Source organism: Gorilla gorilla, chromosome 14 (assembly GCF_029281585.2).
Source record: "Gorilla gorilla gorilla isolate KB3781 chromosome 14, NHGRI_mGorGor1-v2.1_pri, whole genome shotgun sequence".
NCBI lineage: Eukaryota > Metazoa > Chordata > Mammalia > Primates > Hominidae > Gorilla > Gorilla gorilla.
Genome location: NC_073238.2, coordinates 63,651,805 through 64,141,080, shown reverse-complemented (window position 1 = coordinate 64,141,080; position 489,276 = coordinate 63,651,805). Strand labels below are relative to the sequence as shown.

The 489,276-nt window shown below is 40.0% G+C and overlaps 6 protein-coding genes, 1 long non-coding RNA gene and 1 other non-coding gene across 55 annotated transcripts; 4 read left to right on the top strand and 4 right to left on the bottom strand.

The window, feature by feature from the left end:
- Nucleotides 1-5,867: 5,867 nt before the first annotated feature.
- On the top strand, nucleotides 5,868-10,409 carry LOC129526238 (uncharacterized). The gene is made up of 3 exons (XR_008670850.1): nucleotides 5,868-5,926; nucleotides 8,718-8,846; nucleotides 9,157-10,409. It is a non-coding gene; the product is annotated as an uncharacterized lncRNA (long non-coding RNA).
- A 1,470-nt stretch (nucleotides 10,410-11,879) lies between these two features.
- Nucleotides 11,880-17,390, bottom strand: ARL11 (ARF like GTPase 11). Its single transcript, XM_019039544.4, has 2 exons — nucleotides 17,241-17,390; nucleotides 11,880-15,433 (listed from the first exon to the last, which is right to left on the bottom strand). The coding sequence occupies exon 2, from the start codon at nucleotides 15,413-15,415 to the stop codon at nucleotides 14,825-14,827; it is 591 nt and encodes a 196-aa protein (XP_018895089.1). The 5' UTR covers nucleotides 15,416-15,433; nucleotides 17,241-17,390; the 3' UTR covers nucleotides 11,880-14,824.
- A 38,462-nt stretch (nucleotides 17,391-55,852) lies between these two features.
- On the top strand, nucleotides 55,853-113,722 carry RCBTB1 (RCC1 and BTB domain containing protein 1). 5 transcript variants are annotated; one of them, XM_031001339.3, is made up of 13 exons: nucleotides 55,853-56,129; nucleotides 65,212-65,291; nucleotides 78,480-78,646; nucleotides 79,032-79,182; nucleotides 85,545-85,711; nucleotides 89,965-90,123; nucleotides 93,357-93,464; nucleotides 94,168-94,310; nucleotides 96,004-96,194; nucleotides 100,786-100,912; nucleotides 103,824-103,975; nucleotides 104,648-104,778; nucleotides 111,399-113,722. In XM_031001339.3, exons 3-13 carry the CDS (start codon nucleotides 78,521-78,523, stop codon nucleotides 111,537-111,539), a joined length of 1,596 nt encoding a protein of 531 aa, XP_030857199.2. In that variant the 5' UTR covers nucleotides 55,853-56,129; nucleotides 65,212-65,291; nucleotides 78,480-78,520; the 3' UTR covers nucleotides 111,540-113,722. The 5 variants fall into 5 exon arrangements, with proteins under 5 accessions (XP_030857199.2, XP_055215828.2, XP_030857201.2 ...); XM_055359853.2 differs by having other exon boundaries at nucleotides 55,869-56,129; nucleotides 78,477-78,646; XM_031001337.3 differs by lacking the exon at nucleotides 55,853-56,129 and adding an exon at nucleotides 56,277-56,489.
- Nucleotides 113,723-116,691: 2,969 nt separating this feature from the next.
- Nucleotides 116,692-148,732, bottom strand: PHF11 (PHD finger protein 11). Of its 5 annotated transcripts, none has more exons than XM_019039789.4 (11): nucleotides 147,616-147,835; nucleotides 146,876-147,037; nucleotides 138,040-138,161; nucleotides 131,383-131,490; nucleotides 126,432-126,565; nucleotides 123,947-123,993; nucleotides 122,782-122,846; nucleotides 121,641-121,707; nucleotides 120,667-120,798; nucleotides 119,199-119,270; nucleotides 116,692-117,160 (listed from the first exon to the last, which is right to left on the bottom strand). In XM_019039789.4, exons 3-11 carry the CDS (start codon nucleotides 138,136-138,138, stop codon nucleotides 117,006-117,008), a joined length of 879 nt encoding a protein of 292 aa, XP_018895334.1. In that variant the 5' UTR covers nucleotides 138,139-138,161; nucleotides 146,876-147,037; nucleotides 147,616-147,835; the 3' UTR covers nucleotides 116,692-117,005. The 5 variants fall into 5 exon arrangements, 4 of the variants coding, with proteins under 4 accessions (XP_018895334.1, XP_030857102.1, XP_055215848.1 ...); XR_008670848.2 differs by lacking the exons at nucleotides 146,876-147,037; nucleotides 147,616-147,835 and adding exons at nucleotides 119,719-119,883; nucleotides 147,999-148,629 and having other exon boundaries at nucleotides 117,138-117,160; XM_031001242.3 differs by lacking the exons at nucleotides 146,876-147,037; nucleotides 147,616-147,835 and adding an exon at nucleotides 147,999-148,732.
- A 338-nt stretch (nucleotides 148,733-149,070) lies between these two features.
- SETDB2 (SET domain bifurcated histone lysine methyltransferase 2) lies at nucleotides 149,071-202,419 on the bottom strand. 15 transcript variants are annotated; one of them, XM_055359844.2, is made up of 16 exons: nucleotides 201,579-202,104; nucleotides 197,351-197,406; nucleotides 194,565-194,921; nucleotides 186,237-186,362; nucleotides 185,306-185,371; nucleotides 182,403-182,438; nucleotides 176,085-176,181; nucleotides 167,000-167,563; nucleotides 163,708-163,824; nucleotides 162,926-163,095; nucleotides 161,081-161,306; nucleotides 160,482-160,581; nucleotides 158,334-158,427; nucleotides 155,433-155,773; nucleotides 153,165-153,253; nucleotides 151,898-152,336 (listed from the first exon to the last, which is right to left on the bottom strand). In XM_055359844.2, exons 3-16 carry the CDS (start codon nucleotides 194,578-194,580, stop codon nucleotides 152,219-152,221), a joined length of 2,160 nt encoding a protein of 719 aa, XP_055215819.2. In that variant the 5' UTR covers nucleotides 194,581-194,921; nucleotides 197,351-197,406; nucleotides 201,579-202,104; the 3' UTR covers nucleotides 151,898-152,218. The 15 variants fall into 15 exon arrangements, with proteins under 15 accessions (XP_055215822.2, XP_063553446.1, XP_055215825.2 ...); XM_055359847.2 differs by lacking the exons at nucleotides 151,898-152,336; nucleotides 197,351-197,406 and adding an exon at nucleotides 149,071-150,998 and having other exon boundaries at nucleotides 201,579-202,162; XM_055359845.2 differs by lacking the exons at nucleotides 197,351-197,406; nucleotides 201,579-202,104 and adding an exon at nucleotides 202,302-202,359.
- On the top strand, nucleotides 202,309-419,067 carry CAB39L (calcium binding protein 39 like). 23 transcript variants are annotated; one of them, XM_063697381.1, is made up of 17 exons: nucleotides 202,309-202,450; nucleotides 229,020-229,111; nucleotides 274,568-274,626; nucleotides 275,813-275,855; nucleotides 282,816-282,902; nucleotides 293,460-293,597; nucleotides 294,289-294,364; nucleotides 326,186-326,381; nucleotides 326,506-326,643; nucleotides 347,102-347,243; nucleotides 350,454-350,618; nucleotides 367,839-367,957; nucleotides 376,791-376,959; nucleotides 383,538-383,597; nucleotides 388,043-388,108; nucleotides 395,704-395,847; nucleotides 416,729-419,067. In XM_063697381.1, exons 10-17 carry the CDS (start codon nucleotides 347,133-347,135, stop codon nucleotides 416,906-416,908), a joined length of 1,014 nt encoding a protein of 337 aa, XP_063553451.1. In that variant the 5' UTR covers nucleotides 202,309-202,450; nucleotides 229,020-229,111; nucleotides 274,568-274,626; nucleotides 275,813-275,855; nucleotides 282,816-282,902; nucleotides 293,460-293,597; nucleotides 294,289-294,364; nucleotides 326,186-326,381; nucleotides 326,506-326,643; nucleotides 347,102-347,132; the 3' UTR covers nucleotides 416,909-419,067. The 23 variants fall into 23 exon arrangements, with proteins under 23 accessions (XP_063553451.1, XP_055215830.1, XP_055215844.1 ...); XM_055359869.2 differs by lacking the exons at nucleotides 274,568-274,626; nucleotides 275,813-275,855 and having other exon boundaries at nucleotides 202,371-202,450; XM_063697386.1 differs by lacking the exons at nucleotides 274,568-274,626; nucleotides 275,813-275,855 and having other exon boundaries at nucleotides 202,390-202,450; nucleotides 294,292-294,364.
- Nucleotides 205,531-205,640, top strand: LOC115930528 (U6 spliceosomal RNA). The gene has a single exon (XR_004067157.1). It is a non-coding gene; the product is annotated as a U6 spliceosomal RNA (small nuclear RNA).
- Nucleotides 419,068-434,455: 15,388 nt separating the features above from the next.
- Nucleotides 434,456-479,949, bottom strand: CDADC1 (cytidine and dCMP deaminase domain containing 1). 4 transcript variants are annotated; one of them, XM_004054512.5, is made up of 10 exons: nucleotides 479,693-479,949; nucleotides 478,847-478,941; nucleotides 471,898-471,972; nucleotides 468,283-468,460; nucleotides 459,767-460,336; nucleotides 453,557-453,606; nucleotides 449,424-449,593; nucleotides 447,242-447,431; nucleotides 441,678-441,738; nucleotides 434,456-436,259 (listed from the first exon to the last, which is right to left on the bottom strand). In XM_004054512.5, the coding sequence occupies exons 1-10, from the start codon at nucleotides 479,772-479,774 to the stop codon at nucleotides 436,186-436,188; spliced, it is 1,545 nt and encodes a 514-aa protein (XP_004054560.3). In that variant the 5' UTR covers nucleotides 479,775-479,949; the 3' UTR covers nucleotides 434,456-436,185. The 4 variants fall into 4 exon arrangements, with proteins under 4 accessions (XP_004054560.3, XP_004054561.3, XP_055215814.1 ...); XM_004054513.5 differs by having other exon boundaries at nucleotides 434,456-435,165; nucleotides 479,693-479,837; XM_055359839.2 differs by lacking the exon at nucleotides 479,693-479,949 and adding an exon at nucleotides 479,343-479,562.
- Between the last annotated feature and the right edge of the window lie 9,327 nt (nucleotides 479,950-489,276).

Below are 489,276 nucleotides of genomic sequence, written 5' to 3'. Positions count from 1 at the left end.
TCCTCTGAGTCAGCTTTTTCCTGTTTGTTTCTGTCTCTCTCTTTCATGTTGAAAGCTTTTTCCTGTTTGTTTCTGTCTCCCTCTTTCATGTTGAAAGCTTTTTCTCCGTTTCCTGTCATCCTTTATTGTCCATATCTGAGTACGGCATTGCGCAGGATATTCACACTGTGCCCGGGTGTGTTACCCAAAGGTCACTGGCGAAGGGAAACGTGTGCCTTTACAGTGGAAAGATCCAGCAGTCACTGCCTCCACCAAGTGATCAAACTTCGCTTCACTGCTAGTGACCTATGCAGACGCTGTCTCCAGATACAATGCGACATGAAGGATAGAACTTCAGCTCTGTGTCAGCCGGGCGCAGTGGCTCATGCCTGTAATCCCAGCACTTTGGGAGGCTGAGGCAGACAGATCACAAGGTCAGGAGATCGAGACCATCCTGGCTAACACGGTGAAACCCCGCCTCTACTAAAAATACAAAAAATTAACCAGGCGTGGTGGCACACGCCTGTAGTCCCAGCTACTTGGGAGGCTGAGGCAGAAGAATTGCTTGAACCTGGGAGGCGGAGCTTGCAGTGAGCTGAGATAGCACCACTGCACTCCAGCCTAGGTGACAGAGGGAGACTCCATCCCAAAAAAAAAAAAAACTTGAGCTCTGTGTCTTGTCAAAGGTGTCTGATCTGAATCTAGTCAAGCCTTTAGATCTCACTTCCAGTTTATGGGATTTACAAGAGATAGAGGTACAAGTTAAATGATGGTACAAGGAAACAATCGGACAAATCAGATATGAGATGCTCCTTCCACTAAATGGCCTGGCCTACTCAAAAAGTCAGCATTGTGGGGAAAACAAGAGGTGGGGAATATTCTAGTAAGGAGAATAAAGAGACATAAGAGCCAAATGCAATGTGTGCACATGGAAAAGACATTCTAGGGCCAATGCAGGAGGCTAGAATATGGATTCAACATGAGACAACATTAGAAAATTGTGTTAAATTTTCTTAGGTGTGTCATGGATTTAGTTATGTGTGATAATGTCCTTATTCTGTGAAGATAGATACTGAAATATGTACGGGAAAATATTATTATGGCTGCAGCTCATTTTCAAATGGTTCAGAAAAACAATATACACAGCTGCTCGTGGTGGCTCATGCCTATAATCCCAGCACTTTGAGAGACCAAGGCAGGTGGATCACGTGAGGTTGGGAGTTCGAGACTAGCCTGGCCAACATGGCAAAACCCCATCTCTACCAAAAATGCAAAAATCAGCCGGGCCTGGTAGTGCATGCCTGTAATCCCAGCTACTCAGAAGTCTGAGGCAGGAGAATCACTTGAACCCAGGAGGTGCAGGTTGTGGTGACTCGAGATTGTGCCACTGCTCTCCAGCCTGGGCAACAGAGTGAGACTATGTCTCAAAAAAAAAAAAAAAGGAAAAGAAAAAAAAAGAAAACAAAAGAAAAACAACATACACAACACACACATATCTAAAGATAAATATGGTAAGGTGCTAACAACTGCAGAACAGAGGGAGTGGGCACATTGTACTCTTTGTGTTGTTTTTCTGTATGTTTACATTTTTCCATAATAAAAATGTAGGAAAAAAGGGGAAGGTAACAAAAAGCTGATAGAAAGTTGTGTGAGCCCCGTGTATGTGGCCAGGACTCGTCAGTTGGTGAACCAGCAATTCCAGCAGGGACCTTCGGATGCCAGTGCTGTCAGTCTTCTCCCCAGCCGATCAGCACTCCTGGAGAGGAGCTCCCAGCCCCTGCCTGGGGTGTGTGGGCCTCACTGCCAACACATGGGAGCTGAATTCAGATTTTCACTGAATTCTCTTGTTTTCTTTCTTTTTTTTTTTTTTAGACAGTATCTGGCTCTGTCACCTAGGCTGGAGTGCAGTGGCGTGATCTCGGCTCACTGCAGCCTCAACCTCCCAGGCTCAAATGATCCTCCCTACCTAAGCCCCAGCCCCAAGTAGCTAGGACCACAGGTGCCCGCCACCACACTCAGCTAATTTTATTTTTTTTGTAGAGACGGGGTCTCACTATGTTGCCAGACTGGTCACAAACTCCTGGGCTCAAATGATTCTCCCGCCTCAGCCTCCCAAAGTGCTGGGATTACAGGCATGAGCCACCATGTCTGGCCTAAATTCTCTTGTTTTAATAGGTGTCTCACCCCATCCTCAACTGGGAGAAGCCTCCTAAAGAAACCCACAGCCTTCTGCCCGAGAGCAGAGGGCAGCTGCCTGCCTAAGTAAAATGGGGAAGGATTCCGAGGGTCTCTTTTCCTCCAGACTTTCCCCCAGTCCTGTTTCCAGGCCCACTTCGGTGCTCCTGATCTGCCAGCCTGAGGTCTCCTGGGGTTTGGTGCCTAAGGGCTTGCTCGTGACTGTGAGGCTGTGTCAAGCGTGGTCTCTAGAGAGCCGAACCTCGGAGAGGTTCAGATTCTGCTGTGTAACCTGGGGCAAATTAAACCTTTCTGTGCCTAGTCTCCAATATTAGGGTACAAATCCTGCTAGCATTTTTGGGGGATCGTGAAAGTGAATATACCTTCAACCCTTAGACCAGTGGCTGGCACGGAGTAAATCCTTGAGGCTACACACACACACACACCCCAACCCCCAGCAGATGTAGGTTTCTGATTTCTCTGGTCTGTGCGGTCACTTCCCATTTTCTGTAATTATATTGCTATCTCCAGTCTGGTACTCTTTCTTCTGCTTTGCCTTTGTAGGTTTTGGCTTTTTTTTTTTTTTAATCCCTTTCTCTCTCTGGTGAGACATACATATACATACAGTTATATATACAGTTAAACATACATATACATTCACAACATTAAGCCACAAGTCTCAATGACTCTCTTTTTCTTCCTTTCTTTTTTCTTTCTTCTTTTTCCTCTTTCTCTCTTCTTTCTTTCTTTCTTTTTTTTTTTTTTTTGAGATGAAGTCTCGCCCTGTCACCCAGGATGGAGTGCAGTAGCGCGATCTTGGCTCACCACAACCTCCACCTCCCGGGTTCAGGCCATTCTCCGGCCTCAGCTTCCCAAGTAGGTGGAATTATAGGCATCTGCCACCACACCCAGCTAATTTTATTTTTTCAGTAGACACAGGGTTTCGCCATGTAGACCAGGCTGGTCTCGAATTCCTGACTGCAGGTGATCCACCTGCCTCGGCCTCCCAAAGTGCTGGGATTGCAGACATGAGCCACCATGTCCGGCCAGCTCCCTCCCTCCCTCCCTTCCTCCCTTCCTTCCTTCCTCCCTTCCTTCCATTCTCTCTTTCTTTCTCTTTTTCTTTCCTTTTCTTTCTTTCTCTATTTCTTTCTTTCTTCTTTCTCTCTCCTTCCTTCCTTCCTCACTCTCTCCTTCCCTCTTTCTCTTTCCCTCCCTCCCTTCCTTCCTGCCTTTCCTCCTTCCCTCCTCTCCTCTCTTCTCCTTCTCCTTCCTAAAGATCTCCTTTAGGTAGTGTATTCCTGAACTCACAGGGCACTGATGACCAAGCCTGGGGAGTGAATGTCCATACTTCTGAGTCCTGTCTGGAACCAGCTCCTAATGTTATCTAGAAAATGCATCAGAAGTGCCATAAGCTGAGCCTGCTGCTTGAGTGTTCCCTGAGCTCCTTCCCAAAACCTCTTGAGTCATCACTGACTGAGGGGAAGGAAGGGTGTGGGGTGGGGCCACCCCAAAGCTTGTGTAAGAACCTTGTGACCTACAGCTGTGGGGGAACAAAACAACCCTCAGGCTTCTGCCCCAACTGCACAGGGTTCTTGGTTCCTAGGGCTCATCCAGTTGTCCTAGGGAACATAATCCTATCTTTAAAATGGTAGAAGTGGTACCTTTGCAGATGACTTGCTTGAAGAGTTTTAAACCCTGGCTTAAAAGAATGGATTCCCTCCCCCACTAGGGTTAGGCCCATGGAATTTTGCAATCATACTTTCTCGGCCTGGGTCATGATGCTGTCCTTCTGCATTTGGAGAAGACTCACTCGAAGTGAGGATACAACTGAGGAAAATGTGGCTTTTCCAGTGAAAGGCTGAAGCAACCCTCTGGCTGGTTGTGCCTTGGACCTCAGCATTCTCTGAATGACAATAAAGAGTTTGTGCTGCCTTTTTTCCATTTGCCATTCCCCACCCCATCCCAGATCCATTCTCCAAACTTGTCCACCCTGTTTTACACTCTAGGAGGCCAATCTCTAATGGAGACTTGGCCGAAATCTCAGGGTCAGAGGAAGGAGAAGCCGGATTATTATTCCTTCCCTAGCCTAAAGGGGTGCTCCTGGGCCAGCTATAATATTTAGTTCTGTGGCTCCACAGCTGGAGGCCACCCTTCCAAGTGCCTGGAAAAGGTGGCAGCCCCCTACCCAGGAGGTCCTGCCTGTGTGGATGATAATACCTATTTGGTCCAAATTCATAATGGCCTTAGGCAAAGCTGTGAAGGTCCCGCCCTTTCTCTTTTTGGCAGCGTCAGTCCATCATTCTTTCAGGCTCTTCTCAACATTTAGCTTTGCTGCCTCACAAACGCCGTCCTGAAAAGGGCTGGATAATTCACTCTCATTAAAAGGTAAATGACTATCCCTGCTGTCCTTCTTCTAGGGATGTTTTCTTTGAAAAGTTGAAGTTCAAGGAATGAAGCACTCATTGTAGAGTTTCAAAGAGGAGCTGTGTGTGGGATTCAATTTCCAGTCTTCTGAAATCCTTCCTGTCTTTTCAACTTACCAGCCTTCGCTGGAGGAGGGTGTATTCGAAGTGCGTGGAGAGGCTCATGCTGGGCTTTCCAGTACTCAGACTGCAAGAGCTTTGGTCTAAGGAGGGGGAGAGGAGAAGTCCTGGGATAGAAGTGTTCATTGTGGTAGAGAGGAGGCTGGGAGCTAAATGTCCAGCAGCCTCCAGAATGCTTAAGAACAACAGTCTTAGGCCCTGCACTTCCTTCAGCCCCCACCCCCACACTTTCCATCAGCCAAGGGACCCTCCTTCCCCCAAAACAAGTCTCGTTCTGGAGAGTTCCAAGGATGGTGGAAGGGAACATCAAGAAGAGCCTAGGCCCTAAGAACTCTATGCTTCATTTACATTTTAACATCCATCAGTGGGACTTAATATTAATAGCTCTCCCTTATTGAAAGCTCGGCTGTAAGTTAAGGGCAGGGACTGGGTTTATATCTCCTTCATCTGTGTATCTCTTAAACATAGCTCAGTGATTTGCTCAAGAAACACGAGTCAAGGCCTGGCACAGTGGCTCATGCCTGTAATCCTAGCACTTTGGGAGGCCGATGCAGGAGGATCACTTGAGCCCAGGAGGTGGAGACCAACCTGGGCAAGATGGTGAGACCCCCATTTCTATTTTTTAAAAATCTGAATTAGCCAGGCATGGTGGCCCATACCTGTTGTCCCAGCTACTCAGGAGGCTGAGGCCAGAGGATCCCTTGGGCCCAAGAGTTTGAGAATACAGTGAACTGTGATCACACCACTGCACTCCAACCAGGACAACAGAGCAAGACCCCCATCTCTAAAAATATATAATACAATTAAAATAAAGAAATACAAGTTGACTAGATGAACACAGGATCTCACTTAATTCTCACAAGAACCTTGTCAGGTACTTCCTAGCATCATTTCCATTCTGCAGATGAGGTAGTTATGGCTTAGAAGGGTTAAATAATTGGCCCAAGGGTACCCTATTGGTGAGGGGTAGGGCTGGTGTTCTAGTCAGTTCTGACTGACTTCAAGCCCAGACTCTAAGGCAAGACACTCAACTGCATTTAGACAATGCCAGTTTGGACAAAGGGTGGTCTTGCATCTCCCTTTTTGTAGCAATTCTCTCACAGAAGTATTTTTATAACTCTGAGAAATCTTTATATACATTTCTTTATATCCTTTATATTTTCTCTCCAGGTTAAGCCAGCACTTAACACCACATGAAATTGAAGTTCACGGAATTCAAAGACGAGGTAAAATAAAAATTGCAAGAGATGTGGTGTGTGATGTTTCTAATCCAGAGATTATTTATAATTAGGCTGCCTCCTTTTATTTGAAGGATTGGAAGTGCTTTTATGAGAACCAGTTTGTTTAGGTTTGCAATTTCATGCTTGAAGGAACCTGCAAAAATATCAGTGTGCCCCAGATCAGGGGCAAGCAGGAGGACTCATTGTCAGGTTCTAGCTCGAGATCTAAGGCAGAATAATGCCATTTCTCAAGGAGAATTTAAAAATACTTATCATCTATAGCTACATAGCCAAGTTTCTTGGGGGTGAATGTCTCAGAGGAGTGGAAATCAAGACAATTAAGTGAAAATAAAAGGCTTTTTTCTTTTCTAAAATTGTTTTGTGGCCAGGCATGGTGGCTCACCCCTGTAATCCCAGCACTTTGGGAGGCCAAGGCAGGAGGATCACTTGAGCCCAGGAGTTCAAAAGCAGCCTGGGCAAAAAGCAAGAACTTGTCTCTAATAAAAACTTTTTTTTTCTAAGATGGAGTTCTGTTCTTGTTGCCCAGGCTAGAGTGCAATGGCACTATCTCGGCTCACCACAACCTCCACCTCCCAGGTTCAAACAATTCTCCTACCTCAGCCTCCCGAGTAGCTAGGATTACAGGCATGCACCACCATGCCCAGCTAATATTTTTTTTTTCTTTAGTAGAGACGAGGTGTCTCCATGTTGGTCAGGCTGGTCTCAAACTCCCGACCTCAGGTGATCCTCCCACCTTGGCCTCCCAAAGTGCTGGGATTACATGCGTGAGCCACCAGGCCCGGTGATCTGCCTGCCTCAGCCTCCCAAAGTGCTGGGATTACATGCGGGAGCCACCACGCCTGGCCTTCTAATAAAAATTTTTAAAAAATAACCAGACATGGGGGGCGTGCCTGTAGTCCCAGCCAGTCAGAAGGCTGACATGGGAAGATCACTGGTGCCCACGAAGTTGAGGCTGCAGTGAGCCATGATTGTGCCACTGCACTCCAGCCTGGGTGACAGAGTGAGAACCCGTCTCTAAAAATAAACAAATAAATAAATACTTGTTTTGTTTTTCCTGAGCTGCTGCTCTTATGAGCCATGTGGGAAGGAAACTCCAGGTCACCCTTCACACACTGTAAAAGACTTTCCTTAGTGAGTTCAGGAACAGTCACAGGTGTTCATACTCTTGCCCATGGGGAGGGCCGCAAGTCATGTTGAACTGTGTTCATCATTTCCTAACTAAGCGCCCTCCAAAAACCGCCTTGAGTTTTCCCTTGCTCACTAGGATGCCTTTGAGTTGAGCAGTTGATCTGACTGATCCTGGGTGTGGCTGAAAGCTCACAGAGTCACGGGACGATGGGCCTGTGGAGAAAATATTATTAAAAGTAAACCTCTGCCAACCCAGGAAATCTCTCCACAAAGGGAGTGGAGAAAGAAAACTGTTTCATTAGTGAATAAGCATTCAACTAAAATGTAATGCACATCCCACACAGTCCCCTAAGAGACTACAAAGACAGAAAGAGACCTCACCCTTTTATAGAGTCATGCAGAGGTGACCTATTCCAGACAGGTTCTCCACATAGACAACAGCTAGTCAGTCCTCAAGTAAGAGGACTTGACAGCCCCATTTGTTGCACAGAGTTTACCACAGATTCACCTGGTAATTGATGTCACCATCTATGTTAGCTAATTGGCTTTATCCAAAGGAAAAACAAACCTCTCATAGCTCTAGGACAGGAGGTAGTTTTGCAACTTAGAGCGAGGCACCTGCCAGGTCAGGCTCCTACCCTCCCATTGAAACTCTTGATGATTACGTTTCAAAAGGTTGGCTCCTTGGTCCTTGAAAAAGATATTTCTAAGTCCTAAAGCTGCCAAGAGGCTTATTTAGCTTCTTAAATTTATTATTTATTATTATTTTAAAGCACAGGGCCCCTGTTGCTGCCCAGCTGGAGTGCAGTGACGCAATCATGGCTCACTGTAACTTTGAACTCCTGGCCTCAAACAGTCCTCCTACCTCAGCCTCCAAAAGCGCTGGGGATAACAAGCGTGAGCCCCCTCACCTGGCCCTTATTTAGCTTTTTAAAAGATTTACATACATACATCTCAAAGAGAGAGAGGAAAGAACTTAAAAGTTGAAGTTTCCTAAAGTAAAATCTCTAAGAAAAGGGAGGGAGGTGAAGTCTCTTCCCTTATTTTCCACAAGGAGAATTAAAACTCTTATTTTTTTGGTTGATACATAATAGATGTATATATTTTTGAAGTATATATAATAATTTGGTAACATTAATATAATCAAATCAGGGCAACTGGAATATCCATCACCTTAAACACTTATCCTTTCTTTATGCTAGGAACATTCAAATTATTCTCTTCTAGCTTTTTTGAAATGCATATTAGATTAATGTTAATTATAGTCACCCTACTGATCTATCAAACAGGCCTCTTCTTTCAATGTGTATTTGCAGACTAGGCGCAGTGGCTCATGCCTGTTATCCCCACACTTTGGGAGGCCAGGGCAGGAGGATTCGTTGAGGCCAAGAGTCTGAGACCAGCCTGGGCAACATGGCAAAACCATGTCTCTACAAAAAATTAAAAATGAGCCAAGTGGGGTGGCTGCTCCACGCAGTCTCAGTTACTCAGGAGGCTGAGGTGGGAGGATCATTTGAGCCCAGGAGGTGAATGCTGCAGTGAGCCGAGATTGCACCACTGCACTCCAGCCTGAGTGACAGAGAGAGACCCTGTCTCAAAAAAAATCTAAAAAAAAAAAATTTTTTTTTAATTGTATTTGCTCTTACAGGCCCAAGAGGCAGCAGCAGAGGTCAGCATCTCCACCACCCCATCAGGTCCTGCCCATGTTGACCCAGATGCTGGGACAGGAGGCACACACTGAACTTACTGCTCCCGTTGACTTCTCATCTGGTTCCAGGTCTCCACTTTCCACCCCTTTTCCTCCATAGACTAAAAGCTAAGTCATTCTGGGTGTGACGTGTGTCTAGAAAGGGTGTGTCTGGCTTCTTGTTTTTACCACAAAGTGTGCCTGAGATATAGGTCTGTGCCGCCATTTTGGCTCTCAAGCCAGGGAACCTCTTGGTGTTCCCATTTTGGGATTTTATTCTGGACAGTTCAGAGGACCCAGGGACTCCTTACTGTGATACCCAATTCTCTGGCTTTAATCAATTATTCATTATTCACTCAGGTACTTAATGAACAATTCTCAATATCTAATTTTGTTCCAGGCTTTGAAGAGGGTCAGAAGGATGGAAGACTTGGCCCCTCCTCTCTAGGAGTGTACACCATGCCTGAGGAGACCACATATCAACGTGGAACAGCCCCGGTTAGGGCACAAGGGCGCTGGGGCCTGGACAGTCATGCCATGGGAGCTCAGTGGGAGGCTGGACTTAGGTTGAGGTGTGTGGGGAGAGCTTCCTGGACAGCTGGGATCTAAGGATGCTTAAATCATGGACAGGAAAGCAGCTGCAGCCTAACGAAGAGCAGGGGTGTTAGGAGGCTTCCCTAAAGTTCTGTGACCCTGTAGAACTGTTGCCACTGCTATGGTCACTACTGCAACTACAAGCACTGCACCTGGCATGGGAGCTTGATGGGCCAGAGCACATGCAAAGAGGGCATCGGAAATCCCAGAAGGGTATGCAGGACCTTGTACCCTGTGGGATTCCCATGCTTACTTCAGGCAAACAGTAAGCCAGTAAGTGGATGGCTGGCAGAGCTTCCCCCAGACTCTGAGGCTCTCAAACCCATCTTTCGTGCAGAGAGAATTGTGTGGTTATCATCCCCAGAACTCACCTGCTGAGTAATTCGATGCAAGTGATTTGATGTTCAGTCCCTCCTAGCAGGAGGCAGACCAGCAGGGAGTTACAGTTAACACTAACTGAGCACGGCTATTGAGGCAGGAGAGTAGGGTCTGGAGGCAGGGAACCTAAGGCTGATTCGCGCCGACTTCCTAGAACTGAATCAAAAAGAAAAGCCCACCTCTCCACACCCAAATAACAAAAGGATCAGAGGCTACTCCCTTTGCAACCCTCCAACTTCCCCTGCATTGCAGATGAAAACTGAAAGTACCTCTGATTGGTCCCCTCCTGCAACCAGTCAGGCTGGTCACAGGCCAAGTCTTCATTTGCAGAGGAGTATAACTTTGTAAGTTCACTTCAGCCTCTGATTGGTCACTTTCTGCAATCAATCAGATATTTGCATAGGGTGTAACTTTGTATCTTCACTTCAGCCTCTGATTAGTTGCTTTCTGCAATCAATCAGACTGATCGTGGGCCACTATTTCATTTACATAGGGTGTAAACCAAGTAACCAATGGAAAACCTCTAGAGGGTATTTAAACCCCAGAAAATTCTGTAACCAAAGCTCTTGAGCTGCTTGCTCGAGCCCACTCCCACTCTGTGTAGCGTACTTTTGTTTCAATAAATCTGTGCTTTTCTTTTGTTGCTTTGTTTGTGCTTTTTGTCCAATTCTTTGTTTAAAATGCAAAGAACCTACACAGTTATGACTTTTTGTTTTCATTGTCCTTTTTCCAAAATTGTATCTGAGGGGAGACTTCCTGGGCTCTGTTAAGATCAAGCACATCTGCCTTCAGGGATGATGGGCTTGAGGCAAATACTCAAAGCCACCTGAGGGTCCTCTTGTCCACTGTGTCTATTCCATCAAGGAGCACACATTTGGAGCTGGGGAAGAGCATGGTCCATCTTGGTGTCAGAGAGGAGGCTACTGTCCTGGCTGAACCAGAGGGATTGCCAAGAGAACAGGAAAAATCGAGCCTATGGCATGAAAGGGCAGCTGTGGTGAACTGTTTGCGCAGACCAATGTGTCAGTAGTGTCTACCTGGGTCAAAAGACACCTCTGGTCTTTCTTTAACCTGTCTCCTTGCCTTCAGGATGCTACCTCTACCCAAATGCTGCTGCCCACGATATCTTCCTAAGAACAGATCTAATCATGTCACCATTCTGCCAGCACCCCGAGAAGGCTCAGAGTCACATATCAAAACAAGTTCAGGACGTCTAGCATTATGGCAGATGGCCTTCCCATGAAAAAAAATCATATAAATGTTGGGTAAACGATAACAAAAAAAGTTTTTTTTAATGCGTGCTGTCTTTAAACAAAATAAAAGGAAATCCTCACGTGGTAGAAATGGAAGAGAGAAACCACAGCCAAAGCAGTAAGTATAAGCTGGAAACCTAGAGCCCACGGAAATTGTAGAGGAGCCAAATTTAGGCGCTAGAGACTGGGATGAAATTAAAGCACCTGTGTGAGAATAGGACATGTGGCGTTAGGCTTGCTTGGAGGAGAGAAAATGGTTTTTTCATTTGTTTGTTTGTTTGTTTTAAGACGGAGTCTCGCACTGTTGCCCAGGCTGGAGTACAGTGGTGCAATCTCGGCTCACTGCAACCTCCACCTCCCAAGTTCAAGCAATTCTCCTGCTTCAGCCTCCCGAGTAGCTGAGATTACAGGCGCCCGCCACCAGTCCCGGCTAATTTTTCTGTATTTTTAGTAGAGACAGGGTTTCACTATGCTGGTCAGGCTGGTCTCGATCTCCTGACCTCGTGATCCGCCCGCCTCAGCCTCCCAAAGTGCTGGGATTACAGGCATGAGCCACTGCACCCAGGTAGAAAATGTTAATCTGAGCTCAGCAAAAAAGAAGAGCATCAGAGAGATGACCCCTCCTTAAAAGAGGGTTCAAAAAATGCTGCCCACCAGCTCAAGGAAGTCTGAGGAGGCAAGCTGTTTGTCTTACAACACAAAGGCAAGGAAAAAAAGTCACCTGTCACATATGGAATCCCTAGGGCCCGTGCATTGAATGGGTGCACAGTTCAGATGTATACTACCTCTGAGGTCCAGGAGCCCCAGGCAAAGAAACTGACATAATATTTGGTCTAAAATAATTGAAATCCCCAGGATCCTAGTAGATACCACTCTGTAGAAATGTTGTTACAGACCAGGGCACATGGGAGTCACACAGGAAAAACAACTCCTACTGAAGATGAGCTCACAATCAAAAGTGACAAATCATGCAAGGAAATGAGCCTCCATGAGTGAGAGCCAACATATATCTCCGGCAGGGTAGTTGGGAGTACAGATAATGGAACAATCTGAAAGCAGCTATAACCAAACATGTACCCACCCTTCAAAAGCTGAACCCAGCCGTTCCAGCCCCATCCCATCCTGGTTCTTCAGCGCTCACCTTCTCAAGTTCATGGCATTCCAGTCCTTCTGTCATGTGGACTCAAAATCTTGAGCCCTCTTCAAATTCTTCCTCTCTCAACTGTTTTTCTTAATAATAGCTCTCAGTTTTCTCATCTCTCTTCCACTCCCTCCTTTGCTGTGTGATGGTCATCTAGCTGGTATCCTGCCTTCCCAGCTCCAGGGTTCCCTTTTCTCTTTATTTCACCCCCACACTACCACAAAATTATCCTCCTAAATGGCAAGTCCCATGATTTTTCTTCCTTGACCCAAACCCCTGATTACTGAAATTCAAACAACCTTGCCCAAATTGGACCTAAACTCCCATTCCAGTTTTGTTTTCTATCGTGATGTCAACCTCACCCACCCCTCATCCCAAGCCTCTGTTGCAGGTACACTGACTTACTTATCTTTCTTACACCTCCCTTCATGCTTCCAAGCAGTCTCTTCCCTCTTATTAGAAGGCTCTCCCCATCATGTCTGCTGGCTGAAAGCCTACCTAGCTTAAACCTTCTAGAAGCATGATGTTGTAGAAAAATGCAGCATTAGCCCTAAACAGATCTGATATCAAATTCCAGATATGTTACTTTATAACTCTGTGCCTCAAGCAACAAGAGGTCACACCCTCTCTGAGCCTCAGTTTGTAGTTTTATAAAATGGGAATATATATATTTTGCAGAGTTGTGAGAATTAGAGACAGTCTATGTAAAACATAGACTTGGTCCAAGTAAGTGCTCAATAAACAGAATAAACAGTTGCTGAACTGAGTCTCTCTCCTCACATTTTTATGGGAGTAATGTCTTTACTGTCTCACCTTCCATGAGGCCTGAGGCCTTATCTCATTCATCTTTGCATCCCTAGTGTCTAACACAGCGTCTTGAAACATGTTGACTGACAAGTACTGGAAATAACCAAGCATGCCTAACCTGGTGTTAGAAGAGGGGCCTGGCAGATCTCAGATTTTAGAAGGGTACTGATGGCCAATTTATACTGCATTACTCCAGAGAGAGAGAGAACCAGTCCAGGATAAGAAAGAATATCTAACATTCAGAGCTGTTTAACATAAGAACAGGTGCTAAATATAGGCCACTTGCCATTAAAAAACTCAGATTACAGAAAGTGTTCTGGGGTTGGATGAGGGATACAACAACCACATCAGTGATTCTTAACTTTTGGGAGTCACAGATGTCTTTGAAAATCTGATAAAAAGTTCTGGATCTCCTTCCCCGGAAAAATGGTCCAAAGTGTAACATTTTGCAAATAATTTCAGGTGCTTCATGGATGCTAGGTAATGATCACCTGATGAACCTTCTAGGATGCTATGGTCAACCTTCCTTTTCCCTATCAATCATGAGACAGAAGGCATTCATCACTGTCATCTGTATCTTCAGAATTCACAACTCCCACCTAAAGCACATGATTCATATTCGAAAGCTCAGTGCTTTTGCCACAAACTAAATGCTCTGTTTTTTTTGTTAAATTAATGAATAAATAAAATATTTTATTGATCTGATCTTTAGGGAAAGATATGTGCTACAAGAAGGAGAAAAGAGAAGGAAAAAAAAGAAAATGAGTTTTTGAAAAAGATCAACACAAGATGTCATAAAATCGGGAGAGGCTAATTAGCATCAGAAAAAAAACAAGGATAAATTTTGGATGGTGTGAACTTCCAGCCTCTTGCCCAGGGGTGAGCGTCCCAGGGCAGGGAACGTCTAACCTGCAGATCCCTGCTGTTGTATGGGCCCTGCCTAGCTTGCCTTCTGAGCGACAGTGGCACATCCCCAGGGGCCACTGGGGAAAATCACTCATAGGGATCACTCATAAGTGATCCATTGTGACATGTCCAGATGATATTTGAATTTGACTTTTTTTTTTCTTTTTGGAGACACAGCCTGTCTTTTTCACCCAGGCTGGAGTGCAGCAGCACAATCTCGGCTCACTGCAACCTCCACTTCCTGGGTTCAAGCGATTCTTCTGCCTCAACCTCCTGAGTAGCTGGGACTGCAGGCATGCACCACCATGCCTAATTTTTGTATTTTCAGTAGAGATGGGGTTTCACCATGTTGGCCAGGCTGGTCTTGAACTCCTAGCCTCAAGTAATCTGCCCTCCTCCGCCACCCAAAGTGCTGGGATTACAGGCGTGAGCCACTGCACCTGGCCTCAAATTTGATTTTAAAACCTCTTTCCCTGTTTGAGAATTTAGGTCTCTATTATTATGCAACCAGTGGCTACTCTATTATGACATATTGCTTCATTCACACTTGGTAACGAGCTATTAAATGAAGTATGTTGAGATTTTTTTCTTAGAGTATCATCATTATTATTATTATTATTATTGAGACAGGGTCTTACTCTGTTGCCCAGACTGGAGTGCAGTGGCGTGATCTTGGCTCACTGCAACCTCTACCTCCTGGGCTCAAGTGATTCTCCTGCCTCAGCCTCCCAAGTAGCTGGGACTACAGGCACATGCCACCATGCCCGGCCAATTTTTTGATTATTAGTAGAAACGGGGTGTTGTGATGTTGCTATCCAACTCCTGGGCTCAAGGGATTCCCCCACCGTGGTCTCCCACAGTGCTGGGATTACAGGCATGAGCCACCGGGCCAAGCCAGCATTTCTTGTTTGATAGACTGAGTGTAAATTTCTCAAGGATGAGCTGGTTCTTCTAGTTTGTATGAGCAAAGATATGCTGCTCTGTCTGGATCAAGATCTCTTGCTGTCTCCGCGCTCAGCCCCACGGGCTCTCGCCTGCAGACACATGCAGCTGCGAGATTTCAGGAGGCTCCACAGGCTCTGCAGGGCCTCGGGCAGCCCCTCCCCAGTGAGGGCACTGCAGCCCCGGAGCTCCCAGCAGTGGTCCTGGAATCTCTCTAGACTCAGCCTGTTTCTGATCTTAAGCAGCGGAAGTGCATCAGGTGCCTCCTGCTTGTTGGCCAGCACCAAGAAGGGGACGCCAGCCATGTTGGGGTCGTTCAGGACTTCTGTGAGCTCAGCCGCAGACTCGGGTAAGCGGGCTTCATCTATGCTGTCCAGCACGTACACGAGGATGTCTGTGCCTTCCAGATAGTCCTTCCAGCTGGCTCTGAGCGGGGCCTGCCCCCCAACGTCCCAGAGAGTCAGTGACACGTGCCCAGGAGCTTTCAGAGGCTCCACGTTGAAACCAACAGTGGGCAGGGTCTCCACCAGCTGGTGGCCCTTCAGCTTGTAAAGGAGCGTGGTCTTGCCCGCCGAGTCCAGGCCCATCATCACCACCTGGGCTTCCGCCTTGTGACCTCTGGAATTCACAGAACCCATGGTGGCCACTGCTGAATCCTAGGGGAGAAAGGCCAGGGCACACATCAGCTACTGTCTTCTGAAGGAAGACAAATCCATCCTGGTGCAGTGGCTCACACCTGTAATCCCAGCACTGTGGGAGGCCAAGGCAGGAGGATCACTTGAGCCCAGGAGTTTCAGACCAGCCGAGGCAACAAAGCAAGGACCCGCCTTCTCTACAAAAATTGAAATTAAAAATGGAGCACAAATCTGTGCAGGCAAACAAAGGAAGAGCTTTTCCAAAACAGGAAAAGTCTTCACAGGGTCAGATTTTAAACAGATGCCTGGGCTTTGAAGGAAGTGAGGGTGTGTGAGTCACCATCAGCTAACCTGTCTCTGGGTCAGATAAGAGTGGTCCCTGAGCAGAGAAGATCAGGGGCCTCCTGGAAGACATTCCTGAGGAGTTAAAGCAAAGAGGCAAAATGAAGTTCCAGTCAGACAGACCTGGTTCAGTAGAAATTACAGAACGATGTCTTCAATTCTTGCTGGTCTGTGGCTTCTAACCTGTTCTCCTCCTATACGCCTAAATGCTGAAATGGAAGCTAAGCTGGATTCCATGCACAGAGTGAGAAGGATGGTTCAGCTCACGGTGACCTCTCTTTAGAGCTTCCCAAGGACCAGTACTATGTCTTGGAAACACAGTGAGGTGTCACTTAATGACGGGGACACATTCTGAGAAATGCTTCATTAGGCAATTTCATCATTTTACAAAATCATAGATTGTAATTACACAAACGTGGATGGTCTAGTCTAGTCCACACCTAGGCTATATGATATGGCCCATTGCTCCTGGGCTACACACCGGTACAGCATTCCTGTAATGGGTACTGTAGGCTATTGTAACACAGTGCTAAGTATTCGTGTATCTAAACATAGAAAAGGTAGTGGTTGCGCCACAACACTAAGCTGAAAAATAGGAATTTTTCAGCTCTGTTATAATCTTATGGGACCACCGTTGTATACGTGGTCTGTCGTTGACTGAAATGTCTTCACGCAGTGCCTGACTGGGGCTATTTATAAATACTGTTTACTGGGGGCAAATTTATGAGTCAGAGCAAAGCAGTTTCCTCCACTGTCTTACCAAGGTCAATGACTTCTACAACACTCCACATGTGCTTTTTTGTTTGTTTTTGGGTTTTTTTGTTTGTTTTTTTTTTTTTTGAGACAGGGTCTCACTCTGTCGCCCAGGCTGGACTGCAATGGCATGATCACAGCTCACTGCAGCCTCGGCTTCCCAGGCTCAAGCCATCCTCCCACCTTAGCCTCCCCAGTAGCTGGGACTATGGGCATGTGCCATCACACATTTTTGTTGTTGTTTTGAGACAGGGTCTCTCTCTGTCACCCAGACTGGAGTGCACTGGTGCAATCTTGGCTCATCACAACCTCTGCCTCCCCGCAACCTCCGCCTCCTAGGTTCAAGGGATTCTCCTGCCTCAGCTTCCCGAGTACCTGGGATTACAGCTACTACTACCACCCAGTTACTTTTTGTATTTATATTAGAGACGAGGTTTCACCATGTTGGCCTGGCTGGTATTGAACTCCTGACCTCAAATTATCCACCCGCCCGGCCTCCCAAAGTGCAGGGATTACAGCGTGAGCCACTGCGCCCGGCCACATATGTTTTTAAAGAATCCCAAATTTTAAGACATAAGACCTGTTCCCAACTTAGGCGATGCCTGCGTGGAACAGAGAAGAGACATCTCAACTTCCGGGAATGGGGGTGGGGGGATATGAGCTGCCTCTGGAAGGAGGTAAGCCTCTACTCATCCCTACTCCCAAGGGTAGAAAAGTAAAAAGTTAAAATTACCTCTGTGTTACCATTAGACTGCAGCTGTGAGATCCTCCGTGGCTCTCCTCCCCTATGGAGCTGCTTTCTGCTGGCCGGGCATGTCCCAAGAGCGAGATGGGAAGGAAGCAGAGCAGCCGTTGCTGCTTCTCCTTTTTCTGCTTCCTTTTCCCAGGTGGCTGGGGGGCGGGGCTGGTGTCACGGCCCCTCCCTCAGCCCTAGGGCGCCTCAGAGCAGTCATCCTGCTGGGCTCGCCACAGAGAGGTCCCCCGCTCTGCAGGTCCTAGCAGAGCAAGGCCCAGTGACAGCTCCATTTTTTAGCAACTCAGACTTGGGTGCCTGAAGGAGGGAGCACGAGCTTGGAGCTGTGTCCAAGCGCAGCCGCCTTCTCTCTTCCCTCAGAGTCCTCTGAGCTCCTCGCAGAGAATTCTGACCTCTTCCTTTCAGCACGCCTCAAGGTTTTTCTGGTGGCTAGAGATTCTCTGATTTGCTTGGAATCATACATGGTTTGTTGTTGTTGTTGTTGTTGTTGTTGTTGTTGTTTTGTTTTCTATTTGAGACCGAGTCTTGCTCTGTCGCCCAGGCTGGACAGCAGCCTCCGCCTCCAGGGCTCAAGCGATCCTCCCTCCTCAACCTCCTAAGCAAGTGGGATTACAGGCAGGTGCCACCATGCCCAGCTGATTTTTGTATTTTTCGTAAAGACAGGTTTCGCCATGATGGCCAGGCTGCACATGTGTTCTTTTAAAGGCTGCCTATGGCCAGGCGTGGTGGCTCAGGCCTGTAATCCCAACACTTTGGGGGACTGAGGTGGGTGGATCACGAGGTCAGGAGTTCGAGACCAGCCTGACCAACATGGTGAAACCCCGTCTCTACTAAAAATACAAAAATTAGCTGGGCGTGGTGGCACCTACCTGTAGTCCCAGCTATTTGGGAGGCTGAGGCAGGAGAATGGCGTGAACCCGGGAGGCGGAGGTTGCAGTGAGCCGAGATCACACCACTGCCTTGGTGACAGAGCGAGACTCTGCCTCAAAACAAAAACAAAAACAAAAAACAAAAAAAGCTGTCTACATGTGATGAAAACATTGTTTAAAAGGTATGTATGATGCAGATCAACCTTTAAAATTGTGTTAATGTAGTGGTTAAAGTTACCGTTCAATTTTTTCTTGAATGATGTCACTGTGTTTTTCCCAGTAAAAATGACACCTCTAGAAAATGTAATTTTTAAAAAATTGGCTAGTTGCCGGGCATGGTGGCTCCTGCCTGTAATCCCAGCACTTTGGGAGGCCAAGGCAGGAGGATCGCTCAAGCTCAGGAGTTCAAGACCAGCCTGGCCAATATGGTGAAACCGCGTCTCTACAAAAAATAATAAATTAACCAGGCATGGTGATGTGTGCCTGTAGTTCCAGGTACTTGGGAGGTTGAGGCCCAAGAACTGCATGAGCCCAGGAGGTGGAGGCTGCAGTGAGCTGAGATCACAGCACTGCATTCCAGCCTTGAAGACAGAGTGAGACTCTGTCTGTCTCTCTCCTATTTTTTTTTTTTTTAATTGAGATGGAGTCTCGCTCTGGTGCCCAGGCTGGAGTGCAATGGCACAATCTCGGCTCACTGCAACCTCCACCTCCTAGGTTCAAGCAATTCTCCCACCTCAGCCTCCCGAATACCTGGGATTACAGGCACGTGCTACCATGCCTGGCTAATTTTTTTATTTTCAGTAGAGACAGGGTTTTGCCATGTTGGCCAGGCTGGTCTCCAGCTCCTAATCTCGAGTGATCTGCCCGCCTCGGCCTCCCAAAGAGCTGGGATTACAGGTGTGAGCCACTGCACCCAGCCGAGACTGTCTCAAAAAAAAAAGAAAAAAAGAAAAAAAATTGACTAGTCAGAAACCACTGATTCAGTAGGTATTGAATTTGGATCTGGAATCACAGTGATTTAGCTCTTATAACCAGTAATCTTTGTGCTGTTTTCTGCTTTCCCATGCATTATTTCATTAAAATGTCAAGACTCAAGTTGGATGTTATGACTCTTCCATTTTACAAGCAAAGAAGCAGTCTTGGTTGGAAGGCCGAGGCGGGCAGATCACAAGGTCAAGAGATCGAGACCATCCTGGCCAACATGGTGAAACCCTGTCTCTACTAAAAATACAAAAATTAGCTGGGCATGGTGGCGCACACTTGTAGTCCCAGCTACTTGGGTGGCTGAGGCAGGAGAATTGCTTGAACCCGGAAGGCGGAGGTTGCAGTGAGCTGAGATCGCGCCACTGCACTCTAGCCTGGCGACAGAGCAAGACTCTGTCTCAAAAAAAAAAAAAAAAAAAAAGAAGCAGGCTGGGACAGGGTGAATCATTGACTCATGATCTTGCTGCGTTTTATAATTCATCTCTTTCTCTTTTACCATGTCATACTACTCACACAGAAAGTGCCTTGTAAATGGCAAACACCAGATTGTTGTTGTCATTGTTTTTGTTAAGCTACTGTATTTTAGCAGGAAGAAGTGATTAGGAAAAGTCAGAAACTCAAAGTGTGTTATGTGCACCACTGTGTGAGGGTATTGATGCTGCTCTTGGTTTGCTCTTTTCAGTGCCTGTGGTCCGTGATCATCCTTTTTCAAGGCCAGGGGGTGTGTGGGAGGAGACAGAAACAGATAGAGTGCTCCTGGGGGTGGAATTATCCCAGGGAAGTCTCAGAGCAATAAAGAATCGTCTGGTGGAGGGCTTGTCATTCTCGCCCACACTGCAGCGGGATTGGCTCACGCTGGGACTAAGTCCTGTCCAGGCCCAGCTGCTGAGTCAGCAGGAATCCTGCAAGGGCCCAATTTGCAGGAAGATTGGGGCTGGACGAGGATGACAGTAGGCCAAGGTTGAGGGGCTCCTGGGGGTGGGGGAGCTGGGGTGCTGCTCTGACCCAGTTCCCAGAGCAGCACCAGGGCTAGGTTTGGGCCCCATGGAGGCAGGGAGGGAGCAGAAGCTGTAGAAGCATTAGCACAGTGGCTTGGAGGCATCATGCCAGGCTGCCTGGGTGACCTATGCCCTGGGTGACACAGAGAGAGAAGGGACACTCCCCTTGGCCTCTAGCCTGGAGCTTGGGGCCACATGGCCAGGCTGCAGGCTGCCTCTGGAGGTAGCTGCGTGGCACTGACCACAGAATCTGAGACAGGCACCGCCATCAAGGGGCCGGCTGGCAGTCAGGGGTGGATCTGTGAGCACTGCTGGGGGGCACAGGCTCCCCCAGACATCAAGGGGCCTTGCCTGAGGGCCAAAGTCTTGTGTTCGCTGGGAAACCATGATTACTTTGTGACCCCAGTTCTGCCCAAAGGCCCTTGTGACCTGACTTTCTCTGTACACCCCCGACCCTGACCCCTTCAGCTCAACCAGCAGGGAAGCTTTTCATTAGACACCCCAAAGTGGGGAGGCTCACGAGGGCTACTGCCCCGGGAGGCAGCGCAGAGCAGAAGGTAACAGTGTGGCTTTGATTTGGGTCCACCTGGGGGCACACTTGGCCTCCACTGCTTATTTGCTGTGAACCTCAACCTGAATTTCTCTGCACCTCAGTTTCCTTCTCTATAAAATGAGGTTGATGACGATAATAATGGTACCTAACTTGAAGGGTTATTGGAAGGATTAAATAAGTGAAGACACATCAAGTACTTAGCCCAAAGCCCGGCGTCTAGTCCCAGACTAGTTCTGTTAGAGAAGGACAGGATAGCCCTCAAACGTAGTGGTGTGGCTGGAGAAGGTGACGCTGGTTAATGTGCAAGCCCCAGCACCTTTGTGTGTCTGTGACTGCAGCTTCCAGACCTGGAATAAGGAAAAGGGGCTACACGGGGCTCACTGATACCAGGAGAGACAAAGGTCTTAGGCCCCATCTCTACTGCCCTAAGAGTGTGAGTTTAGAAATGTCCTCCTGCCGACTCTCATACAGGTGGTCAGGCCTGGAGGAGCACGGCACGCCCATTGCACTCACCAAAAAACAACTTGTAAGCCAGGATACTTCTTCTGATGTTTCTTATGGGATCTGTTTGACCCAAGAGCTGGGGCGGTTTTCTGTGCAGCACAGCTAAGGGAAGGCAGGGGGCCAGGGGCACGCAGAGGACGCACACAGGGACTGAAGGAGTCAACTGTAGGGACGACATCCAAATGGGTTGCTGGAAGACCATGGAAAGTTGGTGGTTTTTAAGGGGTTGTTTATCATGCAACAGAGCCTCATGGTCACTTTTCTGCTCTCTACAGATAGGTCCAAAGGAGGAGAGTGCTAGAACAAGAGCTTTATTCTCCTGGAAAGTGCTAGAGAAACATGGACGGAGTCTCTTGTCCAGCCCTCCTTTCCCTGGGCTCCATAACGGCCCCCACCTTTTTATCTTGTTGTGACCTCCTCTTGCTCTGGTCTCTCACTTTCTCAACTTGCAATATGCAAATTAATAACTTTTTTCCATGGACTGCCTGTTTTAAAAATCAAAGTCTATTTCTTTCTATTTTCAAGCCATCCATACAAAATTCTGAAGGTACAAAAGAGTAGAGCATCAAGGACGTTCTCCTTTCACCGCAGTGCTCCAGCCATGCCAGACCCTCCCTGGGAAACAGCTCACACCATCGGTTTCTTAGACATTTTTCCAGAGATATTCTATGCACATATAAGCAAGTAGGGTGCATTGGGGTTTTTTCATGGTTTTCCTTTTTTTTTCCCCTCAATAATCACTTACTTTGAGGAACGCAATTTCTTGTATAAATCTCTCAATCAGAAGTTCTCAACCATGAGCTGTGTTGAGGATCAGTGGGAGACAAAGGGGAGGAGAGACAGCCAGGAACCCTAGGAACCATCCACCTTTCCTACCCACCACCAAGTCCCCAGTGAGTGATGTACAAGACGGGGCTGGGTGGGGTACAAGTTACCTTTGTGATTATTGTGGTGAGAACCAATGCTCCAATCATGCTGAAGGTTGAATGAAATTCTCCGAGAAATTTCCTCCCTCTATGACCATCATGTATTAGGCAACCCATGGGGCCCTAAGCTACATATCTGAATTTGGGGTGGTTGCTACAGGTGTAACATGTGTATCAGTGACTGTTTACAGGTACTTATGCCCATGATTCAGCTTTCCCCAGATGTGGAGAAAAGTGGACAGAGAGTACAAGGTCTACTCATATACAGGAAAGAGTAGTTCTCAATGACCACTCTTGGAGAGTTTGATTAGAGCATGTGCCTGACGTTCAGTGAATGGGGACTAGAGATGCTAGACATCCTATAACACCCAAGAATATTTTGTGCAAGAAAAAAATGTTTCTTAAATTTGAATTTCACTTTTGAATGTCCCAAACATTTATGTAGTAGTTTAAAGAAAAAAAACACCATTTAAAAACTATCTGGCCCGGGCGTGGTGGCTCAAGCCTATAATCCCAGCACTTTGGGAGGCCAAGGCGGGCGGATCACGTGGTCAGGAGTTCAAGACCAGCCTGGCCAATATAGTGAAACCCCGTCTCTACTAAAAATACAAAAATTAGCCGGGCATAGTGGAGCGTGCCTGTAGTCCCAGCTACTTGGGAGGCTGAGGCAGGAGATTCACTTGAACCTGGGAGGCAGAGGTTGTGGTGAGCCGAGATTGTGCCACTGCACTCCAGGCTGGGAAACAGAGGGAGATTTCGTCTCAAAAATAAAATAAAATAAAATAAAAACTATCTGATCCTAGAACCTAATTTTGTTTCATATGTAAACGCAGACTATTTTCATGTGGTTTTCATATACACTACACTTTCCAGAAACACAACTACTGTGTGCATTGAGGGAAGTTTGCACTTTGTTTTGTTTGGAGCTTTTCCAAGAGCTGCTCATTATTTTGGAAAATCACATCACTGACAGCAGCGCTTTGAATAACAGCGTGGCATTTAAGTTGCTGATAAGATGCACCAAAACAGCGATCCACTGCCGTGGTGCTCATGTGGATTCTATATTTAGATGCAAAAACGTGACAACTTCATTAATGTGATTGTCCTGAGCACTTATGTATGGGAACATATATTATTTTATTACAAATTACCTTCCGTTGGGCAGAGTGGCTCACATCTGTAATTTAAGCACTCTGGGAGGCTGAGGCAGGAGGATCACTTGCCCCGCCCAGCCCCATACCGGACATCACTCACTGGGGACTTGCTGGTGGGTAGGGAAGGTGGGTAGTTCCAAGGGCTCCTCGCTGTCTCTCCTCCCTTTCATCTCCCACTGATCCTCAACAAGGAGTTCAAGACCAGCCTGGGCAACATAGCAAGACCCAGTCTCTACAAAAAAGTTAAAAATTAGCTAGGCATAGTGGTGCACACCCATAGTCCCAGCTACTCAGAAGGCTGAGGCAGGAGGATCATTTGAGCCCAGGAGTTCGAGGCTGCACCACTTGCACCACTGCACTTCAGCCTGGGCTATAGAGCAAGACTCTGTCTCTAAAAATAAATAAATAAATAAATACCTTCATTTATTTCTTACATTATAGTTACAGCATTATACTGATTGTTTTTCAAGATTGTGTGGCTAGGTAGATGCTATTGTGTATTATTTTTATTTCTAGACTTTACAAATGAATATTGTAAAATATTTGTTACATTAAAAAAGAGGCAACTTGCTCTGTTTCAGGGCTTATCAGTAGAGGAGGACATAGCTGGGCAGAGGAAACTGAAGAGAAGGGACCAGAAGTGGTGGTGCCAGGTGGGATGACCAAGAGAGACCTTAAATCAGCAGTCATCCATGGTGACAGCCAGAGGGGCCAGCATCTTGCCTCTGAATCAGTGAGCTCCATTGCTTCATGGTACATGTGGTCTCATTCCTACATGGCACCTGCTTCCGCCTGTGAACTATGGTCTGCCCTGGAGCACAACACTGCCTTGCCAATGTGGGCAGTGGTTGCATAGGGGGCAAAGGAGCTTGCATGAAAAAGTGTGAGTCCACCACCAGAAAGAACTCCAAATTCATAATAGGGTTGGGATTTTTATGGGTGAAGATCTTAATTAGTTATAGGACACAGTAGATAATGATTGCAAAGACATTTTATTTATATCTATAACACACAGATATATTTATTAACTCTATTTTTTTTTTTTTTGAGACAGAGTCTCGCTCTGTGCCCAGGCTGGAGTGCAGTGGCGTGATCTCGGCTCACTGCAAGCTCCACCTCCTGGGTTCACACCATTCTCCTGCCTCAGCCTCCCCAGCAGCTGGGACTACAGGTGCCCACCACCGCGCCTGGCTAATTTTTGTATTTTTAGTAGAGACGGGGTTTCACCGTGTTAGCCAGGATGGTCTCGATCTCCTGACCTAGTGATCCACCCGCCTCGGCCTCCCAAAGTGGTGGGATTACAGGCGTGAGCCACCGCGCCGGGCCACCCCTACATAGTTTCTAATAAACATTACTGTGTTGGCTTCATAATTATATCAAGGGGATATATTATTATTTACTTCTAAAGGCTGCAAAAAAATCTGAATTAAAGATTTGGTGAGTAAAATTTCTCTCTTCATTTGGATTATTTCTATGGGCTAGATTGCCAGAGTTGGGACTTCTGGGACATAAGAAATGAACATTTGGCTGGGCGCGGTGGCTCATGCTTGTAATCCCAGCACTTTGGGAGGCTGAGGCGGGCGGATCACGAGGTCAGGAGTTCGAGACCAGCCTGGCCAACATGGTGAAACCCCGTCTCTACTAAAAATACAAAAAATTAGCTAGGTGCAGTGGTAGGCACCTGTAATCCCAGTTACTAAGGAGGCTGAGGCACGAGAATTGCTTGAACCCGGGAGGGGGAGGTTGCAGTGAGCTGAGATCACGCCACTGCATTCCAGCCTGGGCAACAGAGAGAGACTCCGTCCCCCCCCAAAAAATAAATAAAAAATAAAGAACACTTTGTGGCTTGCTAAGATTATTCAATATGTCATTATGATTTTACATGCTTGCTTTTCATTTTTATTATTTTCCTTTACAGACTGGACTCCCTACCTCCCCGGCCCAAAGCTCCCAGGCCCAAAGCTCCCATGCCTGAGCTCCTCAGCACTTGGAGAAGAGGTGGCAGCGGGGCAAACTGTCTCCAGACCACCACTGTAGGGAGAAGCAACCCGATGCCATGACACTGGCGGAGTGGAGAAAACATTCCCACCACTGAGGATTTTGCTATTAGGGTTATCATGATTATGATATGACTAGCTACCATTTACTGAGTTCCTTTATGTTAGGCATTGTATTATACCATTTCCTCCTACGACCTGCTGGGTAAGTAGTGTTATCGCCATTTTCTAAAGGAAAAAACTGAGGCTCAGAGAGGTAACTATGCTTTCAGCTGCAAGTTATAAAACACCCACTGCAAGTGGCTGAAACAATGAGATTGTCTTATTCTCTCTCATGACAATACATCTGGAAGGAGGTCATTCCAGGTCAGTTTCGCAGCTCAAGTGTCATCAAAGAGCCGGTCTCTTTCCGTGTTTCTGCTTTAGCACTGTCAACTTAGGTGTGATGACTCCCCAGCAATGTTGGGGAGCAACATCAAATATCTTATTCTCATAAAACTGAATTGAAAGGCAGGAAGAGGCCAGGTGCAATGGCTCAGGCCTGTAATCCCAACACTTTGGGAGGCCAAAGTGAGTGGATCACTTGAGGTCAGGAGTTCGAGACCAGCCTGGCCAACATGGCGAAACCACGTCTCTAGTGAAAATACAAAAAAATCACCTGGCCATGGTGGTATACACCGGTAATCCCAGCTACTTGGGAGGCTAAGGCAGGAGAATTATTTGAACCCGGGAGGCAGAGGTTGCAGTGAGCCAAGATTGCACCATTGCTCTCCAGCCTGGGCAACAAAAGCAAAACTCCATCTCAAAGAAAAAAAAAGGCAGGAAGAAAGGGAAAGGTATAAGTGTTTTTGGCTGCTTGTGTGCATGTGTGTGCATTTGTGTAATAAAAAATGAAATGTTTTCCTAAAGCCTACCAGCCAATTTCTCCATACATCTTCCTGACCAGGAGAATAAAATTACTTGGCTTGGCCAGGCTGGGTCTACCTTCTCTGAGCGCATCGCCCCCACCCCGTCTGCCCCCACTCCATGCTATCTGAATAAAATTATGCTACTTGTAGCAAGAAGAAAGTGGGAAAGGTGTTGGGTGAGCGAAAACGTCTGTCACACTTCCTTCCCAGACATTCCATAGCAGAAGATTCTCTTTTCAGAAGACAATGCTGTCTTCCAAGATCTTTGTCTCAGTATCTGTTAACAGTATGTGTGTGCATCTCTGTGTGTGCACATGCGTGTGGTTGTGTCTTGGGTGCTCATAGGTTTGTTACTGGTGTAGCATATTCAAGTCAGAAATTAGGAAATCAGAAGGAATGCTGCAGTAGTCATTCTCGGCTGCTGTCTTGCACATGGGACAGGGCAAGACAGTGTGAGGCTCCACATAAATTAGGAAGAATGCAGGCTGAAGATTTAGATCTGGATTCTAGCCCCCAGCTCTGCTACTTTCCATCTGTGTTGCCTGGGTTAAGTTATTTAATCTTTTCGTTATTATTAATTAGATATAGGGTCGGGCTCTGTTGCCCAGGCTGGAGTACAGTGGTGCAATCATAGCTCACTGCAGGCTCAAATTCCTGGGCTCAAACAGTCCTCCTGCCTCAGCCTCCCAAGTAGCTAGGGCTAGGGCTACAGGCACATGCCACCACACCTGGCTAATTTAAATTTTTGTTTTGTAGAGATTGGGGGGGGGGTCTGTCTGTTTTGCTCAGCCTGGTCTTGAACTCCTGGCTTCAAACAATCCTCCTGCCTTGGCCTCCCAGAGGGCTGGGATTACAGACATTTGCCACTGTGCTTGGCCATTACTTAGACTTTCTAAGCCTCAATTTTCTAATCTATAAAGCAAGAAGTTTGCACTAGCTAATGTCTAAAGCTCTAATATTCTATAATATATATATATTTTTTTGAGATGGAGTCTCACTCTGTCACCCAGACTGGAGTGCAGTGGCATGATCTCGGCTCACTGCAGCCCTCTGCCTCCCAAACTCAGTCTCCTGCCTCCCAAGCTCAGCCTCCTGCCTCAGCCTCCCGGGTAGCTGGAACTATAGGCATGCGCCACCACGCCCAGCTAATTTTTGCATTTTTAGTAGAGATAGTGTTTCACCATGTTGGCCAGGCCAGTCTCGAACTCCTGGCCTCAAGTGATCTGCCTGCCAGCCTCTCAAAGGGTTGGGATTACAGGCATGAGTGCCCAGCCAGTCTATCACATTATTAAACCCAGAAAACCCTGCTCAAATGCATCTGCATGCCATATGAATGAGGGAGGTCAACATTTTTTCTTGTATAAGAGGAATAAAACATACTATAACAATTAGATACAGAATGTAATGTAAGCAGATTATGGGATCTTTTGAAATGTCTTTATTTTCATTACAAACTGTACTTTGAATGATTATGCGTTAAGTGGCTTGTGTTTTACATTTACAGCACAGCTCATCTTTCAGAATTTTCCTGCTATTTCTGTTTTCTATTTTATTGGCAATGCGTTTCTTTATAACTGAGTGAAGAATGTGGCAACGCTGGGGAAAATGTTTCTGCCTGTCTCTTTTTGCTCTCTCTCCCCCTCTGAACAGAAATAGTATCGTGGCAATGCATCTCTTTGTCTCTTAGGAAAAAAAAAAAGCCAGGAAAAGGAAATAACAGTGGGTGATCTACTTTCCGAACAGCGTGAGAAAGATCCAGAGAATGTTAGTTTTGCACTGAAGCTGCTTCAACTTCTACTTTTCCAATATTACAGGAAGTTTCCTAGCATTGAGAGGAAAAAGAAACAGTGGCCAGATACTTTCTCCTAAAAATATACAGGAAGGACAATGTGGAGGCCAAGACTAATCTGGGTGATGAGCTCCAGGCCTGCCTCAAAACAGGAGCTGATGGGAGTGAGTTTCTGATCTTCTTCCAAGGTTGTTTCAATATCCAAAGTAGGTCCTCCATGGCAGCTGCTATTCAATCAGCCACATTTCCTGAACTGGATATTTTTAGTTGGCAGGAAAAAGAAAAATAAACCAAAAAAACCTAACTTGATTAGGAAGGAGGTTGGAAGGTCACTTCATAGTTAGAAACTAAGATTAGTGCTTGTGACTTGGCTGTATTTCCCAGATGACTTACCATTACCCTGTGCATCAATGAGCAAAGTATTTATTTTGCATGAAGGGGAAGGGAGAAACTTCATCAGCACAGGATCCAGGCCCTACAGCCACGACCAGCTAAGGATTCTCCCTTCAACCCACAAGACGTATTCTGATTTGCTCACTCATGAGACTGGAGCTGTGTCTTGAAGTAGATCGCGCACAGTAGTTCATTCCCACGGCCATATTCCTGCTGGACGATAGAGCTGGGCCTGCACTAAAGGTCTGTCAATATTGCCCCCAATATGCTGAGGCCTATCCTTCCTAAGATATGGCTTTGTCCACGGTCCTCCCCAGAAGCGGCTCTTGTAAGGCTCCCAGGGGAGTGAAATTCAGACTCTGACCCAGAGACTCTCTTCACCTCATCGTCTTCTCCTGGGAGTCTTCATCCAATAGTGGCAATGTCATTCTTCCCTTCTAGAAAGAGTTGTGCTGGCTAGGTGTAGTGGCTCACACCTGTAATCCCAGCACTTTAGGAGGCCAAGTGGGCGGATCACTTGAGGTCAGGTGTTCGAGACCAGCTTGGGCAACATAGTGAAACCCCAACTGTACTAAAAATACAAAAATTAGTTGGGCGTGGTGGCAGGCGCCTGTAATCCCAGCTACTCAGGAGGCTGAGGTAGGAGAATCACTTGAACCCGGGAGGCGGGGGTTGCAGTGACCTGAGATCGTGCCACTGTACTCCAGCCTAGGCAACAGAGCAAGACTACATCTCAAAATAAATAAATAAATAAATAAATAAATAAAAATAGAGTTGTGCTTGCTTCTTTCTTAGCTTTTGTATTGATCCCTTTTCACATATATAAAAGTAGTTGTTGACAAAATGATGTAATATTTAGAAGTGAAGAGAAAGAAACTAAGCTGGTTGGTGTGGTGACTTATGTCTATAGTCTCAGCACTTTGGGAGCCTGAGGCAGGAGGATCGCTTAAGGCCAGAAGTTTGAGACCAATCCTGGTGACTTAGCAAGACTCTGTGTCTATTTATTAAAAAAACAAAAACAACAAGACTAGTCTGAGGCAAGGCACTTAATCTTATGTAGCCTCAGTTTCCACATCTATAAATGGGGACAAAAAAATTACCTCTCAGAGGTGTTGGGAGGAGTAAATAAATTAATGTAGATATAATGTATAATGTGCTTAATCAGTAATAGCTTTTTTGCTCTGTCACCCAGGCTGGTGTACAGTGGCATGATCAAACTCACTGCAACCTCTGCCTCCTGGGTTCAAGCAATTCTCCTGCCTCAGCATCCTGAGTAGCTGGGACTACAGGTATGCTCCACCACACGGGGCTAATTTTTGTATTTTTAGTACAGTTGGGGTTTCACCATGTTGCCCAGGCTGGTCTCGAACTTTTGACCTCAGGTGATCCACCATCCTTGGCCTCCCAAAGTGCTGGGATTATAGATGTGAGCCATCACACCTGGCCTCCACTCCATTTTTAATGTTCTCTTTTTCTGGAACTCCTATTATTTGATTGTTGCATTCTGCTTAGTCTCTAATTTTAAAAATATTTTCTTTCCTTTCTTACACCTTTGCCTTTTCACTCTACTTTCTGGATTTCTTCAACATTATCTTCCAGTCCTTCCATCACAATATTTACTTCTGCTGTTATATTTTAAATGTCCAAGGGCTCATTTTTGTTCTCCTGGGTTCAAGTGATTTTCTGGCCTCAGCCTCCTGAGTAGCTGGGATTATAGGCACGTGCTACCACATCTGGCTAATTTTTGCATTTTTGGTAGAGACAGTGTTTCACTGTGTTGGCCAGGCTGGTCTCGAACTCTTAACCTCGTGATCTGCCCACCTCGGCCTCCCAAAGTGCTGGGATTACAAGCGCGAGCCACTGCACTTGGCATATTCAGCTTTAAAAAAGAAGAAAACCCAGGGCTGGGCATGGTGGCTTATGCTTGTAATCCCAGCACTTTGGGAGGTCGAGGCTGGTGGATCACCTGAGGTCAGGAGTTTGAGACCAGCCTAATATGGTGAAACCCCGTCTCTCCTAAAAGCACAAAAATTAGCCAGGCATGGTGGCACATGCCTATAATCCCAGCTACTTGGGAGGCTGAGACACTCCAGCTTGGGTGACAGAGCAAGACTCCATCTAAAAAAAAAAAAAAAGAAGGAAACCCTATCATTTGTGACAACGTGAATGGACTTGGAAAACATTATACTAAGTGAAGTAAGTCTGTCACGGAAGAACAAATACTACATCATTCCCCTTATGTGAGACATCGAAAATAGTTGAAGGTGTAGAAGTAGACAACAGAATAGTGGTTACCAGAGGATCGGGGGAGAGGGACATGGGAAGTACTTTAAAAGTATAAAGTTACATTTATTCAAGCTGAGTAAGTCCACATATCTGCTGTACACATATTGCCTATAGTTAACAATAAGATACTGCATACTTAGGATTGTGTTAAAAGGGTGGATCTCAAATTTAGTGTTCTTACCACAGAAAAACAAAAAACATAAAGGGACACAAGGAAACTTTTGGAGGTGATGAAGTGATGGATATATTTATTACCTGGATTGTGGTTATGGTAACATGAGTGGATATATATGTCCAAACTCACCAAATTGTATACATTAATCATGTGCAGTTTATACCTCAGTAAAGCTGGAGAAAAGCTGACAAGGAGGATATTATAGAAAACTTTATGCCGATATAACAAACAACTTAGATGAATTTAATAAGCATTATTTATTAAATGAGCTATCTTTTTTTCTGGCTTGAAGTATCGCTGTTATTGTACACTAAATTCATATATTTATATGTATGTGTGGGTTTGGATGTTTCTGCCTTCTATATTCCATTCCACAATTCTATTTGTGGATCTTTTGCTAATATCACATTAGTTTAATGAATATCTTTAATGTTATTGTATTTGATAGGAAAAGTCTCCTGCCCTCTACATTTTACCTACAAAATCTTGTGGTCATTTTAATGTACTTTTTTTTTTTTTTTTTTTTTTTTTGAGACAGAGTCTCACTCTGTTGCCCAGGCTGGAGTGCAGTGGCACAATCTCGGCTCACTGCAAGCTCCACCTCCCGGGTTCAAGTGATTCTCCTGCCTTAGCCTCCCTAGTAGCTGGGATTACAGGTGCACGCCATCACACTGAGCTAATTTTTGTATTTTTAGTAGAGATGGAGTTTTGCCATGTTGGCCAGGCTGGTCTCAAGCTCCTGACCTTAGGTGATCCTCCTCCGCCTTGGCCTCCCAAAGTGCTGGGATTACAGGCGTGAGCCACCACACCCAGTCTGTACTCTCTTTTTCATATGAACATTAAGATCATGTTTTCAAATTTCATTAAACACTTTGGTGGAAAAATAATGTTGGAATTCTAATTGGGGTAGCTTTTAATAGATTGATTTGTGGAGAATTGACATCATTACACAATTGAGACTTCTCATCTAGAAATATGTGTTGCCTTTCCATTTATGCAAGTCTTCCTTTGTATTCTTCATGGAACTTTCAGCTATTATACTTTTCAGCTTGAGAATTTCTACTTGATTCATTTTTAGAATTTTCATTTCTCTATTAATATTTCCTACATGTTCACTCAGTAATGCCATACTTTCCTTATGTTCTTTAAACACATGCCTTACTAACTCTTGAACATATTTACAATAGCTGATCTGAAGTCTTTGTCTGTTGAATCCAACATTTGGGCCCACTATGATTCAGTTGCTATGGACTGATTTTGTTTTTCCTGAGAGTAGTAACACTTTGCTGATTCTTTGCATGTCTAGTAATTTTTGGTTTAAAACTGGACATTGTAGGCTGGGTGCAGTGGCTCATGCCTGTAATCCCAGCACTTTGGGAAGGCCGAGGCGGGTGAATCATGAGGTCAGGAGATCAAGACCATCCTGGCTAACATGGTAAAACCCCGTCTCTACTAAAAAAATACAAAAAATTAGCCGGGCACCTGTAGTCCCAGCTACTTGGGAGACTGAGGCAGGAGAATGCCGTGAACCCAGGAGGCGGAGCTTGCAGTGAGCCGAGGTCACACCACTGCACACCAGCCTGGGCGACAGAGCGAGACTCCGTCTCAAAAAAAAAAACAACAAAAAAACAAAAAATAAAAAACACTGGACATTGTAGTAATGTTATACCCACTCAAGATTCTGTTTTGTTCTTCTGGGGGTTGTTGCCATATTGTTCTAGTAGGCAGTTAACCTGCCTGCATTTAAACTGAAAAATCTGTCCCCAGCAATTTATAGTAGTTGATGTATTGTTCTGCACAATTTTCTCAGGATCCAGTTGCTTCTTTTTTGGCCTAGTGCCTGGGAGTCTTTCCTGAGCCTGTGTAGTTTAGGGTCAGCCACAGATTTGGAAAGAATTTATATTCAGGTTTTGAAGCTTACCTACTGTACAGCTCCCTTGCTTTCTTCCTAAATATCCAGTTGCTCTGCCAGCCCCAAGTTCTGCCCAATGGCACCTCAAGCCAATAAGGTTTTTGCTTTCCGCAAGACCTGAGCTTTGTGCATGTTAAGTCAACAGTGCAGCAAACTCACAAACCTCACCAGGAGCAGTTCTGTCTCACAAGGGTAGATGCCTCTCTAGTCTCTGCTTGCTTTTTCACTGGGCTGCCTGGGGTCTCTTGTGTGTCTCAGCAGTTTAGCAGGCAGGCAGGGATTTGAGCGGAGCTTATACTCAGCTTTTCGATTCAGTCCTTCTGTGGCTCTGGCTCTCATTTTTACAGGATTTCCCCCTTGAATATCCAGTTGTCTGCTGCCTTAAACTTTATTCTCTGACACCTCAAGCTGGTATGGCTGTGGTTTTCTGCCACTAGAGCTGGAGGGTGTTGGGGAGTGACCCCCTGCTTAGGGGTCACAAACTCTTAGTTTTTACCTGATGCAGTATCCGTCATTCAAGAGTAAACCCTTCTCAAGAGTCATCTAACAAAAACACCAACAAATAGTTGTTTTTAAGAAATTTGTCCAGTTTTTATAATCATTATCTATGGAAGAAATTGCCCAATGTCTTCTATGATATTATTCCTAGAAATTCTGCCCTTTAGTGAACTTTAGACATTTTCTCCATATAGGCTTTATGTATTTCTAAACTTTATTACTAAGTATTTTAGGGTTTTTACTGTTATTGGTAATGGCGCTTTTGTCTAAATACATTTTCTAATTATTAATTTTTATATGTCTTTCTTAAATTAAACTTATACTGAACTCTTCTTTGTTCTAATTGTTTTTTTAGTGGATTCTCTTGACTTGTCTATGGAGACAATCATATTGTCTGCAAACGATGGTCGTGTTTAATTCCTTCCAACATTAGGCCTCCCATTTCATTTACTTATTGGTCCATAAGTTCTAGTTGAATATTAAATAACAGCAGTGACAGAGGGCATACTTTCCTAATCCTTGTCTGTTTTTGTTACTATTGCTGTGAAGCAAATTACCTCAAAACTTAGTGGCTTAAAACAATTATTTTGTTTTGCTTATGATTTTGAGGGTCAGGATTTCAAGAAGGGCTAGATCACATTGTTCTCACTTAGGGTATCTCAAGCAGCTGCAGTCAGATGTCAGCTGGGGATGAAGTCACCTGACGGTTCACCTAGGCTGGATGTCCAGAATGGCTCACTCACATGGCTGACAGTTGATGCTGCTGTCAGCTGGTGGCTCAGTGAGACTATCAACTGGAGTGCTTACAGATGGCCTCTACATGTTAGTTGGCCTCTTTCCAACATGGCATTCTCAGGGTAGTCAGACCACTTATGTGGAGGCTCAGGGATCTGAGACCAAGTGTTCCAGTGAACAAGTAGGAAGCTGTGTCACCTTTTCTGACCCAGCCTGAGAAGCCACACTTCTCAGTGTGTACCACTTATTCTGCATTTTATTGGTTGCAAGCAAATTGTTAAGTCTACCCGAATTCAAAGGGAGGGTACAAAGATGCCACCTCTCAATGGGTGGGGTGCCAAAGAATTTGTGACCATATTTTGTAAAAATCCATACATCACTTCAGTGGTGATGTTTCTAATGTTTTACCATTAAATGTAATATTTTCTGTAGGTTCTTGGCAGATATCCTTTATAAGTTTGAGGACCCCTTAAATTCAATTATGAGCACATACAAAGAAACAGCAGTTGCCATTTGTTTTTCCTCATAGACAAAGGAATATAATTCATGGAGAAGACTTGGGGAAAATTTATATTGTAAGATTTGTGAAATCTGGCTGCATAGGTAAAGGTTAGTATACAATAGCAAATAATATTTAAGGATGCTATGTTTTAGTCTGGAATATTTTAGAACATAAATGGGATATTATTTTTTATCAATTGTAATTCAGTTAATATTTAGCAATAACTTGGCCAGGCACAGTGACTCACACCTGTAATCCCAGCACTCTGGGAAGCCAAGACAGGAGAATTGCTTGAAGCCAGGAGTTTGAGACCAGCCTGGGCAACATAGTGAGACCCTGTCTCTACAAAAACAATTTTTTTTTAATTAGTCAGGCATGGTGGCACACACCTGTTGCCCCAGGTAGGCTGTAGTTTCAGCTAGGCTGAGGTGGGAGGATCACTTGAGCCCAGGAGGTAGAGGCCACCATGAGCTATGATCATGCAAGCAAGATCTTGCCTCTTAAAAAAAAAAAAAAGCAATATCCATCACATATTGCAAAGAGATGATTAGAGAAAAGAATGTAAGAAATTTCTTACAGAAACAATACATTTATTTTATATGGAAAGGAGCCATTTTTCCTTTAAATAGGGAATCTAGACAATATTCAACTAAATAGCACATTTAATTTCACTAAAACCTCAGATCCCACTATAGAATCCTGCTGAGCTAGTTTAGATTAGACCATATGGTGAGCTCTTTCCTAAGCCCACACATACTACTTCAATGATAAGGAAGGCTGATTTGTAACACATAGGCCAAAGAGAAGAATGAACAAGGACCAGAGATGTGTCCCAGTCTCTAGAGCTGGGCTGAGTCAGGCCATCTGCACCTGACCTTTCTAGAACAAGGAGTGATGAGGCTTCTAGGGAAACTATCACTGGGCCCATCATATCTGGTTACATGGTGATCAGAATGGAGATGATAAATGCTCTAAATGGAAGGCACAGCATGTCCTAAAAGATGAAAGGTTTACATAATATAGGCTTATTCATATACTTTTGGCCCCCGGGAACCACAGCCTTGGGACATATATACCCATGCTTGCAAAAATGTGGAAGCTGGGGAGGTGAGAAGGTAGTGAAAAAGGTGGAGTGTGAAGTTTGGGTTTCCATAGACACCCCCTCTTTTCAAACCTTTTTTCAATTTAACCACAGTCACTGGATTAAATGAATCAATTTAGTTAGGTGGAAATAACAAGTTTACATATCAGTGTAAAAAAGGAACATAAAGAAAAGGATGATGTGGGTTTTTTTTTTCACCCTCAAGTAAATACAATTTTTCCCTTTTAATTGCTTTCTACAGTGAAATCAGGTGAGTTATAGTTGACATTTTATGTGTAATATAATAGATATTTCAGAGTTTGCAGTGGTAGAAAAAGAAAGAAGTAGTAATAGGACCAAAGAAAAAAAGGAACATTTAATAACTGTATCAGAATGAGTACTGCTGCCTCCACCCACCAATCATTAGAAGCAAGTGTTAGAAGCAGCAGCTATACCAAGGCCAGGAACAGTGGCTTATGCCTGTAATCCCAGCTCTTTGGGAGGCTGAGGTGGGCAGATCTCTTGAGGCCAAGAGTTCGACACCAACCTGGCCAACATGGTAAAACCCCTCTATTACAAATACAAAATTAGTCGGGTGTGGTGGCACGCACCTGTAATCTCAGCTACTCGGGAGGGTGAGGCAGGAGAATTGCTTGAACCTGGGAGGTGGTCAGGAGGCTGAGGTGGGAGAATTGCTTGAACCCAGGAGGTGGAGGTTGCAGTGAGCTGAGATTGCGCCACTGCACTCCTGGCTGGGCAACAGAGTGAGACTCCGTCTTAAAAAATAAATGAATAAACACATAAAAATAGATGCAGCAGCAATACCAGACTTCCTCTTAGCCACCTGCTAGACCTATAGTCTTGCAAACAACTTCCGATGTCATTCCTGTCTTGACAAATGTAGAGAGAGTTCTGGGAAACGTCAGCCTGGCATGCTAGAACATAGTGAGCTTATACGGTGTTAAAACTCTAGGAAACTGTTAAGTTCTGACTCTCCTTCCATGAGGGTTTTTCATCCATTTTTGGCAGTCCTTCACACTACCTGTTTCCATTCCAAGGAATTCTGCCTCTTATTTTTTTATTTTTTATAGAGACAAGGTCTCACCCTGTTGCCCAGGCTGGTCTCAAATTCCTGGGCTCAAGCAATCCTCCCACCTCACCTTCCCAAAGCACTGTGATTACAGGCATGACCCACCACACCTGGCTGGAATTCTGCCTTCTAATCTGGCTCATTGACCAACTTTTGAGTGAACTGAGATAAATCCTACAAATTGCTGAGTTTGTTTCCATGTTTGTGATGCACTGAAGTAGTCCTCTTGTGAATGTGCCTGGATCATATTATAAATGTTGTGGTCACTCCTGTAGCCAGTTTGGAAATATTGCAATAATTTCAGAATTGAAGAAATGTATCTTGAAATTAAAAACTACTTAAACCTATAGAATACACCTGGGTATTAATTTCTTATTAGACAGCATTAAATCTAGATTGGTTAGTAAGTGAACCAGAGGCAACAAAGTAAATGAGAATGAACCTTTAACTGATGCTAGGTTTGGGCCCGCGCCACATGGTGGCAGGCTTGCTCTGTGAAGTACTTCCTCTTCAGGACCAACAAACAATAGTGTTCCTAAACGCCATAAAGCTTTCCTCCAAGCCGTGACTCAGGGACCAAGGCTCCTTTCATTCTGTGGCCCCGCCATCTTCAACAAGCGGTTTCCAGGGTCTTTGCAGAAGGAGAAAGAACAAGGAGGACCACCGTGGGAGATCTGTGTGTGATCCCAGGAAAACAAACTTCATCAAGAAACAAGTTTCTGCTTTTCTTTTCTTTTCTTGTTTTTTGACAGAGTCTCTGTAGCCCAGGGTGGAGTGCAGTGGTGCGATATCGGCTCACTACAACCTCCATCTCCCGGGCTCAAGCAATTCTCGTGCCTCAGCCTCCCGAGTAGCTGGAATTACAGGCATGCACCACCAAACCCAGCTAATTTTTGTATTTTAACTAGAGATGGGGTTTCGCCATGTTAGCCAGGCTGGTCTCGAACTCCTGACTTCAGGCGATCTGCCCTCCTCAGCCTCCCAAAATGCTGGGATTACAGGTGTGAGCCACTGCGCCCTTCAAGAAACAAGTTTTAATGCTAGTATTTAACTACATTAAATCACATTAAACTACATGGTTTAGGAAATTAATTTTTAGAAAGAATAACATAAGTTATTAAGTTGTGAAGATTGTATTTTCTTTTTTTTATTTTTATTTTTGAGACAGAGTCTTGCTCTGTCCCCCAGGCTGGAGTGCAGTGGTGTGATCTCGGCTCACTGAAGCCTCTACCTCCTGGTTTCAAGTGAGTTTCCTGTCTCAGCCTCCCAAGTAGCTGGGATTACAGGCGCCCACCACCATGCCTGGCTAATTTTTTTTTTTTGAGACGGAGTTTCACTCTTGTTGCCCAGGCTGGAGTGCAATGGCATGATCTTGGCTCAGTGCAACCTCCGCCTCCCAGGTTCAAGTGATTCTCCTGCCTCAGCCTCCCAAGTAGCCGGGATGACAGGCATGTGCCACCACACCTGGCTAATTTTTTTTTTTGTATTTTTAGTAGAGACGGGGTTTCTCCACATTGGCCAGGCTGGTCTCGAACTCCTGACCTCAGGTGATCCACCCGCCTTGACCTCCCAAAGTGCTGGGATTACAGGTGTGAGCCACCGTGCCTGGCCTAATTTTTGTATTTTTAGTAGAGACGGGGTTTCACCATATTGGCCAGGCTGGTCTTGAACTCCTGACCTCAAGTGATCCGCCCACCTCGGCCTCTCAAAGTGCTGGGATTACAGGCCCACTGCGCTCGGCCAAGATTGCATTCTCTTTAAAAAATGTTACTTTACATCGTATGGTACATAGGCAGCAATGATTTAACCTTCAGTAGAACATTCCGCCTCTAAATCTCAGTATCATCTTCTCCAAAATGATGGGTTTGTATTTACTTAAAGTTCCATAATTATCATACCCCTCTTACAACTAAAAAAGGCTTAAATATTCTTCTTCAGTAAAAGGAATATCAGTCATGTTACAGTAGCTTTTTAAAGAATATGGTTTCTGGAGTTGGACTGCCTAGGTTTGAGTTTGAGTTCTGCCATTTATTAGCTGTGAGGTATTAGGTATGGTACTCAGCCTATCAAAATTTCAGTTTCTTTCCAGGCATGGTGGCTAACACCTGTAATCTCAGCACTTTGGGAGACCCAGGTGGGCAGATGGTTTGAGCTTAGGAGTTAGAGACCAGCCTATGTAACATGGTGAAACTCCGTCTTTACAAAAAATAAAAAAATTAGCCAGGCACAGTGGCATGCACTTATAGTCCTAGCTACCAGGGAAGCTGAGATAGGAGGATTGCTGAAGCCTGGGAGGTCAAGGCTGCAGTGAGCCATGAGCAAGACCCTGTCTCAAAAAAAAGAAAAAACAAACAAAAAAAATGCAAAACAAAAAAAAGAGACTTGATTAGTCCACATTATATACATGTAACTAAATTTCACGTGTACCTCATAAATTTGTACACGTAAAAAAGATTTCAATTTCCTCATCCATAAAGTGGGATAAGTTACTGCACATATCTTATAGGGTTGTTAGGATTAAATGGGAAAAACGTATGTATGGCAGAGACTGGCCAACTGTTTACTAAACTGTTTCTTTTTCTTCCTGAGCAAACAGTTAAACCACATTTTCCATCTTCACTTAAGTTAGCTGTGGCCATGCAACTGAGTCCTGATCAGTGGAATGTGAAAGTGTTAGCAGCAGTGAATCTGTACAGGTCTGCAGCAGCCTCAATTCTTGCCACCTCAGAAGAAAGAACTTGACTGAGGGGCATAAGGCAGAGGGAGAGACTGAGGCAAGTTTTAGAGCAGGAGTGAAAGTCTTTAAAAAGTTTTAGAGCAGGAATTTTAAAAAAGTACACTTGGAAGAGGGCCAAGCAGGTAACGTGAAAGATTCAAGTGTACAGTTTGACCTTTGACTCGGGGCTTTATACACTGGCATGCTTCCAGCGGGTAACATCTCTTCTCCCAGTTCTTCCTTTGGGGTGGGCTGTCTGCATTCGCACTGGCCTGCCAGCACTTGGGAGGAGCCGCATGTGCAGTGTGTTTACTGAAGCTGTGCACATGCTCACTCGAGGCGTTTTTCCCTTACCAGTTGAGTGTTCTAGAGGAAGGTCATATACTGGTTAAACTCTGCCATTTTGCCTTAGTTTTCATGCTTGAGCCCACTCACCCGACTCCTGAGATCTTACCAGGAAGCTGCTGATCACCAGTTTCGGGTGTTTTCTATTTATTGAGAGCCTGCCTTTCTCTGGCGCTGGCTGCAACCAATTATTATTTTAGAGAGACAGTTAACAACCGCCTGACCATTACCTGATGGTTTCCTGACATTCCTGGTTGTGGTAGGGGGGTGCTTTCCTGCCCTGCTCATGTCTGCCTACTACCTACTGTAACAAAAGGAAGAGAAGCATGCTACTTCCAGGCTAAGCTCACACGCAGCTCTCCCACGGTGGTCCTCCTTGTTCTTTCCCCTTCTGCAAAGACCCTGGAAACCACTTGTTGAAGATGGCAGGGCCACAAAATGAAAGGAGCCTTGGTCCGAGAGTCATGGTTTGGAGGAAAGCTTTATGCCTTTAGGAATACTATTAATAGCGTTTCTCTCAGTATTACAAACCAGAAGCCTACAGCCCTGAACTTAAAACACAAGCAATATAATGGTGATCTTGTCTGCAGGATTTTTTTAAGCTAGAGAAAGTCTAGGAAATAAAGTTGTATGTAGAAGCAGTAAAACTGTAAGCTATTCATATATGTAACTCACAGAAAGTCAACATCTTGTATTTATATTTGCTACATTTTTTGAAAATTTTAATGGCGTATACAAGAAGGGAAATGAGATAAAATATTGAAGTTGGTGTCATATTGAAAACAGTATTTTCAATTATTTCATCCTTGTGTTTACTTCAGTCCATATCATGATTCATTAAATGATTTCTCTCAGTATTTCACATAATGATTACCCCCCCCTTTTTTTTTTAACTCTAATCCCATGACAGATTAGGATATGTCCTTTTTTTTTTTTTTTTTTTAAATTAAAAACTGGGTCTGCTACATTGCCCAGGCTGGAGTACAGCAGCTATTCACAGCCACCATGATAGTGCACTACAGCCCTAATTCCTGGACTCAAGTGAAGCCTCAGCCTCCTGAGTAGCTCGGGCTGAAACTGCCTTTGCAAAATTACAACAGTAAAAGAAATCTGACATGGCTGACTCCATGTTGCTTCCAGTCTCACAGGCTGGCTGTCTTCACTCATTCCTGGATGTGGGCCAAGGTAACTTTGGGGCAAATTTAGTTTATAGTTTAAACCATAATAGCCCTCCCCCAAAACTAAACTGCCCTTGTAAACCTAATGGAAGGTCAAGTTAGGAGGATGGGAGGGGCCTGGATTCTATTAAGATACAGGCTTAGCTAAAATATTACCAACCATTATTGTGGAGGCCACAAGATTAGCAACTTCCTCAATTATTCTTGCAGATAACATCACTATTGTAGAATCTAGGACTGGCCTTTTGAGATGTCTTTTCAGGTTTTTGCCTTTTTTTTTTTTTTGAGACGGAGTCTCGCTTTGTCGCCCAGGCTGGAGTGCAGTGGCATGATCTCAGCTCACTGCAAGCTCCGCCTCCCGGGTTCACGCCATTCTCCTGTCTCAGCCTCCTGAGTAGCTGGGTCTACAGGTGCACGTCGCCATGCCCGGCTATTTTTTTTTTTTTTATTTTCAGTAGAAACGGGGTTTCACCATGTTGGCCAGGATGGTCACGATCTCCTGACCTTGTGATCCACCCACATCGGCCTCCCAAAGTGCTGGGATTACAGGCGTGAGTGACCGCGCCCGGCCTGGGTTTTTGCATTTCTGATGAACAATGGGTCCACCTGGACTCATCAACCAGTCCTGTGGGCCCCACCCAGAAACCAATTCAGCTCAGGACAGCTTTGACTCCCTGTGATTTCATCTCTGATCCAACCAATCAGCACTCCCGACTCACTGGCCCTGTACCCACCAAACTGTCTTTGAAAAACCCTAGTCTCTAAATCTTTGAAGAGACTGATTTGAGTAATAATAAAACTCTGGTCTCCTGTCAGCCAGCTCTGTGTGAGTTAAACTCTGTATCATGACTCCCCTGTCTGGATAAATCAGCTCTATCTGGGCAGCAAGGAAAATGAAACCACTGGGCGGTTACAGGACTACAGAAATGTGCCACCACACCCAGCTACCCTTCTTTTTTGAAAATATCTTCTGTCTTGGCTCTAACACCTTTCGCTGTTTTAGTGCTTTATGCTTATGCCAGTCCCCAGTTTTCTCTAACGAAATTCTACCTCTCTTAAAGCTCAAATTTCATGTATTGAGTCAAAGCCTTCCAAGATATGTAAGGGTTATACCAATTGCAGCCTTTTACTATTTGCTGTCTTCTATCCCAGGTTTTATTTCCAGGTGAGTTTATACAGCTTGCGTCTGCCAAATCAGATTTTAAGCTCCTTCATGGGAGGGACTGTCCTGTTTTCTTTGTATTGCTCAGAGAAAAGAGTAAAGTTTTGTGCAAATAGCTGTTGATGACTGACTCATTCATTTAAAAGCCAAGTTTATGAGATTTCTGCAAACATTTTAATGTCTATCTTTCATGGAGTTTTATAAGAATAAAGTGCAATAGCTCTCATAAAGCTTCCTTCACAGATGAAAAATAACTTGTATTTGGGGGACAATTATGGCAGAGGAGGTATTTTATAGCCAGTGGTTTGGGTTAGAGGAGTTTTACAAAAAATAAATTAGTAGGCTGGGTGCGGTGGCTCACACCTGTAATCCCAGCACTTTGGGAGTCCGAGGCGGGCAGATCACGAGGTCAGGAGATCAAGACCATCCTGGCTAACATGGTGAACCCCCGTCTCTACTAAAAGTGCAAAAAATTAGCCGGGCATGGTGGCGGGCGCCTGTAGTCCCAGCTACTCGGGAGGCTGAGGCAGGAGAATGGTGTGAACCTGGGAGGCAGAGCTTGCAGTGAGCCGAGATTGTGCCACTGCACTCCAGCCTGGGCGACAGAGCAAGGCTCCGTCTTAAAAAAAAATTAGTGCCTTTTCTCATATTGGAATGAGGACTATTTTATATGTACTAACAACTAAACTTATTTTGCTTTTTTGGGGGAGGGGGTCTTTCATCCTAACTATTCACTTTTTTTCTCTCTTTTTGCATATTTGCTTAACATAGTTACTTTAAAAATATTAAAATTTATAGCTGGGACCCAGTAAGGTGGCTCACATCTGTAGTCCTAGCACTTTGGGAGGCCAAGGCAGAAGGATTGCTTGAGGCCAGCAGTTCAAGACCAGTCTGGTGAACACAGTGAGACCCCGTCATCTCCACACACAAAAAAACAAAAAATTCGTGAAGCATTCCATATTTTTTTCTGAGATAAAAAAAACTAAAAAGTTATAGCTGAAAAAGTTTAAATTGTATACCTTACATCATAAAGATCTTAGACTGTTTTAACTGTGAATCTTGCCTCTCACCTTTCACTTGATTGCTAGGTACTAGTCTAGTTCCACTCTGTGCTTATCCTCTAAAAATCAGTCATTTCTTTGCTCATCATTAAGCCTCACATACTGATCCTTTCTGCTGGGTTTATTTTTCCTCTTTCTAAACTACATCCTGGCCAGGCGCGGTAGCTCATGCCTATAATCCTAGCACTTTGGGAGGCCGAGGTGGGCAGATCACTTGAGGTCAGGAGTTCGAGACCAGCCTGGCCAACATGGTGAAACCCCGTCCGTACTAAAAATACGAAAAAATTAGCCAGGCACGGTGGAGCATACCTAGTCGCAGCTACTCTGGAGGCTGAGGCAGAAGAATTGCTTGAACCCAGGAGGCGGAGGTTGCAGTAAGCCAAGACTGCGCCACTGCACTCCAGCCTGGGTGACAGAGCAAGACTCTGTCTCAAAATAAATAAATAAACTACATCTTTCAGGACTTCTTTCAGCAAGGGTCTGTGAGTGGGAAATTGTCTTAGTCTTGGTTTGATAATGTCTTTATTTTATCCTCACTTTTGAATACCAGTTTAACTAGACAGGGAATTCTAAACCGACAGAAATTTTCCCCTTCATTTTGAAGATACTGCATTACCCTCTGTGCATTATCTACTGTTTGAAATAAGAAACCAGCTTTCGGTCTCTTGTTGTTTCTTTATAGATAACGTGACTTTCGGGGCTATCCTGAACATCTGTAGCACCCAGTGCAAAATTACAAATGGGGGATACCATATGTCTAAAAATTTTTAAGTCAGAAATCAAGCAAATAACTTGTTAAATAAAATATGTTCTACCCTCCTTTTTTTTTTTTTTTTTTAAGACACAGTCTCATTCTGTCATCCATCAGGTTGGAGTGCAGTGGCACAATCACAGTTCACTGCAGCCTCAACTTCCCAGGCTCAAGCAATCTTCTTGCCTCAGCCTCCTGAGTAGCTGGGACTACAGGCATGCACCACTACACCTGGCTAATTATTTTTTTTATTCTCTTAGAGATGGGGGTCTCGTTATGTAACTCAGGCTGGTCTTAAACTCCTGGGCTCAAATGATCCTCCAGCCTCAGCCTCCCAAAGCATCGGAATTACATGTGTGAGTTACCACACCCAGCCTATCCTCCTATCTTGACAGATACAGCTTTTTAGTGACTTGGATGGCCATACCTTGAATTTAGAAATCCTAGGGGTTCCATATTGGAACTTGGCAGTGTAGGGAGTGATTACTGAAGGTGTGGGTTGCCCCTCCACACCTGCGGGTGTTTCTCGTAAGGTGGAATGAGAGACTTGGAAAAGAAAAAGACACAAAGTATAGAGAAAGAAATAAGGGGACCAGCATTCAGCATATGGAGGATCCCGCCAGCCTCTGAGTTCCCTTAGTATTTATTGATCATTCGTGGGTGTTTCTCCGAGAGGGGGATGTGTCAGGGTCACAAGACAATTGTGGGGAGAGGGTCAGCAGACAAACACGTGAACAAAGGTCTTTGCATCATAGACAAGGTAAAGGATTAAGTGCTGTGCTTTTAGATATGCATACACATAAACATCTCAATGCTTTACAAAGCAGTATTGCTGCCCGCTTGTCCCACCTCCAGCCTTAAGGTGGTTTTTCCCTATCTCAGTAGATGGAACGTACATCGGGTTTTATACCGAGACATTCCATTGCCCAGGGACGGGCAGGAGACAGATGCCTTCCTCTTGTCTCAACTGCAAGAGGCATGCCTTCCTCTTATACTAATCCTCCTCAGCACAGACCCTTTACGGGTGTCGGGCTGGGGGACGGTCAGGTCTTTCCCTTCCCACGAGGCCATATTTCAGACTATCACATGGGGAGAAAAACCTTGGACAATACCTGGCTTTCCTAGGCAGAGGTCCCTGCGGCCTTCTGCAGTGTTTGTGTCCCTGGGTACTTGAGATTAGGGAGTGGTGATGACTCTTAACGAGCATGCTGCCTTCAAGCATCTGTTTAACAAAGCACATCTTGCACTGCCCTTAATCCATTTAACCCTGAGTGGACACAGCACATGTTTCAGAGAGCACGCGGTTGGGAGTAAGGTCATAGATTAACAGAATCTCAAGGCAGAAAAATTTGTCTTAGTACAGAACAAAATGGAGTCTCCTATGTCTAATTCTTTCTACACAGACACAGTAACAATCTGATCTCTCTTGCTTTTCCCCACAATTACCACCCTGGCCCCTTTCCCCTCACCTCATCCCCCTCCATTCCAATCTTGGCTTCATCTGGCACTGCAAGGGGCTTCACCCACATGCTTGTGGATACTTCTCTTCCAAACTCTGTCCACATTCCTCACAAACAGACAGGCCACCCCATGGCTCTAGGTGTGTGGAGTCTGCTGTTGAGGAGAAGGACCTAGGGAAGAGGCCCATGCAAATCTTGGAAGTGAGTTGGAGTTGTCTGGGCATAGAATTCCAAGGTCTTGGGCATTTGGACTATGGTTTAGTGTGAAGGGACAGACTTTGGGTAGGCATCTTTCCTTGATACTGCAATAACATTTTTATTTTATTTTAATTTCTATTTCTTTTTCGAGATGGAGTCCTGCTCTGTTGCCCAGGCTGGAGTGCAGTGGCACAATCTTGGCTCACTGCAACCTCCACCTCCTGGATTCTAGTGAGCCTCCTGCCTCAGCCTCCTGAATAGCTGGGACTATAGGCACGCACAACCACGCCTGGCTGATTTTTGTATTTTTAGTAGAGACAGGGTTTCACCATGTTGGCCAGGATGGTCTCGATCTCCTGACCTTGTGATCCACCCACCTAGGCCTCCCAAAGTGCTGGGATTACAGGTGTGAACCACCACACCCTACCCTGCAAATAACTTTCTTATTGGTTCCCCCCATCCAATCTGTTTTCCACACTGTATCCAGACAGAATTTTTTAAAAATGTAAATCATAGCATGTTACTCTCTTGTCTTAAAACCCTTTGAAGGCTTTCCATTGCATTTGAAATAAAATCCTTTAGGCTATGCATGGTGGCTCACATCTGTAATCCTAGCACTTTGGGAGGCCAGGGTGGATGGATTGCTTGAGCCCAGAAGTTTGAGACCAACCTGGACAATATGGTGAAACCGTCTCTACAAAAAAACTAGTGGGGCATGGTGGCATATGCCTGTAGTCCCAGTTACTTGGGAGGCTGAGGTGGGAGATCACCTGAATCTGGGGAGGTCAAAGCAGCAGTGAGATGTGATCGCACCACTGGAGTGCAGTTGCGTGATCTCGGCTCACTCCAACCTCCACCTCCCAGGTTCAGGCGATTCTCGTGCCTCAGACTTCTGAGTAGCTGGAATTACAGGCATGCGCCACCATGCCCGGCTAATTTTTATATTTTTAGTAGAGACAGGGTTTTGCCATGTTGGTCTCAAACTCCTGACCTCAGGTGATCTACTCGCCTTGGCCTCCCAAGGCGCTGGAATTACAGGTGTGAGCCACCGTGCCTGGCCACAGAAAAACTTTTAAAAAGATTACAAAGCTCTGGGTGGTACTTAAACATGCCTGACTCTTTGCGATTGGCTTTTATCAGAACTGTTTCTCTTTCTGGGACACACTCTCCTACCTGCTTTTCACAATGGCTGACATCTATCTGTTTATAGTTCTTGGCTTAAGTGTCACCTCTTCCAGGTACACCTCCCTGTTATCTGCTATCATTGCATCTTGTTCATTTCCTTCAGTGTACAAATCACAAATCTACTTTGCTTGTTTGCTGTCTTCTGCAAACTGTAATCTACACTGGAGAGACTGTCACAGATAAGATGTTCCCCGGAAGCCAACTGCGAGATGGAGATTAGCACATAGGAAGTTTATGAGGGGGCACTCTAATCAACACCCATTGAACAAAAGGAAATAGGATTGGGCATCACTCAGTCGCCGTACACTAGCTGTTCGGCACAGGCCTTACGCTGAGGCAGCTCTCTTCAGCTGAAGCCATCCCCAGAGGGATGACAGCTATAACCCAGGCAAGGCAGTCCACAGCACGTGATAGCATAGGGATATTTGTCCCCACCCAAATCTCAGGTTGAAATGTAATCCCCAATGTTGGAAGGTGGAGCCTGGTGAGAGGTGTTGGGATCACGGGGGAAGGTGCGGTGGGTCCTTCATGAATGGCTTGCGCCATCGTCTTGGTGATAAGTGAGCTCTCACTCTGAGTTCACGTGAGATCTGGCAGTTTTAAAAGTGTGTGGCATCTACCCCATTCCCTTCACTTGCTCCTGCTTTCACCATGTGACTTGCCTGTTTCCCCTTCACCTTCCACCATAACAGAAAAACAGCGCTATGCTTCCTGTAAAGCCTGCAGAACCATGAACCAACAAAACCTCTTTTCTTTATAAATTACCGAGTCTCAGATATTTCTTTATAGCAATGTGAGAACAGCCTAATACAGCAAGTGTCACTCAGATCTACTTTCTTTACAAGAATTCTGGGAGTGGCTCCTTTGGGACACTGGTGGGCCTCTCTTCCTGGGGATGACTTGTAAAAGGAGGGTTGGTAGGATGAACTACAGCCTCCCTGCCGCTGCAGCTGGTCTTGAGGCTATAGCTGATATTCATCCCCCCACCCCTCTGCTGTGAATTCTAGATTCTCCTCACCATCGACAAGTCCCTGTGAAGGTTTAGGTGACTTTTCTAGTGAGGTGACTCAGACTCTCAAAACTGAGGCATTCTGTCCCATTTGCCGTACCTTCTCAGGGTGTAGCTGCTGCACTTGTCCATTTGCCATCAAAATTGGCCAAGCTGGTACTAATAGATGTCCAAGTCAATGATCTGGGTATCAAACATATGCCTCCTGCCTCCATTGTGTAACAACAGCTGGACTGCCTCTTGATGATAAGAGTCAATCACCCCAACCGGGATCCTTTCCTTGCCTGCTGGCCCTTGGCATGAAAGGCCCAAAGTGCCTGCATGATGAGGTAGCTTAAAGTTCAATGAAGACTCTTGCTGTGTTCCCTGGTGGAAATGTTTCCCTGTGGGAAACCAAGACCTTCGACCCTGTGGGCTACATTTGTGAGGATGAAAACATAAATTCTTTAAGTGGGTCACTGGGACTGATAGCAAGTGGGGACACTGCTGCTCCCACACCATGGATTCATCTCCCAGGTATTCTCTTGGGGATACAGCACTATATAATGGTGACTGACTTCAGGCATTACTGCATCCTGGAGGGTAGTGCTTTTTAAAAAAATTTTTTTTTAATTTTAAGTTCTGGAATACATGTGCAGAATGTGCAGGTTTGTGACATAGGTAAACATGTGCCATGGTGGTTTGCTGCACCCATCAACCTGTCATCTAGGTTTTAAGCCCCACATGTATTAGGTATTTGTCCTAATGCTCTCCCTCCCCTTGCCCCCCACCCCCCGACAGGCCCTGGTGTGTGATGTTCCCCTCCCTGTGTCCATGTGTTCTCATTGTTCGACTCCCACTTATGAGTGAGAACTGTGATATTTGGTTTTCTGTTCCTGTGCTAGTTTGCTGAGAATGATGGCTTCCAGTTTCATCCATGACCCTGCAAAGGACATGATCCCATGCTTTTTTATGGCTGCATAGTATTCCATGGTGTGTATGTGCCACATTTTCTTTATCCAATCTATCACTGATGGACATTTGGGTTGGTTCCAAGTCCTTGCTATTGTAAATAGTGCTGCAGTAAACATACGTGTGCATGTGTCTTTACAGTAGAATGATTTATAATCTTTTGGGTATATATCCAGTAATGGGATTGCTGGGTCAAATGGTATTTCTGGTTCTAGATCTTTGAGGAATCACCACACTGTCTTCCACAGTGGTTGAACTAATTTACACTCCCACCAACAGTGTAAAAGCATTCCAAGCTTTATCCTCACAGGGTATCATTTCCAAGCTGGCACTTTAGCCAAGCTTTCAACAGGCTGTTCCATTGCTTATGAGGCCAGTGGCTTGGGTGGTGTGCCATATGATAGGTCCACTGGATTCCATGGTCATGTGACCACTGCTATATGTCCTTTGTTGTAAAGCTGGTCCCTTGGTCTGCTGCAATGATATGTGGAATGCCACCTTGGTGGATTAAATACAGCATAAGCCCTTGGATGGTCATGTTTGATGAGACTGCAGGCAGGAAAGGCAAACCCATACACAGAATACCTGCCTATTCCTGTGAAAATGAATGGCTGCTGCTTTCATTATGGAAAGAGTTCAATAGGGTCAACTTGCCATCAAGTGGCTGGTTGGTATCTTCAAGGGATATTGTTGTACTGAGTTTCAGCAACAGTTTCTGTCGGTGTCAGGGTGATTATTTGGCTGTGACAGTAGCTAGATTAACAACGGTAAGTGGGACATCATGCGGTTGGGCCCATGGATAGCCTCCTTTGCTTCCATGTCTCCTCTATGAATCCATTGTGCCAGGACTAGGGTGGCTGATGAAAAAGCTGGCTGACATCAACTGGCTGAGTCATTCCACTTGGTTATTTAATGCCTTTTCAATGGAAGATGCTCTTGGGACCTGTGGAGGAAAAGGATGGAAGCAAAACTGGCAGAAAGAGAAAGTGGGCTGCAGTGTAGTCACAACCAGCCCTCAGCCAACTCCGTGGGGAGTTCTAAAGCTGGATGATTCTTCAGAGATGTTCCCTGAGGAGGTGAAAGGGACAGGTATTTTTTTTCTTCTCTTTTTTTTTTTTTTGAGATGGAATCTTGCTCTGTGGCCCAGGCTGGAGTGCAGTGGTGCAGTCTTGGCTCACTGCAACCTCTGCCTCCTGGGTTCAAGCGATTCTCCTGCCTCAGCCTCCCGAGTAGCTGGGATTACAGGCACCAGCCACCACACCCAGCTAATTTTTCATATTTTTAGTAGAGATGGGGTTTCACCATGTTGGCCAGGCTGGTCTCGAACTCTTGGACTCAAGTGATCACCAGCTTTGGCCTCCCGAAGTGCTGGGATTACAGGCATGAACCACCGTGGATCAGGTCTTAACATTCCAACGTTGACTAGTCATTTGTTGCAGGCTGCCCCTAGAAGGTGACTGGACCTTGAATAAGGCAGCTTTCTTTAGCAAGACAGTCACTGAAGAAGGCTGTCAGCATACAAGCTTCCCAAAAGCTGGGGGAATAAATCCTTCAGTCTTAAAGGAGAGATTGGGTAATGCAGCATAACATTTATAAAAGAAAACATTACTGTTTTAATCACCAAGGTACACCCAGACCTTATTACAGTGCCTAGCACATGGCAGGCATTCAAAAGAGCTTTACGAATAAATAAATTACTGAAATATCCTGCTTTCTTAGTTTGAAATATAAAGGGCACATCTCATCCCATCTTACAATATTTTGCTATGAAAATTTCAAAGTTTAGCTGGACGTGGTGGCTCTCATCTATAATCCCAGCACTTTGGGAGGTCAAAGTGGGTGGATCACACATGGTGAAACCCCATCTCTACTAAAAATACAAAAATTAGCCAGACGTGATGGTGCACACCTGTAATCCTAGCTACTGGGGAGGCTGAGGCACAAGAGTCACTTGAACCTCGGAGGTGGAGGTTGCAGTAAGCTGAGATCACGCCACTGCAGTCCAACCTGGGCAAGAGAGCGAGACGCCATATCAAAAAAAAAAAAAAAAAATTCAAAGTTTAAATAAGAGTATAAAGAATAGCTCCTCGATTTAACAATTGCAAACATTTTGCCATATTTTCTCTTTCTTTATGGACATGGATATATACAGTATTAATTTTTTGTGTGAACCATTTGCAGACCTCATTACACTCTGTCCTTAATTATTCTGGTACACATCTCATAAAAATAGGGACATTCTTTCTTTGTTTTTTGTTTTGTTTTGTTTTGTTTTTTGAGACAAGGTCTTGCTCTGTTGCCCAGACTGGAGTGCAGTGGTGCAATCATAGCTCACTGCAGCCTTGACCTCCTGGACTCAAGCAATCCTCCCACCACAGCCTCCCGAGTAGCTGGGATCACAGCTGTGTGCCATCTTGCCTGGCTAATTTTTGGTAGAGATGGGGTTTTGTCATGTTGCCCAGGCTAGTCTCAGACTCCTGGGCTCAGGCAATCCTCCTGCCTTAGCCTCCCAAAGGGCTGGGATTACAGGCATAAGCCACCATGCCCAGCCAGGATATTCTTAATATTACTATTACCACATCTAAAAAACCCAGTAATCTCCTAATACTATCTAATATCCAGTCCATATTAAATTTCTGATTCTTTACAAAATATTATTTATAGCTTAAAAAAATTGGAACTAAGGGGCTGGGCGTGGTGACTCACACCTGTAATCCCAACATTTTAGGAGGCCAAGGCCAGAGGATCTTTTGAGCCCAGGAGTTTGAGGCTGCAGTGGGCTGTGATGGTGCCACTGCACTCCAGGCTGGGTGACAGAGTGAGACCCCCATCTCTTAAAAAATAAAATTGGAACCAGGATTCTACCTAAGGTTCATGCACTGCATTTGAATTTCATGTTTCTGTAGTCTCTTTCAATCTAGAACAGTCCCCCTCTTTTTTTTAACCCCTTAATTTTTCAATTTTAATTTTTTTTTGATATGGAGTTTTGCTCATGTTGCCCAGGGTTGAGTGCAATGGCGCGATCTCAGCTCACTGCAACCTTCGCCTCTGGGTTCAAGTGATTCTCCTGACTGAGCCTCCCAAGTAGCTGGGATTACAGGTGCCTGCCACCACGCTGGGCTAACGTTTTAAAATATTTTTAGTAGAGATGGAGTTTCACCATGTTGGCCAGCCTAGTTTCGAACTCCTGACCTCAAGTGATCTGCCTGCCTTGGCCTCCCAAAGTGTTATGATTACAGGTGTGAGCCACCGTGCCTGGCCTTCCCCCTAAATTTAACTTTTTGAGGAAACCAAGGCTAGAAAGGTTCTTGTCCGCCATTATGTATTTCTCTGATTGTTTCCTCATAAAGCCACTGAGTTTGTCCCAGGTAACTTCACCTTTAATATTCCAAATGAGTGAGTCAAGCCCCATCTGAGAATATTCTTACTACCTCCATCATCATCCCAGGGTCACTCTAAGAAGTCTTCAAGATGCATGTTAACATTCAGAGAACCAGTCCTGCTTCATAGTCAATTGCAGTCAGAACTTCTATGTCTCAGAAGACTAGAGACTGCGTATCTCCCACCAGAAGTTGGTGACCTCCTAATAAGCCATGGTGCTACCGCAGCTAAATGCAGGTGGAACAAGGACTACTGCTAATGAATAAAAAATAAACATTTCACCATCAGCTGACATGGACAGTGAAGAAATTCCATAATTAAGAAGCTCTCTTGGGCTGGGTACAGTGGCTCATACCTGTAATCCCAGCACTTTGGGATGCTGAGGTGGGAGGATCCCTTGGGTTCAGGAGTTCAAGACCAGCCTGGACAAAATAGTGAGATCCTGTGTCTACAAACAATAAACAGAAGTAGCCAGGTATGGTGGTATGCATCTGTAGTCCTAGCTACTCGGGAGGCTGAGGTGGGAAGGTCGCTTAAGTCCAGGAGGTGGAGACTGCAGTGAGCTGAGATCATGACACTGCACTCCAGCCTGGGTGACAGGGCGAGACCCTGTGTCAAAAAATAGAAATAAAAAAATAAAAAAGCTATTTTGCCTGCCAAAGGACAAAGAAGCAATTTTATTCATTTTTTATTTTTATTTTAATTTTATTTTTGAGACGGACTCTTACTCTGTTGCCCAGGCTGGAGTGCAGTGGCATGATCTTGACTCACTGCAACCTCTGCTTCCCGGGTTCAAGTGATTCTCCCACCTCAGCCTCCTGAGTAGCTGGGATTACAGGTGCCCACCACCACACCCAGCTAACTTTTGTATTTTTAGTAGAGACAGGGTTTCACCAGATTGGCCAGGCTGGTTTCAAACTCCTGACCTCAAGTAATCTACCTGCCTTGGCCTCCCAAAGTGCTGGGATTACAGGCGTGAGCCACCATGTCCGGACAAACCTTATGATATTTTGTTAGGTTCTTGACAGGTACTTTTCCCAACATAATCATGTGTTAGCATTAAGTGGAGTGGTTCTCCCTTTTCATATGCTGGAGGTTAAGCCCAGTTTCTGTCTTAAAGTACTACCAATAATTGAATTATTTTGCTCTATAGGAAAGGTTTGGAGTGCTCTAAAATGATCTTCTTTGGGGCCAGGCATGGTGGCTCACACCTGTAATCTTGGCACTTTGAGAGACTGAGGTAGGCAAACTGCTTGAGCTCAGGAGTTCGAGACCAGGCTGGCCAACATGGCAAACCCCGTCTCCACAGAAAATATAAATTAGCCCAGCCTGATGGCCCTCACCTGTGGTCCTAGCCACTCAGGAGGCTGAGGTGCTGAGGTGGGAAGATCACTTGAGCCCATGGAGGTTGAAGCTGCAGTGAGTTATGATCATGCCACTGCAGTACAGCTTGAGCAACAGAGCAAGACGCTGTCTCAAAAAATAAAAAAAATCATCTTCTTTGGAACAAGTAATTTTGGTATTTTTAGATAATAATCATAGAAAGCTTTTGAGGCTGGAAAAAAAGGTAAAAAATCACCTCGTGTTAGTCCAAGCCAGTTTTATTCTTATTTATTTATAGGGACAGCGTCTTGCTATGTTGTCCAGGCTGGTCTTGAACTCCTGGGCTCAAGCAATCCACCTACCTTGGCCTCCCAAAGCACTGGGATTATAGGCGTGAGCCACTGTGCCTGGCCTAGGCCAATTTTAGATGCAGAGCCTATGATGTGCCTGATAGAAAGTTATTCAATACAATAAATAACACCAATACCAGTAAATATGTCATTCTTTCAAGTACGTTAAAATTAACCTAATTTGGTTTCCTTTATCCTAGATGTGAATGAAGTCATCAAGGCATCAATATAGGGTTACTTGTTTTTGTTTTTTTGAGACAGAGTCTCACTCTGTCACCCAGGCTGGAATGCAGTGATGCGATCTTGGCTCACTACAACGTCTGCCTCCTGGGTTCAAGTGATTTTTGTGCCTCAGCCTCTCAAGTAGCTGGGATTACAGGCACGTGCCACCACAGCTGGCTAATTTTTGTATTTCTAGTAGAGACAGGGTTTTCCAAAGTTGGCCAGGCTGGTCTTGAACTCTTGACCTCAAGTGATTTGCCTGCCTTGGCCTGGGATTACAGGCGTGAGCCACTGCACCTACCTGTTTGTTTTTTCCTAAACAAATAGTACTGTTTCATGTGTCACTACTTTTGAACACATTGCTCTCTCCTGGAATGTCTTTTTCTTTCTTCTTATCTACTTCCTGTCCAATTGACTGTCTCATGAAGTTTCTCCCTGACTCCCTGATTTGTGGTCCCTGGTTTGTGTTCACTTAGCACCTTGTATCATAATACTTTTCACCCTGTACTGGAATAATGAACCAGACTACACATTCCTGATCAGCAACCATGTCTCATTCAGCTTTTAATCCTCCAAGATGCTCTAAGTATGGCATCTGACACATAAGCAGTGAGGGCTCAGGACATATTTGATTACTCACACCCCATGCCCTCGTTTTTCTCTCAGACACGTTTACACAAGTTCTTTTGATCGGGTTGCAACCAAAAGAAACTGATTTCAGTTTCTTTGAGCAAAATAGGCCTCTTCTAGTAAATTCACTCAACTGCCACTACTTTGGGCAAGCCACTTCATTCAGTGAGTATTAAGGGTCTATCACATGCCAGGCACTGTTCTAAACCCAGAAGAATCCTGTTTCAAAGAGTTTATAATCTAAGGGAGAAGACAGCAATAGACAATTCACCTTTTACAGGAAGTGCGCAGTCTATTTCTGGGCAGTGTGAGGTGTATCAGAATATATATAGTATTCTGGAAATCAGGGAAGAAGTTGCAGCTGACACTGGATGAACTTCAATTGCTAAAAAATCAGGGAAGAGGATGCTGGGAAGACAAGAGTAGGCGGTATTTGACCTGGATTTTGAAAGATGAGTAGGAAACTGATGTGTACTTTGGAGGCTGTTGAAAAAAACCAGAGCCAAACAGTAGTTGAAGTGGTAAAAACATTTTATTCAGGAACTAGTGCAACAGGAGCGAGACCTCAGAATAGATACAGAACTAAGCTCAATTCTCTTATTGCATTAGTTTCTTAATACCTTTTTTTTTTTTTTTTAATCATTGGCCCTGGTTTTCTTTAAGTGGGGGAGGTGGTGATTCAGGACATTTCAGATACAGACAAAAGAATGAACAAAGCAAAAAGGAGTAAAGAAACTTAGAGAAAAAGTAAATAATCCAAAGAAAGTTGAGTAGTCAAGGAAAACAAATTATTTGTAGCCAGAGCCTCGAGTAATGTTGGGGAAGTGGCAAGAGATGAGGGACGGTAGGACTTTTTTAATAATTCAAGTTACCAAAAGTGAAGTTATCTGATGATATTTAGAAAATGAAATGTTTTTCTGTTTATTCCTAGGAGCTCAAATGGGAAAGGTAAGTGAAAAAGTGGCTGGAATGCTATGCCAACAAGTTTGGATTTTATCCTGCAGCGCCAACTGGGAGTTCTCCGAGAGCTGTATGGTATTTCACAAAGGGACTGTAGTCTTTATAGGTGATAGGCTGGAGCAGCTCGTAGCAGTCCCTCTCCTGGCCTCAGTTTACTCGCTGGTAACACGAATCCGGTTGGACCAGATGCCCTCTTAGGTCCCGTCTAACCTCTATGGCATGCTTCCGAGGTACCTCTGCCTCTTTCCAATACCAGGACCTGTGCCTCATCTCGTCCTTCCTTCATACCTTTGTCCAGCTGCCACCTTCCCTAGTCCCTGGCCTGCCTCAGGTACTTTCAATCAGGAAGTGAGGGGCGGGGAGGGAGGGAGGGGCGGGGAGGGAGGGAGGCGCGTCTCCAGTAAAAACAAACTAGTCCCAGCTCCGCCGCCTTTCGTCCCAGGCAGCACCACCTGGGTGGTGCCCCGGGGCCAGATGCGCCCCAGAGTGGGCAGGGAGCCAAGTTTCTCGGTCGCTTTTCCGTCCTAGGTCTCTGGGGTGGTAGGCCGACCCTCCCCACAGCCAAGCCATCTCGGCGAGCAGAGCAGGAGCCCGTGCCTCGCGCGTTCCTCGTTCCTCAGAGACAAAAGCCTGTAAGTCCCGGCAGCAGCCACCGGATTTCATGGGGACACTCCAGTGGCAGGGCCTCGGGGCGGGCCTCAGACGGCCAATCGGCTTCTAAAGAATTCGGGTTCTAGGGCCCGAAGAGCAGGGTTTCGGCCGGGGCCGGGGCCGGGGCGGTGCGGGATGCTCGGCTGGGTAGCGTCCAGGGCGCGCGCTGCACCGGGTCACGTGAGGCGGCCGGGGCCACGTGACCCGGCGGGCCCGGCGCCCTGGCGCTCCTCCTCTTCGCTGCCGGTGGGCACCGCCGCTCGCTCGCACTTCTGCGCCCATCGGAGCTTCGGAGATCCCTGCGGTCCCGCGGGACGGCGCGGCAGCAGCTGACCTCGCAGGTAGCGTGTGGGCGCGGGGTCGAGCTCGCGGAGGCCTCTTCCCCCCCGGCCCTGCCACTGCTTCCCTTCCCGCAGGCCGGGCCGGGTGTGCCCCGTTACTCCTGCACCTCCCGCCTCCCTCGCTCGGGCTCCCGGGCAGTCCCTGCGGGCGCTGCGTCCGGGGCGAGGGATGGGGTCCCCGGCCCGGCCCCGCCAGCACCTCAGCTAATGTGCTCTCCTGCGAGGAGGAGGGAAGGATGGGGAGAGGCGAGGGAAAGTTTTCCCTGCCTCCCTCTCTTTTTTGAGGTGCACGGACTCGATTTTGCTCGTAGCTGAAGTCTGACTGCTGAGGGTGCCGTTTTACTGAGAGGAGACCTCCCCTCCGACTCTTCCTATTCTCTGTCCTTTCCAAGATCTTAGCATCTCTCCTTCGTCTCCTGAGAGTAGTGCTGTCACAAACCGTATTCTTTATCGTTTCCCTTTCCGACACAGAACCCACAAAGGCAGGGATTTTGTTAGTGAAGACCTTTATCCAGGCATGCGGTGAACTCTAAATAAGTGACGTTTCCCTTGTCTGCCTCTGATAAAGTACCTACCTGCTCGGTTTAAGGTGACTGTCGAGCACGCTGTGTTCTGCTCGCATAAGTGGCCTTTTGTTTTTATTTATTTGCATGTAAGACACTTTCAAGCCATCTGCGGAACTCTGCAGCTGGGGATTACAATTTTATAAAGCAGTCTTGTAATAATGCTTTTAGAAAACCAGATTCATGATCTTCCTTGCTTTTGCCCTATTCTTTTTTTGGGAGGACTAAAAGCCCTTAGAGGACAAAAACTGAGTTTCTGAAACTGGTGTGTATTGTGGGCTAATAACATTAAAACATCAAAGTATATAATGCCGGAAGGAATGGAAAAATGATTGAATCCTGAGGGCAGTTTATAGGTGCTTTAAACTTTAGAGTACTCATTTCAAGTGAGCACTGGGTGAATTTCACCCGTTTAAACTGCTTTCAGGGTCGAGGATGTAACTATATTTGGATTCTATTAATATAACAGTTCATCTGTGGGATGGACTTTAATCCATTTAATCCATTGTGTGAATATCAGTCTATTTATTAATACTCTAGACGGGTCCTTTTTCTTCTACCCGCTAGTCTGTTTCTCTTGAAGAGGAAGCATATTCATCTTTAAAGAGAATTTTTGCAAGTGATTTTTTTAAGTGTGTGATCCAAATGATAAAGTTCTGTGAACTTCAGAAAACAAGTAGCCATAAAAACCCAAAGCTGTCAAGCTTGTAGCTTTTAAAAAATTATTTGAAAATTTTAAAGCGTGCCCGTATGCTGCAGCAAGAACTTGGCTCCACCTAATATACGGGAGCTGGGAAGTCTGAAACAGTACCCTCCTTTTCCTGGGAGTCATTGTGGGGTAGATGAAACTGTGAAGGAAAGTGAAGACCTTTATTATGATGATGATATTCCTTCTGTGTGTACTACATTAAACAGTAAGTCATGCATAGGAAAGGAGGCTGGGGCCTCACAGAGTCTAGAATCTAGGCAGGGCATTTGGACACATTTCAAAATATTCTCTGGTTTTACAAAAAGTTAAAAATATTACATATTGGCCAGGCACAGTGGCTTACATCTGTAATCCCAGCATTTTGGGAGATTGAGGTGACAGATTACACGAGGCCAGGAGTTCAAGACCAGCTTGGCCAACATGGTGAAACCCCGTCTCTACTAAAAATACAAAAAATTAGCTGGGTGTGGTGGTGTGCGCCTGTAGTCCCAGCTACTCAGGAGGCTGAGGTACGAGAATTACCTGACCCGGGGAGGCAGAGGTTGCAGTGAGCCAAGATTGTGCCACTGCACTCCAGCCTGGGCGACACAGTGAGACTCCATCTCAAAAAAAAAAAGGACATGTTGTGTATGTGCTGAAGAATGCACAAGAGGGGTATGATGAGTGTTGTCTGAATTTAGCCAGAATAGACTTAGTAGAGGAGATCAGTTAATGAAATAATTATATAAGTCAACTATGTGTTAGATCACATTTAAAGCACACACACACACACACACACACACACACACACACAAAAGCACACTTCTTTCCTGGGGTAGAAAAGCTCACAGAGGAGACCAGATGGGTACCTCTAAAGACTTACGGTCTCCAGCTTTCTCTGGGCTTGGTCTTACCATCCTGCTAGGTTTCTCTGCTCAGTGCTCTTTCCTATCCTCCCTGGTGACTGCTTCAGACTTCACCATTTTACCCCCAGTTGCTCCACTCCACTTTTTTTTTTTTTTGAGACAGGGTCTCACTATGTCACCCAGTCTGGAGCACAGTGTGCCATGTGATCATAGCTCACTACAGCCTCAAACTCCCAGGCTCAAGTGATCCTCCCCACTCCCAAGTAGCTGGGACCACAGGTGCGCACCACCACATTCAACTAAATTTTTTATTTTTTGTAGAGACAGGGTCTCCCTATGTTGCCCAGGCTGGTCTTGAACACCTAGCCTCAAGCAGTCCTCCCGCCTTGGCCTCCCAAAATGTTGGGATTACAGGCGTGAGCAACCACACCCGGCCTCCACTCCACTGTTTATTGCTACCTCCCCTCTTACTCTTAGCAAAAAGCCTAACTCTTTCTTCATAGGGAAAAATAGGTGACCTCAGAAGAGAATGGTCTCCAAATGCCAATCAAAACCACAAGATACCACCTCCCATCCACTAGGATGGGTATAATACAAAAGACAGTAAATACTGGAGAAAGCAGCACTGTTGTACATTGCCGGTGGGCATGTAAAATGGAGACTCAGCGGGGAGAGAGAATGAGAATGAGAGAATGAGTATGTCTCCAGCATCTGGATTCCTAACCTTTAAACTGGCTTTCATTCACATTCACCCTTTCCTCCTCCTCTTGTGGAAGGAAGAAAAGGAAGACTTGCTCCTTTCTACAGTTTCTCTTGCATTTATTTATTTATTTATTTAGAGACAGAATTTTGCTTTTGTTGCCCGGGCTGGAGTGCAATGGTGTGATCTTGGCTCACTGCAACCTCCGTCTCCCGAGTTCAAGTGATTCTCCTGCCTCAGGGTCCTGAGTAGCTGCGATTACAGGCACCCACCACTATGCCCAGCTAATTTTTTTTTTTTTTTTTTTTTTTTTTAGCATTTCTTGTTACTTTTATTTTTTTATTTTTTTTTATTGATCATTCTTGGGTGTTTCTCGCAGAGGGGGATTTGGTAGGGTTACAGGACAATAGTGGAGGGAAGGTCAGCAGATAAGCAAGTGAACAAAGTTCTCTGGTTTCCCTAGGCAGAGGACCCTGCGGCCTTCCGCAGTGTTTGTGTCCCTGGGTACTTGAGATTAGGGAGTGGTGATGGCTCTTAACGAGCATGCTGCCTTCAAGCATCTGTTTAACAAAGCACATCTTGCACCGCCCTTAATCCATTCAACCCTGAGTGGATACAGCACATGTTTCAGAGAGCACAGGGTTGGGGGTAGGGTCACAGATCAACAGGATCCCAAGGCAGAAGAATTTTTTCTTAGTACAGAACAAAATGAAAAGTCTCCCTTGTCTACCTCTTTCTACACAGACACGGCAACCATCCGATTTCTCAATCTTTTCCCCACCTTTCCCCCCTTTCCATTCCACAAAACCGCCATTGTCATCATGACCCGTTCTCAATGAGCTGTTGGGTACACCTCCAAGCCGGGGTGGTGGCCGGGCAGAGGGGCTCCTCACTTCCCAGTAGGGGCGGCCGGGCAGAGGTGCCCCTCACCTCCCGGACGGGGCGGCTGGCCGGGCAGGGGGCTGACCCCCCCCCACCTCCCTCCCGGTCGGGGCGGCTGGCCGGGCAGAGGGGCTCCTCACTTCCCAGTAGGGGCGGCCGGGCAGAGGCGCCCCTCACCTCCCGGATGGGGCGGCTGGTCAGGCGGGGGGCCGAACCCCCACCTCCCTCCCGGACAGGGCGGCAGGCTGGGCAGTGGGCTGACCCCCCCACCTCCCTCCCGGACGGGGCGGCTGGCCAGGCGGGGGGCTGACCCCCCACCTCCCTCCCGGACAGGGTGGCAGGCTGGGCGGTGGGCTGACCCCCCCACCTCCCTCCCGGACGGGGCGGCTGGCCGGGCTGAGGGGCTCCTCACTTCCCAGTAGGGGCGGCCGGGCAGAGGTGCCCCTCACCTCCCAGACGGGGCGGCTGGCCAGGCGGGGGGTTGACCCCCCCACCTCCCTCCCGGACAGGGTGGCTGGCCGGGCGGGGGGCTGACCCCCCCACCTCCCTCCCGGACAGAGCGGCTGGCCGGGCAGAGGGGCTCCTCACTTCCCAGTAGGGGCGGCCGGGCAGAGGCGCCCCTCACCTCTCGGACCGGGTGGCCGGCCAGGCGGGGGGCCGAACCCCCACCTCCCTCCCGGACAGGGCGGCAGGCTGGGCGGTGGGCTAACCCCCCCACCTCCCTTCCGGACGGGGCGGCTCGCCGGGCGGGGGGCTGGCCCCCCCACCTCCCCCGCGGACGGGGCGGCTGGCCGGGCGGGGGACTGACCCCCCCCACCTCCCTCCTGGACGGGTTGGCTGGCCGGGTGGGGGGCTGACCCCCCCACCTCCCTCCCGGACAGGGTGGCAGGCTGGGCGGTGGGCTGACCCCCCCACCTCCCTCCCGGACGGGGCGGCTGGCCGGGCTGAGGGGCTCCTCACTTCCCAGTAGGGGCGGCCGGGCAGAGGCGCCCCTCACCTCCCGGACGGGGCGGCTTGCTTGGCGGGGGGCTGACCCCCCCACCTCCCTCCCGGACGGGGCGGCTGGCCGGGCGGGGGGGGCTCCTCACTTCCCAGTAGGGGCGGCCGGGCAGAGGTGCCCCTCACCTCCCGGACGGGGCGGCTGGCCAGGCGGGGGGTTGACCCCCCCACCTCCCTTCCGGACGGGGTGGCTGGCCGGGCGGGGGGCTGACCCCCCCACCTCCCTCCCGGACAGAGCGGCTGGCCGGGCAGAGGGGCTCCTCACTTCCCAGTAGGGGCGGCCGGGCAGAGGCGCCCCTCACCTCTCGGACCGGGTGGCCGGCCAGGCGGGGGGCCGAACCCCCACCTCCCTCCCGGACAGGGCGGCAGGCTGGGCGGTGGGCTAACCCCCCCACCTCCCTTCCGGACGGGGCGGCTCGCCGGGCGGGGGGCTGGCCCCCCCACCTCCCCCGCGGACGGGGCGGCTGGCCGGGCGGGGGACTGACCCCCCCCACCTCCCTCCTGGACGGGTTGGCTGGCTGGGCGGGGGGCTGACCCCCCCACCTCCCTCCCGGACAGGGTGGCAGGCTGGGCGGTGGGCTGACCCCCCCACCTCCCTCCCGGACGGGGCGGCTGGCCGGGCTGAGGGGCTCCTCACTTCCCAGTAGGGGCGGCCGGGCAGAGGCGCCCCTCACCTCCCGGACGGGGCGGCTTGCTTGGCGGGGGGCTGACCCCCCCACCTCCCTCCCGGACGGGGCGGCTGGCCGGGCGGGGGGGGGGCTCCTCACTTCCCAGTAGGGGCGGCCGGGCAGAGGTGCCCCTCACCTCCCGGACGGGGCGGCTGGCCAGGCGGGGGGTTGACCCCCCCACCTCCCTTCCGGACGGGGTGGCTGGCCGGGCGGGGGGCTGACCCCCCCACCTCCCTCCCGGACAGAGCGGCTGGCCGGGCAGAGGGGCTCCTCACTTCCCAGTAGGGGCGCCCGGGCAGAGGCGCCCCTCACCTCTCCGACCGGGTGGCCGGCCAGGCGGGGGGCCGAACCCCCACCTCCCTCCTGGACAGGGCGGCAGGCTGGGCGGTGGGCTAACCCCCCCACCTCCCTTCCGGACGGGGCGGCTCGCCGGGCGGGGGGCTGGCCCCCCCACCTCCCTCCCGGACGGGGCGGCTGGCCGGGCGGGGGACTGACCCCCCCCCACCTCCCTCCTGGACGGGTTGGCTGGCCGGGCGGGGGGCTGACCCCCCCCACCTCCCTCCCGGACGGAGCGGCTGGCCGGGCAGAGAGGCTCCTCACTTCCCATTAGGGGTGGCCGGGCAGAGGCGCCCCTCACCTCCCGGACAGGGTGGCTGGCCGGGCGGGGGGCTGATCCCTCCACCTCCCTCCCGGACGGGGTGGCTGGCCGGGTGGGGGGCTGACCCCCCCACCTCCCTCCCGGACGAGGTGGCTGCCGGGCGGAGACGCTCCTCACTTCCCAGACGGGGTGGCTGCTGGGCGGAGGGGCTCCTCACTTCTCAGACGGGGCGGTTGCCAGGCAGAGGGTCTCCTCACTTCTCAGACGGGGCGGCCGGGCAGAGACGCTCCTCACATCCCGGACTGGGCAGCAGGGCAGAGGTGCTCCCCACATCTCAGACGATGGGCGGCCGGGCAGAGAGGCTCCTCACTTCCCAGATGTGATGGCGGCCGGGAAGAGGCGCTCCTTGTTTCCTAGATGGGATGGCGGCCGGGCAGAGACGCTCCTCACTTTCCAGACTGGGCAGCCAGGCAGAGGGGCTCCTCACATCCCGGACGATGGGCGGCCAGGTGGAGACGCTCCTCACTTCCCAGACGGGGCGGCAGCCGGGCAGAGGCTGCAATCTCGGCACTTTGGGAGGCCAAGGCAGGCGGCTGGGAGGTGGTTGTAGCGGGCCGAGATCACGCCACTGCACTCCAGCCTGGGCACCATTGAGCACTGAGTTAACCAGACTCTGTCTGCAATCCCGGCACCTCGGGAGGCTGAGGCTGGCTGATCACTCGCGGTTAGGAGCTGGAGACCAGCCCAGCCAACACAGCGAAACCCCGTCTCCACCAAAAAAATACGAAAACCAGTCAGGCGGGGTGGTGCGCGCCTGCAATCGCAGGCACTCGGCAGGCTGAGGCAGGAGAATCAGGCAGGGAGGTTGCAGTGAGCTGAGATGGCAGCAGTATAGTCCAGCTTCGGCTCGGCATCAGAGGGAGACCGTGGAAAGAGGGGAGAGGGGAGAGGGGAGAGGGGAGAGGGGAGAGGGAGAGGGAGAGGGAGAGGGAGAGGGAGCTAATTTTTTTGTATTTTTAGTAGAGATGGGGTTTCACCATGTTGGCCAGGCCAGTCTCGAACTCCTGACATCAGATGATCCACCTGCCTCGGCCTCCCAAAGTGCTGGGATTACAGGCACGAGCCACTGCGCCAGGCGCTTCTGTTGCACTTCTGCTTCAGATCCCATTCCCTGCTACTTTCTTAAGGCCCATTGAGTTGTTATATCCTCTCCTCTTTGATGTTTCTACTGGCTCCTTCCCATTAACTCAAACATGTTCAAGCCTCTAACAATGTTTACATTAAAAAGATTAACAGAAAACGTCCTGCAACTCCATCACATTCTGTGATTACTATGCGATTTCTCATTTTTCCTTCAGAGTGAAATTTCTTGAACAAGTTGTTTATACTCATGGTTTCCTTTTCTTCACCTTTCACATACACCTCAACCTGCTGCAACCTGGCCTCTTCCACCCACAACCTCAGTGAAACTGTTCTTGTTAAGGTCACTGATAATTCTCCTTGTTAAATCCAATGGAAGTTTCTCCACCCTTCCCTCGTTTGGTGTCTCAGCAGCATTCGACACTAGCATGCCTCTTGCCTGTGATGCTCAAGTCCCCAGATCTCTGTGACACTCTGTCTCCTGGTTTTCCTCCTGGTCTACCTCTTCCTTCACAGTCCCTTCTAGGGGGTACTCCCTGTCCCTTTCCTGTTGGAGTTTCTTAGAGTTCTTCTTAAGGTACTCTGCTCTCCTTATTCCACTTGCTTTTTTCCTGGGTGATTTCATGCCAGATCTCCAAATCTCCAATCCAGACCTTTCTTGAGCTTCAGATTTCTAAATCCATCTGTTGGGACTTGTCCGCTTTAATATCCCACAGGTACCTGGCACAAATGTCCATAGTAGGACTCATCACCCCTGAGGCCTGATGTGCTTTCTGCTGTAGTGAGTGGCAGCACAGTTCTCTCTCACTCAAGCTCAGCGTCTGCCTGTGATCTTCGGCTCTGCCTTTCTGCTTATCCGGTGCTCCTTGTCCCATTCAGCCAGTTGCAGAATCTTCTTGATTTTCCTTCTTGTTCAGTTTTCTCCATTTCCCTGGCGTGGGCTTCAATCCCTTCTTTTCTGGCTTACCATAGCCATCTGGACTTCCTCTAAGCACTCCTTTGTCGTCTCATGTCTCTGTGGTCAGCCAAAGTAATCTTTCATAGACCTACATCTGTTTATGCCACTTCCCTGCTTAAGACCCTTCAGGGATTACCTGGTGCTCTTAGAATAAAGCCTGAGTTGTTTGGCTGCAGCCATGCTGACTTTCTTTCAGTTCCTCCACCAGAGCCTTACCTGGCATGAGTGCTCACTGTTGCAGGCGCCTGCTTCTCTTTAGGTAGCTGAAGCATACTTCCCAATTCTGTTGCCTCCACAGCATCTGACCAGCCACACTGTTGTGAGCATCTGTTTATGTGTCTAGATCCCCCCACCCCATGTAATTTCTGTTGGTGTTGGCTCTGTGTCCTGTTTACCTAAGAAAATTTATTGAATTAATAGTGTATGGTTCTGCCAGTCCATTGCTGGAATTTCAGTTTGGCTTTAGGTCATTGCAGGGTACAGTTGATACTTTTCATACAACTGGGGACTAATAGATGAAATCACTTTTGGGATATCCACATGAGAAAGATTCATGAAACCATATTTAGATTTGAATTTGACCCACCAATTCCAGCCTTGAATTCATTTGGAAAATAAAATGAAGTATTATATTTTATCCATTTCTTTTTTCTTTTTCAGACAGGATCTTGCTCTCTTGCCCAGACTGGAATACAGTGGTGTGAACACGGCTCACTGCAGCCTCAACCTCCTGGACTCAGGTGATCTTCCCACCTCAGCCTCTTGAGTAGCTGGGACTAACTACAGGCGCACACCATTATGACTGGCTAATCTTTTTATTTTTAAGGAAATGGAGTCTCGCCATGTTGCCCAGGCTGGTCGTGAATTCCTGGGTTCAAGTGATCCTCCTGCCTTCGCCTCCCAAAATGCTGGGATTACAGGTGTGAGCCACTTCACCCAGCCATCTATCCATTTCTTTAAACTTTGACCCATCATTGGTTTTTTTGTTCTGTTTTGTGACACCTGTTTGTTTGGTTTAACAAAGAACAAACTTACAGAAAAAACGTTATTTCTAATCATCGATATTTCTTTTCTGGTTTCCTTTTGAAAACAACAGTATCCTATAAAAGCAATACTTTTATAAGATCTCAGTCAGCTGCACAACCCTAGATATGTTATTTTTTTCACTGCTAATGCTATTGCCACTTGGTTCATTTGCTTTTCGAGCACATGGCTCAGGTTAGAAGTGAGATGAGATGAAATGAATGAGATGAAAGCAGCCCCTTGGATGATGGGACTAAAGAAATGCTTACAGAGGCCATTATTGCAAATTGTGCTTCAAGTCAAATAACTTATTAGTGGTTGGGAAATGACAGTTGTAGGAACTTACATTTTCCTCTAAAATTAGTGATGAATTTGAACAAAACTTATGAAACAAAGGGTAGGCACAATCAGTTAGAGAATTCTAAAACACTAGTCATACTGTTCTCTAAATGAAGGTGGGGGTATTATCTTCACTCACCTGTACAGGTGGCTTCAGCTTGAAGGATGACAAACTACTTTGGGAGAAGGCTACATTCTCAGACTCCTTAGTCAAGCATTCAGGGCATTCTTCCTTTCCCTTTCATTCTTTTTTTTTTCTGAGACAAGTCTCGCTCTGTCACCCAAGCTGGAGTGCAGTGGCACCATCTCGGTTCACCGCGAGCTGTGCCTCCCGGGCTCACGCCATTCTCCTGCCTCAGCCTGTGGAGTAGCTGGGACTACAGGCGCCCACCACCAGGCCCGGCTAATTTTTTTGTATTTTTAGTAGAGACGGGGTTTCGCTGTGTTAGCCAGGATGGTCTTGATCTCCTGACCTCGTGATCCGCCTGCCTCGGCCTCCCAAAGTGCTGGGATTACAGGTGTGAGCCACCACGCCCGACCTCCCTTTCATTCTTGTAGTACTGTGTGTTTGCAGAAGAGAGAAGTGGATGACAGCTGTTCTAGCAGCTGGGGCAATAACATATTAGTGTCTCAGCACATCTTCGAAACTTTGCCTGTGATTTGCAGCCCTTATACCATAGAGTGGGTGAAATGGTTTTAAGTTTTATTTTTATTTAAAAATGTTTGAGGCTGATTCTTAGAGGCTTATCTGGACCTGAGAAATACATTTGGTATCTCAATGAGACTGAGCATTTGCTGAGTCTCAAAAAGCCCATCAGAATTATATGTAAGAAATTGGTAAGAGTAACATTTGGCTGTTTGTACCTTGAGAGGGTTTTTGAATTGCTTTTGCTGTAGCATAGATGGAAGACATAAGTTGTAATGTTGTATACCAAAGTTTACCCCAAACCGTAGAGCTCTCTTATTTGAATGTTTTTCTGGAATTAAATGGATTCAGAAATAAAGATTGTCATACCCTTCAATCTTTTGTGCTCAAATGGGAACATTTATTGCTAAAAAAGGAAGAAGGCTATGAAGAACACTTGTTCTTCTAGGAAACTGGATGATCTTCACTGAGGAAAGGCTCACATTTTATCATCTGCTGGAATATGGAGAATTTGGTTTCTGGGATTTCGTGTAATTGTTTTCTGTTATATACAATTTTTATATAGTTGTCACTAGTTTGCACATAATTATTTCCCATTTGACATATTAACATGTGTCACATGGACCATATACTTGCATGGTACATTCATTTCCTTAATTATTCCAGTTGTATTTGCATTCTAGTTTTCCACTTACTTAGGATCTGACTTTCCATTAGACCTTCAGTTCCTCAGAGGCAGAGACCATGATTGTATTCTTTATGATGTCCCTGGCATTCTTGGTATCTGGGGTCATTGCAGAAGAAGAATTAATGTATGCTATTAAAGTCAGCTCTCTGTATCCATGGATTCCACATCTGTGGATTCAACCAACCTCAAATTGCAAATATTAAAAATTGCATTTGTACTGAACATGTAGAGTATTTTTTTCTTGTCATTATTCCCCAAGCAATAAGCATTAACAACTATTTACCAAGCATTTACATTGTATTAGGTATTATAAGTAATCTGGAGATCATTTAAAGTATATGGGAGGATGTGTGTATGTTATATGCAAATACTATGCCATTTTCTATGAGGGACTTGAGCATCTGTGGATTTTAGTATCTGCAGGAGGTCCTGGAACAGGTCCCCCACGGATACTGAGGGACAACTGGATTTTGTTCACATTAGCATACAATAGTACTTTTTTCCAAGGCCCTTTAGATTTCATCACTAGCTCATTAACTATAAATAAATTTTTTTCATAAGACAGCTTAGCAACTTAAACTGATAAGTAAAATCATCACCCATTCAGTTTACAAAAATAGAGAAACCTCTATTAGGAATTTTCAGTGTATGTGTAAATGCTTTAATTCAAAGTTTTTGCAATTAAAAATATCATTTTGCATATTAGAAGTTGCTGTTTTGAGTAGTTTAAAGCTTGCTGTAGCTTGTATGCTGAAGAATGTTTAGGCTACTTAAAATGATTGTTCCAACATTCAGAGCCCTTCCAGTTTCCTCTGGCTATCAGCTTCCATAATAAAGAATGACACAAACTCATTTCATGCTTCTAAAATGACACCAGAAGCATCAGAATCTTGGTGCTAGCCAATGCTGAAGGATTGCTTACTCTTTTCCCACTCTTTTCCTTAGCTCTAAGGTCAGTAGAAGCCAGATCTAAAGGTAGAATATCCTATTGGTGGCATTTAAAAGCCAGTACATACAGCAATTTAAACTAGCCCAAACAACTACATTCTGGTTAGTTGAGGTCTGTGTGGAAGCCATGTGCTTACAGATCAACCCTAAATTTCCACTGTTGTTTAATATTGAGAACATTATTTCATCAAAACCAGTTTTCCTGTACCATTTCTCTCCATTTCCTGTTGTTTTTAAAATCTCCATAAGCATGTTGAAATATATTTTTGCTAGATCAGTAAAATAAACTAAAATAAAATTAACCTTTCCTTAATATTTGTTCCTTGGGGAAAGTAAAATAAATGTGCTCTTAGAGGAATTAAAAGATTAGTTGCTACATTACTCCTTCAGCCTTCCAGTTCTAAATGTAGATTTCTAAAATTGGAAGGCCTGTGTTTGTCCTGACTGAATTTGCTTTCAGAGTATAAAGTAAAATAACCTTTTCTTCCTCATGCCACAAGTTCTCTGAGGGACAGTGCCAATAGCTAGGATAAGCCATGCCAGGGAATGGGATATTGATCTGTAGGACTAATGGACGTAGGATAAGTGCAGTGGGGATACAGGATGTATTTTCAAGTGCCAGAGAAAATACGAAGAGCCAAGTGGGTTGGCGTATTATCTTTAAGGACGTTACACTCTTTCTACCTCTGCTTGCATTTTTGCGTTCCTCTTTTCTTTCCTTGCACCCTTGTTTTATCTTTATACAGTAAAAAAAAAAAGTCATTGATTCACCTAGTAATAACTCATAAAGAGTGGTAATTCAGGCTGCAACACATTAATATTGTTTTTCAGAAAGTATTTCCTAAATAAAATATGGAAGGCTTGCAAAAAATTACTATCTTAGTGAGGTACTTCAGAAGTAACTATTTAAAGATGACTGACATTCTAATTACAGCTCATCATTTTTATAATTATCAAGATGACAAGCCCTGGAAGGACCTGTCATCTTAGCAATTTGTTTGGTCTGGTTTAAATTGCTGTATGCACTGGAAAATTCTAAGAAGGCTATATTTCTTTTATAAATGCTCCATTGAGAATTTCCCTAATCTGAACTTATATTCTCAAGACATGATTAAAACAGTATGATTTTACTTTTCCAAACACATTTTTTAGGACTGAAACCTTTCTATATTTAATTTTAGAAATATATCTTTGAGTTTATTAATGCAGTCTTGATAAAAGCCCACAGGATGATTATTTGATTTTTAAAAATCGGGGTAAAAGGTATATAGTGTAAAATTTACCATTTTAATGATTTTTAATTACACATTTTAGTCACATTATGTACATTCACATTGTTGTACAATCATCACCACCATCAATCTCTAGACTACTTAAAAAAAAATCATCTCAACTTTTTTTTTTTTTTTTTTGCGATGCCTGTCGCCCAGGCTGGAGTGCAGTGGTGCGATCTTGGCTCACTGCAAGCTCCGCCTCCCAGGTTCATGCCATTCTCCTTCCTCAGCCTCCGAGTAGCTGGGAGTACTGGTGCCCGCCACCACACCCGGCTAATTTTTTCGTATTTTTAGTAGAGACGAGGTTTCACCGTGTTAGCCAGGATGGTCTCGATCTCTGACCTTGTGATCTGCTCGTCTTGGCCTCCCAGAATGCTGGGATTACAGGCGTAAGCCACCACACCCGACCCAATTTCACCTTTTATTTTAGATTCAGGGAATACATATGCAGGTTTGTTACATGGGTATAGTGTGTGATGCTGAGCTTTGGAGTATGATTGATTCCATCACCCAGGTAGTGAGCATAGTATCCAATAGGTAGTTTTTTAGCCTGTGTACCCCTCCCTCCCTGCCCCTGTAGTAGTCTCCAGTGTCTATTGTTCCTGTCTTTATATCCACATGTACCCCATATTTAGTTCCCATTTCTAAGTGACAACATGTATTTGGTTTTCTGTTCCTGTGTTAATTCACATAGGATAATGGCCTCTAGCTGCATCCATGATTTTGTTCTTTTTTATGGCCGTGTAGTATTCCATGGTGTATATATACCACATTTTCTTTTTCCAGTCTACTGTCGACGGGCACCTAGGCTGATTCCATGTCTTTGCTATTGTGAATAGTGCTGTGATGAACATACAGGTGCATGTTTTTTTTTTTTTTTTTGGTAGAACAATTTATTTTCCTTTGGATGTATACCCCAGTCTTGGGATTCCTGGGTTGAATGGTAGTTCTGTTTTAAGTTCTTTAAGAAATCTCCAAACTGCTTTCCACAGTGGCTGAACTAATGTACATTCCCACTAACAGTGTATAGTGTTGCCTCTGCTGTATAGCCTCGCCAACATCTTTTGTTTTTGACTTTTTGATAATGGCCATTCTGACTGGCGTGAGATAGTATCTCATTGTGGTTTTGATTTGGATTTCTCTGATGATTAGTGATGTTGAATATTTTTTCATATATTTGTTGCCTAGAACTTTTTCATCACCCCAAAGTGAAACTCTGTACCCATTAAACAGTAACTCCCCATTCCTACCTCCCCCCAGCTCCTGGCACCCACAATTCTACTTTGTCTCCATGAATTTGACTGTTCTAGGTGCCTCATGTAAGTGGAATCATGGAATATTTGTCTAACTTATTAGCATAATGTCTTCAGGGTTCATCCCTGTTGTTGTATGTATCAGAATTTCCTCCTAAGGGTGAATAATATTCTATCGTATGTGTAGACCACATTTTGTTTATCCATTCATCTGTTCATGGATATTTGGATTATTTTCACATTTTGGCTATTGTGAATAATGCTGCTTTGACCGTTGGTATACAACTATCTGTTCAAGTCTCTCCTTTCAGTTCTTTGGGGTATATGCTAGAAATGGAGTTTATCTAGATAATATAATTCTAATGTTTTTTTTTTTTTTGAGGAATCACCATCTGGTTTTCTATAGCAGCTGTATCATCTTACATTTCTACCATCTACATTTAATTTTATATTAATAATTCATTTTTCCAGATTTTGCCTGAAACATTCTGCCACTCTACGTTATGAATCTAAAGCAAGAATACATCTTAAAACTTCTAACAGCCTAGGGGTAAAACATAATTCAAATAATTGAACTTTTATTTTCATTGGAAATATTTGTTCATTTTATTGGTCACAAAGTGTTTGTTATAGAAATTTGGGACTGGCCGAGCATGGTGGCTCACGCCTCTAATCCCAGCACTTTGGGAGGCTGAGGTGGGCAGATCACCTGAGGTCAGGAGTTTGAGACCAGCCTGGCTAACATGGTGAAACCCCATCTCTACTAAAAATACAAAAATTAGCCAGGCGTGGTGGTGCACACCTGTAATCCCAGCCACTCAGGAGGCTGAGGCACAAGAATTGCTTGAACTGGGGAGGTGGAGGTTGCAGTGAGCCAAGATGGTGCCAGTGTACTCCAGACTGGGCGACAGAGCGAGACTCTGTCCACCCCCCACCCCCCAAAAAAGAAATTTGGGACTATATTTTAAAAATACAAAGAAGGCCAGGTGTGGTGGCTCACGCCTGTAATCCCAGCACTTTGGGAGGCTGAGGTGGGTGGATCACTTGAGGTCAGGAGTTTGAGACTAGCCTGGCCAACATGGTGAAACCCCTTCTCTACTAAAAATACAAAGATTAGCTAGGCATGGTGGTGGACACCTGTAATTCCAGCTACTCGGGAGGCTGAGGCACAAGAATTGCTCAAACTGATGAGGGGGAGTTTGCAGTGAGCCAAGATGGTGCCAGTGTACTCCAGACTGGACAACAGAGCGAGGCTCTGTCTCAAAAAAAAAAAAAAAAAAAAAAAAAAAAGAAAGAAATTTGGGACTATATTTTAAAAATACAAAGAAGGCCAGGTGCGGTGGCTCACGTCTGTAATCCCAGCACTTTGGGAGGCCGAGGTAGGTGGATCACTTGAGGTTGGGAGTTTGAGACCAGCCTGGCCAACATGGTGAAACCCCGTCTCTACTAAAAAAATACAAAATTAGCCGGGCGTGATGGTGGGCGCCTGTAATCCCAGCTACTTGGGAGGCTGAGGCAGGAGAATTGCTTGAACCCAGGAGGCGGAGATTGCAGTGAGCCAAGATCGTGCCACTGCACTCCAGCTTGGGCAACAAGAGCGAAACTCCATCTCAAAAAAAAAAAAAAAAGATGAGGAATTGTATCTAATTTCTAAAGGGAAAGTGAGGTAAGAGACTGATAGGACTTGTTTTCTGGCCACAACCCTGCTGACGAAAACAAACAAACGAACAAACTAAAGAAGTGGGGATGGCAGGCCAAAAAATAGAATAAAAATACAAAGAAAGAAAATGATGCCACCTGTAATCTCTCCGTTGAGATATATTTTGGTGTATACATTTCTGTATATATTATACTTTAGAAAAATTGTAATCATACAGGACATTGTTTTATAACATAGCTAAGCTAACTAAGTCTTACAGGGTACATTTATTTTTGTGGTTTTGTTTTGAATTTGGGATGTGCACATAGTTTAGCTGTATGACGTGTTTGGGTGGCAGCTTCTGTTGGGATGCTTCCTTGGGGGGTGCTTATAATTTGGACAAAGCATAGCACCATGGGAAGGAAGAGAGTTGGGCTACCTTGCTCAGGGTACTTACCAAGGTACTTGACTGTCAGGGAAGGCCTGGGCTGAATAGGCCAGTTGAAGGTTCTTTCCATTAGCAGTGCCTCCTCCTTCATACAGGAATAGAACACAAATAGAATCACTTCATATCTTCCTGTTTGAAGCATCTAAATTATTGTGCAACCCTCTGGAGTGATTATTATTATTACTATTATTTTGAGACAGAGTCTCACTCTTATCACCCAGGACAGTTGCATAGTCTTGGCTCACTGAAACCTCTGCCTCCTGGGCTCAGATGATCCTCCCACCTCAGCCTCCTGAGTAGCTGAGATTACCAGCGTGCGCCACCACACCCGGGGTAATTTTTGTATTTTTAGTGGAGACAGGGTTTTGCCATGTTGGCCAGTCTGGTCTCAAACTCCTGACCTCAACTGATCTGCCTGCCTCAGCCTCCCAGAAGTGCTGGGATTACAGGTGTGAGCCACCGTGCCCAGCCTGGAATGATTATTTAAATGAAATTTAGTTGAACTACATTTATATTCCTTTGAAATGAAATCCATAGTTAGAATAAGTCTGTTAATACTTTTCTTTCATGTTTAGGCAAATTTAGTAGATGTCATGATATCAGAGCTGTCCTAAATAATGTTGCTGTTCCTTGCAATGGATCTTGCGTTTTTTTTTTTTTTTCTGAGACAGAGTCTCGCTCTGTTGCCTAGGCTGGAGTGCAGTGGCATGATCTCGGCTCACTGCAACCTCCACCTCCCAGGTTCAAACGATCCTTCCACCTCAGCCTCCCAAGTAGCTGGGACACCACGTGCATGCCACTACTCCTGGATAATTTCTGTATTTTTTGTAGAGGTAGGGTTTCACCGTGTCATCTAGGCTGGTCTGAAACTTCTGGACTCAAGTGATCTGCCTGCCTCTACCTCCCAAAGTGCTGGAATTACAAGTATGAGCCACTGCACCTGGTAGATCCTGTATTTTTGAGTCATTGTTAACCGCACAGTTCTGAAGTCTGACATAGATTTTATCACAGATGAAATACTCATTAATTTTTAGATTGCACCTGCTTTAGTTTATTGGATTGATAGTGTATACACATTAATTCTTCTTAAGGTTGATATAATTATGATCCTTAATGTGGTTTTCTTAATAGTAGTAAAAGGTGCCACTGCCTCCAGGAAAATGGAATAATTAAAGACCTCACCACAATAGTCAAATTATAATGAGGATGGTGGTAATTTTGAGTAAATTAGAAAGTTTTGGTGGTATTTACAGTTACGCTCTGCTGCCTTAGGAGGGAAATGCCACGTGCCCAAGTTAAGGACCCTGTTCTGTTGTTCTGCCTGGCACATAGCCCCACAAAACCTCTCAGGGAACCTTGTCTGAATTCCAAGGATGCCAGTTCATGTTCTCAGCTGCCCAGGTTGAGCATGGTCTAATGAAGACACACTTTGTGCCTTAGCAGTCTCCAGCCCAAGGATGCACCTTGTATGTTGTGAGCTCCGAGGACAGAGGTCACATGTGTTCTCTAGGCCTGCCTCTCAATGGTTGATGCAAAAGTGCAGGAATAAATGACATTCATGAGGTTTAACCAGGCAAATCTAGGCAGAAGCATTTTGCGGAATGCTTTTTATTGGGAAAGTGGATACTTCTTTTTTTTTTGAGATGGAGTTTCGCTCTTCTTGCCCAGGCTGGAGTGCAGTGGTGCAGTCTCGGTTCACTGCAACCTCCACCTCCCAGGTTCAAGCGATTCTCCTGCCTCAGCCTCTTGAGTAGCTGGGATTACAGGCATGTGCCACCATGCTTGGTTAATTTTGTATTTTTAGTAGAGACAGGGTTTCTCCATGTTGGTCAGGCTGGTCTCGAACTCCCCACCTCAGGTGGTCCGCCTGCCTTGGCCTCTCAAAGTGCTGGGATTACAGGTGTGAGCTACCCCGCCTGGCCTGGATACTTTTTATATTGGAAACAGTTTAAAGACAGATGCTGCTGTACATTTACAAGGCAAGATAAAGTCAGAAAGAAGTGATGTTGAGGAAGTTCAGCCCTTCAAGGGCCAGGACTGATATTCTCCATAAGAAAAATTAGAGGGGTCTGCTGTGTGACCTTGGCATCATTTCACCTTTGAGCCGCAGTCCTCATCTGTCAGAAATGGTTTACAGTCTCCTTCTCACAAGAGTATTACGAAGATTAAATGAAATAATGTATGGAAGCTACCTAATTAACAGTGTCTACGACAAGGCAGGTTCAGGATAGTTATTCGTTTCTTCTTTCCTGCTGTTAGCTTTGCTTGATTGTCTTGCTAGGGATAATTACTTGCTTGGCCAATATTACTGCCTCTGTTGTTCTTATCCGTTCAAGAAATCACCCAGCTTCTTCATTATATCTTGAACATAAAATGACAAATTTCTAGGTTTGGGGGAAACCCAGGCTCAAAACAGCAAACAGCTGTCATACTGATTGATTTTAAAAGCAAACCTGGGACACAGGCCTCAGCACTCTGTTGTTACCACTCTACCAAGCCTGTTAGGGATGCCTTTTTCTTTTATGATGGGTATGGACATGTAAGATACATGACCTGTTTCTTGAATTGACTCTTAAATGACAAGTCTTTGGAGAAATACCTTGTAAAATAAAGCTTCATGTGATTTAGTAGTGGGTGAAGTCAGTGCGTATAATAATGCCCCATCATTATGAAGGTTAGCTTGATCTTGCAGTAGATTACCAAACCCTTAGGGCAGAGTTGCCCATATTTGTTTAATGATTTTAGAATAATTGTGCTGCTGTCAGGAAGTTGTGTGGTTTTGAATGTCTTACCTTTTGTGTTGTAATTTTAAAGGTGGTGAGTCATATTTTTGGCTAATTCTGTGTCATGTAAAATTAAACATTTTGAAGACTAACTCGATATGGTTCATAATTCCAGGAAAACCTGCTTCTGGATTTTATTGAAATTTACTTACCTGCTTGTATGGCTTTATATGGCTTGACTTCTTATGACTCCTTTCTCCATCTGTTTTGTAAGAGGCACAAGAGGTCGTTTGAGGGGCATCTTGTTCCTTTTTGTTTATTTTATTAATCTTTTTGAGACAGGGTCTCCCTCTGTCACCCAGGCTAGAGTGCAGCATTGTGATCTCAGCTCAACTGCAGCCTTGACTTCCTGGGCTCAAGCAATCCTCTCACCTCAGCCTCCTGAGTAACTGAGACTGCAGGCATGCGCCACCATGCCTGGCTAATAATTTTTCTTTTTCTTTCTTTTTTTTTTTTTTTTTTTTTGAGACAGGGTCTCTTACTCTGCCACCCAGACAAGGAGTACAGTGATGCAGTCTCGGCTCACAGCAACCTCTGCCTCCTGGGCTCAAGTGATTCTCCTGCCTCAGCCTCCCGAGTAGCTGGGATTACAGGCATGCGCCACTACCGCCAGGCTAATTTTTTTTGTATTTTCAGTAAAGATGGGGTTTCACTATGTTTGCCAGGCTGGTCACGAACTCTTGACCTCAAGTGATCTACCCACCTTGGTCTCCCAAAGTGCTGGGATTACAGGAGTGAGCTACCGCGCCCGGCGTTTTTTTTTTTTTTTTAATTTTTTTTATTTTTTGTAGAAATGGGGTTTCGCCATGTTGCCCAGGCTGGTCTCAAACTGCTGAGCTCAAGCAGTCCTTCCGGCTTGGGCTCCCATAGCGCTAGGATTACAGGCGTGAGCTACTGCGCCCAGCCTTTATTTTTACACTTTTAAAAGCATTTAAGATCATCTTACCATACAAAGAATACTTATAAATCAAGAACAAGAAAAAGAACAATGATCCAGTAGAAGAAGATAGGCACTTTGCACAAAAGGCTGACAGTGGGCTCTTAAAATGTGAGTGAGAGGTGAAGAGTTCAGACTCAGGCTTCAGGTTGCCTGGGTGCAGATCCCGACTCTGCCACTTACAAGTTTGAGCAGATTCTTAAAATCTTTTTCTCCATTTCCTTATTGGTAAAGTGAGGATTAAATGAATGAATAAATATAAATTTTCTAAAAATAGTGCTTGGCACATAGTGCCCAGTAAGTTAGTTGTTATTGTTGCAATTATTCTGATCATTATTTTTTGTTTTCGAGACAGAGTCTCACTCTGTCACCAGGCTGGAGTTCAGTGGCACAATCTCAGTTCACTGCAACCTCCGCCTCCCGGGTTCAAGTGATTCTCCTGCCTCAGCCTCCTGAGTAGCTGGGACTGCAGGCACACACCACCATGCCCAGCTAATTTTTGTATTTTTAGTAGAGATAAGGTTTCACCATGTTGGTCAGGATGGTCTCGATCTCTTGACCTCGTGATCTGCCCACCTTGGCCTCCCAAAGTGCTGGGATTACAGGTGTGAGCCACCGCCCACCGGCCTGATTATTTTTTTAAGTGACATCCAACTCTACTCATCACAGGGAAATGCCAGTTTAAACAAAACTGAAATACCATGAGAGTACGCTGTGTGGGAAGGGTGCGTGTAAACAGGTGCCATCCTACATCCATGGTGATTTTATATATGGCCACTACTTCAATAGAAGACTGTTTGAAATATTAATAGCTAGTAACAGTAAAATAGCTATTAGACTTTGACCTAGCAATTTTCATTTTTAGGAATTTATTTTAGAAATTTCTGTATAAAACAAGACATGTCAATACAATAATGTGCAGGCAACAATTGCACTATTGTTCTAGCAAAAGACTGGAATTGACTTAAATGTCTCTCAGTAGAAAATAAGGTAAATTGCTAAATCGATGTAATGGAATGCTATAGTACCATTGGAAAGAAATGTAGCAGGTCTATGTGTGCTAATATAGAATGATTTCCCCGATGTACTGTTAAGTAGGGAAAAAAAACTTCCATTTGTGCTTTTGTTTTTAAAGATACACATACACCTATGCATACATGTAGTACTTCCATGAGCACTGTTTCCAGAAGGAATTACAGATCACTGGGAACAGTGGTGGCCTTTGAGGAGAGGGTCAGGGAGGGATGATAAGGAGACTTTCTTTCTTATCCCCTTTTGTCCATTTGAAACCAAAGTTTTTTTCCCATTTTCATGTATTACTCCCCTGACAAATCTTTTACTTGTCCTCACCCATACCTCCCCCTCCACCTGCACACAGATTTGTCAAGACATTCAAATGTTATTCCAGTAGTCTGGCTATGAAGGGACAATGAATAGCCTGATTTGACGGCGTTTAATCCTCATTGAATTTGTGGTATGATACCTGGGGCTGAAGCTGATCCTTGTCATCCGAGTTGGTGCTAGTGGGAAGAATATCTCTGGTGGGTGGGGACAAGGCTTTGGCTAAGCATGCTCCAGCTGCAGGCACCCTCTGTGTGCTGTTGGAGGTGCTGGAGCCAGAACTTGGTCTTGACCTGCTGCTTTGGCTGTTTTTAGAGGTCTAAGAAGAGGGTGAGTTGGAAGCACATGTGGAATAGATAAGCACTGACTAGGAAGTGGGCAAGACAAACAGCTAGTTCTTGCACGTTATTCTCTTGTAGGAAAGGCCGGGGTTTGAAGGTGGAGGAGGGATTGCACACATGGCTGGGGGAAAGTGAGTGATCCATGTAACCAAAGGTAGTTCATTTATTCTAGAATCAGCTTTTGTTAGTATTTATTAACAGGTCTTTTTTTTGAAAGTTAGCTCAGTGACTATTTAATTTTTTTCTGGAATCCTTTCTGTTCCAGCAGAGATGTCGGCTTATTTATAGGAATTGCTTGAAGCCAGAGTCATGGTGGATGTCGGAAAGTGGCCCATCTTCACTCTACTCTCCTCTCAAGAGATCGCGTCTATTCGGAAGGCGTGTGTCTTCGGCACCTCAGCCAGTGAAGCACTGTACGTTACTGACAATGATGAGGTAAGAGTCTCTTAAAACCTAGTTTCGTTTTAGGACTTATTTGGCAATTGGTCTTCAAAGTGTCCAGTTCAAAGATGGAGAAAAGGCGGGGTATAAATAAAGAGATCCTGAAGTTCAGGAAGACTATGGCTTTGATAGTTTCTCTTTTTTCAGTTTCTTGATTTAATACCCGTCTACTCCATAGCACTCTGAGTTTCATAATATAGACAAACATTCTGAAACGTAAGCAATGTCCACAGAGGTTGAATTTTTCTTAACAACCATATCAGTCTCTTTTCACCTCCTGAGCTCTGTAGTTGAAATGTCTTATTTTCAGAGGAGAGAAGGGAGCTTTTAATACAGCTTTCGGTCAAAAGACTCAGAAAAAAAACTATCTATTTTCTAGGTCTTTGTATTTGGACTGAACTATAGTAACTGTCTAGGAACTGGAGATAACCAGAGTACACTTGTACCCAAAAAGCTAGAAGGCTTATGTGGAAAGAAGATTAAAAGCCTCAGTTACGGGAGTGGACCACATGTTCTTCTCAGCACCGAAGGTAAGGAGGGAACCCATCTAACTTTTCAGTTTGTAAGAAATTGACCGGTTAATTCTAAGCTTAGGGGAGATAGGGCTATACCAGATAACTGATTTTGGATTGTTTGCTTCTTAATTTCTGAGAGGAAGTACATAAAGCAGGTGAAAGTTAAACACTTCGGGCTAACTCTGGAAAAGCTATAGGATGTCTTGCAAATTAGGCAAACTTCTGAGGTTTTCGACTGCTTCCATAAAGCTGTGGAAGATTAGATATAGCAAATGAATGGTCCTTCCAGCCTAATTTTTCAGTGGATTTGTGGTTGCAATGCAACTTTTTTATTTATTTATTTATTTATTTAATTATTATTTTTTTAAATTGATCATTCTTGGGTGTTTCTCGCATAGGGGGATTTGGCAGGGTCATAGGACAATAGTGGAGGGAAGGTCAGCAGATAAACAAGTGAACAAAGGTCTGTGGTTTTCCTAGGCAGAGGACCTTGCGGCCTACCGCAGTGTTTGTGTCCCTGGGTACTTGAGATTAGGGAGTGGTGATGATTCTTAACGAGCATGCTGCCTTCAAGCATCTGTTTAACAAAGCACATCTTGCACCTCCCTTAATCCATTTAACCCTGAGTGGACACAGCACGTTTCAGAGAGCACCGGGTTGGGGGTAAGGTCATAGATCAACAGGATCCCAAGGCAGAAGAATTTTTCTTAGTACAGAACAAAATGGAGTCTCCTATGTCTACTTCTTTCTACACAGACACAGCAACAATCTGATTTCTCTATCTTTTCCCCACATTTCCCCCTTTTCTATTCGACAAAACCGCCATCGTCATCATGGCCCGTTCTCGATGAGCTGTTGGGTACACCTCCCAGACAGGATGGCCGCCGGGAAGAGGCGCTCCTCACTTCCCAGACTGGGCAGCCGGGCAGAGGGGCTCCTCACATCCCAGACGATGGGCGGCCAGGCAGAGACGCTCCTCACTTCCCAGACAGGGTGGTGGCCGGGCAGAGGCTGCAATCTCGGCACTTTGGGAGGCCAAGGCAGGCGGCTGGGAGATGGAGGTTGTAGCTAGCCGAGATCACGCCACTGCACTCCAGCCTGGGCAACATTGAGCACTGAGTGAATGAGACTCCGTCTGCAATCCCGGCACCTCGGGAGGCCAAGGCTGGCAGATCACTCGCGGTTAGGAGCTGGAGACCAGCCCGGCCAACACAGCGAAACCCCGTCTCCACCAAAAAAAATACGGAAACCAGTCAGGCGTGGTGGCGCACGCCTGCAATCGCAGGCACTCTGCAGGCTGAGGCAGGAGAATCAGGCAGGGAGGTTGCAGTGAGCCGAGATGGCAGCAGTATAGTCCAGCTTCGGCTCGGCATCAGAGGGAGACCGTGGAAAGAGAGGGAGAGGGAGACCGTGGGGAGAGGGAGAGGGAGCGGGAGAGGGAGAGGGAGCGGGAGAGGGAGAGGGAGCGGGAGCGGGAGAGGGAGCGGGACAGCTCCAATCCTATTCCTTAATAGCTCACTGGTCTTTGTTCTGCAATGCAACTTTCAGGGTTCCTTTGGTACGTTTTTCTTTTCTTTCTTTCTTTTTTTTTTGAGACGGAGTCTCTCTCTGTCGCCCAAGCTGGAGTGCAGTGGTGCAATCTCGGCTCACTGCATGCTCCACCTCCTGGGTTCACGCCATTCTCCTGCCTCAGCCTCCCGAGTAGCTGGGACTACAGGCGCCCGCCACCATGCCTGGCTAATTTTTTGTATTTTTTGTACAGATGGGGTTTCACCGTGTTAGCCAGGATGGTCTCGATCTCCTGACCTCGTGATCCGCCCGCCTCAGCCTCCCAAAGTGCTGGGATTACAGGCGTGAGCCACCGCGCCCGGCATTTTTTTTTTTTTTTTTTTGAGAAGGAGTCTCGCTCTGTCTCCAGGCTGGAGTGCAGTGGCATGATCTCGGCCCACTCAACCTCCATCTCCTGGGCTCAAGCGATTCTTCTGCCTCAACCTCCCGCGTAGCTGAGACCACAGACGCGTGCCACCACGCCCCGGCTAATTTTTGTACTTTTAGTAGAGGCTGGGTTTCATCATATTGGCCAGGTTGGTCTCGAACTCCTGACCTCGTGATCCGCCCACCTTGGCTTCCCAAAGTGCTGGGATTACAGGCATGAGCCACTGTGCCCGGCCGGTACCTTTTTCTAAACACAGATGCTACCTGGCTTTCCTTTCTTTGTGCATTGCTTGCATCTTGAATTGGGAAATCTTTGTCTGTTCTCTGGCATTCATGTAGTTGCCATATCGAAAGAACCGGGGATGCAGGTTGATAGGTTCTTGTCCTTTTTTACTCTGCCTCTTCAAGATCACTAAGGGAGAGTGGACATTTTGTATGTGTGTGTAATCGATCTGTACTGTGGGCACCCAACACTCTCTGAAAATTCATTATCTATTTAAATGCTTCCTTTTATACTTTAGATACATTAACTCTTGCTCTCTTTCTCTGAAGTCCTCAGCTTTTTGTTGGATAATTGTCTAGGGTGGCATTTGGGAGATGATTTGCATCCCGGCCTTTCTTTGTCTAGACTGAGGAATCACAGCTTCCTAGAATGCTGTCACAGGTTTTAGTATCTAGCCTTCTAAGTGCCTGTAACTCCTAACTGAATCTACTTCAGGTTCTCTGCATCTTTCTCAAGGGAGCTGTGAAATCCAAATCTGAGCATCATCATGTGGTATGAATATAACTGGAGTTGAGCATAATAAGGTGATTATCTCACTTTTGCCTTGCGTAATCATGCCTTCTGGCATCACACTGGTTCTTTCTTTCCTTTTTTTTCTTTTGAGACAGAGTCTCGCTCTATCGCCTAGGCTGGAGTGCAGTGGCACGATCTCAGCTCACTGTAACATCAGCCTCCTGGGTTCAAGCAATTCTCATGCCTCAGCCTCCCAAGTACAATTAGAGGCATATGCTACCATGCCTGGCTAATTTTTGTGTTTTTAGTAGAGACAGGGTTTCTCCATGTTGACCAGGCTGATCTTGAACTCCCGACCTCAGGTGATCCACCCATCTCAGCCTCCCAAAGTGCTGGGATTATAAGTGTAAGCCACTGTGCCTGGCCTTTTTTTTTTTTTTTTTTTTTTTTTTTGAGGCAGGGTCTCTCTCTGTCACCCAGGCAGGAGTACAGTGGAGTGATTATGGCTCATTGCAACCTTGACCTCCTGGGCTCAAGCGATCTTCCCACCTCATTTTTAAATTTTTTTGTAGAGACGAGGTCTCACTATGTTGCCTAGGCTGGTCTCAAACTCCTGGGCTCAAGTGATCCTTGTGGCTCGGCCTCCCAAACTGTTGGGATTACAGGTGTGAGCCACTATGCCCAGCAACTTTTGCTATTTTGTATGTGACTGTTTTTTCCTCTTTGGAAGCTTCAAGGATCTTTTTTTTATTTTTATTTTTATTTTTTTAAGTATTGTGATATAATCATGATTCTGTACTCTGGTGTAATTTTTAATTTATTGTATTGGTCATTTCTGGAAATTTCTTCTTGTAATATTTCATGAATAGTTTCCCTTGTTGGCTGTGTGTGGTGGCTCATGCCTGTAATCCCAGCACTTTGGGAAGCCAAGGCAGGACGTTTGCTCCAGGCCGGGAGTTCAAGACCAGCCTGGTCAACATAGCGAGGCCATGTCTCTTAAAAAAAAAAAAAAAAAAAAAAGCTGGGGATGGTGGCACGCACCTGTAGTCTCAGCTACTCAGGAGGCTGAGGCAGGAGGATCAGTTGAGCCCAGGAGTTTGAGGTTGCAGTGAGCTATGATTGCGCTACTGCACTCCAGCCTTTGTGACAGAGTGAGGGTCAGAGTGAGACCCCATCTCAAAAAAAGAAAAATTTTCTTCTTTGTTTTCTCCTTTATGGAATTTGTCTTAGAAAGTTAGAGATTCTGGAGTGATCTTCCTATTTTTTTTTTTTTTTTTTTGAGACAGGGTCTCTCTGTCCAGGCTAGAGTGCGGTGGTGCAATCTTGGCTCACTGCAGCCTCACTGTGTGAGCAGGTGGTTCACACCTGTAACCTCCTGGGCTCAAGCAATCCTCCCACCTCAGCTTCCAAAAGTGCTGGGATTACAGGTGGGAGCCACCATGCCTGGCCTGATCTTCATGATTTTAAAAAAATGTTCTCTCCCGTATGTGTTCTGGGAAATTTCTTCAACTTTATCTTACAACGCTTATGTCAAATTTTTAACATTCCCATTGTTTTATTTCCAAGTGTTCTTTCTTGATCTTTAAATGTTTCTTTCCAGAACTTGTTGCTATTGTTTCATGGGTTCAGCATCTTCTATTTGAGATTATTTAGAATTACAGGTTATTTTAAAATTAACCTTTTTTTTTTTTCTTTGAGATAGAATCCTTTTTGCCCAGGCTGGAGTGCAAGGCACAATCTCAGCTCACTGCAACCTCCGCCTCCTGGGTTCAAGCAATTCTTGTGCCTCAGCCTCCTGAGTAGCTGGGATTACAGGTGCGCGCTACCATGCCTGGCTGATTTTTGTATTTTTTTTTTTTTTTTAGTAGATATGGGATTTCACTATGTTGGCCAGTCTGGTCTTGAACTCCTGACCTCAAGCAATCCACTTGCCTCGGCCTCCCAAAGTGCTGGGATTACAGGCAAGCCCAGCCTCATAGAAACTTGTTATAGGTTTTAGTAACTGGTAGAATTAGCTACCTTCTTGCTTTTTTTTTTTGTAGGGTTTTCCTATTTATTCTTGTTTGTTTATTCTTCCCATTAAACTTTCTAATCAATTTGTCTACCTCCAGAAAGTAACTTTAAGCTTTTATTGCTATTTAAACTTTATAAGTTTATGTAGGAAAAACTAGAATCTTTATGATACTGAATTTTTCCATCCAAGAACAAGGTATGCATTTCTCTATTTAAGTCTATTTTTCTGTTTTCAGGGGTTAAAACACTCATTAGTTTGGACTTTCTTTCACCTGCCGTAACTTTTAACACAATATCATGGATCATACTTTTTGTGTTTCATACTCTTTCTTTCAGTCTTAAGCCTCATCTTTCTCAGGAAGAAATTTCCCATTTATGGTTTCTGTCATAATTTCTGTAGGAGGGAACGGCTCTTGTGAGCCACATGTCACCTGGAAGAGGACTCTGAGTTTGTGTGGGCTGTCTTCGTTCTACAGTAGATAAGTAGAAGTCTGTTTCCCCTGGTTGCCTGGGGACTGCTGTGAGTGACCAGCAGCCTAACTGTAATACTTGGATTTCTGCTGTTGCCCTTGAGTGTTGTTGCCAGGCAGACTGTCCTTAATAGGTTGGGATGTTTTATTACCATGGGAAAGATAAGAGGAGAATGTGTAACTCTGGGAGACCTGCCCTTGGCACTCGGGGGTGCTGTGGAAAGAAATGCCTGAAACGATGGTACTTCAAGAGATAACACAAGAAAAGTTGTCTTCATCAGAATCTCAGAAAAGATAAAGTCATTATAAAAAAAATTCAGACAGATGAGCTTCCGGGTTGGTGACCACATCAAGGTGCTGGGAGGGGGTGGCATGCCAGGGAGGGCATGGGAGCTCCGTGCACCCCTCAGCCTCGCATACCTTACCCTGTGTGTCTCCCCCATTTGGCTGTTCCTGAGTTGAATCTGTTAGAATAAGCTGATTATGCTTTCCAGAGATAGTCACAGCAGTGTGAGTGACAATGCCTCCAGGTGTTGCTAGTCCTCGGCTCTCAAGTCATCCCCAGCCTTTTAATCTTCCTGAGATCACACACACAGTGAAGCAAAGACAAGCCATCTTCATTGTCCCCTGTCCAAATTCCTGACACAGAATAAATGAGCGCAAAAAAATGGTTGTTTTATGTAAAAAAAAAAAAATTCAGCCACATTTCATGCCACTAAAATAAAATAGTCTGCTTCAAAGAAGCCCTGGGACTTTTGTTTCCTTTGTAAACAGTCTATCTCTTTCCCCTGTACTTGGTGAGCGAGTAGCCACACGCCCGCTGTGGGTTCCCCGTGACTTGGTATTTGGTTAAGCAATGGTAAACATTAACATCGAGCTTTCTTATCATCTGCCTTTTTCTTGGCATCTGACACAGAAACTATTGAGATGAATCAAAGTTTTTAGAAAGCCTAATTCTTGCATACGTAAACTTTGCTTTTGATCACAAAACTGATCTTTCTATGTTATTACCAAGTTTTTTCTTTAAAGATTTTGCATCTGTCTATCCCATTCTGTCACCCATCTCTCTCTCCTTTACTCCATCCGTGGTTACTTAATAGAGAGGAGGGGGCAATGGGAGAGAAATGAAGGTTGGAGAAGGAGCTGTACGAAGTTCTGGGGAAGAAAGTACAGGGTTACTATTTCTTTTTGGAGCTGATTTTTTGTGTGCTTTGTGTGCACAGATGGAGTGGTTTATGCCTGGGGCCACAATGGATATAGCCAGCTTGGGAATGGGACAACCAACCAAGGCATTGCTCCCGTCCAGGTCTGTACCAATCTCTTGATCAAGCAAGTGGTGGAAGTGGCTTGTGGTTCACATCATTCAATGGCTCTGGCAGCTGATGGAGAGGTAAGTATGCTGCTTTTATTCTTTATTCTTTTTTTTTTTTTAATCACAGTAAATAACAAGTAACATAAAATTTACCAGCTTCACCAGTTTTAAGTGTATAGTTCAGTGGTGTTAAGTATGTTCACCTTGTCATACAACCGTCACCAGCATGCACCCACAGAACTGTTTCATCCTGCAAAACTGAAACGCTGTACCTGGTAAACATTCACTCCCATTCTGTCCTCCCCCAGCCCCTGACAACAACTTTCTTTTTTTTTTTTTTTTTGAGATGGAGTCTCACTCTGTCACCCAGGCTGGAGTACAGTGGCACGATCTCTGCTCACTGCAAGCTCCGCCTCCCGGGTTTACGCCATTTTCCTGCCTCAGCCTCCCAAGTAGCTGGGACTACAGGCGCCCACCACCACACCCGCCTAATTTTTTGTATTTTTAGTAGAGACAGGGTTTCACCGTGTTAGCCAGGATGGTCTCGATCTCCTGACCCCGTGATCTGCCCACCTTGGCCTCCAAAAGTGCTGGGATTACAGGCGTGAGCCACCGCGCCCAGCCAACAACTTTCTACTCTGTTTCTTTGAGTTTGATTACTCTAGGTACCTCACGTAAGTGGAATCATACAATGTTTGTCCTTTTGTAACTGGTTTATCTGACTTAGCATAATATCCTCAAGGTTCATCCACTTTGTACCATATGATAGGATTCTCTTCATTCCTTTTCAGGGCTGAATAATATTCCATTGGATACATATAGTAAGTGCCCACATAATGTCATTGATAGATTCTTGGAAACTACAACTTTAAGCAAAAAGTCATGTAATGAAACCAGTTTTACCATTGGCTAATTGATAAAAACAAGAGTTAAATTCCTATGGTATATTTCTGGTCACAAAGACATCACCAAACTTCTGAAGACCCAAACCACTTCTTAAACATTGAAATAAATGCAAACTAATACATATATTTAACAAAGATTAATAAAAGCAATAAGAGAATTATTTACCCAATTTATGGTGAATCACTGAGTTGGGGTGATCATAGTGGTGGTGGGTTAAGTCAAGGAATAAATGTTTGCAAAGCAAAAATTACAAGGGGCACCTCCTACCGCCACACAGTTCAAAAGCAAACAATCACAAATGTGACAGCTCACTGAGGGTATTTGACTGTGTTGTTTATTGTTATGCATTTGTACAGTTATTGTCTACTTTGTGAATTTTTTTTTTTTTTTTTTTTTGAGACGGAGTTTCACCCTTCTTGCCCAGGCTGGAGTGCAATGGTACAATCTCGGCTCACTGCAACCTCTGCCTCCTGGGTACAAGTGATTCTCCTGACTCAGCCTCCTGAGTAGCTGGGATTACAGGCGCCTGCCACCATGCCTGGCTAATTTTTTTGTATTTTTAGTAGAGACGGGGTTTCACCATGTTGGCCAGGCTGGTCTCGAACCCCTGACCTCAGGTGATCCTCCCGCCTCGGCCTCCCAAAGTGCTGGGAATACAGGCATAGCCACCACGACAAGCCTACTTTGTGAATTTTTATTTTCTAATAATTTGTATTCATTTATTCATTCATTCATTTTCCAACCCGTTTGTTCCAGTTCAGGGTTGCATGTGGCCACAGCCTCTTCTGGCAGCGCAGGACACCAGGTGGGAAGTAGCCCTGGACAGGACACAGGGTGCACTCATGTATACCCCCACACTCACTCTCACTAGAATCATTGAGACATGTATACAGCTTAGACACAAACTAGTCTGCACAGCTTTGGGGTGTGGGAGGAAATCAGAGTACCCAGAGAAAACCCACATAGACATGGGACATGCAGACTCCACAGACAGTGGCCCTGGCCGGGAATTGACATTTTTTCTCATTAGAGTTATAACAAAATGATGTTGAATGAAATGACGTTTTTCAAGGACCTGCTGTAAGCCACATTTTGTTTGTCTATTCATCTGTTCATGGATGTTTGGATTGTTTCCACTTTTGGCTATTGTGAAAATCCTCTGATTTTAATGACCATATTTGTACTTGATGTGGTGTGAATATTGTAGCCCTGTGCATGTAGCTAAAAACCTTGTGGGAGTGCACTCTCTCTGTAGCATAACGTGTATTGTATAATCAAGATTACACTTTTGATGGCAGTAGAATTCATTCTTTTTTAAAAAAAAATTTTTTTTTGTAGAGACAAGAATCTGACTATGTTGCCCAGGCTGGTCTTGAACTCCCTGGCTTAAGCGATCCTCCTGTCTCGGCCTCCCAAAATGCTGGGATTATAGGTGTGAGCTACCGCACCCAACCTAGAGTTCATTTTTTAAGGCAGCTGAGTCCCATGCTCTTTGCTAAGACTATAGCTCAGATGTGTGACAGTGTTCTGTACTTTTTTTTTTAGTGACCCCATCCTTAAGGTCTATTTTATTTTTCAGTATATGTAATGAGTTTGGAAAAAATAACTTTACTATCCTCCTAGTAGGTACTGTAACACTTGTTCAGCCCCCAAGTTGCGCTTATCTTAAAGGTCACTCATCCTATTGATTCTGTCTTCTAATCTTTTGTACCATCTCCATTTCCTCTCCATTTCCTTTGTCTTTTTGTTCCTCCATTTTGTTCCTCTCCATTTCCATTGCCTTTGGTCAAGTCTTGTCATTCCCTGCCTAGACTACTGCCATAGTCCCTTCTATTCCGTATCTTTTAAGTTGATCCGTCTGTCCAGTCTTGCTTTGCTGTCCTCTCTGGTTTCTAACACAGATTAGATCATACTGTTCCTCTCTTTGAAGTCCCTCAGTGATGTTAAAGAGATTTTATTAAGTAGGACAACTTATAAGTGAACAAACCCAAAAGCTCAGGGAGACCAAGATTTCATGACTGGGATGTGCTGGAGCCAGGCATAGCACACAGGCCTCATGCCCTAGATCCACTGTTTCCTAGTCCATTTCTTGGTTAGTGGAACTACAGCCCCAGTTTTTAAACAAGAGTCAGCAGCACTGCAAGGGAATGTGCTGTATTTGAGAAGTGCCAGAAGAATGATTGCTGAATTAGCTCAAACTTGCTAATTTGTGCAGGCTGGGTTCTTGATTTATTTTAATCTTAAGCATATGGTACTTTGAATAGTTATACTGAATATTAATATTTGCATAATTAAACTAGATATTTATGTGAATATACTTTGAGGAGGTGTTGCAGGTTATTTGTTTTGTACCTGTGAAATGAACCTGTAACACATATACCAGAGGGCTCTACTGTTGTTGCCTTGGCCAGCATCAGACAAGAATCATGGAAGCCACACTCAGTATATACGTGGACCACCTCCTGCAGCCACGTGAAGCAGGGTGGGGAGTGGGGGCTTAGACATTTTCCTAATGTTGGAGGAAATTATTTCCTCTACTGCCAACACCTCCCTCCCTAATTCATCTCTCTGTTTATAGTCTTGTTTAGAATGGTTTCCATGAGGCTGGGCACGGTGGCTCACGCCTGTAATCCCAGCACTTTGGGAGGCCGAGATGGGTGGACCACATGGTCAGGAGATCGAGACCATCCTGGCTAACACGGTGAAACCCCATCTCTACCAAAAATACAAAAAATTAGCCGGGCATGGTGGCGGGCGCCTGTCGTCCCAGCTACTTGGGAGGCTGAGGTAGGAGAATGGCATGAACCCAGGAGGCGGGGCTGGCAGTGAGCTGAGATCGCGCCACTGCACTCCAGCCTGGGGGACAGAGCGAAACTCTATCTCAAAAAAAAAAAAAAAAAACCAAAGCAAAACAAAAAGAATGGTTTCCATGGAAAACAATGAATATTTATGCCCAAAGAGTTGAGCAAATGTTTTACATCACTGATACTTATGTGGCATATACCGCATTTCTTATTGATGCCACATTCGTATGTGTGTATGTGTAGTTGTGTGTGTATACACACACACACAAATTATAGAGGGAATGTAGCATGGTGGTCAAGAGCATAGCTAGACTGCTTGGGGTTAAATTCTCTTAGCGCTCCTTACCAGCTTTGGTACCTCAAGCAAGTCACTTAACCTCTCATGTTTCAGTTTCCATGTATAAAATGGAGATGTATAAAGTGGGTACTACCTACTCTAGGGTCACTTTGCAGGATTACTAGGCAGGTTAAATAGGTTAATGTGTGTAAAGCATATAGAACCGTTTAGCACATCTTAAGTACTCATTAAGTAGGTTAATTTTAATTTTTATGATTATTTGTGTTGGTGTAGAATTTTTCACCCTGACTATTCTTTCCTTTTCCTTTTTCTTTCTCTTGTAGGTATTTGCTTGGGGTTATAACAACTGTGGCCAAGTGGGATCAGGTTCTACAGCAAATCAACCAACTCCTCGAAAAGTTACAAACTGTTTACATATTAAGAGGGTAGTTGGCATTGCCTGTGGTCAGACTTCATCCATGGCTGTTCTGGACAATGGCGAGGTGAGGTGTCTCCACTCCCATTTCCCTTTTTACCTCCTTTTTCAATTACATGTCAGTTTCTTCACAAGGTGAATGTATCAGATGGAAGAAGGAAGAGTGCTTTGTTTTGGTAGCTCCATTGAAAGTTAACTGATTACTGACTGAGGAGCTGGAGGTTTTTTGCTCCTCAGTATGACTTTTCTAAATTCCAGGATTTACCTGAAAGTAAAGATTCTATATGTCTAAGTTGTATTTTTTGCAAGATCCAAAGAGCCTAATGCCTATAGCTATTTGTTCGTGATATTTAATGTAATAGATTAAAGAATTTAATCCTACCTTTCTCTTCCAATGAAAAAATGTCAACTGTACATTTTTAAATTAACTGACGAAGTCCTTGTAGAACTACCTACCTATATCTTGAATGTTCACAGGAGGAAGCAACTTGCAAAAGCAGATTTTTTATGGGGTCCTGACGGTTGTTAGCTACTTTTAACAACTCTCCCTTTAGTTACCCCCTACTGTGGTCACTTTTGAGCTGATGGTTATTTCTATGAAATTAGTCTCTGGATGCAGCTTCCACTTAAATAGGCCATTTACTACCTATGCATATTTTAGTGCAGGAAAATTATACAAAGATATTACCCTGGACACAGATGTTTTGGCATCATGCATTGGTGTGCTAGGGCAGTGGTCCCCAACCTTCTTGGCACCAGGGACTGGTTTCATGGAAGACAGTTTTTCCACAGATGGCGGTGTTGGGGGCATGGTTTTGGGATGAAACTGTTCCACCTGAGATCAATCAAGCATGAGTTAGATTCTCATATGGAGTGCACAGCCTAGATGCCTTGTTGTGCAGTTCACAATGAGGTTTGTGCTCCTATGAGAATCTAATGCTGCCATTGATCTGACAGGAGGTGGAGCTCAGGCAGTAATACTCCCTTGCCCGCCGCTCACCTCCTGCTGTGCGGCCCGGTTCCTAACAGGGCATGGACTGGTACCGGCCTGCGGCTCATGACCTGGGGACTGGGGACCCCTGCGCTAGGGTGCTTTAGAGTTTATGCATAGACCTTATGTTAACTTATTTTTTAAAAAATCAATCTCAGTATCATGAAGATGACTTCAGAATTCCTTGGGATGGCCGTTGAATATCCTCCATTCCAGTATTCTCTTATTTTTAAAAATAAGTTTAATTTTTAGGTTATTATTATGTGGTTATTTTAACAAAGTAAAGGAAGACAAGTGAAACAGATAAAATAAAAAGTGAATACCTTTTCCCAATCTTGTTAATAGTTTCATGCATATCTTTTTGGACTTTTCCCTTAAACAATTATATATGGGTGAGTATAATTATGTTTTTTTAAAAAAATGGGATGATTATACCTACTGCAGCTTTTCTCTGCTATTCTTCAGCCTGCTTCCCGCTCCCCTGTATAGCATCCTGTGTTTATCTGTGTCTATGATCAGACCATTTATGCGGCTTTCCATCATTATGGCTGTTGACTTTGGCTTCTGCGAATGACCCACATACAGAGCTCTACTGATCAACATGTCAGTTTTCTAATTTTTGGCTGTTATAGACAGAGTTGTGGTGATTTTCTGTGTTACTCTGTGTATGTGTATCTTTGTACACTTATACAAGTATTTCTATAGAATAAATTCCCAAAGAATTTCTGGGTCAAGAAGTATGTCATTTGAAATATTGATAGCCATTGCCAAATTTCTCTCCAGAAAGTTCATGTCTGTTACACTTCTGGCACTGGGTGAAAGTGCCTTTAACCATCTCTCCCCAGGCCCTTAAAGTCCATTCCCCCTTTCCCCTCCATCATGTTACCCTGAAAAGCCCCAGTCTATGTCTGCCGCCCTACATTGCTGTGGGGCTCGATGCCACCACAAATCTTGGGTTTGTAATTTGAGCAAGGCCTTTATTTGTTCCTGGTCAGTACTTTTTCCTATGGCTATTTGGAACCTTTAACACTCCTGTCAAACCTATGCCTAGCTCTGTTACTTTCAGCAGACGGGCCTCCTCTCACTCTATATCCAAGGGACTGTCACGTTCTGGGAAGTCTTCTATTTTTAATCCTCTTTCCTCTGCTTTCCCTCTCATGATCCCGCTGTCACTCCTTAGTTTAGAGCCTCATCAGAGCTCACCTATTTGCTAACGAGAGAAGAAATGACCTCCTAAAGGTTCTTCCTGCCTCTAGCCTTATATGCTCCATCATCTTTCATACTGTGGCCAGCATTATCTTTCAAAAATGCAAATTAAATTAATATTTCAATGAGAAATTTATAGATGTATTGCACTTTCCCTGGTATGTTTTTTATCACTTTCCCTCTGAGCTCTTGCCTTTCCTTCTAGTCTTTTTGTTGTTGTTGTTGTTGTTGTTGCCAGGCTGGAGTGCAGTAGCACAATCTTGGCTCACTGCAACCTCTGCCTCCCGGGTTCAAGTGATTCTCCTGCCTCAGCCTCCTGAGTAGCTGGGGTTACAGGCACGCACCACCATGCCCAGCTAATTTTTGTGTTTTTAGTAGAGATGGGATTTCACTGTGTTGGCCAGGATGGTCTCGATCTCCCGACCTTGTGATCCGCCCACGTTGGCCTTCCAAAGTGCTGGGATTACAGGCGTGAGCTACCCCACCCAGCCTTCTTCTAGTCTTTCTACCACTACCGCAGATGTGTCCAGCCAAGCCCACCTACTTATCTTCTAAACTAGCTTCTAACACAGTCAATACCTTCTGCTTGGAATGTTTTTGCTCTCCTTCATCCTTCAGCTCTGCTCCAATCTCCACTTTTTGAAAAGTCTTCCTTAATCTTTCTTCCTAGAGGTAAAGCCTTCCTCCTTGCTGTTCTGCAGTGCCTTGATTATACCTATTGTAGCACTTGCTACCCATCAGCAAAAAATTTGCATGTATCTATTTCACCTGTTAAACTGTGACCAAAAACTAGTACCTTTCAGAGTGTTCTGACATACAGTAGGTACTTAATAATTGTTAGTGAGGCTCAACTTCCTCATGTATGAAACAGGAAAGAGTGACTTGCCCCAGACTATCTAACTAGTAAGTCATGGAGTAGAAACTGATGCCAATTCTGTCATCCCCTTCTCCAAAATAGCTTCTGTTTGGAGATCAGTTGCAGGAGCATAGAGTAGAATATAGGTGCTGGAAGTATCTGATTTGCTTAGATGGGCTGCTTTTTTGTCTCTTCCTTCTTACCAGCAGTTTAAAAATCTCACTCTCTCCCTTCTGTCCTCTCTAAGGTATATGGCTGGGGTTACAATGGCAACGGTCAGCTGGGCTTGGGAAACAATGGCAACCAGCTGACCCCTGTGAGAGTGGCAGCTTTGCACAGCGTGTGTGTGAACCAGGTACGTGTGGTGCACTCTCAGTTAGTGGCTTCCCATCTACCTTCCTTGCTCTAACTTGGAGAAATATTGGAGGTTTACTCTTCAGTCAGTCTTTTCTGGCAATACTCTATGCCTTCATCTTTCATATTTAATATTATATCTTCCCTAATTTCCCACGAGGAGAAGCAAGACTATGGTGTTGGCAAAACAGGCTCGACAAGTTAAAAAAAAAAACAATGGAAAAATTCAGTAGCCTAAGGTTTAGGCTTTTCTAATGCTTTTTTTTTTTTTTTGAGACGGAGTCTTGCTCTGTGTCCCAGGCTGGAGTGCAGTGGCGCCATCTTGGCTCACTGCAACCTGCGCCCGCCGGGTTCATGCCATTCTCCTGCCTCAGCCTCCCAAGTAGCTGGGACTACAGGTGGCTGCCACCACACCCAGCTAATTTTTTGTATTTTTAGTAGAGACAGGGTTTCACCGTGTTAGCCAGGATGGTCTCGATCTCCTGACCTTGTGATCTGCCTGCCTTGGCCTCCCAAAGCGCTGGGATTACAGGCATGAGCCACCACGCCCGGCCTTCTAATGCTTTTTTAATGTTCCAGCAAATGTCAGTCCACCCCTGATGATGATTTGGCATTCTGCAGAAGCTGGCTGTAGCCTTTAAGTAGATGTTCTCCCTGCCCTTCCTGTTTTCCTGCTAATGGTAACCATTTCAATTTACTTGCAGATTGTCTGCGGCTACGCACATACTCTAGCACTAACAGATGAGGGCTTGCTCTATGCCTGGGGAGCTAACACATATGGGCAGCTGGGAACTGGCAATAAAAATAACCTGCTAAGCCCAGCACACATCATGGTGGAGAAAGAAAGGTAACTTGGCTGTGCCACGTCTTGGGACTGTGTGTGCGATGTGGCCTTGGGGCTGTGTGTGGCAGAGCTGTGGTGTTTGGCTTTGTGATTCTTCTGTTTATTAACATTCTCATTTTGGACAAAAGAGATAACCTTCCCTTCTCCCTTCCCCCTTCCTCCTTCTCCCTCCCTGCTTCCCCCTTCCCCCTTCTCCCTCCCCCCTTCCCTTCCCTTCCCTTCCCTTTTTTGAGACAGAGTCTCTGTCACCCAGACTGGAGTGCAATGGCACGATCTCGGCTCACTGCAACCTCCACCTCCTGGGTTCAAGTGATTCTTCTGCCTCAGCCTCCTGAGTAGCTGGGATTACAGGTGTGTACCACCATGCCCAGCTAATTTTTGTATTTTTTAGTAGAGACAGGGTTTCGCCATGTTGGCCAGGCTGGTCTTGAACTCCTGGCCTCAAGTGATCTACCCACCTCGGCCTCCCAAAGTGCTGGGATTATAGGCATGAGCCCCACCGTGCCTGGCCTATGCAAAAGTGTTTTGAGTAGTAGCCAGAATGAACATGAGGTTGATATGATTCTTATGTAGCTCTCTGAAATAACCACCTGTGATTGATAGGTGTGAATGCATCTTGGTATAATTACTGCAGTCTTGCTGTTGCCCTTTTAGTATGGAAGACAAGTAAGGTCTATGGCCATGTTGATGTTTATGGTGTAATATAAACTTTTACTTTGAGCCAAGTAAAACAACTTTTAAATAAATCTGCTCTTGAAAGGACATTATCTGTTTAAATATTGATTTGATATAATGTGTGTTACTGGAATAGATGCTTGCTATTGTTCAGCCTAATTGTAAGGTCTTACCTCCTGTGTCCTGGAGTGCTGACTTCTGATTATGAGACCTTACCCAGGAAGCATACTACTGAGAAGTATAGTAAGTTTGGCTTGTTTTCCTTTTGGATTGGAACGTTCAGAGCCCGTGACCCCCCAGCCAATGCTTATCAGCCCAATGAGTGTTCTGAGCTCTGGTAGGAGATGAGAGAAGAAGTTATATTTATAAAGAAATGGGCCAGGCACGATGGCTTACACCTGTAATCCCCAGCACTTTGGGAGGCGAAGGCAGAGGATCACTTGAGCCCAGGAGTTGGTGACCGGCCCTGGCAATATAGCGAGACTCTGTCTCTATAAAAAATACAAAACTTAGCCGGATATGGTGGTGCAGCTATGGTCTGGGAAGCTGAGGTGGAAGGATTGCTTGAGCCTGGGAGGTCGAGGCTGCAGTGAGCCATGGTCATGCCACTGCACTCTAGCCTGGGTGACGGAGTGAGATCCTGTCTCAAAAAAGAAAAAAAAAAGAAAAAAAAAAAGAAATGGTATTTAAGCCATCACATTTGTTAGGGCATTTTCTCAGTGTCCACTTTCCTCATTTGCTTGGATTTGCTGGTCTGTTTTCCAAGTTTTCCTCGGCGGTCTGTGTGATCTGTCCTAACTCACAGTGAGCTGAGGATGAGAAGTGGGCATTTGGGAAAGGAGAACAGTGCTCTTGCCCTGATCTATTGCTTTTGTTGCTGTGACTTGGCAGCTAGTGTCCCTGGAACTTGGACTGTTGTTTTCTGAAGTATTGCAAGCATGAACTTTTAAATTGCCTTGTGTGGTGTGCTGTGGGCTTCTGTGATCATGAAGTAACATGCATTTTTCTTAAAACTTTTCAGGGTGGTAGAGATTGCAGCCTGTCACTCTGCCCACACGTCTGCAGCCAAGACGCAGGGTGGGCACGTGTACATGTGGGGCCAGTGCCGGGGTCAGTCCGTGATCCTCCCGCACCTCACCCACTTCTCCTGCACCGACGACGTGTTTGCCTGCTTTGCCACTCCCGCCGTCTCGTGGCGCCTCCTGTCTGTGGGTAAGAAAGTGCAGGGCCACCTCCACCCAGGAAGAATGGTACTACCAACTGACCAGTTTTCCTGTGTCTTTGCTGGTTTTGGGATCTCTCAGAATGTTTTATTCTCTATTAGCTTTCATACCTTCCGTCAAAATAGATGTGCATAATCAAATGTATTCATATATTATAAAATATTACCATGAACTTTAAATTTTCTCTCATAAATGCTTTCATTTCAATTGATATCAAATTCGCATAACATGCAGTTAACCATTGTAAAGGGTACAGTTTAGTTGCGTTTAGAACATTCATAATGTTGTACATCCACCTTTTTTTTTTTTTTAATTGAGACAGAATCTCACTCTGTCGCCCAGGCTGGAGTGCAGTGGCGCAATCTCGGCTCACTGCAACCTCCACCTCCCGAGTTCAAGCGATTTTCCTGCCTCAGCCTCCCAAGTAGCTAAGACTACAGGCACCAGCCACCACACCCAGCTAATTTTTGTATTTTTAGTAGAGGTAGGGTTTCACCATGTTGGCCAGGCTGTTCTCGAACTCCTGACCTCAGATGATCCACCTGCCACTGTGCTTGGCCTACATCCACCCTTTATGTCAAATTCTAAAATGTTTTAATCACCCCAAAAGAAAGCCCTTATATGTTAATTAGTCACACTCCATTCTCCTCTCCCCCCAACCCGTAGCAACCACTAGTTTGCTTTTTGTTTCTATGGATTTGCCGACTCTGGAGAGTTCATATAAGTGGAAGCATACAATATGTGACCCATGTGTCTGGCTTCTTTTACTTAATGTTTTTGAGGCCCATTGACGTAATATGTCTCTGTATTTCATTCCCTTTTATGACTGAATAATATTCCATTATATATATACACCATATTTTGTTTGTCACTTAACTGTTGATGGACATGTGGGTTGTTCCCACCTTTGACTCTCGTGGGTAGTGCTGTCATGACTGTTCTTGTATAAGTTTTTGGGTAGCCTGTTCTTAAGCACTTCTGTTATACTAGATTTCTTACAGAACTTGATATAATACCAATCAAAAATGAACTTTCTTTTCTTTTTTTTTTTTTTTTTGAGACGGAGTCTCACTCTGTTGCCCAGGCTGGGGTGCAATGGCGCAATCTCGGCTCACTGCAACCTCCACCTCCCAGGTTCAAGTTCTCCTGCCTTAGCCTCCTGAGTAGCTGGGATTACAGGCGCGTGCCACCATGCCTGGCTAATTTTTGTATATTTTTAGTAGAGACAGAGTTTCACAATGTTGATCAGGCTGGTTGGGAACTCCTGACCTCGTGATCCGCCCGCCTCAGCCTCCCAAAGTGCTGGGATTACAGGCGTGAGCCACTGCGCCTGGTCCAAAAATGAACTTTCAAAAAAATGAAGAACCGGCTGGGTGTGGTGGCTCATACCTGTAATCTCAGCACTTTGGGAGGCCAAGGTGGGTGGATTGCTTGAGCTCAGGAGTTTTAGACCAGCCTGGGCAACATGGCGAAACCCCATCTCTACAAAAAATAACCAGGAGTGGTGGTGCCTGCCTGTAGTACCAGCTACTCAGGAGGCTGAGGTGGAGAATTGCTTGAGCCTGGGAGGTCAAGGCTGCAGTGAACTGTGATCGCACCACTGCACTCCAGCCTGGGTGACACAGCGAGACCCTGTCTCAATAAAAAAAGCAAACAACTTGTGGTTTTTAAGGTGACACATTAACCCCATCTTCTTTCTTTCTATCTTTGTCTTTCAACTGATTTCAAATTCTTTTGTTTCAGAAGGGCATCAAAACAGAGGTATTATAAAGGGTAGTGGAATTTGGGGTGATATTTGGTTACATAATCTGTACCTTTTCTGACTATTGTCTTCTTTAAGAGTCCATTATTGGCTGAAAAAGCTAGGATGTCTTAAAACTGAGTAGCCATTTACAAGGTGACTTTAATCTTTTTATTTTATTTCTTGTTTATGTTTGCCTTTTTGCTAGCATATTTCTTTTAAGTTGTTCTTTTATTTATAAGCAGAGGGAATAAGTGGGTCATGATGCTCTGTGCTTGAATATTAATGTAGTTCTTGGCAGTTAAGGTGTTTGGGTTGTTCAGCAATTGATATTGAAGGTTAGTTTTCTAAAACGTCATGCTTAGGTGTGTCAGACAGGTGGAGTTGTCCCAATTAGGTGACCAGTCATGGGCATGGAGGCAAAAGGATGCTTAGGAAGAGTTAAGCTTGCCTTAAAGTGAAACCAATTGAATACTCCCTTTCACTTTATTTTGCCACGTTCTTTAGGTATAATACAGTATTTTTTTTTTTTTGCAGTGAGTATTGTGATTGGAAAATAATTGGTTCACTGAATGGGACTATTTGGCCAGAATTGCACATGTATGGCATACCCAGCTGAAGCACTTCTGTACACATCTTCAGATTTGTATATACTACTTAACCTGGACTTGTTATAAAAGGCTTCCCCAGTTCTTATATCTTAAAATGGCACACGCATTCTTTTCAGAACAAATGTCCTAACAATTTAAATGTTAAGTTTGGAAAAAATATGGTCATTGACTATATCCTCCTAGATCAGGGGTCCCCAAACCCCAGGCCATATGCCTGTACTGGTCCGTGGCCTGTTATTAACTGGGTCGCACGGCAGGAGGTGAGTGGCAGTGAGCGAAGCTTCATCTGTATTTACAGCTGCTCCCCATCACTCACATTACCGCCTGAGCTCCACCTCCCATCAGATCAGCAGCGGTATTAGATTCTCATAGAAGCGTAAGCCCTATTGTGAACTGCACATGCGAGGGATACAGGTTGCGAGCTCCTTATGATAATCTAATGCCTAGATGATCTGTCACTGTCTCCCATCACCCCCAGATGGGGCCGTCCAGTTGTAGGAAAACAAGCTCAGGACTCCCACTGATTCTACATTATGGTGAGTTGTGTAATTATTTCATTACATATTACAGTGTAACAATAATAAAAATTAAGTGCACAATAAACATAATGTGCTTGAATCATCCCCAAACCATCCTCCTCCCCGCCTCGGTCTGTGGAAAAATTGTCTTCCACAAAACTGGTCCCTGGTACCAAAAAGGTTGGGGACTGCTGTCCTAGATAACTTCTTTCCCTTCCACCCACTGAAAGTCAAAAGTGTTTTTTCCCTCTCACTTTGTGATCTCATCTGAGTGTTAGAAGGAAAGTCACATGGTGAATTCACCCCTTTGAGGAGGATTTTTTCTCTGAAAGGATGTACTATACTTGTTGCCAGGAGCAAAGAGGAGAAAGAGTCATTTCAGCCTAAGACTGGATGCAGAAGTTGAAGCACTGATGAGAAGTGGGTTTTTTTTGGATGGGTGGGGGTAGCAATCTAGACTCCTGGACTTTTGGCCCATCTTAGTCATTTGTATTCTTTTACCCACCAGTGATCCAGGTTGCAAGGTCAGGGGAAGCCTGACTTTTGAGAGGTTTTCTACCTTTCCTCTGTAGCCAGGAGAGCTCTGCATTGCATGGGGTGGAGGGAGGGCTGTCAGTTAAGGTCACAGGGCTTAGGTGAAAGGTAATGCCTTGGGAGAGTCTGATGATAAAGCTTGCGGATAAGCTCATTTGTTGAGTTTCAGCCTAGGTTTTAGCTGTTGTCCCTCCTCTAGGAGTTGCTCTGGTAACAGCAGGCTACCAAGGGCAAATGGTTCATCCCAGGCTTGGAAGCTGAGGTCTTTGATTAAGACACTGATTATTAACTCAGCTGTGGGCAGTTGAAACCTGCTTCGTGTATCCATAGCAGCTTGATTCGATGCCTGGTGAGGATCTCTGGAATTTAAAAAAATTTCCCCATTAGCCTTTTTCTACTTCTTTTCTTCTTTCATACATATAAAACACAAGAAAGCATTCTGGGAATTTGTACAAGTGCCTTTACTTTTCCTTGTAGTAACACAGTTCTACTTAACATATAACCACAACAGCAATTCTTATCAGGTAAGGTGATCGTGTGTTCTTATAAAACTGTTCCCTTCATGTAGGTGTTGTTTCTAAGTGAATTTGCTCTGTGTTTAGACAGTGAGTAAGGATTATGCATATAGTGATTTTTAGGGTTAACAGAGATGTTTAGATTCCAGATACTTAGGAAAGAGTTTCTCTGCTTGAGAACATGACCGCTTAGCATTACCATTTAAGTGGTAAGTTTGTTTCTTGCACCTCCTTGAGTTGGGTATGCTGACCCCTTGAAAGTACCCCAAAGCAGAAAAAAGATATTCTTAGTGTTTCAGTCAAGGAAAACAAATTCTTAGTCTTAGAAGAGAACCACTCATTTTGAGAGGGGGTTATTATATTATCATGAAGTACCTATAATTTTTTTCTTTAAAAATATACATTTCTAATGTATAACTAGGCGTATAAGATGGTATTTAGCCTTTCTAAATACCATCTTTTGGTGGTTTTCTTTGGTAGTTTATAGATGCAGGATACTTACTTTAATACCCTAGAATTGATTTGTCAAACAAGGTATGAACTCTTGAAAAAAAAAACAAGTGGAATTTTCCATCACGGTCATGATGATCTTTTTGAAGTCTTTTGAATCTTCAATCTGTTCCTTGAACTTGCCATATTAATATATGTTTGTTGCCTTCAGAGCATGAAGACTTTTTAACAGTTGCAGAGTCACTGAAGAAAGAATTTGATAGTCCAGAAACTGCTGATCTGAAGTTTCGAATTGATGGAAAATATATTCATGTCCATAAAGCTGTTTTGAAAATCAGGTATTTTTGCATGAGCTCAGAGACATCAATAGCTTGACTTTATTTTTGCCATTTCTATTTCTTTGTTATTCCACAAAATGAGTACTGATAAAAAATAGCCTTGGTAGTAGAGAGAAATGTCACTACTTAATATTTTTGCAGATAGTATCAGTCCATTTCATGTCAAAGAGTTTTTTGTGTACACTCATGGAGCGTTTTAGAAAAAGTGTAATGTAGGAATTTAAGTTATTTGTCTATATTGGTTTTTTGTTTGTTTGAGACAGAGTTTCACTCTTGTTGCTCAGGCTGGAGTGCAGTGGCACGATCTCAGCTTACCGCAACCTCTGCCTCCCGGGTTTAAGTGATTCTCCTGCCTCAGCCTCCTGAGTAGCTGGGATTACAGGCATGCGCCACCATGCCTGGCTAATTTTGTATTTATAATAGAGATGGGGTTTCTCCATGTTGGTCAGATTGGTCTCGAACTCCCGATCTCAGGTGATCTGCCCGCCTCAGCCTCCCAAAGTGCTGGCATTACAGATGTGAGCTACCACGCCCAGCTTATATTGTTTTTTAAATTAAGGATCTTGTGAATACTCATTTCCATCAGAAAATTTATTTACGTGGGTAAAGAAAATACAAAAGGTTGTTATTGAAAAGTGTATATGCCCTGTTTTAATTATAGATTAAGCAGAAAACTCTCATAGTCAGGAATGATGTGCTTCTGTTTCTAAGGGACATGCAATTACCAATTAAAGAATGTTCTAGGCTGAGCATGGTGGCTCATGCCTGTAATCCTAGGACTTTGGGAGGCCAAGGCGGGAATATCACTTGATCCTAGGAGTCTGAGACCAGCCTAGGCAATATAGTGAGACACTGTCTCTACAAAAAAATAGAAAAAATTAGCCAGGTGTGGTGGTGCGTTCCTGTAGTTCCAGCTGCTCCGGAGGCTGAGGTGGAAGGATTGCTTGAGCCCAGTAGATCAAGGCTGTGGTGAGCTGTGATCATCCTGGGAGACAGAGTGAGATCTTATCTCAAAAATGAAAAAAAAAAGTTTTTTAGATATAGTTCCTTGTATAAATGTGAGGGAACTATGTGTTTATTAGTAACTGTTTGCCACAAAGGTTGCCATTGCAGAAAAAGGCACATAAGCTAAGACCATTAAAGTGGCCATTTACAAGTCTTTTTGGAAATTTAGGTGAAAACCTATTGGCAAAGAAATACATTTGAAAGGAACAGAAAAGCCCTATGTCATTCCTTACCTAAGGGAGTAAATATCTGAACCACAGTATTAATTGAAAAGATGAACTGGAACTGTTTCTGTCTGTGCACCTGTGGTCAACCAGTCTATTCCTTTCATGTACAGTTTTCTGACCATGAAATCCATGATTGTTTCTTAGACAACTATTTCTTTTTTATTTCTCAGGTAGAGTAATTTTTTATGTAAGTGAAACTATTTTTTTAGTATTCTGAATGGATTTTTTTTTTTTTTTTGAGAGAGTCTCATTCTGTCACCCAGGCTAGAGTGCAGTGGCGTAATACCAGCTCACTGCAACCTCCGCCTCCTGTGTTCAAGCGATCTTCCAGCTTCAGCCTCCCAAGTAGCTGGGATTACAATTGTGCACTACCACGCCCGGCTAATTTTTGTATTTTAAGTAGAGACAAAGTTTCGCCATGTTGCCCACGCCGGTCTCGAACTCCTGACCTCAGGTGATTGAGGCTGACCTGCCTCGGCCTCCCAAAGTGCTGGAATTACAGGCTTGAGCCACTGCACCTCAAAACACTTTTTCTCTTTGTGCCGTATCTCACTTTAAAATAATTTAAAAATATGATTTTTAGAAAGATATAACTATGTTATACATAAGAAAATCCAATATTCAGAAATCAGTTTCTTGTGCAGGTGGCTTTGTACATGTAAATACAGTGTAGGAGCTGCTCAGGTTTTCTTGAAATATCTGACTATCCTAGTGGATTTGAGTGTTTTATAAATAAGCTTGTAGCAGGCCTGGGAAGAGATGAAGGGGAACAGGCAATGCAAAAAAAAAAAAAAAGGAGTGATGGCTGTTTTGACGATAAGTCAGAAAAGAAGAAAAATTGTCGGATAATCAGACAATAATCAGCTTGATGTAATCCAGTTAACATATAAAACAGTTTTAAGAATATACTTATTATGTAAAACAAAAAACAAATGAATCATTTTAATGTTGATATATAGTCAAAAGTTTTGAACTCTTGTTTCTGAATTTCTTTCACTTTATTGTTTAAAATGCATTTCTGTACATCATTTTAAAAAAAACAAAGGAGCAAAAAAGTCTTGGGGACCATCAAATGGAAACAGTAGTGGAAGTGCAAGGTACTTCCAGGCTCTATGTATACCTATTAGTATTTAATAGGAGTTACAAAAAATGAAAGTGAGTGTATGTAAAAGGCATGTACAAAAACCACTTGCATGTGGAATGTTTTTTGGGTGCTAGCTAAAGGTCTGTGATCCTGGTGTGTGCAGGCCCAGATAGTAGTTAATATACTTCCTTTTTTTTTTTTTTTTTTTTGAGACAGAGTTTTGCTCTTGTTGCCAGGCTAGAGTGCAGAAGCGCGATCTCCGCTCGCCACAACCTCCACCTCCCGGGTTCAAGCGATTCTCCTGCCTCAGCCTCCTGAGTAGCTGGGATTATAGGCATGCACCACCATGCCCAGCTAATTTTGTATTTTTAGTAGAGACGGGGTTTATCCATGTTGGTCAGGCTGGTCTCGAACTCCTGACCTCAGGTGATCTACCCGCTTGGCCTCCCAAAGTGCTGGGATTACAGGCATGAGCCACCACGCCCGGCCCAAGGATACTTCTGTTTATCTGATTTTATCAACTTAATTAGGTAATTTTTTTTTCTTTTTTAAAAATTGCTGCTGAACGAATAAGACTTTTGCTTTTCTGTTTTAGGTGTGAGCATTTTCGATCCATGTTCCAGTCGTATTGGAATGAAGACATGAAGGAAGTGATAGAAATCGATCAGTTTTCCTACCCAGTGTATCGTGCCTTTCTCCAGTACCTCTACACAGACACAGTCGACCTGCCGCCAGAAGATGCTATAGGTACTGTGGTAGCATTGGGATGGACAAGCCACATGGTGGAGAATATATCCCCTCATATTCTTAGTCCTGAAATGTAAAAAGCTTCAGGTGTATTGGCTTTAATTTGGTGCTTAAAAAAGATTTGAAGTAAATATCTTTAAAAATAGTATTGTGTAGTTATTATGGTTAATAGTTTTGGACCTAGTTTATGACCATAGGCTTTTTTGTTCTAATGTTACTGAAGGACTTTTTTTTTTTTTTTAATTTATTTTTAAGTTCTGGGGTACATGTGCAGGATGTGTAGGCCTGTTACATAGGTAAACGTGTGCCATGGTGGTTTGCTGTGCATATCAACCCATCACCTAGGTATTAAGCTATGGGCTTATTTTAATTTTCTAGTAGTGAAGTATAAGTTGCTAATGCATTTAGCGTTTTAGAAACAAAATGAGGATTGAAATTGCATTTTTTGCTCTTTCTTTGTGCTATTGAAGAAATTGTATAAAGTAAATATAGGAGAGGTGTGGAAGTGGAGGAGGCAGACAGTAAAAAAGAGAATTTATTTACTCAAATTCAGAATCTTATCCACTAAGAAACTTCTAATTTACCTATACACCTCTGTTGACCAAAACAAAATCTCTGTGTATCGGAAATTATTATACATTTGATTAAACCTTTCACATATCTTACTTTTAGGTCTTCTGGATTTGGCGACATCTTACTGTGAAAACAGACTGAAAAAACTTTGTCAGCACATTATCAAGAGAGGAATTACTGTGGAGAATGCCTTTTCGCTGTTCTCTGCTGCAGTCAGATATGATGCAGAGGTAACTTAAACAACAAACAGAAACCAGACCACCCTTAACTCCCTTTGTGCTCGTCTCCCCGGCTTCTTGCGTGAGGCATGGAAAACGATGAGTCACTCCACTTCTGTTTAGGGAATCAGTGAACCCATTGAAAACTGAAATCTGCCCTTGCTTCTTAATTCCCTGTTCATTTTTCAAAAGTCGTTGTTCCTCTACTTTTCATTTCTAAGTAAGACAGGAAACGAACCAAGGTCCTAGCAGCTGTGCTGCAGGTTGGAACATAAGGTGCCACACCTAATTGGACTAACAAACAGCATATTTTAGTTTCAAGTCTTTCTTAATGTCAGCATATGTGTTTATTTCAAGACTCACCTTGCTGTCTTTCCACCTCTGCCCTGTCATAAGCTGGGGATGTGTATGATTTGTATCTGTGTACGCTCTGCAATTCTATTAGTGTCTAATTACAGCTCACAGTTATTTACCTGTTAAGAACTTGCTGTAGACTTCTTTTGTTTTTGCACTGGGTTGAGTTCTTAATCTGGGATTCACAGATCTCTTGAGCCTGTGAATTAATGGGCTTTTGGGAGTCTGAAAGTTTGTGTGCATTTTTTCTGAAGAACCAAAGCATCAGACTGTAAGCTCCTCGTGAGCAGGAACTGTCTCATTCATCTGTATACTCTATAATGCCTGGCACATATTAGGCACCTGATAAATGTTGAACTGGATGAAGATAGTACCTTAAGGGAAGCATTAAGGATGATCAGTGAGCTAAAGGCGGGTATGGTTGGTTTCACAGATTCAGAGAGAATAAAAGGTAGAGAGCAATAGCCTTGGAGTTTCAAAATATCTAGCTAAGTTGTGCATGTAGAATGTTACAATTAGCCTATCCTTGCAGATACTTTGTCATTTGACAAAGCAGAATATCTGGTATCAAGGAGTTTATCAAACACCTGCAAAGATCTGCAGCTGTGTCCTTTGAGGTATAAGAGGACACACTTCATCACACGTAGGGATCAAAGTTGACCACGATGTTTTCAAAATGTATCTTATTTTTGTTTGAGGCTGTATTCTGATTATAAATATTTGATAAGGTCAAATGTAGCTGACTTTGTCTGCAGCCCGACAACAGATGGAATGATGATCAAAGTAAATCATTTCTAATAGAAAGTGGGGTATGATTTTTTTCCTATCCTTCCTGTGACACCCTGAACCTCTTTATTAGAAAAGCTGTTTCTTTAGATTTTATTTCCACCCGGTGATATAATTTTAAATTGGGTTAGTGCCTTTTCTGTCCATTTGGTGACTGATGTTAGAATCCTCTCTGGGCCTCTCCACGCTCCTCCTCCTTGTTAACGAGTTCCATACTCAGGATCAGACCTTGCTGACTAACACCAGTGAGAACAACCTGGGCAGAGGCAGATGTCTCGGCTCAAGTTGCTGCAAACTTCTTCCTCACTTTTAACTAAGATCTGTCCTAGGAAGTTTACAGAAAAAGCCTCTGCTGCTGCTTCCTGTGCCAGCAGGTCATTTCCTTTACTAGTTTTCATTTTTCTCATATTAAGTATAAACATGATAAAAACTTCCTTTAGAAAGACTCCAAATACGTGTGATTCCCCAGAGTCTGTCTCAGTGTGGGCATGGAGCTGGCGCTCAAAAATGCATGTTGAATTAAATAAATGAGTGAAAACATTTGAAATACCTCACCATGAAGGTGTGCTTAAAAAAAAAAAAAAAAAAGGCCAGGATTGGAGCTCACGCCTGTAATCCCAGCACTTTGGGTGGCCAAGGTGGGCCACTTGAGATCAGGAGTTTGAGACCAGCCTGGCCAACATGGTGAAACCCTGTCTCTACTAAAAATACAAAAATTAGCTGGGTGTGGTGGTGCGTACCTGTAATCCCAGCTATTCGGGAGGCTGAGGCAGGAGAATTGCTTGAATCTGGGAGGGAGAAGTTGCACCACTGCACTCCAGCCTGGGCAACAGAGCAAGACTCTGTCTCAAAAAAAAAAAAAAAGTTAAAACTTAAAATCCTACAAATATTACACATTCAACGTAGAAAAATTAGAGAATAGAAAGAAGACAAAAAGAAAGACTCACCTCTTTATTTCTAGGGCGTATATATATGTGTGTGTGTGTGTGTGTATATATATTCATAATTTGTATGTATTTTTTTTTTCCTGGTGATACAGGGTCTTGTTCTGTTGCCCATGCTGAAGCACAGTGGTGTGATCACAGCTCACTGTAGCCTCAACTTCCTGGGCTCAAGCAGTCCTCCTTCCTTCCCAGTCCAGGAACTGGGACTACGGATGTGTGCCATCACACCCAGCTAATTTCTTATTTTTTATTTGTTGCAGAGACAGGGTTTCATTATGTTGCCCAGGCTGGTCTTGAACTTCTGGGCTCAAGTGTCCCTTCCACCTCAGCCTTCCAAAGTGCTGGGATTATAGGCATGAGCCACTGTGCCAGGCCTCTTTCTAGGGTATATTTCTTAGGTTACAATACAAGTTACGTAATTGACTAATGTGCTTTTACATTTTATTTCCTGAATACTACAAGATACAGTGAGTACATGAATGAATTTCTGGAGTACAAAATTAAAATCCATAGCTAGGCACAGTGGCTCATGCCTGTATTCTAGCTACTCAGGATGCTGAAGTGGGAGGATTGCTTGAGGCTAGGAGTTTGAGACCAGCCTGAACAACATAGTGAAACTGCCATCTCTTAAAAAGAAAGCCCTCTTACTGTGTTTATTAGTTGATTGGAAGCTACTGATGAGTCAGGTTAGAAATTGACTGCAAAAACTATTATTTTTAGAGCTCAACTTGGGGATACTAGATGACTTTGCCTTCGTGCTGTGGGCCAAAATGCTAGGAAGATGGAGACTGCCTGCTTCCAATGTGTCTTCTCTTTCTACGAAAGTACCTGAGGTTCCTCCATGCCCCGTTTTGACAAGATAGCTTTGAAGCAAATGTACACACATTAAAGCAACAAAATGTATGGACTCAGTAGTTACAGGGAGTTTCAAAAGTAAGTTGATGATTGTGGATCCCTTGCTATGAATGTGTTATGAAACTGTCCACAAGTTTTATTAAGAAGGACTTGACAAAGGAGCACCCAGATATTCCTTTGGTACAGACCTGAATAAATATTGACATCAGGGAGAAAATGTGGATAAAACATTGTTTCAAGATAGATCAGTTGCACACTGCAAACTGATTCTTTTCAGGAAATTTTTTATTTTTATGTGTATTTGAACGTTAAGAGAAACAGTTGGGAAGTATTATTTGTTTAACCAGAGTAGAGAACTTTCCAGAAATCCTGTGTGCTAAGCAACTTATATCTTACAATCTTGCTTTTGGAGGGAAGCGATAAACGTGAGCCCAGGAATCTAATTCTGAAGTTGGTCTGGGGTATGAGTATTGGACAGCTTGGTGTTAAGGCTTGGTGGCCAGCGTTTTTTTCTTCTTTTGGTGGGCCAAATGAAAAGTCTTTGATCAGCAGTAGGCTGACAAATGTTTTTTGCGTGATGAGATAAATTATGTTTTCTCCATATGGTAGAATATTTAAGTACATTTTGAGAACAAAACAAAACTTCTTTGATTTGGAATATTTTGTACTTGATGTGCTATAACATGAATTATAGACTGACAGTTTTGGGGTTTTGTCTTGCAGTTACTTTAACAACAGGTTGGACAGAGTTAGGTGTGGTTCGTGATCTTGTGTCATCTGGAATGTGTCTTGTGGGGAGCTGTGATGCCGAGGCACCTGCTCACCCTGGTTAGGTGGTCTTCAAATTATTAACATTCAACTAGTTTAGCTTTGGAGTTTTAGGACAGGGTAAGAACTCCCTTAGAGGCTGCATTAGCATTTTTAAAAATGAGGATATTAATACCATCAATGCTCTGTGTTTTGTTTTGTTACTAAAGAAAATTTGTGGAAAGGAAAAACAACTTAATTTTAGAGTATATATATTGATTGGAATAGTTTCAATGTTGAAAGATTTGGAATGATTTATAAATTACTTCAGAAGAGCAGTTTTTATTTTTGTCTTCTTTGCTAATGACAATAAATCTGGTATTTTATCTCATTTGCCTTAGAACACTTTATAATTGTTCTGCCACATAACGTCATAAACAGAGTTTAGTTTCTAATACCAAGAAGACTGTATTAGACCCTTCTGTTTTTATACTCTCTCCACTTCCCTATTCCATGGGCTGTAAGAGGACTTTCATTGTGTCAGGAACTTTGTTCATCTCCTGGTCACATGATCCTTCTGGTCCTCCTTGGAACTGTTTTACTTAAAGCCCAGTTAGAAGTAAGAAGTCAACTATAACCAGCCCTGTTATAGTTGACTTCTCACTTGGACAGGAGTTGCATTTTCTTGCCTGTTATTGAAGATTTGATCCTTTGCAGAATGAAAGGAACAGATTATGTAGATTCTTATAATACTAAAGAGAGGTCAAGTCGGAAGGGCGTTTGTTTAACTCGCTCATCAAAGGCAAACCGACCCTGGGCACTGGTTGCTAAGTGGTTCAGCTTGACTGTGCCACTCTCTGGTGAACTTGCAAATTCAAACGTCCCTCACCACATGCGTTTAGGTCTTCCTTTTACATAGATCTGCCTCAACCAAGGTTTAATTAGTTACTTACACAACTCAGATTTAGATTGTTTTCAGAATTCTCTAGTTTGGCTTTTAATGTTTGGAACTTTTGAATATTTATTGCATACCCAGATACCTCAGTAGTTCAAACTAATTGGAGGGGAAGGGAAGGCAGTTTGATAGAACCATTTTCATGAGTGTATACAGTGAATTGTGATTAGCGGCACCATTTTTATACCTAAATTGTGTATAAAACTTCTTTTTTTTTTTTTTTTTGAGTTGGAGTTTCACTGCTGTCTCCCAGGCTGGAGTGCAGTGGCGTGATCTCGGCTCACTGCAACCTCTGCCTCCTGGATTCAAGCGATTCTCCTGCCTCAGCCTCCTGAGTAGCTGGGATTACAGGTGCTTGCCACCACACCTGGCTAATTTTTGTATTTTTAGTAGAGACGGGGTTTCACCATGTTGGTCAAGCTGGTCTCAAACTCCTGACCTCGTGATCTGCCCGCCTCAGCCTCCCAAAGTGCTGAGATTACAGGCGTGAGCCACCGCGCCTGGCCTGTGGTTTATCTCTTAATGGTTATGTGACTGGATGGGTTTCTGGAGTTTACTCTAGGGCATCTTTTAGCCAGGGACAGGAGGACCCTTAGAACAAGGAAATCATTGTTTGCAGAGGTCTGTGCTGAGAGCAGAAAAGGGGTCTCTCCATGTTTGTGTGCGCCCTTTCCACTCTGTCTAACATTCCCACCTCGTGGTAGCTGGAAATGTGCGGTCAACACCTGCAGTTGAAATGTTGAGCTTCTGGTTCGATAGAACCTGGAGTGCTGACCTTCAATGTACCAGCTAACCAAGTTATAATAAAGTCAAGCTATTTGTGATAAGAGCTTTTAGTGTGATTTCCTTTTATATATTGAGTCTTTGTATGCATTCCAGGTGCCTGATCGATTTAATAAATATATATTCCAACATCCTAAGGGACAGACTATATTAAAGTTTGGCAGGGGATGAAAGGGTGGATTAGCATAGGCAGGGATTGATTTTGAAATGGTTCTGGTTTACCCCTTATGGATGTTACTCCCCTGAATGTTGGTAATTGGTGACTTCTGTTTGACTGAAAACTAATCTGTGTAAATATACTTCTGTGGGGGTGACGTTCTGAGATATTAGTGTGGTGGAAGTTGTAGTGTTATTATTCTTTATGGCTTTAAAAATAAAGTCATTATTAGGAGAGCATAAAAGTGAATTTAAGGTGAATTTTTTGGGATTTTCTTTCAGAGCCTCTGCTCTGTCACCTAGGCTAGAGTGCAGTGGCACGATCTCGGCTCACCGCAACCTCTGCCTCCCAGGCTCAAACGATTCTCTGTCTCAGTCTCCTGAGTAGCTGGGATTACAGGCACCCACCACCACGCCCGGCTAATTTTTGTAGTTTTACTAGAGACGGGGTTTCCCTATGTTGGCCAGGCTGGTCTCGAACTCCTGACCTCAAGTGATCCACCCGCCTCGGCCTCCCAAAGTGTTGAGATTACAGGCATGAGCCACCGTGCCCGGCTGGGATTTTCTTTTTAATGTGCCACTTTAGGTTGACCATATCTCTTCATTACCTTTCTGTTTCTTAAACTAACCCACATCTTAATTCTTTTCTCTGATGTCTTGAACGTGACAAAACACATTCTGCGGACTAAAGTGGCATTCTGCCTTTTACAACAATGTCTTTGAGCATAACTAGATTATGTGATAATGGTGCAGGAAATTCTTTCCTTTGTAGATCTTGCGTGTGTGTGTGTGCGTGCATGCGTGTGTGTGTGTGTTTTGAAGAGTCACACTTTGAGTTAGGGGACCATTGCTTTTACTGTGTTGAATAAATAGTATGTGTTTTTCTCACACCTACCTGTGGTCACCTTTTTACCTAGTTTTAGGTATCTGGCCTCTCAAATATCTTTTCTGGGGGAGGGTGAGAGATTTGGGGTGAAGGGCTCAGAGAGAAGTAATTCAATCAAAGTTGCCTAAAAAAGCCATTTTTGTTTTTATTTTTGTTGTGTGTCCAGGATTTAGAAGAATTCTGCTTTAAGTTTTGCATCAATCATTTGACGGAAGTTACACAGACTGCAGCATTTTGGCAAATGGATGGCCCTCTGCTAAAGGAATTCATTGCTAAAGCCAGTAAATGTGGAGCCTTTAAGAACTGAAGCGCGAGGCTGCTGGGTTCTGTGTGAGTGCTCTGGGGCACTGTTGAGGATGTGTCCAGTTTGCGCTCTACGGGTGATGTAATTCTGCAGGTAAAAGACCATCAGGTTGTTTTTTTCCACATCTGGGACACAGTTGTCTGTGTAGGAACAAATCAAGGATGTACGGCTTTTCTTGAGCCCATTTTAAACAACCCTTGTTTCCAGATAAGTGTATTTTAAATGTGACCTTTCTAAAATTTGGGCTGGAACATGTAAAAGGGTGAAAGTTTAGTCGTTTTTGGTCTTGTTTTCATTTTTGATTAGAGGAACTTCTGAACTTGGAAAGGGGAAGTTGGCAGCAACTCTCCTGGGCCACATATCAACAATCTTCTGACAACAGGAGCAGTGATAGTTGGGGAATTGTGAGATGAATGGAGAGGCCCCATCGTGAGTTAAAGATGCTGACCTGGGGATTGTCAAGTGCTGCCTTAGTTGCTAGTTTAGTAGCCTTACTGTGAAGGAATAATTAAGATTGTTTCAGACTTTTGTTTGTGTGCTTGCGTTGATGACTTTTTTAACTTCAAGATATATCAAAGTAATAAGTTTAACGTATGTTAAACCTGTTGAAATGATAATTATGTAAAGATAAATTTTCTAGGTTAGTCAAGATTTCTCTTAAGATTTAAGTGCATAAAGAATAGTAATTTAGAAGTATCCGTGAAAAGTTGATAATGAAAGAAATTTGATGAAGGTGAATATTTTATAAATTAGAATCTCCACTACTTATCCAATGGTGTTTTATTTCATTAAGGTAGAACTTGAGAACTCAAGTTTAAAGTGTCCCCCACCACCTTCTTCTATAAATGCAAACTTAAGAGGAAAATAATGACATATATAGTATACTCTTGCCTTCCTAAATTATGACTGCTGAATCATCATATCTACTATGTATGACTGGAAGAAGTGCTTCTTCAAGTCAATCCTCTTACAGGACTTAATGGAATTTGCTTTATCTACTTTAGGCCAAATCCATCACACATTGGCTTATTTGAAACTTTATCATCTTTCACTTTTGGTTTTCCTCTGTTTTTAAACATCTTAGGTATAACAGCACAATTTCACCTTGAAAAAGCACCAAAATTATGGTGTTCCTGAAAAGATCCTATTAAAAGACAGTAGTTTATTTGAACTGGTTATGGAAGGTGACTTTGGGATGTAAGAGTGTTCAACTGTGAGTTTCATCATGTGTGTCCGTTGAGCTTGCTTTAAGAGCAATGTTTTGCTTTGCTCTCTGGTCCATGAACTCATTTCCATTTGAGTGAGCTCCCTTAGTGAATTTTGTCTCCCGCTTGGAAAGTCTCTCTTCTGAACCTGGAGCCTGAATACATTTTCCGAGCCAAATTACAAGTGGGTGAAGACATGCTGCAACTACTATTTTTAGCAATGTTTTTAAATTTGTGTCTATTGGGGTGGGAAGGGGAGTGAGGCCCCAAAGACAGGAATTCATTGATAGCTGAAATAGATACAAGCCTAGGAGCCCCAGCCCCCTTTTCTTGACCATATCACAAGTGATTGAAGCCCAGTGAATTATTCGGTTAGAATTCGTTCTACAACATGATAGAACTTTTCTTACTAGCTTCAGAAATGCACATTGATTTGTGCTATGATGGGTGGTGTTTGTAACAATCACTGTTCTATAGGCTTATGATCTGAGCAAAATGTGAACTTCAGTATGTTTACTATTGCTCTTACTTGAAAACTTTTTTTCAAAAAAAGCACAAATTAAAGTAATAAATTCATATCCATAGATAGTTCATTCATTCAACAAATATTTACCAAGTTCCTAATATAAGTGAAGGACCACTTCTCATATTAGGTTACTAAGTCATTTGTATGAGTATGTGTGGCAGTGAAGAGAACAGGTCTTTCAAAAAGCATTTGATTATCTTTATTTTTTTTTAAATACACTCTTTTATTTTTCTACTTTTTTTTCTGTTAATCATAGCAGGATATGACAACTCTTATTTGAATTGATTTTTTCATCTAATATAATAATGGAAGCCAAAGTATTCATATTTCTTAAGATAGCCCTAAATGTACTCTTGAACTTCTTACTGGAACAATGTTTGATACTCTAGTATGTAAGCTGTATTTATGTAATATTTAGAACGACATGTTAATAAACAAAGTAACATTAAAACAGGCACGTAGAGTTGTTTTTTTCCTTCAAAATCAGTAGTCTGCAGCCTTAAAAAGGAAAGAAATTCTGACACATGGTGCACAGAGGTGAACTTGAGGATATTATGCTGGGTGAAATAAGCCACTCACAGACAAATACTATGTGATGCCATTTGTGTGATATACTTAGTCAAATTCATAGAGACATAGTAGAATGATCATTGCCAGGGTCTGAGGGGAGAGGAGAATGGGGAACTTGTTTAATGGATATAGAGTTTCAGTTTTCCAAGATGAAGAGTCCTTTAGGTCAGGGGTCCCCAACCCTCGGGCCACAGACCCATATTCATCCCTGGCGTGTTAGGAAGAGGTCGCACAGCGGGAGGTGAGTGCCGGAGGAGTGAGCATTACTGCCTGAGTTCTGCCTCCTGTCAGATCAGTGGCAACATTAGAACATTAGATTCTCATAGGAGTGCAAACCCTACAGTGAACTGAGTATGCAAGGGATCTAGGTTGTGTGCTCCATATGCGAATCTAATGACTGGTGATCTGAGGTGGACCAATTTCATCCCAAAACCATCCTCCCCACCCCCGACCAACCGCCCCATCCCCATGGTCCGTGGAAAAATTGTCTTCCACGAAACCAGTCCCTGGTGCCAAAAAGGTTGGGGACTGCTGCTTTAGGTGCATGGTGGTGATGGTTGCACAAAAATGAATGTTTAATGCCATTGAACCATACATTTAAAAATGATTGGGATGGCAAATTTTAGGTTATATATATATTTTACCATAATAAAAAAAATCAGTGGTGCGATTCTTAATGGGTATCAGGCTAAAAATAGGTACCAGCATGAACATGTCAACTGCTTGATTCTCAACTATACACAAACAAACATCATAGAAATCTTTGGATTTTATTCCTGCTGAAGGGTAGTACAGTTGAACTGGCACAGTAGAAAAATGTGTCTGTACCTTTGGGGGTACTTGAAGGGAAAGGCATATTCCCTATCCTCAAAGAACATATGAATTATTAGGAGAGAGGGAGATAGGTTTAGGAATTAACAACACAATGAGATACTTATAAAGAGCTTTTCATGACAGTCAGTGAGAGAAAACCAAATAGGATGATGTGGTTTGGCTCTGTGTCCCCACCCAACTCATCTTGAATTGTAATCCTCAGTTGTTGAGGGAGAGACCTGTTGGGAGGTGGTTGGATTATGGGGGCGGTTTCCCCATGCTGTTCTCATGCTATTGAGGGAGTTCTTACGAGATCTGATGGTTTTATAAATGGCAGCTCCCCCTGGGCTTTGCGTGCTCGCACTTACTTGCCACCACGTAAGACGGGCCTCTTCCCCTTCCGCCACAATTGTAAGTGTCTTGAGGCCTCCCCAGCCATGTGGAACTGAGTCCATTAAACCTGTTTCCTTTATAAATTACCCAGTCTCTGGTATTTCTTCATATCAGTGTGAGAACAGACTAATACAGTAATAGGGTTAACATGACAAGCAGTTAGTTGTTCTGAAGATAACGCTTGTGTTGGATAGGGGAAAATATAAAGTGGCCTTTTAGCTCATCTCCAAAACAAAAAGAGGCACAAGCAAAGGCTTAGAGATGGGGGCTAATGAGCCTTCCAGAACTTATCATAATTAAGTTTAGTTAGAATGGAGAAAATAAGACAGAAATGTTAGCAAGGGGAGTGCGTGCGTGCATGGGTGTGTTTTAACATATATTTCCCACAGTGCCAGACATTGTGCTCTCTGCTTCACATTTTACTTACTGTCCGTATTTTGTCCCATAAGGTAGGCAGCAGCATTCTCAGATTAAATAATCGGATTCAAGTTTTTCAGTAGTGACAAAGCTGAAGTTCATACTCGGGTCTGCCTTATGAACCCATACTTGGGTTTGCCCAGTAGCCAGCCTCATGGCCACCAAACACATGGTGCTCCATGGTGCACAGTTACATGCTGTGTGAGTCACAGGTTAAACGTGAAAGTAAAGTGGGGGACAAAGGTTTTTTTTTTTAAATAAAGATAATGACATCAGAATGATTAGTCAGATAAACTTTGCTAAGATGGCTGGGCGTGGTGGCTCACGCCTGTAATCCAGCACTCTGGGAGGCCGAGGCAGGCAGATCATGAGGTCAAGAGATCGAGACCATCCTGGCCAACATGGTGAAACCCCGTCTTTACTAAAAATACAAAAATTAGCCGGGTGTGGTGGTGCGCGCCTGTAGTCCCAGCTACTTGGGAGGCTGAGGCAGGAGAATCGCTTGAACCTAGGAGGCAGAGGTTGCAGTGAGCCGAGATCACACCACTGCACTCCAGCCTGGCAACAAAGTGAGACTCCGTCTTAAACAAAACAAAACAACAACCAAAAACTTTGCTAAGATTTAATATCAGGATAGGAAGCTGAAGCTACAGTAATCAATAATCATCTAGACTAGCGGAAATCTATTCAGAGGGTGTTGGATGGGGTCTTCACTTCTGTAGTTTTTAAAGTGCCCCACATGATTCTGATGTGCGGCCAGATTTGAAATCCACTGGTTTAGATTTTGTCCCTAAGATATAAGAACTTAGGCTAGGGCTGCCATTACAACTGGAATGGACTGTTCTTTTTCATCTCCTGCAAATATTTTTCCAGTACTTACTTATTACATGTCAGACACCATGCTGGAGACTCAGTTAAAACCCATTTTGAGACACAGCATTATTGAAAATCAGAGTACCGTGGTAAAAAATGAGAACTGTGAATGTTAAGTTTTCAGGGGTCAGACGTGATAAAAACCAGAATCATATATTATTAGACTGAGAAAAATGCAGCTGTCAATTTTTTTTTCATTCTTGCATACTCCCGATAATGTTCTTATTCAGAGTCCAATTTAAAATTTAGGTGTTTGTTTTGAAGATGATGAATCTCCACGTGATAACTGTGACTGAAAAGAGACTTTTCAAAAGCAGACTTTGTGACATGAAAACAGGCAAATTTGGTACAACTAAAGTAGTATAATCCAAATTTATTATATCTAAGAGGCATCATGGGCTGTAAGTAGAATCAAAGGTTAAGAACATTTTATGCACTTACTCCACAAACATTTACTGAGCATACTAGGTGCTGGGAATGTGACAGTGAGCAAAAAACACAAGTAAGAGTGTGCAAAGAGTGATCAAAATGTCAACCAGTAAGAACAGGGAAGAGCTGCTGAGGCCAAGAGGAGACGACTAGTTCTAAAGATGTGTGGATTTCACAGCCTGGTCTCTGGTTTTGAGCCTGATTGCAATTTGACATGACTCTTGGCGTAGGAAACGGTAATCCCTAATAAGACAGGGATGATATTGATGTAGAACTTGACATAAGATCTCTATTTTCTTGAAAAGAGCACAAGGTTTGTTTTAAGTCCTGAAGTAGCTCAATCTCTTCCTTCAACTGCTGCCACCTTTGTTGAGATGCATGAATTTTTTTCTCTATTGCTATGAAAAGAAGAAATAAAATTATTTCAGCTTATTCAGTAGCTTTATTAGAAATAATGTACCATTTCTAGCCCCTTTCACTTGCAGGTACAGATACACAATCCTCGTGCCTCTGGTGAAAAGGATCCAGAGCCTTATGGGCAGGAGCTGGTTTCTTTATGCCTTCACTTCCTCCTTCTAATTCAGGACAGAATTCTAACATTTATCATACACAAAGCTGTTCAGTAAACCCTTAAGATTTTGTGCACATTTATAGCAGAACAAGTCCCTTTGTATATCTTTGAGAACTTGAGAACAGTGACTGTATAACCTTCATGCTATACTATATCCATTTATTGAGAGATGATAATTGGAGAATGTGGCTAGAATACCAAGGTTAAGGACAAATCCTACCTAAAAATGTGTCCAATTTTTAATGTTACATAAAAGTTTTTGGTTTCATTTAGAAATAGGAAGGCTTTTAATTGTGGAAACTTAGAAAAGCTTAGGAGGAAGATACTTAGGCTTTATAAATAACAAATAGTAGTCAATGGCAATGTAATTTTTAAAAGCCTCAAAATCGAACAGTTAAAACACACACATATACAACCTTTATTCAGAATAACTGCATACCTATAGTTAACTTAAAATATGAGTAAGGCTAAATTAAGCAAGTTTTTATCAACCAGGGTAGTGAAACCCAACTTAAGCCTTTTAAGTTGAATCTCATGCAGTTCTAAGTAGTGGCACCCCCGCCATACTACATTATAATATATGTACTCCCACCTAATCCATCCAAGTAGTGATGTGTGACATGTTCCCTTACATGAAAGAAAAACACACATGGAAGTCCCCTACAAAATAACTCTTTTTAGAAAAAGATTTTTAAGGCTGCTTTAAAAAAATATGGATACTGCTATATATTAGCAGACATCCTCAAAAGACTCTTTTTGGTAGATTTTTCAAAGTATTTTTCCTGCTGGTTATAAATGTAGTAAAAAATTCAAATAGAAATGTATAATATAGAAGCCAAAATGAGAAAGGTTGTGTATGTTGAGACAGGGATATGAGCTAACGATTTCTTCACAGGGAAATCTTATTGTCTTCCTACCATATGCTGGAGAGACAGATACATCTGTGGAAATGCAGAGTGTGGAGGGCACTCACTCTGTTGTGCAACTTCAGGGGGAGCCATCCACCAATGCTGTATGACTCTGTGCACGGCCTGCCCAGCCGTGTGTGGCAGCCTTGATAGAGAAGTCAGACCAGACTCATAAACAAGTGGAGGTGTAGCCTGTCTTGAGGGCATCTTAATGCTGAAAGGAGGACTCACTCAATAAATGGTTGATATTTAATAGGAAGGTTAAATCTCCCTCCTCCAAACCAAACGAGATTTTCTACTGCAAACATTTCTTGGCTATTCTTACTTGCTCATTTTTTTTTTGTTTGTTTTTGTTTTTTTTTTCTGATGAACTTTAAATCAGTCGTAACCCTCCCTGATAAGAAATTAAATTAGATTTGAGGATTAATAGTGGGAGAATTAAAATTTTGACCTATCTCACCAAGCGAGAGGGAGGCAAGCGGAGGGATGGCTTACCATAGCCTCGCCACCCAAGAGCAGAGAAGCTGCAGGAAGCTTTACCAGCTCCTGCCTGGGCCACACACAGGCCAAAATATGCTCCAATTTTTGAATCAATTTTTTGTTGTCTCTACTTTTTTAATGAGTTTTTCTCATTATAAAAGTATTTGTGTGTATATAGAAAATCTGGAAAATATAGCACTAAAAGAACAGATAAAAATCACTATATTCCAACTACCTACAACCAACTACTGTCTCCACTAGGTGCAGCTTTTGTCTGTGCACATGTACCTAGATATTTTTTTCCTGTGTGTGTGTGGGGGTGGGCGGGGTCATACTGTTTTTGTAATTGGCTTTTCTCATTTAAGAAAACAATGAACATTCTTCTAAAATATTTTTATCACCTGTATAGTATATTGTTTCAATATCGTGATAAATATTTCTCAACTATGCTGCTCAGATGTTATATAACTCATATACCTGCTTGAAAATTTACAAATGTGTCTTCGAACAATCTACAGTCAAAAAGTGCACTCCCGATTTCTTCATAGTCTGGAGGGAGAGAAACATTTTCAATATTAAACAGTTTGTATAGGCAGAAACTCCTCCATTTATATATGTAATCCAAAACAGGGGAAAGGAAAGAGAGCAGTCATGTGCCATGGAACTTTAATGTTAGATGGCAGCAGCAGCAGCAGCACTACAGGGAAGCTGTCAGAAATGTAATTCTTGGCATTTCTCTTTTTTTCTTTTTTTCTTTTTTTTTTTGAGACAGAATCTCACCCTGTTGCCCAGACTGGAGTGCAGTGGTGCGATCTTGGCTCACTGCAACCTCTGCCTCCTTGGGTTCAAGCGATTCTCATGTCTCAGCCTCCCAAGTAGTTGGGATTGCAGGCGCGCACTGCCACGCCTGGCTAATTTTTGTATTTTTAGTAGAGACAGGGTTTTGCCATGTTGGCCAGGCTGGTCTCGAACTGCTGACCTCAGATGATCCACTCACCTCGGGCTCCCAAAGTGCTGGGATTACAGGCGTGAGCCACCGCGCCTGGCCCCCAATTCTTGGTATTTGTACTGAATCAGAATCTCTGTGGGATAAGCCCAGCTCTCTGTGTCCTCACCAGCCCTACAGGTGGTTCTCAGGCACACTGTTTGGGAAGTGCTTGGTCTAAAGGAAATAAATGAATAAAATAGTATAATAAATGAGCTTTTGGAAATGCTTACTATTTATTTCACTTTTTGGTTTTGCCCTATAGAAAATAATCCCATTCAAATAAACATTTTTTATATTGTTGCCTACAATATAAGCTGTCCAGCTTGTCCTTGTAAAATAACTATATTTATAATAAAGGTTTTAAACTCATGGAATATAAGTTATAAGAAAGCTAAGTAAGGCTGGGCACAGTGACTCACACCTGTAATCCCCGCACTTTGGGAGGCCAAGGTGGGCAGATCACATGAAATCAGGAGTTCAAGACCAGCGTGGCCAACACGGTGAAACCTTGTCTCTACTAAAAATACAGAAAATTAGCCGGGCGTAGTGGCGTGTGCCTGTAATCCCAGCTACTCAGGAGGCTGAGACAGGAGAATCGCTTGAACTCGGGAGGCAGAGGCTGCAGTGAGCCAAGATCGCACCACTGCACTCTAGCCTGGGCAACAAGGGCAAAACTCCATCTTAAAAAAAAAAAAGAGAATGAGGTAAAGGTAAAGAATGACAAGCTGGACAGCTTATTGTAGGCAACAATATAAAAAATGTTTATTTGAATGGGATTATTTTCTATAGGACAAAACCAAAAAGTGAAATAAATAGTAAGCATTTCCAAAAGCTCATAGAAGAAAAAAGCAGTATAGTAAGAAAATGGACCTTTTTTTTTTTTCTTGGGTTTGTTTTGTTTTAAATCTAGGTCTGGGAGAAGTCTCTATACTTAGAAATATTGCTCTTCATCAGTACCTGATTCTGAAGTAGTCTCATCCATGAGTTTTTCTGGAATTGAATGAACTTTGTCTAATATTTCTTCAAGTAAGTAATTAAGAAGTCCTGCTTCCTTGCATTTCTTAAGAAAAGGAACTTTCACAGTTGCATCTAAGAATAAGACAAACATTTGAGAAGGAAATAGTCTTAGGGCAGCTAATCATAAATTACTTTATGCTTATTTCTTCAGACCTTGCCTAGTGGTGGATGCACATACTTAGTAAAATAATACAGCACCTTCACCCTTTTTATTAATTATAATTTCATCATACCTCATTTTTTTTGGCCAGCTGAAACAATGAATAAAATGTTACAAAAAGTAAAAATGAAAATTTCTCTGCTTACAATAACTATATGAATTAAGAGGCTTTTTTAAACATATAAAACTGTAATTTTTAAAATTTCAATACCTTTTGGGGAACAGGTGGTTTCAGTTTACATGGATAAGTTCTTCAGTGGTGATTTCTGAGATGTTGTGCACCTGTCACCTGAGCAGTGTACACTGTACCAGATATGTAGTTGAATTAAGAGGATTTTTAAAAATTACCCTTAAGTCTTTGACATAACAGCCCCTGTCACTTCTTGTCACAGTTTGTATGTGTTGTTAGTGGAATGTCTATTTCTTTAAAGAACAGAGAACTACAGTTACAGGGGTCACAGTGTGAGGGGTGACACATTGCTGGATTCTGAGCTCAGGCAAGCCTGTCTGTGTCTTTATTAATAGAAGTCTATCTTTTCTTAATACTGAATGCAATGGACCATTCCAACCTAAATTATCTTGATATGCTGGGATTACAACAGAGTGGACAGTTACGATAAAGATTTATACTCATTAATTACCACAAGCCTAGAAGAATAAAGATTTAGGCAGGATACCAAGTTTGAAACAGGTGGGTTGACATTTTTATAAGTATTGTAGGCCATATTTGTTACAGACAACACTTAGCGCAAACCTGTGTGTCTGCCATGCTCTTCTTTCACTTGTCTTACAAATGTATTACATTTCATTGTTTCAGGTGGCTAGAAGGAGAGAAAATCAAGATTGCATTACATTGATTTTAATATTGCATAAAATGAAAACCAGTCTTTTGCTGTGCATAACTAAATGATATGCCTACAGTAAAAATCATGCCCTGGCTGGGCGCGGTGTCTCACGCCTGTAATCTCAGCACTTTGGGAGGGCAAGATGGGCAGATCACAAGGTCAGGAGTTCGAGACCAGCCTGGACAACAGGGTGAAACCTTGTTGCTACTAAAAATACAAAAATTAGCCAGGCGTGGTGGTGCACGCCTGTAATCCCAGCTACTCAGGAGGCTGGGGCAGGAGAATCACTTGAATCCAGGAGGCAGAGGTTGCAGTGAGCTTAGATCACACCATTGCACTCCATCCTGGGTGACAGACAGAGACTCTGTCTCAAAAAAAAAAAAAAAAAAAAAAAGCCCCATATTCATATTTAGATGTAAACATCAAATATATTTTTGTTTTGTATTATAAAACATTAAGAGGTGTTTGACAAGCACCCCTTGTATAAACAGGAGGAGGTGAAGGTTGCTGGCTCATATGAATTTAGCTTATATGTGCTGATGTGTAAAAACTCAAATCCCCAAAATATTTTCATACATTTTATACATAATAATCCAGAAGTTTATAAGAGCTACAGATTTGGTCAGGTGTGGGTCATGCAGCTGGGAAATACTTGGTTCCATAAGGATGTTTGACTGCACCCTCTGCCCGTTTTAACTGTAAGCACCTGTGGGGTCAGATGCTCTCACTAGTTTGGTGCCAGGGAATTTATAGGAGCTCGGAGAATGTCACCTCCTGAAGGTTATGTGCTTGGAACTTCCAGCTTCATTTTCATGCTCATCTCATCATGATTCTATCATCTAGGAATTATCTAAGAGCTTCCCGACTATGGGATTCTTCCTAAAAAGGCAACCTCAGGAGCAGCCTTAGCTGAGAACACAAATGAAGAATGTTCTACAAAGGCTCTCTGTTCGGACGATTTGGAAAGTACCTTTCACCTGACATTCAGACTGGTTTAAATAAGGACTCTGTATGAAGAAATGCAAAGCTATAAAAACTAAGTCAAATTACCTGTACATGATTGCCTGAGAGGGGTTTCTTCCTTCCTCTTTTTCTTTTCACTCCTGAAAATTTAGCTAAAAATATAAACCATTTAAAAATTGGAATCCATAAAGGAAAAGATTACTGTTTGACTACATGAAATATACAACTCATATGCCAAAAGTTTTTACAAAGTCAAAAGATATGGCAAACTTCGACTAAGTGTTTGCAGCACTTATGATAAAGGGTTAATTTTTAAAAAAGATATAAGTTTAATGCAAAACAGGCAAATAATTGAGTAGAAAAATGGGCACATGGGGAACTCTCTGGGGAGAGGGTTCATTGAATAGAAAAATGAACAAATTGGGTCATAGGAAAACAAATATAATTGGTGAAAAGATATGGGAATGCACTCAATTTCACTCATAAGAGAAGATATTCAAAGTAAAACAGACTAATAAAGATGAAGATATTTAATAGATGACATTTGCAAGGATTTGGTTAAGTGTGTATTGCTGGTGCTTTTCCCTGTCAATAAACACTGATTTAAAGAAGTATCTGTAATAGCATTTCCTGCTGAGTTAAAAGGGTAATGACTGAAAAATGATTGTAGAGGTGCTATTTGGAGAATGTTATCACCATAAAATGCAGTTGGCATGATGCAGAACGAAGTCTTCCAACGAGGTCCTGACTCCAGTTCACAGTGAACATTGCAGATGTAGTGCTGCTAAGACACTGCTGTTCCACTCATGAATGAAAGTATACCCCATGACTCCAGTTAGCCAGGATCCAGTCTGCCTTAATTAGAACTGAAATGCTAACCATGCATCCTTAGGGAAGTTTCACTCAGGGAAGGTGCAGCACTTTTAAAATTTTATCTACTGAAAATTCTTATGGAAGAGAAGCAGTCCCAAAAGTCAAGGCATTTTCCCATGTCTTAGTTTGGTTCTGTGAGCGTAGGGAGAATGAAAGATACCAGGGAATGGTTCAAAGAGAATAGGTCTTGTTCATAAAGAAGAAAAAATTAGTCAGTCGTATCACATAGTACACAAAGAAGTTGTCAATTTTCTAGATGTGTAAAATTTTAACTCAAACATTTGTATTTTAATTTAACGAGGCTAGAAAATTAGACTATTCCTTATGTTACATAAATGTTTACCTTTCTTTAAAACCCACAGTGCTAAATGAAACTTACCACTTTGAGCGATGATCGGGAATTGAGCATGTTGTTGGCAAAGCAGTCTGAAATATTTAATTTCAAAGAATTGTAAAATATTTTTATTTACAGGTTTCAAATATTATGTCTATTTTTGTGATTAAAAACGTACCAACCTACTTTTCATGACGGCGTCACACTAAAGTTTTTTTTTTTGAAGCCCTGTGTAAAATTAGTGACCCACACTGACTGCAGATGGAGGCTCAGTTAGATGTCTTTTATGCCCTCAGGGACTTAGGAAGATGATTATGTTCTTTCAAGGAATGAGTACTGATGAAGTATTATGAACAATACTAGTTCATATATAGTGGTCAGTGAGATTTTACTGTATAAAGATACCTAAAGATCCACAATCTAAGACATGCAGATTTCCATCTGACTGTACAAGATTCCGCTGGTTTTCAACAATAAATAGCACAAAATTGCAAGCATTAATTTAAGGAAAAAGTCATTTTCAATGAAAACAGGTATTTGCCCCAGATCTTAGATTTGACCTACAAAGGGCCTAGAACTGATTAGTATCTTCCAAGAGAAAGCAGCAGCATAGCAGGCTGTGATGAAGAAATGAAGTGAGGCTGGGCGCGGTGGCTCATGCCTGTAATCCCAGCACTTTCGGAAGCCGAGGCGGGCAGATCACGAGGTCAAGAGATGGAGACCCTCCTGGCCAACATGGTGAAACCCCGTCTCTACTAAAAATACAAAAATTAGCTGGGCATGGTGGCACGTGCCTGTAGTCCCAGCTACTCGGGAGGCTGAGGCAGGAGAATTGCTTGAACCCAGGAGGCTGGAGGTTGCAGTGAGCTGAGATCGCACCATTGCAGTCCAGCCTGGGCCACAGAGCAAGACTCCGTCTTAAAAAAAAAAAAAAAGAAATGAAGTGAATCGTTTTATAGAGCTGCTCAGGCCACTTTCTAACCTTTCCTCCTCCTCGGCACCCAGCTTCATCTCCCTTCCTCTTCAGATGGCGCTGACTCTCAGGAAGCAGTGGCCTCCTCGCCTAGGGGAATACCGTTTCTTCCCATCTTATACCAGTTCCCACCTCCTCCATGCAGTCTTCCCAGCAACACCCAAACAAAGTTAATCTCATCCCACTTTGATTCTGGTATCTCTGAGCACTTTCACTTCCCAAGTACTTAAATTTTTTCAAACATATAAAACAGTGTTGAAAATATCAGGATGAACCCCCATGTCCCCATCCATTCCGCAGTGTCAACAATTCTCAACTCAAGGCCAAGCTCCTTTCATGTAACCCCTCCTGCTCTCGTTATCCCATGTGCTTCTGTTTGCATTGACCCTTCTTCTGGCCTTCCCACCAGGTGATAACTTCTCTGAGGTTCAATCTATATTTTATTCTTCTTTGTATCTCATAGCACCTAGCAAGGTGCCTCGTATGATAGGCGTGAAGGTTTAAATTCAGTTTTAAAATGCGTAAAAATTCACCTGTTCCTTGATAAAACAATGCAAGAAGACTATTTTATTGAGTCCCTATTTGTTAGTTCTTCTAATGGGTGTGATCAGTATATTTTTTCAAACTTTAAGCTATAGCAGGGACATTCCTTTTCATTTGATCTTGTGTTCAAGGTCATTATAAAGGTCATACTAAAACGAGCTCTTTGGTAAGGTAAATAATAAAAATGAAACTCTGAGACTATAACAACCTGTGAGTTTCTTAGTGAATCAAATATAAAAAGAAGTGCAGTACGAAATTTACATATTTACACATTTCATGTCTGATTAGCAACAAAATACTTACGGAACTTGCTCGAAATCAGATTTAAAATTATTTAGCAAGCTTCTTTCAATGGTAGGCTTGCCCTCTTGTTTTAGAATATATAGTCCCCATACCTGAAGACAACAAGGTGGCAAAGAGCAAGGACTTGGAAGTCCTGCAGCCCAGCTCTGCCACTGACCAGCTGTGTAACCTGGGGACAAGTCACTGAGTGTCTCAAGGCCCCAGTTTCCTCCTCTGGAAAATGGAGATAATAGTATCTACCTCAGTTGACTATTATGAGGATTAAATGAGTTAACATTTGTAAAGCACTTAGAACTATGCCTGGCATAAAGCAAGTGGTTATTAAATAAATACATAAAATAGTGCCTGGAACACTATGGGAAAATTAGGAATATATGCCCACTGGCAGGAAAAACATCAGCCTCTGAATGGAATTTTTAAAAATCATCTTACGAATGTAACATAGCTCACAAAAATCATATTTAAAAAAACATGCTGTCCTAACATTGATCTCATTATTCAAGATATTGTGACTAAAATTATATATATATATATAGATAGATTTTTCACTGAAATTCAAAATTCACATAACCCCTGTGCATCCCCCAAATGGCTGTGTTCTCATTTGAAAACCATTTACATAAAATTAGTCTTCAAAGTCTCCTTGTCTTAATCCAACCATTCCTTATCCCAATCCCCCAAATGTGGTTTTAAAAATGTTTTATTAAATACTTATAAATTCCTCGAACTCCATCAGACTGTGGAACTGCGTCGTCCTTCTTGGCACAGAAAAAGTGGTAATTCTTGTTACAGTTTTTTAAATCACATCCCACGGTGGCTCCTCTTTTATGACAAAATTTGCATTTCTACAGAAGAATAGATTTTACTGAGTAAGTACCTGTTTGTTGTTATTTGTTAAAATTCAAAGATATCATTAAATGTTATTTAAGTTCCAGAAGCCCTGCATTTTATCCTGGGCATCATCAGCAAGATTCCATCCCGTTACAAACATTAGGGTACAGTACTTATATTTGGCTGCTCATTTGGGAATTTCAGCGAAACCTCAGCTAACCGGAATGCTGGGAGAGACAGTTTTGTAATGATCTGATTAAAAGCAGAAAATGCTTTTTGTTTCAAAAAAACAGTCTCTGTCTTTTAAAAAGAATTTTCTAAAAAGCAGAGTGGGCAAACTTGTCCAGCTCCAGGCAAGGGGCCCCACTAGAGGGCCCTTTGAGACAGGTGAGATTGGTCGCCAGCTGTGCCACTGAGAGTGGTGTGATTTCTCTTTCGGACTCAGACCCTGCTGTGGGTGATAATATCTGTCTTACAGAGTTGCCATTGAGGATAATGTGAGATAAAGTAAGGGAATCTAGGTAGTAGGGCCAAAAATTTTTAAAAATTCTACAACTCTATTAACAGTTTTTTCTTGGTTCAGTTTATTTGATCCCTGGCTTGTATTTATCTATCTGGTATTTTATATGTGAGAGTGGTGTCATGATGGCTAGGCAGTGTGTGGCCACAGCAGCCTAACTGGTTTAGGGGAATCCAGCCAGGACCAAGGCTGATCAGCATGATACTCTGGCTGAATGACGTGGGGGCACAGTGAAATCGCCTTGCAGAACAGGAGGTCACTCACACCATAGCCCAGGGTTGGCACAAGCAAGCATAGAAACAGTTAAAGGAAATTCAAATATAGGCAAGAAATAAGGTTATGATAACGGTGGAAATTCAAATCAGAGCATACAAGAACAATCATTTAATTTGGGAGGAGGGTAACTGGCTATGTATATAGGAAAAAAATAAAGTTAGATCCCTACCTCACAATATACTCCTGAATAAGTTGTACATGGATTAAAGCTCGAACCAGATAACAATGTTAAAGAAAAATCTCTTAAAGATTAGGAAATATAGGAGAAAGAAAAAAAAGCATAGTATGGAGGCAAGGAAGGCTGTCTAAGGCAGGAAGAAAACCCAGAAGCCACAAATGAAAACTCTGACAGGCTGGGCATGATGGCCCATGCCTGTAATCCTAGTACTTTGGGAGGCTGAGGCAGGAGGATTGCTTGAGCCCAGGAGTTCGAGACCAGCTTGAGCAACACAGTGAGACTCATCTCTACAAAAAACTTTAAAAATCAGCTGGGCATAGTGGCACACTCCTGTAGTCCCAGCTATTTGGGAGGCTGAAGCCAGAAGATGGCTTGGGGCCAGGAAATCAAGGCTGTGGTGAGCTGTGATTGCACTCCAGCCTGGGCGACAGAGGGAGAATCTGTTTCAAAAAAAAAACTGACAGAACCTACTATACAAAAATTTTAAACTTCCGTTTTATAGTGAGGGCATTCAAAATATTTAAAAGACAAGGAAAAGATTGAAAGAAGAATGTTTGTAGCATACTAGATAAAGTTTTAAGATTCTGATAACCTGCAGAAAAATGGTAACTGGCAAATTACAGAAGAAAAAATACAAATGGCTAATAAACATTTATTCATTTAAAAATACATATGTATATAGTATTTATTTAGCATGCAGTAGCTATGATGTGGCAGGCACGGTTTTAGGATAAGGGAAAACAGTAGTGGACAAAGCAGAAAAGATGCCTGTCCACGTGAAGCTTACATTCTATTGGAGACAAGGTACAATTATCAAATAAAGCAAAGTTTAAAACGTCTCACAAAGTTATATACACGTTATATTGAATTAAAATAGGGTGAAGTGACAGAGTGTCACTGGGTCCCTACTTCAGACTGGGCAGTTAGTAAAATGGGTCACCTCTAAGGAGGTGATATGGAAGCTGAGATCTGAATAATAGTAAGAGCTCCCAGATGCAAAAAGGAGGAGGAAAGACATTCTAAGCAGAGGGCCTTGGGTCTTGGCCGCAAGAATGAGCTTCCCCACTGGCAAGCTACAGCAAGGACAAGACAGATGGCCAGTGCTGTTGGAGCAGCGAAGTGGGCACGGGGAAGTCTCAGGATGATCAAAGGGGTAAGTAAGGGCTGGATCATGTGGGACTTACATGCCAGAGTAAGGAGTTGGGTTTTATCTTTGTGCACGGGGAACATAAACTGATTAACATTATTGAAAGATCACTCAGGCTGCTGGGCTGCTGCTGGGTGGAGAACTACGGGCTGGGGTAGGGATGGCAGGAGAGACAGTGGGGCGAGTGTCAGTACTCGCTTTGGAGAACAAGATGGGTGACTCCGCTATGGTGGATTACTGACGCTGAGAGAAGTGGGTGGATGAATGCAAGATGCATCTAGGAGTTCGTGCCCATGGGCTTGGTGTTGGGCTGGGAGGTTGACGAGGAAAAGAGAGTCCTTAGACTTCTGGCTTGGGCAAATGGATAATGATAGTGCTGTTTTTATGAGCAGATTTAGATGGAGAATGTGTGTGTGTGTGTGTGTGTATAGGAGATGGAACTGTACTTTTTTGGCCACTTTACTCTGAAATGCTATTGGATGTCCATGTGGCTCTGTCAGATTGGTAGTCTGAATCCTAGGGAGGAGCCTGCTTGCTGAGGGCCCCTGCTGCTCACCCTCAAGGTACTTGCCCAGCTTACTGAAAATACCACAGCACTGGCCTGTCCCCACCCTGGGTGTGTGCCATGTATCTGCCCACATAGTCCAAGGGTTCCATAAATGCTGTGAGAGGGTAACTATGACCTCAGGCGACTTTCCTCTCTTCTCTCCTTTATCCTCCACTTCCAACCCATCCCAAAGCCTTCCCAGTAGGGAAGTCTGTATCCCAAGGTCCGCAGAAACCCTCAGGTACCTGCTTTCCCCCAAATATTATGCCTCCAATCAACTGCCCTCATTTCTCAGCCTGGGTCTCTTCATAACTGGATGGCTACTAGAATTTCACAGAGATTTCTTTAACTCTGTGTCTCCCCACTCAAATCCAATTAGTGAAGAGCAAAAAAATATTCCAGTTGAGGTCTGTCTGCTACTTTCTAATCAGTTCACCCATCTCATCACACCCAAAATCCTAGGGATGTGGCATTGTCAGCACTAATGATGTCAGCAGCCAGTCTTGCCAAGTATTAATTAGTAATAGCATAGACATTGAGAGCAGGATCCACACACTCTTTTTTTTTTTTTAATTTGAGACAGAGTCTCACTCTGTTGCCCAGGCTGGAGTACAGTGGTGTGATCACAGCTCACTGCAGCCTCGACTTTCCAGGCTTACCCAATCCTCCTACCTCAGCCTCCCAAGTAGCTGGGACTACAGGTATATGCCACTGTGTCGGGCTAATTTTTTTTCCTTTTTGGTAAAGACAGGGTCCCACTATATTGCCCAGGTTGGTCTCAAATTCCTGGGCTCAAGCAGTCCTCGACTGCCTTGGCTTCCCAAAGTGCTGGGGTTAGACGCATGCAGCACCATGCCCGGGCCACACACAGTCCATTTTTATGGCTTGCTTCAGGACCTACTACAGTATTGTGTGCACTGCCTAAGACAGCATAATTTGCAGAATTCCATCTGGACTGTTGCCTTTCACCCTGAACTTTCCATTTCTTTGATTAAAATGGGCATCATTTTACCTATAGCTGGGAGTTTACCTAGAGCAATGTATGTAACACACCTACCACAGGATGCTGCTGATGCTGATGCCTTGCAAAGACTAACTATATGTTTGTCCCCGGTTATTAACCCTATGGTTGTAGTCAGAGTGTGAGGTGCTCACACTTGCTGTCCTGCTTGCTAAGATGTGAAGGGTCCTTGAGAGGAAGTCGCTGCAATAAGACCAGTGGAATGACTTCTCAGCATTTCTTCCTCCCTGAATAGCCCCCTTATGACCCATGGGGAGCTGACCCCTGATTAGTTATGGCCACCCCCAGCAGTTGGTGCAGAAAGAGGGGTGCAACCTAATGAAACTTTCAGAAGGGGGCTTATTCCATGTGTATGGATGACCTTTCTCTTTCACTGGGTATGAACAAGAAAGCCTGATGCTTCAGTTGCTGCCTGCGGCCACCCTATGACCACAAGGGGACCAGCTGATGTTGGGGACAGGAGGCCAGAGAGGAAGAACCTGGGCCCCTGATGACATTATCAAGCCACTCAGTCAACCAACTTGGAAAGCAGGTGTTTTCTCTGATCAAGTGAAAAAGTAAGTATCCTCTTTGTAAAAGTCTGTTTGACTTGAGCTTTCTTCTACTTACAGCAAAAGCATTCTAACTCAGATCACTTTACTGGTGAAGTATATGGTAGTTTATTTTAAAATATTAAATGTTGGCCGGGCGTGGTGGCTCACACCTGTAATCCCAGCACTTTGGGAAGCCAGGGCGGGCAGATCACCTGAGGTCAGGAGTTCGCGACCAGCCTGGCCAACATGGTGAAACCCTGTCTCTACTAAAAATACAAAAATTTGCCGAGCATGGTGGCCCATGCCTGTAATCCTAGCTACTCGGGAGGCTGAGGCAGGAGAATCGCTTGAACCCAGGAGGCGGAGGTTGCAGTGAGCTGAGGCCGCGTCACTGCACTCTAGCCTGGGCAACAAGAGCAAAACTCCGTCTCAAAAAAAAAAAAAAAATTAAGTGTTAAGTTGAATTGAGGTTTCCAATACAGTTCCTACTTCTTCCAGCTCTCCAAGATGCTTCTCTATCCCTCGTGTATCAGTCAAATAGACTCCTTTGGAATGCATTCCTTGAGGGTCTGTTCATCCAGTATAAGAAATAACATCATTTACACTTACCAACTTCCTTCCTCTCTGGATTTCTTTCTTTACTGATTCCACATCAAAACTTCTATCAGGATTAAGTGGATCATGATCCTCACATTCCACAAGTCCTGAAGAATACAGCTGCAGATTGGAAAAAAAAATCCAGAGTATGCACAAAGTAATATTGAAAGCTACATGTCAGAAAATCATACCAAAAGTGGAAAATCAAACCAGGAGTGGGAAATGGACTGGGGGTAAAACAGTGGCAACCTTTGGGGGTGGATGAGCAGACCATAAGCCATCCCATTTCTCTGGGAATGACCCTGGTTTCCAGGCATGTTTTATACTTTGTAATCCTGACCTCTAATAACTCATTGACCTGGGTGGAACCCTGATGCCAAGCTGGGTCAGTCTGATCCCCTATCCTAAAAGTGTGGAATGGGCTTTGAGCAATAGCTGAAGCCATGTGGTTAGAGCAAGTCAGTCTGCAAATAAAGAAAAACAAGGGCTAGAAAGAGGATATTCTAGGTTCCCAATAGCTTTCTAGCTGTTTCTTAACACCCACCTGCATGCCTGCCTTTAGGAAACATGAAATGCCCCCAAAACCTTATCATAAACCCTCTTTTATGTTTAGGCTGGCTCAAGTCTCTATGTGCTACTTGAAACCAGAAGAATCCAAATCTGAATTGAAGATCAATGTTTCACATATTACACTCAAATAACAAAAGGGCATGAGAAACATAAGAGTAAATTTTGGTGACATTGGCATAGGCGAAGATTTCTTATAAAAATCAGAAAGCATAAAGAAAAAGTAAGTTGGATTCCATCAAAATAAAAATTGTCTTTGAAAGACACTGCTAAGAAAACAAAGAGGCAAGCCAGAGACTGGGAGAAAATATTCACAATACATATCTCTGACAAAAGACTTGTATCCAGATTTTAGAAAACACTTACAACTCAATAATAAGACAATTCAATTAAAAGTGGGCACAAAATTTGAATAGACACTTCATGAAAGAAGGTTTATGAATGGCAAATGAGCACATGAGAAGATGCTCAATATCATTAACCCGTAGGCATATTAAAGCCATAGTGAGATGCAATATATATCTACTGACTGCCTAAAATAACAAGACCCAGTGTTGATGAGGATGTGGAGCAAATGAAATTCTTACATATTATTGGTAGAAATGTAAAATAATGCAATCACTTTTAAAGTTAAACACACACTAACTTTATGACTCAGTAATTCTACTTCTAGCTATTTACCCATGACAAACATAACCAAACAAGAAAAGGAGATTGAGTGCCCCAAATTAAAGATAAATAAATAAAATTGTCCTTATTTAAAGATGAGGATTGTCCACATACAATATATCCAGGTAAATCTAGAGACTTTTTAGAACTAATAAGACTTTGGTAAGGTTGCTGGATGAAATCAATAAATAAAAATCAATAGTGTTCATATATACTGATAATAGCTCATTTAAAAAGGTTTTAGAAAAAAGTAACAAAACAAAACAAAAAACAAGCCCAGAATATGCCTAACCCCAAGTTCTATACTTCTACAGATAAAAATTACTGAATAGCCGGGTGCGGTGGCTCATGCCTGTAATCCCAGCACTTTGGGAGACCAAGGCAGGTGGATCACCTGAGGTCAGGAGTTCGAGACCAGTCAGGCCAACATGGTGAAACCCCATCTCTACTAAAAATACAAAAAATTAGCTGGGCATGGTGGCAGGTGCCTGTAATCCCAGCTACTCGGGAGGCTGAGGCAGGAGAACTGCTTGAACCTGTGAGGCGGAGGGTGCAGTGAGCCGAGATCGCGCCATCACGCTCCAGCCTGGGCAACAAAAGCGAAACTCCGTCTCAAAAAAAAAAAAAAGCCATTGAACAATTTTGAAATTATGAAAGACCTAAATAAAGACACAAAGACTCATATACAGATGCTTATAGCTGATTTTTATCATAAGAGCTCCAAACTGGAAATAACACATGTCTACCAACAGATGAATGAATAAGCAAATTGTGATATATGCATACCAATTAAGTACTGTGAAGAATGATAAAGGAACAAGATACAGATACATGCAACATGGATGCATCTAAAACAGTATGCTGAGCAAAGGAAGTGACACAAAGGAGGACAACTATAGGATTCCTTTCGTATGAAATCTGAGAAAAGATAAGACAAATCTACAGGGACTTGGGGTAGGAAGGAATTGATTGCACAGAACATTGAGGAAACCCTTTGGGGTAATGGAAATGTTTATATCTTGATGGTGGTAGTGGTTACATGGGTCTCAACATGTCTCAAAACTTTCTGAATTGGACACTTAAAATGGGTACATTTGATTTTATGTAAACTATGCCAATAAAGTTAACTAAAAAATAATAGCAAATCAACATCAACAATATATTAGAATAAAAACATCATGATTGGGCTGGGAGCGGTAGCTCATGCCTCTAATCCCAACACTTTGGGAGGCTGAGACAGGAGAATCACTTGAGGCCAGGAGTTCGAGATGAGCCTGAGCAACATAGTGGGACCCCCAATTCTGCAAAAAGATAAATAAAAAATTAGCTGGGTATGGTGGTACGTGCCTGTAGTCCAAGCTGAGGTGGGAGAATTGCTTAAGCCCAGGAGTTCAAGGCTGCAGTGAGCTATGATTATGCCACTCCATTCCAGCCTGGGGAGACCTTGTCTCAAATAAATAAGTAAAAATAAAACATCACCATTAAATGGTGTTAATCTAAGAATGGTTTCACAGCAGAAAAAATATATAAGTACAACACACATTACTAACAGAATAAAATGAAAAAACTTAAGACATGATAACCAAATGCAACCCATGAGCTAAAACCTTTTGTTATAAAAAATCTTATTAGGCCAGGTATGGTGGCTCACACCTGTAATTCCAGCATTTGGGAGGCTGAGGTGGGAGGATTGCTTGAGCCTAGGGGTTGGATACCAACCTGGGCAACATGGCAAAACCCCATCTCTACAAAAAGTACAAAACATTAGCTGGGCACAGTGGCACGTGCCTATAGTCCCAGCTACTCTGGAGTCTGAGGTGGGAGAATCACTTGAGCCCAGGAGGTCAAAGTTGCAGTGAGGCATGATGGTGCCACTGCACTCCAGCCCTGGGCAACAGAGTGAGACCTTGTCTCAAAAAAAAAGCACACACACACACACACACACACACACACACACACGTTATTAGTCCAACAGGTGAAACCTCAGTGGTTTGAGGAATAGACGGTAGTAGTATAACAAAATTTCCTGATTTTGACGTTTATATTGTTATAGTGTGAGAGAATGTCCTTGTGTATTAGTCAGTTCTCACACTGCTAATAAAGACATACGCAAGACTGGGTAATTTATAAAGAAAAAGAGGTTTAATGGACTCACAATTCCACATGGCTGGAGAGGCCTCACAATCACAGAAGAAGGTAAGGGGGAGCAAAGTCATGTTTTACATGGCAGCAGGCAAGAGAGATTTTTGGGGAACTCCTCTTTATAAAACCATCAGATTTCGTGAGATTTATTCACTATCACTATCATGTGAATGGCCTGGGAAAAACCTGCTCCCATGATTCACTTATCTCCACCTGGCTCCACCCTTGACACGTGGCGATTATTACAATTCAAGGTGAGATTTGGGTGGGGACACAGCCAAAGCATATCACCTTATTTGTAGAAAATATATACTAAAGGCTGGGCACAGTGACTCATGCCTGTAATCCCAGCACTTTGGGAGGCTGAGGTGGGTGGATCACGAGGTCAAGAGATCAAGACCATCTTGGCTAACACGTGAAACCCCATCTCTACCACAAATACAAAAAATTAGCTGGGTGTGGTGGCATGTGCCTGTAATCCCAGCTACTCGGGAGGCTGAGGCAGGAGAATCGCTTGAACCTGGGAGGTGGAGGTTGCAGTGAGCCAAGATCACACCATTGCACTCCAGCCTGGGGTGACAGAGCAAGACTCTGTCTCAAAAAAAAAAAAAAATCATACTAAAGTATTCAGGATAGATTGCATATCATTTAATTTAAAATGGTTCTGACCAAAAAAAAGTTCTTTGTACTGTATATGCAACTTTTCCATAAATTTGTAATTTAAAATAAACATCAAATTGTGTATATAAAAAAGTGAAATAAAATAAAGCATTTAGCACTGTTTGTGGCCAGAGAGAGAAAAAGAACCCGGATCATTTCAATAGATGCAGAACAAGCATTTCGTAATATTCAATACGCTATAATTTTTAGCAAATTAGAGATAAAGGTAACTTCCTTATTTTAATTAAATGAAATCATTAAGAATGTAAAACGTACACAAATTTAATGATAAGATTTTTGGAGCATCCCATTAATATCAGAAGCAAGACAGGGCTTCCAAATTTAATTGCTTGTAATCACCGCTATAATTGAATATTCTGGAAAAACACAAGAAAAAGTGATTAAGAGTCCCCCGAATTAAAGGTAAGTAAATAAAATTGTTCTTATTTAAAGATGAGGATTGTCCACATACAATATATCCAGGTAAATCTAGAGAAGTTTTAGAACTAATAAGACTTTGGTAAGGTTGCTGGATGAGATCAATAAATAAAAATAAATAGTGTTTATATATACTGATAATAGTTCATTTAAAAAGCTTTTAGAAAAAAGTAACAAAACAAAACAAAACAAAAAACTTGCCCAGGAATATGCTCAACCCCAAGTTCTATATGACTACAGATAAAAATTATTTAACAGTTTTGAAATTTATAAAAGACCTAAATAATTGGAGAGACAGACTCTGTTAATGGATGGGAAAAAAAAGACACATTCATATATTATAATATATAATATAGTAATATATTATATATGAATATATGAATATATTAATATAGTAATATATTAATATAGTAATATAGTAATATTATATTAATGTATGAATATAGTAATATATGAATATAGTAATATATTATATAAAATACATAATATTATTTATATTTATATAATATATAATTAATATATTTATACATAACACATTAATAATATATTAATACATAACACATTAATAATATATTAATACATAATGCATTAATAATATATTAATACATATGTGAATGCATCTTTTTCCCATCCATTAACAGGTTCTGTCTCTCTAATTATTTATATTAATTATTTATAATATATTATAATATATGAATGTGTCTATTTTTTCCCCAAATTCATCTATAAATGCAATGCAATTCCAATCAAAATTCTAAAAGGTATTTTGGTCAAACATGAAAAGCTGATCCACAAATTCAAAGTGCCAAAATAAAAGCCAAGGCTAGTAATAAAGCCATAGTGCAGTCGTCCCTCAGTGTCTGCACGGGATTGGTTCCAGGAACCCCCGAGGCTACCGAAATCCGTGAATGCTCAGTTCCCTTATCTAAAAGGCATAGCATTTTCGTATAACCTACACACATCCTCCTGTATACAGATGGTCCCCAACTTACAATGGTTCAACTTAACAGTTTTTTCTGACTTTACAATAGTGCATGCATTCAGTAGAAATAGTACTTCAAGTACCCATAAACCATTCTGTTTTTCACTTTCAATACAGTATTCAATAAATTTTAGGAGATATTCAAGACTTTGTTATAAAACAGGCGTTGCATTAGATGATGTGCCCAACTGTGGGCTAACGTAAGTGTCCTGAACATGTTTAAGGTGAGCTAGACTAAGCTATGATGTTTGGTAAGTTAGGTGTATTAAATGGTACAATCTCTTTGAAGAACAATTTGGCGTATTTAGTGAAGTACAAAACACCCCATTCCTGTACCTAACAATTCTGCTCTTAGCTGTATAGCCTAGACTAGGGAAATTCTCACATGAGAAGGAGACCTAGACAAGAATGTTCATGACGACTTGTTAGTCATAGAAAACAATACTGGAAAAACTAAATGCCCATTCACAGAACAGTTAATGGTAATATAGTCATGAAATCGAACATCATATTTAAAATGAAGGACTTAGAGCTATGTTTACCAACATGGATAAATCTCAGAATTCTGTAGACTTTGATAGAAATTATACCTGGGTAGAAGGTCTTATCAGTGTCTATTTTAAATATTTCACTAAAATATCTATAAAGAAGCTTCTTCAGCACAATTCTTTCTCTTTGTGTATTTAACCACTTATAAATAAAATTACCAGTAATCATAGGTGATAAGTTCTGAAACAGTTCAAAGTCAGAAAAATATGCTCCCCAGGCCCGGGCGCGGTGGCTCACACCTGTAATCCCAGCACTTTGGGAGGCCGAGGTGGGCAGATCACGAGGTCAGGAGATCGAGATCATCCTGGCTAACACGGTGAAACCCCATCTCTACTAAAAATACAAAAAAAATTAGCCTGGCATGGTGGCGGGCACCTGTATTCCCAGCTACTCGGGAGGCTGAGGCAGGAGAATGGCGTGAACCTGGGAAGCGGAGCTTGCAGTGAGCCAAGATTGCGCCACCACACTCCAGCCTGGGTGACAGAGTGAAACTCCGTCTCAAAAAAAAAAAAAAAAAAAAGAAATGCTCCCCAGTCTTCACCTAAAAGCCCAAACCATGGCCAACTTGTTATTCTTTGTATCCAAAGTGTTGTTTATCTATTCTTGTGTGTCCTACACTAAAAGTACTCATGTACTTTGAAGTATGTTTTCAAGTAACTTACCAAACAATTCTCATGAGCAGCTATATTCTCTGATTGTGCAAAGTACAGGACATTATACTCGACATCTTTGGGGCAGAGTGCACATGTCCTTTTTTCCATCTTTTCTGCAACCTGAAAGACACCTATAAGTAATATCCCTGGTGAGAAATGGAAAAGTGGAATTTCTTGGTCTCACTAACTCCTCTTCCAGTCTTCAAGTGGAAGGCAGGGCACTTGTTTTTATGAGAGAGTCTTAATTCCCAGAGAGACAAAATATTGGGGACCCAAGTGAAAAAGCTATTTATTTTTTATTTTTTACTATGCTAATAGAAGAAAAGAATTAATGAGTTCATTTCTAAATGCCTAATAATGAGGATAACTTCTTCTTTTTAAAATGTAGAGACAAGAGGCTTGTTCAGTTGGCCATGCTGGAGTGCAGTGGCTCACTGCAGCCTTGAACTCCCGACCTCAAGTGGTCCTCTCAAGTCACTGGGACTATAGGTGCATGCCACCACAGCCAGCTAATTTTTTTTTTTTTTAAGAGACCGGGGTCTTGCTACCTTGCCAAGGCTGTTCTCAAGCTCCTGGCCTCAAGTGATCCTTCTGCCTTGGCATTTCCAAAGTGCTGGGATTACAGGCACGAGCTACTGTGCCTGGCCAAAATGAGGAAGACCTTTATTCAAGAAACACAACCAGGAATTTAAATACAGGCAAACCTCTCAAAACACTGCTTTGCCCATAGCAAGCTCTCAATAATAATAATCATTATTGTCATTACAAATGAAGAACAATGGCATATTAAGAAATAGTGCTCTGGTTAATTATCTATTTAAAAAGTTAGAATCCTAATGCCATACTGTATTCAAAAATAAATTCTATGAGAATTAAAGACATAAATGAGCAATGTACTTTAAGTGTGCTTTAATTCAATATCATGATTAGTTAGGAAAGATACATGAAGGTAGGAAGTAGATTTTTTTTTTTTTTAAGGCAAAGAATGGAAAAAAGGAAAGAAATCTAAGGGAAGAAGAGGTAGGAAGAAAAGGCAAGAGGCAGAGAGAGGAAGAAAGCCAGCTGTTGAGCTCTCCACCCATGTGTCAGTAAGAGGCAAGGTTTTTGAACTGGTTATTTGCTATTTGGCCACAAGAATTCGTTTAAGATTTTTTTGCCCATTGCAATGTTCATCCTGTTACTTCTTTTGATTTTCTGTAGTAGAAAACAGCTTTTATTTATAATTTTCAAATTTTAGTTTTGAAAGAAAGATTTATTTTACCATTTAATGGGAAAAGTTTTCAATTTAGATGAGGTTAACTGCTTAAGTGATCCCTAAGTCTCTTCTGTTATCCAAATCTCTTCTCTGTCTCTTTAAGTTAGGTCTTTCATTTCACCAAGTCAGAAGGCTGCATTTGGAGCTAGCGTTTATTTCACATTCTGATCAGTTTCTTCTTTAATTTCTGTTTCTTGGATTTGGGTCCTACCTACCGGGGACACAAATTAATAGTCCCCAGCTTCCCACCAAGCAAGAAAAAAGGGTAAGATAGAGTAAAAACTGCTCAGACGGAATGAGCTAGCTGTTTTTTCCATTCATGTCTAACAACCAAAAATTTGGGAGTATCTTTTTTTTTTTAGACAGAGTCTTGCTCTGTCACTCAGGTTGGAGTGCAGTGGTGCAATGATGGCTCACTGCAACCTCTGCCTCCAGGGCTCAAGTGATCCTCCCACCTCAGTCTCCCACCTCAGTAGCTGGGACCACAGATATAGGCCACCATGTCTGGCTAATTTTTGCATTTTTTTTTTAGAGACGGGGGTCCCATTATGTTGCCCAGGCTGGTCTCAAACTCCTAGGCTCAAGATCAGCCTGCTTGGCCTCCCAAAGTGCTGAGATTACAAGTGTGAGCCACTGCACCCAGCCTGAGAGCATTTCTTGTGTTTGAGTCACTATGTTGTGCACTCTAGACTGATGCTGTCCAACAAGAAACATAAAACAAGACACAAATGTAAGCCACAGATATCACTGAAAACTTTCTAGGAGCCTCATTAAAAAAATCAAAAAGGAGGCTGGGCATAGTGGCTCACGCCTGTAATCCCAGAACTTCGGGAGGCTGAGGTGGGTGGATCACCTGAGGTCAGGAGTTCAAGACCAGCCTGGCCAACGTGTCACTACTAAAAATACAAAAAAATTAGCCCAGTATGATGGCACACACCTGTAATTCCAGCTACTCGGGAGGCTGAGGCACGAGAATTGCTTGCACCCAGGAGGCAGAGGATGCAGTGAGCTGAAATTGTGCCACTGCACTCCAGCCTCAGCGACAGAGTGAGGCTCTGTCTCAAAAAAGACACAAACAAACAAACAAAAAACCCAAAAAAGAAACAGGTGAAGCTAATTTTAATAATGTGCTTTATGCAACCAAATATGTCAAAGAACTTACATCCTTTCAACATTTAGTCAATATAAAAGTTATTAATTCATTCTTTTGTACAGAGTCTTTGAAGTCCAGTGTGTATTCTGTGCTTATAGCATGTCTCAATAGGATCAGTCACATTGTACGTGCTCAACAGCTATCTGTGGTGAGGGGCTCCTCTAGTGAATAGTAGAGCAGAGGACGTAAAGAAATGTTGTGAGATAGAACTGGTGTCTGCAAGAAGCTTACGAAATAAACAGGGAGACTAAATAGCAGTTAGGAAAATAAAATGGCAGAATTAAGTGTCACAAAGTGCAACTGCCAAGTGAGTGGGAATTCCAATACATGCTAAGGAGGTAGCTGAGGAAGTGCTCCTCATGTGAAGGAGTATTGTCAAGGGCAGGGGCCTGGAACTGGTACAACCTGGAGAGGAGGGAAAGGTGGGGTGGGTTGGGGTATGGGGTAGGAGGAACACTGTAGAGGGAAGCAGCCATATGGGAAAAGGCCCAGAGATCGGAGCTGAGACAGTAAGGCAGCCAGGCTGAGGAGGAGAGGCTGCACAGGAAGCTGGGAAAGGATTTGAGAAACGTGTTGAAAGGCTGCCAAGGAGGATGTCTGAGCAGGAGAAGCTCACATGATGACAAAGTTGTTTAAGAAGGTCAATCTTGGTCGGGCACGGTGCTCACGCCTGTAATCCCTGCACTTTGGGAGGCTGAGGTGGGTGGATCACAAGATCAGGAGATCGAGACCATCCTGGCTAACACGGTGAAACCCCATCTCTACTACATTAAAAAAAAAAAAATTAGCTAGGCATGGTGGTGCATGCCTGTTATCCCAGCTACTCGGGAGGCTGAGGCAGGAGAATCCCTTGGACCTGGGAGGCAGAGGTTGCAGTGAGCCAAGAATGCGCCACTGCACTGTGGCCTGGGCAACAAGAGTGAAACTCTGTCTCAAAACAAACAAACAAATAAACGTATTATCAAGGTACAGTTAGGACAGAAGGTTAGATGATGAAGTCAAAGGAAAGAACACGAAATGCAGAGAGAAGTGGATCATAATCTGGACTTATGAATGTAACATGGAGTAAGGTCACAATTCCATTTCTTCTCTAAGGCACTCATGTCCTTAGCCCATTTTTCTGTTGAGTTACTATTTTCTTATTGGTTTATAACAGTCAGGATATTAACCCTTTGTTAGTCATATATGTGGTCTTTTAACTTTGTTTATAATATTCTTTGATATACAGAATATTTAAATGTTTTACTTGATGAAATTACAACAATCATCATTTATTTTATGATTTCTGCTCTTGGGTGAGATGGACATAGAAAACACCTCTGTTTTCTTCTAGAATTTTAATTTATTTTAATTAATTAATTTATTTATTTTGAGACAGGGTCTTGCCCTGTCACCCAAGCTTGGAGTGCAGTGGCATGATCATGGCTCACTGCAGCCTCAACCTCCCCAGCTCAAGTGATCCTCTCACCTCAGCCTCCAAAGTAGCTCGGATTACAGGTGCATGCAACCACATCTAGCTAATTTTTAAATTTTTATGTAGAGGAGGGATCTTGCCATGTTGTCCAGGATGGTTTCGAACTCCTAGGCTCAAGTGATCCTCCCTCCTGAGCCTCCCAAAGTGCTGGGATTACAGGCATGAGGCACCATGTCCTGCCTTAATTTATTTTTAGAATTAAAATATTGGCCGGGCACGGTGGCTCACACCTGTAATCCCAGCACTTTGGGAGGCTGAGGCGGGTGGATCACCTGAGGTCAGGAGTTCGAGACTGGCCTGACCAACATGGTGAAACCCTGTATCTATTAAAATTACAAAAATTAGCCGGGCATGGTGGCGGACACCTATAATCCCAGCTACTCGGGAGGCTGAGGCAAGAGAATCGCTTGAACCCGGGAGGAGGAGGTTGCAGTGAGCTGAGATTGCACCACTGCATGCTAGCCTGGGCGACAAGGGCGAAACTCCTCAAAAAAACAAAACAAAATGAAACAAAAAAATAATTAAACTATTCATGAACATAGAATAAATTGTTTTGTAATGTATGAGATGGGAATCTAACTTATATTCATAATGGTTAGCCACTAATTTAAAATCTCCTTTTCATATAGTTGGATCTGTTCCTCCTGTGCTTCTGTTTTATTCCATTGAACAATGCTACACTTAAAATTTTCAATGTTTTAGAATATATGTTAATATTGGACAACACAAAGTCCCCCGCCCTAGGATGAAACTGGGGGAAAAACATCCCAATATTCTAATCACCTCAGACCCAAAATCTACTTTGATAGAATACTGTGTTCTTATTAAAGGACACTCAAAACAGACATTAAAACTTGTAAAGTACAGGCTTAAAAAAAGCCAGTGGGGCTGGGCGTAGTGGCTCACACCTATAATCCCAGCACTTTGGGAGGCCGAGGCAGGCGGATCACCTGAGGTCGGGAGTTTAAGACCAGCCTGGCCAACATGGAGAAACCCCGTCTCTACTAAAAATACAAAATTAGCCAGGCATGGTGGCGCATGCCTGTAATACCCACTACTGGGGAGGCTGAGGCAGGAGAATCGCTTGAATCTGGGAGGTGGAGGTTGTAGTGAGCCGAGATCGCACCATTGCACTCCAGCCTAGGCGACGAGAACAAAACTCCATTTCAGAAACAAAAAACAAAAAACAAAAGTTGGTGACTCCCAAATTAAAAGCGATACTGTCTGACAGGATATGCAGCTGCCTCTTGTTGTATAAGGGCCGAACATTTTTGTACAACATTGCTTGTTTCTGTGCATTGGGCAGAGCTGTCAAGTCACTGATACCTGAGCTGAGCTCCCAAGTACTTGGGTTCCAAGAGTCTTGGCATCTGGGAATACAGAGGTGGTTTGTATTCTCTGACAACGGGGAATACAGAGAAGAACAAGACAGATATGCTGACAACACTGCTGTGCTAGACCCAGAGTTTATCTTCAGTGCAGATGGATTAAAAACATGGGGTGGGACCCACAGGTTCTCCCTAGTGGATTTTTCCTGCTAAATCCCCCCGTATCACAGTGTCCTAATGGATTTCGGCTCTTCTAGCTCTTTTAATCTTCTAGACTGGAGGAAGTGTGTAGTTCTCTGCAGTTGGAGGAGTCACACTGAGGACTTTTACACAGACAGGCATCTCTCACTATGGGAGTCACACTGAGGACTTTTACACAGACAGGCATCTCTCACTATCTGAACTCTTGCTATGTGTTATCCGAAACTCATGGACCACATACATTTGGACAGTTCGGTATCCCTCACCATCTGAACTCAGGAACTGTACAGATTCAGAGAGGGAGGGATACCTAAAGGTGTGTCATGAAGGCTGAGGTATTTTAGGGAAGAGCCCATTGGTTTTCATCAGTAGCTGGGACCAAGAATAGTCAGCAGGGCTTTCCAGCCTCCTTTCTAGGGGGGTTTAGCAACCCTGAGGACTCACAGAGCCTGACCCGACAAGATTGCAGAATTTTAGAATTCTCACAAATGAAACTGAGAGCCAAGAAAGTTTATACAGAATGAAACCACAGAAAGATCACAAGCCTGGAATATAAGAACTATGACTAATTCAAACAACACAGTGATTCTTAATCTCTCCGGCAATCTGCAGGCCCACTTCAATGTGGAAATGGATTGCCGAGGCTCTAGCTTCTACTCTTAAAGCCCTCCAGCCAAGGGTAATCCACCCAGGGCACAGAATCTGGGGTAGCCAGGAAGCGTGGTCAAGGAACACATTCTGCCACTAAAGAAATGGGTGAAACAGTTGGAATGGGATTCTCTAATCCTATCATTTCATTTAGAATCCCCTTCCAGTATAGATTTGTTCTGGACTGGTAACTAATTTATGGTGCTGGTTTGGAGATTTCCTCCTTTCTTCTCCTTTTATCATTAGTGTTTATTGCAATTTACTATTTTAGTTCTTCCACTGTTTGCTGGGTGTGTAGAAGCCAATTTTATCACTGGTCCAGCGAATGCCTACCTGAACTGGATACAGACCAAAACAGTAGACATTACCTAGAGGCTTGGCAAGGAACTTGGTAATGGCCTTGGAGAATGAATGGTTCCATCACATTATCTCAGGATGAAGTGGCTAGATATGACTTTGGCAGAAGTTAAGTGTGACTGAATTTGGTTTTGGTATAGCTAGAATTCATTACTGGGAACAGAATGCATCACTGGGAACATCTTTAGAATGTATAAATAGGAATAAGGATGTGTGTGTTATAGAGGAGGGACCATGGGGAGCCTAAGGATAGGATATTCAATGGACTCCTTTAGGGTATCTGTTCAGCTCACAATGATGCGTACACAATGACCCCCAGCAGGCATGTTTGTACTTCATTCCTCTAGACATAGCTGATAGTCCCAGAGGACCTGCCCATCTCTAGATATACAGAATTCAGGATAGAAGATTTCAGTTCAGATTGGGCTGGTTTCTTAAAGAAGAAGATGTAAAAACTGAGAGGCTGCAAGGGCAGCCATCTTCTATACCATCACCAGGAAAACTGGACCAGAGAAAGAGAAGAACAAAGCAGATACACTGAGAGATGCAGAAATAAGAGATAAAGGAGAGTGTTGTCAAAGTTTATAATGGCTTCTCAGGTCCTAGTCCTCAGCCCTTTCTGTAAGATGCTAAAGCATCCATGCTCTGGGGGTCTGTGAGTCTGGTTTTCCTGCTTACTACTACTAAGCATCCCTCATGCTTAAATTACATCAAATTGTTTTTGTAGTACTTGCAGCCAGTACGTGCTTATTAACACTGGAAGGACCATGACTTGATCTGTGTGTGTGCACTCACATGTTTATATGTGTGTGCCCCCATGTGTGTTTAAGAGAAAGACAGTGCTGGCAGTGGTGTGGAAGGTGGACTGCCTTACCCTCAGGGTCTTTCACCTAGTCTATTCCAGTGATCTCTTGTCCTTGTCTCTATTTTCCCTGTCATGATCCCACTGCATTCTTTATATTACCGTCAGAATGATCTATCTGAAATGTATTACGTTACTGTCAGAATGATCTACCTGAAATGCACTATGCTACTGTCAGAATGATCTACCTGAAATGTACTAGGTTACTGTCAGAATGATCTACCTGAAATGTACTAGGTCACTGTCAGAATGATCTAACGGAAATGTACTAGGTTACAGTCAGAATGATCTATCTGAAATGTACTAGGTTACTGTCAGAATAATCTACCGGAAATGTACTAGGTTACTGTCAGAATGATCTACCGGAAATGTACTAGGTTACTGTCAGAATGATTTACCAGAAATCTACTAGGTTACTGTCAGAATGATCTACCGGAAATGTACTATGTTACTGTCAGAATGATCTACCTGAAATGGACATCTGCTCACATTTCCCCATCACCTACAGAAGTCAAGCTCCGTAGTGTTATATACAAGTACATTCATTCCTTCAACAAATATTTAATGAGGACTTACTATTATTTAATATTTAATGAGTACCTACTATGTCCTACTACTACTACTAGGCCAACCAGTCTAGGCACTAAGGATAGAAGAGAGTAAGACGAATTTACATGCCAGTGGCCAGTGGTAGAGACAGGCATTAAACAAGTTTTGTTTTGTTTTCCAGGTAGTGATAAGTACTATAGAGAAAGAATAGAGCAGGAGAAGGAGGTAGAGAGTGACAGGAGCAGGGGCAAGGGGTGCTCTTTTAGACAGGATGGGCAGGCAAGGTTGAGGGAAGATGTATATGAGCAGACACCTGAATATGACGGGGAACTGAAAAATGGGATAATGTGGCAATGAGTTTTCCTTGCAGAGAATAGCAAATGGAAAGATCCTGAGGCAGGGACAGCTTTGGTGGCTTAGAGGACCTACGAGGTAGCAGGGTAGCAGAGTCATTAAGATGGGCGGGAGTCAAATCACATAAGGACATGGGGTAAACTGCAGGCCAGGCTCATAGATTGTTCTGAGAGTCATGGGAGACTATTGGTGGGTTTTGAGTAGGAGAATCACATTTGCTTTTTGTTTTTCAAAAAGCATTTTGGCCGCTCTGCAGGCCTGCCTGTATTAAAGGCTAGAATAGAAGCCAGGAAAGCAATAGTCCAGACAGAAGATCATGATGGTGTAGGCTTGGGTGGCAGTAATGGAAGTGGTGAGAAGCAGTCAGGCTCCAGATACAGTCAGGCTGAACACAGAACTGGCTGGCCTGACTGATGCATTAGAAGGGGTGTCGGGAGGAAAGAGAGGCCCTGAGGAGCCACTAAGGTTTTAGCAAGGAGCACCTGGGCGAATGGAATGGGCTGGTGGTTGAGCAGGTTTGGAGTACCTGAATACAGTGGAGGAAACAAGAATTCTCTTTGGGACATACTCAGTTTGAGATCATTTCAGACATGGAAGAAGTTGGTTATACCAGTCTGGAGTTTGGGGAAGAGGTCAGGATGGAAGCGCATCTCCCGTTACTTACCTTACAGTCCATATGTATACCAATGAATGAAATATCCAACTGATTGGCTTGTGGTTGCCACGCATGATGTTTACGTATGACGTTTTGTCGTTTGGTGCCTTTGTGTCATCCTCTCTGCTGGGAACACCCCTTCAACTTTTCCACCTTTGGCTGAGTCTTGCCCTTTAAAGGTAAGCCCATGAAACATGGAGAAACCCTCTCTACTAAAAATACAAAATTAGCTGGGCGTAGTGGCACATGCCTGTAATCCCATCCACTCGGGAGGCTGAGGCAGGAGAATCGCTTGAACCCGGGAGGCAGAGGTTGCAGTGGGCCGAGATCACGCCTTTGCACTCCAGCCTGGGCAACAAGAGTGAAACTCCTCTCAAAAAAAGAAAAAAAAAAAAAAAAAATGGTAAGCCCAGCCATCCTCTCCTCAAAAAGCTTTCCCTGAACACTGGGAGTCAGGAGTCTCTCATCTGTACCTCTGTGGTTCTGACCTCCTCATTAAAGTTGCCTAGTAGAGTCTCTAGGGCAGGGTCTGCCTAACTCATCTTTGTATGCTCAGGACCTTGCCCTGAGCCTGGCACACCGTTTGGAGCTATACACACACGCAAGGGCAGGAACCCATCAGAAGACCCACCCACTCAAGTAGAGGGCCGGGGAGGACTGAAACGACTGGAGAAGGGGAGACGGGTTCCAGTGACGTCCTCCGTGAACGTGAGACCCAGCTCTTCCCTCAGGGCCGCCCCCTGCCTCACCGCATCAGGGCGCCCCTCCACTGTCCTGGTTTACCGGTGAGCGGAGGGGCGCTAGGAGAGTTGACATCGGTTGTGGTGGAAGCACTGGGCTGTCACCCGCGGGGGAGGTAAACCGAAGCGTGCCCACCACTCGCGCGAAACCATGGGCAGTCAGAGCCACCTGTGGAACTGGCCTGGGCCGCGTCCTGTCCTCTGGCCCCCTCCCCCACCAACAGGCACGCGAGTGGTGAGCCAAGTTCGTCCAGCGCCGCCCCGGCGTCTGGGGCCCCGGCCCGGAGTAGGGGCAGGTCGGGCCCCCATGCGGCCACGACCGGAAGGCAGGCCCCTTGACCGGGCCCGTCGCTGCCCAGCCCCGCCCGCCCGCCCGCCCCCGCGGTACACACCGGTGGGAAGGGGGAGCACCTCCTGCGCGGGCCGGGCCTCCGGGCTGCTGGCGCCGAGCACCCTCTCGGGCCGGGGTGGCGACGCCTGGGCCATGACTGTGCTGCAGCTGCGGGTGGCGGCCGGATAGCGAGATCCCGGAAGTGCCCCAGCTGCACTAGGTTTCGTTTTCTTAAATCTGGGCTGTCGCTTTGAGTCACTAGCCGGCCCGGGGAAAGTTGGGTGTGCAGAGAGGGGTTCTCACACACACTGCTCCAGATTCCAGTCTAGTCTTAATAGCTTAAAAAACCCAAACGCCGGGAGCAGTGGCTCACGCCTGTAATCCCAGCACTTTGGGAGGCCGAGGAGGGCGGATCACGAGGTCAGGAGTTCAAGACCAGCCTAACCAACATGGTGAAACCCCGTCTCTACTAAAAATACAAAAATTAGCTGGGCATGGTGGCGGGTGCCTGTAATCCCAGCTACTCCAGACACTGAGGCATGAGAATCGCCTGAACCGGGAGGCGGGGCTTGCAGTGAGCCGAGATCGCGCCACTGCACTCCAGCCTGGGCTACAGAGCGGGACTCCGTCTCAAAACAAACAAACAAACAAAAAAAACCCAAACGCCAGGCTTCCCTACTCCACTCCCCCCTCCCCCACAACACAGCGGGAGAAACAACCACTCTCCTGAGGTTTCCTCCTAAAAACTATCATACTGGCCGGGTGGGCGCGGTGGCTCACGCCTGTAGTTCCAGGACTTTGGGAGGCCGAGGTGGGCGAATCACGAGGTCAGGAGTTCGAGACCAGCCTGGTCAACATGGCGAAACCCCGTCTCTACTGAAAATACAAAAATTAGCCGGGCTTGGTGGCGGGCGCCTGTAATCCCAGCTACTCGGGAGGCTGAGGTAGGAGAATCGCTTGAACCCGGGAGGCGGGGGTTGCAGTGAGCCAAGATCGCGCCACTGCACTCCTGCCTAGGCGACAGAGCCAGACTCCCTCTCAAAAAAAAAAAAAAAAAAAAAAATTATCATACCGAGTTTGGCTTAAATAAGCATATCTTAAAAGGACGCAGAATTAGCCGATCCTAAATCCAGTTGCCAGTAGCAAGCCTTTATTTAGCACCCATAGGGTACAGAGCACCATACAAGATGAGGTTGTCAGTGAATCTAACATAAATGCATATAATTATAGTTAAAAAATAAGTTGTTCTGGAAAAAAGACATATAATAGTTGGTGGTTTGCTGAGGAATTAATCAAAGGAAAACTGGAGGTCTTCCACTTTCAGCAGGTTGTAAAGAGGAAGACTGCCAACTAGGGATAGCAGAAGAGAGAACATTAAAAAGGACAATTTGTATAGTCTTGACAACTATGAAATGAATTGCAGAAGAGTGTGGGGTCTGCAAATCAGGGAAGTGAGCAGACCCTAGCAGCCAATTTTTTTTTTTTTTGCCCTCCACCCAGGAGGATGAAAGAGTATTTCTTGCCAGGCCAAAATGAAAGGCCCTTTATAAAGAGACTGACATTAGGGTGTTCCCCAGCAAGATAGCTCAGGTAGGTCATGGTAAAACAAAGAGCCCTTTACCACACTCTCAGCTTACAGTTAAGCTTTTTGGTGTTCCACACTTACATATGAGTAGACTACCAAGACCATTAACTCTGAGGAAAGCCTATAATGTGAACGACCAAAACAAACATACAGGGAAAACAAAGAAACAAACCCTGGAGGACACAGATTATGCCGAAATACAGAGATGCATGCATGTATGTGTATGTATACGTGTGTGCATATACATACATAAACACACAAACATCTTCAAGGAGATAAAATACTGCAACCATGAGCCAAAATAGGATGCTATTAAAAAAAAGAATATTCGGAGAAGGGGAGCTCTTAGAAATTAAAAATATGAGACAATATGAGACTAGAAAAATAAAATGCAACAGATGAACTGGAAGATTAAATTGAGAAATGCTCCTAGGAAAAGGTCCTAGCAAGAAGACAGAGCTGAAAGTTAAGAGAAAAGATAGGAAAATTAGAGATCAAATTCTGGAGGTCTAACATCTGGAAAACAGGAATTCCAGAAACAGAGAAGAGATGGGAAATCATTAGTTTCAGACCGAATGATCCCACCAGGCACCTAGTACAAAGGATGAAAATGGACTCTTAACAGGGACAGGACATTGAGACAAAGATAAACCTATAAGCTTCAAGAGAGATAAAAATGGATTATATATGCAAAAGAGAAGGAACAGAATGGCATTCAATTTCCAGTAGTCACCCTAGAAGCCAGAAGACAGATTTTCAGACTCCACAGCAACAGCACTGAAAGCTAGCAGATGTCTTCAAAACTGGGCATGGAGACCACTAAAGAATCCTATACCTTGCCAACCAAAACAGCAATCAAGTATAAGGGTAAAATAAAGACATTGTCAAACACACAGAGATTCAAAACATTTACTTTACATTTTTCCTTTCCAAAAGCTATTGGAAGAGCTTTACCAATACGTGGAAGAGTAAACCAAGGAAAAGGAAAATAATGGGATCTAACTGGAAACAGATCCCACATAAGAGACAAAGTGAATCTCTGGGGTACTGATGGAAGATGATGGCTATGAACCAGTCCAGACTAAAGCAAATCAAGATTTTAGGAGAAATTTCTCCAAGAAGATAAAACTGACAGAATACCTCATATTTCTAAAGGTCAAATGGACTCCACAGGCAGAGCTCAAAGAAATACTGGCTGATCCATAATATTCCCTTTTGCACAAAAATAGTTCCCATACTGATCAAGCTTTTTTTCCCCCCACTTCATTTTAGTGCATTGCCTGAAATTCCTGCGTCTCTATGGTGAATAAATGGATTTCTCAACTTTCTTCATCTGTAGGTTGCTGGGCTATGTTTTGCTCCTTTTCCTAGCTGTCTGGTTTCCCAGTCTGCTTGGGCTTCCCAGTCCTCTTTTCCACTAGATAGATCATCAGGGCCAAGTAACCTATGGCAAAGTGCTTACTCTTTGCCTTTTTTCTGTAAAAAAAAAAAGATTTGCAAATCATGCCCAGGAGATACCAAGGGGCTGTTTCAGATTTCATAGTTCAGAATTGTTTTCGTGTGTGTGTGTGTGCTGTTGTTTTTTTTGAGACAGAGTCTTGCTCTATTGCCCAGGCTGGAAGTACTGTGGTGAAATCATGTTTCATTGCAGCCTTGACCTTCTGAGCTCAAATGATCCTCCCACCTCACTCCTGAGTAGCTGGGACTATGGGCACATGCCATCATGCCAGGCTAATTTTTGTATTTTTTGTAGAGACAGGGTTTTGACATGTTGCCCAAGCTGGTCTTGAACCCCTAGGCTCAAGTAATCCACCTGCCTCGGCCTCTCAAAGTGCTGGGATTACAGGTTTGAGCCACCATACCTGGACTTCTTGTGTTTTTTAAGTGAAATTTTTGCCCAGTACAATTACTTCTGGCCTAAATGAGCAACGTGTGACTACTTTCTAGGTTTCCTTTTCAATAACTGTATCTCTATCTAGAACAAAAATATTCAAGTTCCTCCAGGTTTCTATTCCCTCTTCTCCTATCTGTTTGTATTGAAAGAGTAGAGAAAATCTGTGGGAAAGAAGACTCGTTTCAAAGAGTTTGCCAGAATCTTACTTACAGAAGAGCTTCTCCCTCTCCCCACTCAAATGGTTGATGGGACAGTGTTTTATCGATCCAGATATTGCTTCTTCAACAAGTGTTAAAATACTTGGGAGTAATATGCATAAAATTAGATCCTCAGGTGCTGTTGCACACCTTGTAGCTCATAATGGTAAATTATTTGCCAGGAATTAAAAATCAATTTTGTAGGTAAAAATGTGAAATTTAGCTCTTTGTGGGGGGCATGAACTAAAAGGTAACAGTCACAAAAGCAATTAGAAACAGCTGAGTTCTGTTATGACATTTGTTTCTCTTAATATATAATTTGTAAATAAATTATAAATTGTACAGTGGTATTTCATATAAAATATACACTTCCATCCTACTCACGTAAAGTAGCACAGCAGTGAACAAGATACCCTATGTGTATGAAAATATCCTAATTGTGTTCCTGGAATTTCTAAGTCACACAAATAAAATCTGAAATAAAACATAAACCCCATGACAAAGGAAAACGGAGGGGAATTACCTTGATGGACCTAGACCTTCTTTTGCATGGCTTTAATTTCAGCCTGATAAGCTAATTTCATAAACAGGCGTTAGTTACATATTTATAATATTTTTTTTCTACATTTATTAACCCCACATTGGCAGAAGATTTCCTTCTCAGGCACAGTCCCAGCTTCATAGCCATAATCCCATGTTAGCTCTGTTCTTGCTTTCACATACCTAGAAAGTAGAAATTTGAAAAGAATCATAAAATACCCTAAATAACTACCAATGAACCAAATTACATCAATTTTCATATTAACATTAACCATCCTCAAAAATATGATCTGTTCTCTCACCCAACATCCACCAATTAGGAATGACCTTTTATTAAGAATAACCATTTGAGTTTTATTTCAAATCTACTAAAATGTTAAGTAAGAAGGAACCTATCAATATGAGGAAGGAAGTGTATTTTGCCAACAGTGGGACCCAGTCATGTGTTGAGGCCTGCAGTGTGGAAGTAGCTGGGGAATAGCTCTGAATTAAAGATTATGTAGCACTCTGCATCATTTACCCTGAGTGGAACTGGGTGATACCTGATATCTTCAGCCCTTTCAGGCATTCATTCTAAATGGGAATAAGAGTCAAAATTTCAGGTGTGCAAAATCTTATTGAATAGGAACAGTTTAGGATAATTGAATATTCTACAGTACCAGATATTTGGGGCTATAGTATATATCTTTTAAAAATATTTTTCTATTATAATTATCATTTTTTGAGACAGGGTGCAAACTCTACCTCTTGGGCTCCAGTGATCCTCCTACCCCAGCTTCCTGAGTAGCTGGCCACCACACCTGGTGAACTTTTTCTATTTTTTTTTTTTTTAGTAAAGACAGGATTTCGCCATGTGGCTCTGGCTGGTCTTAAATTCCTGAGCTCAAGCAATCTCCCCACCTTGGCCTCCCAAAGTGCTGGGATTACAGGTATGAGCCACAGCACTCAGCCCTCTATTGTTATTTTTAAAGTCACAATTTCAGAATTAAGTAAGCGAAATCAATTTCAAACCTGTTGGTGAAGAATGCCACCAATGGAAAATTCCTGTTGTGTGTTTCTACAAAAACATTCTGTACCAAGAGATTTGGGCAACAACTATGCTGTTAAATAAAAATAAACACAAAGGTTAGAAATAGCATAAAGTCTGATGCCTTGTGCTTTTGCATTAGAAAACCATTCTGTTTTTAATATATCACACTGATTTTGTTCTTTTTTTGTTAATGTATAAAATATCACAGCTCCTGTTAATAGTGGGAACCCATTCAGAAAAGCCCTGTTCTGACGCTCTTCTATGTTGCTGGCAGAAATGCAAAAATGGGACAAATCCCTATAAAATATGTCAATATTTATCATTATTATAAATGCATTTGTCTTTTGATTCTGCAATCTCATATCTAGAATTGTATTCCACAGATTCATCTGCATATGTTTCCATGTGTAATTATTCATTGAGCATTGTTTTTAGTGCTAAAGGTTTGGAAGTAACCCAAATATTTGCCTAAAGCAGATTGGTTAAATAAACTTTGGTACACAATAGAATTCTATGCAGCTATAAACAAAAGCATACAAATAAAAACAATTTGAGAAGCTCTGGGTATTAATATGGAATTGCCACAAGTTTTTTTTTTTTTTTTGAGATGGAGTCTCACTCTGTCGCCCAGGCTGGAGTGCAGTGGCATGATCCTGGCTCACTGCAACCTCTGCCTCCTGGGTTCAAGTGATTCTCATGCCTCAGCCTCCCAAGTAGCTGGGATTATAGGCATGTGCCATGACACACGGCTAATTTTTTTTGTATTTTTAGTAGTGACGGGGTTTTGCCATGTTGGCCAGGCTGGTCTCAAACTCCTGACCTCAAGTGATCTGCCTGCCTTGGCTTCCCAAAGTGCTGGGATTACAGGCATGAGTCACACCACGCCTGGCCCAATATACTGTTAATTTGAAAAACAAAGTATAGAACAGTGAATATAATATGCTATGTTTTATGTGAAAAAAAAAAAAGGGGGGGGGGGCGGGAGAAATAAGTCCAGGTGCGGTGGCTCACACCTGTAATCCCAGCACTTTGGGAGGCCGAGGCGGGCAGATCACTTGAGGTCAGGAGTTCAAGACCAGCGTGACCAACATGGTGAAATTGTGTCTCTACTAAAAATGCAAAAATTAGCCAGGCATGGTGGTGCACACCTGTAATCTCAGCTACTCAGGAGGCTGATGAGGAGAATCGCTTGAACCTAGGAGGCGGAGATCGCAGTGGGCCGAGATCACACCACTGTACTCCAGCCTGGTGACAGAGCAAGACTCGGTCTCAAAAAAAAAAAGAATAAAAATGATGACCTACAGAGAGAAGGTGGAGTCGGGGCATGGGAACAGGAGCACAGTACTTCTCAAGGTATGGCTTTTTTTTTTTTTTTTTTTTAAACAAAAAGTTTTCACAAAGTAAGTTTAATATGAAGATGTACAGAACCTAATTTTTACATCACTGTAACAAACAAGGCTTTTGGAGAGGAGATATTGTAAGCAACAAATTTCTTTGCTGAAGATAGCCATTATGAGTCGTCGTTCCGAGGCTTCTAAATAGATGATACCATTTCCTCATATTAGCACTATTCCAGTATTGCTCTGTTGCCCACTAGCTGCCATCTCCATACATTCATCATGTGATTCATTAATGCCTGTAATCTCAGCTACTCAGGTGGCCGAGGCATGAGAATTGCTTGAACCCCAGAAGCGGAGGTTGCAGTGAGCTGAGATTGTGCCACTGGTGACAAAGTGAGACTCTGTCTCAGAAAAAAACAAAAAATAAAAACCAAAAAACCAGTATATTGTGGCAATCTTTCCATATTAATACACCATTAAATCCCTGCAGTATTCTTTGGACACATCTGCCACCATTTAACTTCACTGATAACTTTCTAGCCATACATTTTTTTCAACTCAGGTAAGTGAGCTTATTTAAATCTGATATATTTAAATACTTTTCTTATACACCATTTCTTGCAGTTTTTTAAAAGCAAATGTTTACTATGTGCTAGGCACTGTTCTAAGCACTTAATGTTAATTCATTAGATTCTCATAACATCCTGAGACAGTTATCATTTATCCCTGTATTACAGAGGTAGAAAATGAGGTATCAGAGGTCAAATAAAACATCCAACCGTATACAAGTGGAGGACTGGAATTCTAACCAGATGGTCTGACTTTAGAGTCTATTTTCCTCATAATTTTGTTAAGTAGCATAGAAAAAAACAGTTGTTCAGAAATAGGAATCTCAGCCCTTATACTCACATTAAGGAAGCGGCCGACATTTCCTTCTTTTGTGGCATCCAATAAAAACACATTCCCTTTATTGAACTTTGTTAGAGAATCAGATGAAGTACTCTTGGTTTCACTTAGCAACTCTTCATCACAAAAGACCTGCTGTCTTTGACATGCTGTAGATCGTCCCTCTTGGGGTTTCTGAATTTGAACCTCAATTGCCTTTTTAATATTCTGATTATCCAATGTGGTCGCCTGGTTACATCTGCTCCTTGGTGGAGTTTCTTCTCTATATTTAGTTATATCTATCACATCTGATTCAATCAGCAGATTATCTTCAAACTCATCAACATGGTTTGAACTTGAGTCCTCTAATAGACATTTTGGAAGGAAACATCAGGAAATATACTTGCTGAGCAATAGTGCTGAAATTAACAACACTAATTAGATGCTAGGTGCTTTAATTATCAATCCTTACAATGTGTTAGGCAGGTAGTATTATTTTAATTGTATAAAGGAAACTTTCTCTGAGGGATTAAGGAATTCATCTGACCCACAATAACGAGAACTGGGGTAACAAACCTAGAAATGTTTGAATCCCAAAGTCTGCCTTCTTTCTACTACGTAACAATGCCTTTTTATGAATCTACATCTTGCTTCTTCATTATTATATTTAATCTCTACTCTTAATAAACTGACTTTCTTCTCTTTAATTCTGGAATCTGCACTTAAGTATATTCTAAACAAATGTAACAGAGTGGGTGTTTTGGAGGCACTCTAGGCCTTTATGCTGCCAATAAAAGGCCTAACCCTGACAGAGACACCTTCCACAAGTCCCAGCAGTGACAACTGTATTGCTAGGGGTTTTGCACATATTAGTGTTTGGTGTTTTACTAGATGACCATTCAATAATTACACTTTTGTAAACAATAATCCTTTAAAAGCAGATGCACTGCTTAATCGTTTTTCTTATCCAATAAGGAAAATAATTTTTTGAGAGTATTCAAGAGTATGAATATGGCTGGGCATGGCGGCTCATGCCTGTAATCCCAGCACTTTGGGAGGCCAAGGCAGGAGGATGCTTGAGGCCAGGAATTCAAGACCAGCCTGGGCAACAAAGTGAGACCCCATCTCTACAAAAAATTTAAAAAAAAAGAAATTAGCCAACAAGGGGGTGTGTGCCTATAGTCCTGTTTGCTCAGGAGACTGAGGTGGGAGGACTGTTTGAGCCCAGGAATTGGAAGGTACAGTGAGCTATGATCCCACCACTGCACTCCAGCTTGGGTGACAGAATGAGTCACTGTCTCTCTTTAAAAAAAAAAAAAGAAAAGATATGAATGCATGTCAGATGGAGTAAGTATAAATTACTTACTTTAAAAGAGCCACAAAGCTATTTGGACCACCTAATTCAACGGCGCAAAGAAATTATACTTGTCTAAAATTGAGGATCTTGATTTAATCATCACTGTTGTTGCTGGCTGCTGTTCCTATATGTACTTATATTTTAATCATGGGTTACGTGTAAGCCATAATACAACTTTGGATTTTTTTATACAAAAAGTATGTAGCTTTTGACTTTTGGAGTACCCGCTATATATATTGTAGCAGTCAATGAAAAGGGCAAAAGAACCAAAAGCAACGGTATGCACTGTGGCTCACATGCATGATAAAATAAATATAATACACAAAATCCCCTTTCTTGATAGACCTTTTCTATCAAGGAACTGCCATGTCTCCTCCAATCTCCATCCTTTAATATTAGGTGGAGAGCTGCGGTTGCAGGGGGGAAGAGACAGCAGTGGCTCACCAATTCTTCACAAACGGATATCTCTCAGCAATGTCTCCTTGTGAAGGACACAGTGAAATGCAAAAGTACCAAAAACAATGTTTGTCCAGTTGTAATATTAACTATGGCAAGGACTAGTAACTCTGAAACACAAGGACTCAGGGTGGCAATACTTTAGCCTTTTGCCAGAGTCATGCTGAGTATGCTCTGCGGCAGTATTGGCTAGGCAATTGCAGGAGAGTGATGTGTGTTTATTTTTAAAGACGTCTACAAAGAGTTTGAAAGTGGCTGCTTTGCACAATGGTTCCAAAGCCATGGACAACACCTGTGCACCACACAGACTCAAGAGTTTTCCAGCCCACCCCTCTTGTCATGCATCAAGTCACTACTGGCAATTAGACCAGAGGTCAGCAAAGTTCTCCTGTAGAAGGCAAAATAGCAAATATTTCAGGCTTTGCTGGCCATGTGGTCTCTGTTGTGATTATTCAACTCTTGCTGTAATGTTGAAGCAGACAATATGTGATGTAAATTGGCTGTATTCCAATAAAACTTACATTTTATTTTTTTGTTGAGACAGGGTCTTGTTCTATCGCCCAGGCTGCAGTGCAGTGGCACAATCATAGTTCACTGTAACCTCAAACTCCTGACCTCAACAATCCTCCCACCTCAGCCCCCTGAGTAGCTAAGACCTCAGGTGTGCACCACCACACCTGGCTATTTTGTTGTTGAGACAAGATCTTGCTACGTTGCCCAGACTCATAGCCTCAAGCAGCCCTCCTGCCTTGGCCTCCCAAAGTGCTAAGATTACGGGCGTGAGCTACTGCACCTGGCCAAAACTTTATTTCTGGACACTAAAATTGTAATTTCATATAATTTTCAAGTGTCAAAATATTATCACCTTCTGATTTTTTTCAACTATTTAAAAACATAAATATCATTCTTAGCTCACATGCCATACTGAACAGGTAGAGGGCCAGATTTGGCCCACACACAAGTTTGCTGATCTCCTATGTAGACAAGTTGTAACCTTTCTGACAAATGCAGCATGTTTATTACGGAATCTAAGAAAATGAGCTACAGGTATTGAGCAAGAGACAGAGAAACAGGCAGAAGAGGTAGGCATTCACAGAAGAAACAAAGCCTACTTTGTGCTCCCTTGGTTTTAGAGTTCAGATGCTCTCGGGGTGGTTTAAATCCATCATTATCTTCTGGAGTGACAGACTCCGAGGAAACAAATTCCTTAAAAAAACAAGGAAGATGTTTTTACTTTCCAGGTCAGGCAAAAGTATTTAGCAGTTAGGCCTCTTTCATCAAGTGTCAATCCTCATAGGCTATATGTACTAGATTCGTTTTGAAAAGCCTCAAAGCTGATATCATAAGGAGTCTTTAGACTAATGGAGTCAACATGTGTCATCCCCTTTGACTCTGTTCTACTTCTAGGTGCTTTATTAAGCCACAGCTATAAAGACTGTCAAGAAATTCTTTGGGAATTAAAATCTTAATGCATCCCTGTCTGTATCCCCCAATTCTAATCATCTCAGTACTGAGAAAGTGTTATTACTAGATTATAAATTTGGCTTCAACTGTAAGTTGTGTAAAGATGAAAAACACTCATTGGCTAGTTTCTACTTCAAAGAAAGGTTAACGAATTTGATAGTGCTTACACATTGTAGACACTGCAGTCACTTTAAGTAGTAATGATAACTTTAAAAGAGGCGTATATACTCAGCACAATGCTTGGCAACCAACTAAGTGTTCAATACACATTGACCATATTATTATTATGAAAGTTCTCAGCATGTGAATGGTCAACATGTATTGAGCACTTAGTTGGATGCTAAGCAAGTTGCTGATGTTTATCTCATTTAATCCTCATAATTCTGAAACATATACTATTACCTTTTTACAGATAAAAGAAATGTATGTATGGAGATACCACCCAGCTAGCACGCAGCAGAGCTGGAGGTTACACCTGGGTCTGTGTGACACCATGGCCAATCTTTTCATAATTCTCTGACCCTAAGGAGGTAGCTACTGTACCATTACCAGGGCAGAGGGCAAATATTTGCATAACACCTAAAGCAGAGTTTTTACTTTTCATCAACAAGCCCTAAAGTAAGCTACCATTATGTCTCTCTCTGTTCTCTTTTCTCTTTCTCTGCTTCTACGTTTCAGTCTCTGACTAATCTTTAGTTCACAATGCAAAGGGTACCCTCAGAGGCTACCACATAAAATACTGTTTTCTGGATGATTCTTTCATAAAATTGCATCTCTTCTTTCTCATACATCTTAAAACCTTCGTCCAGGAGCAGTGGCTCACGCCTCTAATCCCAGCACTTCGGGAGGCCAAAGTGGGTGGATCACCTGAGGTCAGGAGTTTGAGACCAGCCGGCCAACATCATGAAACCCTGTCTCCACTAAAAATACAAAAAAGTAGCTGGGCATGGTGGCAGGCACCTGTAATCCCAGCTACTCATTAGGCTGAAGCAGGGGAATCACTTGAACCCAGGAGGCAGAAGTTGCAATAAGCTGAGATCGTGCCATTGCACTCCAGCCTGGGCAACAAGAGTGAAACTCCATCTCAAAACAAAACAAAACAAAACAAAAAACAAAAACCTTGTTCTCCTTCACCCAAATTACTTTGTCCCTTTTCTTATATATCACTATTAACTCCTGAAGACTTTAGCTTCTCCCACAAACTCTCAGAATGGGATACCTCTTGGTCTCAGTGGAGCACACTGTCAGATCATGACCAGCATTCTCCTCATACAGCCAAGCTGGAAACACGCCAACTGCCGTGGATGATACTAAGTAAACAGAACATGGTCCTAGCATTTCCACCGTCCACCATTCCAAAACAATAAAATAAATTCTACACACTATAAAGTAACACAAACATTTTGAGCTAAGTAAAGGATAGGAAGGCAATAGTTTACATCTCAGAAGGGCCCCGGCAGCTGGGCACGGTGGCTCATGCCTATAATCCCAGAACTTTGGGAGGCTGAGGCACAACAACTGCTAGAGCTCAGGAGTTGGAGACCAGCCTGGGCAATATAGTGAGACCCCATCTCTACTAAATAAGAGCTGGGCATGGTGGTGTGCACCTGTAGTCCCAGCCATTCGGGAGGCTGAGGGAGGAGGATACTTGAGCCCAGGAGATTGTGGCTGCAGTGAGCAGTGACTGTGCCACTACACTCCAGCCTGGGTGACAGAGTGAGACTCTGTGTCAAAAAAAAAAAAAAAAAATTTAAAAAAGAAAAGAAGAGTCCCATCTACATTTTGCATTTTTTTACCATTTTTTTCCCATTGTGTTGAAAAATGGCTGTCTTGGATTCAGGATCTCTAATAACTGAATGATATTGAATTCTTGAAATATTATCATATTTCGTTTCCCTAAAAAGGAAAAAAAAGTTATTCTGTATCACTAAAAATTCTCTTCATTCTCTTTACTGAAGTACAGATAATATCCATTATTACATAAATATTTAATTATTATAAATTAACCTAAGTAAGAACATCTATGTTTATTCCTTTCCCTAGAGAAAGGAAATATAATCATAAATAATTTTTGAAGTACGTTTGGAAAAGGAAGAGAACCTATGAAAACTTTGCAGATAAAATGATAGAAAATTTTAAAAAACAGCAAAACTTATGACATCAATAAAAAACCTGACTAAAGTCATATAAGGTAAAATTCCAAAACTGGAACACTGAGGATGGTATATTGGCTAGATTTTTACATGTCCTGGATTTCTCAAAGTGTTAGACTTAACAACTTTGAAGCAAAATGATAAATACAAATGAGGAGAAAAGAAAGAGGGGAAGGAAGGAAAAAGAACCAATTGATTGACAATAATTTAGATTTACTCTGGGTTCCGCAGCTGTTACTTACATAGTAAGCTCCTTGGGATTATTACTGAACTTTGGTGAACATTTCTCAGTTTTAGCAGTTCTAGGATGTGTTTCCAGTCCTAATGGGAGAACTTCAACTTCACAATCTGAACATGCAACTTCTAATTTCCTCTTTTTTGAAAATATATTTTTCATAGTATTCTCATCTCTCCCGTTTTCATCAATACCATAAGATTTTTCAGTGTTAGCTCTGCTTAGTAATCTTCCTAAAAGGAAAATGTTAAAGAGTTTGAACAACACAGAAGATAATTGCTAACGATAAACAGACATCTCTATTTCTACTCCATGACTAAAGAACCCACACATTCTACAATGAAGACAAACACATTAACTCATCCTACAAAACTGTTGCAAGACAAAGACCAATGTGATATTTCTTATCTTCCAGTATATGAAAAAACAGGGTATCTAAAAAAAACCATTTGTCTGTTTTGGTATAATACAAAAGAGAAGAGATTTAGCTAGAATGATACAAAAAGATATGGATGAGAAAGTACTCTAGAAAATTAGAGAGATGACTCTAGCCATAAAATTGTAGCTTTTATGTCTAGTTAAAAAGGCATTATCATCTGAAACTTAAAATTTTTAACAAAAGTACCTATTTAAATATGTGGTGATATGTTCTTAGTGTTGTCATATTAAGTTCTGCATAACGCTAAAATCTTGGTCTAAAGTTCATGCATTTTCTTTCAAGGGATTCAATATTATAGTTGCCAAGTCCAAATTAATAGCAGGATATTCTTACCCATCGTTAGATCGGAGACACATCTTAGTTACATTTTCTAGCAACAACGATAAAACCAATGATACTTCCTGGACACCACCTGGCATTTTACAGGTAGCTTTCATCCAAGAGTTATTTTGAGAAGTATGAGAGATGAACGTCTAGGCAGGCTGTGTAGAATGTGGATCTGTAAATGGGGAGTGGCAGGGATCCATACGTGTGACTACTGTGAACTCTGCAAGCTTCTTCTTGCCCTCCCTGATGTGAACCTGACATTTCTTTTCTAAGCACGTGGTCATGTAAACAGATTAAACCTGATTTTTCAGATGAGTAATTTTCAGAACCTGGTTGTTCTTTTCCCTGATGCCTAACTGCTAAAACTAAGTCAAGGACAATTCCTTTAGACTGGCTCTAAAGCCGTGTTTCCCAAACTTTCTCACAGAAGGATGTGCACAGAAAATAAGGGATTTTGCCTGACATGCTGGAGGTAAATGTGTAAGACTACTGAAGACTGATGTGTTTCGCCCTGGGGGCTGTGACCCTAAAGAATCAGTAATTGCATGACTGTAACACACTGCTCGGGAAGTTTTGCTCTGCAGCATGGACAACTCTCTGCAGTCCCCAAAATAGAGTGAGTTGCCTAAAGTCACTGACTGAATTATAACATGCAGATATTACATAATTAACTTGTTAAATTCTAATAATAGCTCAAAACATTGAATAAGAAAGTTTTTGACTGGTCATCTTTACCTTGGCAAGCCAGTCATTTAGTTTTTTTTTTACTTTTAACAAGTTTTATTCCCTTACCCCAAAGTACCTGTAGCCATGCAGACAAAACAAATGTGCCTTGTACGTAACAGGCCCTCACACAAAAACTCAAGTGTCATCTCTGAACCTTTCTTTTCTTGAAGAAAGTACCTCCTAAGCATCTCATCTCTTTAGTGCTCAAGTTCCCAGTTTACCTGCCTTTCTCTGACGTTCCTCTTAGATACTGTTACTCTTTACCTTGCTGTAAGCTCTCAACGGCCCTGGCTAGGAAAATGGATATTCAGAAAAGTGGATTCTACTCTAGAATAATTTGAAAATAAACTTTTGCTTTACCTGAATAAATGCAAACAAATGTCCCTCTGTCAATGTCATCTAGACAGCGTACACCCCATCCCTTCTGCTCAGTTTTGAACACCTGTAACCTCACTTGAGGACCATGTTGGACAACTCGGTTTTGACACAATTGTCGATTACATTTGCACAAAAGGCTGCATTCATAAATGCTGTCAACAAAATATGCAAAAGAGAAAATCAGACACCTCAAAAAGCAGTTTATTGACACTTCACTGACACTGATAACTACTGAGGGAAGCAGGCTACATGTGAAAGCTCTTAGAGGTAGAGTGCCTGGGTTCCCATCACAGCTTCCACATTTACTAGCTGTATTATCTTGGATGAGTTATTTAACTTATCTGTGCTTTATCTTTACATTTTTAAAATGGGGATTATATGACAATACCTCCCTCATAGGGCTGCTTTGTGAAGATTAAGTGAGTCAGTACCTTGAAAGGTTGAAAATTCCCAATTCTCAAATGAGTTCTAGACAGCGTATTTTTAAACGGAGAAATGGCTGCCCAAAGTAGGCTGATACTAGAGGGGTAAGAGCCAGACTCAAAGCAGATGAGTGTTCAAGTACACTCTGCATGATGTACGTGTGGTCTCTGACTACCATTTCCACGAACAATACACAGGATTTTTATTCCTTAATAATTTAGATTTTTGGTATTAGAACCAAATTAAACCAGATTTAACATCTATAAGATTTTGGACCACAATAAAAAGTACCCACCTTCAAAGATATACACACCCTGCAACAAATCCTCAAGGTACCTTACCCAGTAGGGATCTGTCTCTGTAGTCTTTTATATTTATATCCAGTGGTTATTTTGTCACTTGACAAGGGGGAAGTTTTGGCATTCCTTGCTGTCAGTTGAAGACATGCACATTTTGTTCTAAAAGGAAGGCAATGGATGGAGAAAGAATGAAAAAGCACCAAGTTAAGTCAAGAGACTGTCTTGATAAATGTGTAAATGATGTAATAGCATTTAGAATAGTTTGGCTCATGAACACTATGAGCTTTTTCCCTAAATAGATCTCTTTGAAAGACAATACCTCCCAAAAGTTTATAAATAATTATAAACTGCACTGCAACTCTATTTGCTCATGAAATACTTAACTATATGAGTTTAGCTTTCCAAAATCAATTCCTTTAATTTCCCTGTTCAGCACAGAAGCTTGTTTGTGAGAATTCTGCTAGCTCTGCTCTTTTACAATGGATAAACTTAAATATGTCAAATTTGTAAGGACATAGTTTTGCAGACGTCTTAAGTTCTCTCTCACTCCAGTGACAGAAACAGACTGGGGAGATTGATGCCGGGTATCTGCCTACTATTATTGAATCCTTTTTTCATACTGTTGCGAGGCAGGAAGCTTGCAACCATAAAACTTCATGTGCTTTCCCCTCTATTCAGATGACTAACTAACTTGATAGGGAACCATAATTTGATACAAAGTAAGGAACTTGGGGACTCTAGCTGTGTAACTAGGTAAATGACTGCTGGTGAGCTGGTTAAAATCTCTGGATCTTAGTCTCCTTTGCTGAACAAGTGACTTTAAGGTCTTTTCCTCTATGATTCTCTTCTGTATTTTCTGTATTAATTAATACACATCAGAATGGTGGCTGCTGTTTGCAAGAGAAAAGAACAACGACAACAACGACAACAATCAACAAATTCATTAATTTGGATTCTGTTTACAGATATGAAAATCTATAATTGTTCTTTCCCATGTGATTTTGTGTGCAAAGTTTAAAAAGTACAGAAAAATACAGATAATAATAAACACCCATATTTCCACCATCCAGAATTAGTTGTCAGCATTTTGTCTAGTTCTTTTCCCTGTATATATAATTTAAAATATACACACCACATATACACCACATATACACGGTCTTCTTTAAAAAAGTTAAAAAGTAAAACATAGATATAACTAAACTCTCAAGAGATTTAGTGTGGCATCCTTTATGCTTTTATATACACATGTATCTACAAACAATATATTGTGTATTTTTCATTATAAAAAATTTACTATAGGTATTATTCTATAACTTGCTTTTTTTGTTGTTCAATATAATGTTTTTGAGACCCATCCACGCTATATACAAATCTAGTTAATTCCTTTTAACTTTTCTACTGGATTAGGTATTGCTCACTTCATATACAATTCATAGTTTTTCTTTTTCGAGAAGGGGTCTCACTCTGTTGCCCAGGCTGGAGTGCAGTGGCGCAATCTTGGCTCACTGCAGCCTTGACCTCCCTGCACTCAGGTGATCCTCCCACCTCAGACTCCCGACTAGCTGGGACTACAAGGGCGTCCCACCATGCCACGCTAACTTTTGCATTTTTGTAGAGATGGGGTTTCGCTAGGTTGCTCAGGCTGGTCTCGAACTCCTGGGCTCAAATGATGTTCCTACCTCAGCTTCCCAAAGTGCTAGGATTACAGGTATGAGCCACTGTGCCCAGCCTCTTGGGACAGTTTAATTATACCTGTTTTAAAATCCCTTTCAATTAGATTCAACATTTACCTCTGATTCCTCAGGTGTTAATTCTCTCTACTTGTCGGGACTCATGCTGCCTTCATGGTCCTAAACATCTTTGTGTGCTGTAAATGTTTGTTTGAAATCATACCTTCTGTGGGGTTTAGTCCTATGTGCTGCTCTACATTTGGTGCTTTCTCCAACGCTTTGGCTCTGACTCTATTGGTTTTACAGCTGTTAACAAGGTTTTCATTAATACAATTCCAGGCCCTGTGAGATACTGGCCTAGTTCCTAGTCTTGTGCAGGTACCTGTTTCTATTCCTTTGAAGAGCCAAGTCCCCAGATGAGGTAGTTGGGTTACATTTAGAGGTAATCTTTACAAAATAAAATACATATTTTTAAACAGAATAAAACAGCACAGTGAGAGGTTTCCTCTATAAGAGGCCTGAAGGAACTGAGCCAAACTGAGATAACAGTAGATATAGCTCTCATTTTACACTCCAATTAACTTAGAGGATGGTGAAAACTATTATTATACTATTTAAATTATTTATCATTCTCTTATTCTTTTTTTTGCCAAGTATGGGTAGCTAAATTTGCATTAAATTAAATGTACATATAATGCAACACCACTCTACATCTGTATACCTACGAATGTATGTGTACTACACACCCTTAAAATGTTTTTCAAAGTCTTAATATATTAGAACATGTTTTCATTTTTTCATGGGATGTTAATACTATACTATGATTAAGAAAATACTAGTTATAAGCATCACATTAGCCAGCAAATGATTTTTAAAAGTAACATGCAACATATAACCCAATGGTTAAGAACATGGGTTCAAATCCTGTCTCTACAATTTGTTCTATGACCTCTCCAAATTGACTTCTCTGAGGCTCAACTTCCTCATGTATAACACTGAGATATTACCTACCTCATGGGTTTTTGTGAAGATTAAGAGAATGAATGTAAAGTACTTGTCACAGTGTCTGGCACTGTTAAATATCATTTGTTGTAATGCTATTGATTATCTTTTAATGTATTAGTACTAGATTAAAGGAAATATGCATCCTTGGAAGAAATGTTTCAAAATACCATATTTGGCAAATAATTAGAGGTTTTTTTCCTACTGCTAGTGACAGAGTTCATTTTCCCATTGTAGACTCTTTTATTTTTATTTTTTATTTTTTGGAGACAGGGTCTTGCTTTGTTGTCCAGGCCTCTGGTACAGTGTGTGATCACAGCTCACTGCATCCTTGACCCCCTGGGCTCAAGCAGATCTCCCACCCCAGCCTCCAGAGTAGCTGGGACTATAGATGCACACCACCATACCCAGCTAATTTTTAAATTTTTCGTTAAGATGGGGTTTTGCCATGTTGCCCGGGCTGTTCTCAAACGCCTTTGCTCAAGCTGGCCTCCCACCTCGGTCTCCCAAAAGTGCTGGGATTACACACGTGGGCCACCATGCCCAGTCTTACTGTAACTCTTGAACAGGTTTTAGATAGACAAATTAATACATAGCAAGACTTCTTAACAAGTGTCCTTACATTCAGAAGATTTTTTGAAATGCCATGTTTTTCTACTCACATGTCTATGCAGCCCTCAGAGCAGTCACAGGAATCAGTAAACATGCTGGAAAAGTTGGTTAGATTATATGCTCGAGGCCACACAGTCTTTCTGTACTTAAACTGTGGGAGCTTTCTACTGTCAATTTCATTACAGAAAGAAATGGGCACTGATTCCACTCCATTGCTAATATCCACATCAGAAACAACTTCTTTTTGCTTTGGGTAATTCCGAGCCAACTGAACATAGGTATTGAAAGAAAAGTTATCTGTAAATAAAAAGTTACACTCTGTCTCAAGCAGGTAACGAAAAACTTCCTCCACGTTTCGTAGACTCCTTCCACAAGGGGTTTTATAACTCACGTGGAGTGCTGAAGAATGAGAGTTTGTCTTTGCATGTCGTCTTTGGAAGTGACATTTGATTGGCAGCTGCAGAGGGTTTTCTCCCTTCAAGTTCAGTGGCATTTTCATCAGACAAGCACCAGAGCAGTCATGACTTTGGTAAGATAAATTCGAAGATGAGTCTTTTTCTCTAAAGTCTACAACTTTATCTTCAAGAGACAGAATTTCCTTATTTTCTGTTGTTCTGTTAAAATAAATTATTCATTAGTATCTCAAATTTATAGTTCAATTCCTCATTTTAAAAAAACTATGATTATTTCCTACTTTCTTAGACAATATTAAAATAAGCCAGACTCTAAGATACACATTTTAAGATGTTCTACAGCCATACAAAGATTATATCTATTTTTAAAACTTTTCTCGGAGATGGGGTCTTCCTATGTTGCCCAGGCTGGAGTGCAGTGGCCATTCACAGGTGTGATCACAGCACAGAGCAGCCTTGAACTCTTGTCCCCAAGTGATCCTCCTGCCTCAGCTTCCCAAATAGCTGGTATAGGCACACACCAGGTCTGCCTTATACCTAATTTCAGAATATTCCAGGAAGTTGTGATTACAGCTGTAACTTTCTGTTAGGTATTTCATAGCACCTAGCAAATTTAGAGTTCATTTAGAGCATGCAATCAATAAAGCACTGAAGAAGGTTACTTCTTCAGGCATGCTGAGATCAAGCTCTTTGCATGCAAAAAAACAAAGGCTGGCTGAAAACTTATTAGTTCATCAAGAATCCTTTATACTGTTTGCCTTCAACAATAGTACCAACTGAATTCTTTCCATAATATGTAATCTACCTCACAATCATATTGATACATCTGAAAAAATGGCAAACTGACAGGAGAAAATGGGGTGGTTATTAATAAAAAAAAAAAAAAAGTCAGCAGGGTGTGATGGCTCACAACTGTAATCCCAGCACTTTGAGAGGCCAAGACGGAAGGACTGCTTGAGCTCAGGAGCTCAAGATCAACCTGGGCAACACAGTGAAACCTCATCCCTACAAAAAGTAAAAAAAAATTAGTAAGGTATGGTGGTGCATGCCTGTAGTTCCAGCTACTTCGGGGGCTGAGGTGGGATGATCGCTTGGACTCGGGAGGTTGAGGCTACAGTGAATCATGATCACACCATTGCACTCCAGCCTGGGTGACAGAGTGAGATCCTGTCTTAAAAAAAAAAAATCCGTGAAAAGCTTCCTTTTGTTTGGAAATCAAGTTTTAAACTTTCACAAATAATCTGAGTTTTGTTTTACATAGAATTTTCTATCTTTAGGTGTCTGTTATGTATTATAATACAGGTATTTTAGAGATGTGTTGTATTTGCTCTATGATATGGTTTGGCTGTGTCCCTACCCAAATCTCATCTTGAATTCCAACGTGTTGTGGGAGGGACCTGGTGGGAGGTAATTGAATCATGGGGGCAGGTCTTTCCCGTGCTGTTCTCGTGATAGTGAATAAGTCTCACGAGATCTGATGGTAACATAAGGGGGAGTTTCCCTGCACAAGCTCTTTGTCTGTCACCATCTATGTAAGATGTGACTTGCTCCTGCTTGCCTTCTGCCATGAGTGTGAGGCCTCCCCAGCCATGTGGAACTGGTAAGTCCATTAAACCTCCTTCTTTTGTAAATTGCCTGGTCTTGGGTATGTCTTTATCAGCAACGTGAAAACGGACTAATACACTATATAAAGCAGTGCCATCCAAAAAAACTTCCTCCATTGATAGAAATGGTCTATACCTGTGCTGTCCAATATGGTAGCCAGTGGGCACATGTGGTTACTGAGCACTTTTAAATGTAGCTAGCACAACCAAAGAACTGAATTTTTACATTTTATCTAATTTTGATTAATTCAGATTTAAACAGCCACATGCAGCTAGTGGCTGCCATACTGGATGTGCAGATATGGAGCTTCCTCATCCTTTCTCTGACTGTATAGTAATCCTTTGCGTAAGTCCACAATTTAATTACCTAGCCTGCAATAATGGACAATTTTCCATAACATGTAGTATAGGCTAGACCACAATAATGGACTAGTTAACTTACACAGTGATCTTTTAGAACATATACAGTAAACTTATACAGTGATCTTTTAATAAGTAATTTTATTGTAATAATCTTTGCTATAAAATTATGAATCTATTAATAACAATTTCATATGCGTAAAGATACTGTTGCAGAACATATTCCCAGAAGTGGGAGTGCTAGGTCACAAGGCAAATGGGTTAGTTATTTCATTAATATTGCCAAATTGTTCTCCATAGTGTCAGTTTCTTCAGCAATAAATGAGAGTGCCTGTTTTCACAGAGTTTCCTCAATCAGGTGGATCTTGATGCTTTTGGATTTCAGAGTCTAACAGGTAAAAGGATGTACTATAATTTATTTAGAAATCTTTTTTTTTTTTTTTTTTTTGAGAGAGAGTGAGTTTCACTCTATTGCCCAGGCTGGAGTGCAGTGGCATGACCTCAGCTCACTGCAACCTCTGCTTCCCAGCTTCAAGCAATTCTTGTGCCTTAGCCTCCCAAGTAGCTGGGATTACAGGCATGTGCCACCACACCCAGCTAATTTTTGTATTTTTAGTAGAGACACGGTTTTGCCATGTGGGCCAGGCTGGTCTCAAACTCTTGACCTCAAGTGATCCACCCACCTCGGCCTCCCAAAGTGCTGGGGTTATAGGTGTGAGCCACCATGCCTGGCCCTTGATTTATTTTAGTGTCCAATATCTTCCTGTTTTTCAAAGGTGGTACCTGGAACCTACTTGTTCCCTATTATTAGGGGTCAAGTTCCTTCTTACCACTTTTTCTTATAAGGAATTATGGTATAATCTGAACTCTGGATATTCTATTTATTTGTCTATCTGAGATAAAACACCCTATTTTCTTTCATTCAGAATTCACTGTAATACATTCCTTAGGTTCTCATGGCCTTGTTCTTCGTTTTGATATAGGTTACTCACTCTCAAGTTACTTATACACTTACAGATTTATAGAGTTAGTAAACTGTTCTGTTGTCCTTTTCAACTTGACTTAACCAAATAAATATGTTTCAAATTGGATTCTGTAGTATATTATTCTGTAAATGTCATTTGACATTTTGCCTATGGATTTTTTTTTTTTTTTTGGAGACAGGGTCTTACTCTGTTACCCAGGCTGGAGTGCAGTGGTGCAATCTTGGTTCCCCACAACCTCCGCCTCCTGGGCTCATGCAATCCTCCCACCTCAGCCTCTCGAGTAGCTGGGACGACAGGCATGCGTCACGAAGCCCATCTAATTTTTTGCATTTTTGGTAGAGATGGGGTCTCACCATGTTGCCCAGGCTAGCCTCAAACTCCTGAGCTCAAGTCATCTGCCTGCCTTGGCCTCCCAAAGTACTAGGATTACAAGCATGAGCCACCGCACCTGGCCTCGGGTATGAATTTTTTGGTTCCTGTTTTGCTCTTTGGAGGAAGGGGAACATTAAATATTAATGTAGATGACTCAATAAATTTTTCTTGGAATATGAAGGGATTAATTCAGGATATATGTGAGAGAGAAAGTATCTGGGTTATCCTTAGTTCTTAAATAACAACTAATATTTGAATAGTAGTTTAATGTCCTTACATAATTTCCTCATATGACACAACAAATACAACTCCAAGTTAGCCACTACTGGAACAATATACAATTAGAACTACTTAGGACTAAAATTTGTAATAGTAAATATGCTGGTAAAACCTGTAATTTGGAATTTACATTTCAAGAAAGCCAAACTAGCTTAAAAGTATTCTCCTTATGACTAACAAATAAAAACTAGGAGATACAAGACTCTAGTTACTGAGCAATTAACACTGAGAAATACATGTTTTACATTTAAGAAGAGTTAGGGAGGAGTGGGAGGAGAAGAGAAAAAAACAGAAGAGGAGGAGAAAAGCATAAAAATAAAACACTAGCGTGAACCTTAGAAAAGATTAATTTCTTATCTGTGCTTCATTTTACTAAAGAGAAGGAAAAAACCCAACTTACAAGTCTTAAGTATAAAGTAACCTAATTTCATCCCAATTTTATGGAGAGGAGGGTTAACTTTATTTAGGTGTGAAGATACATTCCTGAAAAAAAATAGAAATAAACAAAACCAATTCTATGCACAGTATTGTAAACCCAGTCATTAATTAAAAGTGCTAGAGGTAAACACAGGATAAGGAGTAAGTAGTGAGAAGGAGAAGTCCACGGCTGTCTGGATCTGCTTGCCAGCCTCTGGGTAAGGATTTCTCAGTTTGCATATGATTTGACAATTGTTCAGGGTGTTGTTAGTCACTCTGAACATCAAAGTGGAGCATGGCTTAGAGGCTGCCAACTGATTATCCAGCTTTTGGCAAGGCTAAAGTAAGAAGTCATTCTATCCTCTATGACCATTAAGGGGGCATATTTTAAAACAAGAATGTATACTGTATTCATCTAAAGACTGCAGTAGGTAAATCTGGTATTTTGCTCAGTCCCTTCTTTAGTCATCCTCTTCTGAAAGGCAGGTATATTAATTTCAGTGTACTCAAAGATGTTGGGTCTTGTATACATACTGGGCTTTTTATACCGTCTCTTTCAATAATTTAAATTAAGATATTAAAAAAAATGGTTGGGTGCGGTGGCTCATGCCTGTAATCCCAGCACTGTGGCAGGCCGAGGTGGGAGGATTCATTGAGCCCAGGAGATCAAGATCAGCCTGGGCAACATGACTAGACCCTGTCTCTATTTAAAAAAAAAAAAATTATATATATATATATATATGTATATATGTCACATGAGATAACACTTGCACTAGAAGGTTAGAGTTTAGCTGGAGCAGCTATGTTTGGTCATGTGGGAAGAGAAGAAACCTATTGGTAACAGAGAGAAGTAGAGTTGAGACTGTGTCAACCCTGACCTTAGGTATTGACTTTTAAGTTCCTATTCTAGTGTTTACATGGCCTGCTGTGTTACATTTTCTGTTCTTCAAGACCTATTTTATTTATATATGTGTGTATGTATGTGTAGGTACATGTGTGTGCATGTTTTTAAAAATAATCTTTTGGGTTTGTGTGCATGTCATGTAAAAAGCCATAAAAATTTAATGGCTTAAATTTACACCTGTGTCTTTAAGCAGTGGTGCAAGCCCAGTGTCACCCAGTATGCTAACCAAAGCTGTACACCTCGTACACTTCTAATAAATTCCACTACTTAAGCTAGCTTGAATAGGTATGTACTCCTGACAAACCAAAGTTTATACTTGACCAAAAAAAAAAAAAAAAAAAAGGGAATTCAGACTTCTAAAATCACAAAAGTAAATATCCTTTTAAAAGAATTATCACTGAAGTAATACTTTTGTTTTTACATTTACCTATGTCATAACTCACTTATGTGGGGCAGAAATTCAGTTCAACTCAAGAATAGAATACTGGCTGGGCGTGGTGGCTCATGCCTGTAATCCCAGCACTTTGGGAAGCTGAGGAGGGAGGACTGCTTGAGACTAGGAGTTCACGACCTGCCTGGGCAACATAGTGAGACCACATCGCTACAAAAAAAAAAAATGTTAAAAATTAGCCAGGTGTGGTGGTATGCACCTGTAGTCCTAGCTACTTGAGAGTCTGAGGAGGAAGGATCGCTTGAGCTTAGGGCATCAAGCCTACAGTGAGTTGTGGCTATGTGCCACTGCAGTCCACCCAGCGAGACAGTGAGACCTTGCTGTCCCAAAAAAAAAAAAAAAAAAAAGAAAGAAAGAAAACAAAAAAACCCCACAAAAAACACCAAAAGACTGAAGCCTGTGTCCTATTAGACCCAAGATTTCATCCTGGGGTTTGCCACTGATAGTCTGTATAATCTTTTTTTGAAATAGGGTCTCACTCTGTCACCCAAGCTAGAGTGCGGAGGCGCGATCATGGCTTGCTGCAGCCTTGATCTTCCGGACTTAGGTGATACACCTCAGCCTCCCAAGTAGCTGGGACCACAGGCATGTGCCACCAAGCCCGGCTCATTTTTGTTATTTTTTTGTAGAGATGGGGTTTTGCCATGTTGCCCAGGCTAGTCTTGAAATTTTGGGCTCAAGTGATCCTCCCGCCTCAACCTCCCAAAGTGCTGGGATTACAGGTGTGAGCCACCACGCTCAGCCTAATCTTCAGCAGTTTAGCTGGGGCTGAGAATTCCTGGCTTAAGTTATTGAACATTTAGTTTACCAGGCAACCTGTGTGACCACTGGGCTGCTAAGAGGGTTTAAGTACTGAAAGTAAAATAAGCAAATAAACTTCTGGCCTGCAGAGGAAATATAAAAGGAATTATTTAAACATAATTCCAGTCAAGAATGAAATGCTTCCTTGGAATTCTTAATGGCAAAGGAAGAAAATCCTAAGCCTAATAAGACATGTCCCTTCATCTGAAAAGATCTCAGAATGCTCAACTCAAAAGTTAGGTATAATCTCAAAAAAAGCCTCTGAGTGTCAACACAGTACAAGAGAGATGGGAGATTAAGGAAATGAAATTCTGATTATATAATCATAAACAGTCCTAAAGAGATGGGAAAACGGTTAAAGAAACCCAACTCAATTTTTCTTGGAAGCTTGGATTTTTAAAAGTATACATACAAAAGAAGACAGCTAATTATGAATACGAAACATTGGCATGAAACTGTAAGAAAAGTATCACAAAGCCTAGTAAGAACCGAGGTTTCCAAAAGTGCTAATAAAATAACAACAACAACAAAAAAACAACTAAAGCTATGCTTAGAACAAGAAAATAATCTGTTAGGAGAAAGATATGGTTAACTGATAACAAAGAGAAGGAAGAGTTTCTCAAAAACAATTCTGCCTTTGTCTTTTCCGTCTGTAAGTATGGCTCTCAAGTTGGAAACAAGAGGAAAAAAATAAAAAGAAACTGAAGTCTGTGACAGTTAAAGAGAGGGTACTAGAACTCAAGTTTATTTAAGCATATAGAAGACTCTACAAATTAAATCTCAAGGTCTGGAAAAAAAAACTTCAAATATAGAAAAATTAAAAATAAAACAATACTGCCCTGATTTTTTCTTTGACCACTTATCCTCAAGTTCTAGCTGCCCTGATTTTTAAAAAGGGAAGGAGGACAGGCTACAGAAAATATAGAAAGGTTAGCTTAACACTGGTCTCTTAAAAATCTCTAGAAGAAGGCATCAAGTGTGTGACTTCTAAATATTTTGAATTTAAAAGGCCAACCAACACTAGGTGCTGAGTTAACAAGTAGGTAAGAAAAATCCAAATTAACTGAATTTTCTTTTTTGACAACGTTTTCAATAAGTCTGAATAATGTCTGGCAATGCCACAGAATGCTATGGCAGTGAACCTTGATTTTTCATGACCACTTTGTAAGTGAGAAGTGTAGGCGGGACAACAGTAGAAGTAAATTCACAGTTGCTTAAAGCGTTCTTTCTGAAGCGTAATAAAAAGAATGTCTAGTAGTGAGCCAGCCACAAGGTTTTTATCTTTGGTCATGTCCTGTTCAATATTGTTTTCAGTGACCATAATGAAGATTAGAAAGCTTATTTATTTGTACAAGATGATAAGCTAAAAGGGACAAAAAATATTCCAAAATTCAAAAAGATTCTGATAAGCTGGTATAATGAACTTAAAGCAAAAAATGATACTTCACAGGAATAAACCACTCCTGCATTTAAGTTTAAAATATAATATCTAAATATATAGATAACTGTTTGGTAGAGAGCTTGTTTGGTGGTAATTTACATGAAAATTTAATTTAGATTTAGACTGAGTGAATTTGTTCCTAAAAACTTACAAAATTTTACACTGTATATTCAAAGGTCAGAATTTCTAGAAAAAAAAAATGTTTTGTGAGCCACTGAAATGGCCAATTAAGGAGCTAAAGTGTGAACTTAGCTTTCTCTGTGAGCATTTTAAAGTAATTTTATGGGCCTTTTGAGACCCACTCAAACTGCAACGACATCTCTAATATTTGTAAATCCAAATTATATGAAACAGTGTCTATCTACAACTGTCACAGGCATGAAAATCAAAAAAATATGTATTTAGTTTTTCTTAGTCAATTTAATATTAAGCTGAAAGAACAAATGAAATTAGGGTAACAAAGAAGTTTCTTTCTAAAGATACATTTTTGTTTTTTGAAACTATGTTCTCTAGAGAACTTTCAGAAACTTCCCTGTAATTAGTACTTGAAGGGTTAGGCCCAGGTATTACCTACTAAAAATAAAGACTACGTGTCAGAGTATCAGATTCACTCTTCCGCAATTCTCCTTTATGCCAAAGAATCTTTATGGAAAGTAATGATAAAATGAGAAAGGGAAGGTCAGAAAAATTTAGTCTATTCCCATAAACTTTTAGACACTACTTAAGAGCTGTTACGCATTTTGAAAACTCAACTGATACTGAAAGAAACATTTTGACACTTTTAAATTCTCCAGATAATCTAAGCAGTAAAACAAAAAACAAAACAAAACAAAAACACACTACTTGGTAAATTTCAGTGTATTAATAAAATACACAAAGACATCTTAAGCTAAACTTTATAAAAAGACTTGATTAACTAGGAATATTCAATAACCTATTCAGAGACTCATGAAATTCTATCCTACATAAAATACTAAAATATACAACTTTTAAAGCTTTAATGGGAAAAATTTTTTTGTATATTTCATCTATTCTAATGTCAAGTGATTTATAAAGAAGAAATCTGTAGGAGCAAAAGCATTAATAACAAAGAATTTATATACATACAGAAATGTACAGTCTTCTGGAAAGGAGTTTTCACATGATGTAGAGGGAAATGCATTGGATTTGTTTTCCTGTTCCTTCTGAGTCACAGGCATATGATCTACACAAAAAAATAATGTGAGCAACAAATATACCAAGTTAAAAACCATTTGCTATAAGTACCCAAGTAATATGTTCATTGACTAGAGTCTGCCCATATGGATCCCTAAAATTTGCAAACATAGTAAGGTTTCAAGATTGAGGCAAAAGATTAAGTGTCAATATTTTCAAAAATATTAATAAACTAGGATAAAATATTGAGGACAGAAAAGATTTTTACTGTAGAAACTCTAGTTTGGCCTGAACTTGATTTGAAGCTTAACCAATCTTTAAGGTGGACATTGAGTATCCCTACTTCTGCATGCATTTTATAGAGAAATCACATAATTCTTAAAGGCTCTATAAAAGTGAGAAAATGAAAAATTTATGTACCTTTTGTTTTCCTATTGCTCTACAACTATTTTAGGGAGGGGATGAAGTATCTGGGTATCTCTTTTGATCTAGTTGTTCACATTTCTTTTTTTTGAGACAGTCTCATTCACTGTCGCCCAGGGTGGAGTGCAGTGGTATGATCTTGGCTCACTGCAACCTCTACCTCCTAGGTTCAAACGATTCTCCTGCCGCAGCCTCTCCAGTAGTTGGGATTACAGGCATGCAAAACCACGCTGGGCTAATTTTTGTAGTTTTAGTAGAGACAGGATTTTATGTTGGCCAGGCTGATCTCGAACTCCTGACCTCAAGTGATCCGCGCACCTGGGCCTCCCAAAGGGCTGGGATTATAGGTATGAGCCACCATACCTGGCCCAGTATATTTATTTTCTAATAAAAAAATTATAACTTACTTTCCCCCTCAAAAGAAGTTTAATAAAAGGATATTGTATTTCAAGGTTGCTCCTTGGCTAGCTGAAAAACAAATATCTGTCTTTAATTTTCCAAGTAAAGAAAGGTTTAAAATCTGATAGCTGAGCCAAGCACAAGGTTCATCCCTGTAATCCCATCACTTTGGAAGGATAAAGTGGGAGGATTACTTGAGGCCAGGAGTTTAAGGCCCCCCTGAGCAACAGAACAAGGCCCTGTCTCTACGACAGAAAAAAAAAAAAAAAAAAAAAGTTAGCCAGGCATGGTGGCGCATGACTGTATTTCTAGCTATTTAGGAACTGAGGTGGGAGCACTGCTTAAGCCCAGGAACCATAGGCTGTAGTGAGCTATACTTGCACCACTGCACTCCAGCCTGAGCGACAGAGAAGACCCTCTCTCTAAAATAAATGAATAAATAAAAGTCTGATAGTTGAAGAGAGCTATGTAAAAAGAAAATAAAAATTTAGGAGCTTCCAAATTTATTATGCCAAAGGGAAAAGTTAAGCCCTGAAAGAGGACTCATGTAACATGATTGTTTTTTCTTTGGTACATGACCATTGCTTTCTGACTTCTGTGTTGAGATGTTACACATTAACTAGACTCCCTATTTTTTTTTTTTTTTTTAAAGACACAAGGTCTTGCTCTGTCACCCAGGCTGGAGTACATTGATGTGATCATAAGCTCACTGTGACCTTGAACTCCTAGGCTCAAGCTACCCTTCCACTTCAGCCTCCAGAGTAGCTAGAACTACAGGTGTACAACTCCACACCTGACTGATTTTTAAAATTCTTTTGTAGAGGTAGAATCTCTACCTCAAGCCTGGCTGGTCTTGAACTCCTGGACTCAAGTGATCCTGCCACCTCAGCCTTCCAAGGTTCTGGGATTATAGGCCTGAGACACCACGCCCAGTCAAGACTCCCTATTCTTTATTCAAACCTAGTCTAAATGATATGGAGAAAGAGACCCTTGTGACTGTTACCTGTTTACAACAGAATGTTGGACAACCCACTTAGAGTGTAATCAACAGTAGCCAATCAAATATCTGTATGTTACCCTTTGTACAAAAATGCTGTAATCCTGTTCAACACCTCTGTTTTGCCTATATAAATAATCCTCATTTCTCCCACACCAGAAGCACTTATCACTATTCTTTGGTGTAGCACTGGTCCTCAGATGGCTACCCTTACGCTCTGCACCTGAATAAACTCTCTTTAAATTAGATTCTGGATGGGGCGCAGTGGCTCACACCTGTAATCCTAGCACTTTGGGAGGCCAAGGCGGGTGGATCACCTGAGATTAGGAGTTCGAGACCATCCTGGCCAACATAGTGAAACCCTGTCTCCACTAAAAACACAAAAATTAGCCAAGTGTGGTGGCAGGTGCCTATAATCCCAGCTACTCGAGAGGCTGAGGCAGGAGAATCGCTTGAACCCGGGAGGCGGAAGTTGCAGTGAGCAAAGATCGTGCCATTGCACTCCAGCCTGGAGAACAAGAGTGAGACTTCGTCTCAAAAAAAAAAAAAAAAAAAAAAAAAATTAGATTCTGACCCTTTTGATTATTTTCGGTTCACAGCTATAACTGATTAGAAATTAATTTTACAAATAATAAGAGTTTCTGACTTTTCCTCCAGCTAATTTATATGCATGAGTTATATAAATCTATATTAACAAATATGAACAAAACAAATGTATATAAGCATAGTTGGAAATAGGATTTACTCAAAAACATGGGGATTTAACATTAGTCATTAGAAAAAAGAGGAAAGGGAAATAATTTATCTCAAGAAAGCACTATCCAGTCCTTCATATGGAGACAGAGCAAATACTGAGAGTTACACAACATCAAGAAAAATAAACATAATTAGCAGTTTGATGACAGCCTGGGGAGTCTAGGTTGGATCCAGGACAGCTTGTTTTGACCTCAACACAAAGTTCTTTTGTTTCTCTCATTCCCAACCTTCTTTTTAAAATAAATGCTAGCGTGAAACATTTTTTTTTTTTTAGACTGGGTCTCACTCTTGCCTAGGCTGGAAGGTTGGAGTACAGTAGTGTGATCCCAGCTCACTGCAGACTTGATTTCCTGGGCTCGAGCGATCCTCCCACTGCAGCCTCTTGTGTACCTGGGACCACAGGCATACACCACCACAGCCAGCTAATTTTTTTTTTTATTATCTGTAGAGATGAGGTCTCATTGTGTTGCCCAGGTTGGTCTCAAACTCCTGGGCTCAAGTGATCCTCCCACCTCAGCCTCCTAAAGTGCTTGGATTACAGGCCTGAGCCACTGTATTCAGCCCACATGAAACTTTATTACCAAAGGTTTTCAATCCTTACATTTGCCAACAATGTCAATTACATAACTCTCCCCAACTGTTTACTTAAAAACACTTCACCACTAGCAAATAAATATACTCTTATCTTGATGCATTTGTTACATTTCAGATGGACAAACTACATAAAAATATGAAATTATAATATTCGGCATTTCTATTAATAAAATTATTTCCTTAAAAGACCCCAAACAGCTCTCCCTCTCCCCACGGTCTCCCTCTGATGCCGAGCCGAAGCTGGACGGCACTGCTGCCATCTCAGCTCGCTGCAACCTCCCTGCCTGATTCTCCTGCCTCAGCCTGCCGACTGCCTGCGATTGCAGGCGCGCGCCGCCACGCCTGACTGGTTTTCGTATTCTTTTGGTGGAGACAGGGTTTTGCTGTGTCGGCCGGGCTGGTCTCCAGCTCCTAGCTGCGAGTGACCTGCCAGCCTCGGCCTCTCGAGGTGCCGGGATTGCAGACGGAGTCTCGTTAACTCAGTGCTCAATGGCGCCCAGGCTGGAGTGCAGTGGCATGATCTCGGCTCGCTACAACCACCTCCCAGCCGCCTGCCTTGGCCTCCCAAAGTGCCGAGATTGCAGCCTCTGCCCGGCCGCCACCCCGTCTGGGAAGTGAGGAGCGTCTCCGCCTGGTCGCCCATTGTCTGGGATGTGAGGAGCCCCTCTGCCTGGCTGCCCAGTCTGGAAAGTGAGGAGCGTCTCTGCCCGGCCGCCATCCCATCTGGGAAGTGAGGAGCGTCTCTGCACGGCCGCCCATCATCTGAGATGTGGGGAGCACCTCTGCCCTGCCGCCCCGTCCGGGATGTGAGGAGCGTCTCTGCCCCGCCGCCCCGTCTGAGAAGTGAGGAGACCCTCTGCCTGGCAACCGCCCCGTCTGAGAAGTGAGGAGCCCCTCCGCCCAGCAGCCACCCCGTCTAGGAAGTGAGGAGCGTCTCCGCCCGGCAGCCACCTCGTCCGGGAGGGAGGTGGGGGGGTCAGCCCCCCGCCCGGCCAGCCGCCCCGTCCGGGAGGGAGGTGGGGGGGTCAGCCCCCCGCCCGGCCAGCCGCCCCGTCTGGGAGGGAGGTGGGGGGGTCAGTCCCCCGCCCGGCCAGCCGCCCTGTCGGGGAAGTGAGGGGCGCCTCTGCCCGGCCGCCCCTACTGGGAAGTGAGGAGCCCCTCTGCCCAGCCAGCCGCCCCGTCCGGGAGGGAGGTGGGGGGGTCAGCCCCCCGCCCGGCCAGCCGCCCCATCCGGGAGGGAGGTGGGGGGGTCAGCCCCCCGCCCGGCCAGCCGCCCCGTCCGGGAGGGAGGTGGGGGGGTCAGCCCCCCGCCCGGCCAGCCGCCCCGTCCGGGAGGGAGGTGGGGGGGTCAGCCCGCCGCCCGGCCAGCCGCCCCGTCCGGGAGGGAGGTGGGGGGGTTAGCCCCCCGCCTGGCCAGCCGCCCCGTCCGGGAGGTGAGGGGCGCCTCTGCCCGGCCGCCCCTACTGGGAAGTGAGGAGCCCCTCTGCCCGGCCAGCCGCCCCGTCTGGGAGGGAGGTGGGGGGGTCAGCCCACCGCCCAGCCAGCCGCCCCGTCCGGGAGGGAGGTGGGGGGGTCAGCCCCCCGCCTGGCCAGCCGCCCCGTCGGGGAAGTGAGGGGCGCCTCTGCCCGGCCGCCCCTACTGGGAAGTGAGGAGCCCCTCTGCCCGGCCAGCTGCCCCGTCCGGGAGGGAGGTGGGGGGGTCAGACCCCCGCCCAGCCAGCCGCCCCATCCGGGAGGGAGGTGGGCGGGTCAGCCCCCCACCCGGCCAGCCGCCCCATCCGGGAGGGAGGTGGGGGGGTCAGCCCCCCGCCCGGCCAGCCGCCCCGTCGGGGAAGTGAGGGGCGCCTCTGCCCGGCCGCCCCTACTGGGAAGTGAGGAGCCCCTCTGCCCGGCCAGCCGCCCCGTCCAGGAGGGAGGTGGGGGGGGTCAGCCACCCGCCCGGCCAGCCACCCCGTCCGGGAGGTGAGGGGCGCCTCTGCCCAGCCGCCCCTACTGGGAAGTGAGGAGCCCCTCTACCTGGCCACCACCCCGTCTGGGAGGTGTACCCAACAGCTCATTGAGAACGGGCCATGATGACAATGGCGGTTTTGTGGAATAGAAAGGGGGGAAAGGTGGGGAAAAGATTGAGAAATCGGATGGTTGCCGTGTCTGTGTAGAAAGAGGCAGACATCGGAGACTTTTCATTTTGTTCTGTACTAAGAAAAATTCTTCTGCCTTGGGATCCTGTTGATCTTTGACCTTACCCCGAACCCTGTGCTCTCTGAAACATGTGCTGTATCCACTCAGGGTTGAATGGATTAAGGGCGGTGCAAGATGTGCTTTGTTAAACAGATGCTTGAAGGCAGCATGCTCCTTAAGTCATCACCACTCCCTAATCTCAAGTACCCAGGGACACAAACACTGCGGAAGGCCGCAGGGTCCTCTGCCTAGGAAAACCAGAGAACTTTGTTCACTTGTTTATCTGCTGACCTTCCCTCCACTATTGTCCTGTGACCCTGCCAAATCCCCCTCTGCGAGAAACACCCAAGAATGATCAATTAAAAAAACAAAAAAAATAAAAAAATAAAAAAATTTAAAAAAAAAATAAATAAATAAAAGACCCCAAACAAAAACCAACTTACTTTTTATGGAAAAAAAGGTTCTTCAGAAAGAAAAGAAATGTTTAGAATTAGTTGTTACCATTTTTCTTGGTAACAAGTGAGGTTAAAAGCCTCTCTCGCAAAACTAAATATAATCCCTTAAGGATTGTCCAGATGAGATATAGTAGCATAAAGATTATTTTGAATTGAAGACATCTGAGAATGAACAAATACAGGAAGAAGTTTTCTCTGGAGTTCCCTTATCTGTCTAAAAATAGATCCTCCCAAAAAGAAACTCAATTGTCATAAATCCCCTCCCAGAAGTTTCATCAACCAGGAATGATTTCATCTAATCAGGGAGAGCAGAGGAAGTCAGTACTATACTCAGGCAGACACTGTTACAAATCTTCCACTTATTCTCATAGGACCCATTTATCTTTGAAGTCATGTGTTCTTCCAGAAGTGCCCCTCTGCTCCTCCCTTTCACCTATTAGGGTGGTATAATGTGCTCTCAAATCTCACCACTGCTTTGGGCATTCACTTCTTTCTGTGATGCTCCTGTGAGGCAGGGAATTAAAGAAAGAAAAATAAAATTAAAAAGAGAAATAAGCTTTCCTGTATTAGGATGACTTATCCCAGAGGCAGCAACAGGCACAGCCCAGACCCAGAAAAAGTCTTGTTAATACTATCTAAGAAGCCAGGACACAAAGGAATGTGCTCTGGGACTCTCCCAGCACTCCCTCAACATAGAGAGGAGAAAAACAAATTTTCCTTTCTCTTATGGTATGAGTGTATAGATTCCTGTTCTCTGTAACTAGTAACTTCAAGTATTCTGTTTTATCTAAGCAGGGGTGGAGTGAAGGTCATGAGCCATCTGAGCAGGCCTGAATTATGGCCACCTGGGCACCACAGTGAAGGTCATGGAATAAGCTGTGCTAGGCACTAGAGAACAACCTAGATAACAGACATCTAGGCTGCATAGCAAACATGTGTAATGCTGAGTTATGAACCTGTCACAATTTGATTCACTGTCTTTGTTCTGCCTCTGTACCCTTACTTTCATGCCACTACGCTTCATGCCACTGTAAGCTTGTTTCAGGCTAGCCCACCCCCTTGTGTATAAAAGTCAAAAGTGCTGTCTTTGTTCTGGGCCCAGTTTTTGGATGTTAAGTCTGCTGGGTCTGAGTGCACTCAATAAAGATCCTCCTGTATTCACCTGAAGGTCTCTGTGGTCCTCCTAATTCCCGCAACACTTGTGCATATAAAATTAAAAGTTGGCCAGGCGCGGTGGCTCACGCCTGTAATCCCAGCACTTTGGGAGGCCGAGGCAGGCAGTTTGCCTGAGCTCAGGAGTTCATGACCAGTCTGGGCAACATGGTGAAACCCTGTCTCTACTAAAATACAAAAAAAAATCACCGGGTGTGGCGGCATGCACCCGTAGTCCCAGCTACTCGGGAGGCTGGGGCAGGAGAATTGCTTGAACCCGGGAGGGGGAGGTTGCAGTGAGCCGAGATACCACCACTGTATTCCAGCCTGGGAGAGAGAGCAAGATTTCGTCTCAAAAAAAAAAGAAAAAAAAATTAACACATTTGTTTATGTCTCTTCTCCTGTTAACCTGTCTTCTATCTTTTGTTACAGCCCTCATCCCCCAGCCACTGAGATAAAATTTTTCCTCCCCTACAATTCCAAGTGTTACTGAAGGATACTGTGAAAGGAAGACTGTTTTCTTCAAGAAACTACTCTTCCAAAGCTATACTGTAGCACTGAAATTGAGGATACTTTGAATACCAAATGGTTTACTTAAAATAGACTGGTGATGCTAGACTATATTTTCAGAGATTTAAAAGCCTTAAGGCTCCAAATTATAAAAGACAAAAATTATTGACATTTATTGACAACATCTAACAGCATTAACACACACCTAGTAAATATTGTACTTCCTTAAAACTTCAGCAAACGTGATAGACTAAGATTTATGGAATGGTGATTGATCCTGTTAAAATAACTTCTCAGTTTTTCTTTTTACAGTCTTAGTACATGTAACATCATAAGAAATACATATTTGGTTTCTGCCCTGGCTCCTGACCTAATTCCTAAAACCCTTCTAATTTCAAGTAACAGGTATGAGAGGAGCACCTTCTGTTATAATATTTGTCTTAATCCCCAGTTCCTGACATAAGAACTTCTGAGACCCTTGGAATCTCCAGTAGTGATAAGAGTGTCTTTTGCATGCCAATGAGATGACTGTTGAGAGGTGAGCTATCCCTAGACAGCTTCAGAATGGGGGCTGGTTGTCAGAAAGACCAAGGCACTTCTGACAAAGGCATGGTTAATGAGTTCGCACTTTCATCCCTACCCTTTCCACCCCCATATCCAGGGAAGAGAAAGAGGCAGATTAAGCAAATCACCAATGGGCTGATGACTGAATCATGCCTATGTAATGAGACCTCCACAAAACCCCTGAACAACAGGGTTCAGAGAGCTTTCAGATTGGTGAATGCATCTACATACTGGGAGGGTGGTACACCCCAAAACTCCACAGGGACAGAAGCTCCTGTTCTCAGGCCCTTCCCAACTTTGCCCTTTGTACCTCTTCATCTGGCTATTCATTTGTATCCTTTATAATATCCTTTATAATAAACTGGTAATAGTAAATACTTCTGTGAGTTCTATAAGCCATTATAGCAAATCATGGAATCTGAGGAGGGGGTTGTGGGAACCTCTAATTTGTAGCAAAGTCAGTCAGAAGTACAGGAGGCCCAGGGATTGTGACCAGTGTCTGAAGTGGGAGCAAGTTGGTGGGAATGAGCCCTTAATCTGTGGGATCTGTGCTAACTCTGGGTAGTAGTGTCAGAACTGAATTAAATTTTAGAATACAACATCCATTGGTGTCCACAGAATACTGGAGAATTGCATGGCATGGAAAACCCACATTTGGTGTCAGAAGCTTTGTGAGAAGAGAAACAGTTTTTCTTTAGTACAGTATCTTTGATCCTTTTAAGCTGATTTAGAGCTTGGGAGACTGATGGTCTAAAAGCAATCTAGAAATAAAAGATTTACCCACCAACTTATCTATACAAGAATATATCTTTCAAGTATTGTTCTTCACAGAAAGCAGATATATAGTGTTTTAAAGTTAGAATTCTATTTGCCCTCTTTATATAAGAAAGTCTTTTTTTCCCCCAAAGATGACACACATTTGTTAATTCTTTCCCTAGGCTGCTTAGTTGGATGTGCATTTACTATCTCTAGATGGGTAGGACTTTTCATTTAATAGAGGAAACTGTGATTTATGTAACTTAGAAATGTGAATGTTAGATTTTATTTTAAATTATCTTTAATTAGCCCAACATATTAAAGCTATCCTGCTTCATGGCAAGAAAATATCAGAGAATACTCTACAATGGGAATAGAGATGTACATACCCTTTATTGATGTTGAACTGTTAATTATAGTTGCTTCATTCACTAGAATCATTGCTTGGACGTATTCTGTTAAAGACAGAAAAACAGCATCACCATTACCTTTATTCATGGTGCCAGCTACTGTGCTAAACAATTTACATATTTTATCTCATTTAATCTTCACTATTCCTCTGAGAGGTTAATAGGACTAACTGCATTAGAGACAAAAGAAACTGAGGCTCAGAGGTTAAGCTATTTATTCCAGGACATTCAGCTAGGAAGTAGTACAACTGGATTAGAATCTAGATTTATCTGACTCATGAAGGATTGACAAGGAACATTAAAATGAAAAACAGTGCCAATTTTTTTTGATAAACACATAATAATAATGTCATAAGAACATCCAGAAAGTATTAAAAATAATCTGGAGAAAAATTTGCTTCAAAACCATATGTCCTGATGGATTGAAGGAGGATTCCATCTTAAAGTCTTACGTTCTACAACCAACCAGGGTTGACAACAAACAAATAGAAAAAAATAAAAACTTGGATTACTGAACTAACTGCCTATGTAGAACACAAATTTTGCTTTCAGAAGACTGGTAGAGTAAGTTCTGTTTAAAGCAGGCAAAATAAAGTTATATGTACTTTTACACATACATATGAAAAAACTAGTTGTCTCTGAATGTGGAATAATTTTTCCTTGTTATATTTTTCTATAAGTGCCAAATGTTATATAATGAGCAGATGTTACTTTTGCAACATTCCCCTAAAAAAAAAGATAAATGAGGGAAAAAAGTAGCTTGAGATAAAAAGAAATTCAGTAGGTATTATTCAAAAGTAATTACATCCATCTACTTTTACAAACAGCAATATTGGAAATAGAATGATACTGTACTGCCAGAGAGAAATATTTAGTATTAAACATATTCAGAGTTTTTATTGCTTCATACCTTTATTGGTGGCAGACCCATCTTTGATCTTTTGTTTCAGTGACTGCAGCACATTTTGTACTTGTTCAAAAATGAAGTCCACTTTTCCATCATCTTCTAGCTCCATCCAGAAAGTTTTTGCATCGCCTAAAATAAAAATAAGTGACTAGCCTAAGAGCTAATAGAAAAATACTATAATTTATCTAAGAACATGTTATAGTACAATCTACTTGGTTTCTAAACAAGATCAAGACTCATCTGGTCTATCATTTTCCTTGAGGAAAATATTTTAGTAATGTTTCCTTACAAAGAGCTAGAAACAATATGATCTAAGTGTCTCACCCATTTCTGTTAATTTTTAAAATATATATTGAAAATTTTAGTGACACTTTCTTGACTAGAAAACAGAAGACTTCACTGGAGAGTGGTTGTGGGGTATATGTATAGATTATACATGCACTTTAAAAAGTCTTAGGGGTATAATCTCCACCGAGTGTGGTTTCAGAATGAGACAACTCAATGGCTGCTGAAATAACAAAATGTCCAACAATACTGCTTTTTAAAAAAGTCTTCTATATGTTTAATTGCATGAAGCAAATTAATGTTTAAAGTTGTACAGAGAAAGTTACATAAATGAGCCAACATTTCTGATGCCCAGTAAGCTAATACTTCAAAATTTTCCTAAAGAAACAATCCTTTCAAAATTGAAAATATAAGAAAAACAATTATAAGTTGTCAAAAGCTAAATCTCACTTCGCGTTTAAAAGTAACAAAAATACCTACAATGCTAAGCATAATTCATTTATACAATGTTACAATGTATAAAATTATTTAAAATTAACTAATAGTGCCTATAAGCAAAGGAAAGACATCGTAATAATTGCATTTTAGAAAGGTCACTGGAGTAGGCACAGGGAGGATTAATGAGTAGACAGTCCAGGTGGCTTACAAAAAATACATTTTCCCTAACACAAATTAAACGCAGAACCTCCAAGTTTGGCAAAGAAGGGAGAATCTGCATAAGGGGCTTAGGTATCAAAGTCTCAATTCCTGCTGGGAAAGTCACCTTTCCCAAAGGGGACTTCTGGCTAATTAGTGCTGCTGCCAACATAGTGGCCTCTGGAGGGGTGTTGTTTTCCTATTAATACTCTGGCCTGATGTATACTATGTAAGACTAAGCTTACTTTTAATTCCCCATAGCACAGCTCAAACAAGATTTCAAGATTTTAAACAAGAGCAATGTGAGAGGACAAAATGGATGAGAACTGGTGCTTAAAAGGCAGGTAGGGGCATGACATCGAAGGCCCTATGTGCCATGCTAAGCAACTTTTATATGGAAAGCTACCCAAGAGGTATAAGGATCTTATGATGTGATTAGTTATGTTTTCCAGAAAGATCACTCAGGTAGCAGTGGGAGGAGTCATGAATGATCTCCACTTTTTTGCCTCAGGCAATCATATGGACAATAATGCTATTCATTAAGGTATGAATAAAGGTAGAGGGACAGGTGGCAAATTTAAGTAGTAAGAGGCTCTCCGAATAAACTGGATGCGTAGGCTCTAGAGTAAGATCTGGTTCAGAAATACAAATTGGAGTCATTAATGTACAAATACTTGCTGATGCCATAGAGTAGATGTAATTCCATAGGGAGAACATACAGAATAAGAAGGGTCTTATGTAGAACATCAACAATACAAGGAGAAGGAACTATAGAGACTGAGGTGGAAGAGAAACCCAGGAGAATAGTATCTCAGAAGCCAAGGAAAGAAGAGTGGTGATTAACAACCTAGGCTTTGGAGTTCAAGTGTAGTTGGGTTTGAATACTAGTTCTGACCCATTTATTAACTGTGTGACCACATCTATAAAATGGAAATAACAAACTGGGCACAGTATCTCAGGCCTGTAATCCCAGCACTTTAGGAGACTGAGACAGGAGAATCACTTGAGGCCAAGTTCAAGACCAGCCTGGGTAACATAGCAAGACCTCTCTACAAAAAAATCAGCCAGGCGAGGTGGTACATGCCTGTAGTCCAAGCTACTCAGGAGGCTGAGGCGAGAGGATTGCTTGAGCCCAGGAGTTCGAGGCTGCAGTGAACAAAAGGAATTCATCTTTCATTGTGGAATTTTAGAGAACAATCAGCTTAATGAGGAAAATATTTTGTGAAGCAGGGCTTTCTCAGGGTGCCGGAAATCATTAGTTTTTTCACTGATAATCAACAAAAACCACTTTTAGGCAAAATTATTTTTCAAAGCACTTCATAGATTATTGTTAAGTTTCCCTTCACAGATATGAGTCAATACCTCTTACTAGGGATTTATCTTTATTAGAGGTGGACATTGAGATGTATTTTGAAGTATTTTCAAGTATTTTGGAAGTATTTAAAAATAGCTTTTGGTAACATTAAAGTATTCTGGAATCACATAAAATTTTGTCCTGCACTAAGGAAAAAAAAGCTGTGATGCTGAAAGACAACAATCAAGACTCAATGAATTTTTGTTTTTTTTATCATTTAAAATTGTCTTAGAGGCTAGGTGTGGTGCCACCACACCTCATGGGAGGCTGAGGCAGGCAGATCACTTGAGGCCAGGAGTTTGAGACATGCCTGGCCAACACGGTGAAACCCCATATCTACCAAAAACACAAAAAAGTTAGCTGGGCGTGGTGGCACACGCCTGTGGTCCCAGCTACTCGGGAGGCTGAGGCATGAGAATTGCTTGAACCTAGGAGGCGGAGGTTACAGTGGGTTGAGATTGCGCCACTGCACTCCAGCCTGGGTAACAGAGCGAGACTCTTTCAAAAAAAAAAAAAAAAAAAAAAAAGTCTTAGAAATGCCAATACATGCTACTAAATTATTCTGGTAGGAAATACTTAAAATGAGTTATTAAAAAAAAAAAGTCTTAGAAATCCCAATACATGCTACTAAATTATTCTGGTAGGAAATACTTAAAATGAGTCATTTAAAAAGTAAACAGAGTAAATGCTCAATCTTGGAACCAATTAATAAAAAACAGAGCGAGACTCTTTCAAAAAAAAAAAAAAGTCTCAGAAATGCCAATACATGCTACTAAATTATTCTGGTAGGAACTACTTAAAATGAGTTATTTAAAAAGTAAACAGAGTAAATGCTCAATCTTGGAAATGATTTTGAAAAAAAAAAGGACACTGGTAATATAATTTAAAAACACAAAGCCAATCAAAGAAAATACTGAAACTGCTTCTACAATAAATGAATGTAACTAAGCAATTCATATTTATTTGTTCTGGGTTTTAAATAAATATGTTGTTCCTTATGACTTCCTTATTATCTCATATTGCTAGGTTTAATTCTCATTAAAATGGCACTTGTTCCTCATGTCTTCCTTCTTGATCATTTTTCTTTGTCTTCTTGCTATGGAAGCCCTTAACCACGGTAATAAGAGATAACCAAACTTTCCGATAAATGAAACTAATAGATCCAGTTAACAACTTCTGTGCACAAGGAGACTAAATGAGTATCACAAGAAACATCTGGGAGACTTCGGTTTCGACTGTAGACATAGTTACTACAATACAAACAATTTTAGTTTCTTGCTCCTGATCTTCACTTCTTTCTGCATTGTATGCATGCTCAGCATTATAACCTAAAACTAAATATTTCGGTATATTTTACTAGAAGATATTTACAAGGAATACTGGAGCAGGTACTTGAATTGGAGATCAATTCAGCATACTAATATTACCGCTATTTGCCCCCAGAAATGAAGAATACCATCTGATAACTTTATTATCTGTTCAAACTCTCTTTTTTATTTAGCCAGTTATGACTATTCATTGCAAGACTATAACCATGAGGCAAGAAGTGTAGCAGCCTTGTAATGAAGGACGCTAAGTACATGGTATAGTTATACTATGTCTACCAATCTCACTTTAGACAGTCTTTGTAAACAGACAATGCTCATGAATAATACTGATCTGAATTCATTTGCTAGCCAAGTATTTATGAAATACTTACCAAATACATTAATAATGACCTCAGTACACAGAAACATATGTAGTAAGGGGCTTTAGGGTATTGGTCTAGAGGAACTCTAAGGTATCTTTGAACCTGTAATTAGCAAAATGTGGTCTGTGGACCCCTAGGACTCCCCAAATCATTTCAGAGAATACACAAGGACAAACTATTTAAAAAATAATATTAGGACATTTGCTGTTTTTATTATATTGACAACTGATAGTACAAAGGCACTGGTGAGTAAAACTGCTAGTGACTTAGCATGAATCAAGTTAGTGGCATCAAACTATCAGTAAGTGATAGTTCACTTACTATTGTGATCTTCACCACCAATTTCATCTAAGTATACCTTTAATGAAACAACATAAGTTATTACAATCATTTGTACAGCCATTATAGTACAATGGCTGTCTCAAGGAAAAATACTAGTGGGATTGTCCAACTTGTAAACTAAACTATCTAGTTTTTTGTTTTGTTTTGTTTTGTTTTTTAATGAAAACCATTTTTACTTGAAAGAACCACTGATAAAACTGTAGTTTTCCAGACTTGAGTGTTTGGCATATGAGCAAAGTGAGCCTATCACTTGAAGGACAAAACTAACAATATTTGTTGCTAATGACAAAATTCAAGCTACAGAATGAAAATGAGAATTTTGAAAACCTTGTATCTGCCATGGCAAACCTGAAAGTTTCTGAAGAGTTAACCATTTTTAAAATGAGATCAGTAGCAATATTAACAAATGTGATTTTAAAATTATATGATTAAACGTGTCAACATTTGGAAGATCTGCATAATTCACTGAACCAATATTTTACAAGTGGTCAACACATGATGTAAAATCATACATGGTAAAAGATCTACTCAAAGTGCAAGATAGACCAATGGATTTTAATGTAACAGTGTAAAAATACTCAATGATATGTCAGACTCCACACTCCAACTAACCTTTAAGGAATGACTACCTGCTGAGTTTTGGAGTCAACAAAGAAAAATATCCACAATTAGATGAAAGGCTATTGAAATACTCTTCCTTCTTCAGCTTCCTGTCTGTGTGAAGCTTGTCTTTTATTCAGTTCAACCAAAGTAATATAACACAGAAGACTGAATGTAGAAGCAGATATAAGAATCTAATAAGCCAGTTATTAAAGATATTTCTAACAATGTAAGACAATGTTATCCTTCTCACTAATATTTTTGCTTTAGAAAATAGTTTCTATTTATATTTTCAACATGTTGGATTTATTATTATCTTAAAAATAAGCCAATTAATATTTTTTGAAACTTCTTAGTTTCAATTTCTATTACAGTAAGTATCAACAGACGTTATGCACATAAACAAAAGCTCTTTGGGGTTTTAAATACTCTAAAGAGTATAAAGTCATCCTGAGACCAAAAAAAAATTGAGAACCACTGGCTTAGATCACAGCCTGGTGAAATCAGTACTATGATCTGTATAACAATCCATACATTACAACTATGTTAAAAGCACCGAAACTATTTTGTATGATACTATAATTATAGATGCATGACATTATGCAGTTGTAAAAACCCACAGAATTTAAAGAGTAAACAATGAACTTTAATGTATGCAAATTTTAAAAATCATTTAGGACGTCAGGGATCTCAGTAAGGAATGCAGACTATGAAGAGAATCTAACTGTATTACAAATGTATAAACAACTTCACCAAGGGCTGGGTGGAAAAGGTATTGACCTAAGTAACTTTGGAAATGAGTGGAGTCTGTAAAAATAAAGGCAAAAGTAACTGCACATACTTACTTACTTACTGTACTCTAGTTGATAAAGTGTTTTCCTACCTGGGGATGGGTTAAAATTCTATTTTTATTTATTTTTTTTGAGATAGTCTTGCTTTGTCACCCAGGCTGCAATACAGTGGCACGATCTCAGCTCACTGCAACATCTGCCACCTGGGTTCAAGCAATTATCATGCCTCAGCCTCTGGAATAGCTGGGATTACATATAGGCATGTGCCACTTTGTATTACTATTATTATTATTTTTTTAAGTAGAGACAAGATTTTGCCATGTTTACCAGGCTGGTCTAACTCCTGGCCTTGGCCTTTCAAAGTGCTGGGATTATAGGTATAAGCCATGGTGCCCAGTCAAGGGTTAACAATTCTGATACTGCTACATATATATACTGGAATTGAACAATTAAGTAAATGGATGGTGGGTGATGGGAACTAAGTTTTTTACTACTGGAGTGAGAGCATACAGATAAGGTGAGGAGACTAAAATGATCCACGTGGTAATAGATTAGAGTTGGAAACATCAGCGTAATTTCATGGTTAGCTTAAGGCAGATACAAACAGTTACATATAGAAATATTTATAGCCGCGAATTGTGTATATATAAGTTAGTATATACACATATATACTTCATTGCTTTGCCAGCTGAAAGGGCCTATAAACAAGGACACTCCAGTAACAACAAATACACCTATCATTCAGACCTTGGTTTCTAATACCATTTTCCAATAAAAATATTGACAGGTTATTCAAGAAATGGCTCACTCTAAGATGGGTAAGAAATACACGAGATCAATCTAGAGCAATCTTTGAGTGCCAAAAGGGAAGTGCTATAAAACAAAGACAAATAAAAAATACCTACACTGATGATGGTATATCAAAGGGACACAAGAGCCAACTGAGCAGGACATAGTGGTTCACGCCTGTAATCCCAGCGCTTTGGGAGGCTAAGGCGGGTGGATCACTGGAGGTCACGAGTTCGAGACCAGCCTGGCCAATATGGTGAAACCCCCATCTCTACTAAAAATACAAAAATTAGCTGGGCGTGGTGGCACACACCTGTAATCCCAGCTACTCAGGAGGCTGGGGCAAGAGAATTGCTTGAACCCAGGAGGCAGAGGTTGCAGTGAGCCAAGATTGCGCTGCTGCACATGAACCTGGGCAACAGAGTGAGACGCCATCTTAAAAAAAAAAAAAAAAAAAAAAAAAGAGCCAACTGAAAGAGCTCCCAATAGCCAAACCCTGGACAATTTGAAAAACAAAATAAATAAAGCAGTACTGGCTTGTAACTCAAAGTATAAAATAAATAGCCATGAGTCCATGCTGATATAAATGATTAACTGAATAAATAAACAGGGAAGAAGAGATAGAGATAAATCTCCCCTGCAGAAATATTCCAAATATAATTAACGTAGATATTCCACATTTAAGGAGGGGGAGCATAAATCCCCACTCCTTAACTGTGGGCTACCTTTAGTGATTTATTTCCAAAGAGTATAGCAGGGAATGGGAGAAAAAGAGTAACTTTACAGTGGAGAAATTTGATACCACCACCTACATTAGCCAGCTCAAGCTCCGTTGATCAAGTTCAATATCAACTCTGAGAAATCATGCTGACAGCACGTACCCTTGATATGATGTGATGAAAATGACATCTTACCTCTGAGATCACACTCCCCAAAACCCATCGCTCCAGTCAAATTATGGAAAAACATCAGACAATAATTCCAACAGAGGGGCATCTTACAAAATATTTGGATACAAAATCCCAAAAAAATAAAAAACAAGTCTCAGAAACTATCACAGCTAGGAGGAGCCTAAGCAGACATGACAAATAAATGTAATGTGGTGTCCTGGATGGGATCTTGGAATGGAAAAAGACATCAGGTAAAAACTAACGTGAATACACTATGGACTTCAGTTAATAATAATGTGCCAATATTGGTTCATTAATTGTAACAAATGTAGCATCCAAATGTAAAATGTTAATCATAGATAAAGCTGAGTACCAGGTTTACTGGAACTCTGAAATCCTCTCAATTTTTCTGTAACACTAAAAGTATTTTGGCCAGGTGCAGTGGCTCACCTATTTTGGCCAGGTGCAAGTGCTGTAATCCTAGCACTTTGGGAGGCCAAGGCGGACAGATCATGAGGTCAGGAGTTTGAGACCAGCCTGACCAACATGGTGAAACCCCATCTCTACTAAAAATACAAAAAATTAGCTGGGCATGGTGGCACATGCCTGTAATCCCAGCTACTCAGGAGGCTGAGGCAGGAGAATCCCTTGATCCCAGGAGGCAGAGGATGCAGTGAGCCAAGATTGTGCTACTGCACTACAGCCTGGGTGACAGACAGAGACTCCATCACAAAAAAAAAGAAAAAAAAAAAAGGTTTCAAAAAAGTCAATTTTTTCACAATTAATGATAAAGACAGTCAAAATTGGTGGCTATACAAGAATAAACCCTTAATTCCCTCTAATTCAGAAAAGTTCCTCGCAATGCAAAACCTTGACAATTCCACATCAGCTTACATTGTCTATATACTTTTATACTTTTAGATATAAAGTGTAACAGTGTGTTCTTCAACCTACCATTTTTTTCTCCCATCTTTTGATGTCGCTTATAAATATAAAATGCTTCAAAATTAGGTTTATCAAATCACTTTGATTGCAGAATATCACTGGAATCCAACTGTGGTCTCTATAAAATTTGCAGTCCTCAGACAAAATACATCATTATACCATTCTAAACCTGGTATCCTTTGATACTTGAATTTTCAAATAGAAATTGTGGCTGAAGAAACTTTCAGAAATGAGTGACAGTCCAACCAAAAGACAAGTCCATGAATCTTCTCACGTGAATATTTGTAGTGGTATCAGATCATTAACATTATCTTTTTAAAAATAAAAACCAACTCCATCTTTTGGTCCACAAAGGGATGAAACATTCTGTAAGGAAAACAATAAAGAATAGTGCATATTTGTAAAGGACCATATATACATATAAGGAAATAAGATATTGTTATAACAGCTTGATCTTCTAAAACAGCATGAAACATTACAAAAAAACATAAGTTATCTGGAAAAAATATGTAAAGTATCAAAATTAGAAATATTAGAGAAGGCCCACCCAATCCTATCACCCATATTTAATATATTTGTATTTACATTACTATCTCCATTTTATAAGTCTTTTATAAAACTTTTAAAAAGGGGATAATACTAACTACCTCACAGGTTGTTCTGAGGACAAGACTTAATTACATATAATGTGCCTGACATATGAAAGATTCAAGGAATACTACCAATTATTGTTATTCTTTCAGAATGTAGTTTTAAAACAAAAATTTGGATTGTAGTATATTTAATTTTTTATAATCTTTCATTAAAAACATTTCCTGCATTTTCCTCCATCACTAATATTTTTGTATAATACAACTGGCTGTATAACATACTTTGGTCAATAACGCATACATTATAGTACATTAAATATTTTAATAATTAAATTTTAATAAAAATATTAATAATATAAACCTCTATATTCGATATTTAGATTGTTTTCCTTTATAGATTAATTTTTAGTATAATAAATAATGCTAAAATAAATATACTTTATACATATCTCTGGCAATTTCCCTAGGATAACATATCTGGAGGTAGAATAATAGGTCAAAAATAGATCAACAATTTTAATTCTCAAGATGTTAGTCAAGATACCGTAAATTCTTCTGCCACTTCCACACCAAACCATGGAAATGTTAGGAGATTTAAAATATATATATATAGCCATGCTGAAAACAAAAAGGGAACTCTCTAAGGGCCAAGTCTGTAAGGCCCTTCTGGGGAAAGGAAACAGATGGGAAGCTATAGAGATGATGGCAACCACAATCACAACAGCAAAACGATGGGCAGGAATCCTCTCAGAGGAGATTAATGCACAACTAAGAGTCCTCAAACATCTGAAGAAGGCTACACTATGAAAGAGACTGAGCTAAAGAAGGAAATCTCATCCATGAAATAACATACAATTTTGAAAAAAAGCCAGTTAGCTATCTTGGATATAAAAACAGTTGTTGAAATAAACTCAACAGATGACTGAATGACAGAACAGACTAACATGAAGAGCCAGTTAGTAAGCTGGAAGACTGAGTTGAGTAATTCACCAAAAACACAGAGCAAGGAAACAAGAGGAGGCAAAAAATTGAGAAAATGGAGAAGAGGCAATAATGACCAAGAATTTCTCAGAACTGGAAAACACATAAGCAAACTGAATCCACTGAGTACCAACCAGGATAAAATTCTTAACACACATCGCTAGACAAACCGTGACTAACTTCAGAATATCAAAAACACAAAGTCTTAGATGTTTCCAGAAAAATGTAGATTATCTAAAAGGAAGGTGTATTAGACTAGTAATGAGATTTCTCATCAGAAATGTCAGATGCAAAATGTTAAAGCAAAGTCAGTATGAACCCAGAACTCTATATCCAGCCATCTTTCCATACTAAAGATGAAAAAAAGACATTTACAGGCATTCAAAGAGTCACTCAGAGACTGTGAAAGAAATAAGTATCTGATGATGAAAAATGAACCTATAAGAAAGCACTGAGGTATAAGTAGCAATAGTGAGCAAATAAATTAGTAAAACACATTAATGTTAAATATAAACTGAATTTAATAACAAATGAAAGAAAAATTCTTAAAGATATCATGAGAGATTATGTTCTTTTCTGGAGGAGAGATGGAAGGGATTGTTTCAAGATGAGAGAAAGCAAAGTAGAAGCACGCTAAATTCTTCTTTACAGGGGCCTTATCAAAACTGACTAAATGTACACTTTGTTAAGAAAACATAAATTTAAGAACTGTGAAATGTAAAGTTAATCAACTTAAAAAAAAACTGAACAAAGAAAACTTGGGGCTAACCTCAATTAAAAATAAAAGTGATCCCAGCGCTTTGGGAGGCTGAGGTGGGTGGATCACCTGAGGTCAGGAGTTCAAGACCAGCCTGGCCAACATGGCGAAATCCCATCTCTACCAAAAATACAAAAATTAGCTGGGTATGGTGGTGTGTATCTGTAATCTGGGCTACTTGGGAGGCTGAGGGAGGAAAATTGCTTGAACCTGGGAGGCAGAGGTTGCAGTGAGCCGAGATCACGCCACTGTACTCCAGCCTGGGCAACAGAGCAAGACTCTGTCCCAAAAAACAGGTGGAAAAATAAGATATAAAAGATACAAAGAGAAGCTTGTTAAATAATGACAAGAATAAGGCCAAAATATGTCAATAATCACAATAAAGGTTAATTACCTATTAAAGGGCAGACTCTCAGATTGGATGGCAAGCAAAACCTAGATATGATATTTTAAAATAAGAGACTCACTTAAATTACACGAAATGTCACAGCAAGGCTGAAAACGAAGAGACTGGAAAAAGACTCTGCAATTATAAGAAGAAACGTATCAAATAAGAGTTGAATATGAAAATCAATAAAAGACACAAATATTTTATGCTGACAGAACAATTCACCAGATTTAATATTCATGAACCTTTATGTACAAATAACATCACTCTGAAATATATAAAGCAAAATTAAAAGGAAAATGCACAGATCCACAATTTGGTGATGAAGTAACAAATCTAAGAAACTGAGATAAAGTGGGTAAAAAACCAGAGTATAAAGGATTTAAATGACAAATTAACAAGCTTAATACAAAAAATGTACAGAACCCTGCACCCAACAGAAAATACTTCTTGTGGGAGGAAAAGCATGAAATTTACAAAAACTATTATGAGACCAAAAGGAATTATCAACAAATTCCAAAAGACTGTTTACACAGAGCATAGTCACTGAATGTAGTAAATCAACCCCCCACCCCATACTACCTGCGGAAATTAAAAAATCAAATTTCCCAAATAATGTATATGGTTTACAGAAGAAATCAAAGGAGAAATTTAAGAACATTTAGAAATGGTGATCGGTTGAAGTGATACATTTCAAAGCCTGAAGGATTTTGCCAAAGCAGCATGCCAAGAGATATTTAGGCCTTAAATAAATTTTACTAGCAAAATGAAAATATTGACTTAAACATTCAATTAAAGAAGCTGGGAAAAAAGCAACAAATAATAACAAATGAAGATAGATCTCTAGCTACTGAAGAGATTTTAAACATTTTAAAATTCAGACAGTTTTATGTCAATGAACCTGAGCACAGACGAACTGAACAATTTTCTAGGAAAATATAAATTACCAAATAGGCTCAAAACACTGAAGATATTACTAGAGATGTGTGCCACACATCCCCACCCCTCACTGCTAGTACACTAGGTCCATTAAGTTTTACAGATGAATTGTACAAAACTTTCAAAGAATAGATAATTTTTATTAAACACAAACCTGTTCTGAAGCAGGAAAAATATGGGAAGCTACTCAACTTTTTCTTAAGCAGTTACTCAATTTTTTTTTTATGAGATATGAAATTTTTTTCACTGCTAGTACACTAGGTCCATAAAGTTTTACACATGAATTGTACAAAACTTTCAGAGAACGGCTAATTTTTATCATATACAAACTGTTCTGAAGCAGGAAAAATATGGGAAGCTACTCAACTTTTTTTAATGAGATAAGTATAACCTTGACATGCAAGAAAAAAACTCAAGGCCCAAATCACTACTGGGTCTTAGACACAAAAATACTGAATAAAGGTATCCAGCAGTAGAATAAGAATGTATTACCAAAATAGTTTATCCCAAGAATACCTAAAAAGTTTAACATGAAAAGTTTATCAATGTGAATGCCTATATTAACAGGCAAAGGGAGGAAAACTATCACTTCATGCAGAAAAACAAAACAATTCAATATAAAATTATTCCATGGAAGGTGGGGAAATTTCCCTTAGCAAATTAGGAAAAAAGAGAACTTTCTTATTCTGATCAAGGCTATCTACCAAAACATCCTACTCAATGACAGCAAACATCATACTCAATGATGAAACATTCGGAGAATTTTTATTAGGCACAAGATGAAGACAGTTGCTATCACTGTTTTTATTCAATATTGTACTGGAAGTCTTAGAGAAATTCAGTAAGATAAAAAGAGGCCTAAAGATTGGCAGAGGAAAATCCATCTGTAGAACAAATAAGTTAACAAAAAGTCAAAAGCCAAGCAAGAAGCTAACAGAAAATGTTTTTAACATATTTTAACAATAGCAACAAAAAGGAGGCATAATTAACCATACACACCAAAGAGACTTCTAAAAATACAGTATCGAGGACACATAAAGAACTTAAACAGGTTTTTAAAAAACTATAGAAATGCATATAAATTATAGGTTAATAAACATAATAGACACTTCAATCTTAGATCACAGAATGAAAATTAAAATTAAAAGTATAATTTGCAGCCATCACTAGGCAAAAATGAACAAGATAATATCTCATGTTAGTCTAAACTGTAGAGAAACTTAACTCTCATAAACTACCTGTGGAACGTGTAAATTAGTAGAGGTATTTTTGGAGGCAAATTTAGCATGACCTATTAAAACTAAAAATGCTCACAACTTAAAACCAAGCAATTCCACTTTTAGGTATATATCCTCGAGAAATAGCACATGTGCACAAGAAAACACAAAGATTTTCCTTGCAGCATTTGTTGTATGGTGAAAAACTGGAAACCTAATGTTCTCAAGAGAATGGCAATAAAATGTGCTATATACAGCACACGTCAAACAAAATAGGATTTAACAACAAGACCAAAAAAAGAGACAAAGAAATGTTTTATATTAACAGATCAATTCAGTCATACACTGGAACACTATGCAGCAGGTAAAAGAAATGATCCATAAATAACATAATGAGCTATAAATAACATGTACAGGCTGCAAAAACAATGTCAAGAAATAAAGTTACAGAATGATGTAGTATGGTATTTTTCCACTAAAAAATTACAAATGTATATATTCACCTATATAGAATATGTAACAGTATTAAAAGGTGTAAGTATTAAAAAACACTTGAAAGCTCTGTACCAAAGTCTCCAGCGGGAGTAGGGAGGGAGAGGAGTGAGGGAACATTCCTTGTACAAAACTTTCAAAGAACGGAGAATTTTTATCATATACGAACTTTCAAGAAGGAAAAATACGGGAAGCTATTCAACTGTTTTTATAAGTATAACCTTGACACGCAAGAAAAAACTCAAGGTCAAAATCTGGATTGTGCTCTTTATCTACAAGGTACCAATTTTGTAAAAGAATGTAAAAGTGTACTTAATTTTTAAAAATTAAGTATATATAAATGTTCAAAAAGGAATTCATTTTAAAGCTTTTTATAGCATATTGTCAAACTCTCTTCCAGAAAGGTTCTACCAATTTATACTTCCACCTAAGCACACTCAGTAATAGTTTTATTTTTTTTTAGACATGAGGTCTATGTTGCCCAGGTTGGTCTTGAACTCTGGGCTCAAGTGATCTGCCAAAGTGCTGGGATTATAGATGTGAGCCACCCACCGCGCACGGCCATATTTTTTGTTTTTTTGAAACGGAGTCTCGCTCTGTCACCAGTGCAGTGTGCAGGGTGCAGTGGCGTGATCTCGGCTCACTGCAGCCTCTGCCTCCCGGGTTCAAGCGATTCTCCTGCCTCAGCCTCCCGAGTAGCTGGGATTACAGGGGCCCGCCACCACACGCCCGGCTAATTTTTGTGTTTTTAGTGGAGACGGGGTTTCACCATGTTGGCCAGGCTGGTCTTGAACTCCTGACCTCAGGTGATCCGCCCGCCTCAGCCTCCCAAAGTGTGGGGATTACAGGTGTGAGCCACCGCGCCCGGCCCATAGCTTTGTTTTTAAGCAGCTCTCACCAGCGTTCACACCTGAAAATTTGAAAACAACTGAACGTGCACAAGTAAAACATGTTTCCTGGAGAAAATCTGCAAAATACAATAAAGCATAAAGGAGAAAATTTAAACACCATCCCATCATCCAGAGACAACCGGTGTTAATATTTCAGAGAGTAAATGGGCTTAAAAAACTTTCCCCTTCTCACTTTTTCATTCTGGTAGAAAAATAAGTAAGCCAGTCTGCTTTGCTTCAATGTATGGTTCTTTTCGTTTCTAAAAACAGGCTTTAAAAACACGTTTACCATTTCCTCTCGGCTCCTTACGTTTTAATTGTAACGACAGAACCACGGGTTAAGTCACGCTTAAGAACCACGGGTTAGTCACGCTTCTAACTACTTCACGTGTTCTTATTTAATCCCCCTAACAGTTATGTGGGTTAAATTAGCAGCTCGTTTGCTGATGAGGAAGCTAAGGCATGTCATACCGTAAGTGGCAGACACAAAATAAGGAACCAGGCAGCATGGTTTCAGAGCCTATGCTTTGGTTACTCCATTTGACCTCTTCAAATTTACTCCTCTCCTTGGCCTCATGTGTTAGTATTTACAGAGCTCACTGCAGGTTTCCACATGCCAAAGAGCACAGTTAATTACACATCTTTCCTTACTTAATTACTTATTGGGCTGTGGCTGATAGCGAGTCAGAAGTGTTACTATCTAATCTGAACTCCGTGATCTTGGATGAATGACTGAACTTGCTGTATTTAAGGGCTCGTGTAATCTTACCTGTGAAATGGGCTAGTGGTTTAACCTTCAAGTTCTGCTTCTGGGTTTTATACTGCTGTTCATTTCCTGCCGCCCCTTTGACAGCCTCAGGTTCCCAGCAGCTTAGGAATCACCTCTTATTAAGGCTGCACCCTGAGACAGACAGGCTGAAATGGAGGTTGGAAACTCAGTACGCCCGCGGCCCCTTCTGCAACCAGGACTGCACTTGGGTGCCAGGAGAAGGGAGGCTGCAAGGGCTGGGGTCCAGCCCCTGCTCGGGCGGCCGAGGGCTCCGCGGCGTTTTCAGCTCCTCCGACCTCCCGGCTAGAGGAACTGTCGGGGGCCAGCCACGGCGGTGCCTTGGTTTCACCTGGCTCCGCTGCGTTTTCTACGCCGCCCGCCTGACCTGAGGAGTGAGCTCCTCCAGCTCCGTTGGCAAGGCTGGGTTCCTCCGCGGGTGGGGCTCTCCTCCGACGCCAAGCCGCCCAAACCTCCCGAGCGCAGGTGCCCTCTGGCCGGGAAGTACTTCACCATTTACTAGCCTTCATCTCAACCACAACAGTCCCGCCCCGCCTCTACCGGGGATGAGGGAAGGCGTAACCTCCGCCGGGGCCCAGGCCGACCTACCTAAACCAATCACTACATGGGAGGAGTCGGACGCCGGCCGTCCCACCACCCAGCCAGGAGCCCATTGATTGGTCGCACTCCCTACTGGTTCACGCCTCAGAGACTCGGCGCACTTACCGCTGGCACCGCAGTGGCGCCCGAGCGCGCCGCCTTCCGATTGACTGCTAGCGCTCTCGGCTTGTCTCGCGCACTCTAGCTGAGCCAATGGAGTTACTCGTAGTCGAGAGGCCGGCATCACTGGAGTGGTGGCGCAGCGGTTTCCTCCGGTAGGTGTGGGGCTGCCATCTTGTGTGTGGCTGGGACTGGGCTTCTTGGGGGTTGAAAACTTACATAGCGCCTGGCCGTAGTGGAGGGGTCCGGAGAGAACACTGGGGTAAAGGAGAGGCCTAAGGGAGGAGACCCAGCGCCTTCCCACTTGCGGAAAGGATGGGTTTCCTGGGCCTGAGTCTCATCCCTGGCTAGAGAGAGCGAGGAATGGTGGTGGTGGTGGTGGTGGTGATGGTTGTGGTGGTGGTAATAGTAGGGATCCCAGGTTTTGGTTTGTTCATCATTGTGGGGCTGGGCGGGGTCTTTGATGCCTTAACATTGGTTCCGGGGAGCTCTTTTAGTAATCTTTGTCTCGCAAAGATTCTGACCATCAACCCCCTTTGACAAAGGAGGCTAGCTGATGAACTGCCTGATTGAGAAAGGAGCAAAGCTAGTAGTGGAAGGGGAGTGCCTCTCTACTACCCTCAGGTTCAGAAGAGACCTCCTCTTCCGTCCTTTTCGAGGGAGCGGCTGCTAAACAGTTTGCTCTTCGCGGGGGTTACTTTACTAAGGCCATCCTTTGGTAATAGTGGGCGTCAAGTTCTGCGTTTGGGCAAAATTGTACATTAGCGGGCAGCCAAGCATTCCTGCAGCTGTCTTTTTTTTTTCTTCTTTATTTTAAGCTAGAAAGTGGTGGTCTTGCAGAAACGGGGCGTGAAGGAAGAATTTTGTCAAATCTTGATTTCCCCGATAACGATATGTTGAAGATTATAAATCTCTGGGTCTGCCATGACATGCTTGGTCACTTCATGGAGCAGGAGGAGGTTTTGTTAGGGAAAGCACCTTAATTTCTGAGCTCTTTTTGGGGTAGGAGGAAGAAGACAGGACTTAACCTTGTTTCCCTCCTCCTTTTTTTTTTTTTTTTAGCATTGTTGTGGATGGCATTGCATTGTCTTTCATTTGAGGGGAAAATGTATTGGATCTGAAGACCAAGCTGATGAAAGGCTAATATTTTGTGGTAGATTTTAGCAGTTTGACTTGCATGAAAAGAAAGCCGATGTATTATTGCCTTCAGCTTAGATTTCAGTTATTCAAGATTAACTGATGAACAACCTAATCAACAATACATGATAAAGACATCTCGCATCAGGAATACCAAAAAAACAAACAGCAAAATAATTGATGTTTGTTTGTTTGTTTGTTTTTTTGAGATGGAGTCTCTTGTCGCCTATGCTGGAGTGCAATGGTGCAATCTCGGCTCACTGCAACTCTGCCTCCCTGGTTCAAGCGATTCTCCTGCCTCAGCCTCCTGAGTAGCTGGGACTACAGACACTGGCCACCACGCCCAGCTAATTTTTGTATTTGTAGTAGAGATGGGGTTTCACCATGTTGGCCAGGCTGGTCTTGAACTCCTGACTTTAGATGATCTGCCCGCCTCCACCTCCCAAAGTGCTGGGATTACAGGTGTGAGCCACCGCACCGGGCCTAATTGATGAATTTGAAATTAATTTTGGGCAGGGATCCATGGCTTAATGTCTGTAAATCCCAGTGCTTTAGGAGTCTAAGGAGGGAGGATTCCTTAAGGCCAGGGGTTCGAGACCAGCCTGAGGAACAGCGAGAGCCATGTCTCTACAAAAAAAGCCAAAAAATAGTTGGGTGTGGTGGCATGTGCCTGTAGTCCTAGCTACTGAGGAGGCGGAGATGAGAGTTTTAGGCTGCAGGGAGCCAACCACTGCAGTCAGCCTGGGCAGTAGAGTGAGATCCCAACTCAAATATAAAACAAATTTTTAATTCCTTTTTTTATTGCAGAACCTTATAAAACCTAAGTTGCAAGAATTCAGGTATCAATAAAGTGGTGTTGATTTGGTAGCTAAAGTACGTGTAAGGAAAAGTTATCAAGATCAGCTAAAAGATCCTGGGTAAGAAACATCAATAATAGTAGGAGGTCAGTGCTAAATAATAATGCTGTTTAGCATTTAGATACAAATGCTAAGACATTGGTATCTCATTCACGGCATATATTAGATAATATAATTGTTCAATGAGTAAAAGAATCTAGTAATTGGGAGGTATGGATATACCTTTTTTTTTTTTTTTAGCCTAATTGAAAAATTATTGTTGAATCTGCTTTCTGGAAAACTTGACTTTCAATTTGGATTAAATTTATTATTGTATCCAATTTAAACATACAAATAATATTAAGGATAGGTTCGTAATCCTTGGCCTTTACAAAAAAATTTTAAAGACAGAAAATTTGGATAACTAAGGTGAGTCCTCAACAATAATGCTCTATTTGCCATTGTTTTCTTGAAGGCACATAAAATCTTTTTTTTTTTTTTTTTTTTTTCTGGAGACAGATTCTCACTCTGTTGTCCAGGCTAGAGTGTGCAGTGGTGCGATCTCAGCTTACTGCAACCTCCGCCTCCCAGGTTCAAGTGATTCTTGTGCCTGTAGCTGGGACCACAGGTGTGCGCCACCACACCCAGCTAATTTTTGTATTTTTGGTATAGACAGGGTTTCACCATGTTGGCCAGGCTGGTCTCAAACTCCTGACCTCAAGTGATCTGCCCGCCTAGGCCTCCCAAAGTGGGTACAGGCATCTTCTATGTAGTTAAAATTTAAAACTTCAAATCCTTACCTTTCTCTTTTGCCCAGCTGGGTAGCTTCAGTCTCCAAAATGCCTTTCCTTTTCATCTTTCTACTCTCACGGCCACTGCCTCAATTTAGCTACTATTTTTCTTTTTTAAAAAAACATTTTAGGCCAGGCATGGTGGCTTACACTTGTAATCCCTGCAGTTTGGAGGCCGAGGCTGGGATTGCTTGGGCCACGGAGATAGAGACCAGCTGGGCACCGTGGTAAAACGCTGTCTCTACCAAAAATACAAAAGGTTAGCCAGGCATGGAGCCATGTGCCTGTAGTCCCAGCTTCTTGGGAGGCTGAGGTGGGAGGATCACCTGAACCCAGGAGGTTGAGGCTGCAGGGAGATGTGATTGTGCCACTGCACACAGAGCTAGATTCTGTCTCAAAAAAAACAAAAAAAAATTTTTAAATAAAAAACATTTTATCATTTCTAGGAGCCAGGAAATTAAAAAAATCTTAGTGCTCCCTTAGCAGCACATACACTAAAACTGGAACTATACGGAGAAGAGTAGCATGGATGGCTCCTCCGCAAAGATTACATGCAAATTTGCAAAGCATTCTGTATTTTAAAAACCAAATATTTATATGATATTGTATTATTGACAAAGCCCACACTCCTCAGTTTGGAATTTCTGTTAGTTAAATTACAGGTTTGGCTACTGTGATGGAGAAATTTAAAAATAATTGTGACCTTAATACAACTTTTTCCAATGGAAAAATATGAGCTGATCAGGTGGCTTTCCTACACACAGTTGTCAGGGGCCCATGCCCCTAGCATATTGCTCTGCCATTCTTATCATGCAGCTCTGTCTTGTGGACCAAGATGACTGCTTCACATCCTATTGTTACATACTACATGCTTAAATTGAAGGGTAAAATGTGTTGTCGTAGGGGACATAATATTTGCAAGTGGTAGTAGGAGTAGGATTTTATTTCACTACCTTAATGTTTTAAAGGTCATTTTTACATTGTCGCAGGAAAAACTTTTAAGTAACAGTTATATCACTGCTGTTAGGATTTCATGAGCTTTTAATTGTTCTATTAGGTTCCTGACAGTTATACTGGGGAGAGAGTAGGGTAACTTGTGCCTTTCAAATACTGTGTTTGTGGCTTGTGTTGTTACTTGTAGACCTGGGGCCTACTTTGTACTTTGCATTTCTCTCTGTAGAAATGGTTCCCACCGCCAAAAATCACATTTTTTTTTTTTGAAACGGGGTCTTGCTCTGTTGCCCAGGCTGGAGTGCAACGGTGCGATCACAGCTCACTGCAACCTCCACCTCCTGGGTTCAAGCAATTCTTCTGCCTTGGCTTCCTGAGTAACTGGGTTACAGTCACCCACCACCATGCCCAGCTAATCTTTGTATTTTTAGTAGAGACGGGTTTCACCATGTTGGCCAGGCTGGTCTTGAACTCCTGGCCTCACGTGATCCATCCACCCAGCCTCCCAAAGTGCTGGGATTACAGGCATGAGCCACTGCGTCCAGACCACATTCTTTTGAAAGTAATTGATGCTTAGATCAACAGCTTCCTCCTTTTTGTTTGTTTGTTTTTGAGACAAAGTTTCCTTGTCACCTAGGCTGGAGTGCAGTGATGCGATCTTGGCTTACTGTAACTTTGACTTCCTGGGCTCAAGCAATCTTCCCACCTCAGCCTCCCTCGTAGCTGGGACCACAGATGTGTGCCACCATGCTCAGCCACTTAAAATAATTTTTTTTTTTTGTAGAAACAGGGTCTCCCTGTGTTGCCCAGGCTGGTCTTGATCTCTTGGGCTCAAGTGATCCTCCCATCTCCATCTCCCAACGTGCTGGAATTACAGGCACGAGCCACTGCACCCAGCCGCCTCCTTGAAATATAGACAGGTTTCATTCAATCACAGTCTTTTCTTACTCTATACAGTTGACCCTTGAACAGCATGGGTTTGACCTATTTGGGTCCTCTTAATACACAAAATTTTTTCAATAAATATGTTGGAAAAATTTTTTGAAGATTTGTGACAGTTTGAAAAAACTCACAGATGAGCCATGTAGCCTAGAAATTTTGAAAAAATTTAAAAAAGATATGAGTGTGTAAAATATATATAGATATTGGTGTATTTTATTTACTACCATAAAATATACATAAATCTCTTATAAAAAACTAAAATTTACCAAAACTTACACAAATGCAGATTGTACTTGGCACCATTTATGGTGAAGAGAAATGTAAAGTGTAAGGATGCAGTATTAAACTGTAACTGCGTAAATGACTGCAGTACATAGTAAATAACTATAGTACTTACTGTATTACCATAATAATTTCGTAGGTCTCTCTGGTTACTATTGTAGTGAAGTGAAGTGCTGTGAGTATCTGCTTAAAAAGGCCTGTGATACTGATCATCTCCATGTGAACAGTTCATCTCTCCAGTAAATTGTGCATGGCAATGTAAAGTGATCTTGCTGTTCTCACATATTTTTCGTGGTTAGTGCAATACCATAAACCTTGAACACCATGGGACCCATACAAAGTACCTCTAGTGATGTTGGAAGTCCCTGCAAGAAGCAGAGAAAAGTCATGACATTAAAAGAAACAGTTTAAATGCTTCATATGTACTGTAGATTGAGGTCTGAAGCTGCTTTTGCCTGCCATTTCAAGATAAATGAATCCAGCATAAGGATCATTGTAAAAAAAAAAAAGAAAGAAAAGAAAAAAGAAAAAAAAGATAATTCGTGAAGGTGTGGCTACACCTGCAGATGTGAAAATGTTCCATATTTTGCAAAATGCAAAATGTGTTAATATTATCAGTAAGGCTTCCAGTTGGCTTCCAGTCAACAGTAGGCTATTAGTTACTGGGGGAGCAGGAGACTGCATGGGGTAGGGAGTGTATGTACCTCTAATCCCCATTGTTGTTCAAGGGTTTGCTCTACTCAAATTCTTAATGTACGCATATTTTATAATGTGAGAAACAAAATAACTCCTTCTTGGGAGGCAGTACTCCTTCTGGAGTCTAACAAAGTGTTTTGTATGCAGTTGACATTTGATAAATGTTTGCTCATTTGAAGTATATTTCAAGTTGAATAAAGAATTGAGTGAGAAGCTGCCAGAGTAGGCCTGTTAGGCTTTACGTGAAAAGTGTGTAATCTATACTTTTGGACAATGTGCTCATCTCTTACAAATCAACAAATAAAAACATCAATATCCGGATAGAAAATGAACAAACTACATAAATAAGCTCATGATAACAGAACAAGAACAAATGGCTTACATAAAAAACAACTGTAATTAAAGAAATAATGAAATTATTTCGTAAACCTCTATAAAATAATATAGTATGTGATATAGGGAGATAGAAATCCTTAGTCACTGTTTGTACAAAAGTACACTTGTATAACTTTTTAGAAAGCAATTTGTCAAAATGCATCGAGAAACAAAAGTTCATATACCTTTTGACCTTTTCTAAGAAACTTGTAAGGAAATAGAGATAGAATCAAAGCTTTATAATCACAGTGTAATTTTGTTCTTGTGAAAAATTGGAAATAACAAATATCTAATGGTAGAAGAATGGTTTTATAAATTATGACACATCCCATCATTATATTTTTCAGCCTTTTAAAAGGAACGTTTTCAAAGAGTAGTGGCATAGGCTGTTGAATGACATAGGAAAGTGGTTACCATTTTGTGTTAAATGAAAAAGGATAGAATAGTCATTGGGAAAATGCAAATTAAAACCACCGTCATTGGAAAAATGCAAATTAAAACCACAGTGAGATACTATACAACCTCTTACTCAGAATGTCAAAACAAACTATACATTTCCTGGCAAGGATGCAAAACAAGGAGAAACCTTAGTCTTGCTGGTGAGACTGCAAATAGTACAGCCACCTAGAAGACAATTTGACAGTTTATTATAAAATTAATCATATCCTTATCACATGATCTGGCAAGCCCACTCTAGATTGAAATTTACCACCAAGATAAGAGAGTTCCAGTAGTTTTTCATCCTTGTCAGCCCTTGGCATTATCAGTTAAAATATTTAGCCTTTATATGAGGTATGATGGGGTATCTCATTGTGGTTTTAATTTCCCCTTTGATGATTGTATGCTTCTCTGATGAAAAGTGAAATGAAAACCTATATTGGCTGCTCTGCAAATATTTATAGCGATTTTATTTGTAATTGGCCAAAACTGGAAACAACCAGATTCCACTAGGAAATAGATTTTTTAAAACTCCAGCATGTCCATACAGTGTAACATAGGAACCTCCTTTTTATTTTCTTTAGAGATGGGATCTCGCTATGTTGCCCAGGCTGGAATACAGTGGCATGATCACAGCTTGCTGCAGCCTTGACCCCCCAGGCTCAAGTGAACCTCCCTCCTCAGCCTCTCAGGTGTTTCCTTATAACAGCGTGAGAATGGACCAATACAGAAAATTGGTACCAGAAGTGAAGCATTTCTACAAAGATAACTGAAAATGTGGAAGCAACAGCAGAACTGGGTAATGAGCAGACGTTAGAATCATTTGGAGGGATCACAAGAAGACAGGAAGATGAGGAAAAGTTTGGAACTTCCAGGAGACTTTTTGGATGGTTGTGACCAAAATACTGATAGTGATATGAATAGTGAAGTTCAGACTAAGGTAGTCTCAGATGGAGATGAAGAATTTATTGGGAACCTGTGTAAAGGCCACTCTTGCTATGCTTTAGCAAAGAGACTGGTGGCATTATGCCCCTGCTCTAGAGATCTGTGGAACTTTGAACTTGAGTAAGATAATTGAGGGTATCTGGTGGAATAAATTTCTAAGCAGCAAAGTGTTCAAGATGTAGCCTGGCTGCTTCTAACAGGGTATGCTCATAGGCATTCCCAAGAGGATGGTCTGAAACTGGAACACATATTTAAAAGAAAAGCAAAGCATAAAACTTTAGAAAATTTGCAGCCTGGCCATGTGGTAGAAAATAAAAACCCTTTTCCTGGTGGGAATTCAAGGCTGCAGAAAATTTCATGAGTAAAGAAGAGCCAAATATTAATAGACAAGAAAATGGGGAAAATGACTCCAAGGTGTTTCAGAGACCTTCACAGCAACCCCTCCCATCACAGACCTGGAGGCCTAGGAGGGAAAAATGGTTTCATGGGCCAGACCCAGAGTCCTACTGTTCTATGCAGCATTGGGACATGGTACCCTATGTCCTATCTGCTCCAGCTCCAGATGCCATGGCTAAAAGGGGCCAAAGTAGGGCTGGGCACAGTGGCTCACACCTGTAATCCCAGCACTTTGGGAGGCCGAAGTGGATGGATCTCCTGAGTTCAAGAGTTGAGAAGAGCCTGGCCAACATGGTGAAACCCCATCTCTATCAAAAACAAAAAAAAAATTAGCTGGGCGTGGTGGCAGGCACCTGTAATCCCAGCCACTCAGGAGGCTGAGGTGGGAGAATCACTTGAACCCAGGTGGCAGAGGTTGCAGTGAGCTGAGATGATGCCATTGCACTCCAGCCTGGGTGACAAGAACAAAACACCATCTCAAAAAAAAGTGGGGGGGGGGGGTGGCACTAAAGTACAGCTTGGGCCATTGCTTGAGAGGGTTCAAGCCCCAAGCCCTGGTGGCTTGCACATGGTCTTGGGCCTGTGGGTGCACAGACACAAGAATTGAGGCCTGGGAGCCTGCACATAGGTTTCAGAGGATGCATGGAAATGCCTGGATGTCCAGGCAGAAGTCTGCTACAGGGGCAGAGCACTCACAAAGAACCTCTACTATGGCAGTGCAGAGGGGAAATGTGGGGCTGGAGACTCCGCACAGTGTCCTCACTGGGACACTGCTTATGTGACACAGTGGAGCTGTCATAAGAGGACCACCATCCTCCAGACCCCAGAATGGTAGCTCCACTGACAGCTTGCACTATGCACCTGGAAAAGCCACAGGCACTTAAGGACAACCAGTGAAAACAGCCATGGAGGCTGTACCCTGCAGAGCCACAGGGGAGGGGCTTCCCAAGGCCTTGGGTACCCACCCCTTGCATTAGTGTGGCCTGGATGTGAGACACAGAGCCAAAGAAGATTATTCTGGAGCTTTAAGATTTAACGACTGTCCTACTGGGTTTTGGATTTGCATGGAGCCTGTAGCCCCTTTGTTTTGGCTAATTTTTTCATTTCCAAATGGGAGCATTTACCTGTATCCACATTGTATCTTGGAAGTATCTAACTTGGTTTTTATTTTACAGGCTCACAGACAGAAGGGACTTGCCTTGTCTCAGATGAGACCTTGGACTTAGCTCCTGGAATGAGCTAAGACTTTGGAGGACTGTTGAGAAGTCATGATTGTGTTCTGAAATGAGAAGGACATGAGATTTAGAAAGGTCAAGGGTGGAATGATATGGTTTGGATTTGTGTCCCCACCCAAATCTCATGTTGAATTGTAATTCCCATGTGTTGGAGGAGGAACCTTGTGGGAGGTGATTGCATCATGGGGACAAATCATCCCCTTGATGTTCTCATAATAGTGAGTGAGTTCTCATGAGATCTTTTGTTTAGAAGTGCATAACACTTTCTCCTTTGCTCTCTTCCTCCTGCTCTGCCATGTAAAGAAAGTGCTTGCTTCCCCTTCACCCTTCCACCATGATTGTAGGTTTCCTGAGGCCATCGCAACCATGCCTTCTGTACAGCCTGCAGCATTGTGAGTCAATTAAACCTCTTTTCTTCGTAAATGTCCCAGTCTCAGGTAGTCTCAGGTAGTTATAGTCTATGAGAACAGACTGTAACAAATATCAACTGTGTGCAAGAAATCAACTACAAAATACTACGTATATATACATATGGCTAATTTAATATATCCCTGGGACAAATTCTGCTTTGTCATGATGAATAATCTTTTCACTTTGTTGTGGAATTCAGTTTGTTAGTATTTTGTTGATAAATTTTGCATCAATGTTCATCAGAGGTATTGTCCTATAGTTTTCTTTTTTTGATATGTTCTTGTCTGGTTTTGGTATCAGGGTAATACTGGCCTTTTAGAATGAGTTTGGAAATATTCCCTCCTCTATTTTTCAGAATAGTTGGGTAGGATTTTTATAGTTCTTCTTTAAATGTTTAGTAAAATTCAGCAGTGAATCCATTGGGTCCCAGGCTTTCCTTTGTTGAAAGACCTTCTATTATGGCTTCAAACTCTTGTTACTGATTTATTCAGGTTTTGAATTCCTTCATGGTTCAATGTTGGTAGGTTGTGTTTGTTTAGGAATTTATCATTTCTTCTGTGTTTTCTAACTTATGGGCATATACTTGCACATAGTAGCCTCTAATGATCCTTTGAATTTCTGTGGTATCAGTTGTAATATCTCCTTTTTCTTCTCTGATTTTATTTATTTAGATTTTCTTTTTTTCTTAGTTAGCCTGTGATATGGTATCAATGTGCATCTCCACACAAATCTTATGTCAAATTATAACCCCCAATGTTGGAGGTGGGACCTGGTAGGGGCAGAGTTCTCATAAATAGTTTAGCACCATTCCCCCTTGATACTATATAGTGAGTGAGTTCTCATGAGATCTTGTTTAAAAGTTGGTAGCACCTCCACACTCTCCTCTTCCTGCTCTGGCCATGTAAGACAAGCCTGTCTCCCCTTCACCTTCTGTCATGATTGTAAATTTCCTGAGGCCTCCTCCAAAACCAAACAGATGGCCAGCATCATGCTTCCTGTAAGGCCTGTGAAACCATGAACCAATTAAACCTCTTTTCTTTATAAGTTACCCAGTCTCAGGTATTTCTTTATAGCATTGTGAGAATTAATTAATATGGGAAATTGGTACTGAGAAGTGGAACGTTACTATAAATATACTATACTATAAATATACTGTAAATATACCTGAAAATGTGGAAGCAGCTTTGGAACAGGGTAATGGGCAGAAGTTGGAAGAGTTGGAGGGCTCAGAAGAAGACAGGAAGATGAGGGAAATTTTGGAACCTTTGTGATTGGTTAAATGGTTGTGACAGAAATGCTGATAGTAATGTGGACAATAAAGTCTGGGCAGAGAAGGTCTCACACAGGAATGAGAAACATTTTGGGAACTAGAGGAAAAGTTATTTTTGTTGTGCAAAGAGCCTAGAGGCATTGTGCCCCTGCCCTAGGGGTCTGTGGGACTTTGAACTTTAGATAACAATTTAGACTATCTGGTGGAAGAAATTTCTATGCAGCAAAGTATTCAAAATGTGGCCTGGTTGCTTCTAAAAACCTATCTTCATATGCATGAGCAAAGAATTGACTTGAAACTGGAGCTTATGTTTAAAAGGGACATTGTGCACATGTACCCTAGAACTTAAAGTATAATAAAATAAAAATAAAAATGAAAGGGAAACAGAGCATAAAAGTTTGGAAAATTTGCAGCCTGGAGATGTAGTAGAAAATAAAAATCTATTTTCTAAGGAGAAATTCAAGAAGGCTAAAGAAATTTGCATAACTAAAAGGAAGGCAAATACTGACAGCCAAGACAATGGGAAGAAGCCCTCAAAGGCATTTCAGAGACCTTTGCAGCAGCTCCTCCCATTACAGGCCCAGAAGCCTAGGAGGGAAGAATAGTTTTGTGGGCCAGGCCTAAGGCCCTGCTGTCTTGTGCAGCCTCAAGATGCTGCACTCTGCTTTCCAGCTTCACCAGCTCCAGCCCTGGCTAAAAGGGGCCCAGGTATACCTTGGGGTGATGCTTCAAAGGGTGCAAGTCATAATCTATGGAGGATTCCACATGGTGTTAAGCCTGCAGGTGCACAGAGTGCAAGAGTTGAGGCTTTAGAGCCTGCCTAGATTTGAAAGGATGTATGAAAAAGGCTGGATGTCCAGGCAGAAGCCTGCTATGGGGGTGGAACCCTCATTGAGAAGCACTAATAGGACACTGTGGAGGAAAAATGTGCGGTTGGAGACCCCACACAGAGGCCCCATTGGGTCACTTGCCCAGTGGAGCTGTGAGAAGAGGACTACTATCCTCCAGACCCCAGAATGGTAGATTCACTGTCAGTTTGCACCATGAGCCTGGAAAAGCTGCAGGCACTCGATGACAACTCATGAGAGCAGCCACAGGGGCTGGCACCTGCAAAACCACAGGGGCATGGCTGCCCCAGGCCTTGGGAGCCCATTCTTTGCATCAGTGTTCCCTGTATGTGAGACATGAAGTCCATGGAGATTATTTTGGAGCTTTAAGATGTAATGACCACCCTGCTGGATTTCAAACTCATATGAGGCCTGTTGCTCCTTTCTTTTGGCCAATTTCTCCCTTTTGGAACACGAGTATTTACCCAATGCCTGTACCTCCATTTTATCATGGAAGTAACTAACTTGTTTCTGATTTTACAAGCCCATAGTCAGAAGGGACTTGCCTTGTCTCAGATGAAATTTGGTAATTTGGACTTTTAATTAATGCTGGCATGAGTTAAGACTTCGGGGGAATGTTGGGAAGGCATGATTGTATTTTGCAATATGAACAAAACATGAGATTTTGGAAGGGCCAGAGGTGAATGATATTGTTTTGATCTGTGTCTCTGTCGAAATCTCATGTCTAATTGTAATCTCCAGTGTTGGAAGTGGGGATTGTATAATGAGGGTAGAGTTCTCATAAATGGTTTAGCACCATCCCCCCTTGGTACTGTATATTCAGTGAGTTCTCATGACACCTGCTTCTTTAAAAGTGTGTGGCACCTCCCCACTCTCTCTCCTTCTCCTGCTCTGGCCATGTAAGACAAGCCTGATTCCTCTTCACCTTCCACCATAATTGTAAGTTTTCTGAGGCCCCCTCAGAAGCCAAACAGATGGCCAGCATCATGCTTCCTATACAGCCTATGAAATTGTTAGCCAATTAAACCTCTTTTTTAAATAAATTACCCAATCTCAGGTTTATTTTACAGCAATGCAAGAATGAACTAATAGAGCCTGACTAAAGGTTTGTCAGCTTCATTTACCTCTTGAAAATCCAACTTTCCATTTCATTGAGCTTTCTTATTGTTTTCTTCATTTCAATTTGATTATCTGCTGTGATCTTTATTATTTATTTGCTTCTACTAATTTTGAGTTTAGTTTCCTTTTGATTTCTAGTAGCTCTTTATGATGCATTAATATGTTATTTGAAATTTTTCTACTTTTTAGATGTAGGTGCTTATAACTATAAACTTTCATCTTAGTGCTATCACTGTATCACACAGGTTTTAGGATGTTATTTCTATCATTATTTGATTCAAGAAATTTTTTAAATTTTGTTTGTAATTTCTTCATTGACACACTGGTCATTCAGGAGTGTATTATTCAATTTTCAAATGTTTTCATAATTTCCAAAATCCTCTTTTGGCTGATTTCTAGTTTTATTCCATTGTGGTCAGAGAAGATACTTAATATAATTTTAATTTTTTTGAATATTTTAAGACTTGTTTTGTGGCCTAACTTATGGTCTATCCTTGAGAATGATCCATTTGCTGAGGACGAGAATGCATATTCTGTAGCCATTGGGTGAAATGTTCTGTAAATATCTATTAGTTCCATTTGGTCAATAGTGCGGATTAAGTCCAGTGATTCTTTATTGATTTTCTGTCTGGATAATAATCAGTGCTGAAGTAGGGTGTTGAAATCTCTGGCTATTATTGTATTAGGGCCTATCTGTCTCTTTAGTTCTGATATCTGCTTTATCTATCTGGGTGTTCCAGTGTTGGGTGCATATATATTTAAAATTATTATATCCTGTTGCTAAGTTGACCCCTTTTATCATTATATCATTGTCTTCTTTGTCTCTTTTCATAGTTTTTGTCCTGAAATCTATTTTGTCTGATATAAGTATAGCTATTATATTTATTATAGTCTTCATTGTCTGGGATTGTTTATGCCTTCCTTTCTTGAAAAGGTTTTCCAGGTATTCAAAGTGACTTGGGTTTTGTGATCTAAGTTTTTGGTCACTGAAGCCATTTCTGCATTAGAGAAAGCCCAGAATTACCCCAAGCCCAGTAACACTGTGGATCTTGCAGACCCGTAGAGGTATTGCCTTTGTGGTCGTGGATATAATCCAAACAATTTCTCTGAATTCCAGGTAGAAACTTTTGTTCTCTTCCCTTACTTTCTCCCCGCACAAAAAAAAAAAAAAAAAAAAAAAAAAATTGACTCTCTCCCCTTACTTTCTCCCCGCATGAAAAAAAAAAAAAAAAATTGACTCTCTGTCTGTGGTGAGCTTCCTGGAGCTGGTGGAGTTGTATCATAAGCACCCCTGTGACCACCACCACTGGGACTGTGCTGGGTCAGAACTGAAGCCAGCACAGCACAGGTTCTTGCCTAAGGTCTGCAGTAATCACTGCCTCACTACCACTTATGTTTGTTCAAGGCCTGAGGAAGCTACAATCACCAAGTGGCAAAGCTAGCCAGGCTTGTATCCTTTCCTTCAGGGTGACAAGTTCTTCCTGACACTGAGCAGGTCCAGAGATGCCATCTGGGAGCCAGGGCCTGCAGTCAGAAATCTTAGGACTCTACCTGGCACTCTATTCTACTGCAGCTGAGGTGGCATCCAAGCCATAAGACAAATTCTTTCCCACTCTTCCCTCCGCTTTCACAAGCGGAGGAGTCTCTCTCCATGACCACCAGTGCCCCTGAGCTATGGTGAGTATTCCTGGCTAACACCAATGTCCACTGAAGGCCATAGGGCTCTTCGTTAAGCTTATGGTGAATGTTGCCAGGCCTTGTACTCTCCTTTTAGGGAAGTGGGCTCCCTTCTGGTCCAAGGTGGCCCAGAAATGCCACTCAAGAGCTAAGTCCTGGAATCAGAGACCCCAAGAGTTCCCTTTTTGCTCTACCCCGCTGTTGCCAAGCTGATACCTAAGCTTCAAGACAAATTCCCCTTTACTCTTGCTCCTCTTTTCTCAAGCAGGCGTCTCTCCCCATAGCCATTACAGCTGAAAATGTTCTGTGTCACATCTGAATCTGGCATGTCTCTTAGTCTCACTCAAGTACTACCATGAGTACTTCCTGGGTACTGCTGCTGATTACTCAGGGCCCAAAATCTCTTTAGTTAGTAAGCGATGATGCTGCCAGGGATGGGTAATTCCCTTCAAGGCAGCAGATTTCCTTCTGACCCAGTGTGTGTATAAAAATATTGTCAATAAACTAGGGCCTAGAATTGGGGCCTCAGGACTCTGCCTGGTGTCCTATCCTACTGTGATTAAGCTGATTTCTAAGTTGTAAGACAAAGCCCTTTTTACTCTCCTTTCTCTGTTCCTCAAGCAGAAGGAAAGAGTAACTCCTGGAGCTGCAAGCAGCACTGCCTTGGGTTGGGTTATGGGTGGTGCAAGAACTCCCTTGTCTGTCCCAGCTGGTGTCTCAATGGGTTATGTGCGCCACAAGACCACTGGCTCTGAGCCCAGCTTAGCACCTGGACTTTCCCAGGAATTGCAGACCTTGTGGCATAGACTGCCTGGCAAGTTTATTTAGGATCACAGCACACTTTAGCACATTGTGGCAAGGCTTTCCAGAAATCAATTCTGACCACTGAGTTGGGTGATTCCCTTTTGGCTAGGACTGGTCCAAATGCTCCTTCTGTGGGAGACAACTGAATTCTGCCTGGTACTACTGTTCTGACAGGGCAACGCTGAGTTTCAATGCCAAAATCCCACCATCATTGTGCTCTCCCTTCCCCAAGCACAAAGATTCTGTCTCCACAACAACCAACCACTGTCAGGGGGATGGGAAAGGATTGGTACTGGTAAGTCAAGACTCTCTTTCTTACTCTTTTAAGTGACTATATCAGTGATATGAAGTTAAAACCAGGTACTTGGACTACTCACCTGATTTCTGGTTCCTATGAAAGTGCTTTTTTGTGTGTGTGGGGGGGGTTGTTCAATGTGATATTCCCACAGGGACAATGATCAGTCAAGGATTCTACTTGCCATCTTGCTCCACATCTCCGCCAAGCAAAAAGTTTTGTATAAGATTTTCATAAGCTTACAAACAAGCAGGTGCTTATCTTTATAAAATTGAAAATTGTGGTTTTCTCAAAATGTTCTTAAGTTTAGAAATTTAAAGAGTTGAGTCACAGAAAACTAACAGAAAATACATAAGGACATAATTATTGAAGTAAATATTTGTGAGTAGAAATATCCCAAAATGCTAAAACAAAATTTACAGGAAAAAAATTAGTACTCACTATATCCTTAAACTGGGAAGAGTAGTAAAATATAACTTTAGAATAATGCTTAATAATATTATTCTTACAAATCCTGTCTTGCATGTGGCAAATGCTTTTTTAGGTATACATTCAAAAAATGAACAAGTTAATAGTTATAGTTTATAAGAAAAAGGCACATTATACAATTACATAAACAAATTATGTTTAAAAATTTAAATACTGGCTTTAGTTCATGCTTTATCGAAAATCCATGGCTCCAACTCTACTGATGCAGTTTGTATTAACATGAATTAGACATGTTCATTGAACATGGATTCAGCTTAATGTCCAAATCATTACAGGCTCTTCATTATGTGGCTTTGACAACGATGAACAGATATTCATTAGGGCAATCATATTCATAATAAATCTACATTAAAATTGACAAATAGGAGCTATCAGGGCTCATTGAACTTTGTCTATAGTGTTTTTTACTATAAAATGATATCAGTTTTTATTGCTACTGGAGTCAAAAAGTAGAATTGGAAATCCAAGGATGTTCAAATTACTCTTCATTGTGATGAGCTATAAAGTGTCCACTGTTACGAGGCAACAAAGTGAGTAACTATTGTGAAAGGTATATTAGTTATGGCATCAAAATCTAGATTTTAGTACATTTCTGCCATTTATTATGCATCTGACCTTGGACAAGTCACTACCAATTTTAGATTTCAGCTTCTTCATCTATAAAACAAAGAGTATACTCTTTAGTATAAAAATTGAGACAAATTTTAGAATTCATCTAATGGTAATATATTACTTTCTTTCATAAATATAAAAAAGTACTCAGCAGAAAGTTTACCAGCCAGAAGAGATTGTGGTCCTATCTTTAGTCTTCTTAAACAGCATAACTGCCAACCAAGAATTTTGTATCCAGCAAAACTAATTTCATAAAAGAAGAAAAAATACATTGTTTTTCAGACAAGCGAATGCTGAGGAAATTAGTCACTACAAATTAGTCAGCCCTACAAGAAATGTTAAAAGGAGTTTTAAAGCTTGAAACAGAAGGTTGATATGCACCAGAACAGAACCTCTTAAAAGCATGAAACTCACAGATTCTATAAAATAATAACAAAATGAAGGGAACAAAGTACCTAGATAACAACCAACATGATGAGTGGAACAGTACCTCACATCTCAATATTAACATTGAATGTAAATGTTCTAAATGCTCCATTTAAAAGATACATATTTCCAGAATGGATAAAAAATTACAAACCAAACATTTTCTGTCTTCAGGAGACACACCTAACACATAACAATTATTTTAGATTCAAGGTAATGGCATGGAAAAAGAAAAAGATATTTCATGCAAATGGAAGCCAAAAGTCAGCAGGCGTAGCTATTCATATATCAGATAAAACAGACTTTAAAAGAACAACAGTAAAAAAAGACAAATAAGGTCATTTTATAATGATAAAATGATCAATTCAGCAAGAAGATATTACAATCCTAAATATATATGCACCTAACTCTGGAGATCCCAGACTCATAAAGCAATTGCTACTATACCTACAAGAAGAGATAGACAGTAACACAATAATAGTGGGGGACTTCAACACTTCACCAACCGCACTAGACAGATAATCAAGACAGAAAATCTACAAAGAAACACTGGACTTAAATTGCAATCTAGAACAAATGGACCTAACAGGTATTTACAGAACATTCTACTTATTAATTGCAGAATATACATTCTTCCCATCAGCACATGGAACATTCTTCAAGATAGACCATACTATAGGCTACAAAAGAAGTTTCAAGAATTTTTTAAAATCAAAATTATATCAACTATTTTCTCAGACCACAGTGGAATAAAACTAGAAATCAACTCCAAAAGGAATACTCAAAACTATACAAATACACAGAAATTAAACAATATGCTCTTGAATGATTTTTAGGTTAAAAATGAACTCAAAATGGAAATTTAAAAATCTTTTGAAATGAATGATAGTAGTGGCACAAGTTATAAACACTTCTGGTATACAGCAGAAGCAGCACTAAGAGAAAAGTGTATAGTGCTTAATGCCTACATCAAAAAGTCTGAAAGCTCACAAATTGACAACTTAGCATCATACCTCAAGAAATGAGAGAAATAAGAACAAACCAAACTCAAAGCTGGCAAACGAAAAGTAATAACAAACATTAGAGCAGAACTAAATGGAACCAAACCAAAAAAGTACAAAAGAACAATAAAGCAAAAATTTGGTTCTTTGAAAAGGTAAATAAAGTCAATATACCATTATGTAGATTAACAAAAAAAAAATAGAGAGAAGTTTCAAATTAGCACAATCAGAAAAAAATGGAGACATTACAACCGAGACTACAGAAATACAAAAGATCATTCAAGTCTACCATGACCTCCTCTATGCATACAAATCAAAATTTTATAGGAAATGGATACATTCCTGGAAACATACAAGCCTCACAGCTTGAATCAGGAAGAAATAGAAATCCTGAACAGACCAATAACAAGCAGTGAGATTGAATCATTAATATAAACATTTCCAAAAATAAAAAGGCCAGAGCCAAATGGAACAACAGCGAAATTCTACCAGACATTCAAAGAAGAAATGGTACCAAATCTACTGAAACTATTTCCAAATATTGAGAAAGAGGGACTCCTCCCCAGTTTATTCTATGAACCCAATATTACCCTGGTACCCAAGCCAGGAAAGGACATAACAACAACAACAGTAAAACTACAGACCAATGTCCCTGATGAACACAGATACAAAAACCCTCAACAAAATACTAGGACATCAAAAAGGTAATTCACCATAATCAAGTGGTTGTCATCTCAGGATGGGTCAACATACAAAAGTCGATAAATGTGATTCATCACATTAACAGAATTAAAAACAAAAATAACATCATCGTCTCAATTGAACCAGAAAAAGCATTCAATAAAATCCAACATCCTTTTCTGATAAAAACCCTCAAAAAACTAGGCATAGAAGAAACATACCTCAAAATAATAAAGCTGTATAAAACAAACCCATAGCTAACATCATACAAAATGAAGAAAAGTTGAAAGCATCCCTTCTAAGAACTGGAATAAGACAAGAATGCCCACTTTCACTGCTTCTATTCAACATATGACTAGAAGTCCTAGTCAGAGAGATTTGTCAAGAGAAAGACATAAAGTGTACCCAAATTGGAAAAGAGGAAGTCAAACTATCCCGGTTTGCTGATGATACAGTCATACATCTAGAAAATCCTGAAGACTCCACCAAAAGACTACTAGATTAGATAAATGAATTCAGTAAAGTCTCAGGTGACAAAATCAATGTATAGAAATCAGTTATTACTGCTATTCACCACCAACAACCAACCTGAGAATCAAATCAACAACTCAATCCCTTCTACAATAGCTGCAAAAGAAATGATACCTACAAATACACATAACCAGGGAGGTAAAAGATCTCTGCAAGATCAGCTACAAAACACTACTGAAAGAAATCATAGATGACACAAAGAAATGGAAATGTATCCCACGCTCACGGACCACAAGAATCAATATCATGAAAATGACCATACTGCCAAAAGCAATGTACATATTTAATGCATTTCCTCTCAATATATCAACATCATTTTTCACAGAATTAGAAAAAATATCCTAAAATTCATATGGAACCAAAAAAAGAGCCCAAATAGCTGAATCATTCCTAAGCAAAAAGAACAAATGTGGAGGCATCACATTACCTGACTTCAAATTATACTACAAGGCTGTAGTAACCAAAACAGCATGGCACTGGCATCAAGGTATATACATAGACCAATGGAACAGAATAGAGAACCCAGAAAAAAGCCAAATACTTAAAGCCAACTGATCTTTGACAAAGCATACAAAAACATAACCTGTGGAAAGGACATCCTGTTTAATAAATAGTGCTGGGAAAACAAGATAGCCACATGCAGAAGAATGAAATTGGATCCCTATCGCTCACCATCTAAAAAAGTCAACACCGTATGGATCAATGACTTAACTCTAAGACTCGAAACCATAAAAAGTCTAGCAGAGAACGTAGGAAAAACACTTTTGGGCACTGGTGTAGGCAAAGAATGTGTTACTAAGATCCCCAAACCAAATGCAACAAAAACAAAAATAAATGGGACCTAATTAAACTAAAAAACTTCTGCACAGCAAAATAAATAATCATCAGAGTAAACAGGCAACCCACAGAATGGTAGCAAATATTTTCAAACTATACATCCAACAGAGAACTAATATCCATAACCTACAAGGAATTCAAACAAATCAGCAAGAAAAAAAATAACTTCATCAAAAAGTGGACAAATGGCATGAATAGATGCTTCTCAAAAGAAAATATACAAATGGCCAACAACCATATGAAAAAATACTCATCATCACTAATCATCAGGGAAATATGCAAATTAAAACCAAAATGACATAAAACCGTACTCCAGCCAGAATTACCATTAATGAAACTTCAAAAAATTATCAAGTTTGGCATGAATGTGGTGAAAAGGGAACAGTTATATACTGTTGGTGGGAATGTATATTAGCACAATCGCTATGGAAAACAATATGCAGATTTCTCAAAGAACTAATAGTAGATCTACCATTCGATCCAGCATTCCCACTATTGGGTATCTACCCAAATGAAAAGAAGTTATATCAAAAGCCACCTGCACACATGTTTATCTCAGCATACTTCACACATGCAAAGATACGGAACCAACCTAAGTGTCCATCAACTGATTGGATAAAGAGAATGTGGTATATATACATCATGGAATACTACTCAGTCATAAAAAAGAATAAAATCATGTCTTTTGCAGCAACCTGGATGGAGCTGGAACCCATCATTCTAAGTGGAATAATTCAGGAATGGAAAATCAAATATTGTATGTTCTCATTGATAATGGGGAGCTAAGCCATGGATACACGAAGGCATACAGAGTGGTATAATGGACACTGGAGACTCAGAGTGGAGAGGGAGGGGGTGATGGATAAAAAAACTACATATTGGGTACAATGTACACTACTCAGGTGACAGGTGCACTACAGTCTCCAACTTCACCACTGTAAATTTCATCCATGTAACCAAAAACCACTTGTACTCAAAAGCTGTTGAAATTATATATATATATATATAAAATACATATAAGAAAAAGTAAAAAAAATTTTACTATTCACATAGAGAGGAAAAGAGAGATAAACAGAGAAAGAGAGAGAAAGAAAGAATAAAATATATTTATCTTAATTGAGGACACACTTTGGCAGTACTCAAATACACTGAATTCCAGAAATCCTAGAAACAAAATACAAAGCAGTAGATGGTGTGTACTATGCGACCAGCACTCCCCAACCTGGACTTCCTAAGGCATTGCACAATATTCCAGAACTGACTCCAATTAGGTCAGGAGCTAAATGTGGTGAAATAAATTGAACAGATCAGCTACATCTGGGTAACCAGACTTATTACATTTGGCTTTGCGGTTATTAAGAACCACACACCAGCTCTTATTTTCTTCCCAGTGAGATGATTAATGGAGCAAAGTTGTCTATGTTTTGCACTAGTGCTGTGTGCATTATTGCAAGTCTACCTTCAAAACTCACAAAACGTCCAAAGTGATAAATCATGTGGTGACCTTCACAAGAGTAAATTACTGAAGGTTAGTTATACTTCGACTTATTTGGTTAATGTGAACATCCAATTTAATAAAATATTTATTTCACATGCAAGGAAATACAAACTAAGCTACAAAGGCATAAAATTACTGTAACAAGGAGAGATTTTAAATTTGAATCCCTAGGCTGGTAAAATGCTTTTAATTATAGTTTCGGTAAAACCTGAAATATTCTTTCACTTATTAATAATAAACACTTACCTCGGATCTGCTCTGTGGAAGGCAGTGTTCTAAGTGGTTTATCCACATGAACTTATTAAATCTTAATTTACAAAATTCTTATGATGACATTTCCTGCTGTGATCAACAACATCTCAACTCCATCTCTGTCACTGTGAATAAATTCCAAATTTTCCTATGTCTTTTAAGCACTCTCAAATTTCTAAGTCACATCAGGAGCAAATGATTGGCTGAGCCTAAGTTATGTTTCTAAAGCATAGCTCCAGGGAGTAAGAGGAAGGATTATGCTCTCTCCACTCACTAACACCAATATAACAAAGGTTTTCTCTAAACAGGAAGGTAGTTCAGAACTTAACTGGCCAAAATATGACAAGTACCCATTATAGCCCATTCTTTTGATTACTCAATAGTTATGTGCTCCCTTCCTTTTATAACATAATATTTTCAAGTTTCAGACAGTTGAAAATATGTTCCTACTCTTACAAAAGGGAAACAACACCAAGTCCAATTGCATATTATCACTGGTTTAAAATACAGGATCTCTAGGTGATAACTAGTTCTCTATTTCTGTCATAGCCTTAAATTCTACAACTTTTGGACTAAATTAAGAATACACGTATGATAAGGAAATCCTATTTACTTGTAGAAAAATAGAGTGGATCATCTGTAGGGTAAATATGGTGTATTTATGGGCAAAACTATCTTTTTTTTTTTTTAATGATATGACCCTACCATGTTTTAAAATGTGTTTAATTGTATACAAAATTATAGAAGGAAATACAAGAACCCAGTACAGTTTTTAACTTTATAAATGAGAATTGTGAGTGAGCTCTGGGGACTAGGGTGGCAAAAGTTTATTTTTCCTAACCATGTTTGAAGTATTTGCTCATGTTTCAAAGGTTTATTAATCATATCATATGCCATTTTCCATTCTGTAAACCTGAAATATGGAATTCCAAACTTGAAAGTAGAGGTCGTAAGATTAGATTTGCCATCCAGAGGTGACATTGGTACTGGTAGCAATAATAGAAGATTGTGGTAAGTTGATTTCTTGACATTTACTTTTGAGAGGAAGCCCCAGAAATCATTTTCCTATGAAGTAAGTTTTGCAGCATAGTTTTAGATATTTATCTACAAGTTTAGCCTCAAATTTTGTTTTCTTTTTCCTCTAATCTTCCTAATAATCATGTTAGATATCCAGTATTCTTTAATGAACTCCCTTTTTTAAAAAAACTGGCCAGCAAATTACCAGTTTTTTGCAGCTTCCGAAATTACCTAAAGGATATTGATCCTGTAAAGTCATTGCAGGTATTAGACATTCAATGGTAGGAATCTAGGATTGTTAATCTGATATGGATGGATCTGAATACTGCGGAGTAGCTACAATTGAAGAATAGGATGACAACAGTCCCTGACCTACAGTGGCAAAATAGTGCATTATTATCTGTGAACTCCTGTGCCTATGAAGTATAAATCTTGATTCAATAGGTGCTATGATTGAATAAAATTTTTATCCTGAAATTCTAGGACTCTGGTGCTGGCTTCCTTTTTTTATAATGGAGTATGGGGCCTAAAGAATGAAAATGATAAGATTGAAGCCCTTATCCAAGACCATTCAATATTAAGCTTTATCAATTGCAGCAGAACTGAAAAGGCAAAATGAGTTGAACAATTGACTATTAATAATATTTACAACATACCAGCTGAACTTGGGAAACTGGGAAAAAGGATAAACTGAGAATTAGAATATTTATAAGATTAGATTAGATCAAACCAACGACTATCAACCACTAAATTCTACTGAGCTCTTGCCAGCAGAAAGAAGTAACAACTGCTCTCCTGGCTGATGGGTCATCCTTACTTTGTTTGAAGTTTCTGCAATGACCAAGCCTAAAGCATTTACTCTGCAAAAGCAAGAAAATTGTGTCCCAGTTTACCACCCCGCTTTATTTTCACATTTATAACTAGAATCTAATTCCAGCCTTTTCCTGGAGTAAAGTTCAAATTAAAACTTAGAGGAAAAAATATCTACACAAAAAGTGTACATATTATTGGCAATTTGTTTTAGCAAAAGCATGGAAATGGATGTAAAAAAAAAGAATCTGTGGATGTTAGACTAATAAGCAAGGAATATAATCTTAGACTAGGTTGAATTTATCAATGCAGGCAACATTACCAGTGTTTCTGAAATCAATGTGCTAACTTGAACACCTAACAGTCAATGGTTTGATTGAGTGAAAACCTGACTTAATATAACTGGCATGTCCTGACCTCAATGGAGATGCTTGAAATTCCTTTAAAAAATGTAGGAGAGTAGTGTACAACTGTATTCCTAGCTACATGGGAGGCTGAGGCAGCAGGATCCCTTGAGCCCAGGAGATCAAGGCTGCAATGAACTGTGACTGTGGCACTACCACTCCAGCTCCAGCCTGGGCAAGACCACTACCCTGTCAAAAATAAATAAATAAATAAAAGGAGCCAAAAAACCCCCAAAACTTAGAAGATACAAAAATTGCAAGAAGTACATCTTGTGGGACTCATTCACATACATCCAAAAGCTAACAGACTGGTAAGCCCGGAATACCCTCATCACAGGATGCAGGAGCACACTACACAAAGCAGTGCAAGTATCTTTGAAACAGTTTTGATGGTTGTTCTCTGTAATCCCACAATGCGGGTGTATGAAATGACCATCTAATAGGTCTGTAATTATATCAAAGTGTGGTTTTAACTTGCATTTGCCAAATGACTAATTATGTAACGTATCTTTCAACGTGTTTATTTGTCCCCTGTATGTCTTCCTTGGTGGGACGCTTTGCCCATTTTGAAAACTGCTTTGTTTTCATACTGTTGAATTTTGAGATTTCTGAGTATGAGTACTTTATTGCTGTGATTTGCAAAAATGCTGTCAGAGCCCGTGTCTTACCTTTTCATTCTCGACATGTCTCAGAGCAGAAGTTTGTGATTTTTATGAAGCTTCATGTATTTTTTATTTAATAGATGTCCTTTTGTTGACACATCTGATACCTTTCATTAAATGAAAGTTACAAAAAATATTTCTATTCTTGTTTCTAGAAGTTTTATAATTTTAGATGACACATTTAATTCTATGACTCATTTTGATACACCTTTTATGTAGTGTGAAGTAAAGATCTAAGTTTATTTTTTTGCATATGCTTATCCAATTATTTCATATTATTCTTTAAATATACTGTCATTTCTCCACTAAAGGAGCTTTGAACTTTTGTTGAAAATCAGTTGTCGTGTATGCATATGTCTAGCCCTAGACTCTCCATTTCATTAATATATTTATCTATCTCTTGATTAATTCAGCCTTATAATAAATTTTGGAATCAGGAGTAGTCATTTTCCAACTATCTTCTTATTTTTAAAATTTATTTTGGTAATTCCACTTCCTTGTATGTTAAATGTACAAATTAATTTTAAAGTAGAATTTTGATTGAAATCACACTGAATCTATAAATCCATTTGGGGAGAATTAACACTATAACAATACTGAGTTTTTCAATTCATAAACACAATGTATCTCTCCATTTAGGTTATCTTTTATTTCTGTTTTCAGTGTTTTGTAGGTTTCATGGTATATGTCTCATATATTTTTTGTCATTTTTGTCTCAAATTTATCACATTTTTATGCTATTCTAAATGGTATTTTTAATTTAATTTCCTGAATAGGTCATTGTTAGTATACAGATAAATATTAAATTTTATATTGCTTTTACATGTGGCAAATGTATTAATTCACATATTAGTTCTAGTATCTTTTTCCATAGCTTCCATAGAATTTTTTTATATAGATGATCAAATTATCTTAAATAATAGTTATATTTCATTTTTTCCAATCTAAGCAACTGATATTTCTTTGTCTTACTTCATGGAATGGCTAGTACAGTGTTTAACAGAAGTAGTGAAAGAAGAAATCCTGACATTCCTTTGATAATAAGGGAAAAACACTCAGTCATTCACTAGTAAGGATGGTGTTGGCTAGCAGTAGGTTTCTCAAAGATGCCCCTTTATCAAGTTGAGAATTATTCTCTTCTATTCACACTTTTGCTGAGAGTTTTACATTAGGAATTTGTATTTGATGTTGTCAAATGCTTTTTCTCTATCTCTCAGAAAATCATGTGGTGTTACTTTATTTCATTTGTTCATATTGTAGTTATTATTACTTGATATTTTAATGCTAAAGTGTTCATGCATTCCTGAGATAAACTTTACTTGGTCATGATGTACTATCCTTTTTTTTTTTTTTTTTTTTTTTGAGATGGAGTTTTGCTCTTGTTGCCCAGGCTTGGAGTGCAGTGGTGCAATCTCGGCTCACTGCAACCTCCGCCTCCTGGGTCCAAGCCATTCTCCTGCCTCAGCCTCCCAAGTAGCTGGGATTACAAGCACCCACCACCACACCCGGCTAACTTTTGTATTTTTAATAGAGATGGGGTTTCGCCATGTTGGCCAGGCTTGTCTCGAACTCCTGACCTCAGGTGATCCACCTGCCTTGGCCTCCAAAAGCGTTGGGATTACAGGCATAAGCCACCACGCCGAGTCCCTTTTTAATATATTTATACATTTTATTTGTACAATTTTATGTTTAAAAAGAATATTTGTCTGCAGTTTCTATTATTGTAATGTCTTTGGTTTTAAGAGAGGACATTGCTGAACTCATAGAATGAGTTGGGATGTATACTTTCCTAAACAATTTCCTGAAAAAGTTTGTATAGAAATGGCGTTATATCTTTCTAAGTTTTTGTTGTAATGAAGTCATTCAGAGTTTTCTTATATATATATGTTTTAACTGCAAATTCAAATAGCTCTATACCCAAATAGGTATAGGGCTATTTGGTTTAGTTTCATCATTTTTCTGTATCTTTAAATCATCTTCCATTTTATTGATTTTCACTTTAATATTCATTATTTTCTTCTTCTTACATTAGGTATCACTTGTTTTTGTATTCTAGATTCCTAAGGTGGAAGCTGTGGTCATTCATTTGAGACACTTATGTAGACATAAAAACGGCCTTTAGTGCTACAAATTTCCCTCTAATACCAAGTAAGCAATATTCCACAAATTTTCATATGCTGGGATTTTTAAAAATATTCTATTTGGTTTAAAATATATTTGACAAACGGGTTACTTATAAGTGTGTTATATAGTTTTCAAGTACCAGGGATTTCCCAGACATCTGTTAATAAATTTCAACTTAATTTTGGTCAGAAAAACTTTATCTGACTTTAATCTTTTTAAATTTATTGAGATTTCTTTTAAGGCCTATATTATATTATATTCCATGATGACTTAAAAAGAAGGTGTATTATCTTGTTCTTTGATAGAGTATTCTATTAATGTCAATTAAGTTAATCTATTTAATACTACTGCTCAAGTCCTATATATAGCTACTGATTTTCCAGGTAATTTTTTGAGATCTCAATTTAATTGAGATAAGTGTGTTAATATCCCTGATTATAATTGTCAATTTTTGTTTTTGTCCTTGAAATTTTATCAATTATGGTTTCATGTATTTTGAGGTTCCATTACGAGTTGCATAAACATTTAGGTTTGCCATGACCTCTTAAGTGATCCCTTTATCATTATAAAGTTACCTTCTTTAATGTTTAGTAATATTCTTTGTTCTGAAATATTCTTTGTCAGATATTAATGTAGCCTCTCCACCTTTTTTCAAATTAATGTTATCATGATATATAATTTTCTGTCATTTCACTATTTACATATGTGTGCCTTATTTAAAGATTTCTTGTAGGCATCTATAGTTGAGTCTTGCATTTTATCTATTTTGGCATTATCTGACATTTTTGTTCCATTTACATTTAATGTGATGATTCCATATCTAAAATTTTTCTATTTATTTTCCATTTGTTCTATCTGTTCTTTGCTCCTCTCTCCCTCTTTTTCAGCCTTTTTGCCCCCTTTTTCTACCTTTTTTAATTTAATATTTTTTGTGGTTTTATTTTACTTTATTTATTTCCTTTGTTTGCTATAAGTTTGTCATGTTTCTTTAGTGGTCCTTTTAGAGTTTATATACCTTAAATTTCATAACCTGACTTCATGCACTATTATTTCATCCCACATATAAGTAACTTAATATACTTCCTTTTTTCCCTCCCAGTCTTTGTACAGTTCCTGTCAGATATTTTACTTCTATATTTTTATAATCCCCACAATACATTATTATGTTTGAATAAGTCATCAATTGTTTTTTACATTAACTTAAGTAAAAAGAAAATTTCTCATCTTATGGAGAAACTTTAAAATTTCTTGTTATTCAGGCCTGCTGGTGACAAATTATTTCAACTTTTTTTTTTAACTTTTATTGTCAAAGATATTTTGGCTGGGTATATAATTCTAGGTAGAAAGTTTTTTTCTTTCAATTACTTAAATATGTTGCTCAGTTGTTTTACTGCTTGCATTGTTTCCACAAAAAACCTGCTATCATGCTTTCCTTTGTTCTAGACATAATGTGTTTGTTTTCCTCTGGTTTGAACCAATTTGATTATGATGTGGCTTGGTGTGTGTGTCTGTATCTCTGTGTGTGTGTGTGTGTGTATACACACACATACACCAAGATACATTATACATGTGTATATATATAATTAATATATAAAATTTATAAATATTTGATGTACGTATAAAATTTTGTTTGTGCTTTATATACATATAATGTATGTATAAAATTTTGTTTTGTTAACATTTTTGCAGTCATGATTTATGGTTTTCAGAAAATTTGGAAATTCTCATATTATATCTTCAATTATTTTTTCTAACACTTCCCTTCACCTACCTGACAACCTTCATGCCTCCAGTTACAATTGTTATTAGGTTGTTTGAAGTTGTCCCAAGGCTTGTTGATGCTGTGTTTATTTTTTTAAGTAAGTATTTTCCCTATGTGTTTTTTAAGCAATTTCTGTTGCTATGTCTTAAGTTCACTGTTTTTTCTACAATATGTAATCTGCTGTTTATAATATCCAGTGCTTTTTTCCTCTCAGACATCGTAGTTTTCAACTTTAGACGTTTGACTATATTTTTATATCTTTTTTGTCATTATTTAACATATTCAGCTTTTTCTCTAGCTTTATGAGCATATGAAATAAGGTTGTAGTAACTGTTTTAGTGTCCTTTTATGCCAGTTCTAACATCTGTATCAGCATCAACTGATTTAATTTTCTCCCCATTAGGGATTGTATTTTCTTGCCTATTTGCATATCTGATAATTTTTCACTGGACAACAGACACTGTGAATTTTACCTTGTTGAGTCCTGGGTGATGGATATTTCTGTAGTCTTATATTCTCAACCTTTGTTATGGGCACATCTATGCCACTGAGAAGTAATTTGATACTTTTTTTTTTTTTTGAGACGCAGTCTCACTCTGTCACCCAGGCTGGAGTGCAGTGGTGTGATCTCGGCTCACTGCAAGCTCCGCCTCCCAGGTTCACAACATCCTCCTGCCTCAGCCTCCTGAGTAGCTGGGACTACAGGTGCCCACCACCACGTCTGGCTAATTTTTTTGTGGTTTTAGTAGAGACAGGGTTTCACTCTGTTAGCCAGGATGATCTCGATATCCTGACCTCATGATCTGCCCGCCTTGACCTCCAAAAGTGCTGGGATTATAGGCGTGAGCCACCACGCTCGGCCTCAAGTTATTTTTTATTCTAATCCTTTCGGGTAATTCATACCCAAGCCTCAACTAGTTTTCATACACTTGCATTGATGAGTACTCAGATGAACACTTGAAGGGTCTTTCTACAGATCTCTAGAGTTGTCTCCCTTTGCAACTCTCATCTCCAACACTGTCTTGTGAAATCTAGAAGTCGTGTTCTTCCTGGATGACTAGCAAAGTCTCCTCAACACGGAAAGTATGACAAGCTCTACCTAGGTTTCATCTTCTTGCTCTGTTACCTGGAAATTTTCTCAAATCAGTCAACTTAGGCAATTGCAGAGCTTGCTTCATTTGTTTCCTCTCTCTCAAGGATTGTACTCTATTGTCTCATATCAAATATATTAAGAAGCATCTTTTTATTTTATTTTGTCCAGTTATTTATTTTTCTTATGTAGAAAATATCCAGTCTTTGTTACACATTTGCTATATGTATTGGCCATATTGGCCAGAAACAATCTGTCTAAAATATTTTAAGTACTGACACAATTCTCATGTTGCCTTTTCCATTCAGGGAGTCAAAGCAATTTAGATATAAGGAACCACTGACAATTCACAGCTTTTTAAAATAGTAAACTAAGAGCAATTATTATATTCCTGAAGGAATCAATAATGTTATCATTAAATTTTTAAATCTTCAAGGATTGGGATTCCTATTACATTCTCATTTAAATTGCTTATTGGCTGGTATAGATTATGGTTATTCTCAGTATACATCAGAGAGTTATTATAATTAGCTGTTGACTCCTATTATAAATCAACACAGGGCTAAGGATCTATTATGCATGTATGGATCAAACACTACATCAATAATATCATGATGAAAGGGCCTGGTGAATCAGAATAGCCAGTTAACATGAATGAGTTTTATAAATTACATTTCTGAACAAAGAGATTAATCCTGGAGCCTGATATCTCTGTACAGTTGTTAGCGAACAGTAGTTCAGACTTGTAGGTTAGTTACTTCAAGGTGAAAAAAGCTAGTGGCATTTGAATTTTATCCTACATATGTCTCTTTGGATTTGGAAGGTTACTTATCCCACTTTGGTGTACACTGTTTATAACAGGCCCATTTATGAAATTGACCCTAAAAAATCTACCAACTTTCTGCAAGATCCAGAGCAAAACGAGGCTCTCCTGCTAGTCCAGGCTGCAGTGTTTGTGCCACTTGGACCTTTCAGAGTCCAATAGCTCTTCTGTACATGTAAAAAGGATGCATTTCCATTTCTACTTGTATTTTGAAAAAGAAATTATGTAATCAAATAATTAAAGGAATAATTATTTTTTAAAAATGGCTCAGGAAAAGTTCAACAGTAGCAACAGAAAAAACATTAGCCCACAAAAAATCAAAGGTGGGAGTTCAACTAGGAAAATTAAAAAATAGAGGAACAGTGGATTTTTCTGGATGCACATTTGAATCTAAGTCATGCTTCAAATCCAAACTCCATCTGTTTCTTAGATTTCTGGAACAAACTCCTACTCATTCAGACCCACCCATCCTCCACAGACAATTCCTTTTCCCCAGACATTCTTACCTCCCACATTTAGAACAGCATCACATATCAGTTGGAATTTGTAGTGTTTTCATTGTGCATATCACTAAAACATTTGCCTCTTAGGCAAAAGGAGAATCACTTTTCTTTTTGCCAAATTATGTACTTCTGTTTCTCATCCTGAAGAACATAAAATCCAGGAAAGGAAACTTGACGACACTTACATCATCTCTAGGTGGCATATCCAAAATGTGTATCTGTGGACTCTAAGGGAAGAATAATACAAAAAATTCCAATTATAAATTTTTAATGGTAGTCAAGAAATTAAAAGGTTTAACATGAAGTCCAATGATTTTTAATGATATAGTACTAGAACTATTTGAGAAGGAAAAGTTTCTCTTGTCTTAAAGAGGTGCTCTTTGGAACAATAGATTTTTTAAAATATGAAAAAGGCATGCTTAGTAAGTATATAATAAGATATAACTCCTCAAGGATAAACAAACATAAAACCTTATCATGAGTGTTCTATAGTATTTTTTAAATTTTAAGTATCAGTACTATTCTTCAAACTATAGTCATCACTCCACCAGCTGTCATATTAAAAATGTTCTAATTCTTAACTTCAAATTATGTCTTTTAACACAGCATGGTGAGATCTTGGTGTCATAAGTATTGTTTTTAATATTAATAGTTAATATTGCATGATCAAAATAAAAGAAAACCTAGTATCTTTTTATTCACAATAAAATTTTTAATTAAGTAGGCATATATTCACTATTCTGAAAATGCAGTTAAATAAATATTTATCAAATATCACTATCAGTTTACTTTTCTACTAAGTATCTTGAAAAGCGAACATATTTGCAGATACCTCGAATTCCTTTGTACAGAGACTGAAATGACTAATATATAATTTTTTTTTCAAATTGAGCTTTCTACTCCTGTTTATTTATTTTTCCCAAAGCATATAATTCTAGTAAAGTTGTCTTTGAAAATCGAGCAGACATTAGTTTGAGATCTAGCATCCCTTTTTTAAGTTTTGTTATTAAAGCCACTTGCATAACTGGCTGTGCATATGGCAATGGAAGTAATGCAGTACTACTTCATAGAGTACATAAAATGCTTGGCTTTACACCTAGTTCATAATAACCAATCAATTAAAAATTCTAAGATTATGCTCCTCTCTTCCTTTTCTTCTCTATCATCACCTTATCTTCTTCCTCCCTCTTTCTCTACTTCTTTTGTAGTCGTCATCATCATCTCATCGTCATCCTCAACATTGTCATCCTCATCCTATCATTTCTTATGTCTTCAGGAATATTATAAAAATAAATGACAATGGGCCAGGCACCGTGGCTCACGCCTGTAATCCCAGCACTTTGGGAGGCCGAGGTGGGTGGATCATGAGGTCAGGAGATGGAGACCATTCTGGCTAACACGGTGAAACCCCGTCTCTACTAAAAATACAAAAAATTAGCCAGGCGTGGTGGCGGGCGCCTGTAGTCCCAGCTACTTGGGAGGCTGAGGCAGGAGAATGGCGTGAGCCCCGGGAGGCGGAGCTTGCAGTGAGCCGAGATTGCGCCACTGCACTCCAGGCTGGGTGACAGAGTGAGATTCCGTCTCAAAAAATAAATAAATAAATGAAAATAAAAAATAAATGACAATGATAGATGCATCTACCTATACTTTTAAAACATTGCATATATAGGTTATGGCAATTAGTAATCCTCTCAGAATTATGCATGAGAGGAAACAAGAACCATTTCAGGATGCTTGGGATTTCTGAAGGACAAAAGGGGACAGGTAGAAAGGCAATTGCTCCTTAGAAAACCCTAAGGTTTCTTTAGTGATATAAAATGAAGCACACTCAATTGATAGTGGGCTGTGTTCAGAAACTGTTTTGTAAGGAATATTCTTAACTGGTTTTCTATATCAGGGTATCTCTGCATGACTAATATGCTAGAGAAGTCCACTTAAGTTAGATAACTCTTTTTAATAATGACCTGTTGGGGTCATTTATAACTTATAGGAAGGTTAAGTTAATCAAGCATGAGTAAACCATTACAGAACCAGTGTAAATATGCAGAAACTGTAAATGATATATGAGAATTCTACACCATAATCCTATTGTTTACTAACATCTCACTAACAGACTGGTGAAAAGATGAAGTGGATAACCAGAAATAGCCAAGATAATATATTTTATTTGGACAAATCCAGATTCCTATTTGCGATTTTGTGGATCTCCTGCATGACCAACTGTGACCTCTGAGGTTCTTTAAGTGTATTGTTAGCACAAAGTAAACACTGCATAAGTGATGGTGCTTATTATTGTTACAGAATTCTGTATTTATTGCTGATATACTTTTATTTTTCTGCAGCTGATAAAAAATCATTTTACATATGGAAATGCAATTATTTTTGGTAATTATTCAAACCTGAGTCCATCAATATACTAGAAACCCAGCAGACACAAGTACTTTCATGCAAAATGTTTTTGGTACAGGCTGACTGCAACTGACTTCTAGGAAATGTTTCTATAATTGTGATGAGAATTGTTTTTTACTCCCACGGTTTTGACGAAAATAAGATTATATTCCAGAATATATATTTGGTTAGTGGGTTCCCAAATTTGGCTGTGCACCAAAATAGCTGGCACAGTATTTTAAAATACAAATATCTTTATCTCAACTTCAGAGATTTTTATCTTCTACATCTGAGGTAAGGTCCATATTCAGAGAATTTTAAAAAATCTCTTCAGGTATCTTTACTGCATAATATGAGCCAAGTGTGAAAAACACTGGTTGGAAAGACAATTATCTTTTATGAATAGGTCTTTTCATACATGATTGCTTTTCATGCCCCACATTTATGTTGTCTATTCATGCCTTGTCTTCATTTGCTTGGGCTGCTATTACAAAATGCCATAAACTGGTCAGCTTATAAACAACAGAAATGTATTTCTAATAGTTCTAAAGGCTGGGAAGTCTGAGACCAAGGGGCTGGCAGATTATATGTCTGATGGAAGCCCATTTCCTGGTTCATAGATAGTGCCTTTTAGCTTCATCCTCGGATATTGGAAGAGGCAGCACAGCTCTCTGGGACTTCTTTTGCAAGGGCACTAATCCCATTCATGGGTTCTACCTTCATGACTTAATCACCTCTATGGGGTCCCACCTCCTATTACCATCACTTGGTGATTAAGCTTCAATATATGAATTCTGGGAGCACACAAACTTTCAGGCTCATAGCAATCCTGTATTCCAAAAATTATCTGTTTGTCCTTTGAATGTATTTGACTAGTTGACATATTTGTGCTTAAGAATTGTGGATTATATGTGAAATCTGATTTCTTAACAGGGATATATTTCTACCTTAATAACGAGGGGTTTTCTGGGGAGTGTTTCCTCTAGAAAAGGTGCAAATAGCATAGATTGTTCTTTCTCAGATGTATTGGAAGTATTTACATACTCCATAAATAAGTGAATGCAGAAATGGCCTAACTTCATCCCAAGAAATTATTTTGCTCTAAGCTAGACAAAGCTACTAAACTGATCAACAACTCTGAGTATGAAAAAAAATAAAATCATATTGTCCACAACAGCAAGAATAAAAATGTTTTGTTTGATTTACGCAGAATGACAAATAAACATCAAACATCAGTGTCTAGTAAACATTAAATACAGTGCATAAAGATGCAGTACATCCCTTTATTTAGTTTTCTGCTTAGGGCTTCAGTGTTTTGAAAGGGCTGGGTTATCAATCTGACCTAGTCAGAGAATACTATAAACACTTCTCCACAAATAAAGTAGAAAATCTAGAAGAAATGAATAAATTCCTGGAAACATACACCCTCCCAAGCCTAAACCAGGAAGAAGTTGAATCCCTGAATAGACCAATAACAAGTTCTGAAATTGAGGACGTAATTAATAGCCTACCAAGCAAAAAAAGCCCAGAACCAGACAGATTCACAGCCAAATTCTAGCAGAATTTGGCTACCAGAGGTACAAAGAGGAGCTGGTACCATTCCTTCTAAAACTATTCCAAACAATAGAAAAAGAGGAACTCCTCCCTAACTCATTGTATGAGGCCAGCATCATCCTGATACCTAAACCTGGCAGAGATACAACAACAACAACAAAATTTCAGGCCTATTGGCCTGAAATCGACGAACATCGATGCAAAAATCCTCAAAAAAATACTGGCAAACCGAATCCAGCAGCACATTAAAAAGCTTATCCACTATGATCAAGTCTGTTTCATCCCTGGAATGCAAGGCTGGTTCAACATATGCAAATCAATAAACGTAATCCGTTACATAGACAGAACCAATGACAGATACCACATGATTATCTTAATAGATGCAGAAAAGGCCTTTGATAAAATTCAACACCCCTTCATGACAAGAACTCTCAAAAAACTAGGTACTGATGGAACTTATCTCAAAATATTAAGAGCTATTTATGACAAACCCCAGCCAATATCATACAGAATGGGCAAAAGCTGAAAGCATTCCCTTCGAAAACCAGCATAAGATAAGGATGCCCTCTCTTACCGTTCCTATTCAACATTGTATTGGAAGTTCTAGCCAGGACAATTAGGTAAGAGAAAGAAATAAAAGGTATTCAAATAGGAAGATAGGAAGTCAAATTATTGCTGTTTGCAGATGACATGATTGTATATTTAGAAAACCCCATAGTCTCAACCCAAAATCTCTTTAAGCTGATAAGCAACTTCAGCAAGTCTCAGGATACAAAATCAATGTGCAAAAAATCACAAGCATTTCTATACACCAATAATAGACAAACAGAAAGCCAAATCGTGAGTGAACTCCCATTCACAATTGCTTCAAAGAGAATAAAATACCTAGGAATCCAACTTACAAGGGATGTGAAGGACCTCTTCAAGGAGAGCTACGAACCGCTGCTCAAAGAAATAAGAGAGGACACAAACAAATGGCAAAACATTCCATGCTCATGGATAGGAGGAATCAATATTGTGAAAATGGCCATACTGCCCGAAGTAATTTATAGATTCAATGCTATTCCCATCAAGTTACCACTGACTTTCTTCACAGAATTAGAAAAAACTACTTCAAATTTCATATGGAACCAAAAAAGAGCCCGTATACCCAAGAAAGTCCTAAGCAAAAAGAACAAAGCTGGAGGCATCATGCTACCTGACTTCAAACTATACTACAAGTCTACAGTAGCCAAAACAGAATTGTACTGGTACCAAAACAGATATATAGACCAATGGAACAGAACAGAGGCCTCAGAAATAACACCACACATCTACAGCCATCTGATCTTTGACGAACCTGATGAAAACAAGCAATAGGGAAAGGATTCCCTATTTAATAAATGGCGTTGGAAAAACTGGCTAGCCATATGCAGAAAACTGAAACTGGGCCTCTTCCTTACACTTTATACAAAAATTAACTCAGGAGGTGGAGGCAGGAGAATTGCTTGAACCCTAGAGGCTGAGGTTGCAGTGAGTTGAGATCACGCCACTGCACTCCAGCCTGGGTGACAGAGTGAGACTTAGTCATTCAACCAAACACCATATGTTCTCACTCATAGGTGGGAGTTGAACAAGGAGAACACATGGACACAGGGAGGGGAACATCACACTCTGGGGCCTGTCGGGGGTGGGGGGCAAGGGGAGGGATAGCATTAGGAGAAATACTTAATGTAGTTGTCGGGTTGATGGGTGCAGCAAACTACCATGGGACAGATATACCTATGTAACAAACCTGCATGTTCTACACTTGTATCCCAGAACTTAAAGTATCATAAATAAAAAATAAAATGAAAGAACACATTTCTCACAAAAAAAAAAAATTGCTGAATTAAGAGACCAATTTTGGATGTATATGTTACTAGTAAATGGAAGGCCACAAGACCCAAATTATTCAATGAATGCCTGGACAACACTTTCACACTTCTGTTTTATTTCTTCTTTTAATAAAGTAGATTATAATTATGAGGATCAGAATACTACAAAGCTTTCTGAAATCATGGCAATATTATTATCCCCAGCTTAGAGATGAAAAGTCCCAGAATAAGGAGATAAAAAGAATACTAAAACAAAAGTGTCCAAACTTTTAAAGAGCATGGTAGTGTCAGTAGGTATCAAATGAAACTAGTACGGCAACCTTACATCTTGATAAAACTGAATGTTACATTTTTAACTGATTCACCTTAAAAAATTATTGTGAAAGTAAATAAAAAGCATATTCCACATGCAGTCATTATCTTTTGGTTTCTGGAACAGGAACTTCCCAGCAGTAAATTTTATGATGAAGATTATATTTAGATGAAAGTGTTTTCCTTATTTAATAATGTCCATACATTGCATCATTGGAAATAGCAAAATAACAGAAGTTTGGCTCAAGATAAAAACATAAACATATAAAGTGCTTTGTATAACATATATTAAAATAATTTTCAATAAGCCATTTATATGCAACCAGTTTCCCTTGTCTTAAATGACAGAAGAAAGTAAGTTGACGGGCTCACAGAAAGTTCTGAACTTTAGTCCGAAGAGTTTTAAAATAAGTGCACATGGAGATAGGCAGCTGCAAAAGCTTCTGTGCAAAAAGTGACTTAAATTTTATATAGTCACATTTAGTTGTTTGTCCTCAAGTGTTATAATTTTACAGTTAGACAACTCTCAGTGGGACCAATTTCATAAAACAGTTAAATAATAGATTGAACAAGAATAGGTTTCACTGCCATGCAATGCTGTCTTACTTGGTTGTAAACTGGTATGAATTACATAATTAATAAATAAAGTCCCAAAATCAACCTTAAACTTATTGATAAAGACAACAGCAGTTTCTCTTTACTTTGGTCTATTTTATCATTAAATAGTTCAAATATAGTGAAAAGTGTAGAGAAAAATATTATAAACTTCATTTTATGAATCAATCCAGGTTCAGGACACCTTTATATGTTGTTTATTTGTTTTGGGCTTTTAAATAATCTTTTAATTGTCTATTCCTCCCTAATTTTAATTCCCTCTATCTCTCCTCTGAGGTACTCAGTAATCTGAATTTGCTGATTCTCATTTTGAAGAGTCCTTTTTATACTTTTACTATATACCTATGTGGCTGTAAACAATATCAAGCTGCATACTGAATACTTTTAAACATATCTAAATGTTGTCATATTATATGTATTATTTTTCATCTTGTTTTTGGCACTACATATTATACCATTAAGATCAGCTCCAATTAATATAGATATTGCTTGTTCACTTATTATAATTGTTGTACAGTAATGTGTTGCATTATTACACTTTGGTTATCCTTTCTGTTGTTGATGGATATCTGGAATATAATATCATACTTTTTCACATTCATTATTAAAACCAAACCAATCCTTCAATGAGTAATCATGCACACAGCTTGTTCTTTTTTGTACATATGCTAGAGTCTTAGAGTCTGGGTTTTATACATAAAATTAGAAAGCTAAATTTTATCAGTAAATATCTTCAACAGTTACAAGCTACCAATAATCACCCTGAGTCATGACTTTCTATTGCTTCATATACATGCCAGATCTTTTAAAATTTTGTCTCTCTAATGAGAATAATATGGTATTATATTGTTTTCATTTGCATTTATCTGTTTACCAGTAGTACGGGATATTTTACACTATGTTTATTGGTCTTGTTTATTTCATTTGCTGTGAGTTGTAGGTTTGCATCATTTGCCCAACCTTGTATTGGGTTCTCTTGATGCTTTTGTCCTTCTAATTTGTGTGTGTGTGCGTGTGTGTGTGTGTGTGTGTGTGTGTAACTGAATATATTCTAGATATTTATCTCATCAGATATTAAAATCAGTTTTAACTTATTTCTTACTTTTTAATTTTTATGGTGTCTTCATTTGTAATTGGTTCATTTTTTCTGAAATACATACTTTTCAAATGAGAATTTTCAGTGATTACATCTCTTACTTCCAATATGTTAGCCATTTTTAATTTAAAAAAATTTTTTAATTTTAATTTCCAGTTATTCATCATCAATATATGGTAATTTGATTCCATTTCCTACATTTAACCTATATTCCCTGGCCTTGTTACACACTCACTTATTAGATCTGTAAGAAATTCCTTAGGATTTTCTATATAGATAACTATGTCATTTGTGAATAAAGGCAATTTTATCCTTTCATTTCCAAAGTATATGATATTTTGCTTTAATCCCTGGTATTTTTGCACTGGCAATGGCAATAGTGCAATGTTGATTAGAAGTTGTGAGAGAGAACATTCTTGCCTTATGTATCAACCTTGAGCTTAAAGAATTCAATATTTTACCAAGTGTACCAGCAGATTTTTAGTAGATGTGCATTACTGAATTGAAAAAATTCCCATTTCTTTTAAAAAATTAATTTATTTATTTCTAAAGTTGATACAATTGTATATATTTATAATGTACAACATGATGTTGTGAAATATGTATACATGATGGAATGACTGTATTAAGCTAATTAATATATACATTACCTCACATACTTATCATTTTATTAGGACAATACTTAAAATCTACTCTCAGCAATTTTCAAGAACAAAATACTTCATTATTAATTATAGTCACCATGTAATACAATAGATCTATTAATCTTATTCCTCCTATCTTACTGAAAACTTGTATCATTTGACCAAATCTCCTCAAACATACCCCACCTCAGCCCCTGGTAACCGCCATTCTACTCTCTACTTCTATGAGTTCAACATTTTTGGATTCCACATAATAAGTGAGATCCTGTGATATTTGTCTTTCTGTACCTGCCTTATTTTACTTAATATAATGTCCCTCAGGTTCATCTATATTATAGCAAATGACAGATTTCCTTTTCTTGATGGCTGAAGAGTATTCCATTACGGATATATAGCACATTTTAAAAATTCATTCATCAACAGATGGACACTCAGATTGATTTCAAATCTTGGCAACTGTGAATAATGCTTCAGTGAACACGGGAGTGCAGACATCTCTTTGATATACTGATTTCATGTCTTTTGAATATATACCCAGTTGTGAGATTGTCGGATCATATGGTAGTTCTATTTTTAATTTTTAAAAAATCTCTATAGTGTTTTCCATAATGACTGTACTAATTTACACTCCCACTAACAGAGTACAAAGGTTCCTGTTTCTCAGCATCCTCAACAACACATTATCGTTCATCTTTTTAATAATAGCCATTCTAGCAGGTGTGAGACGCTATCTAATTGGGGTTTAATTTGCATTTCTCTGATAATAAGTGATATTGAGCACGTTTTCACTGATGTGCTACTGAGCACTTGTTTGCCACTTGTATGTCTTTTTTTGAGAAGTATCTATTAAGATTATTTGCCCATTTTTAATTGGGTTGTTTTCTTATTAAGTTGAGCTCCTTATATATTTTGAATAATAACTCCTTATAAGATGTATGCTTTAGAAATATTTTCTCCCATTTTGTAGGTTAAGGCAATGTGATTCACTCTATTGATTGTTGCTTTGGCTGTGTGGAAAATTTTTAGTTTGAAATAATTTCATTTGTCTATTTTTGCTTTTGTTGTCTATACTTCTGGGATCATATCCAAAAAATTAATTGCCAGACCAACGCCATGAAGTTTTTCTCTATGTTTTCATTAAGTAGTTTTATTTTTTTTATTTTTTATTTTTTATTATACTTTAAGTTTTAGGGTACATGTGCACATTGTGCAGGTTAGTTACATATGTATACATGTGCCATGCTGGTGCGCTGCACCCACTAACTCGTCATCTAGCATTAGGTATATCTCCCACCGCTATCCCTCCCCCCTCCCCCCACCCCACCACAGTCCCCAGAGTGTGATATTCTCCTTCCTGTGTCCACGTGATCTCATTGTTCAGTTCCCACCTATGAGTGAGAATATGCGGTGTTTGGTTTTTTGTTCTTGTGATAGTTTACTGAGAATGATGATTTCCAATTTCATCCATGTCCCTACAAAGGACATGAACTCATCATTTTTTATGGCTGCATAGTATTCCATGGTGTATATGTGCCACATTTTCTTAATCCAGTCTATCATTGTTGGACATTTGGGTTGGTTCCAAGTCTTTGCTATTGTGAATAATGCCGCAATAAACATACGTGTGCATGTGTCTTTATAGCAGCATGATTTATAGTCCTTTGGGTATATACCCAGTAATGGGATGGCTGGGTCAAATGGTATTTCTAGTTCTAGATCCCTGAGGAATCGCCACACTGACTTCCACAATGGTTGAACTAGTTTACACTCCCACCAACAGTGTAAAAGTGTTCCTATTTCTCCACATCCTCTCCAGCACCTGTTGTTTCCTGACTTTTTAATGATTGCCATTCTAACTGGTGTGAGATGGTATCTCATAGTGGTTTTGATTTGCATTTCTCTGATGGCTAGTGATGATGAGCATTTTTTCATGTGTTTTTTGGCTGCATAAATGTCTTCTTTTGAGAAGTGTCTGTTCATGTCCTTCGCCCACTTTTTGATGGGGTTGTTTGTTTTTTTCTTGTAAATTTGTTTGAATTCATTGTAGATTCTGGATATTAGCCCTTTGTCAGATGAGTAGGTTGTGAAAATTTTCTCCCATTTTGTAGGTTGCCTGTTCACTCTGATGGTAGTTTCTTTTGATGTGCAGAAGCTCTTTAGTTTAATTAGATCCCATTTGTCAATTTTGTCTTTTGTTGCCATTGCTTTTGGTGTTTTGGACATGAAGTCCTTGCCCGTGCCTATGTCCTGACTGCTCAAGGAAATAAAAGAGGATACAAACAAATGGAAGAACATTCCATGCTCATGGGTAGGAAGAATCAATATTGTGAAAATGGCCATACTGCCCAAGGTCATTTACAGATTCAATGCCATCCCCATCAGGCTACCAATGACTTTCTTCACAGAATTGGAAAAAACTACTTTAAAGTTCATATGGAACCAAAAAAGAGCCCGCATCGCCAAGTCAATCCTAAGCCAAAAGAACAAAGCTGGAGGCATCACACTACCTGACTTCAAACTATACTACAAGGCTACAGTAACCAAAACAGCATGGTACTGGTACCAAAACAGAGATATAGATCAATGGAACAGAACAGAGCCCTCAGAAATAATGCTGCATACCTACAACTATCTGATCTTTGACAAACCTGAGAAAAACAAGCAATGGGGAAAGGATTCCCTATTTAATAAATGGTGCCGGGAAAACTGGCTAGCCATATGTAGAAAGCTGAAACTGGATCCCTTCCTTACACCTTATACAAGAATAAATTCAAGATGGAGTAAAGATTTAAACGTTAGACCTAAAACCATAAAAACCCTAGAAGAAAACCTAGGCATTAAGTAGTTTTAGAATTTCAGTTCTTACTTCAGATGAGGATCCAATTTTATTTTATTTTTTTCATGTGGATAACAACATTTATTGAAGAGGCTGTCCTTTCCCCATTGGGAGTTCTTGGAAGATTTATCAAAACTCAATTGACCATAAATGTATGGTTTTATTTCTGGGCTTTCTAGTCTGTTCCATTTATCTATGTTTTTGCTTTTATGCCAGTATTATATTGGTTTGATTACTATAGCTTGTATTACTTCCTGAAGTTGGGTAGCATGATAGCTCCAACTTTGTTCATTTTACTCAAGATTTTCTTGGCCCCTAGAGGTCCTTTGTGTTTTCATACAAATCTTAGAATGGTTTAATCTATTTCTGTGAAAAACGTCATTGGAATTTTGATAGAGATTGCATTGAACCTGTAGATCACTTTGAAAGCATGGACATTTTAGCAATATTAATTCTTTTGATCCATGAACATAGACTTTTTTCATTTATTTATTTCTTCTTCAATTTTTTTCATGGTGTTCTCAATGCACAGGTCTTTCAACTCCCTGCTTAAATTTCCTCCTTAGTAATTTTTTGTAGCTATTGTGAATGGGATTATTCTCTTGATTTTTTTCAAGTGATTTGTCATTAGTGTGTAGAAACATTACTGATTTTTTATTATGTTGATTTTGTATTTTGCAACGTTATATAATTTCTTTACTACTCTTAAGAGTTTTTTGGTGGAGTCTTTAGAATCTTCTACATATAAGATCACATAGTCTACAAATAAGGACAATTTAACTTACTTCTTTCCAATTTGGATGCCTTTTATATCTTCTCTTGGTAATTGCTCTGGCTAGGACTTCTGCTACTATGTTGAATGGAAGTGGTGACAGTGGTCTTTCTTGTCTTCTTCCTGATCTTAGGGAAATGCTTTCAAGTTTTCACTGTTGAGCATGAAGTTAGCTGTGAATTTGTCATCTGTGGCCTTTATCATGTTGAAGGACTTTCCTTCTGTATGTAATTTGTTGAGAGTTTTTATTATGAAAGGATGTTGAATTTTGTCAAATGCTTTTTCTTCATCTGTTGGAATAATAATTTTTTTGCCCTTTATTCTATTGATGTGGTGTATCACATTTATAGATTTGCATATGTTAAACCATCTTCTCATCCATGGGATGAATCCCACTTGATCAAGGTGAGCAACCTTTTTTAATGTGCTGTTGAATTCAGTTTACTAGTGTATTGTTGAGGATTTTTGCATCTATGTTCATCAGGGATATTGGTCTGTAATTTTCTTTTCTTACAGTGTCCTTGTCTGGCTTTGGTATCAGAGAAATGCTGACCTCTTTAAATTATTCTGATATGTTTTTCAATTTTTAGGAAGCATTTGAGCATGGTTATTACTTCTTCTGTACATTTTTAGTACAATTTGTCAATGAAGCCATAAGATCTTTGTTTTTTGTTTGTTTGTTTGTTTGTTTATGGGAGACATTTCATTACTGATTAAACCTCCTTAGTATGGTCTATTTAGGTTTTCTATTTCTTCATGATTTAGTCTTGATAGGTTGTATGTGGCTAGGAATTTACTTATTTCTTCTAGGTTATCCAATTTGTTGGCATATAATTGCTCATAGTAATCTCTTATGAACTTTGTATTTCTGTTATTTCAGTTATAATGACTCCCCTTTTATTTCTGTTATTTATTTGATTCTTCTCCTTTTAAAAGTAAGTTTAACTAGATGTTTGTTAATTTTGTTTATATGTATTTTTAAAAACAAGCTCTTAGCTTTGTTTGTCTTTTCCATTGTATTTCTGCTGGTGGAGGGGGCCTGGAGACCCAATCCCCCTGGCAGGCCTGGAGCCTGAGGCTTGGGGATCCTGCTTGGCACCATGGAGGGCCGGGTCGTGGTCACTGGCCTAGAGTCCGGGACTGTAGAGGCTTGGCTGGTGCTGGGTTTTACCGGGGTGAGCTAAGTGTTGTGATTCAAGCCAAGTCCTGTACTCACATTCCTTTCCTTCCCCCACATGAAAGGTATCTGTCTCCATGCTGTGCTGCATGGGGTTGGAAGAGCGGTGACACAGATAGTGTGAAACTGTCTTTCCCACCCTTTTCAATGTGTGTGTGTGTGTGTGTGTATTTCTGTGCAACACCTAGGTGCTATAATCTCTCACCTGGCTTTCTTAGCTCTTGTGAAAGTATTTTCTTGCATTTTCTTTATTCCTTCTGCAGAAATATCCATTTGAACAACTATCCATGCAAGATAGTTGCATGGATAGTTGTTCAAATCGATATTTCTACAGAAAGACAAGTTCTAGAGAGCCCTATTCTGCCACATTGCTGATGTTCAATCCCCTTTAATTGATTTATTTCTGCCCAGAACTTTCATTTTCAGTGGGTTAGAATTTATTAAATGATTTTTCCGTAATAATTGAGATGATTACATGTGTTGTTGCTGCTGTTGTTGCTTTTAGTCTGTAAATATGATAAACTATGTTGATTGATTTTTGAATGTTGAGCCAACATTATATTTCTGGCACATATGCTACTTGAACATAATTTGTAAAAATCTATATCATTTGTTGTATTGCTCCTATTAAAATGTACCACAAACTTAATGGCTTAAAACAACCCAAATTTGTCTATTGGTTAGGAGTTCAACCTCAGCTTCACTAGGCTAAATTCAAGGTGATGGCATGGCTGAGTTCCTTTCTGGAGGCTCAAAGGGTAAATTCATTTCCTCGCCCTTCATAACTTTAAGAAGCCACTCACATGCCTTGGCTCATGATCTCTATTTTCCATCTTCAAAGCCAACAACTTTGCATCTCTCTGACAATTCTTTAGTCAGCTCTCTCTGACTCTCTCTCCTTGCTCCCATCTCTCTCTCTCTTTCCTATCTCTTTCTTCCCGCTTTAAGAACCCTTCTGATTACATTGGTCTCAATCAAATAATCCAAGATAATCTCTCCATTTAAAAATCTTCAGCCTAGGACAGGCGTGGTGGCTCACGCCTGTAATCTCAGCACTTTGGGAGGCCGTGGTGGGCAGATCATGAGGTCAGGAGTTTGAGACCAGCCTGGCCAGCATGGTGAAACCCTGTCTCTACTAAAAATACAAAAAATTAGCTGGGCATAGTGGTGCACGCCTATAATCCCAGCTACTTGGGAAGCTGAGGCAGGAGAATCACTTGAACCCAGGAAGCAGAGCTAAGATCATGCCACTGTACTCCGGCCTGGGCGACAGAACAAGACTACGTCAAAAAAAAAAAAAAAATTTCAGCCTAATCGTTTCTCTTTTGCTACGCAAGGTAACATATTCATAGATCCCAGAGATTATTACATTGGCATCTTTGGAGATTCAATATTCTGCCTACCACAATATGTTATTTATTTATGGGTTTGATTTTCTTACATTTTTAAAAAGATTTCTATGTTTACATTCATTAGAGATATTGGACAATTTTTTTTTCATGGAATGGGTTTGTCTGATTTTGGTATTAGGGCAATGCTGTCCTCATAAAAATACAGAGTGTTCTCATCATTTCTATTTTCTGGAAGAATTTTGTAGAATTGGTGCTTTAAATATTTGGACGAATTCACAAGTGAAGCCACATGATTCTGGAGTATTTTAGGTTGAAAGGATTCAATTATGAATTCAATTTATTTAATAGACAAGGTACTATTTATATTTATCTCTTTTTCTGTGGCATTTGGTAGTTTACTTCTTTCAAGGAATTTATCTATTTCTTGAAAGTTGTAAGATTTATCGACTAAAAACTGTTTATAATATTCTCTTAGTATTTTTTAATACCTGTGAGGTCTCTTCTATTTTAGACATTGGTAATTTGTGTCATCTTTTTTTGTTCCAACTATTCTGAATATAGGTTTATTAATTGTACTTATTTACTCAGAGAATCAGATTTAGTTTTCATTCATTTTTCTCTTTTTTTCAGTATTCCTTTTTCATTTATTTCTGTTATCTTTATTTTTTTCCTGACTTCTGCTTACAGTATGATTAATTTACTCTTAGTTTTCTTGTATCTTACCCAAGTATTTAGCTTTCTTGGAGGAAAGAAAGGAGCTTTCATTCTTACTTTTAGCTCCACATTTTTATGTGGTATTATTTACTTCTTGCCTGACAAATTTATAAACATATTAGCATAGGCCTGCTGATGATTAATTTTCTTTTGTTGTCAGGAAACGATTTCACTTTCAATTTTTTATTTTTTCAATTTTGGTGGCTCATGCCTGTAATCCCAGCACTTTGGGAGGCCAAGGCAGGTGGATCATAAGGTCAAGAGATTGAGACCATCCTGGCCAACAAGGTGAAACCCTGTTTCTACTAAAAATACAAAAATTAGCTGGGCATGGTGGCATGCCTGTAGTCCCAGCTACTCAGGAGGCTGAGGCAGAAGAATCACTTGAACCTGGGAAGCGGAGTTGCAGTGAGCTGAGATCGTGCCACTGCACTCCATCCTCATCCTGGTGACAGAGCAAGACTCCATCTCAAAAAAATAAAAAATAAAAAATAAATAAAAACTTAAACAAAATAACAGGGTTTTCCTCCCCTTTCAGTATTTCAAAGATAATGCTCCATTGTCTTCTGGCTTGATTTTTCCTGAATAACTAATGTGATTTACTTCTGAGGACTTTACCTAATATCCCAATATCCAAATGCATTATGAAAGGGACTGTTGGGTGTACTGTTTTACGTGGGGTCTTCTTTCCTTACTCTCTCTCTCTCCTTCTTTCCTTCTCTTTTTTTTTTTTCTTTTTTTTTTTCAGAAAGAGTCTCGCTCTGTCTCCCAGGCTCACTGCAAACTCCCGGCCTCAAGCTATTCTCCCACCTCAGCCCCCCAAGTAGCTGGAAGTACAGGCATATGCCACCATGTCAGGCTAATTTTTGTATTTTTGGTCGAGACAGGGTTTCACCATGTTGCCCAGGCTGGTCCTGAACTCTTGGACTCAAGTGATCTGCGCGCTTTGGCCTCCCAACGTGCTGGGATTACAGGTGTGAGCCACTGCGTCCAGCCTTACATGAAGCATTTTTGTTATTGTCATTCTTCCCTTTGGCCTTGGATAGTTCTTACTAATATTTGTAGATTACTATGTAGCCAAAAATCCAAGAGGTACTTTCTGGAGATCTTTGAAGCCTTGTTGATGTAGCTCGTTTCCCCGCCCCCCAACTATGCTGCCCCCAAAATTCTAGCAGTTTGATCTCTCCAAATTCTGATCTTTACCTCCAAGGAACAGACAGGCCTGCTTGATTTTCCCTGCCTGTATTGCATCCTGAAAACCATCCTCAGCAAAATGTTGGGGTACCTATCCCTATTATTTCCCTTCAACAATTATTCGTTTTTTGGCTTGTTATCCTAAGTCTGAAAAATCAGTGTATCATATTTTTTTCTCTTATTCTTTTAAAAGAAAATGCAAACACAGCACCCATTACTATATCATGGCCAGAAGTATACACCCTCTACACATACGTATTTTAAACTATTTTTTCTCAGTTCATTCTATATTTTTAATGTCATCCAATTGATTGCCTTCACTTTTTTAACATCACATTTTTTTTCAGGTTTTTGAAATTTGTTTCGTAATCTTGGAGCAGAAGATGGTGTCAGTTCTGTTTTGTTTTGTTTTGTTTTGTTTTGTTTTGTTTTGTTTTTGTCTCTACTCATATTTTTTTGCCTTACTGTTTGGCAGTTGTTTCCGTCTTGCATCCAGGATTTCTTACACAAAATCAACTCTAAAAATATCCATTTGGGGTAATGTTGATGGCGTTATAGATTTAATCAAAGGGCAGAGAAAAAGTTGAGTCATTTTTTATCTTAAGTCTGTGTCTCTGTGTTCTGACATTTGGGTCAGCTTTTTCTTAACAAGACAAAACATAATTTTTCTACAAGCTTTTTAAAAATTGTGGTAAAATATGAAATTTATAATTTAAACCATTTTTAAGTGTATAATTCAATGGCAAATGTACTTTCACAATGTTGTGCAACCATAAACACCATCCATTTCCAAATCATTTTCACCATTTCAAACAGAAACTCTGTACCCAATAAATTATAACTCTCCGTATCCTCTTTCCCCTGACCTTTGAAAACCTCTATTCTACTTTCTGTCTCTATGAATTTGCTTCTTCTAGGGCTTTTCATAAGTGGACTCATACAGCATTCCACAAAATTCAAGCTCTTTCTTTTCAAATCCTATCAGTGTATACTTGATGTTTGACGCAAAGAAATATAGCTAGTCTAGATGTTTTACTCTTTTAACTATATAACAACAGGCATTTTAGTTAGTGGTTAATGCTTTCTCCCCAACCACTGCCAAAATAAATATTATGTCCTAATCCCTGAAACCTTTAAATATCTTCAGATGGGGAGATTATTCTGGGATGTCAGGTGGGTCCTAAATGCAATCACAAGCGTCCTTATGAAGAAAGGCAGGGAAACATATTACCCATGAAGAGGAGGTAATGTGAATGCAAAGTGAAGACAGATTTTAAGATGGTTGGCTTTCAAGATTGAAGTAATGTAGGCAGAAACCAATAAATACCAGCAGCATTCAGAAGCTGGAAGAGGCAAGAAATGAATTCTCCCTTAGCTCCTTAAGAGGGAGCATGGCCCTTCTGACACCTCAATTCCAGCCCACTGATACTGATTTCATAATTCCTGACTCCAGAGCTATAAAAGAATAAATTTCTGTTGTTTTAATTCACCAAGTATGTGGTAATTTTTGAAGCAGCCACAGGAAAATAATACAGGGTTCTTAACCATTTATAATATTTGCACTAAAAGTCATGTAAATAAATACATACATACTCAAATATTGAGTATTATCTACAACTTCATTTAAACATAGTATATACAACAATTTTCAATTATTCTTCTCAAATATGTAAATACGTGTCTGTCTTTTTTTTTTTTTTTTCCAGAGTCTTGCTCTGTTGTCCAGGCAAAAATGCAATGGTGCAATCTCAGCTCGCTACAACCTCTGCCTTCTGGCTTCAAACAATTTTCATGCCATATCCTCCCGAGTAGCTGGGAATACAGGCATGCTCCACCATGCCCGGATAACTTTTGTGTTTTTAGTAGAGACAGGTTTTCACTATGTTGCCCAGCAGGTCTCAAACTCCTGGCCTCAAGTGATCTGCCCACCTCGGCCTCCCAAAGTGCTGGGATTGTAAGTGCTAGTTACCGCACCCAGCTAGTGTCTTTCTATTTTTAAGGAAGAACAATTTGGGGAAAATTAAGGTGTGCTAATATATTTTCTCTCTTCCTCATCACCCATCTTACCAAGGATTTATGAATTTATACTTTAAAGATCTGTCAAACATATCAACTCCTCCATGTATTTGTTATCACTATAAACTACAATATAAGCCCAGAAATCCACACTTAACCTATAGCAGCAACCTCCTAAATGATCTCTTGCCTTCCGATCTCATTCTCATGTCCCAGGATGGGAGTAAACTTTCAAAAGTGCATTTCTGTTTGCATATTACTTCTAATTAAAATTATATAATGCATTTTCTTTAGTTTTCTAGTTAAAATTCAAGCCCTTTAATTTAACCAACAAGGCAATTTGTAATCAGGTGCCTACCTAACACTCTAGTATAATATCCTATTATTCTCTTCTTAAAATCTCTATTCTAACTATACTTTTATCGCCACTCTACACGATTTTATTGCCCCATTCTATGCTCACCTAGAATCCCATAAATGCCTTTATCATAGCTATTATCACACTATATTGTAAAAAATGTATTCACTTAACTGTTTTACCTAGTTTAATAAAAATTTCTTTAGGATAAAGATCACATGATTATTTAGCCAAGTATGCCCATAAAAAGTGTAGTGCTTACTTCATAGCTATATTTATTGAATTGTTATGTGAATAACATTTGTATCAAAGCCAAATTTTCCAAAAATGTATAGATACTTGCTAAATGAAAAAGTATTTTGGTGGAAATCAAAACTAAAACAGACACTAAGCAAACTTATCACTTTGAGGAGAATAAGAATAGGCACTTAAAGTGATTTTAAAGTGAAAGCACTCCAATTTTGTATTTAGTTACTATTTTACATTTCTTTGAGGGAAACTATTACTAAGTGCATATATGAGATTTATGCTTTTTAAGTTAATGTAAATTTATATTAAATGAATTTAAACTGCTAATCATATGCTTGATTTGTCCATTCCTTAATAATAACCTGTTTATCTCCCAGAATGGAGTTGACCACTGCATTCTTTTTGAAAATATAAAGAATCAAAATTTTTTTCTTTTTAATTTTTTATTGTTTTCAGCTGATTTCACCTTTTCCTACTAGTGTTGTAGGTACAGCCAAGAAGTATGGCAAGTAATGACGTTTTCAATACAAGGGATTCAATCAAATATTACTAAGTAATTAGAGAATTTAATGCCTAAAACAACAGGATTATCTTTGCTATTCAAAAGTAGTTTACTTTTTATGGATGTTTTATTGCCGCATAGAAAAAACAATGGTTACAAGAATGAATACATTCTAGGAACTAATTTTTTTTAATAAAATGTGCTTCAGTGTTCTAAAATAAAGAAAAACATACAGGAACAGATATTGCTGTCATATCAAGGCACTAAACAGCTGACCTGGTTGGTCCTAATTATTGATAGTTTGCCACAACGCTAGCTTTGGCTTCTACAAAAGCATTAGCAGAATTGATGGCAGGAACACACATGATTTATTTATTAAGAATGATCTAGAGTTTCCTGTATTTTAAGTTTCAGGCACTCACACTGTGCAATGCCATGTCATTCAGCAAGAACTAATCAGAGACAGGAAGCACTTTAGCATGTTTACAGAAATATCTTTTTAAATAGATTTAACTATTAGACAACCCTCTTGTAAAGCTCTCATTCTGAAAAACATGGGTAAAAGATTATCACTCCATACTCACAAAAATTGATTTTGGAGATTGAAAGTTGTTACACACTGAGGTTGGATTTCCATTTTCATTGAACTGAATTTTGGATATGCTGTGAATATACTAGCATTCACTAGGTGCTGACTTGTGACTCTAGCATATTTTTTAAAAGAATCATTAAATTTGCTCTCATATTTTTATCAAGTATTCTCTGTACCTGATGGAGATACATTATTACATAAAGTAATAATGATAACATTAATAATAACATTAATAATAACATTAACTAACACTTATTGGGCACACAGTAAATGTCAGACAGGTATCTGCTAAACATGTTACATGTATTATCCCATATAATCCTCAACGGAAACGCCCTGAAATAAGTATAGTTATTATCTCTATGTTAATGCTCACACCAAGGGTAAGATATGTTGTGTGTCTTGTTCAGGGTTAAATATAACTTCCTGAAATGGTAATTTGACATCGAATCAATCAGAGTCTAAGGCCAGAGTTCTCAATCACTGTGTTTTTGTTGTTTGTTTGTTTTTTGAGATGAAGTCTCATTCTGTTGCCCAGGTTGAAGTGCAATGGTGCGATCTCAGCTTACTGCAACCTCTGCCTCCTGGGTTCAAGTGATTCTCCTGCATCAGCCTCCCAAGTAGCTGGGATTACAGGTGTGCATCATCACACCTGGCTAATTTTTGTATTTTTTAGTAGAGATGGGGTTTCACCATGTTGGCCAGGCTAGTCTTGAACTCCTGACCTCAGCTGATCTGCCCGCCTCAGCCTCCCAAAGTGCTGGGATTACAGGCGTGAGCCACCGCACCCCTCAATCACTGTGTTAAATGGCTTTTTTTTTTTTGGTACTCCACTCCCTCCAGTGGTAAACAACACATGAGTCCATAACCTGAATGACAGAGATTATCTTTATGTAAATATTTTCCAAACTTGTCTCCAACTTAGTGCCTTTCTAAGCTGCTGACCTATATTTCCCAATGTCTAAACATGCTCTGACAGCACTAATACCCTTTTATACTCACACTACTGCCACCTCCAGTTACTGTCACATGCTTCAATATTTCTTCTAACAAATTCAGATTCCAGACTTAACTTATAATTGATCTTCCCCAAACCTCAAATTGAATTGTTTTACTTTTGTGAGCAGCCACTGACTAGAGATATGGCTATCAGAAGAAGAAGCAGATTACAGCTTTGGCAGTTATAATGAAAGTCTCTAAGAACAGCTTTCTCTGTTCTCATTCACTTCTCTACTCTCCTCCCAGTCTCTGGTACAGCTATCAGGGCTTCATTCACCTTTCCTTACTGTAAATATATGCTCTTGGGGAAAGATCCAAAAACAAACACACACATGAACAAACAAAGGTAAAAGCATCTGTTAACATTTACTTGAAGTCATTTTTTTCTGTATTTGAATTGTATGAATGGACTAAAAGTATGGAACTAATGATAAAAATGTACTAATCACAATGCCAATTGGTAGAGGCTTCACTGAACAAAAGGGCCCCTTGCTTGTATCATTTTACATTCATGACATATTGATAAATACTTTCTTATTCACACATTCTCAATAGATGATTGAGGCAAAGTGAGGAGAGGATATCTAGAGGTAAGAGTTCTCCAACACATACTGAACACAGTGACGGTGGATCATAATGGATGTCATTTGAACAATGACAGAAAGAACCCCTGCAGGTTAAAAGTTTCTTTGAGAATTTCTAACTAAATGAATGGCTTATAGGTGACTGGAGCAGAAGCAAATGAAAAAACAAATTAGATTTCAACTTTATATTAACAACAATAAAAAAACAACAAAAATTATTCAGCAGCAAAATTTTTTAAGAAGCTAAGAATATAAATGTAGATAATATGACTTACTAATCTTAGGATTTTAATATTACCATGCCTCAGCTCCCAAATACTTCTAAAGAAATTATTCCAAATACACAGATTTGTCTGAACACTTCTCAGAAATTCTCTTAAATACACAGATTTGCCTTAAAATAAAAGTGTAGTTGTCAACTCACCTTGGGGATTTAATATTTCTCAATAATCACTGATTTTCCTTAAGCAGTTTTCTTTCTACTTCCTCAAAAATTATTCCAAAACTTAAAATTTTTCCTCAAGACTTCTATTCAAATTTCTTCCTAGCCTCATCATAGAAAATTGCCTTTGAAGAAAACTTAAATCATCACTACCTGAACTAATTCAAATTTTACCCCAACTTTACAAATGTATCTATACTCCCATCTATCATAGAGAATGAGATATCTTTTTTCTTTTTTAAAATCAACCTGTCCTTTTGTGTATCAGATTTTACACCTTTCCATCTGCTGCATTATTTGGCTCCATAAATTTTCTTCAATCACCATTACAACTGCAAAGTAGTTTTTATTCTTGCTTTTTGCCTCCAAAGTCTATAAATGTCAGAAAATATCTTCCATATTTTAAAAAATCCTGCTTGACTCTTCATGCTTCTCTTGTTTTAAATTTATTTATCTCAAACATGCCTTTAGAACGTTTAGGCATGTACAATATCTCTACCTCAAAGCCCTCTATTTAGATGTGGCCCCCTCTATGTAATAATTATTGATTCACTTACTTATCAATAAGTATGTATTACTCATGTATCAATCAATCTATCTGGAATACCACCAGATAGAGTCCCTTGAAGGAAGAGGTGCTGACTTTATTTCTTAGCACCCAACAGGGTTGCTGACACAAAGCAGGTGGCAAACATTTGTCTGCGGAAAGAGTAAATGAATGGCATCAATGAACACAAGATGCTAAATAATTTTTGTGAAATTAATTGAACAATTAACAATATAGCAAACATTTATCCTTCTATTGAGTCATCAATGATATTTTACACTAGGCCATGGTTTTATTTGAATAAATGTAGTGTTTCCAACCCACCTGAGTGAATCTATATGTAACAATCCCCTGAATGAACTAACTAAACAAATAAATGATAAAAATGATCATAACCACACAAACTCAATATTACAGATACTAGAGGTAATGATAACATTTATAGAGGTAATATTTATAGACATCTTGTTATTGTATGCTAAACGCTTTGGGAACACTTTAAATTAGTTTTCAGTTTATCCTCATAGTAGCTCAAAATTAGTTAAGTAGAAACGGTTGTCACATTCACTACTCTCTCTCTCTCTCTCTCTGCAAATGGTCATGAGAAGACAGAGATATATAGGGAGTATACTATGTTTAGATGAAGGCAGAAATTAGAATTATGTAGTGTGAAAAGAATGTCAAAGATTGACAGACATTACCAGAAGCTGGGAAGAGGTAAGCGAGGATTCCTCCATGGGTTTCTGAGACAGCATGACATTGCTGAGGCTTGATTTCAGAGTTTTCACTTCCAGAACTGTGAGACAACAAGATTCTATTGTTTCAAGCAATTTTGTTTGTGATACTCTGTTATGGCAGTCCTAAGAAACTAACACACCAGCTTTACGGAACACTCTAGATAAGAATTGACTGGTGGGGAAAAATAAGAGTTCTGAACTCAGGGGGAAGTTTTTTCCCAAATTTGCCCAGCTATCATAAAGTCCCACTATGTTTTCAACTCTTGTGTTTATGCTTCCTCTGCAAGGAAAGAGCACTACAAGGAAACAGCAAGGCAATTAGAACTGCAAGGAAAGAGCAAGAAAAGAAACTATTTAGGAGTAAAACATAATAACAGTGAGCCCCTGTGCTGGTCAGGGCTCCAGAGAAGAAGAACCAATAGAATGCAGAATATGTGTGTGTGTGTTGCGGGGGTGGGGTATACACACACACACACGAGACAGAGACAGAGAGAAAGAAAGAAAAGAAAAGAAAAAGAAAGCAAGAAAAAGAAGAAAGAAAAAAGAAAGAAAGAAAGAAAGAAAGAAGACATCATGTATTATAAGGAATTGGCTCACACAATTATGGAAGCTGAGAAATCCTAAGAGCAGCAGTTGGCAAGCTGGAGACTCAAGAGAGTTGAGTTGATGGTGTACTTCTAGTCCAAGCCTGAATTCCAGAGAACCAAGAAAGTCAATGGCGTAAAGTTCCAGTCTAAAAGCCAGCAGGCTTGAGAACCAAGAAGAGCCCATGTTTCATTTAGATTCTGAAAGCAATAAAAGGCCAATGTCCCAGCTCAAGCTGTCAGATAGGAACAGTTTGCCCATACTCATGGAAGGTCAGCCTTTTGGTTCTATTCAGGTCTTCAACTGACTGGATGAGGGTCACCCACAAAAAAGAGGTCAATCTACTTTGCTTTACTCAGTCTATTGATTCAGTTGTTAATCTCATCCAAAAACATTCCTACAGACACACCCAGAAAAAAATGTCTGATGAAATATTTGGGCACCCCATAGCCCAGTCAAGTTGACATACAAAATTAACCATCATGTCCCAATATCCAGTGATATCATACTAGTCACATGTTACGGACACATTAAGGTAAGAAACGATTGTTCACAGGTGGGATTGTGTAAGCAAATGTCCTGAAAATCAACTCCATGAATCTTCTGAAAAATATATGAAAATATAATTTAGGACAAAAAGAAGTATTCCATATTCCACCTGACACTTTATATCACACATCAATTTTCTTTTTGCCATAATGAATGGCAATTTATTTGTTCTTATCATAAGCTTAGCTGGGAATAAGTAAAAGTGCTGCACTAATAGCTTCATTGACACATTGCTGAATTTGTCGGTGTTGGTTCAAACACCGGAAAAAGCTCATTATTGTTTGAAGTATATTATCCAACACAAAGTTATCTATGTTTAGAATATCCCCTTAGCAGTAAGATTAGTATCTAAAATAAGCAGAATGATCTAAAAAATTTTAGTATTAAAGACTTTTCTATTTTTGCATTTTGTTATTAATACAAATGAATGTTAATGAAAAATGCACTGGGATTAATGAAAAGGTGGCAGAACCCTGGTTACACCACTCACCAGCTTTGAGACTTCAAGTGAGCTAGTTACTCCCCAGCGACCTCAGTTTCTTGCAAAATATAATTCCTGCCCTCTCAACTCACAATGTTGAGAATTAAATGAGATGATGTATGTGATGCTGCTTTATGAGCTCCAAACACTATGAGTTCATGCAACAAGGACTTAAAGTCTTGTATATCCATCAATTGCTCAGGCGGCTGAAGAAAACAATTATGTCATAATCCCCTATCTCTTGGAATTCAGAAATGTAAGTGAAGGAATAAATGTGTTGGGTTATGAGCTACAAATAATCTAGTGTGAGCGGAACTCGGCATGTACCTGGAGATGTGGTAGAAAATAAAATTATAAATGAAGTTAGAATTCATTTTTAGAATGCCCTTACACATCCTGATTGGGAGATTAGAATTGTTCTTTTATGCTAAGAAGAGCTATTAAAGTATTTGTAACATAGAGATGATATGATCAGTTTTATGTTTTCAGACACTCCCTTTGGCAAAAGTATATTACACTGTAGAAGACCTTAATCTTTATGGATTATGGAATGCTACCTCATACCAATAACTAACATATTGTTGATTTTAGACATATAGTTCATATAAATAAAGATAGCAATAAAATGAATCAGCCGAAGTTTCAAACCTGTAGGAGTAGCTTAATAGTCTATCTTCCTACTAGTCTTCACATGTGTGTTTTTTTGTTTTTGTTTTTGTTTTGCCCTTTATCAGCAAGTAGTCTTATGTCTAGTCAACAGAGGAGGAAACTGAAGCAGAGATGTTCTGTAGGATGTTTAAAGAAGCACATCTAAGTGTTGTTGTGAATGCTCACATTGACTAGCAGAATGTGATTCCTGGAAGGGAAGACTTTCTGCCTTATAGCTCTTGTGCGCACGTTGATATAGCTCTTTAGTGTTGGGAGGTAGAACTGAGGTGCTTACATGTGATGTATACGGTAAATGCTCAATAATAATAGTCTATGTTCTAGTCATTAATCAGACTTTATACTTTAGGAGAAACCTGTGCACAAACTATTATAAAACAGAGACCTAAAATCGTCATCACATGAACCACATAATAAAAGAGATTATGATCATTTGCAAACTCTCTGTATATACATTGCATTTAGAAGTAATAAAAACCGTTTTGTATCACTAAGATTAATAACACCAAAACAAAGGAAAAAAATAGTCCATTTGTTGCCTTAGGTGACTCTCAAAGGAGAATATGTAAACATATGAACAACAACTAGCCTTCCTTATGACTTACACAGAATGTGAATTAGGCTAATAAGTCATCATTCCCATCCTTTGCAGTCCTGCAAATGTGCTATCTCTTCTTTGGAGTCATCCAGACATGGTCCACAGAATATGCATACTATTGTTTGAATTTATATTTCTAAAAAAATAAAAACAGTCTGGCATATTGGCAAGACTGAAAATGAAGGGACTTAATAAAATTTGATCCTAACCCTCACACTTATTTTCTGAGAAATCTTAAATAACTATTTCATTTTCCTACACATCACCTTTATCATCTTTTTTCAGTACAATTATTTGATAACTGACAACCTGTTACACAAAATTTAGCACCTGAAGTTATACTCTCATATATTATTATCTGCTTATTTTCACTGCATACAACTTAACTCTTAAATGAGATCGCAACTTTTCATGTTTTCCAGAGGAGGCAGCTTAGTATTAAACACATGGTTGACTGACTTTAAAAATCTGCTTTTAAATAGGAGGTATACCTAATGTAAATGACGAGTTAATGGGTGCAGCACACCAACATGGCACATGTATACATATGTAACAAACCTGCACGCACATGTACCCTAGAACTTAAAGTATAATAAAAAAAATCTGCTTTTATATTACCTTTACGTTTTATCATTTTAGAGTTAGTTGACAATTCAATATGCAATAATAACTCTACTGGTTAGATTTATGAGGGTAGATTTTCTAAAATAAAACCAATTATTTTTCATAAGTTGAAGGATTCATCCTCTGAGTTTCATGAGTAGCCTATGAGTTCGATGTGATATGCTAACTGTTCTACTTAACAAATAATATTAACTCTTTGGATTATTCATGGTATTAAATGAATATATTATCACAAAATGTAAGCAAGTTTGCTATGCTTTATTTCTACAATTCCAAGGAAAACTTCCACTAAGGAATTATAATTTTTCTGTAATTAATTATAACATGTAACAAATTATAAAAAGCCTATAAAGCAAAAGGGACAACTGTGTATTTATACCCTACAGACACTGTGATAAATACTTTAGAAACAAAATCTTAGTTTTAGGATGAAATCGTCTTTTTGAGTGCACACTCATACCATGGAAGTTTCCTGCTTAAAATATCTACGAAGGAGTTGATCAAGAGGCCTGTGGGTTTTCCATACAATTCTGCAGGAGGCATGTATCTTAAATAAAGAATAAAAGGGCAAACGGAATACAAAATTTGGAACAAAGAATTTGATTCCCTGCACCTGTTTTTCAGAAAGGTTTTAATATGCAAACATAAACAATTAAAAAGAAAGCCTAAAACTCACAATATATAACAAGAGTGACTGAAGATTATTCTGTGTGAGATATTATTTTTTTGAATTATTATATAAATGATACCAATCCTTTGAATTCATAGGAATAATATATTATTATCTGTATACTCAGTTGTTTCTGCCCAATTCAAGTAATAGAAGTGAGCCTGTTATATTAGATAGAAAAATGTAGCACCAAGTCAGTTAAACTGACCGAATGGTGGCTCTAAAAGACAAAATCAAAGGAGATTTTGCAAAAGTTCAAAGATGTACAAAAGGGGAATGATTGCTACTCTTCAGTCTTCGTACAGAAACACTTACTTTATATTTTATGAAGAAGTATTTTGTAAATACAATCCAAAAAAAGTTGATAAAAATCATGATTTCAAAACTTTACTACTCTTTCTAGATTTTCTTTGTAAATTGATACATTTAACAAAATCTTACTTAATATTAAAAAAATAGATTCACTTCAAATTAAAAACAGCAAAATCAGTTTATTTTACATTGTTAATTTAATTTCAAAGCCTAGACAAAGTATTTTAATGAATTTATGCAATTCATAATTAATACATCAGGAATTTAAGAAGTCTAAAGCACAATAAAAACAGCACAGTAGATTTATACATTCATTTTTGTGGTCTATTGATAATTTATTATCTACTTTTTACTAGCCTGAAATGAAAACAGTGTCTTTAAAACCATCAACTTTCTTTATTAAATCAGAATAATGAACTATTAACTCATGGAGACAAAGATAACTTCATTAATGATGATAGGAAGCTGGCTCAGAAATAAATTATTTCTGACATCTTTTGTCTTTAGATTGAACTTCGAAAGAGTAATGAGAATCAGCTTTTTCTTCTGTTCTCTCTCAAAGCTCTTTGTAAATGTGTTGGAGAAGTTTTGGGAGATATAGAGCTATGTAATGCTAGGATAACTCTGGGAAAGAAATATGTTACTGTATTTTAAAATACTTACTTCCACTATGTCCTATCGATGGTACTAAATAATTATCAGCAGAAGAAATCTGTGACATGAACCACTGTTCAGCAATTAAAAATAAGAAAATAGGTTTGTGATTTTCAGTTGCTACGATACACATTTAACCATGAGCACTAAGGGTATAAATTGTTGGAACTTTACTAACTGTTGAGTTTTAAATGTGTAATGATCATTGCTTCACAATGTTAAATGTGAAATGATTTATATGCCTTTAGGGAGGTACCTAGTATCCAAAAGTATAATAAAGTTAGGTGAATTTCATATTAACAGAAACATATTTTTGCTGAAATAATGTTAATATGAAATGAAATTGTAAAGGTGAATTCTATTAAAGGATTAAGCTTACTTTGATTCCTCTCCTTCTTATTATTTTACTTCTTTCTATTCTCCTCCTTCTCGGTTCTTCTCTTCTTATTCTTCATCCCCTCTTTTTGATTTCTGAGGCCCCTTCCAACTCTAAATGGGTTCTGGCAATCTGTGAGTTAGAAAACAATGCCCCTCCCCCTCATCCAGGTACTAGCTCACAATCCATTTACTTTTCTAAGAAACTCTGTCTCTTCCCTTTACTACCAACATCTTCCCTTCTGCTCGTGCCAGCCCTCAGTCCTAATGCTCAACACCTCATACCGGGCACACCTGCACCCACTGCCCCTTGCTCCACTTGTCAGTCTCCGGATCTCCTTTAAGAGCCCTTTTAAACATCACTTCCTTCACTAAATGTCTCCAGATTTCCCCAAATAATTTGTTGAATTCAGGAAACCAAAGGAAGTATGTCTTGTCATCAAGGGTGTATTTAGGATGATGTTAAGGCTAGAGAAGTGGGCAGGAACTGTGGCAAGAATAATATGGATTGCTAAACCAACAAATCTGAACTTTATCATAGAAGTCATGGAGTTCATGAAGAACTTCAAGCAGGAATAGATTATATTAATGTTTGTGTTTTAGAAAAATTCCTCTAATTGACAATAAAGGATGGTTTGGAAACAAGAAAGACTGGAGCCAGGGGAAATGTTGTTTTATCTCTTTCAATAATCACATAAATACACAAATAGACTGTAGATGTTTTTATGGCATAGACTGCATCTTATACTTAAGAATTTTATTACCAAATGACACTGTTATAAATTTATACTTGTAAGAATGCTCAACGTTGATGACTTATGTAAGTTTTATCACATTTTAAAGAAGAGAGGAACCAAAACAGTATGGATTTTGCACAATTAAGTTAATAACTTTTTTCTTAAAGATGTACACACAAAGACACAGGCACACACATATATATACACCATAAATTACATATATATATACCTAAATTACATTGAAATTGGTATAGCCACAGATTTTTAAATCAAACTTTAACAGGACAAATAATGTGTTAGGTGTCTACGTAACCATAATTGTTTATTGCCTAAGAGGCAACACATGCTGGCACAGACGTTGAATAGAGAAAATTTAAAAATATTTCTTTGGTTCAAAGGCTATAGTTGTCATTGTTTCTAAGCTACTCCCACCACCCTCATAGTTTCCATAAATACATGTAGGTTCTCAAAGATCTTAGTGTTATTTGTTTTCAAGAAACAAAGTTCAATGCTCATGGCAAATAAATCACACCTACCTTCTATAAATTAATTCATGACAAATTTTAAAAATTAAAGAAATCCTCAGAAAAAGCAACTAACCAAATAGTACCAAAATAAAATAAAGAACATTGAACAGGTAAAAATTATGACTTCTTTTAACCACCAAAATTAACATTAAGAATTCAGTAAATTTGAGAAAATGTGAGTGACAGGTATTTAACATAAATTATCTTCTGTCTTAAATAATCTGTGGACTGTAATACCACACACCTCACACGCATACATAAAATCTATATGCATTTCATCTATATATATTAGAATTATTATTTCATATGTAAAAGTGGTGGAATCTGAGACAACTGTCTAAATAGAACCAATGGTAGTTTTATTCCATTTTTCTAATAAACTAGGCTAGAATTTTACAGATTCAATTTAGTGCAGTAAAGTTCAGTGCAGAAGTAGGTGAGTTGAAATCTAGAATGATTAAGATCAGGCCCTGCTATCAGTGCATATCCACAAAAAAAATCCACAAAACTAGAACAGAAAAAAAAAGGCTTTTTAGTCAGGTACATTTGGATTCAAATCCCAGTTTCACCAATGAGTATTAAGTAACCTTGAGCAAATTTATTAATGTTTCCTGAACTTTGTTTCCTTATTTGTAAACGGAGATGATAATATTATAGTAGTCTCAAAAAAACTGTAGGGATAGTAGCCCATCTAGCAGAGTCTGAAAGCAGTGCATGTTCAATAAGAGATAGCTATCACTGCAGTTTCAAACTACATTGTCAAAAATGATATGCAAATGCTATTCAAACCATCAAATAGTTAAAATGTGATTATTTCTGGAGGGGAGGATTGGAAAGAACCAATTAGCTAAGGAAGATTTTAAAAACTTAACTATTTTTAAAGTTAGTTTTTAGAAAGTATCTTTGGTAGTGGTTAGAACTGTAATACAGAAAATTGATAGGAAAGGGCGTTTCAGACAGAACAGTAGATGAGATGCTAGAATATTTGGATATTTTAACATGGATGAATTATACTGTTTGACAAGAGTGAGTTTGGGACTTCATAAGAGTCCTGAAAACCACACCAGAAATTATACTTTGATTCTTGATATGCTTATAGCAATTAACATGTTTTAAGTAAGTGAATGTCATTAAACAACATTTTCCCATTATCAAGAATATTTTCCTTATTTTGATTTTAAAGCTAATGAACCTATTAAAAATATCCAACAACATAATTTTTTCCTTGAGTGGATAAAATAGGAAATCATATATGTTAAAACGTATTATAAATCCCGTGGCACATTACAAAATGCTTGTGAAATTTTTTTATACCCATAGCAATGCTATTTTAACAATTTTGTCACAAACAGTCTGACATTGGGAACTAGCAGCCATGTAATAATTTTTCAACATGCTTTATAAAGAAAAAATATTCCCAAATTTGAGGATGTGATATTATAAGAGACTCCAAAATTTCCCTGAACTCATGATGAACCATTCTTCCTCCCTTCTACATTGAAAGGCCTCATAGTTTCTTTCAGAACACACAAAACATTCTTGCTACTGCATTAAAAAAAACACAGGCTGATCCCCCACCCAGTAAACATTTGATGGAAAGAAAACAGCTGGTGTATGAAAGAGAAGCTTGCTCACACATTTCAAGATAACTTCCGACTAGATTCATCTTTAGATTATTCTAACGCACAATGTTTCTGGATTGAATATGAAGCATATTGAGTGTTTCAGGGAGGAATATTTGTTTCTGAATGCCAGGCTCTGTGTTCAGCCTAGCAGAAAGGCCTCTTATCCTTTTGGGCTCCCACAGGCTTGTGGAATAAAAGTGAGTTGTGCATCACTGGTTTGCTGTGGTTTTTGAAACTATATCAAACTGCCTGTGTCATGCTCTTCATTCAACAGATGGAAAATATTGCCTTGCAGCTCAGTGCCAGGAAGAGAGGCCCATTGGGAGAGTTGAATAGAAGCCCAGAGAGGCATACAGGCCATGTGCATTCCAGCAAGGGGTTAACAATCAAGGAAAGTAGGAGTTCACTGAGGCAAGACAGAGAGAAATGGCCAAGCTGCTTTTGTGATTGATGATCAGTGGAATGCAAAGAAAGAAGAGCAAGTAAGCACAGAAAGACATTTCAGTATGAAACACAGGCATTAGTAGATAGTAACTATCACAACGAACTCTGACAATGATTTATAGTGTGGCTCTGAGGCAAATCCATTCATCTGGGGTTGCTAATAACATGCAAAACATGTAAAACCCCCACAAAATATCACAGTACATTACATCCACAACATTTCTTTTGGAATTTGCTGCTTCTTTCAATATTTTAAGTCTTCATTCAATATCTAAACTCATGTATCTAGGCACAATTTCATGATGCCTGCTCGGAATTGCAGTCAATGATGATTTTCACCAAGCAGAATCATCTGCCCACTTCTCACTAACCTCCACGTTTATTGGGCTTTACCTCTTTCTTAAGCCACACTTTAATGTAGCTATTTTTGTATTTTCTCATTTTACTTTCCTTCCTGAGTAGCTCATGGCATCTTAATCCTGCTAAAATTACCATGAGAAAAACAGGTCTAATGAAGCAGTTAGTTTGATGTCTTACAAATCTGGGTGCTGTTGCTCAAAAAAACATGCTCCACTCCGCTAAGAAGACATTACACAGGAAGAAGAAATTTTAATTTATTCCCGTTTTCAAGTATGTGTTTTTATCTATGCATGGCCTTCACATGAAGTCATGTATATATCATTTTTAGAGCAAAGTCCAGGACATATAGCATCAAATTCAGGTAGCTGCTAAAAATTGCTGAACACCCTAATAACTTCCAAAAAGACTTACATGCTTTCTTTTGGTGGAATGGTTTTGTCCATGTTGAATGCCTTTTGTAATGAGGTAGACGGTAGATGGATAAATAGAAGGAGGCTGAATAACTAGATAGATTAGGTTGATATATATATATATATATATAACATGAATATATTGCATATTTTTCTCGTATTAGTTATTTAGTAAGTGCTTATCATGCATCAGATAGTTTACATTTACGTTTACCTCTCTTGATTCCTATTTAACTCTTCAAAATTGGCTTATTTCTTGGCTGCATGTTTTTTAGATATGGAAAAGGAAGTACAGTTTTAAAGTTACAAAATCACTATATGGCAGAGCTTGTTGACCCACTAAAGCAGATAGGAACGCCCATACACTTAATTGCTCTTCCAGACAGCTTTCATATGGTGAAGGGATTGTAAGTATGAATCTAAATCCAATTACATTAAAAGCTCCTGAAAGGGGATAGAAAGGATCTGTTTTTCCCCCTTCTGATCTATAGATTGCATGTTATTGCACCCCTCACTGTTCAGAGCCTTGATGGCCTTATTAACAAGCTCTGGTGCTGGGACTGAAATAGAAGACAGTGGTACCTTTTAGTTAGAGATGTTCAGCCAAGCTCCTTGGGCCAGTCTCTTAACTCTGGGTTTACATACCTTATGCAATAACTACCTAGTTTAACCCTTCCTTTTTCAACATTAATGTTCCTTTATTTGTGGTTTGTTATTTGCTCATTTGTAACAATTCACCTCATCAGGTTAGTGTAAATAATTCAGCCGTTTATAATAAGATATTTCAATCAAACTGTGCAAAGTTAATGTAGAGACATAGAATATTTGCACGACTGATGCAATGTTGTAATCAGTAATTATTATATTTTAACTTTGAAGACAATTTAAAATAAATTCATATGCTATAATTCTAAAAAGGGATTTGGATTTGTTTTTGTTCACTAATCTATTAGTATATCAAGTGCACTTAGGCAGAATATTGACACCTTTTTCAAAAAAGCAACCACTGATAATAAAGTAAATGAAGTTTGCTGTAGTTATGGTCTTTTAGTGGCAAGAAAGAATCTTCATTAAATTACTCCAAGTAATGTACAATTTCACATCAGGATCTGTGTGAATAGGAGGAAAACAGTAAGTGCCAAAATGGCACCAGGTCTCATAGGAACCCAAAACTACAGAACCAGGACACATGGAAAACATGAAGAAAATGGATTACATAGGATTTAAAGTGTCTTTACCTACTTAGAGAACTTTTCTTGCTGTCAAGAGCAGAGATTTTCTGATGTGGACTGTTCTATCAATGGCATCTTCTCTCTACATTAATTCTGTTTCTGCTTCCAAACCTCAATGTCTCACTACAGCTCCAGTGTAAATTTCTTTCCTCTTTTGGCATGTTTATATAACTCCAGGTTAATTTCATATTTTGTAAGTAGACTGTGTCTTCAGCTTTATCTTATAGATTAAAGAAATATAAGTATTATAAACATATCTTTCCGAAAAAAAATGAACTATGCTTTTCTGACAACCAACAGGAGAGAATTACCTTTTGAAAATGCATCCCATAGACAACAATTCACCTGGAGATAGGCAACTCCGGGCTGTGCTAACTCTAAGTTTTGACCACGTCTTGGCCCTTGCTTGGTGCGACTGTAATTCTGTTTTCCTCAGCTCTGTGAAGCATGCATTCTTTTGCAACAACCCATAAAAGCAGAAAAATAGGAAAAGATAACTAAAGATTCAGATCTTTAAACCCTATTTGGCAGTATTTCAGAAAATTACATAAGATACAAAATAATCAATATACCTACTACTTAGGAAGATTTCATTTTCTTAGCCTAATTTTGAAAAGTATAATTCAATGTCTGTAGAGCTGATTTATGTAAGGATATCAATTGAAAAATCTCTTTCAGCCATTCACAGGGAACTTCCTTATTAGAAGCTGCTATAACTCAAGTTATGTGCTGAATAAAACAATGCCTTATTTTGTCTTAGGAATATTTAACCTGGATACCATTACACTATTTTTGAGTCAGTTTTAACATCAACTTTCAGTTTTTTAAAAAAGAACTCCATTTGCTTAAATGACTGGAAGCAGGAAGATGAGTGAATCCAGATAAATTTCTTGGTGTGAATATTGCCAAATATTGCATTTATTTTTATATGTCATTTATTACTATTATTTACTTTATCCCATCTACATATTTCTGTGGCTGAGAAAAGAGATCTAGTTATATAATACCAAACTCTCTTCCCCTTTAGAGAATACAACTGTAAGACTGAAATGGGATAATAATTTAGTTCGTCAAAATTTGTTGCCTAGACCGTATATGTCCTATATGTATAGTATGGAATTTGATTATTTTTCTGAAGAAAATGAATCAGGGCTTATAGACTAATGAATAAAAAAGACTGAGGAAGAAATAAACTATAATATAAACAATGGAAGTATATTAGAGTTAAACATAAATACACAGTATCAATAAATAGTATTGGTGAAGAAGGATCATTTGTTTTCAGGATAGACTTTCCCATGAGATTATGGGAATTTCCTCACAAGTAATTATCCCCTGACTTTCTCTCAATAGTACTGAATGTGTGAGGACATACATTCAAACACACACACAAACACAGACATAGACCTCTGCACATCATTACCACTTTCCTCCTCTGCTCTCATAATTTTTAATTGGGAAAAAAACTTTTTCCAATATACTAGGTAAGTCTGAAATTTAAATCATTTGGGAGAAGTTTTTAATAAATTCATTGTCATGGCAGCAGTAAAGATGAAATAAAAAGATTTATTAAAAAATGCAATCTTCAAATAAAGTCAGCTGATTTGTTAACACACAGTTATAAAATAAGATTGCACCTACAGTTTCGACGGGATGGATAAGGGTCTGAATGTGAATTTTACAGTAGAAGAAAGTGAGCCTGAGGCAACTGAGGCATACAGAGTCTTATTTGATAACATTTTTGGAGAGTAACATTTTTATCATATTTGTGGTCATATTTATCATGTTCGATAACATTTCAGAAGAGAAAAAATGTACACTGCGTCTGCACTTTGTGTTTTGTTTTGTTTTTACCACTTCTCATACACATACCAATGTCCTACATAATGCTTTCTCTATATTGTCTCTATTCTCAATATTTTTATTTTATTCTCAATATGAAAATTCACTTGTATTATCTCTATATTTTACATAAATATACGTATTATGCTAAAAATAAAAATAAATTTGAAAATCTAATAATGGATGTCATGTCTAGGTTTCCAAGGGATTATTAGAAAGCAAAGTTAAGCACAATGTGCTTTTAGCACATATTTTTATATTTACCATATTTCTTGACTTGCCTGTTAGTCATCCTTTCCTGCTTCTTTTTTTAAGACTGAAAGCACTGGGGAGTGTGTGTGTGTGTGTGTGTGTGTGTGTGTAAGTAAAAAGTCTAGAAGAATTTAACAAATCAATATCTTAAACATGAAGAATTATTGAAATGATGACTGAAATAACTAGAAGATTTCATCTACAATGAGGTGTGGTGAGAATTACTATAAATTGGAAAATTATGGTCACCAAGGCTATTATATGCTTTCCTCTATCTTATGACCTAGGAAAAAAATCAACAGAGAAATGGCCTCAAAGTAAACTACATAATCAGAGGAGAAAATGAGGGAAAAATCAATAGCAAGCTAAACCAATATTAATACCACCTGTAGCATTTTGATGTGTTGCTAAGGGTTTTGTGTCTCATTCACATCCTATATCCCTACATGTCCACCATCTTTCTGTCTACCTCTTGGTATAAAACAACATAAATAAGTTACTTTGGTATACAAAGTCTACTACTGACAATAGATTCAATGCATCTCACCTCTCCAGGTGCATATAAGAGGTAAATTACTTTGGCATCATTTCTCTAAGCCCTTTCCATGTTATATGTTAAAACCAGAGTAACTTGGGATTACTGTTAAAAGATATAAAATCTATGTGACAAAGGCATTGCCCTCTGAGAAAAAAGCAGTTAATAACAAATATAAAATAAAAACATTGGAGACAGAGGTAGCTTTTACCACTTAAAATAAAAAAAGAAGTTACACACAGTAAAATCCTGAAACAGCAGTTAATATGTAAGTGTATAGGCAGACAAACATGATTTAATTCATAAAATAAATGCCTGGAGTTTCTAGTGACATTCTTTCTGGTAGAAATGTGATCATCATTATCTCTAATGTCAAAGAACAATGACGATGATATTGATAGTGAATTTAACAAGTTTCAAGTAAATTAATTCTCTTTAAAAAAATGGTTTTGGGATCTTCTAAGAGCAACTATTAAAGAAAACAATGTTGATGTTGATACGTAGCTTGGGAAGAAAGACAAATTCTGAATCTACATTTTTATAAAGTATCCAGATGAAAGTGAAAACTAAAAGTATTACCATTACATTGACAAGTCATAAAATACATAAAATATTATCTATTTGAACAGATCTAGATTATTAAGTGAATTAGTTCACTTTTTAGGCTACTATCATGGCACAATGCTTAAATCAGTGGTTTCCAAAGTACAGTCTCTAGCCTAGATTCATCAGTATCTTGCAGGCACTTGTTAGAAATACTAGTTCTTAGACCCACCCAGACCTAATGAATCAGAAACTGTAGGGTGGGGCCCGGCAATCTATGGTTTAACAAGCCCTCCAGGTGATTCTGAGTCACCATAATTTGCACCATTTACTTAGATAAAACTACAAAGGTAGGTAAATTATTATTTTCAAATTGTAAAAGAGTACTACAAAATATAGAAGCACATTACAGCAGAAACTAATTTTGTGTACATATTTTTCCAAGAGTTCAAATAAGGATAAAGAATAACTGTGTTAAATAATAATACTGCCCTAATTTCAGAGGATTTTACAATATGCATACAGCACTTTTCCATACATTACTTATTTCATTGTCCTGGTAACACCCCCAGATTACTTGCCAAACATATCTTTATAAACATATTAACTTCCTAGAGGTATTCAACTATGCAAAATGCTGAATATCAGCAAAATAATTTACATGGATTAGTGATAAAATGACCCTGCATGCAAGAAAAAAAAGTGACAAAATATGAAAAAATGCTTTAACAGGTATTGCTGTATTTCAAGAAAAGAAGGGTCTGGACATAACTGTTGCTTCTTTTCTCTCTTTTTTCTTTTTCTAATTTTCAATATTTCTAGTCATTGTTGCTTTTCTTCTTCACTTTTTTTTTCTTTTTTCTACATCTGCAATTACACTCAGAGATATCAGCCAGGGCATAATTTTTCAACAATGGGAAAAATTATTATAACCATATTACTAATCTTATATGACCTACATCCTTCATAAGGAGAATTCTGAATGAAGCTTTAACGCTTATGAATACTTTTAGCTCCATGGCCTATTTGTTATCCCTAGGAGGTGGGTATTTAATCTGTCAAACATTTGTACAACACCAAAAGCAGTATGACCTTTGACCTGGGTCACTAAAATTGCACCCCATTCCAGTGACTTTTTGATTTCACCCAGCAGGTCTCATACATTTGCACTGTGCCTTATGGAGCGTTCAAGCAGAGTATGATCTTTGACTTCTGACCACCTGTGTCCCATACTTTTTGTGCGAAAGAAATAAATGACAGACTTGGAGATTAAGTCCAGCACTCCTTTTTTGTTCAGGTGTATTGCCAGCCGAGTTGGATGACCCATGGGTGCCTTAATTTATAATATTTTGTTTACTGTTATAACTTGTAGCAATGCATGTGTTACTGACAAATTATCTTAACATTCTGTGTCACAAATGGTTCTATTCTTTGGTAAGTAGCTATATCAATCCAATAAAAAAGTCTAACATAGTGCACGCACACATGCATATACCTCCTTAATTACGGCATGTGTTTTCCATATTAATGTAATCGTCATTGTTTTTAAATCCAGGATCTGTGACATTTTGGAATGCTTTCCATGCGTGTACAAGTGGGTTGTTTTACCTGTTACTATTCCAGACCTATCCTGAGAATCACATTTGGAGATTCTAATGTGAGCAACTCTCATTTTAGCAGTTCTGAAAATTTCTATGAGAACCAACAAAAAAAGAACCCCACTAAGACAGCACAAAATCTAAAGTTTCTCTTCATTTGTCAATTACTTTCATTCATTCATTGGAGACAATTATTGAACATCTACTATGTATCAAGAGCTACATGAAGCACTGTGGAAAATATGAGTTTCTTTTTTTCCAAGAATTTGATAAAGGAGTTAAGACAGATGCACAAATAACTATAGCATAGGATCAGATTGCATAAGTTTCAAACAAGAGATGCAGCAATAGTTGGCTTGGCTAAGAGAGATGAGGAAAGGCTTCATGGAGGAGGTGGCATTGATCCTAGGACTTGACTGATATAAAATATCAAGAAATATGTATAAAGGAAGAGAAAATAATTTCAGTGGGAATGAACAGCACAGATTGTTAAAGGGGGGGACAACTAGTCTTGTTTAGGAAAATAGTCCATATTGAAGACAAGAGAAGAAAAGTAGTGAGACAACTCGAGAAATACAGAGGGAGCTGGATTAAGGAGGGTATTAAATGTCATGCTAAGAATTTTTAACTTTATAACAATAAGGAGTTAAGAGTATCAGATTTTTAAATCAAGGAAATAAATTTTTATCAGAGATTTTAAAATAAGATTGTATCAGTAGAAGATATCACCATTATTGGAGTCACATGAAGCTGATTCCTATTTCCAAATCGTAAACTCATTAGTGATATGAAGGAGCATGTTTCTCATTCTTCTTGTGCCTCAATTTCCTCACCTGAAAAATTCAGGTTGCTTTTGTATCAGAGTTGCTTTGAGAATTTATCTCAAAAGATCAGGTTTATGTGTAAATAAATGAGCTCAGTTCAATTTTTTACAATTGGGAAAAGAGGAGAATTAAGTACTAATTATATTGATTAAAATACTGTGGTATCCTGTGAACTCCATCTGCAGTTATCTTTTTGTTTACCCTCAGCCTCACTTCATGTCATTAGGTTTTCCCTTCACCTGCCACAGTTTGAAATGGTTATGAATATCGTGCCCCCTTCTTAACCAAAGGGAAGTTTTGCCAAACGATGCTGTCAGAGGAGTTGCTTGAAGGCATACGTAATTCATAGAATGAAATTTATGTTCTCTAGCAAAACATATTCAGAAAATTATTTTACTTAAAAAAGAACTCCAATTTGTTAAGATACAATTTCTTTTAGTTACCCCTTAATGTTGTTAACATTATATCCATTGTTTGGTGCTCCATAAAGATACTCAGAAAAACATACTAAGAAACCCATATATAAAACCTTTTGTATTGCCACAATAAAAATTGGGATGCAGGTAATTAGTGATAAAATAGTGGAAAAAATTCAAAATGCCCATGCTATTCCCAACGGCAATGAATGGTTTCTGTATGAATAATGACATGTACACAAAATGAAAAATAACTTAGTCATTTTTAAGAAAAAGAGTGATGATAACTGCATCCCAGTATGATGATAAAACATAATTTCAGATGTTGTGGCTTTCGACCAGAGGAGGCAGGATCCTGAGCAAGGGAACTCTCTGGTGGCCAGAACTGCTGAGCACACATTCTGAAACCAAGACACTAAAGCTCGATGAGTACTCTGAAACACCAGGAAAGGCTAAACAAGTTTCCAAATTGAAAACTCAGAATTTTCTCTATTTGCTTTACCTGAAATTTAAATTATGTATGACAGGATTTTTTTAGTCTTACCAACTAAATTGGGGAGAAGTAGCAAATACATTTTTGAGACAAATGAAAGTTGCTTTTCTTTCATAACATTGACCATAATGTTTGTTCATGAATGTCTAAAAAAGCGGAAAAGAGGGCTTCCAAGGGGCTGTTACAGGAGGCATATGCAGAAGGGGCTTTGTCTGTATGAGGGTCTCAAGGACAAACTTGACCACAGTCGTAAAGAGACAGCCACAAAAGCCGTAAGTTGTATGGATGGTTCTTTCAGCCCATATTCTGTCAGCCACAGTGGATGAGGAATGCCCTTTGAAATTTAACAACCAGCACAGTAAATTCCAACCAGGTGCTTTATTAAATCTTCTTAAAACTTATTCATATTTTTAGATTATTTACCTTTTGAAGATACCAATTCCAGAATGTTTCCACTGGAATTTTTACAGCAGGTATGTTGCATTTATTTAAAGATAATTCACTTATTTTTCCCATGTTTATTAAACAAATATGTGCTATATACATACATATACACATGTGACCACAGAACAACAAAATGCGCAACAAAATGAGCAACAACCACAGAACAACCACAGAACAACACACAGAACAACCACAGAACAACAAAATGAGCAACATTATTACAACACTGAGTTGATATGATTCCAACTGAAAGGAAAAACACTCAACATTTTAGTTTCTTCCACCCTTATTATCAATAAACACTAAACGTTCCTTATGTATTTTTTAATCCTGAAAATAGCTTGTGAGTCTATCCTTTCCCTTGATTGTTTCCTTGTACATCATCTCAAATTCTGGGTATGCATATTTGGATATAATTATAATATATATTTACAACGGATTCAAAAGGATTTCTTTACCTTTTAAACTAAACTGATTTTATGAGGAATCCAATGTATTGCTCATCCCTGAGGTAAGATAAGTCAATTTTGTTAAGACTTAGGTATTTGTTTTAACTGAGTCAAATAGCTGTTTCTGACAAATTTAAAGCAACCTTGGGCTTAACAGTCAAATATGACATTTGAAACAAGGAAGTTGTAAATCCCTCTCTACTCCACTCAGATCACTGCTGAGCACTGTGCTTTTAGAGAGACATCGATGAATTTGAGGTTTTTGAGAAAAAGGAGGTATAGTTGATAAGGGGATTCAAAATTATGCTCAAGGAGAACTTTGTATGAGTATGGCAAAGAAGCTGATAGGGCCAACTATTCCATGTTTCTATGAACGAATAATATGCTTACATAATGTATATAAAGAAGTTCCATGATTTCTCAAATTTATAATTCAAAATACCATAAATCAAATTAGAATTCAGAATCTAGCTATATTGCACAAATAAAATGTAAATGATAGCTTCACTCATTTTGGGTAGGAATTATTATTTTTTTCATCCCTCTATATAAAATGGAATTTTGATACTCTTATAGAAAATTGAACGTTTTACAGGGTCTCAGATTTTATATAACCTGTGGGTGCCTAGATTTTGCAAAGCAAAATCTATTATTCTGTAAAAATCTCTAGAATATAAGGATAAGAAAAGAGTTTGATGACATTTGGCATGTCTTATATAGTCATGTTCTTTTTTTAAGTTGACACTTTTCAAACTATGCTTTTCAGAACTAAAGTTTCAAAGGAAGTCCTTAAGGGAATCTTTGGATGGGTAAGTGAAAATGAAGGGAATACCCCATCCCTACAGCAAGATTTGATTTAGAAAAATGCATTTCGCCACATTATACTTACGTGTTTATATACACACGGTGAAAATGCTGTGCATTTTTTAATAATCATTTTTATAAAATATCTCCTTATAATCAATATACATTGTTAGTATGATTTTTACCAAATTTATCTTAGGTCTTTCAGGATACTCACGAGAGGCTATATAGTATGTAAAAAATGACTACATTTTCATTCCATGTTTTGTGTACCACTTGGCATCACTCAGGGAAGAGAGAGGTAACATTTCTCTTGTACTAGCTCTTGGGCAAGAGCAGTTCCAAGAAAATGTGATTAGCTGTAATCTAGCCTCTTTCATTGCACTTGCACTTTTGAGTATCCTCTTGATTGCAAAAGCATAGGAATTGTACTACAAACACTATGATCTTTGCTTATTGAGATATAAAAGTATTTTACAGTAGCACTATTGAAACTTCCATTTTTAAAAATATTAGTTTTCCACGTAGTGTTATTGCATAATTTCATTCATTGTATACACAGATTACCAGGGTCTACCTTATTTGGTAGGTGTAAGAATTTAATACCTAAAGGACATAGACCTTGCTATGAAAATATTAAAAATAAAATAAGGGAAGTAAAAAAAATCAACAGAAAATTGTAATGTGCTATGATAAGTTCCATAATGAAAGGATATGGAAGAGACCTCTAATTCAGATTAAAGGGACAAAAAAAGCTTCACAAAAAGAGGGACATAATTTAATTAATAGTAAAATATACCCCAGGAAGTAGAAGAGCATTCCAGGCAGAAGGAGAATGTGGTAGAAAAAACACATGTGGATTTGTATGGTTATAAGAAAGAATACTACAAGTTAGAGGGAGATGAGAAATAAGACTAATAAGAGATAAAAGATCATGAACTTTACATCAAGCGAGAAGTTTGAATTTTATCATATAGGATAAAATATTTAAATATCTCAAGCAATGAGTATGACCGTGGAGTTGGAATCATGAAAGTTTGAGGAATCTTATACAGAAAAAAAAATGAACAGGGCTTGGATATATACGTACAGTGTGACAAAGAGATGTTAATAAAGACACCTCTTCCTTAATGTTTTTAAACTAAGGTGAATGAGTAGATGCTCTCGGAATTATAACATTCCACTAGAACCACTTAATATGTGCCATTAAAAATATCTTCTTGACAGGTATGGTGTCTCATACCTGTTATCCTAGACCTTTGGGAGGCCAAGGCAAAAGGATCACTTAAGTTTAGGAGTTTGAGGCCAGCCTGGACAACATATTTAGAACCCATCTCTATGAAAAAAATAAAAATAATAAGCTGGGTGTGGTGGCGCATACCTGTAGTCCTGGCTACTTGGGAAAATGAGGTGGGAGGAGGATTGCTTGAGCTCGGGATGCCGAGGCTGCAGTGAGCTTCGATCATGCTATCGCTCTCCAGCCCAGGCAACAGAGCAACACCCCGTCTCAAAAAAATACAAAAATCCCCTAAAATTTTCCAGGGAGGACTTGTCACTCCAGTAAAATATTTTGTTTCCTTTATGCCACTTAAACAACAGGTACCATGCCTTTTCTTAACCAGACTATCTACATCCTTTTCTCAAAAACGCACCCTTCCTCCCTAGCTGGAGCTCATCTCCGTGAAAACACACCTAGCCATCTAAGGAAAGCACATACTGTCATGATGTTAACCAACCTTCAATTTCTAACACAGACCCACCGCTTTCTCCTCATGTTTGTTACCTTTGCTTTGGCTTCAAAAGTCTTCATCGGTTTGCCCTTTTCTTAACCACATTGTTCCATTATAACTCTCAATTATTTCTTCGTTTCACTAGTTACCTGAACACTAGATACTTTTCTCACACATGTGGCTGAAATAAGTATAAAACTACTTCTGGCACACCCATTTGATTGGATAATTTTTCATGCTTTCACTTTATTTTTCTTCAAAAGCTTTTATCACCACAACTAATAAAAACAGTGAATACTACTCAGGGAAATGTTCTAATACCTGCAAAAAAAAATTTTATAGTCTATGAAGAAATATCTTCTCTTGAGTTTCCACCTAAAATATTCACATATCTGTGCAAATATAAAATCAGCTGTGGGTAACTTTCTGTATTCATTCAATTCCTTACAGTTTGTTTAGTTTCTTCTGTAATGCTTAAATTTATTCCACAGCAAATCCAAACAAAAACAAATATTTCAAAGCAACTTCATAAAACATATGCCAAAACAAAACAAAAAACCCAAAAATATTTCTTTATAAATAAAAAAGACCCGAATGAATTGAGGAAATGTGTATAGATCTGAATTCATTTCTAAGAAGTTTCTCTCACTTATTCCTGAATGCTCACTTGGATTAATAAGATATTTTCCATTTTGCTTTCAATTCATTGGAATCTCTGAGGTGGGAGTTTGGGAGTTACCAGTTGCCCAGGGACAATCTGACTGAGAAGCTAGCATGAGTAGGATTTTGGAGGGGGCCTAGCAAAGGTCAAGGACCCCTGCTGAGTCATAGGCCAGTGAATGACACATCAAGTGACTTGTCCAAGGCAATTTTTGTTGTCTCTAAGCCCTGAAAGAAGACACAATATCATTTCCCATTATACCCACTACCCATTTACCATTGCCCTGACAGGTTATTCTTTTCATGTCCCAGAACTGACAAAAAGTTTCTCTTTTCTTCTAAAAGAAGAATAGAAAAAGAGGAAGGGACTACTCCATTTAGAGATAAGAAATGTTACATTACAAAAACAAAAAGAACAAAAAGATTACAAAAGGGTATAATAATGGAAGCTTCCAAAGGATCTTCACTTCAATATAGGCCAAGCTGTTCACTGTCTTCCTCTAGCTTGATTGGCAGGGTAAATCTTCCCTGTTGATAAAACGAATTCCCTCAGAACTGACTATCTAAAGTGTGAGTGTAGCAGAAATCTTTCTCTGGTAACATTTGGTAATGTCTATAGAGGAGCTATTTCTATCGTAACTTCTTAAAAGCGAAATATATAAATTACACTCTAACTGAATGCATTCACTGTGCCAGGCAGTTCTTCATGATCGTTTGTATGACATATGCTCTGTTGTCCTTGCAAACATTAATTTATTAAGTGTTTATAGATCTATTTCCTGAAAATAAAAGGCCTTGAGGCTTCTCAAAAACCACAGGGCACTTGATACGTTTTCTATAAACTGGTGAGCTATTGCAGCAGCTTGACTGTTGCAGAATTGGAGACAGGCTGTTTTAGAAGTGAAGGACAATGCAGCTGTTTGGAAATATTTGTAGTGGTGTTAGCTCAAATCATACAATATGCAAAATTTGTCTTTAAAATAGAAATGAATGAATGAATGGATGCATGAATGAATGGATGAATGTATGAATGAATGAATGAATGAACACCTTAAGAAATTTTACAGATGACTTACTAGACTACCTTTATGGATGATTAGGGAACAATTAGCAGTTCCAGAACATTTTTAGTGTATGTCTAGCAGAGGTATAGAATTAATTGCTCCTTCATGCTTATACCACTATTTTGATGGGATAGGACTCTCAATTTGAACAGAGACCTCATTAGAAAGTCTCCCAAACCATTACATTGTTATGTGTATAATCCAGGTCTCTATCCTTTAACTTCCTTCTCTGTATTATGTTAATTTTTCTTCCAAATAATTTAAAGCATTGTGTGTTTTCCACCTTTTGTGACTCTTCCTATTACCCATATGGGAGAGGAGTATGACAAAAGAGGAAGATGAGTCACTAAGAAAGGAATTGATGTCCCTGACCTAAACTTTCCCTTCTTCTCATTGCATATAGTCTGCCCTTCAGACTATCTCAACACTCGCATGGCTCTGATAACCACGTACACTCTGAAAACGCAGAAATCTACATTTACAACTCTACTTTTTCTCCTGAGCTTCAGATTACTGTACTAAACTGCATACAACTCATCTATGCCACAGGCATCTCAAAATAAACTGGTTTAAATATCCATTATGTTCTTTCATTAGTCTATTGTCCTGCTCTAATCCCTAAGCCAGGAAGTAGGGCCAGATTCTACTCCCACCTGTTGCCCTGTGTACATTATTAACCATGACCACCCCTCTGCCCTCCGTGAAACACACATATCCGCTTACCTTCACCTCTGCTATCACTTCCCTAATCCAGACTACCATCATCTTTCACTTAAGCCCAAGTTTTTGCCCACTTTCCTAGTTATGTACCCTGTTTTCTTCCAATCTATTTGCTACATTGCAACACAACCTTTCTATAACTATGCTTTTCATGGTTTACAGTTCTTCAATAGCATCTCCCTAGCCTTTGAGAAATTTCAAACTCTTTGACCTGGTTTAGCAATGTGTTTACAATCAGAGAGCCCAGCTTGCCTCTTTCATCAGATCCGTAACTTCTTCCCTAAATTCAACCCCAACAACATAGACCTTTCTCCAGTTCTTTAGAATTACCACACATTCTCTAAGTCTATACTTTCATATTATCCTTGGATGAAATATTCCCCCACTGTTCATGTGACTAATTCCAACTCATACTTCGGATTTCAATTTTGAAGGTTTTCCTGACACAAATCTCATCTGAGCTCCTAACCTAGACTTTCTTATCGTCATACAAATAATGCTATATTAGAGTTGGTTTTACTTATCCAAATTTGGCCTGTAAGTTCCAGAAGGATAAGAAATGTGTCTGTCTTTTCAGCACCTAGCAGCTAGAGTTCTTATCACTTAGTAGTTACTCAATATATTTGGGTCGAATAGATGAAATTTTCAGGGCACACAAAGTCCAGACTATAATTTTAGTCCTATTATAATTTTAGGTTAGTTAATTAGGTCAAAGGTAAAATAAGGCAAGTAATAAAATCTATTTTTAAAGATGTAGGGAAACAGATTTTCAAAATGGGTTCATATGACTTTCAGTTGCCCTCTCTGAGTAACTCAGAAAGGCCAGATACCAATTGGTAGAAGGTTCTTCCACATCAGAATTTAGTAAAACCCAACCTATCTATAAAAAGTGACTTTTATCTTTTTATTTGTCATCATTCCCCATTTTAGTAGGAATATTAAATTAAAATTAAATTTTAAAATCCTTCCTAAAATTTCTTTCTGTTGGTACTGTTATTCTTGCTCAGACTTTTTAACCTAATCAAGATTGATTGACTGAGCCTTCCGCCTCTGAAGATCTGGAATCTGTTTACTGGCAGTTTACTGGAACAGAGCCTGAGTTATCCTTACCCACTTGACATAAGTAGCCGTAGCTGTGTGGTTTCAAATTGCACTAGTGCTGATTTACTAATGGAATTGGATGGGTGGATTAAACTTTATCAAGAAACTATTGGGTCTGATCTAAGAGCTAAGCACTCTATAATCTTATATCTCATCAAATCCTACCTTTCACTAACATTAAAATTTGGATAAATGCTGTTCAAAGCAACATATGACAGTGAATGACTGAAGTGCTGGTTCTATCATGACAGAGAACTTTTATTGTATTTTCCTATCTGATTATATCATATTCATTTACACAATATTATTGATAACAAGCTGATTTGCATTTCTTATCTCTTCTCAAATATGGATATATAGATACTGATACAGATACATGGATATGGATACAGATATAGACATAGATACAGATAAAATGGTGGTTTACTTTCAATTCATCAATTTCCCTAAACTATTAATAGTTTACTGGTATGCTTTATTTATATTTACTGGTATACTAAAAGTATTTAAAGTTATCAATATTTAAAAAACATTTCTCCTTTGAGAATTCATATTTTTAAATGCATCATATTCATAAAATATAAGTAAATGCTTTAGAAAATATTGCAAAACCTCATGTGCAATTCTTGCTTTTGAGGTAACAGTTTCTAAAACTAAAAATGCCTTTCCTTCTTTTAAATGTGGCCTAGGCCTTAAATTTGTAGTAGCAAGGTTGTTTGCTTTTTTTTTAAGAAATTGTAAGGAAAACCAAGAGTTCCTCTTTATAATGTTCACTTACACAGCAAGAGATACAAATATATATTTTAGTGGCCTGGATTTTTAGAACAGTTCATTAGTGCCATTTAGCAGGTAATATATATTCTGCCTAAAGAAGTTTACGGGTTTTACAAATAATTTCTTCCTCCCACACACCAAATTTAACAGTTTTATAGTCCTTTACAACTTCCACCCCTTTCATGCACCTTGTCATTATACCAGGAGCCAAATTTTAATGATTTTTGTTGCCTCTAGCACCGTATACATGGTTAGAAATGATGCATCTCAAACTCTGATTATTACCAAACTTTACTGATGGGAAACATGTCCATTGAGTAAGTAATAAAGATGAGTGAGATTTTATGCTGTTTTACTGCCAACAGACCATCAGAAACAGAGTTCAGTTCATATAAAAACAGTCATCAACCAAACAAGTCAGGATGGCTGGCAGCCTTGGTAAACATGTAAATGAACTTGATAACCCTCTCTGTTTAGAGAGTTCATGTAAAATACTCTCCTGCTTGCTTTATTTGGCTTGTTTTAAAATGTCAAGGGGTTTGCAATGAGGCCATTAGCTTCTAAATTCCTAAATTAACTAAATGCGTATCATGGTGACTGACCAGGACCTGAAGCATGACACCCGATGACTCTTGAGGAAACCTGAGAAATGCACAACAGAATCTAAAGTCTTACCAAGAGTTATGTATATGGCAGCTAAAAGAAAACATTACTGGGTTTCTACAACTACTGAGGAATGCCCTTCAAAAAATATGAAGAATTGTTGTTATGATAATGTATAACAATGTGATAGTAATAACAAATAATATTTATTGAGTACCTAGTATTTGCTAGATCCAAGACTGTCTTCATATGAATTCATATAACCCTTACAACACTTTAATGTAAAGAATTTTTTTTTTTTTGCATTTCACAGATATGTAACACTGAACATCAGGAAGATTATCTACCCTGCTCAAGGTCACATATAAGCTTTGAATACAGAGCTGGAGTTCAAACCCTGGTATGTTGGATTCCAACTCCTCACTACATAATGTATACCACATAGCACACACAGACATAATTTACATTTTATTTATTTTTAAATTTAACCTCTTATATTAATCATCTGAGTCTTTTCTGAACCTCTGCATTTTATAGTAAATGGGACAAGAAAGGACAAAATTGAGTAATTCATAATTAATAACAGGTGACTGTGCCATGGACACATTTAGTTGCCCCCTTCAAGGCTCAGTTGGTTCTAGACAAAATGAGAGAGCAAAGGTTTGAATTTGAGCCCCTCCAAACTTCATTTTATACACAGATTCCCAACACCTATCTTCCAGAAGGTGCCTATCCTTCAAGATATCTCTCACTGCCACCCGACTGCACAGGGTTGGACAATAGTCCAAACTTATAATAGACTTTGGGGACTTGGGTTGAAGAGTGGGAGCAGAGTGAGGAATAAAAGACAACAAATATGGTGCAGTGTATACTGCTTTGGTGATGGGTGCACCAGGATCTCACAAATCTCCACCAAAGAACTTACTCATGTAACCAAATACAACCTGTACCCCAATAACTTCTGGAAAAATAAATTTTTTTTTAAAACTTAATGTCTTCTTTACATAGCTTTCCAACAGCACAGGTTACACGTCTGCATTGTCTTTGTGTCACTCTGTGACATCTTCACTGGAAATTTTTTCTATCTGTCAAAACTCAATTTCTATTTTATCTAGTGAAAGGAATGACTGCTGCCTTCATAAGACTTTTTCAGAGTGTACTAAGGTGCTAATAATTGCAAACCATTTTTGTCTGATTTTCCTTGCCAAAAAGCCTGTTTTTTCTCCATTATGTAATGCATTCTCATCTTTCCAAATTTGTCTATCCCTCTGTCTTCTATTAGTTCTTATATTCAATACTTGACAAACTCTGATTCAGCTTTTTCTCTAACATTCAAAATATTGGCTCCTCGAGCACACATGTGAACACACATGTGAACACACATGCAAACACACACACTCATACACACACACGCAGACAGACACACACACACACATCTCTCTGGATGCCCTCTAGGTAAGCACCGTTGATCCATTTATGAGTTTGTTTCCTGGCTTTCAGAACTAATATTGTACTCTACTTTTAGGAGCTAATAACTCAGTAATAGCACATCTGGAGGAAAATCAAACCTAGCACAATAATAAATAATAGTGGAGACAATTGCGTGAAGTCTAATGATGGGCTTCAAAAGAAAAATGATGAAAAAATGATTTTTACAGAATGTGGGATTTAAATTAGACTTTGAATATATGCATAAGTTAAGTAGAAAGGATAAAAGAAAACCAGGAGAGAGGAATAAAAATGTTTCAGGTATAGCAATACCCATTCTGTGTGATAGTAAGGAGGAGAAGCTAGAGTTCATTTCAGAAACAGTAGAAAATAGTAGAATGTTCATAGGATAGAGTAGAATTATGGAGAGTTTTGAAAGAAAACATCACAGTGTTGGGATGTTATGTGAAGTTGGGAAATAAGCTTTTAATATCTATGTTATTTATATTATCCTGAAAGCACACCCGAGGTGTCAGGGTAAGGGACTGACTATTAGTACTTACAGCAATAACGGCCTTGGTTTCCGATGCCCATTTGGTTTCCAATGCCATTCAGAGTGTTGGGAGAGAACCAGATAGACTCTGCCTGTGCACAAAGGGGATTTCTTACACCACATGTGAGGATGCCTGAAATATAATTATGGAAGCTCATACAGGCTACATGCTATTCCCTCTTCCCTCCTAAAGAGAAAAGAAACTTTTCCTCCCTAATGTTTTACAGTCCTTCAGAATGTGAACAGATGGCTTCATGACTCCAGGCTTTATCTTGCTTTGAAAAGTGAACATATTTAGAAATAAATCTTCAATTCTCTCCATAGATTGCTCATTATTGATTCAGTCATCTTTTATTTCCTTTTCCCAGGCTTGTCCTTTAACTCAGGTACTAGTTTTCTTTGCTTAGGAGTCCTGAAATGTGCAGAATTATGAAAATATTAACCTGCTGATATTAGGCAGGCCTGAGTTTGAATTACAGATCCATAATTTAGTTGTGTGCTTTTGCACAGTGGTTTTACATCTTTGAAGTTCGGTTTCCTTAATTATAAATTTTTTTTTTTAATTTAAAGGACCTACCCTGAAAGTTAGATTTTTTTTAAGTTTATTAAAAATTTAAAAGTTGTGTGATTTTAATGGGAAAATAACATAAAGAACTAAGAAAATCACCTGGCTCTGTAGTAAGGGTCTAATCCATGCTAGCTGTAATTATTATTTTTTAATAGGATGAAGTGTCTAAACTTTCTATAATTAAAATATAATTATAATTAGAAATCATTAAGCTGTAGGGTAAAAATAATGTTTAAGTTTAGTTACCTAAGAACCAACTCTCTGAAATGAACCAGTCCTACGTTTGGGTTTGAATCTTGGCTCTGCCATTTACTGACCACGTAAATATGTAATTACTCAGCCTTCTAGGCTTTATTTTCTCATGTATAAAAGGTTGATAATGACACTTCATAGTATTGTCACAAAAATTACATAAGATAGTTCATAAAAAGCGTAAAACTTGGTATGTACTAAGCCCTCAATATATGCTAGTTATTTTAGTTATGTTAGCGCTTTAACTTGTTATTGAGATGATAGAGAGTGGGGCTTAGAAGTAAAATTTAGTCAAGAGGATAACCAGTGAACTTTTGCACTGGTGTAGGAGTGAAGGCCTGGACTTCTGTGGAATCAGAGAACCCAGCCTGTCTAGAGTGTGCAGGAACATTCTGAATATGTCTATATGTCTATATATACTTCTGAATACTCTGAATATATATATATATATATATATTCTGAATATGTCTATATATACTTCTACAAAGAGGATCAACCTTTGTAAAGAACGTCTCAACCGTGTTTTCCCAAATGGAAATAGTCTGAGCTTAGCCAGTGTAGAGGCTTGACTATTAGGCCGATTTCACCCTTTCTATTCTATTTCTAAAGTCATGGGAGAGGCGGCAAGGAGGAGAGTAACATGTTTACCTTGAGTAACCTTGACCACAGTAAACAAAGGAAGAACTAGAGGAAGATTTCTTTTGTTTTACCCTGTGAAGTGATCATATATTTTGCTGTTTTCTAGACACAAATAAATGAGTCAAGCTCTGTGAGTGTTGAAAAAATATGGATAACCTAAAAGAATTTAATGCATTGAAATCATGTAGAAATAAAACAGAGCACATATAACTTTTTTAAAAGTACAATGAGTGTCATACATTCAACTACTTAATAATAAATGAGTTTCTGAAAGTAGCTGGGACTATAGATATGTGCCACCATGCCTGGCTAATTTTTTGTAGAGATGGCATCTTGCTATGTTGCCCAGGCTGGTCTCAAACTCCTGGACTCCAGTGATCCTCCTGCTTTGGCTTCCCAAAGTGCTAGCATTATAGGCATAAGCCACTGTACCTAGCCTGGAACCTCCTTTTAGTATATAGTTATATAAATATATTGGAAAAGGGAATATATATATATAATATATATATATATACTAAATCATTATAAGAAAATCATCAAAATAAGCCATAAAACATTGCACGAGATTATGAAAACATACCCCAAAAATGTGGCCACAAAGCAGATGAAAATGACAATCTAAATATTTCAGAGTAAGCTAAGAGAATTTAAGGAAAAGATGAAATCTTTGAAAGAACCACATAAATCAGAAATAAGAGCTCAGACATGAGATACGTAGGAAGTTCTAGCCAGAGCAATCAGGCAAGAGAAACAAAAGGCATCCACATAGGAAAAGAAGTCAGACTATCTCTCTTGGCTGATGATCTGATTGTATACCTAGAAAACCCTAAAGACTCCACCAAAGGCTCTTGGAACTGATAACTTCAGTAAGTTTCAGGATACAAACTACAAAAATCAGTAGCGTTTCTATACCAATAATGTTGGAGCAGAGAGCCAAATCAAGAATGCAGTCCTGTTTACGATAGATACACACACACACACACACACACACACACACACACACACACACACACACACACACACACAATGCCTAGGAATACCTCTAACCAAGGAAGTGAAAGATCTCTACAAGAACTACAAGACACTGCTGAAAGAAATCATTGATGACACGAACAAACGGAAAAACACTCCATGCTCATGGATTGGAAGAATCAATATCATTAGAATCGCCATACTGCCCAAAACAATCTACACATTCAGTGCTACTGAATGTGTAACTTGTTTCGAATTATACTTTGAGGCTACAGTAACCAAAAAAGCATGGTACTGGTACAAAAACAGACATATAGGCCAATGGAGCAGAATAGAGAACCCAGAAATTAAGCTGTACACCCACAGCCATCTGGTCAACAAAACTGACAAAAGGAAGCAATGGAGAAAGAACTTCCTATTCAATAAATGGTGCTGGGATAACTGGCTAGCCATGTGTGTAAGACTGGGCTTCTACCTTACACCACATACAAAACTGGACTTCTACCTTACACCACATACAAAAATCAATTCAGGATGGATTAAAGATTTAAATGTAAGAACTCAAACTGCAAGAATCCTAGGAAAAAATCTAGGAAACATTCTGGACATCAGCCTTGGGAAAGAATTTATGACTAAGTCTTCAAAAGCAATTGCAACAAAAACAAAAGTTGACAAGTAGGACGTAATTAAACTAAAGAGCTTCTGCACAGTAAGAGAAACTATTAACAGAGCAAACAGATAACCTGCAGAATAGGAGAAAATATTTGCAAACTATGCATCTGACAAAGGTCTAATATCCAGAATCTATAAGGAAGTTAATTCAACAAGCAAAAAAAAAAAAAAAAAAAAAAAAAACTATTAAAAAGTGGTCAAAAGACATCAACAGACACTTCTCAAAAGAACAAGTGGCCAATAAGCGGATGAAAAAATGTTCCACATCACTAATCATCAGAGAAATGCAAATCAAAACCATAATGAGACATCATCTCACACCAGTCAGAATGGCTCTTAAAGTCAAAAAACAACAGATGTGGGCAAGGCTGCAGAGTAAAGGGAACACTTACACACGGTTGGTGGGAATGTAAATTAGTTCAGCCACTGTGGAAATCAGTTTGAAGGTTTCTCAAAAAACTCAGAACTACCATTTGACCAGCAATCCCATTATTGGGTGTATATCCAAAAGAAATTGTTCTACCAAAAAGATACATGCACTCATATGTGCATCATAGTGCTAGTCACAATAGCAAAGATGTGGAATAAACCTATGTGTCCATCAGGGATAGATTGGTTACATATGAACCGTGGAATACTATGCAGGGAAGGAATGCAATAAAGGTTGAAAAACTAACTGTTGAGTACAATGCCCAGTACCTGGATGACAGGATCTGTCATACTCCAGACTTCAGTGTTACACAGTATACCCATGTAACAAATCTGCTCATGTACCCCCAAATCTAAAAGAAAACTTGAAATTATAAAAAAGTAAATAAAATTCACCTCTTTCTATGTTTTCAGGGGAAAAAAATAAATGAGATGGCTAGACCATAGAAGGAGGTGCAATGAGAGCAGACAAAACTCAATAAAAGATTAAGAAAAAGACAGTTTAAAGTGATGATTGCATTAGAAACCAAGAGTGAATATACATCACAGAAAGTACAATAAGAAAAATGGAAAAATGAAGAAAATAAAAAGATTTTTAAAAAGGAGTCAAGAGGTGACAAGACAGGCAAAGAGAGCCAGAATAAATATAAATGGAGTTCCCCAAATGTAAGCCCAAGGATGGTGGTGATGTTTATGTAACACTGAATATACTTAATGCCACTTATTGAATACTTTAAAACAGTAAATTTTATGTTACTTATTTTACTACAGTAAAACAAAGCAAGCCAAAGCAATGGACCAGAACATCTATTAGGACTGTAATTCAAGAACGCTTAACATTAAAGTAGGTTTAAATGTAACATATGTTGAAAGGCATACTGTAAACCTGGAGAAATCAACCCACAACAGTTAACACTGAGATGTGGTCCTGTAAAATTGTTGGATTTTAAAAAATAAACCCTTCTTGCATTGATGGGGGAAATAAAAAGAGCAGGTCACTTGCAAAGAAAATCAGATTGGATTTTTGGTGGCAACATTTTATGTCAGATATTAAGAAAGTATTTATTCAAAGAATAAAATAATTCCTATCTCACCAAACTACCCTTCAAGAATTCAGGGCATTGACAAACATTTATAAACATGAAATAATTCAAGGAAAATGGCTATAATTGTTCCCATGAATCCTTCTGAAGCGTATACTAGAGAACAAATTTCAGACAACCATGAAATGATTGGAAAATCTTCAACATAAGGTCAGGTGGTGAGCAAATCAAATATATTTTGTGTGTAGCATCAAGATTAAAAGATGAGGATAATGATGATAGAATAGTATATAAATATTACATCGTCTGACATTGTAGAAATAATATAACCCGCAAAAAAATGGGAGGAAAAGAGGAGGGTGAATGAGAAGTAGAATAAGGTTGTTTGCCTCTTAGGCATTAGCTGGGAGAAAAAAGCCCTTGAAGCTGACAGGTGGAAGCTTAAACATACTCAGAAGTGCAAGATAGAACACTAATAAAAATAATACCAGCTGGACACGGTGGCTAATGCCTGCAATCCCAGCACTTTGTGGGGCTGAGGCAGGAAGATTGCTTGAGCCCAGAAGTTTGAGACCAGCCATCCTGGGCAACATGGCGAAAGCTCGTCTCTTAAAAAAAAATAAAAAATAAAAAAATTAACTGGGCGTAGTGGCACACACCTGTAGTCCCAGGTACTTAGGAAGCTGAGAGAAGTCGGAGGATCTCTTGAACACAGGAGGTCAAGGCTACAGTGAGCTGTGATTGCGCCACTGCACTCCAGCCTGGGCAACAGAGTGAGACCCTGTGTCAAAATAATAATAATATTAAATAATAACCAGCAATTTGCAGGGAAGCTGAAATTTCGCTTCTGAAGGTTTGATAACTGAGTTGGCTGAACTAAACTAACAGTAGGTTAACAAGAGAAAACCCATACAAATTTATTGATATGTAACCATACATTAATAGCTAGCAAAATGTCTATGGGCATGCAGGGAAATCAACACTGCAGTCTAGCAGAATCCATTGGAGAAGTGGCAAGCAAGGTGGAGACTGTAAAAAAAGAGGAGAGGTTGCAGGACCTAGGGGTAGCAGAATACAGATAATTCCCAGAAAGAGAAAGCCCCACCCTGAATAGAGAAGTGAGAAGAGGTGTAAGATCCATTAGACAAAATAAGAGACTTGAAAGAAAATGAGACCAAAGACGCAGTCTCATGAAAGTACTGCTTCTGGGGAAAGGAAAGAGGGTGCCTTGGAAGGGTCACCATCTACCTGGAGGCTTGGTGATAAAGAGAAGAGGTAGTAGAAATTAAGGATCTTGGTGAAACAGAATAGAAAATAGATACTCATTTCTCCCACCCAAAAAGGAGTCATTAATTAAAAACAAACAAAAAAACACTTTATTAGGTACTATTTACTAAGAAATCCAGTTAAGTCATCTAAATTCCTTGCTTCTGCCTATACACAACTATATCTGGTTTAGGAAAAATAAAATACTTCAAGATGAACAGAAGATGGCAGGCAACATCCATATAAAGTTACTTTAGCTGGAAAACAAAACGATAGTCAAAACATTTCAACTGGGCTGGGCACAGTAGCTCACAGCTGTAATCCCAGCCCTTTGAGAGGCCAAGGTGGGTGGATCACTTGAGCCCAGGAGTTCGAGCCCAGCCTGGGCACTATAGTGAGACCTAGTCGCTACAAAAAATAAGGAAAAAAGTTTTTAAAAAATTTTAGCTGATGAAAAGTCTTCCCGAAACATCCAACTATAGCACTAAAGAAAACTACAGCACAGTACTCCTACCAGAATTTAAAATATCCTTAAACTAACATTTGTAGAGATAAAAAGTCTCAAATCCAAATTCAAAAATGCAAAACAAATGGACAAAAAGAGGAAGATATGAAAAGTGAATTTACTGAACTCAGGAAATAAAATGAATCAAAAGAAAAATCAGCTTTTAAAATGAAGTTAAAGCCAGATGCAGTGGTGCATGCCTGTAGTTCCAGCTATTTGAGAGGCTTGAGCCCAGGAGTTTGAGGCCAGCCTGGGCAATATAGAGAAACTCCTGTCTCAAAAAAAAAAAAAAAAAAAAGTCATAAAGAAAGGAATGAAGCTAAATTCCAAGGTACATAAGAAAAGATTGGACTGAATATAAGGAGCATTGGGAAAAGGTATGAAAACAACCAAGAGAATGAAAATTAAATGAAGAAAGGTTAAAAAGTAATAGAAAGTGATTGATATAGAAAATAAGTAAAAGTAGAGTTCCTAAGAAGAAAAAAACAATAGCAAAGATAATAGTTAAGTTTCAATCCATGAAAACATTCTGGAAATAAGAGATGACTCCAATTTACATGTTGAAAAGGCTCATTGTGTACTGGGAAAATTGATCCAGAATGGTCAGTTCCAAGTCATGTCCTAGTAAAACAGTTGGACTTTCAAAATGATGAAGAAAAATTCCTCTGGGCCTCCAGACAGAAAGGAGAGGTTAGCAACAGACTTCTAAACAGCAACATACAAAGCAAAACAGCCATGGAACAACATGTTTAAAGTCTACGAAAGTATAAGCCAAAGATTTTATAACTATGACTCATTCTTAAAGAAAAACCATGATAAATCCTACTATATTAATAAAAAAGTATTTAAATGGTGAAAAATGCCACGAGCAAAGTCAAAAGGCAAGTGACAAAGCGGGGAAAAATATTTGGACTTATATCACAAAGAGCTAACCTCCTGGATGAAAACACCTTTGTAAAATTCCAGGCAAGTAAGACCATCAACCCAGTAGGAAAATGGGCCAAAGATATGAAAAAGAAATGCACATGACAGACATATAAAAGATGTTCCAGACTGGGTGTGGTGGCTCACACCTATAACCCTAGCACTTTGGGAGGCCAAAGCGGGCAGATCACTTGAGGTCAGGAGTTTGAGACCAGCCTGGCCAACATGGTGAAACCTCACCTCTACTAAATATACAAAAATTAGCCAGGCGTAATGGTGAGCACCTATAATCCCAGCTACTGGGGAGGCTGAGGGAGGAGAATTGCTTGAACCTGGGAGGCGGAGGCTGCAGTGAGCCCGGATCATGCCGCTGCACTCCAGCCTGGGCAACACAGCAAGACTTCATCTCAAAAATAAAATAAAGGATGTTCCACCTTCAGTCGTAGAAAGAAAAATATAAATTAAAGCTATGTTAAAGCATTTCTCAACAAAATCCAAAAGTTATACAATAGGCCCTGTAGACTGTGGGGAAATAGGCACTTTGATACATTGCTGCTAAGGATACATAAGCATAAACTGCATGGGAGGGAATAGTCAAAGGGAGGTTAGTCATAGCAGCATATTACTTGCATTTGCAAAAGATTGGAAATAACTAAAATGACCGTTAATAGAGAACTGATTGCATAAAGTAAGGTGCATCCAGACAGTACAACAGTCTGCAGGTAGATTGTGCCCCTTCTAAGTCACCGTCTTTCCATAGAGGTCATAAAAAAGAAGGGAGAAAGTCTCTATATGCCAATAGAGAATGATCTGTAGAATACAATAGGAAGTGGAAAAAACAAAGGCATGGAAAAGTATGCAATGTATCCGCAGAAGGAAGGAGCAGGGTAAAGGTGCCAACAACAGAAGAGAGATTTCTCTAAATGGAAGTTGTTTCTATAGTTTTAACCCTAAATCATCATGTATGTCTACATATTCAAAAGTGGGATTAAATAAAAAAGTAGAATGAAAGAAAAATCTGAAAAGGAAATGAAGCAAGTTTACACAACTATATCGCATTTTGGTGACATAACCACACACAAAAAGGAACAAATTCTAGTGGCTCTAGAACATAGATTTTGAAATGTACTTTCTTGTTGGGATATATTCAGTAGTAGTAGTATTGATGTGCTGCTATTTTGAAAGCATTAAGTGTTGCAAAATGTTTTTATTTTTTATTTTTTTTAATTTTATTTTTGTAGAGAGGAGGTGTCACCATATTGCTCAGGCTGGTCCCAAACTCCCAGGCTTAATCCTCCTGCCTTGGCCTCCCAAAGTGCTGGGATTACAGGCATGAGCCAGTACACCTGGCCTAAAATGTTGATAGTTGTTGGACAAAACCATAAAATTTATCAAGGCTGTAACGTAAGAAAATTTAGTCTGGAAATTCGTTTGACTGAGTAAAGTGAAAATGAAGCATAAAATTACACAGGAAAGCTAACATAATAGAGTTTGTGTTATATGGTAGGCACTTTGCTGACACTATATATATATGCTATATCATTTGTTTCTTGCAGTTGTACATTGAGACCCATCTTATTTTCCCACTAGGTTCAGAGAGATTAAAAATTTGCTTCAGATTAGCCAGTTACTAAGTAGAAGATTGAGATTTAAACCCAGATTGATGTGACTCCAAAGCCTGTGCTGTGTTTCCTACATTATTGCAGGATATCCATCAAATATTGAGAAGAAAGAATATCAGGAGCAAAGTGTTCTAAGTTGCTGCTCAGAACGTAAAGATGCGAACCCCAAATCAGTGGTTTATTCATTCTTCATGCAAGAGCAATGCACCAAAGGAGAGAAGTGTAAGTTTTCTCTTATTTCTGATGGGGAAACAAGCGCACGCATACACACTCTGTGATGGAGACAGATTTTACAGGAATTGTCGCTGGTGACTGAAATTAGTAAAGTTGTGAACTAAAAGTGGTGGAGTAGAAAAGAAAAAATCTAGCAGGCATGGGTTTTCATGATGTTGTTAAAAGCAAGAAACCCTTCAAAGCTTCCCTTTATGACCCTTCAGTGCTCTTCTATGTTTTGTGCTATGAAACAATAGAAATATGAAAGAGCTAAAATTTTACTGAACATCTAAGAGGAAGAAAGCATCCTTCAGTCAGGAAAGCCTTCCCACAGCCTTTTTGTAAACACCGACCTTTAAGATACTAGTTTAAATAAATTGTGTTTCTTCCTTTTGAAGATGGGGGCTGTTGGAGATTTCAGAGGTACTAGAGCCCCCTTTACCCAAACTAACGCTTTATGCTTCCACTGGTTTCCCTTGATGATAAATATATTTTTCATTCAGTTCAATATTACTGTTTGAAAGGTCTGCCACTTGAGTTATTGGGATATGAAAATTTACCTGTTTTAATTTGATGTATTAGTATTTGATTATGATGGAAATTTAATTTGTAATTCTGTATACCTGAAAGCAATAAGAAAATATGTTGGATTTACTATAAAGACTTTAAAAATTAATTTTAAAGCTTTTCTTTTTGTCAGAAGCTGTGGTGATCAGTGACTTTGGTGAAAGCTAAGAAGGTTCAAACAAATTTGCAAATGATATACAACTTCTAAGGTAAGCTAGTATGATGACTCAATCAAGATTTTAAGTGCTCTTGACAGACGTGTAGACTATACTCAACATACCAAAATAAAATGTATCAGGAATAAATATAATATTGTATTTAAATTTTATAAAGCAGTTGCAGAAATAGTAGACTGATTTGTAGCAATATGATAGACTAGAGAGCCTGAATTCCTCCCTCCACCAAACATGTAAAGTACTAGATTCAGTATAAAAAATATCCTTTAACATGAATGGATGAGCCCATTAAGAAAATAAGGGAAACTTTCTGGGGCTAGAAACAAAACAAGTATAATATATCCTGTGAGATAAGCAGGTGCTGAAGTCATTGAATACTTTGGGGGCATCCATGGATTTCTGTTGGCATTGAAGCTTTGTGTAAGGAGCAGGATGAGGACTAGAGAAAAAGATCCCTGGGTCCCATATAAAGGTAAGAAGCCTGGTCAGAGACCATCTTGCAAAGATATTCAGTTCTGGGTAGACTTAAAATCTTCCCTAATAGTTCTTGGTTATCAGCTCACATTCACTTGAATTTGGGGCCTTAATTTACACAATTTTTATAGTTTCTAAAACTCCACAAGTGGAGGATTTTAATTTAAATTGGACCTCAGTCTGTAATACTCTCAGGTACCTTGTAAGAACAATAAAAAAATCCTCCATGGAGGAATGTACGATCAATGCATTCATCAAATAATTGTAGTCAAAATTCTAACAAATAAGCTCATACACATTTTTTAAAATTACAAAATGTAACAAGGGAGAAAACATCAAAACACCAAGAGCAAGAGTCAGCAGAAACAGCAAACAACTGAAAGAGATCTATAGAGATTTCGATTATTAGAAATATACATTACATGAAATAAATATGTTTATGGCCAGTTGCAGTAGCTCACACTTATAATCTCAGCACTTTGGGAGACTGAGGCAAGAGGATCGCTTGAGCCCGGGAGTTCAAGACCAGCCTGGGCAATGTAGTGAAACCCTGTCTCCACAATAAATAAAATTAGCTGGGTATGGTGGTGCGTACCTCAGGAGGCTGAGGTGGGAGGATTGCTGGAGCCTGGGGGTCAAGGTTGCAGTGAGCCATGGTCACACCACTGCACTCCAGCCTGGGCAACAGATCGAGAGCTTGTATGTATGTCTAAATATGTACATATGTACATAGTTTAATATGTTCAGTAAATAAAATAGGGATTATAAAATAAATAAAGAGTAAGGGGCTATAAAGTGACCAGGTACATTAAAAAAAGAATTGGCAAGAAATAAATACTTGTTTTTTTGTTCTGCTTTTACTCAGCTTAGTTATTCTGAGATTTATCTGTATTGTCGGTAATGTATATTAATAGTTTATTCCTTTTTATTGCCAAGTAGTATGTCACTTTATGAATATACCACAATTTGTTTATCTATGCTGTGTAGATGGAGATGAATTGTTTCTAATTTTTAGCTAATACAGATAAAGATACTATGAATATTCATGTATAAGTTTTTATATGGACATATGCATTCTTTTCTTTTGAGTGAATTCCTAGGAATGGAATGGTAGGTAGATTTTTTTTATTTTTTGTTTTTTATTTTATTTTTTATTATTATTATTTTTTTTAAGACAGAGTCTCACTCTGTTGTCCAGGCTGGAGTGCAGTGGTGCAATCTTGGCTCACTGCAATCTCCACCTCCCAGGTTCAAGCAATTCTCCTGCCTTAGCCTCATAAGTAGCTGGGATTACAGGAGTGTGCCACCAAGCCCAGGTCATTTTTTAATTTTTAGTAGCAACGGGGTTTCACCATGGTGGCCAGGCTGGTCTGGAACTCCTGACCTCAAGTGATCCACCTGCCTTAACCTCCCAAAGTGCTGGGATTACAGACGTGAGCCACCACGCCCAGCCTTTTTTTATTTTTTAGGAAGCTGCTAAAACCGTTTTCCAAAGTAGTTATTAACAGGTAATTGAATGACAACATTGTGGTATATCTATACAATGGAATACTCCTCAGCAATATTTGTAACAAAGTGGATGAACCCCAGAACAATTATGCTATGTGAAAGAAGCCAGACAAAAAAGAATATATTACACTTATTAAAAGTTCTGAAAAATATAAGTGCTGTATTGCAATGGAAGCATATCAAATGCAGAGGAGACAACAAGGAAAGGGAGGAAAGGAATTCAAAGGGACAGGAAAGATTTAGGAGGTTCACTATCTTGATGTGATGATGGTTTCACAGGTAAATACACATATGTCCAAACTTTTTGAGTTGTACACTTTAAATATGTGCAGCTTATTGTTAATTATTTCTTAACAGAACACTTTTTAAAGAAACAAAGCCAGAAAATAGAAACAGTGAATAGAGGAACATGTCTTGATAATAATTCATGTGAAAGGCTTGCAGATTGAGTTTCTATTTGGATTATATGACCATTAAGCCTTTCAGTGCACTTCTATGAAAATAGGAAGAGAACAGGTATGACACTTGAGGTATTAACAGGAATTACGAATTAGGATTCAAAGATTTGATAACATCAGCAAAGACAGCCTTAGGCAGCCATGTCGATACCAGTCTCACCTCCAGATCAGAAACATCCAGACCCTGAGACCAGACAACTCACCTAGAGTGTACTTGAGAAAAAGTTTAATCTCTAGGATAAAATAAGAAATAACTAAAATCATTAACTTCCTAAATAAAGGAGAGTGGGAGTAACACATAACAAGCACAGGAAGCTAAAAAACTCTTGAAAATGATTGGTGAAAAAAGAAATGTATAGTTAGTAGGAAGAATTAATTGAAAAAGGAGAAAAACCCAGTAACTTTTTTCCCTGCCCTATACTCCAGTGGCTGACCAGTGCCCCTTCTGAATGACCCATTTGTCTTCTAAAATAGATAATGTTAGAGCACTTTCAATTAGGTTATAGCCACCTTGTGTGGGTCTGGGAGCTGTTTTGTCTCTTTTAGGTAATGTTTACGTATGCCTTACTGATTTCGTATGGCAAATTTTATAGTTAAATTCACAGCATTTATATTATTTATAGTAGTTCCACATTATTTGGGTTATCTTAATCCACCCAACTATCTACAGCAGTTAGCAGCATGCAAAAGGGCATCTTTAGTTAAGTGCAATTTTTGAATTCTGCAACTAAATTTAAATTGAATATCATAGATCAAAATAAACCCCAGGCTGATTAAAAGGAGAATAAGTATTATAGCTGGTAGCACATTTATCAACTTTTTGGATAGCTAGTAACTTTTCCATTTTGGAGTGAAAAAACAAAACAAAACACTGAAGAGCATTTTATAGAACAGAATTATTATATAACTTTTTTTGTACAAATGAATGTTGGTTAAACCAAAATAAAAAAGGTAACATTAGAAGAAATATTTGAACCAAATAACAAAGCATGTTTATGAGAAATAACTTATTAAATTTTATAAGAAAAATCTCAAGACTATAATAAATGAAATACAGATATGAATTTATAGTTCTCATAAGAACAAAGTGAAAAACACAAAAAGGAGTGTTCAATCCCACAAGTAATCAAATAAATGCAAATTAAAACTATAAGAGAACAGTTTATTTCATTCTAAATAAGCAAGAATTCAACGAGGTACTTGGGGATGGTGAGGTTTTGGTGATCCTCATGGTATACTCATGCTGGTAGCATCTTTAGTTAACTAAACTATATTAAATTGCTTTTAGAAATCAGCATATAGCAAGGTTCTAAAAAATGTATGTATGTTTTGACCCAGTCAACCAATTTGTGGTATTTTTTCCTAATAAAATAAACTAAGTAAGGAGGGAAAAATAATGCATGAAAATATTTTGATAGGATTGACTATGAGACTGACAAATGGCAAATAACCTAATGTCAGTGATAGAGGGTTAAGCAAATTACTGTAGTATTAGTGTTGTCAAAAATGATAATTTTTTGCTGGGTGCAGTGACTCATGCCTGTAATTTCAGCTATTTGAGAGGCTGAGGCAGGAGGACCACTTGAGGTCAAGAATTCAAGAGCAGCTTGGGCAACATAGTAAGACCTCATCTCTAAAAAAATTTTAAAAATTAGCCAGTATGGTGGCATGCCTGTAGGGCCAGCTACTAGGAAGGTTGAAGCAGGAGCATCACTCTAGCCTGGGAGTTGAAGGCTGCAGTGAGCTATGGTCATACCATTGATTCATGTTTCTTATCTGTAAAGTGGGGCTAACATAATAATATTTGCTTTAGTTTTCTTTCAAGGCTATTGTAAAGAATACATATGAACAGTCTGGATATTATAAAATGCTATATAATTATAGTGAGGAATATTAATTTAGCATTTTTTGTTTACATTTGTATCAACTTAAAAACAAATTTTCAGACATCTTTGAGGTAAACCATTTAATTTCTGGAATTTAGAAATATATGTTCAAAATATGTGATTGTAATCATTGACTTGTTTATCTTTGCTATGCTTTTTACTTAACTTTTGTGGTAGACCGTTGATTGTCTATGCAAAAGTCATACCAACCTCCTACTTTCCTGCTTTCTTTTTATGATTGAGGCAAAAAATGCCACATACTTATTTTTCTAGGCACTTAGTGGGTAACTGTTTTATTCTCTTCAGGCCAAAGAGATATAGAAGTTTATTGGAGAGCTCCCTGAACAATATTTTCCCCCTAAGAAAAGAGAAGTTATGTGAAGAAGTTCCCCCTTTCCCTCCCTGTTTCTTTCCTTCCTTATTTGGATGTTGTAAATGAGACTCTGCCTGGAATTGCCAAGCCACTGCAGCCGCCAGCCTCCAAGATGGCCCCCACCACCTGCTGGTATTTGCGCCCTGTGGATTCATTCTTCTTCCATACTGTGCCAAGACTGGTCTGTGTGACCAATAAAAAACAGCAGAATGTTAATTTTAAGATTAGATTATTAAAGACATTGCGGTTTCCATCTTTATCACACTTTTGCTGATCACCTGCTCTGGGAGAAGCTAGTCAAGTGAGCATCCCTATGGAGAGGCCCAAACAGCAAAGAACCAAAGCCTCTAGCCAGTAGCCAGTAGTCCTTCCAGCTCCAGTCAAACTTCATGATGATTGCATTCCTGCCTGAGGCTGACATTTGAGTCAGAACCATTTAGCTAACTACTCCTGGATTCCTGACTCTCAGAAACTATGTGAAATAATAGATCTTAAGCTATGTGTTTTAAGCTTACAAGTTTTGGATAATTGTTACACAGTAGACAACTAATTTGATACTGGCACTAGAGGTTGATTGATGCAGTAGACTGATTGTGTCCCCACAAAATTCCTATGTTGAAACTTAATCCCTAATGAGATGGTATTTGGACATGGGGCCTTTAGGAGGTGATTAAGTCATTAGGGTGTAGCTGTCATGAATAAGATTAGCGTCCTTGTAAGAGTCCTGAGAGAGCTTGTTTCGCCTTCCACTATGTGAGGATACAGCGAAAAGATGGCCATCTCTGAACCAGGAAGTGGGCCCTCACTGGACACTGAATCTGCTGACACCTTCATCTTGGGCTTCCCAACCTCCTGAACTGTGAGAAATAAATTTATATTGTTTATAAGCCACCCATCTATGTTATTCTGATATAGCAGTTCAAATGAAGTAAGATAAGTGATGTCAACAATTTTTTTTTGAGCTAGGGTCTTGCTCTGTTGCCCAGGCTGGAGTGCAGTGATGCTATCACAGCTCACTGCAGACTTGACCTCCTGGGCTAAAGCAGTCTTCCCATATCAGTCTCCCAAGTAGCTGGGATTACAAGTGTGCACCACCACGCCCAGCTAATTCTTTTATTTCTTGTAGAGATATGGTCTTACTGTGTTGCCCAGGGTGGTCTCAAACTCCTAGGCTTAAGTGATCCTCCTGCTTGGCCTCCCAAAGTGCTGGGATTGCTTTGGGAACAATCCCATATGAGCCATGGTGCCCAGCAACAAATATTTTAAGTGGGCATGGCTTTGGAACTTCGTAGTGGATGAAAGGTGAATGGACATTGAAGACACTGTCAGTGTAAATCTAAAGTATCTTGGAGAAACTGTAGACTCATGTTTTTTGGTGAGGTTGCCAGGAAGGGCTTAAAGGAAAATGGGAGAATCTTGTTAGAAACTGGAGGAAAGGGGATCCTTCTAATATAGTAGCATAAGCTTTATAATGCAATGCTGTCACCTGTAGTAATGTAGAAACTAGAATGCACATAATGAACTGAGTACAGTAGCTAAGAAGATTTCCAACTAGACTTGAAGGTGCCACCTGGTTTGTGCCTAAAGAGTGATAGGAGCAAGTATGCTAAAGAAAGGATTGATAAACCTGAAGGAGCTGAGACTTGATGGTTTTGACCATGTCAGCCTCTCCAAACAGTAAATGATGCTAAATTAAGAAATGGCTTCTTCTAAGTGAAAGGGAGAAATAATAATTTTCCTCAACCTTCATAAGTTCGTAGTTGGGACAGACTCCTGCAGCAAAAAACAGATGAACAAGAGAGAAACAAGCACGTATAGTAATGCTGCAGTGCAGTTCACATGAGAGAAAAGTAACTCAAGAGTGGCTTAGAGTGGTTTAGAATCCCAGCTCACAGAAAATCTTCAATAAAGAGCAATAAATTGGCTGGGCGCGGTGGCTCACTCCTGTAATCCCACCACTTTGGGAGGCCGAGGCAGGCAGATCACGAGGTCAGGGGATCGAGACCATCCTGGCTAACACGGTGAAACCCCGTCTGTACTAAAAATATAAAAATTAGCCGGGCGTGGTGGCAGGCGCCTGTAGTCCCAGCTACTCAGGATGCTGAGGCAGGAGAATGGCTTGAACCCGGGAGGCGGAGCTTGCAGTGAGCTGAGATCATGCCACTGCACTCCAGCCTGGACGACACAGCGAGACTCCATCTCAAAAAAAAAAAAAAAAAATTTTAAAGAAGCATATTTTAGGGTGAAATATTCTGGTTTCCTTCTTGAACAAGGATCAGATAGATCCAAGGCATTGTCAGGAAAACTAAGGACAAAATTGAGAGTGTGGCTGTAAAATCCTTTGTTAAATTTAAGAAAGATCTAAGTTTCTGCCTCAGAGTACTTTTCAGTCACGTAAAAGGGCCTCTAAAGAAAGACTAATGGTGTGACTGACCAATCCATTCAATCAAACAATAGTGCGTCCAAGAAACTTAAGGGGATGGTCCTTATCCTGCAGCCATTTCAGCAGAATCTCAAGGTAGAGGAGGGCTTATCTGAAAAAGATTTGTGCGTGTGGCTTTTGTTTAATGCAAAGAACCCCAGTGAGATTCCTAGGACCCCCACAAAGCTTTAAGAGGAATGTATTTTAAGGATCACTACTAGTTTGGATTAAAGGGGTCAGAGAGTACAAAATGAAAAGATGCCTTTGGACCCCCAAACTTCTACAAGTAGGAAGCATGATGAGAAAACTGCTTAACAGAAAGCAAGTGCTACCTTTCATTAAAAAGAAAGAGTGTCTCAGAGGGCTGAACCTGGAAGATGGATCCCAGAGCCATGGAGAATCATTTCCCGATGGAAATAGGACTGCGTCTTAACGAATTTCCAGATTTCCAACATTTCCCTCTGTATTTTAGTAACCTGATTCTATGTACTTTGCATTTCCCTCCTTTTTTGAAAAGGATTGTCTGTAATGACTATCTCGACCTCACTAAAAATTGTGTGGGTCAGTGAATTAACTTGCCTCTTTAGCCCAGGGGTTGGCAAACCTTTTCTGTAAAAAGCCAAATAGTAAATATTTTTAGCTTTGTGCCTGTTTTTGCATAGTTTACCAAATAATTTTGCTACCAGAGCTATGCATTTTGCTATGTCTTGATTCATTTATTGTATTCCTACTTGGAAATTATTCCCTTGACAATGCACAACTGAACTTTTATACTCATCTCTATATACGTGTGTATAGACATATGTATTTTTCTACATATGCCTATATTTTTGTATATGGATATTTTGGGTAGCAAGCTTTGTAATGATTTCTCCTAGTCTGTTACATTTATTCCTATAATTTTTGTTTTATTGATTGCATAAAAAGTTTTTATTTTTCATGTAAAAATAAAAGTTTTCAATATTCAAATTGTCTTTTTCTTCAGGACTCAAATTTTTCTTCTAAGGTAAAGTAAAAAAATGTTCTCCTGTTTAGTTATTTTTTTGACTTTTCTTAGGTTTACTTTTTTAACCTCCTGAAATGTATTACCATGTGCATTGTGAAATATTAATTCAGATTCATTCTTTTCTAAACTGACATCCTATTTCATTATTTATTTAATTGGAATTGCTTTGTGCTTGTTACATTTTAAATTAGTTTTACTACTGAAAAATTTTTGGCCGTGTTTTCTGCTTAATGCATTCTTGTGGATTTTGTCAATCATAGCTTTATTTTAAATTAGTTTTACTACTGAAAAATTTTTGGCTGTTTTTTGCTTAATGCATTCTTGTGGATTTTGTCAATCGTAGCTTTATAATGGTATAATTCTGGTGAAATGAACTCAGTACCATTAACTTAAAAATATATAATTTGATATTCCCATCCTCTCATTATAAAATATACATTAAACTTATTTAGAAATTCCTGTCAGGAGCAAATCTCCATATACTTATTTATTCCTTTATTTAATCAATAATATATTCATGTATTCCTTTATTTTCCATCACTGGAATTTTGTGACTTTTAAAAACTAAATTAGTCTTCTGAGAAGTTAATTCTCAAGTTTTAAAATAAGTTTTATTTCTTAAAACCATTCTAGATTTACAGAAAAATTGCGAAGATGGTGCAGAGGGTTCCCATATATCCTACAACCAGTTTATTAACTGTTACATATTAACATGTTACAATTAATGAACTAATACTGATACATTTTTACATTATCATTAATGAGAGTCCATACTTTATTCCAATTGTCTTAGTTTTCACCTAATGAGCCTTTTCTGTTCCAGGATGCCACGTTACATGTAGTCATCATGTCTCCTTAGGCTCCTTTTGGCTGTGACAGTTTTTCAGACGTTCCTTGTTTTTTATGACCTTCACAGTGTTCAGAAGTGTTGGTTAAGTGCTCTGTAAAAGTGTTCCTCAATTTGAACTTGTCTGATGTTTTTCTCTTTATTAGACTGGGGTTACGAGTTTTGAGGAAGATCGCAGAAGCGCAGTGCCATTTTCATCACATACTGTCAATGTGACTTATCACTGTTGATGTTGACCTTGATCACTAGGGTGAGGTAGTGTTGGTGAGGTTTCTCCACAGCTAGGTTTCCATTACCCCTCTTTTCATGCTGCTGTCTGGAAAGAAGTCACGATCTATAACTCACACTCAGGGAGTGGGGAGTTATGTTCCACCTGCTAATTACTTGGAATTCTTCTGCACAGGAGATTGTCTCTTCTCTCCCGTTTATTTATTATTCAGTTGCTTATGTCAGTATGGACTTGTTATTCTATTTTTAGTGATTTTTATTGTTAATAGAGTGAAGTTGCTCCCTTTTTCTTTCCTGTCACCAAAGAATAAGAATGCCATTGAAGTTATAACTTAGAAATTTGCCGAACAGATTTTTCTGTGTTTGTCATTTTAGTTGAATTCCTTAACTTTTCTAGGTCTACAATTACTTTTTGTTCTGTTTCACCTTATAGATGATGAGCTCTTTAGCAGTTAATGCTTATTTATGTTTGTGTTCTCCATGTGTTGTACCTGGCATATAGTTCTTGTTCAATAAATGTTGAATAAATGCATTAATAAGGTTGTCGTGTATGGGAAGAGAGTTGCTTACTTGTTTTTATTTTCTGGTTTTTATGAACTTTTACCTTTACAGCAACTTAGGGTCTGACTTCCCTTTCTCTCCTACTAATTTTTACTCTTTTTTAAAAAAATGATTTTATTTTATTTTTTGTAGGGATGGGAGTGTTGCTCTGTTGCCCAGGCTGCTCTGGAACTCCTGGCCTCAAGTGATCCTCCCACCTTGGCCTCCCAAAGTGTTGGGATTATAGATGTGAGCCACTGTCCCTGGCCTCTAATTCTTACTCTTAATTCAGAATTAGGTACAGCTGTTCTGCTTGCTTCACTAGAGTTAGGCTTCCAGTAGCTGACCTTTATTATTATATTTTGTGATCTGCACAGGCATCATCTCTTTAAGGCAGTGGTTCTCAAAATGTGGTCATTGGACCAGCAGAATCAACATCCCCTGGGGACTTGTTTGATATGCCAATTCTCACCTGCCCTAGATTTATTTAATCTGAAATTCTGTGGAAAGGACCCAGTAATCTGTTTCACCTGCCATCCAGGTGATCCTGATGATACTAATGATAGAGCATCAATGATCTAGGAGCACAGCTGTTTCTTCCTCTTTTTATCCTCACCCAAGCTGTATCACATTTCTGCATTAGGTCTGTAGATTTTGTTTTTTCCTAGTTTTTACGTATAACTTGGAAAAAATTCTGTACACTGAGAATGTAAAAATAACATTTTCTAGTGTTCTTAAAAAGGACTTAGTATCATCTCATTCATAAATTATTTTGGTAAGTCTTTCCAGTATATTTTTTAATACTTAAAGATTGACTTTTAAAATGCTTTTGGTCTTCTCTTGTAAGAATTGCACGGTAACTAATATTAGAGAATAATAAATTTGAGAAGTGCAAGGAATTCATTCCAGTTGCTTCTAATCAACGGTAAGTTTAAGAAATAAAAAAGTAAGGGAAGCCAGGTGCATTTATAGTCCCAGCTATTCAGGAGGCTGAGGTGGGAGGATCACTGAACCTAGGAGTTTGAGACCAGCCTGGGTGACATAGTGAGACTCATCCCTCAAAAAAAAAAAAAAAAAAATTAAGGGAGAAATACACTTTAAAATTATATTTATTTATTTATTTTGAGACAGAGTCTCGCTCTGTCTCCCAGACTGGAGTGCAGTGGCACAATCTCGGCTCACTGTAACCTCCACCTCCCAGTTCAAGCCATTCTTCTGCCTCAGCCTCCCGAGTAGCTGGGAAGACAGGTTAATGCCATTATGCCCAACTAACTTTTTGTATTTTTAGTAGAAATAAGGTTTTGCCATGTTGGCCAGGCTGGTCTTGAACTCCTAGCCTCAAGTGATCCACTCACCTGGGCCTCCCAAAGTGCTGGGATTATAGGTGTGAGCCACCACGCCCGGCCAGAAATAAATTTTTAAATGCCGACTTTTCCTTGGGCTAAAATTCCTTGGAAATACTTAACTCTTTCCTTTATCACAAAGTTTATAATTTATAAATTAGTAAAGGCTTTTACTGTGTAAGTGCAATGTCAGTGGAGTGTTAATCTGAAGGGCCAGAAGATTTTGAGAGGAAAAGAAAATTGTTGCACAGTCAAGCTGTTTCATCTCAGTGTTGACATCTTTTGATTGTCTTTAATCATTCAGTTTGAGATCTTTATTGGTTCTTGGTATAATAAGTTATCCCTCTCTCCCCGCCCCCATCAAACAAATGGTATATCTCTTTGTGATTAAATAAGTGATTTTTGACTGAAACTTGGACATTTGTGTATTATTATTATTTTTTGTGTGTATTATGTTGTAAGACTCTGGGTCTTACTTAAATCTGTGTTTTAGCAGGCACCCTCCAACACTACTGCTGGAGGTGGACAGGGTTGCCTCATTACCACCAGACGGGCTTGGACGTCCAGGTTCTCTCCTTGTTCTCAGTTGACCGCCTAGAGGAGAGGGTTTGCTTGTTACTGCTGGGTAGAGGAGGAGGTTCAGGCTCTCCACTAGGCCTTCACTGGTACCCCTCTCATTAGGAGGTAGAGGAGTGCCTTATTACTGCTCTCTGATGGACCTCCACTGACACCATGTGGAGGGGAGGCCTTGGTACTGCTAAGTGGTGGTGAAAGTCCAGCACTCAACAAGTCTCCTCGGGCACCACTCCTGCAGTGGGGGGAGGAGCACCTTGTGACTGATGCGTGGGCTGCAAGTCCAGGCTCCTAAAGTGGTCTCCACTAGCGCAGATGTGAAGGGGGATATTAGATCATGCTCAAGGGGGATGAATGTCCCAACTTTCCCCTTGTTCCCCATTTAGGGAAAGAGCTTGGGGTGCCTCCTCTTACAGCCAGACAGGGATGGAAGTCTAGGCTTTCCACTTGGTTTTTGCTGGTGGGGGTCGGGTGGAGTTTCACTTTTTTCTGTGGTGTTTGTCTGGAGTTATTTATTGCCTTTAAGTTTTCTGTCTTCCTGCCCCTTTCATGTTCCTTTGGCTAGAGAAAGCAGTCTTTTTGCAGGAGCGGGCAGAGAGGGGAGGCAGTTTCTTTGCACTTGGTGTTCCTGGGTTGCTGGCTTCACCAGTATCCAGAGTGGGATATAGAAAGAAAAATAAGAAAATTCAGGATATCATTACCATGTTTTCTCCTAGGTCCTGAGGTCCCTAGCCAGTTTGTCATCTCTCCACCTTTCAGAATCCTTTTGGTTTTAGTTGAAATATAATGTACAGATATTTTGCTCACTAGTTCAGATCTTATTCTTTGCCCTTAGATATGATTATTATTTTTTTCTTCATGCAGATGTGTTCTTCGCTTGCTAAATTTATTTCTAAGTCCCTTAGAATTTACTGTTATATTAAATGTAATGATTTTTTTTCTGCTTTGTAGTTCTACTTACTGATTCTTGACCTTATATGCAGCTATCTTTCAAATTCTCGTAATTCCAACAGTAATACTGATGCTTAGCATTTCTAATAAAGTTAGAATAATGGGTGTTCTAGAATTCTAGGATACATTAATTCTATCTCAATAAAGCAAACACATTTTATATAATAAACATAATGTACATGGCTTTTGGTTTTACTTAGAAGAATAAAGAAAAATATGTCTACCCAGAAGCCCCTACTTGCATTTTATTGTCCAGGACTAAGTCACACTGACTCCTTTAGCTGGCATTCCAGCTACTTGGGAAGCTGAGGCGACAGCCTGGAAAATTGAGCTTTTATACTGTTTGGCAAAGTGATGAAATAAACAGCATTTTGTTAGGGAAGAAGTGGAGAACAGATATTGGAAGGCAATTAGCTGTCTCTAATACATTGATAAAATATATAACTATAACTGCAAAATGCTAATAAACTAGCAGAGGAGTAGATTTGGGAAACATAAGATGAAAAAGTCAACAAGGTGAGGATAAATGAAGTTGTATCATTAAAGTATATTTATGCATTATTTTTCAGAACTGAATTTACTTACATAGAGAAATATGGCAAGACAAATCTATATGTTAGCCTACTTGTCAGTTCATTGGGGCCTCCTTTTTTTCTTGACAGTGCTGTAGAAATATTAATAAAATCTTGTACATTAAAGAATATTAAAATAATTGTCCTTTCACAGATATCTAAATGGATATCTGCAACTTCCTTAAAGTTGTCATCCTCTAATCTAAAGTTAATGCGTTTAATATTTCTTGTTTTATGATGGCTGTGATTGAATAATGTGTTTAAAACCTGGACAAATTGAAACATAGAATGAATTTAATTAATCCTATGTACTGTTTATTGATTCTTTTGACTTAAGTACTGGGATTGCTGATCTTGGCCCTGGATTTTAGAGATAGCTTGCTCTTTTGCAACTGTGGCATTCTTCTATATGATATGGAATAAAAGAAGGAAAAAAAGTAGTTTGAGCTCTTTGTTCAGATTTGGCGGGGTGGGGAGGGGAAGGTCATAAAATCCCGGTTAAAGTTTTCTAGATCCACCATCTCTTGCAAAGTATGAACCAAATAGATTAAAATAATAAAGTTTGGGGTTTTTGTTGTTGTTGTTTTGCCAATTGACAGTACAGAAGCTGAATTTGAAAACTGTGATTCAAGCACTGGAGATTTTACATTTTGAATTTCATTTCTTCTTCTTCCTATTTTTTGAGACAGGGTTTCTTTTCTCTCTGTTGCCCAGGCTGCAGTGCAGTGGTATGATCTTGACTCACTGCAGCCTTGACCTCCCGGGCTCAAGCAGTCCTCCCACCTCAGTCCTCTGAGCAGCTGGGACTACAGGCATATGCCACCACATGTGGCTAATTTTTGTATTTTTTTGAGAGACAGGGTTTTGCCGTATTGCTCAGGCTGGAATTTAATATTTTTTAGTGGAATAGAACTTTATGATTCAAAGGAGGAAAATAAGCTTTTGAAGAACTTTTGAAAGACTTGATATTTATCGAATAGTTCTTTGAAAATATTTTGATGACTAAGGGTGGTTCACGCCTGTAATCCCAGCACTTTGGGAGGCCGAGGCGGGTGGATCACTTGAGGTCAGGAGTTCGAGACCAGCCTGGCTAACATGGTGAAACTGTGTCTCTACTAAAAATACAAAAAGTAGCCAGGCATGGTGGCATGCACCTGTAATCACAGCTACTCAGGAAGATGAGGCAAGAGAATCACTTGAACCCAGGAGGGAGAGGTGGCAGTGAGCCGAGATCGCACCACTGCACCCAGCATGGGCAACAGAGTGAGACTCCGTCTCAAAAAACAAAATATTTTGATGAATAAAATGTAAATTAATTGAAAACATAAGGTTCTCTTCAAATATACATGAGGTGAAAGAGTAAAAAGCACACGGCAAAATGATGCTTTTAAAATATGTTTGCTTGGCTGGGCGTGGTGGCTCATGTCTGTAATCCCAGCACTTTAGGAGGTCTAGGTGGGTAGATCACTTGAGGTCAGGAGTTTGAGACCAGCCTGGCCAACATGGTGAAACCCCGGGCTGTACTAAAACTACAATTAGCCGGGCATGGTATTGCATGCCTGTAATCCCAGCTACTCAGGAGGCAGAAGAATCGCTTGAACCTAGGAGGGGAAGGTTGCAGTGAGCTGAGATCATGCCACTGCACTTTAGCCTGGGTGACAAGAGCGAGACTCTGTCTCAAAAAAATAAATAAACAAAATGTGTTTGCTTTATTGAGATAGAATTAATGTATCCTAGAATTCTAGAACACCCATTGAAGTGTACAAGTCAGTAGTTTTTAGTATGTTCACAGAGTTGTGTAACTATCCTCACAATTATTTTAGAACCCTTTCATCTTCCTGCAAAGCAGCTCTGTAACCCTTAGCAGTCACTTCCCCTTTCCTCTCAACCCTCCTAACTCTAGACAACTAGGAACCTATTTTATGTCTCTGGATTTGCCTATTCTGGACATTTTATATGAATGGAATCATACAATATGTGACCTTTTGAGACTGGCTTCTTAGCGTAGTGTTTTCAGCCACATTGTATTATGTATCAGGACTTCATTCCTTTTTTTGCCAAATAATGTTCCATTTTATGAATGTACCACATTTATCCATTCAGCAGTTAATGGACATTTTTTTTTCTACTTTTGGGTTATTATGGGTAATGCTGCTCTGAACATTCATGTATAAGTTTTTGTATGGATGTATGTTTTCATTTCTCTTGGATATAAACCTAGGAGTGGGATTGCTGGGTCATACGGTGGCTGTGTTTAATTTCTGAGGAACTATTGACCTGCTTCTAAAGCAGCTGCTGCATTTTACATTTTTACCAGCAATGTTTGAGAGTTCCAGTTTCTCTACATTTTTGCCAGTGCTTAGTATGTCTTTTTCATTATAGCCATGCCTAGTGGGTATTCTCACTTTCTGAATATTTAGCATAATGACTTGCAGGGTTTTTTTTAACTCAAATTTTAATTTCTGGATTGAAAACATGGGATAAGAATTCTGCCTGTAAGCACTGCTGAAAACTTCTTGGGGAAAACATAAGAGGCTATTACAGTTTTTTTCAGTCTTTCCCCTGATAGAATATCCCCATCCTCTTAAGCTCCCAAAGGTGTGTTTTATTGTTATTTTCTCTTACCTTTCCCTGAAGGTTTTTGCTTCCGTTATTTGCTTCTGTTATTTTGCTTCTGTTATTTGATTCTGCCAGGTGCCTGAGTCCAATTTAGATAATATTTTTAATATCGTTAACATATTACTGTATTGTTTATTTACATTACAGGACATGTTGGCTTCACTGTAGAAGGAAAATGTAATTTCTATCTGGTACAGTAGTGTTAAATAGTTAAGTTGGGTATGTTAGTCATATTTGCGGGAATTAGTTGGGGTTTTTGGATGGCCTGGCAATGCATGATTGTTTTCCTCATTTAAAATAGGCAGACTGCAAGTAGGCAGATGATACAAATAGGAGTAAAGGAAGTGTTCTGAAATTGAATTGCAGCGTTGGTTACACAACTCTCCTCAATCCCCTAAAATCATTGGCTGGTATACTCAAACAATGAAATTTTGTGGTATGTAAATGATATCTCAATAAGGCTATTTTAAAAATTGGAATATAAAGTGCCCACTATCTCAAAATTAACTATTCAACACTAATCAGGAATGGATTACTATCCAACCATTATCTTAATCAGGAGTGGATTGGGTTCAGATAAGAGCCAGTGAGATTTTAGATGCCAACATAAACTGTGAGATATAATTCAAATATCTATTTAGGCATCAAAGAGAAACACCAAATTACTATAGACTAACATTTGCTTGGTTCTATGTAGAAGATTTTGAGATTATCAGTTTTCTTTTTCTGCTTCTAACAAGAGCATCAGGGTATGTAGGACCTCTTGACCTTCTCTTACATCTTACCTAATTCTCAGTGTGTGTTTTTCCTCCTCAGTAGGCACATTAATAATAATAATCTTAGCTAATATTTATACAGTGCTCACTGTGTACCAGGCACTGTTCTGAGTACTTTATACATTAATTCATTTAATCCTTATAATAATCCTATGACATAGGTACATTATTTCCATTTTACATATGAGGAAATAGGGGCCCAGAGAGGTTAAGTAATTTGTCCAGGCACCTTGTAAGTTGCAGAGGCAGTACGTGAAGTCAGGTAGGAGGCTCCAGAGCCAGTTTTCTTCATGACTGGATACTCCGTTACATAGTGCCTACAGGTCCAGGGGAAGAAAGCACTGTCTCCTTGTCAGCATTGTTCAAACTGTGGCTTTCCACTCACTAGTAGGTCATAAAATCAGTTTGCTGAGCTGTAATCCACAGTTTAAAAATATTAAATTGAATAGCATAGACAATATCAGACTGCATCAGATGTGGTAAGAGCAGTTGTTTTGTGAAACTTTTGCTTTACTTGCACGCATGTTAGCTTGTTACTGGGGTTTTTGTGTTAGCCATATTTTTTATTGTGGGTCAGGGGCAAGGTTTGAAAGCACATTCTGTAGAAGGGCAATAGTTCTTCTATTTGGAATCATAGGCCACTGGCTCTACTTTTTCTAAAGCCAGTAACAGAGTGACATGTTCTGTCCTCACTACAACCCAGTTTAGATGCACCTCCCCATCCATGAACAGCGAGACAGCTGGGGTAAAAGCAAGACTTTCCAGAAGATGTGGTTCAGCATAAATGCTCTTTGCTTATTAGGAAAGTCAGTAGTAAAGTTGAACATGTCAGAGTAAACCTGAGTGAGCTTCTTTCTGAGAGAAAGCATTATTTGCTTTGTAGGACAAAAAACACAATGAAAACCGAAAAACTCCAGTTCTGTCTTTATGAGCTTCCCCACTCATCATCTAAAAGTCAGCACTTCCTCTCTGTTTTTCCTTATGATTAGAGACAAAAGGCATAGTAGAAAACAGGAAAGTGATTTATAATTTTTAAAAAATTAGTTGGAGATTTATTAACAAATATTTGTTGAGTGCCTACCGTGTACAAAGCATTATTTTAGGTGCTAAGGATGAAGCAGTGAGCAAAACACACCAACATCCTGCCCTCACAAAGCTCACATTCTAGTGTCACTAAAGTTGTTCTGTATGAGATCCAAATCAGCACCCTTCCTGTGCCCTTAAAACTTTACTCAACATGGGGTTATAATGGAAACTCAGAAGTCTATAGGCTTCACCGATACCATAGTGTAGAGTGTATAGATCATAAATATATCAGAGCCCACATTTTTAATTTTATTTTAATTTAATTTTTTTTTTCAAGACAGAGTCTTGCTCTGTCACCCAGACTGGAGTGCAGTGGCATGATCTTGGCTCACTGCAACCTCTGTCTCCCAGATTCAAGTGATTCTCCTGCCTCAGCCTCCTGAGTAGCTGGGATTACAGGTGTGTACCACCACACCCCGCTAATTTTTGTATTTTTTTTTTTAGTAGAGAAGGGGTTTCACCATATTGGCCAGGCTGGTCTTGAACTCCTGACCACATGATCCACCCACCTCAGCTTCCCAAAGTGCTGGGATTACAGGTGTGAGCCACTGTGCCTGGCCACATTTTTTATTTTTTATTTTTATTTTTAAAATTTCTAGAGACAGGGTCTCACTCTGTTGCCCAGACTGGAGTGCAGTGGCATGATCTTGGCTAACTGCAGCCTCGACTTCCCAGGCTTCAGTGATTCTCCCACCTCAGCGTCCCAAGTAGCTAGGACCACAGGCACGCACCACCACACCCAGCTAACTTTTTATATTTTTAGTAGAGATGGGGTTTCACCATGTTGGCCAGGCTGGTCTCGAACGCCTGACCTCAAGTGATCCACCTCCACCTCAGCCTCCCAAAGTGCTGGGATTAAAGGTGTGAGCCACCGTGCTCAGCAAGCCTACATTTTTTTTTAATGCCTACTTAATGGCGAAACAAAGCTGCTCCTTTTTTAAAACAAATTTTCCACTTATAAATGCTATTGTAGAAAATTTGATTGTTACAGAAAATTATAAAGAAGAAAAAAGTAATCTGTAATCTTACTACCCAGAGAAAATTACTGTTAAAATTTTGTTGTATTTCCTTCTAGTCTTTTATCTATATAAAATTATGCATGTCTCTACACAAACACATAGTTGTATATATATAATATTTATGATTTTAAAATGAATTTGAAGTATTAGTCCTATTTCTTGATTTTTATTTAACATATTTTATTATGTGACTATATATGGCACTTAAAATATTTTTATATGTCTATAATATTCTAAGATGGTAGCATAACATAATTTATTCAACTGTTTCCCTTTTGTAGATACTCTTGGCTTTCCTTTGTAAATAACATTGCAATAACATCATTTAACATCTAGCCATCTCTATTTTCTCAGGATAGCTTTTTGTTAGTAGAATTGATATGTTAAAAAGCATGAATATTCTGGTAAATCGTTTTCTAGAAAGGTTCCTGGGGATTTTGTTCTACTCAGCGGTATACAAGATTCTGTCTCACTACATTCTTCTAGTTCTTATTTAATTTTAAGAACTGTTGCTGCCTCTATTTCTTGAAAAGAATGATTCATTTTTTATAACATTATGCTTCTTTTTACTAAGGCAAATCTTTCATCTGCAGTTTTGACTCTATCCCAATGGAGAAATTGTTAATCTTTTAGTAAGCATTAAGAATTGTATAGAAAATGCAGAATTTGTTTGGAAGAAAAGCATGGATAATTCATTTGTGATGAATGTTGACTCCACAAAGGGTTTGTTCAAGTATTTGGAGACGGTTGTTAAATTGCCTTTTAAGGAGGTATGTCCTTGCCGTTGGAAGAGTCTCTGTTTTGTTGCAGTTTAGGATGAGTTAGGAATACATATTTGGAACTAGAAGAGATAGAGTTTAAATTTTCTGTTTAAAAAAGGGAAGAAAAACTTGAAAGGCACAGGGAAAATCCAGCAGGAAAGGAATAGGAACTCTGGAGAAATGCTATGTTGTGTATTGTGACACTTCACTGTGACCTCACATATAAAAACTTATGAAAGCCAGGAAATACTTGGTGTATCTGGATTTCTTGCAGAAGCCAGTTAAAAGGGTGAGTATTGGTTGAAATGGGACCAAAACGTGTTGGGCCAGGTGTACAGGGAATAGCTTTTTACCTCTCTCCAGGCTTCTTCCTTTGACAACAAATATATGTGCCCTCCCTGTCCACCACTCCACCTCAAAAACTTCCCTATGTATTTCCCTTTTAACCACAATTTTCTTTTCTCCCATTTCCCTACCTCTCTTTCTGTCCCTTTTCTACTTTCATTCCAGTCTTTGCATTTTTGCTAAAAAATTTTCCTATGCTGGGATATTGTTCCTTTTTCTATCTCACTATATCCAAATCCTAGTACTTTTTCAAAGTGCATCTAAATTCCCATTTCTTAGGTATTTGCTAACAAATCCTCAGGAAATATGTTGTTAGAAGAATTTATAAAGTCTATGATTTTTGTACAATTAAAAAAGTCCCATTTCTTTCACTTACTCCTTTTCTTTCCTCACTTAGGTAATCTCTATATTTTACCTTATGATAAAATAAGGTAAAATATACCTTGGTCCCTTGCATATTTCTTCTTCCTTTTGTATTTTCTTCAAAACTTTATATTCAGGTGTAATTATTTTATATAGATAGCTAAGGTTTTTTTGTTTTTGTTTTGTTTTGTTTTGTTTTCACAAAAGTTGTACAAGCTCCTTGAAGACAGATCTTTTATCACAGACCTCTTTTGAATTCCTTAGAGAACCTAGTATCACACTAGGCTTCTGAAAACACCAATCAAGAGTTGCTTAATGCAGGGGTCCCTTACCCCTGGGCTGCAGACCTGTACCTGTCCATGGCCTGTTAGGAACCGGGCAGCACAGTAGGAGGTGAGTGGCTGGCTGGCAAGCATTACCATCTGAATTCTGCCTCCTGTTAGATCAGTGGCAGAATTAGAGTCTGATAGACAGCACAAACCCTGCTGTGAACTGTGCATGTGAGGGATCTAGGTTGCAGGCTCCTTATGAGACTCTAATGCCTGATGACCTGAGATGCAACAGTTTCATCCCGAAACCATCCCCTGCATCCCAACCTCCAGGTCCGTGGAAGAATTGCTTTCCACAAAACCATCCTCTGGTGCCAAAAAGGTTGGGGACTGCTGGCTTAACGTAATTGAGTAATAGTGGAGAATTAGTGAGATTTAGCCCTCAAACACATTGGGTATCCAATGCATATCCAAAGGCCATAATGTGCAGTTAATTTGAAAATGAGTTGCATGTGTAAATTTTCAGAATTATTGATAACATTGTATTGAAAACAATGACAGATTTTGCATGTTTATCAACTGTGAGAAACCAAAATATTTAAAATGAAAAAAATGCTTATTGTTAGGTTGGTGCAAAAGTAATTGTGGTTTTTGCCATTTTTTTTTAAATGGCAAAGGTAAATTTTATTTATCTGTATTATTAGAATAATACAAATAATCACTTTATGGCTTTTTTCCAAGGAGAATTAACATTGTGTTTTTAAATTCTGATTTGTTTATGTTATCAGTGACTAATTTTAAAATAGATTATAAGATAGCAAAACAAAAACAAAAAACAACACCCTCACCTACCTGCATGTCTATATATAGAGAAGTGGTTAAACAAACTGTAGTACAGCAATATTAAGGAACACCAATTTGTGCTGAACCCCTATCAACTCCAGTGGGGATGGCACCAGGTTCTAGAGGCCAAAGAGACCCAGAGCCAGCAAAGGAGACAGAGGGTTTTGTGGGGAGTTTACATACAGGGAAGAGAGTCCAGTGGCAGCGGGCTAGGCAAGAGAACCAACTGCTTGCAACAGTTGTGCAGTTTACATAGCATTTTCACTTAATGCCTTCTCCCTAACAACCTCCACCTGGTAACCTTCATTTAACCCAAAACAAAGGACCTCGATCCCCTCTACGCCCTGTGTTCCATGAGCCAGGCTGGGGGCTCGAATATTCCTCATAGATAAGGAATGGGTCTCCAGCCTATCCCAGATTCCTTAGCTCGAAACTGTGAACCACATTCAGGGTCATCCTCGGGATATACTTAAGTCAAGTTTTCGGTGCCAAGTGCATCTACTGTGCAACCATGCAACACTTTTAAAAGAATGAAATAGAGCTACCAAATGTAGAGAAATCCAAGATCTACTATAAAGAAATAAAATAAATTATAATGCAGTGTGTATAGTATTATCTCATTTAAAAAATTATCTTGGTGTGTATTCAAACAAATACATACATCTACGTATGCCTGGAAAAAGGGTCTGGAAGGATAGCACTTTGAATAGTGCTTAACCTTGGGGAGGGGAATTAGAGAAGAGGGAGGTGGGGGATTTTCTTTTTTTTTTTTCTCAAGAGAGTCTCTCTCTGTTGCCCAGGCTGGAGTGCAGTGGCGTTATCTCGGCTCACTGCAACCTCCGCCTCCAAGGCTCAAGAGATTCTCCTACCTCAGCCTCCTAAGTAGCTGGGATTACAGGCACACACCACCATGCCCAGCTGATATTTTGTATTTTTGATAGAGACGAGGTCTCACTATGTTACCCAGGCTGGTCTCAAACTCCTGGACTCAAGCAATCCACCAGCCTCAGCCTCCCAAAGTGCTGGGATTACAGACACAAGTCACCGCACCGGGCTGGGATTTTAAAACAATAGGGAAGCATAGAAAATAAAAAATACTTTTTAAATGGACATTTAATTTAAAATTAAAAGGTAAAAAGACATTTTTAGAACCAGTACAGCTAGAACAGTGCACTTGTTTGTATTTTATTTGTAAAACAAGATGCCATTCTGTGGTTGTAGTTATTAAAACTAATTTTTCTGTGATTAATAGTTATTAAAGGATTATAATCATTTCTCCTATACTAGATCATGTTTTATAAGTCTTCAGATTTGTGGTAAAATATGTTTTATAAGTGGAATCCACTATAATTACTGGATGAATTCCATAGAGATTTTTCCATTCAGTAAATTACCTGAATATGTTATATTGCAAATGCTATGTGTTTGTTTGCCATAAATGGCTTTGACTTTGAAAATTGTCATGTGAAGTACTTTCATTATTAAAAAGCATTATAACCCTGTAGAAAGAGATACTTTGAGACTAGTTTCTCTTGACATTTTAAACCAAGTTATTTATAACTCAAGGTTTTCTGTCCCTTCACTCAGCCTGCTTCTTTCTTTGTCCTTTCTTTCTGTGTTCTCTTTAGATCCTGTTTTTCTTCTTGGCTTCAGAGCACCAGCTTACAAGTTGTACTTTTAAAGATTTATAACAGTAATAATATGATTCTCTAACATAAAATTTTTGTATAGTTCTGGTTTCAATAATTTGTAGAAAAGTGAAAATTTGAAAAAACTTGGAAAATTGGAGTATGACACACCTCATAAAAAGAGAATGAACGTCAGTTCTCAACAGGGTGGGAATTGTTCTTTTACTAAAAGGTATCTTGTGTTCTTAACTGACTTGAGCAAGAACTTTTCATAAAAGTACCAGTTGTGGAGAAAACAGAACATGGATCCAGCAAAGAAGGACAGGGAAATATGAGAATTATTAGTATCACCATCTGCCTGTGGTTATGGCACTAAGCCCATTTTGTTGTTATGATACTAGCTATATATCGAATCTTGGGGCTCCAAGATCTGTTTCTTAACCTCATTCTTTGTTATTCCTTAAATTGGGCAGTTGGTGGAAAAGCATAGCATGTACTTAGCGTTGTTATATTGTTTAGATATAAGTGGAATTGTGTGGATATAAGCGGAACTTTAACTGTTAAACTTAGGATTTGGTGTACATGAGTCACACCTTTTAGCTTTTCTTCTTACTGTATTTATGTGGATTTTTTTTTTTTAAATAGAGAGAGGGTCTCCCTATGTTGCCCAGGCTGGTCTTGAACTCCTGGACTCAAGGGCTCCTCCTACTTCCTGCCAAACTGCTTAGGATTACAGGCATGAGCCACTGCGCCCAGCCACATGTGGATTTTCTGATAAGACCAATTTTCACTCTGCTCAAACACATATTCTTTTACTCTACCTTTGTTCTCTTCAGATGATGGTGAGTCCTGCTTTTCTGAGAAAATTGAAGTAAACATGTGCTTCCTAACTTCATTCCTCTTTCCCTGGGCAGTCTCTACTAATGCTTTCTCCTCCTTCTCATTTTAGAAAAAATATATATTATTCCACTTATGTTCTTGATCCCTCCCATTGTGGGCTCAAAGATCATGCTCCATTAATTATCCCTTTCTCATCTTCTACCTTCCTCCTGTCTGTCCCACTCAATCTACCAAGAGTTGAAAGGTTTTTTTTTTTTTTTAAAGCAAACAAAAACCTCTTGTATTAAGCCCTTCAAGCTGTCCTTCTAGTCTTTATATCCAACACTTGGAAACAGTAATATATGTTCATTTCTCTATTACCTCATCCCTAACCTCTTATAATCCTAATCCTGTTGTTGTGTCAGGTACTACTAAGTCTCCAATCTCCCATACAGTGTTCTAGGCATGGCATGGCAGAGTTGGGTTATGCATGCTGCCTGAATCAGAGCCAGTGTTACCAGTTTCCCAGAAGGGCTGGCCTGGAGTCCTCTGCCTGCCTCATGCTTTGCTGTACTGCTGTATGCTCTGATGGTCCCTGCCTGTCTTTTGTCTCGCTGACTACCAGCCTATGTCTTTTGGAATTTAGGGAATATGAATTCTTAAAAGTCCCTTTCTCTGTGCCAAGTGGTTCTCTAAAGGCCCCTTTGCCACTAAGACCTTTGCTTTGTAAGAATTGAAAGTGGGACTTAGAAATTAGACTACAGGGTTAGGTAGTAAATACTTTTAAATGCTTCTTTTTCTTGAAGGTCTGGTTTTTTTGGTCACACGATAGCATACTTTTCAGTTTCTCCTCTCCCTCTCTAACCACTGTTTATTTAGTTGCCTTTTTTGTGGGGGGAGGGGACAGGGTCTCACTCTGTTGCCCAGGCTGGAGTGCGGTGGTGCAATCTCAGCTCACTGCAACCTCTGCCTCCAGGGTTCAAATGATCCTCCCACCTCAACCCCTCGAGTAGCTGGGACCACAAGAGTGTACCACCACACCCAACTAATTTTTGTATATATTTTTTTGGTAGAGATGGGGGTCTTGCCATGTTGTCCAGGCTGATCTTGAACTTCTGGGCTTAAGTGATCTGCCTCCCAGAGTGCTGAGATTACAGGGGTGAGCCACTACGCCCAGCCAGTTGCCCTTTTTCTACCAACACCTGTAGATGTTTCTTGAAGTTTTGTCCTTGGCTCTCTTTTTGGTCTCTCTCATACTGCAGTGGCAGGATGGATGACCCCCAGATATATTGCTCTGGTCTGTTTTCTCTCCAAGTTCTAGTTCTGTATGTTCAGCTGCCTGTGGGCATTTATATCCAGAAGCCTTGCTGTCTGTCATCTCGGACTTGTTATATATCAAGTAACTGGCTATTTCATAAAATTTATTTTTCTTCCTGTGGTTCCTATATGTTTTAAAGGTATAACCTGCTTACTGTCACGCAGGCATGGGAATGCCTTGTGATCTTGACTTGTCTCTCAATTACTATCCATATTTTTTCAGTTGCCAAACCTATTCTCTATTATACTCTTGTAGTCCTTTTATTCCCACTGTCTGGTTACCCTCACTGTCATCCTGGACTACTGAGTTACCTTTAATTTCATCACCTACTGTTTCTTTGCCCTTTGATTCTTCTGCCAAATTCACATTCATTACAGAAAGTTCTGATCATGGCCTGTTTTGTCCGCAAATTATTTAGCTCTTTTGTCTAGCACTCCGTCTCTCCATAATCTGACCGCAACCTGGATTTCTAGTTTTTTATACTATTATCATTCACATAGCATTTGCTTCTGGCATACTAAATTTTTGTTTCTTACTTCTATTTTTTTTTTTTTTTGAGACGGGGTCTTGCTATGTTGCTCAGGCTGGTCTTGAACTCCTGGGCTCAAGCAATCCACCTGCCTCAGCCTCCCATAAGGGCTGGGAATACAGACATGAGCCACTGGGCCTTGGCCTTAATACACTTTTTCTTACAACTGTTATATATTTAAATAAAAACAAATATGTTAATTAAATATAAATAACTCTAAAACCAATAAAGTAAAATTAATATTATTTAATTCAAAATATAGCACTAAATTGTGGAGGTGGCACTTAATCATATAATTATGTATTTGTGTATTGAGTATTTTACATGTTAGAGTCTTGATTTTTTGGGGGGGGATCATGACAAACCAGGTTTTGTGCCATTGTTTTTATTGTTGACAATGAACTCTTTTTTAACCACTAATGTTTTAATTTAATGGACTAATCAATTCAATAATGTGCCTTAAACATTCATTAGCTAGTTATAGCACTTATTGCTAGTGAATTGTTATAGTACGAGTATGCCAAGATGGATTCAAAGCCTTACAACACTCAATAATGTAAATATGACTGCTGAGGTGGAGGAGGTAACTTGGAATTCTGCATAGTTAAGCTACCGAAGCTACCACATTTAAGTGATAAATAATTTTCCTACCTTTTTTTTGTATTCAAATAACTGTAGATCATTGCATATTTAGCATGCCATGATGCCATTTGACTGTAACTTGATCTATATACATCATTTACATTTTTTCTTCCCCTGTGATTTTCTTAATAGTTGAGACAACTCCATTGAACTACACCATTTATAGGTTGTTAAAGTCTCTACTTAAAGAAATTGAAATCTTGTTTTATGAAATTTCTTTCAATTGTGAATAACAATGTAAAATAGTTTTGTTTTTATAACAGGTAAAATAATTAAATTTTAACATTAGGACTCACTACTGACAGTTATATGCTGACCAATTCATTAGTTAACGGCAAAGAATTCTTTAAACTTCATTCAGTGATTTTATTTTTAGTAATTTTGGTACTGTTATTTTGAATCTATATTAGACATATTGAAAGAGTAGGCAAATATATCATTATGTTACTGTGTTATTAGAACAAAGATTTGTGGTATAAGTGAAGGTGAATATAAGAGCAAAGAAGTCGAGTTAAAATTCTGTAATGATAGATTAGAATTAAAAGCATCAAAATGAACTACTTTTTTGGAGTGACTTTTTTTCAATTAAGGTGTTGTCTTTTTAATTTTCAAAATTTTAATTTTTAGGGTACATAGTAGGTGTATATATTTATAGGATACATGAGATATTTTGATATAGGCGTGCAATGTGTAATAATCACCTCAGGGTAAATAGGGTATCCAATCATCTCAACTATTCGTCAATCTTTTGTGTTAAGAACATTCCAGGCTGGGTGCAGTGGCTCACACCTGTAATCCCAGTGCTTTGGGAGGCCGAGGTAGGCGGATCAAGAGGTCAGGAGATCGAAACCATCCTGGCTAACACAGTGAAACCCTGTCTCTACTAAAAATACAAAAAAAAAAAAAAAAAAAAATTAGCTGGGCATGGTGGTGGGCGCCTGTAGTCTCAGCTACTTGGGAAGCTGAGGCAGGAGAATGGCGTGAACCCGCGAGGCGGAGCTTGCAGTGAGCCAAGATCACGCCACTGCACTCCAGCCTGGGTGACAGAGCAAGACTCCATCTCAAAAAAAAAAAAAAAAAAAAAGAACATTCCAATTGTATTCCCTCAGTTATTCTAAGATGTACAACAAATTATTGCTAACTGTAGTCATCGTGTTGTGCTATCAAATACTAGATCTTATTCATTGTATTAAACTATATTTTTGTACTCATCCCATTAGTGGATTAACTATCCCCTTTGCCCTGCTTCCTGCCACTATCATTCTCCTCTCTATCTCTGTGAGTTCAATTGTTTAAATTTTTAACTCCCACAAACGAATGAGAACATGTGAAGTTTGTCTTTCTGTGCCTGGCTTATTTCACTTAACATAATGTCCTCCAGTTCTATCCATGTTGTTTCAAATGACAGGATCTCATTCTTTTTTATAGCTGAATATTATTCCATTGAGTATATGTCCCTCCCTCCTCCCTCCCTCCCTTCCTCTGTCCCTCCCTCCCTCCCTCCCTTCCTTCCTTCCTTCCTTTCTTCCTTCCTCTCTCTCTCTCTTTCTTTCTTTCAACAGGGTCTTGCTCTGTCACCCAGGCTGGAGTGCAGTGGTTCAATCATGTGCCAGCAATTCTGGCTAATTTTGATTTTTTGTAGAGATGAGGTCTTGCTATGTTATTCAGGCTGGTCTTGAACTTCTCTGCTCAAGCAATTCTCCTGTCTCAGCCTCCCAAAGTGCCGGGATTACAGGTCTGAGCTACCGTGCCTGGCCCAGATGACCAGATGATTCTTGTTGTACCTTAATGTCCTTTTCTTTCAGACTGAAGAACTCCCTTTAGCATTTCTTGTAGGACAGGTCTGGGTTGATGAAATCCCTCAGCTTTTGTTTGTCTGGGAATGTCTTTATTTCTCCTTCATGTTTGAAGGATATTTTCACTGGATATAATATTTCAGGATAAAAGGTTTTTTTTCTTTCAGACCTTCGACTATGTCTTACTGCTCTTTCCTGGCCTGTGATGTTTCCACTGAGAAATCTGTTGCCAGATGTGTTGGGGCTCCTTTATATGTTATTCTTTTCTTTTCTCTTGCTGCTTTTAGGATCTTTCTTTATCCTTGACCTTTCATTGTTTGAGTATTAGATGTCCTGAGGTAGTTTTTTGGGGGTAAAATCTGCTTAGTGTTCTATAACCTTCTCATGCTTGAATATTGATATCTTTCTCTACGTTTGGGAAGTTCTCTGCTATCTCTTTGAATAAACTCTCTACCCCGATCTCTCTCTCTACCTCCTCTTTAAGGCCAATGACTCTTAGATTTGCCATTTTGAGGCTATTTTCTAGATCCTGTAGGCGTGCTACATTATTTTTATTCTTTTTTCTTTTGACTGCTCTGTGTATTTCAGATAGTCTGTCTTCAAGCTCACTAATTCTTTCTGCTGCTTGATCAATTCTGCTTTTGAGAAACTCTGATGCATTTTTCAGTTTGTCAATTAAATTTTTCAGCTCCAGAATTTCTGCTTGATTCTTAATTATTTCAGTCTGTTATATTATCTGACAAGATTCTGAATTCCTTCTATGTATTATCCTGGATTTCTTTGAGCTTCCTCAAAACAGCTATTTTGAATTCTCTTAAAGGTCGCATATCTCTGTCATTCCAGAATTGGTCACTGGTTCCTTATTTAGTTGGTTTGGTGAGGTCATAATTTCCTGGATGGTCTTGATGCTTCTGGATGTTTGTCATTGTCTGGGCATTGAAGAGTTAAGTATTTATTCTAATCTTCACACTCCGAGCTTATTTGTACTTGTCTTTTTTTTTTTTTTCCAGACCTCTCAAGGATGAATGTATCTGTCCTTCTTGAGGAGGCTTCCCAGATATTCAAAGGGAATTGAGTGTTGTGATCTAAGTCTTTGGTCACTGCAGCCAAATTTGCATTAGGCGATATTCAAAGCCCAGTAATGTTGTGACTTGCAGACTTGAGGAGATACCGCCTTTGTGGTCTTGGGTAAGATCCAGGAGAATTCCCTGGATTACCAGACAGTCTCGTGTTCTCTTCCCTTACTGAGTCTTTCTCTGCCTTTCCTTGCTGAGCTGCCTACAGTTCGGGGAGGGATGGTGCAAGCCCTCTTGTGACCACCGCTGCTAGGACTATACTGGGTCAATGCTGGGTCACACCTGAAGCCAGCACAGTACTGGATTATGCCCAAGGCCTGTAACAACTATTTCTTGGCTACTGCTGATGTTTATTCAAGGTCCAAAGACTAAATATAGTGTATATAGTATACATTAGGTTCTTTTAAGTTTCCCCATAGTTCAGGGATTCTCTGTTCATTTTTATTTTTTTAAACTTTTTTCCTCTCAATGCTTTATTTTGATAAGTTCTGTCACTGTGTCTCCAAGTTTACTAATCATTTCTTCTGCAGTGTGCAGTCTGCTGTTCATCTCATTTGGTGTAATTTTCATTCCAGAGTTTATAGGGTTTTTTTTTTGTTGTTGTTGTTTAAAGATCTTAGTTGGCCTTATTTGTGATTCTAGAGTTAGGCAACACTTCATTCCATGAAACAGAATAAATGTTTTCTCAGAAATTGTAATTTTAATTCTTAGAAATCTGATGTAGATCTTTTTTATATCTGCCATGTCTCTCCTTAACATTCTTATCTTTCTAATACCTTCTTGAACCTATGGAAGATATTTTTAATAGTTTTAATGTCTTTGTATACTAATTCTATTATTTGTGTCATTTCTGAGTCTTTTTCTAATGATTGATTTTCTCCTTATGCATTATGTTTTCCTGCTTCTTTGCATGCCTGGTGATTTTTGACTGGATGTCAGATATTGTGAATTTTATGTTATTGTGTGCTAGATTTTTAAAAATTTATATAAATATTTTAAAATTTTACTCTGGGTTGCAGTTATTTGGAAGTAATTTGATCCTTTCAGGGCTTACTTTTAATCCCTATTAGGAGGGACCAGAACAACCTTTAATCTAAAACTAATTTGGTTCCACTACTGAGGTGATATCCTTCTGAATACTCAACCCAGTTTCCTGTATATTATGAGATTTCTGCACTCTTGCTGTTGGAAAATGGAATGGTATTTAATAGGAATTAAATATACAAACAATCCTAAATAATCTCAGTAATTATATGTTTTAAAGTCCTTGACTTGACTTTGTGCCTTTGAATCCACTATAGATTGATATACAGTCTCCCAGTTTTAAATTAACCTTGCAGTTATCCTAAGAACCACTTTTATAAATTCTGAATTTCTTTAATTATATTACAACTCTCGGAGTATAACCTAAGGTACTAGACACTTCATACCCTCAGTGATTTAGAATTATTTCCATTTAACATCTCTTTAAAAAGGAGAAATAAAACTCTAAAAATTATAAAACTACTAATTGAAAGAAAAATTGGCAGACTAATCTCTAGTCATCTTTGATACCTATTTAATAGGTGCTAAGAAATAACCAAATAACTGTATAATATAGTTAAATTTTAATTCTACTTTAAATAAACGAGATCAAAACACCTGTATTTTAAGGCCGACTTTTACTGACTTATTTTTCTTAAGGGATATAAACAACTGTTTATAGATGTTTACCTTTCACCTTACTTAAGCTTATATTCTTAGAGAGATTTTAATTCTGCAGAGAATAAGAATGTGTTACTTAATAATAGGTCTAATAACTACTTCTGTTCCTTCTGTACTTGGGAGATCCGTCAGTAGAAGGGCCCAGGACTTTTGATTGGGGACATAGTGGGAGATGGAGAAACTAAAAGTGTTCTGTGCTAAGGAACTGGAACAGAACTCCAAAGCAGGATCTGACTAGCATTCATACAGAGCCAGCATGTATTCCAAGCTGCATACATTGCCTCCTAATTCCAAAGAATCCTACAAATGCCATCTAAACCTGCCAACCACGAGCCCACTCAGCTTTCCACCTAATTCCTCATCCCCAAACCTTAAAGAGAGTTTCGTAATTTTAAGATACTTTACTCTATAATTGTATGTGTATAATCACTTTAGTAATTTTTTGTAGCCTTTAGCCTTTGTAATTCTTATAAGAGGTGTTATGCATTCTGACCGGTAATGTTTAGGGGGAAAAAAACCTTCTTTCCAACAGCAATAATTACATTTGGTTTGCACACGCATGATTAAGCTGCTCTTTTGTTTTTGGTGTCAATATTTTTCTATGTTCTTTATAATTTCCCCTTTTATAACTGTAAATTTTGGTCCAAGTTTCAAAATATACCATATTAAGAAATACATTTTTTTCATAAAATTACACAGTTTGAATTATAAGTACTCTAAAACCTTCCTTGCTTTTTAAATGTTAAGATTAAGTTTCTAATACAAGTACTTGTGTGTTTACTTGCTCCACTTTCTTATGGTTGGGAATAGCGTCTTCCTTGAGGAGCTAGCATATTAGCAGGTGAATCTGTTATTATTACTATCAACATGACTTTTTAAAAAATAACCTTTATTTACATTTTTAAACAAGGTGGTCCAGCCAGTTTAATCAGTTGACAAAACCCCGTGCATGAACAAGTATAAGACTTAAGACAGAAAAAAGTGATGAGAAAAAATTTTGTTTGTCTCTAGACTTTTTTCTTTTTTGGCCCAAGAATTTATTTTGCCTCAGCTTTACACGCATTCTTGTGACGTTACAGGACTGAGGAGGGAGGAAGTAAAAGAGGGAGCTGTGACTGTGGTACGTATCTGAAAGCAAGTGTTAGAGAGGGAGTGGAGAACGCATAAGCAAGCTGGTTTGACCAGAAACAGAACTGCCTGTGACAGATTAAGAGACAAGCAAGGCTTGGAATCTGAGAGCAAGCAAAGAAGAGTGGAAATTTACAGCTGCCCTATGTGAGTGTTCAAGTGATCATTTTCTGGTAACGTTTTCCAGTGGTAACTGTTGCTCTTCAAAAAGAGGGACAGAAAGTCAAGACCTAATTGTGGAAACTCTTTTCTCTGCCACGCTTGGTAACAGGAGGCAACCTCTATTAAATGGAAGATAAAGGCTACTTCATCTAAAGTGCTTTGAGCTCAAGAAAGAGCTGTCTTCAGCACCTCACCATGTGTCTACGTTTTGTTGCTTAGAAAAGCCTAGGCATTTCTGTAACATTTGGTGAGTATCAACAAGGTTATCTATACTGGTTTATAGAAATGGAAGGAATATGGTAAACTTTAGTTTTAATTGAGGTTCTGCAGTTATTACTTATATATGCATTATAAACCATGCTGTTACCTTGTTTCTTTGTGCATAATGAATTGCTGTTACTAGGAGAGGTTTAAAAAAACTACAAAACAATACTTCTCTGTTGCCTAAGGCACTTGAACCATTACCAACTATTCTGTGTTCATGGAATATCTTATTTTGGAAATGGGTTTTTATTTACAAAGAGTTTCCAAAAATAAAATAGTGGCAGTCCAGTATACCTTTTTTCATGTTTCTCTTTCAACTGCATGAAAATTAGAAAGTTATCTCTTTCTGTCTATTGTTAGTAAATTTTAAATTATCACTGTTTTGTATTATAAATACATTTTCTCATAATTTAAATAAAAATGTTGATACTGTTACTTCAAAGGAGTATCAATTTAAATTTATATAATTTAAATGTTGACTGCTTCTGTTAGACCCAATAAGTGACACCTGATTTTTCCTACTTTATGTAAAATGAATGAATGCATTTGGGTTTCTAAGTAAGGAATAAAGCAGTTATTTTGTTCTTACAGTTTATACCAAGCTTTCCTCTCATATAATCTTATTCTGTTGAAGAGCTAATATAACCTGGTGTGTGTGTGTGTGTGTGTGTGTGTGTGTGTGTGTGTGTGTGTGTGTGTTTGTGTTTGTATAAGCAATAGAGCAAAGAAAAATAAACTCTTAAAAATATCTATTCACATTCCAATAAACTTTTTTTGTATAATCTTAAAATAGGAGAGTGTATGCCAATTATATATATCTTTTTAAAGGCATGTAATCATTCTTCTGTAGGAGGAAGAAAGTGTATGTTGTTAACTGTGAAATTGAGTCACTGCATGAGGATTCACCACTCTAAGCAGAGTTTCTGATCTACCCTCTGCTAGCCTCAAAAAATATATATGTCTTTATTGATTCAAGTGAATCCTTTAAGGCAAAACAACTGAAATGAAAACTTCTGCAGAGTATCAGTAAACACATTAGAAGGGCTTGTACCCTAGATAGACCATAAAATGGCTGTAATTTCTCTAACATTTCCTCTACGTGTACAGAAGCCTGTAAAACAGGTTTTGTTTTGTGGGATTTTGCAGGTTTTTATTTTTTTTTTAGACTGTTGACCTATGTATAAGAAGCAGCTCAACTGGTCTGTGGGAACCTTTTCTGGGCTAGTTAGTATCTTGCACTTAAAAGTAAACATCATAGAGATAATATCACAAACTTACTTTTACTTCTTTATAGATTTTCCCATGCTCAGTCCTTCTTAGACTGGTGGAAAATTATTTGCATACAGCTTCACACTCTTCAGAATAATTTTTTATTTTAAACTAATCATTTACTGTGTTACCTTAGTGATGGTACCATTTCCCAGGCCCATAGGAATGTAAATATAGAAGTAAAGAATAATGTGTTCCCAATTTACAAATGCTTTGTATTTCAGAAGTTTACTTGTGAATGGATTGTTGGAAATTTAGAACCCATTTTCCCTGGGAAAGAGTTTATCAAGTGACTGTTGGGCGTTTATTATAGTCTAAGAATGTATTTTACCCATGCTGTAGAAAAACCATTGCTACCTTGAAAAATATAAGAAAGTCAATTCCAATGATGAAACTAAATATAAAATAATTATGTTAGATAAGATATTATTTTTATTCTAAATATGAATGCTTAAAGAAAAGCAAGTTTAATAGGTGGATAGGTATTTGGAAGGATGCTTATGGGTTTTCTGGGTGCTTTCATGAGCTTTCAAGGTTGATTGCACTGTTTTTGAGATCTAATCTGACATTGAAATCAGTGATTTCTCTTTTTCTTGCTACAAGAATATTTCTGGCCATTGAGTTCGTACTTAGCCATTCCTAAGGGTCTAGCCCAGTGTGTGGCACATAGTAGGTACCTGATAATAGTTATTGCATGAGGACTAAACTGTTTCTTTGGTTCACAAAAATTGAAATGAGTTATTTTCCAAGATATCCAATAAAGGAAAGAGGCTTAGGGGCACACGTTTTTCCTTATAAGAAAGAGATGGCCTGAAAAGAATTGATTGAATTGTGAGATGTGAACAAAGCAAAAGTAAGACAGAATAGGTCTAACTCTGAAGAGAACAAGAAAAGACCATGGTATAACTTGGTTGCTGCCTTGAATGAGTAGGAATGGTGCTGAGGGGAGGCAATTTACAAGGTAGGTATCTTGAGTACATGGGACATTCTAAAGTCAGGTGTCAACTTTAACTCAGAAGGATTATGTATTTGCAAATGTTTACTAGGACCCATATGAAGAAATGTGACTTATTTGGAAAACTTGTCTTGGGTCTATCCAAATTAACTTTACTGGTCCTGAAAGTCTCTCTGACTTGCCAGTATATGAAATTTAAAAGTCAGTAATGCAATATGCATATGTAATGAAATAATAATGAAATAAACAATACAGTAGATGCAGGTTTCGGTTATCTTGGATGATTTGTAATGGCGTAAAAACTCTTGCATTTGATCAAGAAATACTTTCTTTAGTCTATTGTAAATCTTACATAAAAAGTAATGATTTTGAGTAGTCCTAAATGGTATATAATAGGTTCTTAACAAGTATTTACTGAATGGATAAAGGTAGATTTGGACAATTTTCCATTTCTGGGATATATATATGACTGTGTTTACATGCACATATATATTCATAATGTGGCTTAAAGATTATATTTAGCTGATAGTCACATAACAAAGAAAAATCTATTAAAACTGCATTAGCATGTCTATTAATTATAGTCAAAGTTGGTATTTCACTAATTAATTAGTTTAAACAGAGATCTTTACTGCTTATAAGTGAGATAATATACTTTGCAGTTTTGTGACTTAAATGTCTCAAATTTCTAGCAGAAACTCATATAGTCCCTTCCAATTTTGGAAGGATGAAAGATTATATCAAATTACTCAGCCAGAAAAACCAAATCAACTTTGAACAGCTTGGGGATAACAGATAACTTTAGCAAAATCACTTTCATCTCTACTCTCTCATGTTAATGTTTTTATAGATTGACAGGTCATAGACAGGCACAGGGCTTACTGAAGCTATGAAATAGTTGTATTTCACACTATTTGTATAAACCATGTCTTAATATCAATAACAGTAACTAACCAAAATTTGTTATGTGTAATATGTATGTGCTTACAAGAAAGAATGAAAACTGAATTATGAGTCTCCCTTGATAATTCTGTTTTTTAAAGAGTAACCATTTGTTAATTTCAGTAAGATCTAATGCTTTAATGATAGTTACCAGTTTTTGAGAATACTGACTTTGGTTCAGATCTCTGCTATAAGTTGAGATTGTAAAATTCTAATATAAAATTTTCAATCATTGGCAATTATTAATAGCTAATAAAGGTAGAAAATTTTAGCTCTGACAAATGACTGGAGCTGTCAACAGAAACATCAGTGTGAATGTAATGAATAAAGTTACTAGTTTTTTTTTCTGGAACTACAATAGCCTAGTAGGATCCTTAGATAATAAATGTAGTAGTAGTTGTATATATTCCTAACTTTATATGTTAATTATTTTTAAAAATGTATTTCAGTGTTACTGTACATTAGAAATAAAGAGTAATTAACAAGGGACATGAGTTTCTCTTATAAAAGAGTTTTTCTTCTGATGTAAGTCTGACTGGGGCTTCCAGATGAATGGGACTCATAAAAAGCTCCTCACAACTTTTCCATTTCTGTGTAAATTGCCCATTTTTAGAAAGTGCCTCTCCCTCAAATTTGGTTAATAAAACTTATAAAAACAAGTTATTCTTAGTCATTTTGAACTGAAAAAAGGATTATCAGTGAAAGTTGTTATTTATACTTTATTGTTTCACTCATATCTATAGGTTTTCAAGTACAAAATTCAGTTATGGTGCTTTGTAATTACATTTAGGATGCATATTTTAAAATGGAAAAATTGAAGCATAGAAGATACTGATTGGAAGATTCTTTGACATATATAATATGGTTCATAATGATATGGTATTATTACATATATAATGATATGCTTTGTAACTTAACCATCTCTGTGAAGGCAATTCTAAATTATGTTTTTTGGGGGAGAGTCTTCTTGGATACAGTAGCAAATACAGTAGAACTTTAAGGTGCATGTTTTTGTTTTAAGATTTTCATATAATCAAATGCACCCATTTTAGGAGAATGGTTCAATTAGTATTGACATATGTATGTACTCATGTAACCTCCATCCCATTTTAATTTTAAAAAATGAATCTTACAGGCACAATATTTTGCCATGTGTGTTTGATTTCATTTCTTTCTATCTGTGAATCCTATTTGGAATACAGATAAAAGAATAGCATCCCTGAACTTTTCTGAATTTGTTTTTGTTTTTTTGAGATGGAATCTCGCTGTATCACCCAGGCTGGAGTGCAGTGGTGCGATCTTGGCTCACTGCAACCTCCGCCTTCTGGGTTCAAGTGATTCTCCTGCCTCACCCTCCTGAGTAGCTGGGATTACAGGTGCCTGCCACCACACCCCGCTAATTTTTGTATTTTAGTAGTGATGAGGTTTCACCATGTTGGCTAGGCTGGTCTCAATCTCCTGACCTCATGTGATCCACCCACCTCAGCCTCCCAAAGTGCTGGGATTCCAGGTGTGAGCCACCGCGCCTGGCCCTGAAATTTTTTTTTATGTGGTAGTAGGTTTATTTTAATTTTTTTAGTTTAACAGAAGGTGACTGTGCCTTAAGTTAAATTAACAAGCTCTTAAGAAATCATTTTGGAAATGTTCCTGTCTAACTCTTTGTTGATTGTAAAATAAACTTATGTGAGGAAAAGAAGGTTCATTTTTTAGTTGTCTTTCTTAAAATGAGTTAGCAGTTTGGTTATACCTCTGGAAATGTTGAGACATCTCTTTTGGCTTCAGATATAAATTTCCCACTCCCCTCAGTTTTCCTGGGAAAACTTTGACATTCAAAACGTTATTTTTTTAAGTCTTTTTTTTTTTTTTTTTGAGACAGAGTCTCACTGTGTTGCCCAGGCTGGAGTGCAGTGGCACAAACATGGCTCACTGCAGCCTTGACCTCCCAAAGTGTTAGGATTACAGGTGTGAGCTACCGCACCTGGCCTCAAATTATTATTGAATAGCATAGTTGGAGATTAGATATTAGACATTTTTCCCTTTGAAATATTTTAAGTGGGATAACAACAAGGGCATTTAATGCTCCAAGTGGCTATTCCCCTCTTCCCCTAGGTCCTTTCCTACCCACCCCGCCCCCTGCCAACTCTCCTTTCCATTTATGTCACTGAACATATTCAGATGACTCACTTGAGTGGTTGATTTTGGGCCATCTTCAATGGTGCTCACACACAAGTTAGGAATATGAAATATTTTACTGTGTATTAGGAAAGAGAATGCTGCCAAAATCTACTGCAAAATCTACAGGGTGTGAGTTCCCTGGGAGCAGAGTTGGATGATCTTTTTTGGCTTTCTCTCCAGAATCTGAGCCAAGTACTACTCTTTATGAAACTTTATAGCCAAAGAAATCATGTTTGAATAATGCTTTGAAAAGACATGACAGGCCAGGCATAGTGGCTCATGCCTGTAATCCCAGCACTTTGAGAGGCCGAGGCAGGCAGATCACAAGGTCAGGAGTTCGAGACCAGCCTGGCCAACATGGTAAAACCCCGTCTCTACTAAAATACAAAAATAGCCGAACGTGGTGGTGAGTGCCTGTAATCCCAGCTACTCAGGAGGCTGAGGCAGGAGAATCGGTTGAACCCGGGGGGCGATGCAGTGAGCCGAGATCATGCCATTGCACTCCATCCAGCCTGGGCAATAGAGTGAGACTCCATCTCAGAAAAAAAAAAAAAGAAAAGACAAGGCATGACAATCAGATATTCCACAGTTTGAACTTAAAAAAAAAAAAGGTTATTTGTTTATTCATTCAAAATACCATGTAAGAGAGGCATTTCTACTATAAAAGCATTTGCATGATCTATTATACAAGCTTTGGAAAAAACAGAACATTTGAAAAAAGAAGGAAGTTAAGCATCCACAAGCAAACTACACTACTCGGAGGCAATCACTGTTAACATTTCAAAATTATTTTTTCTATACATAGGTTTTGTGTGTGTTTTTGTTTGCTTCACATAGTTGTAGTTATGCTCTGTAATTTGGGATGTTGTTTTTAACATTAACATTCCATTCTATTTCACATTCTTTGGAAATATTTTCCTAGACATATTTCATCAAATTTAATAAGTCGCTGGTTGTAAGACATATGGTTACTTTATGTACAACCGAGAAAGAAAAGAACCTGCCTGTTAGTGTAAGGCACCAACAATTGTAAGACACACCTATGCTTTGAAGATGTTAAAATGTAAAATAATTGTAAAAAGTTTAAAAGTTTAAAAAATCTGTGACATATGCTAATGTTCCATCAACTGGGTATATCACAATTTAATTATTTCCCTCTGTTAGATTAGATATTTCTCAGTTTTTTATGATAAAAAATTGCAGTAAACATTTTTGCATATAAAGATAATCCTTTATTTTGGTTTATTTTCCTAGGACAGATTACCAGAAATGGAATTACCATAAAGCCAGAGGTTGTGAGCATTTTAAGGTTCTAGATTCATATTTGCCAAATTATTGTCTAATTTATATCTGCACCAGTAAGAAATGAGAGCCTGTTGCAAAATACCATCATTAGAATTGAGTTTGTCAAAACAACAAAAAACTTAGTAACATAATGGACAAAATAGTCTTTCACTTTGAGTTTGCATTTTTTTTATTATAGAGAATGGTTAAACATTTACTAATATGTTCATTAACTATAATTCCTCATTTATGGTTTTCACTTACCTGTATGTTTCCTTAATGATTTTCTTAATTGTCTTAAAGAGATCTTTTGTAATGATATTAGCCCTTCATCTTTCAGATTCGTATCACAGAATTCTCTAGTTTGTTGTTTGCCTATAACATTTTTTATTATTTATCTATAGAAATTCAAATTTTTGTGTTTGTGGCATATTTGTATTAACTTCGATTTGTTAGTCTTTTTCTTTGAAATTTATTTTATCACTTATAAAATTACAGAAACTATTTCACATCCAGAAATTTGAAAGTCACTTATATTAACATCTATATCTGGGCTGTATTGTTCATTGATGTGTTTGTTTCTTGTGCTATTACTGTGTTACAGTACATTATAACACTTTTCATTTCATTTCCTCCTAAGTAATTTTCCTTTTTAAAATTTGTTATTCTTGCTTATTTAGTATTCTTGACTAAATTTAGATACCAAAAAATTTTTTTGGACATTTGATTGGAACTGTATCAAACTGTGGACTTTAAGAATAACTGACATTTAAATAATATTTATTCTGTCTATTCAAGAACAAAATAGAGTGTTTTTTTAACCTCAAATCTTTCCTATCTTAATTATGTAGGTTTTCTCCACAGTCTCTTTATTATTTCAGAAAAAAGAAATGTGCTCATTATAAATAATGCAGAAAAATACCTACATGAAGAAAGTTAAACCATCACAAATCTCATAATTTAGATAATATCATGAAGATCAGCTAAGCCACATTCTAGAATCATTCTGTGACTATAACATTAAAAGGATGGCTAGCTGAAGGGATGAAAAGATAAATAGACACATACATCTATAAGTACAACTTCTATTTCTCTGTTTTATTTGTTAGTTTTCTGTTTCAGGAAGAGTAATTATCCTATTTTCGAAATTAAAGTTTTGTAGTTTTTTAAAATACAGATCTGGTATAGATTTTGTACATATTTAGTTGGCAGTATGAACAAAATATGCTTTTCATTATGTTTTCTGACTGGCAATTTCTTATATTTCAAAGCTGTATGTATATTTATCATGTATTTGACTACTTCACCTAATTTCTACTAATTTCAGTTGTTCATATTTTTATGTATATAATCATATTGTCTGTTAACTACAATTTTGTCATATCCTTCCCAAATTTTATAGCATTTATTTATGTTTTATATTTTAATGCATTGATCACAACATATGGTAATGATAGCGTGATTGTGATGACCTTTGTTTTATACCTCCTTTTAGTAAGTATGCCTCCATTAACCATTATTTTGTAAATTGAGCTAAGATTTATCTCTCTCTTGGTTTTAATTTTATTAGATAACTTTTTCAGATGCCACTGAGATAATTTTTATTTGACTTATTGATATAATTTATTATATTCATCAATTTTCTATTATTAAAAACCTGATTTGGTATTTTATTTTGTAAACACAGCCTTTGATTTTTATTGGCCAGAATTTTACTTAGGGTCTATATTGAACGTATTTAAACTGAAAATAATTTAGATCACTTTCCCAGTAGCTCCTGTTCTCATTTCTGCCAGTAGCTATCTTTTCTCGTTCCCTACCAGACTCCTCTGTTTTTTGTTTTGTTTTGTTTTTGTTTTTTTTGAGACAGAGTCTTTCTCTGTCACCCAGGCTGGAGTACAGTGGTGCAATCTCAGCTCACTGCAACCTCTGCCTCCCGGATTCCAGTGATTCTCCTGCCTCAGCCTCCTGAGTAGCTGGGATTACAGGCACGCACCGCCATGCCCAGCTAATTTTTTTTTGTATTTTTAGTAGAGATGGGGTTTCACCATGTTGGCCAAGCTGGTCTCGAACTCCTGACCTTGTGATCTGCCCACCTCGGACTCCCAGAGTGCTGGGATTACAGGCATGAGCCACCGCGCCTGACCCAGACACCTCTGTTTTCTATCTTTCAAGCAATGATTTCCTTGTTCTACCTAGAGAATATTAAGGTCACCAAATTAAAACTATTTAATATAGCCTTTATTGTACCTAATATACATATGAAATAGTATTAAATTTGCAATGGTAATTGACTTTATATGTATGATTATGTCTATTACATACACTGTATATGTAGTATAATAACCTCTATATATTCTCTTCATGACAACTAAATACATATATTAAATGCTCTGTGTGTGTGTGTGTATAATTTGTCATGAACTCTGCATTTCTTATATTCATGTTGTAATATTGCTTGATATATATTTATGCATCCTTTTATTCTGAACATTTTTGTGTCATTTTGTTTCTATTATGGCTCTTGCAGAATTTAGAGCAGAAATGTGTGTGTGTGTGTGTGTGTGTGTGTGTGTGTGTGTGTGTGAACCCAATTTGAGAGTTTGAGAGTCTTGGTTTTTTAGTAGTAGAATTTAACACATTTGTATGTATTGTAATTATTGGTTGCTCTTATTCCTTCTATATTGTTTTATATTCTCTGTTTACTATTTGTTTATACTTTCCTTTTCATTCCTGATTCTTGCTGATTTGGTCAAATTATTTTTGTTTCCTGTTTTCCCCCTTCTGGTGGTTGCATCCTACTTCCATTATTCTAATATTCATCATTAAATGTTTAATAAACAATTCAAGAAACAGGTTTATCTTAATTTGTGTATGATGTGATTATAGAAAACCCAGAGACTTAAATTAGTTTGGCATGACAAACACATATACATTTTATTATGATTTAATCATTATTTCTATCCTTTTCCTTGAACAAAGTCTATAAAAGAATTTTAGTTGTATTTTTCCAGGTAGTTGGATTTTTTAAAAAACATTTTGCCTCTATCAAAATACTTCAGGAATACATTTTTAGCAGTCATATTAAGCATCACAGACACATTATCAACCTTTACTTAGATTTAGCCATATATTTTATTGGTTTCTTTGCTCAACTGCTTAGTTTTCAACTGTTTTCTCATTTTTCTGTTTCTCCTCCATCTTCCTTTCTCTTCCCCCTACTCCTTCACCATCTTCGTCCTTAGGTAATTTTAGTTTGCCCTCCATCTGCATAATTCGTAAAGTATAGAATTCTAGGTGAAAAATCTTTTTCCCTAGAAACTATGTAAATGGTGTTTCACTCCCTTCTGTCATTTGGTGTGAAGTTACTAATCCTGATTCCACTCTGACAGTCTGGTTCTTAGGTGCCACTCTAGATTTTTCCCCTTTATGGAAGTTTGTGGGATTTCACTTCAGAGTTCAGAAATTTCACAGTGTATCTTGGAATAAGCCTTTTTGCATTCCCTCTGTGTGATAACCATTAGTTTACTTAAATCTGAAGACATGTTCAGCTCTAGGAATTTTGCTTCCTTTTTATTTGTTAATGTATTTGTTACTCTCTCATCAGTTATCTCTGTTTTTTTCTTTTCCTTTAAGCATTTATATTCAATCAATATTGGCTCTCCAGCTCTACCCTGTATATTTCCAACTTTTCTCTGAATTAGTGCTTTTCTTTTCTTTGTATTTTACTCTTCATTCCAGATTTCCATGGCTTGGTCTTTAAATTGTGGGTTTGTTTTTCAATTCTATACCCTTCTACCAATCAGCTATTCTATTGCATTGCATGTTCTTAGTTCCAAGAATGTTTTCTCATTCATTGTTTACTTCTTTTTCATAGCAGCCTGTTCTTATTTTATGGATGTGATAGCATAGCATATCTTTTGGGTATATAAATATAATATAATTTTTACCATCCCCCCCAGGGTTTGCTCTATTTATTTTTACATTTCTCTTTTATATTCTTGATTTTCATCAAACACCTCATGATTCTTGCATGTGATTTATATTTATTAGCGAGGGACTGTACTAGTTGGTATTGGCAGCTGATATGACTTTCTTCAGCCACCTTAAAGAACTGGGCAAAGTAGCTGGGCACAGTGGCTCACGCCTGTTATCCCAGGACTTTGTAAAGCTGAGGTGGGAGGATCACTTAAGGTCAGGAGTTCGAGGCTGCAGTAAGCTGTGACTGTGCCACTGCACTACAGCCTAGGTGACAGAGCAAGAACTTGTCTCTAAATTTTTTTTTAAATATGAAATGGGCAAAGTATAGAATTAGGAAATGTACAGAATAAGAAAGTTAAAAAGCTAGTATGGGTCAGGTGTGATGGCTCAAACCTGTAACCCCAACACTTTGGGAGGCCAAGGTGAGAGGATCATTTAAACTCAGGAGTTTGAGACCAGCCTGGGCAACATACAGAGACCATGTCTCTACATAAAATTAAAATTAGCCAGGAGTTTGAGGCCAGCCTGGGTGACATGGAAAACCCCGTCTCTACTAAAAATACAAAAATTAACCGGACGTGGTGGCACATGCCTGTGGTCCCAGCTACTCGGGAGGCTGAGGTGGGAAGATTGCTTGAACCCAACAGGTCAAGACTGCAGCAAGCGGTTATCACACAACTGCACTCCAACCATAATGGGACAACGTTTTACAGCTGTCATACTGGTGAAATTTTTAAATTCTGACAGGTCCAAATGTTAGGAAGGATGGGCGATAACTGCAACTCACACTACACAGCTGTGAAAGTATAAACTGGAATAAAAACTTGAGAAAGCAATTTGGCTATATCGAATGAAGATGACCATACCTTTTGTCTCTGCTTTGAATCTATTTTAAAGCAGTGTTTTGTTTTTTGAGACAGAGTCTTGTTTTGTCACCCAGGCTGGAGTGCAGTGGCACATCTTGGCTCACTGAAACCTCTGCCCCCTGGGTTCAAGCAATTCTCATGCCTCAACCTCTTGAGTAGCTGGGAGTATAGGTGCCTGCCACCACACCCAGCTAATTTTTGTATTTTTTGTGGAGACGGGGTTTCCCCATGTTGGCCATGCTGGTCTCGAACTCCTGGACTCAAGTGATCCACCCATCTTGGCCTCCCAAAGTGTTGGGATTACAGGACTGAGCCACCGCACCCAGCTTGTACTACATTTTTTATCTATTTATCTTTTGATGGACACTTAGGTTGGTTCCATGTCTTGGCTATTGTAAATAAGGTTGCAATGAATACGGAAGTGCAGATATTTCCTTGACATACTGATTTCAGTTCCTTTGGATATATACCCAGAAGTGGGATTACTGGATCACGTGGTAGTTCCATTTTTATTTTTTGCATATCATCCACACCGTTTCTTATAGTGGCTGTTCTAATTCACCTTCCCACCAACAATGTACAAGAGTTCCCTTTTCTCAGCATTCTCATCAACACTTTTCTTTCTTCTTTTTTATTTTGATTGGCTGTGTCACAATCTATTTACTAGCTAGTTGCTGCATCCAGGACAGGGAATACTCTGGCCAAACCTGGGTCATGTTCCTCCCCTTTTGGTGGGGTGAGGTGATGTGGGAAGTAGGGCAGACACATCTATCACCAGAAGAAGCCCGGACCAAATAGCTACCAGAAGTTTTCTTCCTTTTCTTTTGCTTCTCTGATTGAGTTATTTCTACTTCTATCATTATTTCCATCCAACTTTTCTTGGAGATTTTTGGGGCAGTTTCCTTTTTAACCTCTTTAGTTGAATCCTTATTTATTTTTATTCCTGTATGAATGAGTTATAATTGTAGATTCTCACCCTCCCACATGTTCTGCCAACAATATACAGGCTCCTTTTCAAGAACTATTTCTGATTTTTTAGCATTAATTTTGTTGAGCTCTTTGTGGGCCTCATTCCATCTCATCTTTTTGTTCCATTTTTAGTAAATATACAGTATCTGTTCACACATAAATGGTATATTGGCTAAGGATTTAATTATGGTGTTATAGACTTTCCTTATCAGAACTCTAGGTTTTCTCCATGGCCTTGGGGCATTTGGTTCATGGAAGTCCAAAACCAACCTGATTTTTATGCTTTCATTTGTTTGTTTTTTTAAGGTCATTTTGTTGGAATGTGATTTGAGAAGGAAATGTTTATTTTAAAAGCTGCAAGACACTGAATGTTGGGTCTTATCATGAATCTCAACTAGAAAAATCTTTCGAATGATCAAGTTTAGATTGTTTTTCTGTTTATGCTGTTATATCTTCGATTCTGTTCCAGTTTTAATGCCTTTGCTGTTTTTGGCTTCCTATCCTCCCCCCTCCATTGTTGTAACACCTGTTTGTTAGGGGATAACACTCCATTTTCTTCATATTGCTATAAAATACCTATATAGATATAAAGATGCTCCTCTCCCTCTCCCTCTCCCTCTCCCTCTCCCTCTCCCTCTCCCCACATGCCGACGGGCCGAAGCTGGACGGTACTGCTGCCATCTCAGCTCACTGCAACCTCCCTGCCTGATTCTCCTGCCTCAGCCTGCCGAGTGCCTGCGATTGCAGGCGCGCACCGCCACGCCTGACTGGTTTTCGTATTTTTTTGGTGGAGACGGGGTTTCGCTGTGTCGGCCGGGCTGGTCTCCAGCTCCTAACCGCGAGTGATCTGCCAGCCTCGGCCTCCCGAGGTGCCAGGATTGCAGACGGAGTCTCGTTAACTCGGTGCTCAATGGCGCCCAGGCTGGAGTGCAGTGGCGTGATCTCGGCTCGCTACAACCACCTCCCAGCCGCCTGCCTTGGCCTCCCAAAGTGCCGAGATTGCAGCCTCTGCCCGGCCGCCACCCCGTCTGGGAAGTGAGGAGCGTCTCCGCCTGGCCGCCCATCGTCTGGGATGTGAGGAGCCCCTCTGCCCGGCTGCCCAGTCTGGAAAGTGAGGAGCGTCTCTGCCTGGCCACCCATCGTCTGAGATGTGGGGAGCACCTCTGCCCTGCCGCCCCGTCCGGGATGTGAGGAGCATCTCTGCCCGGCCGCCCCGTCTGAGAAGTGAGGAGACCCTCTGCCCGGCAGCCACCCCATCTGAGAAGTGAGGAGCCCCTCTGCCCAGCAGCCACCCCGTCTGGGAAGTGAGGAGCATCTCCGCCCAGCAGCCACCTCGTCCGGGAGGGAGGTGGGGGGGTCAGCCCCCCGCCCGGCCAGCCGCCCCGTCTGGGAGGGAGGTGGGGGGATCAGCCCCCCGCCCAGCCGGCCGCCCTGTCCGGGAGGTGAGGGGCGCCTCTGCCCGGCCGCCCCTACTGGGAAGTGAGGAGCCCCTCTGCCCGGCCAACCGCTCCGTCCAGGAGGGAGGTGGGGGGGTCAGCCCCCCGCCCGGCCAGCCGCCCCGTCCGGGAGGGAGGTGGGGGGGTTAGCCCCCCGCCTGGCCAGCCGCCCCGTCCGGGAGGGGAGGGGCGCCTCTGCCCGGCCAGCCGCCCCGTCCGGGAGGGAGGTGGGGGGATCAGCCCCCCGCCCGGCCAGCCGCCCCGTCCGGGAGGTGAGGGGCGCCTCTGCCCGGCCGCCCCTACTGGGAAGTGAGGAGCCCCTCTGCCCCACCAACCGCTCCGTCCAGGAGGGAGGTGGGGGGGTCAGCCCCCCGCCCGGCCAGCCGCCCAGTCCGGGAGGGAGGTGGGGGGGCCAGCCCCCTGCCCAGCCAGCCGCCCAGTCCGGGAGGGAGGTGGGGGGTTAGCCCCCCGCCCGGCCAGCCGCCCCGTCCGGGAGGTGAGGGGCGCCTCTGCCCAGCCGCCCCTGCTGGGAAGTGAGGAGCCCCTCTGCCCGGCCAGCCGCCCCGTCCGGGAGGGAGGTGGGGGGGTCAGCCCACCGCCCAGCCAGCCGCCCCGTCCGGGAGGGAGGTGGGGGCGTCAGCCCCCCGCCCGGCCAGCCGCCCCGTCGGGGAAGTGAGGGGTGCCTCTGCCCTGCCGCCCCTACTGGGAAGTGAGGAGCCCCTCTGCCCGGCCAGCCGCCCAGTCCGGGAGGGAGGTGGGGGGTCAGCCCCCCGCCCGGCCAGCCGCCCCGTCCGGGAGGTGAGGGGCGCCTCTGCCCGGCCGCCCCTACTGGGAAGTGAGGAGCCCCTCTGCCCGGCCACCACCCCTTCTGGGAGGTGTACCCAACAGCTCATTGAGAACGGGCCATGAAGACAATGGCGGTTTTGTGGAATAGAAAGGGGGGAAAGGTGGGGAAAAGATTGAGAAATCAGATGGTTGCTGTGTCTGTGTAGAAAGAGGTAGACATGGGAGACTTTTCATTTTGTTCTGTACTAAGAAAAATTCTTCTGCCTTGGGATCCTGTTGATCTGTGACCTTACCCCCAACCCTGTGCTCTCTGAAACATGTGCTGTATCCACTCAGGGTTGAATGGATTAAGGGCGGTGCAAGATGTGCTTTGTTAAACAGATGCTTGAAGGCAGCATGCTCGTTAAGAGTCGTCACCACTCCCTAATCTCAAGTACCCAGGGACACAAACACTGCGGAAGGCCGCAGGGTCCTCTGCCTAGGAAAACCAGAGAACTTTGTTCACTTGTTTATCTGCTGACCTTCCCTCCACTATTGTCCTATGACCCTGCCAAATCCCCCTCTGTGAGAAACACCCAAGAACGATCATAAAAAAAAAAAAAAAAAAAAAAAAAAAAGATATAAAGATATGTATCCATACACACTCTATATCTTTTCTTCATCATTTTAATTTTTTCGACCTTTTCTCGCCTTCTGGGAAAATTTTGCACGTGTCTGTGTCTCTCACTACATCGTGAGCCCTTTGAGGCTTCTTTGTTTCGTATTTCCTTGTTCAGTTCCTAGTACATTATAAGTGCTCAGTAAATACTTTTCGAATGAATACATGCAGACTAATTAATTTTGTACCTTGAAGTTGCCCCAGATCCATTTTCTGTATTGTTATTCTGCTCTATGCAGTTTGGGATTCCCAGTCTGCATCTTGGGCATGTGTGTATTTATGTGTGCATATGTGTGTATTTTCAGTCTTTTACCTTGGCCAGCTCTTTTTTTTGTCTAAAAGAGCTTTTTGTCTCCTTTTCTTCTTTTCTTAAATTTATATCTGTTCTAGCTTTATAGAGAATTAATTTCAGAAGCAACCTTTCTTGCCCAAGTCTGCAGGGCATTTATTTCCTTTTATTGTGTTCCTTTAATAATAATAAACAACCTATTTGCTGTTTATTCTGCTTACTGACTCCTGGAAGAGGAAAAGTATAACAGGGCCATTGTCAGTCCACTAACATTTCTGTGCTGCATGGCCTGCTGTCTGCATTAATGCTGAGGGCAGGTTGATGTGCGTGGTCTCAACACCGTTTTCAATGCCTAGGAGGCATTTATCTAGTGTCAGTCTTCTGGACTAACATGCGTCTTTTCCTGTCCCTACTGCCTGCTTTGCTGAAACAGAACGTATGTTCTTAAAACTCTGAGGTAGACTTCATGGAAAAATTACTTTCCTGCCACCTTATCCCCACAAGGCACCATTGTCAGGCCTCTCTATTCCTTTTGTTCCCACCTTAAGCACTTTATCTTTGGCTTTATCTTTATCATGATAGGATACCGGGGGTTAAAGACTCAGAGTGGGTGTGGGACAGTGGTGAATAACCTAGAGCCCTGATGCTCAATCTTACTCTAAGAACAACTTCGTTTTACAGATAGAACAAATGACACCTAGAAGGGGGTGATTAACTTCTTTTGAATCATACAGTAGATCAGTTACAATCAACTAGAGGGAGTTTACGTGTCTTGTGTTTGTGTAGAAGGTTTGAGTGCTACTTGGTTCATTGCTTAAATGACCACCAGTGGGCTAAATGATGTGATTGGAGTAGATGTATATATAGTGACCAGCATGGTTGCCCAGAGTGTGAGAAAGGCAGCCTCGAGTTTCCAGGTGATGGAGGAGGTGTTTAGTCTGGGAGTGGGGGAGGTGTTTAGTCTGGGAGTGGGGGAGGTGTTTAGTCTGGGAATGGAGTGGGGCTGGCCATGGTCTGAGAAGAACTGGGAGAGGCAGGAGAGTTCTGCCTTAATTTGCAGGGGGTCTGGGTGCTGGAACTCAAGCATAGTTTAAGAGCATGAGCTTTGATTTCCTTCAAAATATGGATCCCAAAATAGAAGAATAATGATAAGATGAAATTTTAAAACATTGTTAAACTAATCATATTATACTTATTACAATAAGTAGGTATAGTAAAATATGAAAATAATTTTTAAAGGAGATTGTATTGAGGCATTATACTGTGTGTTATTTCCCCATTGTATAACCCCATTGCCCCTAAAATGTTTGCTTTTTCCACTTAATAATAGGCTCCAAAGAACAGGGATTGTGTTTTTCTTGTTCGTGGCTCTATCCCTAGTATTTAGCAAAGTGCCTGTGCTCAGTAATTACTCAGATTATTTATTCAATGAATAAATGAACAAACCCACCATCAGATGAAAAGGGGAGATAGTGAATCAGAAAATGCTTATCACCAGATTGACATGGAAACCCTGAAAACGTTTTTAATTTAAGTAAATTAGCATTAGTTTGTTACAGTGAGAACCAAGCAAAGTAATAATGGACAAAAAAATCATATCATATCCATGATACCATGTCATAATTTGTACTCTGTTTTGATGTCAGGGAGTATTTAAAATTCCTACAGTTATATATCTTTCCCTTAGTGCTGTAGAACTACAGGGAGAAAGACAGCAATTACAGGCATACCTTATTTTATTGTGTTTCACCTTTGTTGTGCTTTGAAGACACTGTGTTTTTGAAAAATTGAAGGTTTATGGCAACCCTGCATTTAGGAAGTCTATTGGCGCCATTTTTTTTCAACAGCATGTGCTCACTTTGTATCTCTTGATACATTTTGTTAATTCTCACAATATTTCAAACTTTTTCATTGTTACTACATATGTTGTGGTGACCTGTGATCAGTGATCTCTGATGTTACTATTGTAATTGTTTTGGGACACCACAGACTGTGCCCATAATCGATAAATGTTACATGTGTTCTGAGTGCCCCATCGACTGGCCGTTCCCCTGTCTCACTTTCCTCAGGCCTCCCTGTTCCCTAAGATACAACAATACTGAAATTAGGCTGGCTCATAACCCTATAAGTGGCCTCTATGTGTTCAAGGAAAAGGAAGAGTCACATATCTCTCACTTTAAATCAAAAGATGGAAAAATGATTAGTCTTAGTGAGGAAGGCATATCCAGAGCTGAGGTAGGCTGAAAGCTAGGCCTTTTGCATTAGTAAGTTAGCCAAGTTGTGGATGCAAAGGAAAAGTTCTTGAAGAAAATGAAAAGTGCTACTCCAGTGAAAACACAAATAATAAGAAAACAAAACAGCTAATTGTTAATACGAAGAAAGTTACAGTGGTCTGGATAGAAGATCAAACCAGACACACATTCCCTTTAGCCTAGTCCAGAGCAAGTCCCCAACTTTCTTCAGTTCTGTGAAGGCTGAGAGAGGTAAGGAAGATGCAGAAGAAAAGTCTGAAGCTAAAAGAGATTGCTCCATGAGGTTTAAAGAAAGAAGCCATCTCCAGAACATAAAAGTGCAGGGGAAAAAGCAGCAAGTGCTATTTATAGAAGCTGCAGCAAGTTATCCAGAAGATCTAGCTGAGATCACTGGTGAGGGTGGCCACACAAAACAACAGATTTTCAGTGTAGATGGAACACCCTCGTATTGGAAGAAGATGCCATCTAGGATTTTCATAGCTAGAAAGGAGGAGTCAGTGCCTGGCTTTAAAGGACAAGCTGACTCTCTAGTTAGGAGCTAATGCAGCTGGTAACTTGAAGTAGAAGTTAATACTCATTTCCCATTCCAAAAACCCTAGGGCTCTTAAGAATTATGCTAAATCTATTTGGCCTGTGCTCCATAAATGGAACAACAAAGCCTGATGACAGCATGGTTTACTGAATATTTTAAGCCTTCTATTGAGATCCACTGCTCAGAATAAAAGATTCCTTTGAAAATATTACTGCTCATTGACAATGTACCTCATCATCCAGGAGCTCTGATGGAGGTTTACAAGGAGGTTAATGTTGTTTTCATGCCTGTTAACATCCATTCTGCAGCCCATGGACAAAGGAGTAATTCTGACTTTCCAGACTTGTTAAAGAAATACATTTCATATGTTCATATTGTTCCAATAAAAGTTAAAAAAACAAACAAAAGAAATACATTTCATAAGATGCAAGCTGCCATAGATAGTGATTCCTCTAATGGATCTGGGCAAACTTAATAGAAAAACCTGCTGTAAAAGATTCACCATTCTAGATGCCATTAAGAACATTTGTGATTCATGGGAGGAGGTCAAAATATCAACATTTTCAGGAGTTCAGAAGAAGTTGGTTCTAACTCTCATGGGTAACTTTGAGGGATTCAAGACTTCAGTGGAGGAAGTAACTGCCAATATGGTGGAAATAACAAGGGAACAAGAATTAAGAATAGAGCCTGAAGATGTGACTGAATTGCTGCAATCTCATGATAAAACTTGAACAGATGAGGAATGTTGCTTCTATGGATGAGCAAAGAAAGTGGTTTCTTAAGATGGAATCTACTCTTGCTGAAGATAAAATGACAACAAAGGATTTAGAATATTACATAAATTTAGCTGATAAAGCAGTGGCAGGTTTCGAGAGGACTGACTTCAATTTTGAAAGCAGTTCTACTGTGAGTAAAATGCTAACAAACTGCATCACATGCTATAGAGAAATCTTCCATGAAAGGAAGAGTCAACGTAGCAAACTTTATTGTCTTCTTTTAAGAAATCGCCACAGCTACTCCATCCTTCAGCAACCAACAACCTGATCAGTCAGCAGCCATCAACATTAATGCAAGACTCTCCAACCAGCGAAAAGATTAGGACTCACTGAAGGGTCAGGCAATAAATATTTTTATAAATTAAGTTATACATATTGTTTTCATTTTGTTTTTGTTTTATTATACTTTAAGTTTTAGGGTACATGTGTACAACGTGCAGGTTAGTTATATATGTATACATGTGCCATGTTGGTGTGCTGCACCCATCAAGTTAGATATAATACTATTGCGCACTTAATAGACTGCAGTATAGCATAAATATAACTTTTATATGTACTAGGAAAAACGAAATACATTTTGTGACTCGCTTTATTGAGAAATTTGCTTTACTGCAATGGTCTGGAACCGAACCTACAGTATCTCCTAGGTATGTCTATACATGAATGCATTTGGCTTCTTTTTAAAATTCTACTTTAATGCAAAATATTTGATCATTGATTATTATGCATTCAGAGAATAAGTTTATATTTTTTAAAATAATGGAAAAAAGTATAATTGACTCAAAGAGCCAGAAATGTCTAGGACATTTAAGATAGAATCATATCTAAACTACTGTGCCTTTCTCTTTAGTGAAATAGTTCATTAACTATGTCATGGAACTTCTTGTAATAATAGCAGCTAAGCATTATAGAATACATATAGCTAAACATTATAGAATATATTTATTATTATCACTTTCTTTGGTCAAAATATCTAGTTTTACATATCAACTTGGACTCTAAAATTATTTCTTGTATAATCCTTATGTTTCTATTGCAGGAAAGATTTTAAACTTTGTATAAAAACTTTCAAGCAAAACTTTAAAAATATCTTTTTAAAAATATATATATTTAAATTTGGCATAAAACTTGAAACTCATTTTAATTTGATCACTTTTAATGTTTCAGATTACTGAATTCATGTTATTGAAAACTTATAAGACATATTGGTATAAAAATTTAAGCATATATAGAGTTAAAGTTATAATTTTTGTTGGCTTATTTGTTTTTAGCATTCCATATTGGAAGAAGAGATTTCTACACATGAAAAAAATGCCTTTGTTTAGTAAATCACACAAAAATCCAGCAGAAATTGTGAAAATCCTGAAAGACAATTTGGCCATTTTGGAAAAGCAAGACAAAAAGACAGACAAGGTAAGAGCTAAAACAGTAACATTATGATTAAAGTACATGCATTGCAATGCCAAAAACCAATGTAAAAGCTTAATGAAGAATTCAAAATATGGTCTGTGATGTGCACATAGAGCCTCTATAAATAGATTTAAGTTGATTTCAGGTTTTATGCAACTGATTATTATTTAGTCTGTTGTGATGAACTTTAGGTTCACTCTCTAGAGACTCTGACCACACAGGATCCCTCTAGACTACACAGCTTAAAGATCTAAAAGGTTATACTGGTGTGTAATGTTACATTTACATGAAAGGTAAAAAGTTTTTATTTAAAGATTGACTGATAGTTTCTGTTACAGTGAATCTCATTTTCATACGGTTTTAAGGTCTTATTAAGTGGGGCTTCCTCACAGGAATGCTAGTTATTCCTTCAAAGGGATATTGAATCCTGTATATTCGATTTCTCTCTAAAGTTTATGGCAAGATTCAAGATATCTATAAAAGAAATACACGAGTTCATAGTATCCTTCTATTCCAGTAAATGATACAATCTTGAATTCTACAAGGGGTGTAGAAATAGCTTATTCTAATTCTAGTACACTTTGTAATATTGAGCCAAATCTTGTCCCAAATAGAAGAAAAATGGCCTTTTTGCAAGTATAAATCTAAATGGTAAAAGAGAGAAAAAAGAAAAAAACCCTTTTTACACATTTTCATTAGTAACTAGGAAAAGGCCAACTAAAACCACAATAAATTCAGATTACACAACTACTGTCTTGGCAAAAATGAAAAGGTGTGATGATGTTAAGTGTTGACAAGATGGAGAGCAATGAGGACTTTCATTAACTGTGGATGATGACATATACATTGATGTAACTGCTTTGAAAACCAGTTTATTATCTGTGAAATATGAAGATTGCATGTACTAAAATCCTGCAGTGCCACTCCTAGTTATAAACTCTAGAGGTATTCTTGCACATCTGCACCAGGAAAAATGTACAAGAATGTTCATAGCATTGTTGTTAATAAAAAACCTTTCATGGAAACAACCCAATGTCCTTGAACAGTAGAACCAATAAAAAAGTTGTGGTATAGGCATTAGTGTGGAACATTAGAAAGTGATAAAAATTAAAGAACTTCTGCCTACATGCAACAGCATAGATGCATTTCTCAAAAATAATGTTGAATGAAAGAAGCAAGTCATGAAGGGGTAATGTACTGATCCATAAAGTTGAAAATCAGTGGAACTAAGCTATATTGTTTCAGCCTAAGTTTTCTCATCTATAAAATAAGAATAATAAGAAATGTAAAGACATGTTTGTCACAAGAGATATAAAAATATTTACATCTGAGCTGAAAGGGGCCTTCAGGTGACTCCTGGGTGTTGAAAATGTCCTGTTTCTTGACTGGGTGATGGTCATAAAGATGTTTGCTTTATGATTATTCTTAACTCTCTCTTAAACATACTTTCCATGTATGTTTAAAGCACTCTTCTGTGGATATATCTCACAATTTAAGATGCTTCTGGTCTTTAGTACATTAAGGATTGCTTCAGTCAGGCTATTAAGGATATGAAAAATTACTTTTTAAAAGTAGTGTCAGCCAGGCGCAGTGGCTCACGCCTGTAATCCCAGAACTTTGGGAGGCTGAGGTGGGCAGATCACCTAAGGTCAGGAGTTCGAGATCAGTCTGGCCAACATGGTGAAACCCCGCCTCTACTAAAAATACAAAAATTAGCCAGGCACGGTGGTGGGTGCCTGTAATCCCAGCTACTAGGGAGGATGAGGCCGGAGAATCGCTTGAACGCAGGAGGCGGAGGTTGCAGTGAGCTGAGATCGTGCTGTTGCACTCCAGCCTGGGTGACAAGAGCAAAACTCCATCTCAAAAATAAATAAATAAATAAAAGTAGTGTCACCCAAGAAGCAGAGCTAGAGAAAAATAAAAATAAATAAATAAGAAAAGTTGCATCACGCTACCATGAGTTATTTTTATGTAATTTGCCTTATTCTACTCATTTCCTTCTTCATTTATAATGATTACAATATTATACTTAAAAAAGTAATGAAAGTATATTTCTTTAAAATATTCAGACAAATTGTTAACTAAATTAGTCTGCTCTCCTTTCCTACCTATATTAATTTTAAAGATTTTTCAATTGAGATATTAAAAAATAACATACCATATAATTCACTATTTAAAGTGTACAATTCATTGGTTTTTAGTACATTCACAAAGTTTTGCAACTCACCGCTATCTAATTCTAGAACATTTTCATCACTCCCAAAAGAAACCCTGGAGCCATTAGTAGTCATTACTTATTTCCCTCTCCCCCAGGCCCTAATACCTACTAATCTATGTACTTTCTGCCTCTATGGATTTGCCTCGTATTCTTTAAAATATAGTGAGTTTTTTTTAAGTTTCATAGATAGCAAAAAAGACAGTGATTCTGTGTGAGGAATAAATGGATTGACAAAGAAAGCTTATGAGTTTTGACAATTTAAAATCTTACACTTGGACCATTCAAAAATGAGAGGAATAGGGATTTGTTGAAAAACCTTAACACAATGCTTTAAATAAAGATCAGTAGCTACTGATAAGTCTTCAAAATGGAATCAATTTAATTTTCAAGCATAAAGTTTATATTGAATTGCTAGCAAAATTAGACAATGAGTGTGGTTTAAAAGATTATTGGGCCGGATGCAGTGGCTCACGCCTGTAATCCCAGCACTCTGGGAGGCTGAGGTGGGAGAATCACTTCAGGAGATCGAGACCATCTGGCTAACGCAGTGAAACCCTGTCTCTACTAAAAATACAAAAATTAGCCGGGCGTGGTGGCGGGTGCTTGTAGTCCCCGCTACTTGGGAGGCTGAGGCAGGAGAAGGGCGTGAACCTGGGAGGCGGAGCTTGCAGTGAGCCAAGATTGTGCCACTGCACTCCAGCCTGGGCAACAGAGCAAGACTCCATCTAAAAAAAAAAAAAAAAGATTATTTAATGTATGTTGACTAAGTAGAAATACCAAAGAGCTGTTTTATATAAATAAATTTTATAATACTTATAATATTTTCCAAAATAAAAAAGGCAGTGCTTACTGTTTTTGTTTGTTTGTAACTGTACCATTAATTATAAATAAACAGAGCCCAAGACCAAGAAGTGGTTTTTTGGATTATTTGTTTGTTTGTTTATGGCCTAAAAATTTTTATTCTTTTAACCGTTAGCATACGTTTTGGTCACTAGGCTTCAGAAGAAGTGTCTAAATCACTGCAAGCAATGAAAGAAATTCTGTGTGGTACAAACGAGAAAGAACCCCCGACAGAAGCAGTGGCTCAGCTAGCACAAGAACTCTACAGCAGTGGCCTGCTGGTGACACTGATAGCTGACCTGCAGCTGATAGACTTTGAGGTAAGCCAGCTGTAAAAGGACGTCAGTGGTGCTTTTCAATTTTAATATCTATCTATCTATCTATCTATCTATCTATCTATCTATCTATCTATCTATCATCTATCTATCTATCACTATTCAACTTTTGCTTTTCATTATTGCTTTCCATGTGTTATTTTTTAAAGTTTTTTTCTAAAATGTCTACAATTAATCTATTTTTTACAAAAGCAAAAAGCCAAACTATAGTTAAGTTTTATGCAGCTAGGTAGCAAAGATAATGGTTAATAGAAGTAATAATAAGAAGTAACATTTGTTGAATGCTTGCTATATGCCAGGTACAGTTTCAAGCATTCAACTTATTGAATTCTTAAAACTACCTTTGTGTTTAAAACTGTGTTATTAGCCCCATGTTATAGATGAAGAACCTAAAGTTCAAAGATATTAAGTAATTTGCCCAAAGTCACTCACTTACTTCAGAGCTTCAAATTCAGACAGTTCTTTTAATGAATATATTATACCAATGATTTAAGAAATGTGTTAAATGCTAGTAATATGCTTATCTCCTTTTGAAAGCAATTATACCTAATTTACCTAAATAATAAACTGACTAACTAAAACAAAAGCTTAGAAATGTAAGTGGTGAATATGTCTAGTCATTTTATTATCTATTGTGTAACTCAGAGGTGGTGATTTTTCAGTGAGAAATGGATACATAGACAAGTTTGGGCATTGACTGTTGAGGCGACAGAAGTCCTGGTTTGGCTTTGTTGCTTTGTTTCTATCACACTACAAATTTTGTTCGTATCAGGTAGGTACTTGGGTCTCCATTCATTCTCAGAGATAGAGGAGATATGCAAAGTGAATAGCTTTTAGTTTTGTTCACTGAATAAGTGGAAGGAAAACTAATGACAGTGATTACTGTGATTAGACCAAGATCAGGTCAGGGCTTTGGGGATCTGTGGAAGTAGTAGCCTACAGCTCTCTGCACAAGTTAGACCAGGGAAGATTTTAGCAGCCAAAGCAGAGGAGGAGGAGGGCAGAGCCAGGAGGCGTGCAGTCTGGTTGTGGCTAGAAGCAAGACCACGTGGGGACCCCAAAGGGCCCAGACTTCAGTTCATCCTTTCAGTTACAGCTGTCTTTTTCTTTCTTTCCCTTCCTTATTCTATCTCTTTCTCTGCCTTTGGCATTTTCTGACCCATAATCTTTTTCTTTTTTTTTTCCATTTTTTTTTATTATACTTTAAGTTCTAGGGTACATGTGCACAACGTGCAGGTTTGTTACATATGTATACATGTGCCATGTCGGTGTGCTGCACCCATTAACTCGTCATTTACATTAGGTATACCTCCTTATGCTATCCCTCCCCGCTCCCCCCACCCCACAACAGGCCCTGGTGTGTGATGTTCCCCTTCCTGTGTCCATGTGTTCTCATTGTTCAATTCCCACCTATGAGTGAGAACATGCAGTGTTTGGTTTTTTGTCCTTGCGACAGTTTGCTCAGAATCTTTTTCTTTTTCCTCTTGCTTGGCTTGCTTACTCTACCTCTCCATCTTAGGTCCCATTTCCTTTTAAAATCAGCTATATGTGAAATTAAAGTATAGTCTTACTGTATCTATATACTTTTCTGTTTCTTTTATTTAGTTTAAAATTAGGTATTATGCACACTTGTAGAAGCTGTGGCATAGTGAAAAAAACACTTGACTCAGAATTAGAATTGTTTAGAGTCCCAGCTCTGCTATTTCATGGTCAGTAACTTAACCTCTTTGAGCTTAAGTTTTCTCATCTATAAAACAGGAATAATACGAACTTACTGCATTGTTTTAAATATTAAACTAAATAAAAATATATACATATATATGTTGTGTTATATAGGGACACTAAATATAAATGCAAACTGTATACAAATGTCAAGTAGTAGTATTTTTTCATTTCCTCTTTTTCTCAAACTCAGGAACTAAAGTTAAGTGTAAGCTGGTTTGTTTTTGTTATAACCCTTGATTTTTTTTGTTATAACCCTTAATTTGTTTTAGATTTAGTTGGTCAGTGACCATAAATAGGAAAATGATTCCCTATTCTTATAGTAGTATAGTTTTATAAATTTTCTATTGTTTTGCTTGTTTCTCTGAGAACAGCAGCATATTAAGCTACTGTCGTCATTAATTCATAAGTACGCTTGAGTTAGTTTATGAGATTAACCCAATTTGCAGTGGAGTGCTGGAAGGAATATGACTAAGGATGGTTACGTTTTGAAGAATGAGTCAGGGATGAGATGTCATCAGGTTCAGTGACCTGTAGAAGCCTTGAGCAGCCACAGAACCTCATAGGTTCAAAGTGCTTTCCAAGAACTGGGGAGTTAGGGAGGAGTATACCAAAGAAAAACTTTGGGTGCCTTACAACTTTCTTTGGCATTGGCTCAGATAACAAAAGTGGAATGTAAGAAACAGTATGCAAGTTCCCCTTCTTTTATGTGGCACATCAAATATAAATTAAAAATTTTGAGAAGAAGTTCATTTAAAAATTATTTTGGAATTAAGACATTTAATTGCCTAAAATAGACTTGTACATTTTTATCAAGTAAACTTTTATTCTCTGGAATCCTTGGAGAAAAGAATTATCTTTCTGAACATTTGAATTTTCCATATAGCTGAAGATTAAGCCTTCAAATGCAGAGTTAAATTGATTACTCTTGTGGATTACTTTAATTTTTAAAATAAAATGTATTATATACTTGCCTTCCCTCCAGAATAAAATACTAGATATAATACGTTTTTAAACTGATGATTCAAAACTATTATGAAGATTTGTTATTGTGATAATAAGATAGGCAATTCTTAACTTTATTTATTCAATTGACATGACACATACCTAGAACATAATTATAAGTGAATGTGATACTCCGTAGATGCAGCCATTATCCTTCTCTAGCCTGTAGAAAAATATATACTTCCTGGTTGAATGAATAAATGAATGAATGAAAAGGAGTGAAAGTTTAGTACAGTTCCATTTTAAGCATTCCAACTATATACAGTATTTTCAGGAAGGAGGCAGCCAGCATTCCTAGCATTATTAGCCTACTTATAGAAATGTACTGTGTTATCTCTATGAACTGGAGGCATGGATGATCAGCCTGCAGGCAGCAACTCTCCTTCTCAAGCCTAAAGTATCTATGTAAGCTACTGACAGCTTGATAAAATTCCTTCTGACTTCAGACTTAACTCCAACGACACAGAACCCCCACCCCCATGTCTCTTGGTTCATGGCTTGCACTGGGACAGCCACTTCTGTGTTACCTTGAGTACTAGGACTGTGTTTGCCACACCTAGTGGCATGTTAATTTGTGAATTGATTGAATGAATGTAGTAATGAGAATGAGATATCAAAGCAGAGGTAAAAGAATTGGACCAAAAGAAGGTATTGGGACATACCAGTGAGCCATTTTTCTGAAGGAATCAGTAAATTGTTTAGAAGATAATTCAAACTCTTTGGAGTGATGATTATATGATTTCAGTATGTGAATAGCCTCTCCTGGTGCTTCTTTGGATAGCAGAACAGTCATTTGACTGTAAAATTTCTGGTATGTTTTGATAACAGAAAGGAAAAATTATTATTTTAAGGATGGACTACAGCTTTTGCCAGATAACCTAGGAGAATGGCACATTCCTTACAGAGAAAAAAAAGTGAATTTTTGTTTAGAAGATACCTTGATTGGCTTTTTTGTTAGTTTGAAAGGCTGAAGTCTCTAGGCAATGTCTGTAAGGAAAAGACTGAAAGAAAAAAGCTTAGATTTCCTTGGCAGAGAAAAGTAACAGAAATTTGAGAAATGCCCTCTTTGGCCAAGGTTGATAGGAGTAGGAAATAGAAGAAAGGAGAAAGGTTTGGAGGGAGGGAGAGAGAGGGATCCAGAACCATGACAAAAGGAAGATGTTCATGGAGAAAGATGATCAGGAAGACTGAGGAACCTTTCATAAAAGTGATCTGTAGACTTCAGCTTGAAGGTGTTTCTGCACTGTGCTGTAATTATCCTTTGTTCACCTTAAACCTTTGTAAACGAACTTTGTACTAATAATACATGTTGAGGCCGGCGCAGTGGCTCACGCCTGTAATCCCAGCACTTTGGGAGGCCGAGGCGGGCGGATCACAAGGTCAGGAGATCGAGACCATCCTAGCTAACACGGTGAAACCTCATCTCTACTAAAAATATAAAAATTAGCCGGGCGTGGTGGCGGGCGCCTGTAGTCCCAGCTACTCTGGAGGGAGGCTGAGGCAGGAGAATGGCGTGAACCCGGGAGGCGGAGCTTGCAGTGAGCCGAGATCGCACCACTGAACTCCAGACTGGGCGACAGAGCGAGACTCCATCTCAAAACAAAACAAAAACAAAAACAACAATAACAAAATACAAGTTGAGTGAAGAAGGGGTGGTTTTCTACACTTGGAGTAAACTGAGTGTTGAAAAAATAAGCAGTTGCAGGAAACAAGGCAATGAATAGGGGTTGAAGGGCGCTGGGAGCAGGGGTTTGGAACCCTGAGCTGACAGCAGTGATGGTGGCTGGCAGCACTGACTTAAACTGGATGGCAGGGACTGACTCAGGAATCTTTGACAAACCTACTTCTCTGTCAGGAATCTAGAGGAAAGTGGCCCACTGGGGTAGGGACAATACTGGAGGATCCGGCTATCATCATGTGAATAATGGCTAGTTAGGAGGTCGGCCTTTGGGTTAAATAAAAATCTCATTATGTAGCTATAAATTTTTATCTAATCCTTTAAGCCTTAAAATTGCAGACAGAAAAGAACCATTTCAGCATACTATTATGAGGTTCAAAAAATGATTTGTGGCTGAGTTTGCAAGGCTTCTGATTTTTATGGGCTCAGGATCAAACTCAGCTGTGTTTTTTGAGGTTTGGCTACTATTCAAGACACAGCTTTAGACTCTTTGATGTTTTGAAACACAACGTGATAAGAGATCAAAGGAGGGAAAATGTATTGCCTATAAGGCCTGATACATTCATTTTAAAGGCAGGTGTGCCTTGCAAAACTAGGGTGGATGCAAAGTGAACTGTTCAGGCTGAACAAGCAGCTCAAAGAAGCAGAAAATTGTCTTCTATGGTAACTTAATCCCTAATGATTATTTCTTGCTACATTAAAAAAAATCAGCAAAACAGGCCCAGTGCAATGGCTCACGCCTATAATCCCAGCACTTTGGGAGACTGAGGTGGGAGGATTGCTTGAGCCCAGGAGTTTGAGACCCCCCTGGGCAACATGGCAAAACCCTGTCTCTACAAAAAATAAAAAAAATTAGCAGAGTATGCCTGCCTGTGGTCCCAGCTACTCAGGAGGCTAAGGTGGAAGAATCACCTGGGCCCAGGTGGTTGAGGCTACAGTGAGCCAAGATTGTGCTACTGCACTCCAGCCTGGGTAATAGAATGAGACCCTGTCTCAAAAGAAAAAAAAATAGCAAAACAAACACTCCAGGATCAACTTTTCCACTTTTCATTAAGCCATTTTGTAGTCCTACATTTTGTAAATGTTTATCCTCTAATAATCTTTTTCTATTCCCTGGACCTGATTAAAGTGGTCCTTGGCCAGGTGTGGTGGCTTATGTCTGTAATCCCAGCATTTTGGGATACCTAAGTTCAGGAGTTCGAGATCAGCCTCGCCAACGTGGCAAAACCCTATCTGTACTAAAAATACAAAAATTAGCCATGGCCATGGTGGCATGCACCTGTAATCCTAGCTACTTGGGAGGCTGAGGCAGGAGAATCGCTTGAACCCAGGAGGCGGAGGTTGCAGTGAGCCAAGATCGCACCATTGCACTTCTGCCTGGGCAATAAGAGTGAAACTCCATCTCAAAAAAAAAAAAAAGAAAGGAAAAGAAAAAGAAAAAAAAAAGTGGCTCTTTACGTTTGGTTTTATTACTGTAAAAATATAACAGAAATCATAAAGCCTTAAAATACCAGCTTTGACTGTACATTATACATTTAACAATTTGAAATGCTTACTATGCGTGTCAGCCATTGATTTTATTTAATTATGTTTGGTCTTGATTTTATTTGATTGTGTATATATTTTGTGCCCATCACTGGACAAATTAAAGAATTTACAATCTCAGGTAGGGAAATACTATGTCATAGAAAATGGCATTTTATGTTATCATTACCCTATTGCCCTAAAGCTTAATGAATATAAGCTTTAGAAGGCCTTTATCCTATAAAGGAATATAATTTATGGGTGATTAAAAATGGCATTTGTCATCAGGCTTTTAATTAGATGTGAAATCTGTTAATTGTTTGTAATAAAATTAAGACAGTGACCATTAGTTTGATCGTACCAGACATTTTAAGGAATGTAATCTGCATAAGGATGAAGACTGCTTGTGCTGTGTATAAAGTGTTGTGTCTGCCCACTCCCTCTGCTTTCTGGGGAATGCTCCCTCCTTCTCCACTCACATGGTTACCATGGGAACAACCATTTTGGGTGATATGACACCCTGGACAACACACAGCTGAATGACCTGCAAGTGGATATCTGACCAAAAGAGGGCCAGAGGCTTTCTGCAGGAATTCTGGAACTAGAACTGAGACAGAACCCCAGTATTTAGCCAGGTGCTAAAGATAGTAAATGCAGTTTTTCCATCAGTGGTCATATTTTTCACTATGTGGACTAAAGAAACAGAAGAAGCCAGCCTGCAGAGAAAATAGAATGACAAAGTTATTGGGGCAGTGGGGGAGATAATCTCCCATATAAATTCCCACAGATGGATTTCATGTAATATGTAAATTTAATATATTTAAATTTTTTTGAGAGCAACTTTGAGCTAGCTTGTAGTTTCATTCCCTATATCTTTCCCAATATCTATAAATTAGTCCAATTTGGATTTTAGTCCCCAGCAAGATCCCTCACTAATCCATTCAGTGGCTACCCCTCACCCCGTAGACTGTTCTGCGTATCTACTTCTGCTACTGAAATTCAGCACAACCATTTGCTCCCACCCACCTCAACTCCCCCGCAACACACCAGCAAGAATAGATAAGTCCCTGACTTCACTGGCTATAATTTTCATTTTTAAAAATTATGATACAATTTATAAATAGTAACATTCACCCTTTTTAGTGCACAGTTCTGTAATGAAGAACAGTTCCATCACCCTAACAAATTCTCCTATGCCGGCTGGGCGCGGTGGCTCATTCCTGTAATCCCAGCACTTTGGGAGGCCGAAGTGGGCAGATCATGAGGTCAGGAACCCGAGACCATCCTGGCCAACATGGTGAAACCCTGTCTCTACTAAAAATACAAAAATTAGCCGGGTGTGGTGCTGTGCACCTGTAGTCTCAGCTTCTCAGGAGGCTGAGGCAGGAGAATCACTTGAACCTGGGAGGTGGAGGTTGCAGTGAGTCGAGATTGTGCCACTGCACTTCAGCGTGGGTGACAGAGCAAGACTTTGTCTCAAAAAAAAAAAAAATCTCCTTTGCCTCTTTGTAATCATCTCCTTTTCCTGTCCTCGGCCTCTGGCAACCATTGATCAGTTTTCAGTCCTTATATTTTCACCATTGCAAAAAGATTGGGTAAACAGAATCATATGTATGTAGCCTTTTGAGCCTGGCTTCTGTCAGCATAATGTATTTGAGATTCATCCATGTCGTTGCCATGTATTGGGAGTCTGTTGCTTTTTATTGCTGAGTAGTAGTCCATTGCACGGATGGACCACAGATCATTTATCCATTCCCCACTTGTGGGATATTTTACATATTTCCAGTTTCTAGCAATTACAAATAAAGCTGCCGTTAACCATTTACATATAGTATTTAGTGTGAACATAGGTTTTCCTTTCACTTAGATAAATACCTAGGAGTAGGGCTGTTGGGGAATGTCAACTTTTTGTTTTGTTTTATTGTTTTAGCCATTCTAATAAGGGTTCGTGATATCCCATTGTGATTTTAATTTGGATTTCTCTAATGACTAATGATGTTGAGCATCTTTTCATGTACATTTTTGCTACCATATCTCTTCTTTTATGAAGTATTTATTCATATCTTTTGCCCCTTTTTAATTTCATTGCTGAATTTTGAGAATTCTTTATATATATTCTATATAAAAGTCAATGGCTTGTGTTTTAAAGTGGGTATTTTCTAGTCTCCGCCTTCTTTTCTCGTTTCCCTTTTCTCATCTATGCTATCTGTGAGGGATGCTCTTTTTCAGCATTCATTCTGGTTGCTGTGACTGCTGTTCACCACCTCTTTCTTCCCTCCTTTTCTCTTTTCTTATTTGATTTTAGTTAATACTTCCATATATATAATTCATTCACTTAGCAAATAATTGTGGAGCATTTCATGTTAAAGCTGACCTTTTTGAATTTGCCAGCAAACACAAGGGCTTCTTCAGGTTTGGGATCTTATTGGTTACATTGTGTGTAACCTTAGAATTGCCAGCTAATTTTTGGCATTTGGGGCCATTTCTGGATGTTGCTTCTTTATTATCAAATATATTTTTAGGGTTTTTCTGTCTTTTTTTTCTGGCCACTTCTGAGTCCAGGGCTTGAGATCTGGCAGTCTGCGGGTTGCAAAAAACTGGTTTTGAAATAGCTAAGGTTTCACTCCAGTTAGATTTGGCACGACAAATTGATAGCTACAAAGATTAACGTGTAATGTAGAGATCATTATTCACCAGCTTGTACCTGTTTCAGTGTTCTGCAATCCTTTCTATTCTAATCCTTTCCTCTGTTTTGGGAAGCGGTCCCTGGTAGCAGAACCTGCTTTTGTTATCCACAGGGGGCTTCCTTTGTCTTTGCACACATTTGCTAATGAACTAGAAGAATGTTTTCCTCTATGTAAAAGTTGGATAGAGTTCTGCAGAGCTTCATTTCTACTGGAATGCTGTATGGAATGTTCTTGTGACATTTCACTGGGAAGTATGAAAAACATGTTCCTATGACATTTCAAAGAGGGTTGATATTTATTCTGCAATATTACACTGCAGGGTCTAGAAAGGTTTGAACGAAACAGATGATTTATTTCATTTTAAAATCAATTTATGCTTACAGCTATATCTTTTTTATACAGCAAATATAGTCTTTAACATCAGTATAAATAAAATTTATGTAATTCAACCTTTTTTTTTTTCTGAGACAGGGTCTCACACTGTCACCCAGGCTAGAGTGCAGTGGCATGATCTCAGCTTATTGCAACCTACACCTTCCACCTACACCTCCCAGGCTCAAGTGATCCTCCCACATCAGCCTCCCAAGTAGCTGAGACTATAGGCATGTGCCACTACACCCAGCTAATTTTTGTATTTTTTTGTAGAGATGGGGTTTCACCATGTTGCCCAGACTGGTCTCAAACTCCTGGGTTCAACTGATCCTCCAGCCTTGGCCTCTCAAAGTGCTAGAATTACAGGCATGAGCCACCGTGCCTGGCCTATAAACATTTTTTAGTGTTTTAAAATTATGAGAGCAACTGATTTTGGAGTATTCTTTTAAATTGAAGATTCACCTACTAATTGGTTTTTGTGTGAACATAGGTTTCATTTCTTTGTGATAGATGCCAAGAGCGCAATTGCTGTTATGGTTAGCTGCATGTTTAGCTGTTTCAGGAACTGCTAAAGTGTTTTCCAGATTGGCTATACTGTTTTACATTTCCACTACAATGAATGAGTACAGTTTCTCTTCATTCTTGCCAGCATTTGATGTTGTTGCTATTTTTTATTTTAGCCATTCTGATAGGCATGTAATAATATTTCATTGTGGTTTTGATTTTCATTTCCCTAATGGCTAACGATGTTGAACGCCTTTTATGTGCTTGTTGCCATCTGTATATCCTCTTTGGTAAAATGTCTCTTCGTGTCTTTTAGCCATTTTCTCTGTTTTGTTTATTTTTATTTTTTTTTAAGTAGAGATGCGGTCTTGCTATGTTGCCCAGGCTACTCTCAAACTCCTGGCTCAAGTAATCCTGCTTCAGCTTTCCAAAGTAATTTCTTGCCTGGGATTATAGGCATGAGCCACCCCACCCAGCCTTTTATCCATTTTCTAATTAGATTGTTTGTTTGTTTGAGGCAGGATCTTGGTCTGTTGCCCAGGCTGGAATGCAGTGGCACAATCTCAGCTCACTCCAGGGCTCAAGCAATTCTTGTGCCTCAGCTTCCCGAGTAGCTGGGATTACAGGCATGCACCACCACGCCCAGCTAATTTTTGTATTTTTAGTAGAGACAAGGTTTCACCACGTTGGTCAGGCTGGTCTCGAACTCCTGACCTCTGGTGATCTGCCTGCCTTAGCCTCCTAAAGTGCTGGGATTACATGTGTGAGCCACCATGCCTGGCAGATTGTTTTTCATACTATTAAGTTTTTTGGGCTTTGATGGGGGGTTGAGTTTTGGAGGGAGGGTGTTTGGAGAGCATGGGTTTTTTGTTTTTTTTTTTTTTTTTTTAGACAGAGTTTCGCTCTTGTTGCCCAGGCTGGAGTGCAATGGCGCGATCTCAGCTCACTGCAGCCTCTGCCTCCTGGGTTGAAGCGATTCCCCTGCCTCAGCCTCCTGAGTAGCTGGGATTACAGGTGCGTGCCACCAAGCCTAGCAATTTTTGTATTTTTAGTAGAGACGGGGTTTCACCATCTTGGCCATGCTGGTCTCAAACTCCTGACCTCGTGAGAGCATGGGTTTTTATTTATTTCTTTTTTCTCTTTTTTTCTTTTTAATTTTTGTGGGTACATAGTAGGTAGTGTATATGAGATATTTTAGTACAGGCATGTAATGTGTAATAACCACATCATGGAAAATTGGGTATCCATCCTCTCAAGCATTTTTCCTTGGTGTTACTAGATCTTATTCATTGTTTCTATTGTTTTTTGTACCCATTAACCATCCCCATCTCACCCTCACACACTCCCCTACTACCCTTCCTAGCCTCTGGTAACCATGCTTCTATTCTTGATTTTCATGAGTTCACTTGTTTTAATTTTTAGATCTCACAAATAACTGAGAACATCTGATGTTTGTCTTTCTGTGCCTGGTTTATTTCACTTAACATAATGGCCTCCAGTTCCATCCATGTTGTTGCAATGACAGAATCTCATTCCTTTTTATGACTGAATAGTACTTTATTGTGTATAGGGTACCACATTTTCTTTATCCGCATTTTGTCATCTGTTTTTGGACATTTAGGTTGTTTCCAAATCTTGGCTATTGTGAACAATACTGCAACATATATGGGAGTGTAGATATCTCTTTGATATACTGATTTCCTTTCTTTTGGGCATATACCTAAGAGTAGGATTGCTAAATCATATGGTATCTCTATTTGTAGTTTTTTGAGGAACCTCCAAATTATTCTCCATAGTAGTTGTACTAATTTACATTCCTACCAACAGCATATGAGGGTTTCCTTTTCCCCACATCCTCACCAGCAATAGTTGTTACCTGATGTTTACATGAAAGGCATTTTAACTGTCGTGAGAGGATATCTCATTGTAGTTTTGATTTGCATTTCTCTGATAATCAGTGATGTTGAGCACCTTTTCATAGAAGGCCTGTGTTCTGTAGGTTTTCTCTTCACTTTGTTGATTGTACCCTTCACTGTGCAGAAGCTTTTAAATTTGATGTGGTCCCATTTGTCCATTTTTGCTTTGATTGCCTGTGCTTGTGGGGTTTTGCTCAAGAAGTTTCTGCCCAGACCAATGTCCTGGAGAGTTTCCCCAATATTTTCTTTTAGTAGCTTCATAGTTTCATAGATCTTAGATATAAGTCTTTAATCCATTTTGATTTGATTTCTGTATGTGACAAGAGATAGGGGTCTAATTTCATTCTTCTGCATGTGGATATTCAGTTTTCTCTGCACTATTTGTTGAAGACTGTCTTTTCCCCTCAATGTATGTTCTCAGCACCTTTGTAAAAAATGAGTTCACTGTAGGTGTGTAGATTTGTTTCTGGGTTCTTTGTTCTGTTCCATTGGTCTGTGTGTCTATTTTTATTCCAGTATCATGCTGTTTTGGTTACTATATAGCTCTGTAGTATAATTCAAAGTCAAGTCATGTGATTTCTTCAGTTTTGTTCTTTTTGCTCACGATGGTTTTGGCTATTCTGGGTTTTTTGTGGTTCCATGTAAATTTTAGGATGGTTTTTTCTATTTCGATGAAGAATGTCATTGGTATTTTGATAGGGATTGCATTGAACCTGTAGATTACATTGGGTAGTATGAACATTTTAACAATATCGTTTCTTTCAATCCATGGACACGGAATATCTTTCCTTTTTTGCATGTCCTCTTTAATTTCTTTCATCCATTTTTTTATAGTTTTCATTATGGAGATTTTTTTACTTCTTTGGTTAAGTTAATTTCTAGGTATTTAATTTTATTTGTTGCTATTATAAATGGGATTTCTTTTTTGATTTCTTCTTCAGATTGTTCACTGTTAGCATATAGAAATGCTACTGATTTTTGTATGTTGATTTTTGTATCCTGCAACTTTATTGAATTTGTTCATCAATTCTAATAGTTTTTTTGTGGAGTCTTTAGTTTTTTCCAAATATAAGGTTTTATCATCTGCAAACAAGGATAATTTGACTTCTTCCCTACCAATTTGGATGCCCTTCATTTCATTCTCTTGTTTGATTGCTCTGGCTAAGACTTCCAATATTATGTTGAATAACAGTGGTAAAAGTTGTCATGTTCCAAATCTAACATCTACTACTGTTGGGATCTGTCTCTCACTTTAGCTCTAATAATATTTGCCCTTCATTTCATTCTCTTGTTTGATTGCTCTAGCTAAGACTTCCAATATTATGTTGAGTAACAGTGGTAAAAGTTATCATGTCCCAGATCTAAGATCTGCTATTGTTGTATTGGGATGTGTCTCTCACTTTAGCTCTAATAATATTTGCTTTCCATATCTGGGTGCTCTAGTGTTTGGTGCATATATATTTACAATTGTTAAATCCTCTTGCTGAACTGACTCCTTTATTATTATATAATGACTTTCTTTGTCTCCTCTTACAGTTTTTGTCTTGAAATCTGTTTTGTCTGATGTAAGTATAGCTACTCCTGCTTGGTTTTGTTTGTTTGTTTTCATTAGCATGGAATATCTTTTTCCATGTCTTTATTTTCAGTCCATGTGTATCTTCATAGGTGAGGTGTGTTTCTTGTAGGCAGCAGATCATTTGGGTCTTGTTTTTTTTCATCCATTCAGCCATTCTGCGTCTTTTTTCTTTTTCTTTTCTTTTTCTTTTTTTTTTTTTTTTTTTGAGACAGGGTCTCACTCTGTCATCCAGGCTGGAGTGTGGTAGCACAGTCACAGCTCACTGAACCATTGACCTCCTGGGCTCAGGTGATCCTTACACCTCAGCCTCCCAAGTAGCCACCTTATGTCTTTTGATTGCAGACTTTAGTCCATTTACATACAATGTTATTATTGACAAGTGGGGGCTTACTCCTGCCATTTTGTTATTTGTTTTCTGGTTGTTTTTTAGTCATCTCTTCCTTCTTCTCTTCCTTTCTGTCTTTCTTTTAGTGAATGTGATTTTCTCTGGCTCTATGCTTTAATTTCTTGTTTTTTATTTTTTTGTGTGTCCATTGTATTTTTATATTTGAGGTTACCATGAGGCATGCATATACCATCTTATAGCCCATTGTTTTAAATTGATGACAACTTAATACTAATTATATAAAGAAATACACAGAAAGAAAACTAATAAGAACTCTACACCTTAACTTCCTCCTCCGGCTTTTTAACTTTTTGTTGTTTCTCTTTATGTCTTATTGTACTGTTTATATCTTGAAAAGTTGTTATTATTTTTGGTTGGTTCATCATTTAGTCTTTCTCCTTAAGACAAGAGTAGTTTACACACCACCATTACAGTGTTATACTATTCTGTGTTTTTCTATGTGCTTCCTGTTTCCAGTGGATTTTATACATTCAGATGATTTCTTCTTGCTCATTAACATCCTTTTCTTTCAGGTTGGAGAACTACCCTTAGCATTTCTTGTAGGATGAGTCTAGTATTGATCAAATCCCTCAGCTTTTGTTTGTCTGGGAAAGTCTTTAATTCTCCTTCATGCCTGAAGGGTATTTTTGCCAGATATACTAGGGTAAAAGATGTGTTTCCTTCAGCACATTAAATATGTCATGCCACTCTCTCCTGGCCTGTAAGGTTTCCACTGAAAAGTCTGCTGCCAGATGTATTGCAGCTCCATTGTATGTTATTTGTTTCTTTTCACCTGCTGCTTTTAGGATTTTTTTTCTTTGATGTTGGGAGTTTGATTATTAAATGCTTTGAAGTAGTCTTCTTTGGTTTAAATCTGCTTGGTGTTCTATAACCTTCTTATACTTGAATATTCATATCTTTCTCTAGGTTTGGGAAGTTCTCGGATATTATCTCTTAGAGTAAGTTTTCTACCCCAATCTCTTTTTCTACCTCCTCTTTAAGGTCAGTAAGTCTTAGATTTGCCCTTTCTAGACTATTTCCTAGATCTTGTAGGCATTCTTCATTGTTTTTTATTCTTTTTTCTTTTGTCTCCTCTAACTGCATGTTTTCAAATAGCCTGTCTGCAAGCTCACTAATTCTTTCTTCTACTTGATCAATTCTGTTATTAAGAGGCTCTGATGCATTCTTCATCATGTCAATTGCATTTTCAACTCTAGAATTTCTACCTGATTATTTTTAATTATTTCAATCCGTATTAAATTTATGATAGAATTCTGAATTCTTTCTCTGTGTTATTTTGAATTTCTTTGATTTTCCTCAAAATAGTGATTTTGAATTCTCTGTCTGAAAGGTCGTATATCTCTATTGTCCCAGAATTGGTACCTGGTGTCTTATTTAGTTCAGTTGTTGAGGTCATGTTTTCTTGGATGGTGTTAGTGCTTGTAGATATTTATCAGTATCTGACAGGACAGTGAGATCTAGGCAATCTCAATAATCCTTAATTTCCTTATTTATAATATGTATATATACATATTTACATTTGTACATTTTATAAAACATATATTATAAATCCTTAATTTCTTTTTTATAATATGTATTTTATAAGGTGGTTGTATGCATGTCAGAAAAAAATAACAAAAAGAATATGAAATTTAAAAAAATAAGGTTGTTGTGAAAATTGGATAATACCTGTAAAGCTCTTAGCATAAGTGCCTGGCACAGAGTAAGCACTCAGTAAGTATTTGCTGCTGTGAAGGTGGAGGTAGAGGTAGTGGGGAAGAGGAGGTACTGATCGATGTGGCAAAGGACATGGTTGTAGTACAGAGAGGGGCACTCATCCCAGGGGAGAAAACTCCTGAACTGAATCTTAAAGAATGACAGAGTTCATGAAAAAAGGAAGAGCATCAACAAAGATATAGAACCATAAAATGTTGTGTATATGTGGTGCAGCAATTTGGTACTAATAGAACTTGATGTAGGAATTGGAAGTGATAGTTAGCTGATGAGACTGGAAAAGTTGGCCGCTGTCAAGTCATTGAAGGGTATTGGACTTTCTCTCTCTCTTTCTTTCTTTCTTTCTTTCTTTCTTTCTTTCTTTCTCTCTTTCTTTCTTTTCTTTCTCTTTCTCTCTCTTTTTTTTCTGTCTCTCTCTCTCTCTTTCCTTTCTTTCTGTCTCTCTTTTTTTTTTTTTGAGATGAAGTCTTGCTCCATTGCCCAGGCTGGAGTGCAGTGGCACGATCTCGGTTCACTGCAACCTCTGCCTCCCGGGTTCAAGCAATTCTTCTGCCTCAGCCTCCCAAGTAGCTGGGACTACAGGTGCACGCCACCACAGCCGGTTAATTTTTGTATTTTTACTAGAGATGGGGTTTCACCATATTGGCCAGGCTAGTCTTGAACTGCTGACCTCTTGATCTGCCCCACTTGGCCTCCCAAAGTGCTGGGATTACAGGTGTGAGCCACCGCGCCTGGCCTTTTTGTATTGGACTTTTTTCTAAGCAAAAGGGAGACGTTGAAATGTTTAAGGAGAGAGATGGCATGGTCATATTTGCATTTCTAGCTAGCCCACTCTGCAGGGTGAGGATGCTTTGAAGTGGAGACAGTAACTGAAGCAAGCTCTTTCATAGTTTAGTTGAGAGATGAAGGCCAGAACTAGGGCCATACTGATTGAGAATGCAATGTCATTGTATTAGTATGTTCTCACACTGCTATAAGGAAATACCTGAGACTGAGTAATTTATAAAGGAAAGAGGTTTAATTGACTCACAGTTACACATTGCTGGGGAGGCCTCAGGAAACTTACAATCATGGCAGAAGGGGAAGCAGGCACAGACCTTCACATGGCAGCAGGAGAAGTAAGAGTGAATGAGCAAAGGGGAAAGAGTCCCATATAAAACCATCAGATCGTGTGAGAACTGATTCACTATCACGAGAATAGCATGAAGGAAACCACCCCCATGATCCAATCACCTCGCACCAGGTCCTGCCCTCCACACATAGGGATTATAGGGATTACAGTTCGTAATGAGATTTGGGTGAGGACACAGAGCCAAACCATATCAGTCATTCTTGTACTTATTTTTCATATAGTAAACTCAGGTCCAGTCCAAGATTTCTTTTGGAAAACCAGGCTAGACAGGTTGTAAGGTGTATGAGAGTGCAGGTCTTATCCATGAGGACTCTAAGAAGCCCTATCCATGATTGCATATCTGGTTCCTCTGTCTCACTGATTCGGTGATCTCTTCTATTCCTCTAGGCTAGATGTGATTTGTTATGATCACCTAGATCAAATATTTCCAGCTAATGGAAAACCCACTTTATTTTTTAAGTCAAGGCACTAGGGTGAAGAACAGTGAATAAAGTGATAACGTGAAAGCAAAAAATACTAGAAAGTAGATCTAAGAAAAAGGAATTTGGTTCTAACCTACATTTTACTAAAATCTTATTTTCTTCATCTGTTTTCCTTCCTTATTCATGAAGGTTTAAAAATGATAATCATAATTTTTTTCTTGCATAAAGGTAGACAGTGAAAAAACAAAGAATTCAGTTCTGTCATATTCACTTTATGTCCTTCCATGCTCTGTGGGAAATGGATTTCCCGTTGGTCAAATTTCCCCCAGCACACATCCTGTGGCAAGGAGCTGCATCCATTTTGTAGACTGTGTTTGCAAGCACAGCTTGTTAGGGGTCTATGGGAAGAGTAAGTTAATGTTTTTTTGCATATTAGAAAGGATGGTACCATTTCTGTCTGTGTGTATATATGTATGTATATATTCCACATACTATACAATTCATCCATTTAGAGTGTACAATTTAATTTCTGTTTGTTTCTTTAACAGGGAAAAAAAGATGTGACCCAGATATTTAACAACATCTTGAGAAGACAGATAGGCACTCGGAGTCCTACTGTGGAGTATATTAGTGCTCATCCTCATATCCTGTTTATGCTCCTCAAAGGGTAGGTACATGGCTTCCTTTCAAGTAGGGCTAAGTTTTTAATAGTTGTTAAAAGTGCATAGCATTAGTCTCATTTGAGATATGATCAGTTCCCTTTTGGAACTGCAGTAAAGGTATTTGTCATGTGTGAGGTCAGCCCTCCAGATCTGTCTCTATGATTACTGCAGCAAAATCCTTTCTTTGCACCTTAATGTTTCTAAATGTTATGTTTCCATTTACTGCCTTCCTTTCCTCCACATTTCTGCTATTTCTGTCTCTTCCTATTACAGTATTGCTTATGCTTCCCTATCTGCCCTATTCCTAGCTGCCCACTTACCCTTTTCCTGCTTGCATGAGATTGAATGCCCTCACCATGCACATAAGCACACACATATATATTCTGGTTCTGGGAACTGAAATACAGGTATGAGAGTTTTTCCAGTAGCTAGCATCTGCCAAGGTGAATGTATATGGGTCTATAGGGAAGCCATAAAACTGAAGTCGAGGTGGGTGATAGAATCCCTGATTATTATTTTTATGTATACTTATTTATAAATGTTTCTTGGGCGTTTGGAGGTTACTCTGAATCATAAAGACTGGAGATCTGGGTGTAGCAAAGCTTGAGAACAGCAGACCATCTTCTTCCTCCCCTTGTCTTGCTACTCCACCATCTCAAACCAGGACGTCTCTTTATTTTATAGTATTCGTGTTTTCAATTTTGCTGTTTCATACCTAGTCCATCTCACCTGTGTTCATTTTCTCTCTTGTACATTTTAAATATTTAATTGTATCAAAATAATACATAGTTTAAAAATCAGATATATCAATAAATAGCAGTTCTTTGTCTCTTTTTTCTTTTCTTTCTTTCTTTCTTTTTTTTGAGACAGCGTCTTTGTCTGTTGTCCAGGCTGGAGTGCAGTGATGCGATCTTGGCTCACTGCAACCTCTGCCTCCTGGGGTCAAGCAGTTCTCCTGCCTCAGCCTCCCGGGTAGCTGGGATTACAGGTGCCTATCACCACGCATGGCTAATTTTTGTATTTTTAGTAGAGACAGGTTTTCACTATTTGGCCAGGCTGGTCTCGACCTCCTGACCTCAAGTGATCTGCCTGCCTCAGCCTCCCAAAGTGCTGGAATTACAGGCGTGAGCCGCTGCGCCTGGCCTCTTTGCCTCTTTCTTCTCTATTTTTCAGTCCTGTTACCCAAAGACAACCACTTTTATCTCTTTTATTTGTCCATCATTGTTTTCATCATATATTTACCTCTGTGTTACAAATAATGGGCTTATACTAATTTTTCACTTATCAATTTTAAGTGGTATCTTTGACAAGATAAACTAGATGATAGTCTTTTTACTGCCACCATTATTCTATTTCCTTTCCCTTATCTTCCTAATAAACTTTATCATAATTTTAAATTTTAATAATCACATTTAGATTATTATGATTGCACAGTTATTATTCACTAGTGAGCAAAGTAGTGTACTATGATTACTTTTGTTTTGGGTACAAAATAATTGTTTTACTGGAGAATCGTTTCTTTCAGCTCTGGAAAGGGAAAGATCCTTGTATCATGTATTAGTTAGGGGATGCAAAGCCTCTATAACACATAGACCCCAAAGTGAAGTGGCCCCACAACAAGATAAGTATATTTCTCATGTAATAGTGCAGAAAAGATGTTCTAGTTCATCAGGGGGTTCTGTCATCTTCAGCATGTGCTATCTAAGATCACTTTGTTCATTGCCATTTCAGCCCACAGAAAGGTGAAAGTATATAAGAGATTTTATGTGTTTGGAGAATGACAAGAATTCTGGTGTGACTAGAGTTCTGTGTGAGTCAGAGGGAAGGGTGCCGTATGAAGTTGGAAGGACTGAGACCAGATTATGAAGAGCTTTCCAAGTCCTACTAGGGAGTCTGAATGTCATTCTGTAGGCAACATGGAGTCATCCAGGGACTAGACATGAGGAGTTCTGGTGGCAACATAGAAAATAGCTTGGGGTGGGAGGCTGAGATTCCAGCTTGGAAGAGTCTGGGGAAGAGATTATCATCAGAACTTTAGTGGAGATACTGAGAATGAAGAGAATGCGTATTTGAAAATATTTCCATTTCTTTCCAATTCAAAAGTAATACATGGTTATTATTTAAAAACTAAAACATTTTAGAAACATATAACAGAAAAAGAAAGTACATCCCATAATCTCTCCAAAAGAAATCATTATTGACAATTTGGGGACTACACCTCTGGTTTTAATTCTCTATTGCAATGATTATTCTTCTGTTTTTCAACCCAAACTTTTAACTCATTCCTTCACATCCTGTTTTGTATAAACCATTTACTCATTGTTTGCTATGTGCCAGCTATTGTAATGTCTTTACTTATGTTATATGTTTACTTTCCAATACTATGAGGACTACATATTATTTTTTTACCATTTTACAGATAAGGAAACTGAAACTCAGAGAGAGTAACGATATTGCTCAAGGTTATACGGCTAATACATGACAGAGCCTAGTTTTCCATGCAGATCTGACACTAAATCCCATGTTCCTCACCATTAATATACCTTTAAGAAGATTCGAGGACCGTTCAAATGTGAAGGGAGAGGGAATTGTTGATGCTCCTGAGGACAGGGTAGTGGAACAGTTGTACCATAATCAGTTTTACCTGTTACCATTTTCTTTTTTTTTTTTTTTTTGAGATGGAGTCTCGCTCTGTCACCCCGGCTGGAGTGCAGTGGCGTGATCTCGGCTCACTGCAACCTCTGCCTCCCAGGTTCAAGCAATTCTCCTGCCTCAGCCTCCTGAGTCCATGCGCTGGGACTACAGGCGCATGCCACCACGCCTCACTAATTTTTTCTATTTTTAGTAGAGACGAGGTTTCACCATGTTAGCCAGATGGTCTTGTGATCTGCCTGCCTCGGCCTCCCAAAATGCTGGAATTACAGGCATGAGCTACCGCACCCAGCCCCTGTTACCATTTTCTAATTTAGCACTGAATGCTAGAGATTTAGCCCTTCTTAAAAGTCAGGATTTTTACCTAATTATCCTTGTGAAGTCACTTTAAAACCTAGGGCATAACTTGATTGGTACATTTATACATCAAACAATAATATAAATGAGAGTATGATAGTAACATTCTGTACAGAACCTAAGTCTAACCATAAAGAATATAAGACAAAAAGCAATTGATACTTGTGTATCAAAGAGAATTATCTGGATATGTGGTATTAAACATGGTAAAAAGTATTTGAAGCCCAAGTTCTATGAAAAGATTATAAATAAGGACTTACTCACTCTAAATGAATTTGTCTTCTGGCTCAGGCAAATGACATTCCAGGGTACTGAGAGAACTTGAGAATGAGGTCACTGAACAGCTCTCAGTGATCCATAAAGAACTGTGGCCAGTGGACTATGTTCCAGAAGGCTGATGTTAAAATCATAAATTTCTCCCAATTATCCTGTTTTTTTAAGTTTATTATAAAAAATTTTAAGCAGTTTCATTTTGGCAGTTATTTTATAGATGGTGCTATGTAGTTCATATTTCATCACATTAGGAGATGTACTTTTAGTAATGCTGAGACTGAGCAATGGGTTCAGATGGTGACAGTCTAATCCACTATAAAGTTTCCCATCAACCTTAAACTTAATTGTTTTACCATCCATTGATGAACATTGCCTGATTCCATCATTTCACTAGAGGTGACAAAAAGGTAATTTTGAATTCTGTCATTCCTTTTGTATTTTTTATTGGCTAAAGTAGTTTTATAGAGAATATTGTCATTCACCCACCACAGCTTCAGGTGTTAGAATACTCTGAAGTATAATTCATACCAGAGAGGCAGAATAAATGCTCAATTCTTTTCTTTTAATTATCATTTTAGAGAAGAATAAGATATCCTAGGAACTTTCATAGGTGTCTAATGAGTTATTTCCCTCCCTCCCCCTGCCTTTATATATGTGTGTGTGTATAAATATATATATATATTTATTTATATATGTACAGAGACACACACACACTCTTCTAGTATCGGATGAACTAATGGATTTAATGTTTTCTATATGTCTTATTTAGTTCTACACATGTTTTTTTAATGCTCAGTTGGCCATCTGTGGCCCCTTCTAGGTGATATCCCTTAACATCACTAAAATAGTTTGTGAGAGCTTCTTTGCTTTCTGGTGTAACGAGATATGCCACCCAACTTGTACATTTGCTGACAAAGACCTGAAATTTCTACCAAGGATGTTGGTTCTTTTTAGAGAGGAATGGTTCTTAGAGACTACAATCTGGTTGGTAGGGGTGCTCATTGACATTGGATTGTTATTGCTTTTAGGCCTTTTTGGTGGACAGAACTAACTCATTATTTTATTTATTTATTGAGACAGGGTCTTGCTCTGTTGCCCATACTAGAAGGTAGTGCTGTGATCACAGCTCACTATAGTCTCAACCTCCTAGGCTCAAGTGATCCTCCTGACTCAGCCTCCCAAATAGCTGGGACTACAAGTGCATGCCACCACACTTAGCTAATTAATTTTTTTTTTTTGTAGAAACAGGGTCCCAGTATGTTGCCCAGGCTGGTTTCAAACTCCTGGGCTCAAGCAATCCTCCTGCCTTGGCCTCCCAAAGTGCTGGGATTATAGGCATGAGCCACTATGCCTGGCCTAACTCATTATTTTTAGTCAGCAAATGTTTCTAGATTAGAAACATACCTTCTTGACTATATTGAGGAAGCCAAGTGTTTGTTGAATGGCATTTTACAAAAGCTTTCCAGGTATTTCCTGGCCTTGTTTACTTCCAGCAATAATCACAAAAGTCATTTTCCCCCTTACATAATGTAATCTTTGTTCTTAAATTGAAATATTCTTGCACAAGCTCATTCTTCTAACCATTTTCTGTGTAATGATTACTGTAACTCACTGCCAGCTGAGACCACTGCTCTTACATTTTGGCTTTCATTAAATTTGAGAGAGACTTTTCATTATGCTGTCATTATTTGATGGGCATGTCTAGATAGTGCCTTCTCCACACTGACACAGTTCATTATAGTCCAGACTATATGATCTAAATTACAAATCAAGAAGGAAGATATGATTCAATTCTATAAAATAGTGATTCAGCATTCATCAGATTAACCTTTACTGGGGACCTGCCATGGGTTAGCCATTGTGGAAAATGCAGTAATTAGGCAGGATTCTTGCCATCAGGAAGCTTATCTATGAGTAGAATAGATTAGGTGAGATAAATATTGATTCTTTAACAGACCTAAGGATATTAATGTTAGTGGGATTTGAAACTTAACCTAAGCTTATCTTTTGGAGCACTTCTTTATATAGTAAGCAATAACCTATCAAAAGTCAATATACTAGAGGGTAGTCAGGTAGAAATGATCTATGTGAATTATAAATCACTTAAAGAGTACTGAGGAGAATTAGAATTCCCTATATATCTCTGTATATCCCTATGTATTTCTGAATTTAAGAAGTTGTAATCTCAGAATGACAGATGTCAAACTGCTGGGATGAAATGACAAGTGTGCTGACCCAGAGGAGTCTTGGTTTTTTAAAAACATTCTTTTGATTCTCAAGAATAAACTGTCAGTGCATCACAGATGGTTTCAATAAGCTTCAAGAAATGAAAGGAAAAAGAGAACTAATTATACCCAAAAGTTAGAGTGGAAACTTTTTATAGATGGTCTTAGTTTGGAAATTGAATTAAGAAATGAGAAAATGTTGGCCAGAGATGATGCATATTTTGTATACATCAGAGTTTGACTCTCATTAGAGTACTCTAGTATTAAGACATTTCTTCAGTTTGAGGTTCATTAAATTCATTATATGCATGCTTCGTGAAAAACATTATAATAGGCACTCTTCGGAGACTGGGGTAGGGACAGGAGAAAGTAGCAATAAATGACATAGACACCAAATGGAGATGGGGATAGGGGAGGAGAGGAGAAGGTAACAGGATAAGTAAAACATATCCCCAGCAATTAAATTGATTATAATGAAGTGAAGAAAATAGACCTATAGCAATTTACTGCAGTATAACATAATACAGAATGAAAAAAGTGTTAAAGAGAAATTACAGACAAGCTGTTGTATGAGTGTGAAAGGCAGAAAGAATAATCCTGAATCGTAGTGATTAGGAAAGGCTTCAAGGAGGAGGTGGCATTTGAACTAAGCCTAGAGAGATGAGAAGCATCTGAGTTGTGGGAATGTAAGAAGGGCATTCCAATTGAGGGAATGAGGGGCTCCAGGGAAATAACGAATGTGATGGGAGATGAAACTGAAAAGTTAAGGTTAGGGCCAAATTACAAAAATCCACATATATCTTGCTAATCAATAAGTCTGGATTTTAATTGTCCTTCCCTTAGATTCTTTCTCTAGGCCAACAGTCTTTATTTTATACTCTCTTGAGTACTCTATCAATAAATGACAGTGCTTTTCTCCTTTACATTTCAGAACATATACCCCTCTTTACAACATCTTTAATAAAACCCCACCTGACAACTGTTCCTTGTGAGCCAATAGGCTGAGTTTCAAGTTTTTCTAATAAGAGAAATTGCTAGCACTATAAATTGGCATTCCTTATATTCTACAAAGAATCATGACTATCTGAATGTATTAGCATTTAATGTTACTATGAGTTATTCAGGGAATACTCAATATTTGTGAATATCATTCAGCATAAACAGGACAAAAATGAATAAATACCACCCTGGTATCTTTGTTTACTGTTTCTTCTACTAATATTTGTAAATTTGATATTGGAAAGTAGTCTATTTCCTCAATTGAATCTTTATTCTTGAATCTGTCTTTCATGAAAATTCTATAATCTTATAAGGAGTAGTGCATTACTTATTGTTCAACAAATGTTGTTACTAGTAGTTGATGAGTAATAAAATATCTTAAAGTTTTATAGTATCATAAAAGTTCCATAAAAACTAGTATTCAGTTGAAATGGTCAATGATATCTCTTTAAAAATATGGTCAGATTTTATTTTATTTTATTTTTATTTTTGGAGACAGAGTCTCGCTTAACTTTCCAGGGTCAAGCAATCTCCCACCTCAGCCTCCTGAGTAGCTGGGACTACAGGCGTGTGCCACCATGTCCAGCTAATTTTTTTAGTTTTTGTAAAGTCAGGGTCTCAGCTAAATTTTTTATTTTTTTATTTTTTGTGAAGTCAGCCGTGTTGCCCAGGCTGGTCTCGAACTCCTGAGCATAAGCAGTCCATCCACCTCAGCCTCCCAAAGTGCTGGGAGTACAGGAGTGAGCAGTCATGCCCCACCAGATTTTTTTTTTTTGGAGGGGCCCCTATATTCTGCTCACTTCCCAGTGTATCACAACTATATCTTTCTTTGCTCTATTCTTCCTATATTTACCACACAATTGTCAACTGTATTATTTCAATACAGGGCTTGTTGTACTTGGGCTAAGCATTATTCATTTTCTTGAAATCTTATCACACACTGGAATATATCTTAAACTTACTTAGAGACTGAATTTGACTTTGAAAGATTGTTGTTGTATTAGAAATGGAACCAATCTAGTATGCCAGTCCTGAATTGTTTCCCACAGTAGACGTTTCATTTGTCTAGCGTATTTTTTGCTGTGAGCCATGATTCCGCTTAGGATTTAAGTGAGTCAATCAGTCCACAGCTATGTATTAGCCACCTATTGCATGCAAATCATATATTTATATAGGTCGCTCCTATCTTTTTCCTAAAGTCCAGATAAGTGTATCCTACTGCCAAGGAGACATTTCTACTTAGATATCAGCCATCTCAAAACTAATGTGGTCAACCACAAACTCTTAATTTCTTTACTAAATTGTTCCTCTACTAGTTTATTCATCTTAATAAATAGCACCACCATCTACCCAGTGATTCAAGCCAAAAACATAGGAATCATTCGTGAATTCTCAGTTTCCAAATTTATTCCCTCACCCAACTCCAGCTACATCATCAGCAAGTCTTGTTGACTCTTCCTCCGAACAGTATCCACCACCGGCCCACAGTCCTCTGTTCTGCTCCTGCCACCCCAGGCCAAGCCCGCGTTCCCTCTCCTGGGTTCTGCTCCTGTTCTTATTTGTCTCCTGCTGTTTTACAGACATTCTCAACAAGAAGCCAGAGTGATCTTTTTAAAGCATAAGTTAGTCTTGTCAATTTCTTGCTTTAAACTCTCCAAAGGCTTCCCATTACACTTAAAATAAAACCAACTGCTTACCTTGGCTGACAAAGCTGTATCTGATCTGGGATCTGGCCCCTGCCCTTCTCTCCACCCCTGCCTCATTTCACACCACTCACGGTTCTTCCCCTACAATCGAATCACACAGGCTTTATTTCTCCTTCTCTGTTTCGCCAAGCCTGTCCTTGCCATGGAGTCTTTGAACAGTTTTTTCCCTTTGCCTGGAACATTTTGCCCTTTCCTTGAGTCTAAAGTAAAGTAACTTAAGTAGTCACTCACACACACACACACACACATACACACACACACACGCACACAAAATTAAGTAGTCACCTTTATAATGTGGCATATTTTATTGTCAACAGTTTTCACGGCCCTTCTCAGTATATGAAATTATCTTTTCATTGTTTACATTCTGCCTCTTCCCCCCCACCCCCAGCTGTCACCACATTCATATTTGAGTATATCTAAGTGTTTCAGAATACACTCAAATTCCAGAGTACGTCTGGAATAGTGCCAGGCACATAGTAGATCTTCAGTGGATATTGAATGAATCGTGACAAATGGTATGTATGCTTCCATTAATAGCAGTATTGAAATGGTTCTTTTGATGCCATTAATATTATTTTAATAGGATAACAGAGGTCTCTATTTCTCTCTTGTTTACGCTTTAGATATGAAGCCCCACAGATTGCCTTACGTTGTGGGATTATGCTGAGAGAATGTATTCGACATGAACCACTTGCCAAAATCATCCTCTTTTCTAATCAATTCAGAGATTTCTTTAAGTATGTGGAGTTGTCAACGTTTGATATTGCTTCAGATGCCTTTGCTACTTTCAAGGTAATTTTTTTTTCCAACTCAGCTAGGTCAATTTATAGTCACTTGGACCCTGAAGAGGCAATTTAATTTTAAAAAGCAAGAAATTTTATTTCTTAGGCCTCAGTGTAGCCAACCATGTATGATGTGGATCATAAGAGGAATCTGTAAATAGAATGCAGTCTATGAGGCCAGTCTGTCCTACTGCAGGAAAACAACTCAAAATATTTGTCACAAGCTCAAATGGAGTGAATTCCAGTATATACAGTTACGTGGGAAAGGAATATGTAGTGCTCTGTGTGTGACATGCTGTCATTTATGTTAAAAACAGATTAAAGGACATAAGCTTCCACTTAAGGTACATATGCAGTGAATACCTCTGCAAGGATGCATAGGAAACAGCAACAGTGATTAATTCTGGGGAAAGGAACTAGGTAGTGAAGGGAGATGGAGAATTACATCTTTGAATGTGAAGGACATCATGTTATTTTATGAATGAAATTTTTAAATGTTCACATGGTGAAACAAAATAGTAATAAATTATATTGTCGTTTTTTCATAATCATCTATAGTTTGATCATGTATTATCTACTTTGTCACTATGTAGGAAATCGTAGGATGCAATATATTCACATTGTTAGGTAACCACTACCAGAACTTTTTTATTTTGAAAAATTCAGACTCTACCCCTATACTTATTAAACAATACCTCCCCATTTCCTCCTCCCTCCAGCCCCTGACAACCATTTTACTTTTGGTTTCTGTATTTTATCATCAAAAAAATGTTCAGAGAATATATCAGAAAAGAGTGCAGCTAATTTGCAGACAAACATACCAAAACTTATTCATCTAATGAGTGATGTTACATTCGAGGTTTCTATTTTAGAAAACCAGTTACTTAGGCTCATGATCCTGCTATTATTTAACATATTTTGAAGTTGGTATCAATGTGTATTACATGCTCATTTTTCAATAATGGCAAACTTTTATCATTCAAGGGCAGATAAAAGTTTTGGAAACAAAAGCCTATTTGACATTCCGGTTAGTGTATAAAGTGGGTGATCAAGTTAGCTAGAATTATTTGGGGAGGGATAATAATTATAAGAAAATTAATTTTAAGATATAAATAGAAATAAAATAGATATGATTTTCTTCAATGTCTACCAAATCAGCTCTGAAGCCGTTTGAGAAGAGGAATTCAAAAAATACTATAGACTGACAATGTAACAGCATCATTGAAAAAAATAGGTTTTCAGGTTTAAAAAGTAGATAAGACTCATTTAAATGTATATATATATGTATTCAGATTCATTTCTTCAAAAGCATTTTAGCAATTTAATTGTTCTATTTACATAACTCCAAATTAATTTATACTTTTTTCAGGATATACGTATGTAACTTTTTTTTACAAGTTTTACTTAATTGTAATCCATGTATGAATTTTTATTTTTTATATATTATCTTAAATATGTATTTCAATAATATCGATATAGTCCATATACTAATATTAATACATACTCCAATCGTATTACTTTATGAACAGTGATTGAAAGTTGCCTATGACTTAGATGGTAAATAGTTCTTTTAAATAGCTCTCCAGAGGTGGAAAAAGGGGAAAGCAGTGGTTTGCTCTGCTGAAAACTACCTATTATCTGCAGACTAGGAAGTTACCCAGCCTGCTCTGAGAAGGTGCCATAAATCTGTTGAAAGGTGTATTAGGTCACATGGTGACACAAAGTGTGAGAGAGTGTCAGAGAGTGGTAAAGGGTGGGAGATGTCAGTGGGGCAGAAGGAAGCTGGGACTTAGGGAGAAGAATGCCTGGCGGAGGGTGAGGGACGGGGCGTGGTCTCCCTGGAGGCGGAGCCTGCAGGCTGGGCCGTCAGAGTGATTTGTTGTGATGGAGAAGACCAAAGAGTGGTGGGTGGTTAAGCGGGAGGCAAGTCCTGGCAGCTGCCTGGCACACGATCTATACAGGCAACCAGGCCATCTCTGGAAATACAGGATGCAAAGGAAAATTTAATTGACAAGAACTCTGGAGGGGGAATACTGTTTGAGAATGCTGGGAATATTTGGAAGCCACTTGGGGTGGGCTGGGAGTGGATTCCAGGGCAGGCTTAAGCAACAGCAGCTGGTTGTTAACAGCTGCCTAGGAGCAGGGTAAGCCCAGTTAACTGCAGCACTTTTTGAGACAAGGTCTCACTCCCTCACCTAGGCTGGAGTGCAGTGGTGCAATCTCAGCTCATTGCAGCCTCAACCTCCCAGGCTCAGGTGATCCTCCCACCTCAGCCTCCCAGGTAGCTGGGACCACGGGCGCATACCACCATGCCCGGCTAATTTTTGCATTTTTAGTAGAGATGGGGTTTTGCCATGTTGGCCAGGCTGGTCTCGAACTCCTGACCTCAAGCCATCCGCCTGCCTTGGCCCCTGCAAAGTGCCAGGATTACAGGTGTGAGTCACTGCGCCCGGCCACTGTGGCACTTTTGTTCTCGTAAGCAGGAGGGTGTGCGGGTTTCAGACAAGCACTGAATTACCCGAGACATCAGAGGAAAGGAACCGCAATACCATCATTTCCCCAAAGCCTCAGGCAAAACTGCAACAAACACAAGGCCTCTAGCGTCCTAGTTTGAAGGGAAGGAGTTTGCAGCCTGCTCGGGTGTCCACAGGCCTCCATTCAGCCTGCCAGCCTCCTATGGTCTCCCTGAAGAAAACAGGGAAGAGAGGAGGAGCCCACAGGGGAGGTCTGGGTAGACAGAAAAGGGCAAGGGAAAGAAAGAGAAGGGAAGAAGGGGAGTTAACGAAAGGCGGAGTATGAAGAGTGGGAAGCTTGGAGTAAGGAAACTGAAATCTCGGGAGAACAGCCGAGTGAGGGAAGGAAGGAATGAAAAGAAGGAGGAAGGGCTTGGGAACAGACTCCTGGAAGTGACTGCTGGGTGAAGGGAGGGGCGGTGAGGGCAGCATGGCTCCGGGCTCCGAGTGTTGGAAATCTCAGGAGTGGCTGTTTCTCACCCCGGAAGACAAAAATTGTACAGCAGCTAGAGATGATCCCCTCAAAAGTTGGATCTAGAGCTAGTGGTGAGATAGGCCTCGGTTGCATCCAACATGAAGAATGACAAAGGATGATTCCATTTCTTTCTACCAAAATGTCTATGTCTAAACTACTAAGGAGGTGTTTGCTAATAATAGACACTACAGTCCCATTTTTTTCCCCTTTCCTATCAGATGGCTCTTCGCTGTCATGGAAACAAGTAAATTCATTTTTTAAAAAAACACAAGTAAGCTTTCACATAATTACAAACATAGAACAAACGCCAATAGAGGAGGAAAGCAAATACTTAATATGTATTTCTGAAAATTTCCCCAAAGGTTTTTAAACATTTGATAGAATACAATGTACTTGATAGTAATTTCTTGCTGTCATATATTCAGCCCAATTTAATTTTCAGCAACAGTATTGAATGACAAAAATAAATGATGTTTTGATTTGTATTTAAGCCAGTTTTCCATTGAATTTAAGTCAATCCTTTAAAACCTAAATAATCATAAAAAGTTTTCTAGTATGCTGTCAGTTTTGGAAACACCAATTTTCTTTATTTTACCAAATGCTTATGGTTAATATAATGTAACAATGACCATAAATCACTTTTTTTTTTAAAGTAGCTGGTTTCAAAGGGTTTTGTTTGGTTGGATGATTGACTTGATTTTGGCATTGGTTTTGGGTTTTTTTATAACCTCCTAATCTTTTTGGTTTTGAGCTCTTAAAGGGACTGTTGCTCAGTTTAGTTATTAATATTGTAATATTGTTAGTTTTTTATTTTGGCATAGATTTGTCTACCAAAAGTCTTTTCCCAAAAAGGATTCCGTACAACCATAATCTCTTTCATCCCTCCCTCTAAAAATTCCCATAATAGAAGTGGTTTGAATTCTGTCTTTCTCTGCCACCTGATAAGCTGGAAGTCCTTGAGCAATTTAGTTAACCTTTGAGTTTTATTTTCCACATCTGAAATGAAGAAAATCATCCCTTTTTCACGGACTTGTGAAGATCAGAAACTGTATTTGCAAAGTGCTCGGTACACTCCCCAGCACAGTCAGCCCTCTAAACGGCAGCTGTCGCTGGCTCCTCAGCCTTTTATGTCCCTGCAATTAAGTGTCTGTCTCACCCTACCCCAAGTTTCTCTCAAGCAGTATTCATTAAAAATATAGATATCAGATTTTTCAGCATAATATACTATGCAAAACTTAGGCCTCTCAAAACAGAATTGTTAGGAGGTAGGATGAAAGAGTACACTATTTGAATTAAGGTTTTTAAATTCTAAATTCTTTGGAGTTTGAACTTTATTTTCCTTCACAATTTTCTGTCTTTTCCTTCTTGGGTAGGATCCTAGCTGTTTTTTTTGTGGTTTCTTTTTTTTTTTTTTTCACTCAGTTATGTGATCTATAATGCAGCAATTATATTTGTCTATGTATGATGTGTACATAAGCCTGTGTGTATGTATATGTGGTTTGTACATACATTTATTATGTACATAAATTTGAGGGTATATCCATGTATCAATCCTATTACACACTGGAGTGGAAATGTGGGCGTGAGAGAGGGAATGTGCGCATTGTTTATTGGCTGTATCCATGATATGATATATATATATATCTAGCATATATATATCTAGCATATATATATAGCATATATAGCATATATATAGCATATATATAGCATACATATATAGCATATATATAGCATATATATATAGCATATATATATATATATAGCATATATATATATGCTGGAGGAATTCTACCCCACCCTATTTTGGTTTCCTAATACTGGATTTTTAAGCTGTTTCAAGGTTTTCTTGCCCTTGGAATTTGAAAGTGTTGGTTTTAACCTAACTCCCTCCTGATCCCTTTTTCTTTGGGGTAACACTAATGTATGATAACAACCTTTCAAGGCAGCACCGATCTGCAACCTGCTCTTTTTGTTGCCACTGGGGCTATGTGCGCTGGGCCTGCAGTGTGGGGAACCCAGTCCTCACTTTCAAGGCTGACGATAGTTGAAGCAGGTAGAGAACTCACATGGGTGCAGCAATCCACAGTGTCTGCTGCAGCCCATAGAGGGGGCTCCCTCTGCCCTGGTTCAGCTCAGAAAATTTCTATTACTGCTCATGGGGTTTCTATGATGTTAGGGGAGGGATGCTTGAAAGCATGACACCAATATTATCCTTTAAAAAAAAGAGTAGGGACCTCAAAGGATCCTGTGGAACTACCTTACTCTTTCAAGGGTCCCCTGATGCAGGAACTAGTTTGAATCAAGACCTTTGACGGGGCGGGAATGGAACCCCTGTAAATGGTTTTCCATTTTAGAACTTCAGTTCCAGAATGGTAATGAATGCTCTGCTCCACTGGCGGGGAAAAACACCATGTTTCCACTGATAGGCCCAGTGGTTGATCAAGTTTTGTGATAGCAATAGGGAATTAAGAGCCACTCTTATTATTTTTGAATTTGAAAATTATAGTACACAATGCTTTAAATATTTTACTTTTTAAAAAATTAAAGTAGAAATAAGTGGGTTTTATTATGGTTGTTATCTGCCTTTTCTTTGTGAAGTTATGTTGTGTACCTTCCATATGCTTTTAGGAAATTTTAATTAAATATGTATTAAAAGAATTTATTTTGGAAAACTTTAAAATTCTTGTTATGTTTTTAATTAAATTTTTCATAGCACCTAGACAGGGCATTTAGCCTCTAAGCATATAAAAGGGATTAAGTGAGGCTTGTTTTCCTACAACATTAAAGTCAGTTAAGGATATAATTTAGATATGAGTTGAAGACAGTCAAATGTTTCTTCATGCTTTGTTCAGTTTTCTGCAAGTTTATATCTGCCACAAGATAGGGCTACTCATCTTCAATTTTGAAAGGATGGATTGTGCTACTTAGTAACTTGCACAACACCTCACATCCCATTAACCCAAGAGCAGGAACAATACTGGTTTGACACTGCTAAATGTCAGTCCTATGCTTCCAGTATCCGAAGCGCCCATTTTAAAAGTGGTTAAGGCACTTTGGGAGGCCGAGGCAGGTGGATCACAAAGTCAGGAGATCGAGACCATCCTGGCTAACACGGTGAAACCCCGTCTCTGCTAAAAATACAAAAACAAAAAGCCAGGTGTGGTGGCGGGCGCCTGTAGTCCCAGCTACTCAGGAGGGTGAGGCAGGAGAATCGCTTGAACCCAGGAGGCAGAGCTTGCAGTGAGCTGAGATCATGCCACTGCACTCCAGCCTCAGTGACATAGTGAGACTCCATCTCAAAAAAAAAAAAAAAAAAATTAACTCATCTCAAGTTCCATTTGTTTCACCAGTTAAATTATTTCTATCATAAATCTAACAATATGAATTTGAAACACTAGGTTTAACACCAGAGCTTTTCTTTTCTAACATGGAACAAACTTGTATTTCACATCTTAGGCTAAGCTAGGAATGGAAATAATTTTGTGGCGCAAATGAAAATGTTCTTCTGCAACTTTTATATGTTCTTAAACCTTAGAAAAGAGACATTTGTAATATTAATAGCTATAACAGTTTTGTTTCACTTGGTTTTTCTTTTTCTAGGATTTACTAACCAGACATAAAGTGTTGGTAGCAGACTTCTTAGAACAAAATTACGACACTGTAAGTAGAAATCATTTTTAAAGACTTTCCCACTTTCTCTCTCCCTCCCTCTTAGATCTATGAGCAATTGCCCCTGTGAATTAGCCACAAGCGAAATCAATCGCATTCAACCATACTCCTGATTTGTCTACCTGGAAACCAGGTCATCAGGAAATTTTATGGAAAATTGAGATGGCAGGAGGTCAGGGCTTTCACCTTTTTCACATCTCTTCGTGTTGTGCTCTGAAGCTCAATAAATGACTAGCTCCTGCTTGCTTTGATGTTGCAAATCAAAGGAGGCAGTAGGTAACTCCAAAAGGAAGAGAACCCCACCCTCACTAAAGTACATCATTTTACTTGGTTGATAATTAGTCTTACTTAGTAGTAAAAATACCAGAAATATTTTTTATCTTGCAACTCCCTTCCCTGACAGTGAATCCAACTCATCCTTTTGAGATTTGGTTGAAATATGACTCTTTAGAAAGCTTTCCCTAATCCTACCCCTCCTAAAACATGCATCCTTTCTCTCTCTCTCTCTCTCTCTCTCTCTTTTTCTGTCTCTGTCTCTCTCCCCTCTCCTCTCTTCTCTCTTCTCCCTCCTCTCTCTCCTCTCCCCTTCTCTCTTTCTTCTCTCTCTCTCTGGCTCCCTCTTATTTTTCACCTTGTATTATTATGGTGTGTCTGTATCTTTCTGGCTGGCCCTTGCACCCCCTAAGAGGCAGGAATCTTATCTGCAGGACACAGGGTTAAGAGCACAGTATGGACTTTAGAGTCTTCGTGCTTGCTTGGCTTCAAGACCTGCCTCCTTAGTGGCCCTGGGCAAGTTACTACACCCACTGCAAAATGAACATAGTAATAATACCTGCATCATAGGGTTGTTGAGGGAATTTGACGGGATTTAAAGTTTTCAGCACAGTACCAGAGTAAGCACTCAGTATTAGTTTTTAATCGTTGTTACTTGTTTTCCTAATACCCAATGCAGTGTCATACATTTGGTGGTGACAGATCCATCCAAAAGCAACTATGCTTTTACTAAATGTGTAAGCAATAGAAGCAGCATTATACAGTAAAATATAGCACCAACCTAGAAGGAAAACTTTGTATGTTTTGTTCTAGTGTTGGTTCAGATGCTCTACCTCAGTGCTGTCCAGTAGAAATATAATGCAAGCCAGAAATGAGAGCCACTATGTAACTTAAAATTTTCTAGTTAGCCACACAAAGAGGTAAAAAGAAACAGGTGAAATTAATTTTAATAATATACATCTAGTTAACCCAACACATGGAAAATGTTATTTTAATGTACAATCAATATGGAAAATGATCATCGCTTCTCGGTCTTTTGGCTAAGATGAAGTGAAAAATGATCGAGCTATTTTACATCCTTTTTTCATGCTGAGTGTTTGAGATCTGATGTGTATTTTACACTTACAGCACATCTCAGTTTGGACTAGCCACATTTCAAGTGCTCAGTAGCCACGTATGGCCCTATGTTGGACAGCATGCATCTAAACTAGGACTTAGGGAAGGGGGAGTCTCTGATCCTCATCCTAGCAACAGCCACAGTTATTTTTTACTGGGATTTTTGGCATTTTTACATGTGTTAGTTAATGTTACTACTCTATCTCCATCACCCAGTCTAGTGCCTGACACCTAACAGCAGGAATGTAATCTGCTGTCTTAAAGCAGCACTTAACTATTTGTATTATTGATGCCTAAACCAAGAAGTTCTAAATGTTTATATATATGGTATGATGAGTGGATTTTTTTGTCTTCATCTATTAAAAGCAAAAAACAATTTCATGTGTATATGATATTTATGGTAGTAATAAGTAAATTAAGGTAAAGTATCTTTATTGATTGAAATCTTTAGTATTGAATTAAATTACATGTGCTTACAAAAAGAAGTACATTTTTGATGATTACTATGACTTTATGCCTTCCCAACGGTATGCAGTATAGTTGGGCACATAATAGGCATATGGACCAGTGGTAGCAAACAAATATTAATAATAGTCCTCAAGGAGTCTCTGAATTATTTATATCCTAGAAAAAGGTTGCAACATACTCCTGAATACTGGGAAGGTGTGGCCTACTCTGCCTATCAATAGTATATCTTCACACATTCAAATCACAAATATTTAACTACTCCTTTTTTAATTATAAATAAAATAAATTTTATTTTTGCCAGTTGTCCTTCAATTTAAGATTAGGAATTAGCAATATAATTATAAAATCAAAAGTGATTTTTATGTCCTCATGTTATAAAGGAAATAGCCATAGAATCAACTAGAGTATTTGTTTTAAGTGTAAAATGTGAGGGGAGAATGATTTTTTAAATTGATACAAAATAATTATACATGTTTATGGGGTACATCAGGTATGTTGATATATGCATACAATTTGTAATGATCACATCAGGGTAATCAGGATGCCCATCACCTCAAATATTTATCGTTTCTTTGTGTTGGGAACTTTCCAAATCTTCTCTTCTAGCTATTTTGAAATATACAGTAAATTATTAACTATAGTCACCCTACTGTGCTGTTGAATACTAGAACTTATTTCTTCTAACTGTATTTTTATACCTGTTAACCAGCCTCTCTTCATCCTCCCTCCCTCCTACCTTCCCCAGCCTCTGATAACCTCATTTTACTGCAAGGAGAATAATTTTTATTGCTAGAGGCATCCCAAAATGTAAAGACTGAAAGAGGCAGGTGGATCACGAGGTCAGGAGTTCAAGACCAACCAGGCCAAAATGGTCAAACCTTGTCTCTAATAAAAATACAAAAATTAGCCAGATGTGGTGGCGGGTGCCTGTAATCCCATCTACTCGGGAGGCTGAGGCAGAGAATTGCTTGAACCCGGGAGGCGGAGGTTGCAGTGAGCTGAGATCACGTCACAGCACTCCAGCCTGGGCATCAGAGCGAGACTTGGTCTCAAAAAAAGAAAAGAAAAGAAAAGAAAATTGTCTATTTTTGAATTTAGGAAATGAACTGTTAATGTATAGTTTGGTTGTTCAGTAACTATATATGCTAGATGGAATGTTAAGGAAAGATTCATTAGATGTCACATTTATAAGAAATAACATTTTTAAAAGGCTAAGATAACATGGATAAATCTACAATATTATCTAATTACTATTTTTTCCTATAGAATGAATGAGGTAAATGTGTTGTGCAGTAATGCTTTGTGTTCAGGTATAATACATGACAATTTGAGAGACTAATAAATTCATTCTTTTTGACTCCTTATTTACCTAATTTTGTTTTTACATCCATATATCACTTCTTGTGTAATTTAGTAATTTCACAGCTGCTGAAGCTCCTGCATTGGCCTGAATGCGAGCTCTGAGAACTCATGCCCCTTCAAACCTTTCAGACTCTTTTAGCTGATATTTCTTTAGCAGTATGCCATGAAACTGGAGCACATGATGCATGACTCTAAAGTAATAAAGCTGATGGACTCGGGAGTAGGTCATACCACATACATGTATTTGCATTTTATATTTACTATTCAAATTTATCACAAGGCTTGTCTGATGCATTTAATGATCCACAAAATTCTCCTTGTGTTTCAGGATAGAATAAATAAGTCATTCATATTAAAGAGTATAATTACTGTGATTTTAATGTGAGCTACACCTTTGTATTTTTACCTTTCACTTTATTCTCCATCGGTGATTGTCAGCATGCACAGCTTGCCCTCATTACACAGCGGCACACACTCTCCCCTCGCACTTGACTCTCCGAGGGCTAGGAGTTTGTCACCCTCTTCAGTTCCTGATCTCTTGTCCTCCGTCCTGGCTGCGCTCATTCCTCCCACTTCAGTGCTCTATGAGCTGTGTGCCCACACCTGATGGAAGTGAATGCTGAGCCTCCCCAGACGCCAGCACTCTGTGTTAAACTGAAGGGCTAGGCCATGGTTGGTGACCATGTTAGGAAAGAAGACTTCGTGCACCAGTGTCCCCAGCTTCCGGTGAGAGTGAAGTGCTCCAGAGAGACTAGTTGGGCCGTCATGCAACAAAGGTTGCCTCGTTCTTTATCTGTTTATGCAGTGAATTGAACAGTCTGATTCTTTATGGCTTGCCAAGTGAAGCCTTAAGTGTATTTAATATTTTCCCAAATTGTGGACCCATAGCCACCAGCAAGGCTACTTACATAAAGATTTCTTTAAAATGGCATAAAATGAGTTCTCTTGCAACTTTTACCAGAAGTTTTATTCAAAATGATTTATTGGAAGGACTCAAAATTACTCGGTTTTTATCTAATTTGCAGAACTAAAATAAAATAGGGAAGGATGTCTCTTGTAATTCTTGACCTCCCTGTCCCCCAGTGTCTTCACATGTAAAGAAGGATGGTAAAATGGCCAGAAGTTGGGAATTTGCTCCTGAAAAAGAAAGCAAGCCAGCCTAATATGGAGAATCCACTGCTGCTTTTACACTCTAATGTGTATTTTCTTTTCATTAGATTTTTGAAGACTATGAGAAATTGCTTCAGTCTGAGAATTATGTTACTAAGAGACAGTCTTTAAAGGTAATATCAAATTTCTTTAAGTCAGTGTCCCCGTAAGTTTATATCTCATTAGCAAATGACGGGTCTATTAGTATATGAGTAAACACAGAAAAATTAAAATATCCCTTTTTTAAATAACTTTAGAAGTATTTACTATATTTTATGTTATGACTGTATTTTATAGCAAAATAATGTAAGTGTCCTGTCTTGCTTTTGGAAGTAACAATATAAGTACATGATAAGTAAAATTTAGAATATTTTTGCTGAGGCCGGCATCTTGGCTTACGCCTGTAATCCCAGCACTTTGGGAGGCCGAAGTGGGCGGATCACCTGAGGTCAGGAGTTCGAGACCAGCCTGGCCAACATGGCAAAACCCCATCTCTACTAAAAATACAAAAATTAGCTGGGCGTGGTGGTGGGCGCCTGTAATCTCAGCTACTCGGGAGGCTGAGGCAGAAGAATCGCTTGAACCAGGGAGGTGGAGGTTGCAGTGAGCCAAGATCGTGCCATTGTACTCCAGCCTGGGCAACAAGAGCGGAACTCCATCTCAAAAAAAAAAAAAAAAGACATGTAAAATGCAAAAATTAAACCTTTCCTCTAAGTTTTAAGCACAGCAATTGATAAATTCTTAATATCTGTATTTTTGAGTATAAAATAGCTTTTTACTATCAAATTATGTTTATATAGTTGAAATGTTATGGGGCTTCTGTTTTATGGGAAGCATTTATCTGCCAGATTTGTAACATATTTTCCTAAAGAATTTTTTATGCTATATTTCATCACCAGGTCCCATTCCCTGAGCATTCACGACAGTCAGTGTTTTCCTGCAGGTTGCTTAAAATACTTCCACCACTTAACATGACATGTTCACATGATATTTACAGAAGAGATTCTGAAATATGAAACATGGTCATTCCCTAAGAATTAGAAGAGAAATGTTTTTTAAAAATCACTTCTAACAAACAGATATATCAGAAGACTACATGATCGCATATACGAAATTTTGCTTTTTTTTTTACAGTTTCTTTTTTTTTTTTTCTTTTATTATTATACTTTAAGTTTTAGGGTACATGTGCACATTGTGCAGGTTAGTTACATATGTATACATGTGCCACGCTGGTGCGCTGCACCCACTAACTCGTCATCAAGCATTAGGTATATCTCCCAGTGCTATCCCTCCCCCCTCCCCCCACCCCACAACAGTCCCCAGAGTGTGATATTCCCCTTCCTGTGTCCATGTGCTCTCATTGTTCAATTCCCACCTATGAGTGAGAATATGCGGTGTTTGGTTTTTTGTTCTTGCGATAGTTTACTGAGAATGATGATTTCCAATTTCATCCATGTCCCTACAAAGGACATGAACTCATCAATTTTTATGGCTGCATAGTATTCCATGGTGTATATGTGCCACATTTTCTTAATCCAGTCTATCATTGTTGGACATATGGGTTGGTTCCAAGTCTTTGCTATTGTGAATAATGCCGCAATAAACATACGTGTGCATGTGTCTTTATAGCAGCATGATTTATAGTCCTTTGGGTATATACCGAAATTTTGCTTTTCTAAAATACTGCCAGGATTACACTGAAACAGAATCTGGCAAGAGATTAAAAGACGATGCAGCTAGCTGGAAATGAAAATAAAGCCAATTCTCAATTACCCGTAAATAGCATAGTTTGATGAATTATTGGAGAAGGAGGTGTGAGGGAGGTAATAAGACATTCCATTTAGTTAACAAATATTTATGTGCTCATTCTCCAGACATATGATGACAGCCAAGAACAGCTCTGGGCCTCACATTCTGTTGTTGGAAAACAGACAATAGACAAATAAACAAATAAATACATAGTTTTCAGATGGTTTTAAGTACTAAAAAGAAGAGTAGGGAAAGGAGACAGAAAGCGGCGACTTGGGAGATAGGCGTGTGCGTGTGTGTATGTGTGTGTGTGTGTGTGTGTGTGTGTGTGCGCCAGAGCAGCTAGACGATCAGTGAAGTCCTTGATGAGTTGATCTTTAAACAGAGGGCTAAATTTATGGAAAATTAAGATGGCTCTGATAAGGGTGTTTTTGTGTGTATGTGTGTGTTGTGTGAAACCAAGTTACATCTGCTACTTGAGGTTATGCACCTATTAACTGGCTGTGGAAATGACAGGGAACCGAACAGAGTAAGACCACATCCATCTATGAGTGGCCCTCTCTCCCACAGTGGAATGGTGCCTGGAAGCAGCCATGTGGCCAGGGGGAGGTGGGAGAGCCCCTGAGGGGAGGGAGATGTGGGCTGGAGTTGTATCTCTGTCCTTCAGATGCCACTCAGAATCCCACAAAAAGAATGTTTTCAGCAGATGATAAAACTGACTGTTTTTAGTGCAGCAACTCATATGATGGTCCAGCTTGCTAAACATCACACTTGTATTGTCATTTTTTCCTATTTTTTCTAGGTTTGGGATATAGTGTCACACACTTATGTTATTTTTACATGTCAAGATGATGGCATTCATAGAACAATGCATTTGCTTCTAAATTTGGAGTATAATTTTAAACTAAGACAATAACGTCAATCTGTTTTGTATCACATTTTTTGTCAGTTTACTTTGCCCATGATCCTGCATCAGCCATGACCTGGTTTCCTTTATATTTGTACCCTCACTGGGTGTTAATGGGGAGGCCATTTTTCAGCCAGCCATCCAGCACTTTTTATTGAGTTTCCCCTTTGTGTAGAAACTCATACCAGGAGCCCCATCTAGAAAAAAAGCCAAGTAGTGATGAGACCAAACTGTGTGTGGAACTGACCTTTGGGCAGAGAGTGACTTCAGCGCTGTGTTCTCCCATGTCCAGAAAGCTTGCTAAGAGCAGATGAAGATAAGGATGTATTCTCTTTATACAGCTGCATACGTAAAGAACAGAACTGGTTATCTGTAGGGCTCCACAAGGATAGCCAAATGAGGTAAGCTTGTCCATCATACAACGAGTAGTGGCCCTGGAAGGAAGATGGCAATTGGAGTAGTAAACAGAGGTGACAGTGCTCTGAAGGTCCAGCATATAGGAAGTTGCTCATAAATTCTCCAAATCCTTCCTTTTTTTCAATGGGAGTCTATCAGATACTGGATCAAAATTGAGAGATTTATGTGAACTAAGGTAATTGAACCAAATTTGGAGGAAGAAAGCTGTTTGTATTTCCTATTTATTTGCAGATGCCTTAGCCTACTCACAAGGCATCTTTCCTGTTTTTCATTAATTCACCCAGACATACCATTTGGCTGCTATTCCTTCCTAAAATCTTTACAGTTAGGCATCTCATGGATATCTGATTTATAGCATGGTAAAACCAAGAATTGATGGGACACTGGAAAAAAATGCCTGACAAAATGCAGATAAATTACCTAAGAATGCAGAAAGTATTACAATGGTTACTGGAGAGTTGGTTTTTTTTAAATGTTAGATTATAGGAAGAGATGTTGCCAAAATGGTTTTGCATCACTCTGTTCAAGCGAACAAAAAGGTTGACAACTGTGAAATAAGCTCATATATAAACATAGAGCTCATTAAATATTGTTTACTCTTTTTTTTTTTTTTTGCTAGAAAAACATTCTGGAAGCTCCACTGATGCAATTTTGGTTTTTCCTTTTGGTAATTAGATCTGTGGTAGCAGTATATTCTATTTTGACACAACTGTGTTTCTATATAAATGGATTCTGTAATACTTTTTACATAGATGTTTCATAATTGCAGGAAACAAGAGAGGTTAGATTATTATATAGCAACTTTGTAAGTAATAAACTGTCTTAAGTAGTAGGCTATTTTCTGATTCCAAAGTAGTTGCTACCTGCTGCCTTTTATTAATCATGTTCTAAATTTTCCTGCACTGCTTAATTCCTGGTGTCAATAAAAAATAATTAACAGAGAAATTCGTTTCCATCATGTGACAGAGCTTAGGAATTTTTTCCTTATCTTCTGCAGAGGGCTGGCATTTAATTACCAGCAAGAAAGATTATAATTCAAAAGAAGCTCGGTGGAAACTGGGGAATTTTTTGGGCTCTGGTCAATTTCATTAAAACACTTAGGTTTCTAAAAAACTTATTTCCACTTGCTGCATGGCTTAACTGTGTACTATGAGGCATACAAAATAAGAAATTTAAAGAAGTAAAATATGTGTGTTTTCCATTTACTTGGTATAGTATTGCTTTATAGTGCTTTGTATTATTCTGGAATGCAGCATTTTGTCATTGTTAATATTAAAATAGATTAACATTTAATGGCTAAAAGATTTAGTGTTGAATTAACACAATTAATTGTTTCAGAAAAATTGTGAAATTCTATTAGCAGAGGATAGATTGGATAGATTTATATGTAGGTATCCCCAGGTAATAAAAATTGAAGTGACCTAATCTGAACTTAACTCATAAATATAACTTCAACAAATGTTTATTGAGTGTGTGTGTGTAAATTTTCAAAAATGAAATTCTCCTTTTGCTGAAGCCTTTTAACATGAGTGTATATGATATATATGTGTCTATTTAGTATTTGATTATTTTTGTATATATCTTTAGAAGATAAGTAAGTCTCTTGACAGGCTTACAACCCAGAAGTTTTTTAGTTTTTGTTTTTTCTTTTTGGAGGGTCTGGAAGCTATACCTTTGAAATATAAGCATCTAGGAAGATAATACTATCTCTCTGTCACAAGGAGAGTTTAACCTAGGTGCCCTTTTCCAACTATTTGCTTGTCAGAGAGATAAGAGAAGTTTTATTATTCAGATAAATAGCTAAAACAAATGGTCACCTCAATTGCTAGGTGCATTAGGGCGAACCATGAAAGAGTGCACAGAAATGGTAGTCAGGTCCTCCCCCAGTGGACAGGTTACCCTTCATCTTGAGGATATATGTATGTAATGGATTCTAGCTTCTCGACTGTAATAAGGGATAGTTTTGTCTGTTTGCAATCTCTTTTTCAGAGATGAGTTACTGTATTGTGCTCTGGATATGTGGGTAGGACTTTTATTTCCCCAACAATACCCATGCACATCACACAGTTAGGTTGTAAGGGGATTTGAAACACGCCCTTATGGAGCTTATTCTTTAAACAGGGTCACAAATAACTCTGCACTACAAGGCAAAGCAAAGTCAACTGTAGAGAAGAGGAAAGGCTTTCCTGAAGACGATGTCTGAGCTGGTTCTGAGAGGATGGGCCAGGTTTGAACAGGCAGAGAAGAGGTGAAAGTGTTTCTCAAGATTTTGGAGCTGGGGAAGTAAAGCCACAGAGACAGGAGAGTGGGGAAGATGGAGGAAGGGAGCCGAGGAAAGGAAGCAGGAGAGATGATTCCACATCACAGAGGCTGGGAACGGCATCTTAATGAGTTACTTTTTTCTAAATCTATGGGAATCTAGGAATTTGCTTGTTTATTCATTCACTTTCTAATCTAAGTGGAATTGGTAACAAATACCGATTTTTGGAAGATTTCTTTGACAAAATATGCAGAATGGATTGGATTAGGTGAAGATTGAAGGAGAGACCATTTTGCATGCTGTGGCAGTAGGTCAGCTGAAAGGTAGTGAGGGTTTGAATGAGATTACTGGCTGTGAACATTGAATGAAAAAGGTGTTCAAGAAACACTTAAAAACAGAAAATTGGTAGGTCTTAGATGGAGATTTGATGTGAGGAGCAAGGGAAAGAAATGAGCTAAGGAAGACTTCAGCTCTCTTCCCAACCGGAGGAGGGCAGCTCCTGGTGCCATTAACAAAGAGAAGACAGGGAGTTGGTTTTAGAGACGCTAAGTGTGACAGTCCAGCAGTGTTCAAGTGGGACTGCCCAGTGGGCAGTTAGAAATGTGGGTCTAGAGGCCGGGCGTGGTGGCTCACACCTGTAATCCCAGCACTTTGAGAGGCCGAGGCGGATGGATCACCAGGTCAGGAGATCGAGACCATCCTGGCTAACATGGTGAAACCCCGTCTCTACTAAAAATACTAAAAAATTAGCCGGGCATGGTGGCGGGTGGCTGTAGTCTCAGCTACTCGGGAGGCTGAGGCAGGAGAATGGCATGAACCCGGGAGGTGGAGCTTGCAGTGAGCCGCGATCGCGCTACGGCACTCCAGCCTGGGCGACAGAGTGACACTCTGTCTCAAAAAAAAAAAAAAAAAAAAAAAGAAAGAAAGAAAGAAATGTGGGTCTAGAGTTTAGGAAAGAAGTGGAGACTAGAAATGTAGATTTGGGAGACATCTTCCTAGATGTTACAGTTGAACCCATGGGTATAGATGAGACTGTTGGGAGATAAAAGATAGCAGATCCAAGTATACAGCTTGGAAAATTGCTGCATAAGTAGTGCAAAAGGCAAGGGAGCCATTAAAGAGGTAGCAAAGGAACAAGCTGCACGAGGTAGGAAACCAGGAGCAAAGAAAGTTTCCAGAAGGTGTTAGGTTAATGTTAGAAGCTGCAGAAAGGTGAAGGAGGTTGCAGATTAACAGTTTGACTACGTGGTTGCTATTCCATGTGTATGAGAATAACTAGTGACCAGCCAACATCCAACAGGGGTCATCCTTTTTTCAGGTTTAACAAACGTTATTTTCATGCATTAAAATAACCTCAGGTTGTATACTTCTTTCATGTTAAATACACAAAAGATACATCACAGGCAAGGTGGTGGTTTACTGGCAGCCAGATGCTTGCACACATCTGGGACTCCTTTGATAGGCAGTTGGCCCTCAGTTTGATGTGCGCTTTTCTTCCCATCCAGGATTTCTGTAACCATGTAATGATGTGTTACTCCCCTGAGGCCTTCAGAAAAAGTCCAGTAAATAGGACAATTGAAAACTAAACATATCTTCTATATAAAGTTATATTACAGTATGTTTCAGCCCCCTGGCTGCTGAAGCTTTAGGAATTGCTACAGCAGCCAGGGGGCTATAATTCTGTTCTCCAGAATTATGGTGAGAGCAAAAAGTTTCTAAGATAGAGCAACAATACATTCAGCCATGTTGCTAGAGGGTCTTCAACTATTCTTACTTTGGGTATTTTTATTTTGTTTTAGGGTAATGCTGTATTTGGGGAACTATCAATTTGTCACCAAAAAATGTTTTGCTTTGCTTTTTAATAAAAACTTGCTGCACTTACTAAATTTGATACAGATTTGGGGTCAATTATTTTTCTGACTTTATATCAGGTTTTATAATAAAAGTCAGGGGAAATGTAAGAGTCATTTAACAAACTGTCTTAATAGTGAACTCCTAGCATACATTTATGCAGGTAAAGAAGGTATCATTATGGTACCAATTTTGTTATTCCTTCTACCTGAATGCCTATGGAGCAATACATTAGTGCGAAGCAAGATAATTAAAGTAAGTATTGAAAACCATAAATTTATTTCTGCCTAGCTCTAGGTGAGCTGCAGCAAAGACCAACTAAAAAAAGGTACTAAGCACTGACATCAGCAAAGCAGTGTGAAAAAATTGCTCAATAACTATTGCTTTTATGCCTGTGCTTTGAGATGCACTTAAGGACACTCTAATTTTTTTCACGACACCATTCTTACTCACATTTATATTTTGTTTTTCAGTGAGAAGATGTGAGCTATATTTTGAATCAGGTGGCTCTGAGATTATAGCTTTGGTTTTGTGTTTTCCTCTAGCTGCTAGGGGAGCTCATCCTGGACCGTCACAACTTTGCCATCATGACAAAGTATATCAGCAAGCCGGAGAACCTGAAACTCATGATGAACCTCCTTCGGGATAAAAGTCCCAACATCCAGTTTGAAGCCTTTCATGTTTTTAAGGTAAAAAGTACAAGCTCTGGAAACAATGTTGTAGGCAATTTTTTTCCAGTTCCAAATGGCAAACTCCCTGCTCTTCACTCTCCTTCATACTTGAAAGAAAATGAAATAGGCAGTCTTTGTGTTTTGCATGATTTAGATGAAATTTCAGAGTTATCTTAATGAATGCCCATTCATAAAGGTTTGCTGACTAATCCATACATCTAAATATTTTTATTTTTTCACGGAGAAAATGCATGATACTCTTTCCCAAAACTTCTAAAACAATCAGTGATTGAGCTAGATCCCAAACCCTGAGTGTCAGCCTTGAATGCTTTGCTTCCTACAAGCACTATCTCTTCGAACTTTAAATGACGCCCTGAAGACACAGCTGGGTACTACTCACATTATTAATATTATTATTTTTTTTACAATGTATTTTGTTATGATAGAAAAGTAACCCCTTTAGACAATAGTGTTTTTTTTGTTTTTTGTTTTGAGATGGAGTCTCACTCTGTCGCCCAGGCTGGAGTGCAGTGGTGCGATCTCGGCTCACTGCAACCTCTGCCTCCCAGGTTAAAGCGATTCTCCTCCCTCAACCTCCTGAGTAGCTGGGACTGCAGGTGTGTGCCACCACTCCTGGCTAATTTTTTTTTTATTTTTAGTAAAAGCGATTTTCACCGTGTTAGCCAGTGTGGTCTTGATCTCCTGACCTCGTGATCCGCCCTCCTCAGCCTCCCAAAGAGCTGGGATTACAGGCATGAACCACTGCGCCTGGCCCTACAATAGATTTTTTTAACAGGTGGGGTAGGTGGGAGAATTCTATTTGTAATTCTGTATTCCTGGCCTAACTATTGTAAATAGTTTAGTACATTTTATTCTTCAGTGCACACATTCCAGAGTTTTTTCTACAGCTGTATTCACATCGTACCAACAATTGATATCCTAATTTTATTACTTAATGCTATACCATAAGTAACCATTTTCATTATTGCTATAAATAGTTTTTAGAGCCAGTATATTTCTCGCCATCATAGTGTATCATTGGGTATATTTCTTCTAGTTTAATAGTCCTGTGTCATTGATATTTAGGTTCCTACTCTAAGTAATGCTACAATGTGCATTTTATGCATCCAGCTAATTTTTTTAATATTTAAGATTCTTATCTTATGATAGATACCTAGAGTGGAAATAAGCATTCAGAGAGTTCCAGATTTTTTTGGTTCTTTTTTCTAATAAATAAAAAATAAATAATAAATTTCTAATAAATAAAAAAATAAATATTTTTCTAAATAAAAAATAAATTTTATGTATTTTTTAAATTGAGAGACAGGGTCTCGCTCTGTTGCCCAGGCTAGAGTGCAGCGGTGTGATCATGGCTTACTGCAGCCTCAAATTCCTAGGCTCAAGCGATTCTCCCACCTCAGCCTCCTAAGTAGCTGGGACTATAGACACGTGCCACCTCGCCCAGCTAAGTTTTTTATTTTTTGAAGAAACAGGGTCTTGCTGTGTTGCCCAGGCTGGTCTCAAAATCTTAGGCTCAAGTGATCTTCCTGCCTCAGCCTCTAAGTGCTGGGATTGTAAATGAACACAAGTCGGATTGCTCACCACACGCAGAGTCCAGTTAACAAGAGGCAGGTCTGGTAAAAAGAAAGTTACTTTATTAGCCAAAAGTAATAATAGGAAAGTGGCCAGATTCCCATCCAACACAACTACTTTGAATTTTAGGGGCAAGGCAAGGTTTTAAAAAGAGAAAACATGATATGGAAGGCATGTAAAAATTATGCTGAGTACAGTGTCTGTATTTCTTGTTCTGGTAGCTGTCTTGGGTCCCAGTCCAGGTGGAAAGCAGGCTGGCATCGTCTCAACGATGGCTGGGTTGTTGACTAGCCACCTTGAGGTTATCTCTGGAATTTTGCAGCTGGGTCTCCAAGTTTGGTCTGTCTGACTCAAGATTCACGTTTAGCCCCTGGAACTTCTAAGTAGGCAGATAATTAGATACTAGCATGCAGTTAGATAAATGTGAAGGGAGTATAGACAGTGAGAAAGGGGTGGGTCGTGGAGTCTATTTTAAGACTAAGGGAAAACACTTCTGCAGTTTGCTTCAAGGTTACATTCTTAAACCCAAGAGAAAGGGAAAAAAATGTTTTAAATGCATTTTGAAGTTAAGCTGCCTAGTTACAGGATTATAGATGTGAACCATGGCACCTGATCTCGATTTTTACAAAGAATGTTTAGTGATAGAATTTGTAAGTCCATAAATGGGAGGCATGGCAGTTTATAAGGTAATTGTTGCTTTGAAAAGTAAGACATTTTTAGTTGATCTTTCAGCCACCAGATATTTATTACATCATTTTATATATATATATTTATATATATATTTAAAATATATTTAAAATATACTTTAAATATATTTTTATAAAAATATATATTTTATTTACATATATTTTTATATATTATATAAAATATATATATTATATAATATATAAAAATATATTTTTATATATTTAAATATATTTAAATATATATTTTAAATATATTTTAAATATATATATATATTTTTTAATTGAAGAGATATGTAGGACAAGGTATGGGGAAAGGGGCATGGAGCTTCCATGCCTTCCCTGAGCAGCCACCCTTCAGGAGTCTCCATGTGTTCAGCTCTCTGGAAGCTCCAGCCCAGATATTTATTGTCCAGAAGCCCATTAGAGCAGTTAAAATCCTCAACTAATTTATAAATTTTATTCAGTTCCATTCAAAATCCCAACTGGACTTTCCCTGGAACTTGACAAGCTGATTCTAAAATTTGTGTGGTAGAGCAATAGCCTAGGATTATCTATGGCAATTTTGAAGAAGGAAGTAATCTTCTCTACCAGATATTAAGACTTGTTATGGATTTAGAGTAAATGAAAACAGCATTGTATTGCCTTAGAAGCTGATAAATAGAACAGCAAAACAGAGTAGAGGGCCCAGAAATAAACCTATATAAATCTGAAACCTGATATTTGATCATGGAGGGATTATAAACCAGTGAAGAAAGGGTTAAATATTCAATAAATGTTTCTTGGATAATGGGTTGTCTGTGTAGAGAATCTTACCCTGCAGTATACACAAAAATAAGTTCTAGATAAAGATCTGCACTAGAAAAGCAATTTTTTTAACTTTTAGAAGAGAAAATAAGAGGCTGTCTATATAATATTGGGGTAGGAAGAATTCCTTTAAAAAGAAATAAAAAGTCAAAAAACATAATAGAAATTTTTCTTGAGACAGGGTCTCACTATGTTGCCCAGGCTGGAGTGCAGTAGTGTGATCATGACTTACTGCAGCCCTGACCTCTCGGCCTCAAGCAATTCTCCTGCCTCAGCCTCCTGAGTAGCTGGGACTATAGGCCTGCCCTTACCATGCCCAACTAATTCTATTTTTATTATTTGTAGTGATGAGGTCTCGCTGTTTTACCTAGGCTGGTCTCAAACTCCTGGGCTCAAGTGGTCCTCCTGCCTTGGCCTCCCTAGTGCTGGGATTATGCGTATGAACCACCATACCCAGCCATAATAGAAAATATTTAAAAATGTGACCACACTAAAATTTTAAACTTCTGTTCAAAAAAGAAATCATAAACTGAAAAGACAGGATAGAATGTGACATATATAACTGACAAGTCTTTAAGAAAAAGACAAATAACAGAAAAATAGGTAAAAGATACAAGTTGGTAGTTTACAGATGAGGAAACCTGATTGGCCAATAAATAGGTGTTCTTCTTACTTGTAATTGTGGAAATGGCCATTAAAATATCAATGAGATACCACTTTATGTTCTTCATATTGGCGAAAATGTCCAACCATATCAGATTTTTGTAGGATTGGACAGCAGTGGAAACTGTCATACACTGTGTAAATTGGTATAATCACTTTGGAGAACAGTTTAGGAAAATAAACTCTTGAAGCTGTGGATACCCTTCAACTCTGAAATCCATTTCTAAGCAGTTTCTTAGAGACACTCTTGGATGTGTGCATAAGGGGTTATGTACAGTAAATCCTCTCTTAAAGTCGTTGATAGGTGCTTGGAAGCAGACTTTAAACAAAACCATGTACATTACAGCAAGTCCTCGAATAACCATGTTTTGTTGTAAATTTGATGGAAAAATTGTTTGCCTTATCTGTTGTTTTGCTTAAAGTTAAAATTTCTAAGAAGTTATCCACCTTAAATAAGGACTTACTGTGCAAAGATGTTTATTGCAACATTGTTTAAAATTGGAAAAGCCATACATGGGCACCAATGGGAGACTGGGAAAATAAATTGTGCTACACAAATACAATAGCTCATAATAATGGTTAAAATAAATAGAGTTATGTGGATTGCTTTGCCTAATCTTAGAAACATTTTGTTGAGTGGAATGACCAAATATTTAAATATGTCATTTATTTAAAGTTTGAAAACATGCAAAAGAACACTAAGTGTGGATTCATATATATGCAGTTAGAGTCCAAAAACATGCATAGAAGCCGGGCATGGTGGCTCATGCCCATAATCCCAGAACTCTGGGAGGTGGAGGTGGGTGGATCACTTGAGGCCAGGAGTTTGAGACCAGCCTGGCCAACATGGCAAAACCCAGTCCCTACTAAAAACACAAAAATTAGCCAGGTGTGGTGGTGCATGCCTGTAGTCCCAGATACTCAGTGGGCTAGGGCAGGATTGTCACTTGAACCTGGGAAGCAGAGGTTGCAGTAAGCCGATATTGTGCCACTGCACTCCAGCCTGGGTGACTGAGCGAGACTATGTCTCAAAAAAACAAACAAAATTGCAAAATGCATGGGAATGCCAAATGCCAAATTCAGGATAGTGGTCATCTCAGGAGAAGAAGTAGGGAAGAGAATAAGTGATATCATACAGGAGTGTCCAATAGCCTTCAACTATATCTGTAATATTTTATTTAAAAAAAAATCTGAAGGCAAGTATGGCAAAAGATATTAGATTTTGATAGAGCCAATGGTGGGAATATGAAGTCTGATATGTTACTCTTGTACTCTTCCATGTGTTAGAATTATTTCATAAAAAGTTTCAAAAAAAAGAATGAAACAAAAATAGAGTGCTGTAGGCCTGGAAAATGCCTACACATTATAAAATGGTAGGCCCTCTCAAGACCCTTGGACCGAAGGAATTGTAGAAGGCTGTGTATCATATCATTCAGCTCCCACAGAACTTTAAATGAGAATAAACTTCATATAATTTTGTTCAAAAATGCAGTATTATATATAGAAGGAAACAGTGGGTTGCAAAATAAAAATAACCTATTTCCATCCTCTGAGAAGATCAGAATTTGGGTCACCTAATCATTGGACACGGTAGGTACATTTAAAAATAGTCGACCACTTGTTTACTTGTATGTGTGTAACTTGGCCTGCCCCGTACCCCGGCTGTGTTCCTTCCACTGAAGTATGAACTGCATTGTTTACTTGCCAAAAATATTTTGTTATTTAGAAAAAAGTAACAGCTAAGTCCTAGGATTGTTTTCACATCATTTAATTAATAGGTTTTTTTCCCCAGAGCATCTTCCGTAGGGTGCAAAGAATGTGGAACCCAGTCCTGAAAATGTCTTTGCTGGATTGTTAATGGCTGACTCTTATTAGCTTGCTAATAGGCTCAGCACGTGCTTCCTACTATTGGTGAGCAGGATAGTGTGGTGGGAAAGCCCCGATGGAGGTCAAGAGAGCAAGGTCTTTGTTCTGTCTCAGTTGCCAGCAGCCACTTTGGGCAAATCCACCTGGATGCATTTTTTCACTTGCAAAATGAAAGTGCTGAAGTGTAATTCTAAGATACTAGTTCAGGAGACTTTTGTCTCTGGTCCTGACTCTCCCAGAGATGTGTCCAGTATGGATTGAGGGATGCATTATGAGATGATCTTCTCCCTTTCCTTTCCCTGTTAACCTTGATAGCAAAGGGCCGTGTTGCCCCTTCCCACCAAACCATGTAAGGTGTAAGAAAATGGTCTGTGTCGTTTGCTCGCTCAGAGCTGCTGGAACTTAGGCATGGCCAGTGCCAGATATGGCACTAGTCTGTCACTCAGATCCTAGCATTTGGCTATAATAGCTATTCCCTTCAAAACAAGAAGTTCTGTCCCCAGCTTATTCCAGAATATAAAAGTCGGCTTGACAGTTCAGCCAAAAAAGTATGTAGAACAAGAATGAGAATAGTTTCCGTGTGGTCTTACTGAAAATAAGCAAAATTACAGATGAATTTAGTGAAGGACTAACCGTGAATTACTCACTTCCTTAAGGACCCACTTTTTTATATTATTTATTTATTTATTTTTTTTGAGATGGAATTTCACTCTTGTTGCCCAGGCTGGAGTGCAATGGCATGATCTCGGCTCACCGCACCCTCCACCTCCCAGGTTCAAGTGATTCTCCTGTCTCAGCCTCCCGAGTAGCTGGTATTACAGGCATGTGCCACCACACCCAGCTAATTTTTGTATTTTTAGTACAGACGAGGTTTTGCCATGTTGGCCCGGCTGGTCTCAAACTCCCGACCTCAGGTGATCCGCCCGTCTCAGCCTCCCAAAGTGCTGGGATTACGGGCGTGAGCCACCACTCCTGGCTGAAGGACCCACTTTCTAGCACACCAAACTACTATGGTCATGGTGTACCAAATCTAACTGTACTCATGGAGAAAGCAATTGAGACCAAGTGAATTTAGGAATTGGCTATGAACTAGTTTAATAATGATAATTTCCCCTAAAATTGTAACAGCATATTGAAAAGTGTACCAACTTCTGACTTAATGTCTCACCAACTACTTTTAAATGGTGTCGAACATTCAGCTTTATCGTGTCCTCATTTGATCTTATTTTACCCTTTTGCATATTTAACAAAGAAGCCAAGGAGAAAATGTGGAAAGTCATAATTAAGGCCTCACTTCTCCTTTCTATTTTTAAAAAGACTTTCTTTAAAAATTCATAAAACAATCAACTCTATGTTTCTTTATAGAAAGGTTTGCAATGGGTATTTCTGGCAAACTTTAGCAACATCATCAAACAAGTATATAAATATGTTACTTACTGCTCTGTTTGATAATCCTGCTACTGAATGTTTATAATGTTGTTACCTACTTTACAAAATATTTTTGCAGTAGTATATAAAGAAAATGCAGCCTATACTTAATGTTTGTGAATATTACCTAGCATAAAAAAATTTAAGTTGCTTTTCCATGTAATTTTGGGATACATGTCTAGTTTCCTATGTAACTTCCACAATTATATGAAATTTGTAGATCCCAAAGATTTGATTTCCAAAATACCAAAGCAATTGCATTAACAATAATGTTAGTAACATTTTAACATTTTGTAGCTTACAGAGCACTTTCCCTGACACAATTCCATGTGATCCTCACCCCATCTGTGAAGTCAGGCAGATGTGGTGTCCGTTTCGTTGGCGAGGAAACTGTCTGAGAGATTAAGTGACAAGCCTGAGCTCTCACAGACAAGGCCATCTTCTGCTTCCAAATCCCGTGTTCTTTCTTCTACATAGCCCCACTTATATGTGGGGAACTGAGGCTGGTAAATTCAAAATGGCAAAGTGCCTCTTTGCTAGACCTTTGTATTTCGTAGAAGCTCTTTGTGAGCAGGAATTTTCCTCTGATTTGTTCTTTCTCTGTTCTATCTCCTAACAGCTAGAAGGGTTTTTGGCACATAGTCGCTATTTAAATATTTAATTAATGTCTGAGTAAGTAAATTAATACGTATGTTCTTTTTTTAGAATTATTTTTATTTTTATTTATTTATTTTTTATTTGAGACAGAGTCTCGCTCTGTCACCCAGGCTGGAGTGCAGTGGTGTGATCTCGGCTCACTGCAACCTTTGCCTCCCAGGTTCAAGTGATTCTCCTGCCTCAGCCTCCCAAGTAGCTGGGATTACAGGCACCCACCACCACACCTGGCTAATTTTTTTTTTTTTGTATTTTTAGTAGAGATGGGGTTTCACCAAGTTGGCCAACCTGGTCTCAAACTCCTGACCTCAAGTGATCTGCCTCCCTCGGCCTCCCAAAGGGCTGGGATTACAGACATGAGCCACCGCACCCAGCCAATATGTGTTTCTCAAAGGAAGGAAACTGAGAGCCTCTGTGCCTCTGAACCAGATTGCCAGATAAAATACAAGATGCCCCATTCAATTTGAATTTGAGATGGCCAAAGTATAGCACTGCACGGAACATACTAACATTAAAAAAATTACTCATTGTTCATCTGAAACAGAATTTAATGGGGCATCCTCTCTTTCTGTTTACTAAATCTGGTAATGCTAACCTGGAGGGACTCATTTCAGTTTTCAAATATTGGGACAAGAACAGAGTCCTGGGTAGTAATATAGTGTCTTTTAAAAAAATCTTTCTGACAAAATGTTTGAGAAGCATTGTCATGTTAAATAGAACTATTCTGACTTGTGAATATATTTAGATCCTTCCTTCCTGGCATATTCCATTCAGAAAGCGAGAATGTGTAGGTCTGGAATCTATGTTTTGTGCAGGCGGCTTCCCCTGGGAAGTCCCAGTCCACGTTTCCATCTGAGGCTTGGAGAATGAGGTCAGCAGCGTGTGTGCTCATCACATTCGCCAGACCTTCCGATGGAGCTGAAGGCCTCCGGGAAGAATAAGGATTCTGAATGGCTGTAGTATTTGTCCATTGTAGATGAAACGAGGAATAAGTGGCTAAAAGCTCAGTGATGAAAAGTACAGTATCACAGACCTGGGAAGGAAATAAAATCGTTGAGAAAGTGATGGCACAAAGAGCAGAAAAATCCAGGGTGAGCAAGTGATAGCAGAGTGAAGGCCCCTGATGCACAAAGCCAGTGTTCTCTTCAACTCGAGTCAGATTTCACCGGGATGAAGTTTATATTGACAGCTCTGGGAATCTTGAGGTTGGCCATGTCATCAGGTAAATGACTTCTCCTTAAGGATCCTAGGAAAGGAGACTGCACAGTTCCTCTGAGGTGCTTACCTGGAGGAGGGTATAGAGAATACAGAGAGGCTCAGCAGAGAGAAGCCACAGAGATGATTGAGCTATTTGAAAAACAAGACCTATGTGGGAAGATTTAAAAACACTTATGCACCAAAAAAGAAGACTGACAGAGAAATTTAACAGTGGTACTTGAGGGCAGAGCACATGTTTCATAGAATATCATAATGCAAGCCAACAGCAGCTATCTCAACAGGCTGCGGAGAGTGACTATAAATAAAACCAATTTTCTGAGAACGGGAGTTGTAGACACTGGAATAGGTCATTGAGGATGGTTATAGAATCACCTTTTCAGGGGATCTAATAGGAATCAATTCTTGTTTGCCAAGAATTACCCGTGGGTTGTGTCTGAAGTGGAAGGATGAATTAGCTAAGTTCCTGAGGTCCCTCCCAGTTACAAGAGTCTATTCTTTCTACAATTGACTGTGATAAAGTATATTAGAAGTATGAATTCCTCTTTTTACAGTATTACTAGAGGAAATACTAGTATACTCATTCTTTGGATGGAGGATAAAATATTTTACCCAAAATAGTTAAAATGAGCTATTGGGTTTAAATATGAATCTTAATAACTTGCATCTGCATAACAGTAAATATTTGGGAAAGCGATTACTGCTGTATGTGACACTGCAGTGATTTCACGTTGAAGGAAGTAGCAACTGTTAACGAGCAGTTGCTGCGGGCCAGAAACTCTGCTAAACACTTTACAAGGACATACTCATTGAATACTTTCAAAACCCAATCCAATTTTGGCCACAAAAAGGATGTGGCATTCGTAACATGCTACAACATGGATTAACCTTAAAAACATTGTGCTACGTGAAAGAAGCTAGTCATAGAAACCACGTATTTTATGATTCCATTTATATGACTGTCTAGAATACGGCAAAGCTCTAGGGGCAGAAAGTAGATTAGTGTTGCCTAGAGCTGGGAGCATGTTGGGGTGCGGAGGGGGCGGGCGACTGCTAATGGGTATAGGGTTTCTTTTGGGGATGATAAAAATGTTCTAAAATTGATTCTGGTGATGATTGCACAACTATGTGAATATACTGTAAAACATCAAAAAGTATACTTTAAATGAGTCAACTATATAGTCTGAATTTTAATAAAGCTGTTTTTAAGAAAAACTTTTTAAAAACTCCGTGAGATATAGGTAATCACGATGCTATATTCCTTTTACAAAACTGCCTACAGGCTTGAATTGTTCAGTTCAAATCAACGTGTTCTGTTACTCTAAGGAAGTGTCCAGACATCCACCTTGCATTTAGCTGTCTAAAGGCAACATTAAAATGCTGAAAAAACTTTGGAAAGAAGGCGTTCCCATTTCTTTGATCCACTAGTTTACTTAACAGTTTTAAAGATGAGAAACGTGATTATAGCTTGACCCCAAGCCCCTTTTCCCCTCCTTGCCTCTACCTTTAGATAAGTAGTTAAGAACATTTGAACGAAATAGTCGGTCACTGCCACACATGGAGAGGGCGAAGCTGGCAGCCATACTGTCGTGCAGTCACTAGCGGAAGCACCCAGCACAGCCCGGAAGGCGCACGCTGCACACACAGCCTAGTGGTCAGGGATGCTGCTTTAACTTCTCTCAGCCTCACCTGGAGATTGGGGAAAAATTGTATCTTCCTCCCAGAGCCGTTGTCAAGATAAAAGAATACAATTCGTATAAACTGTTTAGCACAATGCCCAGTGCATAGCAAGGATTCAGCAGACGATATCTATCTTTTTGAAATGGCGATCATCTCATGTAATGTAAGAAGAATGTACAAGCATTAAAAAACATATTACTAAGGAAAAGGTAGGTTACAAAGTACTATGTACAGAATGCAAGCCCAGTTTTGTTTAAAATATTTCTACAAATAGCGACGTGCACAAGAAAAAAATGCTGCACATACATACACCAGATATTCACAGGGGTTATCTCTGGGTGGAGGAATTATGTCAGTGATTTTTTTACTTTCTTCTTTGTGCTTTTCTTTATTTCACTAGTTTTCCACATGTATCACTTGTGTAATCAGAGTGATGGTAAGAATGGTGGCAGTGAGGAGGAGGATTTCAGGAGATACTAGATGTTTTTAGAGCATCCTGTACTTTCAGGCTGCTGGCCTCCACCACCCTCACTTCCTTCCTGGGGCTTTTCTTCCTCCCTCGATGTGCAGTGGGGTCCAGTCTAATTCTGTCGTGGGCCCAGTGATGCTTATAGACACCCAACCAGCTTGCAGATTTAACAATCAAGTCCTTTCTTAAACAGGAAAAAGTTAATAGTCTCTGATCAGTACTAGCAAGTATTGTGTCAAAATATTCTAAATTATTACTCAGATGTGTAGTCATATGAATAAGGACATGGTTGCCTTATATGACCCTTCGATGGGGTGGGATTTTGCTTGGAGTAGCTTCCACGTAACCGTAACAGGAGCATATACAGAGCATTCCAGGCTTGCAGCACGCATCAAAGGCAGTGAGGTCAGCAACGCAGAAGACTAACCTCCCCATACCTTGTCTGGCTCAATCCCTGTTGGCAAAATAGAATTTGAATGAAATTAATGGATATGTGTGTAAGATGTAGATATTTTATTTTCCATGAAATGCATTCAGTTTTAAAATGGAGAGTGCAATATCTTCAGTCTTCTAAACTAAAAATATTTGAGTTGTGGTCATGATATTTGCCTTCCTCTTACCACGCTTGAGAACTCCACAAATCACATCTCTCAGGCATGTTATGTAAACTGAGGGATACAGGCAATAAGGCGGCATTCTAAAAGGAGACGTCCTGGGTAGTTTCATTTGTTTGGGGGTGGTTTGAAAATTAGATTTTTTAAAAAACGGGGACAACAAAGACAACCAAAAAAATTTCTACCCTGGACATAATATTCAAAAGACTTGCTTCCATATACCTTGAATTAGAAGTGTGTTTCTTATCATCAGTGCGTTAATCTCAGGCCTTGACCAGTGTCCTGGCTGCCCCAAGGGAATCATGCACTATTGCGTTAGCTGACTCGAGTCAGCAACTACTTTTAGAGGCGGCAGAGTTCAGAAGCCATAAAAAATAAAAACAAGAAAAAATTTAAAACCTGGGCACAAACTTAGCATTTTCCTTAGGTTTATGGTACAGTGAATGAATTCAGTGGAATTGAACCAGTGATGCCTGTCTGCAAATTCCAGTACATTTTACATTTATTTATTTTGGTTTGCAACATCAGTTTGTCTATTATAGTTAATTTTTTTTTTTTTTTTTTTTTTTAGAAAGAAAGACTGTCATGAGTTATTTATGTAGTCACCACAAAATGCCAGGCAATTTTTAGCTAAAACTTCACAGCAACTCCCTTGTAAACAAATGGTAACCAGAGCAGCCACACATTTCTGATAGGTATTACATAAACATCAGGCAGTTTGTATAAACAGGCCTGGAGTCCCTTTTTTTTTTTTAATATAAGTAACAATTTTAGTTTATTGTGGTAAAATTCACATAACATAAAATTCAGCATTAACCATTTTAAAGTGTACAATTCAGTAACAGTTAGTGTATTTACGATGTTGTACAACTGTCACCAATATCTAATTCCAGAACATTTCATCATCCCAAAAGGAAACCCTGTACTCAGTAAGCAGTCATTCCCCATTGCCCCTCACCTCCATCCCCTGGCGATCATTAGTCTGCTTTCTGGCTCCATGGATCTGCCTATTCCAGATATTTTATATAAATAGAATCATACAGTGTGTGGCCTTTTGTGTGGTGTTTTGTTCATACACTGTTTTCAAGGTTCATCCATGTTGTAGCATGATCCATCAGCACGTCATTCTTTTTTTATTTTGTTTTAATTTTTTTGAGACAGGATCTCGCTGTGTCACCAGGCTGGAGTACAGTGGCACGATCTTGGCTCACTGCAACCTCTACCTCCCAGGTTCAAGGGATTCTTCTGCCTCAGCCTCCCGAGTAGCTGGGATTACAGGCATCCACCATCACACCCAGCCAATTTTTGTATTTTTAGTAGAGACAAGGTTTCACTATGCTGGCTAGGCTGGTCATGAACTCCTGACCTCAAGTGATCCACCTGCCTTGGCCTCTGGGATTACAGGTGTAAGCCACTGCACCCGGCCCAGTACTTCATTCTTTTAAATGGCCAAATAATATTCCATTGCATGGGTATACCACAAATTTGTTTATCCATTCATCAGTTAATGGACATTTGGGTTGTTTGCACCTTTTGGCTATTGTAAATAGTGCTGCTATGAACACTACTACACAAGTTTTTGTTTGAACAATGTATTCCATTTTTAGGAAAGGAGTTGCTCGGTAATATGGTAATTCATTGTTGAACTTACTGAGGAACAGCCAATTTTCCACAGAGGCTGTGTCGTTTTATATTCCCACCAGCAACAATTTCTTTTCTTTCTTTCTTTTTCTTTTCTTTTTTTTTTTTTTTTTTTTTTTTTTGACACAGTCTTGCTCTGTTACCCGGGCTGGAATGCAGTGGTGTGATCACAGCTCACTGCAGCCTCAACTTCTCGGGCTCAAGCAATCCTGCTGCGTCAGCCTCCTGAGCAGCTGGAACTACAATGTGCACCACAATGCCCAACTAATATTTTAATTTTTTGTGGAGACAGGGTCTTGCTGTGTTGCTCAGGCTGGTCTTGAACTTGAACTCCTGGGCTCAAGTGATCCTCCCACCTTATTCTCCCCAAGTGTTGGGATTACAGGCATGAGCCATCATTCCTGGCCCAGGGTTTCAATTTATCTCCGTCCATCTTTGCAACACTTGTTACTGTCAGAGTTTTTTGTTTTTGTTTTTTTGTTTTGTTTTGTTTTTGCAGTCATCCTAGTGGGTGCGAAGTGGTATCTCATTGTGATTTTGACTTGCATTTCCATAATGACTAGTGATTTTGAGGATTTTAAAAATGTGCTTATTGGCCATTTGTATATCTTTTTTGGAGAAATGTCTGTTCAAGTTCTTTTCCCCTTTTTGGAATGGGTTTTCTGTTCTTGTTGTTAAGTTGTAAGAGTTCTTTATATATTCTGGATACAAGACACTGATCAGATATATGATTTGCAAATATTTTCTCCCATTCTGTGTGTTTTCTTCACTCTCTTGATAGTATCCTTTGATATACAAAAGTTTTCAATTTGGTTCAGGTTACCTGTTTTTTCTTTCATTGCTTGTATTTTTGGTGTCATATCTAAGAAACCATTGCCAAATCCAACATTATGAAAATTTACCCTGTATTTTCCTGTGAAAATTTTAGCTCTTATATTTAGGTCTTTGATTGATTTTACTTTTTATTTAGAGTAAGATAAGGGCTCAGCTTCGTCTTTTGCATGTGAATATCCAAATGTCCTATATTGAGTGTTTTTTTTTTTGTTGTTTGTTTGTTTTTTGAGACAGCATCTCACTCTGTTGCCCAGGTGGGAGTGCGGTGGCACCATCACAGCTCACCGCATCCTCAACCTCCCAGGCTCAATTGATCCTCCCACCTCAGCTTCCCGAGTAGCTGGGACTACAGGTGTGCACTACGGCACCTGGCTAATTTTTATATTTTTTGTAGAGAGGGGGTTTCGCCATGTTGCCCAGGCTGGTCTTGAATATCTGGGCTCAAGCGATTCGCCCACCTTGGCCTCCCAAAGTGCTGGGTTTAGAGGTGTGAGCCACTGCACCCAGCCTCCGTGTTGAGTGTTTTTATCATGAAAAGGTGTTGGATTTTATCAAACTCTTTTTCTGTATCAATTGAGAAGATCATGTGGTTTCCCTATATTCTGCTAATGCGGTACACTTGTGTTAGTTTTCTAGGCTGCCATAACAAAGTACCACAGACCAAATGGCTTAAAACAACAGAAAACACAGTTCTGGAGGCCAGAAGTCCAAAATCAAGGTGTTGGCAGCATTGACTTCTTTTGGAGACTCTCAGGGAGAATCTTCCTTGCTTCTCTCCCAGCTTCTGGTGGTTGCCAGAGGTCCTTGGTGCTCCTTGGCTTATAGAAGCATCTCTGTTTCCATCTTCACATGGTGTTCTCCTCTATATCCCTAAGCGTCTCTGTGTCCAGAGTTCACCAGTCATTGGAGTAAAGCCACCCTAAGCCAGTATTGACCTCATCTTATCTTGAGTACATCTGTAAAGAAAGTCTGTGTTTCCAAATAAAATCATGCTCACAGATACTGAGAATTAGGACTTGAACATATCTTTTTGGGGAACACAATTTAACCCAGTACATGTGATGTGTTACATTGATTGATTTGCTTATGTTGAATGTATTTCTGGGGAATAAATCCCACTTGGTCATGGTATAGAATCCTTTTGATATAGTGCTGGACTTGGTTTTCTAGTATTTTGTTGAGGATTTTTTGCATTTTTATTCATAGAGAATACTGGTATGTAGTTTTTTGTGTTGTTTTTCTCTGGCTTTGGTATTTGGGTAATACTGGCCTCATATCATAAGTTAGGAAGTGTTCCCATTTCTTACAGTTTTCAGAAGAATTTGAGAGAGATTTGTGTTAATTCTTCTTTAAATGTTAGGTAGAATTTACTAGTGAAGCCATCTGGTCCTGGTCTCTTTTTTGTTGGAAGTTACTGATTTGATCTCTTGTCAGAGGTCTGCAGATTCTCTGTTTCTTCTTGAGTCAGTTGGGTAGTCTGCATGTTTCTAGGAATTTGGCCATGTCATCATCTAGGTTATCTAATTTTTTAGTATGTAATTGTTCATAGCATCTCTCATAATCCCCTTTTATTTCTATAAGGCCGTTAGTAATGTTTAGCATTTGAGTCTTCTTTCTTTTCTTAGTCAATCTAGCTAAAGGTTTATCAATTTTATTAATTTTTTTCAAAGAATCAACTTTTGGGTTCATTGATTCTGTCATTTTCCTGTTCTCTGTTTTGTCTATCTCTGCTCTAAGTTTTATTATTTCCTTCCTTATGTTGCTTTGGTTTAGTTTGTTCTTCTCTTCCTAGTTCCTTAAGCTATAAAACTAGGTTACTAATCTGAGATCTTTCTTTTTTTTTTTTTTTTTTTTTTTGAGATGGAGACTTGCTCTGTCGCCCAGGCTGGAGTGCCATGGCATGATCTTGGCTCACTGCAACCTCCGCCTTCTGGGTTCAAGCCGTTCTCCTTCCTCAGCCTCCTGAATAGCTGGGATTACAGGCACACACCACCATGCCCGGCTAATTTTTGTATTTTTAGTAGACAGAGGGTTTCACCATGTTGGTCAGGCTGGTCTCAAACTCCTGACTTCGTGATCCGCCCGCCTTGGCCTCCTACGCTGCTGGATTACAGACGTGAGCTACCGCACCCAGTCCAAATCTTTCTTTTTTAATGTAGGCATTTATAGCTATAAATTTCCCCCTGAGCACTGCTTTTGGTGCATCTCATGAGTTTTGATATATTTTGTTTTTGTTTTCATTTGTCTCAAAGTGTTTTCTAATTTTCTTTGTGATTTCTATTTCCCATTGGTTGTTTCAGAGGAGCCTAGGATACTTTATAACCCAGAAGGTCAAAGGTCAGTTCCTCCTTGTCACCCCATGGCTGTAGACCCACCAAGCAGAAGCTTAGGAAACCCTTTTCCTTCTCTGTTATGGGTCCCCTGGCCTGGCTGAGCGGTGGGCTCACTGTAAGTAAGCCATGTGGGCTGCCAAGAGACTGTCTCATCATGAGCCACTCGTGACCACAGGGACGTGCAGTGTTCCCAGAGAGGGTTCTGTATTCCTTAGCGCTTGCTGCGTGAGTGAGTCCACGACCTTTCATGGAAAGAACAGAAACATGAAGAATTTATATATCATATTTATGAACAATTTCAGAACTAAATTGGGCAAATGAACTGAGTATCAGATTTGTGGGCTTTGATTTCTAGTTCTGAACCTCACCTGGTAAAATGTCACATTTCATCAGTTCTCAGTACAAGCATCCTGGGATTAATCTCAGCTTCAGCCCTTGCTAGTTCTGTGAGCCTGGCAAAAGCAATTTTGCAACAATGTATGTGTTCTACTCCATGCATTTGAATGGTGCGTGCTGTGTGCCATGTACCATTTGAATGCGTGGAGTAGAATACATATACTGTTCTCATTAAGCCTCACAGTTACCTAATGGCACTCAGGTACTGTTATCATCCCCATTTTTCAGATGAAGAAACTGAGGTACAGAGAGGTAAACAAGTTTTGTGAAATCATATAGCTAATAAGAGGTGGTGCTAGGATTTGGGCCCAGGCTGTGTGCTTCTGAATCTGCGCTGTTAACCATACTACTATGCGGTCAAGTTTATTCATATGACTCAGCCTGTTTCCTTAATAACAGATGAGGATAACAGCTCTTATACTTCAGGGCTGTTGTGAGGGTTAAGTGTTCGATGAGTGTGAAACACTTAGCCCCATGAATGAAGACAACCAGCTGGGAGGGCTATGAACTTGCTGCCCACGGTCGTGTGTACAGTTGACCAGAATTAGGGTGATGGGGCAGTGACGAGGCCTTGAATTCAGTTCAGGCACTTTGCCTCCAGCAAGCACGAGTCCCCACATACAGTGACAACAGAAGGCCTTCAGGAGACTTACTTGTGCTGACGCTGCTGATGTTCTCTGGCACATTCTCCCCACCCAGACAGGCAGAGGTCCTTTTATTTCTAGATAACAAAACTTTGCTGGTGGACACACTGCTAACATGTAGGAGAGGTGGAATTTGAACCCAGGTTCCAGAGCCGGCGCCGCCTTAGCTCCCACGTTCCCTTACTCATTCTTACTACTGTTGCTCCCACGTCCTGTCCCGCCCACCTCAGAGCCTGCAGTGGGACAATTCAGTATTCCTGGAATGCTGCTTTTCTTACCACCACGTGTAAACATTCTCTGCCTGACTCATGGACTAGCTCTCATGCCGCCCACACCATGAGCCTTCCTGTTCCAAACCCGGAAATGTAATGTCATCGCCACCTCCTGGGATGGGAGCCTCCGCAGTCTTGCATTCCCCACATTGGTACTCAACATCCTAGGGTAGTTTTCTCCTTCCCCACACTTGCTAGGGTGGAGGAACCTTAAAGGCTTAGCCATGAAACCCCCACTGCTCCATAACTAAGCCCTTTCGTAGTGTGTTCCCTGTAGAGTTGGGCACTGCACAGCTATGGGACAGGGATGGGTGGGCAGAGGGGGTGCCAGGCAGAGGCAGGAGGCCAGACCATCACACCAGAGAGCTCTGTAGGGCTCAGAGACACTTTGATCTGCATTCTGGTCATTTGGTCATGTATATAGTAGTAACTAAGGAGTGTGTCTTTTACAAAATAGTGCACCAGTCAGTATCAGATCATGGTTTCCACCAGGAGTTCACATAAGAATCTCTGTAGAACTTCATAGAAATACAGAATGCTAGACATTCACCACAGACCTGCTGAGTTGATGTATCTGGGAGGTAGGACCTGGGCAGTTGTAATTTTTTTTTTTTTTTTGAGACGGAGGCTCACTCTGTTGCCCAGGCTAGAGTGCAGTGGCGCGATCTCAGCTCACTGCAAGCTCCGCCTCCTGGGTTCACGCCATTCTCCTGCCACAGCCTCCTGAGTAGCTGGGACTACAGGCGCCCGCCACCACGCCCGGCTAATTTTTTGTATTTTTAGTAGAGATGGGATTTCACCGTGTTAGCTAGGATGGTCTCGATCTCCTGACCTCGTGATCCGCCCACCTCGGCCTCCCAAAGTACTAGGATTACAGGCATGAGCCACCGCGCCTGGCCCAGCAGTTGTAATTTTTAAAGCTTCACATATGTAACAAACAGTGACATTGGTGACATCCAGGGAGGGAAGGTGAGAGGAGAACTATTCACATTTGTCCTTTTTGAATTTTGAACTAGGTGATGATATTATGTGTTCAAAAAATAAATTATGTTTAAAAATCATAAGCTCACTCATACTATATGTTGTTTATGTTTAAATATCTATGTAATAGGAGGATAAGGATTAAAATGTGCCCAGAGATGGTGGCACACTGCTGGAGGTGGGAGGGGAAAGGTGGAAGGTGAGGGTTTGGTTCCATTTGTAATGTTTTGTTTGTTTAAAAAGAGACTCTTGAGGCACAATGGTAAAATCTATTCAATTTGCGAGGTAAGTATACTGGATTTGTTATGTTATTTTCTGTTTGAAAGATTTTATAGTTAAGAACAAATATTTAAAAGTAAAACAAAGTCAAATATGAAATGTTCACAGATAGCTCCCACGTGCTCCTAGCTAGTGACTTAGGAGAGTGATAGGAAAGGTGAAGTGCAGGCCTGTGGCGCTTAACAGCAGGGAGTTGTTCTGAGAAACATGCTCACTAGGCGATGTCCTTTGTGTGGGAGCATCACAGAGTGCATTTACACAGACCTAGGTGGTGGAGCCTGCCACACACCTAGGCTATATAGTGTGGGCTATTGCGCCTAGAGCACAAACCTGTGCAGCATGTTACCATACTGAATACTGCAGGCAATTATAACCCAATGGTATTTGGGTATCTAAACATAGAAAAGATAACAGTAACAATATGGCATAAAAGAGAAAAAATGGTACACCTGTATAGGGAACTTACCATAAATGGAGCTTACAGGACTGGCAGTTGCTCTGGGGGAGTCAGGGATTGAATGGTGAGTGAATGCGAAGGCCTAGGACATTACCGTACACTACTGTAGACTTCATAAACACTGCTTAGACTACACTAAATTGATTTAAAAAATTTTTTTTCTTGTTTTAATAATAAGTTAACCTTAGGGCCAGGCATGGTGGCGCATGCCTGTAATCCCACAGCTTTAGGAGGCCAAGGTAGAAGGATTGTTTGAGACCAGGAATTCGAGACCAGCCTTGGCAGTCATAGTCAGACCTGTCTCTACGAAAAACTTTTTAAATTAGCCAGGTGCAGTGTCATGCACTTGTAGTCCTAGCTACTGGGGAAGCTGAGGCGGGAGGATCGCTTGAGCCCAGGAGTTCCAGTCTGCAGTGAGCTATGATGGTGCCACTGCACGTCAGCCTGGGCAACAGAGCGAGACCCTGTCTCAAAAATAAATAAATAAATACATAAAAATAACCTTAGCTTACTGTAACTTTTTACTTTTATAAAAAGTTTATTTTTTAATTTTTTAAAACTTTTTTTACTCTTTTGCAATAACACAGCTTAAAACAAACACATTATACAGCTGTACAAAAACATTTTCTTTCTTTATATCCTTATTCTATAAGCTTTTTCTATGCTTAAAGTTTTTTATTTTTTACTTTTTAAACTTCTTTGTTAAAAACTAAGACATAAACACTCACATTAGCCTTGGCCTACACAGGGTCAGGATCATCAGTATCACTGCTTCCACCTCCACATCTTGTCCCCCTGGAAGGTCTGCAGGGGCCATAACACCCATGGAGCTGTCATCTCCTACGATAACAGTGCCTTCTTCTGGATACCTCCTGCGGGACCTGCCTGAGGCTGTTTTACAGTTAACTTTTTGTTTACTAAATAGAAGGCATATACTCTAAAATAATGATTAGACGTATAGTATAGTAAATACGTAAACCAGTACCATCATCGTTGATTATCAAGTATTACGCACTGTGCATAATTGTATGGGCTTGAATTTTATGCAACTGGCCAGGCAGTAGGTTTGTTTACACCAGCATCACCACAGACACATGAGTAAATGCACTGACCTACGATATCACAAGGCAATGGGAATTTTTCAGCTCCATTATGGTGCTGTGGGATTACAGTCGTATACATGGTCTGTCGTTGACTGAAATGTCGTTATGTGGTGTGTGACTGTATTGATCACCCTCACTGAGAATTAGAGTCAGGGGCTTCTACGCATTAATAATATCAGTCACGCATGAAACGCGAGTAGCACGGGTGAGGTCCCTGGCCTGCACTGCTGTAGCGTGGGTGAGGTCCCTGGCTTGCACTCCTAAGTATTTGTTTCTTTTTGTTTCAGGTGTTTGTGGCCAGTCCTCACAAAACACAGCCTATTGTGGAGATCCTGTTAAAAAATCAGCCCAAACTCATTGAGTTTCTGAGCAGCTTCCAGAAAGAAAGGACGGATGATGAGCAGTTCGCTGACGAGAAGAACTACTTGATTAAACAGATCCGAGACTTGAAGAAAACGGCCCCTTGAAGAGCTCCCCGGCCCCTGTCACAGTCAGTCGTCTCATTTGTCCAGTTTGTACAGTGTGTCATTTCAGAAAGTCATCATTCTTGGGAAGACTTTGGAGGTGCCTATTTTTTCTGTTGTAATTGTTCTGGGTAGATGGAGTATAAACATTTGAATGGAAAAAAATTAACCTAGAATAATATATTCATTTTAGTCAAGTCTGTGATTATTTATGTGAAATCAGAACCATTGTATCAGATGTTGATAAAAGCAATTTTAACTTGCAGATGTGAGCCCCTGGGCACCATGAGCCGCTAAATGGGAGCTCAGTTGACAGGCATCACCAAGTCTTCAAGGAGGACTGAGTTCTCAGGGGAGAACTGGGAATGGGACCAGGGTGCAAAAATGCTTTGCCCGTCTGTAGGTAGACACACAGATCGCTCAGGGCACTGAGAGATCCCAGAAGGTAACGTTAATGTTTTCAGTCATTGTGTGTCCTTTGTTGCTGCCAATGTCTTTGGACTGTGATCAGTGCATCCACACCTCCCAGCATCCAGTGCTCCCTCTCAGCTCAGTCTCCCCTCTCTCCCTGTCCTGCATTCCATCCCAGCTCCTCAGCATGGCTTCAGTGGGTGCGCCCATGCCTCCCGCAGTCCAGGTGAGCAGGGGAGCAACTGAGCAGGAAGAGGATGGATCAACAAGGGTCACGGGGAATAGGGGACCCACAGGGTGTGACCTACTTGCTAGAGAACTGTGAACATGTGGCTCTGGATAGAGTCACTGCTGTTCCATATTAACTTCCAGAGGGTGAGTGAGGGACAGAATATTTCCTTCATAATGGTCATGGGTGAATGCTTTCTGCTGTGTCTTTTAGAGTAGGAATCAGCATAGTGGGATGCCCAGCAGGCACAAACCATGGGTCCAGGGAGTCTCAGTGGGGAACTTTTATCAGTATCAATAACCATTGGAAGGAGAAATGATTCATGTGTGAAAAAATTCTCAGATCCATCAATAAATTTTTTTCAGAGCCATTGTATCAGATGTTGATAAAAGCAATTTTTTTTCTAATAAGCTGTCATTCTATAACTGCCCATCACAGTCTTTAGTGAACACATAGAAAGCCTATACAGTTTTGGTCCTGAATAGTCTCTTGTGACTAAGATGATTGAGGTGTTAATTCCTCTTCCTTATAAAAAGGCGGAATCAAAAATATTTTAAAAGGCCGTGGTTTTGTTTCAGACATCAAGCATCTAAAACGGGATTTTAAAGCGATATTTTACAAGAATGAAAGGCACAATTGTTGATCTGTATTTTTTACACTTCAGTTTCTAAATCATGAATCGTTGCCTTCCACAGGAACCCTCCCTTATACATTACTTGAGTGTTGTGTAGTTTTTCTTCAGCCAGGTATTTCTCTGCCTAGAGAGGGGAAGAGAAATGTGTTCTCCAGGACTGATCCCCTTTGTAGATTTTGTACCTGAAGAGTTACCTGGCAGGGCACCACCCTTGGCTAGGCCCAGGTGTGTGTTTCTTTCTTGCCTGGCATGGACCCCGAGGCAGGTGATGTGGGGCCTGGCGCACCTCCCCGCTTTGGCAGCTGTGGCCTCCCTGGCCAGTGCCCTTGCAGGAGGCCGGCCGGCAGCCTGATGACCCGCACTCTTTAGTCACTGACGTCACATTATTTTTATAACATTCCCTGACAGTTCAGAGTCCCTTCGAATTGCACTTTTCTGGTTTCGCTTATTTAATTAAAAGAGATGAGTGTAAGTATAAAAAATGAAGGTGAAATAACCATTGGAATTGCATTTGGTTACTTAATACTGTTCCACAACATCTTGGGACGTCTGTTTTCCTTTGGAGAGTGAGGCCTTGTTATTATTCTTTTCTGATAAAGAAAACATTTTCTTTCCTTTGGGCTTGCATTAGCTCTTTCCTAGCAACCCATTATCCCAGCTCAGTACCTTTCAAACAGAAAACTAGAGTCTGGGGTTTTGTTGTGATCTGAATTTGTAAGTTATTAATGTGAAAGGGGGAGCAGGAAGCTCCCCCTTTGCACAAAGGGGGATTTGTTTGCACAAAGTTCACTGTAAATACTGTGAGAATTGAATTCTGAAAAGGTCATATTTAGTGATTTCAAAAGCACACATTTAAATGAAGACTGACTAAATAAAAGGTACCACACACTTCTTGGTTGGTTTCATTCCATTGCATGTTGTGTGGCTGTGTTTGTTCTTGCCACCGTTCCAGGCAGGGAAGCCTTATGCTGCCCCAGGGCCCCAGCACACCTTCCTGTATGCCCCACCAACCAGTGACCCTGCACCCGTCCCATCGTCCAAGCGACACTAACCACCATTTACTAGGCAGCGCCTACTGAACACTAAATCTACACATCCCACTGTTGATGCCTCCCCATACCCGGGAGTCTTTCCCATTTTATAATTGAGGACACTGAGGTTCTGAGTGGTTGAAAGATCCTGGACCTAGTGTGGGATACCCTAGATACAAGCCCACAGTGGCCCGAGGCCAAATTCCTGTTCTCTCTCTTGCCTTCATTATCAAGGCTGTGAACTAGGGATGGTCCAGGGCATCAGAAACCATGTGGAACTCTCCCCCACTGCTGCCTGGGAGGTTCCCCAGCTGGGAGTGTCCTAGCGTTAGGCCAGCAGGGACTGAGATCATAATGTTCTTGGACCAGGCTCTTGGCCAGAGCCAGGCATCTGCCCAGAAGTTAGGATTGCTCCTGGAGAAAACACTCAGGAGCACCCTCCCCTTGGAAATGTCCCAGACCCTCAGCCTCATAGGCAGACCTCCTTTGATGGCTCTGGGGGAGCAATGTGGCTGTCCAAGGAGGGGCTGTGAGTTTTCCACAGCCCCCCTCACCAGCCAGACTGGTTTGTCCGCATTTCCCATGAGACACAGCTGCTGTGAGACATAGCACAGTCTAGAAATTATATAAGACTGAAAGTGATTGTAACAATGTGAAGGAAAATGAAACTCAAAGATTCCTGGAATCATTTTTAATGTCAAAAGACAGTTGTTTCAAAACAGATTTACAAATCTTGCTGGCCTGTTATATTAGAGGACATTACGATTTTATGTCTTTTACTTGTTTTGCCATTTTATCCAAAAGAATATTATACATGTGGCATGAATGAACACCATCTCTTCATGAGTGTTCTTTCGGAAAGGTTTTGGATATTGTATTGGGGGCTCACAGTTAGATAAAGGTCTGAAACATATACTATTGGGAGACCCTGAAAAGCTAGACTTAGTCTACCTAAAAAGATTGAAAAGATTGAAGATGGATGTAAACAAGGTGTGATTTTGTTTTTGAAACATGGAAACTGCTGTTATGTAGCTGCCATAATAAGCAGAGAAAAGCTGAGTGTTCGGTCTGGTCTGCACTAAGCCTGCACAGACATCTCACTCGAGTCTCCACCTGATGGAGGGAAACTTGGACCACAGAGAGGGTGAGTAACTCCCTCCAGATCAGACAGCTGGCCACAGAGCCAGGATTTAGGGCCAGGGCTGACCCCAAGGTCCATGTCTTTGGAAACCAGGCTGCGAATTCAGGCCCCTCGGCCTATTCTTCAGCTCTCCGTCCCAGGACAGATAACTTCATCTCCTCCCGGCCCCCACGGAAAAAGGAATTCTGGATACCAGCGCTAAAGGATAACTCAGCGGAAAGATTTCAAAAGCTAGATTCATTCAAGGGGGTAGGTAACTTAACTTCACTTGGTTGTCTGATGTTTGGAAGATCTAATTAGACCTCTGTATAGCGTAGGGACATTCAGTCTTGAACCTCTCCAATATTTTGAGCAGTCCTTCAACTTGACATAGGCATTAATTTCAGATTGCAGCAGTGGCAGTGGCTTATGCCTCTAATCCCAGCACTTTGGGAGGTGGAGATGGGGGTGGGCTGGGGATGGGGGGCGGGTATGGCAGAGTGGGGGATCAGGATTGCTTGAGCCCAGGAGTTTGAGACAAGCCTAGGCAACGTAGTGAGACTTCATCTGTACAAAATAAAATTAAATAATGAAATAAAGTGTTAAAAAATTTTTTCAGATTGCAATTCTGCACCTGTTTTGTTTTCTTGGCTTTCTTTTTCAGTTGGACATAACATTAGCTTACATTTCCTGACAGGAGCGATTGCCACTCAGCCAGCCATTCCACCATTTCCCAGTGGCCCCAGCACCATGGGGCTACAGAGGCTGAAGTTCATGGTGGATGCACATCCAATACCTGCCAGGGTCCCCGCCTTCCCTCATCACTTCCTCCTCATGGAGGAGCATGTGCAGTTACAATACCCTAAAATAAAGTCGCCATCAAAACACACAAAAAGCCGCAACCCCTTTACCATCAACCAATGTAACACAGATGCAATTTAATCACTCCACTGAGAGCCATCTGTGTTACTTTAAAATACTGTGATCATAGGGTCCCTTTGGAGAATATGTTGCAATATACATTAATAATTTATCCTTTAGGGAAGGTTGGAAAAAATAAGATCACTTTTAGTTTTAGTTCTGATATTTAAAGCTGTAAAGCAAAAATATGTATTCAACTACTCATTTATTTGTTCATTTAACATCTGTTGAATTCATTCTCCTTGCTGGTTAGGGATGGATCCTGGGACAGGACACCGAGTGACACACCGAGGTTACTGTAGGCCTCCTGTGATGGTGGAGCTCGTGGGGCAGGGGAATCAGAGGCCTTTGTAAGTCCATCCCCTGCAGCTGGCACTGGGGCCAAGTCAGCAGAGAAGGGAGGATAGACAGGAGGTGAGGAGCCCGGGGGGAAGGGCAGATCCCACTGCCGACCCCGAGGACATGGCGGACCTACAGAAGGGCAGGCACCCTTCAGTGCAGAGCCCCCCATACTGGGCCCACAGTGGTGAAGCTGAAGGGGGAGGTGCAGGGAATGGGGAACCCTGACAACAAGGGGAGCCAGAGATCTCTGACAATGCCAGCCAGCTGCGACCACACCGGGCCTGCCCCAGTTCACCTCCCCTCACAGCTGACACGATGTGCTCTTGGGACCAACTCTAATTCATCACCTGCCAGAGAGGGAATTGTGGAAACACGCTCATGCTTAGCAAAACAGACATTGCAGATGCTGCCAGATGTGTTCTGCCCTGGGGAGATGCTGACATACACCCTGCTACCATCCTTTCCCATCTCGGAGACGTCAGGTCCCTTTTTCCTTTGAAATGTCATCTACTCATGAGAGGTTTGTTTGGATTAACTAGAACCACCTGGACTTTGGGATCAGCCACACCTGGACTGAAATCCTGGCTCCACGGCTAGCTGTTCCCTCTTGAGAATCACCGAGCTTCCAGGAAACAGGCCAAAAGAGGACTTGCCTCACAGGATTGTTGTGGGAACCAATGAGGTAAAGTAGGTGACGTGCCGGGCTCAGATTCGGCGCCCACATTAGCCCCGTCACCAGAGCGAGAGATTCCCACTGCAGGGAGGGCCATGGGCACGAAGCATGGCTGGAAAATGACGAGGCGTGTGCGCTTTGTCTGGGGCATGTGGGGATGTGAGAGGGCCAGGAGGGAGCCTTGAATGCCCAGCTAAGGGTCTGACGCCATCATTAAGGCGGCTGGCCTTTATTCAGGAAGTGACCTGAACACCTGTGTGTCTGGTGGGGGAGAGCTCTGGAGCCGGCCCTGGAGGGGGAACAATGAGGGAGGGTGGGATGATGAGCGCCAGCTGGTAACAGCCAGCGCGAACTCGGTGCTGCTGTCAGTCCCCCTCCAGATGCTTTAGAGTATTAACATCAGTCTTCAGAACCACCTTATGAGGCGCGTACTGTGATTATCCTGTCAACCTAAATAACCAGAGAGTGGCTCTCAAAGAAAGTGATGTTTACTCAGGAATAGGGCACTGCCAGGGAGTTTGCCTGCCAGAGTAAAAAGCACGTGTGCCTTCAGGGAGATGAAGGAAGGCAAAGGTGAAGGAAAGTGAGGACTGTATTGTTGCTTTGAAGTAATGATCCTTGGCTACAAGGGTTAATTGCAAGAGGGACACCAGTCCAAGGCTGGACAGGCAGTTACTGGGCAGGTGTCCTCCTAGAAGCATTTTTTGTGCAAGGTTGCAGTTTTCATAGTCTGCCATGGTAGTTTTTGTTATTAGGCATTTATGCATGCGAATATTTCTCTTCATGGCCTTCCCTTGGCTCTATTTATCAGGATTTGTTTTTAACAAAAGTGGCTCCATTCTGATTATGACATCTTTCACAATCCCAATATTACAGGCATGGAAACAGGGACTGAGAGGGTTGCTCGCCCAATTATATAGTGAGCAGATGGTGGTGCAGGATTCAAACCCACAGCCCAGAGGCAGCAGCCATAGAACTTGGGAGATACTTAGGATTTACTATTGACCAGGCATAGCTGAACCATTTCTGGAGGACATGGGCCTGTGGCGTGGGTGACCTGAGTAGAAGGGGATGTGCTCAGCCAAGACAGGGAGCCCGGGATGGGGGGCAGAGGCACACGAGTGTCCTGTGCCTGGAGATGTGGCGTGGAGATGTCCAGGCAGCCATTGGACAAATGAGTCTGGGGCTCAAGAAAGACGTGGGCCAGAGGCACCGATTTGGGGGTCACTGAGATTTAGGGAGCAGCTGAGGTCTGGATGAAGAGGAAGCGATCCATTCCTTGCTGCGATTCAAACCTCCGGACCCACCCAACTTTTCACCTGCCTCCATTTGTATTTTAACCTTATCTGTAACCTACATCCCACCTCAACCCGAGGTGTGGGGGTGGCTGGGCAGCAGGGGGACCCCACGGTTCCCATGTCCTTTCTCCATGGCAGTGTCCATGCTCAGTCTAGGTCTCCACCTGGCCTGGGTGCACGCAATATCATCCCAAAGTTTGTATTTAATCTAGTTAGTTCTGAGGGCCAGTTAGTGATTCAGAGGCTTGTAACCCTGTTATCCCAGAGACTAGGCTGACAGTGTTTTTATAAAGTGCCATCAGGACAAAGGGTGGCTGAACTCCAGGCCAGGGTCTAGCTGTGTCACCCCAGCCCCGCCCTGGGGAAGTCTTGACCAGGACCCCAGCATCAGGGACAGATGATGCTTATATAATCACAGGACTCTTGGGGAAAATGGGCAAGGCCCTAGGTGCAGACTGGTTCTTCTGCAGGGGAAAAAGCCTCTGCCCTTTTCCCTGGGAACTGAGCATGACATTCCCATGGCTGTGACCTGCTGGCCTGGATGAATGAGGCTCTGTGCTACCGAGGGTGTGGGAGGAAGGAAGAGGGCGTGCCTGCAGCTGCCTGGTGGCATCTGGCAGCACCAGGCGTGTCCTTCACCTTGACCAGCGACCATTTCCAAGCCGGGTGGCTTTGTTCAGTTGTCAATGTGCTATGCCCATCAGAATCAAGATGTGGCATGTGACCTGCAGCCAGGGAACAGGCACCCGGATAAGAAGGCCAGGGCAGGGCGGGCGTGACGGTTTCCCTCGCACCTTCAATTCCCTTCTTGGGTCTTGGCTCTTCTTTCTAATGTCTTCACAAGTTTTCAGGTAGTTCCTGCACAAGACGTGCGTCACCCGTCAAAAAAGCACCATTTATCCCTCAGCTGCCCCTCCAGCCCCTTTTCTGTCTCTCTGCCCTCCTTCAGGGCAAAACTTCTCCAATTTCTCCACGAATGGGCTACACCTCCTCACCTGTGATGTACCTCACAACCCACCCATCTCTGGCTTCCCCACCTCCCTGGAAGATGCTCTTCCCAGGGCTATCCAGGGCCTCAGAGCCGCCAGATCCAGTAGCGATTTCCTGTGCTCATCTGACCCCTCAGCAGCAGGTGACAGAGCGGGTGGCCTCTTCTCCAGGCCCTCTCCTCTCCTGTTGCCCAGGCAACCACACCCTCCTGTGCTCTCTCAGCTCAGCCTCCGCCTCAGAGCCGAGCACCGAGCACCGTTGTGCCTGGACTCAGTCTCCTGCGCATCTCCTCTCCATCTCCCTGTCTTCCTGCAAGGCTTCAGGTCTGTGGTCTGTGCGTGCCCCACCGTGGCTCCCACCTCTGTGGCTCCGGGCCGACTTCGGCAATCTCCAAGCTCATGCATGCACTCACCTGCTGGCTGGATGCCTCTCAGGCTCCCTCTCTCCAAGGTACAGTTCAAAACACGGCATGTGACTTCCTGTCACTCCCTGCACCTGGCTTCCCCAGCTCTGCTGATGCCCCTGAAATCCCCCCAGTTGTTCAAGCCAGAAACCCAGGAAGGCACATGAGTTCTCTCTGCCTCTCACCTGCAGCCAATTCATCAGCATTTCTGCTTCTGAGACTTGTGTCCCATCTGAGCAGCTCTCTGCATCTGCATGGCTCCCACCTGGACTGCACCCCATCTCTGCAAGCATCCAAAGTGATCTTTTCATAGGTCGCATCTGGTCATGGTTCTCTCCTGCCCCCAAACCCTCTAGTGGCTTCCCTTGCTGCACAGAATCAAACCCAAAGCCCTGACCACTGTCCTTAAAGCACACAGGATCAGGCCGAGCCTTCCTCCTGCAACAAGTCCAGCAAGCCTGGCTGCTTTTCCATCCCTCCCAAAGGGCCTTCCCTGATACCGTTCCTTCTGCTGGGAATAGTCTTCCCAGCCTTCTTCACTGGCTGCTGCTTCTCATCCTTGCTCTCTCAGCTTAAATACCCACTTCTGGGCTTCCCAGGCCCAGCACAGGAGCCTCCCGCCCCAAATACCGGCTGTCTCTCCACTAGGGTGCAAAACTCCAGGGCAGGGGCAGTGTCTGTTTCCCTCATGAATGTATCCCCAGGGTCTAGCCCAGTGTCTGCGACATAGTAAATGCTCTATCGTGAGTGAATGTACGACTCATTCTTTACAAAGCACAATTTCACTTTCCTCTTTCTCTCCTGACTCCCTGGCCCCCTCACATCTTCCAGGTGACCCTCCCTTCCTTCCCATTCCCTCCCCCTCCCCTCCTGTTGGGTGGCTCCTGCCATTCTGTCCCCTGCTACTCTGCCCTCATTCTGCTCAGTTCACTTACATTCCTCTGTCCCCTCCTTTATTCCCTTCAGATGTCACCTTAGACCTTTATCATTTCTCATTCTGAACCAACCAGCAGCCATCCAATTCCCTTCTTCCTCCCTCCATTCCACACGGATGCTGGAGTGACTGCTTTAAGATGCAAATAGGGGCTGGCGCAGTGACTCGTGCCTGTAATCCCAGCATTTTGGGAGGCTGAGGTGGGAGGATCGCTTGAGCCCAGGAGTTTGAAACCAGCCTGGAAACTGTCTCTACAAAAATAAAAATAAAAAAATTAGCCAGGTGTGTTGGTGCACACCTGTAATCCCAGCTACTCAGGAATCTGAGGCAGGAGGATCACTTGAGTCCAAAAGGTGAAGGCTGCAGTAAGCCGTGATCGTGTCACTGCTCCACAGCCTGGGTGACAGAGAGAGACCCTGTCTCAAAAAAAAAAAAAAAAAAGCAAATATGATCGTGTGGCCTCTGCTTAAAGTCCTTCTATGGCTCCCTATTGCTCCCCAGAAGTGTTCCTAAAGCCCTTCGTGGTCTCTGCCAACCCCCTACTCCTCCCTCTGCTTGCCCATGAATGCTACAACCATCTGCTGCTCCCCAGTGTGCTACACTCTCCTCTGTGCCCCCGCCCTGGAAACTCCAAACCCCAGAGAACCCAACAGTGCTCACATTTCCTAGTTTCACTTCTAAGCAGCACCTGCATCAATTTCTGGGACATGCAGCCCTCTAGTGGCTAAAACAAGTAACAGTCTTTACTGTGCTCCTGCTGGGCCCTTTCTATTCAACATTATCGATGACTTGGATGGGACACAAGTAACACATTGATCAAATGCCTGAGTGACCCTGGTCTCTGAGAGCGACGCCTAATTAGTGTCTGAAACAAAATTAGCAAGCGGTAGGACAAGCTGCAGTGTTGGGTGCAATCTGACCATGCCTAGATTTAATAAGGATAAATGTGAAGTCCCACACTAAGGTCTGCAAACAAAACTCCAGCTCTGCAGGTAGAAGCATGGGTGCCCAGACAGGGGGTTCTGGTGACCCTAATGCCCTGTTGGGCCGCATCGCTTCTCGCCTGGACTCCTGCAACACCTCTCTGGCGGGAGCCCTGGCCACTCTCCCCTACGCCAGTCTTTCTTCACGTGCTGGTGATCATTGCTGTGAATCAGGCCCCCGGGGGAGCCGTCTAGGGGCGTGCATACACAGCTGCACCTGGGAAGAGACGCAGGCTGGGAACAGTTGTCAGCACTTTGGTGGTCCTCGAGGTCCTGGGAAAGGATGGGGGCCCTGGAGAGGAAGCAAAGAGGTGAGAGGGCCCAGGAAGAGCCGTGGGAGGAGAGGAGAGAGATAAGGAACACAAGAACAGGTCGAGGCCGACAAGAGGTAAGCGTTATGAAGCCAAAAAAGGAGAGGTTCAGGACGAGTTGATGCTGCACACTGAAGGCCCAGGGCCCAAGCAGGGTTAGGCCACTAGGAGTTGGGGAGCACCTTCCCACGGGGAGGGGGAGCAGAAAGGCAGCAGTGGTTTGTGGAATAAACAGGAGGAGGATGTTGAGAAAGTTAGCACGGGCTTCCAAGTAATGAAGGGAAAGGAACCCCGTGGGGAAAGGGAAGCTTTTTGAAAGTTGGAGAAATGTATTGCTTAGCAACTGCAGCATAACCAGCCCCCTGAAACGCAATAACTTAAATAAAACCAATGTTTTCTTCCTAAGTCTGTGGGGTGGCTGGGAGTCACCTAATCTTGGCTGGGCTAGCTGGGGTGGCTCTGCTCCGGATGTTTGGTGATGGCAGAAACGCAAAGTGGAAACACACAGGCTTCTTGAGCCTAATGTCGAAACTCACACGAGGACATTTCCACCTTATTCTATTGAAAACAAAGTCAGGCAAGGGGAAACAAGTTCCACCTGCTGATGGAACTGGCAAAACATGTGAAAGGGAAGGGTGAAAAATTGGGGCCACTGATGCCTTCCACCACAGGAGACATGCGGAGTTGTAATGGGAAGAACGAAGACATCAGAGGGAGAGGCTGGACAAAACGAATTGCATATTGTGCCGGGCGAGGTGGCTCACGCCTGTAATTCCAGCACTCTGGGAGGCCGAGGTGGGCACACTGCTTGAGTTCAGGAGTTTGAGACCAACCTGGGCAACATGGCAAAACTCCATCTCTACAAAAAATACAAAAATTAGCGAGGTGTGGTGGTGTGCCCCTATAGTCCCAGCTACTCGGGAGGCTGAGTTGAGAGGATCACCTGAGCCCAAGAAGTCGAGGCTACAGTGAGTCGGGATCACACCACTGCACTCCAGCCTGGGCAATGGGAGTGACATTCTGTCTCAAAAAGAAAAGAAAAAAAAATGAAGTGCATATTGGGAAAATTATGAAAGGCATTGAATTTGGAGCAGATTCATGTTCTGACTCTGCCAATCGTTAGCAGTGTAGCCTTGGGTAAGTCGTTTAACCTGACTCCATTTCATTATCCGTACAGTGGAAATGCTAATCCCTGCTTCAAAGTGTAAACATTTAATGAGGTGAAGTAAAAAATGCTTCACTGTAAAATGCAAACCTAGCTACAATGACACAGTAAGTTTCCAGGAGAGGTGGGAGGCTGTCACAGGACAGCAGGAACACAATGGCTACTTTCAAGTACTCCAGGGCATTCCTGTAGGGGAGGAGACACAAAGAGGCCTGTGTTATAGACAAGGTCTGAGGGGGGTGATGGGGGAGGAGTTTACTCCATAAAAATAACAATGTGGCTTCAGGAGGTGGTGACTTCTTCATCGCTGGGGATGCTGGAGCAGAGCCCGGCTGATCTGTCCCTTTAGGGGAGTGTTGAAGAGGAGATGCAACTGCTGACCAGTGGTTGGATCGATCAGCTGTGCTCAAGCAAGGGCAGCCCACTATCCCAACATGTGGGGGGCCTTCTGTTGTTGTAGAAATTTCTGAGTGATTGAAATGGCATTTGGTGGATGTGTGCCAGGGCTGCTAAACCTCTGGCAGTGGTCATGCCAGTCCTAATCAATGGCAATGCCAATGGTGCTCTGTGCATAAACACTGGACTATGTGAATTCAGAGCTCCAATCTTGAGAGTCCAAATAAACGCATGATTTATTTTCAGCAAGTGTAACCAGCAAGCCCCCACTTTCTTGCCAACGCCTCACTGTGATAATGGAAAAAGTATGTGACTTCAGAAAAGTCTTAGCTATGATTAAACAAGCAAAGTCACAACAGCAAAATGGTGTAATCCATTTAAATAGTAAGGCTATACGCAGAGGGTATTAAAGTCACAAATACACATGACCATTATGTAAATGGCTATTATAAGACTGTCAGAAGCATAAATCATTGATTATTCTCCCAGTTATATAACGAGAGCCAACTACTCTGCTTGGAGACATCACAAATAAACAGTACACATTTAATGAACTCGTTTGCTTGCTACTTAGGACCAAAAAAGGGGTCTCTGGAGATCTCCGTTTTCTTCAAAAACACTGACCAGGCAGTTTGAACAAATACCTTCCTTTTTTACATCAGCATTCACATTTTCTTGATTTGGGGGCTTGGATCATAGTAGGAGATTCAGTAAATATTTGCTGTTGTTGCTGCTGCTGTTGTTTTTCTCACTGATGCATTTTTACAAGAAATGCATGTGGCCCTTTTCTCATTGAGGCATTTTTACAAGAAATGGATGTCACCCTGTCCTCCCTCTCACCTTATGCAGAACCTGTGTCATCAAAAGGCAGGGGGAGTGGCTGGCTGCAGAAGGGCTAGAAAGCGGTTCACCCTTCCTGCAGGTGTCTTCTTAAAAGGAATTCTCAGAATTGCCTGCAGGGTCCCTGATGGCATCTGATTCTGGCCCATCCCCAGGGAACAGGGTGGCAGGAAGCACCAAGGTTTATCACTTTGGCATCAACCTCAGCCAAGAAAGGTGAAACCTCCCTGGCCCATATTCATCTTAAAATGTGAGCCTTCCATTCATCAATGAGGGGATGGTCTGGGCATTATTAGACTAGCTATCATGGTGGCTTTCCCTAGCATGTTGAAGATGAATCTTTAAACTTTCAGGAATACCCATGTTTGTGCAGCAATACAGTTACCCAGAACCTCTCAGACTTGCCAAGTAAAATCTGGGTTTGTGGATTTGGACAACTGCAACTTCTTAGGAAACATCATGAGGGCTTCAATTTGAAGGTTCTCAGAACCGTGTGTAGTGACTGTTAGCATTGCCGTAAGTGTGAGGGAGGTGAAAAGTTCCATGAGGAGTAATGCTCTTGGGGACAGAACTCTGCTCAGGGGCCAGGACATGGGGCTCAATTCCCAGTGGCATTCCCTTCAGTGATCTGCTCTGTCCCTGCAGTGAACGTTACTTTTGTGGTCCCCTGTGAACTATACCTCCTGGCTTCATGTCCTGTGCAGGCCCCTCCACATGGACTCTGGGTGTGGCCACGAAACTGGCCTTGGCCAGTGATCCATGAGCCAGCATGATGCAAGGGGGACACGCTGGGCCCATCCTTGTGGAGCATTCACTTTCAGAGCCCTTGCCACCTCATAGAGGTCTGGCCACCCTGCTGGAGAGCCCTGGCCAGCTGCCAGCTGTTTCAGCCATCCAAGCTGAGGCGCCAGAAACCTGAAAGAAGCCCCTTGGATGGTCCAGCCTCACTGTCCCTGTGCCGGCTGGGCCCCCCTCTCAACTGACACCAGTGGCACACAACCGTCAGTGACCCCAGCCGGTGCCACAGGGAGTAGAGCTGTTCTGCTGAATCTTGCCCAAATTCCTGGCTCACAGAATCATGCAAAATAAAATAGTGGCATGGGCCACTAAGTTTTAGGGGGTAGTCTGTCATGCAGCAATAGATAGCTGTGGAGTGAATGGATAACTGTTGCCCTCTGTGGAATTTGTGCTTTTTCTGCAAAATAGAACACTTTCCAACAATACCGCAACCAGCATAGAAGTTCTTCATCAGATTACACTAAAGCGTGTTCAGCTCAGCAGAAACTGTGTCCTTTCACAAGGCCACCTCTGCATCAAAGAGAACCAGGAATGGTAAAATTCCTGGTCAACAGAAACACTCATATCTGAGAGTAAAGTACTATATGCATTTTTTTTTCTATTTGAAACAGTGTCTCACTCTGTCACCCAGGCTGGAGTGCAGTGGTGCAAGCATAGCTCACTGCAGCCTTGAACTCCTAGGCTCAAGTGATTCTCCCACTTCAGCCTCTCTAGCAGCTTGGGACTACAGGTGTGCACCACCACAACTGGCTAATTTTTTAGTTTCTTTTTGGAGAGACAGGGTCTTGCTATGTTTCCCAGGCTGGTCTTGAACTCCTGGCTTCAAGTGATCCTCCTGCCTTGGCCTCTCAAACACTATAAAATCTTAATTACATCAATAGAAGGAATTTCTGGTTACTAAAAATAATACATTTAATGCTTGGTACAGTTTCTCTAAATTCCCCTGCTCTTTATTAAAGCTTATCACATCTATACTTATTTACATACATTTTTTTCCACCCTGACAAGTCACAGAATCTTGAGGTTAAGGGTCATGGTCCAATTTTTTTTTTTTTTTTTTTTTTTTTTGAGATAGTCTTGCTCTTTTGCCCAGGCTGAAGTGCAGTGACACGATATTGGCTCACTGCAACCTCTGCCTCCTGGATTCAAGTGATTCTCATGCCTCAGCCTGCCGAGTAGCTGGGATTACAGGCCCACGCCACCATGCCTGGCTAGTTTCTTTCTCTTTTTTTTTTTTTTTTTTTTTGTATTTTTAGTAGAGACAGAGTTTTACCATGTTGGCCAGGCTGGTGTCAAACCCCTGACCTCATGATCCACCTGCCTCAGCCTCCCAAAGTGCTGGGATTACTGGTGTGCGCCACCGTGCCCAGCCCTATTTGCATGTTTAATATGATTGTTCTCTCCTTCCAGAGGTTTCCAAAAGATTCCCTGCTTAAGCGTGTAGGATATCTTTAAAAAAACCCAAACCAGTAGAACTTTCTGGGTCCACTAAGTGCAGTCCATGGTGCCATTATAATTATAATAGTACCAGATCTCTGTGAAGTGGAAGAACTGAAAAAACATGTGCCTGTATTTGTTGGGAGGCCAGTTCTTTTCTGTGTACCTTTCATTCATTTTCATGAATACTTGATGTATGTCCATCTCCCCAACTAGACGATAAGCTCCACGAGGGCAGGGTTTGTGTCTGGTTTTCCTCACCACTGTAACTGCACTCCTCACAGTGCCTGGCTCATGGTAAGCTAAGCCCTGGCAAATATTTGTTAATGAATTGTAGCATGTTCAAAAATAAACAACCTGGAGAACCTCTGCTGGTTATCACCATGGGTGAAACAAAGTTGGTCAGGAGTTAGGATCTGCCACACAGAAGCCTCCCGGCTCACGAGCTTCCGTTTCTTGCAACTCAACAGCATCATACACCACAGTATTTCAGACTTCTCGCTTAGCTCTTGTTTTTGTTTTTTTCTAACATTGTGAATGTGCGCACACACTACACAAGCTACTTCAAGCTGTTCAAGCCACCCCCAGCCCCTCATGCACATTAGGCAGAGCCAGGCTGTTTCCATTCACTCCACAGGAAGTGAACTCCCCCCAGCCTCCTCCCTCCACCTTTTGTCCTTGGGATACATCCCGGGCCCGGGCCTCTCTGGGTATGGGTGTCAGCACTGGGATGAACTGTGGTTTCTTTCTCATTCATCCTGGCCTGGACCCCAATTTCTGAGAATCATGGGGTGGTGGGAAGTATTCCAGGAAAGTTCTGGCTCATGTCCTTCTGGAAAGACATGTGCTTTCCCTAACAAATCACTTTGTGCTACACTCACCAAAGGAGCTCCTGTCCCAAGATGGGCTCACTTCTTTCTCCTTCCCAAGTGTTACATGGGTTTAGATATAGACATTCAGGGGCAATAAGCTCATTTATGTATCATAGTGTCACTAAAGATAGAGTTCATGTTTATAGAGTGTTGGTACCATTCATTGACCCAGAAATAAAGCTAACTTGTCCAGGCGCGGTGGCTCATGCCTGTAATCACAGCACTTTGGGAGGCAGAGGCAGGAGGATTGCTTGAGGCCAGGAGTTCAAGACCAGCCTGGACAACATAGCAAGACCCCTGTCTCTACAAAAAATAAATAAAAAATAAACTAGCCAGGCGTGGTGGCACGTGCCTGTAGTCCCAGCTACTTGGGAGGCTGAGGTGGGGAGGACCGCTTGAGCACAGAAAACAGTCAAGGCTGCAGTGAGCTATGAAGGCACCACTGCATTCCAGCCTGGGCAACAGAGAGAGACCCTGTCTTGAAAAAGAAAAAAGGAAAGAAAAAGCTTCAGCAGCAATACAATTAAAATACACACACCTGCGTATGTTCTGCATGACTGGGATGAAGGAAGCCAGGCAAATGCTTACACTTAGCTCCCCTCACAGTAGCATATTCTGTGGCCACTTAGGCAGTAAACAAATGGCAGAGCTTTTTTTTTTTTTTTTTGCAAATTATGAACTTACCATCATCCTCCCATTCTTTGAAATTTAGAAAGACATTGTATTTTTTGTTTAAGTGTAAGTTCTGATTTCTCAGGCTAAGGGATGAAGACTGGGAATTTATAGATCTGGGTCAAAAGTGCCCCACAGAGCTTCTCCAAACCCAGGCGGGCTCCTGGGGTGGCTCAGCAGTCTGTCTCCATCACTTTTTCCCATAAATTTGTCTCATTCCCACTGTTTGCCTGGCAAACCCCTGGATCCCCTCAGGCCCCACCTCATCACCTCTGCCTCTACAGGGTCCTTTCCATGACTCCCAGAGCGCTGGTAAATCCTTGTGTGCCCCCACTGTTCCTACAGTTACATCCACAATGGCAGTTCTCAGCCTTAAAGGTCACCAGAATCACCCGCAAGGTCGTGAAACCCCAGCTTGCTGGGCCCATCCTGAGAGGTTCTAATTCAGTAAGCCTAGGGAGCACCCTAAGAATATGCACTTCTAACAAATAGTCTGCTGGTCCAGAGACATTTTTTTCTTTTCTTTTCTTTTAGACTAAGTCTCGCTCTGTTGTCCAGGCTGGAGTGCAGTGGCATGATCTCAGCTCAGTGCAACCTCTGCCTCCTGGGTTCATGTGATTCTCCTGCTTCAGTCTCCCAAATAGCTGGGATTACAGGCATGCAATACCATGCCTAGCTTTTTTTTTTTTTTTTTTTGTATTTTTAGTAGAGACGGGGTTTTACCATGTTGGCCAGGCTGGTCTTGAACTCCTGACCTCAAGTGATCTACCCCACTCAGCCTCCCAAAGTGCTGGGATTACAGGTGTGAGCCACGGCACCTGGCCTGAGAATCATTTTTCTTAATTACTTGATTCCATGCTTGTATCTTCCACTTGACTGTGAGTGTCTTAAGATCAGGACGCATTTGTCACACATCTCATCCCTGCAGTCTAGCAGTGTTTAGCAGTCATTCAATCAATCAACAAATATTTATGGAATGCCTACTGTGTGCCAGGTACTGTTCTAGACACTGGGGTTCAGCAGTTAAAAAGTACACACACACACACACACCTCCCTGCCCTCATAGACTTCACCTTCTGAGGCTACACAGTAAACCATCAATGATTATTTATTGAAATCTGACCAGTTGTACAGAAGGAAAAAAATGGCATTATCATGCCTCTGTTAATAGTACTGTGGAAATGCCTATTTTTCCCTTTCTAATCACAGTTTTTCCCACTTGTATGCTTCTTCCTCTGATATCCCATCCCAACACCCAACAGGCAAATCCACAGACCTGGCAGTATGCCAGGATTTTGGGTCTGACAAAATATTTACTGATTGATTTGTAAAATGTTTGGTGTACATGACATGTTAGTTAGAAACAACAAATCTAAGAGCTGAAGCATGAGAGTTAATATAATAAAGCAATTTGGGAGGTAAGCAATCTCAGTGTTTTTATACTGATAAGAATATCTTAACTCACGGTTTTCAAACTAGCCTTAGTTACCTCTAAGTGTACATCACCTCCTCTCCTGTCCTATCCCATGCCCTCCCCATCTGTGTAGTGTTTATGGCAGTTCTTGGCTGCCTTGTATGATGACGCTGAACTCCCCATGGTCCTACACAGGCTGCAGTCACAAACCTGGCATGGAGCCAATGTTTGGATGGTCATGCGTGTAATTCTGAGAAACTGGTAGGAAGCCCAGTGAGGCCGTGTGATGTGGTGGAAAGGCAGGGAACAAAAGCAGAGGCAAACCTGACCACCGCAGATCCAGGGAGACATTTCTCATGAAGCACCCCAGGCCACCCCTCTCTAACCTAGGAGAGAACAGAAAATGTACCTTCATTTCTGGAATAATTTTCTGAATGTTTCTCAGCAAATAAAAATGTGAGAAATCACAGACAGCAATCTGGAATAGCTGAAATGACCATACTTTCAAGACTTTCAGTATTTATTCTTGAGGTTGGCAAATGTTTTTAAAAGGCTCTTCCTTTTGAAGATCAAAGCCATGAGACAACCTATGTTAATTATACAGAAGGGAAGACTATATGGGGGAGCAGCATTTATTAATGGAATTCTAGGAAAGCTAGTTTCAATATTCCAGACTCAAATCTTTCTTCTCTGTTAACATCATAACCAAATTTGAGGTTCACTGTTAGTGATTTCAAGAGTCAGTGATATCAAGCAGCGACACTGTCTCAGAATAACACTCTCTTCCTATTGCTACCCAAAGTCTGTGATAAACAGGACCACAGAATTAACATTTACAAAATATACTTTAAAAATGGAGACCAAGTCCACTAACTTTATTTTTATGAGTCAATTCTAATTAAGTAAATTCTGATTACTAGAAAGCTTTGGGTATAAATGTGACCTTTTGGTTTGCTATACACTGACTCTTAAAAGATGACACTTATTTCCCTGGAGCAGTTTACTAACTGTCACTCTTGTAATTCAAAAGAATTAATATTTCTCAAAAGGTGTGCGATTCCCTGCAGAGGCATGACCTCTTGTGAAGCAGACCCTTTCAAACTGGCTAATATAAAGTCAAGATAAATAGAAATCAGTCCATGTTGGTGATTACATTGGTTTAAGTTATTGCTCCCTCATTTCGTGTAATAAAATAACACACTACTACATTATGCAAAACCCACACATAAATCTAAAAGACAAATATTCTTATTAACACCATTTGTATCCTAGAAATAAATTAGCTTCCTTAAAAAATCTTTTCAATTATTCACAAAATCCATCCTTATTTTCTGAATGAACAAGGCTGAATTTTAGAAGTGCAATGAAAAGTTCTTGAGGTTCCCCTGCAGTGTAGACAGGCCTTCTTAGTGGATTCCGAGGCGCAGCTTCTTGTCCTGGTGCTGCTCTTCCTTCTGTGGGACAGGTCTCAACACACCATCTAGCATTGAGAATAATGCTAGGTCAGGACAGCTTCATTTCAAACCCATGGGCACTTGTTTCAGCCTTACACGTTGTATGAGCAAAACAATGCTTAAGTTAAAGGAACTTTCACTTTATTTTATCTTTAAATTCTCAATTGTAGAGAATCCAATCTAGATAACTTACTCTCAGGCAATACAGAATCTGGCTTTTAAAAACTGGATTCACATTGGCCGGGTGCAATGGCTCACGTCTGTAATTTTAACACTTTTGGAGGCTGAGGAGGGAGGATAACTTGATCCCAAGAGTTCAAGACCAGCTTGGGCAGCATAGGGAGACCCCATCTCTACAAAAAAAAAATTTTTTTTTAAACAGGTGTTGTGGTGCACACCTGTAATCCCAGCTACTCAGGAGCCTGAGGTGGGAGGACTGTTTGAGCCCAGAGAGGCCAAGTCTGCAGTGAGCCATGACTGTGCCACTGCATTCCAGCCTGGGTGACACAGCGAGACCCTGTCTCAAAAAAAAAAAAAAAAAAAAAAAAAAAAAACCAAAAACTGAATTCACTCAACAGTGTACGGCAAGTAATTCACAAAACTTTTTGTTTTATGTTTTTGGTGGGGGGAAGTCCTATTACTAGACTGGAGGAAACAAAATGTACCTCCTAAGGGAGAAGGGGACTGTGTGTGGGGTAGGGAGAATCTGGGGACTGGAAGGAAGACGGACTTATCTGACTAGGCAGGCTGGGAAAAGAGTATGGCTTCAACCTCTTCCTGGCTTTTGTGTTTAATAGCTTTATTTGTACAATAAATGATACATGTTTAAAGTATACAATAAACTAAACATATTTAAAGTGTATAGCTTGATGAATTTTTTTAATTTACTTTTTAATTTGTAATATTTGTAGAGATGGGGTTCTCAGTCTGTTACCCAAACTGGTCTTGAACTCTTGGCCTCAAGCAATCCTCCCACCTCAGCCTCCCAAAATGATGGGATCACAGGAAGGAGCCATTTTGCTTAGTCCAGTTTCATGATTTCTGACATAAGTACACATTCATGAAACTATCCCCACAGTCAAGACAATGAACATATCTATCACCTGCAAAAGCTTCTTTCTGCCCCTTTCTTCCCATCTTTTGAGGGATTTCCTGCCCTGAGCCTGTATGTTCTGCCCTGCTGTTTCCTTGTCCTAAGGACACCTGGGCCAGGGCTCAGACTTGCCTTCCAGAGGTAGATCTGGAAAGCCACCCCTCTCTCTTTCTCATTCTCATCGTATCATGTAATATTTGAAACATTCTCTCTCTCTATATATAATGTATTATGTAATATATAATAATATATACATAATACAGATAGGAGTTCTAAAGCCTAACAATGAAGTGAACACTCATGAACTTACTGCCCCAAAAGAGTTACAGTTTGTTTAAAACTGAATAAAACTACACTATGTGTGTTGGGGGGAGATGGAAAAAAAACAAAACATACTGCCGAATCCAACAACTAGAACATTACCAATTCCCGTGCGCTCCCTCTCTCGTCCCATCCCCTTTCACCCCACTCAGAGGCAACTCCTATCTTGATTTTCGTGTTTATCAATCGATTGCTTCTTAACAATAACTTTACTGTATATACTATATATTAAAGTATATTTTATTTATTTATTTATATATTTTTTGAGACAGGGTCTGTCTCAGTCTGTTACCCAGGCTGGAGTGCAGTGGTGTGATCTCAGCTCACTGCATCCTCAACCTCCCGGGCTCAGGTGATCCTCCTATGTCAGCCTCTGCGGTAGCTGGGACTACAGGCACAGGCCACCATGCCAAACTAATTTTTTGTATCTTTTGTAGAGATGGAGTTTTGCTGTGATGCCCAGGCTGGTCTTGAACTCCTGGGCTCAAGCAATTGGCCCGCTTCAGTCTCCCAATATGCTGGGATTATAGGTGTGAGCACCACGCCTGGCCTACCACATTTAACCAATATACGGTATGTCTTTTTGAACTTTATACAGAAATGGTATCATAATTCTGTAGTTTGCTTTGTTAAATTCAACAGTTATATTTCTAAGATTCATCCATGTTGAAGAATGTAGCTCTAGTTCATTTGTTTTCACTGCTATATAGTAGTCCATTGTGGGAATACACCATAATATTTTTATCTAACCACCCAAAACAAACATTTGTGTTATTTCCAGTTTTTGCTTTTAAAAACAATATAGCAACAAATTCTTTGTCTCTCTGACTCTTATACAATATGCAAGAGTTTCTCTAGGGCATACACTTATAAAAAATGCTATTTCAGGCCAGGCATCGTGGCTTATGCCGGTAATCCCAGCACTTTCGGAGGCCAAGGCAGGCAGATCACCTGAGGTCCAGAGTTCGAGACTAGCCTAGCCAACGTGGTGAAACCTCATCTCTACTAAAAGTACAAAATTAGCTGGGCATGGTGGTGCATGCCTATAATCCCAGATACTTGGGAGGCTGAGGCAGGAGAATCTCTTGAACCTGGGAGGTGGACGTTGCAGTGAGCCGGGATCACGCCACTGCACTTCAGACTGGGCGACAGAGTAAGACTCCATCATAAAAAAAAAAAAAAAAAAAGCAAAAAAAAGCTACTTCCGTGCAATGTTAATTTGCATTTCTCTGACTACTAATAAGTTTAATCATCTTTTCATGTGTTGATTGGGTGAACTAAGTTCAGTTCACTCACCTTGCAGCAGACCCAGACCTGCTCTCAGATCCCAGCTTATATGGACATTTGTCCCCAGGATAGCTCTGGCTATTGTGTTCGCTTACTATTGCTCCTCAGATTCTAGCAAAATGCCTTATCTCTATTTTGTTCTTAGGAGAATATTTCTCTTATTTTCTTGAAAGCCCCATGACTCTTTAAAAAGAATGCTTGTTATGGGTTACCTGGGTTCCATTTGTATGGAGTGGAAGGGCACTTGAGAGTTGTCAGTCACACTGCCTGCCTTCCTTCTCTGTTTGTCCCTGCTACTGGCACTGAGAGAGTATCCAGCAGCAAGTCCCCCTCTGAGTTAGACAGACTGATTTACCCAAAGGTCAAGCCCCAGTCTAACAACAAAGCTGGTGTTGTAACTTTCATCTGTTGATTCTGGTGTCTATTTCTCAACTGAATCAAAAATTGGAAAGGAATTACATACTGTATGATTCCATTTATATGAAATGGCCAGAATAGACTAATCCATAAAAACTGAAAGAGTGGTTGCCTAGGGCTAGGGGGAGTGAAGAATGGGGAGTGACTGCAAATGGGCATGAGACTTCTTTCTCAGATAATGAAAATGTTCTGAAATTATGTTGTAGTGATGCCTGTACAACTTCGTGAATCTACTAAAGTGCAAATTTGTGATAGATTAATTACATATCAGTAAAACTATCATATAGTTAAAAAGGAAATGGGGTTTTGCTTACTGAGATAAAACACTTGTTCAAAAATGCATAAACATAAACTTAACTGTTCAGTTGAACTGTCACAAAGCAAACATATGTAACCATCATCTGGGTCAATAAATAAAACATTGCCAGCAAACCAGAAGCCTTCCTTTTGTCCCCTCCTTCCAATCTTGGGGCTTTAACCATAGCATGTCTTCCTTTTCCTTAGTAATCTAGGAATAGTAAATCCTAGATACAAGCCCTTTGTTGATTATAAGTGGCAAGTATCTTCTCATATTCCATGGCTTGCCTTTGCACTCTTGTAGTGATATCTTTTTTTTTTTTTTTTTTAAGGCAAAGTCTCACTCTGTTGCCAAGGTTGGAGTAGAGTGGTACAAGCATGGATCACTGCAGCCTCAACCTCTTCATGCTCAAGAGATCCTTCCACCTCAGCCTCCTGAGTAGCTGGGACCACAGGCATGTGCCATCACAATTGGGTAATTTTTGTATTTTTTGTAGAGAGAGGGTTTTGCCATGTTGCCTAGCCTGGTTTCGAACTCCTGGGCTCAAGCAGTTCACCCACCTCAGCCTTCCAAAGCGCTGGGATTACAGGCGTGAGCCACTGCACCTGGCCTAGTAATATATTTTAATGAACAGATAGTCTTCATTGTAGCATAGATAAATTAACCTTTTTATGATTCGTGCTTTTTGTATCGTTTCCCTAACATAGGAAATTATTCATTGGCCCCTTCAAACGCTGTCATTGAGTATACATTATTTAATCAGATGTATAGATAGACAGAGAGACAGACAGATGATAGATAGATAGATAGATAGATAGATAGATAGATAGATAGATAGATATGGCCTTTTTTGCTGATAAATTTTTAAAAAGAAAGATGCAGTGGATATGTGCTTTTTTCCAAATTGCAAACAATACATTTTCTATTTGAATCAAATAAAGCTAATTCAGAACACTGAAAATCAATATATTCACAGATAAATTATTCTAAGACCTTTATATTTCTTGATTTTTCAAGGTTAAAAAATTGTTATTATCAAGAAAACTTACAGAAAACTTCCATTTACTTCAAATCCAAATAATTCGATAATATAGTTACTGTTTTATTTTTATTTTTAGAGACAGAGTTTTGCCCTGTCGCCCAGGCTGAAGTGCAGTGGCGCTATCTCGGCTCACTGCAACCTCCACCTCCTGGATTCAAGTGATTCTCCTGCCTCAAACTCCCAAGTAGCTGGGATTACAGGCATGTGCCATGATACCTGGCTATTTTTTGTATTTTTAGTGGAGACGAGGTTTCACCATGTTGGCCAAGCTGATCTCGAACTCCTGATTTCAAGTAATCCCCCTGCCTTGGCCTCCCAAAGTGCTGGGATTATAGGCGTGAGCGACCACGCCTGGCCTATAGTCACTATTTTAGAATAATATTATATAGCACTCATATCTAAAATTATGTGCCTAAAGAATTGTAAGACTTCTCAAAGATTATATTACATTCAAAATATCTGTAGTAGTATACGAATAATAAAGCTTTAAAGACTAGTAATTCATTATGGTAGCTGTGATGATTCTTAGTTAATCAGATTATTCAGGTTACCAGAACATTTCCAATCTGGGCAAATGTGGCTTTACTCTAGAAGAATGTATATATCCTCATCATTTGGTCCCAATCCATCTGTACTAATTATACATATTTTTCCTTTCTCACCCCCCAATAAGCTTTTGTTTTGTTATAGAAGAGCATTGCTGTTTACTGTTTCATATGCATTTAATTTATAAAGTCAATTTGTGCATAATTATTTGTATTAACCTGTAGATTCTATAGGAGTAATTATTAATCGGCACTTTCCATAGCACCTAGCATATGTTAGACCCACAAATATTTATGAACAAATTGAATGGCAAAAATCTAACCTTCAAAAATAATATGCTCCATCTATTAACACAACAATTTTCATCACCTGATCATTAAAATTCACTGTATATCCTTTCTCCTCAGCAATAAAGTTCACCTCAATACATAAATACTTACTTTCTCTCCTTTCAGGCTCATTTTGTTCAAGACCATAAGCTCCTGATGGATTCAGCTGCCACTGTAAGAGTGCACAAACATTTTACTTGTTTAAAAAGGATTTAATACATAGCATTCCAGCACATTGATTTTAAATATCAAAACAACTTCTTAAAAATGGAAGAAAAATGGCTTGGCATAGTGGGTCACACCTGTAATCCCAGCACTTTGGGAGGCCAAGGTAGGTGGATTACCTGAGTTAAGGAGTTTGAGACCAACCTGGCCAACATGGTGAAACTCCGTCTTTAATAAAAATACAAAAATTAGCTGGGCGTGGTGGCACGCACCTGTAGTCCTAGCTACTTGGGAGGCTGAGGTAAGAGAATTGCTTGAACCTGGGAGGTGGAGGTTGCAGTGAGCTGAGATGGTGCCACTGCACTTCAGCCTGGGTGACAGAGCAAGCCTCCATCTTGAAAAAAAAAAAAATTAAAAAAATAGAAGAAAAAGGAGTTAGCATGTTCAAATTAACAAAGCCCTAATAACGCCACACTGAGTGATCCTGAATGATATAACTTCTGGGATCCGAATCAATACTCTTAGAGAAGTTGAAGATTCTTTACATTCATTTTAATTGGAAGTAAGTGGAAGACCAGAGGATTGGAGTGACTTGTCTCAGGTTACACCCTAACTACAGGAGGCAATAGAATTAGAACCCATGCCCAGTACTATGGAATTAACATCGCATTGTATTCTATCTCCAGGTCCTAGAGAATCTTATAATAGCTAGAAAAGGCCTAGGTATTAAAGAATGAAAATATGACCAAGATAGGCCATGCACAGTGGCTCACGCCTGTAATCCCAGCACTTTGGGAGGCTGAGGCGGGTGGATCATGAGGTCAGATAGAGACCATCCTGGCTAACAAGGTGAAACCCCGTCTCTACTAAAAATACAAAAAATTAGCTGGGCGTGGTGTCCGGTGCCTGTAGTCCCAGCTACTCGAGAGGCTGAGGCAGGAGAATGGCGAGAACCCGGGAGGTGGAGCTTGCAGTGAGCCGAGATCGTGCCACTGCACTCCAGCCTGGAAGACAGAGCGAGACTCCATCTCACCAAAAAAAAAAAAAAAAAAGAGAGAAAATATGACCAAGATTACCTTGCCTTTTAATGTTGTTATATCATAAACTATTACCTGCATCATATCATTTTATATCATATCATATATCTCCTCTGATTACTGTATTTCATCTCAACCATTCAGGAATAAATAGGGAAGCCTGAAGATTCTCAGATATTACATAGAATATTGGGGCAGCAGAAAATAAAAATGGAGAGTAATTGGTATCTTATAGCACAGCCCTTCTTTTCTCAGCTGGCTAGAATCTCTATCAGAATCACTAATGACTTAACCAAAAGGCCCTGCTAGGGCACCATCTCAGGACACACAAATATGGATTACCCGGGAGCCTCTTCCATAAGCATCAGTTCACTCATCAGATTAACTAGTTAACATCATGAGCCTTGAGGGGGGATGAGATACAGGACAAACATTTTACCATGTATTAAAAGTCCCTGGAAAGGGAGGCCATCTAGAAATGGTTGGTCACTTAAACGAATGGGATGGTTTAGGCTAGCACCAAGAAAGAGAGAAGACTTAGAAAGGGTAGGAAGCTACATGAGAAATTACCAAAAAAATGTTTAAAATGAGGCATTTTTTGAAAGACGTCAAACCACTAAAACCTATTAATTTGGGCAGACAAAGTAAAAACAAGTAATCCTGAATTTATGTTTAAGGACATTCATAAAAAGGCTTCTTATAACTGTAAAAACTTAGAAACAATCCAGGTGTCCAACAACATGGGAATGGTTAAATAAGTTAGGCCTATGGGTTGGAATATTGTGTTAAATTATTTAAAATATTTTTTAAAGAACTTTTAGTGACAGAAAATACAGCAACATGTTAATTGTGGTATCTATGAGTTGTGAGATAATACACGTTCTTTTTTATTTTCCTAGTCTTCTACAATGAGCATATACTACTTTCATAATAAAAATAAGTAATATAACCTAATAGAGAAAAATCCACACATATTAAAGAGAAAACAAAGAACTGAGTATGTGGACATGGATATAGATTGATAAAATCTATTCTTGAAAACAGTGTTGCCCAGTCCTAGCCTGGTTTGTGACAACACCACAGAATAGAACTACTTATCTCAAGGTCTATGGTAACTTATCAAAAAGGAAAGCAAAAATCTTTCAAAGTTAGTTTCAATTTGCTGTAATCTTACAAACAAATACCAAATTTATTGACACACACTATTTTTGATAATCTTGGTACTGAAATTCAGATTTAGAACAAATTCCAGTTCATGTTAATTGCTTGCATTTACAAAACTAGGTATCTAGCTAACCATCTACATAATATTTGCAGCCAGGCCAGATGAGAAGGATGAGAAGATGGACAGCTCATCTTCATTGGAGGTAGAACAGAGAACAACCATGAACAGCCTTTGGAACATGTGCCTGAGTGAGGGTACTTCCGGGAGGGTCTGGCCCAACTGGGTGCTTCCTTTCCCATCTCTGCCCCTGAAGATCCCCTTAGTCTTCCTGCCTCCTTCTGCTTCTCTTGCCCTATCTTAAGTTCTTCTGATCTCTTCATTCTCTTTACAATTGAAAAGCTATTAAAATCTACCAGTAAGCAAGATATTTCAGAATTCTCCATAACCCATCACTCATAGTCCTTAATCTTTATGATTAAGCCACTTAATCTTTATGAGGAGAACTTGAAAAACCTATTTATTCACACTCTTCAGGAGGAATGAAGAGACAGAAAACAAAAACACGGAAGTAGAGATTTCTCTGACTAGTTGGATATAAGCTTTTATTGAGTTTTACAAAAAAGGTATCTTTCCCATCTCTGCCTTCTTTCAGTGCCATGTCAACACCCCTCTCATTTAAAAATGTGATAAACTTTAAATAAGACAATTAGAAAAAAATGACAATATTACAAATGGTAAAAACTTATGATACTTCATATACACATGACAGACACTGGATAGTATGTTTCTATATTTAAAATTATATACATATATAATTATATGTCATATGTCCAAGTTAATCATATATATGTATGTTCCAGGTACCCTGGACTCAAACTGATGTATATGGCAGGAATGTAAAGCTGAAATTTATAAACGGTTCTTTTATATCATTTTTCTTCCCACTGCAAATTCTAGTAGTTAAATGTTACATTAACTCATTCAATGCCAGGATTAAATCATTGGATGTCATAGAAACAATGTATGATTCTGGACAGGATCCTTTTGCTATATAAAAGCAGTCCCCAATCTTTGTGGCACCAGGGACCAGGTACCGGTTTCATGGAAGTTTTTCCACAGACCAGATGGTGAGGAGCGGGGGATCATCAGGCTTTAGATTCTCATAAGGAGTGCACAACCTAGATCCCTTGCATGGGCAGTTCACAATAGGGTTCACACTCACATGAGAATCTAATGCCGCTGCTGATCTGACTGGAGGCAGAGCTTAAGCAGTAATGTGAGCAATGGGGAGTAAATACAGAAGAAGCTTCTTAACTGGTACCCAGGGGTTGGGGAACCCTGCTATATAAGACATTTCTTGGGCAGCTAATGAACCTTGACTGGAATCTGTGGATTAGTGGCAGTAATGTATCAATGTTAATTTCCTGATTTTTATGGTTGTACTGTAATTATGTGGTTATTTCTCATTTGAGGAAATAAAGGGTGAGCTGGTATCATGTCAACAACTTCTGGGAAAAAATTTCTTTGTAGTGTTTTTATAACTTTTCTGTATGCTTAAGGTTTTTTCCAAATAAAAAGTTTTTTTGAAAACCAAAATAGGTTGAGAACAGTGGCTCATGCTTGTCCCAGCACTTTGGGAGGCTGAGGCAGGCAGATCGCTTGAGCCCAGGAGACAGAGATTGCCAAGATGGCGCCACTGCACTCCAGCCTGGGTGAGATAGTGAGACCCTGTCTCAAAACAAAAACAAAAACAAAAGCCAAAAAAAAAAAAAAAAAAAAAAAAAACCCCACAAAACCCAGAACCCAAATAGTGAAGAGGTATAAAGACTTAAAAGTTCTTGAGTTTTCCATGAACTACCTCAGTACATTTTTGGAGCTATCAAATAAGAAATTCTTTTTTTCTCGGGCCAGTCGTGGTGGCTCATGCCTGTAATCCCAGCACTTTGGGTGGCCGAGGCCGGTGTATCACCTGAGGTCAGAAGTTCAAGAGCAGCCTGGCCAACATGGTGAAACCCCGTCTCTATTAAAAATACAAAAGATTAGCTGGGCATGGTGGCGTGCGCCTGTAATCCCAGATACTGGGGGGTGGGGGGAGGGGGGCGGGGGTAGCAAGGCAGGAGAATCGCTGGAACCCGGGAGGCTGAGTTTGCAGTGAGCCGAGATCACGCCATTGCACTCCAGCCTGGGCAATGAGTGAAACTCCATCTCAAAATAAATATATAAATAAATAAACAAATATTCTTGTTTTCCTGATTTTTCTCATGAGAAATGTGTGTGTTTGTGTGTGTGCGTGTGTGTGCACCTCCCTTTGTTTGGGGGTGGGGGTGACCTTTAAACTATTGCAGGGGATCCCAAACCTTTGGCAGCAACCAGTACTGGTCCGTGGCCTGTTAGGAACTGGGCCGCACGGCAGCAAGTGAGTGCAGGCGAGCGAGCATTACCGCCTGAGCTCCACCTCTTGTCAGATGAGCGGTGGAATTAGATTCTCATAGGAGCAGAACCCTACTGTGAACTGCACACCTGAGGGATCTAGGCTGCGTGCTCCTTATGAGAATCTATTGCCTGATGATCTGAGGTGGAATAGTTTCATCCCAAAACCATCACCCCATCTGTGGAAAAATTGTCTTCCACAAAACCGGTCACTGGTGCCGAAAAGGGTGCGGACTGCTGAAGTATTTTCACCTCTATCCACCTCTCTAAGCCAGAAAGGAGAGGGAAGAGATGGGTCAGAGATTTTTCTTTTATCAGCCACCAGATGGCACCAAAAGATCCACTGGCTCAATTCTCTACAGAGATGTAAATTCATAAAGCAGGAATCCTTAGCTGAACAGTTGCAGTTAGGTAAGGGTTTGCACATATAAATAAACTCAATAATAATAATTTGTTGAAACTCGGCCGGGCGCGGTGGCTTACGCCTGTAATCCCAGCACTTTGGGAGACGGAGGCGGGCGGATCACCTGAGCTCAGGAGTTTGAGACCAGCCCGGACAACATGGCGAAACTCCGTCTCTACTAAAAATACAAAAATTAGCCAGGCGTGGTGGCCGGCGCCTGTAATCCCAGCTACTTGGGAGGCTGAGACAGGAGAATCACTTGAACCCAGGAGGCGGAGTTTGCACTGAGCCGAGATCGAGCCACTGGCACTCCAGCCTAGGCAACAGAGAGAGACTCTGTCTCAAATAATAATAATAATAATAATAATTTGTTGAAACTCTTTAAAAGGGTGGGAATCACTAACTTACAATATTGCAGCAGGGTACCTAACAACATAATACAAAATACACCTGAAAAAAATGTGTATCTACTTACCGTAAATTTGCTAACACCTTCAAGCTCCCCGAACCTCATGTAAGAGATGTCTGCCTTCTTTTTTCCAACATCTACATCTCCTGCATAGATTTGTTTTATGCCTGCACCTTTAATTAAAGGTACACACTCATCACATGGGCACTTTGTCACAAAAATCATGCTTCTTTCTTCTGGTTTTATTTCTTGACACCTACAAAAAAAATTATAAAATATCAGAAAGGTCGTTTCTGAAAGGGTAAGTTATTTTTTAGAAAAATCTTTAAACACTAAAATTGAGCTGTTTTAAAAACAGATTTATGACATTATTAATAATGATCATCAAGCCTTAGACTTGCTGAATTACTGAATGTTCAAAGTATGTAAACCCACAAAAGTGTTATGATACAACCTGAACATGACAATTATTATAACTAAAAATAATTTATTGATTCTAAGTAAGAGGTTCAGTTTCAGATTACAAAATAAATGAAATCAGGAAGATACAGACACCAAAGAAAGAGAGAAAAACCCCCCAATGCTTTCTAAATAAGTACCTGTATAGAATACTGGAATTAGATTTGAAACTGATACCTTAAGAGCTAACCATGTCTGATTAGACACTAACTCATCTTGTTAGACAAATGACACAGCCCTATCTGGTACCTAGTGGATAGTCAATAAATATTTACTAAATGAATAATTAAATACTTAAGTTCTGTTTTGACTTATAGTTCCCTTACCCCTTCCCTATCATACGATACTTTTAAAAAGAAAAGTTTATATTTGATATATTCACACCTCTGTACAAAATGAAGCAAGTAAATCTGTAATGAAGAGGACAAGGAAAAGAATAGAGGGAATTTTGGGTGAAATTTTGCATGCTGAGGGTAGTTTAGGACTAACGACTGGGGCTGCAAGGACTGACTTCCGGGTTCTGAGGCTTACGTAGCTCTCAGCCAGCCATCTTCAATTCCTCCACCGCCAGCCTTCCATATCCATCTTCCTTGTTGAGACTGTTATTTACGTTCACCTGGACTAGGGCAACAGAATTCTATGCATCTAGTCTGTTCAAACAATACTACCTACATAATCTATAGCGTATGGCTCTGTCAATGCCATTCCATTTCCCCGCTGCCTACCAAATGGAGCATAAACTCAAAGTCCTCTCGAGTCCAGTCCCAGCCTGTCCTTGTGAGCTGCCTTTCCCTTGTGTCCACATTCCAACCTAACTGGAATATTCATGCTCCTAAACACACCACGGATTTTCCTACTTCTAGACCGTTGCTTATGCTAGAAGCAAGAATGGTCTTCCCTTCCCTTCCAATTGCCCCAGTCTAGGAATCCTTTAAAGCTCAGTTCAGATGCCAGTTCTTCCCTAAAGCCTTTCTCTTGCACTCTCCCATTTGTCCATAGCAGCTCCAGAATGTCCGCAGCACTTTACATTTGCCCTTCCCACAGAATCCACAGCACGAGGTGGATGCCGTCTCATATCCCCTACTGCATTAGAAGCTCTCCAAGGACAGGAGCCATGTCTTACACAGTTTTTTAATCCCTTAACCTTAATGGTAAAGGCTGAGAAGTGTTTGTGAAAATGATGTAAATTAACAGCTATAATCGCTAACAAAAGCTCTTTTAAAGCAATTTGGTTCATTATAAATCCCTATTCTGAATACTGCAGGCCATTGTAACACAATGGTAAGTATTTGTGTATCTGAACATAAAAAAGGTAACGTGTGATGTTACAATGGCTACTTCACTCAGTAACAGGAATTTTTCAGCTCTGTTATAATCTTATGGGAACACGTTGTGCATGTAGTCCATCGTTGCTCAAAATGTCTTTCTGTGGCGTGTAACTGTATTAATAAATGCGTGCTCCAGATTTAGAAAACAAAGGAGCTCTTAACATCCAGAAATATGAGAGGCTGAGCAAGATCCCAAAGGATAAACTTAAAGCAGTTTCATATTGGAGAGAGGCAAGGGAAAAAAAGACATGCTCAACAAATTGGGAAGACCTGAAGAGGCGATGACCTCAGGTCAGGTCATAGCTTCAGGTCTGGCAGTGAGGACCAAGCTTTACCAAAGTTATACTTCTGAAAGGAAACTTTCTTGGAATTTGAAAAAGGAAATAAATTACAATTATAAGAAAATTAATTTCAACCAACCCTTGCTACAGGGTACAAGTACACCAAGAAGGATTTCATACCTAAATGTCAAGGCATTCTGTTCCGCATGTATGATGTATCTGAATTTCCTTATTTCTCTGTCTTTCTGCTTGTCATCCATGTGAGGGAAGTCAGCATATTCAGATCCAACAGGAAAAGCATTGTAACCACATCCTACAAAGTACATGGCACCTGTTCCATCACAATTTCTCTACGAGAGTGAGCAAACCAATGGTTAGTTTCAATGTTCTGAAAAGACACTTTGCAATGTATTTTTGAAGCTTGCTATCATACTTTGTATAATGAATATTCATTCGATTTTCTACAGTAAACTGAGCTATCAAAAAATATAATACCAGATACTCCTACTGCAGTGTGATCTTGTCAAAGCTAAATTCCAAGAAGGCTGACCACCTCTCTAATCTATAATCTCAAGGAAGTCCTTGTTTTTTGCAATTAATTAAATACTATCTTACTTAACTAACAAATTATATCACTTGATTCAGATATTACTTCCCAAATAAATTATAGATCCTGGAGAGCAGAAACCATGTTATATATTTCTTTTCTATCCCTTCAACATGTTCGAGTATTCTGTACATAGCAGGTACTCATCAAGTGATTGTTAATTTCTTATGTGCTCTATGCCATGCTACTGGTTAGCAAGTCAAAAACTTTTAAATACTTTAAACAGAAAATTTCTGTTGGGCTAAAAATGTGCTATTGTGATTTAGTTGGAAAATAAAAAATGCATTTTTCATCTTCAGTATTTATTAAGCCTCTATTATATGCATATTATTATAGAACTTCTTACTTCAATGGCTCTTTCTTATTTCTCTTTTAAAGAGAAATCGTAGTTAATATGAATGCTTTATCAATTATTAGAATGAAATATTATATCAGTAATGTGTGTGTAATAGTTTTTTTGCAATATACTATAAAACTCATTAAATTTCAATATATTATAATTACTCATGATAATATCAACAGACTCATTACTGTAGCAGCTTCATAAAAATCATGTAATAGTGAGCCAACAAAAGCCTGCAAACAAAATATTATCTCATTAATAAATCTGTTTGAACATTTACTAAATGTCAAACATTATGCTGAGTTATTTATTTATTTATTTATTTATTTAGAGACAGGGTCTCACTCTGTCGCCCAGGTTTGACTTCCTGGGCTCAAGTCATTCTCCCACCTCAGCCTCCCAAGTAGCTGGGACCACAGGCGCATGTCACTATGCCTGGCTAATTTTTTCATTTTTTGTAGCGACGGGGTCTCACCATGATGCCCAGGATTGTCTTGGACTCCTGGGCTCAAGGAATCCTCCCACCCCCACCTCCCAAAGTGCTGGATTACAGGCATGAGCCACTGTACCCAGCCATACTGAGTTTTACATGGGTCATTTCATTTGATCAATTCTTGAAACAACCTAAAGAGTGATACTATTAATATTACTGTTTTACAGATAAGGAAACTGAGGACAAGAGTGATTAATTGTCTAGGGTCACAAAATGAGTAAGTAACATAGCCAGAATTCAAGCCCAGGTTACTTGACTCTAAGCCATGTGTCTTTCCATTTCACCGTGCTGCCTGCTGGCCTACTCTAGAGATAACTAGAAACTGACATTCTCCACAAAATCATTAACAACCAGATGTTAAGCCAAAAGTCTGCTGAGCATTCATGTACACACAAATGAGAGTTCCAACCACCAGTTAGACCTACGCTAGGTGCTGGAATACAACTGTAAACAAGACAGAGAGTCCCTACCCTCATGAGCCTTCTAGTCTGGGGAGGGTAAGAAATTGAACAGATAACTTTAACTGTGATGAATGTCACAGACAAGTTGTACAAGTGCTGAGGAATTTCTGGCAGAGGAGCCTAGTATTCTAGTAGGAGTTAACAGTTGGGGTAGCGGTAAGTAGAGTCAAGAGGTATTTTGAAGGTGGAATCCATTGTGCTAGGTGATTGTATGTGTACAGTAACAGACAAGATGGTGACCACTGATGAGGGAGGAGGTTAGCAGGGAAGATACTGGATGAGTGAACTTGAGGAGTTTGTGAAACATCAAAGCAAATTGTCAGATTACTTTCTGTGAAGTCCCTGAGGCAAAATGTAGGCTCACCTTTCAGTCAGCTATATAGTTACTAAATATCTCTTGATTCTAGCCTCCTAACCCATCCCCACATCTCCAAGTCCTCATCTCTTTTTATTAATCTCCTTATTTTCTGTCTAGCCCTACCTCATTCTATTTATAATGCAAATCTGATCAAATCATTTCCCCACTTGGAACATTCTTGGAATGCACTGTCCAATACAGTCGCCACTAGCCACATGTGGTTAGTCTAGATTGAGAGGTGCTGCAGGTGTAAAATACACATAGAATTTTGAAGATTTAATATTTTTTAAATGCAGAATATTTCATCAATAATTTTTTATTGATTACATGATTAAATATTTTCTTAAAATTAATTTATGTTTTCCTTTTAAAAATATGGCTCCAGCTGGGCGCAGTGGTTCACACCTGTAATCCCAGCACTTTGGGAGGCCAAGGCAGGTGGATCACGAAGTCAAGAGATTGAGACCATTCTGGACAACATGGTGAAACACCATCTCTACTAAAAACACAAAAATTAGCTGGGTGTGGTGGCACACACCTGTAGTCCCAGCTACTGGGGAGGCTGAGACAGGAGAATTGCTTGAACCCAGGAGGCAGAGGTTGCAGTGAGCTCAGACTGCACCACTGCACTCCAGCCTGGCAACAGAGTGAGACTCTGTCTCTCTCTCTCTCTCTCTCTCTCTATATATATATGGCTCCTAGAAAATTTAAAATTCAGTTTGAGCCTTGCCTTTTCTCTCTACTGGTTAGTGCTGTGCTATAGTATGTCACTGCCAGGATAAAGTCCAAAATCTTTACATGGAATATAGAGTTCTTCATGGTCCCGTCCACTTTGTTGCTTACTCTATGTGCCAAATCAAATGCGTTTTCCCATATTCTCTCTCTCACCCCAGTCTCTGTGTGTTATTCTCCTGGTCCCATTAACTTGCTCTGTCTGATGATATCCTCCTAATCTTCAAGAATTTTAACATTATTAATATTAATATTAAGAATATTCAGGGCAGGCATGGTGGCTCACACCTGTGATCCCAGCACTTTGGGAGGCAGAAGAGGGTGGACTGCTTGAGGCCAGGAGTTCAAGACCAGCCTGGTCAACATGGCAAAATCCCATCTCTACTAAAAATACAAAAATGAGCCAGGTGTGGTGGTACATGCCTGTAGTCCCAGCTATTCAAGAGGCTGAGGCATGAGAATCACTTGAACCCAGGAGGCAGAGGTTGCAGTGAGCCAAGATTGCACCACTGCACTCCAGCCTGGGTGACAGAGGGGGACTCTGTCTCAAAAAAAAAAAAAAAAGAATATTCACCAAGAATATTCATGTTATCCTCCTGGTCCTATTGACTTGCTCTGTCTGAAGAAATTATCTTATTCTTCAAGAATATTATATTATTAACATTAATAATATTCACCAAGAGTATTTACTTATTTTTCCAAGCAAAGGTTCCTCCTCTATGTTCTCATGATATCAGTTATAATTACACTTACATATCAGTTATTTTTTACTTCTACATCTCCATCACTAAACTATGAGGCCATAAAATGTGATCTTTAATCCCCAGCATTCACTGTGGCACAGTGCCTAACCTGTAGAGAGTGTTTAACAAATGTTTGCTGAATGAATGCGTCTATCTAGAAAACTGTTGAGGGATGAGCAAATCTTTATAGATCTTCATAAATGCACCATTACAAAAATATTAATCTTTTTTTTTTTTTTTGAGACGGAGTCTCGCTCTGTCACCCAGGCTGGAGTGCAGTGATGCGATCTCTGCTCACAGCAAGCTCGGCCTCCCGGGTTCACACCATTCTCCTGCCTCAGCCTCCCGAGTAGCTGGGACTACAGGCGCCCGCCACCACACCCAGCTAATTTTTGTATTTTTTTTTTTTTTTTTTTTAGTAGAGATGAGGTTTCATTGTGTTAGCCAGGATGGTCTCAATCTCCTGACCTTGTGATCTGCCCGCCTTGGCAGTCAATAACCTGTAATGCACTGAAGACTGAACTATGTTTAAACAAAATCCAGGTTAAATATTTAAAGAATTGTTTTCATACTTACAGATTTCCCTTCTGCCCAAATGACTGCCCCAACTCCTGTTTTATGATCCTCTGAAAGATATATGGCATTTAACTCAGTAAAAATTATGATATGTTAGTTTTAGAAATATATTTTTCCAAAAGTAATAAAAACTTGTATTGAAACATACTTCATAAATGTAGCAGCAATCCTTGTATCTTCACTAATTACAGAAAAGTATTAAAATAAACACTTTTAAGTATGGAATATGGGAGCTAGGTACTAAATAACTAGAGAGAGTCACTACCAACTCAGTCACACATACGTATGTGGAGGCCACTAAATGGCAGTGTCCACAGTCAGGTCCCTCAAAGCTGTAGCCAGAACTAAGTGCAACTTCATTGATTCTCCATTAACAAGCCGGTTTCTAAACGACTACTTCTGATAGATGATAAAATTTAATAAAGGTTTCAGAACTAATGGATTTTGTGTAATAACTGTTCACAACAACCAAATTTGTCTTTTCCCAGCATTATTTATACTCTAATCATGGAAAATATATCTTATGAAAATGTTCTTGCTAAGAAAAAAGTTCAAACTTCTCATACAAACATAAACAAATCTTTATGGATCTATCTATCTATTGCTAGAAAGTACATGAAGAGAATTCTGATTTAAACAAAATGTTGTCCTTTCTTTGACCTTCAGTTTACCTTGAGGGAAAAAGAATGCAAGTTAATGACATCTTGCCCATTTCTAAATCAAATAGCAGAAGTTATAAACAAACATAAGATTATAATTTCCCTGTAGAACCAAAACCTTTGCAAAAGTAAAGCTGTACTTCTTAAAACCATTAATCTGAAACAGAAAATTAAAAAACAAAATAGAAATTCTACATATTAAGGATTTACTTTTTCCTTCTACACAATGTTGAGTTTCAAATTTCTAAGACAAATTACACTAATTATGAAAACCATAGTATTTACCAAAATCTTAATAAGGGACTAAGGTAGTTAAGTGGCACATTTACACGTAGAAAATAACAATTATCTGTGAACTTACCCTAGGGCATTTTCATTTTGGGGAGGATTAACTGAAACTGTGGTTTCACCCTACAATTTCCTAAAAGTGAATCCCTCCAATGATAACATTTTTAAATACCTACTTTCCAGTAAAGGTACAAAGAAAATTTGTGCCACAATTGCATTAAAAACTAGAATGAATGTCTTATTAAGAGGTTAACTTTAAAACAGTTATGATACTCTAATAAAATTTCCCATCTCAAATTCAAGCAAACCCTGGTTTTCAAAATTATACCACAAAGCATTTGTATAATTTATATTAAACATGTTTATTCATGATCTCATTTTTACCCTAAAGGTAAAGCAGATAAAATTTCCATTTCTAGATGCAGAAACAGGCAAAGAAATAGACTAAAACTTAGCCCTCCAGATCCAACCTGCTTGGCCTTTCCTCCACCTTGCACCGTGACATAAAGAATTCCTTCACACAGCCTGGCCAACATGGTGAAACCCCGTCTCTACTAAAAATACAAAAATTAGCCAGGTGTGGTGGTGCATGCCTGTAATCCCAGCTACTTGGGAGGCTGAGGCAGGAGAATTGCTTAAACCTGGGAGGCGGAGGTTGCAGTGAGTTGAGATCGTACCACTTCACTCCAGCCTGGGGGACAGAGCAGAACTCCATCTCAAAAAAAAAAAAAAAAAAGAAAAAGAAATCCTTGACAAAAATTTCCATTTATTGAATGCCTCTTATGTTCCAAGTACTGTGAGAACTGAGGATGCAGTGGTGAGGGAAACTGTAGTCCCTTCCTCATATGACTTACAGTTGGATGGTGAAGGAGAACAGCAACAAGGAAACAAACAGTACTTTATGTGCTGTGCTCCAAAGGAAATGAATGAGGCTGAACAGCAGAGTGCACGAGATGACTTCCTTCTACAGAGTAGAGGGAAAAGGGATTTTGGTGTAAACAAAATTGGGTTCCTTCCTAGACCTTTAGAGTTTAACATGAGTGGGCAAGAATACAAATCAATGGCTTTATGCTCATTTCTAAGGTAAGTGGCAGAAGTTATAAACGTAAGATTATATTTGCCTGCAAAACCAAAATCTTTAAAGTTTTATTTAATTTATGCATAAATCTAAAATGAAAAAATAAAAAACCAGAATAAAATAAAAATTCTCCATATTAAAAGCCCCCTTTTCTACCATCAACACTGCATATTTTTAATGTTATGTTTCTTAGTCACAGAAGCCACTTTTTCTGTTTCAGCCTGGGGACAGACTAAACCTTGTTAGGAGGAAAAAAAAATGTGATTTTTCCATCAGCATGCAGCTCTACTGCCTAGCTAAGGTTGGTTACATCAAGAGAATATTCTTTACTACTTGTCTTTTAAAATAGGAATAAATTTTCATCCATATAAAACAGATTTGATGTCACTCAGCATCAAGGCTGGTGACAGATGAGGTAATTTCTCAAAAATCTTTTCATGTCTATAATTATTACAGAAATTGCTCCCTATGATCTGGTCATTCACAGGGTTTTCTCTGTACAACTTTGAAGGAAAGGTCAACTTACAATCACTGAGTCAAATTCCTGGGGCTCTTTGATCACTGAAAATCAGAGGGGAACTTTTTGTTCTAGAACACAGGTGTGGTTATTTTAGCTCCCAATCTTGTGGTCATGTCAGTGTCCAAGGTGCTCCACAGTCCTCTTGCATCAAAATTACTGGATGCTTGTTTTTAAAATTAAAAAAAAAAAAAAGAGGCAACTCCTGGCTTCCATGGAAGTCCCCTAAATCAACCTCTCTGAGAGAGGCAGGCAAGGCTTAGGAATCTGCATTACTCCTGAGCTCCCCCTTGATTCTCAGGCATACTCATATCTGAGAACCACTGAGTTCTGTTTTAAAAGTTAACTTTCTTGATTACTCCAGCCTACTCTCATCATCAGTACTGTGGCCCAGGAGGAAGGCATAATCCTTAGCTTTGGAAAACACCTAATCTGATGAGAAAGCAAGACGCGAAGAGATCACAACTCAGTACTTAAAGCAGATAGATAAGATGTGATGCCTTCCTCCTGCTCTTTTTTCCCCAAGAGTCTAAACACTTTTTTTTCCACTTTTTTGCTACCTTCGGGTATTCTAGAAACATACTTTTGGAACTCCTGGCCTCAAGCAGTCCTCCTGCCTCAGTCTCCCAGTGCTGGTATTACAGGCGGGAGCCACCGCACCTGGCTAGTAACATACTTTTCATGACATCTCTATGGATCCTCTTTATTCATCATTCAAAAAGCAATTATAAGCAACTACTTTCAATTCATTTTAGAACTCTGTTGTTAGAGGTTTTGGAATTCATTTTAATCATATGTACATTTTTAAATGAAATGGTATCTTCATCTATTAATTAGGGAGAAATGAGGTCATCAAACCAAACTGAATAATGTGAAATTAAAAGCTTAATTGGAAGCACACTGTATCATAGGGATATCCACCTTACTGAAGTACCCTCAATGTTAAATGAGATACATATATAAATCACCAAGCTCAGTGCTTGACACATAGTAGGTGTTCCATAAACTGTCATTGTTATTATTTATCATTAAGGAAGAATTACAGGTCCAGAGTCCCTGATCTGAAATCTCTTACATCAAGTTTTTTTGAAGTTTGATGCACTTATTTTGTGGCCAAATCTGACCCAAATTGAGTTATTTAGTTATTTATAGCCCTCAATTATTCTTAGTGCAAATATTCCTACTTTTTTCACTCTGTATGTATTAATGTGATTACAGGGTACTGTCCCAGATGCCACTGGGAGTCCTATATAACAGTATATGTACCATATTACCTTTTTAAAATCTGGATTGGGCATGATGGCTCATGCCTGTAATCCCAGCACTTTGGGAGGCTGAGGCAGGAAGATTGCTTAAGCCAAGGAGTTCGAGACCAGCTTGGGCAACACAGTGAGACATACCTACAAAAAATTAAAAATTGGCTGGACATGGTGGTGTTCGCCTGTAGTACAAGCTACTCAGGAGGTCGATGTGGGAGGATTGCTTGAGGCTGAGAGGTTGAGGGCTGCAGTGAGCCATGCGTGCCACTGCACTCAGCCTGGGCAACAGAGTAAAACCCTGTCTCAAAAAAAATAAAATCTGAAAAATTCTGAATTCCTTTACATTTGGCTCCAAAAGTTTTGCATAAGGGATTGTGGACCCTTTATCTTTGGATAAAAAGATTTGTTTTATCCATTCAACGCACATTGTGTTTAGCGCTAAGGAAAAAATGATTAAGACATGGTTTCTTCCGTGGAAGAGTGCACAGTGGAGTAGAGTGAGTGACAGAGGAGTTGCACCCTATTCAGGATTTGAGTTCCATGTAAAAAAAAAAATCACCAACAATTAACCTTGAAAAATCTTTTAAATTGACCATCAAATGCGTAAGCAGGGCTTTATGTACAAAATTCTGCACAATAGTGGAAATACTTATAACTATACAGTAGTGTAGAGTATCTAATAAAAAATATAAATGCAAATGTATACATACTGCATCTTTAAACACTGGAATCACAGCTGGTATGATAAGGTGTTCTATGAGAAGCAAGAGGTACTAAGATCCAGTAAAACAATAGCCCTCTTACTCTGGAACACAGGCAGGGTTCTGCTGAATTCTAATTAGTGAAGGGTAATTAGTGAATTATAGCTACAACAGCTGTTCCCATTTATGTTTTCTGTCTTTTTGAATGGTTTACAGAAAAATTCTTTACAAAGCTGGAGTTGGCAAAGAAACAAATATATAACCCACAATAGAAGATAATTACATGAAACCAGACTTTTATACAATGCAGTTGTTTGGGGTCATATAATGTGTGCCTACAGAATCAAAATCTTTAAGAAGAATTGAGCAATTATTAACTCTGCTGAACATCAGAACACCTTGTGGAACTTTTAAAAACATAGAACTTGGCCATATTTTGTTAAGGACTTGGTTTAATAGGTCTGGGTTGGGGTTTGTACTTTTTATAAAAGTAAAAAGTATAGCATCTGTACTTTTTATAAAAGTTTCAATGGCGATTCTGATTTGCTGCCAGCTGAGAACCTCCCTTCTGTTGACTACTGCAGACCAGCAGCACCTGTAGGGACCTTTTCTGACGACTTTCTCTTCTTTCTTGGGATAATTTTTAAATCCTACTACAGTACACTCCCCAAACAAATCTTACTCTACTGCTCCTCCTGTCTTATGTTTTTTCCCCTTTATCTCAAAGATGCATTTTAAAAAGTGATCATGATTCTACTTTGAGAAATCTTATATCAGGTAAGATGTGATAATATTGTTCCATGTTTGGAAATACAGATGCCATCTTTTATCATAACAAAGAAAAATCCCAAGTAATATTTTCCTTTTCCAAATATACAACTTAATACAATACAGTAAAAATGTTTCTCAACTTGCTGATTGAAGACATACCAGCAACTGGAAGAATCTGCAATAATCACCATTCCTTTACCTTGATTCTATTAGTTATTTTGAATTCATGTTATTGTAAAGATTTTTTAAAAATTGTTAAATATTCAGTACATCAAAATATTGAAGAGTTAACAAAAATGAATAATTTTGGTTTTCTCCTTTTTCTTTTTTTGGAGATAGAGTCTTGCTGTGTCTCTGGAGCTGGAGTACAGTGGTGCTATTGTAGCTCACTGCAGCCCCAAACTACTGGACTCAAGCAATCTTCCTGCTTTAGCCTCCCAAGTAGCCGGGACTATAGGCACGCACCACCACACACCACCATGCCCAGCTAACTTTTTTGTTAGAGTCAAGGTCTTGCTATGTTGCCCACGCTGGTCTTGAACTCCTGAGCTCAAGCAATCCTCCTGTCTCAGCCTTCTAAAGTGTTGCAATTACAGGCATGAACCACTGCACTGGGCCTCTCCTTTCTCTTCTTGTCCTACCTTTAGTGGAGGGCTCAAGGAACAGTGAAATCATAAAAGCAAGAAGCAGAAAGAAGGGCCTAGATTAATGAGGGCCTGATGTAGAAATGTGGTACTGAATATAAGGCTACAAGGAACCCCAAAACTGCTGGGAGAAAGAGTTGTCTACTCAAGGGTCTCACTAACTTCTCTATATTGTATGAACAGCAAAACTTATGTAACTATGAGTAAATGAACTCTACCATAAATGAGACGAACACTTCAGAGACAAATACAACCCAACCAATCAGCCCCAATTTACGATCTATGTAACTCACCAGTTCGATATGCCAATAACCTGGCCTGAACCATGCAGTGCCTTGCAATTTCCTGTGGCAAACTTTGATTGTGAATTTCATTAATCTGTTCTGGATTGCTACGGTAAAATCCGAAGTGTTTAAAGTTCGGCACACTGGAAGCTACTGTGGCCAAAAGTAGGATAAGGTCTTTCATGTTTTGCCTTAGATTGCTAAAGTATGGATTTTCACACAGGTTCTCCAAACCTATAGTCATCAGTATTTGCTTATGCATTTCTTCATTTGAAACCAAAAATAACATTTCATATTCTTTTATTCTTTCTTGTTTACATTCATAATAAAAGTCAGTGTTAGCATCCGGCAATGTTTTTGTAATTTTTTGAATAAAGTCACATTTGTAAGAGGTCTCCTCTACAAACTGCACCATATAACACACCAAAGGCTGAAGTAAGACACACACATGGGCCCGACTGTTTGACTTCAATCTTTCCACTGCTTTGGCATCTAACTTTGCATCTTCAGAACTAGAAGCCTCCGTAAGCAAACTTATTTCTGGATCAGCAGGCCAATATGAAATTCGGTTAACTCCAGCTGAAATACAAAATACGAAAGGTAATTATGAGATACATGCTGAATTTAGGGTTTTCATTATAAAATCCACCCTATCATTGCAGTATATCTAGAACCCTCAATATAATAAATGTCTATTACCCAGTCACCTATTATATAGCCTGAGGGTTAGCAAACTACCACCCACAGGCCAAATCCAGTCCACTGCCAGCCTTTGTACAGCTCACAGGTTAAGAATGGGTTTTACATTTTAAAATAGTTGGACAAATCAAAATAACATTTTGTGACACATCAAACTGTCAGAAATTCAAATTTCAGTATCCATAAATAAACCTTTACTGAAACACAGACACACCCATTCATTTATATAGTCTTTGGGTGCTTTCGCGTGGCAGAGTTGAGTAGCTGTGACAGACACCACACGGCCTGCAAAGTCTAAAATATTTATTATCCGGCCTTTTCAAGAAAAAGTTACCCAGCCTCTAACAGAGCCTCTAGGAATGCATTTGTGGAATTACTGGTGTTGTGAAGTGTGATCCCAAAGCCCAGCGCTAAAACTATATACTCGAAGAGTCCTCTATGGTGCCATGGCTGTTTTTTAAAATGTTACAGGGAACAACTAATATTGCCTAGTTTTCTATCTGGAATAAATACCTCCTCCATGCACTAAAAATGTTCCTGTCCACAGACTGAGAATTCTTCTGAGAATCCATTCTAGGAAAATATTCTAAATACACAGAAGAAATCTCATGCATGCACATTTAGTGCAGCATTCTTTAAAACAGCAAGCAAAGACGTTAAACAAACAAAAAACCCAAACCCAAAAACCTAAATGACCAAAATAGGGGAATGGTTGAATTAATTATGGTCCTCCTCATAATAAAACAGTTATCAAAAATGTCCACAAAGAATTTATAACATGAAAAAATTCTTATGTGATGTTGGGATGGTGTCTGAAGGGCAATATTAACTTTTTAAAGCTCACAAAATTAAAGACAAAACAACAAACTAAATAGATCATTTTTCAATCAGTGTGACAGAGGAAAGGTTAGTAATGTTTAATATACAGAAAATATTTCAATTCATTAGAGCACATATGAATTGACAAGAATAAGGCCTAAAGAGAGACAAAAAGATAACGAACAGACAATTTGTAAAAGAGAAAACAGGATAACAAATGTGAAAAAATATTTTAATTTGTATTTGAAATTGAACGATGAGATGCCTTATACATAGTTAAGTACACAAATGTTCGTCAATTAATGAACAGTTTATAACAAAGAGACCCCTTTGCTAGTACTGCATGTAATTTCAGCTAGGAGAGACTTTTTTTTGTGATTGTACCCAGAAGCAAATAGAAAGAAAGCCCACAGAGTGTTCTACCCTTCAAAGTAATTGATGAACTAAAAAGTCTCAGTTAAACAAATAAACATTCTGTCCACTCCCTGGTACTCCTGACTCACTGTGGCTTATGCTGCAAAGCAATTTTGAAGGCCTCAAACCTCATATCAGAGTGTTTCCTCCGGTTGCATTTCACCTTCCCTCTGTTCGAGTTCTCATAATCCATTTCCTAACCAGCAGTGATGGTAAACCTTTCATCTAGGCATCTTAGCTGCTCCCAGTAATCCTGATTCAAGAGGGGAAAAATCCTCTTTAGACAGACATGTGTGTATTAGTGGCAAATGCTAAAGCAGAGTTTCTCAAATTTTTTGATCTCAGGATTCCTTAACACTCTTAAAAATTATTGAGGACCCCAAAGAGCTTTTATTTATGTGGAATATATCTACTGATATTTATTGTATTTGAAAATTAAAACAAAATTTAAAATATTTATTAATTCATTGAAAATAACAATCTGTTATATATTAATATAAATAACATTAGCTTTATGAAAAAAACTATTTTCCAAAACAAAAATTTGTAAGAATGAGATTGTTTTAAATTTTTACAAATATCTTTAATATTTGGATTAATAGTAAAAGGAAAAACAATAGTTATCAGCAATATCACTGGAAAATTAAGAAGAGTGGAAGGACAAAACTGAGCAGCAGAATTCGTATAGACATTTAAATTTAAATTCTAAAAGCCCAATTGAGATTTTCAGGGAGGGTTTGTTCTGCCCTTTGGCCTCATGAATGGGTTTCATGAAGGGTTTCATGGATGGGCTTCAGTGGCCTATAAACTCTGTAAATTCTATTCTAATTTTTGCACATTTATTGTGTTCTGGTTAATTCCAGAAGACATTTCTAACATTTTTCTTACATCATATAATCAAAGTACTTAAATAAATTGACAATTATAAAAATAGATCAGTGAAATGCACCTTATACTTTAATAAAAAATGTTTTCAGAAATAGATAAGTGAAAGCTGAGTGTTTCTTTGATAGATTCCCCTGTACTATAGGAGTGATAATTGCAGCTATTGCAATAGTAGTAATTGTTAAATGGATACTAATGAATAGCGTAGCATAGTGGGTAAGAGTTTATATAGCACAGGCTCTAGAATCAGATTAAGTAGGTTCAAATACCAGTTCTGCCAGTAACTGGTTTTAGAAACTTGGGCAAGTTAAATAATGTCTCCCAGCCTCAGTTTCCCTATTTGTAAAATGGGGGAAATAATGGTAGCTACCTCATAATTCATTATGAATTCAGTGAGTTAAACTTGAAAAGACTTATTACAGTAGCTGGCACATAAAGACTTGATAGTAGTTTATATGGATGCTATCTCATATTAGCATACATGGAATTAATAGTGTATCACTATACCTTTTTTTTTTTTTAATAGAGACCAGTCTGTCACCCAGGCTGGAGTGCAGTGGTGACATCATAGCTCACTGTAACTTCTAACTCCCATACTCTACCAATCCTCCTGCCTCAGCCTCCAGATTGGCTGTGATTGCAGGTGTGCACCACCACACCCAGCTACTTTTTTTTTTTTTTTTGGTAGAGATGGGGTCTCGCTATGTTGCCCAGGCTGGTCTTGGGCTCCTGACCTGAGGTGGTCCTCCCACTGGCCTCACAATGTTGGGATTGCAGGTGTGGGCCACTGCGCCTGGCCTGTACTATGCTATCAATTCCATATATGGAAAGGTGTTTTCCCTTTCAGAGCTCTTTAAAGCTCTGTAGAAGATTTACACGTGTTTATAGAGCTAAGAGAAATCAGGGCATGGAAATTGAGTGTGTAATAGAAATTAAACTCTTTACGTTATATAATCATGCATAATTTCTATCTTCATTCTCCGAAGTTGCCTAAAGCACCATCACAGTTAGGAAACTTCCATTGTGAATTACATTATTGCCAAAAGCAAGTACCCAAATAATTGTCTCAAGAGAGGAAGGACAAAACTGTTACAAGCTAAAATATTTGGGGATTTGTGTGACTTGACTAGGGAACCACAGGGTTTTATAATGCCTGATCTAGCCCTGTGCCTAACAGTTTATTTAAATCTTAATGCTAATGTTAATTAGTTCCCAGGTGGTTGACCTTATAAGAAAACACTGTGTGGTATTTTAATGTGGTAAACATGTGAATGAAGGCCTATGGCTCAGTTAATCACTCCCACAACTTTGAGCTGTGGGTTTTACTGGTGGAAGGAACTTTAACAGGTCTTCGCTCTTATCATTAGATATCAGAGAACTGAAATTGGTTGGAATTGTAAGCAGTGAATAGATGTGTTGTTAGAATGATTCCATCACTTATATATTGTTTAAAATTCTAATAAAGTAACTTGCTTTGTAAAAAAAAAAAAATTTGGCTTAATAGAAGACAGCTGGATGCTCAAATTTGCTTCTGTTTTCAATCTGTTGCAATATGTTGTTTTCATTGAAGTATACGAAAATTATCTGGCCTCATATAGATATGTGGTTGAAAAAGGAGTATTTTAACAGCCATTTCAGATACTTGTGAATATTCTTCTTTGGCACTACATAAAAATTTGACAAGGGATAGTTTCTTAAAGGTTAGTTACAATGTAGAATCTGAAACCATATCAACAAACTTTTTGAACTGTTACGTTAAAGTCCGTTGGTCTGTCTTGCACTTAGAATGGCTTTTACTCATGCATGATTTTGTAGCATTGTGCATTGGTCATCCAGAAAACAATGATTTACTGATTTTACAATATGAAAAAAAATCCTGTTCATTAATATCACCACCAATCCCATCAAAAGAGTCTAAGTGGTGAGATGCTGTCAGGCTCTTAATAGAGAATATGAGTTTTCCAAAATTCTAATTTTCACTTGATAGCTCAAATTTTATCACTGGCAACAAATACTGTCAGTTGTTTATCTGGAAGTGACAGGTTCACTATATTTTCAAGAAAATATATGCCAAATATCCAAGTCTAACTAACCATTGTCAGTTCATGATGTTCCATTAAAAAAGTAGATAACTCAGTCTGCAACTCAAACTATCACATACATGGTTTTCCTTAAAGCCATCTTCATACCTTAGGTCTGTAGCAAAAGCACTTTATACCCACCTCCTGTTTCCTCACACAGAATATTAAAAAGATGCAGACTCAAGTTGGGATTTAATAAAATTGATACTTTTTACTGTTTCATCAAGGGCCTTCTTATGTAAAACTGGTTTTCTTTTTTCCCTCTGAGTGCAGTGAAGAGTATGACGACTACCAGTGCAGTTTGGCACCACTGTCTTAATGATATGGAAACAGGCTGGGTGCAGTGGTTCACGCCTGTAATCCCAGCACTTTGGGAGGCTGAGGTGGGCAGATCATGAGTCAGAAGTTCGAGACCAGCCTGACCAACATGGTGAAGCCTCGTCTCTACTAAAAATACAAAAATTAGCCGGGCATGCTGGTGCATGCTTGTAATCCCAGCTACTCAGGAGGCTGAGGCCAGGCTTGAACCTGGGAGGCGGGGGTTGCAATGAGCTGAAATTGTGCCACTGCACTCCAGCCTGGGTGACAGAGCGAGACTCTGTCTCAAAAAAAATAAAAATAAAAATAAAGATACGGAAACAGTAGTTTTACCTATCATTGTTTTGGTACCATTAGTATGAATGTAGTGTTTTTGTTTTTGCTTTTTGGGACAGGGTCTCACTCTGTGGCCCAGGCTGGAGTGCATTGGTGAGGCACGATCACAGCTCACCGCAACCTTTGCATCCCAGGCTCCAGTGGTCCTCCCACCTCAGCCTCCCGAGTAGCTGGGACTACAGGCATGCACCACCACGCCTAGCTAATTTTTCTATTTTTAGTAGATATGGGGTTTCTCCATATTGCCCTGACTGGTCTCAAACTCCTGGGCTCAAGCAATCCACTTGCCTCAGCCTCACAAAATGTTGGGACTACAGGCATGAGCCACCATGCCCAACCTGAAGGTAGTATTATTATGAAAATAACATTGACCTCGTGGACCATCAGGAGTCCACAGACCACACTTGGAGAACCACTGTGCTACAACAATCTTTGCCTTATAACTGAGGTAACAGCAATTCTAACTAAAGTAATCTAGCTATAGCATGGGGTTCAACCATGCCCCCTTCCTAAGATAACTAAATATAATACATAAGCCTAATCTAACATAGCAATTTTGTTTATACATTGTCCAGCACCAATACACAAGCATTTCCACTGTAGGTCCTTCCTGACTTTCCATACTTCATTATCTTTTTTTGTCAGGATGAAATGTCTTAAGACATCAAGCAGTGATAAGTTACCTGCACTCTCCTATTCTTCCCTCTAATTTGTGGCTCCGAGGCTATTAAGACTGCTTTCAGCACAGTTAGCTCAGCATAAAGCACAACTATCTTTTATTCATTTTTCTCCCTTGATCTAGAACAGATCAGCCAACAAATGTTTTGGTTCTTTCACATTCTTTCATTTCTGTATCAATGTCATCATCTGAACCCTATTTGTACCTTGCCTAATGCAATAGTCTACTAATCAAGCTCCCAATCTCTAATCTCTCCCTGCTCCAATTCAATAACAGAAATAACAACAAAAATTTCAATCATGTTACATCTTTCTCAAGAATCTTCAATGTCTCCACATTACCTACAAACAGGAACTGTAGGTCAGTTGAACATGAGTGATAAAATGCATGTCCAATCTGCCTGGTTAGTTGGGAAAAGTTGAAAAAAATGCCACCACCACTTTCATACCTATCTTCTCAATGTATTGGTAACTGCAGTTGAGAATATAGAATCCAATCACTACCACAGATACCTACCTGCTCAAAATACTTGTTGCAGGCCGAGAGGTTTCTAGCCACATGATCCATTTCTTCTAGAAGTTCTGCCATTTATAGCTCAAGGCACTGACCTTGACATAGATCTGATCATTACTCTTAAGGCTTTGCTGTAAATAAAAATAACTCTTTCTCACAACAGGCCTAGGAACTCTGTTTTATAAGATAAAGTCCAAAGGCTCTACAGTTCTTCAAAGTTCTCCACTATCACTATAATTCATCTGCCACTGTTCTCCAAGAATAATTCTCCATTTCAAATACTGACCCTAGAACTTTGCTTCTTACAACTTGATGACTCCATATGCACTGTTCCCCCTGACCAGGAATGTGTTCCTCTTCCTCTATCTATGATGCATCAAGATCAAGCTTAAGCCCCAGCCTTTCATAATATGGAAATCTGCAGGGATCACTATTTCTCCTCTGAGACCAAATATCACTTACAACCTGTATCGCTGATTTGGTACTAGATAATGCATCATATTAAATTGTTATTTTGGCCCCCAAATAACACCTCGAGAGTAAAGATTAGGAACCACATTAGTTTTTTTGTTTTTTTGATCTGCCATGATGCCTATGCAGCAAGATGCATATTTTTTAAATGAAAGAATGGTCGGCATATACCTGGGTGCAAAACAGAATCATAAGCACAAAGAGGTTTAGTGAATAGCCTGGTGTGGACGGATGGCTATACATTAAAAATTTGTGTTCCTCCTTCCAAAGTGTAGAGTAGTCACTGAAAGACAGCTGCCCAGTGGGAACAACAGTTCCCACAATGGATGAGAACAGAAATGATGTATGTGACTTCCAGGTCAGGGTTTTTAAGAAGCAGGTTCACCCTCTCTACTCATTCTTTCTTAGTCTGCCTCTGGATACAGAGGACTCAAAGCCCTAGAGGTGACAACAGCAATGAGACAGAAGATGCCTAGCCCAGGAATCAACCAAATGGAGAAACCTGCCTGCTGTTTAGCAACACATGTGCTGGACTATTATACAGGTGATAAATATCTAGTACATTAAGTCACTGAAATTTTGTTTTGTTATAGCAGTTAGCATTAGTCTACTCATACACTGAGGGTCATTTAATAGGTTAGTAGACATGAATGAGACCAGAATCCATGTTTTCTGATGCTTATTCTTATAATGTATCAAACTGTCTTCAGATATATATTTATATATTTTTTATCTTATTTTTTAGAGACAGGGTCTTGCTCTGCCACTCAGGCTGGAGTGCAGTGGAGCAATCATAGCTCACTACAGCCTTGAACTCCCGGGCTTGAGCAATTCTCCTGCCTCAGCCTTCTGAGTAGCTGGGATTACAGGTGCAAGCCACAGCACCTGACTTTCAGATATATATTTCTAAATTATCTCTGTGGTATTTAGCAAATGTGTTCCCACTGACTGCTCTCAGAGAAACGCTCCTTTCTTCGTTTTTTTTTCCTGGAGACAAGGTCTTGTTCTGTCACCCAGCTTAGAGTGCAGTGGCACAATCACAGGTCATTGTATCCTTGACATCCTGGGCTCAAGCAATCCTCCCACCTCATTGTCTCAAGTAGTGGCGACTACAGGCATGCATCACCATGCCTAGCTAACTTATTTTTTGTAGTGATGGGGTCTCCCTATGTTGCACAGGCTATTCGTGAACTGGGCTCAGGCGATCCTCCTGCCTTGTCCTCCCAAAGTGCTGGGATGACAGACATAAACCACCACGCCCATCCCAGATAAATACTCTTAATCCCCAACAAACCCTTTTCTGCACTTACCATTTACAATCATTTTCAAACAAGCAGAACATGGTTTTCTGGAAAAATAAAGATCACAGTTTTTCAGCCTTGACCCATGTTTAATAAGAGCAATCTGCCCGGCATGTAAATCTTCACTAGAACAGTGGAGACCAACAATTTTCATGTTTTTCACCACCACAAGACCAGTTCTCTTTACCTACATTAAGATATAAAATAACAACTTATTAGTTATAACACCTAATAATCATATTATGGATTATACTTGAATTATTAATAAAAATGGAAGTTTTGTTTAATTCTTTATCTAAACAGAGTTTGTACAAAGCACATTTCTCATTAGATCCAAAAAGCTTCTGAAACTTTAGTGTTGACTTTAGGCCAGAAATTTTCTAAACCTAGGCTCTACTAATCAAACAATTAAGCATGTAATTATCATTAATTTGTTCTAGTGAAAGATTAGATACATTATAACCTAGTAAAGGGCAAGAACTAGGTCAATTTGACTTGTTTCTTATAGGATTAAGTGTAGTACCATTTAGTATTAAGCTTCTAGATGGTAAAAAAGAATATAAAGCCCTGATTTTACACATGGATAAGTAAAGCCCAGAAAGTTTACATGACTTTCTGAAAGACCCACAGATGGTAAAAGGCAGAACTAAAGCAGAGGTCATCTTAAATTCTAAAATATTTTAGATATTGACAAAAGTAAAGATAATTCTCAATTTCTTTTGAGAAACTACTGGCTGTATCAATTTTTAGCACTATGGCAGTCTAGACTACTACAGTTGGGACCCACCTCCTACTATAGGTAAGTTATAAAAACAAAAAGAAGGAAGACATACCATCAAGTGTCAAAAAGGATGAGAGAACTTGATGTCAGAGTAGTGAGCTTGAGCTACCTTAGCAATATTCCACAGAGCAGGGACTGGCTGAGCCTGAATTAAGCCCTGCAGACTGGTTACTGACAGGGGTTCTAAGCACTTCCAGTGGATCTCTTTGAGTGAAGGTTTTGTGTTACTATTGAACCTAAAGTTTCTCAACTTAAACAAATACTAATCAAAGCTGGTATAACAATATCAGATAAAACAGACTCAGGTTAAAAAAAAAAGTCAGTTCTGCATAAGGCACAAAACAGTCTATGCTGTTTTCACAGCAAAAGCCTCTGAAGTAAGGAATGTAAACCTGATCCTTGGGCTTGGGACTGACTGTTACATGAGGGGAGCTTGGGCTAAGGAGAGGGTGTCCCTATTCCCCATCCCCTTCCAAAGGGATTTAACCCTATACTTATCCCCCAATACAGCATATCTGAAATCACTTTAAGGATCAGACCAAAGCGATATTAACTAGTCAAGTTTCAGTTTCGGTTTTGAGTATAAATGTTTGAGATTATGGAGAATAATTTGTAAACTATCTAAAAAAGAAGGAACAGAGAAGATTTTATGGAATTCCATTTCTGAGTTAACCAACCATCTCCTACACTAGAAGGACATTTATAAAGGAATACAAAAATCTCTGCTTTACAAAATATATACCTAAGGATGTATGTAAAATATGAAAAACCTATCTATATTGGCTTTTAAAATAAGCTTTAAATTGACCTTGAATTTGTGAACACTTTCCCCTCCCTACCAAAATTTCTTGAGTTTTATGCTTCTCAAATGCGAAGTATATATTATTATTGATTTCTGAATACTTTCAATAAGTTTGTTTATTTATTCATTTGAGACAGAGTCTCACTCTGTCGCCCAGGCTGGACTGATTGATTGATTGATTGACTGATTTGAGACAGTCTCGCTCTGTCGCCCAGGCTGGAGTGCAGTGGCACTATCTCGGCTCACTGCAAGCTCCGCCTCCCGGGTTCATGCCATTCTCCTGCCTCAGCCCCTGGAGTAGCTGAGTAGCTGCCACCACGCCCGGCTAATTTTTTGCATTTGTAGTAGAGACAGGGTTTCACCATGTTAGCCAGGATGGTCTCGATCTCTGGATCTCGTGATCCACCCGCCTCGGCCTCCCAAAGTGCTGGGATTACAGGCGTGAGCCACCGTGCCCGGCCAATACATATCATCTTGGAAAAGAAGTAATGCTGCCTCATCAAAAGATCTTGACAGAGCTCCTATTGTTAAATTGAATCAACGTAACCAGCGGAAGTGGCTGCAAGGGAATGATTTCAGCTTTAGATTTTCCTAGTTAAGCAGACAGAAATAAAGCCAGAACAAAACATAAAAAAAAAAATTGTTCCTATCAAGTGAGAAGCACACTCATCAACTTATTTGTTATTAGAACAATCTTTTGGGTCGAGTTTATTTATCACTTTTTTGTCTAGAGTCCTTTTTACCTCAGAAAATATGTATTTTTTCATTTTGCATCTAGGTAAGGCCAAAATACCAAGTTTGAGACAAAGATTTTTCCATCCCAAACTCAATAAAACAAATAAAAGCTCAAGTTGCATTCCATTTTGGCACTTCCATTTACCACAACTCCCAGAGGACTGAATCTTTTCAGTGAATCACTGCTCTGAATTTGATTTTGCTTCACTTCACTAACATTTTGGCAAGTCATCTATGTGATCCTAGTCACAGAGTTTTACACTAAAACATGGGCAAAAGGGGACAGTCTGTTTTGTATATGGACTAGTACATTGACTTAAATGGTGATTCACTATTTTTTTTCCCTTCGCCTTTCTTATTATGAAAACATGTAAATATTCTGAGACAAATTATTTCTATATTCCTACTGGGCTCACTCTCAGAATGAATTAGGAAATCTCTAGGAATATACATCGGAATCATCAAGGTAACTCTTCAAAACATACATGCTTAGTCTCCACTCTGCACCCAATGAATCGGAACTTCTGGAAAACTCAAAGGAATAAAGTAACAAGGAAATACTATACAATATTAAAAAGAACAAGGTTCATCTTTCAAGTCTGCACTTTGATTTTACCCTACTTACCAACTAATAAGTTAACCTGTTACTGTTTCATGGATATTAGCAGAAAACATGAAACTTCTGGGTTAGAAACAATGAACTTTATTATTTGCAGCACAGCAGTCAGTATGAGCATCATTTCTGTTTCCTGCCCTCAAGCCCCATGAGGGGTAATACAAATGGGCACAGATGGCTGCCTGGACACAGGGTGGGTAGTGTTATAGGAGAGGAACACTGAGCTTGAGGGTCCTACTGTTTCACAGCAGAAAGTAAGCCAGATTGCTTTTTGTCCTGGAGGGAGATATTACCTCAACCTTCAGGGTTGATCACTGCAAACACAACTCTGAGAAATGACCCAGGTAAAAAGTGGTTAGGGCCTTGCATTCTTGGCATACCCAGCAAGGTGTGTGGGAGTGTGAGAGAACTAAGGGAGAGTATTTCTTAACACATATATACGAACCATCAAGAGTTTTTTTTTTTTTTTTTTAAAGCAAGATGTAGGATGTAGCATAGAATAATCCCATCTGTACTTTTTTTTTTAAAAAAAAGGAGTGACATATAGTCTTGTAAATATACAGACCATTTTTAGAAGAGTATTTTAAAAACTCCCTTGATAGTAGAAATGGAGGCACTTTTATTCTACTTTATACTATTCCTTTTGCTTTGTTATTATGAGCATATATATGTGAAATCATAAAAATTTACCTGTCTTTTGTCAGTAGATACTCTGGTCCTCTCTTCATTATCTCCTAAGGGTCCATGCTTTCCCTCTTCATTTTTCTAATAAAAATCAGATTAAGGAAAAAAAATGATTAGCACATAAGACATATGACTAATTCAATATTCCCATATTTAAAGGCTGGCTTCCTTGGCTTTGACCATTTTTTTTCCCATGATGAAACTCTACATTGACTTCCCACTTTGTTCGGATCAAGTTCATACTACTTTACCTAGTAAATAAAACTTTATAATCTATCCCCTATGTACTTTCCCAAAACATAGAAGGATTGGAAATTGTAATGAGAAAATAAAATTCTGAAGTTTATGGTTTCAGAATTGTGGCAGTTTTGAGTAATGGAAAAGTCCAAAGTGTGGCCATGAATGACTAAAGTGGAATAGAGGTAAATTAATTGGAATTGAGAAGATAAGGAACTATGTAGTAAAGGTATTAGATTGGGATTGTGGTAGGCAGGATAATGCCCCACCAGAGATCTCCTTGTCCCAGTCACTGGAGCCTGTGACTATGTTTTGTTACATGGCAAGGAGGAATCAGTTTGCAGCTGGAACTGAGGCACTAACCACCTACCTTGACATAGGGAGATTACCCTTGATTATCTGATTGGCCCGATGTTATCACAAGGGTCATTATGAGTAACAGAGGGGTGTGGGAGAGTCAGTGATGCAACATGAAAGACTTGACTGGCCATTGCTGGCTTTGAAGATGGAAGGGGCCCATGAGCCAAGGAAAACAGACAATCTCCACAGGTAGAAAAGGCAAGGAAAGGTCCTCCCCTAGAGTGTCTGAAGGGAATTTGGCTCTGCCAACACTTTGATTTTAGCCCAGTAAGGCTCATTTTAGACCTCTTACCTACAGAACTGTATAATAAATTTGTGTTGTTTTAAGCCACCAACTTTGTGGTCATCTGTTATAGCAGCAATAGAAAACGAATACAGGTATATCCATGAGGGAAAAAGTGAAAACTTGAAGTAGAAAGAAAGTTTTGAGGCAGGGACCAAAGTCCTTCATTTATTAGTTCAACAAATACTTATTGAACCCTTGCTATATGACAGCCTAGTTGCTCAAGATGCAGCTCTCACAGGGCTTATGATTTATGAAAACAGGAAAGTGACTATGAAGTAAGTTGATTAAGACAAAGAAAGTGACACAGAATTCTGTGAGCTCCAAAATAGGTGAGATAGCCAGGTGCAGTGGCTCACACCTGTAATCCCAGCACTTTGGGAGGCTAAGGCGGACAGATCACGAGGTCAAGAGTTCGAGACCTGCCTGGCCAACATAGTGAAACCCTGTCTCTACTAAAAATACAAAAATTAGCTGGGCATGGTGGTGCGCACATGTAGTCCCAGCTACTCGGGAGGCTGAGGCAGGAGAATTGCTTGAACCCGGGAGATGGAGGTTGCAGTGAGCCGAGATCACACCACTGCACTCCAGCCTGGGCAACACAGCAAGACTCTGTTTCAAAAAAAAAAAAAAGGGTGGGATAGTTAATACATTGATAAAGTTTTAAAGTAGGAATGGGAAACTTTGCAAATGTTGACCTGCTAGTCTTATGAAACAAGTGCTGGATGCTAGAAAAGAAAGAACCTTCAAAAAAGAAGTTTATAAGAAAACCCATGTTCTGGGAATGAGGTTTCTGTTCAGACAGAACAGGAAGTAGAGGAAGTGATGGTATCAGCGGAAAAACGGTAAGGATGTGGGTGCTAGTAGTGGTAATAATTATATATATGAGTGATGATAATAACAGTACCTAACATCTACTGCATGTTTATCATGTACCAGGCCCTAAATTATCTCATTTAATCCTTATAACTTTATAAAGTAGCTCCTATTATTCCCATTTTACAAATGAGGAAATTGTGACTGAGAGAGATTAAATAATTCAACCATGGTCAAACAGGTAATTAAGGGGATATGCCAGATCCAGCCCAAGATCCATTGTCTTAACCATTATGCCACATTGCTTCTGTTCTGGAAAAGTACAGTGAGGGCCTTTAGCATAAGGTACCAGAAGACACAATGGAAAGAGTTAGGAGGCTAGGTGCAGTGGCTCATGCCTGTAATCCTACCACTTCGGGAGGCTGAGGCGGGTGGACTGCTTGAGCCCAGGAGTTAGCGACCAGTCTGGGCAACATGGCAAGACCACATCTCTATTAAAATAAATACATAAACAAATAAATAAATAAGGAGACAACAACAACAACAACAACAACAACAAACACATAGTACCTAACATGTGCCAGGCACTAAGACCTTTACAAATATTAACTCATTCATTTCTCATAAAAGCCTCATGTAGTATATACTAGTAACATTTCATTTTACAGATGAGGAAGCTGACACAGAGAGATAAAGTTACCCAAAGTTATACAACTAGTAAGAGGCGGAGCCAGAGTCTGAACCCAGGCAAGGCTGGCTGTAAAACCACTGGCTACTCTAAATTACTAGACTAAGGTGCTGCTCCAATGTTTATACTAGCATTACAGCATAAGTATTTTCTTATGTTAAGTGAAAAGGGTAGGATCCAGAGTTAAATGATCTCATGTAAGTAAAGAAAGTAAGAGAAAAAAGACTGAGAAACAATTTTTAAAAAGTAATTAGTCTCTAGGAGGTGGAATTATGATAAAATTTTTCTTCTGTCCATTTTAAAAATAACAAACATATATTACTTTGGTAACTCATAAAAATACTTTCAATAAGACAAATGTTGGTAAAGTATCAAAAGCAGTATTTCCAATACAATTACATGTCTAATTGCATCTTGGTATTTCTGTGATTTACTCTGTACAACAAAAGCAGACAAGAATTTAAGTGAAACAATCTTATTACTTTAGCTTAAAGCAGATTTTTTTCCTCTTAATTGGAAAAAGTTTGTACTCAACTCTACGAACACCATGTGCAAATAATACTGGAAAAAATATACTATAGTAAATGGTACAGAAATATTAGGCACAAAATTTGGCAACATTTTGAGAAATTTAATATTTCCACAAGTATAAACACAATGGTAGCATATACTATATGTATATGAAATTTAGATGTATTCTTACTGTATAATTTAAAATTAATAACTTATCAACCCTGTAACAGTACCAAAACTGTCAAATACAAAATTGTGTTCCTGCTATGACTGCAACTACCTGCAAAATTATGTGGATATTAACTAGTACAAAAAGGAAATCCAAGAGAAAAAAATACAGTTTTTAAAAATGTTGCAGCTATAAATTCAGTTTCAATGATAATGTTTGTACAATAAATAACACTATAAAAGTGGAGTACAATATGCTCCCTTTCATTCTGTATTCTTCCCCCACACTATCATTGGTCTTGCTTTTTTGCAATGGCCATGATATCAGAAGAACTAATGAAATTATATACTTCTGCTTTATTGACATTAAATATACAAGTAATTGACAACCTACAATCATGTTCCAAATACTTGGTAAATCTCCCTTTTCGGAATTCAAAACACCTTTTTCTCATATAAACAATGTTAAAAATGATAGTCAAGTTCTCAAGCTAACACGCAAAAGCCTCTTTCACCCAGATCACTGCCAGAGTAATCCTGAGGCTCTCCCTCCCTAAGTGCCTTGGAGTCCCAAGGCCTGTAAGGTAAGAACAGAAGTAAAGGCCTACCCAAGACCATGGTGAGAGGGTTGTAGTCCTAGGACACATGGGTATGGGAGCAAGCTGGAAAGACACCAATGCAGTGAATAGGAGCTGGGCATGCTCCAGGACCAGGAGCTAAGAGTGATAATCTTTCATATAGCCAAGTCAATCCTAGTTCCAGGTTGCCTGGCTTTCTGAAGACATGGATGTTCTTTGTTTTGATGCCTTCTGTACTCATTTCTATGTGTTATAATTTTCCATTTAAAAGCCTTAAATAGACATGCGTATGAGTCAGATTTCTAAATAAGATCCCAAATAAAATATTTGAAACAAAAGACTTATTTATTTTCATTTAGAAAACTTCCATGGTGCCCACCAGATGAAGGAATGAGATGCCAGGAAAACTTGGAGTCATTGGCTTGGGAGAAAATGAGAGTCATAACCTTGATCTTTTGTTAAACATGATATAAAGTTGTATAACATTTTGTTGCTAATATAGTTTTGAAATTTCCTTGGTAGTATTTTTTTTAACAAAATGCTAACTGAAAGCTTCATCTCAGTTTTCTCAGATCCACAGCTTTCCCTATATAGTATGAGGAAACAGTAGGGTGTGTATTATTTGCAAACAAACTTCAACAATTAGTTGGCCAATCAATTCCTTCCTAATAGAAACATAAATGTCATTTCTCACTAATTAAATATAACTTGTGCCTGTTGAAAAAAAAACTTAATTTCAGCACAGGATGTGGTGTGTATGTAAAAAAACAGAACTAAAATGAGATCACATCTGGATATTTACAAAAAAAAGAACGCCTTTTCAAAATTTGTATTCAATCTCTAATATGTCCAGTTTTTATAAGTTTTTTTTTTTCTTTTTTTTTCTGTCGCCAGGCTGGAGTGCCGTAGCGTGATCTCAGCTCAATGCAATCTCTGCCTCCCGGGTTCAAGCGATTCTCCTGCCTCAGCCTCCTAAGTAGCTGGGACTACAGGCACGCACCACCACGCCCAGCTACTTTTTGTATTTTTGGCAGAGACGGGGTTTCACCATGTTGGCCAAGATGGTCTCGATCTCTTGACCTTGTGATCTGCCTGCCTTGGCCTCCCAAAGTGCTGGGATTACAGGCATGAGCCACTGCACCCGGCCTAAAAGTCTTAAATCTCTAAATATTTGTTTCTAATCTGGCTCTTCAAAATAAATTTTATCTGAAAACAAAACAAAACAAAACAAAAAAAACACAACACTACATAAAATCCCTAACAGCTTGGAAATCTACTTTCATAAAATAATACTAAGCTATTAACAAGTAGAAGGAATAAAGGAATTTCAAAATTAATGAAGGAAATGAAGAGCTTTCTCAGCCATTAATAACATGTAGAGCCAGAGTGGGGGGATGAGGATGAGAAATATGGAATAACGATGTATAATATTTTAAATAATGTTTTACTATCTATAAAACACTTCACATAGGAATTGGGGGAGGAAACTACACCAAGAGATAGCATTTTATTATGAGAAGCGAATATCCTCACATCCTGTTAAAATTCCTCAATGCAATTCCTATATTGATAGGATAAAATCTAAACTCCTTTGCAAGGCATACAATGCTTTTTATGATATGATTCCTGTCTACATTGTCAAGCTCCTCTCCAGTCTCTTCCCTCTACCTAACTTCACTTTCTGGCCTGAGGACCACAAATTCTCTCATTGCTCCAAGCTTTTCCATGTAGAGTTCCTTGGCTTGGGCAAAAGTCCACTAATCCTTCACGTCTCAGTGCAAATACGACCTTCTCTGTGAATCCTTCCTTCACTTCCCCATATAGATAGAGCCTGGCTCCCAGTCTTGCCAACATCTCTGCTTATACTATGTACTCACTCCACCAATTCTGTTTTAATTGTTTAAATGCCTAGTGTTTCTTCTCATTAGAAAATAAAGACCATGTTTTTTCTGCTTTGTGTCTCCAGTGCCAAGCACAAAACCTCATCCACAGTAAAATGAAAAGAGTAGGTGGTCTCCTAAGAGTACTGTGGGAATTTAAGGATTTATAGTCTTTCTCTGGAAAATCTAAAGCAACCTTGCAGCAGAATTATGGGCAAGTTGGAAACCTCAGCGAGTTCATGCAGAATATAACTACAACTTTGTAAGAGTAAAAATAAAAAACCTCATGCTTAAGATTGGAAGTACCAAAATATTAACAGTAATGTTGTTAGAGTGGTGAGAAGGCATGGGTAATTTTCTGCCCCAGCCCCCTCCTTTTACCTCTGTTTTAAAAAAAGTCTTAAATGCTCAACTTAACCTAATACTATTTTCCAATGGCCGTGGCCCCCTATAAAAATTAATGCCAACACCCTAAGCTTCCAAAATTATCAAACAGAAATGATGAGAACCTAGCATCATGCCATTCCAAGCATGGAGGAAAATGAGAACCTAGCCCCTTGTTGCCCCAAGGGTAGGAGAAAGAAAAGACGCAGGATGTCTATACTTCCAATTCCAATATATTGGCTTTTATGATTATTCTTACTATACATTTCTGATTTTTTTTTTTTGAGATGGAGTCTTGCTCTGTCACCCAGGCTGGAGTGCAGTGGTGCAATCTCAGCTCACTGTAACCTCCAACGATTCGTTCAAGCGATTCTCATGCCTCAGCCTCCCGAGTAGCTGGGACTACAGGCGGATACCACCACTCCTGGCTAATTTTTGTATGTTTAATAGAGACGGGGTTTCACTATGTTGCTCAGGCTGGTTTCGAACTCCTGACCTCAGGTGATCCACCCACCTCAGCCTCACAAAGTGCTAGGATTACAGGTGTGAGCCACTGCACACAGCCCATTTCTAATCTGTTTTGATCCTGTCTTTCAAGATCCAAAAAGAGACTACTTCCATCCAACATTAATCAATTAGCACTCATATAATGCTAGACCCTAAAGGGTATATGCTAGGTAAAATAAGACATGGTCTCTATCTCCAGGCAATTTATATATTTCTGTGGCAGAGGGGTAAACTACCTAGATAAAACAACAATATATATAATTGGGGGAAATTATGTGGTATAGACAATAATCTTATTAGCCGAACTGACATATAAATACCATTAGTACCTGATAAACATGGTATTCTCAGAAAGTATTTTTAGAATGGAAGATGACTTATTACGGCTGGGAATTATAAAGTGTCATGTTAATCAATAAAGATATTGTTTAAATCTTAAGCCTTGTTAAGTTTGGTTTTAGGTATGACAGAAACTGGAGCAATAAACTCAGATTTTAAACCACTGCTTTTCTAAGGGGAGAAACTATGAAACCAATTATACCTGAGATTTTTGCCGCTGGGCTTCTGCTGGAAAGAGCTCCATCCAGAGGCTGAGCAGAGTGAAAAGGTTGACTTTAGAAAGCCTTGGTATCTGACCTACAAAAGAGACGACAAACACTTTAAAATTTGTTACTAATGGTGAAAAAGGGAGCCAATCTCAATGCCACTTAGGTGCTGCAGCCTAAGCCCAGCTGCTTTCGCAAGAGGCACAGAAAAAGATAGGGGACAAGAGAGTCAGAGGTATCTTAGCAGTAGACGCTTCAGCCTTAGTCGTGGCTACCTCCTTCTCCATTTAAAAAGTCGAGCCTTCTTTCTCCAGCCCTCACCCTGCAGGAAAAAACGGTACAGCTAATACACATAGCTGAGGGGGACAACCCAAAGCAAGCTGTGAAAAGTCTTCGCATCTGACGTCGTCGTGGTGCAAGCTTTTCTTTGGACTGTGATGGGGCGTTGCTAAAAGGAAAGCGATTAGAACACAGCCCGAAAAATGCGCTGACCTTCGACGGTAAAGCAGTCGAAATACAGGAAAGCGTCACGTGCGGTTAATTTGGAAATCAAGGCAAAAGCGCCGTTTGGAAATGTTCAGGCTCTTTGACCTCAGAGGCCCCAGCTCTAGGTCCTGTGAGAAGTAGCTAAGAGGGGTAAAAAGCGAGACTTCAAAAGCCAGTGCGACCGAGCCGATTGGTCCTGGCGACCGCGGGGGGGACACGCAGAGGGCGGGCAGGAGACATCCAAAAGCAGCAGGGGAGGCAAAGAGGCGCAGACAAGGAATCTGGAGTTCAATGACGGGAGACGCACAGGGCAGAGCGAAAGGTAGGGTGGCGGGAGCAGGGTCCCGGACACTCACCGGTCATGCTGCCAGTCTGGGTGCTGACTGACCGCCCGGCCCTCGCGCTCTCCAGATTTTGCATCTGCCCAGCTTCTTTCATCCCAAACCTAGCGTCCTCTGCTGCCAAGGAAACCTCTCCCAGTCAGACATGATCTCGGCCCTAGCGCCCCCGCCTCTCGCCTGCCCTCAGCAACTGTAAGGCAACGGCCCACTAGGCGCAGCCGGATGACGCCTCAAGCTTGACCGCCACTTCAGGGCTCCTCGTGTGACGTCATAGAGAGGCGGGGCTGCGGCGCCAGAGGGCTGCCCCTCGGCCGGTGACCGAGTTAAGCACCGAGCTGTAAATCGCTTGAGACCTGTATTTGGTTGTTTTGTTGGTTTTGCCAAGTAAGGTCACTTGAGGATTTCTTGGCTTGAGGTCCCAGGTTGCGCAGACTCTGACTGCATCGAGTTGAGAATTTTGGTCGGAATGTTAAAGTGGAAACCTACCCCAGGCTGTCATGGTCAGTGTTTTAGAGAACTTCCTGGGTTGGGGTGTGGAGCTGGGCGGTCCAGGATGTTCTGTCATCAGAGACTGGCGGGTTCTGGGGAACTTGGTGCCGTGGAACACAGTAGGGACGTTCTGCTTCTCATCAAGAACATGAAGACATTAAGAGGTGGAATTGTAATGGGGAAAAAGGTGAGAGGAGGCAGTAGGAGTTATTTTGTTTTTAATTTCTAATGTCTAGTTTATTTCCACAAAACATCTGTATCATACCAGTTCTTTGAAATTTGTTCAGACTTGTTTTATGACCTAGATCAGCACTGTCCAGTAGGATTTCCTATAGTATTCTGTATCTGCACTGTCCAATATGGTAGCCACTAGCCACATGTGGCTATTGAGCATCTGAAATGTGGCCAGTACAACCAAGGAACTGCATTTTTAACTTAATTTAGTTTTAATTAATTCACATTTTAAGTAGTGACATGTGGCTATTGGCTACTACTGTACTGGACAACATTACTCTAGACTCTCCTCCTGGAATTCCTATTAGGCATAGGTTAAACCTTCTGAGGTTCTAAATTATTATTTTTAAAATATTGCATCATTTTGTTTCTCTGAGCCACATTCTGGCTAATTTCTTCAGATCTATCTTTCAGCTTGCTATTTATTTCTTTGGCTTGTAGAATTTTTTCTAGTTCGCCTGTTCTGAGGGTAAAGCTCTTCAGGTGATTTGACTATATCCAGAGAACTCTATTCTGCACCTTTCCTGAAGTCTAGACTTTGTTGACAGTGCCTTCATGGCAATTAACACTAAGGTTTAAAGACAGGCCATGGACTAGGAGAAAATATTTGCAAAGCACGTATCCAACAAAGGACTCATATCCAGAATATATAAAGAACCATATAAACTCAGAGTAAGTAAACACTCCAGTTAGAAAATGGATCAAAGACTTGAATAGTCATTTCACCAAAGAAGATATACAGATGGCAAATAAACATGTAAAACAGTGTTCAGTGTCATTGGCCATTAGGGAAATGTATATTAAAACCACAATGAGATTCTACTACACACCTATTTAAATGGCTAAAATAACAAGTACTGACAGCACTAAATGCTATTGAGGATGCAGAGCAACCGGATCTCTCATACATTGCTGGTAGGACTATAAAATGGCATAACCACTCTAGAAAACAGTTTGACAGTTTCTTATAAAGTTGCACATATGCTTATCATATCACCCAGCAATCACACTCCTGGGTATTTATCCTAGACAAACCAAAACTTATGTTCAAACAAAACTCTGTACATGAATGTCATGGTGGCTTTATTTTTAATAGTCAAAAACTGAAAACAGGCCAGGCGTGGTGGCTCACACCTGTAATCCCAGCACTTTGGGAGGCCAAGGCGGGCGGATCATGAGGTCAGGAGTTTGAGATCAGCCTGGGCAACATGGCAAAACCCCGTCTCTACTAAAAATACAAAAAATTAGCCAGGCGTGGTGGCACGCACCTGTAGTCCCACCTACTCAGGAGGCTTAGGCAGGAGAATCGCTTGAACCTGGGAGGTGGAGGTTGCAGTGAGCCAAGATTGCGCCACTGCACTCCAGCCTGGGCAACAGAGAGAGACTCCATCTCAAAAAAAAAAACAAAAAAAAAAACAAAACAAAACTGTAAACAAGCCAAACAGTCCTTAGTGAATGAATAGAAAGCAAACTGGAGTATATCCATGCCATGGGACACTACTCAGCCATAAAAATTAATGAGCTATTGATACGTACAGCTTGAATGAATCTCAAGGGCATTGTGGTGAGTTTTTAAAAGCCAGTCTTAAAGTGTTGTATACTGTATGATTCCATCTAGATACCATTCTCATAGCCAAAAAAAAATTATAACATTGAAGAACAAATCCATGATTGCCAAATGTTATGGTTGGGACAAGGGTCTGACTGTTAAGAGGTAACATGACAGAGTTTCTTTGTGTTGACAGTTACTCATATCTATACATGTGATAAAATTCATAGAGCTATACACCAAAAATGCAAAGTGGTACATTCAAAACTAGTAGAACACAAATAAGATCTATACCTGTATTAACAGTATTTTACCAGTATCAGTTTCCTGATTTTACCAAAGTGCTGTGAATATGTAAGACATTATTATTGCAGAAGCTGGGTGAAGGGTAACACAGGAACTCTATTATTTTTGCAACATTCTTTAAGTCTTAAACTCTCAAAATAACTATATATATATATATATACACACATATATACATATATATATATATACATACACACCTATATATGTTATATGTGTGTTTGTGTGTGTATCTTTAATCCCCAGCAGTCTAGATCTGCCCTGCCCTTCAAACAATCATTAGCTTTATTGCTCATTAACCTCTCTTTGGACTCCTGGTCTCATTCCATTTTCAGTCCTTCAGTATTTCAGAGCAGTTTAAATACTTGGACTATTTCTCTTACTTTCTTGCTAGCTCAGCCATATTTTATCCTGCATTTTTAAGTATTTGTAGCTGAAATATTTTTCAGACTAGGCTAACTTTTCCACAGTATTGGTGGAATAATTGTTCTGCTGCAGAGGAATAAGAGGACTAAAAAGGATTATAAAATGAAATTTTCCCTAAGTGCTGAGAAGTGGACAAACTCAGAGCAGCTGAGTTCTACAAAGGCCAGTTTAATCAATAAAATGGTTTTTCAGTCAATAAACAATTCTATATATCAAGTGGAAGGACCATGGGCTTTGATATGAGATAGACAAGCTGTATTCACACTCTAAGAACAGAAGTTATTTACCAGTTACTGTATCAGTTGGCTTAGATCCGGCTTGCTGTGGGTAACAAATGTGAACCCCCAAAATCTAAGATGGGTCTCAGTTAATTTAGAAAGTTTATTTTGCCAAAGTTAAGGATATGCGCCTGTGACAGCCTCAGGAGGTCTTGACGACATGTGCCCAAGGTGGTCAGAGCACAGCTTGGTTTTGTACATTTTAGGGAGATATGAAACATCCATCAACATATGTAAGATGAACATTGGTTTGGTCTAGAAAGGTGGGACATCCTCGAAGTTGTGGGGGGGCTTCCAGGTCTTAGGTAGATAAGAAACAAATGCTAGCATTCTTTTGAGCTTCTGATTACCCTTTCTAAAGGAGGCAATCAGATATACATTTATCTCAGTGAGCAGAGGGATGACTTGAATAGAAGGGAGGCAGGTTTGTCCTAAGCAGTTCCCAGCTTGATTTCTCCCTTTAGCTTAGTGATTTTGGGGCCCCAAGATTCATTTTCCTTTCACACAAATGACCATGAAATCTCAGTGGCTTGCCCCCACAAAGGTTAATTTTTACTCATGTTACATGCTGCTGCTCCTGTGAATTGGCTCTGGGATCCAGGCTAAAGGAGCAGCCTCTGTCCTTTCTTTCTTTTTTCCACCCTCAATTCCCCTGTATGTGACTCACCTTCCTAGCATGCTAGTTGCTTCTTTGGCTTTCCAGCCCTTTCCTCTGCCTCTGCTGTAATAGCCTCTTCTCCCTTGAAGGGGAGGGGAGGGGAGGTTATCAAATGCCTTTTTGACTGACTGACTCAGGGAAGAAGGAAGGGAGGAAGGAAGGGGCCAGGGAAAGAAGGAAGGAAAGGATGATGGTAAAACATTTATCACAAATTTTCATGAAGGGCTACATGATCCCAAGTAGTATGGTGCTTGGCAAAGCACAGGTGCTCAATAATGTTGATTGTCCCTCCCTTTTTCATCTTTCATTTACCTATTCTCTGTAGTAGCCTGAGTTTTCTTTTACTCTAGGTCCTGTGGATTGGGAATGTTAGTCTTAGCAGTGTGTTTATTAGGACAGAATCCTCTCAACAAAGCAAGCTGATGGTCTGTGGAGTTGATCATAGTCACTGAATCTGTAGCTGGATCTGCTGATGCTGGTGGTGCTTATGGAATACCTGGCTTGTGGAAGAAAATGTACCTCACACTCAATTTTGCTCTTGTGAGAAGGCACTCCATGACCAGTGCCAGAGACACTGGGTTGTAGCAGATAAAGGATTTACCTATAGGGTCACCAAAGGAGGAGATGGGAGGGAATCTTAAATCCATCTGTCTGAGGAGTTTGGGGCTACAGTCTTTAGGGTTTTGGAGTGGGCCCAAGTGTGGAGAGTGTTCACTGGTCGAAGAGCACAGGGTGAAGTCATAGGACAGGGAGATGAAGAAGCTGTGTTCTTATGCTCATCCCGTTCTTCTGTGAGGGTCTCCAAACTGGTCACTGAAATTTGGATCTGAGAACATCTTAAGCAATCCTTAAACAAAAGCCTTATGATTCTGTCAGAGATCATCTCTATAGGAACAACAGGGATGCAAATCAATTTTTAAACAGTCTTATTGAAGTAGGATATTTCCCTGACCCCTTTGCAGGACTCACAATAGGGGTGCCCCATTTACTCAGCCCACAGCTCTCAACTCCTTACAGGAGGGAGCGCATGAGCAAATAAGGCAGGAACTGGAGTACACAACCACTGGAATCAGCTGGCCACTTCATCACCACCAGGAGTGAACTCCACTCATTCGGACTCACTGCTCTCCACCCCTTATGGGAGGGAGCACACAGGTGAGCGGGTGCAGGAGCCAGGGTGAGCACTTTTGAGCACCAGCAGGAGCAAACTCCATGCATGCCCCCAAGGCAGTATCTGGTGGGGTGCCTGCAACCCCTGAAGCCCCAGAGGGAGTGTTACAGTGGTCTTTTAGCTCTGCCATCTGCAGACAGCTTAAGTGTTAACAGCTCTGCAGAGCCTCCCTCTGCCTTTTCATGTGAGGGAGCTGTCTTCCACCAGTGAGGGCAAAGGGCCAGTGTGACAGCCTTTTGCATCTGCACTTGTGGCTCCTAGGCTCTTGTTTGGCATCCAGGAGAAATGAGTTTGGACGAAGGAATTGAAGGATGGCAAAAACAGGATTTTATTGCTGATAAAAGTGGCCCTCAGCAGGAAGGGGAGCTGAAAAGGGGATGGGGTGGGAAGGTAATCTTCCCCTGAAGTCTGCTGTCTCTGGCCAGATTCTTCTCTGAAGTTATGCTGTCAAGCTGTCTCTCTGAAGTCAAGCCACTTCTCTCAGACGTTGAGCCATAGTCTCTGATGTCCAGCTGCTTCTCCTTTTTGCCGGCTGAGTCTGGGGTTTTTATAAGCACAGGATAGGGAGCAGGGCGGGCCATGGGTGGTTTTGGAAAAGGCAGCATTTGAGCGGGAGAACAGGGATGTAAGTTCTCACTTTGGGCTGCAGTCTCAGGCTTTTTGGCTTGAGGATGGGACTTTGCCAGGGACCTGCCCCTGTCTGCCTAGAATTTCTCTGCCTCCTGTCTCCATCATTATAACCTTAATGTCAGAAATCCTATCTTTAGGAACAATGGGGATGCAAATGGTCAGGATCTAGTGACTTTTGGCAACAAGGAAGTGTGCTGAATTGTGGCCTGATTAGTTCTTTTTTTTTTTTTTTAAGACAGAGTCTCATTCTGTTGCCCAGGTAGGCTGGAGTGTAGTGGCACAATACTGGCTCAGTGCAACCTCTGCCTCCTAGGTTCAAGTGATTCTCATGTCTCTGCCTCCTGAATAGCAAGGATTACAGACACATGCCACCAAGCCTGGCTAATTTTTGTATTTTTGGTAGAGACCAGGTTTTACCGTGTTGGCCAGGCTGGTCTCGAACTCCTGAACTCAAGCGATCCACCCACCTTCGCCTCCCAAAAGTGCTGGGATTACACGTGTGAGCCACCGCGCCTGTCTGATTAGTTCTTTTTTTTTTTTTTTTTTGTAGATACGGAGTCTTGCTCTGTCGCCCCAGGCTGGAGTGCAGTGGCACGATCTCGGCTCACTGCAACCTCTGCCTCCCAGGTTCAAGCATTTCTCCTGCCTCAGCCTCCCGAGTAGCTGGGACTACAGACACATGCTGCCATGCCCAGCTAATTTCTTTTGTATTTTAGTAGAGATGGGGTTTCACCGTGTTGCCTAGGCTGGTCTCGAACTCCTGAGCTCAGGCAGTCTGCCTGCCTTGGCCTCCCAAAGTGCTAGGATTACAGGCGTGAGCCACCGCGCCCGGCTGATTCATTCTTAATTATAACTATATTTCTGTCCAGAACCCAGCATGCCATTCTTGTCAACCCTGTGGGGATGGTTTCAATTTGGTCATTTCGGGCAAAAAATGTGATTATCACCACCACCCTGTGTCCGGAGATTAAGGTTTCCTAAACAACTCTTAGAAGGCCATTCCTGGCAGCACTTAAATCCTGAGGAAGCAAAGAGCAACCTGAAACAAAATCCAGATGCCCTTCAGGAATATGTGCTTTGTTATGGAGGGCAGTGCTGCCAAAGAGAAATGACTTCTCAGGTTTTCCATATATTGTCCCAAATAATCTTCTCAGAAAAGTAAACTTGGTGCCATGTAGATTAATGTGCTGCAGAGTAAGAATGTTCAGGCAGCCCTGGAAACGGTGCTCCCCTGAGGTGGGAAGGACTGGCAAGCCCACTTTCCCTTGTTCTCCCAAGCTCTCTATGAAAAGCCTGCCTGAGAGGGGGTGGGCAGAGGGGCCTGGGCAGCACAGTCAATGTCCAAGCTCATTTTGGGTCCCTGTTTGTGTGGCACCTCTGGACTGTCAGGTAGGGCCACCTGGGTTCAGATATTTCTGAATCATCATCCCTATAGAAGTTATCTAATTAGACACATTAGAAATCAACAGAAGGAGGGCTGGGTGCAGTGGCTTGTGCCCATAGTCCCATCCCTTTGGGAGGCCAAAGCCAGAGAATCACTTGAGGCCAGGAGTTCAAGACCAGCCTGGGCAACATAGTGAGACTCCATCTCTACAAAACACTTTTTAAAATTAGCCAGTTGTGGGAATGTGCATCTGTAGCCACAGCCACTCCAGAGGCTAAGGTGAGAGGATCGCTTGAGCCCAAGAGTTTGAGGCTGCAGTGAGCTATGATTGCACCACTGTATGCCAGCCTGGGCAACAGAGTGAGACAGCATCTCTAAACAAAAATAAAAAAGAAATCAACAGAAGACACTAGAGGGAGGGGTAGGGGCGAGAGGATGGATAGGAGAGGGAGTAGGGAGGAAACTAACACTGATGGAATATCTGCTATGATCAGACACCCTATGTAACAATAATGATAATAGTAATAATAGTATCTTACATTATTGAGCCTTTACAGTGTTCCAGGCTCTGTTCTAGGTACTTTATGTTTATTATCTCATTTGCTCCTTCCAGCAACCTTGCGATGTGGGCAATATTATTTAGCTCCACTTATAGGAACCAAGACATTCGGTAACTTGCTCCAATAGACATAGCTTGAAACGGGTCGGGGCAGGATATAAATGGACATTATGACTTCATTTACTACCCACAACAACCCTATGAAATAGATTTTTATCATCTCCATTATGCAGGTGAGGAAACTAAGGCCCTCAGACCAGCAACATCGCCATCACGTGGGAGCTTGTGAGAAAAACAGTATCTTGGGCTGCACTTCAGACTTTCTGAGTCAGAATCTGTACATCCACCACTGGGCTAGGCCAGTGGGCTCCAGCGATTCTCCAACTGGAGTATGCGTAAGAGTCCTTCAGAGACTACGTTAAAACCCAGATATCTGGGTCCCAGCCTTAGAGATTCTGAATCAGTGGTTTTTAGCTAAAGTATTTTGGCCTTCTGTAGAATTGCTTTTACCAAAAGCAATTGATACCCAGTACTTTTTGGTATCGTATCATCTGCTGATGTTAACTGATGCTACAAGCAAAATTTTCATACCAGATTCGAGCAAGTGTCAAAGTTTTATTTGGCCCGGAGGTTACAAACTTTTTTGGAAAGGCCCAGATAGCAAATATTTTAGGCTTTTCAGACCATTTAGTCTGTGTCACAACTATTCCATTCTGCTACAAAAGCAGCCATAGATGATATGAAAACGACTGAGTGTGACTGTTTTCCAATAAAACTCAATTAACTCCCCCTCATTTAACTCCTAAAATGAGTGAACCGTTGGTGGCGGCAATGAGACCTAGTTCAGAGTGTATTTGAGGAACAGGATTTAAATACTTGAAGAGAAAAGGATTCTCTAAAATAGCTAAGTTAGGTACAATATGCCTGGTTAACTTTCTTTAGGGCAATAAAACCATATACTTTTGGGTTAACTTTTTTAAAAAGATTTTATTTTTTTAGAGCAGTTTTAGGTTCACAGCAAAATGGAGTGGAAAATAGAGATTTCCCATATGGCCCCTGCCACACACATGCACAGCCTCCCCAACTATTAACATCCCCCACCAGAGTGGTGCATTTGTTACAGTTGATGAACCTACACTGACATGTCATCATCACCCAAAGTCCACAGTTTACATTGGAATTCACTCTTGGTGTTGTACATTCTCTGGGTTTGGGCAAATGTGTAGGGACATGTGTCCACCATTGTAGTATATCATACAGAGTAGTTTCACTGCCTTAAAAATCCTCCGTGCTTTGCTTTATTCATCCCTGCACCCTAACTCCTGGCAACACTAGTCTTCTTTTTTACTGTCTCCATAGTTTTGCCTTTTCTAGAATGTCATATAGTTGGAATCATTGTATGTAGTTGTGGAGGCTAACGCAACTCCATCTTGGATGCCAATCTGCCCTGTTGACTTCTTGATTAACCTCAATTTAGGGAAGGCTGCTATCTTCCATTTTATCTACTGTTCCTTGTGTAAGAGCTTGTACTTACTGTAAATCCTGCCCTTAGGTCAAAACTCCCTTGACCATAAATTCTGCTCTAGGCAGATTCACATAGCATCTTGCCTTTCCCTATAACTGTCCTACACATTCCTTCCCTATGACATGGAAGCCCTGGGTCTGTGGGGGTCATAGTGTGGGAATCCAACACCTTGTCTGGCAGCTGCCCAGGACATTGTGGCTTCTCTTCCTAAGTCCCTATTAAATGTTTTTGTTTGTTTGTTTGTTTTTTCCTGAGAAACCGAATGTGTCAGCCTCTTTCTTGGCCTCTTAGCTTCCGCAGACTTTAGGGGTAGATTTCCATAGACCTGCCCATTGCAGAACAGTAGTCTTTTCAGACTGGCTTCTCTCTTAGTAATATGCATTATTTAAGTTT

Coding starts and splice junctions, on each gene's coding strand:
- ARL11 (XM_019039544.4), bottom strand. CDS start 15,415: ATGGGTTCTGTGAATTCCAGAGGTCACAAGGCGGAAGCCCAGGTGGTG.
- RCBTB1 (XM_031001339.3), top strand. CDS start 78,521: ATGGTGGATGTCGGAAAGTGGCCCATCTTCACTCTACTCTCCTCTCAA. Junction 79,183..85,544: donor TGTTCTTCTCAGCACCGAAG/GTAAGGAGGGAA, acceptor TTGTGTGCACAG/ATGGAGTGGTTTATGCCTGG. Junction 94,311..96,003: donor ATCATGGTGGAGAAAGAAAG/GTAACTTGGCTG, acceptor AAAACTTTTCAG/GGTGGTAGAGATTGCAGCCT.
- PHF11 (XM_031001242.3), bottom strand. CDS start 148,092: ATGGCCCAGGCGTCGCCACCCCGGCCCGAGAGGGTGCTCGGCGCCAGC. Junction 138,162..147,998: donor GGTGCTCCCCCTTCCCACCG/GTGTGTACCGCG, acceptor TATTACTTATAG/GTGTCTTTCAGGTTGCAGAA. Junction 131,491..138,039: donor CTGCTCATGAGAATTGTTTG/GTAAGTTACTTG, acceptor TCCAATCTGCAG/CTGTATTCTTCAGGACTTGT.
- SETDB2 (XM_055359841.2), bottom strand. CDS start 202,419: ATGCCGGCCTCTCGACTACGAGTAACTCCATTGGCTCAGCTAGAGTGC. Junction 182,439..185,305: donor CAGTTCAACATCAATAAAGG/GTATGTACATCT, acceptor CCTGCCTCACAG/GAGCATCACAGAAAGAAGTG. Junction 161,307..162,925: donor ATTTGTTTGCATTTATTCAG/GTAAAGCAAAAG, acceptor TTTTCCTTTTAG/GAAGATTACTAAGCAGAGCT.
- CAB39L (XM_063697381.1), top strand. CDS start 347,133: ATGAAAAAAATGCCTTTGTTTAGTAAATCACACAAAAATCCAGCAGAA. Junction 347,244..350,453: donor AAGACAAAAAGACAGACAAG/GTAAGAGCTAAA, acceptor TTTGGTCACTAG/GCTTCAGAAGAAGTGTCTAA. Junction 395,848..416,728: donor AAGCCTTTCATGTTTTTAAG/GTAAAAAGTACA, acceptor TTTTTGTTTCAG/GTGTTTGTGGCCAGTCCTCA.
- CDADC1 (XM_004054512.5), bottom strand. CDS start 479,774: ATGAAAGAAGCTGGGCAGATGCAAAATCTGGAGAGCGCGAGGGCCGGG. Junction 478,942..479,692: donor CCAGACTGGCAGCATGACCG/GTGAGTGTCCGG, acceptor TCTCTTTTGTAG/GTCAGATACCAAGGCTTTCT. Junction 460,337..468,282: donor TTTGAAAATGATTGTAAATG/GTAAGTGCAGAA, acceptor TTTGTATTTCAG/CTGGAGTTAACCGAATTTCA.